The 440,334-nt window shown below is 41.2% G+C and overlaps 6 protein-coding genes across 18 annotated transcripts in view; all 6 read left to right on the top strand.

Moving 5' to 3' along the window:
- Nucleotides 1–18,305, top strand: part of LOC108715893 — a 32,983-nt gene extending 14,678 nt beyond the window's left edge. For 2 of the 3 annotated variants that reach the window (XM_018261428.2, XM_018261429.2), the window contains exons 2-4: nt 8,069–8,214; nt 10,489–10,612; nt 14,187–15,338. In XM_018261428.2, the coding sequence (XP_018116917.1) occupies nt 8,161–8,214; nt 10,489–10,612; nt 14,187–14,731 (723 nt within the window). In that variant the 5' untranslated portion in view covers nt 8,069–8,160 and the 3' untranslated portion in view covers nt 14,732–15,338. Of the gene's footprint in view, nt 1–8,068; nt 8,215–10,488; nt 10,613–14,186; nt 15,339–17,716 lie in introns of those variants that run through there. The other variant, XR_005961028.1, reaches the window with a different exon arrangement.
- Nucleotides 18,306–37,980: 19,675 nt separating this feature from the next.
- ccdc71.S (coiled-coil domain containing 71 S homeolog) lies at nt 37,981–53,743 on the top strand. Of its 3 annotated transcripts, none has more exons than XM_018259541.2 (2): nt 37,981–38,011; nt 51,793–53,743. In XM_018259541.2, the coding sequence occupies exon 2, from the start codon at nt 51,851–51,853 to the stop codon at nt 52,994–52,996; it is 1,146 nt and encodes a 381-aa protein (XP_018115030.1). In that variant the 5' UTR covers nt 37,981–38,011; nt 51,793–51,850; the 3' UTR covers nt 52,997–53,743.
- A 30,536-nt stretch (nt 53,744–84,279) lies between these two features.
- XB5969698.S (provisional ortholog of laminin subunit beta 4 S homeolog) lies at nt 84,280–183,082 on the top strand. 2 transcript variants are annotated; one of them, XM_018261427.2, is made up of 36 exons: nt 84,286–84,375; nt 92,156–92,326; nt 107,465–107,563; nt 120,220–120,401; nt 124,410–124,533; nt 127,386–127,459; nt 128,017–128,205; nt 129,228–129,291; nt 129,787–129,989; nt 130,140–130,260; nt 131,024–131,212; nt 131,489–131,668; nt 132,265–132,377; nt 132,451–132,530; nt 132,613–132,769; nt 136,011–136,163; nt 139,066–139,227; nt 141,756–141,877; nt 142,520–142,640; nt 144,631–144,823; nt 145,079–145,222; nt 147,874–148,105; nt 148,221–148,384; nt 151,273–151,497; nt 152,283–152,497; nt 160,377–160,473; nt 162,901–163,279; nt 166,050–166,234; nt 167,175–167,416; nt 168,735–168,938; nt 169,848–169,992; nt 170,179–170,386; nt 172,517–172,658; nt 177,933–178,109; nt 180,085–180,241; nt 182,541–183,082. In XM_018261427.2, exons 3-36 carry the CDS (start codon nt 107,479–107,481, stop codon nt 182,672–182,674), a joined length of 5,562 nt encoding a protein of 1,853 aa, XP_018116916.1. In that variant the 5' UTR covers nt 84,286–84,375; nt 92,156–92,326; nt 107,465–107,478; the 3' UTR covers nt 182,675–183,082. The 2 variants fall into 2 exon arrangements, with proteins under 2 accessions (XP_041417681.1, XP_018116916.1); XM_041561747.1 differs by lacking the exon at nt 92,156–92,326 and having other exon boundaries at nt 84,280–84,375.
- A 3,874-nt stretch (nt 183,083–186,956) lies between these two features.
- On the top strand, nt 186,957–250,071 carry lamb2.S (laminin subunit beta 2 S homeolog). 2 transcript variants are annotated; one of them, XM_041561745.1, is made up of 35 exons: nt 186,957–187,423; nt 188,531–188,672; nt 200,194–200,366; nt 200,831–200,966; nt 203,715–203,788; nt 204,427–204,615; nt 206,710–206,773; nt 210,463–210,665; nt 210,783–210,903; nt 212,274–212,462; nt 214,796–214,975; nt 218,722–218,834; nt 222,241–222,320; nt 223,335–223,470; nt 224,174–224,332; nt 224,765–224,892; nt 225,146–225,266; nt 227,712–227,904; nt 228,705–228,848; nt 231,113–231,344; nt 231,769–231,932; nt 233,535–233,564; nt 235,217–235,441; nt 235,956–236,173; nt 237,246–237,342; nt 238,686–239,058; nt 240,293–240,477; nt 242,773–243,014; nt 243,896–244,099; nt 245,168–245,312; nt 245,614–245,821; nt 246,235–246,376; nt 247,868–248,044; nt 248,930–249,089; nt 249,914–250,071. In XM_041561745.1, the coding sequence occupies exons 2-35, from the start codon at nt 188,633–188,635 to the stop codon at nt 250,048–250,050; spliced, it is 5,382 nt and encodes a 1,793-aa protein (XP_041417679.1). In that variant the 5' UTR covers nt 186,957–187,423; nt 188,531–188,632; the 3' UTR covers nt 250,051–250,071. The 2 variants fall into 2 exon arrangements, with proteins under 2 accessions (XP_041417679.1, XP_018116915.1); XM_018261426.2 differs by lacking the exon at nt 233,535–233,564.
- Nucleotides 250,072–259,086: 9,015 nt separating this feature from the next.
- Nucleotides 259,087–335,283, top strand: usp19.S (ubiquitin specific peptidase 19 S homeolog). 7 transcript variants are annotated; one of them, XM_018261425.2, is made up of 26 exons: nt 259,087–259,242; nt 264,210–264,481; nt 266,337–266,465; nt 266,703–266,839; nt 268,139–268,597; nt 274,883–275,225; nt 279,767–279,923; nt 281,419–281,490; nt 282,631–282,746; nt 286,017–286,231; nt 286,320–286,515; nt 287,380–287,513; nt 289,108–289,266; nt 289,728–289,838; nt 292,330–292,440; nt 294,040–294,141; nt 297,533–297,673; nt 299,307–299,425; nt 304,098–304,235; nt 306,001–306,347; nt 308,360–308,467; nt 309,830–310,046; nt 312,891–313,043; nt 314,641–314,804; nt 316,977–317,164; nt 334,711–335,283. In XM_018261425.2, the coding sequence occupies exons 2-26, from the start codon at nt 264,340–264,342 to the stop codon at nt 334,849–334,851; spliced, it is 4,299 nt and encodes a 1,432-aa protein (XP_018116914.1). In that variant the 5' UTR covers nt 259,087–259,242; nt 264,210–264,339; the 3' UTR covers nt 334,852–335,283. The 7 variants fall into 7 exon arrangements, with proteins under 7 accessions (XP_018116914.1, XP_018116913.1, XP_018116909.1 ...); XM_018261424.2 differs by having other exon boundaries at nt 282,631–282,785; XM_018261420.2 differs by lacking the exon at nt 334,711–335,283 and adding an exon at nt 324,843–326,054 and having other exon boundaries at nt 268,142–268,597; nt 282,631–282,785.
- Nucleotides 335,284–346,974: 11,691 nt separating this feature from the next.
- Nucleotides 346,975–404,947, top strand: slc6a8l.S (solute carrier family 6 (neurotransmitter transporter), member 8 like S homeolog). The gene is made up of 14 exons (XM_018261417.2): nt 346,975–347,380; nt 366,522–366,770; nt 375,901–376,032; nt 386,241–386,517; nt 387,546–387,678; nt 390,079–390,213; nt 392,001–392,104; nt 392,794–392,918; nt 394,966–395,078; nt 396,828–396,965; nt 398,334–398,436; nt 400,788–400,888; nt 401,924–402,094; nt 403,323–404,947. The coding sequence occupies exons 1-14, from the start codon at nt 347,350–347,352 to the stop codon at nt 403,464–403,466; spliced, it is 1,956 nt and encodes a 651-aa protein (XP_018116906.1). The 5' UTR covers nt 346,975–347,349; the 3' UTR covers nt 403,467–404,947.
- The last annotated feature ends 35,387 nt before the right edge of the window (nt 404,948–440,334 follow it).

Below are 440,334 nucleotides of genomic sequence, written 5' to 3'. Positions count from 1 at the left end.
GAGAGAGACGACGGAGAGAGACGGAGAGAAGCAGGAATATATGGTATGACCCGAGAGATCGAGAGAGACAGAGCAGGCATATATGGATGAAGAGCAGAGGAGAGAGAGAGAGGATATATGCGCATTGAGAGGAGAGAGAGAGCAGAGAGTGAGAGGATATCTAATGGCCATGACAGACGGAGACGACGAGAGACGGACGAGAGAACCGGAGAGAGATGGATGAACGAGAGACGAGAGAGACGACGAGAGAGATCCGAGAGAAAGAGAGAGGAGAGAGGAGAAGGATATATGGAATCGAGACGAGATGATGAGAGAACGAGCGAGGAGATCGCGTACGGTGCAGAGACGAGAGTCTGCGGAGAGAGAGAGAACGAGGATATCAGGATTGATATAGACAGGAGAGCGACTATATGGAATGATAGAGATAGAGAGCAGAGAGAGAGAGGATTATATGGATGATAGCAGAGAGAGCGATCATATGGATTGATAGAGACGAGAGAGAGGCGAGAGAAGAGGATTATATGGCATGATAGACGAGATAGAGAGAGAGAGAGCAGGGAGACGAGAGCAGAGAGACCAGAGGGAGGAGACGAGAGAGGATATAGGATGATAGAGAGAACGAAGGGCGAGAGAGAGCGAGACGGGGACTGATGGGAGCCGAGAAGCTGCAGAGGGGAGAGAGAAGGGAGATCGAGACGAGACTGAAGGAGAGGAGAGAGAGAGAGACCGAAGAGCGATACATTATAAGGATTGATAGAGCGACGACTAGATCGAGAAGAGAGAGGAGACGAGGATATCAAATGCCTAGGATATGAAGAGCAAGATGAGAGAGAGTAAGATATATGGAAATGGATGATAGAGATGAGGAAGAAGACGCGAGGAGATGAGGAAGGATCTATATTGAGCATGATTAGAGAGAGAGACGAAGAGAGAGACGAGAGAGATATATGGATGATAGAGAGAGACGAGAGAGTGATATATGCGATGTTAGAGAGGAGATGACGAAGAGAGGAAGAAGAGGATATATTGGATGAAGTATAGATGTATGTATATGTATGATGATGATATATGGATGAGAGAGAGAGAGAGAGAGAGAGAGGATATATGGATGAGAGAGAGAGAGAGAGAGAGAAGAGAGAGGATATATGGATGAAGAGAGAGAGAGAGAGTATGTAGAGAGAGGATATATGGATGAGAGAGAGGTATGTTTGTTATGGAGAGAGATTGTTATGTATGAGGATTATGGATGAGAGAAGAGGAGAGAGGATATATGGATGAGAGAGAGAGAGAGAGAGAGGTGTTGTAATGAGGAAGGAGAGAGAGAGAGGATATATGGATGAGAAGAGAGAGAGGAGAGAGAGAGGAGAGAGAGAGAGGAGAGGAGAGAAGAGAGGAGAGAAGAGAGAAGGGGATATAGGAGTAGATGTAGTATGGATGTAGTAGAGTATGTAGTATGTATGTTATTGATGTATGTGTATATTATTGGATGATAGAGAGAGAGGATATATGGATGATAGAGGAGAGAGAGAGAGGATATAGTGGATGATAGAGAGAGAGGATATATGGATTGATAGAGAGAGAGAGAGAGAGAGAGAGAGGAATATATGGATGATTAGAGAGAGAGATGAGAGAGAGAGAGAAGAGAGAGAGAGGAGAGGAATTTATTTATGATGATAGAGAAGAGAGAGGAGAGAGAGAGAGAAGAGAGAGAGAGAGAGAGAGAGGAGAGAGAGAGAGAGAGGATTATATGGGATGATAGACTGTATTTGAGAGAGAGAGAGAGATATATGGATGATAGATGAGAGAGAGAAGAGAGGATATATGGATGATAGGAGAGAGAGAGGGAGAGAGGATATATGGTGATAGAGGAGAGAGAAGAGAGAGAGAGAGGATATTGGATGATAGAGAGAGAGAGAGGATATATGGATGATAGAGAGAGAGAGAGAGAGAGAAGAGAGAAAGGATATATGGATGATAAGATGAGAAGAGAGAGAGAGAGAGGATATATGGATGATAGAGAGAGAGAGAAGAGAGAGAGAGAGGATATATGGATGATAGAGAGAGAGAGAGAGAGAGGATTAAATGGATGATAGAGAGAGAGAAGAGAGAGAGAGAGAGAGGATATATGGATGATAGAGAGAGAGAGAGAGAGAGAGAGAGAGGAGAGAGGATATATGGATGATAGAGAGAGAGGAGAGAAAGGAGAGAGAGAGAGAGAGAGAGAGAGGATATATGGATTGATAGAGAAGAGTGAGAGAGGAGAGAGAGAGAGAGAGAGAGAGAGAGAGGTATATATGGATGATAGAGAGAGGAGAGAGAGGAGAGAGAGAGGATAATATGATGATAGAGAGAGAGAGAGAGAGAGAGAGGATATATGGATGATAGAGAGAGAGAGAGAGAGAGAAGAGAGGAGAGAGAGAGGATATTGGATGATAGAGAGAGAGAGAGAGAGAGAGAGAGGAAATATGGTGATAGAGAAGAGAGAGAAGAGAGAGAGGAGAGAGGATATATGGATGATAGGAGAGAGAGAGAGAGAGAGGATATAATGGATGATAGAGAGAGGAGGAGAGAAGAGAGAGAGAGAGGATATATGGATGATAGATGAGAGAAGAGAGAGAGAGAGAGCAGAGAGAGAGAGAGAGAGAGAGGAGGATATAATGATGATAGAGAGAGAGAGAGAGAGAGAGAGAGGATATATGGAATGATAGAGGAGAGAGAGGAGAGAGAGAGAGAGAGAGAGAGAGAGAGGAGAGAGAGAGAGAGAGGATATTATGGATGATAGAGAGAGAGAGAGAGGAGAGAGAGAGAGAGAAGAGAGAGAGAAGGATATATTGATGATAGAGAGAGAGAGAGAGAGAGAGAGGAAGAGAGAGAGAGAGGAATATATGGATGATAGAGAGGAGAACAGAGAAGAAAAGGGAAAATATATGGATGATAGAGGAGAGAGAGAGAGAGAGGGATATATTGGATGATAGAGAGAGAGAGAGAGAGAGAGAGAGAGAGAGAGAGAGAGAGAGATGGAGGATTATATGGATGATAGAAGAGGAGAGAGGAGAGAGAGAGAGGATATATGGATGATAGAGAGAGAAGAGAGAAGAGAGAGAGAGAGAGAGAGAGGATATTGATGATAGAGAGAGAGAGAGAGAGAGAGAGAGAGAGAGAGGATATATGAATGAATAGAGAGTTAGAGAGAGAGAGAGAGAAGAAGAGAGAGAGAGGATATATGGATGATAGAGAGATGAGAGAGAGAGAGAGAGAGAGGATTATGATGATAATTAGAAGAGAGAGAAGAGAGAGAGAGAGAGAGAGATATATGGATGATAGAGAGAGAGAGAGAGAGAAAGAGAGAGAGAGAGAGAGAGAGAGAGAGAGGAGGTATATGGATGATAGAGAGAGAGAGAGAGAGAGAGAGAGAGAGAGAGAGAGGATATATGGATGATAAGAGGAGAGAGAGAGAGTAGAGAGAGAGAGAGAGGAATATATGGATGATAGAAGAAGAGAGAGAGAGAGGAGAGAGAGAGAGAGAGAGAGGATATATGGAGATAGATAGATGGATATATGGAATATAGATAGGAGAGAGGAAGAGAGAGAGAGGATATATGGATGATAGATAGAGAGAGAGAGAGAGAGAAGAAAGAGAGAGGAGAGGATAATATGGATGATAGATAGATGGATATTATGGATGATAGAATAAGAGAGATAGAAGAGAGAGAGAGAGAGAGAGGATATATGGATGATAGTGATGGATATATGGATGATTAGAATAGAGAGAGAGGAGAAGAAGAGAGAGAGGATATATGGATGATAGAGAGAGAGAGAGAGAGAGAGGATATATGGATGATAGAGAGAGAGAGAGGATAATATGGATGATAGAGAGAGAGAGAGAGAGAGAGGAATATGGATGTAGGAGAGGAGAGAGAAGAGAGAGAGAGAGAGGATTATGGATATGATAGATGGATATATGGATGATTAGAATAGGAGAGAGAGAGAGAGAAGAGAAGAGATTATAATGATGATAGATTAGATGGATATATGGATGATAGATAGAGAGAGAGAGAGAGAGAGAGAGGATATATGGATGATAGATTAGAGAGAGAGAGAGAGAGAGAGGATATTGGATGATAGATAGATGGTATATGGATGATAGATTAGAGAGAGAGAGAGAGAGAGAGAGAGAGATATATGGAGATAGATAGAGAGAGAGAGAGAGAGAGAGGATATATGGAGATAATAGATGATATGGATGGATAGATAGAGAGAGAGAGAGAGAGAGAGAGAGGATATATGGATGATAGATAGAGAGAGAGAGAGAGAGAGAGGATATATGGATGATAGATAGATGGATATATGGATGATAGATAGAGAGAGAGAGAGAGAGAGAGAGAGAGAGAGGATATATGGATGATAGATAGAGAGAGAGAGAGAGAGAGAGAGAGAGGATATATGGATGATAGATAGATAGATAGATAGATAGATAGATAGACAGACAGACAGACAGACAGACAGATAGATAGATAGATAGATAGATAGACAGACAGATAGATAGACAGATAGATAGATAGATAGCAACATGTATTTCTGTTAACTTTTCTCAAATTTTACTATAAACTAAGCTTGTGGGTATTCTGTTAATCTAACCATATCCAACACAATCTGCCTTCTAGTTCTTCAGTCTTTATAACTCGTCATTCCTTTGTCTACAAAAGGAACAGAGAGGTGACAAGAAAGATTGACACAAGCAAGACTGACAAGAAGACATAAGTGTCAGCTTCAAGAGAAGCCAATAAACCTATACATATATTTTTTTTGACTGTAGGAGGAAACCAAAACACCTGGACAAACACAAAGAGAATACACAAACTCGCACATCCTGTCATAAATGCCACCACCAGAATAGTCAAGTGACTTTATCATAAAATAAAATGGGGTTGAACCTAGAGGACAAAGTCAGCAAATGAGGCGCATAAAAGGATAGAATGATTGGTGCAAAAAGCAAGAGTTGGCAGAAGGGGAATGAGACTTAAATCTCGTGGTGGCCACACGTGCACTTCATTTTGTATGAAGTCGCTGGCGTCTCATTTCAAGAGGTGTAGTAAATTTAGATTGTCCTTGTTTCAGTATTCATGGTTTCTTAATTCTGACTAAAGATCCAGGCTGAAAGTGTACTTCTCTGGCACCACGTTTTCTGTCAGTACAGGTATGGGACCTGTTATCCAGAATGCTCGGGACCTGGGGTTTTCCGGATAACGGATCTTTCCGTAATTTGGGTCTTCATGCCTTAAGTCTACTAGAAATTCATTTAAACATTAAATAAACCCAATATGCTGGATTTGCTTCCAATAAGGATTAATTATATCTTAGTTTGGGTCAAGTACAAGCTACTGTTTTATTATTACAGAGAAAAGGGAAATCATTTTTTAAAATTTGGATTATTCGGATAAAATGGAGTCTATTGGAGACAGCCATTCCGTAATTCGGAGCTTTCTGGATATCGGGTTTCCGGATAAGGGATCCTATACCTGTATAAGCCTAGCATTTGGCTTGTTGACGTTTCACAATGTCATCAGTAGATGATTTTGTAGGCACAGTATTTTGTGGAAGTTTGATGTCTGCCATGTAATAATTAAGCAGGAGATGATTGTGTTGTTGCATGGCACATTGCTCTGTAGTTATGTAGGAACTCTATAAAATAAATACTTTCCAAGATTTCCCAGTAAGATTTGCTGTCTGTAGTGCTTCTTTCAGACTTCTGTTGAATCGCTTGATTTCCGCATTTGTTTGTGGGTAATACACTGAAGATTTCCTATGCACAATATTCCTCTCTCACACAAAGGATTCAAACTGTGTCCGTTGTCTGACATTAACTCCTTTGGATTACCTTCTCTGCTGAAGACTGTAGACAGAAATGTTATTACTCTAGCTGATGTTATATGAGAAACAAATGCAATTTCAGGCCATTTACTGTAATAGTCTGTAAAGGTTATAGCAAATCTACAGTCTATAGGAGCATCTGTAAAAGGACCGACAATATCAATAGCACATTTTTCCCATGCTGAATCAGGGAATGATACTGGTTTTACATCTGGTCTCAACTTAACTTTGTGTACAAAGTTCTTTGCACAGCCCACTGAAATGTTGCTTTGTGGTGAAATTTTAGACACTGGCTGTCTGGCAGGCACTGGTGCTGTAGTACTGAGACCATCAACTAATTGTAGGTTTAATGCAGCAAAGAGATCCCTTCCAAGTATAGCAGTACCCTTATTCACAATGTAAAAGTCACATTTTGCAGTATTTGATTCAAATTGTACAGTCACTGGCAAGCAACCAAGCACAGGGTTTGGATCCTTTAAGTAACTGACCAGTTTCAGGGCAGGTGCAACAAGCAGATCTTTTGCAAAGTATTTCAAGACAATATCCTTTGGTAGTATAGAAACAGCTGAACCTGTATCAAGCATCAGGTTAATGGAGTGTCCCTTGGCAGCAGAAGCAGTACTGACACTGACAGTGCATATAAATGTACCAGCTTTATCCACATTTAATACTGTGACATTTGTAGTAGTGACTTTATGAACATCTTTAGCAGAACTACGGCAGATCTTAGCAAAATGTCCTACCTTTTTGCATTTGCGACACTGGTAATGTACAGAAATACGCTGTCCCTCTGCTCCCAGGCAGTGAATAAGTAAAGCATGCTTTCTAGCAGCAGAAATCTCCCATTGATCAGCAGCAATAATGTGATTTTTAAACATACGGATCCAAGCAGTAAATAGTATGGTAGGCTCACCAGGGTTTGGAAGAAAAGGTGCAGGCTGCTGCACAGGTAGAAGAGATATCCTGTCGCCAATCTGTTATGTTTTGGGTAGCTGAGGATGAGTAGAGTATAACAGTGCTCTATTAGCAAGCTCTCATGCAGCCATTACATAACAGTAACTTTCACTTTTACGCTATCAGGAAGCATGCACAGTCTGAGCACAGTGACATCTACAGGCCATTTGTATAAACACCACAAGAATGAAAAAATGTTAACTTTTTTGTATGATGAAAAGTCACGTGATTTATGAGGCTCGGATTCGGTTCCCCCAGGCACTTGGATTTGGCCGAATCCTGCTGAAAAAGGCTGAATCCTGACTGAATCTCGAACCAAATCCTGGATTCAGTGCATCCCAAATTTGAGCAAAATGCCCATGGAGTGGGACATGAAATGGAGAGGAGAGAGTAGATGAGCAAAAGAAACCAAAAGGGAGTGAAGCAGAAAAGAATGGTGATGAAGAAAGGCAGCAGAAATCAATCTGAACTCACAGTCTTGTACAGGTATAGGACATGTTATCCAAAATGCTCGGGACCTGGGTTTTTCCGGGTAATGGATATTTTTGTAATTTCGATCTTCATAATTTAAGTCTAATAGAAAATTATGTAAACATTAAATTAACCCAATAGGCTGATTTTGCTTCCAATAAAGATTAATTATATCTTACTTGGGATCAAGTACAGGCTACTGTTTTATTATTACAGAGAAAAAAGAAAATCATCTTTAAAAATCTTGAATTATTTGGATAAAATGGAGTCTATGGGAGACAGGCTTTCCGTAATTCGGAGCTTTCTGGATAATGAGTTTCTGGATAACGGATCCCATACCTGTACTGTAACCTTATAACTAGATCTCTTTAGCCTTGGAATCAATACAACTATATAAACAGGACAAGCAGCAGTCTGTTGTTAATGCACTTGCCCCTTCCATGAATAAAAGAGGACAATTTTCTTTCCCTGGGTAGACTCTTGTTTAATAAAGATCATTGCCCTAATAACTGCTTTGTACTATATTCATTGTGACCTCATGTGCGTCACTATACATACTCCTTTGTTTTACATGCAGCCCACAATGTACCAGGGTTCTTTATTATTATAAATACTGTTAGTATAATGAAACAAAACAGCAGTAAAAGGTAAACTGAAAGCGTAATTGTCTGCCTGTAATACAGTCCGTGCTGGAAGAATATACAATGGGTGAGGGAACAAAGCATGCAAGCAGAGATTTGGTGGTTTTGCTGAATGTTTGTTATTCTTGCAGGGTTCCTTGGAAGCAAATTGGTTGCAGGCAAATCCCCAGTCTATTCATATATATACGGTCTCTGTGCAGAATACACTCATTTACAGGACATTATGGATGGAGCAGGAGACAAGACCGAAGCCTCGGATGAGAAGAGCAATCTTGAGGTAGGCATTTATTTCCTTAATCTCTTGGGCTGGTTGGGCTCCTACTAGTTTATGTCCCCTCCCCGCCTCAACCCACCATGTTTCAAAAGGTTCAGTTTACTCTGTCTATACTAAGCTGATTAGGGTCAGCACCTGTACAGGTCATCTGGTTTCTCAAAATGGACAGTAGACATGAGTGGACCTTTTTTGCAGTTTTTCTGAGAAAGTTGCAGCCACAGAAAATTAAAATTTTAGTGAACGAATATTTAAAGTCATGTCAATTCTCACGTCCCTTAAATGTCACATCTCTGTTAAGAGGAACAGTATGCATAAATCATCATTATTTATCTATATAGCACCGACAAGATACGTAGTGCTAAACGCATTTGTTGCTGAATCATATACAGGTATGGGACCTGTTATCCAGAAAGCTCGGGCCTGGGGTTTTCCAGATAAGGGATTTTTCTGTAATTTGGATCTTCATACCTCTAAGTCTACTAGAAAATCATATAAACATTAAATAAACACAATAGGCTGGGTTTGCTTCCAATAAAGATTAATTATATATTGTTTTATTATTACAGAGATAAAGGAAATAATTTTAATTTGGATTATTTGATTATAATGGAGTCTATGGGAGACAGCCTTTCCATAATTCTGAGCTTTCTGGATAGGTTTCCGGATAATGGATCCCATACCTGACATACTAAATTCTATGTTCACAATCTTCAAAATAGCCTTATTTTTGAAACATTATTAGTTAAAGACCCCTCTCATTTGCCTCTTGAGCTGCCCACTGATTCTTTGGCCTTTTATATCTTATTTGCACAAAAAGGAACTTAACTAAATAGAAAAGAGGTTTTCAGACATTTTGATTTCATGACCCTTTATGTTTTGGTCAAGTAGCATGAGCTCAAATCAAGGAAAAGAGATTGCGGTAGCAGTCACCCTGATATAGGTCCATGAGTATTCAGGAATAAAAAAAAACAGTACTTACCCCTAAATTAGCATATGCTCCTGCATTCTAATTTGAGATCCCCTAAGGACCAACCCAATATTTTACAAATTGTGATATGGAAGCCAAATATATGCCACATTTAGAACTGAATGACTTGAGGGTCAAATGACTAGATGGTCTACTCTAGCAATCCATAGTAAGGTACATGTCAGATAAATGTGCCAATGTAGTATGAAAAGCCTTTTTCAGAACTGGAAGGTATAAGAGGGCTTATTTACAAGGTTAGTACAGTGTGCAAAGTGCAAAATGCACATGGAAGGTGATAGCGATGTGAGGGTTGACCCGAAACCTGTGGTGACCAACTGTTGGGAGGGTTGGGGTTGGTCAACACTCCTCTACTGTCCCTCTCATCACTAGAAGGTGCTTCTCACAGAATTCCAGCTTTATTGACGGTGCCTTCTGAGTAGCATAAATAAGCTCTTTAATGAAGTGTTAGCCAATGTCAGTTAATGAAGAGCAGACAAAATCACTGTTCTCATGATATATTAAATTGTGAGGAACTATGTTATGTTTTGGGTAGCCGAGGATGAGTAGAGTATAACAGTGCTTTATTAGCAGAGTTACGCAGGCATTACACAACAGTAAGCTTTCACTTTTAAGCTGTCAGGAAGTATGCACAGTATAAGTCTGGGCACAGTGATATCTACAGGCCATTTGTATAAACACCACAAACTACATATATAATTAAGCAGAAATTGACTTGAGACAATCCCTTGGATCCGCTATTAATTAATATTACAGGTATGGGATCCGTTATCTGGAAACACCCTTGGGTCAAGGTCTTGAAACTTTCTTCCACTTGAAGTGGTTGCTAAAGAGTTTTCTGGGCTCAAAAAACCTATATCAAATCTGCAAAGGGAAACTTTGTTTGTGCAAAGACATGCATCTTCACATTGTGAATATTCTTTCCATTGACATTCCCCTGAGAGCATTGTAAGTAAAGGTGGGCAGGGTCGAACCAGGCCAGCGGGACACTGGGAAAAAAAACGGTGGGTCCTGCCCTTCATGGGTCCCCACTGGACCAGACCCGCTCCCCTGATTTGCTGGTCCCCAATTGGAGTGACCCCTATTGGAAAGCTGGGAAAAGCAAGAAGAAGGCAAATAGTAATAATGAAGACCAATTAAAAAGTTGCTTAAAATTGTCCATTCTATAACATACTAAAAGTTAAAGTCACCATAAATTGGCTTTCACTGTGACAAATCATCCCATCGTACATTTCACAGAGCATGAGACGTTATTGTAGAGTTTACCTTAGAATCCATGCTTTGTGTGTCAGAGTGAAGACTTCTTCCTAACACTCACTGAGGAGGAAAGAGAATGTCTCCAGTACCTGCTGGAAACCATTGATTCGCTGGAGGATGATAACCAAGAAGACGCTGAAGATCCAAATATAAATCAAGGTATGAGATATTTAAGGGGGAAGTATTTTTAGTTTTTTAGTAGAAAAATACAGGTACAAGTACAGATATTATCTCATCCTTTAAGTGGTAGGCATCATAGTGCCAACATGGCCGTGCCACAGATTTTACATTTCTGGGTGTCTTTTTAATCTGGGCCACAGTGTACAGATGGTTGATTTATATATGTCATACCTGCCCAGAGCAGAAAGAATTAAAGAGACACAACATCTAAAAATTAAATATAAGCTGTCAGTGGGGTGCTGGGAGTTCTACTACAACATCATTTGGGGCCTGAGGGTGCAAGATTATGAACTGCATAAGGCTTACAATAATAGGCCAATTCCCTTTTACTCAGTAATATTTAGCTAGTGGGCTGACAGGGCCACCACTAGAAATCACAGGGTCCATTCAACAAAATGTACTGGGCCCCGCCCACACCAGATCCCACCCACACCACAGTAAAAAGGCCACACAGACATCAGCTCTAAAAATGGTAAACCCCAACACACAAGTTAAAAAAAAACATTGATGGTCAGGGCCCCCTTATAAGTTAAAAGAAACATTGGGGCCCCAGAAAATATTTTTTTTAAAAGAAATATTGGTGTCATGGACCTATAGAGTATTAAAATAATACGTTGGTGGCAAGGGGTTTAATAAAATAAAAAAAAAACACATTGGCGTTCAGGAGAACTGAACTCGTGGCTTCAGGTCTTTAGCTTTCTATTCCTTTCATGGCTTTGGGTCTTTTTGCGGCTTCAGGACTTCAACTTTCCCCCAACTACAAGAGGCTGGACTGAACCCAACCCCATGCCCACTGTTTGCTGCAGCCCTATGCCAAGTGCTACGTGCAGGAAGGGGATGCAGACAAAGGAACTTTGCTAATTTCTCCACCCAAATTGTGCCACCCTTGAGTCGCGCCCTAGGCAGTGCTTGAGGAGGGGGTGACATAGTTGGCCGGGTTGCCTAGGGCGCCAGCTGAGAAGACAGGAATTGCTGCTGCAGGTGGGGAACATAAGGGTCCGAACTAGAGGAAGGTGCCAAGTTGGTACCGTGTCTAGCGCCCCTCCACCTTAGCCATAGGCAAGTGCCTCTTCTGCATACCCCTAGTTTCAGCCCTGCTTTTTTTCTGTATGAAATGTTTATGCCTTTTTAGTCAGGTTTAAGTGAGAACGAAAACACTTTTATGCATTGAGGCACCTGATCAGGGCCCCACCCCAACCACATTCCCCAGTCTGCCAATTGTGACCCTCAGTTTCAGACTGGGGGGCTTGCGGTGAGGGTTCGAACCAGGCTTGGCAGGCAATGTAGTTGTCAATAAATTTGTAAAACCCTTTAAATATATGCCCTTGTCCCACCACCAACTCATTTAGAAATTTTTTTCGGCCTTCTGGCCATTGCACAATGTGGCTCCGCCCCATTTTGCAGCACGGTATGTGGCTCCGCCCCATTTTGCATCGCAGAACGCCCCTTTTGTTACCGCCCCCCACCGGGCGGTAAAAACGTAGAAAAAAGGTGGCAACCCTACTTGGGGCGAGGCGTTGGGCTTGTGCACATGCGCGTGGCGCCAGGTCCGTACCTCCCGACAAATGGAGGTTGACCAGTCCGAGCCTGATGAGCATGAGCTTGTCCCATTCAGTGAATTTGCTCAGATGCAGAGGCACTAACTTGGTTAAATGAATTGGCACCAAGATTTGGAGTAATGGGCCCCTTTAGGAGTTTGAGCAAAGTGGTGAAGGAAGGAAAGGCCTATGCAGGGGCATACTGTTTAAAATGGTATATTTCTCTATTTATTTCTGTGTTTTTAAAAACATTACTTCTCAGAGTATGGCAAAAAGGAGTTTTAGGTAACAACCTGCTGGCTGCAAAGTCATGAGAACCCTCTGTGCTACTCTATCTGATGTTCTCTTCTTTGCCTTCACTCTCTGACCTTAGAAAGCCCTTTATTCTGAGAAACCCTGCCAAAATCCATAGTAACCGATGGCTCCAGGAGATAGCTGGGTGTTCCGCAGGAAGGGTTTCACTGAGGCATTGCAGCTCCTTCTGACTTAATGTTCTGGATAATGAGATTCTTCCATGAAAAAGAATTGTCTCCTTCACAAATGGAGAAACAAAATAAAGTCAAAAGAAAATATAACTTTGACAGTCCGTGAATATTACAGGGAACAGCTGTGGTTGGTTTTGCGGTAACATGAGACAATCCTCCCAGGGCAGCAGATGGTACAGGTATTACTTGACAATATGAATGTGCCAGCAGAACCTTTCTTTTTATTAGGTGTAAGGCAAATTAAAGGGAAAGTTTACCTTAAAGGGATCCTGTCATCGGAAAATGTTTTTTTCAAAACGCATCAGTTAATAGTGCTGCTCCAGCAGAATTCTGCACTGAAATTAGGGATGCACCGAATCCAGGATTCGGTTCGGTATTCGGCCAGGATTCGGCCTTTTTCAGCAGGATTCGGATTCGGCCGAATCCTTCTACCCGGCCGAACCGAATCCGAATCCTAATTTGCATATGCAAATTAGGAGCGGGGAGGGAAATTGCGTGACTTTTTGTCAGAGAACAAGGAAGTAAAAAATGTTTTCCCCTTCCCGCCCCTAATTTGAATATGCAAATTAGGGTTCGGATTCGGTTCGGTATTCGGCCGAATCTTTCACGAAGGATTCGGGGGTTCGGCCGAATCCAAAAAAGTGGATTCGGTGCATCCCTAACTGAAATCCATTTCTCAAAAGAGCAAACTGATTTGTTTATATTCAATTTTGAAATCTGACATGGGGCTAGACATTTTGTCAATTTCCCAGCTGCCCCAGGTCATGTGACTTGTGCCTGCACTTTAGGAGAGAAATGCTTTCTGGCAGGCTGTTGTTTTTCCTTCTCAATGTAACTGAAGGAGTATCAGTGGGACATGGGTTTTTACTATTGAGTGTTGTTCTTAGATCTACCAGGCAGCTGTTATCTTGTGTTAGGGAGCTGCTATCTGGTTACCTTCCCATTGTTCTTTTGTTTGGCTGCTGGGGGGAAAAGGGAGGGGGTGATATCACTCCAACTTGCAGTACAGCAGTAAAGAGTAATTGAAGTTTATCAGAGCACAAGTCACATGACTGGAGGCAGCTGGGAAATTGACAATATGTCTAGTCCCCTGTCAGATTTCAAAATTGAATATAAAAAAAATCTGTTTGCTCTTTTGAGAAATGGATTTCAGTGCAGAATTCTGCTGGAGCAGCACTATTAACTGATTCATTTTGAAAAAATGTTTTTTTCCCATGACAGTATCCCTTTAAAATGGTTGTTTAAATGCCCTAGAAACCAGGCAGTGGTTTTACATGAGTAGGAGATGGATAAAAAAAAAAGATAATTAATAAAAATACTAATAAAAATAATAATAAAGACTTAACTTTCCAATGTTCTTTAAGGTTGTTGGTGTTTAGGATCTAAGTAACCAGAGAGCATTTTGAACTGCAGGAAAACAAATTAAAATAACCGTGCAGACAAATTCTAGAGTTTCTACACCACAAGATATCTGTTTTCTGTATCCACAATTGATCAATAGGTATTTATGGCATTTTTGTCTCCCGGCAGATACGATTGATGATTTGGCCAACTCGGCACAACATGAAGGACATCTGGACAGAAACCAAAGAGGGTTGAGTGAAAGCACCAAGACAGCCGATAAAACAGATTATGAGATGTCTCTGTCTAAAATGCGGATTATAAAGTCCTTTTCTGAGGATTTTCCAGGATGTTCTATCACTGTCACATCTGAGGCAGGACACAAGTCAACCAGCTCACATCCAAGCCACTTAAGGAAGTTTGATACCATCATGAGATCAGGGGTGAACGTGCAAGAACTTAGGGCTCGTTTCATTGGCCAGCAAGAGCCTTCACCAACGGGAGATCCTACAAAAGTTTCAGGAGCAGCAGGGACAAAACAGCCACCCATTTCATGGAATCCAAAATCTCCCAGGCAGGAGGCCTTGCAGAAGTTAGGACTGCTTAAAAGAAAACAAAGCAATTCAAATGCTTATAACCTGCCTGAGCCCCATCAAGACACAGAGCAAAGCTTAGCCTCACAGAACGGTGAGATTAAACAAACTACTTCCGAAGGAGGGAACGTTCCCCTATAGAAAAGGTCTGGGAAGCCGGGAAACACGGACAGATGCTGGCCTCCTTAACTTCTAAATGGATTGACTTGGACACTTGCCCAACAGGGCTACAAGTTATTATCGTTCTGCCATACATTTCTAAACCAAAGTGGAGAGTTAAAACCGTAGCAGACTATAATGGAGACACCTGGCTTCCCCATAACTACAGCACATAATGAAGATATAGATAAAGGAAAAGTATAATGATTATATGATTGGATCATTTCCATAAAGACATGAGATGGGAAAATGTGACGGAATTAATGTACACTACAGTCAGACTGCATTTTTTGGAAGGAGGGTGGGTTAATGTATTGTGTTTATAAAGAATGTTTATGCTCCAGGTATTCTAACTTAAAGGAGAACTAACCCTTAAAAATCAATGTGGCTAGAAATGCCATATTTTATATACTGAATTTATTGAACCAGCCTAAAGGTTCAACAAAACTACAGAAGTAATGATCCAGGCCTTCAAAGTTGTCACAGTCCTCCATCTTGGGATTGTCTGTGACTCTCAGTGGGCTCTGAGCAGCTGTTGAGAAGCTAAGTTTAGGGGTCGTCACTAATTATCCAGCAGAAAATGAGCTTCCCCTGTAATATAAGCTGATGCTACAGGGCTGATTATTAAATTCTGATGCTAATTGCACTGGTTTCTGTGCTGCCATGTAGTAATTATCTGTATTAATTACTAATCAGCCTTATATTGTGACATTTCTATTCTATGTGTACTGTATATTGTGAGTGGGTCCCTAAGCTCAGTAAGTGACAGCAACACAGAGCATGTGCAGTGAATCAGCAGAAAAGAAGATGGGGAGCTACTGGGGCATCTTTGGAGACACAGATCTTTACTGCTAAAGGGCTGTGGTCGCCTTGGGCTGGTACAGAAGCACAAAACATAATGTACAATATTTCTACCCTACTTCTTCAGTTAGGCTTTATTTCTCCTTCTATAAGGCTCTATACCTTTATTTTTAGTGCCCCTGTGAATGTTTCTAGTAAATACGGGGCTTGCAGTTTTCCCCTTGGCATTGCTCCCCAGGCTTGCTGGTCTCAAACTTCCCTATCACTTCCCATATCCCTTCTAAAGTTTTATATTTTCTTATAATAAGAAGCCAGAAGGTAATTTGGTTTAGCAGCCCAGGGGCCCTGACATGAAGTCATTGGGGAAATTGCCAGTATTTTCGCAGAACAGTCCCAATTTGACAGCTCAACCCACTGTCCCGGATTGTTACTGAAATGTCCCAACTTTTTCTTTGATCTCCTGCACTGAACAGCCAGAAACAGATACAACGTTTCTAAAATGTAATTGGCTTTTGAAAGAGAGCCCAGAATACGTGGCAGGTGCACTTAGAATTTTTTTTTAAACAATTAAAGATAAACAAAGAAACAATTGTAACAATTCAAGGTATGCAAATAAACAACGGTAACAATTTAAGATAAGCAGGTTTTGTGGGAAAACTGTGACTTGCAGCTTAAAAGGCAATTCACCTTCATTAGCAAAACTTTAATAATACATAAAAACACACAGAAATGTGTTCAACCTTTCATAACTTGCCAAATTTTGTAAAATGGACTTGGTAATTAGGGGGTGCAGCCACAACAATGGGCGTGGTCAAACATCTTTTTGTCCCTCCCATACCTCCCAACTGTCCCGTTTTCAGAGGGACAGTCCCTCTTTTGACAGCTCAGCCCACAGTCTCTCGTTTGTACTGAAAAGTCCCAATTTTCTCTGCACTGAACTGGCAGAAAAAGAAACAATGTTTCTAACTTAATTGGCTTTTGGCAGAGAGCCCAGAACAGCTACAGTTGCAAATAAGATACTTTTGTAACAATTTTGAGTTAAGCAAATAAGTAATTGTAACAATATATGATAACAGGTCTCTTGGGAGAAGTTAGACTCACAGTTTAAAGGGCAATTCACCTTCATTAGCAAAACTGTAATGACTGGCAAAAAACATGTTCAAACTTTCATCACCTGCCAAATTTTGTAAAATGAACATGGTAATTAGGGGGTGTGGCCACAAAAATGGGAGTGGTCAAAGATTCACCGCACTGCGCGTGGCAACTTTTTTGTCCCTCTTTTTATTTCCAAAATGTTGGTAGGTATGCAGACATACCGTAGCACTATGCCATTATATTTGTACAATTTGGCAGGAACAGCCCACCTATTAGATGTATAGACTCCAACAAAACCTGCATAGTTATTGGCCTTCACTGTGCACAAATGTCTAAGCAGAGATCATAATATTGTTACCCGTGGAACAATTAAGCATTAACAGGGTATATGTTTGAAAACTGCCACCTTTCTTTATAAGCCTTACTGTAGAAACCAAAAACCTGCCAATGTGACAACAGAGCACACTGATCAATTCCTGAAAAAATATCTGCTGTGAAACAGAATTGACAATTATGTGACACTGGAAGGTTATATTTAGCAAGGGATTGATCTATACTGGGAACAGACAGCCTGTGGCTTTCCAGCTGTTGTGGAAATACAACTCCCAGCATTTACAGCAAGGACGCTTCTTACAGACACATGGGGACAAATTCACTAGGATATTAATATAGGTCTCTAGATAAGGGTCTGCAAGGGAAAAGATCCAATCATAGTCCCAAGGACAAAGTGATTGGGTAAACCAGATTTAGCCCACCAATTAAGTGGTTAGTTGGGCAAAAATCTGCTCATTTGGTGAAGCTTTGGGACGCTCACACTGCAGATTTAAGAGTACAGTAAATATCAAAACCTGTGGTTCAATGAACTAAAACAAATCTGTAAAACGTTGGTCTAAATCAGAAATGTTCAAGCTGCAAACTTTTAGATGTTAAACCACAAATCAAAGACCTGTGGACACTGGAAGTTAGTGCTACCGGGTCCTGGGTTCCTCCTTGATGTAGGTTAGGTCCAACTCACTTTGCTTTCCATGTTTCCTGATTCTTCAACGTTGGCCTCTGCTTTTTCATTTTTAGCTTTTATCAGTTCTCTGCATTCCTTCCTTCCTCGTTCCTATACCAAGTTGTCAATGGAAGGACCTGGGGCTGTGTTATTGTCCCAGACCAGAAAGAAGTCTATAAAGGTAAGAGCAAAAAGTCAGCTGGCTGGAGGACAGAAGAGCCAAGTGATGAGGATCTGCTGGAGGACAGAAGAGCCAAGTGATGAGGATCTGCTGGAGGACAGAAGAGCCAAGTGATGAGGATCTGCTGGAGGACAGAAGAGCCAAGTGATGAGGATCTGCTGGAGGACAGAAGAGCCAAGTGATGAGGATCTGCTGGTGTCCCAGGGTCAGGGATTTGACTCAACAACAGTTGTACACTTTGTAGGTTTTGCATTATAATCCTGTAAAATAGAGAATGTTTTCCTTGGTTTTCAAGACAGAATCATGTTTACTAGGCTGTTACAGACTCACCATGTACAGTTATTAATTCCAAGTCTATATGTGTATTATTCAATCTGAATCAAGTGTAACCTATTGATTCCACTTCAGAAAAATGAACCCAAATTAAAAGCTGCTGATAGATTACACCGATCCCCAGTCAATAAATGAATGATTTATTTTTGTATTACTTGTGGATTGCTTTAATTTTTATTGGATGTAGAGGTGGAATCAGAGCTGCTGTTAGAGTAGGGCAAAGACTACTGTGTAGTTGGCCCAGTCTGCTTGGCACAGACCATAAGAGAGTTGTGACTGCTGGTGTTGGTTGTCTGGTAGAAATCAGCATCACAGTCAGTGTCAGACTGGGACACCAGGGGCCCACCCAAAAACCTTTGACTAGGGGCCCACCAATTAATCTTAGACCAGGGGCCCAATCTTAGTACTATTATTCTGCCTTTACTCACTTCCTATTCTCCTTTTCTTTACACACTATAATCTATTATTCCATCTATTTAGTCACTTTGTTCTCATAGAAATAGGGAATGGCCATGAAATAAGCCAAATGTCTGGCAGCATGAGGGGCCACTGACACCTGGGCCCACCGGGACTTTTCCTGGTATCCCTGTGGGCCAGTCCGACACTGATCACAGTTCCGTAATGTGATTTAATGAAATGCATTCTGGGCGACGCAGTGGGAGCAATGCATTAAAGACAACAGGTGCTTTTTTTTTGTCACGCACGCAATGTTTCTTCTCACTCCAAATTCATGAAAGTCAATGGGCTTTTTTTCTCACTACAAATGCATTGAAGTAAATGGGTGTTTTTTTGTTCAAAATATTTATTGCAGTTTTGCAGAAAAATCTGCCAATGGAGAAATGCAGAATTTTGTTTTGTTTGGGTGGCAAAATCGTCTCACTGATTTTGGAGTGCCAAGACACCAATTTGGATGAAGGTGATCCACATGTGTCTGACCCAGTCTGTCCCACCCAAACCCCATCTGCCCAGACCACACACTTGATCGTATTACTATTTCTAACTGCTAATACTGCTATGTGCAACTTTTCTGCTTTTCTGCTTTTCAGTGGCGGGGAAAACAAATGGTTTGGGTGCAGATCACTTACATTGGGTGACTGGGCTGTACTGCTAGTGCTGTGCGGCTGAGAAATTCTCTACCTGCACTGACCCTAACCTGTCCCCTCCCAAACCGGCCCGACGTCCCATCTCTATTTATATACAGGAGCGATCCTGCCCAATTTGCCGCCCGAGGGGGCCTTTGTTTTTGCTGCCTCCCCACCGCACTCACCTTGAGTGCCAGACAGGGGTCGTGGGGGGTCCATGTCGCAATTGCGCTCTCTGCACTAGAAGAGCCGAATTTCCGGGTTGGAAATTCGGCTCTTAGGTACCAGGAGCCGCCACTGGCAACTGGGGGGGGGGGCGCTGCCGCCTGAGGCGAGTGCCTCAACTCGCCTCATTGGTGGAACACCCCTGTTTATATACCCGCGCCTGCCCCGCCCTGCAGTGACATCACAAAATGGGTGGGCGTGAGTCTATACATTTAGGGTGGTGGGGCAGGGTGTGATGTAGCAGGGGAGGGGCTATGACATGTCAATCAGGGACTGGCTGATAGCCTGTATCAATCTCAGGGAGTTCTGCCTGGTTTTCCTAATTTGGAAAAACAGGCAGGCTGTTTGGACCCCGGACAGCACTTCAAAAAACCACGCTGTACAGGTAAAAACCGGACAGGTGGCAAAAAGGAATGCACCGAATCCACTAATCCACCGAACCTAATCTGAATTCTAATTTGCATATGCAAATTAGGGGTGGGAAGGGGAAAAAAATGTACTTGTTTTGTGACAAAAGGGCATATGCAAATTAGGATTCTGATTCAGTGCAGCCTGGCGGAAGGATTCGGCCAAGCAAAAGGATTCATGGATTCGGTGCATCCCTAGTGGCAACCCTATCCCTGTCTGGTCCATCTGGCTGCCCACCAACTACCCACTAGTAGGGTTGCCACCTGGCCGGGATTTTAGCAGCCTGACCGGTAAAAATGATAGTTGTTCCCATTGTTATAAGTGTAAAAAGATAAATATATAGGAAAGCCGGTATCAGGGGCGATCCTGGCCCACCCCCTTCCCTGTGCGCTTACCTTTTTTCACCTGAGGGGTCCACAAGGGCAGCAGAGAGGGCCAGTTTGCTAGTGCAGAGAGCCTAACTGTGTACTCTGCGCTAAAAGAGACGATTTTCCGAACCAGGAACAGCATTTTTGCCGCCCCTGGTACCTAGTGGGGCGCTGCTGCCTGAGGCGACAGCCTCAACTCGTCTCATTGGCGAAGCGCGCCTGGCCGGTATTTTTTTCCAGAAAAGGTGGCAACCCTACCCACTAGATAGGGATTGGATGGCATCCTCCAGTATTGAAATGTCTGGCTGGTGCTTACAAGAGTTTTGGGAGAGGAAAAAGGATATTCAGCTGTTTTAATGCAGAAAGCTCAACTGCACTTTCGAGTAATGACCCCCCTCAAGTGCAATGGAGGGAAGCGCAGGGGGGCAGCAGCAGCACCAAAATTGCCCCTGATGAAAGGCAACTACTATTTTTAGAGGAGTATAACATATCCCTTAAAATATTTATATACACTATATTAATGCATCTAATGCCAATGCATCCCCAGTGCGAGTGCGAGGGCACCATTCAGAGAATTGTATCCAAGTGCAAGTGCTACCCTTAGCAGTCCTCTAACCAAACTGATGCATAGGACATACCATGTAATACCGTGTGTGGAATTAGAGCCATATTGTAGCTTTGTATGCAGCTTCCCCTTTTAGAAGGCCCTATAAGTTCCAACAAAAGCAGCAAACACAGACGAATGAGAGGAGAGCTATTTATCTCTGTTATTTATAGAAGCAGCAGCCCTACGCAAACAAACCATAATAATCCCTCTTATTTATGGGCAGCGGTGTTCAGTTCCACCAAGACATTTAGCAGAATGCCAGTGCTATTCCAACAAAGAAATCAATGTAAATATACAGGAGCATAGAAAGTGCTTGGTTTAATTGGGCATCTGAAAGGCTTGAAGGGTCTAATTAGATCCCTCCTGGTAGGGCAGCCTGGCGTGGGCATGCAGCTGTGCCGCTAGTGTAGGGCAGTCACTGATATGGCTGATTAGTCATCTACTATTAGTCATCTGTGGGAACTAATCAAGATGATTAACTCTTTTCTGTCCAGGTAGGCACATTCCTAAGCTGCACATCACACAGGGTATAGTGAGGCTTTAAAGAAGAAGTTTGAACACGTTTCTGGGAGTTTTAGTGCAATGTTTTATGTTATAACGGTTTTGCTTATGAAAGTGAATTGCCCTTTCAGAAACTTTAGAAAATCAGCGTCAAAGCGGGTCAAAAGGGGGCAGCATCACTAGTGCATTGAGCGTAATTGCGCTCTCTGCACTAGCACTAGTTAAAACCTGGAAATTCGGCTCTTAAATTTAGAAGAGGCGTTTTTTTGCCGTCCCTTGTAACTGGCCGCTCACTGGCCTGAGGCAAGGGTCTCACCTTGCCTCATGACAGGAGCGGCCTTGACTGTCCCGCAGAAGACGGGACAGTTGGGAGAATATATGGATTTGTTCTGAAAAATGCCATTGTATACTACAGAGCTTATTTGTTATCTGCTGTGTATCCTGTGCATTTTCTCCTTTTTCAGCTTTGAATGGCTGCCCATATGGCTACACAGCAGCTTGTTTATATAAACTATAGTAGTACTTATCTGTTATCTACTGTGTATCCTGTGCTTGAATGGCTGCCCCCATGGCTACAAAGCAGCTCATTTAAATAAACTATAGTAGTACGTATCCGTTATCTACTGTTTATCCTGTGCTTGAATGGCTGCCCTCATGGCTACCTAAAGCGTGTTTATATAAACTATAGTAGTACATATCTGTTATCTATCCTGTGCTTGAATGGCTGCCCCCATGGCTACACAGCAGCTTGTTTATATAAACTATAGTAGTACTTATCTGTTATCTACTGTGTATCCTGTGCTTGAATGGCTGCCCCCATGGCTACACAGCAGCTTGTTTATATAAACTATAGTAGTACTTATCTGTTATCTACTGTGTATCCTGTGCTTGAATGGCTGCCCCATGGCTACACAGCAGCTTGTTTATATAAACTATAGTAGTACTTATCTGTTATCTACTGTGTATCCTGTGCTTGAATGGCTGCCCCCATGGCTACACAGCAGCTTTTTTATATAAACTATAGTAGTACTTATCTGTTATCTACTGTGTATCCTGTGCTTGAATGGCTGCCCCCATGGCTACACAGCAGCTTGTTTATATAAACTATAGTAGTACTTATCTGTTATCTACTGTGTATCCTGTGCTTGAATGGCTGCCCCATGGCTACACAACAGCTTGTTTATATAAACTATAGTAGTACTTATCTGTTATCTACTGTGTATCCTGTGCTTGAATGGCTGCCCCCATGGCTACACAGCAGCTTTTTTATATAAACTATAGTAGTACTTATCTGTTATCTACTGTGTATCCTGTGCTTGAATGGCTGCCCCCATGGCTACACAGCAGCTTGTTTATATAAACTATAGTAGTACTTATCTGTTATCTACTGTGTATCCTGTGCTTGAATGGCTGCCCCCATGGCTACACAGCAGCTTGTTTATATAAACTATAGTAGTACTTATCTGTTATCTATTGTGTATCCTGTGCTTGAATGGCTGCCCCCATGGCTACACAGCAGCTTGTTTATATAAACTATAGTTGTGCATCTGAAGCAAACACAACAGTTTTACCCATGCAGTGAAACTTTACATTATATTGCCATCCCTTTAAAACACTTACATTTTTTGGTGTAGCATTTCCTTTAAACAATTGAATAAAGAGACAGACTAGGCTTGTGAATACACTGGCAATAAATACTGGAATCCGATGTGTATTCATGCAGAAAAGTATACGTATATCCCCTAGTGTGAATGTCTTCTGTGACTTTCCTCTAGCATATGGCCGGGACAGATAAGAGAACTATTTCTTTTTTTATAGGCAATAAAGTAAAGAAACCCTGTGCCATGAATACGGCGCTTTCTGTTTTCCCCAATGCTGGGTACAACACTAAAGTAATCGTCGCAGTCACACCCTAAGCTGATTATTATATGCCAGGCACCATATCATTTCCATTTCTGCATTACTGTTTGGTAAATCATTGAACAGAAATATAAGTTAGTAGGAAGCTATCATAAGCATCAGATATAGGAATGGGAAAATAAAAAGCATTTTATTGCATTTTCTCATATTTTAAAAGGAATCACAAATCTCTTAAAGGGATACTGTCATGGGGAAAAAAATTCAAAATGAATCAGTTAATAGTGCTGCTCCAGCAGAATTCTGCACTGAAATCCATTTCTCAAAAGAGCAAACAGATTTTTTTATATTCAATTTTGAAATCTGACATGGGGCTAGACATATTGTCAATTTCCCAGCTGCCCCAAGTCATGTGACTTGTGCTCTAATAAACTTCAGTCACTCTTTACTGCTGTACTGCAAATTGGAGTGATATCACCCCCCTCCCTTTCCCCCCCAGCAGCCAACCAAAAGAACAATGGGAAGGTAACCAGATAGCAGCTCCCTAACACAAGATAACAGCTGCCTGGTAGATCTAAGAACAACACTCAATAGTAAAATCCCATGTCCAACTGAGACACATTAATTTATATTGAGAAGGAAAAACAGCAGCCTGCCAGAAAGCATTTCTCTCCTAAAGTGCAGGCACAAGTCACATGACCAGGGGCAGCTGGGAAATTGACAAAATGTCTAGCCCCATGTCAGATTTCAAAATTGACTATAAAAAAATCTGTTTGCTCTTTTGAGAAATGGATTTCAGTGCAGAATTCTGCTGGAGTAGCACTATTAACTGATGCGTTTTGAAAAAAACATGTTTTCCGATGACAGGATCCCTTTAATATCAGTGTCTCAGAGCTAGACACCCCCCAGCGATTTTAACTTTCGTTGCATTTTAAGATGCAGTTCCGGATTAGATTGAGTGTCAGTTTTAAAGGGACACTATCATTTGAAAACACTTTTATATGTACAGGTACGGGATCCGTTTTCTAGAAACCCATTATCCAGAAAGCTCTAAGTTACAGGAAGGCGATCTCCTATAGACCCCATTTTAACCAAATAATTCACATTTTAAGAAAGAATTTTCTTTTTCTCTGTAATAATAAAACTGTACCTTATATTTGATCCCAACTAAATATCATTTATCCTTTAATCCTTGCATAGAATTATCCCTGGGACCCCAGCATTGCTTGACAGCCATGCTCATCACACCACCATGCAAATAAATTCTTTCTGATAGATTCCCTTTTGCTTTTATTGGCTTCGCTTTCACTTTAGTTTTGTTTTTCCTTCAACATAATAAAACTTAAAGTAAAGGTATTTCTTTTACAATCATCTGCCATAAGCCTCAGAGTTAATGAGCCTTGCTACTGTTCTGTACATGGTTAGACTTTAAAGGTATCGATTCAACAACCCATCTGTTAATATTTTATTTCCTGGGTACTTCAATCTCCAATCCTATTGTCCCAGAGGCACAGGACATGTAGAGACAAGAAGAAGAATTGCAAGCACTCTCGGCTTTTTACACTCTAGTGACAAATAATTGCTAAAAGCGCCAGCGCAGTATTTTCTTTCAATTTGACATGCACTAAAATCAGCCACAGCCCAGCATGCTCCCAATGCGCCATCAAGCACCCACTCAACCATCGCCCAATGCAATTACAAAATTATTGATGTCTAAATTGATTGTGCTGACCAAATTTAGAAACTTTTCCAACTTTTCCAAGTTTTATTTTCTCATAAGGAGATTAATAGCTGCTTAGTTTAGTTTGATTTTTTACTTGTTCATATGCAAAATGCAATGCACCCATCGTAACGGGTGTCAGTTTTCTCAGAAAAGACAAAAATGTCATTTGTGCTATAGCCCAAAGGCAAACTGTTATTTGGACTTGTTATAAGTTTATTTTTTAAGTGCCTGCATAGGTTTTACCAGCAACATCCAGATCTTAGATTAGACATGGTTTTATACACAACTGTGTTTGTTTGCAGAATGACAGGTTTTGAGTATTTACTGGGAATATAATGTATATTTTCTCTCTTACACTGGGTCATAGAATGGAAATAAATACAAATAAGGAATCTCTTTGCATCCCAGTATAGCCTGACTTACAGCAGGGTTAATACTTATCCTTAGAAGAAAGTCCGAACCAGTCTGAAGAGGCAAAAACATTGAGTATGTAGTGAAAGTTTAGTGCCTGCCCTGACTCCTTTTCCTGGTTTCTGAGCTCCTAATATTGCCTAGTTCCTGATTACTGTTATCCTCCTGGTACTGACCTCGGCCTGCTTTTCCATTCTACTATTTGCCTTCAGCCTGCCCCAGACCTCGGCCTGCTTATTGGACTCTACTTGTCAGCTAACAATAGCTCATGTAAATATAGGCTATTGTGTTGTCATAGGGGCAGCCATTCAAAGCTGACAAAGAGAAAAGGCACAGGTTACAAAGCTAATAAAAAGATAAACTGTATAGAATACAATAGGATGCTACACTGCTTATCTGTCATCTACTGAGTATCCTGTGTTTGAATGGCTGCCCCCGTGACTACAAAACAGCTTTTTTTTTTTTTTATATATATATAAACTATAGTAGTGTTTCTAAAGCAAACACACCAGTTGTACCAGCACAGGGAAACTGTACATTATATTTTAATTACTTTAAAAAATTTAGATTTTTTTTGGTGTTACTGTTCCTTTAATAGATCACATAATATTGCACATATGCTTTTCCCTGCCAGCCACTCACCTGTGGCCACAGATACATTTTAAAAAATCAGAGCCATGAATACAAACTTGTAGACAGCCTGTTTCCATTTATTGAAAGCAAGCAAGATATTGGTACATCTCTTCTAAGGGGTAAGGACTTGGAGAGCAACCAAATTAAAAAGCCATCAAGGCAAGGGTGAAAGGGGCCCTTTATAATGCAAAAAGGTCAGTAGATTGAAAAATCCATGCCATTTTTAGTAGCACCCTTCCCAAATCAGGCAACCGGTCAGGTAGAATAAAGCTTTAAAGCAAAGGACATCTGAGGCTTCGGTCTAGAGATGACATGTTGTTGCATGTCTAAACAGCCGTCATCTAGATTTTAATCCTTGATAATTTTGTTGACAGCAGACAGCTTCATTTTGTGGCTCTTCTGTATTTGCTGAACAGCTGGAAAGCCACAAACTGAAGATTTCTGTTCTACATAAACCCTGTCTACTCTCTCTCTGACACAATGAGCAAGCTCAGCCAACAGCAATGCTTCATTCCGGTATACTTACATCCAAATTCAACCAATCATTCTTCTAGAGCAGTTTCTGTAAAAGATAAACATTGTACTAATTCATAGACAAATGGAGATATTTGTAATATTCCTTCTTCAAATGTTTACTGTTTACTGTGATCCCTCAGCTTAACCTTTTTCTCTGCTGCAAGCAACTGGCTCATACTATTATTGTGCAACCAGCTAGTTAATAACAGATACACTATGTACTATTGGTGAAAATATTACACCAAGAAAGCAGAATCATGAAAATCTTAAATAATGTAAATCGACCCCAAATAACATCTTGAAAAAAGAAGCCATGGAAGGTGTCCCTTATTTAAAGATGTACTTTTCATGAACCAATTTTAAATAGAATAGCAGTTCCCAAACGTTGGTATTGGTCCTCCTAAGCCAAAACAGAAGGACAGTTAGGATGAGATTATGGAAGTATGTCTATTGCTCTTCCAGCTTCCCGATTGGACACCCCATAGGCCATTTAGGGTGAGATATTGAGGCAATACTTTTTGGAAAATACTTTATTTGATACACATTTTAAGATTTAATTAAATATATGATAAAAGCAGGGAATAACAGCATCCTATGTTCCACAAACAAATACAGAGACAGACTGGAGCACTAGGGGCCCACTGGGACTGCAACTCAAAGGGCCCTCCTTGCAGTCAGCGAGGGGGGTAAGCCAACAGAATATTGGGAGTTTCTTCTAGTAAGCATGGAACAGAGTGCAGGTAGAGGTGTGGAGATGAAGTGAAGAATTGCTGGAAAAAAGAAAGTAAAGAGAGGGTTCTAGGTCTTAAAATGTTTATAATTTGGGTATACTAGTGTAGCGCTATATTAAACTGACTTTGCTGTAGTCAGGTTTAGCTACTTTCCGTGTGGGATACTACCACAAATGAGGCCCTCTCTCTCAGGGGTAAGCCTTTGCAACGGTGTGGAAGCAGGGTGTAGTTCAACTGTAACCAGGTGCAATCGCACAATAAATGGGCGCCAGTAGTTCTTTAATGCTTAACCAAGAACTGTATTTATTCAACATAGCACATATCCACAATGGAGCATAGAACACAGATAGTACAAAGGTCGCATATACTCACAGTACCAATATAGGCTGAATCCCTGCAGGCCAGGGAATACACAGCAGAGAGAGAGTTGCAGCTGGTGAGAGGTATTGCCCAGTTTTCAGGATCTCTTTGAGTGGTCTAGGGGAATTCCTATCATCCCTAGTCTCAAAACTTTGGTCTCTACTCTGGGTCAGTAATACCCTGGGATCTTAATCCCTCTAATATACTCGTCAGAGCTTTGAGCTGTTCAACTATATAACCTCTCTATCACTCCTAGAGTGATCTATAAAAGAGTATGCTATCACTTTACTAGGGCCAATGCTCCTAGGATCACACTACCCATTCCCTTCCAGCTTGCTTGGTTGGGCTAAAGTAATGGACCCAGACCACATGGTTCCCAAGACCTTTATACTCTGACACAGTGCCATCTAGTGTACACTGTGAGAACTACAGGGGTTACATAAGCACAAGGTCCCCATCAGGACACATTTAGCCATCCATATTACTAGGGATGTGCCTGTCAATAATGTGTAAGGGTGTCTAAATTTTCATATCCCTACACTAGGTTTTCCTTGGAACTAAGACTAAAAGAATATAAGGGGGAACCAAACAAATGTTGCAGCTCAAAGGTGGACCAAAGAGCCGAAAACCCAATGAAACAGAATAACGATAAAGCCTATAAAAATTGTTAATGTTTTCCTCATCTCCTTTCATTACACTGACACATAGGGGCAGATTCACTAAGGGTCGAATTTCGAAGTAAAAAATACTTCGAAATTCGACCCTCGAATTGAAATCCTTCGACTTCGAATATCGAAGTCGAAGGATTTAGCGCAAATCCTGCGATCGAACGATCGAAGGATTTTTCGTTCGATCGAACGATTAAATCCTTCGAATCGAACAATTCGAAGGATTTTAATCCAACGATCGAAGGAAAATCCTTCGATCAAAAAAAGTTAGCCAAGCCTATGAGGACCTTCCCCATAGGCTAACATTGACTTCGGTAGCTTTTAGCTGCCGAAGTAGGGGGTCGAAGTTTTTTTTAAAGGGAAAGTACTTCGACTATCGAATGGTCGAATAGTCGAACGATTTTTAGTTCGAATCGTTCGAATCGAAGTCGAAGGTCGTAGTCGAAGGTCGAAGTAGCCCATTCGATGGTCGAAGTACCCCAAAAATACTTCGAAATTCGAAGTATTTTTCATTCGAATCCTTCACTCGAGCTTAGTGAATCGGCCCCATACTGTGACACATTTAATAAAAATGAAGCATAAAAGGAGGAACCTGTAATGTTTCCTTTAGTTTGGGTGCTCCAATACCATGCAACATATTTATTTAGAATAAAGGATCATTGGGCGGATCTTGTAAGGTGTAGTTTCTTTTCTAAAGTCTGGGTGTGTTTTGTTTTCTCTGAATTAGTAAATCCACACAACACATTCCAGTACAATTATACTAGTGGAGCTTGTTTATTGTGTGTATAATCAGACAGAATGAGTGACAGCAAGAGGTGATTATAGCTTTCATAAAAATATTCATTATAAGAGTAAAATCATGCAAAAAGAAAACTTTATTAAAGGACAAAGAAAGCAACTAATACTGTGGGAAGCCAAAAAATCAGAAGGGGCACCTGGGTGTGGGAGGAAGGCAGTAAAGTACCCTGGGTCTGTCTGTTTTTAAAGAAGAGACATAAAAGGTCAAAAATAACAAAATTGCACCCCTCCCCCAAGTGTTTTTGTTTGCTTCCCTTGTCCCGTCAGCTGCACTAATATGAGCAACACCAATATCCTGTTTCCTGTATCCTGTTGCTAAGGCTTCAGTGGCTTCTGACAGGATTGGTCTATGGAAAGTAACATGGTAGTGTAAGTCTCAATCGCCTAATCCTCAAGCTACTCACTTTGCTTAATCAAAATTTCACTGAAGAAACAACATGGTTGCTTCATAAAAATTGTCTGTGGCTGTTGTGTAACCACCTGCAAAAGCAGTTTGCCACCGTGCAGTTACAGGAGAGAACCTCCAGAAATAATTTCTCTGCATGTATTGCCGATCTGACGATGTTCAGTGGGATACTGTCCCCAGCTTTGTCGGACATAACTTTCGTACGATTGCTGTCAGGGGCAGAACATCGGCTGATCTGTTCTTTTATACTTTATTTGATCGGAATGGTTAGTGGCAGGTTGGGAGATGGGGAAGTCCGATCGTTCGAGAATTCCAACGATCGGATCTTTGCATCTATGGCCATCTTAAAGTGGACCTGTCACCCAGACACAAAAATCTGTATAATAAAAGTCCTTTTCAAATTAAACATGAAATCCAATTTCTATTTTTTATTAAAGCATTCATAGCTGTTGTAAGCTCATTTAAAAATCTCAGCTGTCAATCAAATATTGTCTGCCACTCTTCTATGCCCTGGGCATAGAGGCAGGGCAGACAGTTACTTTCACTTTCAATTCAGCACTTCCTAAATGTCACTGCTCTACACATATTCCCCCGTTCTCTTAACCATTTAATTGTGTAGCCAGGGCATGGGGATGGACATCAGGTCCCCCATTCTGGTGCACAAACAAGATTCTGAGATGATGCAAGGCTTGCCTTAATAACAGTGTCCACAAAATGGCTCCTGCCTGCTTGCTATAATTTTGAAATCCCAGACTGAAGGAAGCAAGATTCAAATCGTTGAAATCATTTATACAGTGTTATTAAAGTTCCTTTTGCTTGACTAATGTGATAAAATAGGATTTTTTTGGGTGATGGGTCCTCTTTAAGAGCCAGCCCTTCAGGATGGAACTGCTTTCAGGCAGGCTGTTGTTTCTCCTACTCAATTTAATTGAAGGTGTCTCAGTGGGACATGGATTTTTACTATTGAGTGCTGTTCTTATATCTACCAGGCAGCTGTTATCTTGTGTCTGGTTGCCTTCTGTTTGTTCTGCTGATGGGTTGCTGGGGGGGGGAGGGGATGATATCACTTCAACTTGCAGAACAGCAGTAAAGAGTAACTGAAGTTTATCAGAGAACAAGTCAGGGGCGTAACTATAGAGGAAGCAGACCCTGCGGCTGCAGGGGGGCCCAGGAGGTATAGGGGCCCCACGAGGCCCTAATTCATATACAATTTCAATAAATATTGGAGAAACAAGTCAACCTCTAAACATTTTGGGGGCCTGAAAAATAATTTGCTGTGGGGCCCAGTAATATCTAGTTACGCCACTGGAACAAGTCACATGACTGGGGCACCTGGGAAATTGACAGTATGTCTAGCCCCATGTCAGATATCAAAATTAAATATAAAAAAATCTGTTTATTCTTTTGAAAAACTGATTTCAGTGCAGATGTCTCCTGGAGCAACACTATTAACTGATGCTTTTTTGAAAAAAATCTATGTTTTCTATGATAGTATAGTTTTAACACAACAGTCACAATTCCAACTTTTGCCTGAGATTGTACTTTGCACACTGGATTAATGTAACGGGCTGTGTAATTGGGTGGCCCTAAATAAATAAAATGATTATGTTAATGACACAGTTGTGGTCGTAAATGACCCCTGTACTAATTTTTTCTTAATTTCTCTGGTTTGTGCTGCTTTTCAATCCAAAAGCACAAACAGAGACTCCTTTTTTACAGGAAGAATCGCAACAAAATATTTCATGATTACAAAAGCAGCCTGTGGCAGAATGTCAGCATCCCTATTGAACTGCCTGTTAACACTAAGGCTGCTGAAACTCTGGTTCTGTAAGTACTGTTCAGCCAAAAATATAGTATTATCAGTCTAAATCAGAACAAGCTAAGAATTCAAAAAAAATGTGAATTACAAAAGTGTTCATAGGAGCACCCTCAGTACGTTTACATGAATTTTCTATGTAGCACACCCGTGAGTGTACTTTTGCTGTGTATTAAGGCGGTGAGTGACCAGTCTAAAACTGCTTGTAGTGTGCCCCGGACCCCCAGTGTACCCGTGCAACTCCCTGCAACTCCCGGTACCTGATGTAGAACAATGCAGTAGAAATTCAGTCCAACACTGTTGCTGTGCAATCAAACGTCAACTGGTTTATTTAAAGAGATAGCAGAAGGACCAAATATGCCACAGACCCTCCTGGGGGAACAAACAAATCCAGATGCAGGGTTCTCATACATCGACAGATATAGAACAATCAACACATCGCAACTCAGAGGATCCCTTGTTGGTAATCATCCTCTCTCACTGAATAATTTATCCCTCTCAGTCCTAGCTATTAGGATTTTCCTTGAAGTCTTGTATCTTGGTCCTCGATGTGGTCCTCACCTCACCCTTGCCTGGGGGTCTTGGATCTTGGCACCCTATCTAGTCCTCAACTCACCCTTAGAAAATTCCCTATGCTAGTGGCCCAAATGCCACGGGGGCCTAACCCCACTATTCCTCCTCGTTGGAGCGATGGCTGCTCACTACATACCCTGACTCACTTCTCACTCCTAGAGTGACTATGACATAAATTTACTCCCAGAGCCTTGGCCCTATAGTACCTTTTCATGTCCTTTTCATCCAATTTCTGTTCTGCTCTTTCTGTTGCATTTGTCCCTTCTGGTTTCGTGGGAATGAGGGCAGTACCCTCCAATCAAAAATGTCATGTCCAAAGCAGAATGTACAACATTCACATCAGTCCCTGCCCCAGCAGAGCTAGCACTCTTGGGTCCCTACCAAGTTGTTGGGGTCTGGGAGGAAACAAGAGTACCTGGATAAAACACATATAGAAAACCTTTGATCTTCATGCAGACAGTACACCTGGTCAGATCTAGGGTCAACAGAGAATGCCTAGGCGGGGACACACAATATGGAAGCTTCCCCCTTATATCTCAGTTTTCTTCAATTTTTATATATTTTCTAAATTGCTTATGCCATTGATGACATTTCCTACAGATTGGAAGAGAACAATACCAACCATGTCTGCACACTAGTTTGGCATTACTTACGAACAGACAACATTGTTTTTTTGGTTTTTGTATAAATATATACATGAGAATGCTTTACTGAGCCAGGCAATACAGTGCAAATGGAGAGAATAGACAAGCATATACTAAAATATGCCCTTACTTTACAATTTTATGGCTGTGAAGAGAGAATTTAAACACTGCTGAACCATCATAAACATTTACAGATTCTCTGCTCTAGTCTCTCACTTCCATTACTGGTTTCCAGGTTCCTGCAACTTTACATGCAGAATTATATCAAATATTAATAAAGCCCTTTAGAATTGCATATGTTTAAGTTTCCATCTCTAAATACGCTCTTATTTGTGCTCCACCTATAATATTCCCCTTGTCTCTGTCCTCTTATTTACACATTCCAGACTCCTTCCTTGCTTAATAGCATCTGTGGAATTCTCTGGCCAGCTCAATAAAATCTCCTCTTGTTCCCATCCCCCCAACTGCCCCAGGCCAACTCCAGTCCCTCTTTTCTACCTGATATTTTCCTTTGTTTCAGCTCATACCCTAGCCCTTCTTCATTACAGGCTTTACGTTGCAAGACTTGCGCTATCATTTGTCAGTGAATCTTCCTTGTCTAAACACAGGATTTTCATCTTGTTTTTCTCTCTTTAGAATTAAAAACAGTGACTAATTGGATTTAGTTTGTTTCTCCCCAAGATCAGTAAATCTAGATACTTGATACACCATTCAATCTCACTCCAATCTCTCTTTGGGAGGCCAAGACCACATATAATTCAGTTAAAGGCTCTTCCGTTTTCTTTCTGAAAGATGAAAGACATATGCCCATGGTCAGTGTTTAAGGACCACCCTGGTGGCCAGGGCATGTTTGGTAAGGGGTTATATCACAATAGGAGGTCGAAGGGAGGTGATAAGGAAACTGTGGCCAGACCTACTTAGATAAAAATGAAGTGAATCAGCCTCAAAGATCAGCAATTATTACTTTGTAAATGGTCCATAACTGAGCACCCTGACCTTAACAAATGATACAAAAAGGTTTTCAGCTCCATTTAAGCTTGGTAAAGGGGTGAATTAGCAATTTTCCCTAAACTGCTGGTGGAAAAGCATACACTTTACTTGAGCTCTCCGACGTCACCTGAAATGTTCTTGCAAGGCAAGGAAGGCGACTTCTCAAAGCTGAAGTGACTTGTATGTTTTCCCACTGGAGATTTACATTGGCGGTGGGAAAGCATTCAGAGGAGATTCGTTTCCCGCACTAGAGGAGATTAATCCCAGGGAGAAAAAACTCCCTGGGTGTAAAAAGTCAGCAATAAAAGTCATCACTGTTTAACCATATTTTATGAACACGATGATGTCACACAAAGACAATGGAGTCTTTGAGCTTATAGGGCCTTCAGTTGGCCAACTCTGCTCTAAGCTGTGAGTTCACAAGTAGTGACACCAATGTACATACGTTTGAATTAAATATAAATGGTATGTGCCATGATGTATAATACTGAAATGACTGGTCCACCAAAAAGCAAACCAACTCAAAGAAGTAGCAGATTTCTGGTAAGGAAACATTAATAACTGAGGGCTATAACTGAGCAATTGGAGCAATGAGCAAATGGAGATTATTTGGGATATGGATTCAAGATAAAGAATCCTGGAGAGGATGATTTACGTTCTGCCTTGAGACATTCTAAATGCTTCTAATGGCGTAATTACAATTCATACGTTGGCTGTAAGCAAGAGAGCAGTCCAACTGGGGGATTAGTATAAGCCACAGATGTTCTCATTCCTGAACATATTGTAATTCCATAGCCAATTTGCAAAAAAAAAATTTAGGCTGAAATTAAACAGCAAGACACTGGGGCTGAATGTACATCATTTGCCAAATATTGGAGATGTTTGGAGATGTCTGAATCAGTTTTGGCAGCAGGTAGTTCTGCAGTTTTACTCAACTTCCTCTGTTAAATTTTGTGGGGAACTGAGTTAGATAAAATTGCTAACTTTTAAGCCTAATTGGGATTGCTCATCAGACATACTTTCTAACTGTGATTAAAGTGCAAGCACTTTTTAAAAAAATGTTACAGATAAGACAATTCCATATATACAGGTATGAGATCTTTTATCTAAAACCTACAATGCCATTCCCCATGGCATGTGGTCAATTTACACAGAAAGTCCATCAAGTTCAATCACTGTAAACATACCCCAGTACAAATATATACACATATTTATACAAACTTAGCTATATAATACACAAGAGCTATACATTTCTGACACTTGTGTATTATAAAAAAGCATGGATAAATATGAGGATATTATAATTTACTTATTATTATTTGGTCATGGAACTCCTCAGTGACAATGTTTTTCTAATTTAAAGTAGGTACATTATCCCTTATAATATATGAGTGATACTCAGAGTTCCCTGTATAACTCAGCCTGCAGCCTTGTGCCTTTATATGGTCACAGAACAACCCCTCAGTGACTTCTAATATCCTTATTATTTACAGTAGGGGGTACATTATCCCTTATAATACATGAGTGATACTCAGAGTTCCCTGTATAACTCAGCCTGCAGCCTTGTGCCTTTATATGGTCACAGAACAACCCCTCAGTGACTTCTAATATCCTTATCATTTACAGTAGGGGGTACATTATCCATTATAATACATGAGTGATACTCAGAGTTCCCTGTATAACTCAGCCTGCAGCCTTGTGCCTTTATATGGTCACAGAACCCCTCAGTGACTTCTAATATCCTTATCATTTACAGTAGGAGGTACATTATCCCTTTTAACACATGAGTGATACTCAGAGTTCCCTGTATAACTCAGCCTGCAGCCTTGTGCCTTTATATGGTCACAGAACCCCTCAGTGACTTCTAATATCCTTATCATTTACAGTAGGAGGTACATTTTCACTTATAATACACGAGTGATACTCAGAGTTCCTTGTATTACTCAGCCGGCAGCCTTGTACCTTTATATGGTCACAGAACCCCTCTGAGACTTCTAATATTTACAGCAGGGACACATTATCCCTTTATATTCATGAGTGATATTAACACTCTGTTAATACATCCTATTCTGTACAGGCAGATCTCCTGATAAATCATAAAGGACATTTTATGCTGTCTTTTTGATAACCTTTAGGCTCAATAATGGGTCTCTATGGTGTTTACTGCGAGTCAGCAAATCAGTGGATAGATGGATCCTAAGAATAAAGCAGTCACAAATCCAGGACTGAGAGTGAGCTGATACTCTCTTCTATATTCAGTTTCCTTTTATTACGGTCTTTGGAGAATGAGCAGATCACTAATATTTGACAATATATGTTGATGGCTAGAGCTGGCCATACATGTTCAGATTGTATTCATTGTATGCCGAACATTTGTTATTGATCATAAGTTTTAATGCAATGATCTAAAACTAACATTCAGATTTAAATTGTGGGGAAAAATAACAAATCCGATTCTGGCCATTAATTGACATACAACAATCGTACGAAAATTATGTCCAAGAAATAGTAGCGACGGTCACCCATGGATATCTTCTTTATCCAATAGATCGACTAAACGACTGATTGCCATGGTACGAAAACTTGTTGGGACGGATATTCAGAACCGAACATCATAAGAAACTTTGCTTTGTACGATTATATTAGCGCGTGTATGGGCGCTCTGATTACATAACACCAACATCAGTCCATGCACGGACATCTTGAGATGGTTATTTTCATCCCACCTGAGAGAGGGGTAGAAACCCTGCCTTATAACGTATTTTGGCCCTTAAGAGTATTATCAACCCAATGTTGTGTCTTTAAGGAGCCTCTATTATTCTTAGGCAACAAATGGTGCTTTGGCAAATGCATTTCACATCTGAGTTGAACCTACAGATCCTCCTCTGTGTAAAGAAAGTTACTGTGGTTACAAATATGGTGATTGATGTTTCCCTGAGAGCTCAGGGGGCTTTGGAGAAACCAGGGACCAGCCACCAATGAAGAGCACATAGTGAAAGGCAGCTCCAGGCTGTGTTAGTGCGTGGGGGAGGAGGAGGGAAACTGCAGTAGGTGGTGGGGGAAGGGAATTCAGTGCTATCTTTGCTCTACCGGAAACCCCGTGGCTGTTCCTTTGATACATTCCCTAACTGACAGCACATTAACAATTGTGCCCTTCGCTCTCCAGGAAAGAAGAAGAGGTATGGCTGTGCCTTTGAGATATCACACGGTTATAAATGGGGTGAAGGATGGGAGCATTTGTCACACATAAAGAATGCAACAGAATAAGGGGATGTGCTTTGAAAGCTGGAGGGGGATTTTCTTTTTTCCAACTGCTCCATTTAATAGATTTGCCATGACAAGGGCAGATAGGGGAGAAGAATGGGTTGGAGTAAGACACAAGAGAAAAGAGCTGAGTGTGTTCTACAGAGCAATGGCTTACAGGTGGCAGGATAATGAGACAGGCTCATTGGCCCAGGCAGGCAGCTCATTTCTAGAGGTGATGGGTTTTTTCATCTGGCAGATGCTGAAGCAACACAATTAAATATCTTTGTAATTAGCTGTCGTGCATGATGGGCTAAAGCAAAAAGCAGAGCGGCATCTGCGGGCCTTTTGGCTCTGTTTGCCAGCTAAATGAAGGTTGCCAGTGGTACTGCATTTGGCCTGTATATTCCAAACATCCATGGCACGGCATCTGGTTAACCCATCAGCAGCCATGTTCTGTTCCAAGAAACGGGCAAAATAGAATTCTTTACATTTCATCATAGACCACTGTTGGGGGCGGGATGCCTGTTCATGGAATGCAGACTTCATCATATGAAAAGGTGGGTATGTAGCTCTGAGAGCTGTAGATGAACGGCAAGGCTTTTGTTGAGTAAACTTGCTACAAAAAGACTAACAGTTAGCACTGCTAAATAAATGTGGGCCTAGTGGCCAGAAAGTGTATAGGTTGTAGATTTGCAACCAACTAGCCTGTTGGCTAAACTTTTTGATATTGTCTGATTTGCCCATTGGCACACAGGGCCTACATTGGCCTACTTGTTCAGGTGATGGCTCATGTGAGTACATCTCAGTGGAACTGCAGCCGCTTTAACTTCCAGTTATGCAAATACTTCATCTATGCCCAGGGAAAGGTCTCATTTTCAGATTTGAGATATAAATTGATCCATTGAGATTCTAGAGTCTGTTCAAACCATCTACTTGTGGTCAGATCATCTCTGTGTGACTCTAGCCACCTCTAATATACCCATAATATACCCATACACGTTCGCTAACAGCTGTCTCAGACATTCTTGACCTCGTCAGCAGACTTGATCCAATCATTCATGGCAAGTCTAACCTCTTCCACCACTTTTCCTTTGACAGGTTACCAAAAACAAGTATATCTTGCCATATAAATACCAATATTTGTGAGTCTGTTAAACATTACACCCAGGGGCTTAAAAAGACAAGGAAACTATATGGACACTGTATTGCTCATACCCACCACCTTTTTGTTTTGTTTTATATAGTCCAGGTCATGGATGCCCATCAAGCATGATGAACAAGACGGCAAGACGGTAGGCACCTTACAATATTCTATCTCTAATATCAATATGCACAACGATTCTACGTTTTTTTTAGTCCCCTGGGCAGTTGGTCACTAAATCTGTTTTTACAAAGCAGAGCGAAAACAAATCTTATATTTTTTAATCTACTTGGCTTAGTTTTACCCTTAGGTGGCTCATTTACAAACCACATTTTACCACTAGTGAAGAGAAGACCCTGCCGTGGGCATCCCAAGAAGATATGGTGGTTGGACCTATGATCTCAACACACCTAATTGACAGTCATACTGTAGCATTTTACAGACAAATGTAACAGAAACAACAAATTATTTGCTCCTATGAAAATGTAAAAGAAAAAGTCTGGCATAAAACCCATCATTTGGTATATAGAACAATGAATCATTAACATGAAGTCTTTTGGGAAATATAATTGTATGAGACTGGTCAGTAGAATGGTCATGCATGTTAAGACGTCAGTTGGGAACCAGTAAGCAACATCTCCCTTTACCATTATCATTCTATTCTTTTTTTTGTTCTGACTGTACATTAACATTTATTTTTTATTTTTGCCAGTGACCAATATTCATTCCAATATACAATCATTCCTTGGACACTTGCATGTTGCATGCTGAAACCTTGTGCTTACTGACAATATAGATATGTCTATGGACTGCTTTAGAATAGCCCATCTTCCATTTCCAAGAATGTAAGTAAGAAGGATGTTAACAAGTAAGTTAACAAATATAGTAGAAGTTTTCTTAAAAAAGTAAGCCATATATATGCCTCTGGCTATTAAATTTGTATTGATCCAGATCCAAAAATGATAGAATAACCTTTCGCCATTTGTTCAGATCTTAGTAAATTCCGATTAGAAGAAAGGAGGTTCCAATGTTCAGAAAGGGTTTGTTAGAATGAGAGCTGTGAAGTTGTGAAATGCTTTCCCTGGCAGATACATTAGATAGGTCAAAGTCAAAAGATAGCAGCACTCCCATCTTGTAAAGATAAAACAACCTTTATTATTTCATGCGGCAATTCCAACAACGTTTCAGACCATCCAGGTCCTTTCTCAAGCTGACAAAGATACATTTGATAGCTTTATGAAAAAGGTGGTATGGCTTTTTTGCAATAGGCACAGGGTGATGGAAGATAGCTCATAGTACAAGTTGATCCAGGGACTGGTCCGACAGCGATCTAGTAGAAAGGGAAGTATGTATTCCCCCTCTGAGGTAAATTGGAGAGGCTTCAAACTGTGTTTTTTGCCTTCCTCTGGATCAACTAGCAGTTAGGCAGGTTATATATATATAGACATATAAGATTGAACTCAAGGGATGTGTGTCTTTACTCAACCTCAGTTACTATGTTACTGTGCAAATCTGTATATTTGGGATCTACATAACTTTCATTATAAGCTTTAAGGTGGCCACCATGCAGTGGGGGACTGGGACACCAGAGGCCCACCTAAAAACCTTAGATCAGGGGCCCACCCTTAGACCAGGAGCCCACTCTCAGTACTATTTTCTTTCTCTCCTCCTCACTCAACCTCTATTCCTCTAGTCTCTTTTCTTTACATACTATAATCTATTATTGCATCTATTGAGCCTCTTTGTTAAGGAAATAAGGAATGGCCATGAAATAGGCCAAATGTTTAAAAGCAGTGCTGCACTTTTCAAAAGAGCCAGGCCCCCCTTAAAGGAGAGTGATAATCCCGGGCCCCGGAGCGCTCCCGTCTGGCCTGTCCCCAATGGCGCGCACTTCAATCCTTCCTCCAGACCCCATCGTGCGATATAAAAAAAAACGTAGCCAGCGCACTGCGCCCCAGGCCCCCCAGTCCGACCCTGTGGGAACAGTCCACACTGCATTCTGGGTAGGAAGGGAAGACAGAGCTTGGGTGCAGTGGGTGGGGCCTGGAAGTGGCAGCAAATGAAAAAGAAAAAGGGAATCAATCCTGGGTTGGGAATTTATATTTGTTTGTTTCCCACACAGTTCCAGTATCTGCCGCTGGTAATAGCCACATACAGACAGGCACAGGGGGAACTGCAGACAAGAGACTGGCAGAGCGAGATGGAAATGCGCGATTTGTGGGTTCCAGGGGGGGCGGGGCTTTCCAGGGAGTCGGTAGGGTTTTGACAAATTTGGCCTTGGCTGGGGTGGATCAGGGGTGTCGCCAGGGGAGTGGGCGGAATCCGGGGTGGGGCCTGGTGGGCAGGGTCCGAAAAAGGTTTTGTACGGGGGCCCGTGATTTCTGATGGCGGCCCTGCCTGGGCCCACCAGGAGTTTTCCTGGTATCCAGTCTAACACTGCCACCATGGATGATAAGAAAGAAAGCACCATGAAGGAGGCTGGTTTCAGACTGATAACATCTAATACCCCTTCTAAGCACATGAATGGGGAAGATGTGTTTTGAATCATTAATAGACAGTATCTAATTAGTCGTCCAGCAGATTAATTGGTTGGACAACTACTATGTTGTCAGCTTTGCTGAGATTTGCTGAGAGAACACTATACTTCTATTTAGTTGGGTGGAAAAGAAAATATCAGTAACGTGACAAATGGATTTGTCCCAGTACAAAATGTCTGTAATCAAGGGGCATTTAAAAGGACAAAAAAAAGAATAAACTCTATTTGTTGGCATAGTACAATTACCATGAAGAGGCATATTAAGCTGAGCATGAGATACTGGCAGGCAGTCACGATTGCTCTCATTGTGTAGGCAAAGAAGACATTTAAATATTCAAATGACCAATGATCATGAAGCAGCGAGGAGAGCACATATGCAAATAATCCCATTTCACAACAGGTTTTATCAGCCCTGTATATAAATAGCATGTGTTCATCACAGTCTTACAGCTCTGGCTGGAATAAGAAATATTTATGGAACAGGAAATACCTCCCAAGGCCGTTTATTTAGATATGTGAGGTAAATCACCTGAAGTCTTTGAGAAAATATATGGGATTATTTAGAAAACCAGCCTGCTTACAACTGTGATGATTTTCCCTATGACAGAAATAACAGCAGGGTGTAATCTGATTTCCAGGCATGCATATAGAAATGCTCGGTGTTTAAAAGTCCTAATAGACTAAATCATTTGCTTTATTGCCTGGTATCTCTGCGGAGCAGCAATGAAATGTATTCTAATTGGCTGCAAGATCTCCGGAAAGTAACCTTTTAGCCTATATGGATGATAACCTTTATATAATTGGCTTCAGAGAAGAGATTGTATAAAAATACAAAGGTGTCAACAGTCTGAGGGAGTATTTGGGGGAGTCTGGGGTAAGTGCACTGAACTCTGTCTTATCTGTTTTTTTCTGTCCATGGGGAAACTTCAGCATCTGTGTTAATGTACTGCATCTGTGTTCATACACTCATCCAAACACAAAGCATCTGCTTCTAAGGATCCTTGAGGGGTTTATTTCAACAGATCTCAGTCGGTCTGTACAAGCTGAAACTCTTATCTGCCAATGCTTGTCCTTGGTATATGGATGGGGCATTAGATGTCCCTGAAGGAAACAGTTAATCCATTGCCAACTACCAGGGCCAGATTTATATAGCGGGCACCCCTAGGCCTGCTGCCATTCATCCCTCCGTCCCCACCCCTTCATTTGTACACATGCTCACATTTACATCATCGGGTCTGGAGCACTGGGGAAATGTAGAAAACTATAGTATCTTCTGCCCATATCCAGTCCTTTCGAACCAATGTGGATGTGATTGGGCAGCATGTGGCCCCCTAAAATCATGCCACCCTTTGTGGCCTTTCCAAAAACCGGGGCCTGCCAACTACAAGTACATCCTAATCTGTCATTTTTCAGAATTTCACAACAGAAATTGCATTGAAGACCTCTTGCAGTAGTGTGGTACAAACAAGTTGAGAAGTTTCATCGCCGGCACAGAACGCTTGCAAAGTTGCACTAGCGTTACTACGGCAGGCATAGCGAAGTTGCATTAGCGTTAGATAATTTGCAAATGGCGGGAAGTTAAATTTCAATGGACGTATATGTTGCAGCAAATACATTACACTACACAAGCCCAGGGAACCTTAAAGGGATACTGTCATGGGAAAAAATTTTTTTTTCAAAATGAATCAGTTAATAGTGCTGTTCCAGCAGAATTTTGCGCTGAAATCCATTTCTCAAAAGAGCAAACAGATTTTTTTATATTTAATTTTAAAATCTGACATGGGGCTAGACATTTTGTCAATTTCCCAGCTGCCCCAAGTCATGTGACGTGTGCCTGCACTTCAGGAGAGAAATGCTTTCTGGCAGGCTGCTGTTTTTCCTTCTCAATGTAACTGAATGTGTCTCAGTGGGACATGGGTTTTTACTATTGAGTGCTGTTTTTAGATCTACCAGGCAGCTGTTATCTTGTGTTAGGGAGCTGTTATCTGGTTACCTTCCCATTGTTCTTTTGTTTGGCTGCTGGGGGGAAAAAGGGAGGGGGGTGATATCACTCCAACTTGCAGTACAGCAGTAAAGAGTGATTGAAGTTTATCAGAGCACAAGTCACATGACTTGGGGCAGCTGGGAAATTGACAATATGTCTAGCCCCATGTCAGATTTCAAAATTGAATATAAAAAAATCTGTTTGCTCTTTTGAGAAATGGATTTCAGTGCAGAATTCTGCTGGAGCAGCACTATTAACTGATTCATTTTGGAAAAAAAATGTTTTCCCATGACAGTATCCCTTTAATAAAAGAAGATAGAGTTGTTATAATGCCCTACACATGAGCCCACAGTATAGTTTAGGTGCCATATGTTATAAAATGTAGGGGGGAAGGAAGGTACAAAAAGTACAATCTTTTTCAGCCTATCACCTGTAAAAAGGAAAAGACGCCAGCGTTTTTTGGGACTAAGAAAAAATGTCAGCTTTTTTTTGAGGAACTCCTATCTAATCTATTGCACTTTGCCTGGTCTGAGGTGGTGAAGGCAAGTCTGGCATTGGAGGTAATGTTCAGTAAAAACAAAAGAGTAGTGTTCATATCGTACAATATGTGAATTCCAAAAAACAAAAAACTGACCTGTCAGTAGATAATTTTAACGTTTTTGTCACCAACGTTACACGTTATCTGGCAATACATGGGTCACCGCTATTTAGAAAAATTTATCGTATCTGCAGTTCTTTTCATACTGGGTCCACACCAATGGAACCTGGAACAGAAAGGTGGGTGAAGCAGTGGAGGTGGCAGTTTTAATTCTCAAAGCTCCTACCCTCTCACTCTATCTGTCATCGCTCCCCTAAAACCAGTGATAATTACAGTAAAACCTCTTAACTAGCAAGACTCAAGTAATCCAGATAATGTGACTCCCACTGAGTCACCATAGACCAACTGCATTTAATGTTTGTGTGGAGCCCAGAGGTGACAGTAGACGTCTCTTACACGAAGCAGAAGAACACCTGCCAACACTGGTCTTCACCAATGCCCTTGCAGTGGTATCAGCTGGGAACCCACTCGCTTCAGAGGTCAACCAGCGAAAGCATGATACAAACAAGGGTGAGGCTAAATTGTAGTTGGGGACTGGCAAGAGCTTGAGTTTGGTGGCAAAATGGAGGTGAAAAATAGAGGCAGGAGTCGATAAAACCAGAACCTCACAGCACAGCAGGCTTGAAAAGAATCTAGGGGCATCAAAAGCCGGTAAAGATGGCCGAAACAGGTTTTAAAAGGAGCCAATATTAAAGTCGCATTTAAACAAAAGGCAAAGTATGCACACTGCAGTGTCAAAATGTGCATCGTGCTCGTAACGTTGTGCCCCTGGAGGACCGGAAGTGTGCGCTTGCCCATATGGATGCAGGGTAGTGATGTACGTGTCAAGAAAAACTCAACCTGCACCCGATAAGTGCCCGCCCACATCCATCTTCCCCCTCCATTTATAGACGTGCACCAAGCCCGTTGATGATGTCACAGGCAAGGCAGGGCAGGCGCACATCTATAAAAGGTCGCAAAGGTCGTGGGCAGGGAGAGCAGGCAGAAGACCTCAACCACTAGGAAGTGGTGTTCCGAGTTCAGCCCAAACCTACTAGACCCGCGGGTATCAGACTGGCACATACATCACTACTGCAGGGGGCGTACAGCTTACACTTCCTTTATGACACAATTGTCAGCCCTTGGGCCAAATAATAAGCCTATTCTAATTTGACTCAGATCTGCTCTTTGGTAACCGTGTTTACAGACCGGATGTTAATAGCGCATGCACTCGCCTGGCCAGGCCCGGACTGGCAATCTGTGGGTTCTGGTATTTTTTTCCAGAAAAGGTGGCAACCCTAACTGTGACTAATACAAAAACATTTAGGGGCAAATTTACTTAAGGTCGAATATCAAGGGTAAATTAACCTTCGATATTCGACTGCCGAATTGAAATCCTTCAACTTGAAATATTGAAGTCGAAGGATTTACCGCAATTCGTTCGATCGAACGAAAAATCGTTTGATTGAACGATTAAATCCTTCGAATCGTTCGATTCGAAGGATTTTAATCCATCGATCAAACAATATTTCTTTGACCAAAAAAAGATAGCAAAGCCTATGGGGACCTTCCCCATAGGCTAACATTGACTTCGGTAGGTTTTAGGTGGCAAACTAGGGGGTCGAAGTTTTTTTTTGAAGAGACAGTACTTCGACTATCGAATGGTCGAACGATTTTTAGTTCGAATTGTTCGATTCGAAGTCGCAGTCGAAGGTCGAAGTAGACCATTCGATGGTCGAAGTAGCCAAAAAAAAACATTCGAAATTCGACGTTTTTTCTTCTATTCCTTCACTCAAGTAAATGGGCCCCTCAGTGTGGCTTTCTCTGCTCACAGAACTGGATCTATGAAATCTAATGGATCTAAAGAAGCTCATAAAATCCAGTCAGCAACATCCCTGATTCTGGGTGACAAAGCAAGAGAATTCCCCCTCACACAGGCCAGGAGGCCACTGGCTGGTGACAGAAGGAGTGGAATTGTGAAGTGAATGTAAAGTGTTTGGGAAGAGTTGCTTTCCAGCATGGCCGGCTGCTCCCCAACACCAGAACAGAGAGAAGAATGTAAGTGTCAGACTAAGCACTAGAGGGCGCCCCCAGACCCCGCGGCCTCTGCGCCTATAACTAGCGGGGACGACGTTACTAGCCATAGACAAGTGGGGGCGCTAGACATTCGGACGAAAGCGAGGCGCCACTTCCGGTGCACAGTGGGGCGGCCATTTTTTGGTTTATTTTTTTTAATTTTTTTTTTTTTTGGAGCGTCGGAGGGCGAGCCCGATAGTGACCTGGGGCGTGAGCTCAGAGCAGGGGGTAAAACGTGAGGAGACACGTCAGTAGCCGCCAGAAATCCGTGCGCGCGGTCGGGCGGAGATTAGACGCAGCGGACCCCGTGCAGGTAGGAGATCGCCGCGACCTGCCCGCACCTCTCGGGGGGACTCCCAGGGCCCCAAATGGGAGGGGGAAATGTGGCAGAGTTAGCGGCTGCTGGGGGGACGGTAGCGCTCGCACGTGCGTCATGATGCGACTGTCTGACTGCTACTTGGCTTCTTAGTCACAGCTATTTGTTTATACACACTGGGGAGGGTGGGTCGTAAAGTGCGTGAGTCTTCACGAAAAACCTGTTTAGGCAGAGGAGCCTTTGCCTGACAGGAAAGTTTTATGGAATTACACATTTATCAAACCTGCTGTTGTGGGTGGATGAGGTGATAGTGTCCAATACACTACTGGGCAACCCTGAGCACTATCACCCAGCCTAGTCCTGGATTCCTGATCCTTATACATCACATAAATTGCTTCCCTTGTGCTAAATGAATTGTTCATTCTAAACTGAGACTGAGGTTTCATGGAGCTCCAAGCCATGTCCGTGCCACATAGAACTAAGAAACCAACGAGAAAAGATCTGTCCGTTATCCTGAAACCCGTTATTCAGAAAGCTCCGAATTCGGGTAAAGTCGTCTCCCATAGACTCCATCTTAACCAAATAATCGAAACCTTTTATAAAATAATTCCCTTTTTCTTTAAGGGCAGAGACACACGCACAGATTCGGGGAGATTAGTCGCCTGGCGATAAATCTCCTCTTCTTCGGGGCGACTAATCTCCCTGAACTGCCTCCCGCCGCTTAGAATATAAATCGCCGACGGGATGGTACCCGGAGCGCTTCGTTTTTCGAAGTCACCCGAAGTTTCTTCGTAAGGCAACTTTGGGGCGACTTCGGAAAAACGAAGCACACCAGTTGCCATCCCGCCGGCGATTTATATTCTAGCCGCAGGGAGGCAGTTTGAGAAGATTAGTTGCCCTGAAGAAGAGGATTTGTCGCTGGATGACTAATCTCACTGAATCTGAGCGTGTGTCTCTGCTCTAATAATAAAACAGTAGCTTGTACTTGATCCAAACTAAGATTTAATTAATCCTTATTGGATTAACCAGCCTATTGGGGTTATTTAATGTATATATGATTTTCTAGAAGACTTAGGGGTTGTTTACCGCTAAATTAACTTTAAGTATGATGTAGAGAGTGATATTCTGAGACAATTTGCCAAATCATCAGTATCTGAATCCTTCTGAAAAAGGCAGAATCCCGAATCGAACCTGGATTCAGTGCATCCCTAGTAGCCTTAAGATGGCCATAGACTCAAAGATCCACTCTTTTGGCGACATCGCCAAATGAGCAGATCTTTCCCCGATATGCCACTAACGGCATGGCTATATCGGGGGTAATCCGAACGTTCGGCCATATGGCCGAACGATCGAATTACAATACACCAAGGGGCTCCGACGGGTCGGTCGGTTATAAATCAAACCTTCCCGATCGATATTGTGGCCAGATATCGATCGGGAAGACCCGTCGGAAGCCCCCATACACGGGCAGATAAGCTGTCAAATTGGTCCAAATGCTTTATCTGCCCGTGTATGGCCTCCTTTACAGAGCATTTGCTTTTTAGATGGGATCAGTGACCCCCCCCCATTTGAAAACTGGAAAAAGTCATAAGAAGGCAAATAATTCATAAACTATAAAAAAAAAATATATTTACACCAATTAAAAAGTGACTTAGATTTGGCCATTCTATAACATACTAAAAGTTAACTTTAAGGCGAACCACCACTTTAAGGTATGAAGGAGCTGTGCCTGCACGCTAGCCAAGGGCACCTATACGTACTATGTTACCAATGAACGGACAGAGGCATTTCTATTACCCCCTCACAATTAAGGTGGCCATACACATAGAGATTCGCTCGTTTGGCGTTTTCTCCAAATGAGAAGATCTCTCCCAGATATGCCCACATTGAGGTGGGCGACATTGTGCGCATCCGATCGTGTGCCCAACAATCGGATTATAATGCAGGCAATATAGGTGGTTGGATCGTGGGACCGCATCAACGAACAGATTGGGATGGGTGCCTGCTGGCCAGTTGGAAGGACCTACTGGTAAATAAAGCATGAGAGAGATTATTATATGATCCCCTAACACATTGCTATCCTACTGGTGGGCCGCATCCAGCCTGTGGCCCCCCACGTCAAAGTATGATTGCTGTGTAAGCATTAAAAGTTATCCCTACTGAGATTAAATGACCCCTGCATTGTTCATACCAGTAATCACCCCTGCGTTGTTCACACCTTTAAAGGTGGCCATAGACGCACAGATGATATCGTAAGAAGGAATTTTCGTACAATATATGGTGCGTGCATAGTGGGAAAAGAGCCGACCGATATTGGCAGAAGACTTGGATATCGGTCGGCTCGTCGATCGGGCTCGACGGAAAATTTTGATCAGGTGCCTTTGAAGGCAATTGATCATCGTCCATTGTTAGTGTTAAATCGTCAGATACAGGTAGAATTCTATTGTTTCTATATGTATATCTGACGACTCAGCTCTACACACGAGTATTGAAACGAACAACCTTTCTTGGAAACATCTCTTCCAAGAAAGATCGTAATAATTGTGTCTATGGCCACCTTAAGACCCTATATTGTTTACATCTAGGGTTGCCACCTTTGTAAAAAATTTTACTGGCCAGCGGGGGGCGGGAACTAAAGGGACGGACTGTGATGCAAAAGGGGCGGAGCCATGTCGTAAAAGGGGCGGGCCACCACACGAGGGCAAGATGAGGAAGAAAAGGTAAGTTTCCACCCGAGAGCAAGGCCTTTTGTTAAGGGTATTACAAATTACCAGCAGCTACATTGCCGGCAAATCTGTAATACCGGCCCTGGCAGGTGTTTTACCGGCGAGGCCGGTAAAATACCGGCCGGGTGGCAACCCTAAGTAAATCTCACTCACAAAGGGAGTGTCTGCATTGTTCATCTGTTTACACCTCTACTTTTCCTGCCATATGTGTACCTTGTTCTGCCTCTCTGCCATGTCTGTGTGTTAGTTATGTACGGGTCGAGAAAAACTCAACCCGGACCCGTGTGCCCTCGATCTGCGCCCGCCCGCACTTGGCTTCCCCTTTCCTTTTATAGGTGTGCGCCTATAGAACCAGAAGCCAGCAGTGTAAGGTTGCATGCGGAGAGAGCAGGCAGAAGAACTCAACCTGAACCGCCTGTGACCCGCAAATGGGTAAACCTTCGGATATCGGGCTGGCCTGCACATCACTACTGTGTGTGCCATACTCTGTCTGCCCTATGCCCCCGTGTGCCGTCCCCCAAGGGGAAGGAGCCATATGTATTTAAGGGCATGTCTTATTATGACCAATCATTTGTTTTTTTTTGGTGTGTTACTACCATTAATATGGATACGATCTTAAACGTTCTTGTGATAACATGGGTGTGGTTTAAAGTGGGTTTGTTTTAAAAACTGGAAGTGGTCAACACAGGCTTCCATTATCAGCCCTATGGGCGTCGCCCAGAAAAATTCGGGGCCCTTAGTACCACAGCAGTTGGACAGCACTGCCCTAATATATTTATATATTGTAATCATACCCCCCAAGCGCCTCTTTTCCAGCGTGAACATCCCCAACTTGGCCAGTTTTTCCTCATAGCTTAGATTTTCCATACCTTTTACCAGCTTAGTTGCCCTTCTCTGGACCCTCTAATTCAATTAAAAATCCTCTCACGTGGCAAGGTTTATCAGGGTATTGCCAGCTTTAGATTGTGACTATGAGGAAGAAGTTAGAATGTGAACTCCACAGGAGTTGAGTTGTGAGTGAATGATGAACAGTAACTTGTGGGCCCTATAGATTAAGTATAGTATAGTAGAATTATAATGATTATTTGGTTGCAACGTTTCCACTTACCCTAGCTACCAGGTGAGTGTTTGAATGATGGACTGAAATGTGAGGTTCCTGAACAGGTAAGATTAGTATTAGAAAAAAAGCTAATAAATTAAAGTCAAGTATCCGAATCAACTTGCAGATAATCGTTATTGGCCTTGAAATAAATCTGTCTTTTGGTTGCTGCGTTTTGACAGTCTGATTTTGACTATCCTATCTCAGGAGGCAGACTAAATACTTCAAATATGAAATGGCTGGTTGCAGACTGACTCAAATAGCACTTCATCATGAGATGAATTACTGACTTAAGTGCCAAGTGTATTAAAGGAACACTATACCCCCCTAACAATGTAGGTCTCTATACAAAGATATTGCATAAAACAGCTCATATGTGAAACCCTGCTTCATGTAAATAAGCATTTTCATAATAATATACTTTTTAGTAGTACAGTATGTGCCATTGGGTAATCAAAAATAGAAAATTGGCATTTTAAAAAATAAGGGCCGATCTCTGGGATCGTACGATTCACACTGCACACAAACATACCAAACAAACTATACTTCTTAGGTCACATTAGCCAATTACCAGACAGAGTTGTGTCTTTTGCTTCCACACTTCTTCCTGTTACAGTTAGAGCTGCAGTATTTCTGGTCAGGTAATCTCTGAGGCAACACACAGACCATCACAAAATGGTTGGTCAAGGCAAGAGATGTAAAAGGACAAGATTTACTTAAATATATATTCCAGTTTGATAAGATTGTTTAATATGCCACTTAATATGATATAAACTCTATTGCTTAAGTATTCATTTTGGGGGTATAGATTTCCTTTAAGGTGGCCATAAAGGGGCAGATTTAAACTGCCAATTTGGCATCTTATCTGCTTGTTTATGGGGTTGAATTTTTCCTGCAATCGAGGGGCTGATGCGGTCCTCGTCGAGTCTGCACCCATTCCCACCGCTGTAATCCGATCAATTGGCCCTAGGGTGCTGAGGGAGATGGATGGGTTGCAGAAGTTGTGTGAGAGTAAACTGGCTGGTGGGGCCCAAGTCCAAGTAGTATTGCCTTGCGCTGTAATTCAAGTGGCAAGGTTTTGATTCAACCTGCTCTTAAAATGCATCAACCCATTGGAGCAGGGTTCATTTACAATTGCAAAATGTGTTTTGCTACATCCAGTTTGCTCACTGATCTGGTATTTTGTTCTAAAGCCGGCGATCAGATATCTGTAAGGGACTATGTGGACCTGCTGGGCTGGGACTCCATCAAAGGCCCATGTAGTCTTTACCAAATGAGATATACAAACCTGTCCAATAGATACTTGGATTGTCACCAACTAAGTAATGGGTTGACAAACCATCCTTTTAGTATGATACACAGCCCAAGAAATCATTATAGCGTATGTACTGTTTCCTTTCATTCGTAAAACTGTTGTGTTTGCTATGAAAATAAAACTTTAGTTTATACAAAGAAGTTGTTGTGTAGTCATGGGGGCAGCTGTTCAAGTACTGGATACACAATAGAATACAGAGGCATTCCAATGTATACTCCAGAGCAGGGGTCCCCAACCTTTTTTACCCGTGAGCCACATCCAAAAATAAAAAGAGATGGGGAGCAACACAAGCATGCAAAAAGTTCTTGGGGTGCCAAATAAGAGCTGTGATTGACGATTTGGTAGCCTCCTATATGGACTGGCAGCCTACAGGAGGTTCTGGTTGGCAGTGCATCTGATTTTTATACAACCAAAACTTGCCTGGAATTCAAAAATAAGCACCTGCTTTGAGGCCACTGAGAGCAACATCCAAGAGGTTGGTGAGCAACATGATGCTCGCGAGCTACTGGTTGGGGATCACTGCTCCAGAGCTTTATCTGTTATCTGCTGTGTATCCTGTGCCTTTTCTCCTTTTTCATCTTTGAATGGCTGCCTCCATGGTTACACATAGCTTATTTGTATTAGGGATGCACCGAATCCTCTATTTTGGATTCGGCTGAATCCTTTGCAAAAGATTTGGCCGAATACCTAACCGAATCATAATTTGCATATGCATATTAGGGGTGGGAAGGGGAAAAACATTTTTTACTTGTTTTCTGACAAAACGTCACACGATTACCCTCTTCTCCCCTAATTTGCATACGCAAATTAGTATTCCAGTTCAGCCAGGCAGAAGGTTTCGCAGAATCCAAATCCTGCTGAAAAAGGCTGAATCCCGAACCGAATCCTGGATTCGGTGCATCCCTAATTTATATAAACTATAGAAGTTTCTAAACCAAACACACCAGTTGCACCAGTGCAGCCAAATATCAATGAACAAAGTGTTATCTTTTATCTATTTAGCACTTTTTGACCATGAAACCACCATAGCAGTTTGAGATGGTGCAAAGTTTACAGAGAGGAGATTTACTGCTGCACTGGATCCATAATGGGTGTCTGAATGGAGCTGTGTTGGCTTCTGTTGTAGGCAAACCACAAAGATTTTAGAACCCTGTAGTTAATTGCTTTACTGAATATAGGCTGAAAATATGTAATCTTTATTCAAATAACCAGGTCTGATTTAATACATATTGAATCTAATACAAGTTATTGTATACTCCTGTACTATTCTTTAATTTTATGTATTTTCACCTTTCTTTTTGAGGTTTTCAAGTAAAGCTTTTACATTGTGAAACTTCAGAAGTTTCTTGCAACCTAATGCCATGAACCTTGAGGTGGTCGATATGGAGGAAAAGGCAGTCCACTCTTGGTCAAGACTTTCATCTGCAGGAAAAAGGGCTTTTGAAGAAGCCCTAAGAGTTTTCAACCCAATGTCAAAAGACTTGACGGACACTGAGACACAGTTGGTGACCTTCCTCCAAGGCCTTAGAGAGGAAGGCTTTCAAGCAACCATCTTGAGCAGCAAGGATGTATATGGTTATAATTCCACAACTGCACAGGCTCCCACTTCTGTCCCCAAATGTCCACCAAAGAATGCCTCTACAGCATCAGCACCCTCTAAAGCTCAGTCAAAGAGCACAGCAGGTAAAACATCTGGTACATCAATTGATATTTCTGTACATGCTGCTAAAGTTTCAAATAAAGAGTCTTCTAAAAGCTCTACAAATCTTTTGTTGCGATCTTTAAACCAGGAGAAGACCGATAAATCAAACGTGCCAGCCGCAACCTTTCCATCCAGTATGTATCCTGGTGTTTACCCTGCAATGAGATTGTCCGTTGTTCTTGAAGCCGTGGTTCCGTTAAGTGAAACTGCATCCTCTTTGGAGTCGAAGCTTAATCAACACTCTATAGTTGTTGCCTCGAAGGGAACAGTCTCCAAATGCACATCAGAACTTGTAGATACCAAAGCCTATCAGTGTTTGCTAAAAAATGCCACAGATCTGGAGAACCATATTTCCCCTTTAAACGGAAAACTCTTGAAAGGACCCAATGGCAAAATATTAAAAGAGAACAATGCTAGTAAAGCCTCTGGGATACTGAATGGGCATAATGTAATGAATTCTTCCAAGAACTGCAATTGTTTGGTTCAGACAAAACACAACTCTAAACTACAGAAAGATGTTTTAGGTAAAGCCCAACTTTTAGTTGGGCAGAACTTACACAGTACTACCTGCAAAAAGAGAAAACTAGCCGATGACCTTCAGGACCATCAGTCCAGTAAAAAAAATTGCTCGGCTGCTTTGGCTAAAAAAGCTACAGCTAGTAAAGAAAAACTGGATTCACTCAGATCTAAAGTCATAAAAGTGGACAAATCATTTTCTGACGATGAGCTTAGGAGAAGAGCCCAAAATATTCTCCAAGTGAACCTCTCTCCTGTTATCCGAATTCAACCCCTGTCAATCTCTTAAATTCTGTCCTTTTTGCTAAAATAACTGATTGCATTTTTTCCTTTTAAACTGTTTTTTTTTTTTTTTTTTTTTTGGAGATTGTGGTATGATCCCACAAGGGAGAAACTCTATATTTGGAATGCATTTTGTCTGTGGCAGCCCTGGCACTGTTACTCCTAAACCTACAGAACATACGGCCAGGGAAAAGGTGGTGCTGGAGCAGGGAAGGGGGAAAACGATCTGGTAACAAGTCTTTTAATCAAGTTCGTTAATACACGACTGTATGTATATTTTGTGCAATAGAAAAGAAAGGTTTGTTGAAGTATATGCACTGTGACTTTTTTTGCTTCTTTTGAATTGCAAAAATGTATTCTTCTAGGGATACTCCACTTTCAGCACTCTTGTGGATCTGCAACTCCCAGTATCTGGTTTGGGGGGGGGGGGGGAGAATGTTGAGTTGAAGTTCTGCTGTAGCTGGTTAGAATTGCTGAGTGCTGAATTTTGAATGTCCCTGGTTTTCTATCAATTTGTTTGGGGTGGGGGGGAGATTGGGTTAACTAATGTCTCCATGACCTAAGAACTGTTAGTAGCACTTTATTTTTCTGTGTATATTTAACTGTTAGATGAGTTTATTTAGCTGTCCCTGCTGTGCAATTTTGATTTTGTTTCACTGGCTACATTCTGTAAATAGAAATCACATTATTTTACTTATTTCACCTTGTGTGTAAAATGTTTAGGATCAGCATTAAAGATTGATCTTGAAATCTGCAGGGGGTGGCATATACATAGTTTTTCTCCCACCCCGCAATGTAGAATTTGACTGCCTTGTACACTCCCCTTTTCTAGTGCTTTGTGAGCACTGCCGACACCCTTGAAGCGCATTACAAAGAATAGAATGGATGCCAACGGATCTTAGGACCGCGTCAAATAGCCAATGTGGTCCTTGATCACAAGAAAAATCAAACCTGCCTGATCGATATCAGGTCGATTTTTGGCCTGATCTCGATCAGGGAAGCCCACACACGTGCAGATAAACTGCTGAATCAGTCTAAAGGACAGATATCAGCAGCTTTAATCTGCCTGTGTATGACCTCCTTAAGCAAAATATGGCACTGATCATAAACATATGCCAATTCTTTTTACTCTTTTATTCATGAAAGGCCATTTTGCTTTCCTCAAGGTATTTAATTGGAGTAATATGAAGGAAGAGACTGCTGTCCAGTTACACACGTTCTCTGATTTATCTCCTTTTACTGATTTGTTGTGCCTTCCATGAGCCCATTACAAGTTGTCCACAATAACCTTTACAAATGTCCTCAGCACCTTTTAGGAAATCTTGCTACCCTTTAGAGCAGAACTAACACTTCTACTATCCCCTGAAAGTACTGGTAGTTGCATCTATCAAATGTTGGGACACTGCTAACTTTCCTTAAAGGAGAAACAAACCCCTCCCCCCCCTCCTTCCTCACCCCCAGCCTAGCTGCTACCCCGGGCAAATGGCCCTAACTTTTTACTTGCCCCTCGGTGCAGATTCAGGGATCTGAGTTCACGACAGCCATCTTCCGGGTCTTCGTGTCTCCTTCTGGTGCTTCGGCAATTTCCCTCCATTTTGGCGCATGCGCAGTTGACGCAAACTGGGAAATTTCTCCAACTGCGCATCCGCAGGTCTCATTCTCAGATTACTGAAGCCCCAGAAGATGGCTGCCGTGAACTCCGATCCCTGAATCTTCACCGAAGGGTGAGTAAAATTAGGTGCATTTGCCTGGGGTAGCAACTAGGCTGGGGTGAGTGGGGTCTATGTGGGGTAGCAATTTGGGGTTTGTTTATCCTTTTATTATAGGAATAACAATCCTTACCATTGCTCTATCCACATTGATGGGAAGCTCTTGTCCCACACCATTTCCAATGTCTATTTGGAACGCTAGTGCTTTCTTGAGGGATACCCATTTAATGGTTTATGCCGTAGGGGAGCCGTTACTCTTTCAACGTTATGAGACCTATAGAAGGTTGAATTTCAAATTCATGTGAACTCGAATATGCTCACAATTTACTGGGAGGTTATTTAATAAAAAATTTAGAATGTCCAATATTCAATCAACTAGTTCCGACCAGAAAATTCTAATCAAAAATACGAATCGAGGTTTTTCTCCGGAAATAAAAAAAAAAAACTCCTCCTAGTCAGGAAGGCTATTAACATCTCCAAATGGCTCAACGGACCTCTGTCATTGACTTGTACATGAACTCGGCGGGTTTTAGGTGGTGAATATTCGAATTTAGACTGTTTCCATGGTCGAGATAAGATAAAGGTCACATTTGAATTTACTTTCAAATAGGGGGATTAAAATTTGAATGTGTGAATTTTGACCAAAAAAAATTGAAAACTCTAATTTATTATTCGATCCTTAATAAACTGCCCCTATATGAAGTGGTTGCTTGATTGGATGGGCGGGTGCCTTGGTTCTTTGTAATGCTCCAATCAACACGCTGTCATGCGAGAGAAACAATCCAGAGTTTGCGTCCAAAACCATTTCTCATATTCGCTATGAAAGTATTAAGTAAAATGGAAGAAAAATGCATATTTGTGCCTTGGTGAATTAATGATTTGTTCACAAAAATCTCCATGAAAATGTCTTTGCATATAAAAGTGGATGAAATTATTGCTTACTGCAGTATGTTGGCTTTAGATTTGTTGCTAAACTCTACTTTAATTTTAACATAATGATATATTGGATTCTAAGACTCTACATCAGTGATCCCCAACCAGTAGCTCGTGAGCAACATTTTGCTCTCCAACCCCTTGGATGTTGCTCCCAGTGGCCTCAAAGCAGGGGCTTATTTTTGAATTCCAGGCTTGGAGGCAAGTCTTGGCCAGGGCCAGATTTACATAGCGGGCGCCCCTAGGCCCACTGCTATTTGTCGCCCCTGTTCCATCCCCTTTTATTCGTGCAAATTTTCATAATCTGGACCGGAGCAATGGGGATTGGTGCACGGGAAATTTAAAAAATGATTGTATCTCCAGCACATCCCAAGTGTTTTTTGAACCAATGTGGGTTTGGTTGGGCAGCATGCCTCCCCCCCTAAAATCATACCACCCTAGGCCCGGGCCTAGGTGGCCTTTCCACAAATCCGGGCCTGGTCTTGGCTGCATAAAAACCAAATGCACTGCCACACAGAGCCTTAATGTAGGTTGACAATTCACATAGGGGCTACTAAATGGCCAATCACGGCCCTTATTTGGCACCCCAAGAACATTTTTTATGTTAGTGTTGCTCCCCAGCTCATTTTACTACTGAATGTTGCTCACAGGTTCTAAAGGTTGGGGATCTCTGCTCTACATGATTGATCATAACTTTTCTCCCCATTCCCCCACAATTGAGATGCTTAGTTGACTATTTCCCAGTACTGTTTCAGCAGGCCACACCCCTAATCCAGCAAACATTTTCTAAAATGGAGAGATCACATGATTATTTCTGAACTTTCTTTGCTCAACTAATAACTGTACGGCAGTTCAGACAGGGCAGTTTGCCGTTTTTCATTGTTAGACCATTTAGACACTGCCACAGTTGTACATTCATTGCATTTCAAAATAAACTTTATGTTCTCTAAGTTATTAAGCTACAACCCAAAAATTTGGAATGCGTTTTTAATCAAAATGTAAACCTTGCAAAGACTTGTAATGTTTCAAAGGTGTGTTAGTGTATTTTATACAGTTAAGTCGCTGTCTGTACTTGTTTTGGAAAAACTGTAACAGGCAGTAAATGTGTGTAGCGAAATTGTGTGGATGTTTTCTTCACTTACAACTAAACAGATTTATTTTTTTTTTTATTTTTTTTTTTTTTTAACTTTTGCTTCAACCTCTGTATGATACCTTGCTTGAGGTTAGGTTAAGGGCAGGGACACACGGGCAGATGTGCGGAGATTAGTCGCCTGGCGACAAATCTCTTCGGGGCATCTAATCTTTCCAAACTGCCTTCCCGCCGGCTAGAATGAAAATCGCCAGTGGGATGGCTTCGTTTTCCAAAGTCGCCCGAAGTTGCCTCACGAGGAAGCTTCGGGGGATTTTAGAAAATAAAATTCTCAAGAGTGCCATTCTGCTGGCGATTTTCATTCTAGCCGGGGAGATTAGTTGCCCCGAAGAAGAGATTTGTCGCCGGGCGTCTAATCTCCCCGAATTTGCCCGCATGTCTCTGCCCTAATGGCATACGTGGAGATTTGTAGCTCCTCCTCATTTTTGACTCGTATATGTACCTGCTGTTAGTCAAGACAAGGTTCAATCATGAATATTCGTTTTCACTTTGAATAGGCACAGGGAATCTTTAGTGTTTTGGGGCCACGCTGAGGCAGCAAAAATCTACATCTCTCTCATTGTGCCATTACCCTTGAGTTCATTGTGTAGACAGTAGTTTTTGTTCCTTTGATGAAGAAGGAAAAAGAAAAAACTATAATCGCCCCCCTTTCCATTGATTATAATCACTTACCTGATCCGCTGGGACATTGCATCTGTGCAATGAAAACTGGACTCGTCAAATGTAATTAGAAGGAGCACCATGGCTTAATGTTTTTCTTCTTAGAGCTTCACTTTGGCCCCGGGGCAGGTGCATATGTGCAGTAGAGTAAAAAGTTGGCTTTTTGCTTTAAAGGAACTGTAACTCCAAAAAATTAAAGTGCTTTAAGGGCTAGTCCACACGAGGAGATTCAGGGACATTTTGTCATCTAGCGACTAATCGCCTTGTCTTTTGAGCGATGTGTTTTCAATAGTCACCCAAAGTTGCCTCAGTGAGGCAACTTCGGGTGACTATAGAAAATTCATAGCCGCGTGTGCATTAGCGCAGATGACTTTTCATTCTAGCCTATGGGGAAAAACGCTGAGGCAGTTCGGGAGATAGTCGCTCAAAAGATGAGGCGATTAGTCGCCAGGCGACAAAATCTCCTCGAATCTCCTCGTGTGGCCTTACCCTTAAGGAATGACAATATAATGTAGTGTTGCCCTGCACTGGTAAAAGTGGTGTGTTTACTTCAGAAACACTACTATAGTTCATATAAATAAGCTGCTGTGTAGCAATGGGGGCAGCCATTCAAAGGAGAAAAGGCTCAGGTTACACAGCAGATAAGCTCTGTAGAACATAATGGTGTTATCTGTTATCCACTATTTAACCTGTGCCATATAGTCTTTTTTTCCAATTTCCGCCATTGCTACACAGCAGCTTGTTTATATGAACTATAGTAGTGTTTCTGAAGCAAACACATCAGTTTTAACCAGTGCAGGGCAACGGTACATTATATTTTCATTACTTTAAAACACTTTCATTTTTTGGTGTTACAGTTCCTTTAAGAAACAAAACTATAATTTATATAAAGCAGCTGCAATTTAGCCATTGGGGTGGCCATTGAAAGCTCAGGATACACAGTAGATAACAGATACGTTTTGAAGAATCCCCAAAAGCTTATCTGTTATCTACTGTGTATCCTGTGCTTGAATGGCTGCCCCCATGGCTACACAGCAGCTTGTTTATATAAACTATAGTAGTACTTATCTGTTATCTACTGTGTATCCTGTGCTTGAATGGCTGCCCCCATGGCTACACAGCAGCTTGTTTATATAAACTATAGTAGTACTTATCTGTTACCTACTGTGTATCCTGTGCTTGAATGGCTGCCCCCATGGCTACACAGCAGCTTGTTTATATAAACTATAGTAGTACTTATCTGTTACCTACTGTGTATCCTGTGCTTGAATGGCTGCCCCCATGGCTACACAGCAGCTTGTTTATATAAACTATAGTAGTACAGGTATAGGATCCCTTATCTGGAAACCCGATATCCAGAAAGCTCCGAATTACAGAATGGCTGTCTCCCATAGACTCCATTTTATCCAAGTAATCCAAATTTTTAAAAATGATTTCCTTTTTCTCTGTAATAATAAAACAGTAGCTTGTACTTGATCCCAACTAAGATATAATTAATCCTTATTGGAAGTAAAACCAGCCTATTGGGTTTATTTAATGTTTAAATTAATTTCTAGTAGACTTAAGGCATGAAAACCCAAATTACGGAAAGATCCGTTATCCGGAAAGCCCCAGGTCCCGAGCATTCTGGATAACAGGTCCCATACCTGTACGTATCTGTTATCTACTGTGTATCCTGTGCTTGAATGGCTGCCCCCATGGCTACACAGCAGCTTGTTTATATAAACTATAGTAGAGTTTCTGAAGCAAATACACCAGTTGTACCAGTGCAGGGAAAGAGTACATTACATGTTCATTACTTCAAAACCCTTTCATTTTGTGGTGTTACTGTTCCTTTAAGTTTGGCTTTTCACATACACATCCAGAATAGAAAAGAACAATGAGCAAGAGAGGTGGCCCACAGCATCACGTTAACTATAATTATCACCGGGGGATGCCTATGGCTTTGGCACCTACCAGTGATTATCCCTTTCCTTCGCCCTTAAAGTAATATTGTGTGTTTTTCTCTATTCTGTTATGCCTCTGCCAGCATTCTCAGGTAAAAATACTGACATCTGTTACAGATTGTATGCCATTATAATTAGTTGGAGCTGCCTGAGGATGAGGGATACTTGTAAAGGCAATTTTAGGATGTTACTAAGCACATGCTTTGGATAATTTGCTTTGATCGTTATGGGAATGTATTTAGGAGATTTCTCGTTGTTGTTGCCAATAAGTTCCTGAAAAGTAAATCATTTTTCTTTAATTATCTAGTCCAGGTTTATAACCTTTATCTCATAAATTACTTTATTTGTTGACTTTCTATGATGGCTGTAACAATTTATATTCTCCTTTCTATGGTGTTTCCACTGCCTCTGTGCGGGTCCTCCAGAAACATTTCTAGTTTTTTTGAGCAGTTGCACAGACCAGTTTTGTGTAATGAACTTTAAATCATTATTCTTGGAGCATTCCTATAATATTTCCATAATGGTAATCGAGAACCATTGCTTTGAAAGATGACTTGGACTTTGTCCTTTTATATTTTTTATACTATTGTATTTACATTTACACATAACCCTAAGTGATATAATTTCTGTGCCATATTATATACTCTTAACCTGCTAGCATATCCAAATTTTCTAGGGATGCACCGAATCTGCTATTTTGGATTCGGCCGAACCCCGGAATCCTTCGTGAAAGACTCGGACAAATACCGAACCGAATCATAATTTGCATATGCAAATTAGAGGTGGGAAGGGGGAAACTTTTTTTACTTCCTTGTTTTGTGACAAAAAGTCACGCAATTTTCCTCCCCGTCCCTAATTTCTATATGCTTATATGGATTCGATTCGGCCGGGCAGAAGGATTCAACCAAATCCGAATCGTGCTGAAAAGGTTGAATCCTGGCCGAATCCTGGATTCGGTGCATCCCTAAAATTTTCCCTTCTGCACTCTGTATTGCTATGTTGCTGTATGTTGTTAGAAGCAAATATTTATAATGCTTTTGTGAAGCTTTCAAGTAAGGGCTGCTTCACTGAGCGATGCGGTCCTTTCTCCGACAGGGGTTTTTACCCCTGCTGATCAATATCTGACTGGACAGGCCCATCACACTGCCTCATACACAGGCAGAGAAGATGCCTACTCCGTCCGAAGGAGTAAATCGGCAGCTGAAATCTGCCCGTGTATTGTCCCCTTTAAGGCTGCAGATATTTAAATTGATGTTGCTATCATGAATGGCACACTGCAGTTGTAATAGGAACTAGGGGTGCACCGAATCCAGGATTCAATTCGGATTGGGCCGTATCCTATTGCCTGACCCGAACTGAATTTGAATCTGAATCCTAATTTGCACAAAACAAGGAAGTAAAGTTTTTACACATTTTCCCTTCCCTAATTTGCAGGTGCAAATTTGGATTCGGTTCGATATTCAGCCCGAATCTCTCATGAAGGATTCGGTGGTTGGACAGAATCCCAAATAGTGGATTTGGTGCATCCCTAATAAGAACAGAGATTGGAAACTTGCTGTGGTTGAAGTTGAGCCTACAAGGATTCCAAATTGACTTACCCCCATCAACGTATGGAATTTGCTACAAAAGGCAGAGGCTGTTGCTGCTACCAACCTGAAATTATTAGCAACAACTTAATGAGTGTCCACTTAGCAGTGAATCAGAGCTGAGAAAGACTAAAATATTGAGACCCCCCCCTTCTCTTAGTGGTTAATGGGCCATGCCAGAAAAAGTATCAGTTATTCAGGAAGTCTGTATTACCACTAGGGATGCACCGAATCCAGGATTCGGTTCATGATTCGGCCTTTTTCAGCAGGATTCGGCCGAATCCTTCTGCCCGACCCAACCAAATCCTAATTTGCATATGCAAATTAGGGACGGGAGGGAAATCGCGTGACTTTGTCACAAAACAATGTAGTTAAAAAATGTGCATATGCAAATTAGGATTTGGTTCGGTATTCAGCCGAATCTGCCACGAAGGATTCGGGGGTTCGTCCGAATACAAAATAGTGGATTCGGTGCATCCCTAATTACCACCACATTTCCTTTATGTATATCAGCTCATACATTTGCCATTAAAAAAAAAAAATCCTTCCTAGTATTTTATCAATGAATGTCATTTCTTACTGCCACACTGCCGCAAGGTTTTGCCACACTTCAATCTATCTTTGCCGCCACAGGTTGCCAGTGTGCACTTGCAGTGCATAATCAAAACATGGAATCTAAGGCAACATGATAGTGGCACTCTTTTAGATTCTACGTTCGATAGCACATATAGGGTTTTTAACAAATCTCAAAATAAGCTTTATATTGGTTTAACTCACTCTGTGCTAGTAATGACTAATCTGTGGTAACCAATAGCCATTAGTTGTAACTACCATATGACTCGAGGGCTGTTATCTTTACACTCTTGTTTCCAGTAACTGTAGAAAATTCAATACTTTTGGCCTTTTTTTATGTGTTCTTTTAAGTATAACACAAATGACCTGTTAGACTAATCTGACTCTTTGTTACAGCTGCTCCTAAGAGATCACTAAAGCTGCAACCCAAGTCTAAAAACACATTAAAATACTTCTATTTCACAATTTATATGCAGGTTGCTGATTTGTTTAGCTGCTGTGGTTACATTTAGGGCAGATTCGGGGAGATTCATCGTCCCGGCGACAAATCTCCTCTTCTTCAGGGCGACAATCTCTGCCTTCCCGCCGGCTAGAATGAAAAATCACCAGCGGGATGGCACTCGCAGCGTTTCTTTTTCCGAAGTTGCCCGAAGTTTCTTCGTGAGGCAACTTCCCGCTGCAGATTTTTCATTCTAACCAGGGGAGATTGTTGCCCCGAAGAAGAGGAGATTTGTCGTCATGCAACTAATCTGCCTGTGTGCCCTGACCCTCAACTGTACACATTTTTGTTTTCTAAGCTGCCTATATTGCACCTCCCAAGGCGTGTCCGACTGCTAACTTGCTGAAAATCGCTTAATTTGCTGTTGGCGGGATTTGATCATCCCATCAGGACTGCATTAGAACATAGACCGTGTTGATGGAAGGCAAGAAATGAAAATAAGCGGTGGCATGGCAATTGGTGCGCTTCGGTTTTCTGAAGTTGCCCTAAGTTGCCTTGCGAGGAAATTTCAGGCGGCTTCAGAAAACGAACAGACTTGTATGCCATCCCGTCTGCGATTCCAATTCTTGCCTGCTGGGAAAGCATTTCGGGGAGATTAGTCCAGTGCGCCACTACCCGTGGAGGCAAAGTCTGAATTTATCTCATTGTTTTCTGAAAAATACTCCTCCGCACAGGTTTTTTTTCCCCTTATTTATCAATACATTTTCCCGAACTTTTCCTGTGCAGAAAGAAACCCGAAAAAATTGTAAAAAAGAAAAAAAAAACAAATCTGACGTTTTGGATTTTTCACCTGAAAACTTTTCTGATTTTTGCCTGAAAACCACAAAATCTTCAGGCTATTGCACGAAACCCAGCGCAGATCAAGATATCTTCGGAACATCTCCTATTGACTTGTATACAACCTCGGCAGTTCTGAGATGCCGCATTTCCGGATTCTGACTTTGGGTATAATAAATCCTGAAAAATTTGTATTTTTTTTTCCCACTAAAATTTCACAAAAACGCACATTTTTGGGGTTTTTTTTGGCATTCGGAGTTTAATAAATAACCAACTTAGTGGAAACATGTCATTTCTAATAAGGTGCACAAAAACTGTGTTTTACTTCTGCACACGGTTTGTGTTTTTTATGCACAAATGAATTATTTCTGGTTTAAGCATTAATTATTTAGTAGAAGGCAAATAATTAAAACACTAGAAAATAAACAATGAAGACCAAACGAAAAGCTGCATAGAATTAGCCATTCTACAACATACTACAAGTTCATGTAAAAATGAACTACTGCCAATAATGTAAATAACCAGCAGGAAAACCTGCACATCAATTCAGATGCCTCACAAGAAAACTTTTTTTTTAGTTTTTATGTGACTCACATTACTGCCTTTGGAATGGAAACTAGAGATATTGCTCACGGTAGTGCAGATTTATCACGGGTGACAAAATGTAGCCTGTGCCATTGCCCTTATTGTCATTATCCACACGCCGTTACCAGTTTTCCATTAGAGTTGTGGCTAAATTATTTAAAGGGGATGTTAGTCTTTAAATGAAAGATTTAGAGAGTGGTATTCTGAGACAATTTGCAATTGGTTTTCCTTTTTTATTATTTCTGTTTTTTGAGTTATTTAGGTTTTTATTCAGAAGCTCTCAGTTTGCAGTTTCAGCCATCCGGCTGCTAGGGTCCTAATTACCCTAGCAACCAAACATTGTGTTGAATAGGAGACTGGGATATGAATAGGAGAGGGGCTGAATAGAAAGATGGGTAAAAAAAAGTAGCATTAACAAATGTGTAGCTTTAAAGAGCATTTGTTTTGTAGACAGGGTCTGTGACCCCCATTTGAAAGATGGAAAGAGTCAGAAGAAAAAGGTGAGTAATTCAAAAGCGATAAAAAAAAAAATGTAGTCTAATTGAAGGGTTGCTTAGAATTAGCCATTCTATAACATACTAAAAGTTAGCTTAAAGGAAAACTATACCCCCAAACAATGTAGATGTAAATAAACCATTTTCATAATAATATACTTTTCTAGTAGTATGTGCCATTGGGTAATCATAAATAGAAAATTGCCATTTTAAAAAAATAAGGGCCGCCCCCTGAGATCGTACAATTCACTGTACTCACAAACCTACCAACAAACCATACTTGTCAGGTCACCTGAGCCAATTAATTTGCATATGCAAATTAGGGTTCCGTATTTGGCCGAATCTTTCACAAAGGATTCAAGGTTTGGCCGAATTCTAAATATTGTATTTGCTGCATCCCTAGTATGTATATTTTTATTTGCGTTGCGCTCCTTGAGCGCAAATCACTGTACAGCAAAACAATAAATTATAAGTAACAAACTGCATTAATAAGTAACAATAAGTGCATTATTACAAATACAATTCACATAAATATAAAATATAATTACAAAAGGATGGAGGACCCTACCCCGTGGGGCTTACAGTCTAAATCATTATTTTTTTATAGTTTTTAAAGTTGCTTTATCTCCAGCTTTCAAATGGCAGTCACTGTCTATAAGGCTATGCCTGTATTGTTGTTGCCACTTTTTATTTCTCCTCTTTACATTCAGGCCTCTCCTATTCATATTCCAGTCTCTTGTATAAATCAGTGCTTGGTTGCTAGGGGAATTTGGACCCTAGCGACCATATTTCTGAAATTGCAAACAGGAGAGCTGCTGAATAAAAAGCGAAATAACTCCAAAACCACAAATAATAAAACATGAAAACCAATTGAAAATTGACTCAGAATATTCCTCTCTACATTATACTAAAAGTTAATGGAATAAGCTATATGGCAATTTGTTACTGAATAAAGGTGGTTATAACTGTCACAAAACAGGAAGCCTTTGATGACATCATACATTTATACCTGTATTTTACTACAATATAAGATTTGTTAAAGTAGTTAACCACATAGACTAATGAGCCACATTTTATAACAAGGAATTATATTAAACCGTTGCTGGAATGGCAGTTCCCTCTCTGAGTAAATTGATCATATTCATTATTCCCCCCCCCCGTCTGAAATGGTTTTTGGATGAATACCGTTTATGATTTTTTTTCTTCCTTTATAAATAAAGCAAAAGACTTGTATAAAACAATCACAGTGAACTTTATACTGTATATATTTTTTTGTTGTAAATAACGTTTCAGAATATATATTGCTATTTAATGTTTGCTCTGAAGCTTGTCTTCTAAACTTTCAGTGTTGTCTGTTTTTGATTTTCATGGTTAAGTGGGGGAAAAAAACAAAAACAATTTTAGTATTGTTGACGGCAGATACAGTATCTTCAATTTTTTAATATGTTCATTATTTTGTTATGGAAACTTAGCAAATCATCGAGTTTTGCCATTCTTTAATAAAAATGGTGCTTCTAAATTCTCCCCAGGAGGTCTGTGTTCTTTATTTTTGTTTGGTGGTTAATTAATGCACAGGAAAAGTCTACCGTCGTTTAGAAGAAAAAAAAAATAATATAGAGCTGGTGATGCATAGTAACATTGTAGATGAGGTTGAAAAAAGACCCATCAAATTCAACTTTTTTGTTGGTAGTGGATTAAAGTGGACCTGTCACCTCCCTTGAATATAAAAAACACTTTAATAAATGCAAACCGCATCTTCCAACAAGCTCTTATAGACCACCGCTACCTCTGTAAGTGCATCCGTTAGCCCATAATCCGCTGCTTCGTTTTCAGGAGAGGAAGGCGTCGTATTGATCCTCCATCTTTTTCTGATGACGTCGGTCCTGCACCACCAAGTCTCACGCATGTTCAATAAATGGACTGAAGCACATACAATATACATGCGTATGATGTGCGCCTTTTCATTTAAAGGAACATTTAAGTGTAGAAATAAAAACTAGGTAAATAGGCTGTGCAAAATAATAAATGTTTCTCAAATAGTTAGCCAAAAATACAATGTTTAAAGGCTGGAGTAACTGGATGTCTAACATAATAGCCAGAACACTTCTTCCTGCTTTGCAGCTTTCTTGGTTTCCACTGATTTGTTACCAGGCAGTAATCAATCAGTGGAAACCAAGAAAGCTGCAAAGCAGGAAGTAGTGTTCTGGCTATTATGTTACACATCCAGTCACTCCAGCCTTTATACATTACATTTTTGGCTAACTAACTATATTAGATACATTATTTATTTTGCACATCTATTTATCTAGTTTTTATTTTTACACTGAACAATTCCTTTAGACTGTGCAAGATTCTTACCTTGAGGGAGGGAGGAGACTGAAAGGAGCCAAGATGTGGATTACTACAATGCTACAAGACATCTCTATGCCTAAATCCATTAATTATGATCGACAGTTCAATTGGATTATTAGCTATAATCGAACGCTTGTTTTCGCATGTTTCCATTAGCCTAGCAGCAGCAGTATCTTAAATTAAGAGTGACAGCTCCACTTTAAATGTTGAGCCTAAAGGTGGCCTTAGACGTAGAGATCCGCTCTTTTGGCGATGTCGCCAAATGAGCGGATCTCTCCCCGATATGCCCACATTGAAGTAGGGCATATCGGGGAGCGCATAGGGCCAACAATCGGATCATAATGCATCCGCTATGGGCGGTCGGATCGCGGGACCGCATAAACGCACAGATGCGGCCACGATCCGACAGGATTTTTTTAACCTGCCCGATCCAGATCTGGCCGACTTTTAACCAGATATCGATCGGGGAAGCCCATCGGATGGCCCCACACACGGGCCAATAAGCTGCAGACTCGGTCTGTCGCCAGCTTTTATTGGCCCGTGTATTGGCCCTTAAAGCAAAATGTATAACCCCAGACCATTGCAGTCAGTATCATGGAATACAACACTGGGCCTTAAATCAATATAAAATATAATCAACACTGGTGACTGAGCTTTGTGTCTGTGGCTTCACCTGTTCTAGGCGCTTCATAAAAGTAAATAGGCGTAAATATCCCGTTAATGCAATGAGCAGCATAGACAGCAATAGTGTTGTTCACTTTCACTGCTTGTCTCTGTTCTTCTGTTTATATTGGTTACAGGCAGGAAATACTGCTACAGTTGTGGTTTTCTGAGCAACCACCATCAAGGTAATCTTTGGTGCACGTCTATACACACTTTGTTTCTGTACCAAGTCAACCCTGGGGGCAGACAACCAACAGCATTGCAGCTGAATGGAATTGAGGACAACCTTTTCACTACCTGGACCACAGATCAGAGACCGGAACAGTGGTAAATAGGCATCCTGTGGGCAGTTGGGACTAAGATGGCAAGACATCTCTAAAAGGATGATATGGTAACAAGTGACCAGTCCACTAAGAAGCCCTCTGTATGAACAAACCCCTTCCCTAAACTGGGGCTTTTGTTACTTTGTAAAGGTTGAATTAGATGTAACAATTATGATCTTTCCTGGAAAAGATGCTTCCAAGAAAGATCGTTCGTTTCAATACACACGTGTGTGTCTCTGCCCTGAATTGTACTTTCAAGCTTTTACAGTGAAGTAATTCTTCAAAGTCACCCCTAGGTGGCAGCATGTTTCAACCGTTGACACTGTAGCCGCATTATTTTCATGTGGAACAGTTAAGGGCTCACATAGGAATGGCAGACAATCAGGAGCAAAGAGCAATGTTTTTTTTACCCAACTTCATTTCACTTTGAGGGTCATTGTGAATGACCCCTCTTGGCTTATACAACAATTCATTTATATTAACAGTACATGTATCCTTTAATATCTTGGGATTAAAAAAAAAAAGTGAATATACATTGCAAAATGTCTTAGAATAGCACCCTCATCAATTTTACATTCACTTTTAAAGTTTTACTTATCCTTTATCTTGAAAACTAAGAAAAATAAATTAATGTAAATTGCAAACATGCGGCACATGCATGGTGGAGTTATGTGTATACCACACACACTATACACACACTATACACACTATACTACACTATACTTATACTATACACACACTACACACACACTATACACACTCTATACACAGTATACACACACTATACACATACTATACACACACTATACTTATACTATACACATACTATACACACACTACACATACTATACACACACTATACACATACTATACACACACTATACACACAACACTATACACATACTATACACACACTATACACATACTATACACACACTATACACATACTATACACACACTATACTTATACTATACACATACTATACACACACTACACATACTATACACACGCTATACACATACTATACACACGCTATACAAACTATACACATACTATACACACACATGCACATCCAAGGAAGGTGTTGGTACAAGCTTTGGGAGCCTGTGTTTATTTTGCACTATGTGCTCATTGCAAACCAAAAATACTCTAGAAAAGATGACTTTAGCCTTTGACATATACTGTATGCAGCTCCATATCACATTTTGTCCTGATTAAGTTAACCCTACAGGAACACAAATCCTGCCTCATTACCTCGCTTCTATGTCCATGTAATAAATATATATATAGCGCCCACCCTCTTCCAGACTCATCCTGCAGCCCATGATCTGCCGGCCATACAAGGGTTAACATACCAATACAAAATAGTTCCATCTGAGCATTTTTAAAAACCGGGGGATACAATTTCGTTAATAATTAATGCATTGGTAAAGTGTTTAAAATTCTTTGCTCCGGTGCCAACTTGACAGCACCAGCTGAATTCATTGTGCCCAGAATTGTCACCTTCCTTCCAAGGACAAGGAGAGAAACAAGAGGCAAGTAAATATTGATGCAATAGCAAGAAATGCTCCAATCTTTTCAAATCATCTTTAAAAAAAAAAAACCTTAAAATTAAAGAAAATGTAAACACTGAAACTACTGTAAATACAGGTAAGGGATCCATTATTTGGAAATAGGTTATCCAGAGAGTTCCCAATTACGGGATGGCCATCTCCTATATACTCAGCTTAGAATATACAGTTGGTGAGCAGAAAAGTGTCATTTGAGATTACTTTGTCAGTTCTTAGCCGAGCAATAGTGATGGGCGAATTTATTCGCCAGGTGCGAATTTGCGGGGAATTCCCGCGATTCGCTGCCGGCGATTAAATTTGCCCGTGGTAGCAGTTAGGCTGGGGGGAGGAGGGAGGGGGGTCTATGTAGGGTAGGGGGTAGGGTTTTTTTAACTTTAGGGTTGATTCTCCTTTAAGTCACTTACGGACTGTGGTGAAGGCCATCATGATCACTGTGCACATTGGTGCATCATGGAAATCCAGAGAATATAAAGGCAAATAGAAGAAACTTGAAAGTAATATAAGCTTCAATAACATGAGCTGCTCACCAGGAATTTTCAGGCTCTTCTCATTCCTTTGGTATTTTAACCGTATCCCGAAAACTGGACAGTTCATGTATACAGCTATAGGATACGTTATCCAGAAACCCGTTATCCAGAAAGCTCCAAATTACAGAAAAGCCATCTCCCATAGACTCCATTTTATCTAAATAATCCACATTTTTTTTTTAAATATTTCCTTTTTCCCTGTAATAATAAAACAGTAGCTTGTACTGGATCCCAACTAAGATATAATTAATCCTTATTGGAAGCAAAACCAACCTATTGGATTTATTTAATGTTCACATGATGTATGAAGATCCGAATTATGAAAAGATCCCTTATCCACAAAACCCCAGGTCCTGAGCATTCTGGATAACAGGTCCCACACCTGCACTTTGCTACATTATCCCTTGTAGAATCAGCCTGGGATGCTGCCAGTTGACTCTGGAGCTATTGTGAAACTTTAATTGACACAGGACACTTGGAATTCTCTCTGACTCAAGAACCATCTTTTGCCAATTTAGTCGGAACTCGCCAGACAATGAAATTTGGCAAAACAGTGGTGTTTAGTCCTCGATGTTAATTAACTGATTACAGGATTCTCAGTGGAGATCTAGAACTCTTGTTCAATAAAACTAAACCAATATTATGCAGCACCTTGCCTGGGTCGCACAGCTACTATCTGGATATTTCCTATAGGTTCTGGTCTATCCAGGGCACTACATAAGCAGCAGCACAAGCGACGTGATCCAGATTTTTCCCGAGCAATTGTGCCCGATTGGCTTTAAAATGCAAGTGCAATTGTGATCATTTTTACACATCAGATGCAACTGTGTCAGGCGCAACTCAATTTGGCACTGGAATTCTGGGGAAAAAACACTGCACCGTGGGAGGAGAAAACATGCAGATTGTGCTCGGAATTGCACTTTGCTTACGGCACCACCGTTTCCAAAAATGGGGAAATAAATCTATTCATAATTGAGGTGATCTATCCCACATTCTTGTTCTAGGGTGCTGGGGGTGCCAGATTATTGATTGCCCATTCCTGCATTTGCCTTTGCAGTGCCCAGAGAGAGTAATTGAATTCAGGGGTGTTTTGTGGGTTTTCGCAGCCTGGGGTAGCCGCTCCCCCTCAGACTTGATGCTTACATTTCAGAGAGCTGTAGTGGGTTCGAGGGGGGGGGGTGAATTGCTAGTGCAGAGAGTGCAATTGCTCTCTGCACTAGATGAGCTGAAATTCTGATTTAAAAATCCTACCTGCATGTGGGTAACCAGCATGTGCCATCTTCCGAGCGACCTAATGCATAGCATAGGTAAGAGTTAAGGTTTTGTTCCTGAAACACGTAAGACCATGAACTTCTGCAGTATCATGCAATAAATACCTGCCTTTTACCGGAGTGCCGTCCTTTCATTTGAGTGTTATATGTTGGCAGTGGGTATGCTGCGGACTGAGCACCCGGATTTATAGGGGAGCAGCCATGGGGTGGTGTGTTTGGAGCGACCCTAATTGATTTTTAGGAGTTAAGGTGGCCATACACTATAAGATCCGCTCATTTGGCGACATCGCCAAATGAGTGGATCTTTCCCCAATATGCCCACCAATGGCAGGGCTATATTGGGTTAATCCGAATGTTCGGCCCTACGAGGAGCATTGGGCTCTGACGGGTCTATCACCGGAAAAATTAAACTTTCCCGATTGATATTGTGGCCAGTCATCGATCAGGAAGACCCGTTGGAAACCCCCATACACAGGCAGATAAGCTGCCAAATTGGTCTAAAGGACCGATATCGGCAGCTTTATCTGCCCCTGTATGGCCACCTTTAGATTCCGGTGGGTGAGGTGGGGGCAGGTAGGGATCACTATGTGTCAGGTCACGTGTCAGCAAGGAGCAGATACACCTACCACCAGTATGAGAGGGGCCATTCTCATACTGGTGGTAGGTGTATCTGCTCCTTGCTGTATAATTGTAATACTTACTGTTTACTGTTATGTAATTGTGGCTATGTTTAAACGTTAGGTATATACCATGTAAGCTTATGTATTGTATTATACAGGCCTACTATTGTGGCTTTGTGTGTATTATTTGCATAAACAAGTAAAACTTTATTTTAAATATACCATACTTGCCTTCTTTTGAGTGTGCATACCTATCTTTATCTGTCATGAGACATGAGCTGTTGGGGGGGCACCCATATAAAAATGTCAGTTATTCACATTTGCAGCTCAGCAGATCTGACGAGGATGCTGGTTCTATTAGGCTGTTGCACATACATCTATGAGATACGAGAGTGATCAGAAAGTCATCACTGAGAAATCTGACAGCATAACTGGTGACATTAACAGAAAATGCACAGTTGGCTCAGCACCAATGACTATTGTATATTTCAGGCTGGTGTGGTTTCTTCTCCCATAAAGATATGAATATTAAGACAGTCTCAGATGAAGCATGGGGTTCAATTCTCAGGTCAATTCCTTCTGTCCTTTAGATGGTCACTTTACATATCGTTTTACATTATTGAACACTGCTACCCCCTGGAATTTTTTATTGCCCGGTTGGTACTAGTTACCATTTTATAACATTGTGTTACTGCCACTACTATAGACACCATCTCTCCCTACTATACCTGTTATTCCACAGTCACACTCCCTTCCCTGAGACTATTATCTCACTGTTACTATAGACACCATCTCTCCCTACTATACCTGCTATCCCACAGTCACACTCCCTTCCCAGAGACTATTATCCCACTGTTACTATAGGCACCATCTCTCCCTACTATACCTGCTATCCCACAGTCACACTCCCTTCCCAGAGACTATTATCCACTGTTACTATAGACACCATCTCTCCCTACTATACCTGCTATCCACAGTCACACTCCCTTCCCAGAGACTATTATCCACTGTTACTATAGACACCATCTCTCCTACTATAACCTGCTATCCCACAGTCACACTCCCTTCCCAGAGACTATTATCCCACTGTTACTATAGCACCACCATCTCTCCCTACTACCTGTTATTCCACAGCCACACTCCCTTCCCAGAGACTATTATCCACTGTTACTATAGGCACCATCTCTCCCTACTATACCTGCTATCCCACAGTCACACTCCCTTCCCAGAGACTATTATCCACTGTTACTATAGGCACCATCCTCCCTACTATACCTGCTATCCACAGTCACACTCCTTCCCAGAGACTATTATCCACTGTTACTATAGGCCACCATCTCTCCCTACTATACCCACCACAACTCCCTTCCCAGAGACTATTATCCACTGTTACTATAGACACCATCTCTCCCTACTATACCTGCTATCCCACAGTCACACTCCTTCCAGAGACTATTATCCCTGTTACTATAGACACCATCTCTCCCTACTATACCTGCTATCCCACAGTCACACTCCCTTCCCAGAGACTATTATCCACTGTTACTATAGGCACCATCTCTCCCTACTATACCTGCTATCTCACAGTCACACTCCTTCCCTGAGACTATTATCTCACTGTTACTATAGACACCATCTCTCCCACTATACCTGTTATCCACAGTCACACACTCCCTTCCCAGAGACTATTATCCACTGTTACTATAGACACCATCTCTCCCTACTATACTGCATCCCACAGTCACACTCCCTTCCCAGAGACTATTATCCCACTGTTACTATAGGCACCATCTCTCCCTACTATACTGTTTATTTCCACAGCCACACTCCCTTCCCAGAGACTATTATCCACTGTTACTATAGGCACCCATCTCTCCCTACTATAACCTGCTATCCCACAGTCACACTCCCTTCCCAGAGACTATTATCCCACTGTTACTATAGCAACCATACCTCCCCTACTATACCTGCTAATCCCACAGTCACACTCCCTTCCCAGAGACTATTATCCACTGTTACTATAGGCACCATCTCTCCCTACTATACCTGTTATTCCACAGTCACACTCCCTTCCCTGAGACTATTATCTCACTGTTACTATAGACACCATCTCTCCCTACTATACCTGCTATCCCACAGTCACACTCCCTTCCCAGAGACTATTATCCCACTGTTACTATAGGCACCATCTCTCCCTACTATACCTGCTATCCCACAGTCACACTCCCTTCCCAGAGACTATTATCCACTGTTACTATAGACACCATCTCTCCCTACTATACCTGCTATCCCACAGTCACACTCCCTTCCCAGAGACTATTATCCACTGTTACTATAGACACCATCTCTCCCTACTATACCTGCTATCCCACAGTCACACTCCCTTCCCAGAGACTATTATCCCACTGTTACTATAGGCACCATCTCTCCCTACTATACCTGTTATTCCACAGCCACACTCCCTTCCCAGAGACTATTATCCACTGTTACTATAGGCACCATCTCTCCCTACTATACCTGCTATCCCACAGTCACACTCCCTTCCCAGAGACTATTATCCCACTGTTACTATAGGCACCATCCCTCCCTACTATACCTGCTATCCCACAGTCACACTCCCTTCCCAGAGACTATTATCCACTGTTACTATAGGCACCATCTCTCCCTACTATACCTGTTATTCCACAGCCACACTCCCTTCCCAGAGACTATTATCCACTGTTACTATAGACACCATCTCTCCCTACTATACCTATTATCCCACAGTCACACTCCCTTCCCAGAGACTATTATCCACTGTTACTATAGACACCATCTCTCCCTACTATACCTGCTATCCACAGTCACACTCCCTTCCCAGAGACTATTATCCCACTGTTACTATAGGCACCATCTCTCCCTACTATACCTGCTATCTCACAGTCACACTCCCTTCCCTGAGACTATTATCTCACTGTTACTATAGACACCATCTCTCCCTACTATACCTGTTATCCCACAGTCACACTCCCTCCCAGAGACTATTATCCACTGTTACTATAGACACCATCTCTCCCTACTATACCTGCTATCCCACAGTCACACTCCCTTCCCAGAGACTATTATCCCACTGTTACTATAGGCACCATCTCTCCCTACTATACCTGTTATTCCACAGCCACACTCCCTTCCAGAGACTATTATCCACTGTTACTATAGGCACCATCTCTCCCTACTATACCTGCTATCCCACAGTCACACTCCCTTCCCAGAGACTATTATCCCACTGTTACTATAGGCACCATCCCTCCCTACTATACCTGCTATCCCACAGTCACACTCCCTTCCCAGAGACTATTATCCACTGTTACTATAGGCACCATCTCTCCCTACTATACCTGTTATTCCACAGCCACACTCCCTTCCCAGAGACTATTATCCACTGTTACTATAGACACCATCTCTCCCTACTATACCTGTTATCCCACAGTCACACTCCCTTCCCAGAGACTATTATCCACTGTTACTATAGACACCATCTCTCCCTACTATACCTGCTATCCCACAGTCACACTCCCTTCCCAGAGACTATTATCCCACTGTTACTATAGGCACCATCTCTCCCTACTATACCTGCTATCTCACAGTCACACTCCCTTCCCTGAGACTATTATCTCACTGTTACTATAGACACCATCTCTCCCTACTATACCTGCTATCCCACAGTCACACTCCCTTCCCAGAGACTATTATCCACTGTTACTATAGACACCATCTCTCCCTACTATACCTGCTATCCCACAGTCACACTCCCTTCCCAGAGACTATTATCCCACTGTTACTATAGGCACCATCTCTCCCTACTATAACCTGTTATTCCACAGCCACACTCCCTTCCCAGAGACTATTATCCACTGTTACTATAGGCACCATCTCTCCCTACTATACCTGCTATCCCACAGCCACACTCCCTTCCCAGAGACTATTATCCACTGTTACTATAGGCACCATCTCTCCCTACTATACCTGCTATCCCACAGTCACACTCCCTTCCCAGAGACTATTATCCACTGTTACTATAGACACCATCTCTCCCTACTATACCTGCTATCCCACAGTCACACTCCCTTCCCAGAGACTATTATCCCACTGTTACTATAGGCACCATCTCTCCCTACTATACCTGCTATCCCACAGTCACACTCCCTTCCCAGAGACTATTATCCACTGTTACTATAGGCACCATCTCTCCCTACTATACCTGTTATTCCACAGCCACACTCCCTTCCCAGAGACTATTATCCACTGTTACTATAGACACCATCTCTCCCTACTATACCTGTTATCCCACAGTCACACTCCCTTCCCAGAGACTATTATCCCACTGTTACTATAGACACCATCTCTCCCTACTATACCTGCTATCCCACAGTCACACTCCCTTCCCAGAGACTATTATCCACTGTTACTATAGGCACCATCTCTCCCTACTATACCTGCTATCCCACAGTCACACTCCCTTCCCAGAGACTATTATCCCACTGTTACTATAGGCACCATCTCTCCCTACTATACCTGCTATCCCACAGTCACACTCCCTTCATAGAGACTATTATCCCACTGTTACTATAGGCACCATCTCTCCCTACTATACCTGCTATCCCACAGTCACACTCCCTTCCCAGAGATTATTATCCCACTGTTACTATAGGCACCATCTCTCCCTACTATACCTGCTATCCCACAGTCACACTCCCTTCCCAGAGACTATTATCCCACTGTTACTATAGACACCATCTCTCCCTACTATACCTGCTATCCCACAGTCACACTCCCTTCCCAGAGACTATTATCCCACTGTTACTATAGACACCATCTCTCCCTACTATACCTGCTATCCCACAGTCACACTCCCTTCCCAGAGACTATTATCCACTGTTACTATAGGCACCATCTCTCCCTACTATACCTGTTATTCCACAGCCACACTCCCTTCCCAGAGACTATTATCCACTGTTACTATAGGCACCATCTCTCCTACTTACCTGTTATTCCACAGCCACACTCCCTTCCCAGAGACTATTATCCACTGTTACTATAGACACCATCTCTCCCTACTATACCTGTTATCCCACAGTCACACTCCCTTCCCAGAGACTATTATCCACTGTTACTATAGGCACCATCTCTCCCTACTATACCTGCTATCCCACAGTCACACTCCCTTCCCAGAGACTATTATCCCACTGTTACTATAGGCACCATCCCTCCCTACTATACCTGCTATCCCACAGTCACACTCCCTTCCCAGAGACTATTATCCACTGTTACTATAGGCACCATCTCTCCCTACTATACCTGTTATTCCACAGCCACACTCCCTTCCCAGAGACTATTATCCACTGTTACTATAGACACCATCTCTCCCTACTATACCTGTTATCCCACAGTCACACTCCCTTCCCAGAGACTATTATCCACTGTTACTATAGACACCATCTCTCCCTACTATACCTGCTATCCCACAGTCACACTCCCTTCCCAGAGACTATTATCCCACTGTTACTATAGGCACCATCTCTCCCTACTATACCTGCTATCTCACAGTCACACTCCCTTCCCTGAGACTATTATCCACTGTTACTATAGACACCATCTCTCCCTACTATATACCTGCTATCCCACAGTCACACTCCTTCCCAGAGACTATTATCCACTGTTACTATAGCACCATCTCTCCCTACTATACCTGCTATCCCACAGTCACACTCCCTTCCCAGAGACTATTATCCCACTGTTACTATAAGGCACCATCTCTCCCTACTATACCTGTTATCCACAGTCACACTCCTTCCCAGAGACTATTATCCACTGTTACTATAGGCACCATCTCTCCCTACTATACCTGCTATCCCACAGTCACACTCCCTTCCCAGAGACTATTATCCACTGTTACTATAGGCACCATCTCTCCCTACTATACCTGCTATCCCACAGTCACACTCCTTCCCAGAGACTATTATCCACTGTTACTATAGGCACCATCTCTCCTACTATACCTGCTATCCCACAGTCACACTCCCTTCCCAGAGACTATTATCCACTGTTACTATAGACACCATCTCTCCTACTATACCTGCTATCCCCACAGTCACACTCCCTTCCCAGAGACTATTATCCCACTGTTACTATAGGCACCATCTCTCCCTACTATACCTGCTATCCCACAGTCACACTCCCTTCCCAGAGACTATTATCCACTGTTACTATAGACACCATCTCTCCTACTATACCTGCTATCCCACAGTCACACTCCCTTCCCAGAGACTATTATCCACTGTTACTATAGCACCACCATCTCTCCCTACTATACCTGCTATCCCACAGTCACACTCCTTCCCAGAGACTATTATCCACTGTTACTATAGGCACACCATCTCTCCCTACTATACCTGCTATCCCACAGTCACACTCCCTTCCAGAGACTATTATCCACTGTTACTATAGGCACCATCTCTCCCTACTATACGCACCATCCCTCCCTACTATACTGCTATCCCACAGTCACACTCCCTTCCCAGAGACTATTATCCACTGTTACTATAGGCACCATCTCTCCCTACTATACCTGTTATTCCACAGCCACACTCCCTTCCCAGAGACTATTATCCACTGTTACTATAGACACCATCTCTCCCTACTATACCTATTATCCCACAGTCACACTCCCTTCCCAGAGACTATTATCCACTGTTACTATAGACACCATCTCTCCCTACTATACCTGCTATCCCACAGTCACACTCCCTTCCCAGAGACTATTATCCCACTGTTACTATAGGCACCATCTCTCCCTACTATACCTGCTATCTCACAGTCACACTCCCTTCCCTGAGACTATTATCTCACTGTTACTATAGACACCATCTCTCCCTACTATACCTGTTATCCCACAGTCACACTCCCTTCCCAGAGACTATTATCCACTGTTACTATAGACACCATCTCTCCCTACTATACCTGCTATCCCACAGTCACACTCCCTTCCAGAGACTATTATCCCACTGTTACTATAGGCACCATCTCTCCCTACTATACCTGTTATTCCACAGCCACACTCCCTTCCCAGAGACTATTATCCACTGTTACTATAGGCACCATCTCTCCCTACTATACCTGCTATCCCACAGTCACACTCCCTTCCCAGAGACTATTATCCCACTGTTACTATAGGCACCATCCCTCCCTACTATACCTGCTATCCCACAGTCACACTCCCTTCCCAGAGACTATTATCCACTGTTACTATAGGCACCATCTCTCCCTACTATACCTGTTATTCCACAGCCACACTCCCTTCCCAGAGACTATTATCCACTGTTACTATAGGCACCATCTCTCCCTACTATACCTGTTATTCCACAGCCACACTCCCTTCCCAGAGACTATTATCCACTGTTACTATAGACACCATCTCTCCCTACTATACCTGCTATCCCACAGTCACACTCCCTTCCCAGAGACTATTATCCCACTGTTACTATAGGCACCATCTCTCCCTACTATACCTGTTATTCCACAGCCACACTCCCTTCCCAGAGACTATTATCCACTGTTACTATAGGCACCATCTCTCCCTACTATACCTGCTATCCCACAGTCACACTCCCTTCCCAGAGACTATTATCCCACTGTTACTATAGGCACCATCCCTCCCTACTATACCTGCTATCCCACAGTCACACTCCCTTCCCAGAGACTATTATCCACTGTTACTATAGGCACCATCTCTCCCTACTATACCTGTTATTCCACAGCCACACTCCCTTCCCAGAGACTATTATCCACTGTTACTATAGACACCATCTCTCCCTACTATACCTATTATCCCACAGTCACACTCCCTTCCCAGAGACTATTATCCACTGTTACTATAGACACCATCTCTCCCTACTATACCTGCTATCCCACAGTCACACTCCCTTCCCAGAGACTATTATCCCACTGTTACTATAGGCACCATCTCTCCCTACTATACCTGCTATCTCACAGTCACACTCCCTTCCCTGAGACTATTATCTCACTGTTACTATAGACACCATCTCTCCCTACTATACCTGTTATCCCACAGTCACACTCCCTTCCCAGAGACTATTATCCACTGTTACTATAGACACCATCTCTCCCTACTATACCTGCTATCCCACAGTCACACTCCCTTCCCAGAGACTATTATCCCACTGTTACTATAGGCACCATCTCTCCCTACTATACCTGTTATTCCACAGCCACACTCCCTTCCCAGAGACTATTATCCACTGTTACTATAGGCACCATCTCTCCCTACTATACCTGCTATCCCACAGTCACACTCCCTTCCCAGAGACTATTATCCCACTGTTACTATAGGCACCATCCCTCCCTACTATACCTGCTATCCCACAGTCACACTCCCTTCCCAGAGACTATTATCCACTGTTACTATAGGCACCATCTCTCCCTACTATACCTGTTATTCCACAGCCACACTCCCTTCCCAGAGACTATTATCCACTGTTACTATAGACACCATCTCTCCCTACTATACCTGTTATCCCACAGTCACACTCCCTTCCCAGAGACTATTATCCACTGTTACTATAGACACCATCTCTCCCTACTATACCTGCTATCCCACAGTCACACTCCCTTCCCAGAGACTATTATCCCACTGTTACTATAGGCACCATCTCTCCCTACTATACCTGCTATCTCACAGTCACACTCCCTTCCCTGAGACTATTATCTCACTGTTACTATAGACACCATCTCTCCCTACTATACCTGCTATCCCACAGTCACACTCCCTTCCCAGAGACTATTATCCACTGTTACTATAGACACCATCTCTCCCTACTATACCTGCTATCCCACAGTCACACTCCCTTCCCAGAGACTATTATCCCACTGTTACTATAGGCACCATCTCTCCCTACTATACCTGTTATTCCACAGCCACACTCCCTTCCCAGAGACTATTATCCACTGTTACTATAGGCACCATCTCTCCCTACTATACCTGCTATCCCACAGCCACACTCCCTTCCCAGAGACTATTATCCACTGTTACTATAGGCACCATCTCTCCCTACTATACCTGCTATCCCACAGTCACACTCCCTTCCCAGAGACTATTATCCACTGTTACTATAGACACCATCTCTCCCTACTATACCTGCTATCCCACAGTCACACTCCCTTCCCAGAGACTATTATCCCACTGTTACTATAGGCACCATCTCTCCCTACTATACCTGCTATCCCACAGTCACACTCCCTTCCCAGAGACTATTATCCACTGTTACTATAGGCACCATCTCTCCCTACTATACCTGTTATTCCACAGCCACACTCCCTTCCCAGAGACTATTATCCACTGTTACTATAGACACCATCTCTCCCTACTATACCTGTTATCCCACAGTCACACTCCCTTCCCAGAGACTATTATCCCACTGTTACTATAGACACCATCTCTCCCTACTATACCTGCTATCCCACAGTCACACTCCCTTCCCAGAGACTATTATCCACTGTTACTATAGGCACCATCTCTCCCTACTATACCTGCTATCCCACAGTCACACTCCCTTCCCAGAGACTATTATCCCACTGTTACTATAGGCACCATCTCTCCCTACTATACCTGCTATCCCACAGTCACACTCCCTTCATAGAGACTATTATCCCACTGTTACTATAGGCACCATCTCTCCCTACTATACCTGCTATCCCACAGTCACACTCCCTTCCCAGAGATTATTATCCCACTGTTACTATAGGCACCATCTCTCCCTACTATACCTGCTATCCCACAGTCACACTCCCTTCCCAGAGACTATTATCCCACTGTTACTATAGACACCATCTCTCCCTACTATACCTGCTATCCCACAGTCACACTCCCTTCCCAGAGACTATTATCCCACTGTTACTATAGACACCATCTCTCCCTACTATACCTGCTATCCCACAGTCACACTCCCTTCCCAGAGACTATTATCCACTGTTACTATAGGCACCATCTCTCCCTACTATACCTGTTATTCCACAGCCACACTCCCTTCCCAGAGACTATTATCCACTGTTACTATAGGCACCATCTCTCCCTACTTACCTGTTATTCCACAGCCACACTCCCTTCCCAGAGACTATTATCCACTGTTACTATAGACACCATCTCTCCCTACTATACCTGTTATCCCACAGTCACACTCCCTTCCCAGAGACTATTATCCCACTGTTACTATAGACACCATCTCTCCCTACTATACCTGCTATCCCACAGTCACACTCCCTTCCCAGAGACTATTATCCAGTGTTACTATAGGCACCATCTCTCCCTACTATACCTGCTATCCCACAGTCACACTCCCTTCCCAGAGACTATTATCCCACTGTTACTATAGGCACCATCTCTCCCTACTATACCTGCTATCCACAGTCACACTCCCTTCATAGAGACTATTATCCCACTGTTACTATAGGCACCATCTCTCCCTACTATACCTGCTATCCCACAGTCACACTCCCTTCCCAGAGATTATTATCCCACTGTTACTATAGGCACCATCTCTCCCTACTATACCTGCTATCCCACAGTCACACTCCCTTCCCAGAGACTATTATCCCACTGTTACTATAGACACCATCTCTCCCTACTATACCTGCTATCCCACAGTCACACTCCCTTCCCAGAGACTATTATCCCACTGTTACTATAGACACCATCTCTCCCTACTATACCTGCTATCCCACAGTCACACTCCCTTCCCAGAGACTATTATCCACTGTTACTATAGGCACCATCTCTCCCTACTATACCTGTTATTCCACAGCCACACTCCCTTCCCAGAGACTATTATCCACTGTTACTATAGACACCATCTCTCCCTACTATACCTGTTATCCCACAGTCACACTCCCTTCCCAGAGACTATTATCCCACTGTTACTATAGACACCATCTCTCCCTACTATACCTGCTATCCCACAGTCACACTCCCTTCCCAGAGACTATTATCCACTGTTACTATAGGCACCATCTCTCCCTACTATACCTGCTATCCCACAGTCACACTCCCTTCCCAGAGACTATTATCCCACTGTTACTATAGGCACCATCTCTCCCTACTATACCTGCTATCCCACAGTCACACTCCCTTCATAGAGACTATTATCCCACTGTTACTATAGGCACCATCTCTCCCTACTATACCTGCTATCCCACAGTCACACTCCCTTCCCAGAGATTATTATCCCACTGTTACTATAGGCACCATCTCTCCCTACTATACCTGCTATCCCACAGTCACACTCCCTTCCCAGAGACTATTATCCCACTGTTACTATAGACACCATCTCTCCCTACTATACCTGCTATCCCACAGTCACACTCCCTTCCCAGAGACTATTATCCCACTGTTACTATAGACACCATCTCTCCCTACTATACCTGCTATCCCACAGTCACACTCCCTTCCCAGAGACTATTATCCACTGTTACTATAGGCACCATCTCTCCCTACTATACCTGTTATTCCACAGCCACACTCCCTTCCAGAGACTATTATCCACTGTTACTATAGGCACCATCTCTCCCTACTATACCTGTTATTCCACAGCCACACTCCCTTCCCAGAGACTATTATCCACTGTTACTATAGACACCATCTCTCCCTACTATACCTGTTATCCCACAGTCACACTCCCTTCCCAGAGACTATTATCCCACTGTTACTATAGACACCATCTCTCCCTACTATACCTGCTATCCCACAGTCACACTCCCTTCCCAGAGACTATTATCCAGTGTTACTATAGGCACCATCTCTCCCTACTATACCTGCTATCCCACAGTCACACTCCCTTCCCAGAGACTATTATCCCACTGTTACTATAGGCACCATCTCTCCCTACTATACCTGCTTCCCACAGTCACACTCCCTTCATAGAGACTATTATCCCACTGTTACTATAGGCACCATCTCTCCCTACTATACCTGCTATCCCACAGTCACACTCCCTTCCCAGAGATTATTATCCCACTGTTACTATAGGCACCATCTCTCCCTACTATACCTGCTATCCCACAGTCACACTCCCTTCCCAGAGACTATTATCCCACTGTTACTATAGACACCATCTCTCCCTACTATACCTGCTATCCCACAGTCCACACTCCCTTCCAGAGACTATTATCCACTGTTACTATAGACACCATCTCTCCCTACTATACCTGCTATCCCACAGTCACACTCCCTTCCCAGAGACTATTATCCACTGTTACTATAGGCACCATCTCTCCCTACTATACCTGTTATTCCACAGCCACACTCCCTTCCCAGAGACTATTATCACTGTTACTATAGACACCATGTTATCCCACAGGCTATTATCCACTGTTACTATAGGCACCATCTCTCCCTACTATACCTGCTATCCCACAGTCACACTCCCTTCCCAGTGAAAAATATACAAAAAAGGTAATATTTCACCTCTATGAGTGCCATGGTGCTTATGGTGTAGTGTTAATGTGCTATTGATGAAGATGCGCAGAGTATTAATTACTAATTACCCAAGCAAGATGTGGTTTTTTTTATTTATCTGGATTTTCAGTGCTTGGATTTAAAGCAGTAAGACAAATAACTACTGCTCCTGTATCAGACTATAGAATATGTAGTACTGGAATCCGTATGTAAGGTTTCATGCTTCAGTTCTGCTGTTTTTCTTGGGAAATGCCTCGTTTCACAGAGCAGTGAAATAGTAACCCGAGCTCTAACAGTGTATATGAAAAGTTAGAGCTAACAATAGGAGAAATGATATACCCATGTTTGCCTCCACACCTTGTCAGGGCAGCCAGAACTTGTGATCCCACCCAGTCCCTGGCAGGATTCCTGCTTCCTTCAGTGGGGAGAACAGGAGGGAGAGAGATATCATGTACCTGCAGCAGGTATTCCTCTGAGAGCTGTCGCACCTCTGCTTACAATACATACACCCCATGGCTATGGAGAAATGATCACAAGGTCCATAATCCCCAAGACTGGGAGTATTCCTTATCTCTGCTCTGGAAAATCTCTGTTTGTGCTACAATCTTGCTTGCTCTTTAGATCAGATTCCTGAAATCCAGGTGAGATTCTAACACTTCCTCCTTTTACCTTTTCTCTTTCCAAGTCGTAGGATTTTGTATTCCCAGCCCTTGAAAGTGCTGCACTGAGAAGCCTATGGCCGGGCATTGAACCTAGCACTACAGTGATTATTGTTAGGTGTCATCATGTATTGTGCCTTGTGCTGTGTCGCTCACTTTGTTCATGTAAAATGAGATTTTTAAACTAGATAAGGGTTTCATTGCTTCTTAAAGGGCTGCTTCACCTTTACATTAACTTTTAGTATGTTAAAGAAAGGCTAATTCCAAGCAACTTTTCGATCAGTCTTCATTATTTTTTTTATATAGTTTTTGAATTATTTGGCTTCTTCTTCTGACTCTTTACAGCTTTCAAATGGGGGTCACTGACCCCATCTAAAAAACAAATGCTCTGTAAAGCTGGCCATAGATGCAAAGATCCGATCGTACGAATCATCGTCTCCCGACCCGCCACTAACCATTCAGATCAAAGTCTTACCAGTCAGATTAGTTAAAGAACAGATCAGCAATGTTCTGCCCCTGACAGCAATCGTACGATATCTATGTCCAACCAAAGCTAGTGACAGTCTCCCACTGAAAATCGTACGATCGGCAATATACGCAGAGATATTATCGGCAGCCGACAGAAATTTTCTAACCTGTCCGATCGACCAAACGACCGATCTCCGCCGGACGAAAAATGTCGGGACTCTCCACACACGGTTCGAAAATCGTACGAATCCTCGATTCGTACGATCAGATCTTTGCGTCTATGGCCAGCTTAAGGCTACAAATGTATTGTTATTGCTACTTTTTATTACTTATCTTTCTATTGAGGCAGACACACACGGTCAGATTCTGGGAGATTAGTCGCCCGGCAACAAATCTCCTCTTCTTTGGGGCGACTAATCTCCCCGAACTGCCTTCCCCTGCCTTCCCTCCGGGCTATAATGCAAATCGCCGGCAGGATGACACTCGGAGTGCTACATTTTCCAAAGTCGCCCGAAGTTGCCTACTTCTGAAAACAAATCGTTCCGAGTGCCATCCCGTGGGTGATTTGCATTCTAGCCAACGGGAATGTAGCGAAAGGCAGTTCGGGAAGATTAGTTGCCCTCAAAGAAGAGGAGATTTGTCGCCTGGTGACTAATCTTCCCGAATCTGACTGTGTGTCAAGGCCTCTCCTATTCATATTCCAGTCTCTTATTAAAATCAATGCATGGTTGCTAGGGTAATTAGGACCCTAACAACCAGACTGCTGAAATTGCAAACTGGCGAGCTGCTGAAAAAAAGCTAAATAAAACAAACAAAAATGAAAACCAATTTCACATTGTCTCGGGATTTCACTCTCGACATCATACTAAAAGTAAATTTAAAGGTGAACAAGCCCTTTAAGCATCATGTTGTCCTCCCATAGGATAACAGTAGACCCCAGTCAGCTACAAGTAGCAGCTACTAATGTATGTGACATGTCAGAGGTTGGACTACTACTACTAATGCAGGTACAATAGAGCCCAACTTTGGTAATTTTACATGATCATCCCCCAAAAACCTCTATTCATTGGGCTCAAAATATCTCATGCCCCAGAACTGCACCCTTTCATGTGCCAGGCGCAACTAAACTGCAGTGAACATCCCAAGCCTCTTTCTTACCTAAACTATACTAAAAATCTATATGCTGCTTTTTAATTGAATTAGTGGAGTGACTTGATTGGTTTGCCCGGTGCCCTGCTTTCAATTGCAAGAGCCCTACAATATGAGGCCAGTAGCAGCTTTATAGCTAAAAAAATCTGAATTTTGAAAAATATATTTTCCACACCTGCTGCCTTTCCCAGTTAAAAAAAATGGAGGTCATTTTGAACTTACCAGTCTAATGAGCCTGCTTCTTTCCAGATGCTGCACCCGTAGAAATTAGGATGACCAGAGAATATGGGGCATTGGGATGGAACATGTTTGCTATAGGCACAGCTAACATTGTTTCCACTATCAGCCTCTCCATGCACATATTATATATATATGTTTATGTACAGTATGTGTGCCATAATCACAGGTATTGTACTTAGGGATGGGCGAATTTTTTCTCCTTGTTTCGCCGAAAAAATTACGCCCTTAGGCTATGGCATTGTGCGTCAAAATAAAAAGATGCACGTCAAAAAAATTTCGCCAGTGGCAAATTTTTGGCGAAACGGGTCAAATTCGCTATGGGCAGCCTTCAGACAGGAAGTAGGTGTCAGCTCACACTCACTGCAATTTACTTTCTGCATAACACAAGGTGTGCTTTACTTTTAAGTTAACATTTACCATGTTGTAGAATGCAAAAAGAAATTGCCAGTGCTCAGTCTAACCCACACTGTGGCATTGACCAGCTGCTAGAAACCATAAAAAGCCATTATATTACACTATATTACATAATATTACACAAAAGAAGGAAAAAGTTTGCCTTTAAAAGTAATTATTACAAAAAAAAATGAGGTGTAAGTACAGGTATGGGACCAGTAAACTAGAAGGCTTGGGACCTGGTTTTTTTCTGGATAACAGATCTTTCCATAATTTGGATCTTCATACCTTAAGTCTACTAGAAAATCATGCAAATATTAAATAAGCAAGCTACTATGCAGAAATTGCAACAATCTAGAAGGAAATGTGTATTGGATACATTTCCTCATGTTGCTGCCAGTAGACCAGTTCTGATAATGATTGAAAAATTGTTGCTAAAATTTTAACCTTTAATCAATGTTAGTTTAAAACATGTAGCCCATAAACACCAAGACACGCTGCTCTTTAAATACAAGACAGTGCAGGACCTTGTCCTTAAAAATACACAAAATTAAAAACGACATAACGTGGACCGGTGGATACAAAATCAAATTTTGTTTCAACAATGCCACCTGCTTGTCAGTTTCTGACCAGTCTGACCACCAAGTAGTCAAGGAAGTTGTCAAGAGAAGAGGCTTCTCTGATGTTCTTCTGCTTAGGAAAGATTTTAAAGAGGTTTCTGTTTTATTTCTTCAGTAAAAGAACATCAGAGCAGCAATTTTCTCCTAACAACTTCCTTGACTACTTAGTGGTCAGACTGGTTGGAAACTGAACAGTAGGTGGCGCTGTTGAAACAAAATTAAATCATATTAAGGCTATGGACACACGTGCGGATATCTCTGGGGTTTCAGTGCAGCACGTGCCACAGCTGACCGCAGCGTAAATATGCTATGGTAGTGTGCCGTTGCCGAAGGTTAAAGGGCATGTAAAGTCTAAAATAGAATAAGGCTAGAAATGCTGTATTTTGTATACTAAACATATACTTACTGCACCACAAGCCTAATCAAACAAATGATTTATGCTTTCAAAGTTGGCTACAGGGGGTCCCCATCTTGTAACTTTGTTATACATCTTTGCAAGACCAAGACTGTGCACATGCTCAGAGTGGTCTGGGCTGCTTAGGGGGATTGTCATAAACAAAGCTGCTTGAGTTCTGCATGGCTGGGAAGTAAGGCGGGGGCTCCCCCTGTTGTACTTTGCATCTTAGTGAATTGGCGTATTCATACCGTATTTGCACCTGGCGAAATGTTTCAATGGGTGCGAAGCTGACGCTGGTGAAATTTTGCCTGTTAGTGAATCTGCCCCCATGGATCTTTTCATGTCAGGTAGTGGGGTCCTGTGTTAATTTGGAGTCCTGGTTATTGCTCCACGCAAAAGATCTGGGGAAGGTCCTCAACACAGGGTTGCCTTAAGTTTTCAGTCCAGGCCTGTCCTTTCCCTAATAGTGGCCCTGCCTGGACAACACACTTTTGGTGAAATTATACTTTTCTCGGCAGTACTGAACTGCTGTCTCAGTATGCATTGTAAGTTTTCTTAGTATTCTCCCTATGTGCCCAGTCATAGCCTTTTGAAGGGAATGGCAGGAGATAAAGGCAGGGTTGGGTGGTCACTGGTGGAGGTACTGCCATGGAGGCAAGGAAGAAAGCAGATGTAGACAGGGCTGTCCTATCGGTGGGATTAGGACAATGAACCCAGCAGCTCTTGCATCCACCCTAGACTTTGAACTAACCAAGGGGGCTCTGTCATGCTAGAGGCCATTGCCAAATGACCCTAAAACTGGCCCTGACCATGCAAAAATGTAGTCTGCTAAGATCATTTGCCAACCAGGTCCGGACTGAGAATTAAAATAGACCCTGGCATTTCAGGTACACAGAGGCCCAATCAGCCCACACAGAGGCCCAAACAGCCCCCTCCAGCCCACTAAATACTGACTTTCTATTGCACCTTATAGCAGCCCCTCTGGCATTTGCCAGAACCCACAGATTGCCAGTCCTGGCCTGTTGCCAACTCTGGCCATCACAGAGTTTTTTTTACTCTTCTTGTGCTTTTTGTCACCGTGGATAGTGATCCTTTTGCTGCAAATTAAGAGCTTTGTGACCTGGGGGCAGCAACCTGCTCTCTCCTTTCTATGCATAATCACGTGCATTCAGGGGGAATGGGGAGAAAGTCTGTCTCTTAATGAATTAAAAAACCAAGATTCCCAGCTGCTGCCAGCCCTACAAGGGAAGCTTGGGACCCGGCTAGCCCTGGGACCCTAAAAATACTATCTATTAGAGACTGGTGTCCCAGTGATCTCTCTGACCCTTATTTAAAAGGAATATTATACCCACCAAATTCGATTTAGACAATAGGAAAAACAAGTTTGAGTAAAACAATGGTCCTCTGGAATCCGTCAGATGCTTCATGAAATAGTTATTTCCCTGTGTGTCAAAGCAATCGTTCTAACCACTGTTCTTTTCAATTTAGCCACAAGAATTCACTTCATTAAAGAGGTTATAGGTATTATGCTGCCTGTCGGCTGAAGGCTATCGGGTTGCTGGGAGTTTTAATTTGAAGACATCTGAAGGGATCACCTTTATCGTAGTAGTGCCCCATGGCTTCAATGGGCATCCTTAATATGGAACTTTGGTCACTGGGGTCCACGCTGGTCCATGATTATTTATTAACATACGGCCAGGAAATTGTGCAGAGCTTTATAGCCCTACAGACTTCAAGAATCCCATAGAAGCCATATAATCACTTTACAACTGAGGATAGGTTTCCCGTGTAGCACAGCTATATACTACAGGTATGGGACCTGTTATCTAGAATCCTCAGGACCTGGGGTTTTCCAGATAAGGGACCTTTCCTTAATTTGGATCTCCATACCATAAGTTTACTAAAAATGTATTTAAACTTTAAATAAACCCAATAGGATTGTTTCACCTTCAGATTAATCATGTCTTAGTTGGGATCAAGTACAAGGTACTGTTTTACTATTACAGAGAAAAAATAAATTCACTCTTTAAAATTTTGAATTACAGTGAAACCTCAATATTGAGTACCATAAATTTTACATTTTTTATTTGTGGTCCCACCAATTTATAATGCATTTCAATGGGTGCATTTCCCAGATTTTAAGTAAAGCTTTCACAGATTTTACATCAAAATTTTGTCATGATGTTCCCAAAAACTGCTTTTTTTCTTCTATGAATGTTATTTGTAAAAATAAAGAGGTTTAACATACTAACCAGATGTATATTTTGCCATAGTTCTGCCTGTAAATGGTCAATTCCAATTAGTCTGCCCCTTATACAGTCCTGCACCAATCACTTATTGCATTTCCCTGATTTTACATTTTCCCGGATTTTACATAATTTTTTCTGGTCCCCTGAAAAATGTAAAATGGGGTTTCAAATGTATTTGATTAAATTGGAGTCTATGGGAGATGGCCTTCCCATAATTCAGAGCTTTTAGGATAAGAGGTTTCTTGATAATGATCCCATACCTGTTAAGACTACCCTAGGGACAATAAAGTATTTATATTATACCTTACCTGGCCCCCCACGAGCATTTCATATGACCCCCAGTCTGTCCTCTACATCTATAAGGGGGTTAGTTTCCCCTTTAAATGACATACCACTGGTGGAAGATAATATATTTGATTCCATGTTACTGTACTTGGGTTCAGCCATCCCCCTGGGGTACATACCAGTAATGGAAAGCAAAAGTGGGACATGCTGGCAGTTGTGTGGGTCCCTAGGACTAGTGATGGGCAAATTTCTCCTGTTTCGCTTCGCCTAAAAATTAGCGAATTTCCCCGCAAAGTTCGCGAAACGGTGAAAAATTTAGAAAAATTAGGTTTCCATTCAAAAATCGTGAAATTTGAAGGATTTCACTCAAAAATCGTGAAATTTGAAGGGTTTCACTAGAAAATCTTGAAAATCAGACATTTCACTCAAAAATCGTGAAATTTGAAGGTTTTCACAAAATTTTTTTGAAATTTGAAGGATTTCACTCAAAAATCGTGAAATTTGAAGGATTTCACTCAAAAATCGTGAAATTTGAGGGATTTCACTCAAAAATCGTGAAATTTGAAGGATTCACTCAAAATTCATGACATTTTAAGGTTTTCACTCAAAGATCATTCATTTTGAAGGTTTTCACAAAAAAATCTTGAAAATTTGACATTTTCACAAAAAATTGTGAAAATCTGCGAATTTTCACAGGCAAATTTTCACGGGAGATTTGCGAATGTATTCAATGGCGGCAAAACGTGGAAATTACCCGCAAATTAGTGCCAGGTGAATTTATTCACCCATCACTACCTAGGACATGTTGCATGGGAAGGAAAGCAGCGGAACAGCTCATGAGAATGGAAAAATGGAACAATGTGTCCCTGTCCCTGCAATATCCTTCTACTTGTCTGGGAGCAGCTCAGCCTTTGTTTATGGGGGAAAATGTGTTTGACAAGAGTCTCTTTAACCCACTGAGACACACATTGGTGCTAAGACTAATTAGGTTTTCAAGTAGATGTTGCTCCAAACAGAAAGTCACGGGTTTTGCCCCCTTTTTGTGTGCCAAGTGTGCGCAGAATACAGAGGTACTTCCTGTAGGAGATTAAATGAAGGAGACCCTCCAACACGACAGCCTCTCTCAGCCAGACACTTGGGTGCTGAATATAACAAGTGGTGCTCCTCATTGTCTGAACCCAAGTAGCGTTCTCCTGGCATCTGCCAAACCCACACTTACCCATCCAACCTGCCAGATGGAGAAGTGAAATTCATACCTCCAGAGGACACATTTCCACTGTTCCAGAGTCCAGCGGTGGTGACCATTACACCACTCCAGCCAACTCTTGCCATTGTTTTTGCCTGCAGCTGCTCTCCCATAAAAGGCCCATGCTCACAATGAATGTGTCTTGTCCTGACGTTGCTTCCAGAGGTATTTTGCAGTGAGTGAGATGTCATTTAGGATGGAGCGTCTGTACACTTTGGATCTTGTAGTGTAGACCTCCAATAGCTTTGTGCATCTACAACCTGATGCAGGGACAGTGGAGGATCATTCAGGGATGCTGGACACGTTTCTAGTAGTGAGAACCAGTATATCTATGCTCTCTGATTGACTTTTATGTTGTCTTTTCATTCCTTTTCACACGTTGTCTCTCCATCTGTATGTAACCCAGATGCTGCCTATCTCCAGCTTGCTGAGGCTTTAGTTAAATTTGCAAACAAGCAGCCATAATTAAGGTCTAGGGCGCAGTTGAAAAGCAATGGAGGCTCCTCTTAGTGTATGACCCACAGAGCAGAAAGAATCAGCTACATTCCTGTAGCCTGGAAACGCTCCTATCCCCTTTGAGCCTTCCCATTGCAAAGTGACAGTACCAATTTGAATAAGAATCACTCCATTTAGGATGGGGATGGAGGGAGGGAGAGCAGTCCCGTTATTTTTACCCTCTGTTTCCCTGGCTGCTCGTTTCTTTGGCCACTTTTAGAGTTCTCACGCACCAAGTTGGCATCACGTCCCTGTATTCCTGGGAGTTGAATCGGGCAGAACTCAGAGCAAAAGCTGGAAGATAAGATCGGCTTTCATTTTCTCCCCTGCTTTGATTCATTGGCAGAAGAAACAAGGTTGTCCATTGGCCTGAGTCCTGGCGTAGTCCAAGGTAACAGATTTAATTGAATAATTCATTATGTGGTTTTGTATCTGTAGTTTATACAATTCAGCCAAGCACGGCAATGGTGAGAGTTAATTTAAGAGGTGAAAATGGGGATTTATGGGCATCTGGGAAGCACTAACTCTTGTTTGAGCCTTGCTGTTGTTTGGGATACAGTAGAAATGTTACTCTCTCTGGGTTTCCAGAATCACAAGGGTCCCATGGGGTGCAGGGTGTGTAGATAAAAGTATAAAGGACAAATTAGATTCCAGCAGGGCCATATTTGCTTTCTAGGCACCCAAATGTGGCAATTTTGGGAGCAGTCCTTGGGTGTCAATATAGAGAAAAATTCCCAAAATCCAAATTTTAAAGCCGATAGCAAAGCTAAGAGGGTGGTGGGTGCAACCGGATCATGCCCACTTTCCTGGGCATGCACTAGATGTGCTTGACAGCACTGGAGTAAAATAGAACCCTGACCTCCAGCTGTTGTTGAACTGTAAGCCCCAGAATCCCACCTTAAACAGGAACCCTGTGCTCCTAGTATCCAACTCCACCCCTATCCTTTATAACCTTACAACTTAATTGATCATTATCCTAATTTATTACCCACAATAACACACGGGGCTATGCTTATTTTCTTTTTTTAATGAACTCTGTGAATTGTCACTATTGTCTCGGCCTTTAAGGAACCATTGTGCTTTCTCTTCCATTGCAAATGTACGGTAGACTCACATGGTGTCATTCCAGCATCCCTGGTGCCTTATAATCTGTGCAATAACTTTATTTCTGCACCACAGGACTGGGCTATGCAATGTCCACTCATATCCATATGCAGGGAGTGCAGTTAGATACATCACCAAACTTGTAAGTTATAAATCTACAGGGAAGTTTAAAGGGGAACATTACCCATGACCAGGTTTTAACATGCTGTTCATAGGAACTTTCCCATAGACATTTATTAAAAAGTTTTAGTGGTTTTAAAGTTATTTTGAAAATTGAATGGCTATTGAAAGCAGTGCAGGTATCTGCCTGACTGTATTTGTACTGTTACTGTTTCTCCTAATACAATGTAACACAAGGCAGCTGATTGACAACCCAGGAGGAAAACTGAACTGCTACATTGTTTCCCCAGAGAATAGGGATAAACAAACATGGCTTTCAATAGCAAGAGCTTTTTCTAATCACTTTAAAACCATGGAAAATATTTAAAGGGATCCTGTCATGGGAAAACATGTTTTTTTTCCAAAACACATCAGTTAATAGTGCTACTCCAGCAGAATTCTGCACTGAAATCCATTTCTCAAAAGAGTGAACAGATTTTTTTATATTCAATTTTGAAATCTGACATGGGGCTACACATTTTGTCAATTTCCCAGCTGCCCCATGTCATGTGACTTGTGCCTGCACTTTAGGAGAGAAATGCTTTCTGGCAGGCTGCTGTTTTTCCTTCTCAATGTAATTGAAGGAGTCTCAGTGAGACATGGGTTTTTACTATTGAGTGTTGTACTTAGATCTACCAGGCAGCTGTTATCTTGTGTTAGGGAGCTGTTATCTGGTTACCTTCCCATTGTTCTTTTGTTAGGCTGCTGGGGGGGAAAAGGGAGGGTGGTGATATCACTCCAACTTGCAGTACAGCAGTAAAGAGTGACTGAAGTTTATCAGAGCACAAGTCACATGACTTGGGGCAGCTGGGAAACTGACAATATGTCTAGCCCCATGTCAGATTTAAAAAAAAAAAATCTGTTTGCTCTTTTGAGAAATGGATTTCAGTGCAGAATTCTGCTGGAGCAGCACTATTAATTGATTCATTTTGAAAAAATCTTTTTTTCCCATGACAGTATCCCTTTAACAATTTATTTTAGATAATTGCTTAGGGCAATGATGCCGGTGATTTGTATTCTAGCCGGCGGGAGGCAGTTTGGGGAGATTAGTCGCCCCGAAGATGAGGCGATTTATGGCCAGGCGACTAAATCTCTCCGAATCTGAGTGTCTCTGCCCTTAGAATGGCATGTACTTTTATTGTGCAAAAAAACTGTTTTTGGGTGTTGATGCCCTTTAAATGTTCTGCATCAAGGATGGAACTTAATATATATAATATTTAACCTGCATTTTTATGACATGCTTAGAACAGGACTAGCTGTAAATAGCAGCCCCATGCTGTTAAAGGCAGTGTCGTTTCAGCTGCACTGGTACATCTGGTATAAAGACCCAATCCCCCCTAAGCCCATAGTTCCTATATAAACTTAATACTGACACACTTTACTATGTGAGATGCCAGCTTGACTAGGCAAGGGGGTCTCAGCCTTATCTCACAAGGTTGTACCCATGATTAGCACCCAGGTCTTTCCCAAAGCCAACATCGCAATTAAAATAGTTAATTTGTTAGGGTTACGGTAGATGTACAAATCTGTAATATACATTTTCCATTGCCTCCAAGCTCAGTTATAGAAAAGAAATTGCCCCATTATGGTTTAAAGTTCATGCTACACGTATGGGACCTGTTCATGCTACATGTATGGAACCTGTTATCCAGAATGCTCAGGGCCGGGGGTGATTTTCTGGATAAGGGATCTTTCTGTAATTTGGATCACCATACCTGAAGTCTACTAAAAAAACATTTAAACATTAAATAAACCCAATAGGCTGGTTTCACTCCAATAAGGATTAATTATATCTTAGTTGGGATGAAATACAAGTTACTGTTTACATGCCTGTATAAAGCAAGGGAGAAAAAAAAGTTAATTGTGTCTGCTGCCCTTTTAAAAGGAGGCTGTTGAGGATGATGAGAATTGTAGTTCAGAAAGTAAATGCTTGTTATTGGATACTATGCTGTTGAATTTGAATTGGCTTTGGTTGCAGTGAGTTTGCTCTCAGCTCTGCCGTGTGAAGCCAACTTTATCTGTTGCCCAATCAGTGGCAAAATCATACAAATAAGAAATATTGCAATTGGCTCCCCGTTAATATATTACAATATTGCAACCTACAGCGGCAGATGAAGTCAGACCCCCTGTCTGTGCAACAGGAATAGAACTAGAATTGTGTAACCAGAACATAATAGATTCCCCTTTTTGCCACACACCATGAAGGTGCCACCCTCCCCGCAGGCCTCAGTCACGGATGAGTCAACTGAAATGGCTTTGCTGTTTGGAACAATTAGTGGCTGCTATTGGCACTTTTATAGAAGTACCAGCTCAGCAATATAATGAAATCCTCCCTGCAATCAGACTCATTTATGGATTTGACCCCAGGATTGCTCACCTATTTGATGTCCCTCTCCACATTAACACATCACTTGCTTCCTTTTCTTTCAATAAAAAATGGGGCATTTTCCCAGAAAGAATTATGGAAGAAAGAATGTGCTATATATGTATATATATATATATATATATATATATATATAATATATATATATATATATATATATAATATATATATATATATATATATATTTATATATTATGTACTTTATAATATGTATATGTAGAAATTATCATTAAAAAAGGGCATGGAAAGACAAAAAATTAAAATCCCATTTTTACTTTCTTTAATGAAAAAGAAACCTGTCTCCAATATACTTTATTTAAAAAAATTGTACAGTTTTTATAAGAAACCTGACTGTATGCAGTGAAATTCCCCCTTCATTTACTGCTGTGGATAGGAATTGTCAGACAGTCCCTAACTGCTCTGCAGGGAAAACAATCATACTTATGAACAGCAGGGGAGCTTTACCTTAATTCCCAGCCATGCAGAACTCAAGCCGCTTTGTTTGTTTCCCTGCAGAGCAGTCGGCGACTGTGTAGAGATTAGGGATGTAGCGAACGTCGGAGAAAAAGTTCGCGAACATATTCGCGAACTTGCGCAAAAATGCGAGCGGTTCGTGAACGGTTCGCGAACCCCATAGACTTCAATGGGAAGGCGAACTTTAACATCTAGAAAAGACATTTCTGGCCAGAAAAATGATTTTAAAGTTGTTTAAAGGGTGCAACGACCTGGACAGTGGCATGCCAGAGGGGGATCAAGGGCAAAAATGTATCTGAAAAATCTGCCTGTGTGTGCTTGGAAGAGATAGTGTAGGGGGAGAGCTGTTAGTGATTTCAGGGACAGATGATAGTAAGTTTGCTGGCTAGTAATCTGCTTGATACTGCTCTGTATTGGAGGGACAGAAGTCTGCAGGGATTTGAGGGACATTTTAGCTTAGGTAGCTTTGCTGGCTAGTAATCTACTGTTCTCTTTAAACAACTGCCATACGTTGACCTTGTAGGCATTGTTTGCCCAGTTTTTTTGGACGCAGCCACTGAAGCACAGTTGCCAGAAAAAATATGCCATATAAATGCTGAAAATAGTCATTTTTCGCCATACGTTGACCTTGTAGACATTGTTTGCCCAGTTTTTTTGGACGCAGCCACTGAAGCACAGTTGCCAGAAAAAATATGCCATATAAATGCTGAAAATAGTAATTTTTCGCCATACGTTGACCTTGTAGACATTGTTTGCCCAGTTTTTTGGTTGCAGCCACTGAAGCACAGTTGCCAGAAAAAATATGCCACATAAATGCTGAAAATAGTCATTTTTTGCCATATACGTTGAGTCAACGTATGGCAAAAAATGACTATTTTCAGCATTTATATGGCATATTTTTTCTGGCCTCTGTGCTTCAGTGGCTGTGGCCAAAAAAACTGGGCAAACAATGCCTACAAGGTCAACGTCGTTGACCTTGTAGGCATTGTTTGCCCAGTTTTTTTGGCCACAGCCACTGAAGCACAGAGGCCAGAAAAAATATGCCATATAAATGCTGAAAATAGTCATTTTTTTGGTCGCAGCCACTGAAGCACAGTTGCCAGAAAAATTATGCCATATAAATGCTGAAAATATAAATTTTTTTGGTTGCAGCCACTGAAGCACAGAGGCCAGAAAAATTATGCCATATAAATGCAGAAAATATGCATTTTTTTGGTCGCAGCCACTGAAGCACAGTTGACAGAAAAATTATGCCATATAAATGCTGAAAATATAAATTTTTTTGGTTGCAGCCACTGAAGCACAGAGGCCAGAAAAATTATGCCATATAAATGCAGAAAATATGCATTTTTTGGTCGCAGCCACTGAAGCACAGTTGCCAGAAAAATTATGCCATATAAATGCTGAAAATAGTAATTTTTTTGGTTGCAGCCACTGAAGCACAGAGGCCAGAAAAATTATGCCATATAAATGCAGAAAATATGCATTTTTTTGGTCGCAGCCACTGAAGCACAGTTGACAGAAAAATTATGCCATATAAATGCTGAAAATATAAATTTTTTTGGTTGCAGCCACTGAAGCACAGAGGCCAGAAAAATTATGTCATATAAATGCAGAAAATAGGCATTTTTTTGGTCGCAGCCACTGAAGCACAGAGGCCAGAAAAAATTAAACCAGTAGGGTTTGCACCCTAGTTTGTAACGGTGGCGGAGGGAGGAGGAGGACGCTAAAGGACAGCTGTGTGTGGAGTCATGAGGCTTGAAGAGAAGGACAGCTGCATAGAAGTCAGAACAAGTCTTCCGGCGTGCAGTAACCCTCCGAGATCCACCCCTCATTCATTTTAATAAAGGTCAGGTAATCGACACTTTTGTGACCTAGGCGAGTTCTCTTCTCAGTTACAATCCCTCCTGCTGCACTGAAGGTCCTTTCTGAGAGCACACTTGAGGCTGGGCAAGACAAGAGGTTCATGGCAAATTGTGACAGCTCTGGCCACAGATCAAGCCTGCGCACCCAGTAGTCCAGGGGTTCATCGCTCCTCAGAGTGTCGATATCTGCAGTTAATGCCAGGTAGTCCGCTACCTGCCGGTCGAGGCGTTCTTTGAGGGTGGATCCAGAAGGGTTGTGGCGCTGCCTTGGACAGAAAACATTTGCATGTCTGACGTTACAGACTGGCCAAAGGGCTTTGTCCTTGCAGGTGTGCTCGTGGCAGGATTACTGGCACCTCTGCCCTGGAATGTTGATGAGTTCCTGAAGTGACATCACCCTTAAAAGCATTGTACAACATGTTTTGCAGGCTGGTTTGTAAATGCCGCATCTTTTCGGACTTGTGGTATGTTGGTAACATTTCTGACACTTTATGCTTGTACCGAGGGTCTAGTAGCGTTGCGACCCAGTACAGGTCCTTCTCCTTAAGCCTCTTGATACGGGGGTCCTTCAACAGGCATGACAGCATGAAAGACCCCATTCTCACAAGGTTGGATGCAGAGCTATCCATCTCCGCTTCCTCATTATCAAGGACTGCATCATCCACGGTCTCCTCCCCCCAGCCACGTACAAGACCAGGGGTCCCCAAAAGGTCACCACTAGCCCCCTGGGAAGCCTGCTCCTGTTGGTCCTCCTCCTCCTCCTCCACAAAGCCACCTTCCTCCTCTGACTCCACTTCTGGCACCTCTCCCTGCGTTGCAGCAGGTGCCTGGGTTCGTTCTGGTGATTCCGACCAGAAATCGTGCGCTTCCAGCTCCTCGTCACGCTGGTCTACAGCCTCATCTGTCACTCGTCGCACGGCACGCTCCAGGAAGAAAGCGAAGGGTATTAGGTCGCTGATGGTGCCTTCGGTGCGACTGACCATATTTGTCACCTCTTCAAAAGGTCGCATGAGCCTGCAGGCATCGCGCATAAGCACCCAGTAACGGGGGAAAAAAATCCCCAGCTGTGCAGATCCAGTCCTACCACCCAGTTCAAAAAGGTACTCGTTGACGGCCCTTTGTTGTTGCAGCAGACGTTCCAACATAAGGAGCGTTGAATTCCAGCGAGTCTGGCTGTCAGAAATCAAACGCCTGACTGGCATGTTGTAGCGCTGCTGAATGTCAGCAAGGCGTGCCATGGCTGTGTAGGAACGTCTGAAATGGGCCGACACCTTTCTGGACTGGGTGAGAACGTCCTGGAATCCTGGGTACTTGGAGACAAAACGTTGGACTATTAAATTTAACACATGTGCCATGCAGGGCACATGTGTTAAATTGCCTAGTCTCAACGCTGCCAACAGATTGCTTCCATTGTCACACACCACTTTTCCGATCTGCAGTTGGTGTGGGGTCAGCCACCGATCGGCCTGTGACTGCAGAGATGACAGGAGTACAGATCCGGTATGGTTTTTGCTTTCCAGGCACGTCATCCCCAAGACAGCGTGACAACGGCGTACCTGGCACGTCGAATAGCCTAGGGGGAGCTGGGGGTGCACAGGTGTGGAGGAGGAGAAGGAGGACCCAGCAGCAGAGTAAGAAGAAGAAGAAGACGAGGTAGAGAGCGATGGAGGAGTAGAGGTGGTGGCAGAACCGCGTGCAATCCGTGGCGGTGACACCAACTCCACTGTTGTTGTTGAGCTACCCATTCCCTGCTTCCCAGCCATTACCAAGTTCACCCAGTGGGCAGTGTAGGTGACATACCTGCCCTGACCATGCTTGGAGGACCATGCGTCAGTAGTCATATGGACCTTTGGCCCAACACTAAGTGACAGAGATGCCGGTAACTTGGCTCTGCACATGTTGGTACAGGTGTGGTATTCCCTTTTTAGAAAAAAAATTGCGACTGGGTACCTTCCACTGCGGTGTCCCAATTGCTACAAATTTGCGGAAGGCCTCAGAGTCCACCAGCTGGTATGGTAAAAGCTGGCGGGCTAAGAGTGCAGACAAGCCAGCTGTCAGACGCCGGGCAAGGGGGTGACAGTCAGACATTGGCTTCTTACGCTCAAACATGGCCTTCACAGAAACTTGGCTGGTGGCAGATGACTGGGAATGGGAACAGGTGGTCAAGGTGGAAGGCGGAGTGGAGGATGGTTCAGACGGGTCAAGGAGAGCAGAGGTAGAGCAGTAAGATGCTGGACCAGAAGGAGTGTGGCTTTTAGTTTGCCTGTTGCCTTTGAGGTGTTGCTCCCAAAGTGCTTTGTGCTTGCCGCTCATGTGCCTTCGCATAGAAGTTGTACCTATGTGGCTGTTGGGCTTACCAAGGCTCAGTTTCTGACTGCACTCATTGCAAATTACAATGCTTTTGTCAGAGGCACACACATTAAAAAAATCCCACACTGCTGACTTTTTGGAAGTGTGCGATCTGGCGGTAACAGTAGAAGTTGGCGGAGTTGGCGGTATTGGCGGCAATGGCGGGTGCGTTGGCCGGCTGAACACAGGTGCCGATACATGTTGTTGCCCTACTGATCCCTGCGGGCTGTCCTCCCTGCTTCTTCTAAGTCTTATTCTCCTACTGCCTCTCTGACTCTCCGTCTCTCCATCTGAACTACCCTCCTCTTGCTCTCTTCTACTAGGCACCCACAAAACATCAATCTCCTCATCATCATTCTCCTCAGATGCATCAATTTCTTCTGACACATCACAGAAGGAAGCAGCAGCGGGGACCTCCTCCTCATCACTCATTATGTCCATCTCTATCGTGTTCTCTGCCAGAATTAAATCTGGTGTAAGGTCCTCATCTCCTTCATCTTCTTCTGGCAATAATGGTTGCGCATTACTCAGTTCAAGAAACTCATTGGAAAATAACTCCTCTGACCCCAGTGAAGAAGGGGCACCGGTGGTGGAGGAAGTGTTACGTGGGGTGGCCATAGCAGTGGAGGATGAGGAGGATGTTGTGGTAAAGTTAGAAACGGTAGAGGATGGGGTGTGCTGTGTAAGCCAGTCAACTACCTCTTCAGCATTTTGGGAGTTCAGGGTCATTGGCTTTTTAAAACTGGGCAATTTGCTAGGGCCACAGGATTGCATAGCAGCACGGCCCCTAGCACGGCCTCTGCGTGGCGGCCTGCCTTTGCCTGGCATTATTTTTAAAAAAACAACAACAACAACAAAAACTCAGTTGGTTTTTCTGGAAACGATAATACACACAGCTAGATGGCGGGTTGAAGAAAACACTGTGCAAATAATGCCTACAAAGTCAACGTATACACTACTACAGCGGTGGATACGGATTACGTAAAATATATGAATGCTGCTTGAAAAAAAGTAACTCAAGTGGTTTTTCTAGAGACGATAATATTATCAATATTTAGACAAAATGTGAACAAGGTCACACAGCTCGATGGCGGGTTGAAGAAAACAATGTGCAAATAATGCCTACAAGGTCAACGTATACACTACTACAGCGGTGGATACGGATTACGTAAAATATATGAATGCTGCTTGAAAAAAAGTAACTCAAGTGGTTTTTCTAGAGACGATAATATTATCAATATTTAGACAAAATGTGAACAAGCTCACACAGCTCGATGGCGGGTTGAAGAAAACACTGTGCAAATAATGCCTACAAGGTCAACGTATACACTACTACAGCGGTGGATACGGATTACGTAAAATATATGAATGCTGCTTGAAAAAAAGTAACTCAAGTGGTTTTTCTAGAGACGATAATATTATCAATATTTAGACAAAATGTGAACAAGCTCACACAGCTCGATGGCGGGTTGAAGAAAACACTGTTGCAAATAATGCCTACAAGGTCAACGTATACACTACTACAGCGGTGGATACGGATTACGTAAAATATATGAATGCTGCTTGAAAAAAAGTAACTCAAGTGGTTTTTCTAGAGACGATAATATTATCAATATTTAGACAAAATGTGAACAAGGTCACACAGCTCGATGGCGGGTTGAAGAAAACAGTGTGCAAATAATGCCTACAAGGCCAACGTATACACTACTACAGCGGTGGATACGGATTACGTAAAATATATGAATGCTGCTTGAAAAAAGTGACTCCGGTGTTTTTCTGGAGACGGTAATATTATGGATATTTAGACAGAATGTGAACAAGGTCACACAGCTCGATGGCGGGTTGAAGAAAACAGTGTGCAAATAATGCCTACAAGGCCAACGTATACACTACTACAGCGGTGGATACGGATTACGTAAAATATATTATGGCTGCTTGAAAAAAGTGACTCCGGTGTTTTTTCTGGAGACGGTAATATTATGGATATTTAGACAGAATGTGAACAAGGTCACACAGCTCGATGGCGGGTTGAAGAAAACAGTGTGCAAATAATGCCTACAAGGCCAACGTATACACTACTACAGCGGTGGATACGGATTACGTAAAATATATGAATGCTGCTTGAAAAAAGTGACTCCGGTGTTTTTTCTGGAGACGGTAATATTATGGATATTTAGACAGAATGGGAACAAGGTCACACAGCTCGATGGCGGGTTGAAGAAAACAGTGTGCAAATAATGCCTACAAGGCCAACGTATACACTACTACAGCGGTGGATACGGATTACGTAAAATATATTATGGCTGCTTGAAAAAAGTGACTCCGGTGTTTTTTCTGGAGACGGTAATATTATGGATATTTAGACAGAATGTGAACAAGGTCACACAGCTCGATGGCGGGTTGAAGAAAACAGTGTGCAAATAATGCCTACAAGGCCAACGTATACACTACTACAGCGGTGGATACGGATTACGTAAAATATATTATGGCTGCTTGAAAAAAGTGACTCCGGTGTTTTTTCTGGAGACGGTAATATTATGGATATTTAGACAGAATGTGAACAAGGTCACACAGCTCGATGGCGGGTTGAAGAAAACAGTGTGCAAATAATGCCTACAGGGCAAATAATGCCTAAAAGGTCAACTTATACACTACTACAGCGGTAGTAAAATAAAAAAAAGTAAAATTAAAAAAAAATGAATATTAAAAAAAAAAATTAAAGTTGGTGCTGCTGAACTACTAGGAGCAGCAGATTAGCACACCAGTCCCACTCCCCAACACTGCTAGACTAATAGCACTGGGCTCTTATAGTAGTAGTAGTAGTAGTAGTAGTAAAACAACAAAAAAATAAATAAAAGCAGTCCTTACAAGGACTACTGTTATTGCAGCAGTCAGCAGATGAGATCAGAAGCAGGACAGCTGCCCACTGCAGCTACATACAGAGCACTGCAGTAGAAGGTAGATTACTAGCCAGCAAAGCTACCTAAGCTTAAATGTCCCTCAAACCCCTGCAGACTTCTGTCCCTCCAATAACAGAGCAGTATCAAAACGATTACTAGCCAGCAAACTTTCAACTGTCCCTGAAATCACTAACAGGCAGCAGCTCTCTCCCTACACTATCTCTTCAGCACACACAGGCAGAGTGAAAAAACGCTGCAGGGCTTCGGTTTTTATAGGGAAGGGGAGTGGTCCAGGGGAGAGCTTCCTGATTGGCTGCCATGTACCTGCTGGTCTGGGGTGAGAGGGCAAAAAAAAGCGCCAACAATGGCGAACCCAAAATGGCGAACGTCGCGCGACGTTCGCGAACTTCCGGCGAGCGCGAACACCCGATGTTCGCGCGAACAAGTTCGCCGGCGAACAGTTCGCGACATCTCTAGTAGAGATTTGTCTTGGATTTTATTTTTGCCTTTACATCTCCTTTAATGTTTCCAACTCCAGCTGCAGGGACAAAGATCATGGAGCCAGATTTAAACAGATAAACTGGGATTCTATTTGGAGGATTAGTTTTCTGCAGCCACTGGTTCTGCAGAGTTGGAGAAAGTTTATATTAAACAACACAAAAACTATAAAATCCACATTAGATTACATGACAACACAGGACCCAATGCAGTCTGTATATTCTGATTATTAATCAGTCTTGCTGAATCGGTTTCTATGGCAGATATTATTTGACTTGTGCTGTTTTGATAGATTATGCCAATCCCTTAGCAGCCCAGAACACACTGAGCATGTGCACAGTCTTGGTCTTGCAAAGATGTTTAACAAAGTTACAAGATGGTGACCCCCTGTGGCCAACTTTGAAAGCATAAATCATTTGTTTGATTAGGCTTGTGGTGCAGTAACTTCATTTTTATGTTTAGTATACAAAATACAGCATTTCTAGCATAATTAGACATTTAGTTCCCCTTTAAATCATGGCCGTGTTAGAGAAGGGAGGGCAGTAACAATGCAGGAAGTTTTGGGCCCCTAGCGTGTTGCTTAAATCAGTGTCCAACCTGCAGTCTCAAAAGTGTTGTTAAACTACTTCTCCCAGCATCTCCCAACAGTCTCCAGTAGGATGTTGGGGCTGAAGACCAGACATCTCTACTTAGGGTTGCTACCTGTCCGGTTTTTTTGAAGGGTCAAAACTGCCTGCCCGGTTTTCCAAATTAGGAAAACCGGGCAGGATTCCCTATGTCCCTCCTGATGTCACAGCCCCACCCCCATTGCATCACTGCCCCACCCCTTGCCTGGATTCAACCAGCCATAAGGTGGCAAGCCTATTTCTATTGCGCACAATGAAAATATCTAGCAGGTGTGGGTAATATATATTCTTTGTCTTTTGATCCTCGAGGAGCCCTATAATGCTGATTTCCTATGAGAATCCTCTTAGCCCAACCCTAGCGTAACACCAGTCTGCAGTAGTGATTGGCGAATTTGGGACGCTTCACTTCGCTGAAAAATTCATGAATTTCCCACGAAATTCATAAAACTGCAAATTTTCGGTGCAGTTTCGCGAATTTATTCGCCACCGGTGAATCGCGGGAATTTGCAGAGCGCCTGCCGAATAAATTCGCCCATCACTAGTTTGCAGTGTTGGAGGGGCCCACCAAAAAACCTTTGTTCATGGGATCACTCTCCAAACTATTTCTCCCCTTCCTCACCTCACGCAGATTTATCAAGGGTTGAATTGAAAATTCTAATTTTAAAATTCAAATTTTGGGTTTATTTAAGTGTAATTCGACTAGGGAATAGTCCAAATTCGATTCGAATTTAAAAAAAAAAAAGAACTTCGAAATTTGAAATTTATCATGTACTGTCCCATTAAGAATTGAAATTCGACTATTCGCCATCTAAAACCTGCCGAATTGCTGTTGTAGCCTATGGGGGACCTCCTAGAATCTATTTGGAGTCAATTGGTGGACTTTGAAAAAGTTTTTTTTTAAATACTTTGAATCTAATTCGATCGAATACGATCTTACTTCGATTCGAACGATTCCAATACAGCCTATTCACCCGCAGAAAAAAACGTCTATTTTTTTAATAAAAAAATCGGTTGGTCATTTTTTTATTCAAATTTCGAAGTTATGGGATTTAAAAAAAAAAAACTCCCATTACTTCGAAATTTGACCCTTGATAAATCTGCCCTTTAACCCCTAATCTACAAGTCTCTTTTCTTTCTATTTTATTATTTTATCTGTTTATCCTCTCTGTTCCCATACTGAACTATGTAATGAACATTAAACAGGCCAAATGTTTAGAAGCAGGAGGCCCCACTGACACTTGGGCTCACAGGGAATTTTCCTGGTATCCCAGGACACTGCCAGTCTGTGTTATTGAATAGTTGTATATACACGAACTGGAATTTATTCTGATCTGGGATTTATCTTGGGATTTATATTAATCCTGTGATTTGGATTTGAATATATACTATATGAACACTTGTTTGCATGAGACGTTTATATCTACAGGCAAGTTACTATAATTAATGACAATTTATTTTAAATGTTAATAAATAAATGAGGACCAGATCTTTGTAATATGGATTCCGTTATCCTTTAATTTAAATATCTTTCTTTTTCCGTTGGGCCCTTGGGGATTTTAGGGAAAATTTGTCTTGTCTGGGCCCCTCAGCCAATTCTCCAGCTCCTATAGTTGAGACAATAAAATACCTCCCAACATTTTGGAAATAGAAAGAGGGACAAAAAGATTTGCCACGCGAAGCACAGTGGATTTTTAAACCACACCCATTGTTGTGGCCATACCCCCTAATTACCATGTTCATTACAAAATTTTGTGGGAATTTCTGTGGTTTTTATGTGTTATTACAGTTTTGCTAATGAAGGTGAATTGCCCTTTAAGCTGCAAATCACAGTTTCCCCAAGTGACCTGCTTATCTTAAATTGCTACAATTGTTTCTTTGTTTATCTTAAATTGTCTCAAAAGTATCTAAGTGCAGCTGCAGCATATTCTGGGCTCTCTGCCAAAAGCCAATTACGTTTTAGAAATTTTTGTTTCTTTTTCTGGCTGTTCAGTGCAGGAGGCATGCTATAACTCTTGTAATAGGAATGTGCAATAAAAATACTGAGCTGGGCAAAGGATTTGGGAACCTCAAAGGAGGGTGTTTCCAAGGAATCAGAACCTCTTCTCCGAGTGGGTGGAACTAAGTGAAGCAGATCTGTTCTCAAGTGAGAGGGGCCAGAGAGATTGAGGGCAAGGGCTTGCAGAGTTCAAGGACCAGTAATACCAAAGTATTAAAATGTTTGTTGTATTAATCTTTATTTATATGGCAACAACATATTGAGCAGTGTGTTGTCAAAGATATTATACATCATTCACATCAGTTCCAGCACCGCTAGAGCTTACACTCTAACTTCTCTATCTCATCAACATTGCTGTATTTTTGAGTGTGCATTGGAGAACATACAAACTCTTGGAATAGAGCCTTGGGCCCTAGCATTGCATGGAAACAATGCTAACAGCTAAGCCAGAATTTAGCCTCATTTCTTTAAATATAATGTACTGTTGCCCTGCACTGGTATAAATGGTGTAATTGCTGCAGAAGCATTTCTATGGTTTATATGAATACACTGCTGCCAGGGCTGCTGCTGCCATGAGGCTAGTTGAGAAACCCCCCTACACCCGATCCAGCTCTTTAAATGGTATGCGCCTGGTGCAAGGGGGAGGCGGCATCAGAAAGGCCGTCTCAGGGAGGCAAGGACCACTGAAATGCCCCTGACTGCCATGTAGCCATGGGACAGTAAATGCATCTGAAACAGGACAATAGGGAACAGATTACAGAGCAGGTAACAGATAAGCCCTGTAGGATACAATGGGTTTAGTTCTTACACAGGGAGATCAACAGGAGACAAATGCCATTCATAACACTTCTTAAGTCTATAAAATGAAAACCTTCCTCATATAAAATAAGATGTTTGGTGCCAAGAACAAGTTAATTTTTGGGGGCTGGATAAAGAAAAACATTAGAACATAAGCGGTTTCACTGCATGGCATTACTGCTTCTTTACTATAAAAAGCTCATTCCTTACCCAGAGAACTGACTGGAATCCCCAGAGATTCTGTGTTCCAGTTTGAGAGTAATTTGGCAAGTGATATATTCTTGCATCTTTCTGACCTCCGTTTACTGTAAGAAATACTGGTAACTCTTTCAGCTTGAGAAAAGCAAAGTATTGTAACGAGGCTATTTTTTTTTCAGGCGACAGTGGAGGGATGGAGTTGTGGGAATCCACTGGGTTGCAGAGGACTCTTTGGGAATCCATCAGGGCAAAGAAGCTCCTGCTCATCTACTTATTAGGTATGTCTTTATTCTGTTCTGCTTTGATTTTCTATTACATTCATGAATGCTGGAATGGCCTCATCACTGTGTGAACAATATGGTGTCTGCTATTTAAACAGGTCAATAATCAAGGCGGCAATACTGATACTGACCATGTTGCTCTACAAATTCCCTTTAGTTCACTTTATGAGTCAGTTTACCAGTCTTTACAGCTCTGCCATGTTTCAGATCTGCTGCACATGCTTACAATAAAGACATACATGTAGAATGTAAATTCAAGCCAGTCAACTCTGTTTAAGGCACATCTCACACAGCCACAAGTGTTATTTACAGTTGTCAATCACCAGATATAAAGCACAGGCTGGTTTTATTGACCCCACACATGGTAAAGTTTAAAGGGATACTGTCATGGGAAAAAAAAATGTTTTCAAAATGAATCAGTTAATAATGTTGCTCCAGCAGAATTCTGCACTGAAATCCATTTCTCAAAAGAGCAAACAGATTTTTTTTATATTTCATTTTGAAATCTGACATGGGGCTAGACATATTGTCAATTTCCCAGCTGCCCCAAGTCATGTGACTAGTGCTCTGATAAACTTCAGTCACTCTTTACTGCTGTACTGCAAGTTGGAGTGATATCACCCCCTCCCTTTCCCTCCCAGCAGCCAAACAAAAGAACAATGGGTAGGTAACCAGATAACAGCTCCCTAACACAAGATAACAGATGCCTGGTAGATCTAAGAACAACACTCAATAGTAAAAACCCATGTCCCACTGAGACACATTCAGTTACATTGAGAAGGAAAAACAGCAGCCTGCCAGAAAAGCATTTCTCTCCTAAAGTGCAGGCACAAGTCACATGACCAGGGGCAGCTGGGAAACTGACAATATGTCTAGCCCATGTCAGATTTCAAAATTGAATATAAAAAAAATCTGTTTGCTCTTTTGAGAAATGGATTTCAGTGCAGAATTCTGCTGGAGCAGCACTATTAACTGATGTGTTTTGAAAAAAAACATTTTTTCCGATGACAGGATCCCTTTAACACTCTTGTCTGACCCATAGTTTTAATGCTGCTACTGACTGGAGGGCTCTGTCCTCCAATCAGAAAACTGATAGCAACAGTGTTGTAGAATACCAGATAATGCAGGGTCAAATGTTCCTTATAATATTGTTTTGTCTATTAAATGTTTTCATGAAAGGGTCTTTGGTTGGGGAATATGGAGCCAACTTTTCTATAATGATTTTAGCATTGTTTACCACTTTAGAGCCTACCTGGACTGTTATGTGGATGAAAGGGTTCTTCTTAAACATACAGTAAATGCATGGTAGCCATAAGTGGGGTATGATCATCCTTATCATTTCTGAACCCCCAAGAATAATATATGGCCATGCACAGCAAGTTCAGAGGGGCTCCCAAATATACCATTTGTACACAGACCAAAGATCTGAGAAGCTTTGCTATAATTTTCACCCAGTTGGGAGCATCAGTGAAACATTTCAGGCATTGTGTAATGTGATGGGCACAGAACCAATATGCTCCCCAGTGGAAGTGTGTTGTTCTTGGCTATCATGGGAATGGTTATGGAGATTATATCACAGTGGGAATGGCAGCGTTAGATTCTAACCTTTGAAGCAGGAAAGATATATCTTGTGATTACTATGAAGTGCAGTGGAATGGAAAGGAATGTGTGCCGGCTTTATTCATGGCTTCATGCCTCCTAACAAACACACAATGTTTTTCGCCTGCATGGATTTTTGAGCTGCAATAAACACAATCATGAACTGGCAGGGCCTAGATTTGACCAGTCTTGTCCCTGGGTTTGTTTGCTGTATTTCTTGCAAAGTATTTATTTCGAGGAATTAATTTCCCCCAATGCCAAGATTTGCAATAAGATTCAGATTTGGTTGGAGCCATAGTATAGGTCCAATATGACCAACAAGTTCCAGGTTGTCAATGGTTCCTTTTCGTGATATTTTATAATTTGTTGAGATAATAAATGTCACCTACAAGAGTTTTAATAGATACTAAAAGGCACGCGGTGATGGGTTCCATTATTATGTCTTGTGGTCCAGTCATCTTTATTATAACTGATGTCCAGGACGTACCATAGGCCAGCATTTCACATCGGCACATTGATATTCCCCAGGTGACAAGCCAGGCACAATCATGGCTCAGCATGGCACAAGTCATTGGAGAAAGGTGTGATAGGAATCTGTTTATCTGTGTATAGTGAGTTACTTGGGTTACATATCTACATAAACTTTGCATCATCTCTTGGTTTGGTCCTATAGTGTTCAAACACACATCCTATCCCAACTTTAACACAGTTGGATTTTTTGTTATGTCTTCAAGGACATTCTCTCACCCCCAACGTCTGAGCAGCACATTGTTGGCTCAGTCTACTCAATTCCCGGTAGCTGCAATCTGTCATGTTGGAACTTACATCATTAGATTGCAGAGGTTCTTGGAGTCAAAATACTGAAACTGTTAGAAAAGCTCAAGGACTGAAATAATGCAAATCCTCAAAAGCCGTAGCAGAATGAAAAGTGACTGTTCCATTAGTCATCTCACAGCAGTTTTGACCTATGCTTAATTAAGAGGTGAGGAATGGAGCTGTTACATTATATTTGGCCTCAAGTCTTCAGACAAAGCAGCCAGAAGATGGTTTGGGGTCAACAATGAGAACGAAAAGGGAAATTAGCAATGATCACCACATGGAAAACTACATCTTTATTTCCTGTATAATTAGTTTAGCATGATAACAGGATATTGTTATAGAATCCTTCACGCTGCTCTTATCAATGTTGTGTTTTGCGTAGGGACTGCTCAACTTGTTTCTGGATAAATAAGCCCAGATGAATGGCAGTTTTGTGCACTACCCAGACATAATAACCCTCTCTGTACTTACGGCATTCCCTTGCCTTTGGGAAACACCACTTCTGGGTTAGAAGCCATGGTAGTATGAACTTGATAGTTACTGACCCTGTTTGCTATTCCTGGAGGTGCACTTCTATACAAGATGCAGCCCATATACTCAGCTTGCTAGTAATAAAAGAGGTCATGGTGCATAGTATTATTTGGCTTTGGAGACAGACATGTACAGATAGGAGACCAGTTACTGTGTACTTGAACCTGTTGGATTTATTTGCCTTCCCATAGTCCATATTGTGCCAAATATTCCAGCTAACCCATATGTTTTTGAGCTCAGAGCTGTTGTCCCTATAATTGGCCTTCTACTTCTACATGAGGTCCTCTTCTCCATTATGTACTTGGTATGGTGTACTGCTTAAAGGAATTGTTCAGTGTAAAAAAACTGGGTAAATAGATAGGCTGTGCTAAATAAATAATGTTTCTAATATAGTTATTTAGCCAAACATGTAATGTATAAAGTCTGGAGTGAGTGGATGTGTAACATAATAGCCAGAACACTACTTCTTGCTTTTCAGCTCTCCTGGTTTACACTGACTGGTTACCCTGGTTACCAGGCAGTATCCAATCAGAGACTTGAGGGGAGGCCACATGGGTCATATCTGTTGCTTTTGAATCTGAGCTGAATGCTAAGGATCAATTGCAAACTCACTGAACAGTTCTGTCCCATTTGGGCCCCCTTTTAGTCACTGACTAACTCAGAGTTAGAGAGCTGAAAAGCAGGAAGTAGTGTTCTGGCTATTATGTGACAAATTCAGTCACTCCAGTCTTTATACATTACATTTTTGGCTAACTAACTATATTAGAAACATGTTTTATTTTGCACAGCCTATCTATTTACACAGTTTTTATTTTCACACTGAACTATTCCTTTAAAGGGGTGGCTCATCTTTAAGTTAACTTTTAGTATGTTGTAGAATGGCTAATTCTAAGCAACTTTTTCAATTGCCCTTCATTTTTTCTTTTTTTTTTTTTATAGTTTTTGAATGATTTGCCTTCTTTTGCTGACTCTTTCCAGCTTTGAAATTGGGTTCACTAGGTTTGCCATCTTTCCCAGCTGGGAGCTCCAGATGGGACAATTAGGTCATGGGTGGGGCAATGACATCGGCGGGTTGGTGGGCAGAGCTATGATGTGGCAGGTAGTGATTGGCCAATCAGTGTTATGGAATCCTGCCTGGTTTTCCAGATTAGGAAAACCGGGCAAGCAGTTTTGACCCGGACAGTGCTCCCGAACTGTCTGGGTCAAATCCAGACAGGTGGCAACCCTAGAGGTCACTGACCCCATCTTAAAACAAATCCTCTGTAAGGCTACACATTTATTGTTTTTGCTACTTTTTATTACTCATCTTTCTATTCAGGCCTCTCCTATTCATATCTCAGTCTCTTGTTCAAATCAGTGCGGGATTGCTAGGGTAATTTGGACCCTAGCAACGAGATTGCTACAATTGAAAACTGAAGAGATGCTGATAAAAGCTAAATAAGGCAAAAACCACACATAATAAAACAAGAGAAAAACAATTGCCTCAGAACACATCATACTCAAACTACATTGGGGGTCATTTATCAACACTGGGCAAATTTGCCCCTGGGCAGTTACTCATGGCAACCAATCAGATTGCTGTATTCATTGTTCTACTTGCAGCTGGCTTTAAAATCCTAATCACTGATTGGTTGCTATAGGTAACTGCCCATGGGCAAATTTGCCCAGTGTTGATAAATAAGCCTCACTGTCTCTACATCATACTTAAAGTTAATTCAAAGATGATCAACCCATTTAAGTCAAATACCACAAATTGCTGTGACTCAAAAGTCTTGATTCTGGTGTTGTTTTGAGTATAGTCAGTGCTTTGATGACGGCAAAACTGGTAAAGCCAAGTGCAAATGTGGAAGTACTGTGCATTTGTTAAAGGGATCCTGTCATCGGAAAACACTTTTTTTCAAAACACATCAGTTAATAGTGCTAATCCAGCAGACTTCTGCACTGAAATCCATTTCTCAAAAGAGCAAACAGATTTTTTTATATTCAATTTTGAAATCTGACATGGGGCTAGACATATTGTCAATTTCCCAGCTGCCTCTGGTCATGTGACTTGTGCCTGCACTTTAGGAGAGAAATGCTTTCTGGCAGGCTGCTGTTTTTCCTTCTCAATGTAACTGAATGTGTCTCAGTGAGACATGGGTTTTTACTACTGAGTGCTGTTCTTAGATCTACCAGGCAGCTGTTATCTTGTGTTAGGGAGCTGCTATCTGGTTACCTTCCCATTGTTCTTTTGTTTGGCTGCTGGGAGGGGGGTGATATCACTCCAACTTGCAGTACAGCAGTAAAGAGTGATTGAACTTTATCAGAGCACAAGTCACATGACTTGGAGCAGCTGGGAAATTGACAAAAGTCTAACCCCATGTCAGATTTCAAAACTGAATATAAAAAAAATCTGTTTTCTATTTTGAGAAATGGATTTCATTGCAGAATTCTGCTGGATTAGCACTATTAACTGATTCATTTTGAAAATTTTTTTTTTCCCATGACAGTATCCCTTTAAAGTCTGCGCAACTGGCATTTAAGGCTGTTGGGTCTAGTAAAGACGATATGCCATGTATATTGATGGGCTGCTAATGTGGTCCTAATGAGAGACTCTGTGCTGGACCTTGCAACAAATTCTTGGCTGTAGCTGTGGTCCTAAAGTTCTGCATAAACTGAACTCCATGAGGCTGTACTTGGGTGCTCCCTTGGCTAAAGTAATGTTTAGCTCGGCTGGCGCTTCTCCTTCCAAACTCTTAACATTCCTGCCATACCACAGCCATTATTAGCAACCATGAGCAGGTAGAAACACGGCACCAACTTCTGCATACCGCAGGTGGATGGTTTGATTCAATCATTTTTATTTTATTTAATCTGTCAGATGAATGGGATGGTCTACCTGTAGGTTTTAGATAATAGTTTATTGCACCAGCTTTACCAGATGGATCTTCTGTGCAGCTCCCTCTGTTGCCAGAAAACGAATGTAAATAAAATAGATTAAATTGTCATTATCATGGTTCATCTGTCTATCTTTTCTGTGTTATTTTCCAGAGTGGAACAGGGGGACTAAGAAGTTTACTTTATTAAATGTAAGAACTAAATGTCACATGCCTTATGTAGGGCCGCCCACAGGTGAGGCAGTCCTGTAGTCTTCAAAGCCTTTATATTTTATCATAATCTCCCCTATAGGTCTGTCTCAGGTGAATGTGAATGTCTGTTATCAGCCAACTCTGTTTTGCTTGTCACATGTCTGCAATCTCAGTTCCCATATGCCTTAAGCTATATGTTGTAGCACCGCCAAAATACACCACAGTTCTCTAAATCATAGCAATCCATCCCAGGGCTTCAGCTGCTGCAGCATACGTTGCCTCTCCCTACTATACCTACTATTCCACAGTCACACTCCCTTCCCAGAGACTATTATCCACTGTTACTATAGGCAACATCTCTCCCTACTATACCTGCTATCCCACAGTCACACTCCCTTCCCAGAGACTATTATCCCACTGTTACTATAGGCACCATCTCTCCCTACTATACCTGCTATCCCACAGTCACACTCCCTTCCCAGAGACTATTATCCCACTATTACAATAGGCACCATCTCTCCCTACTATACCTGCTATCCCACAGTCACACTCCCTTCCCAGAGACTATTATCCACTGTTACTATAGGCACCATCTCTCCCTACTATACCTGTTATCCCACAGTCACACTCCCTTCCCAGAGACTATTATCCCACTGTTACTATAGGCACCATCTCTCCCTACTATACCTGCTATCCCACAGTCACACTCCCTTCCCAGAGACTATTATCCACTGTTACTATAGGCACCATCTATCCCTACTATACCTGCTATCCCACAGTCACACTCCCTTCCCAGAGACTATTATCCACTGTTACTATAGACACCATCTCTCCCTACTATACCTGCTATCCCACAGTCACACTCCCTTCCCAGAGACTATTATCCCACTGTTACTATAGGCACCATCTCTTCCTACTATACCTGCTATCCCACAGTCACACTCCCTTGCCAGAGACTATTATCCACTGTTACTATAGGCACCATCTCTCCCTACTATACCTGCTATCCCACAGTCACACTCCCTTCCCAGAGACTATTATCCACTGTTACTATAGGCACCATCTCTCCCTACTATACCTGCTATCACACTCCTACCATATAACAATGTAAATCCATAAATTGCCAGTCCTGATAATCATGAGATCATGTTTTGAAAGAATGAGGCTGGGACCCCTCACTGGAGAAAGAATGGAGTCGTTTAATATTTAGGATCATTGGGATGCGCATCAGATTGAAAATAAATAGATACAAATTAACCTCTAGCTCCAGGAAACTCAATAATTAGTTTAATATGATGGAACAAATATGGAACGTGTCTGTGTTGCCTGAAAACATTTGGCAGCTGAATTGCGGGCTACCACCTGTCAGATGAGTTTACCATTAGGAATGGTTACATGACCGAAGTTGTGGCTACGACTGAATCTATTAACAAGTACAATTACACTTAAACTCTTTTGATGGTTTAAAGGAGTTGCTTCCCTTTTATAAAATCTATTTATATTGGCTGTTGCCTTTATGTTGGTGGAAGCTCCTGTTAAGTTCACCAAAACTAAGCACAGTATGCATTGAGAATATTTACAAAAGTGACCCTGCATACACCCCAACAACTTGCAGCAGAGCACTGGAGGTGGCACCATCCACCCCTGAAACTGTGCAACACAACTTTGATGTGATTCTCTAATAACGGCTACTGCGGTGGCCACTACTGGTAACATTTTTACGCAGTCATATTCCAGTTATATAGTTATAACAGCACATTCACCATCACTTATTTAGGGCTGGGCGTTTAGGGCCCTTAGAGCCCGGTACAGTGACATAACTACATGTTAATGGGCCCCACAGAAATTTAAATTTAGGCCCCAAAATTTAAGTCATGTAACCCTAATTTGGTTACTGCCTATTTAAATTGCAATTAACCTTTGGCAATCCAGGGTCCCTGAGTCCCTTTTGCAGATGAAAAGTACTGGGAACTGGGATTTACAGCGCAGTGCCTCCACCTAGAGAACACTAAGGAGCACATCTCAGGGAATTTCCACTAGGACAATAAAACACACAGTTTACCATTGGAACAGATATAAACTTTATATAAAACAGTAGTGAAAGAACTTGGGCAATCTAATACACAATACACTCCTGCACTGGGGACATGTGGGACCTACTTAACTCACTATTAGGTACCTGACTGTTTCTCCAACACAGTCCTTTTTATTATCAAAGTCCCAATCCTCTGGAAGGGGTTAATAATCACACATTTCAGTTCAATTGAAATGTCCCTTCCCCTGAGCTCTTATACCCCAGGTAGCGCTACCTTTCCCAAAAGGACCTCTCCCGTTGAAATTTAGCAGCCAATCCCACGTATCAGGTAAATGCACAAGACCTGTCCTCAAACTGGGGCCCCACAAATGTATCCTTGCCAGTATATTCCCTTGGGTGGCTAACTCACCATGGTTCTCTCAGAGGCAGTCACACTGGAGATCACAGTTAGCTCCACAGCAGGATAAATCTCACCAGTGGCACTTTTCATCTCCTAAATCTCTAGCATGCTTGGGAGGGAACAGCATGGGCTCTCTCTGTACTTTCACAGATTCAACAGCTTGGACAATTTCACAAGACTTGGTTATGGCTGGATCTTTCACAACACAGCCCCTGTTAAACTCTGTCAGAGACCCTGTACAAAAGGCTCCAAAGTCAGGCTCTCCCTCTCTCCCAAGGATGCACTGGGGCGCCCAGCCAATCAGACGACTCTCCAGCCTGTAATTGGGCTGGATGATGTCACAGACAGAAAAATAGGAGAAGGATTTCTCTGATCTCCTACAGTAAATTGACCTATTCTACCAAGATATATTGAAATTGCTCATTAATTAGGGCCTTTCTGGGATCCCTTCATTTCTGGGCCCCCTTTATGTAGTTACGCCCCTGGCCCCATAAAAAAATTACTTGAAATTTGCACTTTAATATTGAAAACACAGAGATGATGCAAAGTTGTTGTATTTAATACCTGCAAGAGGCATTTTATACCCTTACAGTATATGTTGAAATGAAGACATGGTTTGGGGGGATCTTATTGGGAAGAGCTACAGGGAGCCCTACATCTGCCATTATTTCATTGGGTACATTTTCTGGTGTTCCTTGACTGCATTGCCAGTTGTGTGACTTTTCAATCAGATTGAGCAGCCTCAATCCAATGCCAAGTGTATGGATATTAGTATTCCTTTAAGAGACTCAGTGGTTCTGTAGATCATATAAGTAATTAATAACATGTGGGGGGGCAAGAGCAAATAGAGTGCAATTAGACAAGTGCGAGATAAATGAGTTCTGAGCACAAACACCAAGCCCAACTCTACTGAACCTGATGAATTTATGTGCATATTTTTAACTTAATCCCCACGAGGAGTTTATTTCAGTTCAGACCAACTAGGGATTATTTGGATTCTAATACTTGGGCCTTCCACAGTTATTGGTTTGCACAGGGGGTTATTACAGAGCAGAAAACAATGTACACAGTGCATTTTGTGCTGCCAGAGGTGCCCCTCTTGGGTTGGAGTATATGACCCCTACTAACCAGTGATGGGGTTTGTAACCAATATAACAAAATGTTGAATTTAAAGGGCGCTAGTCATTTTCAATTATACTTTGTAACAATTGTTAGGGATTTTCAATATATTGGGGATACCCACCTTAAACTCTCTAGTTGTTGTTGGGCTGCGACTCTCAGCATATAACTGAAACCTTTTTTTACTCAGCATAAAATGTCCAGAAAGCAGAGATATACTTTTTTTTACCATTATCACTAAACCATTAATGTCACTGTGCTATCCAGTGAGTACGTCCAGCTGTTTAACTGAATCTCTGGATGTCTACTGGGATGTTTTGAATTAGTCTCCATTACTCCAAGATGTAACTTGGGACTTGAGTTTGTCCCAAGGTTGGACTGGCCCACTTACTTACCTGGTAGTCCCTGCTCCCCCCCCGACTCATCCTGTTGCCTGCCAGCTTGCTACCGGCTGCCACCAGTCCTACTAAACCACAGTGGGAGGGGGGAATTGACCAAAATATGGTGGCCAGGGTGCATGGTGGTTGGTAATATACAGCGTCAACTGGGTGCCTCCGTCCAACACTGCTCCCAACTCCCATGGCCCTGCTTCCCCTCCAATATGTTTGACTCTAATGGTTTATACTCCCTAAAAATATTTTCATGATTTTCATCATAGTAAAAGTCTTGACTTGGAACCCCTCACTGAAGTACTGATTGTTCCAATATCCCTTTCTCCCTGAAATCCAAAATGTTGCTCCATCACCTCCAGAACCCCACCATCTGCATTCTCAGGCTCTGTACCCCTGGTATTCAGAGTACTCACTGGACCCCATCTTTCTACATGTCTCCCTGCAGCCAAGGGGTCTGGTCCTCCTGCCGTTATGCCACTGCTCCAAAACTAGACAGGCAGCGTGTGACTTGTGTGAACATGAGAGGGACTAGAAATTCCACTGGGGCAGGGACCAATGTAAAATATTGTAAAATATCTGCAAAACACTGCATAAATGTCATGTTATAGAAATGAGTGGTTATTATAAAAAATAATTCTGTACAAATGCAACATGTAACATGCATTTCTCTACTGTCTTGGCTTTGGCCCCTACAATAGAACCCAGTGACCTTTTCATACAATGTAGACCAACTGCATCAACAGATTCTCTTTTATTCATGAAGAATGAATCATTTTCTTTCCTGAAAAGCTTGACTTCTCCCTTCCGGGTTACTGAAATGGAAATATATGCTCTAATCCCTCTAAGACTAGGGTTCTGTCTAAACCTGAATTCTGCGTTTCGTGCATTAACATGACATTACATGACTTAGAAATCTCTTCCTATAGATCTCTTGACTTAAATGACAAATAAAAGGGGCCAGGAACAAGCTCAGTCAGGCACTTTGCATGAGAACAGACTTTCCAGTGGCCCATAGAAAAGGGAAAGTACAGATCCTCCTCCCATTTCAGTTGCTTTTATCTCAAGAGCAATTTGCATTGATGAATTGAAGCCTTAAAGGAACAGTAACATCAAATAATGAAAGTGGTTTAATGTAATAAAAATATAATGTAGTGTTGCCCTGCACTGGTAAAACTGCTGTGTTTGCTTCAGAAACACTACTATAGTTTATATAAACAAGCTGTTGTGTTGCCATGGGGGCAGCCATTCAAGCACAGGATATACAGTAGATAACAGATAAGTACTACTATAGTTTATATAAACAAACTGCTGTGTGGCCATGGGGGCAGCCATTCAAGCACAGGATACACAGTAGATAACAGATAAGTACTACTATAGTTTATATAAACAAGCTGCTGTGTAGCCATGGGGGCAGCCATTCAAGTACAGGATACACAGTAGATAACAGATAAGTACTACTATAGTTTATATAAACAAGCTGCTGTGTAGCCATGGGGGCAGCCATTCAAGCACAGGATACACAGTAGATAACAGATAAGTACTACTATAGTTTATATAAACAAGCTGCTGTGTAGCCATGGGGGCAGCCATTCAAGCACAGGATACACAGTAGATAAATAAGTACTACTATAGTTTATATAAATAAGCTGCTGTGTAGCCATGGGGGCAGCCATTCAAAGGAGTAAAGGTTCAGGTTACACAGCAGATAAGCTCTGTAGAACATAATGGTGTTATCTGTTATCCACTGTTTAACCTGTGCCATATAGTCTTTTTTCCCATTTCTGCCATTGCTACACAGCAGCTTGTTTATATAAACTATAGTAGTGTTTCTGAAGCAAACACAGTTTTACCAGTGCAGGGCAACACTACATGATATTTTCATGACTTTAAAATACTTTCATTTTTTGGTGTCACTGTTCCTTTAAGAGGGATATAAATAATGTGCTGCTTATATTTAATAAATATATTTTTAATAGGGATGCACCGAATGCACTATTTGGGATTCAGCCGAATCCCCGAATCCTTCATGAAAGATTCGGGCGAATACCGAATCAAATCCTAATTTGCAAATTAGGGGAGGGAAAGGGAAAAAGTGGGCCAAAAATATTGTTTTCTGACGAAACATCACGTGATTTCCATTCCAGCCCCTAATTTGGATTCAGTTCAACCAAATACTGCTGAAAAAGGCCAAATCCTGACCAAATCCTGAACTGAATCCTGGATCGGTACATCCCTAATAAAATTTTAAATAAAAAATAATTCACACTTTAGAATCTGAGTCTACACATTTCATATTGGTGGCTCCATGATGGGTATTTTACAATGTCAATGGCCTTCCTGCATAGGGATTCATTGCAAATGCCTGGAGACTCTGTACCTTCAGGTTCTATGTTGCCCCAAGCGGTATATAGTGATGGGCGAATTTATTCACCAGGCGTGAATTCGCTGTGAATTTCCCCATTATTTCCCCTTTGTTGTCAAGCAAAGGAAACAGAATGGAAGTATCCCATAATTACACCAGGAGTTAACCTCTTCAAAATCTTGCTACTTCTGTTCCCTTAAAATACATGGAGTTCTTGACTTGGCGCTTGTGATTGATGAACCATTGTCCAATTTGTCTCTGGTTTTGGTTTGTATTTTAAGAGTTGGTTTCTATGTGATCTGACAGTGCCGTGTCCTTGGTCATTAAGTTACAGGTCAGATCCTGGGATCTCTCGCTCAGGAGCCAGATGTGGTACACCATGGTTGTACAGAGGGAGACTGTTATCCTGCCACAGGAAACCTTCTCATTGGTCGTGCCCAAAGCCTCAGCGCCACATCCACCTGTGGGATGGAAGGGCCTCAGGAGTACTGTATTGTCAGTCATTTACAGGTGAGTACAGTCAGGCACTACTATAGAAGGTGGTGGGTTTCTTAGGTGTATACTATACAAGGAAGTGTTGTTCATGCATACCTTATCATGGTAAGTAAAGTGCAAATGACCTGCAAATGACATGCCCCCAAAACACAATTTCTTGTGTAAAACTCTTCCCCACATTACCACGGTTATAAAGTGTCACAACAATGATTGGTTTGAGTCAAACAGATTGTTATGTTTTGGGTAGCCGAGGATGAGTAGAGTATAACAGTGCTTTATTAGCAAAGTCATGCAGCCATTACACAACAGTAATTTTCACTTTCACTTTTCATTTTTAAGCTACCTGGAAGTATGCACAGTATAAGTATGAGCACAGTGACATCTACAGGACATTTGCATAAACTCCACACAGATCATAAAGCACATAGGTACAGAATGGTTCCTCCAAGGCAGAATGTCTATAAAGTTCACATTGTGATGCTCAAACCTAGATTAGATATGGAGGCTACATTTAGGAAAATCATCATCTTATTTAGCACCAGTATTTTTGGGTAATAACCTAGTGCCTCTACGGGACCAAAATTTCTAACTCAAAAACTTCTAGGAGGCCAACTCAAATAGGAACCTAGAAGAAGACAAAACCTAGCTACCTATAAGGAAGAAGGGTGCAAAAATAATCTTCTGAACTGGCAGTTTTTGGACAGTAAAGCAACATCTTTTATGGTTTTTCATTAGTGATGGGTGAATTTGGCGCATTTTGCTTTGCCGAAAAATTTGTGAGTTTTCCACGAAATCCGCAAAACGGCGAATTCGCTGGCGAAAATGCGCCGTCCAAAAAATACAGACGCCGGCGTCCATTTTTTTATGTGATGCTGGCGAATTTTCACGGCGGTTTTGCAAATTTATTTGCAGGTGGCGAATCACGGAAATTCGCTGCGAATTTCGCGCCTGCCGAATAAATTCGCCCATCACTATTTTTCATTCCTCAAATTTTTTAGAGCATGAATTTAGGATGAAGGATTTTATACAGGTTATGGAACTCCAAGGTGACCTCTGATATACTATATGATATACTTTAAAGCGGGAAGTTTTTTTTCTTATAATTAACAATAATATAGGATATATATTTTCCAGAATTAATGTGACATAAGTGACATCATTATGCACTGATGACATCACTAAGTACTGGAAGGAAAATATATAAGGATATATTTTAAATGTTATTCATTAATCATTAAAAGGTGGCATTATTCCTATCTCTCATTCCTTGTGTCAGGGAACCGGGAGTTCCCTCTGGGGAGGTAGTCCGGATTTAGGAGGAAGCCCCTCAGGAGGGATCAGGATCGCGGTATCCAGGGATTCAGCAGAAGGGGTAATGGAGTTCAGGCAACAGGTCACAAGGCAGGCAGAATACAAACAAAGTCCAAAGTCCAGGCAGGGGGTCAATAACAAGAGATCAAAACAGGAATATCTTCAGGGATAACAGGAGTAGAAGCAGGAAACCCAGGAATCTTCACAGGAACGAGATCCTATTTTCGGGCGCCATCTTGGCGCCTCAGGCGTCCTTTTAAAGGGGTTTTTTGGCGCCCTTGCGTCGGCGTCAGCACGTCTGCGACCGACGCGCTGCGCCTGCGTCCGTCGCGCCGTTGTGACGTCTTCGCACTTGCGCGCAGGCGTCTCTGCGCCGGCACCGCTACCCACGTGGCGGCCATGGGCGCCGCCATTTTGGGAGCGGCGTCGGAAGTGATAGCTGCGCCGCCCGGAGCTCCTGGTCCTGCTCCGGGCGGCGATCGTGACACCTTGGTGCTATTGTTTCCAAACCTACGGTGTGAATTATTTATCTGGCTATAAAAACACTGACCTCATTATAGTCTTGTCCTTGAAGGAGAATTCTTTATTGGTTCTTATCACATCGAGAGCACAGACATGCCCAGTGAGACAGTCCAGAACAGAGCTGGGCTTTATCTGTGGACTAGAATTGTATACGGAGACAGAGTGGCCATTGTCACCCTCACTAATACCTGGAGAAAGCAAGTAAAGGCAGAAAATCTCAGCGTTCCATATCTCTGGTGCTTTTTAAATAACAGAGCAATATAAACTTCTCTTGTGACTTCTGACCATGACCTGGTCAACATCCTTGGCTTTCACTAGAGACCCTCACAAGTCAGTTCATATTTATCTATCCCCAACACAGTACGTAGACTTGCACTGAATTGGTTAAATACATTTGCATCTGGAGTGGAATCTAACAATGGACTTCAACTTCCCATCCAAGGCAACGCTCAACTGTTTATCTGTTTGGAAATGATCCCAGAATGTACCTTTCTCAGGTTGCATGTCTCTGCACAGCTAAACTCCATTGAATCAGATACATTGCCAGAGAGTCCCAGAGATACAGTATATTTTGGAAGTACTCATACAAAATGCTTGTTATTATGAATATTACTTGCTAGCAACAAACATGATGGTCTAGATTCAATTAGATTAGAAAACACATCCCATGGATTATCAGGTGAAAAGTATATTGCAGACTAAGTGAAAATATGGGGACAGAAATAAGGTTTCCCTGACTTCCTCCGTCTCTGCTGTATTTAGTAGTCCCTCATTTTTTCCAGTGCATCCTATTCTACAACTTCCAATTAGCTCCCCTGATCTCATGATTGCTCCACTTTCTCGTGTACTGCTTATTCCTTTTCACTGGTCTTCCATGTTCCTCTTCCATCTCACTTTTCCACCTCTTCTTGGTCAACTTTTTTTCTCATTGCCCTTAAAGGAGAACTAAACCCTAAAAATGAATATGGCTAAAAATGTCATATTTTATATACTGAACTTAAGGCACCAGCATAAAGTTTGAGCTTGTCAATAGCAGCAATGATCCAGGACTTCAAACTTGTCACAGGGGGTCACCATCTTGGAAAGTGTCTGTGACACTCACATGCTCAGTGGGCTCTGAGCAGCTGTTGAGAAGCTAAGCTTAGGGCTCGTCACTAATTATCCAGCAGAAAATGAGGTTGGTCTGTAATATAAGCTGATGCTACAGGTTTGCTGATTATTAAATTCTGATGCTAATTGCACTGGTTTCTGTGCTGCCATGTAGTAATTATCTGTATTAATTACTAATCAGCCTTATATTGTGACATTTGTATGCTATGTGTACTGTATATTGTGAGTGGGTCCCTAAGCTCAGTAAGTGACAGCAGCACAGAGCATGTGCAGTGAATCAGCAGAAAAGCAGATGGGGAGCTACTGGGGCATCTTTGGAGACACAGATCTTTACTGCTAAAGGGCTGTGGTTGCCTTGGGCTGGTACAGAAGCCCAAAACATAATGTACAACATTTCTAGCTACTTCTGTTGTTCTTCTTTATTCTCTTTTGATCTGTTGAAATCTATAGTCTTCATTGCATTCCTCTGCTCAACCAACTTGCTTTTCCCCTGCCACTGATTCAGTTCTATACTTTGATAATTACTGCTTTACAGTATTAGCCTTGCCTATAATTCCATCAACATCTTTCATCGCCATCCTAGTGTGTTATAAACATTCTACAAGAAACCAGGAGGAGTGTGGTTCAGCAGCACCATAGGCATGATAGACTGTGATTGTATGTGTGGCCAATCAAACAGGGCCATCATTAGCAGGGATATAAAAGTTGAGGGTATAGTGGCCCTTGATTCATGAATTAATGAAGTCATTCTTGTCTTTGAGTTCTACACCTATGACTAAGCGCTGGAGGGTGCGAAACGCGTAAGGTGGGCCTGGTGGGGTCAGTTTGTACCTGAGTTTTAATGCTAATTTAAATAAAATGATATTTTTTTACTGAAAAAAGCCTCGGGACAGTTATCTTTGGATAAAGGAATTTTTTGAGTTCTACAAGCACATATAATACCAACAGCTAAAATCTCGATACGCCATACTATTTACTATATTGTCAGCTGTAACAAAACCCCGCTAATCAAACGTACGTAAGTATTGGCATTGTAATGTAATGTGCCACTTACACACAGGTTTTTTAAATGAACCACAGGACTCAGAGAAATGCTTCTTCTGTGACTCCCGTGTACCCTACCGAAAAGAGAGCCACCAAATTGAGAATGTCATTTATCTGACAGAAGAAGATGAAGAGAAGACCTGGTGGCAATCCGAGAATGGTAAGGGCAAAAAGTTATCTGAAAGATACATTTTTACCTGATGTGGAAAAATGAGTATGGATAATTGTTCTGATAAAAAAAGAGTTGGGATGGACCCACCTTAGAGCTTGGTTTGGCTCTTGGCTAAATTCAATAATTTTTGTTTTGGCAAGATTTGGATTTAGCCTAACAAAAATGTGTTTTCATGTTTATATCCAGAGACATACATGTTCATAAACTTTATATGTATATATATGGCCAAATTTTGATATTTCAGCACAATAATGCCCCCATGCAACAAGTCATGTCCATACAGAATGGGTTTGCAAGATGAACGGACTTGACTGGCCTGCACAGCTCTCATCTGTAGGATGTTCTGGAACCCTGACTGATCCCCAACATCATTGCCCAACATTACTTATTATCTTGGGGTTGAATAGAAGCAAATCCCACCAACAATGTTCCAACATCTAGTGGAACCTTCCAAGAAGAGTAGAGATTGTTATACAGGGAAAGAGAGGAGCAACTTAATTCCCTTAATTTGGGAATAAGATGTTGGATTGGCAGGTGTCTACATATTTTTGTCCAGGTAATGTATTTCCCCAGCCTGAGGGACAAAAATATCAGATCACTAAAATGAAGCCTTTCTATTGTTGCCCAACTACAGAAAAAGGGCTGCAGTCATTTAAGTATGTAGCTTTCCACTTATCATTGAAAAAGGGATGTTTAATTTTACCAAAACACATTTTCATTCCAAGGGGACCCCATATAGGGGCCCACATAAATTGCCCTCTCTATTCTTCCTTAAACAAGCCCTGCTGGAAATTGGCATGATGGGATCCTTTGTTCTAAAGAAACATGGAGGCTGCTAGATGGCCATGGGGTTCTCGTCTTTTGTGCCTTCAAAAAAGAGCTCACAATCCAAGCTTGACTATCTTTGTGTAAAGTAAATAGAAAAAAGGGTTTTAAAACTTTTCACAAGATGTATTGTTAAACCCCCACATAACAAGCCAAGAATGGCTCTATTCACACCAAGACGCTGACAGGACCTCACTGCTGAAAAAGTCAGAATTCTGCAGGCATTTCTCCCTCAGTCACAACTGAAACACTTACAACTTGCTTTGTTATCATTTACCCTTAATTGCACTAAATCTGCATTTAACAGCTCATTGGCATTTATTAACATATGTTTAAGATGGACCAGGCCCGCCACATTGAAGCCACAATTAAATGTAGAGAAATAGAAATGAAGGAATCACACAGAGCAGACGGCTTGCTAGGAGCTGGCAGTTAGCCACGGATATGAACCACAGAGCAATAAAAACCCATAACAGCAGGAAAGCAATGGCAGCACGTAATCTTCTTGTGATCTAATTGGGTTCAGGAGGCATGAGGTGGCACATAGAGTGCTCTGTGTACTTGTTGCAGTAGGCAAGCAAAGGTACTCTAAAGGTGGCCAAACACTGGGCTGAACATACTTTACTATACATTTGCCCACAAATAGGGATGTCAAAGTGCTGTTGTTCTTTTTGGACTGACGGCTCAAACAAATGGATGAGACGGGCATTGAAAAGATTGTGAACCATCTCCCATTTACTAAAGCACCATGCGCAATGTCGGACTGGAACACCAGGGGCCCACCCAAATACCTTAGACCAGGGGCCCACTCTCTGTACTATATTCTTCCTCTCCTCACTCAACCTCCAGTCTCCTAGTCTCTTTTGTTTACATACCATAATCTATTATTCCATCTATTTAGACTCTTTGTTCTCATAGAATGGCCATGAAATAGGCCAACATTGAGCAGCATGAGGGTCCACTGTCACCTGGGCCCACCGGGAGTTTTCCTGGTATCTCGGTGGGCCAGTCCGACACTGACCATGCGCCTGCCAAAAAGGAGCATAGGTTGACAAAAATTTCATTCTGGACATACAGCTGTATCAACTATGAAATTGCAAACTGGAGAGCTGCTGAATAAAAAGCTAAATAACTCAAAAACCACATTGTCTCAAAATATCTTTACATCAGGGATCCCCAACCTTTTTTTTTACCAGTAAACCACGTTCAAATGTAAGTAAAAGTTGTAGAGGAAAATAATCATGCAAAGAGTTCCTGGAGGTGACAATTATGGGCTGTAACTGGCTATTGGTAGCCCCTATGTTGACTGGCAGCCTACAGGTTGCTGCTTGGCCGTTAATCTGGTTTTTATGCAGCCAAAACTTGATAAAAAAATTAGCACCTGCTTCGAGGCCACTGGGAGCAACATCCAAAGAGTTGGTGAGCAACATTTTGCTCATGAGTCACTGGTTAGGGACCGTTGTTCTAAATCATAATCAAAAATGAACAACCTCTTTAACAATTCAGTCAATGTACCTAAAGCCAGAGCGAGTAGTTCTACAGCAGCGGATTTCCAGGGAATACAAGAAAATCATTCTGTCGCTGTAGAGGAGGGGGGATAATATTAGATGTATTGGTTTAATAGACACTAGTTACTAGTGAGTGTGACCAGATGACAATGAACTGGATCAGATATAATTCAAACCTGGGCCATGTTACTAATTCCCCCTCTGGCACAACAGAATGACTGGTTCTGCTTCTTCAACAGGAAAAAAATACTGCTGCAGCACTTCTTTGTTGGAAAAAGTAATAACTTGAATTTATTAGGTCAGACAAACAGGCAACGTTTCGGCTAACTCTTGCCCTTTCTCAAGCCTTAGAGTTAGCCCGAAACGTAAGAGAGAGAAATATTGTTCAGGGTGATCAAAAGTGATTAGCTAAGTCAGTGAACCTGCCAGCTGAATCGTTCACTCTGTTTTAAGGATTTTTATGGCTGGATCATTCGAAACGATTAATTTCTGTATTAATGTTTTCAGGAGTAGAATTAGTGAGCATTCGCCTGGATCTAGAAGCAGAATTCCACTTCACTCATCTCATTATGAAATTTAAGGTAGGTTCCTGTACATTGTACAAAGCACACGAATATGTGCCGAGACCACTGAAAGTTGACTTTCAGAATTGGCCCGGCAGAGTACAACAAAATCTTCCAGTAGATCCAAGCTCTTGTGTTCCTCAGACAATAGGGCTCATGTACATATGCGTGCATGCACATTGGTGGCTTGGAGGCCATACAGGTTGCCTAGGGCACCTGGCTGACTTGGCCCAGTACTGGTTGTACCTACAACCACTTTTCATTAAACTTGTGTCAAAATGAGCTCCTTGAACTTTCATATTGTTGCGTTCAGCCCTGCTCAGTCCCAATCAGTCGCTGATGATGCAGGGGAACCTCTTCACCAGATAGCAGAGCCGGCAGTTCCCTTCGCACGCTGCAGAAATTGGCTCAGCACAATTGTTCCTAAAGAATTGGGCACAGATATCACTCTCATGGAAAACACCAGAAATGATGCCGGGCAGCAGACGTTGAAAATGTTTGACACCACTTTGAATTATTTGCAATGAAGCACACACACATTTGCATTTTAATAACTATTTCTTTGCTTCCCGTAGACATTCCGCCCTGCGGCCATGCTGATAGAGAGGTCTGCTGATTATGGACGTACATGGAAGGTGTATCGTTATTTCTCATACAACTGCACCAAGATGTTCCCTGGGGTCCCCATCCATGCACTCCAGAAGATTGACAATATCATTTGTGACCAGCGCTATTCAGACATTGAGCCATCCAGTGACGGAGAGGTTTGAAGCTATGGTCATTTTCAAATCTATAAAAGCCATGCTACCCTAGATCTAATGGAAACCAGACCTTCATCCCAACATCTATTCGGAATTACTATTTCCAGCATTCTAATATAAGAAGTAGAATTATAGTATTTGCCACCAGCTGGAGACCCAGGGCACTAATGCACCGATGTCATAAACATTACCGTGCATATTTAATTTCTTCGTACAGTTTCAGAAACCAGATTTTATATTGCAAGGAATAGCCAATCACTTATTCTCACAAGGACGTTTCGTTCTTAAAGGAGAAGGAAAGACTAAAACTAAGTAAGCTTTATCAGAAAGGTCTATATAAATACACCAGTAAACCCTCAAAGTAATGCTGCTCTGAGTCCTCTGTCAAAAGAAACACAGCATTTCTTTCCTTCTATTATGTGCTCATGGGCTTCTGTATCAGACTTCCTGTTTTCATCTTAAACCTCCATTGCTAGGGCTTGAGCATGCTCAGTTTGCTCCCCTCCCTTCCCCCCTTCCCTCCTCCCATCCCTGCTGTAATCTGAGCCCAGTGAGCAGAGAGAGACTCAGGCAGGAAGTGATATCACACCAAGCTACTATCGCAGCTGCTATCCTAAACAAACAGAGAGTTTTTAAAGCTGTTTACTTAGGTATGGCAAAGCATTCTGCAGAATAAATATAGTGTTATAGCTTGCACTATTGTGGCTAATCTATTGGCAATAAATACTTCAGTAGCCTTCCTTCTCCTTTAAAATGATTCACCTCATGGTAAAAATACTCATGCAATTTAGCTGCATGTTCCTTGTGGTAGATAATTGTAGTTTAAGGCATATGCTAAAGTAGTTAGTTGACATGTCTGGAAAACGAAAGAAAATAAATATTTCAGACCTGCATTACTCAACATCTTCATTATTCAAGGCAAAAGGAATATTTACCCTTTATAACATGCTATTTACCTAAATGTGTCAGTATGAAATCAAATTGGGTTAATGCTGGAATTAATGAAATACATTTTTGCCTTTTAGGTGATTTTTAAAGTACTTGACCCTGCCATTCCAGTGGAGGATCCATATAGTGTAGAGATTCAAGGTAGGTCCAGCTGGAATGATATTTGTATATTCTTAGCTCAAACCAAAGGGATTTTGTGGTTCATGAAATATTATTTTTTCCTTTAAAGAGGGTCCTTAATGATGAGAGAGAGGGGTGTCGCTGAATATTTGAGATTTTAGCATGTTTGTGTCTACTTGCATGGTGTGTGTCAGTCTAGGTAACTTCTCTGTGTGTGCTTACCACTTGCTATGCCTGCACCCATCTATGAGTTGTCAAAACCCACCAATGCAAGTCCTTGTAAACATGTTCTGATGTTAGAAGACAGGAGAACAGAATTTAAGAAGGTGTCAGTGTGTTACAATGGATATACGTATAATGTTTAAGGGGGGACTTGGTCAACCGAGAAGGAAGTATATTGAATAAATTACATTACAGTCAATCATTCCACTTCATAACGTAGAAGCACATGTATGGCATTGTACACCATCTGAAAATATGAGGTTGGTCAAAGAATCATTATCTTCTGTCATGCAGAACTTCTTCAGATTACCAACCTGAGGATTAATTTCACCAAACTCCATACGCTTGGAGATAACCTGTTGGACCAGAGGCCAGAAGTTCTCCAGAAGTATTATTACTCTGTGTATGAGCTGGTGGTGAGGGGAAGTTGCTTCTGCTATGGCCACGCCTCAGAATGCTCCCCTGTGGAAGGAATTGAAGCAGGAGTGGAAGGGATGGTAAGACATATCTATTAGTCACAGGGGCCTATACTAGTTAATTCAGATGCACCTAAAATATGCAATGCTGCATAGGTGGCCTTCACAAGCAAAGGATACACTTTTGAGCATGGCTTGAAGAGAAGCTTCATGGTGCCATTCCTCTTATAGATTCATGGAAGATGTATATGTAAACATCATACTAAGGGCCTAAACTGCGAGCAATGCCAAGACTTTTACCATGATCTCCCATGGAGACCCGCAGAAGCCAACGACCCTCACACCTGCAAACGTAAGATGTCTTCTGACTTCTTCTGAAATAAATGTCTTAGGTTTTTTTGGAGAATCATGTAATATCAATGAGCCCAATACGTGAAAGGCGGCGGTTAGGCCGAAGCGTGAGCCGATCCCGGGACATTGGGTTTTACTCTGGGTTGTGGGATACTGAACGTTACACTGGAGCAGGAACAATGGGGGGTTCAATTAGGTCAAGAAGGATGAGATTTGGGTTGAGCACTTTGTGAATTGATGGGACTATGGCTTTATAGCCAATACACTGTTGTTTTTTTATATCTGAAACCATATTATGAGCTAAATGAGGCCCTGACTAGATAAAGGCTTAACCTCCATAGAGGGCTTGAACTGAAAAAGTCCAACAATAAACTGAGTTAGAATAATGAAAGCAAATATCTGATTGGTTTCTGTGGTTTACTGGTGCAGGGCAGGAGCTTTGTTTGCCCATGATACTAGGCCCACTTTAAGAACCTTAGTATTGGTCCCATTCCTACCAAACATTCACAGAAATAGCCTTGTCAGTGTTTGCTAGGAAAAGGCCCTACATGTTGTGGATAATCTTAATAGGTAATCTTAATAAGGCATTAACATTTTTCAGCTTATTGTAAAACTTGATCTTTTGTTGGAAATAATTCTGTTAAGGGGATAAGAACATTTCAAAAACTACAGTGCACCTAAATCTTAAATGCCAATATGAGACCAATAATGTATTTATGAATATAGTAGCTTGCTACAAATGACCTGGTGATATCTTTATTTAGCGTGCAACTGTAACAATCACTCGAGGAAGTGTCACTTTGATATGGCTGTGTATCTGGCTACTGGGAAGGTTAGCGGGGGTGTATGTGATGACTGTCAACACAACACCATGGGACGCAACTGTGACCTCTGCAAGTCCTTCTATTACCAGGACCCCCGGGCAGACATCCGAGCAGACAATGCCTGTATCCGTGAGTATGGATTGTCTCCGACATCTTTCCACTCATGACATTTTGCACACAAAGTTGGAATATCCTTGTAGAAAATTCCCTAAAGATGCACCAAACCTAGGATTCAGTTCACATATTAACAAGGGCATTATGCTTAGCCAAATCCCAAAATGGTGATGGTTCATGATTCTCTGCTTCTCCTTCTCCTGGATCTGTTCTCACTTTCCAGTGTTTCAGGCCTAGATCCACATGATGTGGCTACATGCTGGGAATTAATCCATATGACTTCTCTTCCAGCTTGTGACTGTGACCCTGTAGGGTCTTTGGATGGTGGAGTCTGCGACAGTCACACCAACGTCAACTTGGGCATGATTGCCGGGCAATGTCGGTGCAAAGAGAACGTGAAGGGAGAACGTTGTGACAGCTGCAAAGTGAACTTCTATGGGCTGAGCATGAACGATCCAGTTGGGTGCCAGTGTATGTATCTCAGGAACTCACCAGTGGACCATCTACTCTTTAATCATCATCATATAGCAGCAGCAATTTACAAAAATGTAACAAACAATGGTTTATAGATTATAGGAGTAGAGGGCCCTACTCACAAGAGCTTACAATTATGCCAAGTCATTTAAGATAGGGCTTCTCGTAATTACAGTTCAAGAAGTTCATTGCCTAATGTTTCCCAATGGGCCAAATGTTTTTTTCCCAACTCAAGGTTTCCATTAAAGGAGTTTTAGGTCTCCACAGGCCCAGATTTGTGGAGAGGCCACCAAGGCCCGGGCCTAGGGTGGCAAGATTTTAGGGGGCGGGATACTGTCCAACCACACCCACATTGGTTCAGAAACACTGGAGATACAATAGTTTTTTTAAATTTTCCGTGTGCCAATCCCTATTGCTCCAGTCCCGATGATGAAAATTTTATCAAATAAAAGGGAGGGTATGGGGCAACGATCGACAGCAGGCCTAGGGGAGCCCACTATGTAAATCCAGCCCTGGGTCTCCACCTTCTCCAATCCACATTCTGTCTTTGGTAAATTTCCCATTTCATTTTTGCCTTTCTCCTTGCCCCTCAGCCTGTAGATGTGACCCACGTGGGATTGTTGCAGGGAACACTCCATGTGACCAGATTAGCGGTGACTGTTACTGTAAGCGCTTTGTGACTGGTCGCTTCTGTAACCAGTGCCTGGTGAGTGAGCTGCGGTACAGTGTTATCATTGGCACTTTGCCATGAATTGATGTATTTTTTTTTCACCTGCCAGTTGGAGTATTGGGGTCTCAGCAATGATATCACTGGATGCCGTCCTTGTGACTGTGATTTTGGAGGAGCCTATAACAACAAGTGAGTTGTAACCAGAGTACAGGGTTAATTGCAGATCTGGGGAAAGCAGTGTCTGTATGTGATTCCTGCGTTGTACCCCCAGGTGCTCCTTGGAAGATGGACAGTGTGACTGTCGCCCCAACATAATTGGCCGCCAATGTGGAGATGTGCAGCCAGGGTACTTCTGCATGCCTCTGGACTACTATACGTATGAAGCCGAGAATGCCAAGGGACTCTCCCCAACAGACCCCCAGTTACCTGTAAGTGGGACTGTGGGAAATGTAGATCTTTTTCTGTAGCTTAAAATTTTATTGGCCAAGGACCCTCTATCTCCACAAACCTTCAGAACGGTATTTTACACACACATAATATTGAAATTGCATGCGACTCAGGTCCTCTTATTGTCTCGGCTACGAACACCATTGTCTCTATATCCAGTATTACCTACACATGCTAAATCATTGTACAGGTATGGGATCTGTTATCCGGAAACCTATTATCCAGAAAACTCCAGAAGTACGGAAAGGCCCTCCATTTTATCCAAATAATGCAAATTTTAAAAAATTATATCCTTTTTCTCTGCAATAATAAAACAGTACCTTGTACTTTATCCAAACTAAGATATAATTCATCTTTGTAGGAAGCTAAGCCCGCCTTTTGGTTTTATTTAATGTTTACATTATTTTCTAGTAGACTTAATGCATGAAGATCCAAATTACGGAAAGATCCGTTATCCATAAACCCCATTCCCAAAGATTCTGGATAACATGTCCCATATCTATACTTTTTACTATGTCGGCTTGCATGTTGCTATTGGGGAGGATAGGACTGCATATAGAACTCCACACACTCTACTGTACTGTAAGAAATATTTTCAGCTGTTCATCACATCCGCAGGCCACCATGGGGCCTCTTTCTCACTCAGGTGCCTGCCTGTTAGCCAAACAATATCCTAATCCTTTTCGTTTTATCTCAAAGCCCCGTCTCCTCTTGTGTGTGTGTATAGGGTCATGGCATGCAAGGGGACAATGTTGCTTGTTTTGTATAGTACTTGTCATGTCTAGTTAACAGTTTGCATTTGGGGACAGCTTAACTCATTTATACTTCTTGCATGACTGGATATAGTCTATGTCAGCGCTCACCAACTTTTTTGCCACTGGGATCGGTGTAAAGCCCTCATTTTTTTTTTCAAGGGCCAGGGGTGAACTGCACACAGCACTTACATTTTCGCCACGGCCCAGCGGTTGGGGACCCCTGGTCTATGTAGTTACAGTATTACTAGGGTTACACAATCTGGATTGTTCTAGTGTTCATTCGATTCTATAAAGAATCTATCAGCAGAGCCGTCTTTTGTGATGGGCCCGAACTACAGCAAATACAATACTACTCTCACCGCCCTATTGATTCCCAGAGACTATTATCCCACTGTTACTATAGGCACCATCTCTCCCTACTATACCTGCTATCCCACAGTCACACTCCCTTCCCAGAGACTATTATCCACTGTTACTATAGACACCATCTCTCCCTACTATACCTGCTATCCCACAGTCACACTCCCTTCCCAGAGACTGTTATCCCACTGTTACTATAGACACCATCTCTCCCTACTATACCTGCTATCCCACAGTCACACTCCCTTCCCAGAGACTATTATCCCACTGTTACTATAGGCACCATCTCTCCCTACTATACCTGCTATCCCACAGTCACACTCCCTTCCCAGAGTCTATTATCCCACTGTTACTATAGGCACCATCTCTCCCTACTATACCTGCTATCCCACAGTCACACTCCCTTCCCAGAGACTATTATCCACTGTTACTATAGGCACCATCTCTCCCTACTATACCTGCTATCCCACAGTCACACTCCCTTCCCAGAGACTATTATCCCACTGTTACTATAGGCACCATCTCTCCCTACTATACCTGCTATCCCACAGTCACACTCCCTTCCCAGAGACTATTATCCCACTGTTACTATAGGCACCATCTCTCCCTACTATACCTGCTATCCCACAGTCACACTCCCTTCCCAGAGACTATTATCCCACTGTTTACTATAGGCACCATCTCTCCCTACTATACCTGCTATCCCACAGTCACACTCCCTTCCCAGAGTCTATTATCCCACTGTTACTATAGGCACCATCTCTCCCTACTATACCTGCTATCCCACAGTCACACTCCCTTCCCAGAGACTATTATCCACTGTTACTATAGGCACCATCTCTCCCTACTATACCTGCTATCCCACAGTCACACTCCCTTCCCAGAGACTATTATCCCACTGTTACTATAGGCACCATCTCTCCCTACTATACCTGCTATCCCACAGTCACACTCCCTTCCCAGAGACTATTATCCCACTGTTACTATAGGCACCATCTCTCCCTACTATACCTGCTATCCCACAGTCACACTCCCTTCCCAGAGACTATTATCCCACTGTTACTATAGGCACCATCTCTCCCTACTATACCTGCTATCCCACAGTCACACTCCCTTCCCAGAGACTATTATCCACTGTTACTATAGGCACCATCTCTCCCTACTATACCTGCTATCCCACAGTCACACTCCCTTCCCAGAAACTATTATCCACTGTTACTATAGGCACCATCTCTCCCTACTATACCTGCAATCCTACAGCCACAGTCCTTCCCAGGAAACTATTAACCCCTAATGATACTGGCCAAGATGTAATTTGACATGTGTTATTCAACTTTTCCATACACTTCCTTGCAGATACAGTGCTTTACAGTCATACAGGTTGGACCCGGGTGGATTCTCCTGCTGGGACTCCCCTTGTAGACAGCTGTGTCTGGCTAAATTCCAGATTATACTGCTTTTAAAATTTAGAATATCCTTTGGGTGCCAGAAATCATACCAAAACAAAAACTCTTTTAGATATTTCTTTCATCCAAATAGTTTGAAAAAGCAGTAATAACACACCAGCATAGGTGCTTATTACTGAGAAACCTGCTTATAGAAGAAGGCAACTGTTAATATTTTTTTGCAGAAGTCTGTATTGGTGTGGGACATTTTCATATCTTTTTGACCTAGGAGCACTGTAGATAGTTGGGGGCCCAGGAGTATTGAGAATATACTGGAATGTTGATTCATGAGCAGTTTAAATATTATGTTTCAAAATAGATTTCTTAGCCAAGGCTTTTGTGGGAGATTTTCTGCAGGGCCAAGTAAATGCTAATTATGCCACTGTTTTTGTCCAGCAGAGGTAATATATTCTAGTAAAGGCAGTTCTGTAAAACGTTATTAATAAAAGTATCATAAAGATAACCGACAAATTGCTGTGCATTGAGCTGGAGTTATTTGAGAAGAACTGTCTCATTGTAAAGTAATGGACAGACCATATTATTATGTAAATGAGATGATTGTGTGCTTGTGCATATGAATGATATTTCCCTACAATGGAATAGATTTTTCTTTACTGTTTAATGACCTGAACTATACAGTAATTTATCACGGTCCATTGCAGGGTTCTCCCAAACCTGAGGCTCAGACTGATTGCTTGGAGTATTACAATGGTATCCAGAATGGCAAGAAAGTGAGGTTGCGACGACAAAGGAGAATGGCCCGTGTGCTGCATCAGAGGGCTTCCCAACGCCGTGCACGGCAACTCCAGCAGAAGGTGGGCTAGCCAGGGTGCCAGAGGATATGGAACAACCAGTATTACTTTCACAATGTCCAAAACAAAACAGGAAAACCTCTGAGAACATGTATCAGTGATACAGTGAATGTGGGATTCAATTCCTAAAACCCTTTAAAGGGTTTGGATTTGGCTGAAACCTTGGGGTTGAACCCAATTTGATATCTTGTCATTGGAATGTAATCATCTGGACAAGATAACTAGGGATGGGCGAATTTGTGGTGTGCGCCAAAAAAAAAAAAAACGAGCATCAAAAACATTTTGCCGCGCGACAAAATTTTTTTGACGCCTATAGACTTTAATGGGCGTCGGCGACAATTTTTGGCGAAATGAAATGGCTCAGATTCGCCCATCCCTAAAGATAACAAATTATTTCTCATGAGCAATTCAGGCAGCACTCCGGATAAATTAGATGTTTATTGCAACATTAGAGTAACAGCATCGCCTTACGCGTTTCAGGAAACACTCTCTTAATCATAGGCATGCCTTACTTCTGACAAGGGGGCAGATTTCCTAAAGGGCAAAGTGGGCTTTGTTTAAAAAAGACAATCCACAGGGACATCCACAATTTACTAACAGACGTAGAAGACAATTTGCTAACGAAAGAGCTCAGTGCTAACAAAGTTTCGGGCCCTTTCATCAGGCAAATTTTTGCTCAGGGGAGCAATTGTTACTCCACAAATTAATCAAAGTGCGTATTTTCCACTGTTACCCTTTTCACCAGAGTCTGCTTCGCCAGCTTATACTATACCTGGAGAACTGATAAGATGAAGCTACATCCTCCTCAATCTTATGTCAGTGACATCATATCCTGTATGCCGGAAAGTCATAAAAAAAAGCGTCAAAACTAAATATATTTCGCTTAAAACATTTTTTAAACCATTTGAAGCTCATGCCACATTTGTTTTAGGGCGGGCTCATGTCTAGGACCTGTTTTGTCTTTATTTTGCTTCCTTCGACATTTTTAATGTCTCTAATAAATTTTAGACATATATATGACCTTTATGTACCCACCCTATTTCAATTGACCTAAGCGTAAGTGTGTTAACGAAGTTTCTCTAGGAAGAAAGTAACACTAGCAAAAGTTTGCTTAAAAATGTTTGAATGTTTGAAGGTCTTTTATGATAAACTGGTGGCAAAATTAATTTTGAAGCATCCCTATAACATTTGGGGGCAAATTTACTGAAGGAAGGCTTTGCCACAATTCGCGCAACTTTGTCAGACATTCATTTGTAGTGCAAATGCTTATTTATCGAAATGCAAAGATACGTCTTGGCTGGCGAACGCTGGCAAAGTTTCACCAATGAATATTCGTACATTTCTAAGCGAACGTTCACTAACGTTACTTTCTTCCTAGAGAAACTTCGTTAACACACTTATGCTTAGGTCAATTTGAATAGGGTGAGTACATATAGGTCATATATATGTCTTTATTAGAGATTCAGCAGTAAGGTTTATACGCACAGCAAGTTGCAGCAGGTCCTATTGCTGCCCCAATGCCTCCGTCCATGAACCCAATAAATCAATATAAATTCAAATTGTGGAACAGAAGGACAAAGTAGCAGGTTTAACTGCTAAAGTGCAAATTTAATGGTCCACACATACCATTAAATTTGCACTTTAGCAGTTAAACCTGTGACTTTGTCCTTCTGTTCCACAATTTGTCTTTATTAGAGATGTTGGTGCAAATGCCTGAAGTGGCCACTTATTATTACAAATGTCCAAGGAAGCAAAATAAAGACAAAAGAGATCCTCTAATGCCCTAGACATGAGCTCACCCTAAAACAAATGCGGCATGAGCTTCAAATGGTTCAAAACATTTTTTAAACAAAATTTATTGTACAACATTTAAATATAATCCCACTTTAAAATATGAAAACAACAACAGCCTTTTGACTTTTTTTTATGACTTTCCGGCGTACAGGATATGATGTCACTGACATAAGATTGAGGAGGATGTGACTTCATCTTATCAGTTAGCCAGGTATAAGCTGGCGAAACAGACTCTGGCGAAGAGGGTAACGTCGTGGAAAATTTTTGGACTAGGATCTTTCATCTGAGAGAAAATCGCCTGGCGAAAGGGTGCGAAACTTAGTGATGTACTCGTTCGCTAGAGAATTGTCCGCTAAGCCTGTTAGTAAATTGGCGATGCCCCTGCGGATTGTCTTTTTGGCAAATTTTCCCTAGCGAAGGCCACTTGGACCTTTAGAAAATCTGTCTGTCTCTGGTGGCATTATACCTACAGCTGAAGGCCTGACCTACATGATACACCAAAGGAAATATGTACCCATACTTATTTCCTAGATATACACAGAGCAGGATGCATAGATTTGTTAGAATTTCCCATCTCCCTACTTTATTTTTAGTCCCATTAGAAGAACTCTGAAAGGCTGTTGTCTAGAAGTGTAAAGAGCATGTTACAAATGTATTAGGGGTGTGGCTAGTTAAACATGGCACTTTTCATAGCAATTAAACTACTTTGGTTTCTTCATGACCTTCAACAAGAAAGAGCACGGATCTATGCCAACATAGTTATTCCCCTCTGCTAAGCACAATTGTGCTTGAGAATTTGGATTTATAAATTATTAGTTGCTTGGGTTGTTCCTGCTTCCCCATAGACCAGTTAACTGCAAGTAACTCTGACCCAGCTTTTTCCCAGCTAGATGTTAGACAGTATTTTTCCCAGTGCTTTTAATAATATGAATAGATTAGAGTTTATATTCCCTTGAGGCATCAAGATATGCAGACACACCCAATCTGAGCTAATTACCTGTTCATCCGTTGCACTTTAAGCATGAACAGTATAAGGCAGCTCTCAGCATGTATGGAGAGAGGGGCAGATCATCTCCATTCATCTGGAAACAATCTTCTTTCTTTCTTGCAGCCAGACGTAGAGGTAATCCGACGTGAGCACAATCCAGATCACATGGTCACTTGGACAGGCCAAGGATTTGCTCGAGTCCGAGATGGAGCTGGCCTCTTGTTCCAGATTGACAATATCCCTTATCCGATGGATTATGACATCATGATCCGTTATGAGCCAGAGGTATTCACCATTTCTAAATAGAAAGTATTAGAATAGGTTTAATAGTTTCAAGCAAAGCCCAATGGATATAATCTTTTTTTCTGTATGAAGATAATGCTGCTCCCACCAGACACACACACTAATTTAGCCCATTGATCTCTATTGTTTTTATGTAGTAGGCCAGTTGCACTTCCCAAGACCTTTTCAGGGTCCTCCTGCCCAAGGTTTCCACTAGCTTCTTCAGGATTTTATTACATTTATACTGTAATATAAAAAAGTAATACATATATACAAAACATGGTATGTAATGGTCAGTCAGTGTTACCCATGGGCAAACTAGGGTCCTGATAACCTTTTGGAGGAATACATATTGCCCTTGGGCCTCCGTTTTGGCAGCTGGTATCAAGCTTCCCTTTCCTTCAAACAAAGCCCAGAGAAAGGGGTGCATAAATGTCAATATTTTATTTGGAAAAATGATCCAGGACCATCATGCCCTCATGGTGGTCCTGGATCATTTTTCCAAATAATATATTGATATTTCTGCACCCCTTACTTTGTGATCATCTAAGAGTCAGAAGGCCGTGTTTTTAAGAGATGTACCTTAAAGCTCAGCAGCAGAGGGCCAAAGGTTGGAAATTCTTAGTATAAATACTGAAAATGTCAAACAGTTATTACACTCTGTAATATGTCCTTTGCATTTCGTCAACATTGTTCACCATGTGGCCCCATTGGATTGTGCAGGCCAATCATAACTGCCCTCCTTTCTCTATCCTTAAACCAGCCTTGAGCACATTGATTGGGTTGCTGTGAGAGTGTCCATCGGCGGGGATGCCCGCCACGCTGCTCCCCATCCTCTTCTGTGCCGGATCCTTAGTGCGCGTGGCGCACATCTCCTGTATTTATAGGCGCAATGGCGCCAAATTCAAAACTATTTAAAGGGGACTTGGCGTCCTATTCATTGCCCGTTATAGGTTAATCTCCTGTGAGTTCCTTGGTGCTATCTTGTATCTTGCTTATATATGATTCCTGTTGTGACCCCTGCCTGCCTGCCTGATTAATCTGTCTTCTGTGATCCTGACCCCTGCCTGGTAATCGACTATTCTAAAATCTGTATTCTGACCCATGCCTGTCTGACTCCTCTTGATTGATACCCTGGTTTTGACCCTTGCCTGTCTGACTCCGATTGTATTCCGCCTGCACCGACCCGGCCTGGTTTTGTCTACACTTTCTGCTTGCTCCTTGAACTGTGACCTTCTGCCCAAAGACTTTGCTAATGATTGTGCCCCTCTGCTCGTCCAGAACCCTTAGCTTGGCTCCTCTCTTTATAAGACCTGGCGGCATCCAATCAGCCGAGGGCTCCTCCCGAGGTGAAAGGTGTTAAAGGCAGAAACAAGAGCCGAGACCAGGAAGCCTAGCATTGGTTATGGATTTTCGGTGCCGATCGTGACAGTTGCACAATCAGGTCAAATTTAAGGTCAAAGATCCAGACATGATTCAGATGTTCCACAAAACATATTCCTACTTAGAGGGTGGGGTATTCCATCATTACTCAGGGGAATTCATCTTGTATCATAATGAGCCAAATTGCTATGCTATGAAAAACCATATCTTCTAATTCAGTTCTATATTTCCCCATAGATGTCTATGAACTGAATCTGACCCAGTATTGGGTGATTTAGGATAAATAAATGCTAATATTGTAGAAAATAAAATGTTATGCTCAGCATGTAAGGATTTGAAAAGGGGACATACAAATTTATATTTCCCATGGTTCAAGTATGGGTATCTGTGAATGTATTCATATACATGCAAGTTGGTTTTAGCATTAATCTGCCTTTCAACTGTGCCCAGTGCGTGACTGCAGAAGATTAGAGTCGTGCAACCAAACGCTAATCTAACCAGACAAATATGCACGGGTTGCTTTTCAGGACCCCTACATCACAGCGCAAATGTTAAATAGATATGTTGTCAGCTTCTGTGACCTTGGACTGGCACCACTTACCTTTGTGATGATATAATCACTAGACATTTGTGTTTGCTCCAGCAGGAAGGCAAAAAGAGCCCATTCCTATTCTCCTAACATTCCCATGTCACAATGGTATCCAGTTATTTAAATTTATAATGTAATGTAATGTAGAATTTAACATTATAATAATAACATTGATAATTATTACTATTATTATTATTAATAATAATAATAATAATAATATAAGGATTTAATGTGCTGGTCTCTAAAGGGAAGGAGCATATTCTCCAGCCAGTTAGTTGTTCCCATAAGTCTTCCACTCTGGTGCCATCTAAATGTAGCGATGCTGAGTGGTACACAGTGCACAAGGTGCAGGTGCATATAAATAAAATGTAAAAATTGCCAAAAGCTCAGACATATATTGATTATGGAGTTCAAATAAAGTCTTTGACCCCAATACTCCAGCATAGCTCTTGCTAACAGAGCCTTTTTCAGGATGTTATCAGGTTGGAAGCATCAGAATGGCTGAATGTTACAAAATACCCTCTTACATGAAGCTTGCACTCACCTTTTCTCCATGCAGTCCGCCGAGGACTGGGAAGCCACTGTCAGCGTGACATCACGGATATTACCCATGAGCCCCCGTTGTGGCAACGTATTGCCCTCTGAGCAGATATACAAGGAAAAACTGCCGCACACCGAAAGGTACGATTGCAATGCGATATAAATGATCTTGGCCACAAATCACATTGATACCTGACACCTATGACTAAGCGCCGGAGGGTGTGAAACGCGTAAGGTGGGCCATGTGGGGTCAGTATGTATCATAATACTTTTTAAAAAATGTGAATAATAAATATTTGTTTTTACTGAAGATGAGTCTTGGGACATATATCTTATGATATAAAAATTTTGTGGGTTGATGGCCTTTTGAACCGGGGCATGTCCCTTTGACTCTGCCGTAGGCTACTGGACTCCTGATTATAAAATACTCAACAGAGACCCAACCCATGATATAAGACTTGTCCCACCAACAACTGGAACCATTGGGAGATACAATGATGTATTAGTTGGTGGCTATGCAGGGACAGAACTATCTATAGCCAGGGCAGTGATGCTGGTGCCCAGATGCTTTAGATGTCCTGTTCTGGAGGGTGAAGCCATTACAGTGTTTTTTAATAGATTGCTTGGGAAAGGGACACAGATAACTTCTAATACTAGGTCCCCCCATGGTCCCGTTTGTCCTATTTACACAGACATTGTTGTTTGAGATTTAACATTGTTTATGTAGACCTGGTTTCTTTATGGCACAACTCAATGTCCATACAACTTCTTTTCCGCAAACAGGTACTTGGTCCTCCCAAAACCCTTCTGCTTTGAAAGCAACAACCAGTATGAAATCAGTATCCGATTCCAGCGCTGGGGAGCAGCCAACCGTCACCCTGCAGCTTTCATTCTCATTGACTCGGTAATGGAGCTCTCCTATTCTCCATATTCCCGTTTCTACATTTCCAAAAAGTTATACATTCACTGCAATTGTATTCACTCATATAAATTATCCTTATGCCTTACATATGAGCACATTGTGCCATTGAGTTTCCTATTTATCAAATGTCAACAATGGAACATTCACTGCTCTTTCCGTCAGTTTTGGAAATGGTTAGTTATATATTTCTCAAAATGATCGATTGGTAGTAGTGATTCCAATTCTTCTAATCCAAAATAAATTGGGTAAATAGGTACTTCCTACAGTTAATGGTGGGATTGTGGCAGGTTTGAGCTGTTGATGTAAAAGTAATATTTTGGATGAAGTTGATGTTGAAGTTCTTTAGAAGATTTGAAGAATGGAGGTTCCGTCTAAATATATGGAAGGTGAAGATTGGTGAAGATGTGGAATTGTCTCCCTGAATCAGTGGTACAGGCTGATACATTAGATAGCTTTAAGAAGGGGTTGGATGGTATTTAGCAAGTGAGGGAATACAGGGATATGGGAGATAGCTCATAGTACAAGTTGATCCAGGGACTGGTCCCATTGCCATTTTGGAGTCAGGAAGGAATTTTTCCCCCTCTGAGGCAAATTGGAGAGGCTTCAGATGGGTTTTTTTGCCTCTGGATCAACTGGCAGTTAGGCAGATTATATACAGACTTAAGGTTGAACTTGATGGACGTGTGTCTTTTTTCATCCTAATTGACTATGTTACTAAATACATCAGTTATGGATTCATCCTTATACTGACTTCAGTAGTCCAGAACTTTAAAGCACATGACTTCATGATTTCAGTTTCGGTTCAGCTGAACATTTTGGATTTGTCTGAATCCTACAAAAAGTGCTAGGAGTCACCCTGGATTTGTTGCAATGCAACCCAAACTTGAACACTGGGGCCCCAAATTTTATCAGTTCAGAGATTCTTCAAAAAAAATTATATTCTATTTCTATCTACTGGTACTGTACTGGCTACTGTACTGGTACATGTATATATAGGTATTTATCTCAATTAGTGATGAGCAATCTGTCCTGTTTCATTACTAAAAAATATTTCGAAAACTGCGGAAAAATTTGAGTCATTTGGGGAATGTAATATGTTTCATCAGCGCAAACATAAGTAGCCAAGATTTTCATTGTATCGTCCTTTTTGATCAATTTCAGCCCTCAACAACTTTCTCTTGCAAAGTTTGCGAACAAATGGCTTTTGCGAACACACGTAATGAATGTGATGAAATGTTGTTATAGCAAAGCGTTTTGCATCAAAATATTTTTTTTTTGTAAAGATTAATTTTTATTGAATTTTAACAAACTTAAAAAAGATAGAAGGAAGAAAAGCTAGTTAGAAAAGAAGAAAAAAAAGGGGGGAGAAGTACGACTGTAAGTTATCATCTATTGGTTGGTTGATGTGACTGGCGACTCAAGCCAAGGATTCCATATATTTTCACATTTCTTTGAGCATCCTCAGGCTAAGTACTTGAGCTTGTACAGTTCCATGGCAATGTAAGGGGAGAGTTTGGACATAGTTAACTTTTTGTTCTGGTCCACTAGTATATATGCTGCCCCCCCAACACTTTCCTTTACATAAGGGTACTAAGGGAAGAACTTGGGTTTTGCTGGAATTCCTAAAGGCAAGAAGTAACACTTATGAAAAAGAGGGGGCAAGCAGCCAATTTGTGGCACTACCATAAAAGTAATGAAAATAATTAATGGGTATAATAAAGAAAATGAAAAAATACTCACAGTTTACCCCAGTCTGTTGGTACATATGTACATTACCAAAACAAAAAGTATGAGATTTTTTCAAAAACAATAAACCAAACAAGTGGTTAAAAGTTCAAATCCATTTATTAGGACAATACAGATGAAGGTCCAACATACTAATTTTTTTAAGATGTAACACTTGACTAGTCCTCAGAACTGGTCATTGAGTTGAATTCTACTTCTCATATCATAACCCTCTGTTGCCCCACAGCTGGTGCTTCTGCCCAAGGTCTATGAACTCCCAGGCTTCCATGGAAATGACCCGGTGTCAGTGCATCACCGGGAAGAGATGGAACGGTACATGTGTCTGGATTCCTTTAAGATGGCCACCATGCCCGACCTGGCAGAAATGTGCATCAAACTTCTCTGCAGCATCTCTGCCATCATCCACGATGGAGCTCTCCGTGAGTTGTCCCCTTCATTCCCATTTACTGTGCAATTTAGGAGCTTTTGAAATTGCAGAGTAAGTGCATATGCCGTGTTAACTCATAGGGCGCATTTTCATTTTTTATTGCTACTGATCCTCTAAGAAATAACCATGTTGAAGAATGCATGTTATAGGTGGAATATCATCCAGCGGTAACTTCTTTCCATTTTTAGCTGCATGATAACAACATATGTAAGTAACACTCTACCCTGTACACGTGTGTATTTTGCAGCCTGCCTGTGTGACCTGCAGGGTTCCCTCAGTGCCGTCTGTGACAAGATAGGAGGGCAGTGCAAGTGTAAGCCTAATGTAATTGGCCAGAGATGTGACCAGTGCGCTCCAGGGACCTATGGATTCGGCCCATATGGATGCAGCAGTAAGTGGAGACTGGCTTTTTATTACCCTCTATATAGCAAAGTGATTATATCAAGCTGCTCCAGCTATCCGGTTACATGCCAGTGTGGATCTACAGCTGGGATGGACAATCCATAGCCATGCAGAATGTGCTCTTCATCAGGACAGTCCTGAAATAAGAACCCAGCTTGGACAATGTTTCCTCAAAGTAAGGTCGACCTTACGGTGGGTTGGGCAGATATCCAGTTATAAAAACAGGGAGGACTTGGGGTGAAGTCTAAAATCTCATGATTTTAATATGCTACCTGTTCCACAATAGCCACAGCCAGAACCCCCATTCTTCCGATGACCCGCTCCCACTTTCAGAAATGTGTGAATTGAATTTGGCCCTCCCAAAGCAGATTTGTAAGTGGTTAGATACAGATTCTTTACATAGACCAGTTCCAGTCAACTTGTCCTCTCTGTATGTTTTACCACCTCCCACCATTGTTATAAATAAAGTCTTGGTGGGGGCAATGGGAGATAACCGTGAACAAGAGCAGAACAGTCCTATAAGTGACTTGGGCTCTGAACAAGAAGTTGTAATGAGAAAAACTGAGTGATACCATATGGAAGAAATACAACAGAAAAGAAGGAGGGCTATGTTTGTTTGTTAAGCAGGATTTAAAAGCTTATATAAAGGAGTAGGTGATTTTAGAAAATGAGGGGCTGGAAGTCTTATGGGTGAAACTCTTCACCAACTGTAGAGTCCAGCAGATGAATTGTAGGGGTATGCTATAGACCCCCTAGAAGGAGGCTAAGCTACTGATGCAAATAGAAAAGGCTGCTAGTTTGGGTAAAGTAATGATAATGGGGAATTGTAATTACCCAGATATTGAGCAACAGTACTGCCAGGACAATTAATGGGAACAAGTTTATAAACTTGTTGCATGACAAGTTGTTGAGGAGCCAACCAGACAAAATGCTATTCTGGATATAGTGATCTCTAATGACCCAGAACTTATAGCAAATGTGCAAGTCATTGAACCCCAGGGCAATAGTGACCATAATGTCATATCATTTAGGGCTATTCCACACGGGGAGATAGCCACGCGTTTGCGGTCGCGGCGACAAAGCGCCGCGCCAGTCGCCGCGACCGGCGCAGGCGACAGTTTTGTATGGGCGCCTATGTAAAAACGCCTGTGCTAACCACACGAGGCGATGCGCTTTTCAACAGTCGCCTGAAAATGCCTCGCCAGGCTTTTTCAGGCGACTGTTGAAAAGCGCATCGCCTCGTGTGGTTAGCACAGGCGTTTTTACATAGGCGCCCATACAAAACTGTCGCCTGCGCCGGTCGCGGCGACTGGCGCGGCGCTTTGTCGCCGCGACCGCAAACGCGTGGCTATCTCCCCGTGTGGACTAGCCCTTAATGTCTGGTGCAAAAAACAAATATACATTGGGGCAACAAAAACCATGAATTTCAGAAAAGCTAATTTTAGTGCCTTGAGAGCTGCCCTTCCGAGCATAGATTGGGGCATTAAGTTTTTAGCTAAAAACACAGAACAAAAAAATGGTTGTCATTTAAAATGATATTAAATCGTTAGTGTTCTCAATTTATCAACAGGTTGAGAGTGTTGCTGCTAAATAATGTATCAGTTTGTTGTAACAGATACAAAAAGGCAAATGTGCTAAATCAGTTCTTTTCTTCAGTGTATACAATAAAGGAGTCTGAGTTCCCAGGCTCACTTCATAGGCTGGCATAGGATATGGTTCATAAAGCTTTAATAAAAATGTATGTGAACAAGGCTCCAGGGCCTGATGGCATACACCCCCTGGGTTCTTAGAGAGATTAGTTCTGTTTTAGACCAGCCCCTATTTCTGATTTTCTCAGAATCTTGTATGGTACCTATGGATTGGAGAAAAGCTGATGTCATTCCAATATTTAAAAAGGGATAACGATCTCAGCCTGGCAATTATAGGCCAGTAAGTATGACATCTGTGGTGGGCAAATTATTTGAAGGCTTGTTAAGGGATCACATTCAAAATGTCCTAGTGAATGGCATTATGAGCAGCAATCAGCATGGCTTTATGAAGGATAGGTCATGTCAGACAAATTTGATTGCTTTTTATGATGTGGTAAGTAAGATGCTGGACAGTGGGGGGAGGAGCAGTCGATCTATTTGGATTTTTTTCCAAAGTGTTTGATACCGTGCCCCACAAACGACTGCTTTCTAAACTGTGTGTTGGGCTCAATGAAGTCATATGCCCATGGATAGGAAACTGGTGAGAAATCTGGTTCTTTTTCCCTTAGGAAATCACCACATCTGGACACTCAGTTAAGGCTCATCTCAGAAGAGAACGTTTTATTAGATTAGCTGCACCAATGTTGCAAACAGCAATACAGCATTCGGCAGCTCCGGACAAAAGAACTGCCCAGTTCCCTTATACATACATAAATATAAATACATAAATAGGATTTTTTGGCTCCCTCTGGATCAATTAGCAGTTAGGCAGGTTTTATATAGACTTAAAAGGTTAAACTTGATGGACGTGTGACTTTTTTTAACCTAACTTACTATGTAACTATGTAACATGGGGCTGCCTTCCTGTAGATATCTTGTATCTGCAATGTAGTATGAGGTAGATTGATATCCTAAAGGCGTCCTCCTATTTGTTTGGTCTTTTTCTCCACAGAATGCGACTGCCACCCACAAGGTTCCACCTCCAGGTTATGCAATTCCTTCACAGGGCAGTGCCAATGTCAGAGCAACGTAGCCGGGAGACAGTGTGACCAGTGCTTGCCAAGGCAGTGGGGTTATCCTCAATGTAGGCCATGCCAGTGTAACGGCCATTCTGATGAGTGTGACCCCAAGACTGGGGCCTGTATTAGATGCCGAGATTTCACTACTGGACGCCACTGTGACAAGTAAGTTTTAACTCATGTTTAATTGGGTAGAGTGGTACAACAATTGAGCAACTCGAGTTAATTCAGCCACACTTGGGCACTGCTGTGCACTAATACACTTGGCCATCAATTTCAGATGTTTGGATGGATACTATGGGGACCCCATACTGGGCTCTGGTCAACAATGCCGACCCTGTCCTTGCCCAGGTTATCCTGGTAGTCAGAATTACCATGGAAGCTCCTGCTACGCCGACAAGGATTCCCATCATATTGTGTGCCTCTGTGCGCCTGGATATACAGGTGAGAAGGAATGTCAATGTGTGCCTAGGGAAAGAGTAGCACCAATGGGGAATCCATTTTCCAGAAACCCATTATCCAGTAAACTCCGAATTACTGAAAGGCTGTTTCCCATAGACTTTATTATAATCAAATAATCCAAATTTTTAAAAATGATTTTCTTTTTCCACCTAAATAGAAAATATATGGCATTGCCTAAATAGGGAATAGAAAGTACATGGCACTGCCTTGATATAGAATAGCCACCACCTGTCCTAAATAGTGAATATAAGGCATTGCATAAATAAGGAATATATGCCATAGCCTAAACAGAGAATATATGGCACTGTCTTAATCTAGAGTATTTGGCAACCCATAAATATAGAATATTTGGTACCACCTAAATAAAGAATATATGGCATTGCCTAAATATAAGGTACCAACTTAATATAGAATATTAAGCCTCACCTGCATAGTAACATAGTAACATAGTAAGTGAGGTTAGAAAAAGACACACATCCATCAAGTTCAACCTTTTTCGGTTTTTTTTTAATCTGCCTATCTGCCAGTTGATCCAGAGGAAGGCAAAAAAAAAAAAAAAACATCTGAAGCCTCTCCAATTTGCCTCAGAGGGGGAAAATTCCTTCCTGACTCCAAAATGGCAATGGGACCAGTCCCTGGATCAACTTGTACTATGAGCTATCTTCCATAACCCTGTATTCCCTTACTTGCTAAACACCATCCAACCCCTTCTTAAAGCTATCTAATGTATCAGCCTGTACCACTGATTCAGGGAGAGAATTCCACATCTTCACAGCTCTCACTGTAAAAAACCCCTTCCGAATATTTAGGTGGAACCTCTTTTCTTCTAATGGAAAAGACATACTGGTAACTAAAGCATTAGAGAGATTATTATATGATCCCCTTATATATTTATACATAGTTATCATATCACCCCTTAAGCGCCTCTTCTCCAGCGTGAACATCCCCAATTTGGCCAGTCTTTCCTCATAGCTAAGATTTTCAATATCTTTTACCAGCTTAGTTGCCCTTCTCTGTACCCTCTCTAATACAATAATGTCCTGTTTGAGTGATGGAGACCAAAACTGTACGGCATATTCTAGATGGGGCCTTACAAGTGCTCTATACAGTGGAAGAATGATCCCCTCCTCCTGTGACTCTCTGCCCCTTTTAATACAGCTCAAGACCTTATTTGCCCTTGATGCTGCTGACTGGCATTGCTTGCTACAGCCAAGTTTATCATCTACAAGGACTCCAAGGTCCTTTTCCATAATGGATTTGCCTAGTGCAGTCCCATTAAGGGTATAAGTGGATATTTTTACATCCCAGGTGCATGACTTTACATTTATCAACATTGAATCTCATTTGCCACTTAGCTGCCCAGATTGCCAGTTTGTCAAGATCCTGTTGCAAGTGCCACATCCTGGATGGAATTAATTGGGCTGATAGTTTTGTGTCATCTGCAAACACTGATACATTACTTACAATACCCTCCCCTAAGTCATTAATGAACAAGTTAAATAAAAGTGGACCCAATACCGAGCCCTGAGGGACCCCACTAAGAACCTTACTCCAAGTAGAGAATGTCCCATTAACAACCACCCTCTGTACCCGATCCTGTAGCCAGTTTTCTATCCATGTGCAAACGACGTCATTAAGCCCAACAGACCTTAGTTTAGAAAGCAGTCGTTTGTGGGGCACAGTATCAAACGCTTTGGCAAAATCCAAAAAGATCACATCTACTGCTCCCCCCCCTCACTGTCCAGCATCTTACTTACCTCATCATAAAAAGCAATCAAATTTGTCTGACATGACCTATCCTTCATAAAGCCACGCTGATTGCTGCTCATAATGCCATTGACTAGGACAAAAATTTGAATGTGATCCCTTAAAAAGCCTTCAAATAATTTGCCCATCACAGATGTCAAGTTTACTGGCCTATAATTGCCAGGCTGAGATCGTAATCCCTTTTTAAACATTGGAATAACATCATCTTTTCTCCAATCCATAGGCACTAGTGGTTGGCAAATTTATTTGGCAGGCGCGAATTTGCGGTGAATTTGCGTGATTCGCCGCCGGCGAATAAATTCACGTCAAAAAAAATTGTCACCGGCGTCCAAAAAAATCGGAAGACAGCATCAAAAACGGGCATCGTTTCGCGAATCTTTCGCCATTGCGTGAATTTTGGCGCAAATTCGCCCATCACTAATAGGCACCATACCAGATGAAAGTGAATCTGAGAAAATCAGAAATAGAGGCTGGTCTAAAACTAGACTAAGCTCTCTTAGAACCCGGGGGTGTATACCATCAGGCCCTGGAGCCTTGTTTACATTCATTTGTATTAAAGCTTTATGAATCATATCCTGAGTCAGCCACAGACTAGATTGAGCTGAGCCATTAGTGCAGCTATGAAGTGAGCCTGGGAACTCAGACTCCTCTATTGTATACACTGAAGAAAAGAACTGATTTAACACATTTGCCTTTTCTGTATCTGTTACAACCATACTGGTACCATTATTTAATGGAGCAACACTCTCAACCTGCATCTTTTTACTATTAATATATTTATAAAACTTTTTAGGGTTAGTTTTCACCTCCACCGCAATTAACTCTTCATTTCCTTTCTTTGCCTTCCGGATTGCTGATTTACAACATTTATTACAGTGTTTATATTAATTAAATGCAGTTTCTGTCCCAACAGATTTGTAGTTTTTAAATGCCTTTCTCTTCTTTCTTTACTTCTGAATTAAGCCACATAGGATGATTCTTAGAGCGAGTGTGTCTGGGCCAGTGGGGCCCAAAAGAGCCGAGGCCCACCAGGGTCTCAGTCCGACCCTGACTTTGGGCTGTGTCTGTTCTGGCTGTATGATCTTGACTCTAACACTCCACAGGGACACGCTGTGACAGCTGCTCTCCCGGTTACTTTGGGAATCCTGAACAGGAAGGCGGGGAGTGCCGGCCGTGCCAGTGCAACAACAACATCGACCCAACTGACCCCACGTCATGTGACTCTCATAGCGGCATGTGCATGAAGTGCCTCTACAACACAGATGGAGCTCACTGTGAAGAGTGTAAAGCAGGTTTCTTTGGCAGCGCCGTCCAACGAAACTGTCGCCGTAAGTGATTGATATCAGCCTATCGGCACATGGGGACTCCGTTTATGACTTATCATATGCCAACATTAAAGGGTTTGTTCACCTTTGAGTTGTTTTTTTTAGTATGACGTAGAGAGTGGTATTCTGAGACCATTTGTAATTGGGTTTCATTTTTTATTATTTGTGGTTTTTGAGTTATTTAGCTTTTTATTCAGCTGCTCTCCAGTTTGCAATTTCAGCCATCCAAAACGACCCTAGCAACCATGCACTGATTTGAATGAGAGACTAAAATATGAACAGGAGAGGCCTGACTAGAAAGATGAGCATTAAAAAGTAGCAATAACAATACATTTATAGAATTACAGAGTATTTGTTTTTTAGATGGGGGTCAGTGACCCCCATTTGAAGGCTGAAAGGAATCAGAAGAAGAAGGCAAATAATTAAAAAAAAAAACACCAATTCAGAAGCTGCTTAGAACTGGCCATTCTATGAAATACCAAAAGGTAACTTAAAGGTGAACCACCCCTTTAAATGTAAAGGGTAAATAGGCCATTTGTATAGTAATAGGATTCTGTACTATGTCCCTGTACCTGGGAATATAAACTCTTAAAGGGGAATTGACAGCTACACTGAAACATTGCCTTGGCAAAAAAACAGACAAAGGGGTGGGCTGATGACATTGGGAATGGACCAGTTATATATATGGGGGTGGGCTCATGACATGTGGGGGTGTTTGTATCATGTGGGGGAGTGGCTTTGACATTAGACATGGGTATTAGCCAGGTCTCACTTGTCTATCTCTTTAGGATGTACGTGCAATGAGCAGGGCACCCTACAATCCCACTGCATCAGAGATCTCTGCTATTGTGATCGGGTGACCGGGCACTGCCCCTGCAGAGCCAACGTGCTGGGCAAGAGTTGCGACCAATGTGTCCCTAACTTCTGGAACCTTGGGGGGAACCTTGGTTGTGAGCCCTGTGCTTGTGACCCGGCCCACTCCCTCCGACAGGACTGCAATGTGGTGAGTCCAATCAAGGATTGTGTCATTATTATTGTGTATTCATCAGTGCTACACTATAATAACTGTAATCAATACAACCGCAGACTCACACACAGATACACAATAATAGCTTATTATTATAACCCATTCTGTATTAGGCAGGTGTGTTATTTTGTAAAATTCAGACTTTAATTCAGAGTGGTTATAGTGCACAGCAGTAGAGCCTCATGGCTGAATATCAGCTCCTGAACCAACAAGAGACTGATAGTAAGAACCCCAGAAAACACTCATTATCGACCACATCTTCCCCTTTCAGCCTGTGAAATTAAGAATGAAATACTGTAACATTAACAATTATACCATGCATAAATTTTTTTAAAGTGAACTGAAAGTCACAACGAGTCTAAAAGGAGGACTTTAGCATTGTTCAATTAGATGCAAAGGTTTGCGATGAAGTTACTTCATGGTTGTCTCTCTCTGGTGTTGCACCTGTTGTACTATCATTGGTTTCAATGACCTGGGCAGAAGGTACTTGTTCCTCTGGAATTTGTAAAATATGTCTGCGATTCCTATGCAGGGTCTACCCTGTATCTGTATGAATCACATTATACAGTGTCGGACTGGCCCACCAGGATATCAGGAAAACTCCCGGTGTGCCCAGGTGTCAGTGGGCCCTCATGCTGCTAAACATTTGGCCTATCAGAATAAATAGGTTAAAAAGATGGAATAATAGATCATAGTATGTAAAGAAAAGAGACTAGGAGAATAGAGGTTGAGTGAGGAGAGGAAAAAAATTGTACTGAGGGTGAGGCCCTGGTCTAAAGTTTTTTGGTGGGCCCTTGTCCAAGGTTTTTTGGTGGGCCCTTAGTGTCCCAGTCCGAAACTGACCACATATGACCTTGGGCTCAGTCTGTGAATAACATTTGCGTGCGCTTCCCAAGATTTGGAACTTTGACTGTGAACTCTACTATTGTCACTCAAAGGTGGAAGTTCTCTGGAATGTTTGGCATGAACTTAATTTCTCTTGGTTCTAAAATTAAGCTTTTTGTACACCATTGTTTCATCTTGGTATGGTGATCCAAGTATAGGAGAAGGAAGAGGAACTCCAGCAGTATTACTGCAAACAACTTTTTATTCCAGGCAGTGGTAAACACAACATGTTTCGGGTTTAATACCCTTTATCTAGTCAGTCTTGGTATGGTGGCCATGGTTGAGTGGTCAGAACTCTAGTGACAATCTTATGCCCAAACAGAAGTTCTGCTGGAGATTTTCCACAGCTTTGTGAAGCCGCACGGTAACCCATTAATGCCAAACAGGGGTCTTCCATTGATTCCCATGCTTTTTTGAGTATAGTTTTTAGTATGCGTACTCTTGCTTCTGCCAATCTATTTCCCTCTGGATGTTTTTGTCAGGGCCCGAAGGCTCTGTTGTAGTGTGGACCAAGGAGGAGACAAAACAACACCAAGTTCGCAGTACAAGAGGGTTTATCAGAAGAATGGTCAAAAGCAGGCAAATTGGTCGGTACAGGCAGCAAAGAATCAGAATCGTTAAACAGGCAATAAGTCAATACACGGAGAATCCAAATAGCAAGAAATCGCACCCAGGAACTATACAAGATAGACCTATAATTGGGCAATGACAGGATGGGCAAATAGATTTAAATAGTTCATAGTTTGGCGCCAAAACTTGACGCGCTGACGTCATGACGCCGACGCTGGCGTCCTCACGTTGGTGTCCTGACGCCGACGCACATTCTGACGCCGGCGTCCATTCCGTCGCCGGCGACCAATCCTGGGGTGACACGTTTCTGACGCAGTCCCACTGCGACCAGGAAGAACCGCATGGTGGAGCAGGAGGTCGCCATCTTGGATGTCCCGTGGGGTAAGTTCCTCCATTTCCATTACAGTTTTGGACTTGAGGTCTGATGTAGAGCCTCATGGCTGAATATCAGTTCCTGAACCAACAAGAGACTGATAGTAAGAACCACAGAAACACTTATAATACACAAAAGCCATGAATATCCTGTAAATTATATCCTTATAAACGGTGACTAGTGATGTCATCAGTTATAAACGGTGAGTAGTGATGTCATTTTTGTCACATGACTCACTAAAACTTGTATATTATAATAAATAAAGTACCCCTTGTGAAAATAATAGGATATTAGAAGTAACCTTGGATTTCCATGACCTGTATGGTCCTGGAACTTCTTGGTGACTTATAATATCCTTATATTTTACAATAAGGGGGTACTTATTCACTATATTATTGACTGAAGCCCTCTAGTGGCTGGAGGTAAACACACCACAGCAGGAGTGATCTGCACGTTGCCCTTTTATACTTAATTGTATTGGTTTATTTTGTTTCATCGGGCTGCTCCTCCTGCAGGGGGAATGTCATATTCTTCCCTTTGCTATTAGTTTTTTTGCTATTAGGTTTATTCATTTTTATAGGACACATCCTCATGTGCCAGACCAGGGTAATCTGATATTTTGCATTTTTATGTTTGAGGTGTGGGTATTTATATATTGGATTAGCTACAGTATTTGTTCTAATTATTATGGTGTAGCACTAAGTAAATACTGGGAGTGCTATGTGTCTGTATTGTGACATCCTCACCTCTAGCAGTTTGTGTAGGCAGTAGGCAGATTAAAGGGTAAATATACAAATACCTATTCCAGGCATCCCTTGCACCTCTTCAGATTCGGTGCATGCAGGGCAGAACTCTTCAGAAAATTTCTGTATTACACATGTGGCAAGTCTGAAAGTCTAATTAAGGTGGGGAAAATGGTGGCAGCCCACCCTTGAGTCAGGTTCAGTGAAGGTTGCAGTGCCTAACAAACTGGCACCCCACTCCTTCTAATAACTCAGGCTTGCCTTGTCCTTTCAGCAAATATGAATCAGAAATCCTGTGCAGCTCTTTTGGAATAAACATGCTCATAGAAAGAATGGCCACTAAATATCCAGTTTGTTAAAGGCAAATGGACCAATTGAGGTTTCTCTGTTCAACTGTCATTCCACCTTACCCAACAGGGATTGTGTCAAAATAAAACATGGTTTTATACACAATGCATCTGTTAGTATCGTTCCTCCTGCAGAATTCCGCATAGAAATCCGTTTTTCAAAAGAGCAAATATTTTTTTTTATATTTACTTTTCAAATTTGACATGAGGCTAGACATGTTGTTAGTTTCCCAGGCACCCAAGGCATGTGACTTGTGCTCTGATAAACTTCAGTCACTCTTTACTGCTGCACTGCAAGTTGGAGTGATATCACCCCCTCCCTCCCTTTCCCCACAGCAGCCCATCAGCAGAACAATGAGATGGTAACCAGATAACAGCCCTATAACACCTGCATTGCTAAAAATAAAAATAAAAAAATGCTCCACCTAGTGGCAGATATGAGAATAGCACACAATAGTAAAAATCCAAGTCCCACTTTGACTCCTCCAATTACATTGAGTAGGAGAAACAGTAACTTATCTGAAAGCAGTTCCATTGTGAAGTCCTGGCTCTTTCTGAAAGCACAGGATCAGGCACAATGACCTGAGATGACTGCTTACACGCCATTGTTACAATTTAAAAAATACATTTATTGGTTCAAGGATAACATTTTAAATGGTAGAATTTATGACAGTAATACAGTAATACCATATAAATCATGAGAGAATCCCTTTAAACACTTACCATAACATTGATTTTACTGTTACAGTTACCTTTACTCAATTGAATAAAAAAAAACGATATATCTACGCTGAAAGCTCCTGACATATTTATTACCCCCATATCCTCCCTTGATGGCTCCAACTTTGTAGCTCATGCCAACTGTTAGGGTTAGTACAAGTGTCAGCTTGTCTAACTGCTTGGTACAGGCAAAAAAGCGGCAAACTGAGGGAGGCAGATCAACACTCCTTGGCCAAGGGGGTGTGTGGGCAGTATAGGGAAATACAGAGAGAACTCTAGGAGATGTGTGGTTGGATTAGGAAGATGTACAAAGGGCAATTTCTAATCAAATTAGGGATTGAAGACAAATTCTATTCTTTTAAGAGAAAAAATAACCATAAAGGTACAAATCCTCCCAGAATAAAAATTTAGCCGAACCCTCTTAGATAAAACAGTAAAACAGCATTGCTGGATGAGACTGCCCAACATAAATATGGCACCAGCATTTTCTTGCTTTTCTGGGTGACTCTAAGAACAAGTTGATAATGTACTAAGTAGTAACTGTGACCCAGGCATTATCCACCCACACAAAGAAAGCAGCATGAAGGGGCTCAGTGAAGGTGGCAGTGAAGGTGTGTAAATGTTTGATTGGGTCACTCAACTCATAAAAGGACAGGTGGCCACCCTCATAGTCCAACACAATTCTTATTCGACTGCAGGAAGGGATGTGAGATAATTTAGTGACTTTACTGTCATGTCTCATTAAATACTTGCTGTGACCCCATCTACACAAAGCCCAGGACTTTGTATTGTTTCCAATGCAGGACTTGCCTCCATGTCTGCCTATACTGGCATAGGCCACTCCTACCCTCCAGCACCCTGATTCACTGCACTCCATTTCCCAGTAATGTCTCCCAGAGGGGAAACTATTGGTACTTAATGCCTGCGAAAAATAAAACCTATATGGGGTTTCTGGGTGACATTGGTCTTTATCTGAGTAAAATACAGTTTTCCCGTTGCCTGATACAGATACTTCATGGCCAGCTGTGTCTATATCTATATACATGTCTGTAGCCTCCATCCCATAGAGTCTTTTTTTCACCAATTTCAAAATACCAGCTAGTCCTTTTTGCAACGACTCTGAAATAAGATCCTCATCCAAATCTTCTGCAGCAGGGACCTTTTTATCATCTTTCGCTCCGTCATCATTATCTTCCCCCTCAGTCCCAAAAATATCATCTGTACTTGATTCCTGGTTCTGTAAGACAGTTATTGGATCAGCCGTGTTGCACAGCTCCTCAATTTGTTGGATCTTCCTGGAGAGCAAATCCATCTTTAGTTCCAGCTTGTGTATAAAATCAGAGAGTTGGAGAGAAACCTCCTTTTCTTGCCTGGATATCTCACCCAAGATTTCCATCTCTAGAACTTCCAACCAATTCCTGATATCCCTGAACAGTGTAGAGACTCGCTCTGCCTCACCTGCTGCTTTTTCACCCACCTCCCTCATGTTCTGCCTCAGGCTCTCCACCTTTAGCTCCATGTCCTTTCTCTCTGGCATCAGCTTTTCCAGAACTTTTTCTTTCTTCTTTTCAGAGGCCTCATTTAGCAGCTCCACCTTGTTCTCCATGTGCTCTCCAGCCAGTCGGCAGGACAAACAGACACACACATTATCCTCAGAGCAGAGATACTTTAGTGGCTCTTTGTGTATGGAGCATATTTTGCTCTCTAGAGAAGTAGTGGGCTCAACTAAAATATGTTTTGTTGTCTTACTGTGCACCTTTATGTGGTCCGCACACAGAGAAGCCTCACAGTTCAGACAGGTTTGAGCAGCAGGTACAGGAGAATGAATACAGTAAGCGCAGAATATCTCACCTTGCTCTGGATGAGTAGTAAGGAATAGTTCTCCTACATTACCCAGTGTCTTGTTTGTCTGAGGAGCAGGATCCATTGGGAACTGTGCTCTGCATTCAGGACAAGCATACACCCCACCTTCCTCCTGGGCACCTACCACTCTCCCAATGCAGCTCTGGCAGAAGTTATGGCAACGTCTCAGGATCGGTATAAATGTCCAGGCAGATAGAGCAGCCTAGCTCTTCTCTTATATCAGAACCAGCCATTGCTTGAAGCTGGAACACAATGTTAAAATGAAAGTGCTCTGAGTATCAACAAGCTGTCATATAGGGTGTGTCCAGTCCCATGGAATTTCACTTAACCACTTTACTCCCAATACGTTTCAGTTCTGTTGTCCCTAGTTCTGCAACTCTCATGGCTTGTCCATAGTGCACAAGTTCTCTCGTTTAAAGGGGAAGGAAACCTAGGTGGCGCAAACCCCCACCCCCCCTCCCGTTTGTTGCCCACCCTCCCTCCTCCCCCCTGGCCTACCCGTCCCGCTGGGCAAATGCCCCTAACTTGTTACTTACCCTTCTGCGCAGGTCCAGTCCATGGAGTTCACCGACGACATCTTCTTCCACGCGATCTTCTTCCTGTTTTGACCGGCGCATGCGCAGTAGGAGCATTTCGCCGGTACGATATACTGCGCATGCTTCGTGACTTTTGGCGCATGCGCAGTAGATCCATACCGGTGAAATGCTCCTACTGCGCATGCGCCAAAACGCCATTCAAAGCAGGAAGAAGATCGCGTGGAAGAAGATGTCGTCTGTGAACTCCCTGGACTGGACCTGCGCAGAAGGGTAAGTAACAAGTTAGGGGCATTTGCCCAGTGGGACGGGTAGGCCGGGGGGGAGGAGGGAGGGTGGGCAACAAAAGGGAGGGGGGGTGGGGGGTTTGCGCCGACTAGGTTTCCTTCCCCTTTAAAGAGGGCCCCTGTTATTGCAGAAAGCCTGGAGTTTAGGGGAGAGAGAGGGTGGTAGATGTAGGTCAACAACAGCTGAAGCTTGAGTATCCCTTTAAGTTTCTGCTTTTACATATAGACATTTCTGAATATAATAGCTACTTATCAAGTCAATTTCCCCAGTTATCACTGATTGGATGGCTCTACGCTTATATTGCATGGATTTATGCTAGTGACTTGGCTCAGCATCAGTTCTCACATCAATTTAACTCAGGAGGCTGACCAGCATAGGCTGCTGGAAGTTGAAGAATGAGGAAGGAACTGTAAGGATTAGTTAAAGGACCAGTAACATCATACCTCCCAACATTTTGTAAATAAAAAAAGGGACAAAAAAGTTGCCGTGCGCATTTTTTATTACCACCTGCATTTTTGTGGCCACACCCCCTAATTACCGTGTTCATTGTACAAAATTTAGCAAGTTATGAAAATTTGAACATATTTCTGTGGGTTTTTTTTCAGTTATTACAGTTTTGCTAATGAAGGTGAATTGCCCTTTAAGCTGTGAGTCTAACTTTTCCCAAGGCACCTGTTATCTTTTATTGTTACAATTACTTATTTGCTTATCTCGAAATTTTGACAAAATTATCTTATCTGCTGCTGTGGCTGTTCTGGGCTCTCTGCCAAAAGCCAATTAAGTTAGAAACATTGTTTTTTTTTTCTGGCTGTTCAGTGCAACGGTACATTATATTTTCATTACTTTAAAACACTCAAAGAGTAGTAGTAGAATCAAAACAGCTTCAGGCAGTAATTTTAAACTGCAAAGTGTTTATAATAGCAGTGTAAGCACACTACATGTTTCGGGCATAACCCTTTGTCAAGTGTAATGCAGGCAAGGCATTGTGGGAATTAAATACTTTCTTGGAAGCAAGACACCACCCCCTCCACTTAAAGTGACAGTGTGGAATTATATGTTACATAATGATTATACAAACTTAATCCAAAATACAGAATATTCAAAAATTCAAAAAAATTCAAAAGATTCAGTGTTAATCTTGAATGATTCATAGTCCATAGTGTCCAAGTTCAAAAGTCCAAATAACTATCAAGAAAACTGCCTCTTTCAGCCTGTTCTTGATTAGCGAGACCAAAACAAAAGTCCAAATGAAAAGTCCAAACCATGACGATTGGTACTGCTATGTCATAGCCTACCCAGGGATGTGCAAAGCATGTAGTTATATTGTTAATTTATAAACCTTTTACTTGCCAGCATTCTAAATCCCGTAACATAAATGACATGACATTGCCAGACAATAGCTCTCAAAGCTCCACATAGTAAGTTTTTAAAAGTGAGAGATGGATGTCAATGCATGTGCTTTGCATCCAACCATCTCCATTATTATCAGCCTTTCAGTTCCATTGCCTTTAACTCAGTTCTCTCTTTGTCTAGTTCACAGGACAATGTCACTGCCAACCCGGTTTTGGGGGGAGAGTCTGCTCACACTGCCAAGAGAATTACTGGGGCGACCCACAAATAAAATGTGAAGGTAATGTCCTGCTAGAGGAGGGACTGGAGGATCATTATTGGGGGTGGTCATCCACATATAATACTATACAAATATTAATATTTTTTGGATATTGTAAGTCCATTAAAATAGAACATAACAAGTCCATTTTTATTCCCCATGCTGCTTGTCCTGACTACCTGTTTAGTTCATATTAGTCAATTAATTTTCCCCAGAGTCTGATTGGGCGGGTGGGACACTGGGAAAAAATTCGGTGGCTCCCAGCACCTTATGTGACCTGCTTCCCACTGAAAATTGTTGCTCCCTCCCGACCTCCCCAATCACAGCCAGTGTCGGACTGGGACACCAGGGACCCACCCAAAAACCTTTGACTAGGGGCCCACCAATTAATCTTAGACCAGGGGGCCACTCTTAGTAGTATTGTTCTTCCTCTCCTCCCTCAACCTCTATTCTCCTAGTCTCTTTTCTTTACATACTATAATCTATTATTCCATCTATTTAGCCTCTTTGTTCTCATAGAATTTGGGAATAGCCATGAAATATGCCAAATGTCTAGCAGCATGAGGGCCCACTGACACCTTGGCCCACCGGGACTTTTCCTGGTATCCCGGTGGGCCAGTCCGACACTGATCACAGCTGCAGCAGATAAGGGATAAGTAAACCTTTAAAATAAGTCAATGTATAATGAATAATTGTTATTCTAAGCATTTTTTAATGCACATTCATTATTTATTTTTAATTCCAAGATATTAAAGGATACATGTACTGTTAATATAAATTTTGTTCCAACTGCGCCACCTGCTGGTTATTTTCCGACCAGTCTGACCACCAAGTATTCAAGGAAGTTGTCAGGAGAAAGAAGGAGACTGCTCTGAGGTTCGTCGGCTGAAAAATAAATAGAAACCGCTTTCAAATCTTTCCTAAGCAGAAGAACATCAGAGCAGCCTCTTTTTCTGACAACTTCCTTGACTACTTAGTGGTCAGACTGGTCGGAAACTGACCAGAAGGTGGCGCTATTGTAACAAAATTCATTCATATTAACAGTATATACAGTATTTTCCTTAAAGGGGTTGTTCACTTTTGAGATAACGTTTTGTATAGATAGTCTGAGACAATTTGCAATTGGTTTTAATTTTTTATTATTTAAGGTTTTTGAGTTATTTAGCTTTTTATTCAGCAGTCCTTTAATTTGCATTTTAAGCAATCTGGTAGCTGAGTCCAAATCCCCCTAGCAACCATGCACTGATTTGTATAAGAGACTGGAATATGAATAGGAGAGGCCTGAATAGAAAGATGAGTAATACAATTTAGCACTAACACTACATTTGTAGTTTTACACAGCATTTGCTTTTTAGAATTGAAAAGTTGCTTAGAATTGACCATTCTATAACATACTAAAAGTTACCTTAAAGGTGAACCACCCCTTTAATATTTTGGAATAAAAAATAAATAAATAAAGAATGTAAGTTAAAAAAAGTGCTTAGAAAAGCACTCGCATCAATTTTATATTCACTTATTTTAAAGGTTTACTTATTCTATTAGTATAACGTATGCCAATGGGACGGCATTGTCAGATTGGCCCTGAGTGGGTATGGGGGCCCCTGAGGTGGCAGCTAGATATGTTGTTCATTATGTTTTGGGCTTCTGTACCAGCCCAAGGCAACCACAGCCCTTTAGCAGTAAAGATCTGTATCTCCAAAGATGCCCCAGTAGCTCCCCGTCTTCTTTTCTGCTGATTCACTGCACATGCTCTGTGCTGCTGTCACTTACTGAGCTTAGGGACCCACTCACAATATACAGTACACATAGAATAGAAATGTCCCAATATAAGGCCGATTAGTAATTAATACAGATAATTACTACATGGCAGCACAGAAACCAGTGCAATTAGCATCAGAATTTAATAATCAGCAAACCTGTAGCATCAGCTTATATTACAGACCAACCTCATTTTCTGCTGGATAATTAGTGACGACCCCTAAGCTTAGCTTCTCAACAGCCAATCAGAGCCCACTGAGCATGTGAGTGTCACAGACACTTTCCAAGATGGTGACCCCCTGTGACAAGTTTGAAGTCCTGGATCATTGCTGCTATTGACAAACTGAAACTTTAGGCTGGTGCAATAAGTTCAGTATATAAAACATGGCATTTTTAGCCCTATTCATTTTTAGGGTTTAGTTCTCCTCTAAGCTTTTTGACAACTGCTAGTAACCTATAGCAACCCAAAGCTACAAATCAGGTGTTTGCTCTCAGTATTTTAACTGAAGTAGACCAGTAAAAGCTAGCTACTGATTGGTTGATACGGGGACCAAAGTTTCTTCTGCTGCTGTGTAGCCTCATATGGAAATTTATTCTACAAAGTTGGGAGATCAGTAGGCACAGAACAGATCAGATTAAGTTCTATAGCCAGTGGTGCCATTCTAATGCCTTGCACTTGTCTCTTTGTAGTATGCAACTGTGATGAATACGGGTCAGAGACAGCGCAGTGCGACCACCTCACTGGGAAGTGTTTCTGTCGGAAAGGTTTCACGGGACGGAGATGTGATCAGTGCGCCAGGGGCTTTCAGAACAACTATCCCTTGTGCTTGCCCTGCCACGAGTGTTTTGCCCAATGGGACATGATTATCTCTCAGCTCCGGGATAAGCTCCGGGGCATTCAGCAGAAACTGTCAGACCTCCAGGAGGGAGACGTAGCCCCAGAGATCAGTCACCTTCAGATTAGGGAGTTGGAGAACAAGCTGAGAACCATTAAAGAGCTCATTGAAGATGGTGGTGTTGAGGGAATGAAAATGTTGGAGCAAATGAACAAACTAGTAAACAAAATAAGGCAAGTCCCAGGGTTCTTTAACCATTCTAACCCATCAAAATGTCATACTGACATTACTTAATGCAACATCCCTATAGTGCTCTAGATACAATCCAGAACCACAAAGAACTTATCAGACCGGCAGTAGGTTGGTTATGGTTGAGTGGATTTCATATTGGACTCTGAGCTCTTACTTATTCTGTTCCACACCGTGCATACAGCTGTGCAATAAGACATATATAGGGTGCACAAAGGATAATGATATAACAGAGGTGGGGTTTTATTCAGCTCCAGGAACCAATCGCAATCAGAAAGCATTTACTGGTTAAAGGAGGAGGAAAGGTTAAAATTAAGTAAGCTTTATCAGAAAGGTCTATATAAATACACCAGTAATGCTGCTCTGAGTCCTCTGTCAAAAGAAACACAGCGTTTTTTTCCTTCTATTGTGTACTCATGGGCTTCTGTATCAGACTTCCTGTTTCCTCCAGGGCTAGGGCTTGAGCATGCTCAGTTTGCTCCTCTCCCCCTCCCTCTTCCCATCTCTGCTGTAATCTGAGCTTAGAGCTATGAGCGAGAAGGGAGAGACTCGGGCAGGAAGTGATTTCAAAGCAAGCTAATATGGCAGCTGCTATCCTAAACAAACATAGACAGTGTCTAGAGCTGTTTACTGTATGGTAAAGTATTCTAAAGAATATAAATGGTGTTCTAGCTTGCACTGTTGTGGCTAATGTATTGGCAATAAACTGCCTCGATAGCTTTCTTTCTTCTTTAAGGATTTAAAACAAAATATCTGATCCCCCTATGGGTTCCTAGACCTGAAGAAAAAATTATTTAAATCAATACATAACAATTGCAGTCCCAAAGTAATATTCCTGCTAAACTAATGAGTTAATTCTGAATCCGTCTCACACACTGGGGGTCATTTATCAACACTGGTCAAATTTGCCCACGGGCAGTTACCCATAGCAACCATGTTCTTTTGCAGCTGGCTTCAAAAAGCCAATCACTGATTGGTTGCTATAGGTAACTGCCCAGTGTTGATAAATGATCCCCTGTGTGCCTTAAACCTTAAAGGAAACAATTCTGTCTCTCTTCGCAAAGAACAGGCACAGATCTTAGCACAAATATATCTACAGTATATAAAGACCTAGCACCTTGCCTCGGGTTAATATACAGTAGCTGTGCTTCGAGCACCATTGCTCTTGGGCCTCTTCTTGTCACTTAGGTGCAGGAACCCTATATTATATTATGCTGTGCTCATAGTGTTGTGTTTTTCCACCAAATTATTTCTGTGCAACTTGCATGAACTTTACAAGCATTTGCAATAATAGCCCCTATATTATCAAATTGCTTTGCAGTAGGAGCAATGTCCTTGTAGCCCTACAGAATGATGATACCGACACCTCCAGGGCATGGGCCAGCTGTATCACAAGTTCTGCATTTGACTGGCCTGTATGGGACGGTGGCACAAAAGAAGCCATTACTCAAGAACAATGTGTGGTTCGGCAAAAAGCTTAAAAGTGACCCAGTTGTGTTGGGGTCATATTAGACCAAGATAGAGCTTTTCCAGCTAAAAATAACAAGTAGGAAATCAGATGTCACCTTCTTGCTATTGTTGTGCATGGAACCCCTGAGCAGCACAGTTCCCAGATTGAGCACCACCCTATTTCTTACCCAGAACCTGGATTTGTGTTAAAGTCTTTTCTGACCAAAGTTCAAAGCATTGTGCAAATATAACACTGCATACACCCTAAAAAACACGATGCCTACAGTGAAATATGATGGTGGTAGCATCATACTCTAGGGCTGCATTGTAAGGTCAGTGTTCTGAATAATTGAAACAACTGGCCAAAGACACCCAAGGACTTTCTTTCCAGCCGAAAATGACAACCTCCGTGGTTTGTAGACATAAGCAAATGTTGGGTGATAATTCCCTAATTACAGCAAAATATCAAGCACAAAACAAAAACTGTGGTACTGTGTTAGCCAGTAGCAAAAATAACAAATAAAAAAAACAAACAAATACAAAAAGTATTGTAGAAGTGATACCTATATTGGCTTACAATAAAAATACATTGCAAGAGCCCTTGCTGCTCTGAAAGCTTGCAATGTATTTTTATTGTTAGCCAATATGGGTATCACTTCTACAATAGTGATGGGCGAATTAATTCGCCAGGTGCGAATTTGCAGCGAATTCCCGCAATTCACCGCCCGTGAATAAATTCGCTAAACCACAGCGAAAATTTGCCGGCGTAAAAAAAAACGGACCTTTTTTTGGACGCTGGCGCAATTTCGAGAATTTTTTGCCATTTCACGAATTTCTCTGCAAATTTTTGCAAATTTTTTCCGCAAAGCAAAACGCCCCAAATTCACCCATCACTATTCTATAATACTTTTTGTATTTGTTTGTTTTTTTATTAGCAAAATATCAAGAAATTATGCAGAACAATGAATTGTCTGTGTAGTTATATTTACACCAGGGGTGTAGCTACAGAGGAAGTACACCATGTGACTGCAGGGGGGCCCAGGAGGTATAGGGGCCCCATGAGGCCCTAATTCATATATAATTTCAATAAATATTGGTAAAACAGATCAACCTCTAGACATTTTTGGGGCCTGAAAAATGATTTGCTTTGGGGCCCAGTAACATCTAGTTACACCACTGATTTACACAGCATTGGAACTCTGTTTATATGGCTGTATCTCTCAGGGATATTTTTGGTTTTAGTGTTTATATAAATTGTTCCCAAGCCAATTGCTTCATGTCTTCTCCTGCCTTGTTCCCCTGCAGGACTGAAGTGGCTCAGCTCTCATATCAGCTGCACACCCAGGAAAAGCAAATGAATGGCACAGAGGCCAAGGACAGAAGACAGAGGGGAAAGCTGGACAAACTGACAATAGATATTACTATTGTGAACGAGACCGTGTATGATCTGAAAGTGCAAATTGAGGCCATAGTAGCGGCAGAATTCAATGGTAATGCCTTGAGCAAAACCTCTGTTTTTACCGCATGTAATTTATTTCTTAATAGACAAGTAGTCTTCATGACATTGCTGTAAGAAACCAAGAATGGAGAAGCAGGAATAAACAGACCTTCCCTACCTTGTATAGTGTACCCCTATTAAAGAACCAGTAACACCAAAAAATAAAAAGTCTTTTAAAGTAACGAAACCATAATGTACTGTTGTGCTGCACTGGTACAACTGGTGTGTTTGAGTTAGAAATTCTACTATAGTTTATATAAACAAGCTGCTGTGTAGCCAGCGCCTATCCGCGCCTTTATGCCTTCCGTTCCGTGCTGCACGACGCTAGTGCAGAGAGCACAATTGCTCTTATCTGTTATCTACTGTGTATCCTGTGCATGAATGGCTGCCCCCATGGCAGCTTGTTTATATAAACTATAGTTGTATTTTAGTAGCAAATACACAAGTAATTCAAATTATGGAGAGACTTGTAGTCTACTTATACATCTAAACAGGGGCAAAATATTTCTTATAATACACATGAAGAAATTTGGGTAGGCAGTGATGTAGCTAGAGATTACTATTCCTTGCAGCAAAATCATTTTAGGACCCCCACACTTTTTCAAAAAACAACTTATTTTACATATATTCAACATACACATCAGTAAGACCTCACTGGGCCTTCTCTACCCCAGGGCCATCCCAGAAGCCACATTGTCTGCTTCCCCTACTGTTATCAGTCACCGTTAAATTGATACCTGTTCCCTTACCCCTACACTCATTTTGGTACCACTATCCTTACTAGCAGTGCGGTTCCTTATTACCACCAAAGTAATAACAAGCAGGGGATGTTACTGCTGTAGGGCCCAGGCTGGTGGGAAAGTAAATAACATACAGTATATGCTGAGTTTGCATTAGGCTTCTTGTACATTTAACAATACTGTTCTTCCTAGAATCGTACAACAGTATTGTGAAGTCGTATTTAGAATCCACAGAAGCAGAGAAGATGGCCAATGGCTCCGTTTATGGTCCGGGAAGCCCAGTTTTCCAGTCCCAGCAAACACGGGAAGAAACAGAGCGGCTTCTGAAGGAAAAATTCGACACCTACAAAAGGAACATGACGGCTCAGAGGAGCTCATTGAAGGAGCTGCAAAAGAAGGTTCAGAGACTCAATGTTTCTAAAATCAATGAGAAGGTAATTATTACATGATGTTAGTTCTCAAGAGCTCTGTTTGTAAATGACAGTTGACAGAAGCGGTGTTTGCTAATATTTCTCATTAAGCCATTGAAAACATACATACGTAGGTATGCCAAATTTCATGTATTTGATTTGAATTCTGATCAAAATGAACTTCAGATATTGTGCTATAAATGGACATAATTTAGCACCTATGTTTTAAAACAGAGCCCAAATAATTGTAATAGGATAGGCAATACATAGATATCTGGGTCTAGCACAGTATCAGCCTCCATGTATAAAAATTTGCACAGAAATATATAGGCAGACCTAGAAATATATATAATATTAATAGGCAGATGGCAATATTCCGTAAAAATTGCATTTTATGTTTATCATTTTATTCTAAGAATAATCAACACTGGGTAACTGGGTAAAATCAAACTTCTAATTGGTTGCCATGAGATACCAGGAAAACTTTAGAGATCATTTATGACCATAGCCACCATTGTGATGGCACAAAAATGGCAGTAAAGGTATTTGCTTTTAAAGACTCTTCTTGCTCTTCCATAAAGTTGTGCTAGGCACCATTGCATCCATCCCACCTCCTCTTAATCACTCCTAGGTGCACCTATTGACACAAGGGGTCTACAGCCATCTATAGGTTGATGGGAAATAAGAGGGTCCAATCTATGGGCTAGGTACCAGAAATGATCCCCAATCTGGAAAACTCCAGGTTCACCAAGATTCGGGAGTAACACTTGAAAAACACGGCACTGTGGGTAAAAAAATATGGCATCCGAAGTTACATATTTGGGGTTATTTAGTCCGAAAGTTCAAAAAATTCTAGTTGTTTTCACTATAACATTTTTAGTAGAAAAAAACCTTAAATTTCTCGGAATTTAATAAACCCCCAAGGGCGCGGACAAAAAAGTCTGAATAAAAAAGTACTCCAACTCAGATTTGCCAAATTCCTTTAGAAGTCAATCAGAAAAGTCCCAAAGATATCCTGATCTGCGCTGGGTTTATTGCAATAATCTGAAAATGTTGTGTTTTTTTTGGCAAAAATCTGAAGAAATCTGAGTTTTCGGACGTCAAATCTGAAAAATTAGCATGATTCAAATTTTTTCACGATTTAAAGTTTTTTCCCCGTACATGAAATTTTTGGAAAAATGGATTGATAAAAATCTGTGCAGATATACTCGGAAAAAGGAAAATTACCCAGTGATTTCAGTTGTGCCTGTGGCTATTCAGTCTACTGACGTTACAAGTCATGGTCCAATTATCATGATCATAATCCTCCTCACCTTTTGTATTTTGGTTATTTCCTTGGAAGATTTGTGGGGCCCCCGGAGACCAGGAATGTAAGGACTCACCATGTGGGGGAGCAAATTGTAGAGATGAAGATGGAAAGAGAAAATGTGGAGGAGAGAACTGTAACGGAGCTCTGCCAATTTCTACAAAGGCCCTTATCACAGCACAGAACATTACCCAGGAGCTAGAAAACATGGGCAACAGGCTGAAAGACATTGCTCAGAAGGTATTGAACGTCTCCACTACTGTTTATCATCATTTGTTGGAGAACATAAAAAATATATGTGTGTGTGAGTGTGTGTTTAGTTGTGTGTTCTAATTCTCCCCATTGTCCCACATGTTCCTGGGGCAAAGAAAACACCTTCATTGTTCAACTCAAGACAAACCCCATGTCTAGAATAATATAATTCAATCAGGGGTTCATAATTAGAAGTTGTTTGCATGGGACTCTTCTAATTCTGAGGATAACCAGGGCCACTTTAATAAATGCAGGAACCCAACATCAGTCATTTCCTCTGCAATATCTTGAATTAAGCATCACCTGTTTATTTATATTTGCCTTATTTTGATCCTTATCATAAGAGCTGAGGCCCCTGCCATTTCTAGCTCGGTCCCACCAGTGGAATCTTATCCCTGGACCCTATGAAATGATTGTCCATTGAAAGGACATTAAAAGAAAAACTCTCCGATTGCGCTCCACCAACCTAAGGGCCAGGGCACACGCTGCTATGCTAGTCGCCCAGCTTTTTCTTAGGGTGACTAATCTCTCCAAACTGCCGTCCCGACGGCTAGAATGTAAATCGCCAGCGGGATGGCAGTTGGATCGCTTCGGCTTTCCGAAGTCACCCAAAGTTTCCTCGGGGGCAACTTCAGGCGACTTTGGAAACAAGTCGCTCTGAGTGCCATCCTGCCGGCAATTTCGATTCTAGATTTCGATTCTAGCTGGCGGGAAGGCAGTTTGGGGAGATTAGTCGCACTTAGGAAGAAGCAATTGGACGCTGGGCGACTAATCTCCCAAAATAGCAGCGTGCGCCCTTACCACCTGCCTGGAAGACACATACAGTACTTTATAGTCCATGGCTGGGATATAAAGGGAACTATTTTAATTTGAGCTTTTTTGTCACCTTTGTTTCAGATACAAGATATCCAGGGAATTGCTGAAGAGGCCAAGGTCCAGACAGAGGGCACACTGGCCAACGCCAAAGAATCCAAGCGCCGTATGGAGGATTCAACAGAAAAGCTGCGGGAATTCATTAAGCAGATTAAAGATTTTCTAACTGGTGAGAGGCACCTTTTGCTATTGTACCAAAGTCGAGAATTGAAACACCCTCCAAAACGCAAGGGAGGCACCATGGTGCAATAATTAGCCCCTGAGGGGGTACCGTTATTTGCATATTGCTACCCATCTCTCTAGATTGAAGGCCAGTCCTCATGTTTAACTCTTTACGTGTAATTCATTCTTGTAGAAGAGGGTGCTGAACCAGAAAGCATTGAGTTAGTGGCTCGACAAGTCTTGAACATCTCTCTGCCGGCCGGCCCTGGGGACATTACTGCACTGGTGAATGAGATCAAAGAAAGTATTGGAAATCTTAGCTGCACCGATGAGCTCCTGACCAACACCTCTGAAATCTTGGCCACCGCCAAAAACCTGCAAAAACAAGCCAAGGAGGCACAGTAAGTTTTCCGAAGTCAGGTCAGAAGAAACAGAAAGGGGTGGCACTGCTATTATACAGGTAAAGGGAAAGGAATTGTGGGGTTTGGAGGATGCAGGCTGAGGAAAGATGGCTGTTGATACAAAGTAACATTAGTCAGTCTGCTGAGCAAAGTAGTCAGACAGATCAGCACGAGAGCAGGGGGCTAGGCTTAGGGAACTGTCAGAAACCATTAAAAATCATGAAAAGTCTGCATATTTTTTAATTGATGTATATTGCAAAGTTGATTGAAATTATGATTACTTTTCAAAAAGCTTAAGTTATGTTTTTGTGGAGTTCCCCTTTAATATTATCACAAAGGTCAGTTTCATGTATATAACATCCAGAAGACACGGCAGGATAAATGCAGCAGCAATTTCTAATATAATGCCCGCAGAACACATGGGGGCAAATTTACTAAAGGGCGAAGTAAGCCAAAATTCGTTACCTTACCGATTTACTAACGGGTGCTGGCTTAAATTCGCTATTGAAGTGGACCTACTCTAGCGCTTCTTCACACCCTTACGCCAGACGAAGTTGCGCTATGGCGAAGGTATAGGGATTGCTTAAAAAAAAAGTTTACATTTCCCAAAAAACGTTGGCGTCTTTTACTTTTTAAAGGGTGATAGGCTGAAAAAGATTGTAAATTTTTTGGGGGGTACCCTCCTTCCCCCCTACATTTCCTAACATATGGCACCTAAACTATACACTGGGCACATGTATAGGGCAAAATAACAACTCTATTTTATTTTATGAAGCTTTCCCAGGCTTGTGTAGTGTAATGTATTTGCTGCTACAGATACGTCCATTGTACTTTAACTTGGCGTCGTATGCAAATTAGGCATCGCTAGCGTAACTTCGCTTTGCTTGACAAATTAACGGTAGCGCAACTTCGCTACCTTTGTCCTCCCTGAGTGCAACTTCAGATTTTAGAGCATTAGCAGCACCCTGTCGAAGTGCGGCGAAGGTGTCGCTAGCGTATTTTTGACGCTTAGGGGCAGATTCACTAACTTCGAGTGAAGGATTCGAATGAAAAAAATTCGAATTTCAAAGTATTTTTTGGGTACTTCGACCATCGAATTGGTTAAATTCGTTCGAATTCGAACGAAATCGAACGATTCGAAGTAAAAATCGTTCAACTATTCGACCATTCGATAGTCGAAGTACTTTCCCTTTAAAAAAAACTTCGACCCCCTACTTCGGCAGATAAAACCTACCGAAGTCAATGTTAGCCTATGGGGAAGGTCCCCATAGGCTTGCTAAACTTTTTTTGATCGAAGGATATTCATTCGATCGTTTGATTAAAATCCTTCGAATCGTTGGATCGAACGAAAAATCCTTTGATCGTTCGATCGAACGTTTAGCGCTAAATCCTTCGACTTCGATATTCGAAGTCGAAGGATTTCAATTCGAGGGTCGAATTTTGAAGTATTTTTAACTTCGAATTTCGACCCTTAGTGAATCTGCCCCTTAGTAAATTTGCCCCATGGTGCCTGTAGTAAAATTATTGTACTAGTTACATGTACAATAGCTTAGAACAGCAAGTTAAATGCAGTGCCAGAATACATGGCAGGATTGATTTTGATTTAAGATTTTATGTACAGGTATGGGATATTTAAAAATGATTTCCTTTACTCTGTAATAATAAAACAGTAGCTTGTACTTGATCCCAACTAATATATAATTAATCCTTATTGGAAGCAAAATCAGTATATTGGGTTTATTTAATGTTGACATGATTTTCTAGTAGATTTAAGGCATGAAGATACAAATTACATTAAGATCCTTTATCTGGAAAACCTCAGGTCCTAAACATTGTGGGTAACATATAGATACCTTTATAATGCCCCAGAATATTTGAGAGAACTTCATTGATTTTGGTTTGGGGAGACATATGAAAACCTTCTTTTAAATCCCCCATGGAATCACATGCTTGGAAAGAATCGGCCAGTGCTTATTATGTGCTTTGCGTACAGCTAATTAATATGGAGTAGGTTGGAGGGGAGATTTACTGTAGGTCCCTATTAGAGGTTTACTTTATGGTTAAGGATATTTTGTAAGAAAATGACTTTTTAGTTTGGTTCTTTGACTTGTTTTTATTCCGTATCTACAGGGCCAAGGCGGAGGCTGTGAGTGCAAATATATCTGATGCCCAGGGACTGCTCCAGGAGGCAGAGACCAAAGCAAAATCTGCAGAGAAGGCATTAAAAAAGGCCAAGCAGAGCATTAAAGATGTGAAAAGCAAAGTGGAACAGGTGAGGGGAAACAACACCATAATCCTTTTTCTCTGTAGTAATAAAATAGTACCTTGTACATAATCCCTACTAAAATGCAATTAATCCTGATTGGAAACAAAACCAGCCTATTGGGCTTATTTAATATTTATATGATTTTCTAGTAGACTTGAGGTATGAAGATCCAAAATACAGAAAGATCCGTTATCTGGAATGCTCCAGGTCCCAAGCATTCTGGAAAACAGGTCCCATACCTGTATGGGAATTTGGTCAGTATTCAATGTATCTTTAAAGGGTTAAGTTTCCTTTAAAATATCTTTTAGTATGAGACAGATGGTGCTATTCTGAGACAGTTTGCAATTGGTCTTCATGTTTTAGCTTTTTGTTCAGCAGCTCTTCAGTTTGGAATGTTAGCAGATTTCTGGTTACCAGGGTCTAGTTTACCCTAGCAACCAGGGAATGGTTTGAATGGGAGCTGAATAGGAGAGGCCTAAAAAGAAAGATAAGGAATAAAACGTAACAATAACAATGTAGCCTCACAGAGCAATATGTTGGCTGCTGGGGCAGTGACCCCCATTTAAAAGATGAGAAGAGAAAGTAGAAGGCATGCCATTAAAAAAATGAAGACCTACTGAAAAGCTGCTAACAATAGGACATTCTATAACATACAAGGAGTTAACTATTAATATAGCATTTCCGGGAAAACAAACTGTCACACCTACATGTTTTTGTCTATGATATACTCATCGTGTTTGGATGTCTGTATAAAGACAAATCAGGTGACAGATATGCTTTTCAGGGTGATACAATATGCTAAAACCAATGGCCACCCTTCCCTCTTAAGGTGCTAGTGGAGGTGCAATTTTCACATGGCTGAAATCATACAACAGACAGACGGCACCCCCATTCCTTCAGTCCCAAGGCCTTTAGCTGAAATGTTAGGCCCCTGACTAGATATTGACAATGTTATAGAAGCAATATAGCAAGCGAAATACATATTTAAGCATAAAAGCTTCACCAATGAAGTCACTCACCGAGTTACATAGGTGGCCCAGGTGCTCCTGCCCCAGGCCCTTAGCCCAAGGGAGCGGAAAATCCGTAACTAGATAAATAAAAAAGTTGGAGCAAGGCACTCTGATAGGTCACGCATAGATCAGACCAGAAAATAAAAAGATGAACATTTTATTTATATACGCATCTCTCGCCTAACGCGTTTCGTGTCACTGGGAAATTTAGTCATAGGCCCAGTGACACATAACGAGTTAGGCGAGAGATGCGTATATAAATAAAATGTTCATCTTTTTATTTTCTGGTCTGATCTATGCGTGACCTATCAGAGTGCCTTGCTCCAACTTTTTTGTTTATCTAGTATAGAAGCCAAATAATATAATATATAATATACCCAATTAGTCGGGATTGTCAGACAATGTGCTCTGAATCTTCTTTTATTTAAAACATATGCATCTTATGCAGTAGTCAGAGTAGAGGAGTTTATCTGTTATTCCTGACAATCAGGCTGCTCATGGGATGGGTAGAACATACAGTATTCCTGTAAGTGATGCACATCATCTGTTCATGTGCAAATTTCAAATCCCAGGAGAAGGGAGTAAATGTAAACACAAACCATTCCCCGTATCAAGATTTTCATGTAAATATCAAAGCTCTATATCAGTGATCCCCAACCAGTGGCTCTTAGGAACATGTTGCTCAAAGCAGGTGCTTATTTTTGGATTTCTGACTTGGAGGCAAGTTTTGGGGGCATAAAGACCACATGTACTGCCGAACAGACCCAGCTGTAGTCTGCCAGACCACAAAGAGGCTACTAAATAACCAATCATAGTGTAACAACTCACCTCCCTGGTGGTCTAGTGGTGCGTCGATGAAGCCCGCCACGCCATTGGCGAGGACGCCCGCCACACTGCTCCTCTGTGTCCCCTCAGGTGCCGGTTCCTTGGGGCGTGAGCGGCGCACCTCTGTGGGATTTAAAGGCGTTATGACGCCAGCGCGCATTGGCGCGAAACTCAAACACTATTAAAGGGCAATTCTGTGTGTGAGTCATTGCCCGTTATAAGATCTTGTTTCCTGGTTCTTCTGAGCTTAGAGCTATTCTGATTCCTGTTGTGACCCCTGCCTGGCTTTTGACAATTCTGACCCTGTATCCTGACCCCTGCCTGATATCCGACTTCGCTTACTCTATGGGACAAATTCACTAAGATTTGTAGTTGCGCCAGCGTCCGATTCGACGTGATACACTGCACTTCACCAGGCGTATTTTCACCAGTGCTACGCAAATTCACTAAAATCCGAAGTTGCGCTCAGGGGAAGTGTAAGGTTGCGAAGTTGCGCTAGCGTTAATTCGCCAAGCAAAGTTACGCTAGCGATGCTTAATTTGCATACGGCGCCAAATTGAAGTTAAAATGGAGGTATATGTAGCATCACTACACAAGCCTGGGAAACCTTCAAAACAGCAAATAAAATTTTATTTTGCCCTACACATGTGCCCACTGTATAGTTAAGTTGCCATGAGTTAGGAAATGTAGGGGGGAAGGAGGGGAGCCCCAAAAAAAATTTCAATCTTTTTCAGCCTATCACCCATAAAAAAAGAAAAAACGCGAGCATTTTTTGGGACTTAGAAACATTTTTAACTTTTTTTGAAGCAATCCCTATCTACTCTATTGCACTTCACCTGGTCTGAGGTGGCGAAGGAAGTCTGGCGTAAAAGGTAGCGTTCAGAAAAATTTGCACGTCAGTGAATTTGCGTAGTTACTTCCGTTGCGCAAATTCGCCAGGCGTAAGGGTGCGAAGTAACACTAGCGAATTTACGCCAGCATCGGTAAGTGAATCGGTGAATTAACGAGAATGCGCTACGCTAGCGAATTCACGCTAGCGTTAGGCGCTTCGTCGTTTAGTGAATTTGCCCCCATATCCCTACTGATTGATCTCCTGGTTTGACCCTTGCCTGTCTGACTCTGTTTTGTATTCTTCCTGCCCCGACCCGGCCTGATCTGACTATGATTCTACTTACGCCTTGTACCGTAACCCTCTGCCCAAAAGACTCTGCTTTACAGTTGTGCCCCTTTGCTTGTTCAGAACCCCTCACTTTGCACCTCTCTTTATAAGACCTGGCAGCATCCAATTAGCCGAGGGCTCCTCCCGAGGTAAAAGGCGGGAGCAAGAGCCGAGAACAGGGTGCTTATCATCGGTTCTGAATTTAGGGTGCCGACCGTGACACATAGCCCTTATTTGCTACCGCCTAGAAACATTTCTCGTGCTTGTGTTGCCCCCAGTTTTCTTTATATTTACATGTGGCTCATTGGCAAAAAAGTTTGGGGACCCCTGCTCTATAGCGTGAGCTCTCGTGCTGCAAATAGGTTTATAAAATCCCTTTAGAACTGCAATTTGATAGTTTCCTCTGTCCTATAATTTTTTTAGTCGAGTATTGTCATTTTCATGTATATGTCTATCAAAAAAGTTCCAAAGGTTTGTAATAACACAATTGCATTCTTTATGTAGATATAAATACACATACAATTCCACTTGTGCTGTGATCTCGTAGATTACAATCCTAAAAGGGTCCTTTTATCCTTTTCTTTATTCTCCTTGTTTCCATGGAAACTCAGCTGTATCCTCCAACATGTCCTGCTAATAGTTTCCTCTAAACCACATATCAGAATGCGGTTGGAGGAGAAGCTTAAAATGCTTGGGAAGGGACCCAGCTGATTCATATGAGTCTGGGAAAGCTTGAGAAATGGGCTATTACGGCAGAGATACCCAGGGAAATGGTCTAAGTGACATTAGGAGATGACAGACTATGAATTTGGTGGAAGGATAGTGGGCATTGTAGTTCTACATATATGGAGATACCCTATCCTGACTGTACTGCTGTATTCTGCTTATTAAAATCACATCTTAAACTTAAATAGAATCTGTTAGATAGAAAAACATAATTTTACACTACATACAGAAATATATGTGCTGGGGCAGTTGTATACTGAATGTTGTCATTTTTGTCGGTAGCATACAGTGAACTAGGTCTTATGAACTTTTATATTAAATAAGAAATGTTTGATAGTATTTTGCTTATTTATGTGATAGTGTAATTGGGTCACCTCAATACACCAGCTAAGGGGTAACTATCCGGGTACACCACTCATCAACATACTCATCAACATCATTCACTTGTCAACATATTTTTGGTATCAGAGAGGTTCAGGAGCACTGGGTCACAGTGGGGTAACTAGATGTTCTGGGACTCATAGCAAATTATTTATAAGTTGGCCTATTCCAACAAGATATATTGAAATTGCTCATGAATTAGAGCCTCACTGGGCCCTCTACACTCCTAAGGCCCCTCTGCAACCACAGGTTTTCCTTCCTCTGTAGTTATGCCCCTGCTGGGTCAGCTATATTAGACCAACATTCTCTTACTCCTCCCAACACTTGCTGTTGTATTACAGGTGCAGCCAAATCCATCTGAATTTATAAATAAACTCCGTGCTATTGTAATCTGACATGATAAGAAATTGCCCCCTATTTTATACTCTTATGGCAAGTCTTCATTGTTGCTGTCTGTTAATGAACCTCCGCTTGACAAACCCTAATCACTGCATCAATGTTGAAATGGGGCCACTGGGGCCACCTCCTTGAGGGCTCACCACCCTTATCCACACACAACCCTCCCCCCCTTTGCAAACTGGTGCACATACCTACTTTCTCCTCCTGGGCATTCACACAGTCTTTCTTTTTGACTGATTTACTTTTCCTCTACAATAATAAAATAGCTTGTACTTAAATAATCCATGGGCAAAACAATCCTGTTGATTCAATTTTAACTTTAAATGTTTTTAGAAGCTTTATGGCATGGTCCTCCTTGTTATAAATACAGGCAGAAATCCTCAGCTGCCAAGCTTTGCTGCCAACAGATCATATATTTACATTACTAGTACTACTGATCTTAAAAGCTGTCGATAGCTCTGGCCCCCCTTACATTTCTAACCTGCTTTCTCTTGTCCACTCTTTACTCATCATGATCCTTCCACCACTTCTACCATCGTCTTCATTTCTCCAGAGCTTCTCCATTTCTATGGAGATAATGTCCACCTTATGTTATACTTTGGTCCAAAAAGCCCATCTATCTACTGTATCTCACGATGCTACTTAGGGCCACATACCAAGGTGCAGACCTACAACACTAAACCCATGCCAGTATTATTTCTGTTGGGCTGAGACTGAACTACACATTTATCCAGGACTGGTTTGTTTAATGGCCTGCGCTTGTTCTTGAATTGCTAACAGACCATGAAGACCCTGACTGAAGTTGAGCGGACAGAGATGGACATTATGGAACGAATAGGAAACCTCTCTGAGAAATCTGAAGACTTAATGGATAAGACAGAGTCCAACAGGCAAATTGCCAGCAGTGCAAAGGAAAGAGCCAACTTGGTCCTGTCCTCCACTGGAGAGCTGAGGAAGGTAAGGACTATGTGCACCACTAGGTCTTCAGATTCTAAGATACACCATGATGAAATCAGTAGTGATGGGCGAATTTGCGCCGGAAAATTTGCGAATTTCGCGCGAAATTCCCGAAACGGCGAAAAATTCACGAAACGGCGCCGGCGTCTCGTTTTTGACGCCGGCACCCGTTTTTGACGCCGGCGTCCGTTTTTGCGAGGAAAAAATTTTTGACGCCGGCGCCCGTTTTCCCAACGCCGGCGCCCGTTTTTGACAGCGGCGTCCGTTTTTTAGAGAAAAATTTTTTTGACGCCGGCGAATTTTTGCGGGCGTTTCGCGAATTTATTCGCTGGCGGCGAAAAGTGCAAATTCGCCGCGAATTCGCGCCTGGCGAATAAATTCGCCCATCACTAGAAATCAGTGATACTCCATTACTAGTAAAGACTGCAGGATGGAGTACACTACTGGCCAACAGTAATGTGATGTGAAAACGTTTTTGTAGTGTTTTTATAGTCCTTTTGTTAGTGTTTAAATGTGCCTCCTTGGCTGCTGGGGTCATATTTTTGAGTTAGACCAATGGCCACTCTTGGAGAGCCAAACACAATAAAAAAAATGAGATTTGCCAGATAAAACCTGGTGTAATCCACTGTATATCAATGAGAGGTGCATTTTCAACATTAAGGGGCAGATTTATCAAGGGTCGAAGTGAATTCGAGGGAATTTTCGAAGTAAAAAAATGCGAAATTCAAAGTCATTTTTTGGATACTCCAACCATCGAATAGGATACTACGACTTCAAATTTACTTTGAATTGATTCGAAGTAAAATCGTTCCAATATTCGACCATTCGATAATCGAAGTACTGTCTCTTTAAAAAAAACTTCTACTTCAATAGTTCGCCAAATTAAACCTGCCGCAGTGCTATCTTAGCCTATGGGGACCTTCTAATGCATTTTTCTATGTTTTTTGTAGTCTAAGTAAAATTGCTCGCTGAATGATTAGAACGATTTAATCGTTCGATCGAACGATTTTACTTAGACTGCAAAATGGTCTGATTCGGTAAAAAAAACTTCAACTTCGATATTCGAAGTCGAAGTATAGCCATTCGATGGTCGAATTTTGAAGTATATTTCACTTCGAAATTCGACCTTTGATAAATCTGCCCCTTACTGTATTTTATTTATAAACAATGTTTTAGAAAGAGTGAATGAAACAATGTTATTTTCAATCATAACTATAGCTTTTTTTCGCAAATTAATTAGGGATGCACCGAATCCAGGAATCCTTCTGCCCGCACTGAATCCGAATCCTAATTTGCATATGCAAATTAGGGTCGGGGAGGGAAATTGCATGACTTTATGTCACAAAACAAGGAAGTCAATTTTTTTCCCCTTCCCACATCTAATTTGCATATGCAAATTAGGATTCGGATTTGGTTCGGTATTCGGCTGAATCTTTCACAAAGGATTCGGGGGTTCGGCCGAATCCAAAATATTGGATTCGGTGCATCCCTAAAATTAATAAATCAATTCATAGGGTCGCAATTGTAGCTGAATGTCAGCAGCCTGTGGGGTGGGAGCAGGAATGGCTGGCGGAACAGTTAAAACAACTTCCTATGCCATTTTTCATTATTATTTGTAGGTCTAGTAGCTTTTCTAAGCATTTTACATTTTTCTGGGAATAGAACAAACCCACAAGAAAGAGAATTGAGATTTGTAAAAATGCTCCAATATAGTCTGTGGAAAAGAAGGCACATGGAATTTTTTCCTTTGACTGTCATCCCTACCTCATTTATTATAAAATCTAGTTTGGGTCTTCCTTTTCTCCTTTATAATAAATGGCATAGGGTTATACCCCATAGAAAGTTCTGTGGGCCTGGTCCCCTGTTTCCATGGACCAAGTAGGGAAAATGTAGCCACATGCTTTTCTTTGTAAATATTTTCACATCCACAATATAGTACATTGCTCTGTCTCTCTGTGCTTCTCTTGTCCCGCAGGAAATGGATGATGTTAAAAAGAAGTACGAAGATCTGAAAGGGAAGGTTGGGGGTTTAAACAGCTCCTCCGGCACCGCCATGGACAGGATAGAAAAGATAAAGAAGGAAGCTCAGGCACTGTACAAAAAAGCATCAGACGCCAAGAAGAACCTTACAGGTGAGTGAACACAGGATTATTTATTCAAGTCCAAATACCAAAAAGTTTTTTTGACTATAAAATCTGAATTTTTAGTGAAAAAATAAAAGCGGAATTTTTCGTGATTTATTAAACCCCGAGGATGGAAAAAGTCTGAATCCGAAAATCCGGCATCTCAGACCTGCGTAGGTCTTATATTAGTCAGTGGGAGAAGTCCCGAAGATATCTTTATCTGTGATTGATTTCATGCCAGCTTTTCTAGCGGAAAACCCGAAAAATTTGTACGATTCGAATTTTCAGACGTTTTTTTTTTATTTTGTTCCTGAATTTTACAGGAAAATATTGATAAATAACCCGTGCAGATTTGGTCGGAGTATATTTCGGAAAATAATGAGATAAATTCAGATTTTGATAACTAACTCCTTAAATGATCAGTCCACTAAGGTCAACAAGATCCCTGCTTAAATATGTTTCCCAGTTTCATAGTTATTGTTACTTTCTGTTAATGATCTTTCAATTTAGGCATTTTTTTGCAACGTGGCATTCAAATCTCAGCCTGGTTGCTGGGTGGACTGGGACCCTAGCAACCAGGTAATGAAGTGAAGTTGGGAGCTGCTGAGAAAAATGTTAGATAATTTAAAAAATATATGCACCCTGCCCTGCACTTTTGAATGTTTTGTGAAAGTATTAGCGATCATTACAACCCCAGGGTGTACAACTGCAAGAGCTCGCCCCTTAGTGCTTATTTAAAGGGATACTGTAATGGTAAAAAATATAAAATCAAAATGAATCAGTTAATAGTGCTGCTCCAGCAGAATTCTGCACTGAAATCCATTTCTCAAAAGAGCAAACAGATTTTTTTATATTCAATTTTGAAATCTGACATGGGGCTAGACATATTGTCTATTTCCCAGCTGCCCCAAGTCATGTGACTTGTGCTCTGATAAACTTCAATCACTCTTTACTGCTGTACTGCAAGTTGGAGTGATATCACCCCCTCCCTTCCCCCCAGCAGCCAAACAAAAGAACAATGGGAAGGTAACCAGATAACAGCTCCCTAACACAAGATAACAGCTGCCTGGTAGATCTAAGAACAACACTCAATAGTAAAAACCCATGTCCCACTGAGACACATTCAGTTACATTGAGAAGGAAAAACAGCAGCCTGCCAGAAAGCATTTCTCTCCTAAAGTGCAGGCACAAGTCACATGACTGGGGGCAGCTGGGAAATTGACAATATGTCTAGCCCCATGTCAGATTTCAAAATTGAATATAAAAAAATCTGTTTGCCCTTTTGAGAAATGGATTTCAGTGCATAATTCTGCTGGAGTAGCACTATTAACTGATGCGTTTTGAAAAAAACATGTTTTCCGATGACAGTATCCCTTTAACTACACTTGAGGCCCCTAGGGTTGTTGCTTTATGCAAGGAGTGATGGTCGAAAATCTGTCTCTCTAAGTAGAGAGCAGCATCTAGTGATGGGTAAATTTGTCCAGTTTCTCTTAGCCGCGAAACGGGCGAAAAATTTGCATTTTGATGGCGGCGTCAGTCCATGGGTGTCAAAATTTCCGATGCAATTTCACAAATTAATTCGCCGGCAAATTCACGTCTGTCGAATAAATTCTCCCATCACTAGTAGCGTCACATTACAACGCAAGTTAGGGGCAGGCAGGCCACGGGTAAGGGGATGCATAACGCAGACTATTGGATCTGTTATCTGGAAACCCATTATCCAGAACGCTCTGAATCACGGAAAGGCTGTCTCTCAGAGACTCCATTTTATCCAAATAATGCAAATTTTTATTTCTCTTTGGTAATAAAACAGTACCTTGTGCTTACTCCAAACTGAGATATAATTAATCCTTATTGGAAGCAAAACCAGCCTATTGGGTTTTTTTAATGTCTACATGATTTTCTAATAGACTTAAGGTATGAAGATCCAAATTATGGAAAGATCTGTTATTCTCAAAATCCCAGGTCCTGAACATTCTGGATAACAGGTCCCATACCTGTACAAGCAGGACAATACTAACGTGAATGAGTAAGGGTGTTGCTAATTTTATAATGAATTTTTAATGATACACTCTCTCTCTCTCTCTCTCTCTCTCTCTCTCTCTCTCTCTCTCTCTCTCTCTCTCTCTCTGTCTCTCTGTCTCTCTGTCTCTCTCTCTCTCTCTCTCTCTCTCTCTCTCTCTCTCTCTGTCTCTCTCTGTCTCTCTCTGTCTCTCTGTCTCTGTCTCTCTCTGTCTCTCTCTGTCTCTCTGTCTCTGTCTCTCTCTCTCTCTCTCTCTCTCTCTCTCTCTCTCTCTCGTCATTACAGAACTTGAAGAGAAATTCAGGGCCAATGAAGCCAACATGACGGCACAGAGCCTTGAGATCCAGAGACTGGAGAATCAGACAATGGAATTGCTAAATGACATTCGAGAGAAGTCATATATATATTCTACCTGCTAATCCCACAGCACTGCCTGTTTCTTCCGATCGGGATGAAGACTATTTAGCTAATGTGTATTAATATAAATAAAAAGCTACTTAGAAAAGTCTTTTTTCTAGGGTCATTAAAGGGCAACTATATCTTTTTATTTATTTGATTATTCTATTTGCCTGATGGAAATATTCAGAAATGAGTATATAATTAGTCTCTAATAATGTATTCCAAAAAACGTTCCTATAAGAGTAGACCCAGTTATAGCAGCAAAGGGAGGACCAACTGCTGATTGGTTCCTGTCCTACAGTGCAGTGAGCTGAGAGCCGCCTGCTCCTCTGTACAGCCTGGGAATTCAGGGAGCAGGAAGTGGAAGAAAAGGGAGGGACTTGTAGGGATTTTTGTAGAAATATTCAATAAATCAGCCTGAAACACTACTTTTTTAAGCACAATTCTTCTATATCTAAATGTGTGTAATGCACTGGTACATTCTTATTTTTTACACAAAAGTCTCCTTTAAGCAGAAATCAGTATGCACATTTAAGGGTATAGCGACACTTTTATGTCATGCCTAAAATATGCAGATTCTAAAGGGGTTCGTGATATAAAATGTAATAAATATGGTATGTTTTTTTTAAAGGAAACATGCCAACAATTCTTCTTTCCCTGTTCTTTCTTGTATAAGTGGCCATGCTGCTGACTATAGGCGGAACAACAGAATAAATGTACAATGCTTTCTGCACTTGTGTCTGTCGATCACCTACAGAGAACATTTCCCACCCAATTCCACCTAAATTAAGTGGGTCATACATGCCCAAATTTGGTCAGGCACTTTGGATGGTTTCAACCATTCTTCCCATCCAATCGTGTCTGACAGCAGATAATCTATTCAAACTGAATCATCTGCTCATGCACAATGCTGGCCATTACATTGGCTGATAAAGAGGAGCTTACAGTTTTAAAGCGGTTGTTCACCTTCCAAACACTTTGTTTATTTCAGTTGTTTTCAAATTCTTCACCAGAAAGAAATCCTTTTTTTTCACTTGCGTCCCACATTTGATTTTTTCATCATTTTTGAAAAATTCAACGTTTAAAGGGCAAGTAAAGTCAAAAAATTAAATCCCCTTTTTACTTTCTTTAATGAAAAAGAAACTTATCTCCAATATACTTTAATTAAAACATGTGTACCATTTTTTTTTTTTAATAAGAAACCTGACTGTATGCAGTGAAATTCTCCTTTCTTTTCTTGCTGTAGATAGGAATTGTCAGACGGTCCCTAACTGCTCTGCAGGGAAACATCATACTTATGAACAGCAGGGTGAGCCCCCGCCTTACTTCCCAGCCATGCAGAACTCAAGCAGCTTTGTTTGTTTCCCTGTAGTGCAGTCGGCGATTGTGTAGAGATTTGTATTAGATTTTATTTTTGCCTCTACATCCCCTTTACTGTTTCCAACTCCAGCTGCAGGGACAAAGATCATGGAGCCAGATTTAAACAGAAAAACTGAGATTCTATTTGGAGGATTATTTTGCTGCAGCCACTGGTTCTGCAGAGTTGGAGAAAGTTTGTATTAAACAATAGAAAAACTATAAAATCCACATTAGATTACATGACAACACAGGACCCAGTGCAGTCCGTATATTCTGATTATTAATCAGTCTTGTTGTATCGGCTTCTGGCAGATATTATTTGACTTGTGCTGTTTTACTTATTTATGATGATCCCTAAGCAGCCCAGACCACACTGAGCATGTGCACAGTCTTGGTCTTGCAAAGATGTATAACAAAGTTACAAGATGGTGACCCCCTGTGGCCAATTTTGAAAACATAAATCATTTGTTTGATTAGGCTTGTGGTGCAATAAGTTCATGTTTATGTTTAGTATACAAAATACAGCATTTCTAGCCTTATTCTATGTTAGACTTTACTTCCCCTTTAATGTTCGTGTCTCTGGTGTTTGAGTCTGGCAGCTCAGTGATCCAGGGGCCGATTCTGAACTGTTACGATTTGCTACATTTAGTTGATACATTTAGTTCTTAGGGCTCTTACTCATGAGCGTTTTTACCTGCGCTCCCCTGCATTCCGTTTTTCGGCATTCAGCCGCAGGGGAGCGCAGGAATAGGCGCATTTCATTATTTCAAATGGGGCTGTACTCACACAGGCGCGTGTAGGCGCCGAACGCAGGAAAAATGCAGCATGTTGCGTCTCAACCTGCGTTCGGCGCCTACATGCGCCTGTGTGAGTACAGTGAGTATGAAATGCGTCTATTCCTGCGCTCCCCTGCGGTTGAACGCCGAAAAACGGAACGCAGGGGAGCGCAGGTAAAAATGCTCATGAGTAAGAGCCCTTACATGTCTCAGCAGTTTATGGAATATTATCAACGATTGTATCATTTCTAACAGCTGCCTTTAATAAAACTCAGATACGGAAATGTTTCAATTAAATGGATCCGTTTAGAACAGTTACAGAGTCGGCGACCCCCTTCCCAGAGCTGCTTGAGAAAGACGTATGGTGAAAAATCTTCAATATTAACCACAAATAGAAAATGGAAACTAATTGAAAAAAGTCTTTATTTCTGGTGAACTGATCTGAAACCAACTGAACTGAAAAAAGTGTTGGAAAGTGAACAACCTTCTTTAATGAATGTGACAGTTAAAAATAGACATCCCACCTAAGCCTTCATTGGAATCCCCCCTATTCTGTTAAATGTAAGTAACATGTGTTGGCCCAGACAAGACACCCATACTGTGCTCTGCACCTAATAACAGATGGGAAATCCCAATAGTTGGTGCAAAGTACAATAGCAGTCAACGCAAGACAGACATGCACTTACTTTATGACAGGAGCTAAGTAAATGGATCCTTTGGACCCATGCCCACTGGCACTCTTTAACTTGTGTGCCAGAACTATGCACAATAAACAAATACATCTATAATTAAAAAAAGCACAATCCTTTACATATTATCAACTGTATGAAATAAAAGTTTCCAACAGAGGGCGCTCTGTGGTTAAATAAAGACCACAGCATTAATCATATCAATAACTGCTAATGTGCAAACAGAATTATCAAAGAAATTCAAATGTTTGGCTGGCCAATGAACCAATGAACATTTCCCCTGCTCTGCAAAACTGTCATATGCCAGGGAGTCTGCAACTGTCAGTTTGCTGCCCACCAAAAATCACCAAAAAGGGCACAAAAATTGCTTTTTACACACTGGAACCCTGACTTCAAGTAGGGATGCACTGAATCCAGGATTCGGTTCGGGATTCGGCCTTTTTCAGCAGGATTCAGATACGGCTGAATCCTTGAGCTTGGCTGAACTAAATCCTAATATACAAATGTAAATTAGGGGTCAGAAGGGAACTCGCGTGACTTTTCGTCACAAAAGAAGATTTTTCCCCTCCTTTTTTTTACCCTTTAGTACAAGCTTCTCTGCACTGTTAAAGGAAAACTATACCCCCCAAACAATGAAGGTCTCTATTAAAAGATACTGCATAACAAAGCTCATATGTAAAACCCTGCTTCATGTAAATAAACCATTTTCATAATAATATACTTTTCTAGTAGTATGTGGCATTGGGTAATCATAAATAGAAAATTGCCATTTTAAAAAATAAGGGCCGCCCCCTGGGATCGTACGATTCACTGTGCACATAAACAAACCAAACAAATTATACTTCTTAGGTCACATGAGCCAATTGTGTCTTTTGCTTCAAAACTTCTTCCTGTTACAGTTAGAGTTGTAGTATTTCTGGTCAGGTGATCTCTGAGACAGCACAGAGACCATCACTAAATGGTGGCTCAAGGCAAGAGATGTAAAAGGGCAATATTTACTTTAATATGTATTCCAGTTTGGCAAGATTCTTTAATATGCCACTTAGTATGATATAAACTATCTGTTGCTTAAGTATTCATTTTGGGGGTATAGTTTTCCTTTAATTGTGACTCCTGAAGCCAGCTGATTAAAGGGGTCCTTTACCTTTAAATTAACTGTTTGCATGATGTAGAGAGTGATATTGTGAAACAGTTTGCAATTTCAGCAATTTGGTAGCTAGGGTCCAAATGACCCTAGCAACCATGCATTGATTTGAATAAGAGACTGGAATCTGAATAGGAGAGGCCTGAATAGAAAGAGGAGTAATAGAAAGTAACAATAACAATACATTTGTAGCCTTACAGAGCATTTGTGTTTAGACCGGGGTCAGTGACCCCCATTTGAAAGCTGGAAAGAGTCAGAAGAAGAAGGCAAATTAATTCAAAAACTATAAAATATAAATAATTAAAACCAGTTTCTTAGAATTGGCCGTTCTATAACTTACTAAAAGTTAACTTAAAGGTAAACTACCCCTTTAACAGACCTGGGGGAAACTACATTCTGTTGCATTCTTTCAAGAGTCGGAACTGGAGAACAAGAAGGGATAATAACAAAATGTTACTTTCAATAGCAATGACATTCACAAATCACAACCGGGGAGTCACTTAGAATGAGATGTTCTTGTGTGGGTGGAGTTTCCCTTTAATGGATGCTGCCATAATATCATCAGAGCAGTGTAAGTGAGTGAGTAACATGAGTTTATGATTCCCACCCTCACACTGGCCTGTGTCACATTCAGGGCTTTCTGTTACTTTGTGTTGCCAGTTGTCTGGCTCCTGGCTGCTACACTTCCCCGCTTGGCTCCCTCTCACTGGAAATAACTTCAGAGGAGCATCACATGCAACTGCCGCTGGAAGAGCTGACAGTTTGGAGGTGCATTGAGTTTCTAGGAAGCCTCTTTCAAAGGTAGGGGTGCAGAGGGCTATGGGAAGGGAGACACACAATAGGGGGGTACCTAGTTCTGACAACTGTGTGTCAGTCTCGGGCAGCACAGCAGGAAAGCGCTGGAACCCACAGCAGTGATGCTTTGTCAAAACTAGACTTGCTGAAATACAACTCCCAGCATCCCCGGCAAGCTGTGGGCTCTGACCAGCTGCCATTACACACTCTTTCCATGCAAGTCCAGTACAGGTATGGGATCCATTATCAGGAAACCCGTTATCCAGAAAGTTCTGAACTACTGAAAGCCCGTCTCCCATAGACTCCATTTTATGCAAATAATCCGCATTTTTTAAAATGTTTTCTCTTTTCTCTGTAATAATAAAACAGTAGCCTGTACTTGATCCCAACTAAGATAGAGTTAATCCTTATTGGAAGCAAAACCAGCCTGTTGGGTTTATTTAATGTTTAATTGATTTTCTAGTAGACTTAAGGTACGAAGATCCAAATTACAGAAAGATTCGTTATCCGGAAAGACGGCGCATTCTGAATAAGAGGTGCCATACCTGTACTAGACCTAAACCACAGCAAGGGGTTAAAGTTGTTGAAGATGTAGATGGCTTTTGTATTTCAGATTCAGAACATATTTAGCTGCTCTATAATTAGAGAACAACATGACATCACAGTCCAACCTGGATCAAATGGAAGGTACTGGTCAGACTGGTCCAGAAATTATCCATAATCCCTGTAGTGTTTGCTATGGAGGATCCAGTGATATATATATATATATATATATATATATATATAGATAGATAGATAGATAGATAGATAGATATAGATAGATAGATAGATATATATATATATATATATATATATATATATATATATATATATATATATATATATATATATAGATATACAGTATATAATAAAGCAAATGGACCCACACTCCTTAGTAATTGTGAAGAAATATATGTGCATTATTCACAGTGCATTTCCAACGTTTCGGCCCAGATTGGGACCTTGAAAAAGGACGTATTTTCAGAATGTGCACCAGATGAAATGAATAATAACAAGTGGTTAAACAGATAAAGGGATGGAAAAAATAAACAGACCCTTTTTTTTTACTTGCAGGGGCCTATAATCACAACAATTTGCAAGAGAAATTTATAATCGAAATTAGTGGTTTCCGGAAGAACCCAACACGTTAATCAGCAAGTGCGTCACAGCGAGGGGATGGCTCCGTCCTTGTGGCCATTTGGATTTGTGATAACTGGTAGGTTTATTTTTCCTTATTTAATCCCTTAACCCCCGATATGCTGTTGTATATGATGTATAATAGGGACATAAGATGGGTCAATGGAGCACATGGATAGAGAAGAGATGGGTCAATGGAGCACATGGATAGAGAAGAGATGGGTCAATGGAGCACATGGATAGAGAAGAGATGGTGCCTCAGGGTCACCCCAATGATGATGGTTGTCTTGGCTTGGAAGGAAGAATTTAAACCATCTCGTGCCCGGGGACTTCTATGGTGGGAGGGTTTCAGTACCAAAGGCACTTGATTGGAGTCCGTGGTCTTGCAGTAATTGTGAGGCCCCCCAAATTATATAATTCTGAGATGTCCAACCTGTAACCTTTCTGCAACTGGCAGCGTGTTTGTCTGTCAAAGGGAGGTTGGGAGTTGTAATTCAACAACAGCTGGAGAAGTTCAAGTTACTGTAAAACAACTGAGAAGTATCTTCTTCAAGGCCCCCACTTTGATTTGTGGGGGCTCAGGGCAGATGTTGTCCCTGATTTACTCTTACACCCCCTCCTAAGTGAAACCCCAGCCTGTCTGTACTTATAGCTCTGCCCAGAATAACTTGGCAACCCCCCCCCCCCAGTGGAATAAGAAGCGCCACACCAGCCTGTGCTTGGCAGGAAGAATATGAAAGAAAAACACACAAGTTTTCACTTTCTGGGCAATGGATAAAACAGCACAGGAAGCCGACTTTTCTTTTTTTTTCCTGAAATAAAAACCCTGGAGGCAGGAAGGGCCTTTGTGATTTGTACAATCTCTTTTCCATGAAAAAGCTCCAAAACAAAAAAACATCATCATCATCATCGCCTCTGATTCTGCCCCTCTATTCTGGGCATTGCTTGGGGGGACTGTGCCACAGGCCTCTTCATTTTGGAACTTGCACAAATAAAGGACCCTCTGCTCATTAAACTATATGATAATGTGCTGCAATCTCCATTGTCTCTGACATTTTCATTATGTGCCTAAATTCCTATGAAAACCAATCATTAGTGCTGGGATGACTTTCCCATGCTTTCTCTGTTCTGCCAAATGGACAACAGATTCTTTACTCTTCTAGTGGTTATTGGGAATCCCTACCAGATATAGGGGGCGAACCTTATTTACAGCCATGCGGCCTGGGTGCTTGCCTGGGTTAGAAGTAGAAGTAGAAAAGAGCTTATGGCAATAATTTGGCTCTCATGATGGGGTCTGGTGGCAAGAAGCTCAGCCTGAAAGCCAGTTAGAAAGAGATTTGGACCAGTTTGGTCAGCTGAAAGCCCAGCTTGAAGGACAGTTGGGTGATATTTGGGAAAACATATTTTGTGTTCCCGATATTCTTGGAACTATGACTGAGACACCAATGTGCTCCTATATCCGTAAGCTTGCTATGAGCTAAGAAGCTCCATGACCAAAGGTTTGACCTCCATCAAGGGGGTGGTTTCAATTGACCACTGACTTGCGGTGATCCCACTCAGGGGAGGGCTATACATATGCTACCCTAGGCTATAGCCTAAGGGTCCATCTAGTTTTTTATTCACTTATTATTTATTTATTTTTCTTTTCTTTTACTATTCATTTTTATCTGTGCTGTGCTTGGTCTGGTATGACACACCTGCTGAAGAAGAAGTTAGGGAAGGTACATGTGTGTGCCCAGATGCGTGCAGATTCCTTGATGTCACAAGCTTGAGCCAAACCCAAGCCAGCAGAGAAAGTTTGGGTTGGAGACACATCCAGACCCAGGAGTAGCCTAGAATGGGGTTTCGTGTGACTGTAGCCTAGGGCCCCCCAATGTCTTTAATCTGCCACTGATCCCACTAAATGATGTAGTTACCATTATGAGAGTGGTACGGATCTCATGTGACAGACAGAGCTATGTGACTCCACATTACAGCGTATATGGCTCTGGACATTTGTGTCCAGAACTTGGGACAGGCAGATGCAAGGGCAGTTCAAGCTAGAGTGGGGCCCAATAAGTGAGGATTAACAAGTGCAGGGGTAAGGTCTACAGTAATTTTCTGGATAGTTCAATTTATCCATCTGAGCAGCCTTAAGCTCCACCAATGACTTACAATCCAGGATGACTGATGGTGATCTGTGTATGCTTAATTTGGACTAATGGGTTTCTCCTTTAAAGTGTAACCTTACTTTGTAAAATACAGTACTCAATTTACATGGGGAAGGCACAAGCTCCTTTACAGACCTAGCACTCCTACCATACGGCTGTGTCTTTGCTGGTACTTGCAGTCCAAAGCACAGAATGCAGTGCTCTGGATCTCAAGGGAGCATCGTACTTAACACCTACCATGATCTTTATATGTGCCATGTGCCCCTGCAACCTGTTCAAAAGAGCTTCTATTCACAAGGAGATGTTTGGGCTTATTTATCAAAGGGACACAAAGTGCATTTTTTTATATCCATAATTTCCCAGTATTTTCTGTGCCACAGCGCAAGGAGGTGCAATGAAGGTAAAGATTCTGCAGCCATTATTGCTTCTAGCAATGCACCTACTTTTAATTTTCCCCTGTGGTGTCATAACTGGTGGCGGAGCAAAGGAGCGTTGGACAATTCGACAGCAGAATGTTGTTACAAACTGGCCTAATCCATGTAAAGTCATGTTATCATCAGCCACAGTCTGTGTTACCTACTCCCTGGGGTTATGGAACAGCAGCCGGGACTGCAGAATTTTGTGCAGTGTTTGCACATAAACAAGACCCATTAAAACCCAGTGGAAAAAGAATTACCAGCTCAGACCTGCAGCAGGGCAGCAGCCTTAGGGCTCTTACACAAGGGCATTTTATAATATATGCATTTGGCACATGTTTGAAACGCATCAGCAAATTGATTCCATTATATTCTGCCTCGTTGTACTCGTCAGCGTTCAGACTTGTGTTTCATTGCATTTTTTGGGTGTTTTTCGATACAACTTGCTGCATTTTTTTGCACTTGACTCGCGGTCAAAAGGCAATAGAATAAAAGGCTGCATTTAGTTGCGTTATGCATTTTCTGCACTCAGCATGCATTTGTAAAAGCATAAAAAGTGCCCAAAATGTTCCTGCTTCCATCTTGCCCAAGTATCCCAGTTATCCCTCATGCTTCCCCTACTTGGGGGGAGATTCATGAGTTAATTAAGCCCCTAACTACCCATCATGCATCATCACAGCTATAGGGAGAGACCTTCCTGACTGTACAAGAGGTGAGGGTATATTGGGGCACTTTTGAGTGGACTTACACTGATGACCTATACTGTTATAACAGAAGCTAAAGGAATATTGAGCTGGGGGAAAGACATCATTAAATGAGTTAACTTTTTAATTAAACTTTAGTATGATGATTTTTTTTTTATTTGTGGTGGTTGAGTTATTCAGCAGCTCTCCAGTTTGCAATTTCTGTGGTCTGGTTGCTAGGGTCCAAATTACCCAAACAACCATGCATTGATTTGAGTTAGCAACTGGAATATGCACAGGAGAGGGACTGAATAGAAAGATGAGTAATAAAAAGTAGCAATAACAATACATTCGTAGCCTTACAGAGCATTTGTTTTTCGATGGGGTCAGTGACCCCAATTTGAAAGCTGGAAAGAGACAGAAGAAGAAGGCAAATAATTCAAAAGCAATAAAAAAGAAAAAATGAAGGCCAATTGAAAAGTTGCTTAGAATTAGCCATTCCATAACATACTGAAAGTTAATTTAATGGCAAACCACCCCTTTAACCATAGGCATTTGAACAAGACTATTACTAAATTCAGGGCATATACATTCAATACAAACTTGTTTTTTTCTTGTGCTCAGTGTTGGTTTCTTTTCATCTGCATTCAGTCCCTTTGGGCAAAACTCAAATGAATTAACTCATGTAGTCCCAGGCAGCAGAATAATGATGTTCCAAATCCCTATGCCCTATTCTGACATTTTTCTGTGTCTCTGATGGTGCCGCCTCACTGTTCTACATTCTCACAGGCAGCCTGGCATAAAATAATAACAATATTCATATTGACGTTTTAAAAATGTATAGGGGTCGTTTACACAGAAAAATGCGTTATGCAGTGGTCCCTTTCACCTGAATGCAGAGTATTATTTGGATGAATTTGCTGCTGAAAGGGCTGCACTGTGTTCTCAGGTAAATGACCTGCTGTATTGCCGTCTTCTTATGAATGGGAAGTTTTCCCTTCCATACAGGGCTGCCATTAGGGTGGGACAGGGGGGGGACAAGTGTCCCGGGCCCGGGCATGAAGGGGGGCCTGGCAGTGCTGCAGTTTAGAAAGAGCCGGGTCCCCCTTGTCAGCCCCAAGAGATCTGCGGCCAGCCGAACAGTGGAAAATGTGGAAGTGCAGAACAGCTGAACTCCCGAAGCACCGAAAAGACCAGAAGCCACGAAAATAGCCGAAACCGAAGTCCTGAAGCGCCGAAAAGAACCAAAGTCACGAAAGGAGGCGAAGTTGAAGTCCTGAAGCCATGAGTTCAATTCAACTGAACACCAATTTGTATTTTTTTTTTCAATCCCCTGGCCACCAATGTATTATTTTAATATTCTATAGGCCCCTGCCACCAATGTTTTTTTTAAAAAATATTTTTTTGGGGCCCCAATTCTTTTAACTTGTAAGGGGGGGCCCTGGCGCCAATGTTTTTTTAAAAAATATTTTTTTGGGGCCCCAATTTTTTTTACTTGTAAGGGGGACTCTGGCACCAATGCTTTTTTAAAAAAACTTTTATGGGTGGCCATGGCAATATGTTTTTTTTTAAAACTTATAAGGGGGCCCTCACCATCAATAGCTTTTTATAACTTGTGTGTGTGGGGGGTTACTTTTTTAGCGCTGATGTCTGTGTGGTCTTTTAATTGTGATGTGGAGTGGGCGGGGCTTGGGCACCAGGGTGGGTGGGTGCCCCCTTGAGTGGGGCCCCCAGGGGGGTGGGTGCCCCCTTGGGTGGGGCCCCCAGGGGGCACCCAAAATGTTGCTGTACGGGGCCCCTTGATTTCTAATGGCAGCCCTGCTTCCATAGAATAAATAGACGGAGCAAACTGATGTGCATTCTCTGGAGTAACACAGGCAGCCCCTTGTGCTGAGACTTTGCTGGAGTCGGAATCTGCAGTGACACTGGCTGGAGGCTCATTAGAGCGAGTGGAAGTGGAAGCAGAACATTTTCACCCTGTTAAACTGGTGGTTAGTAAGACACAAAAAAGACCCCAGGGCTCATGTCTTAACAGTGCTCTGAGCATTCCATATGTACATCTCTAACACTAGTCAGGGTTGGGGTTGTGGTTTCCCTCACCCCACTATCCACACAGGTAACCCTGAAATAACGCTGAAAGGTGAACCCCAGTCAGGGCCAATTAGGCAAGTTGAGTCACTCGCTTCAGGCGGCAGCCCCCCATGGAAAAATGCTGTTCCTCATAACTTTCAAGGCCGCATTAGCTGTGAGAAAGGCATTGCGGAACTGACACTTGATGGGACTTCAGGCTCCGGCTTTTATCCTTCTGGAGATCTCGATTGCTAATGACTTATCCAGGTGCTTTGTGCTTACACGGTCCCCTCTGTAGTGCTGGTCAGTGCTCGTTGATCATTCGTTCAGTACCCAATGTTGCATTTAGTGTTACTGCATGAGTGCAGGCAGGAGATGAATAAAATACAAATACAGGATGATTTAAATATTGACTCTAAGCAGTGACTACAGATGGAGCAGGGGCCCAAATTCTGGGGGGGCGTCTGCTTCCTCCATAGTTAATAAAATCCCCTTTCCCCAGGAAATATGGATGCAAGCAGGTGACAGAGGAGGGGGTGGGTGCAGGGTTGGACTGTGCCGGCAGGACAACGGGAAAAAACCTGGTGGGCCCCCAGCTCTTGTGCATCTTCTTCCTGCAGGACGGTCGCAGCAAAAACACAGTGCGCACGTGGGCCGGAGGGGGGCCCTGAGATATCAGCCCTGGTGGCCCCTGCCCCCCCCCCGCTTCATCTACAGTTACACCACTGGTGGGAACAATCACCAGGCCCAGGGTGGCATTAGCGCCAGGGTTCCCCAAATTCAGTAAACAACAGTTCTGCTCCATTCATCAGAAAATGCACGAACATGGAGAGCTCCACCCAATCCCAAGAAAACACTTGTTGTAAGTATAGGGTGCTTATCTGGAAGACCCTTCCCTCGCATAAGGGTCAGTGGGTAAATAAAAGAAATTTGGATGCACACCTGTTAGTTGTGTCCAAACGGTGATTTATTTGAAGCCCAAAATATACATCACAAAGGGGCAATGTTTCGGACCCCTCCGGGACCTTTATGCAAAATGCAGGAGGGAGTCATGGACAACATTTTTGGATGAAGTACCTTAAAGGTGGATGAAAGATGAAAACAACGGGGGGTGCAAAATGTTAGGCAGCACCCAGTAATTGATACCCCGGGACTTGCTTCTCTTAGCAGAAAACTATCTACAGACTGTTTGCAGTCCCATGGGATGGGGGGCTACATTACCTGCCGTTTATCACAATCCTTCCATATTGGACAAATACAATGAGAAACCAATAAAAATGTTTAGTGTACACACACACACAGATATCTATCTCTCTCTCTCTCTCTCTCTCTCTCTCTCTCTCTCTCTCTCTCTCTCTCTATATATATATATACGGGTACATGATCTGTTATCCAGAATGTTTAGGACATGGGGTTTCCCGGATAATTGATCTTAAGTCTACCTTAAGTCTATATAAACATGAAATAAACCCAATAGGCTGCTTTTGCTTCCGATAAGGATTAATTATATCTCAGTTGGGATCAAGCACACACTGTTTTACAGAGGAAAAGTGAAACACATTTTTTCAGATTGGGATAATTTGGATCAAATGGATTCTATGGGAAATGGCTTTTCCATAATTCTGAGCTTTCTGGAAAACTGGTTTCCAGATAACGGATCCCATACCTGTATGACATAAAGGGGCAGATTCATTAAGGGTCGAATTTCGAAGTTAAAAATTCTAAAAAAAAATATGAAAAAAAAAAATAAAAAAAAAAAAATACTTCGAAATTCGACCCTCGAATTGAAATCCTTCGACTTCGAATATCGAAGTCGAAGGATTTAGCGCTAATCCTGCGATCGATCGATCGAAGGATTTTTCGTTCGATCGAACGATCAAATCCTTCGAATCGAACGATTCAAAGGATTTTAATCCAACGATCGAAGGAAAATCCTTCGATCAAAAAATCACAGGCAAGCCTATGGGGACCTTCCCCATAGGCTAACATTGACTTCGGTAGGTTTTACCTGCCTAAGTAGGGGGTCGAAGTTTTTTTTAAAGGGAAAGTACTTAGACTATCGAATGGTCGAATAGTCGAACGATTTTTACTTCGATTCGTTCGATTTCGTTCGAATTCGAACGAATTTAACCAATTCGATGGTCGAAGTACCAAAAAAATACTTCGAAATTCGAATTTTTTTCATTCGAATCCTTCACTCGAGCTTAGTGAATCGGCCCCAAAGTCTCAGTTTGCTGGTTAGGAGGAAGACAACTTATATGTTTCTTTTGTGTGAAATTATGATTTCCTTTTCCTTGTCCAGTTTTGTTCTCTCCCGCCCTTTGGAAATTCCTGCTGTACTCTGGCATGGAAAAAGCAACACACACTCACACTTTCCCTTTCTTTGTTGTGCCGATAACAAATATGCAGCAATGTTTCCAAGTCAGGAAGGGAAATCTTATATGGAGAAAACTACTGTTCATGCTATTATTCCCATCTGCCTGTCAAAATGAATCAGAGGATTTAAAAATGGGAGAAGGGGAGTCGCCCTCTAATGGTCCCTCCTAATGTTCCACATCCCGTTGCTCTTGCCCTGTGATTGATTGTCTTGTTTGCCGGGTACCTCTTAAAATGGAAATTAAGTGATCAGTGAAACCCTATAAAGTGAAGCCACTAATCAATTCAATATCAGGAAAGCGACACACAAATCCAGGATTTAGGGGAAATTCAGCTTCCCATGAGTCCTTTGGGCAGAAAAAGTACAAATTACATATTATATTGTGTCATTATTGTTAGATATTATTTTAGCAGAAATGTTACTATTTTCTTCTCTGAATCCGGCTTTGGATGCTCTGATGCTTTTTGATGCCCAGCGGCACCGTGTGTCTGGAATCTTTTTGGAATGCTGGCGACTATAATTCCACTATAATTTAATAACCTCACAGGATATAATGTAGTGTGTATTGTCTTTTCTATTGAAAGTTATCAGCGGTGATGTAAAGTGTGAGAATTGGGGCAGATTGGGGATGTGACTGTGCAAATAGGGAGAAATCCACTTTGAAGGCGGTAAGGACTGTGTTAAATCAAGCAGACAGGAAGAGTTGCTGTGTGAGTAAAGCTGGCCATAGACGATCCATGAATCCTCGATTCATACAATTTTCGGACCGTGTGTGGAGCGTCTCGACATTTTTCGTCCCACAGCGATCGGTCGTTTGGTCGATTGGAGAGGTTAAAAGATTTCTGTCGACTGCCGATAATATCTCTGCATTGCCAATCATATGATTTTCAGTGGGAGACTGTCACCAGCTTTTGTCGGACATAACTTTCATACGATTGCTGTAGGGGCAGAACATCAGCTGATCTGTTCTTTTACTACTTTATTTAAACTGAAGGTTAGTGGCAGGTCGGGAGATGGAGAAGTTCGATCGTTCGAGGATTTGAACGATCAGATCTTTGCGTCTATGGCCAGCTTAATGTGGGTTGCCTAAGTATACAGAACTTACAGGAGGTGTCAGATGAAATGGCCCTAAATCTTCTCTTCCAAGTGATTGCAGACAAAGCCACTAGAGCCCTTCCCAATATTCATTGCCATGAATCAACTTCCTTCCCAGATACTATTGTCCCACTGTTACTACAGGCACCATCTCTCTTTACTATACCTGCTATCCCACAGTCACACTCCCTTCCCAGAGACTATTATCCCACTGTTACTATAGGCACCATCTCTCCCTACTATACCTGCTATCCCACAGTCACACTCCCTTCCAGAGATTATTATCCACTGTTACTATAGGCACCATCTCTCCCTACTATACCTGCTATCCCACAGTCACACTCCCTTCCAGAGATTATTATCCACTGTTACTATAGGCACCATCTCCTCCTACTATACCTGCTATCCCACAGTCACACTCCCTTCCCAGAGACTATTATTCACTGTTACTATAGGCACCATCTCTCTTTACTATACCTGCTATCCCACAGTCACACTCCCTTCCCAGAGACTATTATCCACTGTTACTATAGGTACCATCTCTCCCTACTATACCTGCTATCCCACAGTCACACTCCCTTCCCAGAGACTATTATCCCACTGTTACTATAGGCACCATCTCTCCCTACTATACCTGCTATCCCACAGTCACACTCCCTTCCCAGAGACTATTATCCACTGTTACTATAGGCACCATCTCTCCCTACTATACCTGCTATCCCACAGTCACACTCCCTTCCCAGAGACTATTATCCCACTGTTACTATAGACACCATCTCTCCCTACTATACCTGCTATCCCACAGTCACACTCCCTTCCCAGAGACTATTATCCACTGTTACTATAGGCGCCATCTCTCCCTACTATACCTGCTATCCCACAGTCACAGTCCCTTCCCAGAGACTATTATCCACTGTTACTATAGGCACCATCTCTCCCTACTATACCTGCTATCCCACAGTCACACTCCCTTCCCAGAGACTATTATCCCACTGTTACTATAGGCACAATTTATCCCTACTGAACCTGCTAATGCTATGCCACCCACCCCGGTGAGGAGAGGCTGCAAGAAAGAAGTGGGGTGTGTGTGGCACACAATGTGCAGCAGGGGGAAGGGATGGCATTTTGGGGAGATGGAGCTTGCAAATAGGGTGGGGACCCCTAGTAGTCCCAGTGGGCCCTGGAGAGCACATCTGATACTATTCACCCGTGCTTAAATACAATTCTGCCTGTGGGAGACCAATGTCATGTTCATGCTCAGTAGAAGGATAGTGTACAAGGAGGAATGAGGGAGTGATGTCTGCCCACTCCTCAGCACAATAACAAGTTAAAAATTCTTCCCTGAAATGATTAGATAGGAAGCATCAGAGGGAGAAGAAGCTCAGTTTGTTACATAGTAGAGACAGAATGTGTGACATAGGCTGTTGGTCTGGTAATGTGCTGCCACTTGACTTCTCTTTGGTTTATTTTGAGAGACAGGAATAAGCAGGTTTTTTTTTATTTTGAAGAGAACACTAGAGTGAATATTTCTGGGTGCTGTATTCTTAGCTTGTGCCTGACTGAGCTCCTGACAAAAACCAGCAGGTGTGGGAGCAACAGGCAGGAAAGATGGTTCCATAGTCGGATTTTCATTGAGGCTTGGGGGAGGCTAAGGCTTTTAAACAAGGGGTTGTTCCCCTTCCAAACACTTTTTTCAGTTGTGTTATTTTAAGATTGTTCACCATAAACTTTTTTCAATTGCTTTCCATCTTGTACTTTTTTACCATTCTCCCTGCAAAGTGAAGCCTTCTGAAATCAGAAGGTATTTACTTGTCTAATGCCATACACACAGCACTGCCTAAATACCAAAAATGAGAGTTTTAATTCTCCCATAAGGCATCAGGGGTGGAGATATGCAAATCACTCCTTTATGTCCGTTTGGCCAACTGTGCTTCCCCTTTAGAAGCCATGTTCCAATATTTAGCACTGATGAGATCTAACAAGATCAAACAGGTTGTCTGCAGGTTTGGATATATGGCTCTGAACCATTAGGCTGTATCTGTGCTATAAACCAGCAGTTCTAGATGTATAGTTCGCGGGCGGCGAAATTGACGTGTGTCAAAATAATTTTGACATCCATTGACTTCAATGCGCTCAGCTCCCACTAGTTACTACAGATTACCAATATATAGAAGAAAGGGATAGGTTATATCTTGTTCTGAATGATGCAAAAACCAAATTAGGAAAATCTCTAATATTTTAACTTATGTTGTATTTGGCCAATATTTATTGAATTTGATTTGGATTTTTTAAAAAAAAGGATTGCTGCCTGGGGAGCGATGGGAGCTGTAGCTGGAGGGCCGCAGCTTCTCCATATTTCCTACCCTACATTTTCATGATCAAGGGCACCATTAACATATTTGTGTGACATTATCATTTAAATACATATTAGTTGAATAACTTGAATAGAATGAAAATATGCCTTTTTAAAACATTATTTCATTGTCTTTGTAACTTTTAACATTTTAAATTTAGAAGAACCCCCCTTGTGTTGCCATGAGTCAAATCTCTCACTCACACAAGCTGTTTGGAGGGATGGAGTTACCAAATTAGCAACATACTATACCCTTGAAGTCATTTATATTGGGTAACAAAGGGGAATAATGTTCTCATATTTTCTCCATGTGTCAGCTCCTTTTAGGAAGGCGCTAGAGGTTTAATCAGTATCTAGAATATGATTCATGTATTTAGCAGTACTAACTATAGAGCCTTATAGCATCTCCTGGGATTCCATGAACTGTCATCTATCATGTTCTGTATCTCTCTCCAGCCTTGATCACAGGATCCATTTCTCAGGTTCCTGACCAGCAACATGGTTGTTCTCAAGGAAGCTGCTACCCGGCCACGGGAGACTTGCTGGTGGGCCGAGCAGATAAACTCAAATCGACGTCAACCTGTGGCCTTCGGAGAGCACAGCCATACTGTATAGTCAGCCATTTGCAGGTGAGTAAGGCTGAATGGTGATGCATTTATTGCTCAAAGTAAAAAAGAGATTTCAGGGGCAGTTTAGATAGGCCTGGGGAAGGCTTTGATCATCCTATAGTTGAACATGGAATAGCTGACTAAAGAGGCAAGAAACCACTGTGCAAAAAAAGAGGTAGAAAACCTTGTGTTATCTTCGATATATGATATTTGTTTAATCAACTCCATATTGTCTTTATACAGTCAAAGGAAAACAACCCCATCATACCTGGTATAAAGGCTTAGACTTAGTTTACTTGCAGCCTCTTTTATTTCCTTGTGGCCTCTCTTGTAACCATATATAAAGTGAATATGGTAACAATAGGTAAAAAATTCTAGTAACCCAACACAACCATTAAGCTGTAGGTTACTAGACCTGGTGCATACTTTGCCCCCATTGCCTCCTTAGATGTCCAAACTACCAAATACAGGTTTTTTTTTCACAGGATGAAAAGAAATGCTTCGTCTGTGACTCTCGCAAACCCTACAACCCCTTGTATAACCCCATCAGCCACCGCATTGAAAATGTCATTACAACTTTTGCTCCTCATCGGAAAAAGGCATGGTGGCAGTCTGAAAATGGTAAGTGGCAGTTTGATGCAAAGTTGAATGTACAAATTCTGGGACTGCTTATGATCCAGTAAAGGATAATGATTCATCTACTCCTCTAGTTTCCCTTGTATCAAGAGTAGGCCCATAATGATGGTGTCTCTCCCATGCTTCTATCCCAACAACCCTTGTTCCACTGTTATTCAAGAAACATCATCAAGATGAGAATCTTCCTCACTGTAGCTCCTGCCAATCCCCAGCACTCTCTCACAGTCATTGAGGACTTACTTAGGTCTCTTCCTTTGACACTGGAGCCATAAATTCAAATTCAAGTGCAGTTTGAAAAATCCACAAGTGCTCTCCTTTTCACTCAGGAGCCATTTAACCAGCCTGTATGTTTTTGGAGTGGGAGAGAAACTGGATAACCCGGACTAAACCCACACTAGAGCAGGGAGAACATACAATGAACTTGCAGATAATGTCCTTGTTGGATTTAAACCTAGGACCCAAGACAGTAAAAGTTCTACAATAACTAAAATAAATAAATAAATAATAATAAATAATAAATAGTTCTACAATAAATAAAATAATAGGCTGGTTTTGCTTCCAATAAGGATAAATTATATCTTAGTTGGGATCAAGTAAAAGGTACTGTTTTATTATTACAGAGAAAAAGGAATTGTTTTTAATAATTTGGATTATTTGGATAAAATGGAGTCTATGGGGCAAATTCACTAAGCGCCGAAGCGCCTAAAGCTGGCGTCAATTCGCTAGCGTTGGGCATTTTTGTTACTTCGCAAATTCACTAACGAACGCTGGCGTAAATTCGCTAGTGTTACTTCGCACCCTTATGCCTGGCGAATTTGCGCAACGGACGTAACTACGCAAATTCACTAACGCGCGCATTGTACTGAACGCTACCTTTTACGCTAGACTTCCTTCGCCACCTTAGACCAGGTGAAGCGCAATAGAGTAGATAGGGATTGCTTCAAAAAAAGCTAAAATTTTTTCTAAGTCCCAAAAAACGCTGGCGTTTTTTCTATATTATGGGTGATAGGCTGAAAAAGATCGAAAAAATTTTTGGGGCTCCCCTCCTTCCCCCCTACATTTCCTAACTCATGGCAACTTAACTATACAGTGGGCACATGTGTAGGGCAAAAAAAAATTTTTATTTGATGTTTTGAAGCTTTCCCAGGCATTTGTAGTGCTGATACGTATTCCTCCATTGAAATTTGAATTTGGCGCCGTATGCAAATTAACCATCGCTAGCGTAACTTCACTTCGCTTAGCGAATCAACGCTAGCGCAACTTCGCAACCTTACGCTACCTTACGCAACTTCGGATTTTAGTGAATTTGCGGAGCGCTGGCGAAACTACACCTGGTGAAGTGCGGCGAAGTGTGGCGAAGTTACGCCTGGCGCAACTACGAATCTTAGTGAATTTGCCCCTATGGGAGAAGGGTTTAGGTAATTCAGAGCTTTAATAATCACCCATGGGAGAGCCTACACCAAATTGGGCTAATTATGCAAACAACATGTGGGGGAGGTTGGTTGGGTTTAAATTGTCACTATGTTTTGTTCGCTGTTACACTTGAGAAAGGGCACCTTCTGGGACCAAAACATGTTGCGTCAGTTAGTCTGAACTAAATCTCAGTTTAGCAGTATTCTGCTTGTTGCAGTGCTCTCCTTTTCACTCTTGTGGTAGTTTAATTAAGGTGGGCGGTATGCCTTTAAAAAGTATTGATGCATTCAGTGTCTGTACTGCATAGGTAATGTGCTGGATAATAGTCTCTCTTCTCATAGTATAATGGTGTGTGATGTGTAGTGTATGTGCTAAACAAGAAATAACACTCCTGTTTGGCTTGGGTTCAAGTTCATGTAGAAAGAATCCCCTAATTGTATATGAACAGAGCAGGTGTATAACCGCAGTGTCTTGTTCTTCATCTCATAGAGGAATAATGAATGTCACAGTATTAGTTCTACCAATACCCCGAGCTGTTGGGAATGCAGGATTAATATGCACTTGTATTAAGGGGAGATGGCCCTTGTTTTTGATGTTTAAAAGACCAACTTGCAATGATACTGAACCATTTTTCTGGAGGGGTGATAAGGACAAGAGTTGGCACCAACCTTATGACATTGGCACTACTAGCGTTATAGTGATGAGTCCTCTCTTGGCCAAAGGGGCAGACCATGAGCCTGTAAATGTATCTTATACCACTTCTAGGTCAGGTACCGCATGAACTTCTCATTAAGTCCACTATTCTGAAGTATGAATATTACTGAAATCTGTCCATTTTGCAGCCACCAAGACTTGTTACGTTCACCCACGCTACAATCTATTTTATCAGGAGCCATTTAACCAGCCTGTATGTTTTTGGAGTGTGGAGAGAAACTGGAGAACCCAGACTAAACCCACACTAGAGCAGGGAGAACATACAATGCCCTTGCAGATAATGTCCTCATTGGATTTAAACCTAAGACCCAAGACAGTAAAAGTTCTACAATAACTCGGCAAGTGATCTTCTTAGTTATCTACAGAATGGGGAGTTGCCTCTGCAGAAGCAAAACTGTCACCAGCCCATGTCACCCTTTTAAGACGGGGTAGAACTACCGTAAGGGCCCAACATTATCCAAGAGCCCAACACTAGAGACTGATATTAATCTGAAGAAACAATGGGACACAGGATAGTGTTTAGAGGTACAAATCTCTGTAGTTGCCAGAACTTGATAGGCAATGTGATTTATGATCATCTAAAAATGGATTTTTTATTTATTTCAGGTGTCTCTGAGGTCGCTATTCAGTTAGATCTGGAGGCTGAATTTCATTTCACCCACCTGATCATGACCTTCAAGGTAAATATACTTGTTTGCTATATCTACTATGTATTTCCCTCTAATTCCAAAGGATTCCTTTCTTAAAGGGGAACTATTGCAAAAAATGAAACTTTCTTAATACAATCAATTAACTATTCTGCATTGTTTCTGAAATAATCAAGTTTATCTTTACTATTCCTTTCTCAGCATTTATTTCTCTTCATTCTCTCTTCATGCAGCAGTTGGGTGTCAGATATTCATTGACCGTTAGATCCAATATATCTTATAGGGGGACTCCTTTTGCCTAGAAGATGTATTAGAGCTCACTCTATTAAAGTCACCAGACATCATGTCTCTCTACATGCAGGATTTGTGCAAAAGGCAGTTTTGTTAGATTTTGTTTGTACTGGAATCAGTTATTTGAGTGAGCTCTAAGGGAACCCCCTATAAAATATATTTGATCATTCATCTGACACCCAACTGCTCCATGAAGACAGAATGAAGAGAAACAGATGCTTTGAGAGGAATAGTAAAGATAAACTTGATTATTTCAGAAACTGTACAGAATTTTTAATTGATTGTATTTAGAACGTTTCTTATTTTAGTATGATGAAGTTTATGTTAAATTTTCATTTTTGCTAAAGTTCCCTTTTAATCATTTTACTCTTTTGCTATAGACCTTCAGGCCGGCGGCCATGCTGGTGGAACGCTCTGCAGACTTTGGGCGCACCTGGCAGATTTACCGTTACTTTGCACATGACTGTGCCTCCTCCTTCCCAAACGTGTCCCGCAGCGCCCTGAGGAAGGTGGACGACGTTATCTGTGAATCCCGTTACTCTGACATTGAGCCCTCTATGGAAGGAGAGGTGAGAAGGAACATAAACTGTCAACAGTAGATCTAGTAGCCAGGCCGTGAACTTGTAGCCATGAATGTCATAAAGTGACATGCTTAACGGGAAACAGTAACCCAGCATAAGGGGGAGGGGAAAAGATCCTTAGGCAGGAAACATTTTTTTTGTGTGTGTGTGCTTACACAATTTATTTTGTTCCCACAAAAATCATTTTGTGATCATGGTGAAATATAATACAATGCATTCAATTGCATCAGTATATTTGGGTCTTGAGTACAAATGACACCCCATCATCTGCTCCTTCCAATCAGTGCACCTCACATAGCTACAAATTAAGCTTTACTTTATGCATTTAGTGAAGTCCAGAACAGATGGATGTCTGCTTTAAATCGTGTCTTTCTAGATAAACCATGTGATTTTCTGGAATGCTCTCAACATAAAATGGGCCATTTCTGGTGAGGAAAGCATGACGATAACAAATATATTTAATATGAACCCACAATAACAGTGGATTATTAAAGCAGTTTACAAAGAACAGTGGTGCCTTTATCTACCGCCCGTTTGCAGACTGACTATAATAACCAGACTTTCAAGGAACCCACAAGGGAAGTTTGTACTTAACGGCCATTGGCCAGGCACACGGCATAGGGATTTATACATTGTGCACTATTCTTTTTAAGTGTAATTATACAGCCAGGTCTTTCCAAGAGATTCCAATTTTGTTCATAGGCACATTTGCATAAAATGTATTAAACAGCATAAACTTCTGCACCTGAATTGTAGGGAGTAAAGGTTTAGAACACGATTTGGTTGGTCCAGTTACAGCGGAATTCTGGGGGGGGGGAAACAATGTATTGTAGAATAAACTGTACAATTGCATGTAGAAGACCATTTTTTCTGGAGGTGGCCTTCAAGAAATGGAAGTGAACTTTGCACAAACACTAATAAACTTTAAGTAATAAATTGGCAGCACCTGCAGAATAATTTCATCATAGAGACTGAATATTGGCATGCCATATTTTAAAGGAAAAGGAAAGGCTTCGTACACTTGGGGGTGCGAAATGTTAGGCACCCCCAATATATACCTGAAACCCCGGGCCGGTGTTCCTAAAAGCAGAAAATTACACCGGCCCAGGGTTGTTCCAGTGAGCACCACAGAACGATCCTCTTCCAGCATCTTCTTTGTACAAATTTTCCGGGGCAAACGCATGCGCAGTTGAACAAAATAGTCAACTTTTTAGTTAAAGTTCGGCTTTTCGTTTTACTGCGCATGCGCAGCCCCGTGAAGAAAGAGTAAGGCGGAAGAGGATCGCTCCATGGTGTTCACTGGTATAACCCTGGGTCGGTACAGTTTTCTGTACAATCACTTGGGGGTGCCTAACATTTGGCACCCCCAAGTGTACAAAACCTTTCCTTCTACTTTAAAGGAGAACTAAAGAAGCAGGGCATACGTGTCACACATGTGTTACTTCTCCTTATGAACTGATTCTCAGACATGGGGGTCATCCTCATAGTGTCCATGGCCACATTTCATCAGTTTCTGATCAATAATCATAAAGGACGATCAGCTAGATATCAGGTAAACAGGTCACATAGGCACATTGGGGGTCCCAACAGGAGTTTCACAATTTCTTAAGTTGCACTTATATGACCAGGTCCTGCATGACAATCGTTTAGCCAAAAGCCTTAATGGCTGTATTATGGAAGCAAAGCCTGAATTCTTGTGTTGATCTAGAAGATTTGGGGGTTTTAGCAACTGGAACCTTCTCTCTCAGCTGAGGACCTTCCATATGAACCTGTGGTGCCCACAATTTCATAGAATTTCTTATCCTGAGTGGGCAGCTCTGATCTTGTTGGATGTCATACACTAAGTTTGATGGCACCCACATGTGTGCAATATTTACCAACATATCCACCATATTTCACAGTTTGTAGCCTGCTGTTTGTATAATATGGGCTGTACTGACTCCTTCCATTCTCTGGGTCAGGCTTCTGGATTTGAGGCCATGTGTTGGTGGTTCTACGACATGATTGAGGCATGGTGTGAAATGCTTTCCAGCTTAGAGATGTCCTCTTATTTCTATGTTCTTTTATTTATGTGTGTTTTAGGTCATCTACAGAGTTTTGGATCCAGCCATCCAGATCCGAGACCCATATGGTCCAAATATTCAAAGTAAGTTCTTCAAAACAAAGAGCAAGATTTTGTAATTGTTGCAAAAATAATGTTTAAAAATCATCTAAAGTGTACCAAGTGTCTTGTCAGTTTTATCCCCTCAGCTGTTATAGAATGGCTCAAGCTCTCAGAAATAAAGATGGCCACATATAGACTAACCAGCTGGCCCACATTGATCATTTTCAAACAAATTGACAGACCATTTCTACATATGGCACAAGCCTTTTTTTATGTTTACTAGAGGAATGATGATGCACTTGCATGTAATTGCTCAAAAGAGAATGTATGGTTTGGTGATGAACTCCTATCTGTACATATATGAGTTTATCTGGCAGATGGAGAAGGTATTGTTGCAGGGTCTTGCAGGGTCCCCCCTCCCCAGCCGCTCTCTTACCTTTTCAGACCTGAGTGGCCAGGGGAGCAGCGGACATGACTGGGCAGGTGGAGGGAGGTAGTGCTGGGCTAGAGCTGTAGTGCGTTGGGCCCTTACAAAGTTTTTTTTTCAGGAGGACCCGGCACAACTTTGTTACTCCACTGTTTCTATGGAATCAGTCAGAAAAGTTATTTTGGTTTCATTTGGTTAACGATTCTAAGGAGACTCGACAAAAGACCTAATGGCCAAGGTGCAAAATACATGTTTTTTTAGACTTTGCACCCTGCCCCACACCTTGGAAAACTGCAGCAGGTTTCTGCTTTCCAAAGCTAAGAGCAGACTCCTGTGTCCTCCCCATGAATACAGAGCTGCCTGTGTTTGGGAGTGCTGTCTTCATAAGGTGTGGTTGGGGGTGGCTCCGTGACCATGGGCCCACTTTCCAAACTATTATTCCTCCTCTTTGAAGTCAACCTCTTTATTCTCCTAGTCTTTTATATCTACTTACTATACTTTATTATTATTATTACTATACTATTCTTCCATTATTAAGCCTCTTTTTTACCATAAAGGAATAAAGAATGACCATGAAATAGGCCCAGTGTCGGACTGGGACACCAGGGGCCCACCCAAAGACCTTAGACAGGGGCCCACTCTCAGTACTATTATTCTTCCTTTCCTCACTCAACCTCTTTTCTCCTAGTATCTTTTCTTTACAAACTATAATCCACTATTCTATCTATTTAGCCTCTTTTTCTCATAGAAATAGGGAATGGCCATGAAATAGGCCAAATGTTTAGCAGCATGAGGGCCCACCGGGAATTTTCCTGGTATCCCGGTGGGCAAGTCCGACACTGAATAGGCCAAATAATTAGAAGCAAGAGGACCCACACTTGAGCCCACTGGGAGTTTTTCTGGTATCCCGGTGTGCCAGTCCAACACTGGGGCGCAAGGCATGGATGCAGGACAGGAGAGTCTCTCTATATGTATAAATATTCAATTCTCTATATATAGATAGCATTCTAGTGCCGGCTCCTGGCTGGGCTCTGGCTCCTCTCTAAATGAAGCCGGAGTTATTTACAAACTGCCTGACAGCTCCATAAAAATATGGGAGGCCGTTACTGATTTAGCTCTGTGTTTCCATTCACAGCATCTCTGGTATTGCCATACATGGCAGCCCTCCTATTTAATGGATGATACTCAGTGTTGTGCTTGGCCCGGCTCCAGGCAAATCCCCAGTTCCGTGTGTAGTGTAAAACACTGATACTTGGCGTTGGCTGCGTGTGGAAGTAGGTGTTGATAAATGCAGAACATTAAAAATGGAATTCACACTTGTTTTGCTAATGGGACAATCACAGGAAAATGTGTATTGGGGGACAGGAGGCGGGAGAGCATTGATTGAACAGTTTGCCCAGCAATAGTCTCCAACCAGCAGGCACCTTTTACAGGGTTAGTATAAAAAATAAAGCAAGCATCTGATTGGTTACTGGGTTACTAGATCTGGGCCAACTTTGCTTATTACATGATTCTATTCTTATGCATGGAATGTGACAGGCACCAACATGTCAGGGGCACTGCCCCGATATAAATGCTTTTTACTGGGTACTAAGAATTCTGCAGCCTCTTCCTACACTGAGCAACTGTGCCTGGTGCCCCCTACTCAAATATAAAACAGGTATGGGACCTGTTATCCAGAATGCTCGTGAGTCAGGACCTGGGGTTTTCCAGATAACCAATCTCTCTGTAATTTGTATCTCCATCCCAAAAGTCTACTAGGAAATCATGTAAACATTAAATAAACCAAATAGGCTGGTTTTGCTTCCAATAAGGATTAATTATATCTTAGTTGGGATCAAGTACACGCTACTGTTTTATTATTACAGGGAAAAAGGAAATAATCTTTAAACATTTGGATTATTTAGATAAAATGGAGTCTATGGGAGACGGCTTTCCGTAAAAGGTTTCCAGGTAACGGATCCCATACTCATAACTCCCAACTGTCCAGTTTTCTGAGGGACAATCCCGATTTTGACAGCTCAGCCCGCAGTCCCGGGTTTCTTATTGAAATGTCCTGAGTTTCTCTTTGATCTCCTGCACGCAGGGCCGCTTCTGCCATGAGGCAAGGTGAAACCCTTGCCTCAGGCGGCAGCGAGCGGCCAGTTACAAGGGGCGGCAAAAAGCCGCCTCTTGTAACTTTAAGAGCCGAACTTCCGGGTTTTAATCCGGAAATTCGGCTCCGCTAGTGCAAAGAGCGCTCTATCGCTCAATGCACTAGCGATACTGCCCCCTGAAACCCGCTCCGACGCTAATTTTTAAGCGCGGAGCGGGAGAGGAGGGGGGCGGCATCTGGGCTGCTGCCTCAGGCGGCAGCAGCCCCAGGATCGGCGCTGCCTGCACGGATGCCAGAATAAGAGACAACATTTCTGAAGTTTAATTAAAATAAGTGACATTTTGGCAGAGAGCCCAGAATACTCAGCGGATGCACTTAGATACATTTGTAACAATTTAAGATAAGAAAAGGTACAATTGTAACTATTTACGATAAGCAAGTCTCTTGGGAGAACTGAGACTAGCATCTTAAATGGCAATTTCGGCTTCATTGGCTGAACTGTTATAACACATAAAACATGGCCCTAAAACTCCCAAAAATGTGTTTAAACTTTCATAACCTGCCAAATGTTGTAAAATGTACATGATAATAAGGGGATGTGGTCACAAAATGGGCATGGTCGCAGCTCTACGTGCTCCTGATGTTTTTGTCACTCTTTGCAAGGTTAAATTGCAGATAACACCATTGTATTGGGCATCCAATTTTTTTGCATTTTTCTGCATGCTGTGGCCAGGGTCAGGGAGGGAGGTAAATAAAGGCAATGCAGGGAGCAGGTCTGGGCCGGTGGGGGCCAAAAGAGTTTTTTTTTCCTGGTGTCGCCGCCGGCCCAGTGTAACCCTAAGTGTTACCAGTGCAGAGCAACAATACACTATATTTTTATTACTTTGATAAACTTTCATTTTGGGAGTTGGTTCCTTTAAAGATGACTCTGAAAGTCAGAGTTATTTATGTCCAGCTTAAAGGGGCAGTATACACCTTGAGCAATATGAGCGCAATGCATAGAGCTGTGCTGAACTTCTTCCTTGCCTATTATTTTAATCATGAAAACATTTTTATTTGTTGAGCTGTCTCAGACATGGGTGAAAGGAGGGGTGGTATCCTGGTAGTCTAATTACAAACATGGAGTCCTTTCAGTTTCCCTGTTTGCCGTGTTTAGTGCAAGAAATAATAGAAATTATATTCACCTTCTCAATGTTCATGTCCTTGTAGATCTCTTGAAGATCACCAACCTCAGAATCAACTTTACCAAGCTGCACACGTTGGGTGACAACCTCCTGGATTCCCGCGTGGAGATCAAAGAGAAGTATTACTATGCCCTCTATGAGCTGGTGGTGCGAGGGAACTGCTTCTGCTATGGCCATGCTTCCGAATGTGCGCCCATCGAAGGATTGTCCAGAGATGTCGAGGGCATGGTATAGACCTTGCAGCATATTTGTCTCTATGTTCACTTGATATGCCCCATGCATCGCATAACAGTTTACACACATATGTCATTATAACTGATATTCTTTATATCTCTTGACCCACAGGTGCATGGAAGATGCGTGTGCAAACACAACACCAAGGGGCTCAATTGTGAGCAGTGTGATGGTTTCTTTAATGATCATCCCTGGAGACCAGCAGAAGGACGCAGCACCAATGCCTGTAAAAGTATGTTGAAGCTAAAGTATCATCTTTGATTTCCCATAGCAGATACTGTCAAAGAGCTCTGCTACACAACTTTTTCCATATATTGGGGCAAATATCCCAAAATTGTTTTACAAATATAAAATCATCTTCAAATTCCTTTAGGGTCAGGGCACACAGACAGATTCAGGGAGATTAGTCGCCCGGCGACTTATCTCCTCTTCTTCAGGGCGACCAATCTCCTCAAACTGCCTCCCCTGCCTTCCCGCCGGCTAAAATGTAAATCACCGGCGGGATGGCACTCAGCGCGATTCGTCTTCCAAAGTTGCCTCCAAGTGCCATCAAGCCGGCGTTTTACATTTTAGCCGGTCTGAAGGCAATGGAGGCAGTTTGGGGAGATTAGTCGCCCCAAAGAAGAGGAGATTTGTCGCCAGGCGACTAATCTCCCCGAATCTGCCTGTGTGCCCTGACCCTTAAGTCCCTTGCTTCTCCTTTTGAATTGCACTGTAGGCCAACTAGTGGTCCACCCGTGTCTACAACAACAGAACTTACCTTTATTATACAAGATGATGGTGTTTCCATTGTGACCATGGACATTTTATCCAAAGACTCTATTTTCTAAGGTTGAAGGCCCAGGGTAAATTTATGGGGGCAAATTCACTAAGATTCATAGTTGCGCCAGCATCCGCTTCGTTGCACTTCGCCAAGTGTATTTTCGGCAGCGCTACGCAAATTCACTAATATCCGAAGTTTCGCTCAGGGGAAGCGTAAGGTTGCGAAGTTGCACTAGCATTGATTCGCCAAGCAAAGCGAAGTTACGCTATCGATGCTTAATTTGCATACGGCGCCAAATTGAAGTTACAGTGGAGGAATATGTAGCAGCACTACACAAGCCTGGGAAACCTTCAAAACAGCAAATAAAAATTTTATTTTGCCCTACACATTTGCCCACTGTATAGTTAAGGTGCCATGAGTTAGGAAATGTAGGGGGGAAGGAGGGGAGCCCCAAAAAAAAATTCGATCTTTTTCAGCCTATCACCCATAAAAAAAGAAAAAACGCCAGCGTTTTTTGGGACTTAGAAAATGTTTTAACTTTTTTTGAAGCAATCCCTATCTACTCTATTGCACTTCGCCTGGTCTGAGGTGGCGAAGGAAGTCTTGTGTAAAAGGTAGCGTTCAGAATAATTCGCGCATCAGTGAATTTGCATAGTTACGTCCGTTGCGCAAATTTGCCAGGCGTAAGGGTGCGGAGTAACACTAGCGAATTTATGCCAGCGTCCGTTAGTGAATTAACGAAAATGCGTTAGGCGCTTCGTCCTTTAGTGAATTTGCCCCATGGTGAGTAATCATCCGCCTGTCCTTTGTCTATGTCAATCTTCCCGTGTTTCTTACAGAATGCAACTGCAACAATCACTCTCACAAGTGTCACTTCGACATGGCTGTGTACTTGTCTACTGGGAATGTCACTGGTGGGGTGTGTGACGACTGTGTGGACAACACCATGGGCCAGAACTGTGAATTGTGCAAACCGTTCTTCTACAAGGATCCAAGCAAAGATATCCGGAACAGTGCAGTCTGCAAAGGTTAGAGCAAGAATAGTGTATGTGCCTTAGGGCTGTATTATTACTGTATAAAACAAACAGTGTTGAGTCTGCACCTCTTGTTTTACTTATCTTCATCTCTGGCAGTTACACATTCAGATGCAAAGAGTGATCCAATTTTTAAACAAAGAGATGCTACACTAAATACACACTTAGCAATGGAATTAGCAAGTGGCTGTAGAATATTTAAATTAAGAACTACAACATATTTTAAGTGCAATGACACTGCGGCCCCAGAAGGTTTAGGGACCCAAAGGGATGGAAGAACATTTGGATTTATTGATAGACTTCACAAAAAGGTGCCTTAAACTTGCAAAATATATACCTTGTATAGGGGCCTTCCTAGCTGTTATGATTACTTGTTGGTATGTAACCTTTATATATCTCTGGATCTAGTAAAAGTTTATATAGATAAATGTCCATGACTGAATAATTATATATTTATAATAATATATTTATAATAATTATAAATAATTATAAATGATGATGATGATTATTAAACGGGTGGTTCACCTGGGTGGTTTTGGGAGTTTCCTTAAATGAGAAGGATCTAGGGGTTTTTGTTGATAACAAGTTGTCTAATTCTGGGCAGTGTCATTCTGTGGCTACTAAAGCAAATAAAGTTCTGTCTTGCATAAAAAAGGGCATTAACTCAAGGGATGAAAACCTAATTCTGCCTCTTTATAGGTCCCTGGTGAGGACTCATCTGGAGTATGAAGTGCAGTTTTGGACTCCAGTCCTTAAGAGGGATATAAATGAGCTGGAGAGAGTGCAGAGACTAAGTGCAACTAAATTGGTTAGAGGGAGGGAAGACTTAAATTATGAGGGTAGACTGTCAAGGTTGGGGTTGTTTTCTCTGGAAAAAAGGCGCTTGTGAGGGGACATGATTAGACTTTACAAGTACATTAGAGGACATTATAGACAAATAGCAGGGGACCTTTTTACCCATAAAGTGGATCACCGTACCAGAGGCCTCCCCTTTAGACTAGAAGAAAAGAACTTTCATTTGAAGCAACGTAGGGGGTTCTTCACAGTCAGGACAGTGAGGTTGTGGAATGCACTGCCGGGTGATGTTGTGATGCTGATTCTGTTAATGACTATAAGAGGGACTTGGATGATTTTTTGGACAGACATAATATCAAAGGCTATTGTGATACTAAACTCTATAGTTAGTATAGGTATGGGTATATAGAATTTAATTAAAAGTAGGGAGGGGTGTGTGTATGGATGCTGGGTTTTCATTTGGAGGGGTTGAACTTGGACTTTGTCTTTTTTCAACCCAATTTAACTATGTAACTATGTAACTATGTAACTATGTAACCTTCATTATTTATTTTTATAGTTTTTGAATTATTTGCCTTCTTCTTCTGACTCTTTCCAGCTTTCAGATGGGGGTCACTAACCCCATTTAAAAAACAAATGCTCTCTAAGGCTACAGATGTATTGTTATTGCTACTTTTTCTATTCAGACCTCTCCTATTCATATTCCAGTCTCTTATTCAAATCAATTTATCAATTAATTAGGCCCCCTAGCAACCAGCTGGCTGAAATTGCAAACTGGAGAGCTGCTGAATAAAAAGTTAAATAACTCAAAAAACCACAAATAATAAATAAATAAAAAGTGAGAACCAATTGTCTCAGAATATCACTCCCTACATCATAATAAAAGTTATCTCAAAGGGGTTAGGGATTGTTCAACTTCCCGTAGTATACAAAGACCACGCGCACACTCAGGCCCTTCGTAGGATTACGCTGGTGCCCAAGACCTGAGGGAGACGGCGACGAAGGGGGAACGCCCTCCGAAACGTTGTTTGATGCAATAAACACACCAGGGGTAGGACCCCGGTTTAACTTGCTCCGTGTGCCAGGCCTTTTTTCCTACATTGTCCAACTTCCCAACACTTTTTACCAGTTTAATTGTTTTCAGATTGTTCACCAGAAATAAAGAATTTTGTCAATTGCTTTCCATCTTTTATTTTCTACTGTTTTTCCAAAATCTTGGAAATGTAATGTTTGTGTCTCTGATGTTTCAGTCGGGCAGCTCAGTAATTGAGGGGCAGACTCTAAAATGTTACAATTTGCAACATTTAGTTGATTTTTTCCATACAGCCTGTGACTGCTCAGCAGGGACAAAGATAAGAAATGAATCAACTAAATGTATCAATTTAGAACAGTTTAGCGAGTCGGGGACCCCCCCCCCCGAGCTGCTTAAGAAGGTGGAAAATTAAACTTCAATATTATAAAAATGTTTACCATAGAAAACAGAAAGTAATCGGAATGTAAAATGTAACATTTTCATTGTTTTTTCCATACAGCCTGTGACTGTGACCCAGATGGGTCGTTGGACGGGGGGCTGTGTGACGCCCAAGATAACCCAGCTTTGGGTCTCATTGCTGGACAGTGCCGATGCAAAGATTACGTTGAAGGCCCAAGATGTGATCGATGCAAGACTGGATTCTTTGGCTTGAGTGCAAATAACTTTCAAGGCTGCCAAAGTAAGTTTTCAAGAACAACATGGTTGTATATCGCCATGAGTCAAACATTTGCCATGATTCTGTTGTGTTGGGTTGTCTTTTGGAGAGACAAGATTACATAAGAATTGTAATCGTCTAACTGCTCAAGTGTTTTTCAGCATAAGGGTTACATATATACATATACGAATTTAAAGGGATACTGTCATGGGAAAACATGTTTTTGTTTTTTTTTAACATGCATCAGTTAATAGTGTTGATCCAGCAGAATTCTGAACTGACATTCATTTTTCAAAAGAGCAAACAGATTTTTTTATATTCAATTTTGAAATCTGACATGGGGCTGGACATATTGGTGGTTTCCCAGCTGCCCCCAGTCATGTGACTTGTGCTCTGATAAACTTCAGTCACTCTTTACTGCTGTACTGCAAGTAGCCTAACAACTGAACAATGGGAAGGTAACCAGATAGCAGCTCCCTAACACAAGATAACAGCTGCCTGGTAGATCTAAGAACAACACTCAATAGTAAAAGCCAAGTCCCACTGAGACTGATTCAGTTACATTAAGTAACACCACGCCCCAGAGACCCCCATCCACTACCCCATCTCAGGGCCCCCCTCTTACCTGTGCAGTAACTGCTGCCACAATCTGGGGCCGGGGGGAGCCGATCAGAGGGTATTGTGGGTAGGGTTGCCACCTTTTAAAGAAAAAATTACCGGCCATGGTGGGGGGCAGAAAAGAAAGGGGCGGGACGTGACACAAAAAGGGGTGGGGCCAATGAGGGGGCGACACAAAAGGGGCGGGCTGTGTGGAGTCACATAGCAAAAGGGGCGGGGCCACCGCCCAAAGCCAACGAAAATGTACGTTTTCAGCGGCGGGCAGGGGATTTTGTAAATGGTATTACAAATTACCAACAGCTACATTGCCGGTAAATTTGTAATACCGGCCCCGGCCCTGGCAGGTGTTTTACCAGCTAGGCCGGTAAAATACCGGCTGGATGGCAACCCTAATTGCGGGCTGTAGGCAGCTGTGGGTTTGGGTTGGCGGGGCCCACCGGGTTTTTACCTTTCCAGCCCAGTCCGACCCTAAGAACATCTCCACATAGATGCGTTCTGAAGTTGTCGCCAGGGGCGCTCCGCCAATGAGCTGCTCGCCTCAGGCGAAAAAAAAAGCCGCTCCTGCACCTTTAAGAGCTGAATTTCCGGAAAACCGGAAATTCGGCTGTACTATTGCTAAAGAGCGCAATTGCGCTCTCCGCAATAGTGTTTCTGCCTCCCCTCCCGACACGTAAGCTGGTGAGGGGGGGCGGCATTGCAGGAGCCGCCTCAGGCGGCTCCTTAGTCAGAATCGGCGCTGGTTGTTGCTGACGCATTTCACCAGAGCAGTTTCCTCTAGATCAGTGATCCCCAACCAGTGACTGATAAGCAATAGGCTGCTCATCCACCCCCCTTGGATGTTGCTCCCAGCGGTCTCAAAGCAGGGGCTTTGAATGTGGCTCACGTCTACAAAAGTTTGGGGACCCTGCTCTAAAGCAGTGAACGTCCAATTAAAAATTGCCCTGCTTTATTGTCACTTTTTTGACACGAGGTTGTGAGAAACACAAGGGTGTGTACTTTTATAGAGAAAGCTACACTATATATATTTTCTTTTTCTTAAATTTTAAGAGGCCAGCCTCATTTGAGACCTGAATGTAACAAGTGTACCTCTTTCATGGCATTAGTAGGCTAGGCACCCCTATTTATATGTTCTTATTGTAAAAAAAACTTTGTTCTTGGATGCAAAGTTGGTCATGTTTGAACACCCCTCTAAAGCAAAGGGCAGCGACCCACACAGTCAGATTCAGGGAGATGATCACCCGGCGACAAATCTCCTCTTCTTTGGGGCGACTAATTTCCCCAAACTGCCTTCCCGCCAGCTAGAATGTATATATCGCCGGCGGGATGGCACTCGGAGCACTTCGTCATTTTTGAGATTTTGCATATGGATGAGACCTTGTATTGGCTATGATAAGGGAAACCTGGATAAATAGGACAGATAACTGACTCTCTATAATGCTCTTCACACTGTTACTCTGTCACACAGGAATAAAATGATTATTGGAACATTTACTGTGCTGAAAAGATATCTAAACAATATCTAAAACAAGGGATGTAACATTCCATCTTGGTTGGTTATATTATCTATAAATTGCAGTTGTAGTGTATTTGCAGCTCAGATACAATGTTGTGTGATGTAGAGCAGAAAATCAGAGAGTGTGGGGGTTGGCATGATGCAAATACACATTTGGTATTGAACAACCATAGACCACATGGGCACATGAGCTGGGGGGGTCTTCGGAAGCGGGGGAACTTCGGAAAATGAATCACCGCGTGTGATTAGCACCGGCGATTTTTTCATTTTAGCCGGCGCAGTAATAGGGAAGGCATTTGGGGAGATTGGTCGCTGCAAAAACAAGGCGATTAGTCGCCAGGCGACCAAATCTCCCCAAAACGCTCTGTGTGAACTAACCCTAAGAGTTAGCAATCTGTATGTTTGTTCTTAAGTTGAATTTGTATGTAAGTTGAAACATATACATTTACTTATTAAATGTAGACAGCTGTTTGTCTTAAAGGAGAACTAAACCCTAAAAATGAATAGGGCTAAAAATGTAATATTTTATATACTGAACTTATTGCACGAGGCTAAAGTTTCAGCTTGTCAATAGCAGCAATGATCCAGGACTTCAAACTTGTCACAGGGGGTCACCATCTTGGAAAGTGTCTGTGACACTCACATGCTCAGTGGGCTCTGAGCAGCTGTTGAGAAGCTAAGCTTAGGGCTCGTCACTAATTATCCATCAGAAAATGAGTTTCCCCTGTAATATAAGCTGATGCTACAGGGCTGATTATTAAATTCTGATGCTAATTGCACTGGTTTCTGTGCTGCCATGTAGTAATTATCTGTATTAATTACTAATCAGCCTTATATTGTGACATTTCTATTCTATGTGTACTGTATATTGTGAGTGGGTCCCTAAGCTCAGTAAGTGACAGCAGCACAGAGCATGTGCAGTGAATCAGCAGAAAAGAAGATGGGGAGCTACTGGGGCATCTTTGGAGACACAGATCTTTACTGCTAAAGGGCTGAGGTTGCCTTGGGCTGGTGCAGAAGCACAAAACATCATGTACAACATTTTTAGCTACTTCTTTAGTTAAGCTTTAGTTCTCCTTTAACATAGTATTTATTTGTTATTGGGGCAGGTAGTTTATTAAAGCTAAATGCTAATAAAGGCCAAGCAAACCACAGTATATTACTGTAATAGCCTCTGTTTGCATGTATGAGTTGTATGTAAGTCGGGTGTATATAATTCGAGGACTCCCTTCACACATCATTAGAGTAGGAATGTCTATGCCTCGTCTTCTACTGACCAGATTGCTACAAAGCAGATGCTACTTTATAAAGAGACTCCAACTGTGGACAAGAAACTTATATTGTTTATAATTGTGAACAAACCTAATACAGTGCAGTATTACTCTGTAGGGGTCATTTAGGAAGACCCGTGGCCAATGTACAGGGGCACCAAGCGGAGCAAGATTGAGCCTCTTCTGTCCCAGGTTGGGTACCCTTATCTTTATTATTGGTAACAGTTTATTTATGAACTAATGATCAATAAGGATAAGGATATCATTTCGACTCAGCTTTTGGATTCAGCCAAATATAGAATCGTTCATAAAGGATTTGGGCAGATACAAAACCAAATTCAATAGGGATTGTTATTATTTTGCCATAGGATGCCAGTGTGACCCAAGAGGTACAATCTCGGACGGTGCCCAATGTGACCCAATCAGCGGTGACTGTTTCTGCAAACGCTTTGTGACTGGGCCAACATGTAACCAGTGTCTGGTAAGGCTTGTACCGAAAACTCCAGCACAGAATGCTCAAGCTCTTGAATAACTTAGGCCTTATATACTCAAGAATCATACCCAATATATGTTTGCAGTACAAAAACTGGAGGATGATGGCTGTTCAGTAACTGGTGGGATACATCATTGTACAAGATATCAAGTAAAACCATCTAAAGAATTAGTATTAAGTACAAATGACAATAATCATTATTCTAAAACAGCATGGAACCAACTCCTGCCCCCAAACCAAAATATATACAAATATTTGAATTGACTTTTAACATGATGTAGATATTGATGCTCTGAGATAATTCATCATTTTCCCTTTTTTCTTTTTTTTTATTTACTTTTTTTGCCTTTAATCCGGTTGCTGTGTCTATATATCTATGTTTAGTTGGGAGTCCACACCTGATTTCTATGTATCCCAAGCCATATCCTAAGATATGTGTCCCCAGGTTTTTTCATTGGTAAAAAAATATAATTTTATTTAAAGTTGCATAAAAAGTTTTGATACATACTGACCCCACACGGTCCACCTTACGCGCTTCGTACCCACCGGCACTTAGTCATAGGTCATAGACACCTATGACTAAGTGCTGGTGGGTACGAAACGTGTAAGGAATTTTTTTTCCCCCTCTGAGACAAATTGGAGACGCTTGAGATGTGGTTTTTGCCTTCCTCTGGATCAACTGGCAGGCAGATTAAAAAAAAAAAACAAAAAGGTTGAACTTGATGGACGTGTGTCTTTTTTCAACCTTACTTACTATGTTACTATGTTACTATGTTACTTCTATTAATTGGTTGGGAGGCACTATTTTATTATTATAGAGAAAAGAAATAATTTGTAAAAATTAGAATTATTTAATTAAAATGGAGTATGTGGGAGATGATGGCCTTTCCGCAATTCAGAGCTATCAGTATAAGGGGTTTCCAGATAATGGATCTCACACCTGTATAGAAATAATATTATTCTATATATCAGTTGCCATTAGGCTGTTCCATTCCATGCATGCACCTTGCGAGTCGCTAGAGGAAATGCCATTTCCCAGTGTCTAAGTGTCATTTTCCTGCGCATTCCAGACAGCAGTTACTGTTAACTGGATCTATTCTGGTCATGGACAGCCAGGGAATTTGCTGATGGGCAAAGCGGAAAATCCCCCTCCTGCCTGTTCCCTAAACAGGTCGCTGTGCTGGTAATTTTAAGATTAAACCAAGTGTGTGGTCTATCCAGGCTGAAAACCGCACACAACACATGTTAATCATAATTACAGGGGCCTGTGATGTTTCCAACTGTTAGAAAAGATTCCTGTGAAGGACAAAAATGCAACTACAATGAAATGGGCCAGCACTTTTGTTCTCGTTGTGTATCATGTGCTTCTGTGGTTTGGCCCATTAAACCTCCTCAATAACTGGCACCAAATGCCAACCAGATCTGAGCACAAAGAGACAAAAAAAAACAAGAAACAATTGGGGCTCATTTATAGCATCCTGGGTGCAAAGCGCAAAAAACAGGTCCGATGTGCCCATCTTTTGTGCTTAGAGTTGCCACCTTTTTCCTATATATTTATTTTTAATATTATTATTAATAACATTGGGATCAACCATTATTTTTACCGTCCAGGCCAGTAAAATAGCAGCCAGGTGGCAACCCTATTTGCGCTTGGCAAGCCATTGCCTCTTGTGGAATTGCCAAAAGGCCTCTGAGTTTGGTTTGGAAGCACAGGGACATGTTGTCCAGCAGGGCCGGAACAAGGGACATACCTACCAACATTTTGGAAATAGAAAGAGGGACAAAAAGATTTGCTGTGCAGAGCTCTGTGACATTTTCTGACCATGGCCTTTTTTGTGACCACAACCCCTAATTACCTTGTTTACAAAATCTGGCAGGTTATGAAAGTTTGAACACATTTCTTTGTTTTTTATGTGTTGTTACAGTTTTGCTAATGAAGGTGAATTGCCCTTTAAAGGAGAATTCAACCCCAAATTTAAAAAACCTCTACCCTACATAGACCCCCTCCCTCATCCCCCCCCCAGCCTAGCTGCCCCCCCCCACGGGCAAATGCCCCTAACTCTTTACTTACCCCTCCGTTCACGGGCGCCATCTTCTTCTCTTCGGTAACCTTCAGAATGAGACCGGCGCATGCGCAGTTGTAGCAATTTTCCATTTCGCGACAACTATGCATGCGCCGAAACTCATGAAAATTGCCGAAGCACCGGTCTCGTTCCGAAGATTACCAAATCGGCTGAAGATGGCATTTGTGAACTACGCTGGACAGAATCTGCACTGAGGGGTAAGTGAAGACTTAGGGGTATTTGCCCGGTGGGGCAGCTAGGCTGGGGGGAGAGGAGGGAGGGGGGTCTATGTAGGGTAGGGGGTAGGGAGGTTTTAAATTTAGGGTTTAGTTCTCCTTTAAGCTGCAATCACAGTTTCCCCAAGGACCTGCTCTTCTTAAATTGTTACAATTGTTTCTTCGCTTATCTTAAATTGTTACAAAAGTATCCTGGCCACATATTCTGAGCTCTCTGCCAAAAGTCAATTACGTTTTGGAAACTTTGTATCTTTTTTCAAAGTGCAGGAGATCAAAATGAAAGTTAGGACATTTCAGTAACGGGTTGAGCTGTCAAAATCGTGACTGTCCCCGGAAAAACAGGACAGTTGGGAGGTATGAAGGGGTAGGCAGGGTAATCAGGTGCCTAGGGTGCAACTTGAGAGGGGATGCAATTTCACAGGGGGAAAAAGACTGCAACGTTCCTTCTACTCCTACGCCCTCTGTCTGCATGGAGCAGAGCAGGTCTGGAAGGTTGGAGCCAAATTTGACTTTTTGGATGGATTGTGGGCCCAGGACCTTCTGCACCATTTCTGTTAATACCAAGACTGGCTTGACTCCCACTCCCTAAAAATGTTAGTTTGAATAAGTACAGTTATAAACAAATGACACCCCATAAACTATTAGAGAACTGATGTTTTTCTGTTCAGGGCTTGCCTTTATATGCTGAAAAGCAGGATGATTGATGAATCAGAAAATTCCCTGTGCCCTTTGCCTGAAATATTCCATGAGGCTGAGCCAGTCTGGGGTAATTGTTAGATAGAGTTAAGATGGCCATAGACTCCAAGATCCGCTCGTTTGGCGACATCACCAAACGAGCGGATCTTTCCCCGATATGCCAGTAAACTGCATGGCTATATCGGGGGTAATTCGAACGTTCGGCCGTATGGCCAGATATCGATCGGGATGACCCGTTGGAAGCCCCCATACACAGGCAGATAAGCTGTCAAATCGGTCCAAACGACCGATATCGGCAGCTTTATCTGCCCGTGTATGGCCACCATTACACTTGATTAGCATTATCTGTCCCCTATCAGCACCAGGCCGTTCCTCACATCTTTCTCTTTATCTTTATAGCCAGAATTTTGGGCCCTCAGCAATGACCTCCATGGGTGCAGATCCTGTGACTGTGACGTTGGCGGGGCCTGGGATAACCAGTAAGTGCACTTCCTACATGAGCTTTATTTGGACTGAGTATTACATTCTGATCTGATGCCTGGAAATTGTGCATCTGGGTGCTGGGCTGGCGGGGCCCGCCAGTGACGGGGGCCCATCAGGTTTTTTCCCGGTGTCCCGCAGGCCCTGTCCAACCCTGCTTGGGGGGCTACAGGTATAAATGTCGGATAGGGATGCACTGAATCAATTATCCGAACCTTAATTTGCAAGTGCCCCTGGCACTTGCGGGCCCCGCCAGCCCAGCACCCAGATGCGCAATTTCCACACTCCTTCCTGCCATGCCCACCTGAAAAACGTAATACGAGTGAAAGCGCGGCAGGGAGGGCCAGGTTGGATCCAGAGAAGGGCCCTGGACAGCAGCTCCAGTGGGCCCCGGGCACCCCAGTGAACCCTGCCCGCAAGAGATATAATGGTGTCAATTAGCTAACAAAGCATCACATACAAAGGAAGGGATTGCATATGCAAATTAGGGATGGGAAGGGGAAATTTTTTTTACTTCCTTGTTTTGTCATGCGGTTTCCCTCCCCGCCCCTAATTTGCATATGCAAATTAGGATTCTGTTCAGACGGGCGGAAGGATTTGGCTAAATCCAAATCCTGCTGAAAAAGGCCGAATCCCGAACCGAATCCTGGATTAGGTGCATCCCTAATTTCGGAATAGTAATCCACAGCAGCCAACAAGAGCTGCTTAGTTGCTTTGGTTTTCTACTCTAGACTAAATTCATGTCTATAACTAGTAACTACAGATGAAGCAGACCCTGCAGGTGCAGGGGGGCCCAGGAGGTATAGGGGCCCCATTCATATACAATTTCATTAAATATTTGTAAAACAAGTCAACCTCTAAACATTTTGGGAGCCTGATAAAGAATTTGCTGTGGGGCCCAGTAATATCTAGTTTCACCATTGTTCATGTTCTGTAAAGTTCTGCCACTGTACCCACTGATCGTCTTGTCTGTGCCAGTTCCAGAATAAAGTGATGTCTTTCCCCCTTCTCAGCTGTGCTACAGAGACTGGTCAGTGTCGGTGCCGGAGTCATATGGTTGGCAGGCAATGTAACCAGGTGAAATCAGGCTACTACCGCATACACCTGGATCACTACACGTACGAGGCTGAATCTGCTTTGCATCGACAGGTACAAATGCACTTGCTGTCTGTTAATGGGCCCTATTATCCTAGCCATGTAGTCTTTTGGAAACTGGGCAGGCTCAGATTTCTGATTTGGATGCCCCTAGGCCAGAGGGTCCTGAGACTGGTCCTTGTGCCTCCCCACCTCCAAGAGTGTGCATGTGCAGGTTTCCACCAGAATACTGGGGATTAGGTGTGCAGCAGATTTAATAAGTAGTGATGGACGAATCTGACCCATTTCAGTTCACCGAAAATTCGCGAAATAGCAAAAATTCACCGAAATGCATTGAAGACTATGGGCCACAAGTTTTTGAGGTTTTTCAACTCATTAGAGTCTATGGGCATCATTTTAGCGGAGAAACTTGGCGAAAATTTTCACTCATCGCTATTAAAGAGCAGTTAAATCTCCTGTGCGTTCCCAGTGCTTCTGAAATAATAGAATTCAGCTGGGCTGCATGACACCTCTAAAATCTTGCCACCCTAGGCCCGGGCCTTTGTGGACCAAAAACGTGGGTCTGCAGGTGGAGAATACTGAAGATATAGGTAGACTTAAATGGTCCAGATCAGCAACATTGCCATTTCTATGGTGTTGCACTTCTCCCCGTGACCCCTTTTATCATCCCCTGCAGCCAAGGAATTTACCTTGTAATACCAGTAGGAGGCAGTATTGCACATTCCCTGACCACCGCCTGTCTCAATGTCTTGCTCAGGGATGTTCAGTGTTGGAGAGGGAACGTCCTCTTGGTCGTCCGGCCACATGGACTGGTCCTGGATTTGCCCTGGTTCCAGAGGGTGGAATACTCGAGTTCCAGATCAGCAACGTTCCCTATTCTATGGAGTATGATGTCATCATACGCTACGAACCCCAGGTAAGGATCAGTAGATTTGGCGAAGAAGTACGGGGTGAATTGCTGAAGCACAATATGATTTATCAGTAACTTTAGAATGTATTGGCACAATTGTGTTTTATATTTCCAACCACAAATACACAACATGTGCTTCAGAAAACACGTTTGGAGAACATACAGTACATAACTCATTCTGCTCTGCCCTGGAGCACATTACAAAGAACTGGCCCACTGAGTGCAGCCAATGAGAAATTTATCCTTAAAGCTATTAAATTGGATGAAGGCAGAATTTCAGAATATAGGGTACCTTGGCTATATGCTCCTCTCTGTTGGGGGCTATAATCTCTCCAACGTGCTACTGAAGCATGTCAGACCCTTCAAAATGATTGATGGGAGTCTGTAGACTTCAATACAACACTGGTCTTTTGCTTCATGTGTGTTTGTTTCTGCCAGCTTTCAGCAACATGGGAACAAGTCAAAATATCTGTAATTAGACCAGGTCCTATCCCAACGAGCAGCCCATGTGGTAATACCATCCCAGCTGATGATCTGATGGTGGCATCTCTACCCCCTGGCACAAGGTTGGTGAAATGAGTACAAGCACACCCATAATGAGGGTTAGGGTAGTGTTAGGCCGAGAGGGCCCCTAGTTCCACTGGACCCCCCTAGGGGGAAAATATGACTACAAGTATAAATGATATATTATATTGTACAACAGTTAAATTCTGTATTTTCTGTATTTTTTTCTGTATTTTTTGGGAATATAAAGTCAATTTATCTGGAAATAAATCAAATTTGGCCCAATATCTTTACTTTCCGATGTTTCCTTTATAGGCATGTAGTCTTGCCTCAGCCGGTTTGTCTGGAACATGGAGTCAGTTATACTATTCGACTGGAGTTCAGCAGATACAGTTTGAGAGAAAGGGTACCTGGAGCCAGTATATTAGTCGATTCGGTAAGTGAACCCCAGCTTTTAATTTCTTATAATAATATGGCATCAGAATTAACCAGCTAATGCCCTGTGTGCTTCACTGTACTGATCATGTGAGGGGAGGGCATCCATACTCTTTGAAGATAACTGTATTTTGGGTATTAGGTCCATATCCCCCCTCTTCCTGAGGGTTTTACAATAAGCTTTATGAAAAATATATATATGTTATAGCTCACCCCAGTCTTAGTCTCTCTTTCATCTCTGTGTTCTCCAAAGTGTAAGGGCATGTCAGATTCGGGGAGATTAGTCGCCCCAACTGCCTCCCCTGACTTCCTGTCGGCTAGAATGTAAATTGCCGACGGGATGGCACTCGGAGCGCTTCGTTTTCCATTGTGAGGCAACTTTGGGCGACTTTGGGCGACTTCCGAAAACAAAGTGTTCCAAGTGCCATCCAGCCTGTGATTTTCATTCTAGCCGGCAGGGGAGGCAGTGTGGGGAGATTAGTCGCCCGGAAGAAGAGGAGATTTGTCGTTGGGCAACTTATCTCCCTGAATCTGCTTGTGTGTCTCTGCCCTTAGGCTAAGTAAGAGGCAGAATTACTGTCTGGAGGTGGGGTTGAGTTCTTGGAGAACTGATATTAAAGGATAAGTTTACCTTTAAAATAAGTGAATTCAAAATTGACAAGAGTGCAATTCTGAGCACCAGGCAGCTGTTATCTTGTGTTAGGGAGCTGTTATCTGTCCCGTTTTGCTTCGTCTAAAAATTCACCCAATTCGAGCAATTCTGGTTACCTTCCCATTGTTCTTTTGTTTGGCTGCTGGGGGGGAAAAGGGAGGGGGTGATATCACTCCAATTTGCAGTACAGCAGTAAAGAGTGATTGAAGTTTATCAGAGCACAAGTCACATGACTTGGGGCAGCTGGGAAATTGACAATATGTCTAGCCCCATGTCAGATTTCAAAATTGAATATAAAAAATCTGTTTGCTCTTTTGAGAAATGGATTTCAGTGCAGAATTCTGCTTGAGCAGCACTATTAACTGATGAATTTTGAAAAAAAGATTTTTTACCATGACAGTATCCCTTTAAGGAATATATATATATACTGTTATATATAAATGAATTTTGTTACAACAGTGCCACCTGCTGGTCAGGATTGTTCTCATGCACCCCCTTAGTAGGGAATTCTAATATTTTTCCTAACCAGAGGAACATCAGATTATTTTTTTGTGACAAATTTCTCGGATTGGGTCACAGGCAGAAACAGACCAGCAGGTAGCGGCTTTGTAACAAAATTCATTCATATAAACAGTTCATATTTCCCTTAAAGTAATATTGATACGGTAGTAGCTTTGCTAATGGACTACTGCCCCATTCAAATAGAAACATTGGAATCGGACAGGTATTTAGCAAATTTTATGGCAAAATTATAAATAGCATGCAATGACAATGTTAAAAAATGTAAAAACAAATAAAAAAAAAGGTTTAATTTATGGTGTGTCCTGCTGAGGCCCATTTATAAACACAGGACAAATTTGCACCTGGGCAGTAACCTATGGCAACCAATCATTTTTTCATTGTTCTAACTGCAGGAGGCTGAATAAAGCCAGCTACTGATTAGTTGCCATCGGTTACTGCCCAGATGCAAATTTGCCCAGTGTTTATAAATGGGCTTCACACCAGAGATTAAACCGTTTATTTTTTTTACATTTTAACATTGTCTTGGATCTTGGAATCTTAAAAAAATGCAAATTGCAAAAGTGTTTAGAATTTAACATTCACTTATCTTGAAAGATCACTTATTCTTTAAAAATCCTGGCCTATCAGAAATGAGCAAAGCTGATCAAAGTCCTGATCTTCTGACCCTCCCTGCAGTTTGAAGTTTGAGGTCTGTGTTGGGCTACATAGCAATTACTGTATATTATTATTTTTCAGAACCCCAATGCTGCTGTTAGTTTACAGGTGTCTGTATCACTCTAGAACCAGCCCTGCAAGTCAGCATAACTTAACTTAGAACCAGGGGAGATTTTGGGGCTGCGGCCCCCGCCTCTCCCGTTAAAAAACAGCGTTGGAGCGGGTCAAAGGGGGTAGCATCGCTAGTGTATTAAGCGAAATTGCTCGAATTGAGTGAATTTTTCGACGAAGCAGAACGGGACAAATTCGCCCATCACTATTGGGGAGCAACACAAGCATGAAAAAGTCCCTTGGGGTGCCAAATAAGGGCTGTGATTGGCTTTTGGTAGCCCCTATATGGAATAGCAGCCGATAGGTGACTCTGCTTGGCACTATACTTAGTTTTTATGCAATTAAAACTCGCTTACAAGACTGGGATTTAAAAATAAGCACCTGCTTTGGGAACACTGAGAGCAACATGCAAGGGATTGGAGAACAACATGTTGCTCACGAGCTACTGGTTGGGGATCACTGCCATAGAGGATCTATTGGTTAAATTGTTTGCTTTTTTGCCCATAGCTGGTGCTGGTTCCCAGATATGCGGCCATGGAAATGTTTATAGCTGGGGACCCCGCATCAATACAACGCAAGGACACATTTGAGAGTTACCGCTGCCACAGCAACAGTGGAAATGTGATAAAGTCACCTACTACCGAGGAGTGCACCGGTCTCATCACAAGCATGTCGGCCATTATTCATGATGGAGCCCTGCGTAAGTTTATGATTGAAGGGATAATCGACTAAGTCAAAAAAAAGGTTATGGAAGATATCTCATAGTACAAGTTGATCCAGGGACTAGTCCAATTGCCATTTTGGAGTCAGGAAGGAATTTTTCCCCCTCTGATGCAAATTGGAGAGGCTTCAAATGGGTTTGTTTTGCCTTCCTCTGAATCAACTGGCAGTTAGGCAGGTTAAAATAGAGTTAAAAGGTTGAACTTGATGGATGTGTCTTTATGTTTATGTTAAAAGACTGCAGGATTTGGATCAGAAATATGCATATGCTGTAAGGGCTCTAATTGCCCTTCAAGGGGCTGTATTTATTGGGCACATGTAGGTATCTGTGCTCTATTTTGGATGAATCCATTGGGACAAATTTGCCATATGAAGGATAGGCTAGTTAGCTCGCCTACCTATGACTTGGTATATAAGTACGGGTATGGGACCTGTTATCCAGAATTTTAGGGACTTGGGGTTTGTAGGAAAATGGATCTTTCCTTAATTTGGATCTTTATATCTTAACTCGACTAGAACATCATGTAAAAATTAAATAAACCCAATAGGCAGGTTTACTTATTGGGATTAATTATATCTTAGTTGGGATCAAGTACAAGCTACTATTTTATTACTAAAGAGAAAAAAGAAATCATTTTTAAAATTTTGAATTATTTGGATATAATGGAGTCTATGGGAGATGGCCTTTCCATAATTCGGATAACGGAATTCCGGATAACGGATCCCATACAGGGGGTCCATTGGTGTTTTTATGACATGTATTAATGTCTCATTCTCCAGCCTGCAGCTGTGACCCACAGGGATCTCTGAGCTCAGAATGTGACCCCAATGGTGGTCAGTGTCAGTGTAAGACTGGCCTCATTGGGCAGCGCTGTGACCGATGTGCACCAGGAACTTATGGATTTGGGCCAACCGGATGCAGAGGTAGCTTAATACTAAAACATTTGTTGTGTAGTTCTATCCTTTCATTCTGTTTATTGGAATTGCCATCAGAAGTCTTAAAAGGTTTGTTCACCTTTGAGTTAACTTTTAGTATGGTGATATTTGGAGACTATTTGCAATTGGTTTTCTTTTTTTTTTATTATTTGTGGATATTACGCTTTTTATTCCGCAGCTCTCCAGTTTGCATTTTCAGCAATCTGGTTACTAGGGGCCAAGTTACGCTTAGCAACCATGCCTTGATTAGAATAAGAGACTGGGATAAGATTAGAAGAGGGCTTGAGTAGCAAGATGAGCAATAAACAGTACCAACAAGAATACATGTGTTGCCCTACAGAGCATTTGAAAGCTGCAAAAAGTCAGAAGAAGAAGGCAAATAATTCAAAGACTATAAAAAATAAATAATGAAGACCAAATGATAAGTTGCTTAGAATTAGCCATTCAATAACATACTTAAAGTGAACTTAAAGATGAACCACCCCTTTATCATCATCATCATTTATAATTATAAAGTCAAGGACATTTATCTATATACTGTAAACTGTTACTAGTGCATGCAAACACTGAGTGCAGACCCTCAGATCTAAGTGAACCCTTGAGTTAAGAAGAATATAGAAGAATACAGATGCATAACACATTGCTCTTCCCTCAAAATGCAGTGGAAATAGCCATGCTATCCTCTGAATGTGGTGTTACAGCAATTGTGAGCCCATTAATGCTCCAAGACCCCCATTGAGCCCTTTCATCCTACATACTAGAGTTGAGGAATACAGGATGAGAACAAGAAACTGATGGCTACTAGGTGGGCTCTAGAGGTCACAGAGGCCTCCAGTAACACCAATAATCTCATAAATAGATATACAGATTAATAGGGTGGAACTCATTAACCAACCTGCATGTTAGTTAAAAGGATGGTTCACCTTTAAAGGAGAAGTAAAGTCTTCGTGCACTAGGCACCCCCAAGTGAATGTATTGACTTACCTGAAACCCCGGGCCGGTGCTCCTATCAGCGGAAAACTGCACCGGCCCAGGGTTATACCAGTGAGCACCACGGAGTGATCCTCTTCCGGCTTCTTCTTTCTTCTCGCATCTGAGCATGTGCATTACAGTAAAAGCTGAACTTTAACTAAAAAGTCGGCACCGGCCCGGGGTTTCAGGTAAGTCAATACATTCGGTTAGCGACTTCCTTCTCCTTTAAGGTAACTTTTAATATGTTATCGAATGACCAATTCTAAGCAACTTTTCAAGTGGTTTTCATTATTTATTTATTAGAGTTTTATAATTATTTGCATTTTTCTTCGCTTTCAAATGGGCGTCACTGACTCCTTCTAAAAAATAAATGCTCTGTAAGGCTACAAATGTATTGCTATTGCAAATTTTTGGTCTTTTTATTCAGGCCACTCCTATTCATATTCCAGCCTTTTATTCAAATCAATTGAATTTGGACCCTAATTACCAGATTGCTTAAAATGCAAATTGAATAAAATAAATTTGAATAAAAAGCTAAATAACTCAAAAGTCTTAAATAATAAAAAAAATGAAAACCAATTGCAAATTGTCTCAGAATATCACTCTCTACATCATACGAAAAGTTAACGCAAAGGTGAACAACCCTTTAATACACAATAGTCATTAGAAAATTAGATTTTTGGTGCAATTTACTTTTGGTGCAATTTAAGAGGCCGATTCACTAAATTCGAGTGAAGGATTCGAAGTAAAAAAACTTCGAATTTCGAAGTATTTTTTGGTCTACTTCGACCATCGAATGGGCTACTTCGACCTTCGACTACGACTTCGAATCGAAGGATTCGAACTATTCGACCATTCGATAGTCGAAGTACTGTTTCTTTAAAAAAAACTTCGACCCCCTAGTTCGGCAGCTAAAAGCTACCGAAGTCAATGTTAGTCTATGGGGACCTTCCCCATAGGCTTTCCTAAGTTTTTTTGATCGATGGATATTCCTTCGATCGTTGGATTAAAATCCTTCGAATCGTTCGATTCGAAGGATTTTATCGTTCGATCGAAGGAATAATCCTTCGATCGTACGACCGCAGAATTTGCGCTAAATCCTTCGACTTCGATATTCGAAGTCGAAGGATTTCAATTCCTAGTCGAATATCGAGGGTTAATTAACCCTCGATATTCGACCCTTAATGAATCAGCCCTTAAATGTCCAAAATTTTAGAGCCAGATTAGCTCAAACAGAGAAATGGATTAAGGTTATGATTTTACCTTTCTTGTGCTTTTAGAATGTGAGTGCAATAAAGAGGGATCCAGTCACAACTTCTGTGACCCGCACACCGGGCAGTGTCCTTGTCGGCCTGGGGCATTCAGTTCCAGGTGCGACCGCTGCCAGCCTGGTCACTGGGGCTTCCCAAACTGTCGGCAATGTCAGTGCAACGGTCATTCAGAAGAGTGCGACCAGAGAACAGGGGCATGTCTAACCTGCCGAGACCACAGCACTGGTGACAGATGTGAGAGGTGGGTTTACTGTCAGAGACAACAGTGCATTTTTATACGATGTTTTTTGCACCTATAAGAATACGATGAGACTTATACAGTATATAATATGTCACTTGTTTTCTGTTCTATTTCCTTAATTTGCCTTTTTTAAGACTCAACTTTTTTTATACCTCACATTGCCCTCCTATTGTTTTATAACCCCCGTACAAGAAGCAAGCAAGGGGTGCGACCCTGATGTAACTGGGGCTTGATCAGCTGATTGTGGTCAATAATGGAATGCTCCAGACTCAGCATTAGACAGGGGACCCTCGTTTTATTAGGCTGTACAGCAAAATTATCAAATCATGTAATAAATAGTTGAATGTACAAAAACCCAACTGCACACCATATACAAATATATATTTTTAATCCAGTCATTTCCCATCTAATACTTTGCCAACAGATGCATTGCAGGCTTTTTTGGAAACCCAGTACGGGGCTCAGGGGATCACTGTCGTCCCTGCCCCTGCCCTGAGGGGCCCAACAGTGGGCGACATTTCGCAGCATCGTGTCATCAAGACCCCCGTTCAAGACAAGTCATCTGCAACTGCAAACAGGGTTACTCAGGTGGGGGCTACAGTCTTTTTACTTACTCTAGTCACTTTCTTTTGGAAACTGTTCTGATCTATTCCAATATATGAACACACCAGGAACAACCAGAGATAAACACAGTACTGACAATCAGAGCTTAAGGAACATAGTGAATATATATACGCTGGTGCCTAAATGTGGCAACCATAAAGATACATTGTGATCACTTGTGGTTGGATATCCTACCCTGGCACCCAACTAACAACCCTATAGTTCACATAAAGGCTCATCTAAAACACCCTATGTCTGTTTCTGCTGGGTTGGACCTATCCAGCTAATATTCATTTATGGACAGTTATTAAAGAATCTCCCCCTCTGCAAAGTCATCAGGCAGTGATGTAAATGACGTGCCTGCTATTGACCTGCACATAGTTTGTTGACTGGTGCACCACTGTAAAGAAGGGATCTCTAGTCCTGCTCACTCACCATTATCAGAAACCTAATATATTGGTATCTATAATGTAATACGTATACAGTAATCTGTGACATAGTACTGTATGTGAATTATCACTAACGTCCATATAGGACAGATAAAAGAAATCTGACGGGCATAGATAGGTCATTCCTCAGCATCAACTTGTGTGCCATAGAATGTAGACAGATATATATCTCTAACATAACAAACACCCATAATAGACCTATACTGTAAAGGTGGCCATAGATGTTAAAGGGGAACTATCGCGAAAATGAACATTTTATATAAGCTTCATCATACTGAAATAATAAACTTTCTAAATACAATCAATTGAATATTCTGTACTGTTTCTGAAATAATCAAATTTATCTTCACTATCCCTCTCTCAGCATCTGCTGAGTTCTCTCATCTTGCAGCAGTTGGGTGTCAGATAATTATTGACAGTTAGATCCAATATATCTTATAGGGGGTGGGGCTTCTTTTGCCTAGAAGATGTATTTAAGCTCACTTTATTAAAATCAATAACATTTATTTGAATGAGCTCTAATTCATCTGCTAATTGATAATTCTATCAGTTAAGGATAGAAAAATCTTACAGTCTATGGTGAACTTAAATGATGCATTCAAGTAGAATTTTGACCACTGCAGACCATAATGGAGAGATCTTCAGACTTTTTCAAGTTCCTCTTGGAGTTACAGCCTTTGTCTAGAGTGCCCCTTAACAAGGTTACAGATATAAGGAAACGTAATTCCAAGAATATCTAGGGCAGAAAATATGGGTTCATATGGGTTCATCCCAAAACCTTAAATCACCTTCAAGCTGGGCTTTCCATTGCATCTAGGAGAGCAAATAGGCATTCTCCCAAAATCACACCCCAACTGGCATTCAGACTGAGCCCACCCTAATGCTCCAGCCATTTCCATGGCCCAACGAAGGAACAAAACTAACTACCGGTGACTCTTATTTATTCCTCCTACTTTCAGGTTTGTAGGTGTCCAAAAAAAGACATATTACTTACATATGACATATATATCCCCATCTATCTGTCTGTCTTTCAAACAATCCAGTTAAAATCACCCTTTTAGGAATGGAGATGCCACTGCTAGCTCTGGCTCCTGTTCTAAACATGATGTACTATGTATTTTACAATTTCTCTTCCCAGGATTGGTAAAAAGGGCGATGAGTTTACGGCGTGAGTAATTGGTTTCTTGGCCTTTCTCCCTCTCATGCATGGCTTCACCCTCTTTTATGCTTCTCAACAAATGTCAACCACATCCCTAAGCAGGGGATACTTTAGAGACAAAATGGGTCTGTAATTTGGCAAATGGATCTAATTCTGTTTTTAGTTCCATGCATAGGTAGGTGGGACAGTGGGACAGAGCCCATGTTTGCAACAAGACTACAAAACAATACCGAAATACTTGCAGCATTGGGTTCCTACTGTGAAGAGCCCCTTACATTATGCAGCTAGGTTTATATTATTACTTTTTTAACAGTCATAGATCTGATACTTCCCCTAATAGTCTAGTTGAGATGATCCTTCTAGACTACAGGTTGGTACACATGCTATAGGTGGTGCTCTAATCTACAAAGAAAGATGAACTTGGTATTTTAATTAAATGTATGCAATGCAATTCGTTTAGAGGTGTCAGGATCACTGTAATGCTATTTCTTGAGGCTGCTTACAGAATTACCCTACACTACACTGCTGCTTGAGTTGTGTTTGGGTTGCTCACCCTCTATGGCAGCTGCACAAAGCAGTATGTAGCCTTGTCACCCCATTATAGGATGGTTCTAATTCACTTTCTCTAATAGTCATAGACCAGGCTCAGAGGACAGCTGTGCATTTCATATGCCTGCTATGGACACTAAATTTCATGCTGTACATTGTGTGTTGGGTTTTGTGGCACTTCACACATCACTGCTGTTTTCATACTAAAAATCACAGGTGTCTGCTTTAAATTGGGACATTTATGAAGAATGGATTGCAGAGGCTGCAGACAAATCTGAGTATCTGTTAATATAAATATTCCTATTTAATGAAATGGCTGGTAAACTTTCTATGTATCATAAATCCCAAAGTGTACTGCACAGTGGGATTTAATGGAAAGATAGAGTAAGTATCTCTTCTAGTATGTTGGGTATAATTTATTATTTAATGTCCTTACAAAGTTAAAAATGTAATTAATAATTAACGGAGGACAAAGGCGCAGATTAAATAGTATTCTCATATTGTGGTTGGGCTTTTTTTAGCTCAACATGAAAGTCCAACCTTCAGTTAGAGCCCCCTCAACTCATTATAAGGTTGCGAGTATAGGAGCATAGTCTTTCAGTCATAGTTTCATGAATATCTATGATAGCAAGCAAGGATTGATTCTGAATATCAGTCTAGTTGTCCTTCTCTAATGCTGATGACCAAACACATTTTCAAATAATTAAAAACCTTGTAAAGAGAAAATCTGAGTTTGGGTCTAAATAATGTTATTTTACTTTCTACTTCCATTCTTTGGTTACAATTGTATTTTCTCGTCCCCTTCTTTTCTCATCCCCTCTTTCCTACTCACTCCTATTAATATATTTCTTTGTATAATCTTCCTATTTTGGTCTTCCCAGATCATTGGTATTTTCCTCCCTCTTATCCCTTTGTTTTCAGGTTCTTCAGCATTTTTCTCTTTTCTTTCTAGCTCATTTTACTCTGTCCTATCTTCTTCACCTCTGCTTTTTTTCCCCCCTCATGGCTATTATTAGGGATGTCCCAGTAAGTGACACCAAATAAAGTGTAATGCAGGTTTCTGATTGTAGAAATAGACAAAAGTAATGATCGTGCTCTGTTCTTTCCCAAAGGCTCTCGCTGTGATGAATGTTCTCCAGGGTTCTTTGGAAATCCATTCCAAACTGGGGGTCGCTGCCTTCTTTGCCAGTGTAACAACAACATTGATATGACAGATATTGGGGCATGTGACCGTCGCAATGGGCAGTGCATCAAATGCATGTTTAACACTGAAGGGAGGTTTTGTGAGCAATGTCGCATTGGCTTTTATGGTGATGCATCAAGGCGCAACTGCAGAAGTGAGTAGCCAATTCTTCTCTTGAATTGTTAGGAAATTGGGTAGGAAGTTTTGCTATTGTCTTACCTGAGTACAAGAAATCAGGGATGTTATGAACTATAGCTCCCACAAACCTCCGGTGCATGATCAAGTATGGTGGATGATCACTGCAGTGAGAAGGCATAGGTATTGTGTGTATAACTTGAACAGTAAATTAAAAGTTAAGGTAAGTCCAGGTGCAGTCTACAAGTTAAGGCTCTGGAATGCGATTACTGGCACACGGGAAATCCATGAACAATTGGCCGGTCTCTAATCGTATATTTGGGAAAGATCACGAATATCTCAGATGGACAAAGCCGTATTGGGCATCAAGGCTATTTTTGTTTTTGCTGCAAGACAAATTATCTAGTTATTAAACTTGTTAATGTTCTTGGGAGAAACCAAAATGTGCCTTGCCTAGCAGAGCAGGACTGATCCTTTTAAGAACTTTTTATGTTGTGGTTACCCTATAAAACCTATGTATCTGTATTTTATAGAGTGTACATGTAACTACCTCGGGACGGAACCAAATCAGTGCCCATCGCGGGAAGACTGCATGTGTGACAGAACAAGTGGACAGTGTCATTGCTTACCAAATGTCATGGGACAGAACTGTGACCGTTGCAGTCCCAACTTTTGGAACATGGCAAGTGGCAAGGGCTGTCAGCCGTGCAACTGTGACCCCAACCATTCCTTCAGCCTAGCCTGCAATGAGGTAAGAAAGCAAACTATCAAGTTTACAACATATAAAAGCAAACTATTATCACATATAAATAAGGTTCTAGGGACAATTATTGACCTCTTCATTGAATATTGATAGTTATTAATTTATTGCCTCTTTTCTATTAGGCATATATGTAGCGACTGAAGTTAGATTAAGGGGGCAGATTTATTAAAGGGATACTGTCATGGGAAAAAACATTTTTTTCAAAGTAAATTGGTTAATAGTGCTGCTCCAGCAGAATTCTGCACTGAAATCCATTTCTCAAAAGAGCAAACAGATTTTTTTATATTCAATTTTGAAATCTGACATTGGGCTAGACATATTGTCAATTTCCCAGCTGCCCCTGGTCATGTGACTTGTGCCTGCACTTTAGGAGAGAAATGCTTTCTGGCAGGCTGCTGTTTTTCCTTCTCAATGTAACTGAATGTGTCTCAGTGGGACATGGGTTTTTACTATTGAGTGTTGTTCTTAGATCTACCAGGCAGCTGTTATCTTGTGTTAGGGAGCTGCTATCTGGTTACCTTCCCATTGTTCTTTTGTTTGGCTGCTGGAGGGGGGAAAGGGAGGGGGGTGATATCACTCCAACTTGCAGTACAGCAGTAAAGAGTGATTGAAGTATATCAGAGCACAAGTCACATGACTTGGGGCAGCTGGGAAATTGACAAAATGTCTAGCCCCATGTCAGATTTCAAAATTGAATATAAAAAAATCTGTTTGCTCTTTTGAGAAATGGATTTCAGTGCAGAATTCTGCTGGAGCAGCACTATTAACTGATTCATTTTGAAAAAATGTTTTTTTCCCATGACAGTATCCCTTTAAGGTTCAAATGGTAAATTTGACTTTTCTAATTTATTTTGTGTCAAAATTCACAAATTCGAATTCAAAAGCACCAACTCGAATGTTAAATCACCCTTGACCATGGAAACAGTTCTAATTCAAATATTCACATAAATCCGAAATTCTACCTTTGATAAATAACCCCCTTAATGTTCCCAATGAATAGGAGTCAATCATAATTCCTGTCACTGGTTTTGATTTTAATTTCTTTATATTTTTCTGATAGTTTACTGGAACATGTCTATGCCGGCCTGGATTTGGTGGTATTACCTGTACGGATTGCCAGGAAAATTACTGGGGAAATCCCAATATCCAGTGCAGAGGTAACCATCTGACTCTCCCTCTTTCCATTCAAATAAAAATAAATGAAATGAAGTAAAAATGCACTAAACCCATTTACACAAAGTGAACGAGATTCAATTTGAGGAGAAAAGCTTATCTCCTAATTCAACTCCAGATTTCCCAATAGACTCAAATGCAATTAAATGAGAAAAACAAATGACTAATTAACTATGAACTGGGTTGCCCTTCTGGTAATCTGCCACTGGTAAGAGCTGGACCAGACACAAGCTCTCTCCCTGTATATACAGGTATGGGTATGCGTTATTTGAATTTCAGAAATGCCATCTCCCATAGACTCTATTTTATTCAAATAATCAACATTTTTAATAGTTATTTCCTTTTTGCCTGTAATAATAAAATGGTACCTTGATCCAAACTAAGATATGTTTAATCCTTATTGGAACCAAAAACAGCTTATTGGGTTTATTTAATGGTCACATGAGTTTATAGTAGACTTAAGGTAAGAAGATCCAAATTATGGAAAGGCCCACTATTCGAAAATCCCCAGGTTCCGAGCATTCTGGATAACAGGTCCCATACATTTATATATTTTAACATACCATAAGTTATTTACAAAATTCCGAGTGGCAAAAACCCGAAAAATTCATATTTTTATTTGGTATAAAATCCGAATTTTTAGTGAAAAAAAAATCTATTTTTCGGGATTTATTATACCCCGAGGATAGAAAAAGTCTGTATATGAAAATCTGGCATCTCAGACCTGTCAAGTTTGTATATAAGTCAATGGGAGAAGTCCCAAAGATTTTTTGATCTGCTCTGGGTTTCACGCAATAACCCGAAGATTTCTGAGTTTTTGCCCAAAAAAAAGAGTTTTCGGGTAGAAATTCCAGAAAAAAACGCAAAATTCGTATTTTTTATGATTTTTTGGGATTTTTTTCCTGCAAACAAAATTTTCAGGAAAGTGTATTAATAAATAAGCCGAAAAAACCCGTGCAAATTTGGTCAGAGTTTTTTTCAGAAAATATTGAGATAAATTCAGACTTTGATAAATAACCCCCATAGCAATGCTTGGAGATATGAGTCCTTCTGCTGAAAAAAGCACAAGAACAAAATTAGGAATAGTTGTGAAATGTAAATAAACATTCTGTAGGGTCTACTGGTTTCTTATACTGTAGCCATACAGTTCCCATATTAAAAGGCACCTTAAATTGCCCTTTTATGCAATGAACACTGATGACCTGGCAAAAGTTCTTGCATGCTAATGCAGAGTGTAAGAGCCAATTAGATTCTTGGGTTCCAGCCATATGTATATTAATTCCCAGAATGTGCAAACTTTGCTTAGCTCTTTACCTTTTGCTTCCAGCTTGTGATTGTGATGGCCGTGGTATTAAGGCACCACAGTGTAACAGAGCCACCGGCCATTGCTTGTGCCGTGCTGGAGTGTCCGGAGTGCGTTGTGACCAGTGTGCCCGGGGATTTTCTGGCCAGTTTCCCGATTGCCAACCCTGTCACCAGTGTTTCGGAGACTGGGACCGTATCGTTCAAGATCTGGCCACTCGTACCAAGAGCCTAGTTCAAAGGGGCAAAGACATCCAGCTGAGTGGGGTAGCCGGGGTGTACCAAAAGAACTTCCGTGACATTGAGAAGAAACTTGCCAAGGCTCAGAGCATTGTCAATTCTCGCAATGCCACTGTGGAGTCAGTGACTAAACTAATGAAGATCATGGATGACCTGCGGTCAGTGAATACATTACATCTCTTAGTAAATGTTATAAGAATGTGCAATTAGCATAATTACATGAATGCTTTCCTCTCTGTTCCATATATATTTCAGCTATACTACTTTTGTTGGGTTATCCAAGCTTTGCTAATAACCAATATCAAACATCCAGGCCACAAAGGCCTGGGCCTAGGGTGACAAAATTTCAGGGGCGCCCAGCCGCTTTCTAAAGTGCACTGGGGGTGACCAGCTCCGCAGTTCTCTGGCAGGCAGACCATGCGGCCTAGGGACCCTGCAAACATCAGTTTGGCCTAATGCAACTAGAACAGTGGCCCCAACCAGTAGCTCGTGAGCAGCATGTTGCTCACCAACCCCTTGGATGTTGCTCTCAGTGGCCTCAAAGTAGGTGCCCATTTTGACTTTTTGGCAATTGAATAAAAACTAGGTGACCTGCCAAGTAAAGCATACTGTAGGTGGCCAGTCCGCATAGGGGGGGGTACCAAATAGGCAATTAAAGCCTTTATTTGGCACCCCCAGGAACTTTTTTCATGCTTTTATTGTTCCCCAACTCTTTTTGCATTTGAATGTGGCTCGGGGGAAGGAAAGGTTGGGGACCCTTGAACTAGAATATTGAATAATTTCCCTAGAAACACCCTTGAATAACATTCTGGGTACCTGCCTTGTAGACTTCTTACTCCAGTAAGGCTAGGGAGAAGCTGGCCAAGGCTACATGTCAATGATTGCCGTGCCTTTGATATTAACCACTAGTGCACTAGCATTACTGCTTATATAACAAAGTACAATGTACCACCATGTTAGCCAATACTAATAATTTGAATCATTGCAAATGTAGATTATACTTGAAACAAAAGTATATACAATATACAGGTACGGGATCCCTTATCCGGAAACCTGATATCCGAATTATGGAATGTCTCCCATAGACTCTATTTTATTCAAATAATCCAAATTTTTTGTCTGTAATAATAAAACAGTATCTTGTACTTAATCCCAACTAAGATATAATTAATCCTTATTGGAAGCAAAACCAGCCTATTGGGTGTATTTAATGTTTAAATGAATTTCTAGTAGACTTAAGGCATGAAGACCAAAATTACGGAAAGATCCTTTATCCGGAAAACCCCAGGTCCCGAGCATTCTGCATAACAGGTCCCATACCTGTACCAAGTTTTTCTTGAAAGACTTTATAAACTGAAAACTATCTATCCAATTTCATATATTATCAATCAGGAACAAAATTAACGAGTCAACGGAGGCTCTCACGCAGTTAGAGGTTGAGCTGACAGCTGTGCAGGATGAGAACTTTGACGCTAATCATGACCTGGCTGAGTTGGAAAGAGATGCTCGGAGTTTAAACATGACTGCCAAGGAGAGATCCCATCAACTAGATGTCCTAAAGAACTCAAACTTTTTGGGTGAGTTGGTCATAAGCAGAGCTATCTGTTCCTATTTGTTTTAATAAAGTAATAAACCTGGTTTACACCTGAATGTTTTCACATTACATTGTATCAAAAGAGCTGCTGTTTACAGGTACATTGAAGACATATAAGGGGTTTTGTAATTAAAGGCACTAAGTTTGGCATGGGGCAGTAACCCATAGCAACCAATCATAAGGTACCATTTACTGGTCACCTGTTTAAAAGCAAACATCTTATTGGTTGCTATGGGTTACTGCTCCTGTGCACATTTATTACATGTGTGCATAGAGCTCTCTTCTCTAGTCTGGTTCCTGCTGGTGATCACAGTCAGCTGTTGACCATAGTTTTATGGGGTTATGTATCAAAGTCTGATTTTATCTCAACATTTTCTGCTAGAAACTCCCATCAAAATCGTTTTGGTTTTTATGCTTATTTATTATTACATTTTGCCTGAAAAATTGCCTAGCGGGGAAAAAAAATCAGCTTTTCACAATATTTTCTGATTTTTCACCCGAAAACTCTGATTTCTTTTGCTTTTTTGCCTCTGAACTCTGAAAAATTTAGGGTATTGAAACCCAGCGCACATCAAAAAATCATTGTGATTTCTCCCATTGACTTATATGCAACCTCGATGGGTCTGAGATGCCGGATTTTCTGATTCAGACTTTTCCATCCTCGGGGTTTAATAAATTCCAATAAATTCATTATTTTTTTAAAAGTGCGATTTTTTTTTTTAAAAAAAAACATGAATTTTTAGGGATTTTTGCATTCAGAGTTTAGTAAATAACCCCCTTAGTGTGTAATTCATCATTTTTATTTTTAAAATGGTGCTGGGACACCATAGGCAAATGTTTCCCATGCATTTTTATTTGATATAAATATTTTGTATTATAAGCTGAGATGTAGAGCAAACCCTAGATGCTATTTTTTATTAGCCCAATTTTGTACAAGTAGTTTAAAGGGATACTGTCTTGGGAAAACATGTTTTTTTTCAAAACGCATCAGTTAATAGTGCTGCTCAGCAGAATTCTGCACTGAAATCTATTTTTCAAAAGAGCAAACAATTTCCCAGCTGCCCCAAGTCATGTGACTTGTGCTCTGATAAACCTCAATCACTCTTTACTTCTGTACTGCAAATTGGAGTTATTTCACCTCCCCCCGAACAGCCTAACAACAGAACAATGGGAAGGTAACGAGATAGCAGCTCCCTAACACAAGATAACAGCTCCCTGGAATATCTAAGAACAGCACTCAATAGTAAAAGTAAAGTCCCAATGAGACTGATTCAGTTACATAAGTAGGAGAAACAACAGCCTGCCAGAAAGTATTTCCATCCTAAAGTGCAGGTACAAGTCACATGACTGGGGCAGCTGGGAAACTTACAATATGTCTAGCTCCATGTCGAATTTCAAAATTGAATATAAAAAATCTGTTTGTTCTTTTGAGAAATGGATTTCAGTGCAGAATTCTGCTGGAGCAGCACTATTAACTGATGCGTTTTGGGAAAAAACATGTTTTCCCATGACAGTTTCCCTTTAAGCACTTGCATCTTAGTAAAACAACATAACATTGTTTTTACACACAGAACAGCAACTTACTCAGGGCTAGATACTGCTCATCATTAAGGCTGATCTTCAGGGTTCTCTAGTTGGTCCTACTGATAGTATGAGTAATAGGGATGTAGCGAACTGCCGATTTGGTGTTCGTGAACGCCGTTCGCGAACACCGGCAAAAAATGCGAACGTTCGCGGACAGTTCGCGAACTTCGAACACCCGCTAAAATCGCTCGATTCGAACGATCGAAGGATTTTAATCATTCGATCGAAGGATTTTCATTCGAATCGAACGATCGAAGCCATTCGATCAAATGCTTTTCATTCGATCGAATGCTTACAATCGTTCGAACGAATGGAAATCGTTCGATTTTTAGCGGTCGAAGGAATTCGAATGGTCGAATGGTCGAACGACTTGTATTCGAATCGAACGCGAACTCAAAATGCGAACGTTCCCAAACGTTCGCGAACATTCGGCGGACGCGAACGGTCGAAGTTCGCGCGAACTAGTTCGCAGCAGAACAGTTCGCTACATCCCTAATGAGTAAGAAGTCTTGAGATGCAACCTCTTAATACCTTTCTCTATATTGATTGGTTCCTCCAGGTTTCTGGAAAAGGACAATATTTTACAAGTTACTGCATTATAATGTGGTCGCCCATTTTATAATTTGTAAATTCATTGAGAAGATAAAAAATAAATCATTTTGGTTAATTGAACATCTCCCTCTGTGGGTTTTAGGTGCATATGACAGTATCCAGCAATCTCACGCAAAATCTAGACAGGCCGAAAAACAAGCCAATAATGCCACCAGCAATGTTCCCAGTCCTGTTAGTCATTCAGCTGGGACCAGGGAGAAGGCCCAGCAGCTAATCACACACAAGCGGGATGATTTCAACAGGAAGAATGCGGCTAATCGTCTGGCTCTTAATGATTTAGCAGCGAAAACAGACACCCTTGACATAAAGAAGATCAATGAGAAGGTTTGTTTAAGTTCATGCATTTGTACAATTAACAAATAAGCAGGCAGATTCATAACATAAACAGGTATGGGACGTGTTATCTAGAATGTTCACAACCAGGGGTTTTCCAGATAACAGATCTTTCCGTAATTTGGATCTTCATACCTTGAGTCTACTAGAAAATCATGTAAACATTCATTAAACCCAATCGGCTGGTTTTACTTTCAGTAAGAATTAACTATATCTTAGTTTGTATAAAGTACAAGCTTCTGTGTTATTATTACAGAGAAAAAGGAACTCATTTTAAAAACGATGGATTATTTAGATAAAACGGAGTCTATGCTTTCTGCATAACAGGTTTCCAAATAATGGATTCCATACCTGTACACCTTCAATAAATAAAGTGTGGACACTGGTGTATACATAAACAATTGAAAAAGCCGATAACTTGAATGTTGCAAACGGGGTCATCCCTTATTTATTGCATAATGCTCCAGACAAACTTACAAACAATCAAATGTTTTGGGACCACATGTCCCTTCCACACTGGTGTATGCATTTCATAGTATATTTTCAGAATTATGAAGTATGAAAGAGAGTACAATGAGTATAAACATAGAGCTGAGTGATATAAAATGTAAACATGTACACTATCAGGCCAAGTGTTAAAGGGTTTATTGGTGCCGCATCTCCCATTGGCATAACTCTATGTTCTATGTTGACTCTGATATCTTAATTTTTCACTATAACTTCAGAGGGGACCAGGGACATGGTTTACTTAGGTTCAACAAATCAGGAACTCTAAGAAACCTTTAGTATACATTCTCTGGATGTGCGTGGGGGAAGGAGAATTTGTGGATATTTGGCTAAGTAATCACAGTTAATAGAAATGCCTTTAACAGGTCTGTGGTGCTCCAGGAGATGCTCCATGCTCTGAGAGCCCTTGTGGAGGAGCTGGCTGTCGTGATGATGAGGGGAAGAGACATTGTGGTGGGTTGAACTGTAATGGAGCTGTTGCTACTGCTGACAATGCCTTGGTTCGAGCACGCCATGCTGAAGAAGAACTTCAGAAAGCACTGGGAGAAGTAGAAGTGATTTTCCGAAAGGTATGCATCATGTAAATGCCTGATTTCTGTACAATAATTCCTCTGCATACAGGACCTTTTACAATTACCTTGTGCTCCTTTACTAAAACTAGGGATGTAGCGAACTGTTCTGCTGCGAACTAGTTCGCGCGAACTTCGACCGTTCGCGTCCGCCGAATGTTCGCGAACGTTTGGGAACGTTCGCATTTTGAGTTCGCGTTCGATTCGAATACAAGTCGTTCGACCATTCGACCATTCGAATTCCTTCGACCGCTAAAAATCGAACGATTTCCATTCGTTCGAACGATTGTAAGCATTCGATCGAATGAAAAGCATTCGATCGAATGAAAAGCATTCGATCGAATGGCTTCGATCGTTCGATTCGAATGAAAATCCTTCGATCGAATGATTAAAATCCTTCGATCGTTCGAATCGAACGATTTTAGCGGGTGTTCGAAGTTCGTGAACTGTCCGCGAACGTTCGCATTTTTTGCCGGTGTTCGCGAACGGCGTTCGCGAACACCAAATCGTCAGTTCGCTACATCCCTAACTAAAACTGGGCATATGTGCACTCAGGAAGTAATCCATAGCAACTAAGCAGTGTTTAGCTATGTTTAGCCAATTGCCTAGTCCCTGGTTTGCTTGAAAAGGCAGGGAGGATATAATGTATATAATGGGTATATATATAACAACTTGGTTCTTACAGCAGAATTGTATTCACACTGCTTTCACAACAGATCACTTCACAATGAGACCCACTCATAGTATAAAGTGCAACCTTGTCCCTGTGTACATGCTTGAACCCCAGCTAATCCCAAAATTTAGGACTCCCGGCAGCAAATTTGAATTGCAAGATATTTGATAACCAATGAACTAAACCCAATGTAGTTCATCACACAGGTGATATTTGCATACACCTTCAGGCTTCAGCCTATGCTTTTGGTGCAGATGTTAAAACATGAATTGTTTAATTTGTTAGATCCATTTCTTGACTTTTGAGTGTGCAAAATGCCTCTTAATTTTGGAGCAATTACAAAACATTGTTTTATTATTGTATATTGTATTATTAACACACTCTTAATCATGCAGGTGGCTGCAGCAAAGATAAAGGCAGACAGAGCAAAACAGAGGGCCCAGGCCACACTTGATAGAGCCAATGAAACAAAGGCAAGGGTGGAACAGTCAAATAAGGAGCTGCGGGAACTAATCCAGCAAATCAAGGATTTTCTGAACCGTGAGTGTTTATTATTGTGAAGTATAGGCCAAGAAACCAATAAAATGGCCCAGAGTTGCAGGTCATGAAGGTCTATATTTAGTGGAAACAGAACAAAAAGTGCTGTTTATTTACTTTAGAAAAGGGAAAACTCGTAGTTTTTAAAAATCCATTATTTCTGCAACTTTTCAGCTGATGATGTGCAACCTGCTGCTCTCCTTACATCCTTAATATAAAGCCCCCAGCTTTGGTTGACATTGGTTGTTGGAGATCAACAGGTAGGCTTTAGAATGGAAGTTTATCTCTTTTCTGTACAATACAGAGGAAGGTGCAGACCCAGACAGCATTGAGATGGTGGCAAGTCGTGTCTTGGATCTCACAATCCCAGCGACCCCACAGCAGATCCAGAGTCTTGCTGAAGAGATCAAAGACAGAGTGAAAACACTTGCAAATGTGGATGCCATTCTGGACCAAACTGCCACTGACGTGCGCAAAGCAGAGCAACTGCTGCATGAAGCCAAAAGGGCCAAGTGAGTGTGCTTTCTATTGTGCATACACCAACAAAACAATCGGAATCATTCAATTGACTTGATTGATTGGTGGTTTACATGAGAGAGTGTTTCAAAAAGCTTAGAATTTAGGTAAAGGGATGTATTTCCTAAAAGGTAAAAATGTTTTGGACAACTACTTTAGAAATGTACTGATTGACAATACATGGCAAAGTTATTAAAATAGTAATACATACTACTAATATGTTCATATTAATTATTATTTAAAGCTTTATTTATTATTTAAAGCTTTTGAAATCTGCAAATGTAAATCCCGCAATAGAATTCCTTTCCCTTTCAGCCTTTTATAAACTGACAGGTAACTGCAAATACAGCTACCGGTAATTTATTCATCAGATTGTTTCTTTGTCCTTGTTAAACTCCACACTTGCCAGGAACCGAGCTGAAAATGTAAAGAACACAGCCGAGTCTGTTAAAAAGGCCCTGGATGATGCTAGGAGAGCTCAGAATGCTGCAGAAGGAGCTATCCAAACCGCCAATCATGACATCAAAGACACTGAGAGGAAATTAACAGCGGTAAGTTGTGTCTTGCAGTTATAGACATAAAGGTGTCCACTGAATGCATAGAAGGTGCCCTGGCAGCTGAAATCTTCAGTTTGGACAGATGGGTTTATATCTAATAGGACTGCAGCATATTCTGTCAATACTTGCCCACCTGAGGTGACATTCATGCCCAAATGGTTGGGCAGAATGGTCAAAACTGTCCAGATTCCAGACCAAAGATGGCATGTGAAAGGATTGACTGGACAGGAGCCGATGGGCAGGCGGCAGACAAATAGATCAGGGACAGGCCAAAGGTCGGATGGGCAGAGTAGACGCAGAGTCAAAAAAACAAGGTCAAAACAATATCAGGAGAACAAGGACCAGAAAGGAACGGGACAGAAATGAGACAAGAGCAAGACAAGCAGATAAGATTCAAGAACAAGAGCAGAAACTGGAGCAGGAACAGAAACTGAAACAGGATCAAGGTCAAAAATTCCATAAGGCTTGGAGTCAGCAGTAAGGCCAATAACCCAGAAAGGGGGTATCTGGAAATAAGGCTTCAATAGCTCTCAAACAAGCAATTTCCTGCAGCTGGATAGAGAGCATGGACTAAGGAAAACTGACACAAAGGCAGCAAAACAAAAGGCATCCAGTCAGAGACAGGCGCCATCCCACTGCCTCCTGTGGCTCAAGCAGAAGGAGCAGTGCCTGGAATGTAACAGGTCCCTGGTTTGTAACCAGGGAGTTCCTGACAGCACGTATGTCCAGCTTATCATTTCTTGCTCATCCATTATTATCCAACATATTTGGGCTGATGGACAAAGGGAATTCTATGGGTATACGATTATCAGTGTTTACAGGGCCAGAACTAAAGGTAGTCATGTGCTAGGGCACAAAGGTCAAGGGGGTGTCGGGCACGTACCTCTTCCAACTCTGAGAGTCTAGGGCCAAAAGAACAGCAATGCCATCTAACATTCGATTGGGGCTTAGTCAGATATTGATCAGGAAGGCTGGAGAATCCTTTTGGGTAACAATTGCATTGAGAGGTAGATTCAGTCTTCTCCACACTTCCCATGTGATTTGTCAAATTAAGCAATGATCAGCAAGTTTGTCTGCTGCCCGTAACAAATCAATTTTGCCCATGTATGGCCATTATTTGGCTCCATAGCAGAATGGCTAAATAAGGCAAATATCCACTTATAGTGACCTCACCAGACAAGCAAATCTGCCCATTTAAGGCCAGCTTTAGAGTATGTGCATGCCTCTGCCAAATTATCACAATGGTGATCTGGATTGTTGGTAAGTATGTCTAATGTTCAGGTGCCACTGAATGCCCCAACAAGTCCCTTCATTCACCTGCCTGTCAATGATCATAAGGAGGGACCTCTCCATCTGTCTTTTTTTGTAATAAAACAGTAAAATGTTATATATTATGCTCCAGTCCTACAAGGCAATGATACAGCTCAGCAGACTGTGGCTTTTATGTATATCAACAGAAACATGATACCTGTACACCTTTCACAGATCCAGACAGCGACATCTAGTGCAGAGAATCATCTCAACAATGCTATGGATCGAGTAGGAAATCTGGATAAGCAAATTGATGCTCTGAAAATGAAAAGGGCCAACAATAGCCTGGCTGCCAGCCGCACAGAAGAATCGGCCACTGCAGCATTGGACAAAGCCAATGATGCCAAGAAGGTAATCCTGGGCTCTTCAAGGTGCTATCAGAACAATTTATTGCATAAAATAATATTAAATGGTTAATAATACTTCCCACTAATGCAAAAAACTTGAAAAACGTAAGTTTTTGTTACTTTACAATCCAAATTTTTTTGTGGAAAAAAACCCATCAAGATTTATTATTACCCAAGTATGGAAAAAGTCTGAATCTGAAAAAGCCATCTCAGACCTGTTGTATATAAGTCAATGGGGAGAGGTCCCTATCCTATTTGGAAGTTTCTGTGGTCTGCTCTGGAATTAGCCCGAAAATCGGACTATTTTGGGCTTTTTGGCCAAAATTCGGAAAAATCACAAGATTCGATTTTATCACGCTTTTTTTTATAATAAGATAAAATCGTGGATTCTAGTTTGGTCAGACTTTTTTTAATAAAATAATCAGAAAAAGTTGGATTTTCATAAATAACCCCCCAAAAGTAATAATAATAGCAGGTAATAAATATCATTAATAAGGTAGATACTAGGGATGCACTGAACCCAGCGCTTTTTGCAGGATCTGCACCCTTATTGCTAAGGAATATTGAATCAAAATTCTTGAAAGTCACTTTGAAGCAATGAGTGGAAGGTAGCTAAAATTTGAATTTGAAAATGAGGGTTTGGTATTTGAACAAATCCTTTATTGAGGATTTGTTATTCATAATAATCCAAAAATGATGGATTTGATGCTATTTTATCATTCCACAGTACCATATTAGTGTGATATCTCTCATCACACTAATGATGAGAGATATCAATTTCCTTTCAGGAAAAGGCTTCTAGTTAATTCAGAGCCAATTAGACAACTGAACAAAAATGTAAAGGATTAAACATTTTGGTATGACAGTTCTTCTTTCAAACGATCTTTAGATCTTAGAAGGACAACTCGCAGACAAATACAAAACTGTTCAGAATGTCGTTGATTGGAAAGCCAAAAACATTAAAGACGCAAAGACAAAAGCAGATCAACTTCAAGATGAGGCAAAGAAACTCTTAGAGAATGCACAGGATAAACTAAAGAGGTTGCAAGGTAAGAGGTTCACTTGTAACTGATTAGCTTAATATAAAAAATATTATCAGAGCATGGTCTAGAGATTAATATTAAGTTTAAATAAATTTAAATCAGCCCACAACAAGCCTATCCTCTTCAAAGAAAGAATAAAGAGTTAGTAATGGTATGGGACCTGTTATCCAGAATGGGTTTCCGGATAAGGGATCTTTCCCTAATTTGGATCTCCATACCTTAAGTCTACTGAAAAACTGTAAACACTATGTAAACCAAATAGTATTGTTTTACCTCCAATAAGGATTAATTATATCTCCGTTGGGATCAAATACAAGGTACTGTTGTATTATAACAGAGAAAAAGAAAATAATTTTTAAAATATTAATTATTTGATTAAAATAAGAGTCCTTGGGAGATGGCCTTCCTGTAATTCAGAACCTTCTGGATGAAGGATTTCCAGATAAAGGATCCTATACCTGAATTCAGATTCTGGTTTTAGAGCTTCTGGGTCACCTGCCATCCTAAGGCAGAACTTTGGCCCAGGCTAAATAGCTGATCTCACACGTTATGGTGTTTTGATAATGGGATCTATAACCTCCTCCATCATTAATATGTCAGCATTTTATACCAAAAGCTAATGGAATGTATAGCCTATTAGCAGGGTTTTCTTTACCTCCTCTGACTAGTGAGCTTTATATGTGTTGTGTGGTGGTGTGTTTGTAAATTAAATGGCTTTCCATTTTATCCATACTCCTCCCTGCTTCTCCCTGCAAAGTTTGTCAATGTGTATATATTTTTGTGAACATTGTAACTTACATTTCCAGTAAGTCTGTGCTCTAAATTTTCAGATCTGGAAGTTGAATATACGAAGAATGAGAAACTTCTACAGGACAAAGCAAAACAAATTAATGGCCTAGAAGACAAGATGAAGAAAATTTTACATGCAATTAACCAACAAATTCAAATTTACAATACCTGCCAGTAAAAGTAAAATCTTGTCAATGTCCTATGAATCACTGTGTATGTTGCACTCCTCAGCCCAACAGTTGGAGTTAATAACCCAAAGACCTTTTCTTATCTCGAGTGCCTTATTAGTAAAAAAGTTATACCTGTGCCATGTGCATCTTTGTGCACCAGTTCAATGTCAACCATAAAGTGTTAAGGATCTCTCTAACACCCCTAGTCTTGTCCCATTCCACTATAACTCCTAGGGCTAGCTTTATTAATGGCCGAAGAGACTAATTTCCATATAATAGCTCTAAATTTTAAATTCCCTGACCTCAAAACACTAGTCTGGTCTATTTCAGGAAAACTTTCTCTTCAACAGTTGATAAAAATGCCCTGTACCTTCGTAAATATAATAAAGGGATAAGACAACACAAAGATCTCATGAATGCTCATGAAGCTGTAGGGAGGAGAAAGGTCTTCTCAAAAGTTAAAGGTGTGGTTCACCTTTAAGTTAACTTTTATATGTAATAGAATTACCATTTCTAAGCAACTTTTCATCGGGTCTTCATTATTATTTTTTTTTATAGTTTTTAAATTATTTGCCTTTTTCTTCTGACTCCATCCAGCTTTCAAATGGGGGTCACAAATAACTCAAAAATCACAAACAATTAAAAATGAAAATCAAATGCAAATTGTCTCAGAATATTACTCTCTATGTCATAGTAAAAATTAACTCAAAAGTGAACAACCCCTTTAATGAAAATATAAATTGGCCTAATGAATGGACAATCAAGCCAAAATATTGTATAGATATTTATGCCAATGAATGAAAGGTTGAGCAATTGTGTGGATTCAGTAGACCCAAACACCCCTTTCTCTTAGAAAACCTTTTGGCTAACAGTGCACAAATACTTTATTCCACTATCGGACTGAGCTAATTTACCAGCAAGTTGGAAGATGTGCAATAGCTCCATCTTTTATAGAATGACATTTGTACTTTTTTTTCTCTTATGGAACTATATTACAAAATGTCACGTGTACAGTCAGACTGGGATGCCAGGGGCCACCAAAAAACCTTAGACTATGGGCTCACTTCCCAAACTATTATTCCTCCTCTCCTCACCTCTTTAGTCTCCTAGTCTTTTATACCTACTTACCATATTCTTCCATTATTAAGCATTTTTTGTCCATAAAGAAATAGGGAATGACTATGAAATATGCTAATGGTTAGAAGCAGGAGGCCCACTGACACCTGGGCCCCCCGGGAGTTTTCCTGGAATCCCGGTGGGCCAGTCCGACACTGCACACATATTTCAGGTTTTTATCAAGTAAATCCTTATTTACTGCCAACAATTCAGTTGTAAAGGTGCTGTATTTTTTTTTAACTCAAGGGTGCTTGTTTATAGAGCATAATGTAGCATTCACATGCAGATAAATCCCTATAATGAATACGTACATCTATATAATATTGCGGAGACCAGAAACGGAACTAGAGGGGGGCGGGCCCTGGCACAGGACGCGCAGCCGGGCCCCCCGCCCCCCTCCATAAACCCGGAACTGCCCGGGATATGCGTGGCGCGAGGACTGCCGGGGGGCCGTGCCCTGGCCTGCTCGCACCTCCTGCTCCCCGGTAGTTCCGCCCCTGGCAGAGATCAATGAGTTTTAGACTTTATTGGTTACATATTCCTAAGGTCCCCCCACTTAGCCAAAAACAAGGCACAGATAAACATTGCTGTGGCACTTATTCAACCAGTCCCTAAAATATCCAGATTAGCCAATTCTTTTTCACACCAAATATCACCCTGTTTGACCGTCAGGCTTCCTCACTTAGGGGGCCAGACAATGCTTTGGTTACCACTGTCCTAAACTGTTTTGAGCATCCCAGACACCAGTAGACAATGTAAATGCAACAGCATGCTCTTTAAATCATATTCTCAAAGAAACAAAATTATTTTGTACTTAAAAGGTTAATGAATACATATGGGAACAAAAGAAATAGTGCTCTAGTAGGCCAAATGTGCAGGACTGTCACCATGCTTCTCAGGCCCCCTCTGGATCGCTAAGAAACTGTGGCTTGAGTCAGCCCTACAATTTTATAGAAGGCCTACAACTTTCCAAACCATACAGATGAAGAACATCTATTAAAGGCGTTTTCCATTTTTTTTCAGCAATATTACATATTGTAACATTTCGCTCCTAGCTTTAATTCAGTGGTTGGAATATAATATTCATTCTGTCTTGGGGTACAGAGTGAGCCTGACCAGTCAACAACCAGACCAATGATTCATCCAGACACATTGATGACCATATAGCAGTGATGCCATTGTTTGGGAAATGGGTTGAATGACTGGATGTCACAGAAAGTGGATGGGAGGCGAAGCCTCGGTCATGTCTTCATAGGCTGATGCTGCCCTAATGTGCTGAGATATTAGTACAGTCTCTACAGCCCAAACTGATGTGGGCATCATCATCCCTGCATTCATGGTCACTGACTTAACTGGCATTAAAGCACTAAAAAAAGTCATATATTTTAAGATTAAATAAATTATATTAAAAATATAATATACTTAAAAATGTTAATAAAATATTCCACTGTTTTTACCTGTCCATTCATGTTTTCAGTTACATTCAGGAAAGGAAAAAACAATATAAGACTTTTTCTGCACTCAAAACATCCTTGCTCTATGTATAAAAATGTAGACATACCGGTACCCTCTCGCTCCAGGTTCTTGCCTATCAGCAACCTAAATGGCCATGTAAATGTAAATGAAGCAAATTGGCCAATAACTTTACTGTAGCAAGAAATTATAAACTGCAAAACATACTGTGCCTAAGTCCTAGTCATGCCCCAATTGCTTTTGCCTTCGCCATAGGGCATTTCCAAGGCCAGAGGATGAATTTGGGTCACTCACACCAAGGTACACACAAAATGTAATTGTTCTATGATCTGTTTGTCAACAATCTCCATTGACCCAAAAGATGTTGGGGAATTAGTTTGATGACCAAAAAAACAGTTTCAGGACCAGTGGTGCATCTAATTTTTAGTACCGTACAGCTTGTTTTTTCAATTATAGGATAACATTTAACATTATTTAGGGGTAAGTCTCCAGGTGAAGAGAAATGGGTAGTCCAGTGGTCCCCAACCAGTAGCTCGTGAGCAACATGTTGCTCTCCAACTCCTTGAATGTTGCTCTCCGTGTCCTCAAAGCAGGTGATTATTTTCAAATTCCAGGCTTGGAGGCAAGTTTTGGTTGTAGAAAAACTAGTTGTACTGCCAAACAGAGCCTCAATGTTGGTTGACAATCCATATAGGGGCTACTATAAGGCCAATCACAGCACTTATTTGGCACCCAAAGAACATTTTTCATGCTAGTGTTGCTCCCCAACTCCTTTTACTTCTGAATGTTGCTCACGGGTTCTAAAGGTTGGGGATCCCTGGGGTAGTCCATCTCTAGTCAACACCATTTTCTGTCTTTTACCAGGGATCCAAAGTAAAGGGTTGTTGGTGATCTGTACAGCTGATGAGGAATTGAATGTTCTGCTTCCAAATAAGTTGCTCTGTGCCAACAACTCCACTGTGTCAGTAAATCAAAATAGTAAAGGAAGGAGAACTTCTGCAGACTCTCTGCAAAACTTTTATTCCAGTTGTGGTTACACAACCTGGAATAAAAGTTTTGCAGAGAGTCTGCTGGAGTTTACTATTTTTGTTTTACCAGGGATCCTTTGTGGCTGGCCCGGCCATGCACTCGTGCAGATGAATATCCGAACTTTAACAGTAAAATCAAAACTTTTACTTTACTCTACTTGGCCCAGGTGAATCACAAGTGATCCCTGGAACCAGACCCTGGTGGTGGAGGGCTTAATAGAATTGCACCCCAGGCTGGTGCACTTTTAAAAAAATAGGAGTACCAGAGTCTTGGGTAAGTTATTATATTCATTGGGTGTGTCCAAAAAATTGGCGGCCATAATTTAAAATCTTTGCTTTTATTTCAACGGTGTGTGTTCCTTTGCCATCCCACCCAATTATTACTAAATCTCCTGCCTCAATAATGTAGCAATTATATTTATATACTTTGGAAGTTCCTTAGCCATGTCAAAAATTATGACTGTTTTGCCCCCAGCTCTGGGGTTTAACTGTAATTCAGGTACCAATCCCATGGAGAAGGTGAAGACGAGGGGCAGAGGAGATGGCGGCACTCAACCCAATCAGCATCGAGGTGGAACTGATAGAATAGGGAAGCCTGTCTTTGCTTGTGAGACTGTGAATGGCTATTCCCTTCCTACTGTGTTTCTGGCAGGAACGGTTAGAGCACCCTCACCCCTCATTTGAAACATGTACAAGGACCAAATCAGATTATATATGGAGAGCCATATATTATTTATATTGCCTACAATAGTTAGTGGGTTTTCATCGATCCTTTATAACTGTATTTAGAGCTTATTAGTAATGTAAAGATAAACAGGGAGGGAATAGCACTAGCATGGATCTTTGTATACAGTAGTTGTTGACCTAGATCACTCCACATCCCTATGGAATCTTTGGGATGCATGGGGAGCCTGGGATCCTTAACATATACTGAATTATTATCCCCCCACATCTTTTTATTACTCACTGTTTTGTGATATATTAAGTGGGGGGAATGTGATACATGCATCAATATTTTATATGACTGTGATCTAACCCAAACAAGTCCTAAAAGTAGATGAAAAAAACCTAGTTAAACAAATTAAACAAAAATGATGATATTTGGTCATGTATTTATTGAAAAACAAAACATGATCCAGTAACATTTCTGTGTGTGGCAAAAGTAAATGAGGTGCTCTCAGCATTTGGTGTGACACCCCTTGTACAGCAATAACTGCAACTAAACATTTGGGGTATCTGTTGATCAATCCTGAACATTGACTCAAGAGAAATTTTAGCCCATTCCTTCATACAGAACAGCTTCAGCTCTTGGATGTTGGTGGGTTTCTTCACATGAACCACTCTTGCCTTTCCACAACATTTCAGTTGGATTAAGGTCAGCGCATTGACTTGGCCATTCCAGGACATTCACTTGATTATTTTTTAGAATAATTTGGTAGAATGACTTGAGATTCAGTTCACGGACAGATGTCTTGATATTTTCCTTTAGAATTCTCTGGAATAGTTCAGAATGAATTGTTTCATCAATGATAACAAGCTGTCCAGGTCTAAACCAGAACACTCCCATCACCATGTTTCACAGATGGGATAAGGTTCTTATGCTGTTTTTCTTTCTCCAAATATAACGCCAAAAAGTTCTATTTTGGCTTTATCCATCCACACAACACTCTTCCAGTATCCTTCTGGTTTGTCCACATGATCTTTAGCAAACTGTAGATAGTTAGCAATATTTTGGTAGAAAGCAGTGGCTTCCTCAATGCTACCCTGCCATACGGACCATTGCTGTGTATTGTTCTCCTGTTGCTGAACTCATCAACATCAACATTCGCCAATGGGAGACAGGCCCTCAGTTGCTTAGAAGTTACCCTGGGCTCTTTCGTAACCTCTCAGACTATTAGACCCTTGCAGGAAAATTGTTATCTTTGATGGTTGACCACTTCTGGGAAGGGAGACTAAAATTATGAGGGTAGACTGTCAGGGCTGGGGTTGTTTTCAGTGGAAAAAAGGCACTTGCGAGGGGACATGATTAGACTACAAGTACATTATAGACAAATAGCAGGGGACCTTTTTACCCATAAAGTGGATCACCGTATCAGAGCCCCCCCTTCAGACTAGACGAAAAGAACTTTCATTTAAAGCAACGTAGGTGGTTCTTTACAGTGAGGACAGTGAGGTTGGGGAATGCCCTACTGGATGATGTGATTAGCGATGTGCAGGCCGGCCCGATACCCACGGGACCCCCCTGTGCGGGTCAAGCTCTTCCTTCTGCTCTCCCCGCCATCTTCAAGTGCCGGCTTCCAACTTTATAGCTGTACACCTGCTTGCCCCGCTCCTTTTGTGATGTCATCGGCGGGCTATAAAGGGAAGTCAGAAGTCGGGCTTGTATGGGCGCGGGTGGAGGGAGGGCGGGTTAGGGTCGGGAAAAACCAGCTGATTCTGTTAATGACTTTAAGGTCCTTATTTATCAAAATCCAAATTTTTCTGAGTATTTAAATAAAAAAAAAAAATCCGACCAAACTAGAATCCCCAATTGGACCATATTTATTATAAAAAAAAAGCACAATTTAATCAGACGAGGGGGGCAAACTTGATAAAATTTGAATCAAATGATTTTTTCCCTGAATCGCTGATTTTTTTCGGGCTTTTTCCTGAAAACTCTGCATTTTTGCCTGAAAAAATCTGAATCCAGCGCAGACCACAGAAACTTCCAAATAGGATAGGGACCTCTCCCTTCGACTTATATACAACCTCGGCAGGTCTGAGATGGAGGATTTTTCATATTCTGACTTTTTCCATATAGTAAATCTCGAAAAATTTTATTTTTTTTCCAATAAAAATTCAGATTTTATAGTTTAAAAAAACAGGAACTTTTTGAATTTTTTGCATTTGGACTTTAATAAATAACCTCCTAAGCTTGGATGATTTCTTGGACAAGCATAATATCCAAGGCTATTGTGATACTAAAATGTATAGTTAGTGTATGAGTATATATAGTTTATGGGAGTGTATGGAGGTGTGAGTGTGTGTATGGATGGATGCTGGGTTTCATTTGGAGGGGTTCAACTTGATGGACTTTGGTAATTTTTTCAACCCGATCTAACTATGTAACTATATGGTTAGCCTATGATTAACATGTTTGCAGTAGGGTGATTTGGGTGTGTAGTTCATACATCAAAGGTGGCCCTAATTAATACAAAGCACTTTGAGGTTTTGTGAAAATGCCTATTTGAAGGGATATGCTTTAAAGTGGTTGGGGCATGGCAGGGATGCTATGGACAGTGCCAAACACATGAATTTTTTATAGTCGAACCTCACTGCATGTTATGATAGGTGCCCTGAAAAGCAATCTTGTATTTCAAGGGGTGGTTCACATTTTAGTATGTTATAGAATGGCAAAATCTAAGCAACTCTTCAATTGGTCTTCATTTTCTAAAAGAGTTTTTGTAGGACTGTAGTAGTTATTTGCCTTTTTCTAACTCTTTTGTGATCTATCATATTCTGGCCCTTTACGAACTCCACCACCTTAAACCTGCCGAAATGAAGTATGGCACCAATGTTTTTTTTTTAACTCATAGGGGGGCCCTGATCACCAATTATTTTTTTAACTTGTAGGGGTGCCCTAACCACCAATAGCTTTTTATAACTGTGGGGGTTACCTTTTTTAGCGCTGATGTCTGTGTGGTCTTTTAACTGTGGTGTGGGCGTAATCTGGGGCGGGACTTGCGGTCCAAGTTGGGCGGGGCCGCAAACATTTTGTTGTACGGGGCCCCGTGATTTCTAATGGATCAATTTGGTGATGTTTGCAGCCTTTCGGGCAATCGAGTTTTTTTCAGAGAAGAAAACTCAAATCGAGTTTTTCTAATTCAAATCGAGTTTTTCTATTCCAAATGGAATTCGATTCGTGTTTTCGGGGCAATTCAATTCGTCAAGCTGAGAAAATTCGATTTTATTAATACATTTCAATTGGTCAAATTTATGGGGGTTTATGGAAGTTTTAAAAAACTCACATGAATTCCAAATTTCGACCCTTGATAAATGTGCCTCCTCAAGTTAGAAGAGGTGGCTTTTTGCCACCCCCTGTAACTGGCCACTCGCTGCCGCCTGAGGCAAGGTTCTCACCTGCAGGGAGTGATATTATAAGACAATTAAGTTTTCATTATTTAGCTTTTCATTCAGCAGCTCTCCAGCTTGTTATTTCAGCCATCTGGTTGCTACGGTCAACCCTGCACTTGTTTGTATAAAAGACTGGAATATGAATAGAAGAGGCCTGAAAGAGGAGAAATAAAAAGTAGCAATAACAATAAGGGGGAAATGTATCAAGGGTCGAATTTCGAGGTGGTGGGAGTTTTTTTAAACTCCCATCACCTCGGAATTCGAATAAGAAAAGACCAACCAAAATGTATTAAAAATTTTTAACTTTGGTGAATAGGCTATATTTGAGTGTTTGATTTGAATTCGGATCGTAATCGATCGAATTCGAATCGAAGTGTTTTCCATAAAAAACCCACCAAATGACTCCAGATAGGTTCTAGGAGGTCCCCCATAGGCTATAACAGCAATTCAGCAGGTTTTAGATGGCGAATAGTCAAAGTCGAATTTTTAAAGAGACAGTATGATAGATTTCAATATTCAATTTTTTTTCAAATTTGATTCGAACTTGGACTATTTCCTAGTAGTCATGACCTCAAAATTAGAATTTTCACTTCGACCCTTGATAAATCTGCCCCTAAGAGTTTTATGGGAGTTTATAAAAACTCCCATAAACTCGAAATTCTAAAAAAAAAAAAAAACGACCAATCAAAATGTATTAGAATTTTTTAAATTCGGGTGAATAGGATCAACCTGTAAACTCGAATCGAATTAGATTTTTTTCACCAAAAAAAAGAATTTTTTGGTGGACTTTTGAAAAAAAAAAATCTAAACATGGGAACCTTCCCCATAGGCTAACATTGCACCTCGGTAAGTTTTAGGTGGCGAAGTAGGTGGTCGATTTTTTTTTTAAAGAGACAGTACTTCAACTATCGAATGGTCGAATAGTTGAACAATTTTTAGTCGCCAATTCGATGGTCAAGTAGCCAAAAAAACATTCAAAATTCAGTTTTTTTTCATTCGATCCTTCATTCAAGCTTAGTAAATGTGTCCCTAAAAAGAAAAAAATGTAAAACAAATGTAAACAATTTTTTTTTTCAAAAGTCCACCAAATTATTCCAGGGGTCAGTGACCCCCCATTTGAAAAAGTCAGAAGTCGTCAGATAATTCAAAAACTACTTTTTTAAAAAAATGAAGACCAAATAAAAAGTTGCTTAGATGATTCGGCCATTCTATAAAATACTAACTGATAACGTAAACGTAGCTTTTTTCAGAAGTAGGAGGAGCGAGCAGAGGAAAATCATTGTTAGGTGACCTACTGCAACTGTGTAACAAAGTTACGGCAGATCGTCTCTCCCACAAAGCGGCTACGTGTGCGTCTACGTGCTGCGTCACTCCGCTTACGTGCTGTCATGACTCTAGTCTCGCGTGATGAGAGTTGCGGCGTCGGGATTGTGTCAGACAGGAGGCTGGAGGCCTGTAATAAACAGTGGTGTAAGTAGCTTTCCGGGACTGTGGGCTTTGTGTGTGTTTGTGGGGGAAGCGGGTTTGTTGGGTAGCAGGAAAGCAGTGTAGGGGAAAGAACATGCAGACACTCGCCTTTTCTGAAGTCTGTTGTTCTCTGAGAGGAGTCGACCCGATAATCCAAGTAAGAGCTTCACAGCCCCCCCAAAAAACACCCACCGGCCCTAAAACACAACCACCCCCCACAATGGCGGCCCTGTGGGGATTAGATTTTTTAGGGTTTGTGCAGTTACATGACCAGAACACACGACCCTTAAAACCCCCCTATATAGTTTATTCCTTAGTCTCTGCTTTTACTGATTTCAATGGCCATTCAGTTTACTTATTATATTCTATTCATATTTTTATTATATTCTTGGCCTTCCTCTGTGTACTCTGCTCGGCTCTACATTAAAGAAACCAGCTTTATTTTATTTTTTCCTTGCGATGGGACTGACTTTGTATGTATCCCTGTATAATACACAAAAGCCAGGAATGTCCTGTAAATTATATCCTTATAAACGGTGAGTTCTGATGTCATCAGTTATAAACGGTGAGTTCTGATGTCATTTCTGTCACAAGACTCACTGAAATGTGTGTATTATAAATAAAGTACCCCCAGTTGCAAAATATAAGGATATTAGACGTTACCTCGGAGTTCCATGACCTGGAACTCCTCGGTAACTTATAATATCCTTATATTTTACAAGAGGGGGTACTTTATTCACTATATAATATACAGTCTGATCATTTCCCTATGGGACCAGACTGTAAATTATAAACGGCCCGTTCTGACGTCAGAACACACCGTTTATAATGGGGGCCCTCAGTCCGCTGAATTTGACGCAGCACGTCAAAATTTTACGCCGGTGTGCCCAAAATTTGTCGCTGGTGACCAAAATTTAGACTCTGACCCCCCACAAAATGTAGATTATAATGCATAATGTACCCCCTACTAGAAATTTATAAAGATATCAGAAGTCATCTCGGAGTTATGTGACCGGCCTGCGGCCTCGTGCTTTTATATGGTCACATAACTTCTCGGTGACTTATAATATCTCTATAAATTACTGTAGGGGGTATATTATCCACTATATAAAAGTTGAGTTCTGATGTCATCAGTTATAAACGGGGGTTTCTGATGTCATCAGTTATAAACGGGGGTTTCTGATGTCATCAGTTATAAACGGGGGTTTCTGATGTCATCAGTTATAAACGGGGGTTTCTGATGTCATCAGTTATAAACGGGGGTTTCTGATGTCATCAGTTATAAACGGGGGTTTCTGATGTCATCAGTTATAAACGGGGGTTTCTGATGTCATCAGTTATAAACGGGGGTTTCTGATGTCATCAGTTATAAACGGTGAGTTCTGATGTCATTTCTGTCACATGACTCACTGCAACGTGTGTATTATAATAAAGTACCCCAGTTGCAAATTATAAAGATATTAGAAGTTACCTCGGAGTTCCTTAACCTGTATAAAAACACTCGGCCTCGTGTTTTTATATGGTCATGAAACTCCTCGGTAACTTATAATATCCTTATAATTTACAAGAGGGGGCACTTTATTCACTATATAATACAGCTATTGTTGTTTGTATTGTACTCATCCCTTCTCTGTCTGAGCCTGTGTCACCAAAACATTTGTCTTGTAGCTGAGTTTCCCTGTAGCGCACTCTAGTATGTACTGTCTGCCTGACATAATAATAATAATAATAAGGATGTGCTGTGTCAGTACACACCCAAGCTTTTGTGTCAGACTTGCCTTCTCAGCCTATGATTTCTTTGAAGTCTTTGTAACACGAAACGCGTAAGGCTGAGGACACAATAAACCTTTTTACTTTGCTTCAACTACCCGGTAGAAGATTGCCTTTATTTCAGTGCCTGCTCCATAATATTTTTCGGTTTGTCCGCTCCCTATGCTGAAGGCTCAGGGCGATGGGTAATGTGGTGAGTAATAATTCTACTTTGTGGAGACCCTCTTCAAGTTTTACTACGATTGCCTTCTCAGGTTTAACATGAGGGACTCGTTCAATTTCAATCCAAGGCCACTGTACTTGCATTAGGCAGCAGGGGCAGCGACTGATCACAAATCTGATCTTTGTATCTATTTGGTGGTAACCAGAATCTGTACAGTACTGGGCCTGCTTTAAAGAAGTTGTTTACCTTTGAGTTAAACGAACAGTAACACATAAAAAGGAAAGTGTCCTAAAGTAATAAAATTATAATGTACTGTTGTGCTGCAAAAACTCTACTATAGTTTATATAAACAAGCTGCTGTGTAGCCATGGGGGCAGCCATTCAAGCACAGGATACACAGTAGATAACAGATAAGTACTACTATAGTTTATATAAACAAGCTGCTGTGTAGCCATGGGGGCAGCCATTCAAGCACAGGATACACAGTAGATAACAGATAAGTACTACTATAGTTTATATAAAAAAGCTGTTGTGTAGCCATGGGGGCAGCCATTCAAGCACAGGATACACAGTAGATAACAGATAAATACTACTATAGTTTATATAAACAAGCTACTGTATAGCCATGGTGCTACAGAATATATAGTAGATAACTGATACATTCTGAAGAATCCCATTGTATACTACAGAGCTTATCTGTTATCTACTGTATCCTGTGCTTAATGGCTGCCCCCATTGCTACACAGCAGCTTGTTTATATAAACTATAGTAGTACTTATCTGTTATCTATTGTGTATCATCTGCTTGAATGGCTGCCCCCATGGCTACATAGCAGCTTGGTTATATAAACTATAGTTGTGTTTTTGCAGCAAACGCACCAGTTTTACCTATTTAATATTTTCATTACTTTATTACACTTTCATTTTATGGTGCTACTGTTCCTTTAATAGAGTGATATTCTGAGACCATTTGCACTTTTTTGTGTTTTTATTTTAGTTATTTATTCAGCAGCTCGCCAGTTTGCAATTTCAGCAATCTGATTGCTAGGGTCCAAATTCCCCTAGCAACCATGCATTGATTTAAATAAGAGACAGAAACATGAATAGGAGAGGCCTGAATAGAAAGAAGAGAAATGAAAAAAATTTAGATTTTAAAAAGTAGAAATAACAATACATTTATAGCCTTACAGACTTTTTTTTTTTACGATCCGATTCTGACTCCGATGGGAAGGGGAAAATTTTTTACTTCCTTCTTTTGTGACAAAAAGTCACGCAATTTCCCTCCCCATCCCTAATTTCCATCTGCAAATTCGGATTCAGTTTGGCCGGGCAGAGGGATTCGGGCAAATCCTGGCCGGATCCCAAACCAAATCCTGGATTCGGTGCATCCCTAGTTGTTTCAGTGATGCAGGTCGCTGCAATCCTTCCATAGGCTAATTACAAATGAAAACAGGACTGCAGCCTATGGAAGGATCACTCTACCCTCAGCCCAGCATCACCGAAGCTACGAAGAAGATCCGTTAGTAGTGTCAGAGGATTGGCTTTACAAAGGTTAGGTGGGCTTTTAGTGGAAACTATTCGGTGTGCAGCACCTCCTAGATATGGACACGTTCCTATGATTTTTATTGGAACGTATCGGTATCACTTTAAAGGGCATGTCAACCCAAACTTTTTGCCAAATAAAAGAACACTTCATTCTAAGCAACTTTGCGATATACATTCTTTACAGTATTCCAATAGTTTTTAAGGTATTTGTATATGTTTTGCTATTGAAAGCAGTTTCTATTCTTTGCCCTGATAGCACAGACTGTTGATACAATGTAAGAGGCAGCTGATTAACTGATCTGTCTTTGCTGCTGGGGAACTGAGACTTTTGTAACATTGTTTAAAAATAACAACCAGGAGTTAAAGGAACAGTTCAGTGTAAAAATAAAACTGTGTAAATAGACAGGCTGTGCAAAATAAAACATGTATCTAATATAGTTAGCCAAAAATGTAATGTATAAAGGCTGGAGTGACTGGGTGTCTAACATAATAGCCAGAACACTACTTCCTGCTTTTCAGCTCTCTAACTCTGAGTTAGTCAGCAACTTGAAGGGGGGCCACATGGGACATAACAGATTCATGGGACAGATTCAAAAGCAACAGATATGACCCATGTGCCCTAGTTATATGCGGGCCGACCCGATACCCCTTGGGACCTGCGGGTGGGTTAGGGTCGACCTCGCACTGCTCCTCGCGGATGGCGGGGGTTTCGGGGGGCCACCTTCAAATGCAGGCATCCGACTTCCGGGTTCTGGTTTTATAGTCTTGCGTCTGCTCGCCCCGCCCCTTTCGTGACGTCATCGGCGGGGCAGGTCTATAAAAGGACCCCAGAAGCGCGGGTGCGGGCTGCAGTAGGGTGGGTTAGGGTCGTGTGCGGGTCAGGAAAACCCTGACCCGCACATCACTAATGTGCCCCCCTCAAGTCTCCGATTGGTTACTCCCCGGTAACCATGCCTGGTAACCAATCCGTGTAAACCAAGAGAGCTGAAAAGCAGGAAGTAGAGTTCTGCCTGGAACCAATTTGTTAAACCCGACCAGCAACCCGGACCTGCAACCCGCATATTTACCCTCTTGGACTCGCTACCCGACCCGCAAATTCCTTATCCGCAACCCAATCTGCGACCCGCTGACTAACTATATTAGAAACATTTTTTATTTTGCACAGCCAATCTATTTACACAGTTTTTATTTTTAATAGCAATTGTTTTTACAAATAACTTTAATGGCACTGAACATTTTCAATACATTTATAATGGAAAATTCTTACTCTCACAAACCCATATCTCATGTATTATTTGCACCCCAGTCCCCTAGATGGTAATATCTAACAGGCAGTGCCTTCTATGTTTGCTGGCCCTTTAGGGTTCTTCTGCATTGAACAAAATAATGCAATAATCTTGTCAAGACAAGCAATTTGAATATTTTTTTTTTACCAGATATGTTAATATTATAAAAAAAACAAATGCTGCAATGCATATTTTTGTTTTTTGCAGATTATTTGTTTTGAGAGTTTACCCACGAAGAGTCGCCAAGATAGCCGGCCCAAGTAGAAAACGCCGAACCCCTGACCCAGATTCCGTTACAGATCCCGGGGGCCCATTTGTTTCTACAAAGCGGCAGAAGATGTCACATTCTGCCAGGGGCACCAGTCAGAGAAGGGTGACTCGGGGCACAGCAGATGCAATTAATAAGAAGAAACAAAAAGATAAAGCCAACCAGGAATGCAAAGAGGGCAAGGTGGCCCCAAACGTGGAGCCCAAAAAAGGTATTGTTAAAACTCTGTGATGCATTAAACTCTGAAACAATATGGTTCAGCAGCAACCAAAAGGTGCAGTGTTAAGTAACCCTAACTGGCTTGAACATTCTCTTCATGTTATGTAATTAGTCCCTAATGATTATGACTCATGAAATGACTGTCCCTAGTGGAATTATGTTTAAAGGGAAAATATGTGCTGTTTATTGGTAGGGCTTGGTTTTGCTTTCCTGTTTACTAGTCATATACACAGACAGCTTATTATATAACATATTATTTGAATTTGTAGAATGTTGGTGATTTGATTTCTGCTACCAATGACATATAAAATGAAAAATAGATGCAAACTCCAATGGCACATATTTTCAATCCCAACAATATATTGTTTCCGTGACTGACCCAGATAGGAGTGGCTTGGAAAGCAAAAAAATATTCCATACATTTTAAAATTTAAAATAACTTTATTTTTTATTATATGTATATATTCCAGCATATTGATATGTCTGCACATTTTGTGGCTATTTGTAGATTAGGTTTAATCAGCAATTTTCCCCCTTTACAGAGCAAAGCTGCTAAATTCAATTAACGGCAGAAACTACACTACCCCACTCTCTATTTGTAATTAAATAAGTTGTGTATTTCACCCCTCTGAGATAAATGAGCTTGATCCATTTTCTCTCTCTTTCATTCAAGTGAATGAAAGTCATTTGTGTTGGATGACAATTTGTGTCTCTGGTGTTTGAGTCTGGCAGCTCAGTGATCCAGGGGTAGATTCTGAACTGTTATAATTTGCTATATTTAGTTATGTTTCTCAGCAGTTTATGGAATATTATCAACTATTGTATCAATTCTAACAGCTGTATTTAAAGCGGTTGTTCACCTTTTAAATAAACTTTTAGTATGATTTAGAGAGGGATATTCTGAGACAATTTGTAATTGGTTTTTATTTCTGTTTTTTGAGGCATTAATCAGTTTTCCAGTTTGCAATTTCAGCAGTCTGGTTGCTAGGGTCCAAACTACCCTAGCAACTATGCAAGAGACTGGAATATGAATAGGTGAGGGCCCGAATAGAATGACGAATAATAAAAAAAGGTAGCAATAACAATACATTTGTAGCCTTAGGTTTTTTAAAACTGGGTCAGTGACCCCCATTTGAAAGCTAGAAAGAAGCAACATTGAGGCAAATAGCGCAAACTATAAAATATAAATAAAGTAGATCAATACAATATTAATAATGAAGACCAAAAGCAAAGTTGCTACGAATTGGACATTCCATAACATACTAAAAGTTGCCTCCCTTTAATTCTGTTAATGTGGATGTTGGCCTCCATTGCAGTTAGATGTGTATACGCACTGTATGCTCCCCATTGGTTTATCAAAGATATGGTATTCAGCACCCATAATGAAACCCTTATACAAAGACTGCACAAGCTGCAGGGCAGATGAGTGAACTTGAATCCTTACTGCTCTTTCCCACAAGTCAGCCCTGATTTCAGCTGGTTGACACAATAATAAGTTATCAAAATAACCAGTTTACATATGGTGCCTTATCTCAATATATAAGGAAAAACATATGTCTATAGTATTTTTTTTTTTTAAAAAATTTATTTTTTATTTTTCCCGTTAAGGGAATAGTATACTTGCTTGGGCTATATACCTTTGGAACTAGGTGCCCCTCCCTTATTTGCTTTCACTTTCACTTAGCGTTTAATCTTTGCATAATTCTTTTATACATTTCCAAAAAAAAAAAATGGTTATCTTTTGTGGTGATTTGCAATTCATTTTTAGGTTGTTTTTTACCATATGGTGTATTTTAAGAAAATGTAATAGCCTTTTTTTTTTTTTTTTTTTTATTATTATATAACAGACATTGTAATTGACTGGAAGCAAAATTCGGAAGAAGTCATAGTGAAATTAAATGCTGGACCGAGAGCTTTAAATGTGGAGCAACTGAATGCTGAATTCACAGATACAGACTGTGTTATCAGCTTCCCAGGTGAGCACTAAACAGCAACAGAAGTTTTCAAAAAATAAGTGTTTTATTTGCAGATTGCAACTAAACATTTCAGTGGCTTCATGCCCTTTCATCAGTGGTAAGTGCGTGTTCCCACTGACAAAGGGGGGTTGTGAGGCCCCTGAAACGTTTGTTGTTTCTTCACTCCGCAAATAGCACGCATGCAGGTATCTTTACTGTGAGACTGGGGGACTAAATCACATGTATATTTTCTTGCAGAAGGCCAACAATGGAAATGCCAATTTCATGAGGAAATTGAAGGTTCTTGCAGTAAACTGCAATATAAAGAAAAGGGGAATATTTTGCAACTAATTCTGCAGAAGAAAATTCCATTTAACAAATGGCCAACACTTCAGGTAAGGCTCCAGACCGTTTTTCCTAAAATAGTGTTTTAATCATGAAATTCTATTTAGAAAAGAACCTGTGTGGTTTTAGATTAAAACTGATATTCTGATTGGGATTTTGCAGAGGGCCAGAAGAGGGTACTCTTGCATTAAAACAGCTCAGTTTTCCCTACTTGAAATGGTTCTAGCTATACTACAAATATCTTTAAACATTTAAAGTAGGGATGCACCGAATCCAGGATTTGGCCTTTTTCAGCAGGATTTGGCCGAATTAGGGGTGGGGAGGGAAATCGCATGACTTTTTGTCACAAAACAAGGAAGTTAAAAATGTTTTCCCCTTCCCACCCGTTATTTGCATATGCAAATTCGGATTACGGTAGGTTCGGTATTCAGATGAATCTTTTGTGAAGGATTAGGGGGTTCAGCTGAATCCAAAATAGTGGATTCTGCCAGCCCCAGGCAAATTTAAAGTGCTGCAGGCTATGTTTGCCTGGGGCTGGCACATTGTTTTCCTGGAATTGCAATAGTATGCTAAAAAATGCACACCTGAAACTTAAAGGGATGATTTTTATGATGTAGTTTATAGTTATATTTCTAAATTAAATTTAACTCCAAATAATTCACTCTACAATACAAAATTTCATTCCTGAACCCGCAAGTTGTTAAATGTGTGTGTAGGTGACATCTCAGGTCATTTTGCCTGGTCATGTGCTTTCAGAAAGAGCCAGCACTTGGATGGAACTGCTTTCTGGCAGGCTGTTGTTTCTCCTATTCAATGTAACTGAATGTGTCTCAGTGGGACCTGGATTTTACTATTGAGTGCTGTTCTTAGATCTACCAGGTAGCTGTTATTGTGTTAGGATTTGATATCTGATTACCTTCCCATTGTTCGGTTGTTAGTCTGCTTGGGGGGGATTATATCACTCCAACTTCATATAAGCATCAATATTTTCTCTGAAAAGTATTTTCAGGCTTCTTTAGCTCTAAAAATATAGCAATTTTCACAAAACAGTTACATTGGGTCCTGTGGGTGTCGCTACAACATAAATGAGTACTTGGATAGCTGTCAGTATCACTTTATGATCCGTACAGTATCCAAAATATTTACTCTTGTCCCCTGGGAAACATAAAAGAGAAGTTAAAATCTATATAAAATGCTGTTAGTGAAGCTATAAATAAGAAGAATGGACTGTGTACAATGTACAAAATGTGTTGAAAGCTCAGTTTCAAGTCATTTAGCCATAGACGTGCCTTGTTGTATTATTGACCGTTTGCGGACTGTTTATTTACACTTTGGCTTTGTTTACACAGAAGAAGAGGAAAGAGCCCTTGAAAGAGCAGGTAACAGCCAGAGTCCATATAGAAGATGGAAAACCAAAATCCTCTTTAAAGTTATCGCTACCCGACAAATCCCAGTCCCAAACATCAGAGAGCACGGACACACCAAAGGGTAAACCACACCTTGGAAGTGTGAAACGGGGACAAGAAACGACAGAGGCCAGTAGTGGAATGAAAAGCAGCCTTACAAGGAAATCCATACCTACTGCAGTGCACAGCGGAGTCAAGACGAAAAGAGGCTTCCATAAATCTGCCTCTCCAGTCTCCGGAAAGGATTCCAGTCCACAGAGTCAGAAAGTCGCAAGCTCTGAAGACCTTTCCAGCTTTGCAGGTGGCAAAGGGCTAAACAGACGCAATGTCAGAAATTCAACTGTGGCAGCACAGAAGTCTGGAGACAGCCACATGGAGCTGCAGAATGTACAAAGGGACCAGGTGAGCTACTGCTCTTGAGATTTGTTCACTATTTAAAAGAGAACTAAACCCTAAAAATTAATGGCTAAAACGGCCATATTTTTTATGACCATATTGCACCATCCTAAAGTTTCAGCTTCTCAATAGCAGCAATGATCCAAGATTTCAAACCTGTTGCAGGGGTCAACATCTTCGAAGGTGTCTGTGACACTCACATGCTCAGTGGGCTCTAAGCAGCTGCTGAGAAGCTTAGTTTAGGGGTAGTCGCAAATTATCAAGCAGAAAATGAGGTTGGCCTGTAATACAAGCTGATGCTACAGGGCTGATTATTAAATTCTGATGCTAATTGCACTGGTTTTCTGGAGTAATTATCTGTATTAATTACTAATCGGCCTTAAATTGTGACATTTATATGTTATGTGTACTGTATATTCTGAGTCCATCCCTAAGCTTGGTAAGTGACAGCAGAAAAGAAGATGGGGAGCTGCTGGGGTATCATTGGAGACACAGATCTTTACTGCTAAAGGGCTGTGGTTGCCTTGGGCTGGTATAGAAGCCTAAAACATAATGTACAACATTTCTAGTCTACTTCTTTAGTAAAGCATTACTTCTCCTTTAAAGGCACATTGTCTGCAGGTGCAATGGAACCCTCTTTTTGCGTGTATAGTGTGAGCTATCGTATTGCTTTCTTTAACCAAGTCATTGTGGGACAGTACCACGAGCAACATGTTGCTCATGATCTACTGGTTGAAGATCACTGATCTACAGTATGCTAGTGAAAATTACAGTGACTTCACACATTGGGGGTCATTTATAAAGTTCGCGCAGCGCATATTTTTCGCAAATGGTTGTATTGCGCATGTTTTTTGCTGAGCGCTAATATATTGCACTGCTCTGCCCGTCTTTCCGTTTTTTGCGAATTCGCAGTGTGAATAAATTTTGCAAATGGCGCGCAAATGAGACAGGAGTTTGCGCGAGCGCACCCAATGTGCGAGGTTGTTGTGCGCGAAAATAGCGTTGACAGTAACTTAAATTCGCAGTTTGCGAATATTTTATCCGCCACCAAAGTTGTGGCGTAATTGAGTCGCAGAGTGTGCGCATAAAGATTCGCAATTTGCGAATTGTGACATATTTATAAAGCCCCTTTAGACATTCGCATTGTGAATAAAAAATTCGCAATTCTGTTTGCACCCTCTTATTCAGCTTTATAAATATAACCGTGCGCAGGGCAAATATATTCACTTTGCGAACCGATCTGCCCTGCGCGAAGTTTATAAATGACCTCCATTGTTCTTTATGGAGACTGTACATGCACAAAATCAATGAAAATCAAGACGCAAATAAAATTAAACTTGCACCGTTTTATCTGCAGTTAGCGTTTCAGTGCACTTCCATAGAAATCTTTTTCAGCCAGAGTCAGTTTGAACTCCTGTGTTAAGTGGAATGTCCTCTGACACAAAGCATGTGGCTACCTTGGGGTACAGGTTTGTGTTTCATATAGGGGTGCACCGAGTCCATTATTTTGGATTCTGCCGAACCCCTGAATCCTTTGCAAAAGATTTGGTCGAATAACGAACCAAAACGGAATCCTAATTTGCATATGCAAATTAAGGGTGGGAAGGGGAAACATTTTTTTACTTCCTTGTTTTGTGACAAAAAGTCACGCAATTTCCCTCCCAGACCCTAATTTGCATATGCGGATTCGGTTTTGCCGGGCAGGAGGATTTGGCCGAATCCCGAACCGAATCCTGTATTCGGTGCAACCCTAGTTGCATAACACATAGGAATGCCAGCAGCACACAAACTGAAGTGTTCCTTTTATTCAGCCCAAATACAAAAAGGCAATGTTTTGGGTCTTTAAGGTCCTTTAAGAAGCTTCTTGTTTTTTGGGCTCAATAAAAAAAAAATGTCAACACTTCCATTTCTACTGTGTTTTGCTTGTATTCCTTTTTTTGCATATACTTATATCCCCTGTGGCAGGCATGTGTCCTCCAGCATAGCACCTGACACCTAATTGGATTCCATTTGGCCAGGCTGAAAAAGGTCTCTGATTCAGAACCAAATCCTGGATCCTGTGCATCCCTGCATAAAACTGCACTGCATGACAACTATGTAGAAACCTCATGGATAGAGTCTTACAAAGAGGAGGCAATGTTATTTTGTGAGTAATCACTGGCTGGGATGACTGCTGCTTTTTATAATTATACGGCATTGAACAGCAGTGCAGAGTCTCATTACAAAGGGCTTATGTAAAATGTAGCTTCTTTGCTTCTATCCTCCTCTCATTTATAGGTCTTCTATCCCTGCATCAGATGAAAAGGACAATATAACATATATATAAGTAGGGTTCTCTAAATGTTAAGTAAAATATATTGGCTTGGTTTATTCACAGGGAGCGTTGCTTGTCTGCCTGTTTGTTTTTATTCACAAATTTGGTTTGGGATTCAGCCAAAGCCAAGCATTTTTTTATTACAGGATTTGGACAGCTGCTTTGTGTGTTGTTTGACTTAAAGTTCTGGACAACCAAATGCAACATTTTTTAAGGGGAAATGCACCCACATGTACACATGAGCTCATTCAGTTATGAAAAAGCTTCTTAAACACTGAGCTTCAAACATGCTGATTCCACAGATATAAAGAAAATGATGATAGTCTGGGATTATTTTCCCACCCCACCCATGAGCTCAGAGTTGTGCAAACCCTTCCTCGCTTTGTTATGATGTAAAGGATTCTGGGACTTGAAGTCAGCTTTCCAGAGAATCTGTGCACCGCCCACTATGGAAAGCGGAGGGACTTCAAGTCCCAGAATCCATCACTTCACAATAGAACAAGGTGAGGGAAAGGTTGCATAACTGAGCCTAATAGTGGGTAAATGTGAGCAGAGGCAGATAGTCATGGTTTCCTTTCAGACTGAGGGGGAAAAATTAATGAATTGAATGAGCTCATTCAAAAAGTTATGTATAATTTCCCCTTTAAGGCTAAAATGCTCTTCTGAGCAATTAATATTTTGATATTAGGTTTACACTGGTTTGATCCATTTATAATACATGTGCCCCTTATCCATTGTGCTAAATTAAAGAAGAAATATGGTGTGAAAAAAAATAATGTGCCTGTGCATTATATTCTTAAATCTAGACGGAAAGTGGTTAACCTTTAAGTGCCACAGATCGTAGAATCTACGTTCTGTGGCTAAAATTACCGAAGTGCCACAGAACGTAGAACGATCTGCTGCACTTCTGGGTTTGGGAGCGGCCTCTTCCCCAAGTAAGTGGTACACTTACACAAACACACACTTATTACACTAATACACACACTCACATACATTTTTGGGGATCGGGGGTGTCATGCACACTCGCACACACATTACACACAATTTACTGATTGTGCATACGCTTTTGTATGGCTTTTTTTTTTTCTTATTGCATCATTTCTTTTTTTTAGCTGAAAATTTTGTTTTATTGACATTGCGAATAGCGTATTTGCTAACCATACTGTACAATAACTTTTATATGTTATTTCGGTGATTATATTGCAATTTTGGTGCATTTTTAGCAATTTTTAGCCATTCTATTGCATTTTCAGCTCTGCATATGTGTTGTTCACTTGTTTCTGTCTGTATAACCTATTTGGCCAAGCTAAAATATTCAAACTGTGATTCTGATGGCCGATTAAACTAGTCGGGGGGGGGAAGCATTGATTTTAGTGATTTATTTGATTTTTACACTGTTCTGTGTTTCGTTTTGCTCGTGTAAATATTATCTACTATATATATATCCATTGGGTGGTCTCTGTGCACCACATAGTTTATTAAATGTATGCATATTGGGCTTAAAAAGTGTTCAATAGACCCCTGTTTTATGCTGAAATTTGAGGCATATAATGGGGTAAAAATCAAGCTTTTTGATTTTCAGCATAGCTTTACAGTTTGGCAGTTTGCAGTAGAAACACATATTTACCCATATTGGATTTGTCAGAATGTGTACTTTCTGAAAATATATGGTAAATGTGATGATTATGCAGAAGCTGAAGTGAATTTCGGAACAAGTTGAATGCGCTCACTTCATTTTGGGGTCTCTAAACGCCAGATAATTTCAGTGGAACTTTGAGATTCATATTTTAGATGTTTTTCTAAGGGAGATAATATGGTAGAAAGTGAAAGTTTTGAGGCAATTTTCAGCTATTTCATCAAAACCGACAATTTTGCGACTCAGTAGTTTGGAGCAGAAAGGCATGGGTACCCGTTTTAGATTCGGTAGAATATGTACTTTACAAAAACATATGGTTTTAGAGGGTAAACATATTTGTGTTTTTACCCCACCAAAAATGCAGTCAATGTGTTGAAGTGACCCACAGGACTTTGTATGCACTAACTTCATTTTGGGGCCTCTAAATGCCAGATACTTTGGTAAACCTATGCACAATGTGCACCAAACTGTTCAGTGGACCCCGGCAAATAATATTCAGGGTGCTTTTTCTCGGTACCTTATAAAGTGTGGGATATGCTGAGCAGCAAAATAAAACCTTTGAAGTAATTTTTCAGAATTTTGATACATTTTTATAAAAACCGCTACGTTCAGACAAACTTTGGTTTTCTGGGGTAAACCTAATATTTCAGAATTTTTTGGGCTTGGAATCTAAAGTATACCTTTTTCTGCCTTAGTGCTTTCAAAATTCGGTAATATACTGCCGGGAGTTTTTGCTGTACAGAAGTCCTAACACTTCCTAAAACTATACATATATGGTATTGGCACATTCAAGAGACATGAGACTTTCCAAATCAGTTGTATTTTCATTCCTAAAATGAAATATTTTTCTGGTATAATTCCATATATTATGAAAAATATGATTTTTCGGTATTTAGCGCTATAAATCTTTTTGTAATGGTGGAAATACAGGAAAACTCAGGCAGATTTAGAAAGCTCAGGTTCTCCCAAAAAAAAAAAAAAAATATGTAGTTTTCCTAGGTAAACTAAAGGTTTCCTCTAAAGTGAGAGAGCACAAAATGTTTCAAAAATGTCTGTCATTTCGTGCAACTGAAATGCGAAATTCTGCTGGCACTTAGAGTTAAAAAAGCAGTGTGTGGACTGATTTATTGAAAATTTCTGCAGTAACTGTAGTAATCCTGCTGTCCACTCCACACACTGCACTGTAGAATAGGAGCCAATCGGCAGCTAGGCTGACCTGATAGGGAACTGAAGCCTGTTTTTGCTTGTGTGACTGCAGGGCTGTGATTGGCTCTCCCCCTCCTACTGTGCTTCTAGCAGGGACAGTTAGGACATGTCCATCACTCATTTGGAACCATTTTTTAAGGAGAACTATTGTGAAAAGTAAAATTTCATATAAGCTTATCATACTGAAATAAGAAACTTTATAAATACAATCAATTAAATATTCTGCATTATTTCTGAAATAATCAAGTTTATCTTTACTATCACAAACAAGGGAAAGTTGTGCTCACCACTATTTTTTAAAACCATTAGGCGGGGGTGCAATGAGGGTGTGACCACAAAATACATATAGACAAATACAAGAGTCCTCTGCACTCAACCCATTATCTTTACTATCCCTCTCTCAGCATCTGTTTCTCTTCATTCAGGAGATAAGTGTCAGATGAATGATCCAATATATCTTATAGGGGGGCTCCTTTTGCCTAGCAGATGAATTAGAGCTCACTCAAATAACTGATTCCAGTACAAACAAAATCTAACAAAAAACTTGCTTTTTGTACAAATTCCGCATGTAGAGAGACATGATGTCTGGTGATTTTAATAGAGTGAGCTCTAATACATCTTCTAGGCAAAAGGAGCCCCCCTATAAGATATATTGGATCATTCATCTGACACCCAACTCCTGAATGAAGAGAGAATGAAAAGAAACAGATGCTGAGAGAGGGATAGTGAAGATAAACTTGATTAATTTCAGAAAAGGTACAGACTTTTGAATTGATTGTATTTAGGAAATTTTGAATTTTAATTTTAGCGATAGTGCCACCTTAAAAATGAATGCTAATTCTTAGAAGCACTAGGGTTTTGTTTCAGCCAGCACTGAAATCACATCAAAACACCTGTACATGCAATCTTCCCACACGTCTCACTTGTAAAACCGGCACAGCCGGTGTTTCACAGGATTGAAAGTTATGGACGTTGAATTTACCTTTGTCCTCATTTTGTATACCTGCTAACCTCCTAGAATTGTTTATGCAACTAAAACAGACATAATAATGGGTGTTGTGTTAAATATGCCTAGAAATACATCTAAGCGTGCAATAAAAAGTGTGTTTTTCTTCTTTTATTATTTTTATTCTAGAATATCAGTTTAGGGAAGGAGAAAAGGCCTGTTCTGGATCAACAGGTACTGCTGCAACAGGCAGGACCAACTGTGCAGCCGGTATGTTTACACGCTATGGAGAAGCAAAATGCACCCGTTGATCAGAATTCAGTGGTTCCATGCAAAGAAACGCTTGTGTCCACATATGAGCAAACCCTGGACTGTCAGCAGGAGCCGTCTAAAATGGATCTAAATGTAGAAGTAAAGGAGGCCGTGGTTAAACCTCTCTCGGATTGCACACCCTCAGATGCCACTGAATTGGATTGCCTAGCTGAAAAAGTGGATTCCTCTAGTGAGGATTGTCTAGAAGAAACAACAGAAGGTAATTTTTCTACTTGTTATTGGAGTTCCTAAGGACTCCACTCAATTCTATGCCTTTTAATTCATTATACACTTGATAGGTGATCTCTGTAGTTTTATAAATGTTATGTAGCATACCCAAGTGAAGTTACGGCTGAGGCATGGGAGCCAAGCAGCCAGCTCTCATTGGTGCAGTGGTCAAGACTCTCAGTGGCTATAGTGATTAACAAAATGTTCTATACTGGACTCTGAATCCTGGCAGAAAGACAACTTTTTTTTTTCCCTCCACATCCAGAGACAGCAAAAGTCATGGGGGTATATTTATCAAAGAGTGAAGTTAGAGAACACCACAGTCATCTAGAGTGAAATTCCACCACTCCCTATTCATTTTGAAAGGCGTAATTATCAAAGGATGAACTTTCATTTTCACCCATTAAAAATCTCATAGAAAGGAATGGAGTGTGGCGGAATTTCACTTGAGCACTCTGGTGAGCTTTAACTTCACTCTTTGATAAATATGGTGTTTTCTGTTGAGAAATGGTACCTACGTTTGTATTGCCATGCAATTACTTTGAATTAGAGTCCTAATTCTGACCCCTACCTGCTGACCTGCACCCACCACCCTCTATGCTCCCCTAATCAGATCCACTACCCAACTCATCCTGCAAATAGTTCACTTATTTTCTGACCCGGCACCCAGGAAACCAAAAGTGATGTCACTGTGAACTAGAAGTGATGTCACACTGGAAAATGTTCTAATAGTACAAGAAATGTTACCACAGACTGGGGTGGGGGGTACCATTCCTGCAACTTAGCCAGGTACCCAGACGGGTACCCACAGACTATCCACACAATCAGAAATTTCTGCCCAAAACCTGATCAGATTGCAGGTATTCCTTGGGTAATGCAGGACTCCGCTTTGAATACATTATCCCTCTGACATTATTGTACCCAAGATTTAAGCAGCGAGGAAAGCAATGCAAATTATTCTTTTGCAATACTTTTGTTACAAACACACTGCTATTGCATTGCTAGTGGCTTTTCATAAAAATCAATTGAAAGCAGGTCATGGATTTGCAGTACACTTTCTGATGAAAGTAAAGCCATTTCCCTCCTTATGGGCCACAGTAACCTGAAAATACCTTTATTTATTTTTTATACTTTTTAATTATTTGCCTTCATTCCAGCTTTTAAATGGGGGTCACTGACTCCCATATGCAAACAAATTCTCTGTAAGGCTACACATGTATTGTTATTGCTACTTTTTATTCCTCCTCTTTCTATTTAGTCCCTCTCCTTTTCATATTCCAGAACCTTATTCATATCCATCGTTGTTAGGCTAAGTAGGCCCCTAGCAACCGGATGGCTGAAATTGCAAACTGTAGAGCTGCTGAATAAAAAGCTAAATAACTAAAAAACCACAGATAATAAAAAATGAAAACCAATTGCAAATTGTTTCAGAATATCACTCTCTACATCATATGTCATGTGACGTGTGAACACTCCGCTCAGTTTCCATGCACTGCTTTCATTATTTAGTTCATTATTTATTAGTTGCTTATAAACAGGATACATTTTCTCTTTAACTGGCTGCATTGCGTTGTCACCATGCCGTGACGGTTCTGGCACAGATCATAAAACAGCTCATGCCTGGGATCAGGACTGGTAGTAAAAGGTTATATTCCAACCCCCCTCCACTAACTGCCGCCCTCCTGGATTGGTTTCCCGGAGGCCATAAGAGCACTTTCCTATTTCCTTTTTTATTCTTCCCCACGTTTCTTTCCTAATAGTAGTCTCTTGTTCAAAGTCAGCAGTCCCAGTAAGTAAAAGGGGATGTCTGGAGTTTCCCCTGGTATAGTCTTATTTGCTCTCCCAATTGTGCAGTTACATGCTGGAAACCATGGGGCAAATTCACTAACCTACGAAAATTCGGCAGCAACGACTTCGCTCACATTGCCATACTTCCACAGGCGTAGATTCGCCAGGACAACGATAATTCACTAAATGCTGAAGTTGCGTCCAGGGCGCCAAACGCTGGCGAAGTTGCACTAGTATTACTGCGCCAAGCGAAGTTGTGCTAGAGTTGCGTAATTTGCATACGGCGTTGAGTTTAAGTTGAATGGACGTATATATGTTAACATGTATTTATATAGCGCAAACATGTTGCAGCAAATACATTACACTACACAAGCCGGGGAAATAGAGTTGTTATATTGCCCTACACATGAGCCCAGTATATAGTTTATGTGCCATATGTTAGGAAATGTAGGGGGAAAAGAGGTTACCCCCCCCAAAAAATGACACTCTTTTGCAGCCTATCACCCTGAAAAAGGAAAAGACACCAGCGTTTTTCGGTTCTTAGAAAAATTTTCAACTATTTTTTGAGGAAGTCCTATCTACTATATTGCACTTTGCCTGGTCTGAGGTGGCGAAGGCAAGTCTGGCGCAAGAGGTAACGTTCTGTAAAATCCGCGTCTTAATAAATTTGCGCAGTTACGTCCATTCGCCTGGCGTTAGGGAGCGAAGTAGCGCTAGAGTCTATCTCCTTCGCTAGCGAATTTACACCGGTGACCGTAAATTGGTAAAGTTCTGAAATGACGTCACTCTGGCAAAAATGCGCCAGCGTTAGTCACTTCGCCCTTTAGTAAATTTGCCCCCATGTGGGGATTCCATGACCTACACTTCCTGCTCTGAAGGTAATAACAGAGAGTCCATGTATGTGAACAGTATCCAATCCCATCCAGATAGCATTTGCTTGGAGGGGGGCAGCTAAAATACAAGGTTACTGAGAATAAGCACATGTAAGGCAGATATCTTAGCTATATGTTCATAAGACTTTATTTATATGAAGCAGTGTTTTACATTTGGCCCGTTTTATGGGATATATTTGTATAGAGGCACCTGCAGAGCTCAGGTGGATTGTCAAGAATGCTTGTTATTGGCAACTTTTCAATTGGTCATTATAGTGTCTCTGTCTGTGTATTCTTTCTTTTCTATTGCCTGAAAGCTTTAATCATATTTAAAAGCAGTTGTTGTCCTTCATTTATTTCCCCATTTATAGAAAAAGTAGCTTTGAAGCCATAACACACTGGGGCTCATTTGTCCACACTGGGCAAATTTCCCCATGGGCCGTTGCCTATAGAAACCAATGAGTGATTAGCTTTTTGAAGCCAGCTGCAAGTAGAACAATGAATGCAGCAATTTGATTGGTTGCCATGGGCAAATTTGCCCAGTGTTGATAAATGACCCCCACTGTTCTTCAAGCTGTTTTTCCCCTCTTTGTTTGCATTTATAAATATAAGAAGGAGCTGCCATATTACAGGTTACAGGTGTGGAACATGTTATCCAGAATGCTCAGGGTATTTCGGATAACGGATCTTTCCGCAATTTTCATACCTTAAAGGAAAACTATACCCCCGAGCAATGTAGGTCTCTATAAAAAATACATTGCATAAAATAGCTCATATGTAAACCCTGTTTCATGTAAATAAACCATTTTCATAATAATATACTTTTCTAGTAGTATGTACCATTGGGTAATCATTAATAGAAAATTGCCATTACAAAAAATAAGGGCCGTCCCCTGGGATCGTAGGATTTACGGTGCACACAAAAAAAACACGATAGGTCACATGAGCCAATTAACAGACAGATCAGCAGTTTTGATGATACATATCTGGCCATAAATCATGCCATAGTAAAAGCCATAAAACAAGACAATTTTACAGCTTAAATATTCGCAAACGTAATTTGTCGCTAGAAAATTCGCAACTCGCAGAAATTACCGCTAACGGAAGCTGATTCGTTAACGTAGTTACCGCCAGTGATCGAAATTACTTCTAAGCGCACCGCTGCTTAGTAAACTTAGTCGCTGCGGATATTTTGGGGGAAACATATTCACAGTGATAATATGCGGAAACTTATAGTCAAATTTACCGCACTTTACTAAACGGACTCCTAAGTTGGTTATTATCACAGAGAAAAGGTAAATCTTTTTTAAAGATCTGGATAATTTGGATAAAATTGAATCTGTGGGAGATGGCCTTTCTCTAATTCTGAGCCTTCTGGATACTGGGTTTCTGGATAATGGATCCCATACCTGTACCTTTATTTTTAGGGAGAGCAGCACTATTAAGTTAATTTCAATGTGCACCCAATTCAGGATTTCGTTCTGCATTGAGTTCAGTCCAAGCACTTTTTGCATAATTCGGGTTGGCCAAATCCAAAGTGTTTCCCTGAATCAAATCCAAACTCTCAAAGTCGTGACTCTGGACAGTGAATGATTAAAAAAATAAATAAAATTGAAATTGATTTGGATTCCATTCTAAAAAAATACGGTATTTGGGGAAATCAATGAAATCCCTAAAAAAGATTCCCGGATGCCAGCAGGGTTGCAGTTCTGAATTATTGCTACAATGTGTGTGATTATCTCTGGTATAAGCACTCTGGGGTGTTCCCGGGGGATATTTGTGCTGCGGGTCCTTATTGTTTCACCTACTGGGAAACGTCCTGCTCTGTTACAAACAACAAAACTCCAATTGTCCTTTATCCTTTTCTTTTTAGAGCCAGAGCCAATAGTGAACCTGACGTTTATGAAGAATGATCACTATGAGAAGGGCAATGATGTGGTTGTCGTGCACATTTACTTAAAGGAGATCTGCAAAGAAACTTCTAAAGTGCTGTTCCGGGAGCAAGATTTCACACTCCTCTTCAAAACAAGGTACAACCCGTTTCCAAGGCAATAATCGCAGGGAAGGTCACTGTTTTTGTGTGTGATTAAAACTTCTTTAAGGCCATGGACAATGTCACCTGGATGGTTTTGTTGCCAACTTATTTCAAAGGGAAACAAGGGGCGATATACATACCTCCCAAATTTGGAAATAAAAAGAGGGACAATAAAGTTGCTCCGCACAGCACGGCGGAATTTTTTGACCACGCCCATTTGTATGGTCACATGACTTGGGGCAGCTGGGAAATTGACAATATGTCTAGCCCCATGTCAGATTTCAAAATCGAATATAAAAAAAATCTGTTTGCTCTTTTGAGAAACTGATTCCAGTGCAGAATTCTGCTGGAGCAGCACTATTAACTGATTCATTTTGAAATGTTTTTTTTCCCATGACAGTATCCCTTTAAGCAGTGAGTCTAACGTTTCCCAAGGGACCTGTTATCTTATATTGTTACAATAATTTATTTGCTTATCTGAAATTGTTACAAAACTATCTTATCTTCTGCTGTGGCTGTTCTGGCCTCTCTGCCAAAAGCTAATTAAATTAGAAACTTTAGAAAACTCCGTAGTCGAATTTGACAGTTTTGACCATAAAAACATTTGAAAATTAGAATTTTCAATCCGACCCTTAATAAATCTGCCCCTTAGTATTGCATTGGGGCATGATTAGGTGTATATTTTAGGGATTCAGCGAATCCACTATTTTGGATTCGACTGAACCCCTGAATCCTTCGCGAAAGATTTGACCGAATACCGAGCCAAATCCTAATTTGCATATGCAAATAAGGGGTGGGAAGGTGAAAACATTTTTTACTTCCTTGTTTTCTGACACAAAATCACACAATTTCTTTGCATATGCAAATTAGGATTCGTATTCGGTTCGGCCGAATCCTGCTGAAAAAGTCTGAATCCCGAATCAAATCCTGGATTCGGTGCATCCCTAATATTGTTAGAATATTTGAAACTTTTGGTATCTTTGCCAGTCTAGTTTACATGCCAAATAAGCTTCAAGAGTTGCCACGTCACCAAATAACATGGTTCTTTATTTGTCGCTGAAAATTGAGGAAAATGTTGAGCTGAATTTGGTTAGTTTTTTCTTGTTTAAAAAAAACTTAAGTTCTATTCTGTGGTGAGGAATCGTATATCCTGGTACTCAAGTGACTGTGTCTACTTTCTTCCTGTCAAAAACTAGAGATGCACTAAATTCAGGATTCAGAATACAGGATTTGCAGATAAGGTTTTAGAATACAGGGCCGTTAATAGGGGGTAGGCAGCAGAGGCATCGCTTGGGGTGCAAGTAGAGAGCGGATGACCAGCACAGGGGCAAGTGAGTGGGCAAGCAAGGATCTGGTGGGGACACCAAGACAGGTAGTGTTGCCTGTGACGCAGATACTACTTGACCCAGCATTGGAAGAGTTAACATGTTTTTCAAGGGTTCAATATTCATTTGCTTACACAATGACAATTTTTTTTCTATCCCCCCCAGGGATCCAAATTTCATGCGACTTCATCCGAACTCCACGCCAGATACTGTGTTCAGGTGGCAAGTAAAACTCAGGTAGGATATTTAATTCCAAAATGAAGCAAAAGTCAACAACTTTTTGGGAGGATTGCTTCTGTCCTTCAAGGAAAACCATGTGTTTAAAGGAGAAGGAAATGCTAAAATTAAGTAAGCTTTATCAGAAAGGTCTATATGCTGCTCTGTCAAAAGAAACACAGCATTTCTTTCCTTCTATTGTGTATACATGGGCTTCTGTATCAGACTTTCTGTTTTCAGCATAAACCTCCAGGGCAGGGCTTGAGCATGCTCAGTTTGCTCCTCTCTCCTCCCCTCCCCTCACAGTCTTAAAGGGGTGGTTCACCTTTAAGGTAACTTTTAGTATGTTCTAGAATGGCCAAATCTGAGCCCAGAGCTATAAGTGAGCAGGGAGAGACTCGGGCAGGAAGGGATGTCACACCAAGCTAATATGGCAGCTGCTATCCTAAACAAACCGAGCTGTCTAGAGCTGTTTACTCAGGTATAGTAAAGCATTCTGCAGAATAAATATAGTCTTTTATGGCTTGCACTATTGTGGCAATGAACTGATTTCGTAGCTTTCCTTCTCCTTTAATTGGGTTGGTCACCTTTGACATAACTGTTAGTATGATGTAGAGAGTGATATTCTGAGACAATTTGCAATTGGTTTTCATTTTTTATTATTTAAGGTTTTTGAGTTATTTAGCTTTTTATTCATCAACTCTTCAATTTGCATTTTAAGGAATCTGGTTGCTAGGGTGCAAATTCCCCTAGCAACCATGCATTGATTTGAATAAGAGGCTGGAATATAATAGGAGAGGGGCTGAATAGAAAAATGAGGAATACCAAGTAGTAATAACAATACATTTGTAGCCTTACAGAGCATTTGCTTTTTAGAAGGGGTCAGCGACGTCCATTTGAAAGCTGCAACAAAAAAAAAGGAATAATTATGATAAATGAATAATGAAAACCAATTGAAACGTTGCTTAGAATTGGCCATTCTATAACATACTAAAAGTTACCTTAAAGGCGAACTACCCCTTTTAGACTGTTACTAAGCTTTTATGTAATGAATCATTCTCGGCTTTCTTTTTACTTGGGGCAAGGGTAATGCATATTTTCAGGGTTCGGGGTAATACATTTCTCTCCGCTTTAACTAGACTTTACTATGATTTTTTGCAGAAATCTTATTGAACCTGATTTGTGTCGTTTCTGTTTCACCGGCGCTCGGGTTGATATTTCCCTGCAAAAGAAGCAAAGCCAGAGGTGGGGTGGCTTAGAGGCACCAGCCACACAAGGTCTGAATCCAGAATTCTACCTTTTGCCCAAAGAACAAGGTGTTGGAATTTTAATATAGATAGTTCTAGATATACAACAGGCTTTGATTGAGTAGGTTGCATAGAGATATTTACATAGGCAGAATATCCTGGTAAAAGGAGCCAGGACGTTATCATGGAGTCTCTTGTCACCTTAAGGGTTGTGATTTATAACATTGGCGCCACTGTGTTTTGTTTGCCAAGAGACAGTCTAGATTGATCAGTTCAGTATACTGAAGGCTAGCCAAGGAGATTGTGAAATATGTATTTTTTTAAATTATTTAAAGGAACAATAACACCAAAAAATGAGTGTCCAAAAGTAATGACAATATATAATGTTCTTTTGTGCTGCAGTGGTACAACTGGTGTGCTTGCTTCAGAAACTATAGATTATATAAACAAGCTGCTGTGTAGCCATGGGGACAGCCATTCAAGCACAGGATACACAGTAGATAACAGATAAGTACTACTACAGTTTATATAAACAAGCTGCTGTGTAGCCATGGGGGCAACCATTCAAGCACAGGATACACAGTAGATGACGGATATGTTCTGAAGAATCCCATTGTATTCTACAGAGTGTATATGTTATCTGCTGTGTATCCTGTGCTTGAATGGCTGCCCCCATGGCTACACAGCAGCTTGTTTATATAAACTATAGTAGTACTTATCTGTTATCTACTGTGTATCCTGTGCTTGAATGGCTGCCCCCATGGCTACACAGCAGCTTGTTTATATAAACTATAGTAGTACTTATCTGTTATCTACTGTGTATCCTGTGCTTGAATGGCTGCCCCCATGGCTACACAGCAGCTTGTTTATATAAACTATAGTAGTACTTATCTGTTATCTACTGTGTATCCTGTGCTTGAATGGCTGCCCCCATGGCTACACAGCAGAACCCTAAGAATGAATATGGCAAAAAATGCCTTATATTATTTACTGAAATTATTGCACCAGCATCAGCTTGTCAATAGCAGCAATGATCCAGGACTTCAAACTTGTCACAGGGGGTCGCCATCTTGGAAAGTGTCTGTGACACTCACATGCTCAATGGGCTCTGAGCAGCTGTTGAGAAGCTAAGCTTAGGGGTCGTCACAAATTATCAAGCAGAAAATGAGGTTGGTCTGTAATATAAGCTGATGCTACAGGGCTGATTATTAAATTCTGATGCTAATTGCACTGGTTTCTGTGCTGCCATGTAGTAATTATGTGTGTTAATTACTAATCAGCCTTATAGTGTGACATTTCTATTCTATGTGTACTGTATATTGTGAGTGGGTCCCTAAGCTCAGTAAGTGACAGCAGCACAGAGCATGTGCAGTGAATCAGCAGAAAAGAAGATGGGGAGCTACTGGGGCATCTTTGGAGACACAGATCTTTACTGCTAAAGGGCCGTGGTTGCCTTGGGCTGGTACAGAAGCACAAAACACAACATTTCTACTTTTTGAGTTAAGCTTTACTTCTCCTTTAAAGCGGTTGTTCACATTTTAGTTAACTCAAGGTGGCCATACACGGGCCGATAAAAGCTGCCGACAGACCGTGTTGGCAGCTTATTGGCCCGTGTATGGGGGCCCCCGACGGGCTTCCCCGATCGAGATCTGGCCGAAAGTCGGCCAGATCTCGATCGCATGGGATTAAAAATCCCGTCGGATCGCGGCCGCATCTGTTAGTTGATGCGGTCCCGCGATCCGACCGCCCGTTTGGCGAACGCTAGGATCCGATCGTTGGGCCCTAGGGCCCACGATCGGATCAGCCCGATATTGCCCACCTCAAGGTGGGCATATCGGAGGGAGATCCGCTCGTTTGGCGACATCGCCAAACGAGCGGATCTATCCGTGTATGGCCACCTTTATAGTTATACAATGGCCAATTCTAAGCAACTTTTCAATTGGCCTTCATGGTTTATAGTTTAAAGAAGTAGCTAGAAATGTTGTACATTTAGAAAGAAAAACAATTAGTTAAGCTTTAGTTCTCTTTTACCAAGCTGCAGTGAATCTGCCTGAAAGAATGGGCCAATTGCTGTTACCAGCAGATAATTCTGGTACAATAAACCAGTTCACCAACATTACAAATTGCTAATGTGAATCCCTGCTCTATCTTGTGTAGGTTCTCTGTTTGGCCTCCTCCAAGCTTGTGCCAACTGTGCAGCTGGAGAAAAAGCATAGCCTGTCACTGGCACAACTGATAGTGCCATGTAGCTGAATAATGTTTTATCATGTAAATTACCTGATTTAAAGGGGTGGTTCACCTTTACGTTAACTTTTAGTATGTTATAGAATGGCTAATTATAAGCAACTTTTCAATTGGTCTTTATTATTTATTTTCTATAGAAGCCCTTTACCCAAATGTCATTGAGATACAATTATGTTGAGGCTACAGTTGCCCTTTCACCCCCAACAAGGGAATTGTTTGCCTGCAAGGTATTTTTTATATTCTCTCTTAAGTGATGCAACGAATCCAGGATTCCGTTCAGGAATTCAGCCAGGATTCTGCCTTTTTTAGCAGGATTCAGATTCGGCTGAATCCTTCTGCCCGACCGAACCAAATCCTAATTTGCATATGCAAATTAGGGGCAGGGAGGAAAAGCGTGTGGCTTTTTGTCACAAAACAAGGAAGTAAAAATGTTTTTTTCCCTTCCCATCCTTAATTTACATGTGCAAATTAGGATTCTCTTCGGTATTCGGCCGAATCTTTCGTGAAGGATTCGGCTGCATCCCTTCTTTAAAGGGGTGGTTCACGTTCACTTTTAGTATGTAATCGAGTTACTAATTCTAAACAACTTTTTCATTGGCCATCGTTTTTTTTTTTTGTTTTTTTTATAGTTTTTTAATTATTTGACTTCTTCCATGTATTGTCATTGCTACTTTTTTTTTTTTACTCTTTCTATTCAGGCCTCTCCTATTCATATTACAGTCTCTGATGATTCAAATCAGTGCATGGTTGCTAGGGTAATTTAGGCCCTAGCAACCAGATGGCTGAAACTGAAATCTGGAGAGCTGCTGAATAATAGGCTAAATAACTCAAAAACCACAAATAATAAAAAATTGTCTCAGAATATCACTCTCTACATCATACTAAAAGTTAATTTAAAGTTGAACAATCCCTTTAAACACTCTTTTCTTCCTTGTATAATGTTATAAGTAGGTTAGTAACTGTTGCTGTTATCTAAGCTACGATGAACTTTCTCACTTGCTTATTTTTGAGAAGGACCTGTTGCTAAAGACAACACCCCATTTCCCCTTTTTTAAGGTGCAGTGGGTGGTGCCAAGGTTGCAATGCCTGCTGGTCCACCTCCCCTTGATAAAACTCAACCTGGAAGTAATCCGCATTCTCTGTCCAACAAAGAGGAGACCAGAGCAGTAGAGAAAGAGAAGCCAAGAGCAGAGGACACCAGCCTAGACAAGGTCACCTCCAGGACAACAACTGATCACGTCTCTGTAAAATCAGAGCAGCTTCTGGCTACAGTAAGTCCCACCGTTAAGCAGCTTAGTGACTTACTTGTACAGTAAAACACATCCGGTCATGTCTGTTGATTCCCGTTTGTATCCTCAGCCCAAACCAACATGCATGGTTCCACCAATGACACACAGTGGGGTGAGCAGTGAAAATGTGCAGCAAGAAGAAGAAGAAGAGAAAAGAGTCTGCCCACCTGGTTTTACTGGTCTGGTTAACCTGGGGAACACCTGCTTCATGAACAGTGTTATCCAATCCTTGTCCAACACCCGGGAGCTGAGAGACTACTTTCAAGGTCCGTAACTTGGGGAGGCTCATATATCAAAGTCCGAATTTATCTCAATATTTTCTGAAAACTACTGCACGGGTTTTTACTCCTTATTTATCAATACTAGGGATGCACCGAATCCTCTATTTTTGATTCGGCCGAATCCTTCAGGAAAGATTCGGCCGGATACTGAACTGATTCCTAATTGCATATGCAAATTAGGGGTTGGAAGGGGAAATCATTTTGTACTTCCTTGTTTTTGTTTTTTTTACAAAAAGTCACAAGATTTCCCTCCTCGCCTCTAATTTACATATGCAAATTAGGTTTCGACTCGTCCAGCAAGAAGGATTCGGCCAAATACTGCTGAAAAAGGGCGAATCCTGGATTCGGTGCATCCCTAATCAATACACTTTCCCGAAAATTTTGTTTTCAGAAAAAAAACGTATCGTACGAATTTTTCAGATTTTCCACCAAAAAACTCCGATTTTTTTTTTCCTGATTTTTACCCAAAAACCACAACATTTTCGGATTATTGCATGAAACCCAGCACAGATCAAGATATCTTTGGAACCTCTCCCATTGACTTATATGCAACCCCAGCAGGTCTGAGATGCCGGATTTTCCCACTAAAAATTCGTATTTTATACTAAAAAAAACACGAACACAAGTTTTTGACATTCAGAGTTTAGTAAATAACCCCCATAGGTAGGATTGTGCAGGAACTTGTGCTTCACATCCGGTCTCATCCTCCTCGGTAAGACGTTTATTGACATTATTGAAGTTCTCCACTAATGTTTTTTTTGTTTCTTTGATGTCTGTGTTCACTTGCAGTTTTCAGGATTAACATAAATTAATTTTCTGTTTTTCTTCCTACCTATACTTTGCATATAGATCGCTCTTTTGAATCAGAGATTAACTGCAATAACCCCCTTGGAACTGGTGGCCGACTGGCAGTTAGCTTTGCTGTGCTTTTACGGGCCCTTTGGAAAGGAACCCACCATGCTTTTCAGCCATCTAAGCTCAAGGTAAGCAACGCCTTTGCTGTTAAGGGGAGGTTCATCTTTGGGTTCATTTTTAGTAACTTTTCAATTGGTCTTCGTTTTTTTTATTCTTTCCAGCTTTCAAATGGGGGTCACTGTCCCCAACAGCCAAAAAAATGTACTCTGCAAGGGAACAATTTTATTCTTCTTATTACTTCTCTTTCTATTGATGCCCTTCTCTATTCATATTTCTGTCACTTTTTCAAACCACTACCTGGTTGCTAGGTTCAATTGAGCCCTAGCAACCGGATAGTAGCTGGAATTGTAAACTGCTAAATAATTCAAAGACCACAAATAATAATAAATGAAGACCAATTGCAAATTGACTCAGAATATCACTTTCTACAGCATACTAAAAGTTAATCTAAAGGTGAATAACCCTTTTAACCTAAGGCCCACAATTTTCGCTTCCACCTCTTTCTTTCCAATTGATGACCGTTGTGGGCTCATGTAGAGGCCTGAAATCTTCATAGTTGCACAGGTGGAAGATGGAAATGCTGACAGATTAACAATTCTTGCCATGAGATCATTGTGATGGTTGATTGGCCCTCTCCATCACTACTCTTTGCGCAATTAAAACAATACGTTCATTATTCTACTTTGTCTTAAAAAGGGATATCTATCTGTACACTTAAAGGTACAGTAACCCCAAAAAATGAAAGTGTTTTACATGAATGACAATATAATGTAGTGTTGCCCTGCACTGGTAAAACTGGTATGTTGCTTTAGAAACTCTACTATAGTTTATATAAATAAGCTGCTGTGTAGCCATGAGGTCAGCCATTCAAGCACAGGATACACAGTAGATAACAGATAAGTACTACTATAGTTTATATAAACAAGCTGCTGTGTAGCCATGGGGGCAGCCATTCAAGCACAGGATACACAGTAGATAACAGATAAGTACTACTATAGTTTATATAAATAAGCTGCTGTGTAGCCATGGGGGCAGCCATTCAAGCACAGGATACACAGTAGATAACAGATAAGTACTACTATAGTTTATATAAACAAGCTGCTGTGTAGCCATGGGGGCAGCCATTCAAGCACAGGATACACAGTAGATAACAGATAAGTACTACTATAGTTTATATAAACAAGCTGCTGTGTAGCCATGGGGGCAGCCATTCAAGCACAGGATACACAGTAGATAACAGATAAGTACTACTATAGTTTATATAAACAAGCTGCTGTGTAGCCATGGGGGCAGCCATTCAAGCACAGGATACACAGTAGATAACGGATATGTTCTGAAGAATCCCATTGTATACTACAGAGTTTGTCTGTTATCTGCTGTGTTTCCTGTGCACTTTTTCCAGCTTGAATGGCTGCCCCCATGGCTACACAGCAGCTTAATTTTATAAACTATAGTAAAATGCACCAGTTTTATCTGTGCAGTGCAACAATATATTATATTTTCATTACAGTTGAGCACAGAAGAGCTGCATTTTGGGCATCTGATCTAGCCAGTAGGAGACTAGCAAAGCTTTCAATGGCCTAGTTGCTGTGGCAACTTGTGTAATCAGTCCCTATATAAGCATTTACTTACATTAATATACCGTTGTTTGCCTCTGCACAGGCAATAGTGGCCAGTAAGGCAAGTCAATTCACAGGCTACGCCCAGCATGATGCACAGGAGTTCATGGCTTTTCTACTGGATGGGCTTCATGAAGATCTCAACAGGATTCAGAACAAGCCATACACAGAGACTGTGGATTCAGACGGAAGGCCAGATGAGGTAAAAATCAAGGGGGACAGATCGGAGAATACTTATAAATTCATCTGTTATTATATCCATCAGGCTACTCCATATGAAAAAACAAAGGTATAGTGGCCCTTTCATTGGGCACCATTTTGCACTATATCTTGCGATCTCTCTCTTATTCATGCTTCCAAGGATAGTCACCAGTCCAAACCAATGTTACAGTGAGGGGGATACACTGGCACACATTCAGTGTTCGGGTCCATGGAAAGTCACTCTCGCACATTAGTAGTTATATCTAGCTTTCTCTTAGTATTCAATGGGGTCCAGCCCCTAGTCTCTGATCTTAATTCCAGTAAGAAAAAATGGCATATTACCAATTCAGTTTTCATTATTCATGTGACGTAACTTATTTTGGGTCATAGCTTGCTGATGAGAGCATGTTGGCTTCTGTTTGCGTGACCCAGTTTAGTAATTGTCTTCATTGTCTTTTTTAGGAGGTGGCAGATGAGGCCTGGCTACGGCATAAAATGCGGAACGATTCCTTCGTGGTGGATTTGTTCCAGGGCCAGTACAAGTCCAAGCTGGTTTGTCCTGTTTGTGAGAAGGTGAGAACATCCTTGTTACTAAACCAGCAATTTTATGCTATTGATTGTTTGGGTGAATACTAATAGCATGATTAAAGGTGCCCATACACTGAGAGATCCGCTCGTTTGGCAATGTCGCCAAACGAGCGGATCTCCCTCCGATATGCCCACCTTGAGGTGGGCAATATCGGGCTCATCCGATCGTGGGCCCTAGGGCCCAACAATCGGATCCTAACGATGCCTTAATGGGCGGTCGGATCGCGGGACCGCATCAGCGAATAGATGCAGCCGCGATCCGACGGGATTTTCTGTCCCATCCGATCGAGATCTGGCCGACTTTAGGCCAGATCTCGATCGGTGAAGCCCGTCGGGGGGCCCCATAAACGGGCCAATAAGCTGCTGACACGGTCTGTCGGCAGCTTTTATCGGCCCGTGTATGGCCACCTTAAGAATTGTTTATACAGCTGAGCCGACTGAAGCGGGTAGCAAGAACTCCTAATTTCTTACCTAGTGTTAATCAATACTATTCTCATGTACCAGAGATTTTTCTTGGTCTTGGTCATCCATATCTAGGGGTCCAAATTTCAGAGCACTTCACATAGTCTGAACATATTCAAGCACAGTCTAAGAAGGCCAGGCAGCATCTTTATTATTTTAAGAAAATTGGCGAAATTTGGAGTTTTAGAATTTGGTGCCATTAAGAGTGTTCTGACATAGAATATCATCTCATGGTTTGGGAATTTTGATGTACAAGATCGTAATGATTTACAGTGGGTGATCTGCTCAGCAGAAAGTTGCACTAGATTTGCTTTACCATCACTACAAGATATTATGTAGATACTTATTAGAGATGAAACTCACCCTTGTAATTATCTGTTTGACTTATTAAAGGGATCCTGCCATCGGTAAACATGTTTTTTTCAAAACACATCAGTTAATAGTGCTGCTCCAGAATTCTGCACTGAAATCCATTTCTAAAAAGAGCAAACAGATTTTTTTATATTCAATTTTGAAATCTGACATGGGGCTAGACATATTGTCAATTTCCCAGCTGCCCCCAGTCATGTGACTTGTGCCTGCACTTTAGGAGAGAAATGCTTTCTGGCAGGCTGCTGTTTTTCCTTCTCAATGTAACTGAATGTGTCTCAGTGGGACATGGGTTTTTACTATTGAGTGTTGTTCTTAGATCTACCAGGCAGCTGTTATCTTGTGTTAGGGAGCTGTTATCTGGTTACCTTCCCATTGTTCTTTTGTTTGGCTGCTGGGGGGGGGGTGATATCACTCCAACTTGCAGTACAGCAGTAAAGAGTGATTGAAGTTTATCAGAGCACAAGTCACATGACATGGGGCAGCTGGGAAATTGACAATATGTCTAGCCCCATGTCAGATTTCAAAACTGAATATAAAAAAATCTGTTTGCTCTTTTGAGAAATGGATTTCAGTGCAGAATTCTGCTGGAGCAGCACTATTAACTGATTCATTTTGAAAAAAAATGTTTTTCCCATGACAGTATCCCTTTAAAATCAGGAAAACGTCTTAAGAAGCTTAATGTCACAACAAAGAGGTTTAGGAAAAGTGTTTATCCTCAGGTTATTAGGCTTCTTAATCATGATATGCCACCACAGCTTTTTTATTTTTTTTAATTTTTTTTATTTTTGATGAATCTAGTAATTAGGGATGCACCAAATCCACTTTTTTGGATTCGGCCGAACCCCCGAATCCTTTGTGAAAGATTTGGCTGAATACCGAACCGAATCCGAACCCTAATTTACATATGCAAATTAGGGGTGGGAAGGGAAAACATTTTTTACTTCCTTGTTTTCTGACAAAAAGTGACGTGATTTCCCTCCCCGTCCCTAATTTGCATATGCAAATTAGGATTCGGTTCGGCCAGGCAGAAGGATTATAAATGTTGTTACTCTCTGATTGCTGTGTTTTTTATGGCACTGTGCACTTTAATATGTATTTATAATATATACACAATATACTGTATAAGTAGGAAATTATTATGTCTTTTCATATTATAAGCACAATGCAGCTGTGTTTTGGAAACATTATGGCACAAATTTTTATTTATTATATATTTAGGATGCTGTATTTAATGCACTGCACTGTCATTGTTCTGAATTACGGAAAGGCCAGCTCCCATAGACTAAATTTTATCTAAATAATCCAAATGTTTTAAAATGATTTCCTTTTTCTCTGTAATAATAAAACAGTACATTGTACATGATCCCAACTAAGATATAATTAATCCTTATTGGAAGCAAAACCAGCCTTTTGGGTTTATTTAATGTTATTTGATTTTCTAGTAGACTTAAGGTATGAAGGGCCAAATTTCGGAAAGATCCCAGGTCCCCAGCATACTGGATAACAGGTCCCATATTTTGTGTGTGTGCAATAATTTTACTGATGGAAAAAATTGTTTACTTATGATTTTAATGAGCTTAAGTTGCAATTTTACAATGTATCCATTATCATACATGTATACTCATATTATCTCTCTCTCTAGGTGTCCATCACATTTGACCCATTCCTGTATCTGCCAGTGCCCTTGCCCCAGAAGCAGAAGGTTCTCACTGTGTTTTATTTTGCCCGGGAGCCTCACAAGAAGCCTATTAAGGTGAGTCAGCTCTATTACCCATGTTTATAATGTTTTGTGAGTCTCCTCTATGCAACTTCTATGCTACTTTGACCCTCTTGTGATGTCCTTTATACTATATATAGGCCTGTGTCATTTTGTTGTATATTTCTTGTCCATAGCCTGTTAGAGCATTATACAACTATTTTTATATTATATAGGGGCCCTTTTATATATTTTCTCTGTTATATCCTCCTACCTATACAGCTTGCTAGCATGCTTTATACATAACCACATTGACCCATTTCTTTTGGATATACATTTCCTACTCATAGCTTTTCAACATAACTGATCTGGGGTATGCAGTGCAGTTTTGGACTCCAGTTCTTAAAGAAACAGTTCAGTGTAAAAATAAAAATTTGTTAAACAGATAGGCTGTGCAAAATAAAAAATGCTTGTAATAAATTTAGTTAGCCAAAAATGTAATGTGTAAAGGCGGGAGTTACTGGATGTCTCACATAATATCCAGAATACTACTCCCTGCTTTTCAGCTCTATAAATCTGAGTTAGTCAGCGACTTGAAGGGGGGCCACATGGTACATTTCTGTTCAGTGAGTTTGCAATTGATCCTCTGCATTTAGCTCAGATTCAAAAGCAACAGATATGATCCATGTGGCCCCCTCAAGTCTCTGATTGGTTACTGCCTGGTAACCAGGGTAACCGGACAGTGTAAACCAAGACAGCTGAAAAGCAGGAAGTAGTGTTCTGGCTATTATATTACAAATTTAACTATTTAAAGGACCAGTAACATCAACATAATTTTTTTAAAAAAATTGTTAGTATACATTAAAAAAAAACCAAGACAAATTAAATTTTAAAATTGCAAAGTCTTTATTAAGAAACAACTTACCAAAACTCCGCTTGTGCTCCTCTTCAGAAAGCGATTGGGCAATCGATCGTGCGGTGTTCGATTTCTCCTCCCGGCCTTCCTTATAGGAGATAGCCAGGGAGGAGAAATTGAGCGCCGCATGATGGATTGTTGCCCTGTCACCTTTTCTGAAGCGAAAAGCTTCCTGGGCTTTAGGGCTAGTCCACACGGGGAGATAGCCCTGCGTTTGCGGTCGCGGCGACAAAGCGCCGCGCCAGTCGCCGCGACCGGCGCAGGCGACAGTTTTGTATGGGCGCCTATGTAAAAACGCCTGTGCTAACCACACGAGGCGATGCGCTTTTCAACAGTCGCCTGAAAAAGCCTGGCGAGGCATTTTCAGGCGACTGTTGAAAAGCGCATCGCCTCGTGTGGTTAGCACAGGAGTTTTTACATAGGCGCCCATACAAAACTGTCGCCTGCGCCGGTCGCGGCGACTGGCGCGGCGCTTTGTCGCCGCGACCGCAAACGCAAGGCTATCTCCCCGTGTGGAATAGCCCTAACACAGGTTGTTTTTTTAGCTATTATAGACTGCAGCCAGGACCAGAGGCAGCCCAGTTCCCCTGTTGTAAAGGGATGTAAGATATGTGGGGCTTTAACATATGTGGCCCTGCATCAGGGAATTCCAAGCTGCAGCCTGTCTGTACCCTATATACATTCATGATATTGATGCAATGTTTTTGTTACTGAAGCCAATGTTCAATTTTTTTAACCAGTTTTTGGTGAGCATAAGCAAGGACAACTCTAATGCTGCCGAGGTCCTTGAGTCCATCTCTAAGAGTGTGCGAGTGAAGGCTGAGAATCTGCAGTTGGCAGAGGTAAGTGTTTGTTAGGATGCACAGGCTAGGGTATTTCTTACATGGGCATCCACACTGGTAATACTGTACAGGTATGGGACCTGTTATCCAGAATGCTCGGGACCTGGGGTTTTCCGGATAATGGATCTTTCTGTAATTTGGATCTTCATACCTTAAGTCTACTAGAAAATCATGTAAACATTAAATAAACCCAATTGGCTGGTTTTGCTTCCAATAAGGCAGGGGTCCCCAACCTTTTTTTACCTGTGAGCCACATTCAAATGTAAAAAGAGTTGGGGAGCAACACAGGCATGAGAAATGTTCCTGTGGATTCCAAATAAGGGTTGTGATTGGTTATTTGGTAGTCCCTATGTTGACTGGCAGCCTACAAGAGGCTTTACTTGGCACTGTACTTAGTTTTAATGTAATTGAAACTTGCTTCCAAGCCTGGAATTTAAAAATAAGCCCCTGCTTTGAGGACACTGAGAGCAACATCCAAAGGGTTGGAGAGCAACATGTTGCTCACGAGCTACTGATTGGGGAACACTGCAATAAGGATTCATGATATCTTAGTTTGGATCTAGTACAAGCTACTGTTTTAATATTACACAGAAAAAGGGAATAATTGTTTAAAAATTTGAAATATTTGGATTAGGGATCCTTGGGGTACAGGTTTGTGTTTCATATAGGGATGCACTGAATCCACTATTTTGGATTCGGCCGAACCCCCAAATCCTTTGTGAAGGATTCGGCCGAATACCAATCCGAATCCTAATTTGCCTATGCAAATTAGTGGTTGGGAAGGGGACAAAAAGTCACGTGATTTCCCTCCCCACCCCTAATTTGAATATGCAAATTAGGATTTGGTTCGGCCAGGCAGAAGGATTCGGCCGAATCCAAATCCTGCTGAAAAAGGCCGAATCCTGGATTCGGTGCATCCCTAATTTGGATAATATGGAGTGTATGGGAGAAGGCCATTCTATAATTCAGAGCTTTTTGTATAATGGGTTTCTGGATAACCAATCCCATGCCTGTAGTAAAAAGAATAACAAGGTGCCTCTTTTCTGTGGCCTGGCTAGTGTATATGTTATTCTAGCTTCAATGGAATCTCTTCACAAAAACTCTTGGACATTTAGGGTGGTGGCAGATGTGGCTATTGTGGGAGATTAGTCAGCAACAAATTGCCTCTTCTTCGGGCGATTAATCTCCCCTAAATGCCTTCCCGCTGGCTAGAATATAAATCTCCGGCGGGATGGCACTCGGATCGATTCGGCTTCCCGAAGTCGCCTGAAGTTTCCTCGTGAGGCATCTTTGGAAAACGAAGTGTTCCGACTGCCATCCCTGCGGCGATTTACATTCTAGCCGGCGGGAAGGCATTTAGGGGAGATTAGTTGCCAAAGAAGAGGCAATTTGTTGCTGACTAATCTCCCACAGTAGCCACGTCTCGGCCTGCCACCACCCTTCAGTAGTTTTAAAATCATTTGAAAATGTGCTGTTGAAAGCAGTTTATGTCTGACTGTTGCATTCTGTGAACTACTGGTGTTGACTCCTAAAACATTGTAGGGATGCACCGAAGCCACTATTTTGGATTCGGCCAAACCCCCGAATCCTTCGTGAAAGATTCGACCGAATACCAATCCGAATCCTAATTTGCATTAGAATAAGGGATGGGAAGGGGAAAACATTTTTTATTTCCTTGTTTTGTCACAAAAAGTCACACAATGTCCTCCCCACCCCTAATTTGCATATGCAAATTAGGATTCGGTTTGGCCGGGCAGAAGTATTCAGCCGAATTCTGAACCGAACCTTGTATTTGGTGCATCCCTAAAACATTGTAGCAGAAGCAAGCTGATGAAAGACTTTGATGAGAACTGATTTCTGCTACATTGTTTCAAACTTGTTAATGCAAATAAATTGAGAAGTTGTTGGAGGTTGTAAATAGAAACAGTAATTCTCACCACCGCACACCTGTTAGTTTACTCCTCTGCTTCCAGTGGTGCTGGTTCTCCGTGGACCAGGCAAGGTCCCTTATGCAAAGATACAGAAGAATACGGATCCGCACACACTTTATCATCAAGCAGATCTGCTTGATGATAAAGTGTGTGCGGATCCGTATTTTTCTGTATCTGTAAATAGAAACAGGACATTTTCATATGCAGGTTTTATGCTCCATTTATCTACATTTAAAGGAGAAGGAAACCCCCAGGGCGCTAAACCCCTCCCCCCCTCCCCTGTGCTGCCCCCCCCTCCCTCCTCCCCCCTGGCCTACCTGTCCCCCTGGGCAAATGCCCCTAACTTTTTACTCACCCCTCTGCGCAGGTCCTGTCCACGGAGTACGCAGTCGCCATCTTCTCCCACGCGCGTCTTCTTCCTGCTCTGATCGGCGTTTTCTGGCGCATGCGCAGTAGGAACAGGTACCGGTACAGCTCTACTGCGCATGCGCCGAATGTCACGAAGTGAAACTGGGGGTTTCCTTCTCCTTTAAGGAGGCTATAAAGGCTTGTGGTAGTGTATTTACATATTATTATTCTGTCTGTATTTGCATTTACACACAAGATTTTGCCTATTGTCCATATTGTGATGTAGCTTTGTACTGGACAAAGAGTACTACTACGTGCATAACATGGTCTGTTTAATGGTCAATAAATAGAAGATAATTCTATGCTAGAGTCCTGCAGTGGATCAGGTACCCGCGGGTTACCTGCAAAAAAAGCGGGAACCCTGCGGAATGATGTGAAGATTTTCAGGTGCGAGTATAGATGCTGGTCGGGTCTCCTCTAAATTTCTTATCTCATCTAATATTGTTTATATTTTACTCCTTTTAAAGTTTTACAAAATGTGTTTCTGCCCCACCCACTTTTGATGATGTCACTTTCGGTTTGCAGCAGCATGACTTCCTGTTTGATGGTGGTCGGCGGGTTGCGGGTCAGGTTGCAGATAAGGCAGATAAAAACATTTTTTATTTGTGTCCTGCCTCCTGGTTGGAGGATCTTAACCCAGTGATTCCTCTGTCCCCCAATGGACTAGAGAGAAAGAGATTTAACTGTAAATTATACTAAAAATCTCCTTATCCAGAGTGCTCAAATTACAGAAAGGCTCTAATAGACTTAATTGTATCCAAATTTTTTAAAAAAATATTTCCTTTTTATCTGTAATAATAAAACCGTTCCTTGTACTTGATCCAAACTTTGGCATTTGGAAATTAATAAATAACCCCCTTAATGTTGAATATATAATGTTTCTTACATTACACAAAGTTCCCTAGATTTCTGGGGTAGAGAAGTCCCCAAGCCTTGAAATAGGTTTTTAAGTTATTGGAGAAAACCAGCGAGAAAAAAAAATAATGATTAAATCATTTTTTATATTTATTTGCCACTGTTTATTGGATCTCATTACTCTGCTTTACCTGCAGGTGGTGAAGAACCGTTTTCAGCGTATCTTCAGGCCAACATGTTCTCTGGATTCTGTCTCCCCCAACGACCTGCTCTTCTGTTTTGAGGTTCTTTCTAAGGAACTTTCTAAGGAGCGTGTGCTTGTGTTTCAGGTCCAGCAGGTGAGTGATCCAAGTGACCTTTTTGTTCATCTTCGAATGTTCCTGTTATAATCTCAATAACATATTTCAGCCTAAGCATTTGTGCCATCTCTCTGCTCCTTTCCCATCTTCTGTATAGGGAGCCATATTTTAATTTTGCACTGATTTGTTATGGAATCCTCTACTGCCTGTACTGGCAATTATAACAGCCTACTGGCAACTGTGAGTTGTGCATTCATGATCCCTGTTTAAGAAATTGCCTAAATGCTAAGTTAATTTTACAATGTTAATGTTCCTCAAAAAGCTATTAAATCTTTCACTTTGCACCTAGATCAGTGCTGTCCAACATATTACATGTAGTCGGCCAATTATTTCTTGTGCATCATGTATAAGGGTCAGGTTATATTGAAATAATGTCTGACGGGGGCCATAAATACCCTTCTAAGGAAAGAAACTGCAGTCACTCACAGATCCCACAGGACAGGCAAAATAAAAACTGCAGATTTATTGGGCAAATTGTGTGTTTCGTGCACTTAAAGGGATTCTGTCATGATTTTTATGGTGTCGTTTTTATTTATAAATTACACTGTTTACACTGCAAATAATTCACTCTACAATATAAAATGTAATTCCTGAACCAGCAAGAGTATTTATATTAGTTGTAATATTGGTGTGTAGGTGCATCTCAAGTCATTTTGCCTTGTCATGTGCTTTCAGAAAGAGTCAGCACTTTAGGATGGAACTGCTTTCTGACAGGCTGTTGTTTCTCCTACTCAATGTAACTGTGGGACCTGGATTTTACTATTGAGTGCTGTTCTTAGATCTACCAGGTTGCTGTTATCTGGTTGCCTTCCCGTTGTTCTGCTGATGGGCTGCTAGGGGGGGGGGGAGGGGGGTTGATCTCATTCCAACTTGCAGTATAGCAAAGTAAAGAGTGACTGAGCACAAGTCACATGACTGGGAGCAGCTGGGAAACTGTGTGTCTAGTCCCATGTCAGATTTTCAAAATTAAATATAGAAAAATCAGTTTGCCCTTTTGAAAAACAGATTTCAGTGCTGGAGCAGCACTATTAACTGATGCATTTTGAAGAAAAAAAACATGTTTTCCCATAATAGTATCCCTTTAATCACAGGCTGAACAAACATGGTTTGGTATACCAAATATATACCCTAAACCCACCAATCAACAAATCACTTTAAGTCAACCAATAAAAAACAACAAGGTATATAAATACACTGAAGGTGCTTAGGGCTTCTTACTGGTGAGATTTTCTATGGCTACACACCACTTTTTCTTAAACTTCATACTTGGAAAAGCCATAAAATCCCTGCCCTTACTAGTTCTTTAGAATAATACCATTATAAACATGATTGCATGGGAAAGCCTTTACAGAATGGGACTCTACAAAGTTGAATGATTAATTGTCTAAAAAGTACACGGTTGTGTATATTTGACAGACGTGGGAATAAGAGTCAATTTAATAATAAAATATTTTGCTTTTGGGTTTCCTATTTTGTATTTTTAATTTGTATCAAACTTTGTGTCTGCACATTTACACACCTATTCTCTCACACGCTGGCCCACTGCCGTCACTGTTCCTTCTACTTCTCAGTAGAGAAAGCGTTAACCAAGTCTTTGTCTTGCGCTCAACAGCGCCCCCAGGTGCCCAGTATCTCCATTACTAAATGCGCAGCTTGCCAGAAGAAACAGCTGTCTGAAGAGGAAAAGCTAAAGCGATGTACAAGGTGCTATCGGGTCGGATACTGCAACCAGTGAGTGGTTCATTTCTTAACATTCTTAAAGGACAAGGGAAGTTAAAGGACCAGTAACCTTAAAAAAAAATGTTTAAAAATTCATTAAAAATAAACACCAAGATAAATGAAACTTTTAAATAGCAAAGCCTTTATTAAGAAAGAATTTACAGAATGTCCACTTCCGCTCCTCTTTTACAAAACGCGACCATCCATACTGCAGCGATCGATTTCTCCTCCCTGGCTATTCACCGATAGCCATCGCCTTCATCCTCCTCCCGGTGTCCAGCAGCAGCAGTGTCATGGGCTCTCCTCTCCTGCAATTTCCTGGCTCCTGGTGTGGTAGCGATGCGCCAAGTTTGTTCCTGTGCTGGCGGTGCTCAACTAACAGCAGCGGGTCCTCTCGCTTTCCTTCCACTGGCCTGGCCGTCTAGAGTCTCCCGACCCACACTTGTTCCTGCTACTGTTGTGCAAGGGAAACAAGCTAAGCCTCCCAGCCTTTCACTGTGCATCGGCTTCCTTCCTCCGCTCTCCTTACCTCCCCTCCTCCCCACCTCCCCTCCTCCCCTAGTGGAAGGGAAGCGAGAGGACCCACTGCTGCTAGTTGAGCACCGCCAGCACAGGAACAAACTTGGCGCCGCTGTCACACCAGGAGCCGGGAAATTGTAGGAAAGGAGAGCCCGTGACACTGTTGCTGCTGGACACTGGGAGGAGGATGAAGGCGCTTCCTATCAGTGAATAGCCAGGGAGGAGAAATCGCTTGCTGCAGTATGGATGGTCGCCTTTTCTGAAGAGGAGCGGAAGTGGACATTCTGTAAGTTATTTCTTAATAAAGGCTTTGCTTTTTAAAAGTTTCATTTGTCTTGGTGTTTATTTTTCGTTGTGCACTAACGAATTTTTAAACTTTGTTTTATGTTACTGGTCCTTTAAACTAAAGAAGTAGCTAAAAATGTTTTACATTATGTTTTGGGCTTCTGTACCAGCCCAAGGCAACCACAGCCCTTTAGCAGTAAAGATCTGTGTCTCCAAAGATGCCCCAGTAGCTCCCCATCTTCTTTTCTGCTGATTCACTGCACATGCTCTGTGCTGCTGTCACTTACTGAGCTTAGGGAGCCACTCACAATATACAGTACACATAGAATAGAAATGTCACAATTTAAGGCTGATTAGTAATTTATACAGATAATTACTACATGGCAGCACAGAAACCAGTGCAATTAGCATCAGAATGTAATAATCAGCAAACCTGTAGCATCAGCTTATATTACAGGGGAAGCTCATTTTCTGCTGGATAATTAGTGACGAGCCCTAAGCTTAGCTTCTCAACAGCTGCTCAGAGCCCACTGAACATGTGAGTGTCACAGACACTTTCCAAGATGGTGACCCCCTGTGACAAGTTTGAAGTCCTGGATCATTGCTGCTATTGCCAAGCTGAAACTTTAGGCTGATGTAATACGTTCAGTATATAAAACATGTTTAGCCACATTTATTTTTAGGGTTTAGTACTCCTTTAACATCAGCTCCTCAGATTTATTAGTCTCGTATATTTAGTAAGTGTTTCTTTGCTCTCAGACAATACACATGAATACAGATAGGAACAGCAATTACATTAAATGGATTCTGTCATGATTTATATTTCTAAATTACACTGTTTACACTGCAAATAATTCACTCTACAATATAAAATTTCCTTTCTGAACCTGAAGTATTTATTTATTTAGCTTTTCAGGGAAGGGAGAGACAATAACAACTTGGTTCATACAAGGTAGTATCTGTAGGCACACAGTACTTTTAGTGCATGACATAAAACACTTCATGTAAGCTATGGAGAAAAAAGTTTCACATCAGTATTGCACATCATCTTACAAATATACATCAACATTCCAGCTATGGTATCTAATCAGTCTGATTTAACCCTCTGGAAGTTCGATCAAATGAATTTGGGGCACCATATCCCATCCAGTTCATGACTAAGGGGCACATTTACCTAGGGTCGAATATCGAGGGTTAATTAACCCTCGATATTCGACTGCCGAATTGAAATCCTTCGACTTCGAATATCGAAGTCGAAGGATTTAGCGCAATTCGTTTGATCAAAGGAATAATTGTTCGATCGAACGATTAAATCCTTCGAATCGAGCGATTCGAAGGATTTTAATCCATTGATCGAACGAAAATTCCTTCGATCAAAAAAACCTTGTAAAGCCTATGGGGACCTTCCCCATAGGCTAACATTGGCCTCGGTAGGTTTTAGGTGGCAAACTAGGGGGTCAAAGTTTTTTTTAAAGAGACAGTACTTCGACTATCGAATAGTCAAATGATTTTTAGTTTGAATTGTTCGGTTCGAAGGTCGTAGTCGAAGTAGCCAAAAAAACATTCGAAATTCGAAGTTTTTTTCCTCTATTCCTTCACTCGAGCTCAGTGAATGGGCCCCTAAGTGTATTTTTTTTTAGTTGTACTATTGGTGTGTAGGTGCATCTCAGGTTATTTTGCCTGGTCATGTGATTTCAGAACGAGCCAGCACTTTAGGATTGAACTGCTTTCTGACAGGCTGTTGTTTCTCCTACTCAATGTAACTGAATGTGTCGCAGTGGGACCTGGATTTTACTATTGAGTGCTGTTCTTCTATATACCAGGCAGCTGTTATCTTGTGTTAAGCTGGCCATAGACGCAACAATCCGATTTTCGGACCGCGTGTGGAGAGTCCCGGCATTTTTTGTCCGGCGGAGATCGGTCGTTTGGTCGATCGGACAGGTTAGAAAATTTCTGTCACCTGCCGATAATATCTCTGCGTGTATTGCTGATCGTACAATTTTCAGTGGAAGACTGTCACTAGATTTGTCAGACATAACTTTTGTACGATTGCTGTCAGGGGCAGAACATCGGCTGATCTGTTCTTTAACTACTTTATTTGATCAGAATGGTAAGACTTTGATCTGAATGGTTAGTGGAGGGTCGGGAGATGGGAAAGTCAATCGTACGTTGATTCGTACGATCGGATCTTTGAGTCTATGGCCAGCTTTAGGGAGCTGCTATCTGGTTACCTTCCCATTGTTCTGTTGTTAGGCTGCTGGGGGGGAAAGGGAGGGGGTGACATCACTCCAACTTGCAGTAAAGAGTGCTTGAAGTTTATCAGAGCACAAGTCACATGACTGTGGGCTGCTGGGAAACTGACAATATGTCTAGCCCCATGTCAGATTTAAAAAATTAAATATAAAAAAATCTGTTGGCTCTTTTGAGAATTGGATTTCAATGCAGAATTCTGCTGGAGCAAACGTTTTCCCATGACAGTATCCCTTTAACATCAGCTCCTCAGATTGATTAGTCTCATATAATTAGTGTTCCTTTGTGCTCAGACATTGCACATTAGTGCTGTGCGGGCCGGTCTGATAACCGCGGTTGGTCGGGTTCGGGCTGACCAAACACCCCCATTTGCGGAGCTTCCCCATTTGCTGTGCGCCTGCTCGCCCTGTCCCTTTTGTGATGTCATCGGCGGGGTGGGTCGGCGCGGGTCTATAAAAGGAACCCGGTAGTCTGGCTTGGGCAGCATAGGTGGAGGGCGGGTTCGGGTTGGTGTGCATCGGGTTTTACCCCACCCACACATCACTAGTACACATGCATAGAGATAGGAACAGCAATTACTTAAATGTTCATCTCTCTCATAGCAATGTACTTTTGTATTAATAGGCTAGTAATATCTCTATACTAGGACTGTCTATTTCCCAGCCTCTGAGGCCTTGTATTTGGCATTTGGAGAATGCTCGGGGCCTGGGGGTTTTCTGGATAACTGATCTTTCTGTAATTTGGATCTTCATACCTTAAAGGAAAACTATACCCCCCGAACAATGTAGGTCTCTATTAAAAGATACTGAGTAAAACCGCTCATGTGTAAAACCCTGCTTCATGTAAATGAACCATTATCATAATAATATACTTTTTTAGTAGTATGTGCCATTGGGTAATCATAAATAGAAAATTGCCATTTTAAAAAATAAGGGCCGCCCCCCTTGAGACCGTAAGATTCACTGTGCACACATACAAACCACATGTAAGGTCACATGGGCCAATTAACAGACAGAGTTCTGCCTTTTGCTTCCTCACTTCTTCCTGTTACAGTTAGTGTTGTAGTATTTCTGGTCAGGTGATCTCTGAGGCAGCACAGATAGAGTCACGAAATGGTGGTTCAAGGCAAGAGATGTAAAAGGGCAATATTTATGTAAATATATATTCCAGTTTGGTAAGATTCTTTAATATGTCATTCAATTTGATATAAACTATGTGTTGCTTAAGTATTCATTTTGGGGGTATAGTTTTCCTTTAAGTCTACTAGAAAATTATATAAACATTAAATAAACCCAATAGGCTGGTTTTGCTTCCAATAAGGATTAATTATATCTTAGTTGGGATTAAGTACAAGCTACTGTTTTATTATTACAGAGAAAAAGGAAATCATTTTAAAATTTGGATAAAATGGAGTCTATGGGAGACTGCCTTTCCATAATACAGAACTTTCTTGATAATGGGTTTCCAGATAATGGATCCCTTACCTGTATACAGTTAAGAGCTGCTACATGCAATGAATATTTAATTGAAGTGGCATTTTTCTGGAGGGTTTTATTTTTGTCTCGCAAACACTAATCACTGGGAAAGCTAGGAACCGGTATTCTAATGTAATTTGTTTTTTTCATCACAGAGTCTGCCAGAAGTCACACTGGCCTGATCATAAGACTGCCTGCCGACCAGAAAACATCGGCTATCCCTTCCTCATCAGTGTCCCAGAGTCACGCCTCACCTATTCCCGTCTGGCACAGCTACTGGAGGGTTACGCAAGGTCTGTGCCACCTTTTTATTACTATGAGTTTATTGGGTCATAATAAGCTTCCCCTTTAATTTCACATGTTTGCATTAAAGGGGTTGTTCACCTTTAAATTAACTGTTAGTGTGATGAAGAAAGTGATATTCTGAGACAATTTGCAATTGGTTTTCATTGTTTATTATTTGTGGTTCTTGAGTTATTTAGCTTTTTATTTAGCAGCTCTCCAGTTTGCAATGCTATCAATATGGTTGCTAGGGTCCACATTACCCTAGCAACTATGCACTGAATTGAATGAGAGGCTGGAATATGATTATGAGAAGGCCTGAAAAGAAAGACAAGTTATTAAAAAGTAGCAATAACAATAAGGGGGTTATTTATCAAAGTCCGAATTTATCTCAATATTTTCTGCTACAAACTCCGATCAAATCCACTCTGGTTTTTTAGTTGATTTATTATTACATTTTCCCGAAAATTTGCTTTGCAGTAAAAAATCAGATTTTCACCATTTTTTTTCTGATTTTTTTCATCCGATTTTCATGATTTTTTCGGAATTTTCACCTGAAAATTCTGAAAACTTCGGGGTATTGCACGAAACCCAGCGCACATCAAAAAATCATTGGGACTTCTCCCATATATGCAACCTGGACAGGTCTGAGATGCTGGATTTTCAGATATGGATTATCCTCAGGGTTTAATAAATTCCGAAAAATTTGTGATTTTTTTTTTGTCTGGTTTTATATAATAAAAAAAAAATCACAAATTTTGCCCCTGTCTCAACAATCGGATCATATTGGGGGCTTAGGAAGACTTGTTGGATGGGGACCTCATAAATATACTAATGTGGTCCTTGTTCACATTCTAACCTGCCCAATAGATATGTGGCCAATTTTTGATGCAAGCTTGATACAGTCCTTCAGCATGAATCCTTCAAAACCAGCAAAATGGCACACACTCAGCAGGACTCCAGGCCTGCGTCATCACAGATGCACTTCCTTTTTACTAACCATTAACTAATTACGTACTTTCTGTTGTTTTATAAACTTATACTATTCTTTTAAAATTCAAAGGAAAAAAACCTTTTTGATAATTTCTCAACTCTTCTGTTACTATATACATTGTTTCAATAAATGTAATGAAAATGTCTATATAACAATTGTATCTAACATTTGTTTTTATTTCAAAATTTTAGATAGAAATTTTATTATATTTATTGAAACAATGTATACAATAATAGAAGAGTTGAGAAATGATCAAAAAGGGATGCACCGAATCCACTATTTTGGATTCCGCCAAACCCTCGAATCCTTTTTGAAAGATTCGGCCGAATACTGAACTGAATCCTGATTTGCATATGCAAATTAGGGGTGGGAAGGGGAAAAATGTTTTACTTCCTTGTTGTATGACAAAAAGTCACGATATTTCCCTCCCCGCCACTAATTTGAATATGCAAATTCGGATTTGGTTCGGCCAGGCAGAAGGATTTGGCCAAATCCGAATCCTGCTGAAAAAGGCAGAATCCTTGATTCGGTGCGGCCAAGCAGAAGGATTCTGCTGAATAAGGCCGAATCCCGAGCCAAATTCCTGTATTCGGTGCATCCCTAGTTTCGAGGGCAAGCTCACCCGAACCAAGTTATTTCTGCGGTGAGCGGATTTTACATTGAAAACTTACCACTCTAAAAGTTTGCTTAAATTGACTATACAGCAGGGAGGTTTTTTTTTTACTGCTTGTCAAGTATACAGTCCTTCAGCATTCTCTTAACTCTTTCTTTTCCCTTTCTAGATACTCTGTAAATGTATTCCAGCCTCCCTGTATTCCAGGGAGAACATCACCAGATCATGCACCTCAACCACTAAGCACAGAGAAGGCAGATCTACCCCTTTTGGGGGAATCCAGTGAGGAGGAGAAAGATTTTCACTCTATGCAGTCGTCTCAAACCACTCTGCCTCCTCTCGCCTTACAGTCTGAGTCCGGAGACCCTGCTATTGTACATAGCAAAGCACCCGGGGATAGGGTCTCTTTGTACAGTACTGATTCTGGCTTTTCAGAACACATCACAGAGACTGTTAGGGAAGTGGATTCTGGAGGCGAGAAAGAAACGGTTTATGAGAAATCCGTCAAACCTGAAGGTACGACTTATTCTAGGTGTTATCTGCACCGCTGCTGTTCAGTAGCACACATGCCAACATTTCCTACAACTTTTACTAGTGTTTTTATCAGTCTTTTCTTATTTTACTTGATTTAGGCATCTGTTGTCAAAAAGCTTTAAAAATTAAATCTAGTTAGTGCCTCACATTTCAAAAAGTCTATAGAACCAGTTCCTGACATTAGAGCCTGTGCACTTAGCACCGTAGAAGTAGGGTGTTTCACAATTGAGTTCAAAGACTTAAGCTGGCCATAGACGCAAAGATCTGACCATACAAATCGAGGATTCGTAAGATTTTCGGACCGTGTGTGGAGAGTCCCGACATTTTTCGTCATGCGGAGATCGGTCGTTCAGTCAAGATATGTATTGCCGATCTGACGATATCAGTGGGAGACTGTCACCAGCTTTGGTCGGACATAACTTTCGTATGATTGCTGTCAGTGGCAGAACATCGGCTGATCTGTTCTTTTGTACTATTCTGAATGGTTAGTGGCAGGTCACAGAAATTTTCTAACCTGTCCAATCGTCTGAACGACTGTTCGCCATGGCACGAAAAATGTCGGGACACTCCACACACTAGAGTCCTGCAGCGGGTTGGTTACCAGCAAAAAAAAACGGGCACCCTGCGGAATGAGGGGAGTATTTCCAGGTGTGGGTATAGATGCGGGTCACAGGTCGGGTTGCGGGTCTCATCTAAATTTCTTAACTTATGTAATATTATCTATATTTTATTCCTTTTAAAGTTTTACAAAACTTTCCCTGCCCACTTTTGATGATGCCACTTCCGGTTTTCAGCAACATCACTTCCTGTTTGATGGTGGTCGGCAGGTTGTGGTCCTTTTGCAGATAAGGCAGTTACGGGTCTAGCTCAGGTAGCGGATCAAAGTGGGTAAATATGCGGGTTGCGGTTTGGGTCTTGGGCTGTGGGGTCGGGTCCGGGTCTTAGGAATTGGTTCCGCGCAGGATTCTACCACACACGGCCCGAAAATCGTACGAAACTGAGAATCGCACGATCAATTCTTTGTGTCTATGGCCAGTTTAACAGTAGTTTGATGGTTTTGTGAAGAGATGCAATCACCCTAGCAGTTGTTGCCTTTTATATGGATAGTGACATTACAAAAAAGTTATTTATTAAGACTTACCCAATCCCAATAGTTTGTACTCCATAGTAAAGAATATTTTTAATTATTGAATATTTAAAAAATTGCTGTATTAAGGTGGCATTTTTACATGATACCAGGATTGTAGGAATGTTTCATCTGCTATAAACTGTACCCGGTTTGTTGTGTACAGAGTATATTGTAAAACAAAATTAAGTTATTTGGTAGGTGAATATGAGAGTTTTGGCCAAGTAACAGAAAGTGGCTGCTTATGAGAGACTGAAACGACAAGTAATTATAAATCAGTCTCTTCTCCTAAAATTTAAGAAGGAAAGGCTAAAATTAAGTAAGCTTTTTCAGAAAGGTCTATATAAATATACCAGATAGCCCTCAAAGTAATGCTGCTCTGAGTCCTCTGTCAAAAGAAACACCACATTTCTTTCCTTCTATTGTGTACTCATGGGCTTCTGTATCAGACTTCCTGTTTTCAGTTTAAACCTCCAGGGCTAGGGCTTGAGCATGCTCAGTTTGATCCTCTCCCTTTACCCCCTCCCTGCTTTAATCTAAGCCCAGAGCTATGAGTGAGCAGGAAGTGATGTCACAACAAACTAATATGGCAGCTGCAGAATAAATAATCAGAGAGATCTTCTAGAGCTGTTTACTCGGTGAAGCATTCTGCAGAATAAATACAGTGTTATAGCTTACTCTGTTGTGGCTAATCTATTGGCAATATACTGCTTTGGTAACTTTTCTTCCCCTTTAATGTATAGACTCTTTCCTGCAGTGCACTATGGGGCCAAATATTGTTTGCAGAGATTGGCATCACTATAAGATCTTGATGTTGCTAGAGGATTAGGAATTGTAACTAGGAATTGAAATCGTATTTGTTTTTTAGCTGCTGTTGCCGGTTTTCAGCAGTCGGAATCTGTGAATGCGCACACTTCTCCTTTCTACATCAATGTTATTGACCCAAATAACAAAGAGATGAAGTTGGAAGATAAAGGTCAGTGCCAGAGGGAATTCATTGCAATGCTCTTGTGTCAGACGGAGCACAGTGATGCAAGCAGTCTTACTCCTCATAGTAGGAGTAGGACCTAGCGATTTGCCAAGCCAATATTACAAATGTTAAAGAGGAACTATCATATAAGCTTCCTCATACTGAAGTAAGAAACTTTCTAAATACAATCAATTACAAATTCTGCATTGTTTCTGAAATAATCAAGTTTATTTTCACAATCCCTCTCTCTGCACCTGTTTCTCTTCATTCTGTCTTCATATCTTATAGGGGGGGCTTCCTTTCCTAGCAGATGTATTAGAGCTCATTCAAATAACTGATTCCAGTACAAACAAAATCTAACAAAACAACTGCCTTTGGCACAAATTCTGCATGTAGAGAGACATGATGTCTGGTGATTTTAATAGAGTGAGCTCTAATACATCTTCTAGGCAAAAGGAGCCCCCCTATAAGATATATTTGATCTAACTGTCAATGAATATCTGACACCCAACTGCTGCATGAAGAGAGAATGAAGAGAAACAGATGCTGGGAGAGGAATAGTGAAGATTAATTCGATTATTTCTGAAACAGTACCGAATATTTAATTGATTGTATTTATAAAGTTTCTTATTTCACTATGCTAAAGCTTTTATAACATTTTCATTTACGCGATAGTTTCACTTTACGTATACCCTACTGTGCCAGCCATCTGTCAGACACTGAAAAACTGGGGCAGGTGTTGGGCGCTGGGTATAAGCGCAACGTTTTTACATTGCGTTTTTAAAAAAACTCCGTTGGGCGTAAATACGCCACTGAAACCACACGCGACCATGAACATGCGTTTTTCAGCACGCAGTTTTCTTTTCCCAACATGCACTTCTTATTGTTCTCGTTCCCCATAATTCCACTGGCTAGAAATAGAAAAGCTATTTACATGCAAAATGGAGCTGGAATTATCATCAATACGCAACGTAATTACGTCACTGGCCTAATACTCCTTAAAAACGTATATGCGTCATTTAACTCGCTAGAATTTGGTTGCCATATTTAAAATGCGATGCGTATTTACGTAAACTTACAGATCCCATAGAGTCTATTGATTTGGTAGTTTCTTGACGTATTGGCGTTTCTGCTGAAAAACGCCAATACTGGCGTCCGGTGGCGGATTTCGGCTTGCAAGCGCCCTGTAAGAATTGCCAAAGTGTGTTTTCCATTAGTTCTAGTGGTAGTAGTGCAGTTTATGCGTATTTACGCCCGATGGAGCTTTTTTAAAAAACGCAACGTAAAAACGCCACGTCTGGCCTTGCCCTTAGCAGTCAGTTTGTTGCAGCAGAGATCCCACAGTTGAGCAATGTCTGTATCATGCAGGTGAGTCTCCTTTGGAGCTGACTGAAGACTGCTCTCTGGCACTTGTCTGGAAGAATAATGAGCGAGTGAAGGAGTTTGTACTGGTAGAGTCCAAGGAACTGGAGTGCGAAGAGGATCCTGGATCTGCTAGTGAAGCAGCCAGAGCTGGACTTTTCACTTTGGATCAGTGTCTTAACCTCTTCACCAAGCCTGAAGTCCTGGCACCAGAGGAGGCCTGGTAAGAAGACTTGTGCTGGCACATATATTAAAGGGGAACTTTTGCAAAAATTTAAATTTAATATAAGCTTCCTCATACTGAAGTAAGAAACTTTATAAATTCAATCAATTTAAAATTCTGCATTGTTTCTGAAATAATGAAGTTTATCTTCACTATTCCATCACTATTGCATCTTTCTCTTCATTCTGTCTTCATGCAGCAGCAGATGAATGATCCAATATATAATAGGGAGGCTTCATTTCCAGCAGATGTATCAGAGCTCACTCAAATAGCTGATTCCAGAACAAACAAAATCTAACAAAATATCTGCCTTTTGCACAAATCCTGCATGTAGAGACAATGTCTGGTGATTTTAATAGTGAGCTCTAATACATCTTCTAGGCAAAAGGAGCCCCCCTATAAAGATATATTGGATCATTCATCGGACACCCAACTCCTGAATGAAGAGAGAATGAGGAGAAACAGATGCTGAGAGAGGAAAAGTGATGATAAACTTGATTATTTCAGAAATGGTACAGAATTTTGAGTGTATTTAGAAAGTTTCTTATTTCAGTATACTGAAGCTTATATTTCATTTTCAAAATAGTTCCCCTTTAATGATAAAAAATAGCTTCCGCGTACCTCAATTTTTACGTGGGAAAATGCTGATTTAAAAAGGGGTGAGGCTTAACCACATAGCTTATAGGTATAGGACGGTGGATCAGTGTGTGTCTAGACATGGCAGGTGCAAATCAGGGAGTAACTTTAGATATCCTAATGTTCAGGTTTGGAATATTAGTAAATATTCGTATTCAATAAATTACAAGTAAGAGGAGTATTGCACTCTCATCCATGGCTGTCCCTATTTAGAGCTGTCTTTTCTTAAAGGGATACTGTCATGGGAAATAACATTTTTTTCAAAATGAATCAGTTAATAGTGCTGCTCCAGCAGAATTCTGCACTGAAATCCATTTCTCAAAAGAGCAAACAGATTTTTGTTATATTCAATTTTGAAATCTGACATGGGGCTAGACATATTGTCAATTTCCCAGCTGCCCCAAGTCATGTGACTTGTGCTCTGATAAACTTCAATCACTCTTTACTGCTGTACTGCAAGTTGGAGTGATATTACCCCCTCCCTCCCCCCCCCAAGCAGCCAAACAAAAGAACAATGGGAAGGTAACCAGATAACCGCTCCCTAACACAAGATAACAGCTGCCTGGTAGATCTAAGAACAACACTCAATAGTAAATACCCAATCCCACTGAGACACATTCAGTTACATTGAGAAGGAAAAACAGCAGCCTGCCAGAAAGCATTTCTCTCCTAAAGTGCAGGCACATGACCAGGGGCAGCTGGGAAATTGACAATATGTCTAGCCCCATGTCAGATTTCAAAATTGAATATAAAAAAATCTGTTTGCTCTTTTGAGAAATGGATTTCAGTGCAGAATTCTGCTGGAGTAGCACAATTAACTGATGCGTTTTGCAATAAATGTTTTTTCGCATGACAGGATCCCTTTAAGCTTTTTCACCAACATCCACTAGAACGGTTCCTTGTGAAAATAACCAATGAGTTTTTCTTGTAGCTTTTTCAACACATTCGCCAACAATCCTCAAGATTGTCAAGAGGGAGACAAGCTTGGATGCGCAGTCTAGTAAAACAACATAACCCTAGATACACCAGAGAAAATGGCAAAACACTAAACGGCAGCTGGTCCATTTTACAGGGATTATTATTAATGCATATTTATAAAAAAAAAAACCATATTACACGGCACTGTATAATAAATAGTTTCATACAAACAGCTGATAACCAATACAAGGTGGAAAAGAGGGCCCTGCCCAAAAGAGCTTTCACTCTAAAAGATGATAGGGGCATAAGACATAATGGATCATAAAGATTTTCAGCTTAGATTGGTCAGCAATCATTTGATCTCTCAGGTGTGACATCAGTGGGAAATCTTTTTGATCAATGCTGGAGGATGCAGTTGCTTCCCATAGTAAACAATGTGTAATCTTCTGTGGACCAGGACTGAGGAGCAATTCTTCCATCTTGGAACGGCTGCAATACAGATGGAGTCAGGTGGCTCCATTCCAGGGCTCTTCTTAAAGGGATAAGGTCATGGAAAAAATGTTTTTTTTTTTTTAACGCATCATTTAATAGTGCTGCTCAGACTTCTGCACTGAAAACCATTTCTCAAAAGAGCAGAGATTTTTTTTATATTTAATTTTGAAATCTGACATGGGGCTAGACATATTGTCAGTTTTCCAGTTACCCCCAGTCATGTGCCTTGTGCTCTGATAAACTTCAATCACTCTTTACTGCTGTACTGCAAGTTGGAGTGATATCACACCCTCCTTTCCTCCCCACCAGCAGCCAAACAACAATGGAAAGGTAACCACATAGCAGCTCCCTAACACAAGATAACAGCTGCCTGGTAGATCTAAGAACAGCACTCAATAATAAAATCCAGGTCTCACTGCTACATATTCAGTTACATTGAGTAGAAGAAACAACAGCCTGCCAGAAAGCAGTTCCATACTAAAGTGCTGGCTCTTTCTGAAAGCAAATGACCAGGCAAAATAACCTGAGATGCACCTACACACCAATATTATAACTATAAAAAAAAAATACACTTGTTGGTTCAGGAATGAAATTTTATATTGTAGAGTGAATTATTTGCAGTGTAATTTAAAATTAAAAATTATGACAGAATCCTTTAACTCCACTCTGTACATCATGGCTACTAAAGCACATCTTCTCTTTTAGAATTATTAAGATTCACCAGCGCCCAGTGTTTTTCGGCTTGGCGTGACCTTTGCCATTTCTAACTGTTTTTCTTCACTATTTTTTATTATCCAGGTACTGCCCCAAGTGTAACCAGCACAGAGAGGCATCCAAGCAGCTGATGCTCTGGCGACTTCCTAACATCTTAATAATCCAGCTAAAGCGATTCTCTTTCCGGACGTTTATCTGGAGGGACAAAATCAATGATATGGTGGACTTTCCCGTCAGGTGACGCATAGCTTTGAGATAACTATACTGCTTAAGTTATTAGTAGCCATGCTACTCCAGCCTTGTGTGACTTATATACAGCAGAGCAGCTGAAAGGCCAATGTCTGGGATAGATGGACATGGTTTCCAGCCATTCGTTTCAGAAAGGTCTTATGCATAGCAATCCATAGTTCCGCAATAGACCTGCATAACCTTTACCATGCAGTGTGGAACCTATAAGGGATACATATGATTGGTTATTGACCTTATTCAACAAATAGTGGGTTCTCTCTGAATTATGGACTGTGGATGAAATGCTCAAGTCTCAGGAGACATATTTATTATCAGTTTATCTTCCAGTAGCAACCAGTTAACTTTTTCAGAAAAAAAATGATTTAATAACTAATGACCTTTCTTTATATTAGGGTCAATATAGTGAATCTTGAGCATTTGCAAGACTGTTTTGCCTTATCTGGTATTGAAACAAGACGATAAAATGTGGACAAAAATACGTTCAATATAACTAATAGGACCTTTAAATTAGGGATTCACCGAATCCACTATTTTGGATTCGGCTGAACCCCCAAATCCTTCACAAAAGATTTGTCCGAATACTGCACCGAATCCCAATTTGCATATGCAAATTAGGGATGGGAAGGGGAAAACCTTTTTTACTTCCCGTCCCTAATTTGCATATGCAAATTCGGATTCAGTTAGGCTGGGCACAAGGATTCATCCGAATCCTGCTAAAAAAAAAAGGCGGAATCCTGGCGGAATCCTGAACTGAATCCTGGATTCGGTGCATCCTTACTTTAAATTTAGTCTTTATTTCTTTACTTTAAATCTGTACTTTATTAACTGTACTCTGACGGGACCTGTAATCCAGAATTCTCGGGACCTGAGGCTTTCCGCATAACTAATCTTTCCGTAATTTGGATCTTCATACCTTAAGTCTACTAGAAAATCATGTAAGCATTAAATAGACCCAATAGGCTGGTTTTGCCACCAATAAGGATTAATTATATTTTAGTTTGGTTCAAGTACAAGCTACTGTTTTATTATTACAGAGAAAAATGAAATCATTGTTTAAAAATAACATGGAGTCAATGGGAGACAGCCTTTCTGTAATTTGGAGCTTTCTGGATAACGGGTTTCCGGATAACTGATCCCACACCTGTACAATTTGTCTTTCAATTATTTCCCTCTAAGTAATCCCTACTTCTCCTTTAAATCATGATTACAATTGAGATGCTTATATGATCTGTGTGCTCAGGCCTTTCCCCTCTGCGTTTATTTTATATTCCTACTTGAATAGGAGTTTACATATTGCCTGTCCCAACCAAGGCAGTTTCATAGACACTCTTTTTGATCACTAGATGGTGTCGTTTATTAGATCTATAGAAGGCACAGAGGCTGCAGTCTTTTCTTTCCCTCTATGGCAAGTGTGTGTGTGTATATAATATATATTATTTATTTGCAGGGCAGAATGTTTTATACTCACAATTAAAAAGCAGTGGGACCTTATATGGTTTTAGTGAGTTACGTTTCGAGTATAGTGCAGATATTAATCATTAGAAAATAATATATTTGGGCTTGTTTGTTCTACGTGTAATTGCAGGAACCTGGACTTAAGCACTTTCTGTATCGGGCAAAAGGAAGATCACCAGACGCCTGTCTATGACCTTTATGCAGTTATTAACCATTATGGAGGAATGATTGGTGGACACTACACGGCGTATGCCAGGCTACCTAATGAGAAGAACAGCCAGCGGAGTGACGTGGGTGTGTATCAATGTCAGGTTGTGGAATTGGGAAAGGGATATTTGTTTGCTAGTCATGATATCTGTCCTGTGAAACTGCATGCCACACTCTCATTAGAGTTCCAGCAGTGGGAACTTACAACTACTTAAATGAGAACTAAAGTTTAAATAAAGATGAAACTAGAAATGTTGTACATTATGTTTTGTGTTTCTGTACCAGCCCAAGGCAACCACAGCCCTTTAGTAGTAAAGATCTGTGTCTCCAAAGATGCCCCAGTAGCTCCCCATCTTCTTTTCTGCTGATTCACTGCACATGCTCTGTGCTGCTGTCACTTACTGAGCTTAGGGGCCCACTCACAATATACAGTACACATAGAATAGAAATGTCACAATATAAGGCTGATTAGTAATTAATACAGATAATTACTACATGGCAGCACAGAAACCAGTGCAATTAGCATCAGAATTTAATAATCGGCAAACCTGTAGCATCAGCTTATATTACAGGGGAAGCTCATTTTCTGCTGGATATTTAGTGACGACCCCTAAGCTTAGCTTCTCAACAGCCAATCAGAGCCCACTGAGCATGTGAGTGTCACAGACACTTTCCAAGATGGTGACCCCCTGTGACAAGTTTGAAGTCCTGGATCATTGCTTCTATTGACAAGCTGAAACCTTAGGCTGGTGCAATAAGTTCACTATATAAAATGTCATTTTTAGCCCTATTCATTTTTAGGGTTTAGTTCTCATTTGAAGGGTTTGTTCACTTTTGCATTAACTTTTAGTATGCTATAGAGAGTGATATTCTGAGACAATTTACAATGGTTTTCATTTTTTATTGTTTGTGTTTGAGTTAGCTTTTTATTCAGCAACCTGGTTCCTAGTGTACAAATTCCCCTAGCAACCGTGCACTGATTTGAATAAGAGACTGGAATATGAATAGAAGAGGCCTGAATAGAAAGAGGATTAATAAAAAGTAGCAATAACAATACATTTGTACTCTTTCAGAGCACTTGTTTTTTTAGATGGGGGTCAGTGACCCCCATTTGAAAGCTGGAAAGCAAATCATTTGAAAACTATAAAAAAAAACGTTGCTTAATTTGGCCATTCTATAACACACTAAATGTTAACTTAAAGGGATCCTGTCATGGGAAAACATGTTTTTTCCAAAACGCATCAGTTAATAGTGCTACTCCAGCAGAATTCTGCACTGAAATCCATTTCTCAAAAGAGCAAACAGATTTTTTTTATATTGAATTTTGAAATCTGACATGGGGCTAGACATATTGTCAATTTCCCAGCTGCCCCTGGTCATGTGACTTGTGCCTGCACTTTAGGAGAGAAATGCTTTCTGGCAGGCTGCTGTTTTTCCTTCTCAATTTAACTGAATGTGTCTCAGTGAGACATGGGTTTTTACTATTGAGTGCTGCTCTTAGAGATTATCTTGTGTTAGGGAGCTGTTATCTGGTTACCTTCCCATTGTTCTTTTGTTTGGCTGCTGGGGGGGAAAGGGAGGGGGTGATATCAGTCCAACTTGCAGTAAAGAATGACTGAAGTTTATCAGAGCACAAGTCACATGACTTGGGGCAGCTGGGAAATTGACAATATGTCTAGCCCCATGTCAGATTTCAAAATTGAAAATCTTTTTGCTCTTTTGAGAAATGGATTTCAGTGCAGAAGTCTGCTGGAGCAGCACTTTTAACTGATTCATTTTGAAAAAAATGTTTTTTTCCCATGCCAGTATCCCTTTAAAGGTGAATCACTCTTTTAAATGGGATAGGTAAAAATCCCCTGGCATAATAATCATGAGATTACACAAAATAAGAATAAAGGGGTTCCTTCCTGAGGGAATGTACCCCTGGGTTCTATACAGTTCATTGAAAGGTCCTTTTTACTATTGATGCACCGAATCAACTATTTTGGATTCGGTCGAATTCTTCACAAAAGATTCGGCTGATTACCGAACTGAATCCTAATTTGAATATGCAAATTCCGGGTGGGTAGGGGGAAAACATTTTTTCCTTGTATTGTGCCAAAAAGTCATGGGATTTCCCTCCCGCCCCTAATTTGCATATGCAAATTTGGATTTGGTTCGGCAGAGCAGTCGGATTCGGCTGAATCCGAATCCTGCTGAAATAGGCCGAAACCCGAACTGAATCCCTACTTTTTACATTGTGTTCAATTACTTTTCTAGGCTGGAGACTGTTTGATGACAGCACAGTGACCTCAGTGGACGAGAGCCAAGTGGTGACCAGATACGCTTATGTGCTTTTCTACCGGCGAAGGAATTCCCCAGTGGAGAGGCCCATGCGAGGGCCCCCAGCACACCCAGCTGACCATCGTGTGGATTCAGGGGCATCAGCAGATGGGGCAGCGAGCCAGGTGAGAACAAGCAGCATTGCTTCATTCAATTAGACTGATGTGTGTGAAAACAAAATGGGTGCAATAGCCTTTTACTGTTTGCGACACAACATTTGCCCATAACAACCAATCAGATTTTGTCTGATAGAATCTGGCTGATGTTTGTAAATACGCTTGTCCATTTTAGCTCCTTCATTGGTAATTCAGGCCTTATGTGTCAAGGCAACATTCAGAATTAAACCCAAATCCATTATTTATACACATATAATGAAAGACTACCTTTACAGCATGACATATAGACATGTGGGCTGGAAACCAATGCATTTATATTAGTATGTTGCTGGTTCTTGTATAAAAAGAATAAAAGCATTACGCTCTTTTGTGGTTCAAATGTTAAAGGAAAACTATACCCCTCAAACAATGTAGGTCTCTATAAAAAGATATTGCATAAAACAGCTCATATGTAAAATCCTGCTTCATGTAAATAAACCATTTTCATAATAATGTACTTTTTTGTATGTGCCATTGGGTAATCATAAATAGAAAATTGCCATTTTGAAAAATGAGGGCCGCCCCCTGGGATCCTATAATTCACGGTGCACACAAACCTATCATACATGTTGGGTCACATGAGCCAATCAACAGAGAGTTCTGTCTTTTGCTTCCACACTTCTTCCTGTTACAGTTGTAGTATTTCTGGTCAGGTGATCTCTGAGGCAGCACAGAGGATTTTGTAAAATGGGGGATCAAGGAAAAAGATGCAATATCTTTAATATGCTAATTAATTTGATATAAACTATCTATTGCTCAATTATTCTTTTTGGAGTATAGTTTTCCTTTAAAGGAGAAGGAAACCCCCAGGGCGCTAAACCCCTCCCCCCCTCCCTCCTCCCCCCTGGCCTACCTGTCCCCCTGGGCAAATGCCCCTAACTTTTTACTCACCCCTCTGCGCAGGTCCTGTCCACGGAGTACGCAGTCGCCATCTTCTCCCACGCGCGTCTTCTTCCTGCTCTGATCGGCGTTTTCTGGCGCATGCGCAGTAGGAACAGGTACCGGTACGGCTCTACTGCGCATGCGCCGAATGTCACGAAGTGAAATCGGAAAACTTCGTGACATTCGGCGCATGCGCAGTAGAGCCGTACCGGTACCTGTTCCTACTGCGCATGCGCCAGAAAACGCCGATCAGAGCAGGAAGAAGACGCGCGTGGGAGAAGATGGCGACTGCGTACTCCGTGGACAGGACCTGCGCAGAGGGGTGAGTAAAAAGTTAGGGGCATTTGCCCAGGGGGACAGGTAGGCCAGGGGGGAGGAGGGAGGGGGGGCAGCACAGGGGAGGGGGGGAGGGGTTTAGCGCCCTGGGGGTTTCCTTCTCCTTTAAAAGACGGCAGTCTCCAAACTCCCAGTGTAACATTTTTGCCAGGGTCGGACTGGGCCAGCGGGACACCGGGAAAAAACCCGGTGGACCCTGCCGGCCCAGTCCTTTAACACAACACACTTATTTTTTTTGTGCTAAATATTATCCTGTCAATAAGATAATTGGGGTGCGCCAAATCCAGCATTTTGTTTGGGATTCGCAAGTCCGAGCCTTTATTCCAGCAGGATTCAGATTTGCTTTAATCTGAGTGACTAGCCGAACTGAATCTGAACCCTAAGAAAACTGGGAAAATTGCTATACGGAATATGCACAGTTTAAAGTCTAACACTCATTGGCACGTGTAAATCAAGGTTCACCTTTGATTCGGGATTTAGCCTAATCCCAAAAATAAGCATTGGGTGTATCCCTGTTAGATGCTGTTATTTGTGGTGTTTGAAATTGTTACATACTAATCTATATTTTACCTGGAAAGGTATTTCAGTAGGAAATATGTGCTTCTCTATAGTTGCATAATAAATATTTTTATTTTGGAGCATGTGCACAGTCTTGGTCTTGCAAAGATGTATAACAAAGTTACAAGATGGTGACCCCCTGTAGCCAACTTTGAAAGCATAAATCATTTGTTTGATTAGGCTTGTGGTGCAGTAAATTCATGTTTATATTTAGTATACAAAATACAGCATTTCTAGCCTTCTTCTATTTCAGACTTTACTTCCTCATTAATAACTGGCCACTGCTTGCAAAAGATACTGATAAATCGTGTGGGTTGTTCATCCACTTTATCCATGCATTTGGACCGGTTACATAGGCTGTCTCTAGGGGTTTTTATTGCTCTTAGATAAGATTTCTGGATTAAAGTGCGAGAATAACCTCGACAACTGATTTCCATGTTCCGATATATTGGGTTGTGCTAATAATTGACACTAGGCTGTATTATACACAATGTTGCCAGTGTAGCTATTCAGCCAACTAATTCTTATCAATGACCTTTAGTAGATTTTTTCTGCCACACTATAACAATCTATTGTTTCACTTGTGATCATATTCAGCTTTCTGTTACTGCAAATGTTGCCAATCGGTAGATAATGATTGTCAATGTGCAGGAAGAATTGAATGAGCACATGATTGCTCCTCCTCCTATCCTCGTGATTGGCTATTTCAAATTTGATGGACATGTCATTAGCTACAAATAGAAGCACTCCTATCGGCGCCACATTAGCCTTTGATAAAGCTCGCGTATAACGAGTAAAACGCACGTCAGGCGCTACTAATTTTATCTTTATTAGGCAGGAAGACGATTCACTAATAATTGATTCGGTGGATGGGACGAAGGGTTGATGTGGGTGGAAGCAGGTGGGTCATGCGCCGCAAAGTGGTTGAATCCACTATAGCTGAGACTTTTTCCTTAACAGCAACCTGTGCTACGCGCATTTTGAGGGAACTGTGCTGTTGGGATCAGCGGGCTGAATCTCAAACACATATGTGGCTATAATAGTACCAGCAAGAGAGAGCTGATTCTTAGATCTACCAAGATTAATGTTAAAGGAATAGTTCAGCTTGAAAATAAAAACTGGGTAAATAGATAGGCTGTGCAAAATAAAAAATGTTTTTAATATAGTTAGTTAGCCAAAAATGTAATGTATAAAGGCTGGAGTGACTGGATGTGTAACATAATTGCCAGAACACTACTTCCTGCTTTTCAGCTCTCTAACTCTGAGTTAGTCAGCCACTTGAAGGTGGGGGGGGGGGTACATGGTACATTTCTGTTCAGTGAGTTTCAATTGATCCTCAGCATTCAGCTAAAGGTCCCCATAGACGCGACGATTCTACTTGCCGAACGACCGATTTTAGGGAAGCCCGACCAATCCTTCGAAATTATCGTGCGATTAGTGGTATTCGAACGATCGTACATCTTACGATTTTTCGGCCGACATCTGTCGGGAAATTGATTGGCCAGGTCAAAAAATCTTTGTCGGTCCCAGTGCAATCTCTCTATGTTTGCAGGGCCAAGCAGGCAGCTCCCCTTTGTTTTCCTGGTAAATTGGTCTTTTTAGTTGATGGTAGATTCGTACGATCGTACGATCGTTCTGAGAAGATCGTGGTCTCACGATCAGGATCTGATCTTTTAAAAATCTCAACATCTATGGCCAGCTTTAGATTCAAAAGCAACAGATATGACCCATGTGACCCCTCTTCAAGTCTCTGATTGGTTACTGCCAAGTAACCAGGGTAACTAGTCAGTGGAAACCAAGAGAGTTGAAAAGCAGGAGGTTGGGCTATGTTCTGTTCTGTTAGACATCCAGTCACTCCAGCCTTTATACATTACATTTTTGGCTAACTAACTATATTAGAAATATTTTTTATTTTGCACAGCCTCTCTATTTACCCAGTTTTTATTTTTACACTGAACTGTTCCTTTAATACTCTCATGCACATTTTGTTCTGCCTATATTTTCTCAATACCAGATATATGTACGGGTATTGATTCCCATTCCCGCAACACCTATATCGCCATAACCGCACAGGTAACCAAGCATTATTTAATGGAAGATGGAATTGTACAATACAATCAGTTGAAAATCCTGTACCGTTTCAGAAATAATCAAGTTTATCTTCACTATTCCTCTCTCAGCATCTGTTTCTCTTCATTCTCTCTTCATGTAGTAGTTGGGTATCCGATATTTATTGACAGATCCAATATATCTTATGGCGGGGGCTCCTTTTGCCTAGAAGATGTACTAATGCTCCCTCTCTATTAAAATCACCAGACATCATGTCTCTCTACAGGCAGGATTTGTGCAAACGGCAGTTATTTTGTTTGATAACTGTCAATGACTATCTTAACACCCAACAACTGCATTAATAGAGAATGAAAAGAAACAGATGCTGAGAGAGGGATAGTGAACATAAACTTGATTATTTCAGAAACGATGCAGGATATTTAATTGATTGTATTTACAAAGTTTCTTATCTCAGTATGATGAAGCTTATATTACATTTTCATTTTCGCATCAGTTTCCCTTTAATTATGGGTTCTACTAAAGGCTTTATAGTTGGACTGACTCGCGTTTTCATTATAGCCTGGCAATATACATTTTGATTTGAAAGGGCTTTGTTGAAATGGGCACATCAAAGATCAATTTTAGCTTTATATTTAACATAATTGAGAATAAAATCTATGTGAATTTGGCAGCCAACATTCCGATGACATTAGGTAGCATTCTAGGGATGCACACCTACTGACCTTGAGCTAATGGTTTCACATTCATAATGACTTCATACAGTTGCATTCAGGCAAATCAAGAGCCATCCAATGTATTTTTATCTTCTTCCCCTGTGTACTATACAGCAAAAAAAACAATGTCCCCATCTGCCATACATTTGACTAGAACTAATTTTGCAGTTGTAAGAATGTCTTTGTTTTTGAACTTCTCTAGCCCTAAGGAACAAGATGCCTGGTGTCACCCAGTCTATTGATTAATTTGCAGAAACGAGACTGCCCATATGAGATCTTTGAGATCTCTCTTCTGGCACTAAAAGGGCAGTAGGCACCATTAGGAAATGTTCACAAGCAAATCCTCTGGAAGCCAAATCACACTTGTTCATCTAACTGCCAGATGGTGGCAGTCTGTATAAAAGTTTGGCCTTTGTCTGAGACTTTATGTACTGTTTAAATACCCAAAACATGCATCCCAGGCCTAAATAATCATTGCTGGATATCACAGGCGTTAATGTTGATGGTAAAAATGGAGATTAGGAGACTAGTAATGACTTTAATCCCACATACCGACCCTGTGAGGAAACATAGAAGACAAATGCCATGCCATGTCCATTCCCTTCCGGTTCATGACTGCATCAAATAAGAGTCCTGCAGCGGGTCAGGTTCGCGGGCTACCCACTGGTTGCGGGTAGAAGTGCTCGGTGCGGGTATAGACTCGGGTCGGAGGTTCTGCGCGGTCACGGGTCTGGCCGTGGCTCTTCTCAATAGCAATTTTTACTTTTTTTTTTTTTTTCTGATCACGTCTATGTCCGGTTAATAATGACAGCACTTCCTGATTCTTGATGGTCAGCGGGTTGGGTAGCGGGTCCAAGTGGGTACGAATGCGGGTCCGGGTTACGGATTGCAGGTACGGGTTCCAAAAAATGAACCCACGCAGGACTCTAGCATCAACCTCTTCCCTATCTCCCCAAAGGTTTCAACCTCACCTGGTCAGCTAAGCTCCCAACATATAAGACCAATGTCAGACTGGGTCTCCCGGGGCCTTCCAGAGAGCCTGAAACTTAGGGCCCAGTCTCACTGTGATTAGATATAGATGGTGCCATATGGTAGGTTTTTGTATAAGGACCATTGTGGAAATAATCATAGGCTGATGCAAATAATTTTAGACAGGGCACCCCGAGCCTGGGCCCTCTGGTTAGCCAGTCCAACCCAGTATTGGGTAAACATTTTATATTTCATGTGTGTATATTACTGCAGAGATACTATGTATTAAATTCCCCATGAGGACTGTTTTGGTGGTGGAGGGGGGGTGCATGATGCTGTTTGCTATGTACATTACACTGAAAGATTTGTTTATATGGTGAGTGAGCACAAATTAGGCATTGGACCATTAAATGAGAAGGAAAGCTACCGAAGCAGTTTATTGACAATAGATTAGCCACAGTAGTGCAAGCTATAAGACTATATTTATTCTGCAGAATGCTTTACCATACCTGAGTAAACCGCTCTAGAAGCTCTCTCTGTTTGTTTAGGCTAGCAGCTGCAATATTAGCTTGGTGTGACATCACTTCCTGCCTGAGTCTCTCTCTGATCACTCATAGCCCTGAGCTCAAATTACAGCAGGGAAGGGAGGAGGAGAGAGGAACAAACTGAGCATGCTCAGTTTACACAATAAAAGTAAAGAAATGCAGTGTTTCTTTTGACAGAGGACTAGGAGCAGCATTACTTTGAGGGTTTACTGGTGTATTTATATAGACCTTTCTGATAAAGCTTACTTAGTTTTAGCCTTTTCTTCTTCTTTAAATCTGACCATTCTATATGGAATTTGACAGGACACTTTTGTAAGTCAAGGAAAATGTATTTTAGTTTGGATGAGCTGATTCTTGTGGAGATCAATTTCTATGGAGATAATTTCTATCCTTCATCCAGATGAGTGGTGAGCTGTAGCTGTAACGGCTCTTTGAACCCTGTGGCACTACACAATACAGGAGGACACAATACAGGAGGCGCGTGGCTCCTTGCTCAGGATAAGGGAAGATTGTGCCAAAGGCCTTTCTAATGCAGTATTAAGTAGAGAATTACAAGATGGAGAAGGAGACCGCTGCTTCGTAATGAGAATGGTTGGAGCCGTGCTTATATTATAACAAAAATAAATTCTCACTTCAGTGTCCATGAATATTTGACTCCATTGCAGGTGTTTTACAGCATGGGCATGCTTACTGCATTAGGATGCATAGCTTTACATAAGTAACTGGAGGCACCCCAACTTTTCCGGCCTCCATCAGTCGTCTCCGACTCCTAACAGTCAGCCTACAGCAGAATAATTGTATTATCCCTACAAGTGCCAATAAGCCCACAGGGGAGAAGATAAGGTGATTACTCCTGGCACTCGGCACTTACAGGCTTAAATTTAGTTTTCTGCCTCATGGAGAGTAAATGTTTGGCCCATGATATATCTACATAAAAAAATAGTAAAGCCCATGCATGGAGAGCCTCCAACTCAGTCTCTCTTGACTGAGACAGAAACTATATAGCATTTAGCTTGCCTGAAGCTCGTTCAGATATCCATAATGCCAGGAACAATATCCCCTCAGCTAAGGATCTCATGACAGTGGATGGGCTTCATGGATGACCCCTTTGCGTGAGCATTGAGGGCCTAGTCCTCTCATAAGCCTAGTTTTGCCCTTTACCTGAATTCCCAAACTATGAAAGGATCTGAACTTGTTGCAACCCAAACTATATACACTTTGCTTTATAGATGTACAATTTTGAGAGACTGGTATTTTTAGGAAGAAACATGAACTAGGATCCACAAGCCTTTAGGCTTTGTATATAGTTGGAAACCCTTAGCAGATATCTTTTAACATTCCCCTCCTGGATGACTAAGCCAGCGATTGGGCTTAATACAATTGCTTGCCAGTGCTCTAATTTACTATGGATATAAGAAAAAACTAAATTTAATAATGGGCGGCGAGGCATTACGGCTGGCAGAACAGACATTTAGACCATGATCATTTTGGTAGGTGTTAGTTGCTGTTTGTATTGTAGCGATGTGCTGCTCTATGAGCTCCCCCAGTTCTGACACCGGTTTCCGCACATCGTAGGCATCGCTCATCTGGCAGGAGCTTGAGGCAGAAGAAGACGAACTTCGCCGGCGTCTGGACCTCTCCCGGAGCTGCAGGGCACTCTCCAATTCCCAAGGAACAGATGTGCAACTCTCCGAATTCCCTGACGAAGTTCGTATCCGATATTTTTTTCTGGGCACCATGGCTGCCATTGTCGCTTTTTTTCTGAACATTTTCTATCCCTTCATGTACCAGTCCCATGGGCTGTAGCCACAATAATGCTGGACGTGGACTAATCACAATTCTTCAGGAATTTCTGACCTAGAAATATTTCAGGGAGTGGGGGATTAAGGATGCATCAAATCCGTTTTTCGTTTCAGGATTGAAAACCTAGTGCTTTTTGCAGGATTCCGATCCAGCCAGCGCCCAGGTGTTCAGCCAAACTGAATCGGTCTCAAACTTGCATATCAAACTGGCTTTGGCTCTTAAACAAGGAAAACCGCAGCTCTATCCAAACAGGAAATGCTCAAAAAATCTAAGCTCACCCGATATAGAACTGGACCTGGGTGCGTGGCCCCAGGTCTGTCTATTAAGGGTTCAGCATTCTTGGCAAATTAAATCAAACAGTATAAACATTATTCACACTCACCTATGAGAATTGGTGGCCCGGGTGCAGCTCCCCGAACCCATAGCACACACTCCTGTGACACACCAGGTTGGATAAAATCTCGATCTTTATTCCATAGGTTAAAAACAAATGTCCTAACTCGTTTCATATATAGAGATACGTATTTTATCCAACCTGGTGTGTCACAGGAGTGAATGCTCATTCCACGATTTTCTTTGCTCTGTATTCAGCCAAATCTTTTGTGGTTTTGTGGCAGCATAAGTGTTGGGCTGAATCCAAAATAATGGGTTTGATGCCTCCCTAAAATAAATCCGCAAACATTGCCTCACTATGCTACACCCTCGGCATTAACGCTCCTTACACTTTTATGAACTGCCATGGAAATCATGTGACAGGCTTGTAAATAAGAACGAATGAACATTGACATCTCATCGCTTGAGGGCCCTGAGGCAAAGCTGCGGTCAGAAGCCTCCTGAGACCAGAGCCGGTGCTCTGAATACTAATCTTGGCACGAGCCACTTACCCAGCGCAGCTGATAATAGCCCACATCAATGTTAAGTGCTTTTCCCTTAACGTTTTCCAATTACTGATCTAATGCACACAAATAAATACTGGGAATCTTATTACTGTGTTAAAACACTGATTTAGATTGGCTGCAAGGGAAATATTCTAGAGATTGGCAAGGACCAGTCGTATCTCAAAAGGATGCTGAGAGTTGTTTTGGAAGCTCAGCCAAAGAGGTGTGAAATGAAAATGTATGGCTGCTGTACATTCACTGTGTGTTTGTATACTGGCACTAGCACTAGTGAGAGGCTCATGTCACTTCTCATCCAATTAAGTGTAAGTCTGGGGGGATCAGCAGTGTGATTGATCCTACTGCCATGTTCCTGGCTCTGTTTGCAGTTTAAGGCTTGCATATCACCTGTTTTGGGCTATCTGGCCATTCAATTCCTTATAACCTCCCATGGTCTAGTTGTTGAGTCTAGTAATAGGTAGGTTTCATATTGTGGTCAAGAATGGTTGGCTCGATTTATCTTCAAGAATGGCTTGCTGGAAATGGATAGTGATAGACATAGCTGCAGCAGGCTAGACCCCCCCATTGTAGTTGTCCTCAAACTTTGGCGACCTAAAGCAGTGACTGGGAGGCTTAAGGTGGCCATACACGGGCCGATAAAAGCTGCCAACAGGCCGAGTCAGCAGCTTATTGCTCCAACGGGTCGGCCAGATGTAGATTGGACAGGACTAAAAATCCCCTCAGATCGCGGCCGCATCTGTTTGTTGATGCGGTCCCGCGATCCGACCGCCCGTTACCCTTCGTTATGATCCGATTATTGGGCCCTAGGGTCCACGATCGGATCAGCCTGATATCACCCAAGGTGGGCATATCAGGGAGAGGTCACCAAATGAGCGGATCTCTCACCTTTAGTCTGAAGACCAGTTAGATTGAGTTTTGGGTAGTATGCCTATTTCTTCTCCTAGATACCTCAGAAGTCCCAGCTAGAAGGTCAGAGTGAGATTTGGATGAACACTTATCTGCTAATGTAGATAGTGTTGGAGCTATGGCTGACTGACTGATACACTAAGGGTTTCCTATGTCTTTAACCTTTTTAGAAGCCCCAAGGTTGAATTCTAAAGGAGGCTCTTGAAGTCAAACTCTGCATCCCCTTATAGGTGCCCTATATGTCCAATGATTGGAGAAATTGCTTGCAAAGTATCTTCTCTGCTAATATCTGCCCATACACAGCAATTTAATCTGCATGTACCTGTACTATATACCCCTCTGTAAAGGGCCGGATTTACATGTCGGCGCCCCTAGGCCCGCTGCCGTTCCCTCTGTTTTATTTGTGCAAATTTTCAACTTCAGGACCGGAGCAATGGGGATTGGCGAGCAGAAAATTAAAAAAACTATTGTCTTTCCTACTCATCCCCTTGAACCAATGTGGGTGTGATTGGGCTGCATGCCGCCCCTAAAATCCTGCTAATACAGGCCCGGGCTTTGGTGGGCTCTCCACAAATCCAGACTTGTGTCTGTACAATATTCAAGTCTGTGCAGCTAATAATGTGCTATACTGTGTTGAGCAGTGACATCAACACCTAAAATATCTTCTGGGGAAAATACATAACTACTTGATAAGCTTCTTAAACCCCAGCAAACAAGGGAAAGTTGTGCTCACCACTATTTTTTAAAACCATTAGGCGGGGGTGCAATGAGGGTGTGACCACAAAATACATATAGTCAAATACAAGAGTCCTCTGCACTCAACCCATTATCAATATATTTAAGACATTGAGACATTTTGTGCATACTGCTACTGAAAAATGCCTTACCCTTTAAACAACACAGAGATTGGTTGTCCATATATTGCAATATATTTAAGCTGAACAACTACGTCACAGTCATCCCATATCTGGCCAGTCCTACACTCAATTTTATCTGATTCATTAAGAATCCATGTTGTAGCTCCCACCCTTCCCAACTATAGTCAGGTGATCCCACTGGTGTCTAATAAAAGGGCAGCCAAGTTTGGGAATTTTACTTTGAAAGCAGCAAGTAAGTTGCAGGTAAAACTTAGTCCCTTTGTAAAATGTATAATTAAGCAATTGAATTCTTAATGAATCAAATGAAAATTATTGATAATGGGTTGAGTGCAGAGGACCTCTAGTAGTTGAATATATATATATATATATATATATATATATATATATATATATATATATATATATATATATATATATATATATATATATTTACTGTATGTATAAATATGGAGACAAATCAGCCTTAGAAGTGGGTCTCTTTCCCAGCATCTTAATCTTCCCCTTAGGGATTTAATCAAGAAATCTCTCAAGTATGAAGGTTAATGAATTAAGTCTGGCTGATCTCTTCTGGTTCCACGTTATAGGTTTCTGGCTCCACTGCTTGTTAATCCAGCAAACTATGTGGCTGCATTCTGATTGGCAGAAATGTTATATAAGGCTACCAAACTATTATACATCACTTATTGCACTTATGGTCAGATTTGTCAAAGGTCGAATTTCTGTGAATTTTTTTTTTTTTTACTCTAATAAATTCAAATATACTCACAACTGGAATGGGAGGTTCTTTAAGAAAAAACTTGAACGTCTAAAACTTGGAATGAATATTCCCGACCTGAAAACTCGAATCTAACTGAAATTCTAATTTTCTCAGAAAAAAACTGGAATTTCAATAAGGCATTTAACATCTTCTAATGGGTCACTGGACCTCTGCCATTATGAACTCAGCAAGTTTTAGGTGGCGAATAGTCGGATTTGAGTTGTTCCCCGAGTCCAGGTATAATAAATTTTGAATTTGAGTTTGGATTTTCCCAACTCGAATTTGGGAGTTTTGACCAAAAATCCAACTCGAAGATTTGAATTTACAATTCGAACCTTAATAAATCTGCCCCTAGTGTTGTAAGGGAGTTTTTTTTTGTTTTATTGTGTTGGATTTGTCCTGCGTGCGCTTGTTTGTAATGCGCCGGGGCAATAACTGATGCACCGACTTTTCTATTGTTTAGCGTCGTATGATCTGATCATACTAATAACAGAGTTCAGGGAATTCCGTTTATATGTTCCATTTATATATAAGAAATATATAGATAATATATAAAATATAATTTATAATATATATATATATATATATATATATATATATATATATATATATATATATATATATATATATATATATATATATATATATATATATATATATATATATATATATATATATATAATACACAAAAGCCATGAATATCCTGTAAATTATATCTTTATAAACAGTGAGTAGTGATGTCATCAGTTATAAACGGTGAGTAGTGATGTCATTTTGGTCACATTACTGACTAAAACTTGTGTATTATAATAAATAAAATACCCTTTGTTGGAAAATATGAGGATATTAGAAGTAACCTCAGAGTTTAAAGACCTGTATAGAAAGGTCATGATATGTCATGTTATATGGTCATGAAACTCCTCTGTAACTTATAATATCCTTATGTATAATATATTCATATAATACACAAAAGCCATGAATATCCTGTAAATTATATCCTTATAAACGGTGAGTTCTGATGTCATCAGTTATAAACGGTGAGTTCTGATGTCATTTCTGTCACATGACTCATTGAAATTTGTGTATTATAATAAATAAAGTACCCCCAATTGTAAAATATGAGGATATTAGAAGTTACCTCGGAGTTCCATGACCTGTATAAAAACACTCGGCCTTCGGCCTCGTGTTTTTATATGGTCATGAAACTCCTCGGTAACTTATAATATCCCTATATTTTACAAAAGGGGGTACTTTATTCACTATATAATCTATTATTATTTTACAATAGGAGGTACTTTATTCACTATATATTGTTTGTTCATATTCCTGTGGATTTTATTATTCTCTTACTGTTTATATGTTAAATCCCCAGGCCTATTTATGTATTAATATGTGAGAATGGCCTGTATGTGTCTGTATTATTGTAGATATATATCCATGTACTGTATTATAAGGGGCAGATTTCTCAAGGGTCGAATTTCGAAGTAATGGGAGTTTTTTTGGAACTCCCATAACTTTGAAATCTGAATAAAAAAAGGCCAATCGAAATTTATTTAAAAAATCAAAGTTTTTTATTATGGATGAATAGGCTGTATTCGAATCATTCAAATCAAAGTTTTAGCGCATTCGATCGAATTTGAATCAAAGTATTTGCCTCAAAAAAACAGCGGTTTTTCAAAGTCCACCAAATGACTCCAAATAGGTTCTAGGAGGTAAAAATTCGGTTTTAGATGGCGATTGGTGAAAGTGAAAGTTTTAAAGAGACAGTACATGATAAATTTCGATATTCGAATAGTCACATTTTTATTCAAATCAAATTTTGGCCTATTCGATAGTTGAAGTACACAAATATAGCTTTAAATTCGAATTTTTTTACTTTGAATTTTCACTTCAACCCATGATAAATCTGCCCCTAAGTCTTAGACAAGGGCTCTTACTAGCAGGAACTGAATAGCACAGTGTAAAGGTGGTCATACACAGTTTGTATATAGGGGGGCTGCCGATAGGCTGCCAATAGCTGGCCTCAAATAGTCAAGAAATGTATATTGACAAATAGTCAAGAAATGTATAGGGCAGGTTTGAAAAGCCCAATGGGAACCCCAGGGGAACAGTGACCAGGGGTGTAACTACAGTGGAAGCAGGACCCTTGCACTATAGTGGGCCCCATGAGACCCTAATGAATGAGTAATTTCAATATATATTGGTAAAAACCTCTGGATATGTTAGGGGTCCCTCAAATGAATTTGCTGTGGGGCCCAGTTACATCTAGTTACACCACTGGGCAGGATTGAAAAGCCCAATGGCCCCCCCAAGGGGACAGTGACCAGATCAGCCTTTTGTGGCCCAGCACTAGGGCCCCAAGTTACAATAATAGTCTATTGTTTGGTGACCTCCCCAAATGATCAGTTATGGAAGTGTATGGCCGGCCTCAACTGCAATCCCCTCAATCAGCAAATGCTGTAATAACTATGTATACTTATTATACAGGCAATATTCTTATCTGATGTAAAATGATAAATAAATAAAAAGCATATTTATGTCAGCAATAACCTTAAAGGGTGGTTCACCGTTAAGTTAACTTTTAGTATGTTATAAAATGGCTAATTCTAAGCAACTTTTCAGTTGGTATTTACTTGATATAGTATTATTTGCCTCCTTCTGACTCTTTCCAGCTTTCAAATAGGGGTCACTGACCCCATCTAAAAACAAATGCTCTGTAAGACTACACATTTGTTGTTATTGCTACTTTTTATTACTCATCTTTCTATTTAGACCCTCTCCTATTCATATTCCAGTCTCTTATTCATATGAATGCATGGTTACTAAGGTATTTTGAACCCTAGCAACCAGATTGCTGAAATTGCTAACTGGAGAGCTGCTGAATAAAAAGCTGAATAACTAGGGATGCACTGAATCCACTATTTGGGATTCGGCCGTATCCCTGAATCCTTTGTGAAAGATTCGGCCGAAAACCAATCCGAATCCTAATTTGCATATGCAAATTATGGGCGGGAAAGGAACTTTTTTTTCACTTCCTTATTTTGTGATGAAAAGTCACGTGATTTCCCTCCCCACCCCTAATTTACATATGTAAATTCGGATTCAGTTCGGCCAGATACAAGGATTTGGCCGAATCTGCTGAAAAAGGCCGAATCACGAACCGAACCCTAGATTCGGTGCATCCCTATAAATAGCTGAAAACCCACAAATAATAAAAAATGAAAACCAATTGCAAATTATCTCAGAATATCCCTCTCTGCCTCATACTAAAAGTTAACTGTAAGGTGAACAACCCCTTTAACCTGTTGTAACCCCCCAGGGCATTAGTAAGGCAGCAAATGTAATTTCTGCGTATTTTTGTACTTACTATGAGCTCAGATGACAGTCTCAATATGCACCCGTCCCTTTAATTTAATTTCCAATATTTATATGTCAAAAAAAAAGTTATGAGATCTGTAAAAACAAATAACTTGTTATAAATCCCCTGTTAAAAATGTAATAATAATAAACATAGCTTGTCTAATAAAGGAGTATTTTGATTGTTTTAGCGCTTGATTGATCCCGGATGCTGATGTGTTTAGGTATATGGATCCTGTAAAGCAATGGCAGATATTGTGACATGGCTTTTAGACAAGAAAGAATACATTGGGCAAACCACTAGGTGCACTGGAATTCATGGTGGTGTCACACTTGCAATTTCTTCCTCCAGTGAAGCCAATGCCAGAAGAACTCCAAGACTTCGCAACAAGCAGCCATTTACATTAAAGGAACAGTAACACTAAAAAGTGGAAGTGCACTAAAGTAATGACAATATAATGTACTGTTGTGCGGCACTGGTAAAACTGGTGTGTTTGCTTCAGAAACACTACTATAGTTTATATAAACAAGCTGTTGTGTAGCCATGGGGACAGCCATCCCAGCACAGGATACACAGTAGATAACAGATAAGTACTACTATAGTAGTACTTATCTACTGTGTATCCTGTGCTTGGATGGCTGTCCCCATGGCTACACAGCAGCTTGTTTATATAAACTATAGTAGTACTTATCTGTTATCTACTGTGTATCCTGTGCTTGAATGGCTGCCCCCATGGCTACACAGCAGCTTGTTTATATAAACTATAGTAGTAATTATCTGTTATCTACTGTGTATCCTGTGCTTGAATGGCTGCCCCATGGCTACACAGCAGCTTGTTTATATAAACTATAGTAGTACTTATCTGTTATCTACTGTGTATCCTGTGCTTGAATGGCTGCCCCCATGGCTACACAGCAGCTTGTTTATATAAACTATAGTAGTACTTATCTGTTATCTACTGTGTATCCTGTGCTTGAATGGCTGCCCCCATGGCTACACAGCAGCTTGTTTATATAAACTATAGTAGTACTTATCTGTTATCTACTGTGTATCCTGTGCTTGAATGGCTGCCCCATGGCTCTGGATTTGGTCTTCGGCCATACCCAAAAATAGGGGATTCACTGCTTCACTGTGAACGCCACTTTTTTTTTTATCAGTAAACTGAAATGTTGGGATGAACAGGTATCTGTTATCCAGAAAGCTCCAATTTACGGAAAAGCTCTCTCCCATAGACTCCATTTTATCTAAATAATCCAAATTTTTTTTAAAAAAATGATTTCCTTTTTCTCTGTAATAATAAAACAGTAGCTTGTACTTGCTCCCAACTAAGATATAATTAATCCTTATTGGAAGCAAAACCAGCCTATTGGGTTTATTTAATGTTTTATGATTTTCTAGTAGAGTTAAGGTAGGAAGATCCAAATTATGGAAAGATCAGTTATCTGGAAAGTCCCAGGTCCTGAGTATTCTGGATAACAGGTCCCATACCTGTATATGTAACCTGCCAAATATTTCCCCCTTTTTATGTTGCCATTCATCTGTTTCTTGCATGGGCTTATCTGTCACCTATTTTTCCTGTTGATTCTCCCCGTTGCCTTCCTATCACTGATTATTATTATTATCATTATTATTATCCGGTTAGTGGGCAGTTATTCTGCAGTGTTTACATGATGAGATCTCCAAGAACTCACAGACTCAGATAGTGATCCTGCTGGAATGGAACCCAGGCAGCAAGGCTAACCACTAAAATATTCCCTTGCCCTTTACTGGTCCCTATTTGATATGACCCATTAGTGGAGAGAGGTGATATGAATGTGACTGATATGAATGGAAGCACACAATATACACGCTTAAATATTGTATAGGAATGTTTTAATCTTAAAGTGGGAATACATGGGCAGATACATGGAAGATTCATGGGCAGGTCTTGCCCAACCATTTAGCCTCCCGGCCAGCAATCGTGTTTAGACCAAAGGGCATTTTTGGTGCCCATACATGGGGCAATTGGCTGCTGACTCAACAAAGCTCAAGCCATTAAGGTACATTATCCCTTATAATACATGAGTGATACTCAGAGTTCCCTGTATAACTTAGTCTGCAGCCTTGTGCCTTTATATGGTCACAGAACAACCCCTCAGTGACTTCTAATATCCTTATCATTTACAGTAGGGGGTACATTATCCCTTATAATACATGAGTGATACTCAGAGTTCCCTGTATAACTCAGCCTGCAGCCTTGTGTCTTTATATGGTCACAGAACCCCTCAGTGACTTCTAATATCCTTATCATTTACAGTAGGGGGTACATTATTCCTTATAATACATGAGTGATACTCAGAGTTCCCTGTATAACTCAGCCTGCAGCCTTGTGCCTTTATATGGTCACAGAACCCCTCAGTGACTTCTAATATCCTTATCATTTACAGTAGGGGGTACATTATTCCTTATAATACATGAGTGATACTCAGAGTTCCCTGTATAACTCAGCCTGCAGCCTAAATGACTGCTTATTATATAAATCATTTGTGTTGTTTGTTTCATGATCAAGTCACTTTCATGGTATTATTCTGCTCGGGGAGCCCGATTACAGCTCTACATTATTACCGGTCTCTGCATGCAGCATATTTAGCTTTTCCATTTGTTGCAAGGATAAATCACAGGAGCAGCTGGAGTTGTCGTTTACTAAGAGGATTGTAAGTTATCAACCCGCTCTGGGGCCACAGACTTGACATTCTTGATACATGATGAAAAATGTATGAGGTGCGCCCCCTGCAGTTCTACATTGTAGGGATACAGTTTGCCTAATATATTGCTTATCATAACGAACTTTTCCCTGTGTTTGTAGGGAGTGAGCCAGATGGCTTATGGGCCCAGTATGAACTCTCAGGAAACCTCGGCCACAGCCTCCGAAACAGACGCCGACCTGTTCCCTCACCCACCGGACCCTGCGCCTTCCTCTTACAGTAACATGGAAGATGTGGATTAGGAAATACTTGGGGAGCTGCGCTGGGGAAGGCTCTATATACCGCCGCTGTTTCAACGGTTCCCTTGGATATTTTTGTTTGTCCATTATTTTTTTTTTCCCCCCTGGGTCAAATCTCCAATGACATTAACAACTATTTCTAACCCCCTGCAGTGGGAATGACGCCCACATGATCCCCCACACGATGCAGGATGATAGACTACTGCTACGGAATATGCACCTTGTTTATCTCGTGTTTGCTCCTCATCACCCACTCGGCTTCAAAGTGACTCTCCTGCAAAGTGTGCAGCCTCTGACATTGGAAACCCTCCATCTTGGTGCATTTCACTTTATCAAACCACTGCCTGTAGCACATGCTCTTTTGGGTTTTTTTGTTTTGATTTTGGCATTGTAAATTCAGTACAGTTCAAGCCATAATAAAGAGCCTTGGAGAAACGCTCTCTATACAGCAAGCACAGAACTTTAGTCGCGGAAACCCAATTAGTCCTTCTTTTTAACGCGGTGTTAAAGGCCTGAAGACACTTCGAAAGAAAATGTTGACAGAACCCACTTTACTTTGGGAGCCAACTCACTGAAAGGGGTAGTTCGCCTTTAAATAACCTTTAATATGATATTGACAGCGATAATTTGAAAAATTTTTGCAATTGGTCTATTCTATAGCTGTCTGGTTGCCAGGTTTCAGTTTACCGTAGCAACCAGGAAGCTGGGTGAATGAGACTCGAAGATGAACAGGAGAAGGCCTGAATAGGAAGATAAGTAATAAACAACTACAGGTATGGTCCTACAATACAAACAAAATTCATTCAGTGCTTAAATTGTGAAATCTTCAACTGGTGTAAAGAATCTTGATTGCAGCCGCCCATCACTGGTCAACTCTGCTGGACTCTCCAATGAAAATTCCATTCATTCTATGGGATCAGTTATCCGGAAGCCCGTTATCCAAAAAGTTCTAAATTATGGAAAAGCCATCTTCCATACACTCAATTTTATCCATATAGTACAAATTTTTTAAAACAATTTTTACCATTTTTCTCTAATGATAAAACAGTAGCTTGTACTTGATCCCAACTAAGATATAATTCATTCTTATTGGAGTAAAAACCAGCCTATTGGGTTTATTTAATGTTTACATGATTTTCTAGTAGACTTAAGGTATGAAGATCGAAATTACAAAAAGATCCATTATCCGGAAAACCCCAGGTCCCGAGCATTCTGGATAACAGGCCCCGTACCTGTACAATAAAATTGTAGCTTCACAGAGAAATAGTTTCCCGGGTCAAGGGTCGGTCTCCCTTTTGAAAGCTGGAAATTAGCAGAATAGGAAGGCAAATCATTTTAAGAATTATTAATGCAAATTAAGTTCTAGTATTCAACAACATACTATAGGGGTTGTTAAAGGGGGTCATCTGTAAAATTAACTTTTAATATTGTGTAGAGTGATATTTCGAAACAATTTTTGATTGGTTTTAATTTATTATTTGTTGTTTTGGAGTTATTTAGCCTTTTATTTGCAAGCTCTCCAGTTTGCAATTTCAGCAATCTGGTTGCTAGGGTCCAAATTCCCCTAGCAACCATGCATTGATTTGAATAAGAGACTGGAATAGGAGAGGCCTGAATAGAAAGGTGAGTCATAAAAAGTAGCAATAACAATACATTTGAAGCCTTACAGACACTTTGTTTTTAAAGGGATCCTGTCATTGGAAAACATGTTTTTTTTTTCAAAACACATCCGTTAATAGTGCTACTCCAGCAGAATTCTGCACTGAAATCCATTTCTCAAAAGAGCAAACAGATTTTTTTATATTCAATTTTGAAATCTGACATGGGGCTAGACATTTTGTCAATTTCCCAGCTGCCCCTGGTCATGTGACTTGTGCCTGCACTTTAGGAGAGAAATGCTTTCTGGCAGGCTGCTGTTTTTCCTTCTTAATGTAACTGAATGTGTCTCAGTGGGACATGGGTTTTTACTATTGAGTGTTGTTCTTAGATCTACCAGGCAGCTGTTATCTTGTGTTAGGGATCTGCTTTTGTTTGGCTGCTGAGGGGGTGATATCACTCCAACCTGCAGTAAAGAGTGATTGAAGTTTATCAGAGCACAAGTCACATGACTTGGGGCAGCTGGGAAATTGACAATATGTCAAGCCCCATGTCAGATTTCAAAATTGAATATAAAAAAATCTGTTTGATCTTTTGAGAAATTAATTTCAGTGCAGAATTCTGCTGGAGCAGCACTATTAACTGATGTGTTTTGAAAAAAAAAACATGTTTTCCAATGACAGGATCCCTTTAAAAACAAAGTGTCTGTAAGGCTTCAAATGTATTGTTATTGCTACTTTTTATGACTCACCTTTCTATTCAGGCCTTTTGAAAAAAATGTTTTTCCCATGACAGTATCCCTTTAAGATGGGGTCAGTGACCTCCACTGGAAAGCAGGAAAGAGTCAGAAGAAGGAGGGAAATAATTCAAAAACTCTAAAAATAAAAAAAATAAATAAATAATGAAGTCCAGTTGCTTAGAATAAGCCATTCCACAACATACTAAAAGTTTACTTAAAGGTGAACCACCCCTTTAAAGGTGAAATACCCCTTTAAACACCCAGGAAGTCCAGATGCTGTTCCCATTCCACTGAATTCAGAACCCGGTAGGGGGTGACACGCCCATGTTTATTTTTTAAATGGTATTGTTTTCCCTTTAAAGCAATTTATAGCTAAACGTCAAGCTGCTTCTATAGCGAGGGATCTTTTTTTATGTTGCTTTTGAAAGGTTCTTATAATACACAAAAGCCATGAATATCTTGTAAATGATATCCTTATAAACGGTGAGTTCTGATGTCATCAGTTATAAACGGTGAGTTCTGATGTCATCCGTTATAAAGGGTGCGTTCTGATGTCATCAGTTATAAACGGTGAGGAGTGATGTCATTTCTGTCCCATGACTCACTAAAACATGTTTCTCCTCAGGGACTTATAATATCCTTATAATTTACAAGAGGGGGCACTTTATACACTATATAATACACAAAAGCCATGAATATCTTCTGATGTCATTAGTTAGAAACGGTGAGTTCTGATGTCATCAGTTATAAACGGTGAGGAGTGATGCCATTTCTGTCCCATGACTCACTAAAACATGTCTCCTCATGGACTTATAATATCCTTATAATTTACAAGAGGGGGCACTTTATTCACTATATAAATGACAGCAGGATGATTATCAGTTTCCACTATGCCCATGAACACCAATCACAGCAAGAGTCCAAATAGCGGCACAGGCAGGTAAGCGGTTAAATACAGTATCTGTTACCGACTCCCACTTAGGAGCAATGCTTTTACTCAGCTGCAGTTTCATTTTGTATCATGTGACTTTGTTCTATATTTCCAGTCTAAAAACCGAATACATAAAGGTTAAAAACCTGGAGTCGGGGAGGCACATTTATCAAAGGTCGAATTTCGAAGTCATGTGAGTTTTTTTCGACCAATCGAAATTTATTTAAACAAATATAATTTTTAAAACTCTGATGAATGTAATCGACCTGAAAACTCGAATCGAATTTGATTCGAATTTAAAGATGTGGTTCACCTTTAAGTTAATTTTAGTATGTTATAGAATGGCTAATTCTAAGCAACTTCATCTTCATTATTTATTTTGTATAGTTTTTGAATTATTTGCTTTCTTCTTCTAACGCTTTCCAGCTTTCAAATAGGGGTCACTGACCCCGTCTAAAAACAAATGCTCTGCAAGGCTACAAATTTATTGTTTTTTACTAATTTGTATTACTCCTCTTTCTATTCAGGCCCTCCCCTATTAATATTCCATATTCTCATTAAAATCAATGTTGCTAGGGTAATTTGGACCCTAGCAACCAGTTTACTGACATTGCAAACCGGAGAGCTGCTGAATAAAAAGCTAAATAACTCAGAAACCACAAATGTTAAAAAAATAAAACCAATTGAAAATTGTCTGAATATCACTCTCTACATCATACTAAAGGTTAATTTCAAAGGAGAACAATCCCTTTAAAAAACACGATTCAAGTTTTTTCTCAGAAAAAAAACTCAACTGTCAGGAAGACTGCAAACAACTCCAAATTGATCCCTGGACGTCTCCCATTGACGTAAACAGCAATTCGCAGGTTTTAGGTGAGGAATAGTCTTAATTCGAGTTCTTAAAGGGACAGAGCATGATAAATCTCGAAATTCAAATTCTTTGAAAAACTCAAATCAAATTTGAATAACTCCCTAGTCGGATTCGACTTTTTTAACCATAAAAAAAAACTTGAAAATTCGAATTCGATCCTTAATGAATCTGCCCAAAATCCCCTAACTCTCCTGCAATTTCTTATAGCGGAATTTCCTGAGGAATTTCCATCACCCTACTTTGTGCGGAAACTGCACCCCTGCAGCTTACAGCCAGGGGGAGTCCTATTCTTTGTATGAGAGATGACAGTCGGGAGCATGGGAAATACCATCATGTATTGTACCTGCTAGGAATACACATGGAAGTGGATGGATGTGTCCAAATGCGTTAGGCAGATTGTGTTCCTATGGGTGACTAAGGTGGGAACCATGGTAAGAAATAGAACCCCCCCCCCCCCAACAAGTGTGTGATCATGGTGTGCTTCAAATCACTAATAAATACTCTCACTTTGGGGCATTAGGACTTGCTAGCTGAGTACAAATGTGTTCCATTGGACCAGTAATTTAAAGGAGAACTAAAGCCTAACTAAAGAAGTTGCTAGAAATATTGTACATTATGTTTTGTGCTTCTGTACCAGCCCAAGGCAACCACAGTCCTTTAGCAGTAAAGATCTGTGTCTCCAAAGATGCCCCAGTAGCTGCCCATCTTCTTTTCTGCTGATTCACTGCACATGCTCTGTGCTGCTGTCACTTACTGAGCTTAGGGACCCACTCACAATATACAGTACACATAGAATAGAAATGTCACAATATAAGGCTGATTAGTAATTAATACAGATAATTACTACATGGCAGCACAGAAACCAGTGCAATTAGCATCAGAATTTAATAATCAGCAAACCTGTAGCATCAGCTTATATTACAGACCAACCTCATTTTCTGCTGGATAATTAGTGACGACCCCTAAGCTTAGCTTCTCAACAGCCAATCAGAGCCCACTGAGCATGTGAGTGTCACAGACACTTTCCAAGATGTTGACCCCCTGTGACAAGTTTGAAGTCCTGGATCATTGCTGCTATTGACAAGCTGAAACTTTAGCCTCGTGCAATAAGTTCACTATATAAAATGACATTTTTAGCCATATTCATTTTTAGGGTTTAGTTCTCCTTTAAGCGTTTTCGACGCATCAAATTCTCAGATGAACATGACTTTTCTTGTCCCAAAACTGTCCCAAATCTGATTGATCTACGACAGCATCTACCGACTCTGTTGAATTTGTGAAATGTTGTCCATGGGGTTTCTGGTTGATCCCTAGTCTCCTGTATTTGGTGCTTACTTACCCTTAAATCCTATATAAGCTTTGGAGCTGGTAGCGGGGCCCGGTCCGCACGAGCTTCGTGAATAATACGGAGGCTTTGCAGTCAGTTATTAAGCAGAGAGTCAAATGTGCACTATTTCTCAAGTGTTTTTATGTAGTGGTTTTTTGTTTTGTTATGATTTGGGGAAGGGGTTGGATTTAATCTGCATTGATATTATTTTGTATTTTACTTTGTTTAAAAAAAAAATGCTGCTGGTTCATTGTATTTAAAGCGTAAACTTTAATGTAATATTCACACGTTCTCCCTACCGCGAGCAGACCTGCTATAGAACTGTAGTCCATTGTAGGGGTCATTGTAATCCCCTCCCAGCCCTAATAACTCTCAAACCTACATCCTTTGGGAATGGAAAGGAATTCTCCCACTTTCAGCTCAGCGGGTGCAGTTCGGCTTTTGGATCATGCAGGAGGCTCGATAGCCGAGCCGCGGGGAGTAGGTCCCATTCGCAAGGAATTGTGGGCATTTTCTGGCCTTGCTTTTCATTCTTCATTGCAGTTGTATAAATATAATGTATGTCTTCACTACAGAATCATTAAATTCTGACGAATCTCTATTGTTTAATCTTCCTTTGAAAAAACTAGATTGACTGTGCTTACATTTGTATTTCTGCCACATTTAAGTGCTGAAGATGGGATGTTCCTGGTCAACTTAGACTGGACTGTTGGGATACTGGGGGAACGTCCCGGTGGGCCCCACATTATGAGAAATCACATCAGCTTTCTTATTTTCTGAGCAGAGTGATACCAGTTTGTACAGGGAGCCCTGGATGTCTGGTTCTTTGGAGGCCCAGTCTGACCCTGGTTCAAGGTGTAATGCAGGGATCCCCAAGCTTTCCTACAGCGACCACCAGGACCGCCATCAGAAATCACAGGGCCCCATACAACAAAATTTCCTGGGACCCCTGAGCTGTGCCCAACGCAAGCCCCACCTACAGGTCTGCCCTCCCCACCCCCACAGGTCCGCCCCGCACCACAAAGTAAAAAAACAAAAAAAATATTGGTGGCTAGGGTTCGCACATGTTAAAAAAAAAAAAAAAAAAGATATCGGTGGTCAGGGCCCCCATGAAAAACATTTATGGCCAGGGCCCCCCCCATTAAAAAATATTGGTGGCTAGGACCCCTACATTATAAGAAAATTGGTGGCCAGGGCCCCTTAAACGTCCATGCCTTCCTGAAGTCAGCAGCTCTCAGAAAGATGGGGGGGCCCGGCCCTCCTTACCTTCGGAGCCCTCTACAACTGTCCCCACCTGATGGCTGCCCTGGAGACTACATTCAATAGTAGAATAGTTGGGGAGCAACACAAGCATGAATAAGTCCTGTGAGGCTATTTGATAGTCCCTATGTGAACTGGCAGCCTATAGGAGACTCTGGCAGTACACCTGTTTTTTATACAACCAAAACTTGCCTCCAAGCCTGGAATTCAAAAATAAGCTGCTGCTTTGAGGCTACTGGCAGCGACAGCCAAGGAGTTGGTGAGTAACATGTTGCCCGCGAGCCACCGGTTGGGATTCACTGGTGTAAGGTGTCCTACGTTTTTCTGAATTTGTCCTTCTGACAGGTGATGTTGGACTGAAGCCTCATCTTTGTGGGCATTCCAATAGCCATACCTAAATATGTTTGTGGAAAGCGAGGTGAGATGTATCCTGTTTTTCATGGTGCTGGTGCATTTTGCATTAAATGGTCTCTTTGTTACAGGCACCCCCAATCCATTATTGTGCATATACACATGCCTCAGGCACACTGTTCAGATGGGTTACAGTTTAAAGGATTTAGCTATGGGTATTCATATTTTTTATGTTTCAAGATTAAATCTCCACATTCCGAATTCACGGTCACTGTTAAATCCACATTGCCCTCATCGTTCTCTCCTACTTCACCGGGTAAGGGACTGCATTACACAGCATTGGATGATATAGGGATAGGTTACCCTTTGTTTATTAGATATCAAGAGCTAAGGGTCTCTCTTTCCTTACAAGGTATCCGCCTGAAGTTGTTCCTTAGAGAACTGAAGACACCAGACATGAAAATAGTTTTCAGAAGAATCTCATACAAAAGACCCGTAAGTATAGAAGGGATAAGTGATTTTGATCTTTGTTTGTCAATTTTATTAAAGCCTTTTCTGAGCTCTAACAGCATTAAACGGCAGATAGAAGGAAACTGATGGAACTCTGAAGGCAACTGATACTAGAACATACAAATATGGTGCAATGGCCACACACCCATCCATGAGGTTTAATTGTTAGTTGGTCTGATGATTTTGGTTTGCTTGCTGGTAGAATGTGCCAGTGGTTGAACTGGACAACCTTTCCATTTTCATGTTATCCACAGTGTGATAGTATGGAAATTACAAATTGTGGCCCCTGTCTAAAAGGAGCTCAACAAACACCAAATATGGAGATTTGGAATAGCTAAAATTCTCGCTCTAAAAATCAAATCCTTCTTAAGAAGCTTATACATTTATATTGCTCATACTAGTATTTGGAGGACATCCAGCGGCTAATCCTGAGTTGATACAAGTTGGGAATTCTCTCCCATAGTCATAGAAGATTAAGTAGGAGAAAACTATACTGAACACCAAATAAAGTTTGAATAATATAAACTTGAGTTAAAGGGCATGTAAAGTAAAAAAAAAAGAAAATCCAATTTTTACTTTCTTTAATAAAAAAAGAAGCCTGTCTCCAATATTCTTTAATTAAAAAATGTGTACCGTTTTTATAAGAAACCTGACTGTATGCAGCGAAATTCTCCCTTCATTTACTGCTGTGGATAGGAATTGTCAGACGGTCCCTAACTGCTCTGCAGCTGGAGGTAGGGGTGTAGGAGCAGTAGGCACAATGGGGAAAGATAGAGGCAGTAGGACTAGGTGGCAAAAGTATTACGTTGGTGACCCTTCAGTTGTTGTAGAAGTAATACTCCCAGCATCCACTGCCAATGAGAAGCTGTTGAGTTGTGCTTCAACAACTAATAGACCATGGATTAGTCAGTCCTACTTCATATGAATGATCTGACTTGGAAATCTGTTATGGTTTAGGTCCTGTTGAAGTCTAATAGTGTATCTAGTCCAAAACATATGGAAATGGGGTCTGTCTTAAGTTGGGTTTTCTAAACTTTTTGACCTCCATAAATTGAAGTCTGCTTGGTAACTGTGACCTCCAGATTCTGCTGTGGTTCATTGGTATCTGGCTGAACCGCTCTTCTGGTAACTGTAGTCCAACATGTCTACAGGGCCTTACTGTATATACTAAGCAGATAGGCTTATATTAGGACACTTGTCAAACTAAATCTTATATTTCTTTAAACTTTGGATCAATGATATCTTTTCATATGAACTTACCATTAGCCTGTGGCTCCTTACCCACAGGAGATTTCCCACCCATAGCCCAGGCAGAGACTAGAATCTTCCAGCTGGAAATCTGGTAGAGTAAACTTCTCCTGGATAGGTCAGTTTGGGCGCAAACACTATGAAAGCACAGTACTGACAGAACCAGCAGCTGATGCCACTATTTATATCTCCTCAATATTTCTTATTTCATAAGAAAACATTGGACTGAAGATTGAACACAGAAAGGGCGATAACCCCAGTCTTTAGACCTGAGTGAAGAAACAAAGAAGAATCAAATATTTAAGAGGTCTCCAGATCAAAAGTTCTTGAGTTCATAACTGCCTTCCAGGAATAAAATGAGCTCCACGACCATGGGGAAAGGTGGTTCAACCATCTCCTCAGGACAAGACCCTGCCAGTGCAAGGTCTCCCGCACCGGGTGCTTCCAGTTTGAGTCGCCATTTTGGGTCACACGCATGCGTGTCATGAGTAACTTGATCATTATGTGCATGCCCATGATAACAGAAGCTATTAGCTCTAATGTTTGGTGATAATACTGTATATTTAGGCAATGACACAATTCCTCATTTCTTTGAATATAATTCCTGTGCTTATGTCCTCCCCACATACAAGATGTAAAGTGTTAATCAAGCTTTTCCATAACTAGAGCTTCTTGACCTTGAATATGTTCTGCCAGTTTCCTGCTCCAGTTGCAAAGTGATAAGGCAGCGCCCCCCTGTCTCACCAGTATGGTTGTGTCTCCGTAAAGTGCAGAGGCTAATGAGTCTTTAGAAACCAGAACATTCTACCAGAACGTGTAGCTTGAGATAGTTTGACTGGGACCGAGTCTGAGTAAGGTGTTGGGAACTATAGCAGGGTGACTATTACCCCAATCTGTAACCTTGTTATGAGCTAAGGGGGCCCAGCCTGAAGTCCATTTAGGGGGAGATTTGGGGCGAGTGCTTATTTGTGTCCTGGATACCCCTGGAACTATAGCAGGGTGACTGTTACCCCAATGTTTCTATTTGTCTGTAACCTGCCAAAAAGGCCTTGAACCTGAAAAGTGCAGGGGAGTTTCGGGGGTCCTTGCCTCTCTGAGACAGCCATTCGTATGCCCCCCTCGCAACGGCACATACCATTTCCGGGGCCAATGTGGGGGGGGCGCATTGCTAGTGTGGAGAGCTAAACTAGCAGAACCGAAATTCCGATGTCAAAACTTTGCCGCCCCTGACAAGTTGCGGGCTGCTGCCTCCTGACGCGCGTTTCTCAACTCTCCTCATGTCCCCTGGAAAAGTCTAAAGCTGAACTACTGTAATATAACTGCAAACCCATAACTGCTTTAATATATTCTCTATAGCAATGCTGTCCAACTGGAACCCCACATGAAAGTCTGGCTGCTGTGATTTTCTTACCCGTGTAAACTCAGTACTGAGATTATTGGCCCCTGTATTGTTTACACCTCAAATTCAAACTGTAAACTCCTCCATTGTTCACACCTGTGAAGCCCTGGACTCAGGGGCGATCCTGGCCCCTCCGCTGCCTGCTGCCCCCCCTCCCCCAGAAATTTGCTGTTATAGTACCAGGAGCAGCATTTTTGCTGCCCCTGGTACCTAGTGGGGCGCTGCCGCCTGACGCAACAGCCTCAACTCGTCTCATTGGCGAAGCACCCCTGCCTGGACTGTTCGCAAAGGAATTGTTCAGTGTGAAAATAAAAACTGGGTAAATAGATAGGTTGTGCAAAAATGATGTGTAACATAATAGCCAGAACACGACTCTACACACTTGCTTTTATTTTGCACATCTATTTACACACTTTTTATTTTCACACTGAACTGTTCCTTTAAAGAGGTCCTGATACGTTTCCTTGTCTCCTGCTCTGTTCTGTCTTCCTTATGCTCCCTGTGTGTCCCATACTCTGCTTGCCCTATGGTCCCTATGTGAGCCATACTCTGCCTGTGGAATGAGAGCCTGGTAGGGGTTTGTTCTGGGGGTTTGGTAGTATTTGGAAATTGTTGTTAGGGGCCCCTAAGGTGTTTGAACTTGCTTAACATGATTGGTGAGTAATATCCCTACATTGAGCCCTGTCCATTTAGTTTTTTGGTGTACTTCCACCATGGACATGGTCATGTGGTAACATGGGTGTGGTTTAAAGTGAGTGTGGTTTAAAAACAAGGTGTGGTCAACACTGGTTTCCATTATCGTCCCTCCACTATGTAGGCCAGAATATTTCCGGCCCTCTGGACCACAGAAGTTGGATGGCGCTGCCCTATAGCATTAAGCACAGTATACTGACATTGTCTGTTAAAGGAGAACTAAAGCCTAACTAAAGAAGTAGCTAGAAATATTGTACATTATGTTTTGTGCTTCTGTACCAGCCCAAGGCGACCACAGCCCTTTAGCAGTAAAGATCTGGGTCTCCAAAGATGCCCCAGTAGCTCCCCAGCTTCTTTTCTGCTGATTCACTGCACATGCTCTGTGCTGCTGTCACTTACTGAGCTTAGGGACCCACTCACAATATACAGTACACATAGAATAGAAATGTCACAATATAAGGCTGATTAGTAATTAATACAGATAATTACTACATGGCAGCACAGAAACCAGTGCAATTAGCATCAGAATTTAATAATCAGCAAACCTGTAGCATCAGCTTATATTACAGGGGAAGCTCATTTTCTGCTGGATAATTAGTGACAAGCCCTAAGCTTAGCTTCTCAACAGCCAATCAGAGCCCACTGAGCATGTGAGTGTCACAGACACTTTCCAAGATGGTGACCCCCTGTGACAAGTTTGAAGTCCTGGATCATTGCTGCTATTGACAAGCTGAAACTTGAGGCCGGTGCAATGCATTTAGTATATTCATTAGCCGTATTCATTTTTTATGGTTTATTTCTCCTTTAAGGCAGTAGGTGAACCATGATGTTGTGTGTCTTTCTGGGTCTGTCAATCATGTGGATTCCACTTCACTGTTTCCAAAGTCAGATCCACCAGGGCAGAGAATTGGAAGAGACAGATGCTTCTTTCAGTTATATTTTGTCCATATATAGATATATATATCTTCTTTCATTAGGCACAATTTTATATAGACAAGTGCAGCTGTAGGAAGCGCATGCCCTAGGGTGGCAGTTCCTTGCCTAGAGTTGCCCCGTGCACTAACATCAGACTGAGCCGTGCAGCTTTGTGACTGGGCAGGTGCATCTGACTCGGGTGATGATGCTCTTAAGCCAGCAGAGCCTCTGGCCAATCAGGGGAGGCTGGGAGGGAGAAGAGGAGCTGAGATGTTTCTCCCCCTATTTCCATTCTTTATTTGGAGACAGAAGGCTCAGTGCTTGTGAGACACAGCGTGTGATGGAGGACGCTCGCACACAAAGCATCCTTTCCTATTCCTGAGCCAGCTCTCCCTGTCGTTGGCCGCTCGCTGACACTTCATTCCCTCTTTCTGTAACCTCATCAATGCGGTTCTTCAGACTCACATTCAAGTGCTTTGTGGATTGCTTCTGAATCCCTCTCCCCGGATCTCCGTGGTTCCCTCTATCTTTTTTATTTTTTTTTTTTACTAATATTTTTTTAAGACTGACTTTTTTTTTAATTAATTAAAAAAATATATTTTTTAATCACTGCGCTGAAATAAAAAAAAAACAACAAAATCAACAAACCGTAAAAAAAAAAATGCGAAGCACGCCAAAAGAAAAGAGCACAGGTATGTAATAAATGTGTGTAAATGTAGCCTTTAACCTTGTCCAATTAAATGTCATGTGCTGATTTTATTTAACCCCTTGTTTCCCCCCTAGCGACTGTATGGGGGGGGTTCATTTGTCGCTACAATGTGATTGGAAGGCACAGGTGGGGATTCTCTACGAGTGCCGTGTGATGCTATAAATATTCACTGTCATGTCAGATTTATTGTGCAATTGTATGGGACTAAGGAATGGGAAACTTGTGCCCATCCTGATGGCTGGCAGGGGATTGTGGGAGTTGTAGTTTAGCAACAGCCTGAGTTCATCCATAAACTTTTAACATGCAAAGGATCTATGGGCGACAAGAAGTTGGGGTGGGGGTGAACACACTTTTAAATTGGTAACCGTTTCCCGCATCGATCTCGCGCTCAATCATTCTAGCCCTGGTTGTCCTCGGCTCTGCAGTTGTGTGGGTGCATTGCTTACGTCAGAACTCATCCACACACGTATTATATACAGCGCTCCATTCAGTGCGTCAGGCACAGCAGGGATGTCTTTGAACTTTATATACGTATGGGACAGGGCTGAAGTCCTTTCTGTAAGGGCAAAGACACACGCTCAGATTTGGGGAGATCAGTTGCCCGGCGACAAATCTCCTCTTCTTCCGGGCGACTAATCTCCCCGAACTGCCTTCCCGTCGGCTAGAATGTAAATCACTGGTGGGATGGCACTTGTAGTGCTTCGTTTTACGAAGTTGCCTCACAAGGAAACTTCGGGGAAAGAAGTGCTCCAAGTGCCATCCCGCCAGCGATTTACATTCTAGATTAGTCGTCCGAAGAAGATATAGAAGAGATACGGAAGTCAGGCTTGGCGGGCGCGGGTGGTGGGAGGGTGGGGAAAACCCAACCCACACATCACTAATGTACAGGGGTCGGACTGGGGTGCCCGGGGCCCACCTGGGTGTCTGCCTCAGGGCCCCCCCCCCCAGGCAACCCCGCGCACACATGTGCCTCAGCACGAGCACTCACGCATGTGCTCCAGCACACGCAATCGCGGTCATGCGGATCTGGGCCGACGGGGCCCGCTAGAGCCAGCTGCCCACTGGGTTTTTTCCTGTATATAAATATATATATAAATAAACAGAAAGAGTCCGCACTCATAGGTCTTGTGAAGAAAAAAGTGAATTTAATCAACGTTTCGGCAGTTTCAACGTTACAGCAACTGACAGGAGCCAATGCAGAATCCTGAAATCAAATATTTAAGGATCTGAATATACAAGTGATAGCCAGCACCTCTTATCAGAGCTGCAAATCCGCATGTATCAAGGAGATGAAAAAGTTACATGCCAGGGCTGCACACCTGCTTCTGACAAGGCAACTGGTTTGAAAAAAGTTAATTGCCATCTAGGTAAGTAAGGTAAGCGCTGTCAATAGACTTCCATTGAGATGATTGATTGAAAGAGTTAAATTCTAGTGCTGTCAATAGACTTCCATTGAGATGATTGGCTGAAAGGGTTAAATGCTAGTGCTGTCAATAGACTTCCATTGAGATGATTGGCTGAAAGGGTTAAATGCTAGTGCTGTCAATAGACTTCCGTTGAGATGATTGGCTGAAAGGGTTAAATGCTAGTGCTGTCAATAGGCTTCCATTGAGATGATTGGCTGAAAGGGTTAAATGCTAGTGTTGTCTAGACTTCCATTGAGATGATTGGCTGAAAGGGTTAAATGCTAGTGTTGTCAATAGACTTCTGTTGAGATGATTGGCTGAAAGGGTTAAATGCTAGTGCTTTCAATAGGGTTCCATTGAGATGATTGGCTGAAAGGGTTAAATGCTAGTGCTGTCAATAGACTTCCATTGAGATGATTGATTGAAAGAGTTAAATTCTAGTGCTGTCAATAGACTTCCATTGAGACGATTGGCTGAAAGGGTTAAATACTAGTGTTGTCAATAGACTTCCATTGAGATGATTGGCTGAAAGGGTTAAATACTAGTGTTGTCAATAGACTTCCATTGAGATGATTGGCTGAAAGAGTTAAATGCTAGTGTTGTCAATAGACTTCCATTTAGATGATTGCCTGAAAGGGTTAAATGCTAGTGTTGTCAATAGACTTCCGTTGAGATGATTGGCTGAAAGGGTTAAATGCTAGTGTTGTCAATAGACTTCCATTGAGATGATTGGCTGAAAGGGTTAAATGCTAGTGTTGTCAATAGACTTCTGTTGAGATGATTGGCTGAAAGGGTTAAATGCTAGTGCTGTCAATAGGGTTCCATTGAGATGATTGGCTGAAAGGGTTAAATGCTAGTACTGTCAATAGACTTCCATTGAGATGATTGATTGAAAGAGTTAAATTCTAGTGCTGTCAATAGACTTCCATTGAGATGATTGGCTGAAAGGGTTAAATACTAGTGTTGTCAATAGACTTCCATTGAGATGATTGGCTGAAAGGGTTAAATATTAGTGTTGTCAATAGACTTCCATTGAGATGATTGGCTGAAAGAGTTAAATGCTAGTGTTGTCAATAGACTTCCGTTGAGATGATTGGCTGAAAGGGTTAAATGCTAGTGCTGTCAATAGGCTTCCATTGAGATGATTGGCTGAAAGGGTTAAATGCTAGTGTTGTCAATAGACTTCCATTGAGATGCTTGACTGAAAGAGTTAAATGCTAGTGTTGTCAATAGACTTCTGTTGAGATGATTGGCTGAAAGGGTTAAATGCTAGTGCTGTCAATAGACTTCCATTGAGATGATTGATTGAAAGAGTTAAATTCTAGTGCTGTCAATAGGCTTCCATTGAGATGATTGGCTGGAAGAGTTAAATGCTAGTGCTGCTGGCCATAAGACAGAAATGCAACTGTCAGACAGAGCAGTGTCTATAAATGTTGCCTTTGTATCTGACACTGAGCAGTGGGAGGTGTAATGTGGATACTAAAATGTGTCCCATTTAGTCAGGATTTCAGCAAAAGGAGAAGATTTAAAACTGAAAGGGAAGTGCACTGCAACACTGATGCCTTGTTATATACACATTTTATATATTAATTTTATATACACGTTTTATATACACATTTTATATACACGTTTTATATACACATTTTTATATACACATAGTTTTAGAGCCAAACTTGTGTTGCCATATGCATTCCCTTGGTCACCATGTTCATTCCTATAAATGTTCTATTGGGGGCCATGTGGAATGCATTAGGGGCCAGTTTCCTCTATATAATCATAAAACTCTTCATTTTAAATATCTTTTTTTTTACACAAGAGTTTAAATAATCCTGTAAATATCCTTATAAACTGTGCTTGCCATCAATTGTAATTGGGCTCAGTGATGTCAATTCTCATTGAACTTGTGTATTATAATAAATAATGTACCCCCTGTTATAAAATATCAGTTAATTAGCAGTCACATTGGTATTCCAATATATATATGTTCACGAAACTCCTTAGTGGCTCCTTATATTTATCCTTTATATCCCTTATAATACACAAAAGCCATGAATATCCTGTAAATTATATCCTTATAAACGGTGAGTTCTGATGTCATCAGTTATAAACGGTGAGTTCTGATGTCATTTCTGTCACATGACTCACTGAAATTTGTGTATTATAATAAATAAAGTACCCCCAGTTGTAAAATATGAGGATATTAGAATTTACCTCGGAGTTCCATGACCTGTATAAAAACACTCGGCCTTCGGCCTCGTGTTTTTATATGGTCATGAAACTCCTCGGTAACTTATAATATCCCTATATTTTACAAAAGGGGGTACTTTATTCACTATATAATACATGAGTGATACTCAGAGTTCCCTGTATAACTCAGCCTGCAGCCTTGTGCCTTTGTATGGTCACATAACCCATCAGTGACTTCTAATATCCTTATCATTTACAGTAGGGGGTATATTATCCCTTATAATACATGAGTGATACTCAGAGTTCCCTGTATAACTCAGCCTGCAGCCTTGTGCCTTTATATGGTCACAGAACCCATCAGTGACTTCTAATATCCTTATCATTTACAGTAGGGGGTACATTATCCCTTATAATACATGAGTGATACTCAGAGTTCCCTGTATAACTCAGCCTGCAGCCTTGTGCCTTTATATGGTCACAGAACCCCTCAGTGACTTCTAATATCCTTATCATTACAGTAGGGGGTACATTATCCCTTATAATACATGAGTGATACTCAGAGTTCCCTGTATAACTCAGCCTGCAGCCTTGTGCCTTTATATTGTCACAGAACAACCCCTCAGTGACTTCTAATATCCTTATCATTTACAGTAGGGGGTACATTATCCCTTATAATACATGAGTGATACTCAGAGTTCCCTGTATAACTCAGCCTGCAGCCTTGTGCCTTTATATGGTCACATAACCCATCAGTGACTTCTAATATCCTTATCATTTACAGTAGGGGGTATATTATCCCTTATAATACATGAGTGATACTCAGAGTTCCCTGTATAACTCAGCCTGCAGCCTTGTGCCTTTATATGGTCACAGAACCCATCAGTGACTTCTAATATCCTTATCATTTACAGTAGGGGGTACATTATCCCTTATAATACATGAGTGATACTCAGAGTTCCCTGTATAACTCAGCCTGCAGCCTTGTGCCTTTATATGGTCACAGAACCCCTCAGTGACTTCTAATATCCTTATCATTACAGTAGGGGGTACATTATCCCTTATAATACATGAGTGATACTCAGAGTTCCCTGTATAACTCAGCCTGCAGCCTTGTGCCTTTATATTGTCACAGAACAACCCCTCAGTGACTTCTAATATCCTTATCATTTACAGTAGGGGGTACATTATCCCTTATAATATACATGAGTGATACCTAATCCACCGGGAAGATGATCCTATTAGTTGATAACTGCACCCACTAGGGGTACCTCAGAGTGCAGGGCTGCTCCCACCATGAGGCAAGGTGAGAATCTTGCCCTGGGCGGCACGGATCGGGCAGTTACCAAGGGCGGTACATTACAGGGAAGGGCAGGAATACTGACTCATTTAATGCCACAGGGGCTGGCGTGCTGAAGGTTAAAGGAACAGTAACACTAAAAAATGAAATTGTTTTAAAGTAATGAAAATATCATGTAGTGTTGCCCTGCACTGGTAAAACTGGTGTCTTTGCTTCAGAAACACTACTATAGTTCATATAAACAAGCTGCTGTGTAGCAATGGTGGAAATTGGAAAAAGTCTATATGTCACAGGTTAAATAGTGGATAACAGATAACACCATTATGTTCTACAGAGCTTATCTGCTGTGTAACCGGAGCCTTTTCTCACAGCAGCTTGTTGATATAGACTATAGTAGAGTTTCTGAAGAAAACACACCAGTTTTACCAGTGCAGGGCAACACTACATTATATTTGTATTACTTTAAAACACTCTTATTTTTTGATGTTACTGTTCCTTTAAGAAAGGACACAAACAAAGCAAAGGTAACGCTGCATATGGGAGTGGAAGATTCTGTTGACTGACTGTGGCTTTTACTCCTTCCACGTCAATGGGCCGTCACATTCTCCTCCTGCTGTCCTTGGAACGTGGTCATGGTCACATCTGGAGGAGCCTCCTTGGGTTCAATAGGAAAGGGTGACATTATTGTGACAAAGCGATGGTCGCCTCTCTGGGGAATGAATGAAGTTCTGTCTTTGACCCCCTGTCTGCTGCAAAACTCATTAGAGCTGCATTTAATGCTGGACTCTGGTGTTTCAGTCAACATTGATTTTTTCCCTACTCCAGAATCTTAGTTGTCACTCAGGTCATGCTGGAATTTGTAGTTCAACAAGAGCTAAAGGGTTATAAGTTGAACAGTCCTGCATTATATAAGTCAGAATGCCCCACAGAGAATGTTTTGGTTCCCAGTTTATAGTATTTATTATGGGGCAAGACCAATCTGCAGTAAACCAGAATGCTAGAGCATAGGCAGAACTGGAGCATAGGCAGCACTAGAGCAACCTGTGGCCAATCAGAATACTGGAGCATATGCAGCACTAGAGCAACCTGTAGCCAATCAGAATACTGGAGTATATGCAGCACTAGAGCAACCTGTAGCCAATCAGAATACTGGAGTATATGCAGCACTAGAGCAACCTGTAGCCAATCAGAATACTGGAGCATATGCAGCACTAGAGCAACCTGTAGCCAATCAGAATACTGGAGCATATGCAGCACTAGAGCAACCTGTGGCCAATCAGAATATTGGAGCAAAGGCACCACTAGAGCAACCTGCGGCCAATAAGAATACTGGAGCATAGGCAGCACTACAGCAACCTACAGCCACTCAGAATACAGGAGCATAGGCAGCACTAGACCAAGCTACAGTCAAACAGAATACTGTTGTAGGGGCCCGAGGGTAAGGGGGGCCCGGCCACGCCACACTTACTTGATTAGCCAGGCCCGCCATCTTTCTGAGAGCTGCTGACTTTGGGAAGGCATGGACGTTTAAGGGGCCCTGGTCACCAATTTTCTTATAATGTGGGGGGGCTGGCCACCAATTTTTTTCTCATGTGGGGCCCTAGCCACCAATATTTTTTAATGGGGGGGGGCCCTAGCCACAAATGTTTTTTTATAGGGGGCCCTGACCACCAATATCTTTTTATTTTTTATTAACATGTGGGAACCCTAGCCACCAATATTTTTTTGTTTTTTTTACTGTGGGGTGGGGGCGGACCTGTGGGGTGGGGAGGGCTGACCTGTAGGTGGGGCTTGCAGTGGGCGCAGCCCAGGGGGTCCAGGAAATTATTTCGTATGGGGCCCTGTGATTTCTGATGGCGGTCATGGATAGTGGTGCTTGTCTCTTTTTACTCGTTGTAAAATGCAGATTGCATTATACTAAATGTTGTTTTTAAGGTGTCCCTTTAAGAGAGCCTCAAACTGAATGGGCAGATTCGAGTTACCTGTCGGTTTATTAGCTATGTTAAAAGCCTGCATTTAAAGAGCCGCTGCCTGTCATTTGATGTGCACTAAATAATAAATGAGGTCTGAAGTGAATAGATATAGTGAATGCAGGTCATGGTAGAGGCACCCTCTTCATCCAGTGGAACAGTCCTGCATCTCTGTATTGTAGGCATTGGGGTAACTGTATAGCAAACAGACCCTACCACTGTTTGGGGACCCATGAGGTATAGGAAGCCCCAGTGGGGCCCTGGCTGATTTTTCATTATTAAAACGGTTTATTCCCAAAGGTAAGAAGGGCCCTAAAATCATTTTGCTGTGAGGGCCATTATCTTCTAGTTTAGCCCCGACTGCCTCACTGCCACCTGGCCATATTTTACTGATCCGGCTGGTTAAAATGATGCTTGATGCCAATGTTATTAATAGGGAATAATGATAAAATATAGGAAGGTCAGTATTTTTTTCCAGAAAAAGTGGAAACCTAATTAATGCCCTTCCATGCTTCCCTGGCTTGGGGAGCCAAGTAGTAGAAACATGAAATAATGAAGCAAGTGCATGAGTCGATAATCCTCTGGGCTCTGCAGGAGAGGAAAGGGGAGAGACATCCATAAAGCCCTTTGCACGTCCTCACTCACATTCCCAGATCAGCTTCATCAGCCCATCGCCCAATCCTGTGTGTAGGTGTTGGGGGCCACTGCAGCCCATCAGCTCTGAGCTCTGACTCACAGCCCTGCATTGTGACGTCACTCGTGGGTCCCAGAACGAGAGGAGAATCTATAAACAGGCAGCAGGAGCCGGCATTCAGAGCCAAGAATCCCAAGGTCACCCTGCTCCCCCTCTCCTCTGCTCACTTGTTAACCCATTGGCTGCTGGAAACATCTGCAGCCCTCAACTACACTGGAAGTGGGAATATACTATGTAAAACTTTCTACCTTTTTTATTTTCCTCTGCTGAACAGTGGTTTGATATTAAAGGGATTGTTCATGTTTAATTTAACTTTTGTTATGACGTAGAGAGTGATATTCGGAGAAAATTTGCAACTGGTTTTAATTTTTTTATAATTTGTGTTTTTTGAGTTATTCAGCAGTTCTCCAGTTTGAAGTTTTAGTGATCTGATTGCTAGGGTCCAAATTCCCCTAGCAACCATCCATTGATTGGAACAAGAGACTGGAATATGAATAGGAGAGGGTCTGAATAGATATAAAAAGTATCAATAACAATACATTTATAGCTTTGCAGAGCATTTATTTTTTTAGATGGGGTCAGTGACCCCCACTTGAAAGCTGGACAGAGTCAGAAGAAGAGGGCAAATAATTTAAAAACTATAAAAAATAAATAATGAAGACCAGCATTAGCCATTTTACGCTAAAAGTTAGCTTATGTGGCTATTTTTTTCTCTAGTTGCCATTTTTTTTGTAAACTGCTGGATTGAAACAGCTGAATTCTTACAAATACAAAAGATTGTCCACTGCTTCCGCGGGGAGTCCCATTTATCAAAGGTCGAATTTCGAATTCATGTGAATTTTTTATAATTCGAATATACCCGCAGTTATTGTAGAATGTCTAATATTCGATTGAATTCTAATCGTATTCAATTCATACGAATTAAAATTTTCTCCCGAAAAAAAAAAAGCTGGAATGTCAGGAAGGCTAGTAACATCTCCAAATGGCTCAAGGGACCTCTGCCATTGACTTGTAAATAAACTCGGCAGGTTTTAGGTGGCGAACAATCGAATTAGGGCTGTTTCCATGGTCGAGGTGTGACAAACATCACATTCGAATAGGGGGAATAAAGTTCTAATGTCTGAATTTTGTTAGAATTAGAATTAGAATTCAAATCTACTATTAGACCCTTGATAAATCTGCCCCTAAAAGTATGCCTGTAGGATGACGTAATATTATTGAGAGACTATCCTTGTCCTTTAACCTGATGTTGCATAAACAGCTATACATACCTCCCAACTGTCCCGTTTTTAAAGGGACAGTCCCTCTTTTGACAGCTCAACCCGCAGTCCCTCATTTGTACTGGAAAGTCCCATTTTTCTCTGCACAGCCAGAAAAAGAAACAAACTTTTTAACTTAATTGGCTTTTGGCAGAGAGCCCAGAACAGCCACAACAGAAGATAAGATACTTTTGTAACAATTTTGAGATAAGCAAATAAGTAATTGTAACAATATAAGATAACAGGTCCCTTGGGAAAAGATAGACTCACAGCTTAAAGGGCAATTCACCTTCATTAGCAAAATGGTAATAAGTTGAAAAAAACCCACAGAAATAAGTTCAAACTTATATAACCTGCAAAATTTTGTAAAATGAACATGGTAATTAGGGGGTGAAAAAATTTGCCGCACAGGGGATTTAATAAAGGAAACGGCAGAGTAAATATGTACAGTGCACATACTGAACATTAGCTCTCTAATGAGCCATGCTCGTTATGTTGCCGTGGTTACGGCTGATTAATGAAGAATGGGTTCTTTGCATGTCTGTCATATAGAATGCACCATTCCAGAAAAGTGAGGTTTATTCAGAGGTTAAAGAGAACTTCACACAAAGACCTCTGGGGGCCCTGGGGAGTTTATAGCTATAATGAATAGGATAAATCATAAACTGACTATATAATCTAGGGCAGCTGCGGGTGCTCAGGTATCTGTCTTTTAACCCTTTTTAATGCTGCCATTTTTTTGATCTGGACATGCTGTATATTGAAACAAAGGGAGTGTAGGGATCCAGAGACAACCTGCCAATGCAGAATTGATGACATTGCCGCAATGGTTAGTGCCGTGGATTCTCTATTAGCAGCACTTAAAAGGTTAATTACAATGATACAACGGCAACAAGTATGAGTTTTGTTCAAAGGCAATAAACCAAAAAAGTGGTTAAAAGTTCAAATCCATTTATTCGGACAATACAGGTGAAGGCCTAATGTGTTTCATGCCTACTGGGGCACTTGCTCATGAGTAAGTGCTCCAGTAGGCACAAAACGCGTTAGGCCTTCACCTGTATTGTCCGAATAAATGGATTTGAACTTTTAACCACTTTTTTGGTTTATTGCCTTTGTAACATAGTTACATAGTTACATAGTTACATAGTTACATAGTTACATAGTTAAATTGGGTTGAAAAAAGACAAAGCCCATCAAGTTCAACCCCTCCAAATGAAAACCCAGCATCCATACACACACCCCTCCCTACTTTTAATTAAATTCTATATACCCATATCTATACTAACTATAGAGTTTAGTATCACAATAGCCTTTGATATTATGTCTGTCCAAAAAATCATCCAAGTCCCTCTTATAGTCATTAACTGAATCAGCATCACAACATCACCCGGCAGTGTATTCCACAACCTCACTGTCCTGACTGTGAAGAACCCCCTACGTTGCTTCAAATGAAAGTTCTTTTCTTCTAGTCTAAAGGGGAGGCCTCTGGTACGGTGATCCACTTTATGGGTAAAAAGGTCCCCTGCTATTTGTCTATAATGTCCTCTAATGTACTTGTAAAGTGTAATCATGTCCCCTCGCAAGCGCCTTTTTTCCAGAGAAAACAACCCCAACCTTGACAGTCTCCCCTCATAATTTAACTCTTCCCTCCCTCTAAACAGTTTAGTTGCACTTAGTCTCTGCACTCTCTCCAGCTCATTTATATCCCTCTTAAGGACTGGAGTCCAAAACTACACTGCATACTCCAGAGGAGGCCTTACCAGGGACCTATAAAGATAACAATCTCATACTTTTTGCTGTTGTATTATATACTGTGAGTATTTTTTTTTGTTTCTTTACTATACCCATTTTTAACTTTATTATTAATTTTGTGGTAGTGCCATGAATTGGCTTTTTGCACCTTTTCCATTATTTTTAATTACAACGATTACATAATATAATATACCCTTTGTGCTATTTTTTTTTTTTTAGCTTGTTTCCCCCAAGGAGCTTGTGGCATACTGTGGGTCCATTCTCAATGGCTTCTATTCCCTACCTTAGGCCCAGTTTAGTTCTGAATCTTTCTCTGACACTTTGGATTTCTTTGCATCTGGGCCCTCTAATCCTTATAATTAAATATGCATCTCTGCAGAATATACTGGGGCTTTGTAAATAACAGAGAAGCCCCGGCCTCAAATCTGTTCCTAAACTGCTGTGTAACTGCGCTTCGTTTTTCCGAATTCGCCCAAAGTTTCCTCGTGAGGCAACTTCGGACGACTTTGGAAAACGAAGTGCCGCGTGTGCTTTAGCGCAGGCAACTTTTCATTATAGCGGACGGGAAGACACGCAAAGGCAGTTCAGGGAGATTGTCGCCCAGAAGAAAAGGCGATAGTCGCCAGACGAATAAATCTCCCCAAATCTATCCATGTGTCTCAACCCTAATAGCATGCCATACACTAACTGCCTCCTGCTGAGGGATCTGTCATCTACTTGTTACTGTTCCACTGGAGGAACAGATGTTGTGCAGCAATCAGAGAGCTATAAATCTAAAGTATCAGGGAGCCATGTTTGTCTGGAGGTGGGGAAGGAAGGGCCCTAGATAAGCAGGACCCTGTGTTATTGTTGCTCCTTATCGCTCTCACTTCCTAATAAGCAGCTGCTATGATTTTATTGGGCTGCAGGATTGTGCTGTGTCTCAGTGCAACATTAATGCAAGTCACTGGCCTGCACTGATCACATTTCATTTCAATAAAACCATCATGAAGGGCAGGCTGAGGGCCACACGTGGGCATCACTTGGGCACCCCCTAGTTTGCGTGTAACTTGGGCCTACAGCTATAGAAATGTTTCACAGGATATCGTTTCATTATGCCAAATGCTAAATGGGGCTTTACTTTCCCTTCACTTTTGAATTTATAAAATAATTAAACAATTCTATTATACTAAATATTACACTAACTATTCTATATACTATTTATTAGTTGACAAAGAAAGCGGTTATTTAACTGTCACGGATCTTCTCTGCTAATAGTAAACAGAAACTTAGACCAGCACTGACCCGGCAATACATCATAATAGCAAACCCCTTTAATAACACTTATAATGACCAATGTACGTTTAATAATGCATCACTCTCCATCAATCAACATTAATCCATATGTGTGTCCTGCTTATGAGTTTGCTGTGAATGCCAAATAATTCACATAATTCCTAACTGCACTACTCTCCTCATATCACTGCCCTTTGGGGGAAGCTCAAGTTGAACTAACAAACTACAGTAACTTGAATATTAAAGATTAAATAGGGTTAGGTAATAAAAAGCACTGAGTTTGCTCAGGACCAGTAACCCACAGCAATCGATCAGCAGGTAGTATGCAAAAGCAAACATCTTTATGGTTGCTATGGGTTACTGTTCCTGGGCAAACATAGTAGCTCTTATTACAGTAAGACTTAATAGATCCAGGGCTACCATCTGAAATTACAGGGCCCCATACTAAGGACCATACCCCTTAGTAAGTCCTAGTTATCAGACCACCAAGGCAAGGCTCTACCTACCCCTAGTCTGTGTTTGCTGCCCTCTGTGGCTCTCCCCTCTGTCAATATCCCTCCCCTCTGCTATGCACGGTTACGGTCGGGTTGTCTAGGGTGCCCGGTCGGCTTGGCCCAGTCCCTGAAAACTAAGCAAAATTGAATCCCAGTTCTACAGTTTCCCCTAGTAGTGGTGAATGTTTATGCAGTGCTGGCTCCCGTTCTCTCCCTTCTTGCAGCGCCGGATTTCAATAAGGGGCGCCCCTAGGCCACGCGGTCCGACCAGGCGGCCACGCGGTCTTATCGCCCACCTCCCCTTCCCAGCGCGCTAGCGAAAAAAACGCCGGCGCAGCTGCTGTAATTGAATGGGGACGCACACGTCTCCATAATGCGGCTGGGCGGCATGCCGCCCCTATTTTTTTGCCGCCCTTGGCCCTGGCCTATGCGGCCTTGTTGCAAATCCGGGCCTGCCTTCTTGGTCAGCCTCTCTATGCCACTTGTGATATCACTTCATCCAAGATGGTGGCACATTCCATTCCCCATATTGGTATAACATTCCAGCCCAGACATCATTTTCAGTCGAGCTTCTTCCCCTTATTGACAGCCATATCTTTAGTTTTCCCATATATTGACAAACCAACCGACATCCATGGTAAATAGACACGATCCCAACGATCATCTGGGCAGCATATAGGTACCACCAACTATTCAAAACTTGTATGGCCTGATAACGAGTCCAAACAACCCTTTCCCAACCCTGAGTTTTATATACAGAGAGATCAGTTGCGCTCTTAGCTTTCTACCCCCATGTCCAAGTTTCTAGTGCAGGGCAGATAAGCTCAGGGGGGGGGGTGATGGGGTTTGGTATTGGGTCTGGCACCTAAAGAGAGTCAGAAACACAGGGCAAGAGTCTCGTATCTCCCTAGCTAGACTGAGCTGGATGTAACATATTTGACAGCTTGCTCAATTTTTTGCTCAAATTCTCTTAAGTACTTTCTAATCTGCCCATGTGACACTGGCACTCAGCACTAAACACAATGGAACGCTCACTGCCAACTTACATGGGGATAACTGCCCAGTAGATCAATCAGCACTGATATTATTAAATCATTAAAAATATAAAAGCCTTTTATAGGATGGAAACCCATTTGTTTTTATCCTCAATCAATCCCCCGTCAACACCCACACAGGAAAGGAATTCAATACCTTCATTGCCAGCACAATAAAGAAGCCTTCCCCTGGATTCCGCCACTGATTTCCCATCTGACACTGGTGTGGGGATGGAAATTTAATTAGTCTAATGTTTGTATTGATGTGTTGTTTATTTGTATATGTTCTTGGATCACATCTAAAGGTGGCCATACACGGGCCAATAAAAGCTGCCGACAGAAGGGCTTCCCCGATCAATATCTGGCCAGATCTTGATCAGATGGGACTAAAAATACCGTTGGATCGCGGCCGCATCTGTTCGTTGATGCGTTCCCGAGATCCGACCACCCGTTACCCATCGTTAGGATCCGATTGTTGGGCCCTAGGGCCCATGATCGGATCAGCCCGTCAAGGTGGGCATATCGGGGAGAGATGCGCTCGTTTGGCGATCTCTCCGTGTGTGGCCACCTTTAGTCTCCAACTGAAAACAATATTAGCCTTTCCTTATAGCTTAAACGTTTCATTCCTTTCATTAACTTGATTGTTCCTTTGCCTGTGAAATACTGTACGCCCTCTCACTAGAGCAGTTTGTGGTCTTGGGGGTTCTGCTGTTCTTGTAGGTACAGGATATGTCTGGCTATAAATGAAACAAGCTGAGTTTCTATGTTGCGTGCAGTGTTGGACTGGTCCACCATGATATCTGGAAAATTCCCGGTGAGCCCAGATGTCAGTGGGCCCTCCTGCTTCTAAACATTTGGCTTATTTGATTGCCATTCCTTATTTCTATGAGAAAAAAAGGGGCTAAATAGATGGAATAATAGATTATAGTATTATAGTATGTAAAGAAAAGAGACTATGAGATTATAGTGAGGAGAAGAAGAAAAATATTACTGAGTGGGCCCCTGGTCAGGTTTTTTGGTGGCCCCTGCTGTCCCAGTCCAAAACTGGTTGCATGTGCCATGATCTCCACTGTCTTTGGAGGAATCTGACTTGCTTATCTCGGGTTCGTCTACTGCAGCTCTACACAATAGAAAAGATCTTTGCAGGGACGAAAAGGAGGGCAATGCCCCTCCAGTTGTTGCAATCATTGTCATGGTTCTTCCTGTGCCTACAAAGTAAATTTTCATTCTATAATAGTATTACTTTAAGCTCTGTTTTTCTGTAGGCACAATGGTCAGTATCAAGCATCCTCCAACTCATCAGGTCACTGTTCACGGCCCTGGTGGGACATGGCCAATCTTCTCTTCACTCAAGTGTACTGCCCCTTCTCAAACAAGATAGAATTTCTCTGTGGAATCTTCAGTGCACTGAGTTTGATGGCAGTCTGGTGGTAGACTACAGAGGGCACCACTGATATTTCCATTTCTCTACAATTTCTTGTGTATCCTGCTTCTCTGACCAGGGCAACCTGGCAATGTATCACTACCACCAATTACATAATAAAATAACTACGGTAAGGAGCATGGTGGAGATGAGAAATATATAGCGGTCTAACCCTTGTGCTTGTGAGGCTGCAGCTCAAAACATCCCAGTTGCTGTAACACACACATATATATATAGACAGAAATATAGAAGATACCCGCACTCCTTCACATGTATTTTTTCTCTCCGGGTGCTAGGTCAAATATGAATATATAAAAAATTGTAGAAAGGACCAGCACTCCGTGTTCCAAAAAAAATTCAGTGCTTTATTCAAAACTCACAGTGTCTCCAAAGTTTCGACCCTCTTTGGGGTCTTTATCAAGGATAAAGTGCTGTGTGTTACAAATCTTTAAATACCCACAATCCCTCCATATATATATATATATATATATATATATATATATATATATATATATATATTATATATATAATATATATATATATATATATATATATATAAACAAATAGAACAATGCAGGACAAAGATAACAGGAATGTTAATCACTGCCATTAATAGGCACTGACCAGTAATGCCGTACACAGATGAACTTGGTGGGATTCCCCTAATCCAAGAGGTAATTGTGGGATAATTATTAAGCAATCAGTTATGTAATTAAATGAAGTATTTTCTTGGCTCTGCCAGGGAGAGTCATTTACAGCACAGGTTCCAGTGTACAATTATACAATTAATTCAGTTTTACAGATGAAAGAAAAGAGCTGTGATTTGAGTAGATATCTAACAATTACCTCACTTTGAGGTCCCTCATACGGAAGATTTTTTGGCCAGTGAAGAATTACTAAATCTCAGTCAGTAAATGAGATGCAAATGTGTGAATCAGTCTCCCAATTAGTCTTTCTTTAAAGGAGAAGGAAAGCTAGCAAAGTGGTTTATTGCCAATAGATTAGCCACAATAGTGCAAGCTATAACACTATTTATTCTGTAGACTGCTTTACCATACCTAAACAGTAAACAGCTCTAGAAGCTCTCTCTGTTTGTTTAGGATAGCAGCTGCCATATTTTCTTGGTGTGACATCACTTCCTGTCTGAGTTTCCCAGCTCACTCCTAGCTCTGGGCTCAGATTACAGCAGGGAGGGAAGGAGGAGAAGAGAAAACTGAGCATGCTCAAGCCCTAGCCCTGGAGGTTTAAGATGAAAACAGGAAGTCTGATACAGAAGCCCATGCGTACACAATAGAAGGAAAGAAATGTGGTGTTTCTTTTAAATCTGAGGACTCAGAGCAGCATTTCTTTGAGGGTTTACTGGTGCATTTATATTGACCTTTCTGATAAAGCCTTTCCTTCTCCTTTAAGGTTTGTGTTCCACAGGCAAGTATGAGCAGTGAATCCTTCATTAAAGGGAAGCTCATCTTTAAATGGTCTTTTATTATGTCATCGGTGAACCTGTTCTAAGCAACTTTTTTCTTGGCCTTCACTTCTTCCCCATCTTTATCTGCCTCACACTATCTTGTGACTAAAAATGCATTCAAGTTGCTAAGGGTCAGTGACCGCAGCAACCAAATATCATATTGACTACGAGACTTCAGATTTATTGCCATTATTATTTTAATTACTTAAAAATAGGGCTCTCTCCTATTCATATTAAATTCTAACGTCAACTCGCTGTTGATTGGTTTCTAGGATAATTAAAAGGCACCTATCACAGAGCACATGTATAATTCAGAAATGGCATAATAAAAACTAAAGACCAGTTGGAAACCATGTTAGAATACTACAATCTGTGCCCTAATAATTTTACTGTGAACCACCAATTAATGGAAAACTGAGCCTTGTTATAGCCTCAACTCTTATTCTTTTAGGCACACAAAATGTGATAAGTACAGATATGCCCATGGTGTGGGTAGATCAAGTTATTATTCATCTTATTTTTCCACAGTTTTATGTGCACTGCTCAGGATCTGGGTTAACTAAGTCTGTCTCTCTGTTTAGTGCAGCCCCTGTATGTGCAATAGAGGACCAAAAAATGATGTCCTATATTCTAGTATTTAATGGATGTCAATGATGGTGGGATAATGATTCAGCATTACCATCTGGAACTTCATGGTTTCAGATATTTGTCTAGATTCCTTCTGTAAGCAACGCATCAGTATGTGATTATCGCTACCAATCATCTTCTTACTTCACTAATAGCAGTTACTGCATAAGGTAGTAAATGTTAATGGGGTCCATTATTCCAGGGGTTCTGAAAAGCCAACTTATAGGTAGATTTATCTAAGGTCGAATTTATTTATTTATTTATTTTTTTACTTTTTTTGATAAATTCGAATAAACTCACAACTCGAATGGGAGGTTATTTAAGAAAAAATTACAAGTTCTAATATTCGATCAAATAGTCCTGACCCTAAAATTGGAATAAAAAAAACCCCCCTCAAATGTCAGGAAGGCAATTAACATATTAAAATGGTTCAACTGACCTCTGCCACTGATTTGTAAATGAACTCGGCAGGTTTTAGGTAACGAATATTCAAATTAGAACTGTTTCCATGGTCGAGGTGTGATAAATCTCACATTCGAATTTACATTCGGATTGGGGGATTAAAATTGGAATGTGTGAATTTTGACACCAAAAAAATATTCATCTTGTACAGATCCTCTGGTTGTATGGCAGGCACTCCATTTAAGAGACTTTGGGGATTCCTTAGGAAAAAGGACCAATCGTGGACCAAAGCCTTACCATGGACTGGGTGTTATCTATTAAATGAATGACCAATGGCAGTTTGCCATCACAGGTGTTTTAAAGGCTATAGTGAGCCAATAGGTAAAATAACTATTAAAGCTACATTGTCCCACTACTGAGTTGATCCTTCTGCTACTGGTGGTGGTGTCAGTAAGGTGTATACAAGCCCCCATCTGTTGTAGAGACTTAATAATTCAATGCAAATCATAATCTACAATAACACTGTTGACCTTATCATAATTATTGCAACCAATAAAAAAACAGATATCCAGTAGCGTCAATGGAAAAGTCATTCTGATGCACAGTTAATATTGTACAAAATAACGTTTAGAATGATATTCGGTGAGTGTTTGGTGGGAGACGATACAACCATTACTGACTTGGATATCAGCTTGTTGATCGGGCAGGTCGGAAAATTTTGGTTGGGAACTTTTGATCACCCACTGTTACTGCTAAATCGATATAGGTAGAATTATATTGTTTGTACCTGTATCTGATTATTCAGCTCTAAAATGTCTGTATTAAAAACAAATTATCTTTTCTTGCGACCAATGGTTGCAGGAGAGATTGTAATTGGTATGTTTATGGCCACCTTAAATAAAGGTGACTATACACATGCCAATAAAAGCCACCAACAGATCAACCCCTCCAAGCGTGTGCATCTTTTAGTGTATGGCTACCTTAAGATGCAAAAACAAGCACATTCTTCAGTTTACATGACTCTCTCTGAATAATTACATAACTGTATGTGGCAACAACTCAACACAAACTGTGTGTCAGAACATACACAAGACTATTCCCTATTTCAAAACTGCTTATCTTGGCAACTACTGAATTACTGTAATAAGTTCATTAAGGGGCCGATTCGTCAAGGGTCGAATATCGAGGGTTAATTAACCCTCGATATTCGACTAGGAACTAAAATCCTTCGACTTCGAATATCGAAGTCGAACGATTTAGCGCAGAAAATTCGATCGAACGATCGAAGGATTATTCCTTCGATCGAACGATTAAATCCTTCGAATCGAACGATTCGAAGGATTTTAATCCAACGATCGAAGGAATATCCTTCGATCAAAAAAACTTAGGCAAGCCTATGGGGACCTTCCCCATAGGCTAACATTGACTTCGGTAGCTTTTAGCTGCCGAAGTAGGGGGTCGAAGTTTTTTTTAAAGAGGCAGTACTTCGACTATCGAATGGTCGAATAGTCGAACGATTTTTAGTTCGAATCCTTCGATTCGAAGTCGTAGTCGTAGTCGAAGGTCGAAGTAGCCCATTCGATGGTCGAAGTAGCCCAAAAAACACTTCGAAATTCGAAGTTTTTTTACTTCGAATCCTTCACTCGAGCTTGATGAATCGGCCCCTAAATGTTTACTTCCAGTTTAAAAGCAAAATTGGGTCCTTTTTTACATTTTGCATCACCGGACAGTTTGATGAAAGAGTTCTAGTCCCTCAATGAATCTGCACCTAACATGATTCATGCCTTGACTTTCTGTGAGCAGTTTAATTTTGGAGAATGTATTTATGTGTTTTTTCAGAAAAACCTGGTTGTTCTGGGGCTCCGGACATGGAAGGAGTTGAGACAGCAGGAGGGGGGGAAGCAGTCCCAGAAGAAAAAGCTGTGATTGCTCCTCTCGTGGTGCCTTCCATGGGTCAGGTCAAGATACCCATCCCAGAGCGAGAGACTTGGACCCGTCAGATGGACTTTATCATGTCTTGTGTGGGCTTTGCTGTTGGACTGGGGAACGTTTGGAGGTTCCCTTATCTCTGCTACAAAAACGGAGGAGGTAAATCTTATATTATAGCTAATGACTGCCTTTAATATCCAGAGGGAGTCACAGTTGTCATTATTTTCATTCTTCTTCTCTGTTCTGTTGACGTTTTACAAAGCCCACAACCTACCTAAAGTGGTCTGTATTGGAGTGGTATAAAAGGAGCTATATAATAAAAAGGTATATAATGATGCCACCCTAGGTGCTCCCCGTGCACTAAGCACAATGAGGCAGCTTTTTAAACCAAATGCTGCTGTAATTATCCTACTCATTAAACATATGAGGTATGATGCACTATACCCACTTACACACAACCCTAGCATGTTTTTTTTCAACAAACCATAATTTAATCCCACGGATTCATTCTGTTCATACAGGCCTCTCAGCACGTAGCCTTCATATCAACAAAGCGTTAAATCCCAGATAATTTGTAGATTGCAAAAACCTGGATTGCAATGGGAAATGCAATGCCAGCTGTCAATAAGTAGGAACGAGCAGGAGGAATAAATACTGGGTTGTTCATAGATTGAAAAGTACAAAGCCTAGTGCAATCAAGCACCAGATAAACTGTAGAGAAAGAAGTTTAGTATGAATACTGATAGTAAATATACAGTGCTATAAAAGTAGATTTCTTACCTATGTACAATGCTATGTACAATGCTGTTAGACGTCATTTATATATACAACAGCATAGTATGCCCCACTACAAGTAACTAACTAGCAGGTAGTATTTTTTGCGTTTGCTGTAGGTGACTAGGTCTGGGTCAAAATGACTGTATTCTTCTTTAACCAACCCTATTATTCTGTGGGATGGACTCTACTCAATCATACGTGGGACAGTCTCGATTTTGACAGCTCAGCCCGCGGTCCTGGGTTGTTACTGGTGTCCCGACTTTCTCTTTGATCTCCTGCACTGAACAGCCAGAATATGTGCAGGTGCACTTAGATACATTTGTAACAATTTAAGATAAGCAAATAAACAATTGTAACTATTAAACATAAGAAGGTCTCTTGGGGAAACTGACTGACACCTTCATTGGCAAAACTGTAATAACTACAGAAATTTAGTAGCTTGTACTTGATCCCAACTAAGATATAATTATTCCTTATTGGAAGCAAAACCAGCCTATTGGGTTTATTTAATGTTCACGTGATTTTCTAGTAGACTTAAGGTATGAAGATCCAAATTACGGAAAGATCCGTTATCCAGAAAACCCCAGGTCCCGAGCATTCTGGATAACAGGTCCAATACCTATACTTTGATTGCCTCATATATCAAAATGTTTCCTTTATTTTGGCAAAAAACATCACAAGGGTTGAACAGAATCAGGCTGTTGTTTGATATTATTGGATCAGTAATGCAGTGTGTTATTACAACTCTAATAATCATCCCCATTTTGCTGTATTAGGAGAGAAGTAGCAGACAGAATGCGACCAATAAAAAAGACTTGTATAAACCAAGCCTAAAAATACTACATTCCCGACCTACAAAGCAATTAAAGGACTAATAACATTGACAAAAAATTGAAAATGATTGCTTTGCCCCAACATACGGTTTACATAGGTCTCATACACATAAAAATCTCCTCTATGAAGCTGAAGTCCTAGATTCATTGCAGCATGTTATCTGTAAGCCCTGCTGTGCTCAGCCATCTTTGATCTGCTGTCCAAATAAAACCACTTTTTCTTTCAGTTGATCCTTAACTAATAAACATTTTTTAATCACCTCAAAAGCCCCAACCAGAAAAAAAAGTATGTGTTTTTTTTTATAAATACAAATATCACTATTACAAAATGTAAAAATGATATGTTAATATTTTAGGACATTTAAATTTTTAATATATATATATATATATATATATATATATATATTTATATATATATATATATATATATATATATATATATATATATATATATATATATATATATATATATATATATATATATATATATATATATATATATATATATATATATATATATATATATATAGAAGCATAGAAATATTGGCACTCACGAAAAACAAAAATGTCCAAAAAATGCCTGGGTGCTCGTTTCAAAAAATCAAAATAGTACATATATATATATATATATATATATATATATATATATATATATATATATATATATATATATATATATATATATATATATATATATATTATTATGTTCGCACACAAACCCATCATGCAAATATATAGCAATATAAAAAGGTGAGTCTTAGCAGGGCACCATATGGGAGTATTACTGGCTGGTTACCTGCCACAGGCTTGGCCTACGTTTGTATTTCTTTAATAAGACCCTGTGACCTACATAAAAAGGCAAAGAGCAATCAGCACAGCTCCCCCCCCCCCTTTCTATCCATCGTCTCAGTCTTAGAGAGAATCACACGCTCTAAAACTGGAAATCAACTGCAGAGAGAGAAAGAGGAGGAGAGAACTGTGCTATTTGTTGTAGGGACTAAGCAGGCGACGTGAGCTGAGTGCAAGGCGGTGATTGGGCAGTCAGGTAGAGCAGATAATGGAATATACATCTACCACAATATAGGGCCCTTCATTACACATGAATTTGCATAATCCCTAAGTAAAAAGGGATGCACTGTGACATCAGATAAAAGAACAGTAAGAGTACACTAGGGGTGAATGCTTATTTGCCAGCCTATTCTGTTGACTGTCTGCACCAAAGCATGCTGGTAAACAGAACTGGCAGTTTTAATCCTACCTTATGCAATCAGGGGAAAACCTCTGAGGCCTACGTTTGGCAAACCGGAACCATTTACATCATTTACCATTATTATACATTTCTGCTTTTTATATAGTAAGAGCATACCTCCCAACTGTCCCTTTTTCATAGGGACAGTCCCTCTTTTGACAGCTCAACCCGCAGTCCCTCATTTTTACTGGAAAGTCCCTCTTTTCTCTGCACTGAACAGCCAGAAAAAGAAACAAAGTTTCTCACTTAATTGGCTTTTAGCAGAGAGCCCAGAACAACTAACAGGTGCAAATAAGATACTTTGTAACAATTTTGAGACACAAAAACACAGTTTAGATAAGGAGAAATGTTTTCAAACTTTCATAACCTGCCAAATTTTGTAAAACAAACATGGTAATTAGGGGGTGTGGCCACAGAAAGGGGTGTGGTCAAAAAATTGCTACGCTTCGTGCGGGAAGATTTTTTTGTCCCTCTTTTTACTTTCAAAATGTTGGGAGGTATGAGTAAGAGGATAATTGGGACAAAGGTGCTGACCTGCTTCTTTGCTGATTGACTGAAACACTGAAAATGTATGGGGAGTCATCGTCCTTTTCATTGGTCACTGTCTTAGTAGCAACCACAATCAAATTTTTTTAACCATGCACACAAAGTAGGGTTATTATCCCAAACCTGAGAGAAATCTTATTTACATATACAGGTATGGCACCTGTTATCCAGAATGGTCATGACCGGGGGTTTTCCAGATAGTTGACCTTTCTGTAATTTGGATCTTTATACCTTTAAGGCAGAGACACACGCTCAGATTCAGGGATATTTAGTCGGCATTGCTTCTTCTTCGGGGGCGACTAATCTCTCTGAACTGCCTCCCGCCGAGTAGAATCTAAATCGCCGGCGGGATGGCACTTGGAGCTCTTCTTTTCTGAAGTCGCCCAAAGTTTCCTCGTGAGGCTACTTTGGAAAACGAAGCGTACTGATTGCCATCCCGTCAGCGATTTATTCTTGCCGACGGGAGGCAGTTTCTGGGAGATAAGTCACCCTAAAGAAGAGGAGATTTGTCCCGGGCGACTAATTTCCCCTGAATCTGAGTGGGTTTCTCTGCCCTTAGACTACTGGAAAATCATGTAAACATTAAATAAACCCAATAGGCTGGTTTTGCCTCCAATAAGGATTAATTTTATATTAGTCAGGCCAAGAATTACAAACGGGGTCTGCTCATCTCCCCCTCTCCGCATCTCTCTCCCCTCCGCATCTCCCTACCCTTCCCCCCCGCGTCTCTCTCCCCTCCCATCCGCCTCCCCTTCTGCTTCTCCCACGGCATCTCTCTCCCCTCCCGTCCGCCTCCCCTTCCTCCTCAGTGTCGCTCTTCCCTCCCCGTCCTGCTCCTCTTCTGATTCCCCCTCACCTTCTGTTTCCCCCTTCCGCGTCTCTCTTTCGTCCGCTTCCCGCTCCCTTTGTGTGGCAGTGTGCGCGCATATATGCATAGCTTGAATATGCAAAGTTGCGCATGCTCAATTGACTTTAATTCGGCTGGGTGGCATGCCGCCCCTGAATGTCTGCCGTCCTAGGCACAGGCCTATGTGGCCTTGCCACAAACCCTGGCCTGATCTTAGTTTGGATCAAGTACAAGCTACTGTTTTATTATTACAGATAACATTTGGATAAAATGGGGTCTATGGGAGACGGCTTTTCCGTAATTCAGAGCTTTCTGGATAACGGGTTTCCCGGATAATGGATCCCATACCTGTACATAGAAATTCCTCCAAGACAGTGGTCTGGTCAGAACTGAGGAGTAGCGAGGCTGTACAATATGATAGATCATGTGGTAAGATAGCACCTTGGGAATAGCATCTGCTGAAAGGATGGGGGGTTGGGATATTTACTGACAAGAATAATCAAGATGACAGAATAATATCAAGCACAATAACCCGTAACCCTGCAGCTGCTGTTGACGTCCATCTCTCAGCAGCCGCCTACACTCTAAGGCCTGCGGATGTTACTGTAAGGTGAATAGAATGAGATTAAACCCTGGCTCTCAGTCAGTGATTGGGAGGCTATTTCACATTTCTTCACTGGCAGGCAAATCACTCCTACCAGCTTCTTTACCAAAGCCCTTCCCCCACTCCTTGTGCTTATACAGACACATAATACTGAGCAGCCTCACAGTCTCTCACATGGAGCAGATGTCAATTACCATCTTCAGAAGGCCATGTCCCCAAATCAGAAGTGTTATTAACAGATGGGTTTCAAGACATTGTGTTATAGCTGTAGGCTTTAATGTGCACCTGACTTTCAGACCGTTCCATTTCAATCCCAGCAGACAAGATGGCTGCCGCCAGGGATAAGTCTGAGGTGCCTTATGAAATGCAGCCTCGATGTAGAAAAATGTGTTGCTGTAGCTCCCCAGGCAGTTTTACTTGTCAGCAGGGAACATGCTGGTGTGTGGTTTCACTGTGTCTGATAGTAGGGTTGCCATCTGGCAGGTATTTTACTGGCCTGGACGGTGAAAATAATTGTTGATCCCAATGTTATTAATAGGGGAAAAAGAAGAATATATATATGTATATGAAGGCCGGTAATTTTTTTTCCAGAAAAGGTGGCAACCCTATCTGCTAGCGGAATACATTATTATGAAGTAAAAATAGATTTTGTCCTCTAAAAGTGAAGCAGAAGCATGGTTGAAAGGGGGTGGGCTTCATCTATCCACAGCCATCTTTAGTGGTGACAAGGGTATATGCCAAGGAGACTTTGTGGGATCTCATTATTTATATAGTGGGGTTTTTTCACCCCAATATGCCCCTTGTTCCTACTACTACTAAACACATCTTGCTACCTGCTATCCCACACCAGGTCCGGACTGAGAATTAAAATAGGCCCTGCCATTTCAGGTACACAGAGGCCCAAACAGCCCCCACCAGCCCACTAAATAGTGACTTTCTATGGGACCTTATAGCAGCCCCTCTGGTATTTGCCAGAACCCACAGATTGCCAGTCCGGGCCTGTCCCACACTCCCTTCCCAGAGACAATTATCCCACTGTTACTATAGACACCATCTCACCGTACTGTACCTGCTATCCCACAGTCACACTCCCTTCCCAGAGACTATTATCCACTGTTACTATAGGCACCATCTCTCCCTACTATACCTGCTATCCCACAGTCAAACTCCCTTCCCAGAGACTATTATCCACTGTTACTATAGGCACCATCTCTCCCTACTATACCTGCTATCCCACAGTCACACTCCCTTCCCAGAGACTATTATCCCACTGTTACTATAGGCACCATCTCTCCCTACTATACCTGCTATCCCACAGCCACACTCCCTTCCCAGAGACTATTATCCCACTGTTACTATAGGCACCATCTCTCCCTACTATACCTGCTATCCCACAGTCACACTCCCTTCCCAGAGACTATTATCCCACTGTTACTATAGGCACCATCTCTCCCTACTTACCTGCTATCCCACAGTCACACTCCCTTCCCAGAGACTATTATCCACTGTTACTATAGCACCATCTCTCCCTACTATACCTGCTATCCCACAGCCACACTCCCTTCCCAGAGACTATTATCCACTGTTACTAAGGCACCATCTCTCCCTACTATACCTGCTATCCCACAGTCACACTCCCTTCCCAGAGACTATTATCCACTGTTACTATAGGGCACCATCTCTCCCTACTATACCTGCTATCCCACAGTCAAACTCCCTTCCCAGAGACTATTATCCACTGTTACTATAGGCACCATCTCTCCCTACTATACCTGCTATCCCACAGTCACACTCCCTTCCCAGAGACTATTATCCCACTGTTACTATAGGCACCATCTCTCCCTACTATACCTGCTATCCCACAGCCACACTCCCTTCCCAGAGACTATTATCCACTGTTACTATAGGCACCATCTCTCCCTACTATACCTGCTATCCCACAGTCACACTCCCTTCCCAGAGACTATTATCCCACTGTTACTATAGGCACCATCTCTCCCTACTATACCTGCTATCCCACAGTCACACTCCCTTCCCAGAGACTATTATCCCACTGTTACTATAGGCACCATCTCTCCCTACTATACCTGCTATCCCACAGCCACACTCCCTTCCCAGAGACTATTATCCACTGTTACTATAGGCACCATCTCTCCCTACTATACCTGCTATCCCACAGTCACACTCCCTTCCCAGAGACTATTATCCCACTGTTACTATAGGCACCATCTCTCCCTACTATACCTGCTATCCCACAGCCACACACCCTTCCCAGAGACTATTATCCTCACTGTTACTATAGGCACCATCTCTCCCTACTATACCTGCTATCCCACAGTCACACTCCCTTCCCAGAGACTATTATCCACTGTTACTATAGGCACCATCTCTCCCTACTATACCTGCTATCCCACAGTCACACTTCCCTTCCCAGAGACTATTATTCCACTGTTACTATAGGCACCATCTCTCCCTACTATACCTGCTATCCCACAGTCACACTCCCTTCCCAGAGACTATTATCCCACTGTTACTATATGCACCATCTCTCTCTACTATACCTGCTATCCCACAGTCACACTCCCTTCCCAGAGACTATTATCCCACTGTTACTATAGGCACCATCTCTCCCTACTATACCTGCTATCCCACAGTCACACTCCCTTCCCAGGGACTATTATCCCACTGTTACTATAGGCACCATCTCTCCCTACTATACCTGCTATCCCACAGTCACACTCCCTTCCCAGAGACTATTACCCCACTGCTACTATAGGCACCATCTCTCCCTACTATACCTGCTATCCCACAGTCACACTCCCTTCCCAGAGACTATTATCCACTGTTACTATAGGCACCATCTCTCCCTACTATACCTGCTATCCCACAGTCACACTCCCTTCCCAGAGACTATTATCCACTGTTACTATAGGCACCATCTCTCCCTACTATACCTGCTATCCCACAGTCACACTCCCTTCCCAGAGACTATTATCCCACTGTTACTATAGACACCATCTCTCCCTACTATACCTGCTATCCCACAGTCACACTCCCTTCCCAGAGACTATTACCCCACTGCTACTATAGGCACCATCTCTCCCTACTATACCTGCTATCCCACAGTCACACTCCCTTCCCAGAGACTATTACCCCACTGCTACTATAGGCACCATCTCTCCCTACTATACCTGCTATCCCACAGTCACACTCCCTTCCCAGAGACTATTATCCACTGTTACTATAGCACCATCTCTCCCTACTATACCTGCTATCCCACAGTCACACTCCCTTCCCAGAGACTATTATCCACTGTTACTATAGGCACCATCTCTCCCTACTATACCTGCTATCCCACAGTCACACTCCTTCCCAGGGACTATTATCCACTGTTACTATAGGCACCATCTCTCCCTACTATACCTGCTATCCCACAGTCACACTCCCTTCCCAGAGACTATTATCCCACTGTTACTTTAGACACCATCTCTCCCTACTATACCTGCTATCCCACAGTCACACTCCCTTCCCAGAGACTATTATCCCACTGTTACTTTAGACACCATCTCTCCCTACTATACCTGCTATCCCACAGTCACACTCCCTTCCCAGAGACTATTATCCCACTGTTACTTTAGACACCATCTCTCCCTACTATACCTGCTATCCCACAGTCACACTCCCTTCCCAGAGACTATTATCCCACTGTTACTATAGACACCATCTCTCCCTACTATACCTGCTATTCCACAGCCACACTTCCTTCCCATAGACTATTGTTCCACTGCTACTATAGGCACCATCTATTTTTACAATACCTACTATAGTCTCAGTTATAGGGAGGAGATTGTCCCTTTACCCCTAACCTTTTAAAATAAATTCAAAAGTGGGCTGGGTTAAGTCCATAAGCAGGATACATTACAGAGGGGAAAGCAGAACAATAATGGTACTTTAGCCTGTGTCATTTATAAAACCTTATGGAAATAATGCGAAATTTATCTTTTATTCCCCTTTTAATTCAAGTTCACCTTATCATGTTCTTCTGATTAAACACAGGTCTATGTTTTAGTGCAGATAAAATTTGTTTTTTTGTTTAAATTTATTATTTGTTTAGTTATTTTTATTATTTTCCTCACTTCATTCCTCACCTTCATTCCCTTTGACAGATTCAACTTTGGCTAGTGGCTTTTGTAGTCAGAGAACTGTGTTTGTGGAAGAGAATATTGTAACACTCCTCCATGACATTATGTCAGAATAAGTAGTTGGTGTTCTGATACAAAGCGATAATCCATATTAAATTTAAAAAGGACAGTGAAGATGAAAGAACAATATTACAGAGGTTATGTTGTACCCAAAGGATTGTGGGGAAAAAGACGCATCTGGAGGGGTATTGCCTCTAATAATTTTCCTGTTGTGTTCTCTTTTCCATACAGGCGTATTTCTGATCCCTTATCTGCTAATCGTTTTTGTGGGTGGAATACCAGTGTTCTTTCTGGAGATTGCTTTGGGGCAGTTTATGAAACAAGGTGGAATTGCGGCATGGAACATTGCTCCGCTATTTAAAGGTAACCTGGGGTTCTATAGACAATCATTAATGTTTAGGAATGCTGGGGCACATTTATCTTGGAGGGCGCAGTTAAGAATGAGTGTAGATATTACTGCCCACATTAACCTCTACATAATTCTAGAGGGAGCTGTCATATCTAGGGATGAATGCATTGGCACAGTGACCGTAAAGAACCTCTGCCCATGGGACAGTTCTGGTAACACCACTGTCCATTGATAAACATACAGTGCATATTGGACTACAGTAGGATAAATTGATGGTGCTGTTGGTGTTTTTGTCAGTGGAAGATTTGTAGCTTCACCTAAGCCCAGACCAGTGTTACGGCAGCTTGCAGTTTCAAAGTGTGTAGAGAGGCTTCAACATCCAAAACTAGTAGGGCAAAGACTTCAAGTCTAGTGAATACCCACCTTTATTCACTAAATGTGGATGGATCATTTAAGGGGTTTGGTGGATAAAAATTCACTCTACAATGGAACTCTACCTGCTGGCCTGTTTTTTTTCTTGGTCTTCCTGTATTTCGCCTTTACAGCACCACCATTAGCTGCAACAGAACCTTGGGGGAAATTTTATAAATGAGGCACCAACATATACTGTAAGTTTGCTTTTGATGAATAAGAGATCAAAGCATTATCAGTTGTCAAGAGGATACTTTAGCAACAACTTGGAGTATAAGTACTTCCACAGCATGTGAAGGGCTGCAGACTGAGCAACACTTTGGTGCAACTATCAGTTCCTGCACTCCCCTGTGGCTGAACATATTTAAACCGACGGCTGTGGAACGCAAGAAGAAATGCTCACAAGGAAAACCTCTAAAAGTGGCCATAGACTTAACAATTACGATCTTTCCAAGAAAGGTCGTTAATTTCAATACACAGGTGTAGAGCTGAATCGTTCGATATTTAGTGAATAAAGTACCCCCTATTGTAAAATATAAGGATATTATAAATTAACGAGGAGTTTCATGACCATTTTTTTATACAGGTCATGGAACTCTGGGGTAACTTCTAATATCCTCATATTTTACAACTGGGAGTACTTTATTTATTATAATACACAAATTTCAATGAGTCATGTGACTGAAATGACATCAGAACTCACTATTTATAACTGATGACATCCGAACTCACCGTTTATAAGGATATAATTTACAAGATATTCATGGCTTTTGTGTATTATACAGGTATAAACAATAGAATTCTACCTCTATCTGACGATTCAGCACTAAGAGTGGCCGATGTTTAGGTGCCTTCAAAGACACCTGATCAAAATTTTCCGTCCAGCCTGACAAGCCAACTGATTTCCAAGTCTTCTGCCGATATCGGTCAAATCTTTTCCCACCATACAGGCACTGAATATCATATGAAAATTTGTTTTGTACGATATTATCTGTGCGTCTATGGCCACCTTTAGACTCATTCATGATTGCAACTGCAAGTGTGGTTTACTAAAATGAAAGCAAAGTTGTGCAGAAATCAAGCACTTCACACAAGGTTCTTGCTCCCAACCATGCTTCTTGCACTTATTTCTACTTTCAAAAGTGTCAGTGCACCCGATTGGCCCTCTTTAAGGAAGAAATTAATGCCACCCTGAACATAATCATTGTTCCCCTGGCATTAATGCTAATGGTGTTATTAATGAAGTGAGCATTAGCACCCAAAAAGTGACATCTTCCCGACTCTACAGTTGTACTTATTGTGGGGAATATATGGTAATTGACATTTGAAAAGTGCACTTATCACCCTACGTTATGGTCATAAATGAGTCTTACTATCTCTGTTTGCTGTAGCATTACTCTACTGTCACCATCTTGTACCTTATGTAGCCTGAGTCTTGCAGAACTGCAGGGTCTCACTGTGTGGAATTCAAGGCAGTTAATCTTAAAGACAGCACCTTCCTTACATGAAAATACATAAGGTAAATCCTAATTATAATAGGCACAAATCCGTCATATAGCGTAGTTTACGTTGCAATAGAAAGAGCTTAGCCATTCATGGAGGACCCAGCCTCCAATTCCTAAGATTTACCAGTGCTATTTAAGAGCTTTAATTGTCCATATGCTAAGGGTAAATTATCATAATGCATTGAAATCCTATTACATTCTTAGCCACGGCACAAAAGCAGGCCTGTGCTGCAGCTTATGATAAATATAAATAGATGTTAATGTTTTAATAAATACTTGTCAGCATGGGACAGTCCTCTCATTCTAGGATATTCTCCCTCCAACACTGCCCTCTGGCTGCAAAGTGCAGGATGCCTTGTTCAGCAAAGGATAATATAGTGCCAAAACAAAAGCTAGAAGACAAAAGCGCTCATTAACTAAATGAGCGAAAATGCATGCATTTAATCCAGTCTGCAGTGTTTAACCACAATGCACCTTTCCTTCCCAGATTTCCAGAAAAACGGTACGTGTGGCACCAGTGCAAAATGCGGTTGTGCTAAATACTGCTGGCACAAAAATTTAGGGGAGTAGAGGTTGCAATTGAGGCAAGGGGCACAATTCAGGCTGGACATTCCGTTCAAGTTGGTGCAACCTCCAAAGCTTAGTTTTAGAATGTTCTGTATACACAAAAAGCAAGTGGTTGCCAAATTGTAGAGTTAGCACCTTCAAAAAGAGTGCAGATGTTGGGAAAATAGAAGCCAGGCCAGGTAGGGTTAGACTTTTTATGCTTAATTTCTAAATTCTCCTGGAAGTTTTACTCAAGGGGTACAGTTACAGTAAGATTTACCATCCTGGATAATCTTGAAACTAAATAACCTTGTTATGAACTAAAGCTGACCCTGAACAATTATTGGAATTCAGAGGGACGGGGGGGCGGAGAGATTTGAACACAAAAAAACATAACAAGTACTGCAATAATCTGTGTACAATGAAGCCCCCCATTATGTACCTGCTCGTGACCCAGCAATACCTCCTATGGTTCTCCAGTGTTTGTCTTGGAACAGTTCCTGGTTGACAGTAAATCTGCCTGCTGAGTTCCCATATTGGAATAATATTAATATTCATTATTCAGCTATAATTTTTAGGAGGAATGTTAAAAATATTTTTTCAAAAAACAAGCTTTTTCACCAAAACACAGTATCAATAGGTTACCGGAGTTTAGCGAAACAGACTTTTTCATTTAAGCGCTCTGTGGTGGAGATGAATCTTCCAGTGTCAACTCCCTGAGCACAATTTCCTTTATCAGATTAGACAAAGGCAAGAATGTGCCAAGCTTCTCCCATTATGTCTTTAACCTTTCCCCTTCTTTTAATAAAAATAAAACATTCATCAGTTTTCAGACATGAAGTCTAGCACTCAGACCTTGCTCTATTTAAGGGCACATAAACAGAAGACAGAGCTCCCACACACGCTTATAAATAGGATATATTTTCCTCTAGTTTATAGGTATATATTCTTTTTATTACAGAACCTAGGAGTCCTATATTTTTGGTTCTTGAAGGATATACAACTGAGGCATACAGATTCTGAAATTAGAATTGTTAAAAGGTATTATGAGATGGTAGGAAAATTACAGTCCACGTTTCCACTAGGGCAATTGATGAAGAAAATGCTAGCCAAGAAGATTGTGGTAGACCTAGGAAATATTGGTGAATAGAAAGGGGCCATCTTGATCATTGGTCCTCATCTCTTCTCATTACCTAGACCTCATATGTTCAACACTCAGGTCCTACCAAGTTGAAATGCAGTGATCCCCATGAAAAAGTTCCAGGGGTGCCATATAAAAGCTTTGATTAGCTATTTGGTAGCCTCTTTGTGGACTGGAAGCCAACAGTTTTTTATGCTTCCAAAATTTCCTCCAAGACAGAATTCAAAAGTAAGCACCTGCTTTTAGGCCACTGAGAGCAGCATTCAAGGGGTTGTTGAACAATATGTTGCTCATGAGCCACTGGTTGGGGATCACTGCTCTAGGCGATGATTTGTTGAGTTTGTAAATGTAAATCATGAAGGTTTTTATGCTTTTGGGGTTCATGTCCCTATATTGTCCAGGCTCTTAGTTTATATAAAAGTTATAGATATATTAAACCATGGTTGTTACTTTACTATGATTCCATGCTATCCATGTTAGCAAATAAGTATTCACCTCCAAATCTTGGACTATAATTCCCTTGATAAAAAACAAGTATGGAGAGTTTGGAGACGGCTTGAGGAATTCTTCAGGGAGTATCGATAACACTTTGTATATTGTTTACTTAAGCTATTTGTGCAAGTGTTCTCACTATTTAATTATCAGCCTGCATGGGGGTGTCCACATACACCACTATAACTACACAAAATATCAGAATGGGACTTATCCCCATAGGCCCAAATTATACAGAATTATCACATGACCATGTTGTAATTAAGGATAAAATGCAATTTTTATTAACTACCATGCCACATACTTATTAAAACCACTTAAAACATAGAAATAGCGCTGCGCTGGGTGTAGGGATCCCTGTACCCTAAAACCAATTTCTGAGGAGCTCCTATATATAGCTATGATGGATATTCACTTATATGATGTGGCTAAACAGCCAAAATTCCACTTCAATATGTAAATGTAGGTACTTCAACTCCAATTGGTCACAGGGAAAGGAGGTAAGCCATTTGTAATCCACACCGTCCAAATCAATTACAATGTTTCACCACGATATATTGCAACTTGCTCGTTGCTATTAAACAGTTCCCATGCATCGGGTGTGGTAAGGGTCAATGCTCCATATATTGGGAGCGGAGTAAATTGGGGAGAGGTTTCTGGATGGCTCTACTTGTGGCCGAATTAGCCGTGTAGTGCTGTATGGTCTCGATAGTAATGGCCGCCCGCCGTTACCAGCGGTCGCAATGCGGCCACGGCCCAAGGTGATGCAAATTGTGACAATCACCTTGCGTGTTAGCCCAATAAGTCCTGCCAATCCCAGCCTCTTATTGCCCAAATAGGTTTATACAGACCGTTGTGATCACGTCTGCACCGTGCGTAACTCAACGCTCCCTTGTAGGTATGCTTTGCTGGAGAACCCTACGGCGCCTTCCAAGTCCCTGGTCGGGAGAGGGATCCCGTCTTACTCAGCTAGCAACGCGAAACCCCGACAGCTGTTTCGCCACCAAACGTGGCTTTGTCAAGAGGCCGAGAGCCGGACGTGACGTCGTTTTATACTTGTCGTCACATGACCAGAGTGAATTATCTTCCATGTCGTTACTTTGTTGCAAGTCCCAAAGAACCCGGCTTGTCAGGCAGAGTTGCAAATGTTCCTTTCATTTTCTGCCATGATATTTCTTGTATCCTTTAGAATGTGTCCTAGATAAAATGTATCTTATGGACACTTCAATCAATAGGGCGAATAGTTTGTTCAAAATAAACATCCTCAAAATCACTCTGTTACATCTAGACTACGTATGTGGCAAGGTTCAATAGAATTGAAAAGTGTATGAGATTTTTCTTCTTATGTTCATAATAATATGCATATATAATTAATCAAGTTATATGAACTTAGACCAATTTTGAATGTATTAGTATAATCAGCACACAACGAAAACAGCAAAAAATTATAAAAAATGACAGAATTATACCTCAACAGAAAATTAAAAAGGAGAAAAAAAAAAGGGAAAAAAAGAAAAGAGAAAAAGGGGATGAAAAGAAACGTTGTTTCAATGGAACCGTAGGAGACCGTTCCTGTATATCTTCATTTGTTTATAAATGCCTGAAAATTCAATTGGCCATTGAGTCCATATTCTGACTTGTATGTATTGAGCTTAAAGATCCAACTAGTTTCCATTTGGAGTAACTTATTATCCAGGTCACCGCCCCTTATGTCACCATGCAGGCGGTCAATACCCTGGAAATAAGACCCCCTATGTTCACCATTGTGTATGCAGTAGATATGTTTGGCAATTGATGACAATAAATTACAATTATTTATGTCACGCATATGTTCGTAAATGCGTCTTTTCAGAGGTCTCTTCGTTTTGCCCACATATTTACTGCCACAATGGCATGTGAACAAATAAATAACATGGGTCGTGGTGCAGCTTGTATAATGATACATGTTGTACTTAGCATTCCTATTGCCAAATTCCCTCGATATTTTAATGTATTGGCATTGATCACAGGCTCCACATCTGTAGCTCCCTGGTGTTTTACAACAAGATGCTCCTGAATACTTTTGAAAGTGGCTACGAGTCAACAGGTCCCCTATACTATTGTTCCTTCTATAACCAAATAAGGGGCGGGTAGTAACCCATTTCCCTATATTCGGGTCGTTAGACAAAATATGCCAATGTTTTTGGATCACGGCACGGACTTCCTGATCTTTCATACCATATGTTAGGATGAATCTAGTCCTATCTTCATCCTTTCGCCGCACATGTAAGGTGTCACATTGTTGGTGTTTATATAACACCTCGTCCCTGCTGCGAGACAAGGCAAATTGGTAGGCTCTACGTAAACTACGTGTTTTATATCCCCGTGCTTTAAATCTTAAATACAGTTGGTAAGCCTCCCGTTTAAAATCCTCCTCTGTGGAGCAGATTCTCCGTAGTCTGAGGTACTGTCCCTTGGGGATGCCCTCTATGCATTTGGGTGGATGCATCGATTCCGCATGTAAAAGGCTATTCCCTGCTGTCTTTTTGCGGAAGAGATTGGTAGAAAGCTGGCCCCTTTCATCCTTTTTTATTTCTATATCCAGGAATTCCAATCGTCCCCGGACGCCGACATTCTATGCCCTCCCGAAGGTCCATAAGTCCATTCATGAACCTCCGGGGAGGCCTATAGTGTCGGGTTGCGGGTCCCTCACTGAGCCAATTAGCGGCTACATTGATATGGTCTTACAGCCATTAGTGACACAATTAGACTCGTTTGTTCTAGATACCTCTCACTTGTTGAGAGAAATAAATGGACTGACACTGGGCTCTGACTGCATTTTGGTAGGCCTGGACGTTGAAGCGTTGTATATGAGCATTCCACATTCATTGGGCATAGAGACTATAAAAAACGTTTTTGAACGTATACACCAACCACTCTCTGAGGAACATTCAGTCATATTGAAAGCACTAAGTTTTGTGTTACACCATAATGTGTTCATCTTCAATGGTGTGTATTATTTACAGCGACAGGGCGTGGCTATGGGCGCCAAATGCGCACCGAGCTACGCAAACTTATTTCTGGGAGAGTGGGAGTGCCATGTTTTTTCGGCGGAAGAATACGACGAGTATCTGTGTCACATTTTACGGTGGCACAGATACATCGACGATATTATGATCATCTGGCAGGGCCCTGAACGAAAATTAAAAGAATTTGTGGTCAAACTGAACAGAAACAGCTTTAATTTAACTTTTACCATGAATTACCACTATAGCAGATTGGAATTCCTGGATATAGAAATAAAAAAGGATGAAAGGGGCCAGCTTTCTACCAATCTCTTCCGCAAAAAGACAGCAGGGAATAGCCTTTTACATGCGGAATCGATGCATCCACCCAAATGCATAGAGGGCATCCCCAAGGGACAGTACCTCAGACTACGGAGAATCTGCTCCACAGAGGAGGATTTTAAACGGGAGGCTTACCAACTGTATTTAAGATTTAAAGCACGGGGATATAAAACACGTAGTTTACGTAGAGCCTACCAATTTGCCTTGTCTCGCAGCAGGGACGAGGTGTTATATAAACACCAACAATGTGACACCTTACATGTGCGGCGAAAGGATGAAGATAGGACTAGATTCATCCTAACATATGGTATGAAAGATCAGGAAGTCCGTGCCGTGATCCAAAAACATTGGCATATTTTGTCTAACGACCCGAATATAGGGAAATGGGTTACTACCCGCCCCTTATTTGGTTATAGAAGGAACAATAGTATAGGGGACCTGTTGACTCGTAGCCACTTTCAAAAGTATTCAGGAGCATCTTGTTGTAAAACACCAGGGAGCTACAGATGTGGAGCCTGTGATCAATGCCAATACATTAAAATATCGAGGGAATTTGGCAATAGGAATGCTAAGTACAACATGTATCACTATACAAGCTGCACCACGACCCATGTTATTTATTTGTTCACATGCCATTGTGGCAGTAAATATGTGGGCAAAACGAAGAGACCTCTGAAAAGACGCATTTACGAACATATGCGTGACATAAATAATTGTAATTTATTGTCATCAATTGCCAAACATATCTACTGCATACACAATGGTGAACATAGGGGGTCTTATTTCCAGGGTATTGACCGCCTGCATGGTGACATAAGGGGCGGTGACCTGGATAATAAGTTACTCCAAATGGAAACTAGTTGGATCTTTAAGCTCAATACATACAAGTCAGAATATGGACTCAATGGCCAATTGAATTTTCAGGCATTTATAAACAAATGAAGATATACAGGAACGGTCTCCTACGGTTCCATTGAAACAACGTTTCTTTTCATCCCCTTTTTCTCTTTTTCTTTTTTTCCCTTTTTTTTTTTCTCCTTTTTAATTTTCTGTTGAGGTATAATTCTGTCATTTTTTATAATTTTTTGCTGTTTTCGTTGTGTGCTGATTATACTAATACATTCAAAATTGGTCTAAGTTCATATAACTTGATTAATTATATATGCATATTATTATGAACATAAGAAGAAAAATCTCATACACTTTTCAATTCTATTGAACCTTGCCACATACGTAGTCTAGATGTAACAGAGTGATTTTGAGGATGTTTATTTTGAACAAACTATTCGCCCTATTGATTGAAGTGTCCATAAGATACATTTTATCTAGGACACATTCTAAAGGATACAAGAAATATCATGGCAGAAAATGAAAGGAACATTTGCAACTCTGCCTGACAAGCCGGGTTCTTTGGGACTTGCAACAAAGTAACGACATGGAAGATAATTCACTCTGGTCATGTGACGACAAGTATAAAACGACGTCACGTCCGGCTCTCGGCCTCTTGACAAAGCCACGTTTGGTGGCGAAACAGCTGTCGGGGTTTCGCGTTGCTAGCTGAGTAAGACGGGATCCCTCTCCCGACCAGGGACTTGGAAGGCGCCGTAGGGTTCTCCAGCAAAGCATACCTACAAGGGAGCGTTGAGTTACGCACGGTGCAGACGTGATCACAACGGTCTGTATAAACCTATTTGGGCAATAAGAGGCTGGGATTGGCAGGACTTATTGGGCTAACACGCAAGGTGATTGTCACAATTTGCATCACCTTGGGCCGTGGCCGCATTGCGACCGCTGGTAACGGCGGGCGGCCATTACTATCGAGACCATACAGCACTACACGGCTAATTCGGCCACAAGTAGAGCCATCCAGAAACCTCTCCCCAATTTACTCCGCTCCCAATATATGGAGCATTGACCCTTACCACACCCGATGCATGGGAACTGTTTAATAGCAACGAGCAAGTTGCAATATATCGTGGTGAAACATTGTAATTGATTTGGACGGTGTGGATTACAAATGGCTTACCTCCTTTCCCTGTGACCAATTGGAGTTGAAGTACCTACATTTACATATTGAAGTGGAATTTTGGCTGTTTAGCCACATCATATAAGTGAATATCCATCATAGCTATATATAGGAGCTCCTCAGAAATTGGTTTTAGGGTACAGGGATCCCTACACCCAGCGCAGCGCTATTTCTATGTTTTAAGTGGTTTTAATAAGTATGTGGCATGGTAGTTAATAAAAATTGCATTTTATCCTTAATTACAACATGGTCATGTGATAATTCTGTATAATTTGGGCCTATGGGGATAAGTCCCATTCTGATATTTTGTGTAGTAACACTTTGTATATGTTGGCAGAGGACTATCTAGTCCACCCTATAGTGATTATTTTTATGTATATCAATGGGGGGGGGGGGCAATCACTCTCTTGCATGCCTGAAAATATCCTGCAGTTAAGATACTAGAAATAATTTTGAAGGGAAACAAAGATAATACTTTCCATAGTGATAGCTGAAGGCTCTAATGTTTTATAGCCAGCAAACACTGTACTGTATAAATAAATCCGATTCATGGATTGAATGATATAAAAAAAAAATTTTCTTTCACTAGGAAAAGTCCCTACAGCAGTGGGAATATTCTGGAGAACAATTATATTTTCAGTGTTACTACATAAAATTGGCAACCCCATAATGGACAAACATACTCCCCCTGAATGCTTATGTGCGCAGTGTAAGATAATTATCCTTTATTTATTTAGTTACAGAGACTTATTTTTCTATGGCTGGTATTCTGTAGGTCTTGGCTTTGCCTCAATGGTTATCGTGTTCTTCTGTAACACCTACTACATCATGATCCTGGTCTGGGGCCTCTATTACCTGGTGCACTCCTTCACCAACACCCTGCCCTGGGCCACCTGTGGAAATCCTTGGAACAGTAAAGAGTGCACCGAAGTCTTCCTTGTAGACCAGTGCACCAATATGAGTTCAGTCAACGCTACAGTTTCCGGCACACTGGTCAACATTAGCTGTGATGCTCTAGTGAATAAGCGCTCACCTGTCATTGAGTTTTGGGAGTAAGTAATAATCGCATCATTAAAATTCTATATTATAAACAAATATCATTAATAACCCTTTAAATATATCCTTCTTAATAAAACATGTCATTATTTACAAGGTCATACATGGCCAGTCTAAATTTAGCAGTTAATTTCACTAGTCATAATTTGGATTAATGTTAATGATATACCTCATAGTGATCTTGTGGTGTTCTACACAGCTAATGTCTTCTCCTAAGAGCCCAAACCCTCTTCTGAAATACAAAACTAGATGCTACAAAATGTATTTAACTTTAAAAAGTTCTGGCAAACACAGAAGTCTCATTTTTCCTTATGGTCACATGTTTTTCATTAGAATGAAGGCTTCATTGAATTAATCTCATGTCCTGACTAGTTAAAGGAGAACTAAAACTTAACTAAAGAAGTAGGTAGAAATGTTGTACATTATGTTTTGGGCTTCTGTACCAGCCCAAGGCAACCATAGCCCTTAAGTAGTAAAGATCTGTATCTCCAAAGATGCCCCAGTAGCTCCCCATCTTCTTTTATGCTGATGCACTGCACATGCTCTGTGCTGCTGTCACTTACTGAGCTTAGGGTCTGATACCCAACATATTGAATATATATATAATATAAATGTCACAATATAAGTCCTATTAGTAAATAATTCAGTAATGGTTGGTACAGCACAGAAACCAGCACAATTAACATTTGAATATAATCATCAGCCCTGTAGCATCAGCTTAAATAACAAACAAACCTAATTTTCTTCTTGATGATTTGCAATGACCCCTAAGCTTTGCTTCTCAACAGCTGCTCAGAGCCCATTGAACATGTGCACTCCTAACAAAATCCAAGATTGGAAACTCCTGCGACAACTTTAAACTATACTACTATAGAGATGTTGAACCTTTAGGCTCGTGCAATAAGTTCAGTATATGATGGCATTTTCAGCCATATTCATTTTTAGGGTTAAATTTTCATTTAAAGGGAATACAAACTTTGATATTCATTATTAATTTTCTCAACAATCTTCTTTCTCACTACAGGAGAAAGGTATTACAGATCTCTGGAGGTTTGGATGAGCCTGGGCAGCTGAACTGGCAGATGATCCTCTGCCTACTGGCAACATGGGTTATTGTGTATTTCTGCATCTGGAAAGGAGTGAAATCAACAGGAAAGGTAATACAGGGAATTATACAAATCACGGTTCATTTATCAACACTGGGCAAAGTTACACTTGGGCAATAACCCAAGGCAAGCAACCAATTTGATACCGTTGTTCTCCCTGCAGTTGGCTAAAAAATCTTCTTCTTGGTTGCCATGCAGTTGGCTAAAAAATCAGTTCTTGGTTGCCATGGTCTACTGCCTAAGACAAATGTGCCTAGTGTTGGTCCTTACAGGCAAATCTACATAATTTCTGCAGTGGATATTTGTATTTTCTTAGAGGTGTTCACCTTTGAATTATCTTTTAGTATGTTATAGAGTGATTAAATCTAAGCTACATTTCAAATGGTCTTCATTAACTTTTTTTTTTTTATCGTTTTTTATGATTTGTCTTCTTCGCCTGACACTTTCCAATTTTCTTTCTATTCAGGCCTCTCCTATTAGATAGGGAGATTCCAGCCCCTTCAAATCAATACATGGTTGCTAGGGTGATTTGGACACTAGCAACGAGAATGTAGAAATTGCCAACTGGAGAGCTGCTGAATAAAAAGCGAAATAACTCAAAAACCACAAATAATAGAAAACAAAAAACCTATTGCAAATTGTCTCAGAATATCACTCTACATCATACTAAAAGTTAATTTAAAGGTGATCAACCTCTTTAAACAAGACAGAATGTTCCTGTAATTTCCATTTTAGCTGGATATGTACTTTCACTGGCTTATTTATGAAGTACTGGGGAAAAACAATACATACTGATCCATCCTCGATACATCCTGTAACTTAACATTCTCCGCTGATTAAAAAGAGAAAGGTACAACTGAAGCTGCTCACTAAATATCATGTATATGGTATCTTTATTTACATTTATTGCCAGAGAAATTATGACAGTAAAGGGGTGCAGTGATCATAATAAAAAGCAATACTTGATGAGTCATATTATGTAATGTAGGTTTAGGGAGAAAACAATATTTCTGAAGTTAAAGGGGCTTTTTAAGCTTTAGTGATGATAAATAAAACGTTTCACCTATAGGAAATTGATTCACCTTCACAGTCACCCACTGGAACAGAGGACACTTATTATTTATATTTCCTTGGCTAATGACTTTATCCTAGGAAGGGTGTGAAGGCGACAAAGGAAGGACGGAAATCACAGATATCTGAATTCATTTTTAAAGGCTCTAAAAATAATGAAATGACTGTAGTGAATGACCATACCCAGCGCATGGTGTGAGTGAGCAGATAGTTGCACATGATCAGTAATACATCAAGCACCTCTTTAAGAATATTACCTTTTCTCTTAAAATGACAAATACTTACGTCATTGCTTATTATTCCATCTCCTATATGTCTAAATATCAATATATAATAATAGATGCCACGTTAAGCCACTAGGTGAAACATGGAGTTGAAGTAAACTCTTTTATAATCCTTGAAAACTGCCATTGCTGCAAAGACTCCAGACTTCACTGACATCATTCTGCTCTAAATAACTATAATTACTAACTATAAAACCACAATCCAGGGCATATCCTTAGACTTTAGTAGGCTGGTGAAGGGAAGCTAGCAGCAATATATTAGCAATCGCTGAGGGGTCAGAGGCTGGACATCTTGAATTGCACAATTTTCCTCTTACCATTCCTGAAATACCCAATGTATTTCTTATGGGTATTATGTATATCTATATAATACACAAAAGCCATGAATATCTTGTAAATGATATCCTTATAAATGGTGACTAGTGATGTCATCAGTTATAAATGGTAAGTAGTGATGTCATTTCTGTCACATGTCTCACTAAAACTTGTGTATTATAATAAATAAAGTACCCCTTGTTGGAAAATATGAGGATATTAGAAGTAACCTCGGAGTTTCATGACTTGTATAAAGGTCTCGTGCTTTTATATGGTCATGGAACTCCTTGGTGACTTATAATATCCTTATAATTTACAAAAGGGGGTACTTAATTCACTATATATTTATCTTTATATATAATAAAATTGAAGCACTCACGGGACTTCTAAATAAGTGAAATTATTAATTGGTGGTTATCAACATTTTCCGAAGACTTTTTGGATATATATATCTATTTATTTGTATTAGACCTATTATCCAGAATGCATCGGTCCTGGGTTTTCCATAATTTGGATCACCATATCTTCCACTAAATTACTAAAAAATAATTATACATTATTTAAACCCAGTAGAATTGTTTTGCCCCTAATAAGGATTAATTAATTTTAGCTGTGATTAAGTACAAGGTACTGTTTTAAAATTACAGAGAACAAAGAAGGTTTTTTTTTAATTTGAATTATTTGATTAAAATGGGATGTCCTTCCCCTAATTTGGAACTTTCTGGATAACAGGTTTCCATATAACAGATCCCATACCTGTACTTTCTTTTGTTTTTTTCAGGTTGTCTATTTCACAGCGCTGTTCCCATACGTGGTCCTGATAGTCCTTCTGGCCCATGGGGTGACGCTCCCTGGAGCACTGGATGGCATTGTGTACTATCTGAAACCTAATTGGTCCAAACTTGCTGAAGCTCAGGTAAGATACTGATACTTCACCAAAATGAGTCTTTACTAATATAGGGACTAACTGAGACATGTGTGGCAGTTCATAAACCTAAAATAAATATCAGGCATTTTTTATTCTTGAAAGTTTGTATTTAGTAACCGTTTGTGTGGTGTTTTGTCAGTTCCCTTTGACATGTCTGTTTTTTGTAGGTTCTAAGTAATTTAGTAACATGGTTTAATTTGTTCTGTAGGCAATGATAGTAAGCCTAGAAACTTTGGCCAGTCTAGTACAGTTGGAGACTCGAGCGATAAAAAGCAAATGTCTGGTTGATTATTATGGAATAAAACGCTTGGATAAAGTTTGCCTATGTAACTATATGGTCAATATAAATGGGAATCACTTGTGTTTAGTCTTCTGACTGGTCCGCTCATTTCGATGTTTAAATGATCTTTACTTGCAATCAGGGCCGCCATTAGAAATCACGCGGCCCCATACAACAAAATTTTAGGGGCCCCCTGGGCCCTGCCCACACTGGTGCCCAAGCTCCATCCCAGATCCCGCCCACTCCATCCCGCCCAAAGACCACACAGACATCAGCGCTAAAAAAGTAACCCCCCACACACACAAGTTATAAAAAGCTATTGATGGTCAGGGCCCCCTTATAAGTTAAAAAAAAAAAAACATTGGTGCCAGGGCCTCCCTTACAAGTTAAAAAAAATTGGGGCCCAAAAACAGTTTTTTTTTAAAAAAGCATTAGTGCCAGGGCTCTCATTGCAAGTTAAAAAAATTGGGGCACCCCAAAATTTTTTTTTTAAAAAAAAACATTGGTGGTAGGGGCCTATAGAATATTAAAATAATACATTGGTGGCCAGGGGATTAAAAAAAAACACACACATTGGTGTTCAGTAGAATTGAACTCGTGGCTTCAGGACTTCAACTTCGACTCCTTTCGTGACTTCGGGTCTTTTCGCCGCTTCAGGACTTCGGCTGTTTTCGTGACTTTGGGTCTTTTCGCCAATTCGGGACTTCGGCTGTTTTCGTGACTTTGGGTCTTTTCGCCGCTTCGGGACTCCGGCTGTTTTCGTGACTTTGGGTCTTTTCGCCGCTTCGGGACTTCGGCTTCAGCTGTTTTTGTGACTTTGGGTCTTTTTGCCGATTCGGGACTTCGGCTTCAGCTGTTTTCAGCTGTGTAGCCATGGGGGCAGCCATTCAAGCACAGGATACACAGTAGATAACAGATAAGTACTACTATAGTTTATATAAAGAATCTGCTGTGTAGCCATGGGGGCAGCCATTCAAGCACAGGATACACAGTAGATAACAGATAAGTACTACTATAGTTTATATAAACAAGCTGCTGTGTAGCCATGGGGGCAGCCATTCAAAGGAGTATAGGCTCAGGTTACACAGTAGATAGCAGATAAGCTCTGTAGAACATAATGGTGTTATCTGTTATCCACTATTTAACCTGTGCCATATAGCCTTTTTTAAATTTCCACCATTGCTACACAGCAGCTGATTTATATAAACAATAGTAGAGTTTCTGAAGCAAACACATCAGTTGTACCAGTGCAGGGCAACAGTACATTATATTTTCATTACTTTAAAACATTTTATTTTTTTGGTGTTCCTTTAATATAATACCCAAAACTCCCACTCTCTCTTAACTCTGGGTGGTGCTTTCTATCCAAGTTCTTCCCAACTTCACGCATATGATGGAGGTTTAAGCTCACAACACTGAGGGACACTCCCACATACCCTTCCTTTTATTATCACAGTATACACAGTATTACAGACACCTCTCCTTTGCTTCCTAGGTCTGGATTGATGCTGGTACACAGATCTTCTTTTCTTATGCTATAGGGCTTGGTGCTTTGACAGCACTGGGCAGTTACAACAGATTTCACAATAACTGTTATAGGTGAGTCCACAGCACCATGTTCATGTTTTGGATTAATAATCGCTATTATTTTATTTATAGTATTGAAAAGTAAAATTATGTTCTACCACCTCTTCTATGTATTCTCCATAACATTGCCTTAAAGGGGTTGCTCATCTTTGAGTTAGATTTTAGTACGATGTAGAGAGTAATATTATGAGACAACTTGCAATTGGTTTTAATTTTTTCTTATTTGTGGGTTTTTAACTATTTCACTTTTTGTTCAGCAGCAATTAGCACCTTAGTCCATCTATGAATCAGTCACTAGGAATAAACCTTTTGGAGCACCCATCTGTGGATCTGGGGATAATTCTAACCTACTCCAGACTTATAAAAGGAAGGAGGTCTCATATAGCGCAGTGAAAAATTTGGCAGGATTGGAGAACATAGCAGATCCATTGCTAACAGGTCTTATAATATGAAACTTTACTAAGTTTATGCAAAACTAGCTCAATAAAAGATTTCTGTATGCCAGTAAAACGCAGCAGTAGTGAAGAGAAATAAGAAAAGAGTTACTAAGAGTAGGCCATTCTATAACATTCTAAAAGTCAACATAAAGGTGAATATATCCTTTAACTTCTCAGTGAGTAATGTTTATGTAGTTTCATTTATGTGCCTCAAAGAGTTTTTATATATTTAATACCAACCCTTTCCTCTCCTCCTTCCCACAGGGATGCCTATATACTGGCTGCTATTAACAGCACTACAAGCTTCTTTGCTGGATTTGTTGTCTTCTCGGTTTTGGGATTCATGGCATCGGAGCAGGGTGTTCACATATCAAAGGTTGCAGAGTCTGGCAAGTGTCCATTACAGAGCTACCCACCCTCTGAACCACGACCTCTCTTGAACCCAGGAAATAATTTATTTACTGTAGCAAGAATATCCAGTGATTTTCCATGCAGCACAGTTAGAGAATATAGGGGACCTGGGTTGGGCACACAACAGTCCCATCACTATGGTTACATTGGCCAAAGCCAGTTTTATTCATTTATTTTATATATTTAAGGCTTTCATCTGCAGAACTCCTTGACCAGTGTTTCCACCAACCAGGCTCTCTTTTTTTCTTCTTGAAAGCAATTATTATGAGCAGACAATAATGTTAAATTACACAGACAACACATACCTGCCATTATTTCCCAATGAACTTTATTACATACTGCCGAACCACCAAACCTACAAAATCAAAAACAAGTCAAGCTAGACATGAAAGCCACCAATAGGCCCATTTGTGTCATGATATCTGTGACTGGTTTGGGAAAAATCTCATGCCCTTAATAGATACTTGCATTCTTTGCCTTCTTTGCCTTGTGTGATGACCAATGCATTGACATCACTCTTAAGGAGTATGAACTTTTCATCTAAAGTTGCCTCTAGCTCATGATATCTTTCCTCAGATTTCCATGCTAATGTTTCCTTAGCCAATGCTCCTCTAGAAACATTTTTGATCCTGTGAAATATAAATAAACCTCCACTGGTTTCAAAGTCTCAGGGCTCCCCTACTCTAGTCAATGTAGTAAACACATATATGGCAACAAAACCTAAGCCTAACTGGATCTAATTGAGTCTGGTAAGTGTAGAAGTATATCCATCACATGGTTCACACCCTAAGACTCAATGTCTCTCTAGAACTCAGGAGGTAATATATTTTGGTAGGTAGAACATCAAGTGGTCTTCCATGCAGCACAGTTAAAGATTATAGGAGACCAGGGTTGGGCACACAACAGGTCCATTACTAGCATTACACTGACCAAAGCCAGTTTGATGCATTTATTTTATTTGTTTTCATAATTTTTACTGCCCATGTGCAGTAATAGGGTTATGGTTTCTATCAGCAGAACCCCCTGACCACTATTTCCACCAACAGGCTCCATTTTTCTCCTTGAATGCAAGAGTTTTATGAGACAAAAATGTTGCATTATACAAACAATGCATACCTGCCATTATTTCCTAATGCAATTCAGGGCATGCTGCCTAACCACCAAAACCATCAACAGGCCAAGATAGATCACAACAAAAGCCACCCATAGTACCATTTTTGTACTGATATCTCTGACTGTTTGTGGTAAACTCTCATGCCCTAAATACCTACTTGAATCCTTTGCCTCCTTTGCCTTGTGTGATGAACCAATGCATAGACATCACTCTTAAAGAGTATGCACTTTTCATCTAAAGTTGCTCTTAGATCATGAGATCTTGTCAAACATAAATTAACCACCACTGGTGTCAGTCTCAGAGTTTCATTTCTCAGCACTCACTTGCTGCAGTCAATAAAATCAAATATAAGTCAACAGAGCCTAATTGCTTCTTCCCTACTTCAATAAGTCAGGACATGTAAAAACATAAAAACACCTGTCTACAATATACTTCATGCCCTTCAATTTACCTTCAGTTGAATAGATACCGTCATTTGGTTATATGGCCACGTTTGTTATATAAATTCCTGGAGGCGGATTGTTATCTGGCTGACAAGGAGATAGCAAAACCTCTGCAGAGGCAGGTATTATAAGCAACCAATATCAATGTGCTGATGCCTTGTCCTTTTGATTCACCCCATTAGATGCATATTTGCAATATTTTGTCTTTTTTAATTGGATATAGGAAAATAAAAGTTCATAGATAGTAGCTTAATTAGTACTATAGCTTAATTAGTACTATTAGTACTAACAGTGTAAGGAGATTCAATACTGCTTTGAAAAGATAAACAGGTATCTTGAGTAAAAAATCAGGGCATGTATTTATTCATTATTAGCTTATATTATTATAAGGAACTAGTCAGTAAATAAAGTGGGCTATATCTGTGCATGGATGTTATTTTGTTTTTACATGTTTCCTTTTCTTTCTAGGTCCTGGTCTGGCCTTCATTGCATACCCAAAAGCTGTGACTCTAATGCCATTTGCACCAATCTGGGCTGCTCTGTTTTTCTTTATGCTCTTGATTCTAGGTCTTGACAGCCAGGTAATTCCTACCTAAATGTGATTAGCAACTTTGATAATTTCGTGAATGGGCTTGTTAGCTGTTGCTTTGATAGTATGTGACCTATATTATACAAAGAGGTGTTTTATGGCTAAAAGCGAAGTACTTTATAAAATGCCGATACAGTATATATGATTTGAATGTTTCCTTGAAGGATTGCTATCATCTAAAATTACATTTTATTTGCAGTACACCTTGAAACTATTTAATTTTGTTAATTAGATTAGTGTTAAAATATTATTTATTTAAATAAAGACAAATTATCCAGGGTCGGACTAGCTGTCCTAGGTTCAATCAGAGTATCTGACATCCAGGTCCCACTTTCAAAGGTGTTATGTGGAACTGTAGTGGAAATAAGAAAGGGTTGGTGGGGAATAGTTCTTGGCTGGTGCCCACTAGGGCTTGGGCCCACCATTTGATCTCTGCAGGCCAGTTCAAGCAGTATCCATATCTCTTATATTCTCTTCTGTTTCTGGCTGCATCTCCCCTAAGACTTCACACTCACAAGTCAGTAAAACTGCAGTTTCCACAACTTCATTTAAGATCAGTATAAGACTTGGTTTCCAAGGGTCCACTCAAGGATCTGAAACATTGGGTCCAGTCTCACTGCAATTATCTATACTACGTAGATAATGTCAGATTGTATAGGTTTATGTACTGTATGGGCAGAGACACACGCTCAGATTCGGGGAGATTTAGTCGCCTCTTCTTCGGGTGACTAATCTCCCTGAACTGCCTTTCCGCCGGCTAGAATGTAAATTGCCTGTGGGATGGAACTAGAAACTATTCGTTTTCTGAAGTCGCCCAAGTTTCCTCGTTAGGCAACTTCGGACGACTTTGGAAAATTAATTTACATTCACAGTTCGGGTAGATTAGTTGCCCGAAGAAGAGGAGATTTGTCGCTGGGCAACTAAAATCTCCGAATCTGAGCGTTTGTCTCTGCCCTATAGGACCATGGTAGAAGTCAGGATGGTCCTCTAAGGCCTGGGCCCACTGGGAGATCCTCTGGTATTTTGGTAGGCCAGTCCGGCCCTGTTTAAGGCAATATAGTTCATTGTACATATTCTCAATAGAATTTTAGCCATCTGTACAGCAGGATATTAAGTAAAGATCAGTGGTCCTTATCTAATTTAAATCAAAATATTTAAAGCATGGGAAGATAAGATAAAATAAAGGGATATTATAATATCATGCTTTTGTTTATTCTCTTATCTCCCCCACTTTTCTTGTGTAAAAAATCATTAGGATGCTCTGTTGTGATAAGAGAACAAAGTGATTTCGGACCACTGACTCTAGAATTACAGCACTGGAAGAAAGCAGGTAGGATAGTGTGTACCAGGAAAAGTCAAAGCACAGAAGTGGCTATAATATTTGTCAACATTAATATTGAATATTTTTCAGTGCCACTCTCTTTCACTTAATCCTTTAAGCTCCTGCCCTTTGTGTGATGGTTCTAAATGCTGAGTGGGACGTGGCCTTCACTTCCATCAGGAATTGTTGCCTCCTCTCTGCCTTCCTCTTATCTTGTGTGGGCCTCAGATACAGAAGAGGTTGGGTGCTTAAACCATCATGGGCCAGAGGTGGGGGTAACAAGAGAACCAAGTGGAAGTTCCTGTGTAATGGAGAGCAGGGTGTGGGCCAGTAAAATCAGGTGAACCAAGTACCTTTAAGGAGATTCCCCGGGCCTCTCCTGCTCAACAACTGATTTACTTCTCTTCTATCTCTGAACAGTTTGTGGGGGTCGAGGGATTCTTAACCGGCATAATGGATTTATTTCCTCAACCTATTAATGGCTTTGTGCGCAGGGAGGTCACCGCTGCACTTTGCTGCCTTGTGTGCTTCGTCATTGATCTTTCAATGGTTACAGAGGTGAGCAACTGAATTGTACAACTCTACAATGTGTAGGACATAGATGTGCATCACAGAATTCTGACCACCCTAAACATTTCCTGGGGTAAATGTTAATGCTTTGTGCTTTTTGGGCTGCTGTAGGGGCCACAACTGATTGGCTGGGCAGGAGATTTTATTCAACCCATCACAGGGAATATTTATTAATATCTGCACATGCATTCATGGGAACCAGAACTTACAACTGAAAATCCTGAACCACAATAAATTCATTTTCAGCTAGGAAAGCTACATTTAGTCGAATAGATGTAAAAATGGATAAGATTTGTTTATGTTTTTTATTGCAAAATATTTTAATTCCATCCATGGTTAAAGGTTAAGTTGCCTTGAAATGCACACACGTATAATTTCATAGAAGTGGCAAGCAGAGATCTCAAGAATTTTTCCTTATATCAAATAATGAATGCATCCTTAATATAAGGTTCGGGTTTTGGAATAATAATAAATATTGGAAAAAGTCTTATACTTAAAAAGACTGAATCATGCACTCCTTTGTAAAAGGACTTACAAATACTTGTAACCCTGAGACACGAGGTGAAGACTTTCACATAAACAGTTCCAGTTTATTGTCATAGCAGGTAAATGGCGGCACAATCCTTTCACCTCAACTTTCCCTGACATAGACTACTGTCCCTTCCTCTACTACTGCCAGAATGGCCACCGTATTTCCTGTTTCTGTTTTCTTTAGTCACTTTTCAATCCCAACTACTTTATATTTCACAGTGCAACCTAGGACCCACTGGAAAAAAATTAGAAACCTTTTAAATCTTTCCTAAGCAGACGAACATCAGAGCAGCCTCTCCGGACAACTTCCTTGACTACTTGGTGGTCGGAATTTTGTTGCAGTTGCAGGGGTTTTTATTGCAGTTTTATGATGGAAATGAGGAATTTTACCCTGAATCCATACCTGGCGAAAAAATTCACTAATGATGAGTGTTGAGACGTTATGCTAAAAGGGGATTTAGAAAAGGAGAGCGAAATAGATAAAGAATGGACATAAAGAAAAACTTTAGAAAAGGAGAGAAACGAGAAAAATGAAGAAGATAAAGAAACAATATCAGAACCAAAATAGGTATTTATAAAAAGATGAAAAAAAAGAAAAAGGTGAAAGAAGAAAGGAGAAGACATAGTGGAGAAGAGAACAGACTCATGAAATGTTTATGCAAATAATACTCACAGGGTTTCCCCTAATTTGAAGCACAGTTGGAGACCTTTCTATAGAAATCATCATGATTAGACATAATACCCATCAATATGTTTATGTAAGCATTCTACATTATGTCCTTGAGGTCCAACACCAACTCATCACCTATATTTATATACTTGCAGGGTGGCATGTACGTCTTCCAACTCTTTGACTATTATTCTGCGAGTGGCATCACTTTGTTGTGGCAGGCGTTCTGGGAGTGTGTGGTTGTCGCATGGGTCTATGGTAAGAATTCCACTGAGCAGAAGTATTAATTAATGGAATATGCATGTTGACAGCGGATACAAAATCTAAATACACCCAGCTGATTCCCAAAGGGGGGTAACTACTTACTGATCTAGTCGTTGATTGTCCAGCACAGGATGTACATTTAAATATAGGTGTGGGACCTGTTATCTTGGGACCTGGGGCTGGGGGTTTCTTGATAACGGATCTTTCTGTTCCATAATGTAAGTCTACTAGAAAATCATGTAAACATTAAATAAACCCAACAGTCTGGTTTTGCTTTCAATAAGGATTAATACTATTTTAGTTTGAATCAAGTACAAGCTACTGTTTTAATATTACAGAGAAAAAGGAAATCATTTTTAAAAATGTGGATTATTTGGATAAAATGGAAGTCTATGGGAGATGGCCTTTCCATAATTCTGAGCTGTCTGGATAATGGGTTTCCGGATAATGGATCCCATATCTGTAGCAAATCTCATCCTCACTGGCCTTCAGGCTGGACAATCTGACATTGCTAAAAAACCAAATAGGCATTTACTTACACACCAGCTGGCCTTCAGACTGAACCCCCTTATCAACTGTTATGGGTCCTCCATGGGAGGATATGACTTGATCTTAAGCTTCAAACTGGTTTGCAGTCAATAAATTTATATTTAATACTATTCATTGTTTTGGATTTATTAAAATTCATTAAAAACAAACCAATGCAACTTCAGAATTCATTTATGCTTTTCCAAAGTGTTTTAGTGGAATATTTAGAAGACAATGAGCTTGCCCTTATGCAGATGTGGGAATGTTGTGCCTACCCATCGCTGGCTTTATCAATAAAATAATGTTTCTGGATTGGTAAAGTCCTCAGATGTAATGTAAAGCAAGTAAAAACCTCACCACAAAGAATGTATTTTTCAGCTACTGCTATTAAATAAATAAACCATCTGTTCTAGTGTTGAAGGTTCGTGGTCCATTGAGGGGGCCATAGCTTGTCTCCAACAACAAATTTTTCTAATAGTTTTGGGTGAAATTCAACTTTACAGAGGACCTATAGGTGGATATATTTTTTTTTAATTTTTAGACATGGGTTATAATAAACATTACTGTTAATATATATATTTATTTATATATATATATATATATATATATATATATATATATATATATATATATATATATATATATATATATATATAATATATATATTAACAGTAATGTTAATTATATATGTATATACATATAATACACTAAAGCCATAAATATCCTGTAAATTACCTTACAAACGGCTCTTAGTGATGTCATCAGTTACGGAGCTTTGTGATGTCATTTTTGTATTTTTGCCACATGATTCACTAAAACCTGTGTATTAATAAATAAAGTACCCCTTGTCGGAAAATATGTGGATGTTCAAAGTCACCTCGGCGTTACATGACCTGTATTTATATGGTCATGGAACTCCTTGGTGATTTATAATATCCTTATATGTTACAAAAGGGGTACTTTATTCACTATATATTATATACTTAGTGAATAAAGTACCCCCTATTGTTAAATAAAAGGATATTATAAGTCACAGAGGAGTTGAGGCCGAAGGCCGAGTGCTTTTATACAGGTCATGGAACTCCGAGGTTACTTATAATATCCTCATATTTTCCAACAAGGGATACTTTATATTGTTTCAATACAAACGTTTTTTGAGTCATGTGACAATCACTACTCACCGTTTATAACTGATGACATCACTAGTCACCATTTATAAGGCTATAATTTACAGGATATTCATGGCTTTTGTGTATCTGTCTAATGTCACATTATAATGACACCCTATTATATCATAATATAATAGGGTACCCCTCCCAATGCATTACACTGACACGTTTGCCTAGAGTGCCTAGGCACATTGCTGCTGGAGATCAGTCACTGGCATTACCAAGTTTTACACCAGAAGAAAAGACTTTCACTGGCAGACAGGATTTTTAGCTGCAGGGCAAGCCCTTGCAATTTTTTAATGCAGTGCAGGTGCAACATTTCGGGGTCACGCCCCTTTGTCAAGCATTGACCCCGAAACGTTGCACCTGCACTGCATTAAAAAATTGCAAGGGCTTGCCCTGCAGCTAAAAATCCTGTGTGCCAGTGAAAGTCTTTTCTATGGAATTTTGAGGTGGCCGAAGCCTCTATCGTTGTGAACCAGGTGACAAGTACAGGAAGGGTGGTGTTGGTGTGCGGTTAACCGAAATTTCTTGGCTACAAGTTTTACACCAACCACAGTTTGTTTTAAAGACTATAAAGCTTGGCTGCAAGAGATCCCAGTTACACATATGCAAACTGGAACTTACAGATCACTTCTGTCCCTGCAGGTGCTGACAGGTTTATGGATGACATAGCCCGAATGATAGGGTACCGGCCTCTCCCTTACATGAAATGGTGCTGGTCTGTGATCACTCCCTTGGTCTGTGTGGTAAGTAACTTCAATTATTCGCTCAGCATCTTCCCATGGAAAATTCAAATGTCATGGCTGGAGTTAGGGAACCCTAGCAGGTACATGTGGATAACTCCCTGGGGACCTTAGAAGGTACATGTTGAAATTCAGGGGAGGACCTTAGAAGGTGCGTGATGGACACCAGGAGGGACCCTAGCAAGTACATGTGGGATATTGGGGGACCTAGGAAGGTGCATGTGGGACACTAGCGATCCTGGCCCCTCCACCGCCTGAGGCAGCAGCAGTTGCCGCCGCCCCCCTCCTTCATGCGCTTACCTTTTTGGTGGGGTCCAGGGGGGTCCACGAGGGCGGAAGAGAGGGCCAGTACGCTAGCGCAGAGAGCCTAACTGCGCTCTCCCTGGTAGAAGAGCTGGAAATTCGGCTCTTAAAGTACCAGGAGCGGCATTTTTGCTGCCCCTGGTACCTAGTGGGGTGCTGCCGCCTGAGACGACAGCCTCAACTCGCCTCATTGGCGAAGCGCCCCTAGACACCAGGGTGGACCCTAGCAGGAACATGTGGGATATCAAGATGGACTCTAGCATTGCCGTTGATACTCTGTGCATATCTGAAGGACTTTCTGAGATTTGGTCAGGCCACTTTTAAAATCTCCAGCCTGGAAACCTGAAGGGTAGGGTCTGATGGCATAGTGTGGTGTTCTGTAGTCAAATCTATTTGAGTTTTGCCAGCCACCTGCTACCTGGCAGTCCCTGCAGGGATGCCCGCAGCCCTCCATTTCTTCTTTTTGATGCGCACGTCCTTTTATATTCTGTGTGACACATCTAATAGTTGCAGGTGTAGAGTTTATATGGGGTTACTGAGAATATTACTGTACCTTGAGTGATCATTCTTGAATACACAAAATCAGTTTATTTTAGGTTTATTCATGGCAGGTCCCTTGTGTCCTACTTGCTCAAAAGCATGCTGACACATATCAATGTAACAATGGAGTCATGTGTGAAGACACATACTTTTTGCTTGTTGGTCTCATTTTTATATGTCTTGGTATGTTCCCAGGGCATCTTCGTGTTTCATGTAGTCAACTACAAGCCACTGACATACAATAAAACGTATGTCTATCCATGGTGGGGAGAGGCGATTGGCTGGAGTCTGGCTTTGGCTTCAATGCTGTGCATACCCCTGACCGTGGTTTATAAGATGCTTCGTTCTAAGGGGTCTCTGCTGGAGGTGAGTCCATCAAGTGTCTGCTAATAGAACTCACAGTTAACAGTCCTCCCAATTTCCTTAGCATCATAATTAGGTTTTGTAGAACATTCTGTGTGTGTTGCTTAGAATACAGAAGATAACCCTTTAACCTTGCACACAAACTTCAAGTTCATGCATCTTCAGCTAATGATGGGCGAATATGTCAGCTGGCTGAAAATAGCAACGAATGTTGGGTATGCTCATTGTACCCTCTAAGCTGTGCTGTTTTTGTGTAATTGTTGAATGTACAGAGAGAAGTTCACAAGTAAAAAACATAATTCAGCACTTGCTTGGAGTTGTGTTCAATAGATTCCATTTTATATAGACAGCCTGAAATACTTTAAAGGTAATGTTGGGTACATCTAAATTACCCTGGCAACCATGCATTGGCTTGAATAAGAGATTCGAATATGAATAGAAGAGGGGATATTTAGAAAGACGAGTAATAAACAGTAGCAACAATTTGCTACCTCCCATTTGAAAGCTGGAAAGAGTCAGAAGTAGAAGGCAAGTACTTTAAAAACTATACTAAAAAAATGAAGACCAATTTAAAAGTTGCTAAGAATTAGCCATTCTATAATATATTTAAATTTAAGTTAAAGGTGAACCACCCCTTTAAGCAACCCAGTTGTTTACAAAGCTCATACTTAGCTACTCATGGCTAAATAAATATGCTGGTTGGATTAAAGTTTGCTAAACTAGGTATTGTCAGGCTTGGGATGCTAAGCAACCAATTGGTTGTCTAAGAATAGTTTGGCAGTTAAGGTCTCTGAGCTACCTAGTGACTGGATAAAAATACTAAGTTTTCCACTGGTTTACTACTGATGCTAAGCTTTCCACTGGCTAGGGATGCTAAGTTATCCATGTATTGACTGACAGAGGATTCCTAGTTACCCAATGGAAGTCTAAGGATTCTGAGCTAACCATTGGCTGACTACAAATTCTAAGCTGGTCCACTGACCAGCTGCAACCTCTGAGCCACCCATTGGCCAGCTACAGCTTCTGAGCTAACTGTTGGCTACTGACTGGCTCTGGATGCTAGGCAACCCTTGGCTAAGGAAGCTGAGCTGCTCATGTCTGGGTAACAGTGCAGGGCTTATTATTGTCTCAAAGCCTTGTTGATCTCAACTAGTCACTGGACATCCCATTCTCATAGGAACTGCTGAATTTACTGCTTCTATCTTTGCTGACATGTCTCTGATTTTTCTAGAGATGGCACCTACTGACGACTCCTGTTTGGGGCCACCACCACCTGGAATATCTAACCCCCGAGGCTGAGACCAAATTGCTACCACCAGACACCTTGGTCACATCCAACAAGGAGAAAGCCACCTTATTTGAGACAGTTATCTGAGTCTCATATGCACTAGCTTCTTGCAAGTCCTGCTTTACTGTAACCCTTTGTGCCAATCTATTTCTCTTGTCTCTGTGCAGCTCTTTAAAAAGACAGCAAAGTAACACTATGTAAAGGAAAGTAACGACTGGAGAATTTCCATCAAAGGTTCTCAGACCATTCAAGTGCCACAGAAAAAGTTAAAAAACAAGTTATTGTGTTGGTGCTGCCATTGATGTTAAAAATAGAATCTATGCACATAATTACTAGCTGGCTTGAAAAGGAGGTGTAGAGGTGCACAGAGTATAACTTTTCTGCATATTTGCCTAGATACATATGAGCATTTTAGTAGTTATATTGTTTGATTTGTATAGACGACCATAACAAAACGCCCTTGTGATCATAGCAGAGGTATACCTATTAAAATCAATGGCATAACCTCAGTAATAATATGAAAGATATTACCCATATGTTTAAAGATACTAGGCTCACTTACTAACACTTAGAAGATGTGAACTTGGGCAGTTACCCATAGCAACCACATGAAGTAGTTGTTCATTGTTCAGCCAACCACATGGACGAAATTGGATTGGTTGCTATGAGACACTGACCTATGCAAAGTAAACAAGCCCAGCTAAAATAGAAAAGCTATGATTAGTGCAGAGAACAAGAGTGCCCTGTCTAGTTCAAGAAAAGTATCTAATAATATCAGGGCTGGAACTAGTGGTAGGCAGAGAGGCACATGCCTAGGGCACAGAACTGAAGGAGCGCTGGGCATATACCTCCTGTTGGCCTACCCCTAGTCCAGAATCTTGTTCCTCACCTCTGCTCCAGGTAGTTGTCCGGCTCTGCTTAATATTTCCCCTTCATTAAAAATTAATTGATCAATTAATTAACACATAGGGCAATGGCTACATGCCAGGCTATCTTTTTAACAATTTCTATTATAAATAATATTGTACTCTAACGTGTACCATAAAGACCATCAGCTGCTACAGAATCATCAAGGAGGTAGAATTCCTATTCATTGTTCTTTTGTGCAGAGCTCGCATTGGCCCTCTTGTGCCATAAACTACCAGGGCAAAATGGCTGATTGTTAATGGCATTCCCAGCTTGCTAGCGGTAGCTAAAAAGTAATGATTGGCAATTCTTCTCATCCTTGATGTTCTCATTCAAGACCAAAAATGATCTAAACTTGCTGGCTCATCCTTATCAGTATTATGTTCTATGCTGTAGATACTTGGTACTAACAATGGTGGTTGACACAATATGATAAATACGCCCGTGTTCACAAAATGGGCTATTCTAAAGAACTCTTTAATCTCTAATATTAAAGCTCGTCACCATATCATCATGAGATGTGAGTCCGGTCTCTAATGATGTCAATGTTTCTGGGTAATTCTGAAAATGTGTTCTACAAACAGTTCATGGGACAATGTTTTTAACTAATGTGTTATACCAAAGACTCTTAACCATTTCATTAAACTCATGAGTATTTCATACTTCATTTCACTCATCATTTATCTTCCACCTAATGTACAATATAATATTATGAGTTGAACCTTAGTGACCTTAGAGATGCAAAATCACTCATCATCCATCTTTTGCCCTTTCAGAATTGTCTTATGCCAAAGTTTCCAAACACAAATAGGAAATGTTTTTGGTCCTTTTTGGGTTCAGGCTCTTGTTTGTCATTCAACATCTGTTCATAGTCCTATTAACCTGTAACTAGGTTACAGATAGCATAAATCATTGTTATATCAATCTCCAAAGAGTATATAGGATAGTTCATTCAAGTGTTTTCCCAAAACTGAACTCTTACTAACTTTCTGAGGAATGGCCTTGAGTTATATCCAGAAGAGGATATAAGCATTTTATGATTTATATATAATTGGTCTGAATCAGATACAAGTAGTAAAAGTAGCACATTAGGCCAAAGATGCCGGTGGGTCTGGTTTTCTATGTGACCCATTTATTCTTTGGGGGGTGAGAGGATAGAATAATTTTAGCAGCTTACTTTGAGAAGCAATTTGGGTGCTCTGTTGAGGCAGATATGAGCTTGCTTGGTGCCCATTAGTCTTCTCCCCTTCAGGGCCAGATTAACATAGCGGGTGCCCCTAGGTCCGCTGCCGTTAATTGCCCCTTAATTCGTGCAAATTTTCATCATCTGGACCAGAGCAATGGGGATTGGCACACTGGAAATTTAAAAAACGATGGCATCTCCTGCCTAGTGTTTCTGTGGTCCTGCCGCCCCCGGCATGTGCCTTGGTGGCCTTTCCCCAAATCTGGGCCTGCTCCTCTTTAATTTTGCCTCTCCTAGAATAGCTAGCCCATAGTTTGTGGCTCTATATCAATCTCTTGTTCAATATACTTGACTATGTGACTACAATCTGCAAAGCTTGTGTAGATATGTGAAACACCCCAAATAAATGCTTAGTCTGGTAGTAGCAATGCTATTTGAATGGAGGGCAGCCAGAGCTGCTCTTCATTCAATTGTGTAGCCTTCAAAACTAAGGATGCAAATTCAAATTTATTAAAAAAAGTCACCTACAGTGACCTCTGTGTGTGGCCTTCCGATGGGCTTCCCCGGTCGATATCTGGCCAAGAGTTGGCCAGATGTTGATCAGGCAGGGGTAAAAAAGTTGGATTGTGGACTGCATCTGTTTGTTGATATGGTCCCGCGATCCAATTGCCTGTATGATCCGATGATTGGGCCCTAGGGCCCATAATCAGATCAGCCTGATATCACCCACCTCAAGGTGGGCATATCATGGAGAGATTCGCTTGTTTGGCATAATCGCCAAACGAGCGAATTTCTGTGTGTATGGCCACATTTAGAGAAAGGTTATGACACCATCTCAGAGGAGAAGGTTCTTTTGTACAGTCCAACATAATGGGAAGCTTCTCCTGCTTATTAATTAAAAAGAAAAGTAAATAGGAAAAAGCTTACAATATACAATATTGATTGGAACTATGTAACAGGTTGTCAATAGAAAAAAAGATGTAATCTTCTGGGCAATTACATTTTTGTGCTCGTCTAGTGCCAAAAAAAACCAAACCAATATGGTCATGATTGTCACTTATTATGGGTAACAAAAAACTATGAGCAAAATGAATAGTCATTTCCAGTAGCCATTTGTGATGTTCTACTTTCAATCTTATGGGGTTTAGGCAAAATTCATGGGAAATCTGACATCAGTGACTCACTAAACTATGTACACTAGTGGTTTCCAAACTGGGACTGGCACCCTGGAGGAATGGCAGGGGTAGGTTCAGTCTGAAGGCTACTTAGGAGGAGAATTGGGGAGAAAGGCCCATCTTGAAGATTAGGTAGGGTGAGATTTAGGGGTGAATATATATTTACTCCCTTGGTGACTTATCAGCAATCCTGAGCAAAGGTTGGACCTACAACAGGCTCTGTGGCTAAAGGTTGTACTTCTCCACCTCCTCTCTAGGGCAAGTCTCAATGGACTCCAGTTTAAAGGGGACCTGTCACCCGGAAAAAATATTCCAAATCCTATTTTATCACATTAGTCAAGCCAAATAAACTTTAATTACACTATATAAATTATTTGAATCTTGTTTCAGTTGGTCTGGGAATTCATAATTATAACAAGCAGGCAGGAGCCATTTTGTGGACACTGTTATTAAGACAAGCCTTGTATCATCTCAGAATCTTGTTTGTGCACCAGAATGGGGGACCTACTGTCCATCCCCGTGCCCTGGTTACACAATTAAATGTTAAAGAGAATGGGGGGAATGTGGGGAGAGCAGGGACATCTAGGAAGTGCTGAATGGAAAGTGAAAGTAGTTGCCTGCCCCTATGCCTCAGGCAGGTCCGGACTGAGAATTAAAATAGGCCCTGGCATTTCAGGTACACAGAGGCCCAATCAGACCACACAGAGGCCCACCCAGTCCCCACCAGCCCACTAAATACTTTGTATGGGACCTTATAGCAGCCCCTCTGGCATTTGCCAGAACTCACAGACTGCCAGTCCGGGCCTGGCCTCAGGCATAGAGGAGGGGCAGACAATATTTGATTGACAGCTGAGATTTTTAAATGAGTTTACAACAGCTATGAATGCTTTAATAAAAATAAAGAATTTAAATTTCTTGTTTAATTTGAAAAGGACTTTTATTATACAGCTTTTAATGTCTGGATGACAGGTCCACTTTAAGTTGAGCCAATTATCTTTCTTGGGTGAATTTACTTACTAGTAAAAACTAGATTGTGCGGGGTTGGGTAGGCAATGTCTACATATTTTTTGGGGGGAGGTCAAGAGCTCCTCTGACATTGATGAGGCAATAAAAAAGAAACTTTACATTTTACCATATTTTATAAACAAGACCAATATTAATTTATTAAACCCTGGTTTTTCCTTCCAGTCGAACAAATGCCAATACCTGGCAGCCCATGGGGGGCACATACTGCGGAACCCCTTTATCTTCTTCAGAGAACGCTGAAGCAAATTTTGTGCAGGGCCTGACTATTTACCCATCATTCTATCCATCATTCTACCCATCATTCTATCCGAATCTGTCACATGATATAACTCAATTAGTGAAGGCAAAGAGAGAAAGCTCTTGTTACATGTTGTTACACTCCCTAGGGATGTAGCGAACTGTTCGCCGGCGAACTTCGACCGTTCGCGTCCGCCGAATGTTCGCGAGGTTCGCATTTTGAGTTCGCGTTCGATTCGAATACAAATCGTTCGACCATTCGACCATTCGAATTCCTTCGACCGCAAAAAATCGAACGATTTCCATTCGTTCGAACGATTGTAAGCATTCGATCGAATGAAAAGCATTCGATCGTTCGATTCGAATGAAAATCGTTCGATCGAACGATTAAAATCCTTCGATCGTTCGAATCGAACGATTTTAGCGGGTGTTCGAAGTTCGCGAACTGTTCGCGAACGTTCGCATTTTTTGCCGGTGTTCGCGAACGGCGTTCGCGAACACCAAATCGGCAGTTCGCTACGTCCCTACCACTCCCTTACCCATTATTGTCTTTGTATATATCACATGGTATAAGTGACCCAGTGAAGATAAAATATGCACCTAGTCATCCACCGCTCTGCATGAAAGTGACACATGTGTAAGTGAAACATCTCGTATAAACTACCTATGTTTGTATAACACTATATATATATAAGAGAATATTCATATATACGGTGTCATTTCGACTCTGTAGGTCCCTGAAATGGACCACAATGCACTGGGACTGCATCTCATGGTAATATGGCGACACAGGTGAATGGCAGGCGCCACCTTTCCTTGGATTGATACGGATGGTTTCATAGAAAGAATTGGAGCTGAAATGACCCTATATTTGTGCTGTCTGATATATCTGTAGTGAGCTATTTGTTATCTGTGTCTTGTACTAATGTGAATCTCTTACCCCCAAACCCCAGAGGTTTATCTTTCAGTTAAACTTATAGACAGAGAGAGAACTTTACTCTTTATTTTTGAACAGAATGGAAGAGTATTTTTATAGGCATAGATTTACAGATGGGCGATCTATACCTTAGACCGGCAGGGCCGGAGTTTAAGATAAAAAGTGGGGCCCCTGGCAATGCAGGATGGATGGGGCCCCTGATCTTTCTGGGAGTAGAATATGATTAAATACAGCACCTCAGCTTGCCAGTAGTTGTAGTACAGATTTCCCTGCCTTAGATACTTTATATATTATATTCATTCACCCCTGATACTGCTCTGTGTTCTCCCAATAATTGCTCTCAGGCCCTGCACCCTCTAATGCCCTGGGCTGTAGCAGCCTATCTTGGTATATTGTGCCGGGCACCTCTCTGTTCTTATCTCTACTCACTGGAACTGTAAATGTAACTTTAACATGATGTGTTATTTGTGAATTCTGCTGTCATTGCTTTTCTTGTATATCATGGCACAAGGAATATTCAGCCATCAAAGGGTTACAATTATAAACTAACTGAGAGTCTCAGGGGCAAATTCACTAAGATGCCACTTCGCCGCACTTCGCCAGGCGTAGTTTCGCCAGCGCTCCGCAAATTCAATAAAATCCGAAGTTGCGCTCAGGGGTAGCGTAAGGTTGCAGAGTTGCGCTAGCGTTGATTCGCTATGTAAAGCGAAGTTACGCTAGCGAAGGCTAATTTGCATACGGCGCCTAATTCAAATTTCAATGGAGGAATACGTATCAGCACTACAAATGCCAAGAAAACCTTCAAATCAGCAAATAAAAATTTTATTTTGCCCTACACATGTGCCCACTGTATAGGTAAGTTGACATGAGTCAGGAAATGTAGGGGGGAAGGAGGGGAGCCCCAAAAAATGTTTCGATCTTCTTCAGCCTATCGCCCATAATGTAGAAAACACGCCAGCGTTTTTTGGGACTTAGAAAAAATTTTGACTTTTTTTGAAACAATCCCTATCTACTCTATTGCGCTTCGCCAGGTCTGAGGTGGCGAAGGAAGTCTAGCGTAAAAGGTAGCGTTCAGTACACTGCGCAAGTTAGTGAATTTGCGTAGTTACGTCGCTAGCGATAATTCGCCTGGCGTAAGGGTGCGAAGTAACACTAGCGAAACTACGCCAGCGTTCGTTAGTGAATTTGCACAGTAACGAAAATGACAAACGCTAGCGAATTAACGCTAGCGTTCGGCGCTTAGTGAATTTGCCCCTCAGTGAATTTGCCCCTCAGTGTTCTTCCATCTAAATCAGATTACTCAGGTTCAGAGGGACACAAAGCAAATATATATTGAATTCCATCTGTGGACAATATCTGATCAGTACAGGTATGGGACCTGTTATCCAGAATGCTCGAGGACCTGGGGATTACTGGATAACGGACGTTTCTGTAATTTGGATCTTCATACCTTAAGTCTAATAGAAAATCATGTAAACATTAAACAAACCCAATAGGCTGGTTTTGCTTCCACGAAGGATTCATTATATCTAAGTTGGGATCAAGTACAAGGTACTAGTTTATTATTACAGAGAAAAAAGAAATTATGTTTTAAAAATGTACATTATTTAGAAAAAATGGAGTCTAAAAAATGGAGACAGCCTTTCCGTAATTCAGAGCTTTCTGGATAACGAATCCCATACCTGTATCTACAAACAATCACATTAAATGTACATTTCCCAGACCCAATGTATTATATAGTGCAGTGCTGGTCTCACTGTCAATTGCATATTAATTATGTGAGCTCTGTTATACATGATGCACCTATTTAGGCACATTACACAGAATCAGCATGTGTTACACCAGGAATCTCTCTGGCTAATCAGTAGAGACAGTGTGAGGCAGAGGACAGAGGGTGGCAGCAGAGAGCAGCCAATGTTTTTCTATGGTCCTGTGCGCTGGAGGGATGTGATGTGACAGCTGGTTAGAAAAATAGGGGTTTGCATAGGGTTGCCACCTTTTCTGGAAAAAAATACTGGCCTTCCTATGTTCTTGCCATTTTTCCCTATTAATAACATTGGCATCAAGCTTTATTTTTAATAAATAAAATACCGGCCAGGTGGCAACCCTAGGTGTGCATTGGCCTCTAGTAACCCCACATGGCAGTCATCTTCACCCTAACATTGCTCATTATTCTTATTACAAACATGAAATGCCAGAAGTTGCACTTTTCTTTGAAAACACCAGGCTGGCACAGTCACAACATAAATGATGCAATTTAAAAAAATATCCTAAAGCTTAAGCACTCAGTTCCCCTGCTCACAGCCTTAGGGCATATATGTGATATGTCCAGGGCCGGATTTACATAGCGGGCACCCCTAGAACCACTGCTGTTACTATAGGCACCATCTCTCCCTACTATACCTGCTATCCCACAGTCACACTCCCTTCCCAGAGACTATTATCCACTGTTACTATAGGCACCGTCTCTCCCTACTATACCTGCTATCCCACAGTCACACTCCCTTCCCAGAGACTATTATCCACTGTTACTATAGGCACCATCTCTCCCTACTATACCTGTTATCCCACAGTCACACTCCCTTCCCAGAGACTATTATCCACTGTTACTATAGGCACCATCTCTCCCTACTATACCTGCTATCCCACAGTCACACTCCCTTCCCAGAGACTATTATCCACTGTTACTATAGGCACCATCTCTCCCTACTATACCTGCTATCCCACAGTCACACTCCCTTCCCAGAGACTATTATCCACTGTTACTATAGGCACCATCTCTCCCTACTATACCTGCTATCCCACAGTCACACTCCCTTCCCAGAGACTATTATCCACTGTTACTATAGACACCATCTCTCCCTACTATACCTGCTATCCCACAGTCACACTACCTTCCCAGAGACTATTAACCCACTGTTACTATAGACACCATCTCTCCCTACTATACCTGCTATCCCACAGTCACACTCCCTTCCCAGAGACTATTATCCACTGTTACTATAGGCACCATCTCTCCCTACTATACCTGCTATCCCACAGTCACACTACCTTCCCAGAGACTATTATCCACTGTTACTATAGGCACCATCTCTCCCTACTATACCTGCTATCCCACAGTCACACTCCCTTCCCAGAGACTATTATCCACTGTTACTATAGGCACCATCTCTCCCTACTATACCTGCTATCCCACAGTCACACTCCCTTCCCAGAGACTATTATCCACTGTTACTATAGACACCATCTCTCCCTACTATACCTGCTATCCCACAGTCACACTACCTTCCCAGAGACTATTAACCCACTGTTACTATAGACACCATCTCTCCCTACTATACCTGCTATCCCACAGTCACACTACCTTCCCAGAGACTATTATCCACTGTTACTATAGACACCATCTCTCCCTACTATACCTGCTATCCCACAGTCACACTCCCTTCCCAGAGACTATTATCCACTGTTACTATAGGCACCATCTCTCCCTACTATACCTGCTATCCCACAGTCACACTACCTTCCCAGAGACTATTATCCACTGTTACTATAGACACCATCTCTCCCTACTATACCTGCTATCCCACAGTCACACTCCCTTCCCAGAGACTATTATCCACTGTTACTATAGACACCATCTCTCCCTACTATACCTGCTATCCCACAGTCACACTCCCTTCCCAGAGACTATTATCCACTGTTACTATAGGCACCATCTCTCCCTACTATACCTGCTATCCCACAGTCACACTACCTTCCCAGAGACTATTATCCACTGTTACTATAGACACCATCTCTCCCTACTATACCTGCTATCCCACAATCACACTCCCTTCCCAGAGACTATTATCCACTGTTACTATAGACACCATCTCTCCCTACTATACCAAACTAACATTGAAGCTACAGTAGGTCCCCTCTGACACTGCTTCAGACCCTCCAGGAGAGTCAGTTCCACATTTCTGGAGCCGGTGTCCTATGGTTTCATTTTAAACCTCTTCATGAGTTCTATGTTTCTGCCTGGTAATGGCCAGATAATACCGCCTCAAAAATGGACACATCATTGCTCCCATTTTGAATGACTCCTGCTCGTATCTGTACAAACACTGTGCATCAGTTTGATGTTTGTAACTACGTTGGTGTTTGTGGTACAAGGCACGGCTTACGCAGACACAAGGGAACCTTGAACATTACACCAGTCGTGACCATCACCCTTGTAATGATAAGTGCCAACATTTCCCCTGTGCAGTCTTGTGCCATATTACCTGCCTAGACCAGCCTGGCTTGTGTAGCGCACATGATACTGATGTTGGGTGGTACCGATGCCAATAATTAACAGCACCAATAGCAATGAATAAAAAGGCAAGACAATTTAAAAGTAAAGTCTCTTATCAATACATACATTGCAGCAGTAGTTGATTTGATATCTAAAGGTAGGATTAGATTTCATCTAAGTTAATGGTAACATATGGGGCCCTATAATGGGCACTGAAGTACTTTCATGTATAGAGATACAGCTACGGCACCTGTTATCCAGAATGCACGGGACCTGGGGTTTTCTGGATAATGGATCTGTCCGTAATTTGGATCATCGTGCCTTAATCATGTAAACATTAAATAAACCAAATAGGCTGGTTTTGCTTCCAATAAGGATTAATTATATCTTAGTTTGGATCAAGTACCAGATACTGATTTATTATTACAGAGATAAAGGAAATCACTTTAAAAAATCGGGATTATTTTATTATAATAGAGTCTATGGGAGACGGCCATTCCGTAATTCAGAGCTTTCTTGATATCATGTTTGCGTATAATGGATCCTATACCTGTACTGTTGTCTGAGTAAACTTAGGACATATTTTATGTGTAACCCTTTTCTGAATATTTGCCATTCATCTTACTGTTAAGGAAATGTTGCTGTCACCCTTAAAGAAACTGTGATGTAGAGAGGGATATTCTGAGACAATTTGCACTTGGTTTCCATTTTTTATAATTTGCAGTTTTTGAGTTATTTCGATTTTTATTCAGCAGCTCTCCAGTTTGCAATTTCAGCAATCTGGTTGCTAGGCTCCAAAAGACCCTAGCAACCATGCACTGATTTGAATAAGAGACTGGAATATGAATAGGAGAGGGGACTGAATAGGAAGATGAGTAAGAAAAAGTAGACTTACAGAGCATTTGTTTTTTAGATGGGGTCGGTGACCCCCATTTGAAAACTGGGAAGAGTCAGAAGAAAAAGGCAAATAATTAATAAAAAATATGAAAGAGAAAAAGTGAAGGACAATTGAAAAGCTGCTTGGAAATACGTTAAATTTAATTCTTTAAACCACAACACAGCATAATAACCCTTGGAATACTGAAAACAATAATTGTCTGTACCTTTCTCTTCTCTGATTCTGACTCTTGAAACAATACAGCAGAAGTCAGATCTCCTCCAGGTCATTCAATCAGCTGTCTCCTGCTGCACAGAATAGAAACAGCCAGACCCATTACTTCTATCAAGAATAATGACATTTTCAAATACCTTTTCCAAAATATAAAATAAAAACAATACAAAAAATATAGTATGTGAGCTACTTTTTCACCAAGCGAAGAAACGGTTTTTGGGTGAAGTTCCCCTTTAGATCTGAAAAATATAAAGGCAGCTGTGTAGTTCCTCCTACGACAAGATATGTTCAACGAGATTAATATTCCTAAAATAATCTCACCCAGAGCTTTGCAGTTGATACATTCAATTAGTTCATTGAGGCCTATTAATATGACTGAGCTGCAGAATGTTTTCTCGTTGGGGAAAAAAACCCTCTTAAGGCTCATGTATATAACATTAGGCGAGTGCTAGCCTCTCTTATTCAATTAAAGATCAACATGATATTAAAAGGTTTCCAGCATATGAAATAAAAGCAGACTATAGGAGATAATGAGAACCCGTATTGATAGCCCCTTCTGCGTTTCACCCAACGTGGGCACCATGAGATCCTCCCGCAGATTCCCTGACCTGATACAGAAAGATGAGAGAAGAAGGGAGCGCAGTAGGGTGAATGCTAATCTCACCGTGTGGGGAACAGAGACCCTTAAAGGATTGTTGGCGAATACTAATGTCATCATCAAACAGGCTGGCAGTGGAGAGGGGGAATGTTTTATGGATAGGGAGGATAAGATCAAGAGAACCAGGAAAAAATTACAGGACCAATATATATATTTATATATATATATATCATGTACAGGTATGGGATCCATTATCTGGAAACCCGTTATCCAGAATGATGCGAATTACAGAAAGGCCGCCTCCCATAGACTCCATTTTATCCAAATAATCCTAATTTTAGGCCTGAAGGCCAGTGAGGACAAGATTTGGTACAGGTATGGGATCCGTTATCCGGAAACAGTGTTGGACTGGTCCGCGGGAAACCGGAAAAAAACCTGGTGGGCCCCGGCCCTCTTTGGCCCCTGCCGGTCCAGAGCCGGTCCTAGATTGGCCCCCAAACCACTTGCCATTAGCACAGGCACGCGGTTGGCCGCTCGTTCGCGCATGCGCACTGTGGGCCTGTAGTTCGTGAATGCGTCCAGTACGTCTGCCACTCGCACATGCGCACGGCCCACCGGCTTTTTGCATATGCGTGCAGGACCCCCCGAGGTTCAGGCCCCGACTGCGGTTTTCTGACCCTGTCCGGAAACCCATTATCCAAATTATGGAAAGGGCGTCTCCCATAGACTCCATTTTATCCAATAATCCCGATTTTAAAAAATGATTTCTGTAATAATAAAACAGTAGCTTGTACTTGATCCCAACTAAGATATAATTAATCCTTATTGGAGGCAAACCCAGCCTATTGGGTTTATTTAATGTTTACATGATTTTCTAGTAGACTTAAGGTATGAAGATCCGAATTACGGAAAGATCCATTATCCAGAAAACCCCAGGTCCTGAGCATTCCGGATAACAGATCCCATACCTGTATAACACATAAATCCTAGGCAATGAAATTAAAGAATTGCCCGTAGACAAACCTATCATCACAGCTCAATTATATTCATTCCAGATAATTCCAATCCTTGGCCAAACAGCGTTGTTTTACAATATTGAGTATATTTATAAGTGTTTCATGTCTGGGGCACTTTGAGATGAACTGAAGGCAGCGGGGAAGCAGCCGGTTAAAATGAACTGGAGGCAGCGAGGAATTGCTGGGGTTTAAATACACTGGGGGCAGGTAAGGAGTAGAGTTGCCACCTTTTCTGGAAAAAAATTGTTTTGTGCTTCTGTAAGAGCCCAAGGCAACCACAGCCCTTTAGCAGTAAAGATCTGTGTCTCCAAAGATGCCCCAGTAGCTCCCCATCTTCTTTTCTGCTGATTCACTGCACATGCTCTGTGCTGCTGTCACTTACTGAGCTTAGAGACCCACTCACAATATACAGTACACATAGAATAGAAATGTCACAATATAAGGCTGATTAGTAATTAATACAGATAATTACTACATGGCAGCACAGAAACCAGTGCAATTAGCATCAGAATTTAATAATCAGCAAACCTGTAGCATCAGCTTATATTACAGAGGAAGCTCATTTTCTGCTGGATAATTAGTGACGAGCCCTAAGCTTAGCTTCTCAACAGCCAATCAGAGCCCACTGAGCATGTGAGTGTCACAGACACTTTCCAAGATGGTGACCCCCTGTGACAAGTTTGAAGTCCTGGATCATTGCTGGTATTGACAAGCTGAAACTTTAGGCTGGTGCAATAAGTTCAGTATATAAAATATGTCATTTTTAGCCACATTAATTTTTAGGGTTTAGTTCTCCTTTAATATGAATTTAAGTCAGGGTCGTTTGCATGAAAATTAAAAGGCTACTGGCACTGTCAGGGAAATTGACACCCATCTACTCATCTCTAATAATGGATTAAAGATGTTTCATAATTGGTTGGGGGGGGTAAAATGGCCACTTGGGGTGGTGAGTGTTATTTTGTGCTCTCTTAATAGGATCAGTGACAGTCAAAGAGGGGTGATTTGTCTGCTGCTGCTACTCTGATGGAAACATAAAATATCCCTTTCTTTCTGTCACTGATCCTACTAGCAGAGCACAAGGCTCTAAATCAAAAACAACCCTCCCTTAGTAGGTTCTGGCTCCCTTACTCCCAAGTCCTACAGCCAGAAGGCTTCACAAAAACTTGAGTCTATAGACTTCTCCTCATAGGCCAGAGGGTCCCTTTCCTTGGGTTCAGCCAAGGGTTCCCCAAGGTTTTGTAGCTGTTTGGGCAGAGCCGAAGCCCAAATCTCCCAACTGTCCCATTTGCAGCTCTATCCTGATTTTGACAACCCGTAGTCCCAGATTTTTATTAAAATATCCTGAGTTTCTCTTTGATCTCCTGCACTGGCACTAGAAAAAGATACAACGTTTTTGAAACTGAATTAAATAAGAAGCTTCTAGCAGAGAGCCCGGAATGCTCAGCAGCTGCACTTAGATACAATTGCACCTCATACAGTTACAGCCCATACATATTTAGGGTAATACTCTGTTATTCTAAATTGCCTTTAATATCCACAGACACAAATACAGAATAAAAATGAAATGGACCCTTTACTTCCCTCTAATCCGAGACTTAATAAGCCCTTAGCGTTTCCAACTGTGACGGGCTAATAAGTAAAAGAAACCCTTTAGTTCTAGTTATTGGAGCCAATTTGGTCCTGGCCATGTCAGCAAAGTGTTATATATATTCTACCAAGTGGAAAAATGTGTATTTTTAGGGGATAATGAGCTGAATTCATTAGGGAAGGATTAGCTACATCCAAGAAGAAGCATATGTGATGTCTTGAACAATAAAGGGCAAGTGAAGGCCAATACAAGGCTGGACTTGTCTTATTTGTCTTATAGAACAGGGTATTCCTGCAGCCCTATCCATTATCTGCCATAACCATGTCCTGTTACAATCACACACACCCCTGATTTACCTGAAACCATATCCCATTCCAGGTAGGCTTGGCCCATATGGGAAATTAGAAAATTTGGGACTGTCATCCTTAAATTAGGATATGTGTGGGGGGAGTAATCACCATAATTGGAGACAATGGAGATTCCAGTAAAGGGCCCCATAGCAGAGGGGGTGTAGGCCTTATAATGATGGGCGGGGTTTGTAAATAATGGGTGTGGAGAGGAGGGTTGAGGCGTGGTCAATTGTTTTTCCATTGGGGAAACATTAGGGTTGCCACCTATCTGGTTTTGAACCGGACAGTCAGTTTATTACACCCGCTGTCTGGTTGGAAATGTCTACCTGGTCTTCAAAAGTCTGAAAATTGGGCAAGCCTGTCCCCTGCTTCTGAAGCGATTTGGCCAATCATGAGCCACCGCACCACTGGCACGCCCCTCCGCATCACTAGTCCACCCCTCTACATCACCAGCCCACCCCCTTATGTCATCAACCTGACCTCTGACATCACTGGTGCCTCTCCCTGTCCAGATTCAAAGGAAGTAAAAGTTGGCAACCCTACACTACAGACCGAAGAAGAAGAAGAAGGCCAGTAATTCAAAGACTATAAAAAAAGAAAAAATGAAGACCAATGGAAAAATTGCTTAGAATTCGCAACTCTATAACATACTAACAATGAATGTGAACCATCTCTTCAACTGTTAACTAATAGTAAAGTGGGCCAGAAGTAGAAGCTGACACTATTGCCACTCTATTCCCTCTAGTCACGAGGCCGGCGTCGCCTGTAAGGATGAAATAAATAGAGAAATGTACAATTATTCCACTCTCCGCAGACAAGAAGAGAGAAATATCTATACAGCCACAAAAGAGGCATCTGCTATTATGACAGCCTTAGAAGTCTCTGCTGTGCTGCCGTCTGATTGCAAAACACAAGCATGAAAGATTGAAAGGCAACGAGGAGCCGATGGGAGACCCTCACCACTAACTGCCTGCAGCGAGGGAATGTTTCATTCAAAGGCACCTGCAAATGCCATCTTATTACACTTTGTATAATTAGGGATGTGGCTGCCAATTATTCTACATGGGCCTCAGCATATCTTAATGAACTGATACCACCGAGAATCTTATCAGTGTCTCTCCAGTCCATTCCCATTTGGATCTCCTGCTATTGTCTTCTTAGAGTTGACCACACGAGACACCCCAAGAAGCAGAATATAGAATTGCACATCTTGCCAGTCAGTAGAGGGCCCTGTATTGTATTTATTGTTTGCATACTCAGTAGGCCACTTCTTTGTAGCTTTTACCATAGTTATGTCATTGCAAATATGACGTTGAAACTATTTTGTGTTCACATTTACTACATTTAGTAGGCCAAAGTGGGTTAAAGTCCCAAGCACATTTCATCACATAACTTCTCAATTACTTATAATATCCTTATAATTTACAGTAGGGGGTACATTATTCCTAATACTCAGAGTTCTCTGTATAACTGCAAACCTGCAGCCTTGTGCCTTTATATGGTCACAGAACCCCTCAAATATAACTATAGAGCATACATTATCCCTTATAATACATGAGTGATATTCAGAGTTCCCTGTATAACTCAGCCTGCAGCCTTGTGCCTTTATATGGTCACAGAATAACCCCTCAGTGACTTCTAATATCCTTATCATTTACAGTAGGGGGTACATTATCCCTTATAATACATGAGTGATATTCAGAGTTCCCTGTATAACTCAGCCTGCAGCCTTGTGCCTTTATATGGTCACAGAACCCCTCAGTGACTTCTAATATCCTTATCATTTACAGTAGGGGGTACATTATCCCTTATAATACATGAGTGATACTCAGAGTTCCCTGTATAACTCAGCCTGCAGCCTTGTGCCTTTATATGGTCACAGAATCCCTCAGTGACTTCTAATATCCTTATCATTTACAGTAGGGGGTACATTATCCCTTATAATACATGAGTGATACTCAGAGTTCCCTGCATATCTCAGCCTGCAGCCTTTTGCCTTTATATGGTCACAGAACAAACCCTTTAGTTAATATGGCAGCTACTACTTACATGTAATTGTAATTCTGCAGGAATACATAAGAATGAATACCTTAGAAAAAAATACAAAAAAAGCCACTGAAGGCACCAAAGGATCATAGGGACTTGCCAGAACAGCTTATGTAATGTCACTTTATACAATGTCCAATAATTTATGATTCTCTATTCCATGTTACAGGGCCCTGTTCTCACAGCAGATGTACATAAGCCCCTTAGCACCTGCTCATTTATTATAAATGGCCTGTAATCCCTAACCTGAAACTGTAACATTGCGCTCTATGTGCGCTGCATACTGAGCATTTGGATATTCCCCAGAAGATATTTGCCAATTTTATCGTTTGACATATTCTCCTCCAGCATTTTCTCCCATGTGACGGCACCTATTAATCTTGACTCCTGCATCCAGTTATTTAATATGTGCCACTGTATTAAGGCCAGGTTTTACCCTACTCCATCTATCAGCAAAGTATAAATATATTTATTTGTCCAAGGGGGTGAATATATTTCTTTATGCTTTTCCCTATGACTATTATTCAGATCTGGTTGGGGGGTGGGGGAGGAAGAGGAGGGTCCGCAGTAACATATATATAAGGATAAATTAAAGGGGTTGTTCATTAACTTTTAAAGGGATACTGTCATCACAAAATATGTTTTTTTATATTCAATTTTGAAATCTGACATGGGGCTAGACATTTTGTCAATTTCCCAGCTGCCCCTGGTCATGTGACTTGTGCCTGCACTTTAGGAGAGAAATGCTTTCTGGCAGGCTGCTGTTTTTCCTTCTCAATGTAACTGAATGTGTCTCAGTGGGACATGGGATTTTACTATTGAGTGTTGTTCTTAGATCTACCAGGCAGCTGTTATCTTGTGTTAGGGAGCTGTTATCTGGTTATCTCCACCTTGACATGAATCGCCTCTTTCACGCCTCGTTCAAACCAGCGGTCTTCTTTATCCAAGATTTGGACCTTGCTGTCTTCAAAGGAGTGTCCCTTGTCTTTTAGGTGTAGAAAGACAGCTGAGTTTTGAACTTTAGCGTTCACCCTCCTATGCTGAGCCATTCGCTTGGAGAGCAGTTGTTTTGTCTCCCCAATGTATAGATCTGTGTACCCCTCGCTACACTGGACTCCGTATACCACATTGCTTTGTTTTTCTTTAGGTGTTGGATCCTTTGGGTGTACCAGTTTTTGTCTCAGTGTGTTGCTGGGTTTGAAAAACACAGGGACACTCCAGCTACATATGGGATGACTATGTTTCGCCTACTATGTGTCTCCGGGCGGTTATTTCTGTTGGTGTTCCTGTTGGGCTTGGTTGCTGCTGTTTTGACAAAGCTTCAACGATTAGGAATATGGAGCACACGGTGGTTTGGGAAAATTCACGCCTTCTTTATTGAAAAAGTAATAGTAAAATCATCCGTGCAGTACATATGTGGACATGACCTCCCCCACACTTTACGCGTTTCGTGGCATCTCGCCACTTCCTCAGACGTTTTATATGTTGTAGCACTGGTGGAATAGGACCCGTGGATTTAAGAGGGTGAGTGCATGCGGATTGAAATTCTCACTGTTTTGACAAAGGCCCAATCTGGGTAGCCACATACTTTCAAAGCTCCTCTAAGATGTTTTTGCTCTTTGTCTTTGGACTCTGTATCAGTTGCCACAACTTCCGCCGTGTGGTGCAGAGTTCTAATGACTCCCAGTTTGTGTTCCAGCGGATGGTGGGAATCAAACAACAGATATTGATCCGTATGAGTGGGTTTCCTGTTTACTTCCGTCTTCAAGTTACCCCCCTCTTGGATGCATATCAAACAGTCCAAAAAGGCAAGTTTGTTCTCGTGGACATCTTCCCCTGTGAACTTGATGTTATTGTCCACTGAGTTAATGTGTTCATTGGATCTGATCTTAACCCAAGTGTCCTCAAATGTCTTCATTGATTACTCAGCAAGTCCAGTTGTTTTTAGATTTTTTTTTTTTAGATTTAGCTCTACTAGATAAACCATGACCTGGATGAATGAAAATCTTCATGGTCATATTGGAAAGCGTCAGTAGCAGAAGGCAAATAATTCAAACTATAAAAAAAAAATGATTAAGACCAATTGAAAATTGCTTAGAATTAATCATTCTATAACATACTAAAAGTTAAATTGAAGGGGAACCACCTCTTTAAGTAAGAAACATGGTTATGGGGGTTTTCTTTGCAAATATTTCCTACATGCTATTTTACATTTGCCCACTAGAGGGCACTAGCTTCCCTTATTTTCCCCTGCACATAATCACTGAGTAGCTGCCCTTTAATTCAATCCTAGCACTAAACTATCTCCCCCACTCATCCATGAAACACCCCAAAACAGTAAATTACTAGGTGGAACTTCTTACTGGACTTAGCTGGATCATCGGTGTAATAATATATGAAATGACAAATGGGAATATTGCACAGAAAGGTGTTTTCATAAATACCCCTATACATAGAGAGAGGTGAGAGGCAGCAGAGATGTCTTGTTGGCATGTACAATATTGCCTTTCAGATCCCATTCTCTCTTTTTACCTCTTCTGCGGGAATATGTGGCCTTGTCAGGGCTGATTAGCAGATCCATCTCTTTTGTGTAAATAAACAAATTTTGTAATGTGTTACACAGCAGCCCTTATTGGCTATTCACCTTGTGATTATGTGTCAGTTTAACATCTTTATTGCTTGGGACCAGTAAGATATTGGCATGCTGTCCTGGGAGCAGGGAATGCAAGGGAAAATGAAATAGTTTCTTGCAATAACATAGATATATATTCTAGAGACCAGTCCTTAGATATATGTAGAGAGAGCAAAGAGGGCGTAAGCTCTTTTTCCTGTTTCTGTGGCTTCCACTGGGCAAGGTCAGGCCTTAACGAGCTCCAGCCTAAGGGGATTTATATTAACTATTCCCATTTCCACCATACACTTTTATAACGCCAATATTATTTATCTACAACTATTTCCGGGCCACATTTACTATATAGGCCCCCCGGGCCCGTGCCTACAACCATTGGTGGACAAAATAAATTGGTGGACAAAACAAATAAGGGCACCCAAGGCAAGTCCTCATTGTTAGTGATGTTAGTGATGAGTGAAAAGCATTGAAGTCAATGGGCATCAAAATTATTTTGACGCACGTCAATTTCGCCACGAGTGACAATTTGTATACGCGTGACGATTTGATCCAAATGCATTAAAGTCAATGGACATCCAAATAACTTTTTTTTGACGCAGTGGATTTTTCATTGATGAATTATTGCCACAGTTTCGCGAATTTATCGACTTGCGCCGAAATGCGGAAATTCATTGCAAATTAGTGTCTGGTGAACTTATTCGCCCATCACTACTCATTGTCATCCACCCCCACTGCTCACGAATTTTTCATTTACACTCTCTCCCACCCCTGCTCGGCAATTTTGCTTGCCACTTGGCCCCACTGTTCTCCCCTCCCCGGCTTCATTCTATCTGCCGCCTGAGCAGGGTCAGAATAAAAGACAGAAGGGGCACATGTCTAGGGTCTTAGTGCCCAGCCTTCCTGCCATTGTACCCTAAGCATGCATACCTCCCAACATTTTAGAAAAAGAAAGAAGGACAAAAATATTTGCCATGCGGAGCGCAATTAGATTTTTTTGACCATGCCAGTTTTAGTGGCCTCTAATTACCAAGTCCATTTTACAAAATTTGGCAGGTTGTGAAAGTTTAAACACATTTCTGTGGTTTTTATGTTATTATTTATGTGTTATTACAGTTTTGCTAACGAAGGTGAATTGCCCTTTAAGCTATGAGTCAAAGTTTTCCAGAGACCTGCTTATCTTAAACTGTTACAAAAGTATCTAAGTATCTATTCCAAGCTCTCTGCCTAAACTCAAAAAGGTTCGAAACTTTGTATCTTTTTCTGGCTGTTCAGTGCAGGAGATCAAAGAGAAAGTCAGGACATTTCAGTAACAAATCCGGGAATGCGGGTTGAGCTGTCAAAATCAGGACTGTCCTGGCAAAAAAACGGCACAGTTGGGAGGTATGTTGCATGTGACTCTTTTGCAGTGGCTTAAAAAAGACATCCAGTGTGCACAGGACCCCTGCTACTAAACCTAAGGCTTGGGCTGCCTGACCAGGCCCGGATTTGTGGAAAGGCCACCTAGGCCCGACCCATTGGTTCAGAAACACTGTGGATGTGCTGGAGATACAATCATTTTTAAATTTCCCATGCGCCAATCCCCATTGCTCTTGTCCAGATGATGAAAATTTGCACGAATAAAGGGGAGGGGACAGGGGCGACAAATGGCAGTGGGCCTAGGGGGCGACCACTATGTAAATCCAGCCCTGTGCCTGACCATTCCACCCAAGCCCAGATTTGTAGGGTAGCAAAGATTTAGGGTGCAGCATACCATCCTGTACCACATCTGAACTGCTGACTACCAGTGCTGGAGATCTGTGGCCTACACCAGCAGCAGCGGGGAGTGGGTAAGGAAGTCGGGGCACAAGTGGGGGAAGGGAGCCTAGCAGTGCCGAGCTGGCCCACCGGGATACCAGGAAAACTCCTGGTGGGCCCAGGTGTCAGTGGGCCCTCCAACTTCTAAAAATGTGTCTTATTTCATGGCCATTCCCTATTTCCATGAGAATAAAGAGGCTAAATAGATGGAACATAGATTATAGTTTGTAAAGAAAAGACAATAGGAGAGTAGAGGTTGAGTGAGGAGAGGAAGTGGGCCCCTGGTCTAAGGGTTTTTGGATGGGCCCGTGGTGTCCCAGTCCGACACTGGAGTCTAGGGGCACTTCAGGTTGAAATCTGGCCCTGGCTTTGCCTGCTCTGCATGCTCACTCCCACTCCACTCCACCTGCATAACAGTAAGTAGGAGTTTGGCTGGAAGGGGATTTCATAACAATTATAGAGGGAGCAGACCCCGCAGTCGAGGAGTTTCTTCCTCTATAGTTACACCAGTGCTCTTCTGCATACTCCTAGTTTTGGCCCTTGGTGGAGCTGAGGGAGAGGGGGGTACCATGTTCCATTGTGATTTGCGCATGCTCAGCAGTACAGGACAGTGTGTGTATATCCCAATAACAGACGGAAGGGGACAAGGTGAGGTCTGGTGCCGAGGGAAGCATTGGACCTAACTACAGCCTTGCTTTTGGGCCCTGGATCACTGTTGGACCTTAGGAGGCCCAGCACTGCCTCTGGGTTGTCTGGTTTCCTTCCACAGTCCAAGAACCCACAGGTATCTAGTGAAACTGGTCCTTTATTATGGGCTCCTGTATTAGGGAAGATACAAATAATCCCCACTGGGGTGGATGATTAAACATTCTCTTTGTAAAGTGGTGTTTAATATGTCAGGGCAATATAAATAATTAATATATCATAAATAATATTAATATTTAACTTTATACATCTAAAAGCCCCTAAAGTCTCATTTTCATATTGTTTTTTTGTTTTCAGAACACAGAGCATACAGTTTGCAGAATTTAGGGTTGAACCAAGGATTATAGGTGAGTAAAGGGCTGTTAGACCCAGAATTGAAGAAAAAAAAAAATAACTACAACCCGTGTAATAAAATCCGTAGAAAAAAACCCTGCCATTGACAGCTACTTTGTTTGAATTGGGAAGACAATGCCTGTGACAGATGATTTTGCCAGTAGATGGTTATCCCTCGAGAATGTTCATGTCAGGGGTCAGCAGGGGTCAGCAGGGGTCGGCAGTAATAACTGCTTCAGAACCCATTGATGGCCATAGATTGCATATTTCAATCCAATGGAAAAGCAACTGCCGGTGAGCACGGGGGGCATTGAGAAATTTGATTGGAAAGGTCCTTGCTGTCCCTATTGCTGTTTCCAGGTATTGTTCTGTCTCTTCATATCTTGCCGCTACCCCTATCTTTATATTCTTATTTTTACTAGCATTTTACCCCTGTCAGCACCAAGAATTTGCATATCTGTTCTGCCTAATTACCAGACTCTAATCCTCCATGGGACTTGTGCCTGGAGCTATAAGGGCAGAGACGCACGCTCAGATTCAGGGAGATTTAGTCGCCCGGCGATAAATCGCTTCTTCGCCGGACTGTCTCCCGCTGGCTAGAAGCACCAGCGTGATGGCACTTGGAGCGCTTTCGAGTTTCCTCGTGAGGCAACTTCGGGCGACTTCGGAAAATAAAGCGCACCAATTGCCATCCCACCGGTGATTTACATTATAGCCGGCAGGAGGCAGTGCAGGGAGATTATTCGTCCCGAAGAAGAGGAGATTGGTCACTGGGCGAATCTAAGCGTGTGTCTCTGCCCTAAAGAATCTCAGCAGAGCCTTATCATCAGCCACAGTATATAAACCACGGAACTGAGTCAAAGGATCCAATAAAAAGGGCACAGAAATAATCTTGAGTCTTTAGTGCAAACACTTAATGCCACTCACTGGGAGCAACAGGTTAATTCCCCCATCCTTTATTCATACGGCCTTTAACCCTCATTATAGGTTTGCTTGTGCAATAAGAGCACAAGCAAAATCAATGGTGTGATACATCTCTTTCCAGGATAATGGGCTAATCAGCCACCGTCCGTTTCATTCCTAGACAATATTAAAAGGCCACAAAACGTGCAAAACATATCTATTCAGGCTAGGGGCACATTTAGCAGGCTGTTCCTGCACAACTCTGTTTAGCACGGGGCAATGCCGAAACTCCTGTAGTTTGATGGTATCACTATCAATTCTAGATATTTTTCTTCCATGTTAAATTATGACATGCCCTTAAGCTGACTAGGAAGGGAATATTAAAATTAAACGGGCATAAAAGGTATACAGGTATGGGATCCGTTAACTGGAAACCTGTTATCCAGAAACCTCTGAATTACGGAATGGCCATCTCCCATAGACTCCATTTTATCTATATAATCATTAAAAATTATTTCCTTTTTCTCTGCAAAAAGAAAACAGTACCTTGAACCAAACTAAGATATCAATTATCCTTATTTGAGGCAAAACCAGCCTATTGGGTTTATTTAATGTTTATATGATTTTCTAGTAGATTTAAGGGATACTGTCATGGGAAAAATTTTTTTTTTCAAAAGGAATCAGTTAATAGTGCTGCTCCAGCAGAATTCTGCACTGAAATCCATTTCTCAAAAGAGCAAACAGATTTTTTTATATTCAATTTTGAAATCTGACATTTTGTCAATTTCCCAGCTGCCCCCAGTCATGTGACTTGTGCTCTGATAAACTTCAATCACTCTTTACTGCTGTACTGCAAGTTGGAGTGATATCACCCCCTCCCTTTTCCCCCCTGCAGCCAAAGAACAATGGGAAGGTAACCAGATAACCAGATAACAGCTCCCTAACACAAGATAACAGCTCCCTGGTAGATCTAAGAACATCACTCAATAGTAAAATCCCATGTCCTACTGAGACACATTCAGTTACATTGAGAAGGAAAAACAGCAGCCTGCCAGAAAGCATTTCTCTCCTAAAGTGCAGGCACAAGTCACATGACCAGGGGCAGCTGGGAAATTGACAAAATGTCTAGCCCCATGTCAGATTTCAAAATTGAATATAAAAAAATCTGTTTGCTCTTTTGAGAAATGGATTTCAGTGCAGAATTCTGCTGGAGTAGCACTATTAACTGATGTGTTTTGAAAAAAACATGTTTTCCGATGACAGGATCTCTTTAAGGTATGAAGATCCAAATTACAGAAAGATTCCTAATCCAGAAAAACCCAGGGTCCTGAGAATTCTAGATAACAGGTTCCATGAATGTAATATAACAAACAAACAAGCAAAATTATCATACAGGAATGGGACCTGTTATCCAAAATGCTCAGGACCTGGGATCTTCATAGATTAAGTCTACTAGAAAATCATGTAAACATGAAATAAACCCAATAGGATCAAGTACAAGGTATTGTTTTATTTTTACAGAGAAAAAGGAAATCATTCTTAAAAATTTGGATTATTTGGACAAAATGGAGTCTATGGGAGACCTTTCCATAATTTGGAGCTTTCTGGATAAAGGGTCTCTGGATAATGGATCCCATATCTGTATGAATATTTGCATTAGGACAGTGTTTTTTCCCCTAAATTTTTGGGTAAAGCCCCAGGACTGGTCAGGGTCCTTCTTACCTAATATGGGGTTGCAGGGAAAGTGAGTGTTTACCCGAAATGTCCCCCATATTGGCTTTCATGTTGAGCATTTAGGATGAACTAGAACAGTAAATAAACATGTACCGTATATACTCGTGTATAAGCCGACCCGTGTATAAGCCGAGGTACCTAATTTACCTAAGAAAACTGGAAAAATGTATTGACTCGTGTATAAGCCTAGGGGCCCCATGTCAGATTTCAAAATGTGTGTGTAAATGTGTAATCATGTTTTATGGCATAGAAATCTATCTAAAACTATTTAAAAGAGCCTCCCCATAATTCCATCAGCAGGAACATGACACTGCAAAAATATGCTTACCCTGAGAAGGATCAGTGTGGGCCAGGTTATAAATTGGCTGGAGAAATGTTCCCCTTTACACCCAGCACCCTGCGAGCCCTGCAGAGACAGAGGGAGCAACTGGAGAGCGAAGATCGAAGGAGAGCGTTGAGCATCGAACTCTTGTCCCGCAGAGCTTTGACTTCCAGCCCAGCAGTGCGACCCCCTGTGACCCGGCCCCAGCAGGACTGTCTGTGACTGACTGTCACGATCGCCGCCCGGAGCAGGTCCAGGAGCTCCGGGCGGCGCGTCCTTCCCTGCCGGCGTTCGCTCCCAAAATGGCGGCGCCCATGGCCGCCACGTGGGTAGCGGCCGGCGCCATGTAGCGGCCGGCCATGGGCGCCGCCATTTTGGGAGCGAACGCCGGCAGGGAAGGACGCGCCGCCCGGAGCAGGTCCAGGAGCTCCGGGCGGCGCGTCCTTCCCTGCCGGCGTTCGCTCCCAAAATGGCAGCGCCCATGGCCGCCACGTGGGTAGCGGCCGGCGCCGCTACCCACGTGGTGGCCATGGGCGCCGCCATTTTGGGAGCGAACGCCGGCAGGGAAGGACGCGCCGCCCGGAGCTCCTGGACCTGCTCCGGGCGGCGATCGTGACAGTCAGTCACAGACAGTCCTGCTGGGGCCGCGGAAGGAGCGTATCTACGGTATGACCCGCGTATAAGCCGAGGTTGAGTTTTTGGGTGCTGAAAAACTCGGCTTATACGCGAGTATATACGGTATCCAAAATCTCATTATTGGCTTTCAGGCTGATCAGGCTCCATCCACTGTGGGAAACTCTAAGGACAGCCATCTGAGGGAAAGAAAAAACAAACAACAAATTTCACAAGAATTTAAAGATTTTCCCACAATTTTTTTGTATGATTCTGAAAACTCGCTTTAATAAAGGTAATATCTCTGCATATGGTCTCAGTTACTGTTTCTGTAGATAAATGTATCTGACTAAATGTATCATTCTGCATGACGAGAGCATTTATTCGCGGCGAAATTCCACACTTCGCCACATACCGTATATACTCGCGTATAAGCCGAGTTTTTCAGCACCCAAAATGTGCTGAAAAACTCAACCTCGGCTTATACGCGGGTCATACCGTAGATACGCTCCTTCCGCGGCCCCAGCAGGACTGTCTGTGACTGACTGTCACGATCGCCGCCCGGAGCAGGTCCAGGAGCTCCGGGCGGCGCGTCCTTCCCTGCCGGCATTCGCTCCCAAAATGGCGGCGCCCATGGCCGCCACGTGGCTGTCACGATCGTGACAGTCAGTCACAGACAGTCCTGCTGGGGCCGGGTCACAGGGGGTCGCACTGCTGGGCTGGAAGTCAAAGCTCTGCGGGACAAGAGTTCGATGCTCAACGCTCTCCTTCGATCTTCGCTCTCCAGTTGCTCCCTCTGTCTCTGCAGGGCTCGCAGGGTGCTGGGTGTAAAGGGGAACATTTCTCCAGCCAATTTATAACCTGGCCCACACTGATCCTTCTCAGGGTAAGCATATTTTTGCAGTGTCATGTTCCTGCTGATGGAATTATGGGGAGGCTCTTTTAAATAGTTTTAGATAGATTTCTATGCCATAAAACATGATTACACATTTACACACACATTTTGAAATCTGACATGGGGCCCCTAGGCTTATACACGAGTCAATACATTTTTCCAGTTTTCTTAGGTAAATTAGGTACCTCGGCTTATACACGGGTCGGCTTATACACGAGTATATACGGTACAATTTTTTTTGTGAAACTGCAGAAAAAAAATTCACGTTACAGGTATAGGATCTGTTATCCAGAATGTTCGGGACCTGGGGCTTTTTCGGATAAGGGGTCTTTCCGTAATTTGGATCTTCGAGTCTTAAGTCTACTAAAAAATAATGTAAACATTAAATAAGCCCAATACATGGGCTATGCTTCCAATAAGGATTAATTATATCTTAGTTTGGATCAAGTACAAGCGACTGTTTTATTATTACAGAGAAAAAGGAAATCATTTTTAAAAAATTGGATTATTTCATTATACTGGAGTCTATGGGAGACGATCTTTTCGTAATTCGGAGCTTTCTGGATAACGGGTTTCCGGATAAGGGATCCCATACCTGCATATTAAATAAACCCAATAGGCTGGTTTTGCTTCCAATAAGGATTAATTATATCTTAGTTGGGATCAAGTACAAGCTACTGTTTTATTATTACAGAGAAAAAGGAAATCATTATAACAATTTGTATTATTTGGTTCTAATGGAGTCTATGGGAGAGTGCCATTCCGTAATTTGGAGCTTTCTGGGTAATGGGTTTCTGGATAATGGATCCCATACCTGTACTAGGATACAAAACAGTGTTGGTTGTTATTTGTGTGGCATGAAGTTTTTAAGGTATGATCCTCAGATCTCATCATCAACTGTTAGAGATGGGAGTGTGTCACTGAGCCCAGGGGCCTGGGAGAAAGCAAGGTCTTTATTCACAACCATTGGGTTAAACATGGAGTTTGCATGTATCAAAGCAGAATACATAAGTTGGCCACACAAAGGCTAACCATATGGATACCTGACTGTCTTTCAATCATTCACACATATAGTTCCAGCCCGTATTCACTCCTACTCAGGTATCCTGCTGGCCTGGTTTTCCCCTTTGACCAATCAAACTGAAATGTGATCACATATTGAGTGGGTCACATTTCTCTATGACAGTGGGAGCTGCGATATTGATTCCCTTTAATTTTGTGATTATCCTTAGACACTTAGAACAACAACACCATTTATTACTATAGTTGCACTAGATATCGCTTTTGCAAGGTGATTATAACACAATAGGAGAGCTATGGGCCAGGGGGTCTTTGTAGCTAAACCTGCAACCATGATATGCCTCTTTTTTACTCAAAACCTTTTAAAATATTGTAGTTATAATGCCTTTATTTCCCACGCTGAACCCCAACATAGCAAGTGAACGCTCCTCGTTAATAGCAGTTAATTAGGATCATGTGGGTCTGGAAGAGTCACAGCAGGAGAAAGCCAGTGGCATAAATGACACAAACATCTCCCATGCTGCCCGTGCCTCTGATCTATTGCTGAGAAATAGTGTTAAGCTGGCCATAGATGTTGAGATTTTTAAAAAATCAGATCCTGATCGTGAGACCACAATCTTCTCAGAACGATCGTACGATCATATGAATTTACCATCAACTAAAAAGACAAGGAAAACAAAGGGGAGCTGCCTGCTTGGCCCTGCAACCATTGATCTATTACACTGGGACCGACAAAGATTTTTTGACCTGGCCGATCAATTTCCGGACAGATGTCGGCCGAAAAATCGTAAAATGTACGATCGTCCGAAACCCACTAACCGCACGATAATTTCGAAGGATTGGTCGGGCTTCCCTAAAATCGGTCGTTCAGCAAGAAGAATCGTCGCGTCTATGGGGAGCTTTACCTACAGATTTTAATTGTCATAATATAATAAAGTGGATCTTGGGCAGGATCGATTCTCACGCACACACTCGTTGCCTTCGAACCATCCAGGATCAATAGTTGGAATCTGTAATTTATGTATAAGGATCCAGCATGTTGAACAGCTCTGAGCAAGGAGGGAGAAGGTCACACGTTCCTCTATGTGCACCAAAGCTGCTGCTGGTGGGCTGATTTCGGTTTGTCATTGCCACTGCTGTTGACGCTATCTATCAAGTTGGGAAGGGGCAGATTTATCAAAGGTCGAGGTGAATTTTCGAATGAAAAAAAATTAGAATTTCGCGTTATTTTTGCGTACCTCGACTAGGAAATAGTCCAAATTCAATTCGAATATGCAAAAAATTCAAAAATTTGAATGTCGAAATTTATCATGTACTGTCTCTTTAAAAATCAGAATTCAACCATTCCCCAACTAAAACCTGCCAAATTGCTGTTTTAGCCTATGGGGGACCTCCCAGAACCTACCTATTTTTGGTAAAAACTTTGAATCGAATTCGATTGAATGCGCTGTTAATTTGATTCGTATAATTCGAATTCGGCTGAATACGGACCTATTCGATCAAAAAATGACCTATTCGACCAAAAAAAAACTTAGACTTAATTTTGGTTGGTCTTTTTGAATTTGAATTTCAAAGTTTTTTCAATTTGAAATTCGACCCTTGATAAATACTATTGTCAGTGCTGTGTCAGGCTCTATTCACTGGTCACATTCCTTGTGATTTCTCAGCCCTCTTTGTGATAAACCCCTAATAGAGAATTGCAGTTTATGGATCATGTCATGTGATTAAATAGAAGTAAATGTAGGAACTAATTCCCTTCGCCTGTATACCAGACCCCACCAGAAGCCCACCTCTCTCTCCTGCTTCCATCACCTGCTAAAAGGCTAATGAATGCGTTTCCCAGCATCCCCTGGGATTTTGGCAGACAGGAACAATTCAGTTGCATGGATACAGAAAAGACTTCCCATTAACCCATCCCTACTGCATTCAATCCCTTTTCTAATTATTTTCAACTTCAAATTAGGTTTTTCTTCTAATCTAACATATTATTCAAAAGGGTGGCTAAAAGGAATGCTATTCTACTGATTCAGAGTGAAAGAATAAGAGATTACATCACACGGGTATTAAAACTCCTTTTTGTTATGGGAATTTCAACTGATGTTAGGCTACTTGCTTGTTTAATGCTACCTGCTGATTGGTTGCTATGGGTTACTAGACTTTTGCTATTCTTATTACACATCATCATTTAGGACCAACAGAGATTAGGGTCAATGCATTAACGGCAGATAAAGTATGACATAAATGAATACATAAGATTGATTAACCATGTGTCTTATGCTCTCAAATAAGAAGTGCTATCTTGTGATGGAAGCAGCAATAATATTTTAGTTAAAATTGGATTTTAAGAAAATTAGTTGATTGTGTACTGTCATCACCACAGCACAATGTTTTGCACTGTCCCACAAATTATTGCACACCTCTTGGCTTCCCAGAATTGATGTTACATTAGCATTAGGATTAGGGATTAACAATCTATTTGTGAATAAAATACAACACGATTTTCACGAAAAACCTTGGAATGTGAGTCCATATATCATGATGTATCATTAAGCTTTTGACCAACGCACCCACGTTTATTAAATCCGGTAAGAGTGCGTTCACCTATATGGACATTATATATATATATATATATATATATATATATATATATATATATATATATATATATATATATATATTTGTTTTTTTTTACTTTGCTATTTAATGCTGGGGACACTGTGCCATTTAATGCTGGGGACACTGTGCCATTTCATGCGGGGGTTACTGTGCTATTTAATGCTGGGGACACTGTGTCATTTAATGCTGGAGTTACTGTGCTATTTAATGCTGGAGTTACTGTGCTATTTAATGCTGGGGTTACTGTGCCATGTAATGCTGGGGACACTGTGCCATTTAATGCTGGGGTTACTGTGCCATGTAATGCTGGGGACACTGTGCCATTTAATGCTGGGGTTACTGTGCTATTTAATGCTGGAGATACTTTGCCATTTAATGTCGGGGTTACTGTGCCATTTAATGCTGGGGACACTGTGCCATTTAATGCTGGGGACACTGTGCCATTTAATTCTGGGGTTACTGTGCCATTTAATGATGTGGTTAATGTGCCATTTAACACTGGGGACACTGTGCCATTTAAAACTGAGGATACTTTGCCATTTAATACTATAATTACGGTGCCATTTAATGCTGGGTTCACTGTGCCATTTCATGCGGGGGTTACTGTGCTATTTAATGCTGGGGCACTGTGCCATTTAATGCTGGGGTTACTGTGCCATTTGATGTTGGGGACACTGTGCCATTTTATGCTGGGATTACTGTGCCACTTAATGATGTGGTTAATGTGCCATTTAACATTGGGGACACTGTGCCATTTGGGTTTGTGGTGCTATAAAATGCTGGGGACACTGTGCAAATTAATACTGGGACACACACACTTTGCACAAAATTTACAAATACTGTAGTTGCTAATCTTGCACCACATCAATCAAGGGGTGTTCCAATGACACTGCTATTCTGGTAAAAAAATGTTTGTGTAGTAGGTAAACACACAGAGAAATTGCCCTGCGTGGTTGTTAGCTCAACAACAACTAGAGCGCTGCAAGAAGAACATTCCACTGTGGTGTATCTTATTGGGAGGACCTTAAGGCCCTGGAGGGGCCTGCAACTAGAGTGAGCCATTTCTGATATATATACAATCACTCCCCTTCATATCGCCAGGGGCCCCATATGCTCTAATCCAAACTCTCCTAATATAAAATTAGAGGGTTTTTATATTGCTAAAAGTATATACTTTGCCTTGTTTTTTTTTTTTGCTATTTTACCATAATTTGCTCATAACTCAGATGTCATTGGAACTGTTTTATTCCTGGAAAGCTCAAGCTGTAACCAGAACCCGCCAATAATCAACCTTAATTTTGTATAGTGTTTGCCATTTCCCCCTGGAGCACACAACCAAATGCTGTGCATCCATCTTGATGATTTCAAATAAAAAAAATTGTATGATAAGCGATGGGAAGAGCAGCGCCGAAATGATGCAATAATATTCAGGTTTTGGTGAATATTTCCCTTATTTTTCAGTTTGCTATATACATTTGCACGAGGAGGGATGGATGTTCTTTTGCATGTGCCGTTTGATCCAGTCCAAATCTCTGCTACAGAACTGCCTTTTCCCCCCATGATTTATATTTTTATTTAGATATTTATTTATTTCAATTACATGGATATGTGAAACAAAAAAATTAACAAGAGTAGCTAAAAGAAAGCAGAAGCCAATAGAAGATAAATTAAATTACGTTACCAACAAGGTAGTGAGGTAGAGTCAACCCTTAAACCCCTTTTAAGTTAACCATAAGTATGTTATAGAATGGCTAATTCTACGCAACTTTTCAAATGGCCTTCGTTTTTTCTTTTTTATAGTTTTTGAATTATTTGCCTAACTCTATCAGCTTTCAACTGGGGGTCACAGACCCCATCTAAAAAAAACAAACAAATGTTCTGTAAGGTTATACATTTATTGTTGTTCCTACTCTTTATTATTCATCTTTTTATTAAGGCCCTCTCCTATTTACAGTATATTCCAGTCTCTTATTCAAATTAATGGTTGATAGGGTAATTTGGACCCCAACGAGGCATAGACCTGTAATTCCCATATAGACCATATGTCTAGATGTTGAGAGACCTTATTCGGTTATTATATTGTTGGATTTGGGGAGTTAGGGGTCTTCCATTTAGCTGCAATTACTATGGGTGCAGCTGTCAAAATCTGGTTAACGAATATTTGGCTGCATTTGTGTACATGGCTTCCCCAACAATAATGTAGGAATATTCATAGGGATATGGGTTTCCCAGGTTCTGATCTAAAAATTTTTTGGATTATTCAGGAATTACAAAAAAAAATATACAATATTGTGCCTGGTTAATGGTCTGGCAAAAACCTATGGAGACGGCCTGGGGTGTAGTACATCAATCTTACGCTGTCTGGCAACTGTCCACTGTTCCATTCATTCAGACCGGGTTTAAAATGTCACAAATGCATTAAATACCCCTGTGCCCAGATAAAGATGCTGAGGGCACAAAACATAATGGTCTGCAAGCAAAAGCATGTTATACTCCTTGAGGAAGAACCTTAAAAAGATCAGCCAAGAGAAAAGGAAAATAAAAATAAAAGTATGAGACCAATCAGAAGTCTAGGTTAAAACAGAAAGCCCTGCTCAACAGAGCTTTCCATCTAAAAACAGAAGGGGATCTGCTATTGTATGACATTATCAACATACAATAAAATAATAATTAGCAGCACATCTTCCCTTTGCCTTATCTATTCCCAATAATAACAGATTTGTGTGGGCTCCATGCGCACATACATGATTAGATTGCATGCCCCTATGCCTAGCAAATAAGGGGAGAGACATGAGAATCTCCTCCTACAGTGACATCTCCGTAGAGGAACAGGGGGGGGGATCCGGCAGTCTGTGAGTGATGCAGACTGGCAGTTAATGAGGATGACTTGACACAACTTGTTGAGTAATTGAAATTTCAAGTAATGGGCAGATAAGAGACGCAGAGTATTGATTTCTTTCAATTGTCCAAACACTTTAGTTCCATTTGGGCCTTGTATCTGGAGCTCAGTGAATGGCATGCTGGTATTCCCCCCCCCCCAACAATATTTTTTGTAGAGCTTGAGTGGCATAGACCTAGACATGAAAGAGAGGTAGTGATAAGTGAATTTATTCACCAGGCATGGATTCGCAGCGAATTTCCGCATTTTGACAGATGCTAATTTTTTTGCAGAAAAAAAAGTTGCATGTATAAAAATTGGCGCGGGTCAAAATAATTTTGACGCCCATTGACTTTAATGCATTCGGACAAAAGAGTTACGTGTGTAAAAATTGTTGCGCCCGTCAAAATTGTTGCGAGTCAAATAAATTTTGACACCCATTGACTTCAATGCATTTCATGACTTTTTCCGGGGTTTCACGATTTTTTCTGCGAAGCGAAACGAGGCAAATTTGCCCATCACTAAGCAGTGGTTAAAACACATGAAAGCTGGAACTTTTCTGGAATAAGGTGATGTATTCAGTGGTGATATTTTGCCATCTCATGGTGCCCCACTGCCTAGATTTTGATTGGACTGTAGACTGGGCATGGGCTCAGACTTTTACATTGTAGAAGGAAGCTCATACCATGGTCAGACTGATCACCATGGGCAACACCAGGTTTACTCACATGGGCGCTGGTCCAGAAAAAAAGTGGGAAAAAGGAGGTATTTACAAGCGAATGGGGAAATGAGGACATGTGGGAGCACCCAAAATATTATTGAAGGGTGATCCAATTGAAACCCTTGCCTTGACCTACATTTTCTTTCCATGGAACTGTTGTGAAGTTGGAGGCCCAGTGCCATTGCCAACGCTCTCCTACACTTCAGTGCCCACCACAACAAGAGAACATTTATTGGGCAAAGAAGAGACAGATGGGGTGCAGGAAAATATTTGTAGTGATGCACAAATAGGGTAGGAAAGCAGGTAATAAAAAATGACTTTGGGGAATATCCTGCTGACTCCCTGGTACCCCAGTTTTTTGACCCCAGCACATTGGCCTTGTTTGTGTTCCTGAGAATACACAGCTGAACTTAAGATGTGGTTCGTCTTCTCACCAAGACAGAGGATACAAGAAATCTTGCCCAATGCCCCAATACACCATGTGTTCATCTGGATATTTATTATATATCACTTGGGCTGTGTCGGAGAATTCCTCATTTACTTAATATCATGCTCTGTACTCAGTTTTATTGCTTTGTGTATATTCACATTCTCAGAGGGACAGCGCAGGTTTCACTGCTACATTTACTGGAGATTGATATGACTGATTTCATATTGTGTTATACGATTGTGGGTTTTATTCTCTTTAGCGCTGAATCCATATATAATTGGGTACATATGAGCTTATACTATATAAAAAACATGATATGAGAAAATGTATTGGGAATATGAGATTGTCCTGGTGTTTACTGGAGAGACTGCAACACTAGATTCTTAGTAGAAACTGGTATAACAGGTATGTGACACCCACATTAGTGTAGCACTATGGACATGGGGGTGCTGGAGCTCCTGCTGCTTTTAAGGTGGGGAGCACTGCTACATGCGACTCTCTTTCGGCTGGGCCCTAGCCAGTGTCGGACTAGGATGCCAGGGGCCCACCAGATAAACTTTGGCTGAGGGCCCACTTTCTAAACTATCATACCTCCACTCCTCATTCAACAACTTTATTCTCCTAGTTCATTTCTCTACATACTATACTCTATTCTTCCATTATTTAGCCTCTTTGTTCCTATAAAGAAATAGGGAATGGCCATGAAATAGGCCAAATGGTTACAAGCAAGAGGCCCACTGACACCTGGGCCCGCCGGGAGTTTTCCTGGTATCCCAGTGGGCCAGTCCGACACTGGCCCTAGCAGAATAATGGAAGGAAAAGGTCTCCAGGCTGAACTATAACTCTTGGGTGCCAAAGGTCCTCAAACAGAAACAATAAATGCAATTAAAATATAATAAATAAAACATGGGTAGAACACACAGTGCCGGTTGTCGGCCCCTCAGTGTACAAGTGTTGCCTATTAATCACAATTACCCTGGGCCCAGTCTGGTGGGATTTGCCTGGGGAACTACCCCACTCTGCATGTCCTTGTATATAATATATAGTGAATAAAGTGCCCCTCTTGTAAAATATAAGGATATTATAAGTTACCGAGGAGTTTCATGACCATATAAAAACACGAGGCTGAAGGCCGAGTGTTTTTATACAGGTCATGGGACTCCGAGGTTACTTCAATATCCTCATATTTTACAACTGGGGGTACTTTATTTATTATAATACACAAATTTCAGTGAGTCATGTGACAGAAATAACATCAGAACTCACCGTTTATAAGGATATAATTTACAGGATATTCATAGCTTTTGTGTATTATAATTATATTATGCCTCATAACCCTGCAGTGCAATAGCAGCCCTCATTCCAGGGGTCCCTCTCCCCTACTTTTACCAAGGTCCTGACTTCTACTTACTGAGGTCTTCTGCTTTAGATCCTCCAGAAACATCCAAAGAGGAAAGAATATGACTGCCTCGCCCCCATTTTATAGCAACGAGATCTGCTAACACCCTGGGCCTGTAGGAATACATCCTTCCCATAGGGCATAGGTTGAACTTTGCACAGTAGAGGAAATCATCTCTTTTGTGTTCCCCAGACTAGCACACTCCTTTACTAGAAGATATGAAATGAATTAGAGGCACTTGGTCTGGTTAGTTACACCCCAAAATATTACACTGGGTGACTGACTCAGTGACGGATTCCCATAAGGCATGGGGTCCATAATTCCCGTTGGGCCTAATGTAACTGGATGTGGGATTTGGGCATGATGTGGGATGAGCGAGAGCAGGACCAGGGTTGGCATGGGAAAGGGCAGGTTACAGGCATCTATTTCAAAAGAAGTCTCCTCTGATGCCCCAGGTTCCCAGTTCACGAAACAGATTCTGCTTTAACCCTCTGCCTTAACAAAAGCACAACAAATATATGTGAAGGCTGACCATGGGGATAATCTGAAGCTGCTTTATGAAGACCCCCGAAATGCTGCTAGGGGCAGAGGAGAACTTTAACTTTAACTTTCAGCATTATCACAAAACAATCCCAATAGGCAGCAATGCAGTGGCAAACTGGGGGCACTTTCTAGCACCTCTGTTATCTTAGATCAGGACCAAGGGCAGCAATAAATACAGTATATAAAACATAAAATAGGAGTATTCAAATAGCCAAACAAACAAATGCAAACAGACAGGATAATTTCCCCTTTAGAGAACAAATTGAAATACAGGGAAAAGAGTTGTAGAGGTGATTAATGGAATATAGAAACAAATCCATATGTGGAAAGAGAGAGATTCTCCCCTCCATTTACATTGCAGCTGCTTCCAGCAACCTACCAGGGTTCTGGGAGTTGTTTTGCAGCAGGAGGGCTGCAGGCTGGAAATCCCTGATATAAATACATTTCGGAAAAATGCAGCCACTGTTACACAATACTTTTTGTGTTTTGATATCAATGGACTCTGGGGGCCCAAGGGCAAATGCCTTATCTAGCCTACCCTGGCATTGCCCCCCCCCCAATCTGCAACTCTCCAGCTGCAAACAAATTACACAACTTGAAATATTGGAGTTATAGTTCAGCTGGGAAGCCACAGGTTGACACTATTTAGGTCTGGAGAAAAGGGGAGCTTAAGGGATAAAAAGCCTGGGCTCAGGGATGGGGTAGGGGGTAGAGCAGGTGGAAGGGGAGCAGAGTAGGGGTAGGGGGGCAGAGCAGGGGGAAGGGGGCAGAGCAGGGGGTAGGGGGCAGAGTAGGGGGTAGGGGGGCAGAGCATGGGGTAGGGGAGCAGAGTAGGGGAGCAGAGTAGGGGGGCAGAGTAGTGGAGCAAAGTAGGGGTAGAGGGGCAGAGTAGGGGTTGGGGGGCAGAGCAGGGGGAGGGGGGCAGAGCAGGGGGTAGGGAAGCAGAGTAGGGGGTAGGTGGCAGAGTAGGGG

Source organism: Xenopus laevis, chromosome 4S (genome assembly GCF_017654675.1).
Source record: "Xenopus laevis strain J_2021 chromosome 4S, Xenopus_laevis_v10.1, whole genome shotgun sequence".
In the NCBI taxonomy this organism is placed as follows: Eukaryota; Metazoa; Chordata; class Amphibia; order Anura; family Pipidae; genus Xenopus; species Xenopus laevis.
The sequence above is the reverse complement of the archived record's forward strand: the minus strand, read 5'-3'. Positions and strand labels throughout refer to the sequence as shown.

Coding starts and splice junctions, on each gene's coding strand:
- ccdc71.S (XM_018259541.2), top strand. CDS start 51,851: ATGAACCTTGAGGTGGTCGATATGGAGGAAAAGGCAGTCCACTCTTGG.
- XB5969698.S (XM_041561747.1), top strand. CDS start 107,479: ATGGAGTTGTGGGAATCCACTGGGTTGCAGAGGACTCTTTGGGAATCC. Junction 148,106..148,220: donor ACTGGACGCCACTGTGACAA/GTAAGTTTTAAC, acceptor CATCAATTTCAG/ATGTTTGGATGGATACTATG. Junction 151,498..152,282: donor CGTCCAACGAAACTGTCGCC/GTAAGTGATTGA, acceptor CTATCTCTTTAG/GATGTACGTGCAATGAGCAG.
- lamb2.S (XM_041561745.1), top strand. CDS start 188,633: ATGGCTCCGTCCTTGTGGCCATTTGGATTTGTGATAACTG. Junction 200,967..203,714: donor ATGGTGGCAGTCTGAAAATG/GTAAGTGGCAGT, acceptor TATTTATTTCAG/GTGTCTCTGAGGTCGCTATT. Junction 218,835..222,240: donor CAACATGTAACCAGTGTCTG/GTAAGGCTTGTA, acceptor TTATCTTTATAG/CCAGAATTTTGGGCCCTCAG.
- usp19.S (XM_018261418.2), top strand. CDS start 264,340: ATGTCACATTCTGCCAGGGGCACCAGTCAGAGAAGGGTGACTCGGGGC. Junction 292,441..294,039: donor CTCACAAGAAGCCTATTAAG/GTGAGTCAGCTC, acceptor TTTTTTAACCAG/TTTTTGGTGAGCATAAGCAA. Junction 304,236..306,000: donor CTACTGGAGGGTTACGCAAG/GTCTGTGCCACC, acceptor TTCCCTTTCTAG/ATACTCTGTAAATGTATTCC.
- slc6a8l.S (XM_018261417.2), top strand. CDS start 347,350: ATGCGAAGCACGCCAAAAGAAAAGAGCACAG. Junction 386,518..387,545: donor CCTGTCATTGAGTTTTGGGA/GTAAGTAATAAT, acceptor TTCTCACTACAG/GAGAAAGGTATTACAGATCT. Junction 400,889..401,923: donor TCACTCCCTTGGTCTGTGTG/GTAAGTAACTTC, acceptor GTATGTTCCCAG/GGCATCTTCGTGTTTCATGT.